The sequence below is a fragment of the Arvicanthis niloticus genome, chromosome 16, assembly GCF_011762505.2.
Source record: "Arvicanthis niloticus isolate mArvNil1 chromosome 16, mArvNil1.pat.X, whole genome shotgun sequence".
In the NCBI taxonomy this organism is placed as follows: domain Eukaryota; kingdom Metazoa; phylum Chordata; class Mammalia; order Rodentia; family Muridae; genus Arvicanthis; species Arvicanthis niloticus.
In genome coordinates, this window is record NC_047673.1 from 35,953,816 (window position 1) to 36,461,315 (window position 507,500).

At 40.9% G+C, this 507,500-nt stretch overlaps 10 protein-coding genes, 3 long non-coding RNA genes and 1 pseudogene across 64 annotated transcripts in view; 7 read left to right on the forward strand and 7 right to left on the reverse strand.

The window, feature by feature from the left end:
* The window catches only part of Sorbs2 (sorbin and SH3 domain containing 2), a 191,946-nt gene extending 91,219 nt beyond the window's left edge, over window positions 1-100,727 (forward strand). Inside the window, exons 3-29 of one of the 30 annotated variants that reach the window (XM_076914068.1) lie at window positions 10,882-10,931; window positions 16,315-16,407; window positions 20,270-20,296; window positions 20,569-20,693; window positions 21,422-22,051; window positions 32,416-32,554; window positions 36,215-36,387; window positions 42,301-42,367; window positions 43,064-43,108; window positions 45,031-45,205; window positions 48,529-48,643; window positions 55,674-55,832; window positions 56,423-56,506; window positions 58,163-58,219; window positions 62,822-62,871; window positions 65,318-65,505; window positions 72,465-72,553; window positions 73,657-73,703; window positions 76,375-76,489; window positions 76,576-76,704; window positions 78,620-78,820; window positions 82,426-83,202; window positions 84,647-84,841; window positions 87,678-87,776; window positions 92,788-92,837; window positions 96,597-96,703; window positions 98,560-100,727. In XM_076914068.1, the coding sequence (XP_076770183.1) occupies window positions 10,922-10,931; window positions 16,315-16,407; window positions 20,270-20,296; window positions 20,569-20,693; window positions 21,422-22,051; window positions 32,416-32,554; window positions 36,215-36,387; window positions 42,301-42,367; window positions 43,064-43,108; window positions 45,031-45,205; window positions 48,529-48,643; window positions 55,674-55,832; window positions 56,423-56,506; window positions 58,163-58,219; window positions 62,822-62,871; window positions 65,318-65,505; window positions 72,465-72,553; window positions 73,657-73,703; window positions 76,375-76,489; window positions 76,576-76,704; window positions 78,620-78,820; window positions 82,426-83,202; window positions 84,647-84,841; window positions 87,678-87,776; window positions 92,788-92,837; window positions 96,597-96,703; window positions 98,560-98,621 (4,008 nt within the window). In that variant the 5' untranslated portion in view covers window positions 10,882-10,921 and the 3' untranslated portion in view covers window positions 98,622-100,727. Of the gene's footprint in view, window positions 1-10,881; window positions 10,932-16,314; window positions 16,408-20,269; window positions 20,297-20,568; window positions 20,694-21,421; window positions 22,052-32,415; window positions 32,555-36,214; window positions 36,388-37,074; window positions 37,232-42,300; window positions 42,368-43,063; window positions 43,109-45,030; window positions 45,206-48,528; window positions 48,644-55,673; window positions 55,833-56,422; window positions 56,507-58,162; window positions 58,220-62,821; window positions 62,872-65,317; window positions 65,506-67,668; window positions 69,250-72,464; window positions 72,554-73,656; window positions 73,704-76,374; window positions 76,490-76,575; window positions 76,705-78,619; window positions 78,821-82,425; window positions 83,203-84,646; window positions 84,842-87,677; window positions 87,777-92,787; window positions 92,838-96,596; window positions 96,704-98,559 lie in introns of those variants that run through there. The other 29 variants (XM_076914069.1, XM_076914067.1, XM_076914070.1 and 26 more) reach the window with 29 other exon arrangements.
* A 37,272-nt stretch (window positions 100,728-137,999) lies between these two features.
* On the reverse strand, window positions 138,000-138,146 carry LOC117722097 (U6atac minor spliceosomal RNA; annotated as a pseudogene).
* A 20,070-nt stretch (window positions 138,147-158,216) lies between these two features.
* On the forward strand, window positions 158,217-190,065 carry Pdlim3 (PDZ and LIM domain 3). Of its 3 annotated transcripts, XM_034521002.2 has the most exons (8): window positions 158,217-158,494; window positions 169,581-169,732; window positions 170,889-170,973; window positions 179,343-179,410; window positions 184,011-184,274; window positions 185,616-185,746; window positions 188,075-188,186; window positions 189,381-190,065. In XM_034521002.2, exons 1-8 carry the CDS (start codon window positions 158,402-158,404, stop codon window positions 189,568-189,570), a joined length of 1,095 nt encoding a protein of 364 aa, XP_034376893.1. In that variant the 5' UTR covers window positions 158,217-158,401; the 3' UTR covers window positions 189,571-190,065. The 3 variants fall into 3 exon arrangements, with proteins under 3 accessions (XP_034376893.1, XP_034376895.1, XP_034376894.1); XM_034521004.2 differs by lacking the exon at window positions 184,011-184,274 and having other exon boundaries at window positions 158,224-158,494; XM_034521003.2 differs by lacking the exons at window positions 179,343-179,410; window positions 184,011-184,274 and adding an exon at window positions 178,790-178,977 and having other exon boundaries at window positions 158,228-158,494.
* Window positions 158,509-161,235, reverse strand: LOC143434688 (uncharacterized). Its single transcript, XR_013104390.1, has 2 exons — window positions 160,731-161,235; window positions 158,509-158,827 (listed from the first exon to the last, which is right to left on the reverse strand). It is a non-coding gene; the product is annotated as an uncharacterized LOC143434688 (long non-coding RNA).
* Window positions 190,066-198,170: 8,105 nt separating the features above from the next.
* On the forward strand, window positions 198,171-217,884 carry Ccdc110 (coiled-coil domain containing 110). Of its 4 annotated transcripts, none has more exons than XM_076914092.1 (7): window positions 198,171-198,266; window positions 198,616-198,720; window positions 208,765-208,820; window positions 209,201-209,266; window positions 210,163-210,273; window positions 211,121-213,239; window positions 213,756-217,884. In XM_076914092.1, the coding sequence occupies exons 1-7, from the start codon at window positions 198,257-198,259 to the stop codon at window positions 213,803-213,805; spliced, it is 2,517 nt and encodes an 838-aa protein (XP_076770207.1). In that variant the 5' UTR covers window positions 198,171-198,256; the 3' UTR covers window positions 213,806-217,884. The 4 variants fall into 4 exon arrangements, with proteins under 4 accessions (XP_076770207.1, XP_076770208.1, XP_076770206.1 ...); XM_076914091.1 differs by having other exon boundaries at window positions 198,174-198,266; window positions 198,569-198,720; XM_076914093.1 differs by lacking the exons at window positions 208,765-208,820; window positions 209,201-209,266 and having other exon boundaries at window positions 198,569-198,720.
* Window positions 217,885-217,895: 11 nt separating this feature from the next.
* On the reverse strand, window positions 217,896-238,791 carry Cfap96 (cilia and flagella associated protein 96). Of its 3 annotated transcripts, none has more exons than XM_034520593.2 (8): window positions 238,421-238,787; window positions 236,680-236,856; window positions 235,367-235,586; window positions 233,007-233,144; window positions 232,822-232,897; window positions 227,563-227,742; window positions 220,587-220,756; window positions 217,896-218,103 (listed from the first exon to the last, which is right to left on the reverse strand). In XM_034520593.2, the coding sequence occupies exons 2-8, from the start codon at window positions 236,777-236,779 to the stop codon at window positions 218,037-218,039; spliced, it is 951 nt and encodes a 316-aa protein (XP_034376484.1). In that variant the 5' UTR covers window positions 236,780-236,856; window positions 238,421-238,787; the 3' UTR covers window positions 217,896-218,036. The 3 variants fall into 3 exon arrangements, with proteins under 3 accessions (XP_034376484.1, XP_076770223.1, XP_076770224.1); XM_076914108.1 differs by having other exon boundaries at window positions 238,047-238,787; XM_076914109.1 differs by lacking the exon at window positions 220,587-220,756 and having other exon boundaries at window positions 238,421-238,791.
* On the forward strand, window positions 238,637-260,135 carry Ufsp2 (UFM1 specific peptidase 2). Of its 3 annotated transcripts, none has more exons than XM_034519990.2 (12): window positions 238,637-238,932; window positions 242,164-242,250; window positions 243,228-243,405; window positions 243,487-243,553; window positions 246,415-246,572; window positions 246,936-247,128; window positions 248,258-248,404; window positions 254,772-254,936; window positions 255,119-255,243; window positions 257,662-257,738; window positions 258,849-258,973; window positions 259,977-260,135. In XM_034519990.2, the coding sequence occupies exons 2-12, from the start codon at window positions 242,187-242,189 to the stop codon at window positions 260,061-260,063; spliced, it is 1,386 nt and encodes a 461-aa protein (XP_034375881.1). In that variant the 5' UTR covers window positions 238,637-238,932; window positions 242,164-242,186; the 3' UTR covers window positions 260,064-260,135. The 3 variants fall into 3 exon arrangements, with proteins under 3 accessions (XP_034375881.1, XP_076770213.1, XP_076770212.1); XM_076914098.1 differs by lacking the exon at window positions 259,977-260,135 and adding an exon at window positions 259,328-259,517 and having other exon boundaries at window positions 238,803-238,932; XM_076914097.1 differs by lacking the exon at window positions 238,637-238,932 and adding an exon at window positions 238,979-239,119.
* Window positions 243,586-246,247, forward strand: LOC143434689 (uncharacterized). The gene is made up of 2 exons (XR_013104392.1): window positions 243,586-243,835; window positions 244,465-246,247. It is a non-coding gene; the product is annotated as an uncharacterized LOC143434689 (long non-coding RNA).
* Window positions 259,138-263,009, reverse strand: Ankrd37 (ankyrin repeat domain 37). Of its 2 annotated transcripts, XM_034519997.2 has the most exons (5): window positions 262,871-263,009; window positions 262,517-262,669; window positions 261,648-261,739; window positions 260,878-261,084; window positions 259,138-260,406 (listed from the first exon to the last, which is right to left on the reverse strand). In XM_034519997.2, coding segments are annotated over exons 1-5 (480 nt in total). In that variant the 5' UTR covers window positions 262,898-263,009; the 3' UTR covers window positions 259,138-260,405. The 2 variants fall into 2 exon arrangements, with proteins under 2 accessions (XP_034375888.1, XP_076770225.1); XM_076914110.1 differs by lacking the exon at window positions 262,871-263,009 and having other exon boundaries at window positions 262,509-262,636.
* Window positions 262,819-290,652, forward strand: Lrp2bp (LRP2 binding protein). 9 transcript variants are annotated; one of them, XM_076914105.1, is made up of 11 exons: window positions 262,819-262,955; window positions 266,716-268,243; window positions 270,605-270,679; window positions 272,548-272,668; window positions 273,390-273,502; window positions 274,513-274,626; window positions 281,334-281,476; window positions 281,556-281,661; window positions 283,856-284,079; window positions 286,269-286,443; window positions 288,366-290,652. In XM_076914105.1, exons 3-11 carry the CDS (start codon window positions 270,650-270,652, stop codon window positions 288,429-288,431), a joined length of 1,092 nt encoding a protein of 363 aa, XP_076770220.1. In that variant the 5' UTR covers window positions 262,819-262,955; window positions 266,716-268,243; window positions 270,605-270,649; the 3' UTR covers window positions 288,432-290,652. The 9 variants fall into 9 exon arrangements, with proteins under 9 accessions (XP_076770220.1, XP_076770222.1, XP_076770221.1 ...); XM_076914107.1 differs by having other exon boundaries at window positions 266,716-266,830; XM_076914102.1 differs by lacking the exon at window positions 262,819-262,955 and adding an exon at window positions 263,722-263,862.
* LOC117721408 (uncharacterized) lies at window positions 263,694-272,887 on the reverse strand. 2 transcript variants are annotated; one of them, XR_013104391.1, is made up of 5 exons: window positions 272,788-272,887; window positions 272,382-272,503; window positions 269,904-270,006; window positions 264,508-264,617; window positions 263,694-263,803 (listed from the first exon to the last, which is right to left on the reverse strand). It is a non-coding gene; the product is annotated as an uncharacterized LOC117721408 (long non-coding RNA). The 2 variants fall into 2 exon arrangements; XR_004608439.2 differs by having other exon boundaries at window positions 269,904-270,030.
* A 2,396-nt stretch (window positions 290,653-293,048) lies between the features above and the next one.
* Window positions 293,049-397,172, reverse strand: Snx25 (sorting nexin 25). Its single transcript, XM_034520954.2, has 19 exons — window positions 396,495-397,172; window positions 373,148-373,232; window positions 366,454-366,670; window positions 355,597-355,769; window positions 354,018-354,204; window positions 333,254-333,324; window positions 321,866-322,047; window positions 317,956-318,087; window positions 315,311-315,589; window positions 313,742-313,903; window positions 309,284-309,415; window positions 307,338-307,478; window positions 305,161-305,274; window positions 303,901-304,065; window positions 301,209-301,326; window positions 298,351-298,417; window positions 295,141-295,322; window positions 294,175-294,275; window positions 293,049-293,622 (listed from the first exon to the last, which is right to left on the reverse strand). Exons 1-19 carry the CDS (start codon window positions 396,867-396,869, stop codon window positions 293,542-293,544), a joined length of 2,964 nt encoding a protein of 987 aa, XP_034376845.1. The 5' UTR covers window positions 396,870-397,172; the 3' UTR covers window positions 293,049-293,541.
* A 527-nt stretch (window positions 397,173-397,699) lies between these two features.
* Window positions 397,700-439,747, forward strand: Cfap97 (cilia and flagella associated protein 97). 4 transcript variants are annotated; one of them, XM_076914096.1, is made up of 6 exons: window positions 397,700-398,147; window positions 406,887-407,342; window positions 413,769-414,868; window positions 424,423-424,691; window positions 435,672-435,822; window positions 436,790-439,747. In XM_076914096.1, exons 1-6 carry the CDS (start codon window positions 398,077-398,079, stop codon window positions 436,915-436,917), a joined length of 2,175 nt encoding a protein of 724 aa, XP_076770211.1. In that variant the 5' UTR covers window positions 397,700-398,076; the 3' UTR covers window positions 436,918-439,747. The 4 variants fall into 4 exon arrangements, with proteins under 4 accessions (XP_076770211.1, XP_034376846.1, XP_034376847.1 ...); XM_034520955.2 differs by lacking the exon at window positions 397,700-398,147 and having other exon boundaries at window positions 404,044-407,342; XM_034520956.1 differs by lacking the exon at window positions 397,700-398,147 and having other exon boundaries at window positions 407,317-407,456.
* An 11,275-nt stretch (window positions 439,748-451,022) lies between these two features.
* Slc25a4 (solute carrier family 25 member 4) lies at window positions 451,023-454,921 on the reverse strand. Its single transcript, XM_034520750.2, has 4 exons — window positions 454,690-454,921; window positions 452,882-453,368; window positions 452,231-452,371; window positions 451,023-451,457 (listed from the first exon to the last, which is right to left on the reverse strand). The coding sequence occupies exons 1-4, from the start codon at window positions 454,798-454,800 to the stop codon at window positions 451,300-451,302; spliced, it is 897 nt and encodes a 298-aa protein (XP_034376641.1). The 5' UTR covers window positions 454,801-454,921; the 3' UTR covers window positions 451,023-451,299.
* Window positions 454,922-507,500: the final 52,579 nt, after the last annotated feature.

A 507,500-nucleotide genomic window follows, 5' to 3' on the forward strand; every position in this document is an offset into this window, starting at 1 on the left:
TAGAAACGCATACACCCTCCTACACAAGCTCTAGATTCTAGACCAAATAAACCGTGGGACTTGGGTAGAAAGATATGCTCTTTCCAGAGTAAAATATCTCTTATTTTACTTCTGAGGAAATATATAGCTGAGGGCTCATGTCATACCAAGGAGAAAACCCAAAGATTTAGTTCACACAGGGTCCAAGATGGGATGAGTACTTGCAATGTTTGACTAATAATTAAGTGAAGAATGAATAATACCATTCTCTGAGATAGAAGATGCATGAAAGGTGGATTTGTAGGATCTGTAAAGAAAGAATTTGAAGGCAAAAGAATATCTTAAACTCAGAGCAGCATGAGAAATGAATATGAATCCCACTTGAATTAGAGCTCAGACATAACATAGAAACTGAGCTGACCCAGTGAGAGCCAGGCATGGCTTTGCTTTGGTGGATACTGAAAATTAGGTTCTTTGGCAGAATGCTACTCTAAGTACTGAAATTACACATAGACCTTTAAAAAAACCATTTGCTGCATATAAACTGATATCTTATGTGCAGACTTCTGTAGTCCTTAAAATAAGACCCATGGGACCCATTTGAGCTTTAATCTTCTGGGCTTGGTGTTCATCAATATAAATAAACATTCCACAATTCATACTCCTCACATTCTCCCTAATCTGTCTCCTATCAGCATTTTCTTGATACGTGTGTCGTATGGTTGCATTAAAATATAGCCAAGCACACTAAGTCATAACTCGTGTTAAGGAACCAGTCTAATTCCAAACATTATAAAGAGGGGAACAGGCTGACATTTTTATGTCACAGATTTTGATTATTGTTTCCAAAACCTAGCACAGCAGTCACCCACACGAAAAATAGCTTCAAATGCCACCAGGCTCCCTGTGATGCTGTAATTTAGCAAGCGATGACATGGGTGACTCTGCCAGTTAGAAGATGTGATGAAAAGATTGGTCAGAAATACAATGTGCTCCGATGTTCTTGCCCTGTTTCCTCAAAATCGGTAGACTTTGCTCTTTAAATAGGAGCCATGCAAAGAATGTGGCATTTGGAGTAGTAAACTGTGGTTTGATTTATTAGTTTCAAAGGACTACTCTGCTGCCAATTGTAACAGAATACCAAGAAAATTAATAATTGCTGTCACTCCCAATATCCCTCCTGCTTTTACAAGGTAATGATAATTTATGGACTGAGGTTTGTTACTTTTTTAAGTGTGGATTTGTAAAAATGGATGCTATCTTAGATATAAATTCTCAAATTGAGAATCCCAGGGGAAGGACACTTGAGATAATATGAATGTGTTATATACAGAGGCGGCCAGTAGACCTGTTTTCTGGAGTTAATCTGGAGCTAAGAGGACAACCTAACTGTCATAGGCCGTTTACATTAATACATGTCCTGTCTTACCCCTGTCCTTTCCAAAATATGAATCCTCAATGATTTTTTTTCTTGTGAATTTTAATATGCAAATTAATTGTTAAGATTGGCTTCTAGTTAGCTTCTGTTTGGGACATGTAATCACAGTAATGAACATAGTGGTCCATATGGAAACTTTCCATCGATATTGGTCGACTATATAATTTCCTAGATTTACTATATCTCAGCTGATAGAAATCCTGTGGTTTTAGTTTTAAAACAAGTCTTCCGTTTTATACATTAAATTCATATTTACTTGAATTTCTAGGGTTTTTTTTTTTTTGTGAGTGTATGGGTGTGCCTAGGGAGGATGCAAGTAGGGAGGGGAGGAGGGATCAAAGTGGGGAATAAACAAACAAACAAACAAACAAACAAACCATAAGGGAAGCGTGTGTCATGAAGGCAGAATCAATGCTGTTGAAGGAAGGGAAGTGACCCAAAGCAGGGAGAGCAGAGAGTGACTAAGAACGAAAAGAATACAATGTATAAAAATGTTACAATGAAACTTAATTGTGTTGTAATCAAGCTGTTAAAGAGGCTAGTATGCGCAAGTGGTGGTTTGTTTTGTTTGTTTTGTTTGTTTTGTTTGGGCTCCCTCCCCGCCCCCCCAACCCCAACCACCAGCCCACATTAACTGGTCACCTGCCTTAATGGTAGAATAACAAAACATTTGGGTGGTGATGGCCCACCCCTTTAATCCCAGCACTCAAGGGAGAGCAGCAGATAGATCTCTCAGTTTTGAGGCCAGCCTGGTCTCCAGAGCAAGTTCCGGGGCAGCCAAGACTACACAGAGAAACTCTGTCAAAACAAAACAAAAAGTTATATTAAGAACATGTGCCTGAAAGCTCCCTAAAACTTGAGTTGTTGGACTCTGCCCAACTCTGATAATGTGTTTGTATACATGTATGTGTGCATGCATGTGTGTGGTAGCATTTGTGAAGTAGCTGGTTCTATAAGAGTTAACTTTTGAGTTGCCTGTATATTTTACTTCCTCCCCAATAAGTGGCATTACTGGCCTTCAGCCATCACCCAAGGAATACAGACAGCCATCACATTACTGATAATAGAACCAATTAGAAATCATCTAGGTACTTCTGAAAAGCAATCGCTCTCCTCAGACGTGCTGTGAGAATCAGTACACATGATCCCGGCATAGACTCTGGCTTTCTATTACTCCCTGTACAACACAATGAGGAAACACTTGCATTTTCATTAGAAAAAAAGATGAAATGATGATAACCTGGTGATTATCAGGCTATCTCAAGTTTCCCGACAGACACACCTCCACCTGTGAACTGGAATATGACAGTCTCTGCACGTTGTGGTAGAGTCCACGTACCTGACAATCCCAGGAGACATAAGGAATCTCAGGAGCCCATGCCTCAGTGGTCTACCCCATGAAGATGTAACCAGGCTGTTGCAGAGGGGAAGAGTTAATGGCCTCGTCCATTTAGGAGTCTAAAAAAATCAAGCTTTCTTGCCTTTCCAAGAGTCATAAACATGAAGGAATTTTTAAAAGTAGCTTAGTGTTTTTATAGATAGAGAGAGGACAGATGACTAGTAAAGATCAGACCAAGTAAGATTTAATTGTCTATATTAAAATATGCCAAAATCCTTAGTAGAACTTTCTGACCATTACTACTTAACTATCATGTCAGATCAGCATGAAGGTTTACGAATCTTCATTCCAGTGAGTTTCGCTGTTCTCCAGTGCACAATTTAAGGGAAAATTTGTATGTTGTTTTCCTTGCCTATTTTTGGTGGGCTGAGTGACAGGCAGCTTAGATTTAGCTTTAAATAGTGGTAAGGTATGAAGGACTATATTAGGTATAAACAAGGAAGCCATGCTGGGAACCCATGAGCTGCCTAAGGACTAGAAGTTGGGTTGCTTGGGTTGGCATTTTTCTGAACAAAAGAGCAAGAAACATAAAATCCCATTTTGTTTCAGTACACATAAATCTTAAAGCCCTTGGTTTTTTTAACATGGACCTATTTACATTCTTTCAAGTGAAGGTTGCTAACTCTACTTCTGAGAACCTAGCATTGAAGAAGAGTCACATTTGGATATTGTATTTCTTAAACTCGGGGTCGCCCTAACTAAAGGTCCACTGGCATGAATTCTCTAAAATTGAAAGGCAGTCTGAGTGCAGGCCATAGTATTTCCCATGACTACTGAAGCATGACTGACAGCTCACCATAGTGTCTCCACCACGTTGCCTGTGGCCTCACCAACTCCCTGCCAGTATTCACTAAACACCTTCAAAGCCTGCTTAGACTTGTTTTCCTACCAGGATGCCCTGTGCATAAACAAAGAAGATGCTTTTTAACATGATGTGAGCGAGCCCAACATGTCAGCACAGTGGGATCATGATCTTGATTTATTAAAAAACACAGTTGATTTATATATTGTTTTAATTGCATTTTAAAACAGTTGTGTTCCACTAAACATATAGTCTGTTAAATCTCCTGAACTTATTTCATGTCAGTTTTGACAGGCAGATTCATCACACAGTTAGAGAAAGGAACTTCTTAAAATGAGTGTTTCTTTGCCTATTATTTCTCCTGAACACAGGGCGCACAGGGACTTCCTTCAAGAATCTTGAAGGATTTCTTGCTAAGTTCTAGACAACCATCTTTGTACTCCAGAAGGACTGCATTCCTGATATTAGAGATTAATTACTCTGACAATGAAAATATGCCATCTGTGTTTATAGCACAAGTTCATAGAGCCAGTGGGGTGCTATGCTAAATTGTCTAACGAAATATTATAAATATATTTTAATAAATGTTATATTTCTTCATACAGCTTTTTCCCCTCTGCTTTTGACCCATTATTTCCTCCTTGGGTTGTCTACATTGAGCCAGTTTACCAACTATAAAATATATACAAAGGGACTGAATATAGTTTTATTCTGAATAAACTTAATAAGAAATACAATATTGAACCATGAAAACTAATCAGCTTGATTAATTTTGTCCTAATGGCTCATCAAAATTCAAATTCCAGGTAACAAGTGAGTTTTCAACACACATTTATTAAAAATACTAGAGCTGGACAATAAATCTTGTCATTGCAGAGTTGTGTAAATGTTTTCTCAGGTGTTCAGGAAGCAGGTGTATTAAATCAGAAGAAACACATGACTGTGTCTTTAACAGTCAGTTAGCAATACATGGGATTATTTTACAATCATAATTAGGTAACATAACTTTGCCACGGAGGTATTTTAGAAGAAACATACTTTTTAAATTTCTAGGGTTTTCATAGAAAAAGTATCAGTAGCCACGGGCCTGGACTTACAGAAACCAGAATAATGCTTTCCATATGGGTTTGCCCAGTAGCTGGATGAACGTGATGTCTCAGGCAGCAGTTACTCTCTCTTGGTCTCGGAAGAGTAAGGCTGCAGTTCTAGGTTAACAGTCTCCATCTTATTCATCAGCTGGTTTGGGTCTCCATCACAGGTTCCTCTCACACTGGGTTCTTTCTCTTATCCCCCATGATCCAGTATTTAATTCAGACTATACTGTGAGGCTTAGGAGGGCTTGGGTTTGGTTTCAGACATCAGTTCTAGGTGCCTTGGAGAACGACACATGTTTTATTTTTATTAAGACTGCAGAGAACTGAGCTGCCTCTCAAGTGTTGCTTTGTCATCTTAGAAATATCATTTTTTTTAAATCCTCATTGACCTGTCCTCCAAAGTGTTTTCTTACAGAAACTACAGGATTGGAATTTAGGAAAATATATATATTTATATACTTACTAAAACACTTAATGTTTATCTCAACTTATGCCCTAAAGTATGAAATCTGGGAAACTAAACCAACCAAATGGAATGTTTTTAATGTCAGAGTATTTGTGTTATCAATACACTAAAACCAGAAGGGAAGACATAAAGCTTCACAGAGGAGGGAAATTCTACAAAATACACAATTTTAAAAACTAGTTATTTTTAAATATCAAAGATGCTCCCCCTCAGGAAAGGAATACATGCTTCTCGCACAGTGACAGAAAGAGAAGCCAGTCTCACCAAGGATGCTAGAACTCTTCCATTCATCACACAACTCACCATGCTGTGTTTATAAACATCTTCTGCAGCCACCACGGAGGGTTCTAAGATCAAGTTGATCACTGTTACCTTTTCATGCCACTCTTTGGCTTTAGTCGTCTTGACTGTAGCTAGACTTCATGGGCTAAGTTGCTCCAAATGGTTCCTGAAGTTTGTCTTATCTTATTTATGGCAATGTTTTTTTAAAAAGAAAAATGTCCTAGCTAAATGGAAAAGGCTGCCCACCTAGACAGCCTATTTTCTTCTCCATTCCAGCAAGCTGCCAACATGAGGCGGGTTGATTGGGAGATTGGAGAATGCTTACAGAGCATCTGATAAACCATTTAGCTTGCCTTGATCTGAAGTTACACAATCATGCCCTGTACCCGTTCAGGAAATTCTAATTATTTTCTTATAACACAGCCAAAGGTGAGGGTCTGCTTCAACATATTTTATATGTTGGTGAATGGAATGTATGCTGTTCACCTGTCGGGAGGAGAAAGGGTAGATTTGATTCATGGGATCTGTTGAAGATGACAATTATAAATGGTATACATTGTATAGGTGCTTCAAAGTTGACCTGCTTTGAATCCAGCCCTCCTTGCCCTGCCTCCCCATGTCTACTCTGTATTAGAATGTTTTCTGCGAGTAACATTGCAGCATCACAGAATGGGAAATTTGTAAAGAGCAGTGCTTACTTTAACTTATGTTTCAGGTCTAAGGGAAACAGCTTAGATTAACATATGGCAAGAGACAAAGACTACATGAATTGTCTGTGACTCTTTGGATCTGCTTCCCTTAGCTTAGGAAGCCACCAGGTTTCAATTGTGTGAGCTACATTCTAATGACCTAATCACTTCACCCAAAGACTCCACCTCTAAGCACCATAGTGGAAGTTTCTACACTGTTGATAACCCACAGTGAATTTTAAATCCATACATGACGCTCTAGGAGGCACAAACTATATTCAGGCCACCACAGCACCATCTTTACAGTACTGTTCAGGTCGCAGTCACCCGAATAGTGGAACTTTTCTAATGCGCTGTATATAATATTTCTATACCTGACTCACCATCTCATCCTTGGGGAACTTTATTTTCATGAAGAGTCCATTTGACTTTTGATTTACATAACATAAGCCGGTGTAATTTTCCTAGAACTGTACTGTTAAATTGAACAAATGGTTGTCTTAGGGGAAAATGTGCAATTAAAGCATTTAGAGGTATCCTCTAATTACCTGAAAGGATTATAAAAGTAAATGTCACTGAGAAAGTAGGACGCTGAAGCAATATTTCATGGGACCAGGCAAAATAAAATCAATATTTATTTAGAGTATTTGGCTGACTTCGTGTGTGTGTGTGTGTGTGTGTGTGTGTGTGTGTAGGGTGTATCTACTTATATGTGATATAAGCATTTGTGTACATGTGTATACCAATTTATTATGCACATCTGTCTATGGAGGCCAGAGATTAACATTGGTATCCTCTTCAGTTATAGTCTACCTTTCTAAGGACAGGTTCTCACTGAATCTAGATTTCATCAGTGGGCAAGACCGGCTGGCCTGGGAGCCTCAACAATCTGCCGTGGTGTTATTGCACCTGGCAGTTTACCAAGTGAGCCATCTCCTCAGCCCCTGATGCTGACTCTGAAGCATTAGAAAAATACCAGCTAGTCTTACCTGTCTAATGTTAACTTCTTTCTCCAATTTGTCCTTGGGAATGTGTGTTTTGGAAAATTTGTGTTTTGAATAGCTCACGTGGTGACAACCCAAAAAGAATAATTACAGAATTCCTTCAACCCATGATTTTGTCAGGCACATTAATATGATTTAAAAGAATGATATATATGCTTATAAAAATCACTACTTTTATGGCTCTGTGTGACCTTTTGCTTCTTTAGTACTTGTAATTATTTCTTCTCCTTCCTAAAAATGATGTTGAATGTGTTGACCTCCACTGCAGTGTCTAATTTGCCTTATTAATACTGTGAGCCCATTGCCAAGGCCCATTAGCTCAGTAATAGTGGGAGGTAGCATTCTTAGACAGGGAACATCCTGCCCTTACTATCTACTGTGATGAGTTTTATACCCACCCACTTGGAGGCAGAGGAGCTGATGTCTCATATGTGGGAACAATTTTGAGGAAGTGTTCAGAAAGGCAGTTAAGGTGTGTTTCTTGCTTTTCAAAATGCAGGAAACATAAAGGACAAAAGGAACTGATTGGTATTTTCTTATAAATATCTCAAAGCAGCATGTTGACATATTCTCCCAAGTAAGTGATGCTAAATGTCAACCTGAATTAAGCCATTTGGCTGTAATTGGGAAGGAATTGAGAGGTGGACTAATTTAGCAGTTTTGAATACTTCTCATCATGCCTCAGTCAGAGAGAAAAGGGAAAGGGCATTGATCTCTTGGGGCCTTTTAGCCAGAAAGTGGGAACACAGAATGTGTTCATTTCACAGAACACATACATAGTGCAAGGTAGAATCTGCCATAGATCCTTAAGGTGCAGCATCTGCTCATCCTCATGTTCAAAATACATCTTTAAACACTCTAATGTCCCACAGTGTTTTCCCACAGTGTAGACTATCTGTGTTCTTGCATCTAACTAATACGTAAACTACCCGTATATTACTTCCTAATAGCTATATCAGCTTGGGTGATTAAAAGTCTTCTATAGGAAAACAAACAAACAGAACAAAAAACAAAGCCACTTTAAATTTCAGATCACTTTAAATTTCAGCTCAAGTGTAACTCTCTCACTTGATCTATGACCTTGATGGTTAAACTCAGTTCTATAAAAAATAACATAACTTACACAGAATTACTAGGTAAAACTGGAGGAAAGATGTTTTTGCTTTTCTTCAGAATGGATGGCTTATGATAACTAATCACAATAATAATAGTAATAACAAACTCAAGCATAATTATGTCTATTTCCACGGTTGTGCTGATATGCAGGTGTGGTCCAACCTCTCAGGACCCCAACTCAAAAGAAAAATTGCAGTCTTGTCTTCAATGCACCTTGAAAATAAAGGCAACTCTGTTCACCAAAGCAATAATGATAAGTGAAAGACAATTGAGTACAACTGTCTTTATTTTATTAGATTTTTCAATGAGACATCATGTCATTGCTGAAGTATTAATAAGCAGTCCATTGCCATACACACAACTGAAAACAAAAGTTTGTCCCACCTCTAAGTAAAACAAACTCTGCCATGCCTATCCTGAGTTGGTATAATGTTGCTTTGTTCTATCAGCTTTTTAGAGAACTGATTTAAATCCAGGGCCCACACAACCCATAAAAATTATTTTACATCAGGCTCTTGTTGTGTGGACTGCCTTCTTCGGGTAAATGATTTCCAATTCATAGTCCATTGTCATAATCTTGGCCCCAGTTCAACTCCAATTTAAGAAAATACTTGAAGTGCTGTCATCCTCTAGCTGCACACAAACACTCTAGGAATTTGATGCCTTCCAGAATAATCTGTGCCCGTTATGCAAGTACAATCAAAGACACTTTTTCAGAACAGAACAAAAGAGAGATTGGATTCTCTGTAGTTTAAATTGCTTAAATAGAGTTCTCAGTAGTGGAATTGTTAATGGCTTTTGTGCAAACAAGGGAGACAGAATCATGCATTTTTATTAGTCACCCAAGAAGCCTTTTGGTTTCAGGTTGTTCTTAGCATGCAAACACCAAGACTTGTCTTTAAGAACTTCCAAGTGTCTTGCCTGATTAGGAAGTTAGTCACTTAACATTTTGACAATTAAAACAATATAAAGTTAAAATAAAAACTAATAAATCACCCTCAGAGGTAACAGGATGCATCACTTTAAAAATGAACAGTGCAAGGATTTGTGGCGCCCTTCCTTCGTTCTACATAATCCTCCTTTGTTGTCTGAGCGTCCAGTGTTTTGCAAATACCTGCATTGAATTCTAGTGACACACTTGTTGGTATTAATTCTCTACTTGGTGTAGAGACATTGGTTTAGAAATTAGCAGCTTTGGTGTTCTGACAATCGCTCCTCTTTCCACAGTGGTCTCTGCATCAGCGAGTATTATTCTGCTGTGAACACTGCCTTCCTCATGTCCCACTCTAATGGGAACCAGTCGTCAGAGTAACATGTTGCCTTGTTCAGAAGGGATGGTGAGGTTGAGTTTGGGCATTGTCCTTACAGGGCTCCTGCTCTGGGGACTGTTTACCCCTTCTTGTTTTAGAAGTGGCCTCAGCCATGCTCTCAGACATCCCTCGAGGCAACTTTCCCATTTATTTTGTCCATTTAAGGGGAACATATTGAGAGCTTTGCTACTGAGAGATTAAAATAAATACATTGGGAGGAACTCTCAAAGCTCCTGCACAGACCACTGCCTTCTCCCTTGGGTCCGTTGGCATCCCTGCCATACAGGCAATAAGGCTGCACCGTCCAGTGCCTAGAAATATGCCACCGTCTAGAAAAAATGTTAAAACACCCAGAATAGTGTCTCTTTACTTGTGTACATTGAAAACAGAAAAGCAAAATGTATTATGATAAACTTCCCTTTGCGGACTCTTTGAAAGTACATTGACCTGTGAAAATTGATCTCCCTGTCTAAGGTAAGGATTTCAAGATAGCAGTGGTTGGTTTGTTTGTTTGTTTGTTTGTTTGTTTTTGTTTTGTTTTTTTAAAATTTTGGAAAAAATATTTAGCAATGAATTGCCCTTGTAGAACAGGATGGGTAATTGCAAACAAACAAACAAACAAACAAACAAACAAACCTCCTTTATATACAGAGTTGGAATCACAGGCCCTCATATATGTTGGACATAGAAATTAAATTTTTTTAAAATGGAAATTTAGGCTGTGTGTGTAATTCACCGGGAGAGCATATGCTTGATTTGAATGAGGCTATTTATAGTCTATAGCAAAGGAAGAAACAACTACAGAAAAAAAAAAAAAAAAAAAAAGGAAGGAAGGTAGGTCTCTGTTTTCAACCATTACTGATTACCATTAAATGAAAATAGAACTTTATTACCATAAGATGAGAATGATTGACCCCTAAGTTGAATGGAATTATAAATTCTTCCCTGCTTATTAAACTTTGGTTTAAATAAGATTAATGATAAAGTGGTGTTAATTTATAGGTTAGGTTATCAACCTGTGGGTCAGGACCCCTTTGGGGGTTAAATGACCCTTTCAAAGGAGTCACCTAAGACCACCAGAAAACACAGATATTTACATTACAATTTATAACAGCCATGAAGTAGCAACAAAAATCATTTGATGATTGGAGGTCACCCCAACGGGAGCTGTATTAATCAGTCCCAGCATTAAGAGGACAGAGAGGCATTGTTGTAGGTACACTGAAACCAAAAAATATGAATACAGCATTCTGTTCTATGTGCCAGTGAGCAGACTCTTATCCCTCTGTTTTTTCCTTGCAGGAAAACTGAAGACCTTAACAACAAACCCTTCAAGGTGAAAATGAATACAGGTACACCGTCTCTGATTTTTTTTTTTTAACTCTCTAGCTTGGTTCTTTAAGAGTCCCTTGGTCCTACACTAGCATAGTGCTGTGTTGATCATAAAAGTATTGCAGAGTTTCTGAGCATAGGGAGAGTTATGTTGCCTGATCATTGCATCCCAATGATACAGCCCGAAGTAGAATTTTTTGTTACCTGCTATTATTGATCTTTTGTTATATATTTTTTTCTCTATGTATATGTGTCTGATTTCATGTAGGGTACACATGTATATCAGTGGGTGTGTATGGAGAGACCAAAGGTTACATTTCAGTATCAATCCCTGTATTTCAAGCCACACGGAATTGTATTGTTTTTGAAGCAGGGCCTCTCATTTGACAGCCCCTGAGCTCCAGGTATCCCCCTGTCTCCACAACTCCTGTGCTGAAATTATAAGCACATTCCACAGTGCCCAGATTTTTAAATGTAGGTTCTGAGGGTTAAATGGGGGGTCTCCATGCTTATAGGAAAAGTTCTTTACCAACTAAGCCATGAACCCAGCCCTTTGTGGTTGTATTTTTTTTCAATTAATTCTTAAAGTTGCTTGAAATTATATTTATCCATCTGAAATCTCTTGCTTAAAATATGTTAGGCTCAAAAGCAAGTTGCTCTGGTGAACAATATTTAAACTTTTCCAACTTACAAAGTGTTTATATTGACAAAGTGAGAAGATAGGAATTCCAAAGCCTCACACAAAATGAGCTCAATTAAATCTTTATCATCACAACTTGCATAAAACCATAAGCATGTTATTTTTAGACTTGTATACATTATCCCTAAATATTTTAACACAAATGCCTCTGAATCCTGTTATATAGATTCTAATTCCAAAATAGTTTACAAATACCTGATAAATATGTATAAAACATCATTTTGTTTCCATAGTGGATGTATTTGACTTATAATTTCACCTTCATCCTCATTGCCTCAAAAAGTCTGATATGCTGCAATTAAAGAAAATAACTCTCTCATTGAAATCCTATGACTGTATTATGGCTGATGGCTAGAAAGTTGTTTCAGCCAGCCACCCCATAACAGAGCATAAAGGAAAGCCAGGACATTCTTTCTCAACCAGTTCCTTGTATCAGTGTCTAGAAGAAGGATTAACAACTAGCCAGTTAGAGCCAGTATTTAATCCCTAGATCAAGTGTGGAGACGTGTGCCCAGTTCACCTCCTTGTGGCATCTGCTTAGCTGTAACCTGCTCAAACTGGCCTCAGAGAACATTGTGCCAGCTGGCTCCCGAGGATGGAGGCCACGTGTAGATAGATGTTTGGAGCAATGGACAAGACAAGGGTGTTGAAGAAAGAATTGATGACCTTCACAGAGAACCAAGTAGAAGTACTTGGAGATGGTTTGCTTTCTTCTGTGTTCTCTGCCTAATGATGGTTCTTATCTCAGAGGCTTGTTGCATGAGTGTCACTCCTATAGACTGTCTACATGAAGAAGTGAGGTCTACTCACTGTTCATAGGGACCCTCTTTAAAGACTTAGGTTCCACACAGCTTCCCAAAATAGGATTTTCCAGTTTGTCATAACGTATTATGATAGATATGCATATATAATTATACGGAACATACCTTGCTTGTATACAGTATATTCAACAGTTGCTCTTCCTGCCCCTATAATCGCATCCTAACAATAGTCTTCCAACTTCTCTGCTCCAACTTTAACTCTCTGGTCTAGACCAAGGTGCTGCTGAAGAGCAGCAACAGAAACCATGACAACCACCTTCCATTTGTAAGGAGTGATCTTGACTCCAGATGGACACAAATGTGCATAAAATGGGGTTGCCTGTGTGGGTAAATGTATCTTCAGACGTGCAAATTTGGCGACAAGCTAAAACTCTTTGTTTAAAATTCCAAAGTAATGTTACAATGCAACTATAAAAACATGATACTTTAAAAAATACAAATGACAAGTATGTGCATGCTATTTAGGTAGACGATAGGTACCTATTGCTTTAGGCAACTGAAATTATTGTCACTGTATAACAAAATTAAGGAATAATTGACTCCCATGTAACTAATAAATAAAATTGGTTCACCTTATCTATCTATAATTAATGATATATAATATTTTTTAAGCATTCTAAGCCAGGGCAGGTACAGTAGCTCAGTTGAGTAAAGTGCTTGCTGCTCAGTCGTGAGCACCTGAGTTCAAACCCCAACTACCCAGGCAAAAAGCTGTGCATGGAAGCAAGCACCACCCACAGCGCCGTGTAGGAGGCAGAGAGAGGAGGCTCCTGGGGTTCCCTGGACAGGCTACCCAGTCCGGAGCTCCAAGCACAGTGAAAGACCCTGTCTTTAAAAAAATAAGATGGAAAGAGACATGGGGATACTCCTACCATTGACCTCTGGCCTCCAGAACCATAACCATACACATAATGGTGTGCACCCATACACACACACACACACACACACACACACACACACACACATATATAATCTCACATCACATGCAGGCAAAAAACCATATTTTCCAGTCACTAAGATCTAAATTTTTTTTTATATCTAATCTTTTCTCTTAATCAAATACACAACAAACTATCCAAGGAGAATGAGTTTAATTTTAGGATGTTTAAACTATGTCCTTTTTTTTTTTTTTTTTTTTTTTTTTTTTTTTTTTTTTTTTGGTTATTTCGAGACAGGGTTTCTCTGTGTAGCCCTGGCTATCCTGGAACTCACTCTGTAGACGAGGCTGGCCTCGAACTCAGAAATCCGCCTGCCTCTGCCTCCCAAGTGCTGGGATTAAAGGCGTGCGCCACCACTGCCCGCCTATGTCCTGTTTTCACTCAGCAATTGTGCCCCATTATTTTCTAATGTATGAGAATTCACAATCATCAGAATGGGGAAAGATAGTTAATCCAGTAATGCATAGACTAGATGCTAGTTTACCCATGTAAGTAAGTGTTTTCTAGCAGTGCAAATGGCCATCAGACATCTTAAAGCTCCGTGAAAGGATGCCCAACCAGTCAGTGGTTCGTGGATGACTGAAGGTAAGGCCAGCACCAGGCTGCTTCAGAGATGAACTAAATGTCAAAGATAGCATCCTCATCTTGAGTTCTTAAAAGTATATTCAAAGAATAACATAAAATATCAGAATATAAGTAAATAGTGCATATTAATTTCTAGTGGTTTGTCTCTTCTACCAATTTCAAGGAAACTCAGCTTTTGCAAATCAGCACTTTAATAAGTGTTAGCAGAAACTCTTCATTTACTTAGCCTGAAGATTCCCACAATTCTCTGTCTCACATTGACAATGTCTGAGTATTTTTTCCATGCTGCTTCTAAGCCATAAAGAAGCATCTAATAATTCTATTTATTAAGCAGTTTGGTGTAAACAATATAATAAGTATTTATGTCCTGATGATTTAAAAGTCATTTGACAAAATAATACATGTGAATTGAAAGAAAAATAGTAATTTACTTACAGTGGAACCGCAATTACTTAATAGTGGTATGTGTGAGCTTACCATGCCCAGGAAGATTTCTCAGACCATGAAATGAAATTGTACATAACTGCTCTTCTTCCCTGAAATGACTTTCAGAGGGCACTTGCTTCTTAACATTGCAACCACCCACCTAGCTCTTAGAGATACAGTGTGATCAAAATACATATAGACTGTAATATCATATCGAAACTCTAAGCTTTTGTTCCGTGTCCTGCTGTTTTCCCAAAGTTTTTCAGTATCCTCCAACAGCCTGTGGATTCATAGAGATGACGCAGGGCACCTCAGCACAGTTTAAACATGCTGAGTTTAATCCATGTTTCTGAGATGGACTGTTTTCATCTCTGACACTAAGAGTGGAAAGAACCAGAAAATAAAATTCTTCTAAAAGTGATGTCACTTTTCACTTTGACATCCTTAACTAACCAGCCCTTAGGCCAGTCAGAAGTAACTAGATCCTATGTTGTATCCAGTGGCAATATGTACATTTTTCTAGACACCTTGTCTCTCATAAGATTTCAGCAAATTTGAAAATAGCCACCGGTGTTCTGCTAAAGGTATTTTCAGTTTTAATTTTCTACTATCTGTGTCTTTCTCTTTGTGTTCCTAGCTATAGTATTTTTATTCATTTAGCTTATTTTCATTTTGTGTTTCAGTCAGGTTTCCTGTCTGATGATTTCTCCATTAAAAATTATAAGTTAGATTTTATTTTAGAAGAGTTACACTGATTTGTGTTCTATTAACCTCACACCTTATAACTTTACCAGTAATTAACTCACTCATAATTCCAACTATATTTACTAATCTGAATTCTCTCATGTTTAATTAATTGCATATTTTCCCTATGAAATAAATAATAAAAAATGCATGTGATAAGACACAATATAACTCCTAGTTATAGTTTTATATTGTTAGTTACACTATGCTTTTATGTATGTTCACTTCCAAAGAGAAAATTGAGGTTACTTTGATTTGAGGAGGAGGAGAAGGGCAGAAAACTAATGCACATGCTATATTACCAAGGAATGTGGGAGCAGAATCAGAGTCTATTCAGAAATAGAACACTAACCTTTCAGTCTTGGAGTCTTGTCTTCCAAATTTAGAAGTCTCAGCTTCTCACAGCATAGAAAATGGCCGATGCCATTGCACACATTTCACTTCACATTTTGATTTTCTTAGCATACATATATAGATCATGTCATAGCTACAATTCAAAACTGTAAGTGCAATGCCTTTGTTTTCAAAAATATGTTCATTTCAATACTTGTCTATCAGGGTTGCTCTTGCTGTCAATTAGAATAACTATTTCAGAACTGTAGGAAGACATGAAATTGCATAATGTTCTGCGTTTCTTTATGACCTGTACATATGAGTATAAAAATACTTCAGCTGAAAAATATTACTTCCAAAATTATTCAATCAAGATAACTCAGCCCTTACTTTATTTAGGAACCACCTGGATTATCCTTAGCAAACATAAGTAAAATAGAGTAAATTAAATTATTTATATGAATGCATATTACAACATGGCACTATAGGCCAAAATACAGATAATCCATAACTTCAAAAGCTAGCAGTGCTGTTTCTAGACTTAGTGTGCATTAAATACAAAGGCTGTAAACAAAACTGAGCTCTGTGTCTGGGATTTCATTAGATAACAAGCATTGAGCATTCAATAGAAAACCTTCCGTTGCATTTGAGAGCATTGCTGTCGCTCTCTGAGCAGACCCCTGGTTGGTCACCTTTGGGGATGGGAGTGAAGATCGCAGGTGTGTTCCATGATTACTAATGCTCACCTGTTCATCTTTCTCATGGATGACTGACACATCTCACGTAAAATGCATGACATCGCATGTGCTTTCTCTGTTTTGCCTTGGCCTCTGGCATATCATGTTTTTGCTTCCAGATAGCGGTGGGTGTGCTCGCAAACGTGCTGCCATGTCTGTTACGTTAACATCTGTGAAGAGGGTTCAAAGTTCTCCAAACCTATTGGCTGCAGGTATAACGTCACTAACTCACAATGTCACATTTGAATGGCTTCACCTCACCTCTCTTTCCAGAATCACCTTGTTGGAATGTAGACAGAGGCTTTAAATGCCTTTCAAGTCCCCCACTCAAGCTTATTTTTTCTAATCCCAAGAATAGCTTCTACCCTTTCTGGGTTTGTTCTAAAAATAAAAGGCCAAAGGAAACTGATACCTTCTTAAAAACAAACATTTAAAAATATAATTAAAAGCATCAGTCACTTGCCAAAAATATATTAACTGCAAGTGTTAACTATTTAAGTTTTTGTCATCTCATGAACTAAAGTAACATGATACTTTATTAAGATATCATCCCTTTCTTCAAGAATTAATTTGGTTCTTCCCCACAGATTGCAAACAGGAAACAGACCTTCTTACATCTATCTAATACATGCTTTAGAGCATTTCAGAATCGTGATTAATTTAGATAACCATGAGCCCACAGATAAAAATGTCCTTCAGAAAGCAATTGAGGATGTGATATTTCAGCATCTACTGAGGTAGCTTTTTTTTTTTCTCAATGTCTGTAATGTCTTCCCTCCATCTGAGACACAGGCTTTATCTGGAAAGTCTACATCTGTGGAAGATCAACTAGAGTCTAGCCTGTCCCTAGACCCTTAACAGGGTAGCTCATGCCTCTTGTAACTGGTTACTTAATTGGCTGACATTGTTGAAGTCTAAAATTAATTAGCTAAATAACAGAAGGTGGAAAGTGATGGGGTCCCCAAACAATTTCAATTGCCATTCCGTGTTCCAGTCTTCTACAAACACATGTTTGGTGGTCAGTTGGTACTGAGGATGTCCTACCCAGCCTTATTAAAGAAAACACAAACAAACAAACAAAGAGACAAACAAGAAACCTTTCAAAGGTGACTTCCATATTCTTCCCCAACTCAAATGTATTTCAAGGTCCAAGTTTAAATGTCAAGTCAGGAGCCTCATGTTGTCCTTCTTTACAAACCAAACAAACCCAAAACACTGTAATGCATGTAGTCTGATCTTACTTGGATTTAAAAACTACTCTGAGTATGTTTGTTCATGCATGGATGAATATGAGAAGGTGCTGTAGAAACATGGACTTAACTTCTCTGGCTGCATTAGATGGATGAGAGTGAGAAGTAAAAAGAAGGAAGGCCCATCACATAACAGGAATGCCTGAACTGTGAAGTTCCTTGACGTTTCAGCTAAGATCTCACTTGTGATTACTGATGCACGCACTAGAGAATGACTTACTGTACTTCTTAGTTAGGGTTTTATTGCTATGAAGAGACACCATGACCACAGTGGCTTTTATAAGGAAAAACATTTCATTGGAGCTGTTAAACCGTATCAGAGGTTTAGTCCATCATCATTATGACAGGAAACATGGTGGCAAGTAGGTAGAGATGACGCTGGAGGAGCAGCTAAGAGTTCTACATCTTGATCTGACGGCAGCAGGAGACTGTGTACCACACTAGGCATAGCTTGAACATCTGAGACCTCAAAGCCCGCCCCCACAGTGACACACTTCCTCCAACAAGACCAACACTTCCTAATAGTGCCGCTCCCTGTGGGCCAAGCATTTAAACACATGAGTCTGTGGAGGGATGTTCCTATTCAAACCACCCCACCACGTTAACAATTCCTGTTTATTATCATCTATAAAAATAACCTACAAACGAGAACATTGGGTTGAACTAGAGAATGCATTTGAGAGACTCAAACTGTTCTACAAGCAATTCCATACCATTCAAGTTGTTAGGAAAGACTAAATGTTTCACGGTCAGAATAGAAAAATAAGCTGAGTCAGTCCTGATGGCATGACCTATGACCCCAGCTACTTAGAGTTCAAGACTGCCCAGACAATTCAGCATGTTTGAGGCAAATCTAGCACACTGCCTCAAAATTTAAAATAATAAAATCAGAGTTAAGGATGGCATGTACTCAGTGGTGAAACACTCACATGTGTCAGACTTGTTGTTCAATTCCCTGTACCCAAAGGAAAGGGAAAGAGGAAGGAAAGTTAAATAAACTTCAACGATATGAGCAATTAGTATCTCTTACCTGTTTTACGTCACTAGAAATAAGATTTTTAGCAGTGCCTTAAATTTCTGATTTAACTTTAAAAGAGTATTTCTTTTGCATATATTGACACATAAAGCCTTTAAAGAAATTTTAATTACATTTTAAATAAAAGAATCAAGATCCTTTATACCCTGGATCATCATGTATCAGCTTTCACGAGAATTTATGAGGCAGGACTTGTATGTTTCAACATTGCTAGAGAATTAATCATTCACTGAAACATATGATCAAATCACCATACACTCAAGCTTTATTAAAGCACAGCCTCATCTTGATGTTCCATTTGTGGGCCTGCCTATAGTTTATGATTGTCAATATCCCATGGGTAAGTCTAGGTACAGTGTTCTCTGTTTCTATGACCCCATAGTGTGGTCCCTGTTGTGAGGAGACAGAGCTAGCCATCTAGAACTATCAGAGGATATGTATTCCAAGTGTTTATAATTTAACTCCATATAACCTTTCTCCCCTACCTCATCTACATCCCTGGCACCGCTACAAACACGGCTCCTAGTGCTTCACCCCAGCACATATTATCAAGCCAAGAGTAATATATAAACTTCCTACTCAAGCAAACAATTTCAATACTCATAATCATAATCGACACTGCTTCCTCATTCGTTGCCCTTCTCAAATCCTAGATTTATTCTTTATCCACAGAGTGTAACACCCTAGTGACCAGGTAATCTCTTTCCTTAAGTGCCCCCAAATCAGAATCCTAAAGGTGCATTACTACACTATATTAGCTTTCTCTCTAGAGGTGTCACTGTTTTTCAACTCAACAAGATGGTGAATTCCAGGCCCCCTTTAAACTCTAGGTATAGAACCCAGTTAAGATGTCACGAATCATTCTACAAAGTTATTTTTACTGGATTACTAGATCACCCTCATTTTTATTCCAATTTATGATAATATATAATGAATGAGAAACTGAAGGACTCCCATGATCCTTTCCAAGATCAAGGCTTTATGGGCCCAATAGACCAAACTGTGCAAACAGATCCCCTCAGACGGCCATATAAGAAGTTCTTGAATATATAGTTCTGAGACAATTGATGATTAGTATATGGTTAAACAAAGTGGTGTTGTACCAAAAGCAATTTATTTACTATAACTTAGTTTCCACAGCTTATGAGCTAAAAGATTAAAAAAAAAAAAATAGGTAGCTTTCCTGTTTGAATAAAGACTTTGAAAGGACAATTAGAAAAATTAAATTCTAGAGAACAATATGAAAATGTTATCTTATACAGTAGATAAATCTGCCTCTGTGAAAGTAAAACCCAAAAACAACAACAACAAAAAACAAGCTATTGAAACATTAGTCACTGTCTAATAGAGCAGTTAAAAATAGTCAGTTACAGATGAGCTCCAGTCAGCCACAGATCTGGTGGCTTACGTTAATGTTCTAAAACATTCTCATTGTTTGCAAACCAGATTCTTTGCAATCCTTTAATTCTGTGTTCGGGACTCCTATATCCATTTTGGGCCACAGTAAGCTTAAAATTACATGGTTGCAATATTATTATGGGTGAAAATTAGTGTTTGATGTATGTTCTAGTTGTAGAGTGATTCTCTCAGATGTAGATATGTAACAAATGGTCAGCCTATTGAAATTAAAATAGTGCTCAGACCTCTCATTACTACATTAAAGGTACCCCGTTTTAGGAGTGAGATAATGTCGACAAAAACCATGCATGTGGTTCTCTGCTGAGTATGTTTACAGGAGGTTTGGTTTGCTTCACACTCGAGTTAATTTCAACATTGTTTTTCTTTCAGGGCGTGAGTCTCAGTCTCCAGACTCAGGTACAGAGAAAAAAAAATATTGTGAACAGCTATTGTGCTTTGTTTCAAGGACATTTTTCTTTTTCCATATCCATAGCCACATCACTGAATTCATGTTAAATTTAAATTTCATATGCTGTTACGCATAACAAATTATAATTCAATAAAGATCGTCTTGGTTTTAGAAAAACAAATCCATTTTCTAACACACAAAAAAAAAAAAAAAAAAAAAAAAAACAAATTCAAGTGAACGTAGATATTTCTGTGTTCGATTTGTTTTCCCTTAATATAAGCTTGGAGATCTTACAATGATCGAAATCCAGAGACACTGAACGGAGATGCCACATATTCCTCTCTTGCAGCAAAAGGTTTTAGAAGCGTTCGACCAAACCTGCAAGACAAAAAATCACCAACCCAGGTAATATAGCTCAGTGCCTGCTGTGTGTCTAGTTCCCAGACCTCTGTTTTCTCATCCTCCTGGAAATCTCATTCCTAGTGTCCTAGCTAAAAAATGCTTCTGCCTTCTCTACTTGCTTTGCCTGTCGCAGTAGTGTGAACATGGGGCTTGAGTTTTAAGCTCAACACAGGTAGGTTTTTGTTGTTGTTGTTTTAGTCTTTATTCTCTGGTAAAGCTTATAAAAGTAGGCCAGCTTCTACTGTAATCTTTAAGATAAGGTCTAATTATTAAAGCTCTGGCTGCTGTTCATTTGGATTTCAGAGTTTGAGAGTCAGTGATTATGTGTTGAATGAACATGAGTCGGACAAACAATGAGCTTTTGAGATGTTAGTAAAAACCCTGCATACAAAATGCTAAAAACCATGTGTCTAAATGACCTCCAGGTCTAAAAACATGACAAGATAACATAGACTCATTTTCAGTGTAATTTCTAAAATTTTGGGTGGCAACAATGTCTTTGTAATGTATTCTAAACTAAAACATCTTTTCTAACCTGTGAGAAAATATTGACAATAAGATACAAAATATTCTTATAGGACAGACATTGACCACTCTGTGTAGCCTACTCAGGGCACAGTATGTATGGATTTCTTCAGGGCAGGTTTGACAATATGCCTCTCATAACTAACTTGGACTTTCTACCTTTCCTTCTATATCATCTCTCTTTCTGAACACTTTTCGCCATCTAGGCACCCCTTCCACAAGCCAGAAAGGAGAGCTTTGACAGTCAGTCCTTGATAACCAATCAATCAAAGGGTAACATTTTAGACTCATTAGTAGCTACCACACAAACTCCATCTTGTATAGAGGACTTTACTAACCTTAAACCTTTCCAAGGAACTGTGCATTCTAGTGAAGACTCTAACCAGACACTAGTGTATTCTGAGGAATCCAGCACAACTGTGTCATACACCCAGAAAATCACTAACCCACTGCCAGCAGCCTCCAGCTCCAGTCCTGCACACTTTGGAGACATCAACATCCCATTTCTACAAGAAGACTACACACAAGATTCTCAAACTCGAAGAATAGCTACCTTGAAACTAACCCCTAACCAGGACCTAGGAAGTAGTTTCCCCCTTAATACACCACAGTTTCCACAACCCACTGATGTTCCATCACTTCTGAAAAGGTCTTGCTCACCAACCCCTAATCCAGACACACACACAGCAGCTCTTTCCATTCAGATAGCTCCCCATTCAGGACATGATCTTGAAAGCCACAAACAGTTCCCTGAGCTTCCTCCAGAGACTGCAGAGATGCCTCTTCAGCAAGATAGACAAATGTCTTCAGATGCCACGACCTGTCAGTCCCCAGCGGTACATTACACTTGCCAATCTCTTTTTCCGTGTGTATTGCAGAGATGCTAACTCCTTGAGTTTGAGCTTTGTATTAAACCTAATGCTTTATTAGCTTCTAACCAGGAAGGGAAAGGAGAAAGAAACTGTTCCAAACCTTGCTGGCTGAACTCAGCAATTTCTTCGCATTTATTTATTTGCACAAAAATCTTTTCTTCAAAAATTATGATCTAAGAGTCTCTTCTTTCTAAGGATTTTTGTTTTTAATTATCGATAGATAAGTTGTTTCTTAAGACACTGTAAACCACATCCATCTGTAAATTATCTCCAGGTACCGGAGGCTTATTTTTCATGTTAGACCTTTGGGAGCCAGGTTAACCTTATTTAAATCTACAACATCTCCTAAGGAAAAAAAATCTTAATTATATTATGCTTTATCTTAACTTCAAACATTACTTATTCCTTTGTAAACTGACACTTAACCTCACTAAAATTTGATAGGTTGGTCAATTCAGAAAGCACACCAATCAGATGTTATTACCTAGACTTTTGGGAGGTCATTATTTTCTACATGTGTAAAATTCTATTATAGCACTTTGTCATTCCATTCACCATCTCTGTCAGATGGAAAGCCATCTTCTCCCAGCTTCTCCACAAGTGAAAAGACAGTGGCCATGAAGATGAGCTGTAGAGTTTTCTCCAGGCTTTGTTCTTTGTTGGCTACCTGATGTACCATCCATAGTAACCTCTCTGTGAGCTTGATGTAGAACTGACAATGGTAACTAGTCCTTCATTCATGGGATGTGGCAGGGGAAGAGACTTATGAGAGCAGGGGAAACACCAATAATTGGTAGCTGCTTCTAGAGAGGGATCCTGGCAGCAGCCATGACAGAACTAAAAGCAGTGCTTCCCTACGTGGGTTCTCGGTATCTGAATCATTGGAGATCACCCAAACTTCATTGGCGATGCACATTTTCAATCTATAGAAAACCTTTAACTGATAATATGGCTGACACCAAGTGCCAGCCATACCCACAGTGCAGATATCTTAAATGTGGATAGTTAAAAAGATAATAGAGAGTTTATAAATCTCTTACAATATTTCCGCCACGTTATTTCATATGAAGTTCATTCTGTAGCATAATAGTAAGTATCTTCTTTTCGATATATACCAGGCTGGCCTTGGACTCGCCATCCTCTTGTCTCTACTTTCTCAGTGCTGGGATTATAGGTATATGCCACCATGCTCAGCCTGAGAAACCAAATGAAATTTTTTTAAAAAAAAAATTGTGGCGATTACAATAATAGCAACTAACGAGTAGAAGATTTGACCAAATGCAGCCGTTATACTGACACATTTATGTTAACATGTTCACTGTCACAAGCAGTATTATTACTGCCTGCAGTTTACAGGTGAGGTATCTGAGGTACCAAAGTAAATTTTCTACAGCATCCAGCTGGTAGGAAGCAGGACTAGCTTGGGTACTCCCTGATGACTAGGAGTAAGTGAGACTGTGGTACACAGAAAAGGAAAGACATGTCTAGTTGGACCTTGGGAGCCCAGGAAGGTCTAAAGGAACAAAATCAATCAAATTCTCTATAGTAGGATTGTTGTAGTGCCAACAGTTGCCTTATCTGTGACCCATGGCATGTCACTCAAGGAAGCAGAAGAGAAGACACAGGAACATCCCCCAACTACTTGATTCGCCCAACCTAATTTGGTTCTTCAAAACGATTTTTCTAATGTTTCAAAACACAGCATCAATACTCCCCTTTTCAATGATTTTTGTCAGTATCCAGACTGGCCCAGAAACAGTGGGGGTTCATTAAAGAATCCCCCCAATATTAACCTGATTTCAAAGTTAGGGTTTACAACCTCATCGCTTTTATTCATTCATTAACTATTTCCTGATTTCTTGATATGTTAATGTTCTCAAAGCCCCAGCATCATCTTTTAATGCTTACTGTGTGCTATGTAATTTTTAAGTAATGAAACAAGCAAAATTTCATTTGTGAAAGACTAGAAATTATACCATGTTAAACAGTGGTGGGAAGATTGTATGCCATGTTAAATGGGACAGTCAAGTAGACCCCACCCAAAAGATAGACCAACTTAGAAGAGAGAAGGCAAAGCTCTGAGGTTGGAGACAGAGAGGAAAGGGGGACTTAAGTAGGGCATGGAGTTGCAGGAAGTAAATTCAGAGGTAACAAAAGCCAGAAGCCCTTGTAAAGGAAAGAATTTTTTACCTTAGGATTAATAAAAACAGGACTCCTTAGGAGATTTTGAGGCTACCATTAGAATGATTCGGCTAACATTTTAACCAAATCATTTCAGCATCTTGGTTAGGATAAAGCTGAAGGAGGAAGGCAGGCAAGCAAAATAGGAGGCTGCTGCAGTAACCCAGACCAGGAAAAGATGGTGGTTCAACATGGGATGGAGGCATTGGACAGGGGAGGTGAGAAATCTGATGGATGGGACTTTTATTTCGAAAGCACAACAGATATGAGAGAAAGACTCCAGCTGAGAAGGGCTTGTGCCATCAATTGAGACCAAGTATTAGCACCAAATCATTGATGTCAGTGAAGGCATGTCTCTAGACATCCATGAGTAGTGGTGGAGTATGGGATGAGAGGGTTTGGGGCTCAGGCGAAAGGTCTCAGTTGGAGATTAACAACAACAACAAAAAAGATTAGCTTACAGATGCCTTTTGTAGCCATTAGACAGTAATCAACATGGATGAAGAATGCAGGGAACCGGAGAATTGAGCTTATGCAAACCTTTATATTCAAAGGAAGAACCAGTCCAGCAGACTAGCACTGGTATCTCCAAAAGGAGAAGAAAATCCAGAGAAGCATGCCATACTAAAAGCCAAGGGAGGAAATTATGGGAGGAGAGAGAAAACAACTTCAAATATTGTTGGTAGGGAAGTAAGACAGAGGCAGAAAGCACACTGCACAGTAGCAGTGGGGGAGTGTTAGAGAGAGGGGGCTTAGAATAGACAAGGCGGAGACCAATCAGACCGCGGCTCTTTCAAGGTATTATTATATGCCTCACTGAACTGTAGTTTCTCCATCTCTAATGTGGGGTTAATAACAAGATTCATCTTAGAGAGTTTCTCGGCAGGTATGATAATATACACGGGGAGTTTGGCATACGACCTTCTACATAGTCATTCCCTGACGTGCAGAAGCTGTTAATTATTTCAAAATAATATTTCCCAAACCATGCAGCAGTTGGGGAAAGTACATTGAGATTATCAACAATATTTTTTTTTCACAGATGAATGAAAGTTCATTTCATCAGATTAATAGTGGGTTCTACTATTTTGCGCTGTCAATATTATTGTCAATAATATTGTCAAAAGGTGGCATAAATTCTTGCGGTTTTTATTTTGATTTTGCCAAGAATGTATGACATCTACCTTCTTTACCATATCTTTGCAATTCATGCATTTTGCAAGCTTGAATGTGTGTATGTGTGTTGGTATGTGTTGGGCGTCTTTCTGGGTTATTCTCCTCTTTGTTTATTGAGACACAGTTTCTTACTGAGCTGAGAGCTATACAACTGTGGTCAGTCTAGCTCCCAGCTTCCCACAGGGATGCCTATCTTTATCTCCTCAATGTTGGGCTTTTATGTGGGCTCAGAAAATCCCAGCTATGGTCTTTGTATTTGTACAGTGAGCACTTTATCGATTGCACAATCTCCCCCAGGCCTTTCTTCATAAATTTTAAGTTTTTCATATAGAACTATTAACTCTAGGCATAATGTCATGTAGAAAATTCCTAGAATCTGTTTGTCTTGCCTAAATGAAACTCTACACCCTGGATAGCAGCTCAGCCCCTTCTCGCCCAGCTCCCTATTGGCCAGCCCCCAGCCCTAACTCCTGTATGCTTCTGTTTCAACTATTTCAGATGCCTCCTGTAAGTGGAATCACAAAGTATTTGGTCTATGACAGGCTGATTTCACTTACATAATATCCTCTGGGTTATCCATTTCAAAATACATGGATATAAAGCTGGCTTCTTAAAAAAAAAAACAAAGACTAACAGAGAGTTCATTACGATATAAATCATATTTTCTTTATCTATTCCTCTGCTAATGGACATTTATTTTTATGTCTTCCCTAAGATCGTATACTTTATTTTTAAGTTTCATTTTCTGTTTAATGGTCTTGCACAATGGTTTTTACATTCGAAATTCTGCCAGGAAGACATAGGAAATGTCAAGGGCTGTAAGCTACACTTTATGAATTGTGTGTGTGTGTGTGTGTGTGTGTGTGTGTGTGCACACTCACATGCGTGCTAATTCAAGTGTATATTCAAATAATTGAACAGTGCAGCATGGTAGGAGAGAGCAGTATTAACTTAATAGTACCATAAGATCCTCTCTATTCCATCTTCTACCAGATGGGCAGTGAGGCCTTTCCCAAATATACATAATGGAGAGCTCCATTAGTTTATAAGGCAGCAATTTAGTGCTTGAAGAATTCTGAGATCTAATTACTAGAAGCACTTCCATAATCTGCCTTCTTTCAGTTCTACATGTTTATCCCAGGGGACAAAAGAGGTGACCTTTTCTTCTCCCTCTCTATGACAACTTTCACATAACCCATAACCGTTTCCTTCCCCTCCCCAGTCTTGGTTTTGTGCAAAGCTTTACTGAGCCTTCCGAACACTATCCTTTTCAAATCGTGATGCTTTTGAACAGCTGTGACTGCACACCAGATGCCCTGACCTATATTTCCTTCTTAATAGCTCACTCTTCCCAAACTGTGGAAAATGAGTCATGTTAATGCTTATAACTGACATATGGAGAAACTGAGGCCAAGGGAACTTAGCTTGCCCAAGTCACTGCAGAGCAACAGTTGGTAGGTTCTCCCACCTCTGCTTTCCTTTCAGGATCAATCTTACGCTCCATCTTTGTCGGTGTTCTTAGAATACAACAGCTTCTTAGATGGAAAATCACACCACAGTTCCTACTATTCAATATCCACAAGATTTGAACTTCCTGGATACCTTTCTGCTGTATCGCTGTTATTTACGGGCTTATCTCTAGTGTTCTGGATTGGATTCATTTGAACCAGGGGACTCAATTTTACTTTTGAATAACTTAAGGTATTAGATATGTCACAGTTTAAGAACCCCCTTCCTTAGTTAACAGCAGACAGCTGCAAGCTGGTGTCCCTAGTTCCTCCCTCCATAGGTAAGGAAGGTGAATGGCAACTTAGACTCATAAAATGTGAGTGACTATTGAGCAATATTTGAACTCATTCACTTTACATAGTCTGAAATCAAGGAAACACAAACCAATTTGACTGATCTTTCTGAAGTCATCTACCTGTTACTAACTATGGTGGGTGGTAAGAAAACCATTTTTGTTTGAAGCAAATTTCTCCTACTACAAGCTAATCCAGACAATATTTATGTCCATCTTTTACATGTTTTTGGTTCTCTCCTCCTGCTTTCTGCTGGGGATACCTGTAAGAGATGATATGATACAGCCATTTACTCCAAGATGAAAACCTTCTATCGTGGAGGGAAACCCCTCAAGGTGGAAGGGATGTAAAACAACTGGATATTTTAAGATAGTATTTACAGGCAAGTGAGACAATAGGGTGTCCCAAGGGGAGGTAAAACTTTTTATCCTGCAGGGCAAAGTCCTTAAGACAGGCCATAAAGCATTCAAGATAGCGTCATGATGTACCTAAAACTAACCTGTTTCACTAGACTCTCCCTGCTCTCAACCAAGCTTATAAGCAGTAAAGACTACAGAGTCACTCTTAAACAAGCCTAGAAGAGTCTCAGGCAAGCTAGGCCACCTGGAAGTTACAAAAGCTAACCAAGCTACCTAGAAGAGGCTCTGCTCAACTGACATTGACCAACCTGTTGTGAGCTGCCTGCAGGCCATGCAGTATGGAAAATGCTTCCACTTCACATGCCCACTCATTAAGTTAGATGTTCATCATCATTTCTGACATCAGAGGCGTAACAGATGCCAACAAAATGTTTTGACAGGCATCGTCTGTCTCCTTACTTGGTTGGTCCGTTCCTGGTGTTCAAACTCTTGGATTACCCACAGCTTTGGAGTTCTTAAACTCTTGGTTTCTCCTTCAGTTTCTTTCTCCTTTCTTAAGACTCGATGCCAACAGTAGCTTTAACTAACCGAGTCTAACCATGGTCACCAGGATTTTGGTTTCCATTTATTTATGCACATCAGTACTGTGGTTAACACTGCTAGCGTATTTAAAACTTCAATGGTTTTTGTACGTCATCGTAAAAGCAACGAACAGACTTGGTGAGTAGAAAGTGAACAGAAGTCTTTTTATCCACGTAATTGTTTATAGCTTGATCAATTTAAACAGTAAGTGGGGGGGGGGAAGGTTTATATTGGGGGACCATCTTGATAGTTGGGAAACAATAGGAAGAACTAGGCTCCATAAGTTTTTCTTGAGAGACAAACTAATTCTGCCCAAGCAACAGACAACTTGACATCATTGCGCTATCATTAGGACAAAACCTGAACACTTCTGAGGAGGACGTTTCTACTGCAATATTATTGGAGCAAGGGCCTTTGTTCAAAATTCACTGGACTCATGTTCTTCACGTTTTCATGCTTTTCCCACACAGTGTGTTTGGCACCTAATCCATTTGAATGTATTTCCTTAGAGGGTTTGCACATAAAGCCAGTGCTTCATCTTCTCTGCCATATCGTCAGACAGATATTTTCATATACTTGAATGATTTATCTCTCTTCTCATTATTCTCTTCCCTCAACCTCAACTTGAACACCAGCACTTACCTGCCAATATATTGGAGGTAAATGACACACACACACACACACAGGCAAGGCACAACCAATGTCTCTTCTTCATGCCTGTCTGTGAGTGCTTTTTGCCTGCCCACTTTTTTACTGGGCGGTGGCTCCTGCCCATCGCCACCACCTAATGATCTGGGGCCTTCCCGCCTGCCTTCCACCAAAGGCCTTTCAGCTTGTTTATACAAGCATCCTTTCCTAACTAGCTCCTAGCAGCCATGCCACAGACTCTCTCTGGTCAGACTCTTCTCTGAGCAAGCACTCCTCCCAATCTGAGAGTGAGTCCTCCACAACCATTCTGGTTAAACTACAATGAGGACACTCTGACATGACTGACTGCTCTGAGACACCCTCCCCCACCTGGGGTCAGAGATCTTCTGTGACAGATGGCATTACCTTAGCAACCCCCACTGCCACTCCTGTAATTTACTCTTCCTTCTCTTGCCTCCACTACGTTGTAAGGACTGCACTCCTTTGCTCTCTGGTTTTCGTAGCTTAAATAAATAAAAATTTATTTGCATAGGTGTTGATGAGCAAACCAACTGTATACCATCTGTTAGGGAAAGCTTCATCCTCATTAAACACACTCGATGCTAAGATTTTTTTACTGATAGCCCCTTCTTGCACTTAGGTGCTATTTATGGTAACTCTAGAAAGCTCGGCTTCTAACTTACTGTTTTTCTGTGGCTCGTATGCTATAAACTGGTTTATTTATAAGGCACTTTGTCAGGAATGTAAATAAGAAGACTACCATCATTTGCTATGCTTAAATTATAGAGAAAGTCCAAAATGTTTCAGATATTGCAGCTGACCATGAACACCTGGAACATGATGCTGTCCTGTAGGATTCACTTCACTGTGTCCTGGTTTAATACTTGATGTACTGTCTTTCTCCTATGAGTGATTCTGACTCCAGAGCACTGAGTGTTCTTACTGTTCTTTGGATGCCAGCCACCTGTGATGGACACTACTGTCATGTAGGAGTAAGCAACGTAAATAATCTAAGCCCGTCTTTCAGAAATGTAGCCTGTGGTTGTTTTGCAATATTTCTCCTGAGCCCTCCCAGTTTCAAAATTTATGAAAACATTTTTACGTCAACAATTTTCCTTTCATTTCTACAACATATGAATAGTTCTTGTAGGCATGATATCGTTGAAATGTGTCTGTAATTTCCCTCAGTGATCACTAATTAGTGGTTAATAAACAGCTAATATGCTGCCAATTTTTATCATGCAGATTCTCGGTCACTGCTAATAAAGAGATTGTGACTTTCACTGAAGGATGTACAGCTTTGAGCAAACAGAGATTTCCTCTGAAATTGTTACCATCCTGATAGGTTTTATCACAGGGAAAACATCTCTGCCACACGTTGCTGTATACAGTCAAGACATAAAACTTTAACTTGCGTGCACAGACACGTGCCACATGCCATATTTTTTTAACTTCTACAACTACAGAAAAGGAAAAAATATCATGTTGTTTCAGTGGTTTGGGGTGACTTAGTATTCATCAAGTGGCCGGATACTTTTTTTTCTGGAAATAACCAGACTAAACCAACCCCTAACCACAGATAAGCAGCCACTAGCCTCCGGTACTCAGTGAATATGGGTCCTTCCATGCCCTATCATATTAGAAAAAAAAAAAGTTGCATATTCCTAATGAAAATACCCAAATTCTAAACATTTGAGACACTTTAAGCTTTGACATGAATTTGTAAGTTTAAGATTCTACACCTGATTTCATGTGACAAATTGCAATAATGATAAAAAAAAAAATTCCAGGGCTGGAGAAATGGCTCAGGGGTTAAGAGCCCGGCTGCTCTTGCGGAGGACCTACATTCAGCTCCCAGCACCCACTTGGCAGTTCTACAATAGAATCTGATGCCTTCTTCTAGCATGCAGACACCCATGCTGACAAAGTACCCATGCACATAAAATACGTGGGTTAAACAAACAAACAAACAAAACAAAACAACAGCAACAAAACCTCAGGTGCCCTGAAACCATTTTTTTTTATAAAATAATATTTTAAAGTTTTATATAATTATCTTCAGATTATTCACATAAATTGTCTATAAGAATAAATTAATTTTATATTTAGATTTGGGGTCCATCCCCAAGATATGTAATATGTATTTATAAATATCCCACATCCAAATCCATATGGAATCCGAAATAATTCTACCCCTAAGCCTTTGGATAAGGGATACTCATCTGTACTAGAAAACTTAGTTTTTAATGGAAATCATTCTGTCTTTTGCATTCATTATTATAGCAAAACAAAGTTGGTTTAAACAAGGAGGCAAAAATATCTGTTGATTGTTCAGCAGAGTCACGAAAAGGCTCTGAAGTACTGTACACTATATTTGCTTAAATGTGCAGTTCAAAGGGTCCCTAACATATGGCTGGTTGTTAAAAAAAATAGAGCGAGAGAATTTTCTGATACCTTAAAGACATATTTTATGAGAAATCCTTATAATTGAATAATTATTAATTTTAGGACGCATGTGATATGACTTTTAAATAAATTAGCTTTCTTTTGGATCATTTGAAAGCATAATAATCTTAAAGTTAGATCAGATAAATATGCATTCATCTGCTGTAGTTCATACTTGTGTAACTGAAGTTTATTTTGCTATTTAAAAAAGTAGAAAAGTTTGTGAGTTGGGAGTCTCTCTGTCTGTGCAGATGTGTGTTTGTATGTCCATATCTGTAATGCTGTATTAACTAAATGTTCTTACTAATGTTTTATCTCAGTTGCATGTGTTATTCAGTTTGCATAATGCTCAGTGGTATGCTGTGCAAAGACAGTCCTGAGTTCAACTCCTATGAACTAAGCTGATTCAACTCAGTCACAACCTGTACCCTCTGATTGTCTACTAGGACATCAATACCAAGTTGCATGTTTTAACAACGAAGCACACGTATGCCTGTCTCAACAAGAAGCCTCGGATAGCAATAGAAATAGAAAATAGTCAGATGTACAAGTAGAAAGAAACCAGTGTTTTAACATCTTTACAATAGTTTACCAGGTCTGAGGCTGCCCGAGTAGGTCATTCCCTGACTCATTAAGCCAAACACTTGTCTTCTGTGTCAGTTACCTTGTTTTGGAAACATTGATTCATTGGCGCACTGAGTCTGCGAGCCAGACTCTCTCCTCCTGTCAGAGAACATCCATTTCAAATCCACAATGCAGAAGGATAAGAGAGATGAGACTACTTAAGACCAGGCTATGAGTCTTAATATGAGTCTTAATGACCATGGCACCTATCAGTGCCCTGCCCATTCATTTGCCAGTGACCCACGTAGGTGGCACTGTGGTGTGCCCACTAGGCTAGCTGCTCTCATTTCCCTAACCACTTCTTATGCCCTCTGATAATACAAAGGGTGAGAAATAAAGGAAAGAATGGAGAAAACTGGGTGGCAGAGGTCTTTGTTCCCTCTGACACCCATTTTCAAAATAAATAAAAGCCCCGTAGTTGATTGCCATCCTGTAGTTAGAAGCTCTTGTCGTCATATAGGATGTTCACAGGGAAGCATGTGCTAGAACAGGTCCTCTCTGCTTTTCTCAGAGCCAGATCACTATCAACGGCAACTCTGGAGGCGCCGTGAGTCCAGTGAGTTACTATCAGAGGCCATTCTCCCCTTCTGCATACTCCCTCCCAGCCTCCCTGAACTCCAGCGTGATCATGCAGCATGGCAGGTCACTTGGTAAGTACTGTGATCATGACTTCCATGACAGTTTTAATGTGGCAGCTGTATATCACAAGAGAAAAAAAATACAAGGTGACATAGTGACATGGGACTGACTGACAATCCTCTGGTGACCCTAACTTGGGGAGAATTAGAACAGATGAGTTTACACTGTAGAAAAGAGGGGCCACCCTTGCTATTTATAGGTTCCTTCCATAGCTGAGCCTGGAGAAGGCTAGTTGATATTTGAAAGATGGAGTAGGAAGAGTGTGAGGATACCTAGTGAACTAAGGGGAGCTCATGGAACCCAGAAAACATTGATGTAGCATTTTTCCATTGAGGTGACTTCTTCCTGTGTGGAAGAGCTTTCATTCTAGACTACTCTTTAGTTCTACCTATGGAAAAATTGTTTAGCGATTAAAATAGTGTGACAAGGGGACAAGGCTAGAGTAGTAACACAGTAAAATCCTAAAGCCCTAGATCACAGTCATAAACTATTCAAACTGATATTCAAAGGCCATCTGTCATCATGGGGTACTGGGAAGCAAATGAGGAGAACTTAAGTACTACCTTAAATAACAATTTCACAATTTATATAGGTTCTTAATCCTTAGAATATTAAAAAGTAGGCAAAGCCATAGCCCTTGATGCTGGGAAGATGGCTCAGTGGGTAAGATCACTGTTGCTCATCCAGAGACCCAGTCTCAACTCCCAACACCCAAATGATGGTCCACACCCATCTGTGAATTCAGTTCCAAGGGATCTGATGCCCTCTTCTGACCTATAAATGCACCCAGCATATGGTATATATACATACACACAAGCAAAGTACATAAATCTAATTTAAAATGTTTAAGTTATAGTCTTCCTCCAATAATAATTATTTCCTAAATAATCATTAAGTGTGACTCTTTAGGCCGTTGCCTGTCTTAGTGAACACAGTTCATCACATTCCACCAATTAAAAAAATATAAATTCTCAAGTATTAATAGCCCTCAACTTTAGGCCTAACCAGTAAGTAGATTTTGCACATCTTTTTAAGTTACATCAACAATGGAAATATGAAAATTTGTTCAAAACTTTAAGCATATGATACTGTCTATCTTGTGAACTCTTCAGAGCCTCCTGGGAAAGTCCTGTGCTTGATAAAGATAGAGAAACATGCTTATTTAGCCAAATATATTCACATAGCTTAAAGGTAATGTAACAACTGTTTGGTAGTTGCTAAAAAATTCAATGTAAAAATTCCAAAACGAACCATTACATGTTAGGTCGAAAAGGTTTCCATGATGTTGAGATCCCAGAGAGTTTTCAGGACCACAAAGCAGAGGATGCTAAGGAAAGCAGACGTACTTGAACCTCTCAAAAAGAGAGGCCCCATTTTATAGCCACTGCAGGTCAGCAACAGAGAGAAAAATCTAGAACACAGAGATGTACACCATTCTATAGTTGATAGCAGACCCCCTTCCCTCTTCCCACGCTGACTCTAACAGAGTGTGATACTACAAGTTTACTGAAGAATACTTCATGTCAATTTCAAGCCCACTCATGGTAGAACTCAGCTTCCATGGTCAACAAAACCTCTGTACAGTTTTAAACAGAGTCATGGGACTCATTAAAGAGGAGTCTAAATATACTCGTGCCTTTTCTAACGCTACTCGTGGGAGCCATTTGTGAAGCTTGTAATGATCTCCTTTTAGAGTGTAAGAAAGAAGAACTTGTTTGTGCCAGATTTCTCTCTTTGACAGCCAGTCCACAGTTCAGTTTTATAACACACTCCACTATTTCAACATTTTGTAATGGAATTGTGCGTTATTATACACGAAAATGAAACTTTCTAAGTTACTTCAGCCATAACATTTTCCTAAATAATCATTAAGTGGGAATCTTTATCCCAGTGCCTGTCTTAGTGAACGGTTTTCCCCAGGCTACCAAATAAAAAATATACTCAAGCATAGACAGCCCTTGACTTTAGACCTAACTAGCGAGTAGATTTTACACATAAACTGTTTAACATGGAAAGAAATTTCCTGTGTAAACATTGAATACGTTCCAATTGGCTAACGTAGTGATGGGAGGGGAGTGGAATTTACAAGTCTGTTCTGCCCTAGGTGAACTTTAAGACAAAAGATTGCAAATATAACCGTTTATAGGCCATATAAGAGAAATATAAAAAGAGCTAGCTTTCATTGAGAAAGCTGTGGGTTTGTACAGTCACATGAACTATACGTGAGGACAGACTTGATACTCTCTTTTATGCTAGGACTGTGGCCCATCCTACATGTTCAGAAAACACTGGTTGCTGACAAAAATCCTAGCACTGTGGCTATCCTGTCAAGGCCGGTAAAGAATAAGGTCAATCAGGACAAAATAACATACTATGACTTCATTCAGAGTGGCTGGCAAGATGGGATTTGTATAAGCAATGACACATTTAACAGTTCCGATCCTAGATTCATCCATTCCATTCAAAAATGCCTTAAGACACTTTTCTGTTGTTATCTAAATTGAAAGTGAACTTAATTACAGCCAATATAGTAATATACTGAATATTAGCCTCTCGAGAACTTAATGCTAAATACCCTTGTGAAAATGAGTCAAATTCTTAAATGCTTATTTATGTTGTTCTATACAACATCATCATAAAAATACATATATAATATAAAAGTTTATTGTACTATCTATACATGATATAACTATTAGTTGTAAATCACATATATGAAAATGAAACACATATATATGAATGTAATCATTAAATGCTATCTTGAAACATAAAAATTTTTTTCACCTTCCACAGAAAGGAACTGAGTAACAGACTTTGCTAAAACAGGTCGTACAGAGTCTTTAAAACAGCAGGAAGTCATATCACTATTGTTTGATAAGGCCTCATCAATAATGTTTCCAAAACAATTATTTTTTAACTCAGAATAAACAGAACAGGTAGTGTACACAAAAATTCTCTGTTACCTCTGAAAGTATTCCAAAGATTCATAACCTTAAAATAAAGATGGAAATTTGATAAGCCTTATGTAACTTTAATTCTCATGACAATTATCAGTCTTGAAGGATAAAAATCGTTTTACCATAAAACCAACAGTATCAAATAAAATTCAGTAAATCGTAATTACTAAAAAGCACATATTTACCTAGAAGCCTTCACTTTCTAGTGTGTGTCTAGTCCTAAACATAATTTTCAATTGACTTTTATTTTCATTTTATGTTTATGGAATTGTATCTTTGGATCAATAATCCAATGGCTTCTCTAAAAACACCTCTTACTACTTTCTCATGATGGCCGCCATCAGCCTCACAAGGATCCTTGAGTTGTGACCTGAGTAAGTTTTACCAGGCTTCTTTCAGCTTCTGCTGTCCCCCTCATCCTGTCCCTCCCAAGATTTCCAGAAGGAAGGTGAGGTGGAACATGCCCAGTGTTTCCTCAACGGTGGCCCCACATGTCATTCATCAAATAGTCTTCCTCTGGTCCTTCTTTATAAGACACCAAGGTCCTTGTCCTATACATATGTGTAACATTCGCTGCTGAATGAGACAGTAAATGTGGGGAAAGGCATGGTGGTAGCAAGAGAATTCTATGCTGGTTGTCAATCAATGGACAAGAGGCACCCTTAATTTACAGTCCGTGCATCCAATGTATTCCGTGTCGCTGTATTTTCCACTCAGATTCTGCGGAAACATATTCCCAGCATGCCCAGTCTCTGGATGGCACCATGGGAAGCTCCATCCCACTCTATAGATCTTCCGAGGAAGAGAAAAGAGTCACAGTCATCAAAGCCCCGCATTACCCAGGGATCGGCCCCGTGGATGAGTCTGGAATCCCCACAGCCATTAGAACGGTAAGCCAAGCATGCCAGCACATGTGTCTTTCTGGTTCTGTACATGGACTCCACAAAGGATGGATTGTGCATAGCTCTGTGCATTCCTAGGGTCTTATAGCATAAAGATTGTCCTCTGAGCCATCCGAGCTCCCATGAATACCGTGCTGTGTGGCAGAGGGAGAAAACTGGGCAGCGAAGATAACCTCACAGTCTGTTTTTTCCATTTGAATTTAAAACCATGAAAATGGTGGGGTTTGTTAAATAATAACACTTTGTTTTTAACTTTCTATCAAAGCAAGGTGAAGCCTAGAGAGAGAACGAAGGGGGTGGGGGGGAGTGAGTTACTCCTTTCACAGCACGCAATTCCCACATGCACTGTAAAAAGACAAGTGATTTGTTTCTTGAAATGGATGTGAGTTAACACCAGGGGATGGGCAACTGTGAATTGGGACTTGAGAGGCGAGATGATTGGAGTGAAGGGGGGTAATATCATGGGAAGGAAAAGCTGTAAAAAAAAAGAAAAAGAGAGAGAGAGAGAGAGAGAGAGAGAGAGAGAGAGAGAGAGAGAGAGAGAATATTTGTGCATCCCTCCCAGCTGAGCCTGCTGAGAGCTCTCTGTATGATAAGTGAAAGTAGAAAGTGTTGAGGGCATTTTTTTTTTAGTCTTCCAACTCTGCCAAAGCGTTACTCAGTGTGCTGCTGGGGCAGCCCTTTCTGGGGCAGCCCTTTCTGGCAAAGCTGCTCACAGCAGCAGAGGCTAGGCAGACAGCTGTGTGCTGACCAAGTCCACTGCAAGAGGAGGTCTGTGGTAGCAGAGAAGGAAGACCCGGAAGCCAGGATGAGAGCCACAGCGTCTTTGCAGGTGAAGGTGGGGGTGGCTATTGAGAGGAGGAAGCTCCTACTGCAAAGAGGTTGCCTCTGCACCCACATAAAGGGCTGAGGTGCTGCCAAGAGCTGGTTTCCCCTGAATGGAAATGCAGGAGACCAGAGACAGTGAGGAACTTAGAAAAAGAATGGGCAGGGTATCAGGCCAGAAGCAGTGGTAACACAGGAAACATTTTGAAAAAGTCGAAGAAGTATGAGAGTTTCTTTCTGTCTTTGAGTTTGCAGTGATCATGTTTTATATACAGACATGAGTTCAGAATTGATTATTCTTGGCATCAATATTGTAGTTGAAGCCAAAGAAAGTATATCCATATAGCATGAGCTTGGGATTTAGACTTCTCAGATTGTTAAGAATGTTGAATGTAACTAATTATAAAGCTCAAAAAATTTGTGTTGGAATCATGGTGGTCATATTTAAGTGACAGAAAAATCCCAGGGCTTGTGACTAATACACTCCGTTTTATGACAGTTGTATGTATCTAATGACAGTGTTTTGACATTTGTTTTCCCTTCAGAATTTCTAACTTGAAATGGCTAAATTTGAATTTCCCATGATAATGAAGGCATAGTGACTCAGACAGGAATAGTGTCATGGATTTTGCCTGCTAGCCCTTGAGACTCAGTAGATACGTTCGTAGCCTAAAAGATCATTGCTTTCTGTGCAGTTACAGTCTGAAACCTAAGAGTGAGTTTTTTTTTTTTAAGTTAGTAAAGGATATATAAAAAATAGGTACGTTAATGTGACCCATTCTTTCTAATGTAAGATTTTTAATCTCTAATGTTTTACTTGAAAATTGTTGCTTTGTTATGTTTTTAAAGGAAAAATCCAAGATGTTGGAGGTGATTGATAAAGTAATTAATAAAAGTAACATTGAATTTATATTATCTGCTTCCAAATGATAAGCAACCACACACATCCACTAAGGGTGTGATGATAATTTTCCTTATAGGAAACTGAAGGTGAATTATTAGCCACTGCAGAAGTTCCTTATAAGGAATCCTCTTTTTTTTTTTTCCTGTATAACTTGCTCGGGCCTTTAAAACTATACAGAGCCAGGAGGGATCCTGGGCATGTTTACTATTTTGTACACGTATGAATTCCACGTCCAAGGATAGATCTGTATTTATAAATGCCTGCCACCCCTGGGCCAAGAATGCCCAAGATTATTTTCTTCCCTCATTCGTGTAGAAAATAAGGATTCTCAGACTCAGGTTGCCCCCACTTCCTGCGCGGTGTATATGTTAAAAGCAGTGCTGTCTCACTGAGCCTTGTCAGGGAATCCTCTCAGATAACTAATGAATACCATGGTAACGGGATATTGTAAAGTGGTCCAGAGACTGCTGAAAACAAGCACCGAACACTCTCTACTTTTGAGTTCTTATGATGGAGGGAGAAAGCTTTTCAGGGTGTCCCTTCCCCTGTTACCTGGGATGTTGTCAGCCTTTTCCTGCCATATCCTTAAAACAGCAACAAAAGTTCTCTAGGGCTGAGAGCTCATGAGACTGTAAAAGAAGCCCTGCCAGCTAAGTGACGTGCAAGATTTCTTTCCTTCTGGTTCAAATATAACACTTGTTTGGCTTATTTTTAGAGCTAGCAGGGGAAAGTAGGATAGGATTCTTACTGTCGTATGTGAAGAAAACATATCTGGGTTTTTTTAAGTGTCTGCATGTTAAATAGGTGTAGCGTACCGATGTTTCATAACTGGAAGATGAAAGTTGGAGCCCCTTCCAATAGGGCCATGAATGACAGACAGCTGCATGGTAGAGTCCCAGAGGTTGAATTGTCCACGCAAAATGCTTTTGGAAGAAACATCTGAAAGTAAATTTCCCAAGTGGGGACTTCTGCATTCATCATCTCAATGTGAGATGATATATCATGCTCCAAAATGGCGTTGCCAAAAGGAACAAAGGTGTTCACAGAACTTCTAGAAAGAGACCCCGGGTCTGCACATCTCGGATTTACCAGCCTCAGAGTGTCTCTGCCAGCTGGCTGGCCACTTCCTGGCTTCTTTGTGCTCACCATATAAAGCTAGCAGGTGGCATAACTGTGAGATCCTGGCTGATATAGGCCCTCTGGCGAGTGTAGACAACAGTGCCGTCTGTCACAATGCATTGCCATACACGGCGATGTATTTCCTTATTCGGCGTTCTTGTCCCCATTGGCTGTGTCCAGGTACAGTGAGAAACTATTTTTGTATGCAGTTGTACGTTGCTTTGCTGTTGTTGCTCTCGTAACATAAGAGTATAAAAGAAGCAAAGCCCACTGAAAGAGAGACCTGCCTCTTAGAAAAACAAATGTCTCCTAAAGATATGTGTTCAAGTAGTGTGTGTGTGTGTGTGTGTGTGTGTGTGTGTGATTTGTGTGTGTGCATGTGTGTGAACACGTGCACATGTGTGGGTGGATGTGCATGGAGAGGTTGGAGGTTGAACATGGGCATCCTCCTCAGTTGCTGTCCGGGCTTTCTCACCAAACCCAGAGCTGCCTCTGCCTCCTCAGTCCTGGGATTGCAGGAACCCACTGCCATGCCTACTTTCTACACAGGTACTAGAAACAGGAATTTGGGTTCTCCTACTTAAATGGCAGGCACCTTACTGATGTAAGTCCTCTCACCAGCCCCTGCCATGCCCCAGTATTGTGCTTGAACTAGCGAACAGCAGATTCCTGCTTCTTTGATGGGTTGCCCTGCCTCCCCTCCCCCCCCACACACACCACTCTCCATAATTTGGCCGTTTATTTGATTACTGATGCTCTCAAGCTCCCACTGTAGAAAAAGCCTACAATGCATATGTGACTCTCCACAGAACTGACGGTCTCTGGTAACTGTCAGAATTGTCTACTTTCAGAAGTCCAAATAAATTTAAATACTGCCTACCAGTTTCTGGGAGGAAAAAAATGCAATGACCACACATACAAAAGAAAAATCAAAATATAAAATATCGAACAGTTTCTGCTCTTACAAGTCCTACGGCATTTCTAGTTGCCCGGACACAGACTAATTAACTTCTGGTTCAAGTAGCTCTGATATAATTGAGATGAGGACCTTGCCGAGGAAATTGCCACACTGCAGTTCTAAAAAGGAATGTATGTTTTCCAGACTATAACAGAGTCACTTCCAATAAGCTGGGTTCACTCAGTATTCCACTCCACAGATCTTGGAATTCCCTTGCTGGTTTTATATTTTGAGATTTGTTATACTGGAAGGACTATCCTAAGCCCCTTAACATACATTATAAGAGAATAAGGCAGAGAGTAAAAGAGGAGGCTATCGGGTATCTACCTCTGGCTCCTACGTGCTCATGTGGTGTGCACACCTGTATACATGAGCCTATGCCTCCACACGCACGCCCAAAAAAATAAAACAGATACACAACATTCTCAGATTCCTATTTCTGGGAAGAATTCAAAGGTAACTAAAGGCTCAAAGATCTGAACGTTGTTTAACGATTGGACATTCTTTTCCTATTTGTGCTATAACCTGCTGCTTCTGTCATACCTGAACCCTGTCATGTGTGAGGAATGGCTACTATCCGGGAATTTATAATTTAACAAGGCAAAAGCTGTATGCATTCCAGTGTCTTATTAAAGAAGTTCTGAAGGCCTAGATGCACTTTGATATTTTCTCTATGACTTCACATTGCCTGATGCAGTCAGTATTTTAGTCACTTAGACCAGTAAATGCTAACTTTGTCTTTATTGAAGCTGATCTGAATATCTATCCCTTGGGTCAAAAACATCCCCGAGTTCAATTTTTCAACATTTTCATAGAACTCTCAATATTTAAGAATAACGATAAGGCTAAGGAAGTGGACTGTTAGTTGCTTGCTGGGCAAACGTGATTGAGGACCTGAGTTCCATGCACAGCACTCTCAGAAAAAGCCAAGCATGGTGGCGCACACCTGTAAACCCAGAACTGGAGGCAGAACTGGAGGCAGAACTGGAGACAGAGGGATCCCTGGGGCTGCCTAGCCTCACTGATAAAGCCTGGGTCCCAGAGAGAGAGCCCATCAAAAACCAGGATCTCTTTAGAGGAACAATACCTGAGATCACCCTATGGTGCGCATGCATGCCCACACGCACACACACACACACACACACACACACACACACACACACACGCGCGCGCACTCACACATGCACACAAATAAGCTGAGCTATGTTGAGTCCCTGTAATTCCAGCACATGAGAGGCTAGGTGCATGGATCATGAGTTAAAGACTAGTTCAAAATACATGGCAAAGCCCTGCTTCAGACACATAGCCTTCATCATCATCACCATCATCATCGTAATAGAGGGAGCTAATTTTAATCAAATACTATCTAGTGCTAGGCACAGCTGATTTGAATAAAACCATAATACAAAATGTTTTAATTCAGTAAATATAGGATAGTCTATTCACAAACTGCACAAGTAACGTGGTAAATTGCTGAAATTGGCATCAAGTCATAGCAGGAAGGCAAACCTGATGATAGAAATATCCAATATTAGCAAAGAAGACTTTGTCCAGGAGTGCTCACTTAAGTTTTATTAGAAGAGTTATATCATCACACTTAGACATCAGCATAGCAGAGGTTATGAACACAGGTCAGACCCACAAGGTTAAAGCCTCTCATAAAGGTTTCACAGAGAAAAGGCCACCCCATGCCACCCAGCTGAGTGAGTACCCTATAGCACGGGCTGGCAGTCGGGTTGTCTCACATTACTCTATAGCTGGAGAAGTGGGAAAGATTCGAACCTTTGGTGATGCATGTCTGTCTTTTAGAATGTGCCACCTAAAGCCCCTGATTACTTAGAATGTTAGGTAAACTACTTTGGGGACACTGAGAATTATAGACTCACAGTCATAGTAAGATGTCTGCCATTTATTTTACAGCATCTGTGAAGGTGGTGGTGGGGAGAGAGAGAGAGAGAGAGAGAGAGAGAGAGAGAGAGAGAGAGAGAGAGAGAGAGAGAGAGAGAGAGACTGCAGCAAGTGAGCACAGCCAGAGTAGTCCTTTGCCTAAACCTAACAGAAAGAGTTTATAATTCTTGGATGCTCTCTTTAACAGACCGTCGACCGGCCAAAGGACTGGTACAAGACAATGTTTAAGCAAATCCACATGGTACACAAGCCGGGTATGTATGTTCTTCTGTTGTTTGTTTTTTATCAAGCCCTTACGGATTCAAGGATATATGTTTAATCTTTGTATAGATAGATCTTCTCCACACAAAACTTCAAGCCCCGGCACACTTGGTGGCCCATTCTCTTCAGCATCTCTCCTGTTCTTACTCTATCCCTCCTACGTTATAAATCTGTGCCTCCGCCTTAACCATGAGCTGTCAAGAAGCCTCCTAAGAGGTGACCTTGGAGCTTGCCAGGTGTCCTAGTGTTACCTCGCTCCTATACTCGAGTATTGTCCATTTCTGCAATCTGCAGCTGCTTCTCTCTGCCCCTGTCTGTTTCTTACCACAGGAGTGTACGTTAGGTGGATCAGGCTTCTCCTGATACCACTCAGTACAGTTGACAAGTTACCTTAAAAGCACTTAATTAAAAAATCACAGTGCAGAGGACACAAGAAGCTGCCTGGGGAAGTAAGGACAGGAGACCCGTTTTGCATGTGTGACCAGGGTAGCAAGGTCCATTACTTTATAGACAAGATCACTCTGCCCAGAGGACACAATATTTGGAACTACAAAGTGCTGTTATGTGCTAGAAAAAAATGCTTTTTTTCTTTTTTTGGCTAGTATGTTTCTGTCATTTCTCTGATCTTCTGCTGTCTTGGCAACAAGGCAGCAGCATCTGGATTACCATGTTTATGCTTCATTTTCTAGATGAGGACACAGACATGTATAATACTCCTTACACATACAACGCAGGTAGGACGGCTTTCCTCGCTTGCTTGTGATGACCAGTCACACTCCACTGTTGGGAAGAGCCTTGGTCCTTTGTCTTGCCAATCAGACCTCATGTTGTCCATTCCTGGGATGAGAGGCGAATTCCCTACTCCTTTCCTCAGAGCATGCCTAACAAAAGATTGATCTTTTCTCCTGGAATTGGGAACTAACACCGTTCTGTGTCATTCATTCCCCCTCTGTTGGTTTTTCTCAACTTCAGGAAGTTTAGACACAGTGTGAAGGGTCAGGGTGAGAGAACAGACTAGGACCTCCGTTACACTACAAAATAAAGATCTTTTTATCAGCAGAAAGAGTGACTGTGATTACATAAGGCCTCTCAGATATTATTCTTCCAAACAAGTAAATCCAAGTGTTTTACGACCATGTCCAGGATCTTGCTCCAAAAGGGAGCCATTCATTGAAAGATGTAAAAGCCTCCCTCTTGGCTGAGCCACTTCTCTGACTCAGAGTTGCCAGTGCTCACAAAGGAAGGACTTTGGCTCTGCCATTCCCATTTGGATTTGAATATGCTGGTTTCTTGTGGAGTGGTCTTCATGCTCGTGTGACATACCCCTAAAAAAATGCTCCTTCCCAATAGTTTTTCAAGAATATCACATCAGGCCATTCTGCCCAGCCTTAGCCTAGGCTCAGGGTTGTATCCCCATGTAGGGTCCTCTTTGCTACCCTAACAGAAATCTCCATGAGACTTCCCCTCTCTAAAACCCAATGACCAGCAACCAGCCCTTTAACTGGGTGATTTTGCTTCTCAACTCCAAAGATAAATGGGGAGGGGAAATAAATAAATAAACATCAAGCTCTTGACCTCTGAGTTAGACCCTATATCCCCATATCATTGCAGGAAGTCCATAAAGTAAATACTCCCTTCCTGGCCCTGGTCCTTTAAACTCACCTCATTGAGTTACCTCGAGAGATGAAGTCTGTGGAACTTAAGAAACACTTAAGAATAAACAGGTGCTGTCCGATGTCCCATCCCACGGAAACACACACACATAGAGAAGCAGTCACACACAGATAGACTTAGCTCAAGATTGAGATGATGAGAAGCTAAGAATTTTTATATACTTTCAAATATTGAAAGCAGTGTGTCTCCCTGGTAATCAATAAGCTGAAGTCCCGTTTTGATACCCTGTAAAGTCTGGGGAGTTTTATCCTTCAGTCCACCAGCAAAACACCTATAACCTCCCTCTCCTGTCTACTAACCCACGGCTTTGTGTCTTGCATAATCTCCCTGCTGTCCTCTTCTACCCATCAAAGCTAATCCTTCAGGTCTGTAATACATTGTCTGTCTCATCCATCATCTTTGAGCATCCTCTAATTCTTACGATGTCTTTCTCCCTTTGACTTTATTAACTGTCACCAACTCTTCCCAATCACCCACTTTTTTTGTAGCAGCTTTTTGAGGAGGGTTCACGCTCCCATGTCCCCTGCGGGAGCAGCACCTCATGTGTACACGCATGTTCAATAATTGTCGGGATGCGATTAACATATCAACTGCCATATGTCAGTATTATAAAATATTAGCTGACATTTTAATCTTCCTCTGTACGTTTACCTAAGGTGTTAGTTTCTGTAAGTGAGAGGAAACCCTGCTGAGTACCTGTAAGTCTATTTTGACTAAACAGCCTGAATTTTCATTGATTCTGCAATGACTGACGATTGACTATAATCAATACTTTTGTGCAAGACAAATTGATGCCTAATTAGTAAGTGATAATTCATAAATAATGTTGATGAATTAATAAACAATGCATTACTTAATGTGTATATTAAAATATGTTTATTGGTAATGTTTGCAACACCACTGAGGATTTTGCAGAGCCCAACCACTAAATGAACTTTTTAAGTTACTTGCCTGTTTTGCTGGTTTTTCTTTTTCATGGTAGGTCTATACAACTCATCCTACAGTGCTCAGTCACACCCTGCTGCGAAGACTCAGACCTACAGACCTCTTTCCAAAAGCCACTCAGACAACGGCACCGATGCTTTTAAGGAGGCACCCTCCCCAGTGCCTCCCCCACATGTTCCACCAAGACCAAGAGATCAGTCTTCGACACTAAAGTAAGGCTCCTTCTCCAAAAATGGCTTCTCTCAGGGTAAAAAGCAAATCACAATGGTACTCGGTGAGGCATCAGTCCATCATTGTGGAGTGAATTTATGCATTGACTTATCAGTCTGTATTAAGCATCGCTACAGAGATGATGGTGCTGAATATTTTCAGGGACGTCTGCGTCTCGCTAGCATAATGTTCTAAATTAAACTTGATGAATCAGGGACTGTGATGGTTTGTATATGCCTGACCCAGGGAGTGGCACTATTAGGAGGTGTGGGGTAGGTGTGTCACTGTTAGCCTGGGCTTTAAGATCCTCACCCTAGCTGCCTGGAAGTCAGTCTTCCACTAGCAGCCTTCAGATGAAGATGTAGAACTCTCAGCTCCTCCTGCATCATGCCTGCCTGGATACTGCCATGCTCCCACCTGGATGATAATGGACTGATTGAACCTCTGAACCTGTAAGCCAGCCCCAATTAAATGTTGTCCATTATGAGGCTTGCCTTGGTCATGGTGTCTCTTCACAGCAGTAAAACCCCTAACAAAGACAGGGACATAACCTTTATTTTTTGTTTAGTAAGCTCATATAAAAAATAAAGAGGCCACAGATGTAGTTCATAAGTAGAATGCTACAAATGACAACAAAATATGTACGCACATGCGCACCCACACACATAAGCATGCACATGCATGTCCACATGTACACAATACATCATATCCACAGGCCTTGGATATGAGGCTCAGTGGTAATGGCTTGCTCCACACACTTTAGACTTCGGGGCGGCAGGGGGGGGGGACAATTCCTGAGCTGAAGGGGGCTAGAGTAAGGCACATCACTGTGTAATCTCAGTCTTCATAAAGCTAGGGGAAGCTTGTTCCAAGCCACTGAGCTACATAGTAACTTCCAAGCCAGAACTGGCTACACAGTAACATTCTGTCTCAAACCAAATACATAGAAAGATAAAGTAATTGGAAACAATTGCACACATTCCCTCTGCTGCCCCACATTAGAAAGAGACTAAGCAGTTAATTTTTTTTTTTGTTTACACAGGTTTGAAAGTTCAGATCTTTTAAGATGCCTTTTAGAAACCAAAAGAAATTGTTCTTAAATTGTAAACAAGGCATTATTTAACAAGTGTCTGTGACTCATTTTCACCTGTTATTTTAGCTGATTCTCATTTTCATTTCTCCACTGAAATATTTTTAAGTACACTATTCACACTCTAGTAAAATTTTTATGACCACATTTCAATTGTGTTATTTTAGCAGGGCTGTGGCTAATATTTCTAGTTATTTGAAATCTTTACTAAAAGCTGATCATGATGCAAGCACGGGGATAAACACTTCCATTGTATTACATTGTTGTATTCTGCTAACAACCCAGTGGGACATGTTCTACATTACAGAAGAAGAAATGGGTTAGAAAATTACTATAAGTTGGTCTATTTGTATGGATACAGTGTCTAAGCCAGGATTCAATCTTGGTTTCTTCTAAGTTCAAAGCCTATGCTATCTTTACTGGTAATTAATAAATAGTAATGGAAAAGATGTTTATTAATGGCTTTAATATTACTGGTTTTTAAGTATATTCTATCATATATGGTCTTAGTTACTATTCTGTTGCCATGAAGAAATACCATAACCAAAGCAACTCTTAAAATGAAGCATTTAATTAGGGATCCATTACAGTTTTAGAGGCAAGCAGATAGGCAAGATCCTGGGGCAGTAGCCGAGAGTTTTTCATCCTGGTCTGAAGGCAGTAGGCAGAGAGACAGACATTGGGCTTGGCATGGAGTTTTCAAACCTCAAAGCAGTAACACACCTCCTCCAAAAAGGCCACACCTCATAATCCTTCCCAAATAGTTCCACTAACTGGGAACCCAGCATTCAAACATATTAGCCTGCAGGAGCCATGGTCACACAAACCAACAAACACACCTCATAAAAAGTATACACAACACCACTAAAATTGTATCATTAGGAATCATCATGTAATACATAACAAAAATAAATACCACGTGTCAAGGACTTTTCTTCTTAATTCCTCTTTCCTCATGACAAATTGTGGAGAAGTACAAATGTCTTTAAGCTGAGAAATAATCATCACTGCACACTTTTTATGAAGTGTCTCCATAATTCAGACAAGACACAGTTTCACACAGGTGAGAAAACTGAAGCAGGAAAGTGTAGAGGCTCTGCTGATGGAGCTTGCTGCTTCTCTACACACCTAGGGCTTGCTTCTCCTTTTCTCTTAGAGCATTTCTGTGCCTCACATTCCATAGAGAAAGAATATCATTCCTCTCCATGGAATCAGAATTTCCAAACTCAGAAGACAGAAGCTCCTTCCTCTCAAATATAAATAAAATAAATAAATACATACTGAATATAATTCTTCCACTTCTCCGAGTTTTCTGATTTGGTTCTGGCTGCCCAGAAGAGTTTGGTGTTCTGAGTCCTCCTGTGAAAATATACTTGCCAAGAGCCCTAGACGGACTCTCAATGGTATCAAGGCAGGGAAAAGGTCAGATTCCCACAGGAGAGTATTTCAAGGCTCACACCAAGAGATGTCCCCCTCCACTTTGCTTATCCCTATGAATGTTAGCCCAAGTGATGCAGTTGTAATCCTCACACATGTACTCCAATGCTGTTCACAAGAAATATGGCCAATCATGCTATGAGCGTTATTTCTTATGACTCTGGACCAAGGAAGTCAGATCACCCAGGTGGTTAAACTGACAAAGCTTCACAGAGCACACTGCCACTTTAAACTCAGACACACATGTCATTAGGGACCCAGGGGTCTAGCAATAAGTCACTATCCATGTGTCCCCAAACCTCGTTTGTGAGTTTTTTCCTGCCATAGTCAACCTTGCAAAAGTAGAGTAAGGTAAACTATAAGAGATAGTTTACTCTAAGTCATTTATATATAAAGTTAAGCATATATCATAATTTCATACATTTTTAGCCAGAGAGATGTTGTGTGAGGGTTTTGTTGTTGCTATTGTTGTTGGTTTGCTCTGTTTTAATCTCTCAGGGCTCAGCAAAAAAACAAAACAAAACAAAAAAACAAAACAAAAAAAAAACAAAAACAAAAACAAAACTGCTTGATTAAGCCTGAAGATCTGAGCTCGATCCCTAGAACCTCTGGTAGAAGGAAAGCATTGATTTCCAAAAGTTTTTCTTCTGCATGCACACATGCATATACACACACACACACACACACACACACACACACACACACACAACCATTAAATTTCTAGTAAAATTAACTTTGGGAACTTGACCATGGTGAGATCTCACAGGGTTTTCAATGTGGGTGGCTGTTCATTTACAGGCATGACTGGGACCCTCCAGACAGAAAGGTGGACACCAGGAAATTTCGATCGGAGCCAAGGAGTATTTTTGAATATGAGCCTGGGAAGTCATCCATTCTGCAGCACGAAAGACCGGTAAGCACTTGTCATTGATCCAAAAGCCAGCTTGCTAGGCCACAGGGGTCCCCAAGCAAACCTGAATCTCATCCCATTTTATTTATTTGACACTGTCGAGAAATTGTGTTTATTTTTAGTCATGATTTGTGTATCTTGTCTCTGAATTGAAAGAGGTACTTTAGTCGCATATATATATATATATATATATATATATATATATATATATATATATATATGCACAAATACAAGTCTCATTGGCTGGGCCTAATCACAGCACTCATACATGAAATGCTTAATTGTTATTCTATCTTGCCAGTGAAAAAATCATGAGTCTGAATCCCTGGAGTCCGTATCCCCAGTGTACAGGCCCAGGCAGATGAATCCCTTGACTTCTATGTTGCTTTCCTACTATTCAGCTCACTGAAGAAGCAATTTTCCCCAACACACTTCCCCTAACAAGTTGTTCAATTGGTTATTATTAAATCCCTCTCAGGTTACCAAGCCTCAAGCTTCCTGATTGATTACCACTTTAATGGATCAAGATTGTATTGTTCCTTATAGCCCTTTTTGCTTATCTTAGTGACTAACTAAACAGGATATGGACTTGGGAAAGGCCACTTGCCTTCGTTACGCTAACAGCAGCTTCTTCCTTGGCCCTTGTTCTTATTTTCCTCCCTTGTTTCTTTCTCAGAGATCAGTATCCTCAAGACCTCTTTGAAACTCTGCAGTTCCTCTGTACAGCCAAACTCAATTTCAGATAAAACCTGTTGGTGTTTTCTCTGTGAGCTCCTCCGGCTCACACACTAGTACAGAGCATCACACTAGTACAGAGACTGCAAGGTCCGCCCTAAGATTTAGTTGGATGTCCTTGACCATGATTTAAAGTTGGAAACCCTGTGTTTTGTGGCTGTGTTCTTGAGTATGTTCAAAGATCTTCCAATCACGTAGTTCAACTGCCTTTCTTCAAAGAATCCAAATTTCTTTGCATGGTAAGGTTGCAACAGAAGAGACTGAAAATGAGGGGAACACTGCTGATTCCAGGCTCTGGGTTCTAACCTATTTCCTAAATTGTCTGTTTGAATATCAAATAAGTGAGATCGAATAAGTGAGATTGCCAAACCAAAATTCAATGGAATACAGTATTACTCCTGGGGGGAGCGGGGGATGTGTTATATTAAATTATAATAGAAATTAATGATTTGTGAGTCTCTGGGGATTATGGTATGACTAAAAGATAAGAAGCCTCTTAATTGACCAAATAGAAGCACATCTAAAGAATTCTCCTTGTTAGAGATCACTTATGGAGTCCCCTCGTTGTGGTTGTGCAAGCTTTGGTGACTCTCTTTTTTAAACTACTCATAACAATAATAGTAATAACAGCAGATATATCTACTACATACTAGGCTCTATAACTAGTAATAATTTAAAGAAATTATGTACAATTATTAATAAATTATAATAAAGAAATTTATAATTTCTTTAAATTATAATAATTTAAATTTAATAATTTAAAGAAAAATAATTTAAAGAAATCTTATGGAGCCTTCCCAGTAAGCCTTTAAAGCAGATGCACAAACTTCCTACTTTACAGATCAAGAGACCGAAGCAGCATCCACCAAATGCCACATGGCCACGTTGCTAGCATCTGCTCCAACCAGCTGAGCCAAGGCAAATGTTTGCTTGCTGTACTTCACAGGAAGCCTTCAGCCACTAGTACTCACCATAATTTATTTAGTTGTTTTCACGTATAGTATAATTAGTGGCTAACCTATCATAAGTTCATGTTACTTTACCAAAAAGCTGGGTTCTGGGTAACTATAATGCAAGACGGGTGTTCTTGACTGGTCTCAGAGGATAGGGAGGTCAGAAGCCATGGGCGTGGGCAGAGATTCTGCTATGGATAAACCTCTTCAGCCACAGGAAAAGATGGATGGGAGGAACTGGTAACAGGAAGGAAATGAGAACACAAGGCGTACATTTTTATCTCTCCTAAGCCATTCTGTTGGGAGCCAGAGTTATGGCAAATGATATGAGAGAGTCAATGATATAATTTTGACCAAGCCTTGTTAAATCACTGTTATTTTAGGGTGAGACTCTTACCTTTTTAAAAATCAATCCTGAATTTATCCCACTCTGAATCGGGACAAAAAACACAAACAAACAAACCAAAGAGCTAGTTGGGCAAGGATATTTGAGGCCAGCTACATGTCTTAAAGGCTCAGACTATAAGAGAGAGGGTGGGTTTGCTAACTGAGAGGATATAGCAGCGCACGAATCTCAAGGCCCTACAACTGCATCTTCTGAGTTTTTACTCTGGTATTTTGAGAGCATCCCTTTGTTATCTTCGGTTCTAATTTTTGAAAATTGTAGACAATCCGTAGGCAGTCCTATACTGTTCTCCTCAATTTCCAGCAACCCTGTCAGCTTCACTATATTCTTGGATTCCCCTTACTCTCTCTGAGCTTAGCATTCCTACCACAAGGAGAAATGTCATGGCCCTTCCGGTCCACAATTGTCCATTGTCTGAGTTGACCTGGCCTGTACTCACTTCCCTGATTAGTGAATCCAGTCACCAGTTGTTTTAAAAGCCTGCCACTCCTACATTTTCTCCTGACTTTTTCTTGTCCCTGGAGCAGAAGCTAAATCCCTGGATATAATTTATAAAAACTAAAAAACAACAACAAATAAAACCTACCCAAATCCTGTGATTTCACCCTCCCCTGCCAGCTGCACAAAGGGCTTCAGACCTTCAGTCTTCTGAGGAAGCACTCCACAAGACCCCTCCTTCCACGTGGAAGGTTTCACCAGCCCCCTCCCAGTTTTATGATTAGCACACTTCACCTAGGGGCTTGCTCACCCTCAACAGTGGGTTTGTAGCTCTTCTTCTGGATACCTCCAGTTCCCACTTTGACACCTGGCCACCTGTCTGGGTTTCACACTACATCTTAGGCTCCCTGAAAACGGGCACCTTGACTGACAGAGAGTCCTCTGTCTTCCATACCAAGTCAATGCCTGGCATGTGGTACCTATGCAGTAAATAACTCCTGTGTGACTAAGTGAATGGAACTGATACCTTTGCAGTTGATGGATAAAAAAAGGCAAGAGAGTGAATCTATCTATGAGGCCCAGTGAGTCTCCATCAAGACGCACAGATGGAATTCACAAATAACTATAACTCAGTTTTTATGAGAAAGCAGTTCTACTTAAACAGAAATCCTCAAGTCCGGGAATGAAGAGATATTGTCTTCATCCTTAGTAATTGAAGCCACATCTATTTATAGTCTTTACCGGGGAGATAAAAATAAGTGCATCTCTTTGTAGCTCATAAATATTTATTTGATTATAAATTTCAGTGCTGAATAAATGGGCCTAATGTCTGATCCAGAAGAGGGCTTGAGATCACCAGAAATTTGTGTTTAATGACTTGATCCACAGATCAGACTACATTTCCAGCTTACAGACTCCATGTGACAATCGTACCAATTTTACTGGGATAATATTAATAAAAGCATAATATCATCTAAATTGGATACATTAGTAGATCAGCCATGTTAATTGTCTTTATGCTTAATAAAGTAAAAAAAAAAAAAATCCACAAAGGCATTGTTACCTTTGATACAATAGTGCTTATATCTAATAATAACCAAAAGGAACACACACTGGATGAGTAGAAAGGCAATTTAAACCATCAAAGAATATGGTTCATCAAACAGAAATTATTACTCAGAGTTAAAGCTATAAAAATTTGAGAAGTTATAGCTAAAAGTTTGACCCCTGAAGAATTATCACATTATGCAATAGTATTGTCTTTGAAAACAATCAGAAAACATAGCAACCCATGCCTTGAAGCTTAAAAGTCAATGAGAATTTACAAGAACAAACTCCTGGGTCCTCTGGTGTGTTAACACACAGAAAGTTCCCAGCAAGAAGACTGGAAAGCAGCAAAATGCTTTTACATTGGGAAAACTTTTAAAACCACACATTTTAGGGAGCTTTTAAGAGCAATCACATGTGAGCTCTGGTGTTAGTGTATCTTAAGCACTTCTCACACCAGAGATAGATGGTTTGTGTGAGCAAAAGGTTGCCAGGCTTGTGAACTGACAGAAATAAAACACAGTGAGAGAGACATAGTGAGAGAGACATCCATCCATCAGGGGCTGCTCTCCTGCCATTGCAGGGATGACACTGAGAGGTAGCTGTCCCATGGTGGATTCCTATAAAGAGGAGCTTCTCAGATGTGAGGGAACAGAGGAAGTGCTAACAGAGATCCTATGCCTATGCTTCCATTATCTGACAGTGGGCATATGCGTCGCTGTCTGTGGTAGTGTTTCTGAGTCCTTTAGGAGTAGTTATAGATTGCTAAAGAATGCTGATTCAATTAGTGTATAACTAAAATAATTGAACTAGACAGTTCTAGTTCTGGCATTCCTTTTATCTTGGGGGAGATCTTACCTTTTGGGAAGTATCTATTTGTTGAAGGCTATTTTGCTGATGTTGTTTGTTTTATGCTCTTTTGAGACCAGGTCTTTCTATGCAGCCCAGGCTGATTTCAAACTCAGCATCCTCTTCCCGCTAGCTCCTAAGTACCTACAATTCAAGTGTGCACAGCATACCCAGCCGATAAAGCAAAGGCTCTGCTTGGATGCTTACAACTCACAGGATTCCGGGATTGTCAGGATGGCTTGTCGCTATTTGGGGGACTATCTGTGCTACTATCTGCTTGCACAGATTTTAGCAAGTTGCTCACCGTGACTATAGACTTTAATAAATAGAACCCTCTCTGTTTATTGAAATCGCTATTTTCACACTTGGAACAGAATGAGATAGATTTCTACTCCTTCCCCCAGATTCTATTACAGAAATGTATCTCCACAAAGAAAAATGTCGACTGTCGATTTGTTACTGATTTTAAGTCAAGGTGATGCTATTAAAAAGTTTATTTGTTTAGTAAGTTTGCTGCCCTCTAGTGTTCATAGTGTTTTGAAACAACTTTTTTCCTTCTAAGACTGGTTCTCAACCATCCTAATGCTATAGCCCTTTAATACAGCTCCTCATGTTGTGGTGACCCCAACCATAAAATTATTTTCATTGCTACTACATAACTGTAACTCTGCTACTTTTATGAATTATAACGTAAGTATTGGTATTTTCCAATGGTCTCAGGAAACACAGGTTGAGAACCACTGCTCTGACAAGACCCTATCTTCTCTGAGCAAAATAAAACACTTTAATTGGGTATAGGTCATCCTGACAGTAGCTGAAAGCAAAACTTTTAAAAGTGAGAGTTCATAGACAATAAACATCCATCAGTAGAAACTATCAAGTTTGGGAGAATCCGAGGTTTCTCTTCTGTTAAGGAGATAGTATAGCCCTCTGAACCATACAAGAGTTACTGACCAACCCTCTCTAATGTTAACTGTTCAGAAGTAAAGGCTCCTATGAAGTAGTTATATGCTGCATCTGGCATCGTAGATGGAGCAAAATAACATTTCATCACTAACAAAAGTCTTAACAACTCCTATAACTAGTGGATCAAAATTTTAATTCAATGGAAAGCAGTTATAAATTCACATGTTTCTTCTAAGCCAGTGGGAATCAGTTACTAGGTGGGATGTGCTTTCTAACAGACTTCACTGTCAATTTCGAAGTAGAAACCAGAAGTAATGTTGACATAAATTAGGATAAATATCTCAGAGCTTCCGAAGCATGCTCACACTCTTATTGGGTAACCTCTTCAGTTGTTAGTGATGGCAAAAACAAGCCCATAACCAAAGGCAAAATACTAAAGGTGATATTAACTACTAAAAGGTCATTTTCAGTGCACGACCAACAGTGTCAGATTTTGCGTACACATGCATTCCTGTATGTGCCCATCCAGATACCCACTTCAGGATGCCAACAAGCACTGTAAAAGCCTACCACTATGAAGTGTTATTCACTCACCATTGGTCACAAGCAACTCCCAGGGTTATTCTGCAGTCTTTATAATCACCACCATAAATACATCTCAGAAGCCTGGTCTCTGCAGTGTTTTCTTAGGGGGGGGGGGCTCCAAATTTTCTATCATTGCAATGGCAATGAAACACTACAATAGTATGTAATGAGATGTTATAGTGTGTAATGATATGTAATAGTATGTAATAGATGTAATGACGATGAAACATTACAATGTTTCACTACTACTAAGCTCAAGACAAAATAGTGTCTTTTATTAGCGTGGTATATTCCAATGTCCCCAGCACTATGGGGTCATGGAGCTATTCAAAGGGAATCCTTGCACTCCTTAAGAATTCTAAGGGAAAAATATGGGATGAAAGTGGTGGGTGTTTGGCAGCTCTCCTGGATGGTATACTGCAGGCTTCACAGTTGTTCTCTTAGTTGGCGTGAATGACTTTTAGGGAAACAAGTAATTTTCCTTAGAATTTTTTTCTGACTTAATATATTATACAATGCAACTATACACGTTTCGTTAGGGACATGAGATATATTCAAAGAAGTAGCCATGGATACGTTCAGTACTTTGAGCATCATTTTATAGAAAAGCAACCGCCTTATCGCCAGTGATACCATCTAGCCTGGTATGTATTGTAAAAAACGTTAAAGGTTCATGTTAACTCAGTTAAGGAAAGGCTGTGTGTCTACGTTCTATTGCTAAAGTCATTGCGTTTGTTTTTTCTCAACTGTTTATGTTAACATCCAAGCATTTCCATCATAAACCACTTAAGATGCAAGTCAGTTATACCCCATACCATCCCTCCCCCACCCACTCTGCTAAGCCTAATTTTTCACTCGCCTTCCTTTAGCTCTAAGTCAACAGGGGGAGACTGACCACAAAATGGGATATTTCTTCACTTTTTGGAGAGACTTGTGACTTTCAGATCTTTGCTATGGTGGGCCATTCATAAGAAATCTGCTCTCCGCGGTCACCCAGGCCATATCCCTGTCCTGAAATGTTAGTCTCCGGGACTAACATCAGCTGGTCCCCTCCAGGTTCCATCAAGATCCCCTGTCTAACGATCCAGTGTTTCCTCACCCATCTCTCTTACAGCCCCCTCTCCCAACAACTCCGACATCTGTTCCCAAGGAACCCAGCCGGAAGCCTCTAGCAGTGTCACCCTCAACAGATGGCCTGCGTAGCCCTTCCCCTCCGCCCAGGAGCTGTGTCCCCGCACCCCGTCCGAGTGCCCCAGATCTCTCTCCCACCCGGGTGAGCGCCTTCCTTCTTCACCTTCTCTCATGCTGTGGGGAAGCTGAGCTCAGCCTTTGTTCTGAGGCTAAGGCAAGGTCAGATCCCTGTCCCTGCTGGGGTTCTTCCTCCTCCTAGACCCTACTTCTCTCCCCAGCACCCTCATCTCCACCATTCCATGCTCTAGCCTGCCCCATCTGCAATGTCTGCTCAATGCAGACCACTGCTGCCACTGTCAGTTGCCAGGGACTTCCGGGACAGCGGACTGAGCAGTCCAGGAGAATCCTATGGTGCCTTTATTGGACATACCAAGGACTTCACAAAATGGTGTGCCATCTTCCCCATTGTCACAGCCAGGATAGCATCCCTAAGTTCGTGCATCAGACTAAAGAACTAGCAATGGTGGCAATAGGGGCCTCAGTGACATCATGACCCTTATTTGCATACCCTTCCTATACTTCACTTCCTCCATTCTGTCCTGTCGAGGTTTGTTGGATGAGTCCGATGCATGTTTGCGTGTGGATGCGCGCGAGTTTTCATACCACACGGCATTATCCCTCACTTCGCTCAGTGTGCCTTTTCCTCCCCCTTTTCCTTCACATCTGCTCTAGACGGGTCGCATAAATCCAGCTGACATAGATTTAGAAAATGAGCCCTGGTATAAATTCTTTTCAGAACTGGAGTTTGGACGTCCGGTAAGTGAGGCTAGACAATTCCTATAAGACAAATAGGAGAATGTTGTTTGATTTTTAAAGCGTATTAATTGTCACAAGGGAGACGCTGTCGTGTTGAAAACAGAAGCTGGATGAGTTAAATACATGTGCTCCAGCTTTGTGTAAAGTTGCTTTGGTAACAAATGCCTAAATGTGTTCACTGGCTTCCCATATGGTTTTTTTTTTTTTTTCCAAATCATGCATTAGAATCACATCTAATTAATTACAAATCTAGCATGCTGGGGTAGTTTCTGGTGTGGAATATTTAGGTCATTAGCACACCTTTAGGGGAGAACTGTATTGTGTACAGCACATTTGGGGCTAGTTCAACAAGTACCTTGCTATCTACAAGAATGACAGTTACTATAGTTCTTGTTGCCTGAGAAATTATCATCCCCCTGCAGAGTGCTTGGACCCTAACTCAATGACTTGATCTTCCTGATGCAACTTCTCCCATGAGAAAATAGACAAAAAGGTCAAAGAATTTGCCCAAAATAGTCACTAATTAAATCTAAGCCTGTCACACAACAATGAAAATGTGTGAAATCTTTATAATGTATTACCAGACCATTCCCACAGTAAAACGATTCTTTGAATAGGAGAGATAACAGAAAGAGAGAGATGAGAAGCCCTGTGGATTCTCCTTAAGTAATTTCTTCCTCATGAGCAACCAGCAGGTCTCTGGTCCCTAGAGTCCCATGCTGAAAGCCCCTAGTTTGGACCTTGTGGGATCTGATTGATCTGTTTAGGACAGGGTCAACCCGGGTTTCAAATAACTTCCCTTAGTCCTTCAAGCTGTATCAGGGAACTGTCTGTGACATGCACTTTAGAACCCCTAAACTGTTAGATAGCATATCACTTACACTGACCAGCAATATGACTGGAACTCAGAGACTGTTCTTTCCTATACCATGTCATGTAAGGATTTATGAATACGCAGCTCACCTATTCCTTACTGGATGTCTGTGTGAGTCCCTTTTATACATTAGCATGCAGCCTTGGTTAGTGTCATTATATGTGTTATTGAACTGTATCAAATGTGACTGTACATGAATATTAAACAAAGTTCCCTGGCATTTTTAGCACCTAATAAAAGGATTATTTCCTCTTGTTTTTTTTTCTGACATGTCCTCCTATTGTTTTAAATGTATTTTACTTCCCTGGGGAAATGCTCTCCTAGTTTGCTTTATGTATTTGCTATTGCTGGGTAGTTTCTAGAGACTGTACCGATTTCTGTGTTGAGCCCAAATTACCAGCACTTTCCGAGATCCTTCTCAGCCACACTGGGTCGCTCACCAGCATGCTCTCCCTTACGCCTCCAGTGTTTCCTGAGTAGACCTTGCAATCTGCTGTGGCCAAAGACTCGGAGTGCGGATTTTGATTTGACAAACTGAGCTTACAAATCTACTAACTAAACACAGGCAGCTTTGTTCTGTGCTTGGGAACATTTGCCAGCCTTGCACTCCTGCTCCTTGGCTGCCATTTTGCTCCGTCCCTGTCACTCTTTATGTGTACCCGATGCTATCGTCACCCGGTTTCTAACTGTTGTCACCTTTTCCACATGTTCATTACTCGCTGCATTGACTCTCCTCCATCCCATCTCCTCCACTTCTGCTTCTGTGGTGCATCTACACCCAGCCTCCTAAAAAGGCTCTGGATTATGTTCAAGATCATTCTTCCGGTGTGTCCAATGAGGTAAAGACAAATTCTTCTCTCCTTCCAGGTTCCACCCTTGTTACTGTCAACCTGAATATCTGTGTTGTTACAGTTCACTGTGCCTTTCCAAGTGGTTTTGAAAACTCTCTTCATATCACTGTGTTGCGTTATCTAGACAGGGTAAAGGGATTGGCAGTTTCTGAATTGTAGGTGATGAATCGTCCAACTGTTAATTCTAGTTAAAATACTCAGCAGCATGAAAGTTAAAAAAAAAATGGCAATGTATTAACTACCTATTTTTTTAAACCAAGCAAAATACTACTATAGAGCTTCTAGAAGTCACTTTTTTTATTGTGCTTAGAAGTACAGACTCAAGAGATTAGATTCTTGGACCATGGAGATGGCTCCTTAGGTTAAAACCTTTGTTGTGAAAGCCCAATGGCCTGACTTTCATTTTTGGAACCCAGCCACTGTGGATGAAGAGCATCCCTCACGCTGTGGCAAGTGAGCTATGCAAAGTTTAGATTCTTTACATGATCAGATACGTAATGCTTTTATTTTTCTAAATGTTACTGTTGTTCCTTAGTTTTCCTAAATGCTCATAAGGTGTGGATTTGACCATCAGTCAAGACTAGAGATTATGAATACCCTACATGTGTTCCCAGTTCCACCCCTTGACAGGCATCACCAATCTTTCTTGGCAGTATAGTCCAGGTGGCCATTAGAGCAGATAGTCATCACTGCCTCATGGGATAAAACTTCGTTGAGATCTCAGCTGAAAAAATGCTTACGAATGGGACTGGAGAGATGACTCGGTTGTTAAGAACACTTGCTGTCCTTGCCTAAGACCTGCCTTTGTTTCCCAGCACCTACGTGCAGCTCACAACCATCCACTTCCAACACCCTCTTATGGCCTCCACCAGCATCAGGCACACACATGGTGCACTGACATGCATGCAGGCAAAACACTCATGAACTAGAAATAAGAATAATGCACATGACACCAGCCAACCAGCCAAGTGAAGAATTTATGCCAGGCCACATGAGTTTTCACCTGGCAGAGGAAAAGACAGTATGAAAAGGAACAGGAAGGGTTCTAAGCCAAACTTTACCCAAAGAAACCAGAAGATTATTTTTGAAAAGCACTTAGAAGACAGGAAGAAATGTCATTGGCCTGCTTGTTCTCTGGCCTGTAAAGGACTCCCATGGGTGCTCTCAGAAGCAGCCAAGGTAGAAGCGCATAGAATCAACTGATTTTGTCACAGTGGTTGCTGTGTGTGAATACTACACTTAATACCTTACTTCATTGCAAAGCCCCTATTTAAGCTATGTGTAAGAGAAAAGCCAAGAGTCCATGGTAAGGGTGGTTGTCCCAGCACAGAAGGGAGGACAGATTGCAGGCATGGAGTTGAAAGGAGAAACATTCAAATTTCCAAAAGTTCAAACTGCAATCAAAAGTATAGATCATGTAGTAAGCCTGATGGTGTGTGTCAAAACAGGGAAGTAGCTGGGGAAAAATTCAAATAAAAAGTAAACTCTGGTAACCAGGAACTTTTTGAGATATTGAGTTTGGTGATTTTCCAAGTCATTTTGTAGCAAGGACAACTCTCTAAAGAGAATTAAATAAAACAAGCAATTCTATTCTGTATGCTTTGTTATCATTTCAGTGTACAAACAACCTAAGAATTTATTTTGAAATTTAATTCTGTCAAAAAAATGTTTCTCATGTTTTCCACACCAAAACTAATTTACTGTGTTGAAGGACTTTCATTAAATTTATACTCCAGTTGGGTGAAGGGATATCTTTATTATACTGATTATATCTCTTTTTAAAGTTCAGTATGATGTATTTAAATAAATTAATCAGCATTTTATAAAAAAAAATAACAAATATGTATATTTTACCCTTGGGTATTTTTAGAAGGTATTCCTGGATTTTTTTTTTTCAAAGTAGTTGGTTCATTGAAAACTGAAACAGGATTTCAATATCATTTTCAATTCATTGGGTTTTTTTAGTTAAGAAAAGTGGAATGGAATAACTTTAAGGAATACACTTATCTCCTAGGAAGGAGAGAACAAATCACTAACTGCTCAGCCTTCATTTCAGAGCTATTTCCTTTAAACCACACTTTTTACCATCCCCAGTAGATGTATTTAAAGCTCAGCAATTCTAGAAACAATTTTATTTTAGTTACTGAGTTTGTATAAAATAGGTTCAGGAAATTAACACTGCACACTAATTACGGAGGGCGGAGACGGAGAAAACTTAGCAGCGCACTACTAATGTTAAGGTAGTGGCCAAAACACTACACTTAAAAATGCAGGGATAGAAGTTGAGCTGTGTGTTTGTATCTTTTGGGGACTGAGAGATAAGAGTGACTTCAATAGCCTATTAACCTGGGTAGCCTTCCAGAGTCTAAGAAGAAAGACTCCCACAAGATATTTAGATTCTGTATTTTAAAACATTTGTATGAGATTGCTAGCAAAACCTGTAAATTATTAGGTAATTCCTAAGCTATAATATATCAAGTACCTGGTTTTATCAAGTATATGCTATGAATGACATATTTACATTAAATCAAATGTAACTGAAACATTTGTTTGCAAATGTCAGAATGAAACCTATATGTTGCTAATTTGAAACACTTCTTAAAGAGTAGTTAAGAACCTGTTTGCAGAGTTTAATCAATAATTACTAGAAGAAATGATAATTTAATGTCTTCCAGTCCTTGAAATGCCCTTCTATCATGTTAAAACAGCCGTCCCGTGCAAATGAGGGATAGATGGTGTTGGGTGAAATGAGCTAATTCTTTTTCTGGGGACTCTTTTTTTTTTTTTCAGATGGAGTATCATAATTATCATACAATGTTTTGCCTTAATTATTAATCTAATTTTTATTATTGTTTTATAATTGACAACTGAACTTCCTCTCATGATATATAAAATCAAAGCCTGGTTTAATGGGCCAGCAAGATGGCTCAGCTATGATCTGAATTTGATCCCCAGAATCCAAATTAACCTGGCTGAAGTCTCAGAAAATTTAGGGTGATTTCAAATCAAATTCTGTGAGCTTTATATGACATATGCCTTAAAAAGGAAAGACTTACCAAGCTCGGCTTGTATGCTACCTGTCACTAACAATGAAACTATAAATTCAAAGAAGAAAATTGATTTCAAGTTGTCTTCTGACCTTCACACACAAAGCATGATATACATATATCATGGTGCATGTACACTCATGCGTATGCGCACACACACACAAACCCTGTGTTTTTAAAAGTCCTTTTAAACTGGTTTTAACTTGTTTGGAATATAAAAAAACGGAACAAGGAAGATTCATTACAGTTTGTCTTAACTCTAAAACACTATCAATTCTCATACAATGTTTTATTTTGTACTATAATAGTGTCTACATTTATCATCCTTGCAGGTTCATAATTCTGATCTTCTTAGGGATATTCTGACCCTTTTAATGGTCAATTGTGTGTCAGATTGTCCAATAAAAGCTATGACCTACAGATGCTGCTGCTCTGACGCTCCCTAAAACCACTTTTGCAAACATGCAGAATTGCTTCATATTATTTTATTTGTTATATTTCTTCCATATTATGCTTTCCTTACTTTCTAGTATCCAATTCAGACAAATTCAAATAATCATGTAAACTTATGAAGATAGCAGACCCTCTTTCTAGTCCTATATAGACTGAGAACATAGGAATCCTAGAATTTTCTAAGAGGTACAAAATATTAATTATTCTTATTCTGTCTAAAACAAAGAAGGACTATTTTCATGCCAATAGATATTTTTGTTTGATTGTGGGTAAGGTTCCATTCTCAATCAGTAATATATAATTAAAGTAAAATATTAGATTTAAGTTTTGTCAGAGTGATATACATAAGAATCATAGAGTTATAACCTAATGCTTTGATTGGGAAACTAATAGTATTTGTCAGTTAATGGAAAAGAATAGTAGAAATTACTTATAGTGAGGTCTTTATTTCATCTAAATAGGTTTTTAATATTCTGATAAAAGATTTCTATATATAGGAACTTAAGATAAATTCAAATTGCTCAATATTTATAAACCTGTAGCTGGCTGAAGTCTCAGAAAATTTAGGGTGATTTCAAATCAAATTCTGTGAGCTTTATGTGACATCTGCCCTTAAAAAAGAAAGACTTACCAAGCTCAGCTTGTATGCTACCTGTCACTAACAATGAAACTATAAAGCACTTTATGATTTATAAGGATTTAAATATGACTGCAAATATTTTCTAACATAAAATAAAAGCCAGTGCTTCATGTAGAAAGCTCCTACTTAGCAGTTGCTGAGAGCCTGAAGTTAAAGCTAAAGATATCTTTAGCCCTTCGTTCAGTCCAGTGTTCCTGATGATAATGTTACTGATTTTTCTTCTTCCTGATGAAATGGATGTCTTGGTTGTGTTACATCACAGAACGCAGTGTGGTCTATTAAAAGATAACTCAGACATGGTATCTCTTTGGAAAGACATTCTAGTAATCACAATAAATGATTCTTTATTTGCAGTATTTTTTAAGTATCTGTTTTAGAATGCATAACTCAATAATGACAAAACAGTGAAATTTGTATGGTAATTCTTTTCATACTGTTCTATGTCACTAGGTCTCCGTCTATCAGTCCTCCATAGACAGAAGCTTGGAAAGACCCAGCAGGTAAGGATCTGGTGACATTATATTAACCGAATATTCTATGCCAGCAATTGCTTTTTCAGTAGTCACCTTCCCTGCTGAAATACTCATTTTATTAAATAACAATTTAACTCTCATTCTTATTTTAAGTACCAGACCTCATGGTGTGTATTCAATCACTTGTGAATGCTTTTCTTAAATGATACCTTACTCAGAACTATGATCAAAAAAAAACCAAAAAACAAAAAACCCCTTTCTTTATAAACCATCAAGACCATTTTCTACAACTGTGTGAAAGGAATTTTTAACAGTTTACTTGCCGATTATGTTTTTTTTTAATCACTCATGATTTAAATAGACAACATGGGAATTCCAGCCTAAGGTTCTTCTGAACACATTAAGAAAGCAAAAGAGAATCCTGGAAGTAAAAGAGCCTCGTTTTGCTAGATGACTTCCTTCTATATGGTCCTTTCTTCTGTTTTGACACCTTCTTTCTAGATAGATTCATGTTGTCAGAACTATTTCTCACATATATAAAAAATATATGATTCAAATAGAAATCATAACACTGAATTCCCAAGGACAGTAAGTTCACTGCACAGAAATTTCAACTTTAAAGGGTGATTATAAACACACACAGAGTGAGAAAGACAGAGAGAGAGAGAGAGAGAGAGAGAGAGAGAGAGAGAGAGAGAGAGAGAGAGAGAGAAATACAACCTACATTTGTACATTTGCATCAGTTCTTTCAAAACTGCCAAGTTCTAGAATCCATGAAGATGTTACTAGATGTTATTTCTTAGGTAAGTGGGTGAGTAAAGAAACTATGGCACATCTATATAATAGAATATTGTTCATCAATTAAAAAGAAATAAGCTATCAAGAAACCAAAAGACATAGATAAAGCTGGAGACACAAACCACTTGGGAGAGTCGTTACCTTGCATGTATGAAACACTTGGTTCAATCCAAAAGGCCACAATAAAAACTACACATGGTGACACTGGGCTGTAATCTCACCACTCAGTAAGTAGAGGCAGGGCAGTCAGAAACTCAAGGTCATCCTTAGCCTCACATCCAGATAACATGAGATGCATTTACAAAGTAAAAAAGTTTAAAGATATTTGTTATATTTGATGTGTGTGTGCCTGAGTGCATGTGTGTGCATCAGTTGCATGCAAGTGTCTGAATGCAGGAAGAGGGCATTGGAGTTCAAAGAACTGGACTTACAGATAGTTGTGATAAAATATGTAAACACCTGCCAAGTGTGGGTGCTGGGACAGCCATCTCTTCAACCCCACAAAATTATTTTTTAATGAATGTGGATTTAAAAAAAAAATTACTACATGGAAGAAACCAATCTGAAATGATTGCATATTGTGGTTCCAACTGTGTAATGTTTAGAGAAGATGCTCTATGGAGACAAGAGCTATGATTTTTAGAAAACATAAAGACAAAGGGATGGGTTAGAAAATGGTACCCAAGGGATCCTTTGAGGGAGTAAAAGTCTGCTACAAGACACATTCATAATGGACAATATTTCATTACACATTTATAAACCTCTAAAGTATGTCACAGGTGACATGAACTCGATATGCAAAAGATAGACTTTGAGAGATGACATGTCCAGATAGGCCACTAGCTGTTACAAATGTCTATAGAAGATATGATGATAAAGATGTTTAAAAAGAAAGGGGTGGGCATAGAGGAGTTCTCTGCTCAATTGTCTTTTGATCTCTGCAGAGGATTGGTTCCTGGGACTTACCAAGAGTACTAAAATCTACTGACTCTGAAAGGCTTAGTACTTACAGATAACCTATTCATAGCCTCCAATATCCTCTGAAATATGTGTAATGCCTTGTGCAACACAGATGCTATTAAAAAGGGAAGCTGGGACTAGAGAGAGGCATTGATGGATAAGAGCACTGGCTGCTCTTGCAGAGGTTCCCAGTCCCCACATGACAGTTCACAACCATCTGTAACTCGTGTTCCATGGGATCCTATGCCTTCTTCTGACCTCCATGGGCACCCAGGCACTAAGTGTAGTACACAGAAATATATGCAAGCAAAACCCTCATAATACAGAAAATAAAGATGAGTAAATCTTAAACAAGTGGTTGTTTTAATAGATCACTTAGGGGAATAAGAATACAAGTTTGGACATGCTCAGTAACAATCCAGTCCTTAATATTCCCTGTGCTTAGTTGGCTTAACCCATGGATATAAGGAGTCTATACAGTCCAGTCAGATAGTCTGCACTTGAAACTTCCCTTTTAAGAATGAGATCTGTGCGTTTTTAAAAGGACACTCCTAATGAATGTATTTTTGAAAGGGGAGGAATAAGTTTCTCACTATGCAGCTTTGTGAGTGCCAGGTTAGGTGCCATGTCATTGTCTAATGCGATGAGCGTTGGTTTTCTTGTGCATATGTTAACCTCTTCCAAAACCAACCAAACTGATTCCATCCATTATCAGCTCTGCAAGCATGGCTGGTGACTTTAGAAAACGGAGGAAGAGCGAACCTGCAGTGGGCCCACCCAGAGGCTTGGGGGATCAGAGTTCGAGCAGGACCAGCCCCAGCCGGGCAGACCTCCCAGGATCGAGTTCCACCTTTTCGAAGTCTTTCATTAGCTCGTCTCCTTCCTCTCCCTCGAGAGCACAAGGTGAGCCATATAAATGAACACCACTTGCAAGTTCACAGTTTAGCCCAGAGTGTGGGGACAGGCCAATCCCATGACCATGGCCTGTGCTGTCCTTACTTGTAGTGTCCTGAAGCAAATACAATTTCCCAGGAAAGCATTGCTCCTACCCAGTCCAATTCAAACTGGTAAGCCACTTGAGTGTCTTAAAGAACTCAAACCAAGCCATGCAGTGGTGGCGAATGCTTTTAATTCTAGCACTGGGGAGACAGAGACAGGTAGATCTTGGTTAGTTCGAGACCAGCATGGTCTACAGCATGCGTTCCAGGACAGCCAAGGCTATTCAGAGAAATCCTGTCTGAGAAAAAAAAAAAAAAAAAAAAAAAAAAAAAAAAAAAAAAAAGAACTCAGACTAACATGTTACTATTTTCTCAGAAACAGAGTGAGTTTATTATTATTTTTCTTTAAAACTCCAAAGTATTAAATAATTTGTTGTCATATTTACAGAAATGGCAATTAATAGGCTTTTACATAGTCATATTTTCTAATGTTATTATAGATAGCTAATTACTTTGTAGAATAAGAATTAAAAGTAGCAACAGAAAAATATGGCCTAAAACATGCAATGGGGTGCTTTAAATTATAGACTAGAAAGTTATCTATTTAAGTCATGCCTTTGGTCAGTTACTCTATCTTGTTCAACCTTCATTTGTACGGTAAAGTATCACATTCTCCCATATAACACAGTTGTCCACAATGGTTTACCATAATAAGTACATACTGGCTTAAAGCCACAAATTCAAAACTTAGAATGAGGAGCCTTGCACAGTGAGATGGCTCAGTGGGTAAGGGCACTTGTTACCAAGTCTGACAACCTGAGTATGATTACAACTTGTACAATAAAAGAGAGAAAAGACCCCCCCCCACACACACACACACATTATCTTCTGGCCTCCACTTGAATGTAGCATACATAAGAGAGAAGAATAAAACAAGGGAAGGAGGGAGGGAGGGAGGGAAGAAAGGAAGGAAGGAAGGAAGGAAGGAAGGAAGGAAGGAAGGAAGGAAGGAAGGAAGGAGACTAGCCACTTTTTCAGATGGCCTGTCTCTGCTTTGAAAATACAGTAACCTATGCATTGAAGGGACACAGTGGCTCATTTGGGTATCTGGTAAATTACTTGGGTCCTTTTATTTTCTTTTGAACCATAATCTGTTGTCCCAGGAGCATGCCAAATTTGGAGTCCCACAATCTCTTCCAGTGTCTGGGAGTTGAAAATAGAAGAAAATGGGTTTTGAAAGCATGTAAAGAAAATGAGTTGTAACAGAAGTGTCTGTGAAGGTAGACAGAGTCAGGCACACAAGACAACTGTTGCAACTAAAACTGTTGCCATGCCCTGGTTAAAGGGAAACAGTAGCTGTGTGTATATAAAAGACACTGTTTACAGTGACTGGTCTCTGTGTGGGTGGGCAGCTGGCCCATCTAAAACCTAAATAACTTTCAGAAAGTATTTTCTTCATTAACTAACACACCTTCATTATATTCTACTCGTCCACACAAGCAAATATCCTAAGTAACAAGTCAGTCATGAAATGCCATGGATCCATCATTCTCAGATACAATCCAAAATGTAAAAGGATCCCGATTTTTCTTAAATCAACTTCCTTTTCCAAGCATTACGTAATAACTAAATAAATTGCCAATTTCTGGAAAATTTGGAGATCATAATTTATAAATTGTTAGAAGAGAGATATACACGCACAGAAAAAGAGAGAGAGAATGAGATTGAGAGAGAGAGAGAGAGAGAGAGAGAGAGAGAGAGAGAGAGAGAGAGAGAGAGAGAGAGAATACCATGCTGTTAGCTGTATAGTTAGAGTTGTGGTTTTGGGCATGCCTTCCTGGCTAAAAGACAATTGAATTATGCAATAGAAATGTGTTAGCTACACCAAGTGTATTTCATGTGTGATTGTGTTCACTGTAATGTCTACAAAGTTGCACTGAAAATTTTATCTTGCTTTAGCATCAAGCATCCCTCTGAAATTAAAGCTATGCGTGTTAAGGTAACCTATATTAAACCCACACTAACTGCCTTCTCTTTGCTTTGCTAATATTGACATGCTCTCCTTTCTCTGCGAACCTTTTAACTTCTCCAAATGTCTTTCTCCTGCCATGCTGCTCTGGACTGAAAGGTGGGGATGATAGCAAAATGTGCCCGCCCCTTTGCAGTTACTCGGGGCTCAATGGCGCCCCCTCTGGTGAGTTAGAGTGCTGCGGCGCTTACAGACAGCATTTGGATGTCCCAGGGGACTCGCAAAGGGCCATCACTTTCAAGAACGGCTGGCAAATGGCCCGGCAAAATGCAGAGATCTGGAGTAGCACTGAAGAGACCGTTTCCCCCAAAATCAAATCACGTAGCTGTGACGATCTCCTGAATGACGACTGTGACAGCTTCCCAGACCCTAAAATCAAGTCAGAAAGTATGGGTTCTCTGTTGTGTGAAGAAGACTCCAAAGAGAGCTGCGCCATGACGTGGACTTCCCCCTACATCCAGGAAGTATGCGGGAACAGCAGATCTAGGGTCAAACACAGGTCAGCCCATAATGCCCCAGGCTTCCTCAAAATGTACAAGAAAATGCATCGCATCAACCGCAAGGATTTGATGAACTCAGAGGTCATTTGCTCGGTGAAATCCAGGATCCTGCAGTATGAAAAGGAACAACAGCACAGGGGGCTGCTTCACGGATGGAGCCAGTCTTCCACCGAGGAGGTGCCCAGGGACGTGGTGCCCACTCGCATTTCAGAGTTTGAAAAGCTGATTCAGAAGTCAAAGTCTATGCCCAATCTAGGAGATGAAATGTTATCTCCCATAACCCTAGAGCCCCCACAAAATGGTTTGTGTCCCAAGAGGCGATTTTCTATTGAGTCTCTGCTGGAGGAAGAAACTCAGGTTCGACACCCTTCTCAGGGTCAGCGAAGCTGCAAATCTAATACCCTGGTGCCCATCCACATTGAGGTCACCAGCGATGAGCAACCTAGAACACATGTTGAGTTTTCTGACAGTGACCAAGATGGGGTTGTGTCTGACCACAGCGACTACGTTCATGTGGAAGGCTCATCCTTCTGTAGTGAAAGTGACTTCGACCACTTTTCGTTCACATCCTCCGAAAGCTTCTACGGATCCAGCCATCACCACCACCATCACCACCACCATCACCGACACCTCATCAGCTCCTGCAAAGGCCGATGCCCAGCTTCTTACACTCGATTTACCACAATGTTAAAACATGAAAGAGCTAAGCATGAAACTATTGACCGACCCAGAAGGCAAGAAATGGATCCTGGCCTATCTAAACTTGCATTTCTAGTCAGCCCCGTGCCTTTCCGAAGGAAAAAAATTTTGACTCCCAAAAAACAGACTGAACAAGCAAAATGCAAAGCCTCAGTAGTTGAGGCTCTGGACTCTGCCCTTAAAGACATTTGCGACCAAATAAAAGCTGAAAAGCGGAGAGGAAGCTTGCCAGACAACAGCATACTACACAGGCTTATCAGTGAACTGCTGCCACAGATTCCGGAAAGGAATTCATCTCTTAATGCTCTAAAAAGGAGCCCCATGCACCAGCCTTTCCAACCACTGCCTCAAGATGGTGCTATTCATTGTCCCCTGTACCAAAATGATTGTGGGAGAATGCCTCACAGTGCCTCTTTCCCAGACGTGGACACAACCAGCAACTACCACGCACAGGACTATGGTAGTGCACTGAGCCTCCAAGGTGGACAAACTTATCTTTCTTTTTCTCATGTGGCTCAGATCCCATCCTTTCACACATTTGTTTCTCCATCCTGCATCTCATCGCTGTTGAGCCGTGAGACCACATGACATCATTACGTGTTGCCAAGCAAAGAGCTGTGTTGTGCAGGCGTGTCTGCCTCAGTAGTTCTCATGTGCCTGTGTGATAGTTGACTTTCATGGGTTGGCTGAAAGTGATCATCAATTTCACAAACATTTACTTACTTAAATGAAAAAGAAAACTCAAATTTGTCATTTAATTTTAGGATTAGAACAAGTAGGACATTGAAAACAACAACAAAACCAACAACAACAAAACCAATGGAAGTCTGTATTTACTTACACTGATGCCTTGCAGCATGCTTCAAAACAGTAGATTCAAATGTTTTTGAAAGCAGGCTCTACAATTGGAAAGCTCCAAATTGAGACATTCCAGAATCCAATTTTTCTAGCAAAATAGCCATTTTCTTCAGTTATCTAATATCTTAACATAATCCCCTCTCAAATTCAAAAGAATGTATCAAGACAAAAACTATAATTCAATATACTATATCCCTAAGATCTATCTGGGCTCGTTAGGAATCAAAGCCTGTAGTTTCTCAGACCTTTCTTTGATTTCTATATTAGCCTTAGAACACTATACTTATTCACTCAAAGAAGCTGGTCCCCACAAGTTATTTAATAACTCCCTACATTTAAAGGACACAATTTGGATGGAATTTTGTGACTGTATCTTTAAGATATGGATATGATTTCTAGGAATTTCATTTTCTTCTTTCTATTACTCGATTCACTCACTTGCTATTTCTGTTAGGATAGTCTTATACGGACGTGTGAATTGGATTACGCTAGGCATGAGTCTTGAGGAAGTCCATTTTCGCCACTAACACAAATGTTAGAAGGCAAATGACAACCCTAATCAGAGGTATTTACTGAAGTTAACATAACCTTAAAACAGTGTGCTTTGATACTTTTACCTAACTCTCAAGTGAATCTGTGTAGGACACACATGTCATGAAGCTAGAGTAGATATCCCAGACTTGGGGGTGGGCTGTCAGCAGTGCAGCTCTACCCACTGACACTGCAGAGAGCTTTAGCTAGACGCGTTGTCCAGTTGAAACCAACATGAGTCAGTGCACTTGTATTATAGTAAGTGCTGTTTTACAGTTGAGAAATTGAAGGGCAAAGAGGCTAAAGTTTCTCAATATAACACAGATTGCAGTAACAGCAAGAGAATCCAAAGCCCTATTAACTAAAAATGTATGGCATAAAATATAATTCCTAATGGCAAAGAAAAACCCAAAATTGTTAATAACCACTGGGCAATCTTACTTACTGGTATTTATCTTCACTCTAATTTGTACTGTACGACATTCTGGAAAACAATAAATTAGAGCAAAGAGGGCTGAAGAGATGGCTCAGTAGTTAAGAGCCCTTGCTTATCTTCCAGAGGACTCGGGTTCAATTCCCAGTATGTACATGGCAACTCACAACTGGCTATAACTCCAAACCCAGGGAAAGACTACCATCTACACTGCACATACATGATGCATAGACATACATGCAGACAAAAACCCATATACAAAAATAATATAAAAGGATAAAATAATAGATAGAATAATGATTTAATAATATTAAGAGTGTACTATTTAATTTACTTGATAAATAAAATAATAAATTTCAAATTTATTAACTTAGAATTTATAATTACTTCTATTTAAACTCAAACAAGTTGTAACCCAATTTTTAACTACCTTCTTCAATTTTCTGGTACCCTGATATATAGTATTATCAAAACATGAGTTTGAAACATTGGAAAAATATGCTATATTCATAAATAAAAATTATCTTGATAGTTTGTAGTATCCAACATATTTGTTAAAGTGAGTAAATATTTAAACTTTGACCCAGTTACACAAGTAAAATTCTATGATGCTGCCAGATACTTTTACACCTTTATTTACTTCCCCCATGAAAATCACACGACTATGGTAGGTTTAAAAAACTGAGAGAGAGATGCGCAGTCATCACTTTTAAATGTAACTATTTATAATTTGCTTTAGTGAGGACCAGGCCTCACTATTTCATAAGCAATTTGGCAACTTCATATGAGGCTTTCTGGTTATCCTTTGTTTTCTAAAATAAATATTTTACTTTCTGATTAGTTGAACAATCTTGTACAAGGGAAAGTCATAAAAGGTATGGAATCTTAAGGCCCAATAAGTACTTACAAACAGTCATACACATACATTCATGAATGCACACATATGCATACACACATCTGCGCACACATACATGCATATATATACATATGCACATGCACACATGCATGCACACACATACACACACTCACACAGGCACACACACACATGCATATACACATACATGCACACACATACACATGCTTGCACACATATACATGCAAACACACATATTCACATGTACCCACACTCCACACACATATGCATACATTCATGCATACATTCATGCATTCGTATACATGCATATTCACATATACACACTCATGCATGCACACACACATACATGCATGCACACATATGCATACATGTACACACATGCATACATGCACAGGTGTGCACACACATGCATACATTCATGCATGCATACACATGCATACACACACATACATGCATGCATGCACAGGCACACACACTCACACACACACACACACACACACACTGGGGAGGTACGACTGTAGTCCTGTCATGTTCATACTTTATCTTTCTTCTCATCATCACTTCTGAGATTGTATTTCACAAACATTTGTTTCTAGAAGTGTGTTGTTTTTTAAATTTTCTATTCTTTCTGTATCTTATAATAATAATTATATATTGGAACCAAAAAGACTAGTAATATTAATCATGATAAATTTGGAGCATGAAAATCCCTATAACTGGGGATCATCTACATCAAGGATTGCAGTGTAATTAATTGGTAATAGAATATTTTATATATGATTAGAATACTTGTTATTTGTGTATTTCTTCATTTTTAATGTATGTGTATGTGTGTCTTATGTCATTACTTCACAGTTACTTATGAGTTTTACATCCGTGTTCTCATCAACGACATCTCTACAAATTTGGGGGTTAAATACTGGCCACCAGGGAAAGTGGCTAGCCTGTTTCCTTTCAATGAAGTGAAATCTCACTCTGGCTCCCTTATCCTTTCCAATAGATCATGAGTCCCCAAGAAGTTATTCATCTACTCTGACTGACTTGGGAAGAAGTGTATCACGGGAACGAAGAGGAACTCCAGAAAAAGAGGTAGTTAGTTGAACAGTATTGGACTGTTTTTAAAGGACCTTCTGAGAAAGCACTTACCAGTCAGATATGTACCTCAAACCAGTAAATAATTGAGACCGAAACCAGGCAGCCACAAGAGTCTAGAAGCAGTTCTGCTTAGAGCCTGAGTCTAGGACCCATACTCCACTCATTCCCTCTTTGGAATGCACTTGGGGCAGTAAGCCCATTCTGAGTCTTGGCCTAGTACACATGAACTAACAGAGTTCTAATCGGCCAGCTTTGTGTGTGTGACAGTAGTGGGAGGTGTGATCTGTACAAGTACTTTTGTTGGATAATACTTCTGAAAATAGGTACAGACTTTTATCAATCAAGTTCTTGTAGCATTGACATGTTCTTATACACCAGTGATTCCTGCTCCATCACCTTAAACCAGAGCTGGGACATCTATTCCTAATTGCCCTGGAAGCCACGAGGGCTTTGTCAGCTTCTGAGATAGCCTGTGGAATCTTTATGAAATCAGAACTTGTCCACATTTCTTGATGCTCACTAGAATCACAGGGGAAGAAAAATGGGGGTGAAGGAATTTCTAATCAGTGGGAGGAGCTGATATCACCAGTTACATGGTTCGTTGTGCCTCAGGTAGATTCATGGGCCCAAGAATTTGAGGGCAGGCATGGGTATTACCTCATAACTAAAAGATAAGCCAGAGGATTCCTCAACCCTTCATTCCTATATTTTTGGCTAGCTCTTGGTAACTGAGTTACTTCTTGGATAGTCAGTACTTAGTGAAGAATATAACTTCTTTTTATGTCTTTTCTTATGACTCAGGCAGACTAGTGTAAATCCATAGAAATTAGAGCAGCTAGCCCTTCACAAATGTCTGTTTGTAGTATTCAGAAATGGCACACATGGGACAGACTCCATCATGGGGATTTTATTGTATTATGTATTAATCTACTTTTGTTCCTAAATCAATGAAATCAGCTGTTTCTACCAGTCTGAGGGTAGTGCTAACCCATACATTTGTAACTTGAACGTATTACTTAAATTACATGTGTTTTATAGTCCTTATGTGAAATCTTAAAATCTTTTAAATTGGTGCAAAATGTTTACCTTCTTTTCAGAAACTGCCTGCAAAAGCTGTCTATGATTTCAAAGCTCAGACATCTAAGTAAGTGGAATAAAAATTCACTATGTGTTTGAATCTCATTTTTACTATCGTTGTGAGGTATGTATGTGTGTCTGTGAATGAGTGTGCTACAGATAAAACCCAACTCTCAATTCTATATCACTCTAATCAGCTAGCTCCTTTAGAATTACTCATGGACAGAATAATTCATTTTCAAGTTCATCTGTGAATCACCAACTTAAATCCCATCAGTTATGAATGTTGCACAATGAATCCAGAAAAGGTCCGGAGGGAAACAAGAAGAGTATTTGTTTCTAGAAATTTTTCTGTCAAGAATTAAGTTTTCTAAAAGTGAGAGGGAGTAATAATCCCTACCTAGTGAGGGGAACTTGAGAGCATTTATTTGCCCAGCTATATCAAGGGCAGTTAGTGGCATGGACAAGAACACCTGCACAGAGAGGACCCTGCAGAGAAAGCTTCGTCTCCCAGCACTCAAAGCTTAGAGATTCCTAGGAGAGCCCACTCCTGTCCCGTCTGTGGTGAGTGTCAATGTTTTCACAGTCCTGCGCTGCTTTCCTGTTTCTTTGGGGACTTCTTCATCCAAAAGACAAGGCATGAAAATGAGGGAGGTTAATGTGACACAGACAGTAGAGATCCGTATAGGAGAGGACTGTCTCCTTCAAAAGCATGTTACCCTCCCCCCATCACCAGAGATCCTCCCATGGAATCACCTCAAAATTTCTATCACAGCCATGCTTAGCTGGGGCCTTGGTGGAGCACCTGAGACACAAACTACACCGTAACAATCACTGTGTTTCATCTGTACCCTGAGCACAATATTGACACTTTGTAATGTGTTGTGAAAAAATTATATGAATTATATTTATTCTATTTGTTCTTTATGAAAAACCACCAAAAATTTTTCCTAAGTATGCATCATAGCAGAGTACATGACACGGGAAGGGTGTCTGACTTGGGCTCAAAAGGTGTTCCGGGTGTTCCGGGTGTTCTGGAAGGTGTACAGGAAGTTAAGAGGGAAAGTGGGGAGAGGGGCAAGATGAGAAAAGTTAAAATGGAAGGAGTGAGGGTTTATTTGATCAGAACACATTCTATACCTGTATAAAGTTCTCAAACAGTAACCTGAAAACTAAATCTAAGCGTGAAAAAGCCCACAAGACTCAGCCAGTGAGTGAGATGGCTCAGGGGGTAAAGTTTCTTGGCATCAAGCCTGACAACCTGATCGTTTCTTTCTATATAATGGAAAGAACCAACATCTATGAGTTGTCTTCTGATCTCCACACATGGTGGTGTGTGGGTGTCCACACACACATATGTGCACACATCACACACACACACACACACACACACACACACACACACACACACAAATAAATGTAAAATAAGTAATAAAATACAAACAAGCTTCAAAGAGAAGATGACACACGTCACAGAGAACAGGGCCAGGAATGACTGGACCACTGCACTTAAATCGCCCCACGTGCTCATCCTATTCATGGACCCCATCCTTCTCTGGTGGTCCCTGGTCGAGAGTCAGGGAATCTTGCTCTCCCATGTTGCTGTTACAGTAGGGGAAAGGTCATGGTACTACCTGCCTGTACCATCCCAACTTTCACAGAGAGCATGTGTGTATCTATCTAAACTAATACAATCTGTGTGAACTTTTCCCATCAAAGCCAAGAAGGAAGTGGGTCAGCTTATCCTATGAACAGGGCTGTCTTATTATAGCTTAATGATCCTCCTCTTGTTCTTTTCTCAGAAGACATAAAGGGAACATCTGCCACCCCCAATGTGGTTCTATATTTGACACAAAAATCAGAGTGATGGGCAACTTTCAAGGCTCATAAACCCAACCATCTTTGAAAACTGTAGAAGAAGCCAATTTTAGTCCTTTTAAATTAGGAGATGTGAATGCTTTTGTGTGTAATATGAATAACACACGTGTATACATACATGTAGATATGTTTTAAATAAGTATTCATTTAAAGCTATTTATTATTCAATAAGCTCAACTGTAATAATTATAAAAAACTACACCTAAGTAACTCACCCAAGAAAATGTCTCAGTTGTAGATAGGAGAAGGAATAAATGACTTCTCATTTCCCATAGGGTCCACAATAGCCAGCATTTTAAAATGCAATAAAAATACAGCAAATTATCAAAATAGGATTCTAGCTCTGACATGAAGGACAGAGTTTTGAAGACTGGAGGAAAAGATAATTTTCCCTTTACTGAATATATCCTGAACTTTCAATGAATATAGGATCTAACTATATTAAGTAGAAAGTATCTATATTCATATTAGAAAATAAAAATTGCTTGCCCATAATTCCCATGTATATTCTAAAATTTTAAGTTGGTGATGTTTAGAGATGCCACTGGTACAAGCCAAATTATTAGGTCATAAACATTACATATGACTATATACTAGCGAGGTAGCAATAATATAGCCCCTCTTTCATATCATTGCACTGCAGAATATGATTTATACAGGGTGTGATCTATGTACTTGCTCTTCAAAATCATTTCCGAGATTATATTAAGTGACTTCTCGAAATTCATAAGGAAAATCCTCATCTAACTAAACTTGGCAGATGTTTATATGTGGGGAGTGTATTTATCAGATAAAGAATGTGAATCATAATACTAATTGATACTCATTCAGAAAGAGTCCATTAACCATGTCTCCTCCAGGGAGCTGTCATTTAAGAAAGGAGACACTGTCTACATCCTCAGAAAAATTGACCAAAACTGGTATGAGGGGGAGCACCACGGAAGAGTGGGCATTTTCCCAATCTCATACGTGGAGGTACGTCCTTTCTCCTCACCTCCTGAAGGATGATGTCCCAAAGGTTGTCACAAGTATACGAAACCAACAGTTGTTCTCTTTTACAGAAACTAACGCCCCCAGAAAAAGCGCAGCCAGCGAGACCACCACCCCCAGTCCAGCCTGGAGAGATTGGAGAAGCCATAGCCAAATACAACTTCAATGCAGACACAAACGTGGAACTCTCCCTGAGAAAGGTAACCTGGATGTGCCCTTCGTTGGGGTGTTTTCAGTGACTGTGCAATTCTGAAGCCGAGATAGGTTACCTTCTTTTCTAGAACATTCCAGGTTTTCTTTAGCTTCTACAAAAGACTAGAGACTGTTCAGGCTCACTGTTACCTCTGGTCCCTGTGACCCTTTCCTGTGAAACACAGAGTTCTGAGAGTCTATCTGTGACTTAGCCTAAGAATCACGACCCTGAGTCTTCTCCAAGGGGTACCTCTACTGGACACTAAGAAGTGCATGTGTGGAACCCTAAAAGGAGAGTGCATTTTAATTACAAGATTTCAAAGTATCTTTGTACTGCCTCACTACTCAGCTATAAATAAGTATACCAATACTTACTTTTCTCTATCTTGGAATCAAGGAGTGGTCCTAATGTAATGAGACTATTGACCTCTCTAGAAGCCTTTTTGAAGAGCTATCTATGCAATCCTGATTCCTTGATCATTCTTCACTAAGCCCTATGATGGATCCAAATTTCTCCAGCAAGCTATTCAATACAAGTAATCTGTCTGGAAAAAAAATCAAAAGGAACTGTTTAATTTCCTTCCTAATACAGTTTGTGATAGTAAATGAAGCACTGCTATCGTTTATGACATGTCTGTATTTGAGGCGATCGTGTCTCCACACAGCACAGAAAATATGGTAGTGTCATTTGGGGTAATCTAGAATATGCAGTGCCTGTGGATAGTGGGTAAACTGAGGGCGGCTCAGGGCTGCAGCAGGCAGTCTAATTTTCTCCTTCCATCCCTAGCTCTGCATCACCAGAAATCCTCTCTTACACTCTTTGCACACTACTTAACCCAGAAAACCACACAGTGTACCAGCTTCTTTGCCATACTTTAAAGGTTGGTCATTGTGTGAGATACCCCAGAAAAGCCTATCAATTGCCTGTTTGGGGCACATGAGAAAATCAGTGCAATTTGGAGAGATTCCCTTTTCTTCAGTATGTTCTGCTCGGTGGTGATGAGTCACACTTAAGGAACCATCCAGCACTTTGAGTTGAAGAGCATTGAAGGGGGCTCCCTGCTGTGTGCCAAAGCTGATCAGTCAACATCACCACCATGACTATCAGATCCAGCTCCCCACAGTTCTGGCTGCACCTGCTGGGTTTGCCCTTCAACAACAGCTTGCTGATTTGATTCTGGCCCATGTATGGTTTTGAGTAAGGAGTTAGATAACATTATCTGACATTGGTCTGCTCATTGTGATCATAGAAATGTCTACTATGGCAAAAGCTGAAGAGTCTACTCCAACGCTTAGTGGGCAGAGTGGCATAGCCACTCAACTCTTAGAGGGGATGCTGGTGTTCAACTGTCCTGATCAGACCCGGGGGACATTGCCCAATTCACAGCTATGGATATTCTCGGGTGCCATCTCTGCCTCCTCCTTTTCAGTCACTCTGTCACCTCTCAGGACATGCAGATTAAAGAAGGAAAACAGCCTGCCATCCAACATTGTGCCTTCCAGAAGATGGCTTCTGTGACCCATTTTAGACACTGTTTCTTCCCCCTGCATGTCCTCGTGATGATCCTCGTGGAGATTAGATGAGGCTTCTGTCATTGATATGGAATCTTTCATACTGTTTGCCTTTTGAAATAACTTCCACAAGTCATTTTACTTTGAACCAGCATGAAGCATATATGAGCTCGTTCCCATGAACCTTAGTACTCTAACGTCATGAATGGACGGTTAGCTTACATCTATGATGACAATCTATGCTTTTCTAATAAACACTGGGACCTTGCTCACATTCTTCTGATCAAGCAAAAACCAGAGGTATAAAACTTTTCCAAATAGAAAACTACTGTTTTATCAGAAAACAATGAGTCATATTTTTTATATCCTTGTGTCTCTATGTATAACGCATTTTCCCAATGCTCATTCCAGGGCGACAGGATTATTCTTCTTAAAAGGGTTGATCAAAACTGGTACGAAGGTAAAATCCCAGGAACCAGCAGACAAGGCATCTTCCCTGTTTCCTACGTAGAAGTTGTCAAGAGGAACACAAAAGGTGCTGAGGACTACCCCGACCCTCCACTACCCCACAGCTACTCCAGTGATAGAATTTACAGTCTAAGCTCCAATAAGGTAAGAAGCCATTCCATCATGCTACCCCTGTACTTGGGATCTCAGAATGTCATAATCAGTAGGCGATTTGGGGGGATGTCAGACCATCATATCTGCTGAAAAGAAACAAATTCATATATTCATGTACATGAGTTGTAGGTTAGAAAATACAAGTTAATTTTCCTCAAGTAGGTGCTGGCGTGAAAACTTAATGTTCATTTTTGTTAATTCTATTTTCAAGTTAAAGTCTATAAAGAGAGAGACAATGTTTGGTATCATCAACCTTTCTTGACACATCTCAGTATTTCTGTGCATATAAATTACACACATACAGATATATACATATATATAGTATATCTAATCATTATGTTTACTGGGTATATAATATTCTTAGAAAGTCTTAAGGTATTTTCTTCATACACAGCCTAAGGCATTATATTTAATTTAAGGTCTATGATTCCATTATTAGTTTAAATATGATAATTAGAAATACTCAGTTTTTATTATTGGGGGGGGGCCACAAATTCCACTGTTTCACCTAAGCTGGCAGCTGAAGATGATTGATTCTTTTTCTTAATACAATCTAGAAAGGGCTTCCCCTCGTGAACTGGTCCATTAGATCAAGGCTGTCCTCCAACTTCGCCTATCTCCCAATTTTTCCCCCACTTTTCTGTTGAATTAGAAGATACCTTATGGATGTACATAGGGGTTTCTGTCTCCTTTACAATTATTTTTAAATATAAAAATGTAAAGCACCAGTGAAATTATTTCCAAAATATTGTCAAATACCTACTAACAATGAAAGTGATTATTCAGTTGTAGGTTATGTTAATTGTTGAGCTCAGGGCAAGGATGTGGGTTATAGACCATTAACACTGTGAAAATGTGAAGGCCAGGTTACTGTCAGACAGTGTCCCCAGGAGCCTAAACCACCCTACTTAAGTTAACAACCTATGAATCTATTTCAATTGAGATATTTTTTTTTAAAGTCAAGGTCCAGCATTTTACTAATTCTAATCCTCTTCAAAAACTCGGTTTTAGTTATGGGTAATTACTATACAACCTCTTCCACTGGGTAACTGAGCAGCTTGCACCAGTTTGATTCCAATGAAGTTTCCAGAATTTAACATTTAGAAGCCAATATCCTTCCTTCAGTAGTTTCTGTTGATAATGGAAAAAGAATCTTCACCCATCCACACTGTTTTACCTACCATCCATTGATCTTAAGAGAACTTTCAGATGACCCTCAAGTCACTGGACCTTTAAATAAACAGATGCAGGAGAGAAAAGCATGTATCTGTAAATGCTGACTTAGCACTAAAGAACTTCTCCCATATGGTCTAATTAACAATGGAAAGCTAATATTTTAAATCAGTATTTTTGTCTTTTTCCTGAATATGTTTTAAATGGCATTAATGGTTTGTGTTATAATACTGCATTTTACATAGAAGAATCTACAAATACCAAATTTTAATACAGGAATGTACAGGTTTCACTAGTAACCAATTGTCTTGTTCTTATTGCTGAAAAAAAAAAACAACCAACTTTATGTCGATAATTTGAAAGAAATTCTAGTTTCATTTCAGCTGGCTATGTATCCTATGATGCCACTGGCTTAATGAAGGAAATTCCTATAGTGTTGTACTGGTCAATTTCAGGGAAAAAATAATGTATTTTTAAATAGTGAAAGATACAAAAGCAGAAAAAGATAGACCTCCTATTTTCTAACTGGTATTTACAAATAGAGAAAGGAATGCATTGATAACTTTTGACTCATTCTTTGGCAAATTCAAATCACATAACTTGACGTATTTCTGAGAAAGGCTCAAATATAAGTTGGTATTATTTCCTATTTTGGTACAACAAAATCCAATTCTATTTTAATATGAAATAACTTCAACTTTGTACTAAAAGAATGTTTTGTGATATAGGTACTCCTTAATCAAAATTAACATTTAATTTTAGCATCATCAAGTCCGTTTTAAAGCTTTTGCTCTTGTGGCCCTTTAACAAGAACAGAGGTGACATGGGGGCAGTAACAGCGATGTCAGCAGTAGCAGATATCAGTAGATACTACAGTTGTGGTGCCGTGGTGAAATTTAGAGATTTCTCATACACATAACATTTCTGTCCGCATGAGAGTAAAACAAAAGTATTCATCTTGAGGTTACTGTCAAATTCACTCATTCCCAGAATCTAATCACAAAGATCAACCCTAACACTTCTATGTTTGTACCCAGAAGTGTGAAATAGGACGTTAGCCAGTAAGAGAACTAGTAGACTATCAGATGAGAATTCATCTGGGGCCAATGTGGCTTTCAATCCATCATAAAACATGTGTACAGTGTGACTTCATGTCAGTGGCTAAGCAGACTTATATCCCATATGAAGATGCTCACATGGTTGTGTTACACTTGGTGCTGTTCGCAACACCCCATGATGAGATTTCCTTTGGAATGTAAATAAGTTCCACTGGTGCCCCTTCCTACAAGAGGACACTTTAAGTCACTCATTCATTAGGAAATACTGTGCACTTGGACATAGTGAAGCGCAAGGCTTCCCTTGGCTGCATGTGTGAAGGGTTATCCTAAACAGTCAACCAGAATGTGTATCTCCAGCAACCTTTTCTGAGAGACTTTTCCTCACAAACCAAAGTCTAGTATCTAGAGAGCATTAACTTGAAGGTCATCTTGCTAGCTTTTCATGGCCCTTATATGTATAGCCTGTAACATTGATTTTCTTCTTACAGTGAGGGAAGAGCACTATATATCGCAAGTTACTAGGCAGGCTCTTTAAAAGTACTTCTGTTGAATTTGCACTTGTTGTTTTATTTAAAATATTCAAATTATATCAATAATATTAAAATATAAAGCATGATATTTTGACTTCCCAAGATCCAGTTTCATAAATTATATTCCTTGGGCTTACCTAAACTATCTCACTTAGCCGATGGCCCCGTGTGGCCATCTCCTGTCCACTATGGTGCGGACATTTACTTTGGAGATGTTTGAAACTTTGAAGCAGTGATTATGCAAGATTGGTTTCATTCGCATCGTTTCATTCGCATAGAGTCGTGGGACTCTATGATTAAGAAATGTATTTTAGCATTTATTCCCTTAGACGTATGTTCATTTATACTAAGTCTAAAATGCCTCATAAATGGGACAACTGGGAAAACCCAAGAGTGGGCGCCTCTGTGGGGAGGGGAAAAGGTCAATCAATTTGGAGATGAAAACAAAACTTAGTTATTAGATACCCCCAGATATACTTGAAATATAGACAAGAGTGCACATCGTCTCAGAGAAGTGGATTAATAGCAAGCCTTTTAGGATTTCATCGCCTGCCCTCATGATATCTATGAAGCTCTGTCTTCCCTTTTGATGCTGGTATCTTCCAGAACTGAGAGCATTTGTTTGCTCGCATAAGGTTTACAGTCAGCCTAAATGATTTTTATGGGTTTAAATTTTGAATAACTTCTCCCCATCTAGAAATTTTCCCAACTGTCTTCTATCTATGTCTGTGCTACAGCCTAAAATTATATTCATCATTGCACCTCTGCCATTGCATTTTCATGTGTTATTATTTTCTTTGTCTGTTTTACTTCATAACTCCTGATCATTTATAAGTTGGCTTCCAGTGAACACACCTGTCTTCCCATGTACAATGCTATGCCTGGCCCAGAGAAAAGAGCCATCCAGGGAACTTCCCAAGGGTGGCTAGCCCTGACAGACGGGTGTCCACCAGCAAACCCATTGGCTCCAACACCGTCATCTTTCCTCGACAACTTCTTGATTGAATTAGAGAAGTTTAACACTTTAGCCTTACCATCTGACCAGGCCAAACCGAACATCCTAAACCAGGTCATCCTTGAAATTAAGGAAGAGCCCTCTCCTCTCCCCCTCTCACTGCCTCCAGCCTCTGTAGCAGTCGAATCACCTCGCTGTCTATCGCCTTCTCCCCACTCAAGTACCACTTCAACGGAGGCCCAGCCTGCCAACACGGTGGCTCTTCAAGATCACACGAATACTCAAAGCAAATTTGTAGAGTTGAATAAAAAGAGAAGGGGTTTTTCAGACCCTACTAAGATCCTTGAAGCCCTAGGTGATAAATTTGTGGCCTCTGCATGCACCAACGTGGGTGCCTTGCCTGTGACTCTTCCTGTCATTGGAGAGGAAGATGAAGACAGCTATGAGGGGCTTGCATACCAAAGATGGCTGCCATGCTCTCAAGAACAAGATGTCATGTGGTATGACCCCAGCAGTACAGAGATGACACCACAACTGCACATCAAGGAGGAAGAAGAGGAGGATGAGAATCCAGACTGCTTAACATATTCACTAGGCATTCCCACATATCCTAGGAGCCCCAAGGAAGACATCAATGCAGCCAAAACCAGTAATGAGGTATCTAATTTTGCCTAGTTACTGGGGACTAATCAGTTATACAGAAGAGTTAATAATATTACTAAATACCTACATCTGACTGTCATAATAGGCTTCTTTATGAGGAGTATAAGTATTGAAAATTCCAGGGTGGAAGGATAGGCAAGCACAACATAGTTTATTAAAGTGAGGGGAATACCCCATCTCCCATTATCCCTTTGTCACTATAAATCCAACTTTTATATACTTAAGTTTATTGCCTTTCTGATATTTTAATGTTAATAATGATAGCTAACCATTAGCTCATAGTGTCAGACCCAGTTCTCAGAACACAACATCTTTAATTTTCAAAACCCAGAGAGCCAAAGAAACATGGTTAACCTTGATTTGTAGATGAAGAAATAGATAAACAGGCTTGTCTAATTCCAAGATAAACAAACAATCCCCCATGACGTGATGGCAGTCTGCAGAACAGAACAACGAAGTAAATCAAGTAAAATGTCAAAAATGAAATAGGTCTCCCATCCCTGTTTGACTCTTCTGGGAGAGTTGTTTCCTGAGGTTATAGCTGCTTGTAGTCCGGGTCCTGCATCTTTGTCCTACAAAGGACCTTAGCCAGCAGTTTCCATCAATATAGGAAGGGAGTGGCCTGAACCATAAGTTCAAGAACTTCTCTCTTTAAAACTAAACTAGTTGATCTCTCAAACACAAATTATCTAAATTCAAGAGCAAGTATGATTATCTATAAATTATAAAACTATTAAATCAAAAAATAAAAGTTTGTAGCATACTAAGTCGTGGCGATATTGCACATCATTTCCTTCCATGATTTCTCTATCTCTAAATAACTAGCCATGACTTTATAGAAAAGAAACCTGCAGCTTAGTGACAGAAAATTCACTGTAATAAGCTAAGCGTGCAGCTAAGTACCTTATTTAAACATCGGGTTTTCCCTTGAATATTACCATCTGGAAGGTGTGATTAGACATTAGAATAGGTTTTATTTACAGGATGTGCTATCTACTTGTTTCAGAAAGGATCTTAGGCATAGATAGCATCTATCCTTCTAAGGTTAGCAAGCATCTCTATGCTCCAATAAGTTCCAACTCCCCTGGCTATGTGACTATTTACCTTATGTTAGCCTACCTTACAAGCAAATTATGTGTTATTGCAGAGTTTTAGGTACTTTACTGCCTTCATGTTGAGGGCGGGTGGAATGCCCTCACAGACTAGTAGAACAAAGACATTAACAACCACCTACATTCCCCAAATCATTCCCATTGAGATTTTGAAATCAAAATTTAAAGGGCTAAGTCAGTGCTTTCAAATCCAAAGTACATAAATATCACTTTTCCCCCAATATTTTACAACTTCAAAGTTATTAGATGTAGAATGTACTCTTAAGACTATGTCCCTTCATTTGGACACGAGCATAATCACATCTTGTCTTTCCTCAACATTTAAGCCACCTTCATTTGCTTCGGGAGATCGAACTGCTACGCCTTTCCCCAGCTGTCTGTTCCCTTCCCCTCCTTTTCCTCCCCCTCTGGCCTCTGCCTCTGACCTGGCCTGTGAGCATTTACAGCCTACCCGGCCCTCCTCACCTCCTCTCCTCCCCAAATACCCTTATCAACAGGAGATACATTCACCAAAATCAAAGGTAATTGCATCTTGAGTGTGGTTCAACTTACTGCATGTCTCTCCATGATGTTCAGTAGGTGTATGCATCTGGATTCATGCCACCTTACAAGATCTAAAAAGTTATGTAAACTGTGACTGCTAACTTTTAACATCGTCAGCATGGCCTCCACCCCACAATTTAAGAGTCAAATCTGCATAGCAACCGTACCCATATTGAGAAGGGAAACAAATGAAAACTTGCCTCATAATCGGAGGTAACCATTAGATTATGTGTTAAGCTTTGAGTCAGCCTGGGAGCTATCACAGTCAAAGGCTAAGTTTAGTGCCTGCCAGCTTGAGTCATTCCTCAGTAGATATGATACCTTCCATCATTTCACCCATCAGCAGGTTCACAATGCCCAAGACCAAAGTGGTCCTTGAATTTACTTGTCTAGATCCCCACTCTTTCATAGGATACACCAAGGATGATCTTTGGTGTTGACTTCGGAGCATCTATCTATGATACCTGAAGCCCAGCAGCCCAGCTTTGATTCCTGAGTGAACAAGCGTGGTCTCCAAACCTTTTTCTTCAGACTTCAAATAAAAATTCATCCCCAATTTCCATCTTTTAAAAGTGAACCAAGAGCCTCTGTAGATCAGGAAGGAGTTAAAGCTCTAACAGAACCACGTTTCCATAGTGGTGAGCGCCCATCCACAAATCCCCATCACCATCAGACAACATAGCCTGTCTATAGGATGCTGCTGTACATATGAAAAGAGATCTCAGGAAGAAAGAATAACCTACTCTAAGGACCAATTTGTCTCCACTCTTTGACTCTTCATCTTAGCTAGCAAAAGATAATTTAGAACTTTTGAGAACTACAATGCTTAGATCATGTCTAACCAAATCTAAGAAGTACCTTTTAGCATGCCCTCTGTGGTTTGACTTCCAAAGCAAACATACTTATTCCTTGCCACCTGTAACATTCATCAGCTTGCATGCTTAATCGGTACATGAGGAAGAACCTCAACAGTTCTCAACCTTCCTAGTGCTATGACTCTTTAACACATGACTCTTCGTGCTGTGACGACCTCTAATCATAAAATTGTCTTCCTTGCTACTTCATAACTGTAATTTTGCTACTGTTATGAATTGTAATATAGATATCTTTTGGAGATAGGGGGTTACCAAGGATGTCGTGACCCACAGGTTGAGAAGTCTAGGTTCCCTAGACTCTTACTTCTCCAACTTAGATGTTGAATTCATCATTATAGTAATAAGGGAAAAGCTAAAATGTAAAATGTTTTACCTCTACCATAAGAGCCAAGAGCATTTCATGTAGTCTTTTGGGATCAATGTGTCAAAAAATAATAAGGGAGAGTGAAGTATTCACAATAATGATATTTGAAAAGGCTGTTTTAATAAGCATATGAAATTACTAACGTCAGGAAAACAAACTTTTGTCTCGTGTATTTCACCTCATGTTGGGAACAAATACTGAACATTAATTCCCCCATTGAGTTTTCTAAACCATGTAAAGTCCATTTTATACTCATGAGAAGAATAAGAAACCCATAAGAAAAAGGTGTCTGTGTTTGTAAAAATAAAAACAAAATGATTCAGTCCCAGAGCTCATATTCATTACAAGGAAAGAAAGCACTGACACGAGAGAAAAATAATGTTTTAATAGTCATAGAACAGTATACTTATGTATACTGTTCATTATAGTAACATTTGTATTAACCCATATCAACAATTCTTTAATTCACATGAATGAGGGAGAGGAAGAGTGAGGGAGGGAAGAAGAGAAAGAGAGAGAGACCATCCCATGCAAGCATGGTAGTTCCGCAGACATCAGTCCTGGACAATCTCAAAACTTGGTGTTTCCTCTTTCAGAAGATGTCATGTGAGCACACAGAGCTAAGAACAAGGAAGGTTAGGAACAGTGGTCTACCCTCAGTGACCCGGTGCTTTAGTGGAGACAAAACCAGGACTAGATAGTGGAGAGAATCCAATATCCTCTTCCATAAGCCTTAGACGTGCATGACACGTGTGTATCATCCCAAGAGACTAGAGATCATAACCTGTCATGATCATGAAATTTAACTCAAAAGTTAAATTTAGAGCTACAATCCTTAACGTAAAAGTTAGTCTTATTGATGTTCTCTTAATTCTAGTCAAATTCCAGGTCCTGCGTTGCTAGCTGGCTGCCACAGAAAGGAAAAATAAAGCAAACTCATGTCAAGATTTGCTTGCCCACTGCCATAGTGAAAACCTTTCTTGGAAAGAACGCCAAAAGAAGCTGTAGTCAGACAGTACTCGATATTTGATTATATTTTTCTATCTCTCACTCTATCTGGCCCCTACCAAAAAAAAAAAAAAAATCATTTTCTTCTTAGGAGCATTGTTAGAACATTTAGCTCTAAAAACACTAACACTCTTTATAAAGCTTGGTAAGCATTAAGCCAAATTTTCTCTCATCTCACCTTGTTTATTACTGCCTTCCATTGGACTAAACGCAGAGAAACCAGGCGGGTTAAAGAGTGCTTTGGATGCAGTTGTTAAGCCTTCTGGGAAGGAGGTAATACTCTTAGCCACACAAATTACATTCCAACACTTTCTCCTGCCAGCCTCGCTTCCCACACTTTTTCTTCACTGTGCATTCTCCTACCATAGGAGCATCTGATCACGGAAGGGTAAAAGCTGTACAGGGCAGACAGAGAAGCCGCTTGCTGACTGCTCACCCTCCCCGTTCAGCTAGTATTTAAGCATGGCATGCTGTGTGTGCTGTGTGGAAAACTGGAAATCAAGAAGGTTCCTCCGGAAGGCCACGGAATGAAGACGAGAACTAATGCACTTCTTATGGCTTTTCTAGGCTGACTTTAAAGGCAAGACATCTGTCCTGGGTAAGCCGCCTCGGAGCCCAGTGATGTCTAAGAGGTCCTGCGGCTCACCTGTCGGCAGTTCCCACAGGGTAGGGTCGGACATCCCCTACCTGCTTCAGTCATCCTGGCCTCCCTGGCTCTTCCTTAGGTGACTTTGCTGTGATCAGGCAGTAAAGTGGGGCTGAGGAGTCCCTTGAGATGAAATGACCGGTGGTTAAGGAGCTAGGAACTCAGATCTGAATGGGTAGCAAGTTGCCCTGTTGTATGTGTAAAGCTTCTCCAATCCAAAGGGCACCTCAAACACTTCATTACACAAATAAGAGCGCAGTGTGCATTGTTTTCTATGCCTGTCTTCCTACCATATTCAACTGCTGGTTCCCAGTCACTATTTTTAGGGCGGAGAACTAAACTGCGGCCAGTCATATATATCGAGCTCACCTGCTTCCGGTGATGTTAACTCTAGTGCCTTACGGTTTCTATGGAGTTATTTTAAACTGTGAGCCACTTCAAACTATTCCATTGCTAAGGGGATATATCCATGTCCTCTCCACGTTGCTCCCTGTGATGCTGCTCTCTGGGGGGCTGTGTGCACCCAATTCCCTCCCTTTGAGGTCAGTTGCTTCCCCTTTAACTATGCAGTTCTGCAACATCTGCGGAACTTGGACGGATTCTAAATGACACCTGAGTCCTGGGGACCACAGCCAAGGAATGTGGGAGTTTGCATCTATGCAGACCCCAGGGTTCCTTTCACCAATATCTAAGTGAATGGGCCCTGATTTAGCTTTGGCTGGCCTGCCACAGGGCTCTGCATTTCAAGGTCTTGGGGCTTAATTTTTAGTGTTCCCTTTCTATTTCATAAGTACAAGTAGTGTTTCATATGTAAGGCACTGGCGCCTTTTGATTTGCATAGTCAGACCTGCTTTTATTGCTGAAGCAGACTCATACTGCCATAGGGAAAGGGGGATGTCAGTTTGTAGAGATTAAGTCTCTACTGAACAGCCTTCCAGAGCTAACACAAATACTTGCAGGAGGGAAGAAGAGAGAGAACAGACAGAGAGACAGAGAGTATGTTAATTTTATAAAACTTAATGAAACTCATCCATAACTCCCCATGGGTTAGTAACATGGCATGCTGTGGGTCATCCTGAGGTTTTTTTTTTTCCCCTTGTCCATATTTCCATCTTATAAGTTTGATTATTACTTAAATGTTTGAGGACCAGAAGATTCTCATGTATTTTGATTTGTGTTTCACGTTCCTAACCTAAAAGGGAAAAGAGGCCAGCAAGTGGTATTGTTAGATCGCAGAGTCACAGCCGGCGGTTTCTGGCTGATAAGCACTACAGCCAACATTTGCTAAGAAAGAAGAACTTGGGAACCCAAGAGCTACTTGCAGTGCTTACAAAGACTTTTCCACAATGTTTTTTTAGTGTAACAGCACATACTTTTTAAAGAATCATCTAACCTGTAGCCGAGCCTCCTAGGATAGCTTGAGAGAAGTATAAATAAATTACTGGCTTTCAAACTTCTAGCTGCAATAGTGTGTGTTGTATACTGATCCCAGATTCTAGGATAAGCTTCAAGGAAGCTTCATAATTTTTTATAATTGATCCTTTAATCTTTATAATTGATCCTGGCCTTACACAATACTAAGTGCTTAAACCCTGCCTCTTTCTTACCCATTTCTGTATCATTTTTTTTAAAAAAAAAAAAAAAGGAAAAGTCAAAGGATATAATTTGTACTTATGAAAATCTCTTGATGAAACCATTGCTTTCATACAGTTAATCCCCATGGTGACACTAAGGAGAGAAGACAGAAGTTAAATATTTAGGGTACCATGACACTAGCATGGTGCATCACTGGGTTTTCAAATCTTTTTTGAACTCTAAAAACTCATCAAGAGGATATAACTATAGAACAATTCTTGCTCAAAACATCTCCCATGGTAATGGCAACGTGTTAACTTGAAAGCTGCCTTCTTAAGCTCACAGTTTGCATAGGCCTCTCCAAATGGTATAAGTGTATATTGTTCTATATTAACATCAGCACTGCTGAGACATTCTGCGTGCTAGAAACACCTGAGCAGTTAAAAGAGAAGTCAACACAGACCTTAAACAGTGCAGACTAACAAATCATTTCTTCTCGAGAATTGAGACTGCAGAAGAGGAGAGCATGGTCATGAAAACAGATCATTATCTACTTCAAGTGACCTTGTAGGCTTCAGAATATCCTTTCAAAATTAATCTAGGCTGAAAGAATTTAATCCCTGTTAACAAAAGGCAAAAGCAACTTTAACATGTTACTACCACTGTTCGCCACTAGGTGGCGATGGGGTGTACACAGTAGCAAAGATGGCATTTGGAAGCACTTTTCTTGAATAACCCACAGGAAACGCAAAACTTAGGTGCTGAGTTTAACCAAATCAGTCCATCTAGTCCGTCTTAATATGTCGTTCAATGAAGGGCCAATCAAAATTGTCCTCCCATCTCTTTTTGTCATTTAGTAAAGGATCCAATTTAGCAAATGATCCAATTTAGTAAATTTAGTAAATGATCCAATGTCTTTAGATTTAGGGGAAGGTTTAACTAACATGCACAGCGAGGTTGAACTATTACCTCTGCAGTTTTCACATGGCTAAGATACATAATAATTAGCTTATTTTCTGACTACACAGCTTGTAAGATTGAGGAGAGGAATCTGTACGTGGCAAAAGAGAACCATGAGGTGAATTATCTATTCCTTTATGGGCTCCATGAGAGGGCAAGATGCTTCTCTGTCTTGTCTCATTGTTTTTAGGATGAGGCATCTAAGCTGCATGCCCAAAGTCGATAGCAGACAGTGCCCCACACAGAAACAAATGGACATCCATAAGTGACTATCAACACTACAATCCCTCTCCTAGCCAAGCACCCATAAACTATATTAACTCTAATGCTGGGATTGCAGAACTTTCCTTAGAGACAGACCAGTAGTTATCAGTTCATCTGAGGAAGATTCCTATCAAAGAAGCACTTGAAATGTTACAAAAGTCACAATTGAATGAGATAACGCAAATCCTTCAGAATAAAAGGTAGTATCACTTTTTAGCCTGGGAATGTTAATTCCATGGGGAAGATTGATGATTTGGGAAGAAAGAGGAGGGGCTAGTTTTGGAGGATGTGAGGCAAGGGAAAAGACATATTTTGAAAGATGATTAAAAGACAGGAAATTGCTGGCTCACACACCCAGAAATTACGTGAGCCTCACACATAGAGCTATGGCCCAGCCTTGCTAGCTGTCAAAGAGACAATTTATTTAAATAATTTAGGAGGCTGGAGAATCAAATGTACGGAACAAGTAAGATTCTAATAATAATACTAAATAACGGACTATCACCTTCGAATGTGCATTACTTTACGCTCACCAACAGGTTGACTGAGTTGTTAACTTAAAAATGAATCTATGAAGACCTGGAAATGTAACACGCACATTATGGGTGTCTTACACTCGTTTCCTCATATATACACTAATTTATGATTTCTTGAATTAAAAGTCTCAAAAAGGTCTAGAGGATGTCTTGTTATAATTTTTTTAGACAGGCATTCCCTATGTAACCCTTATAGGCCAGCCTTGAACTCACTAAGATCTGCCTCCATCTCCCGAGTACTGAGATTAAGGAATGCACCACCATGCACAGCTTAGTGTTCGTTATCCTTAAAAATAATGTCATTTATGCTTTCAATATTTTATATTTAATAATATTTTATAAGTTTAAGTACTGTTTTATATGAGTAAAGCATCCATGGGGCTGGTAATTCCTATCCATTCTTCAGTTTTAAATTTATGTATTCCATGCATAGGTATTTAAAAAAATTACAGAAATACTGCTTTAAAATGCTCCCAATTAATAGACTTAAAGCAATGAGAATACTTCAATTGCACTAAGTAAACGATGTGGGTTGGGAAATGATGGTTGGATTTAGAAAGGGGTCTGTTCACAGTTTCACACTGACTGCAACCCCTGGGACCAGAGGTTTCTATGGACAGTCTCAGGGAAATTGGTCTAACTTATTATGATCAATAATAATGATGTGTATCCAAGCACTGATCCTGGTGTCTGAAGACATGGCCCTAATTACTAATTCCATTATTGTCAGATTCTAGGCTCTGCATTTTTTTTTAATCTCAGCATGTAGCTGTCATTTAGCAGAAAAATATATGAAATACAAATGGCTCGCATGTATCTCTTTTCCTAAAATGTAACATATCGATGACTGATGTAAGTTACACTGAGCTTCCATAGTCAACAAACATGTTAAATTTCATTCTCTGAAGTATTTGTGTGGCTATATAGGATGCTAAGGCTCGTCATTTCCAATATTATAAGTATCTATTACAGATACTGGTCTTGATGCTTAGTTTAAAAAGAAAGGAAACTCTTTTGAGAGTTCAGTGCACTGGGGATTCCTACCAATATTTCTCTTCTAAGGTAAAGCATTACATGTTACCTGGATCTTGTCCGTTTGCATTCTTCTTAAAGTTCTCTGTGTTCCCTTTGGAAAAAGTGCATGTGCTTCCCTGTCCCGGCCCTCACCCGGCTGAGAGCAGAGAATTTAAATTCGAATCCAGCATGGGATCTGTCTGGCTATTGACATTTTCATCTGTACTGTGCGTGGCAATGTCATCTGTGAGGGAAAGGCCCGGCGTGAATGTGGCTCTGGCTAGACGTGGCTTCCTTCTGCTTGTCTGAGAAAACGCTGGAGAATGAGGATGAATGGTGTCCAGCCTCCCCACCCTGTGGGTTTTGTTCTTGCTCGTGCCATATTCCTGACCTTGGAAAAATCAATGGGACTAAACGTCAGCTTTCCCCCAAAGCTTGAAGAGACCAGATTGTGTTCAAAAGTTTGAACCTTGGGGATTTTGATTTAAAGCACTCTTCAAAATACTTGAATTACTAAGCATACAGAAACCCTTTATTTGGTGGATTTTTTTTTTCTTCCTCTTGGTTTTTTACAACAGGAAATATTAAATGTCAAGAAAAAAAGTACCATGCTATTACCCAAATTACCTTTTTAATGATACCAGTTCAAATACTGATGACATTGAAAATCGTTTCGTTTCAGCCACAGAGACCTGTGTTCTCTCATGAAAACATTCAAGGTGGGGGAGAACCGTAAGTATTCTTCTTATCTTCTAAAGACTAGACTAACCTTGACCCACAAGTCATAGGCAATATATGTACCACATAGACACAGAGGACAGTAGGACTCTGTAAGTGAAGGGGATCAAATAGCAAACATGGGGTCTACAGAACAAGAGATCACATTGTTTTGTTTTATCAATGAAATCAGACACTAAAGGTTAAAGGAAAACAGAAGGGCTGGAGAGATGGCTCAGTGGTTAAGAGAACTAACTCCTCTTTCTGAGGACCTATGTTCAATTCCCAGCATCCACAACCATCTGTATCTCCAGTTCCAGATAATCCAACATCCTCTCCTAGCCTCCATGGGTACCAGGCACTCATGTGGTACAGATACAAACATGTAAGCAAAATATTTATACACATAAAATTAAAATATCAATAAATAACAGAAGAAAACAGAAAACAATTTATGCACGGAGAAAATCTTCCAATGTTTTACTGACTCCCCCTCTTCCTCTGCTGGCTGTATAACTGGTAACCACAGCTTTGTTTTTCTACTCCTTTGAATACTTCAAAAGTATATTTAAGGTATACTTTAGCAGTTTAATTTCAAAATGACAACATGTGCTTTAAAATGGCTTTTGAAAAATAGCAGTATTAAAGCACTCACTGAATGCATAATACAATTTCCACCACAGCAAGAATGGGCCTTTTCAAATGTTCCACCCAAATCTCCTCTCCTTTCTGACACATACATTAAATCAACCCGAAAGTATCACCCATTGTCTTTAAGAGTCTCGTTTGTCTTTCTATGGCCCGGCTCATGATAGCTACTCAGATAAATAGAGACAAGAGAGCTCTTTACTTCCTATTGACTCCTGCCTATGCTGAGTCAAAAAGAGACCTCCAGAAGCCACAGCCATAGTCCTTGCCTCATACACCTCAGGTTTCTGTCCAAGTTCTGCTCACATGGTAAAAGACACGCTGACCAAAGATGACTCTCTGTGGGCAGGCTCTGGTATGGAACTGGTGTTTTCTGCACCAAAAATCTTAGTTCTTCGTGGTTGAAAATGTGCCCTTTGGATTTCACCACTCACTTGCAGTCTCTCAAGCAGTCTAGCCAGGAAGGTGTTCTTCAAAAGTCCCTACCACAGACAGACGAGGTGAAAAGCAAGGGTCCCTGAAAAACTTCACTTAATTGGAAAAATTTAAGAACACTAGGCAATAATGTTTCCGTGGGTTTTATTTTTTTTAAGTGTGCCAACAATGAGAGTATTAGATCGCAAAACTACACCTAGCATGCTCTGTTTAACAGCTTTCCAGATGTGTGAAAAGGTGTATTCTGTTGAACTTTGTTATGTCATATGCAGCTTTGGCCATGTGGCTGTTCTAAAATCACGGAGCCCACGGGTGGAAGAAAATACACTTTAAAGTGTATTTCTGTTCCATTGCAGCCTTAATTAGAGAGATTATGAAATGTTAGCTAATTGCATATTTTTTAAAAATATATATTTTCTGAAGCAAAAGTAGAAACCTAAGCCATGTTGCTATGGTACAGTTTAGGGACAACAAAAGGTTCGGGTTATAGAAAAATTGACAAATTTATTTTTGAGGCAGTCTTGATCTGCCTTCCTCCCCCACCTCCATCTCATTCATCTCTTTCAAAGCAGCACTGTTGGTATTTTAATTGGGCTGCATTTCCTGTCCTGTAGCACTGATTTTGAAAACCAGTGGAGGTAGAAGAATTTCCAGGAAGGTTTGTTTATGTTTCCATAAAAACGTGTGTGTGTGTGTGTGTGTGTGTGTGTGTGTGTGTGTGTGTGTGTGTGATCTAATTAAATCACTATGGTAAATAAATTCTGACAAGCATTTTTGGCTTTCATTATACAAAATATGAGCTGTGAATTCATGCCAATGATGGTTTGTTCTCAAGCAGCTGCAGTTTGTAGCCTTAAATAGGCCTGTAAGTAGTTGGAAATCAGCCTCAGTAAGGCTAGAGAGTAAGAAACTGAAGGAGAGAAAAATCTGCTTTCCCAAAGTGACTACAGAATGCATCCATTAACATACCAGCCAGGACGACCGCATCTCAAGCTTGAGATTGGATATGGGGCCTTGCTGACAGCCCCTTTCCCTGTGACCATCCAAAATTACATCATTCTCTCACCTGACCAGCCTCAGATGAACACATGAACAACACAATGATTCTCCTCTTCTCAGGCCCCAGGCAGGCATCCTAGTGAGGTGGCCCCTCCCAGTCGTTCTTGCCACCTCTTCTAGGGCCTGTCTTTGTTTCTATCCTTGAAGCTGCTCCCAACAGAAGACCTCACAAGACTCTAAATGGCTCAAAGGATATAAATGGCTAAAATTGCCCACTAGAGAACATTATTAACGTGGGAAGAGATCTCTAATGTGGGAACTTCAGGGTTGGGTGCCAGGCTATGGAAGATGATGGTTTTTATGGAAAGACAGAGCTCTTCCCTAGACCTCCCTGGAGCCAACTTTATCAGCAGCCCATGATCAAGGCGCACTCAAGAGTAGGGTAAGGAGCCAGTGAGGCTGTTGCACACTTTATAGCACAGTGTTTGAATTCAAGTACTAGAACAGCTTTATTCTACAAAATATAATTTTCTTTCCAGCTCAATAAAGTAATTAGAAGTAAAGTGGTCGTATTACAAAAGAATTCGGTCTCGCCTACTTTTTAATGGTGGCCTAAAATAAATCCACAGTGCCCCTGGGTGTTATTATTTTCTTACATTAGCACAATGATGTGACAGTTATAAAAAGCAGTAGAAACAAATTTACCAGTCCTTTTAATTTTCCAATTATATCTGTGATAGATAAGTTACACCAGAAAAAACTCCCTCCAACTGCATATCAAATTCTTCCCGGCTCTCTTAGCCTACATAATATCAGGCTTTGCTTTCCAAGGTTCCAATCTAGCTAATAGTCACCAAGTTTAACAGTCCTAAACATGGATGCCAAAGAGATTCAGTGTCTCCATCTGTCTCTTAAAGAGTTCAGACAAGAAAAACAAAATGGCAGCACTCCCTCAGTAACTCTCTCTCACACATACAATTATTTCAAAGGAGACTTTTTAACTCAAGCACAGTTTTGTTTTTTGTTTTTTTCTATCTGGACACAGTTTGAAAAGTCTATAATCTACCAGCTGAGCTGGGTCGGGGATGACCATACATGAAGGGCCATCTATGACTCAAGGGCAACGGTGAACTGCATCAAGTCTTTGCAACTCAAATCCTGATTTAGATTATAACACTAGTCCTGCTTTAAAGGATTTCCTATGATAAACATAGTCTTCCTTTTCTAATAATTCTTACATTGTTATTTACAAAATGAGTGTTTGAAATAGTCTGTATGATTCAATTTAGAATCATTTGAGAATTCCATTTCTACACCTTCGTTGTTTGCTTATGTTTATAGCTAGATAAATCTGCAATCCCGCTTGTTGTTGCTATAGCTACACAATACATATACCATTAATTTTATATTATATATTCTATATTGTTAAGTAGCATCTGAATGATAGACCTTCTATGTCTAGACAATTTAAATGCAGGTCTAGCCTAAAAATAGCAAAATGCTTTTGCCTGATTCATGAATATTATAACTTTCCCCCAAATGTTTTTCATTGCAAGTTTTGAAAGTGGTATGATTCTCATGAGCATCTGAATGTCTTCATTGACTTTTCATGTTTAGCAAAGACTTAAACAATCTTCTCTGGTTTCGCCGAGATGTGAAGTAAATTAAGCACGCCCATTTGTCCTGTTTAAGGTTTCAGGCTCTGTATAACTATACTCCTAGGAATGCAGATGAGCTGGAACTCAGAGAAAGCGACGTCGTTGATGTCATGGAAAAGTGCGATGATGGATGGTTCGTGGGTACGTGCTGTGTTTATCCTAAGATACATTTATCTGTTTTCATCATCTATCTGAGTTTGCTCACATGCATGGTTCACTGTGACAATCAACCTCTCTTTGAATGTGTGCTGTGTTCTATACTCCCAAAGCCCTGCATTTTAATATAGTATAGCATTTTATTGCTTCCGTTTACATGTGATTTTCTGCTAGTCTTGATTCAACTAAAGAGAATTTCTTTAAATGGCATCAACAAGCAATGGCTGTGATGTCACAATAGCAATAACAAAAGCTCCAAATGTTCCCAGGTGAGAAACACCTTGCAATGTTCAACGGAAAATGTTAGTCAATAGGGGAGACACCGCCGGGGAGCAGGATGAAGGGAAACCTGACCCATTTGCTAGTTCTGATGTAGCAATCCCAAAAGTCTAGGGATCGTCTGTCCATCCCCACTTCCATTAGTAGAAGGAGCATTCCCTTCCTTGCCACTTTAAAGGCAAGCCCATAATAATTACCACCTTCAAGACTGAAAGCTCAGCCAAGAGAAAGCTTACCATTCCCCACTGTTCAACTGTTTGGTTCAGCACCAAGGAGTTGAGGGGGAGGAGGGAGAGCAAGGTAGACAATGAAGAGGTGACGTGAGGTCTTCTATGAAAATATTTGTAGACAAAAGTGTACACAAAGGAAAGAATCAAGGTGGGCTGGAGAGGCATTCAGCAGGATGGATGACCTGGGTTCTATTCTCAGCACCTATGCTGGCTATTAACTGTCTATAGCCCCAGTTCCAGGGGGACCTGATGCCTTTTCTGGCCTCCGTAAGCACTGTGGACTTGCAGTGCAGAGATGTGCATTCAGATACCCATATACATAAACATTTAAAAAAAAAAAAAAACTTAAAGCATAAGGAGGGAAGCTCTCTCTAGACTGGTCCAGCAGAGCTGAGACAATGCAAGAACAGAGGCCCCATGGGCAGACATGTGTGCTAGATTCTGCTGTTTGCATTAATCACCACCTCAAAGAAATGAGAAATGGTTTACATACAGGGTTTGTAGGAATAGGAATCAAACCAAATCAATAAATTATACAATGGTAACGGGAAATGGAATTTTAGAGGCCCTGCCCAATCTATTGTGCTAAAATGAAAAATAATTTATTGTACAGACTTAGCAGAAAGCATCCAAAGAACTGTATCATTTGAAACCAGAGGTGGCCATAAAGATACCCCATGTGTGCGCTTGGTTTTAACCGACCATGTTAGAAATCACTCTCAAATGGTTGAATTTCATTCCATGCGCCCAGACAAATAGCGGCCAGTCTTGTTCATTTTTAAATTGCTCAGAATTCTATATTTTATTAAGAAGTGCAACAGTTCATTTTTATTTAGCAAGTGAGGTAGGTAGTGCTGAGCATGAGGTTATAACACTTGTGATACTGGCAGCATCCAATGTAGTGGCTGGTGTGGTACTGCAGAGGCGGCCTCAGGCTCCAGAACTAACCACTGTGCTTTAAGGGTCATTGTGTCCCACTACAACCTCACAGTTATCTCTCACTCCTTGTTTCACATCATGATGACCCAAGTCCTACCACCCAGCTCTTCTGCATGATTGTTTTCTAGATTGAGAGGCAGGCTTGCCCATTTAGCTCACTGTGAGGGAAATCTATCCTTTATGCTCATGAAAAGATGACCACATCAGGCAAGACAATTAAATTGCCTGCTTTCTCTTTTTATTGTCTTAAAGTGAGTTTTCTTCATTCCTTCCCAAACTACTTAGAGCTTGCATTCTCAGCGAACCCTTGTAGACGAAAAGTCTTCAAGCTGACATAGGACATGACATTCCATTGCTGTTACATACCTTTTCGTTTATTGCTTCTGTTTTCAGGAACTTCAAGAAGAACCAAATTCTTTGGTACTTTTCCCGGAAACTATGTCAAAAGGCTGTGACTCACCTCACTCCTAATTTACGCCACATTTCAGCCACACATCTGCATTAACCCACCCGAAACATCCCAGCAGGCCTGTTGCTGCCATGCCTTATGGTTCCCAATCGGCCATTACCATCTCCACCTGCCGCTGCCACCAAACCACCAGCAGAGGGACTACCGCTGTGAGCCTTAGGGAGAACCGGGAGCTTTAGAGAAACATGGCAAACTTACACCCACATAAATATGCAGTTTCCTGCTTTCTGCCCTGAACTTTGAAATGCCTATGTATGGAATCAGAACAACGTGATCATACTTTTAAAAAGTGAAATAATTAAGGAAGAAAGAAAGAGAAAAAAAAAAAAAGACTCTTCAGGAGACTGGTCTCATGGCTGAAGCTCCACCTCTCTGGAAGGTACACTGTCCTCAGGAAGGGAAGCAAGAAGGTTGTTCTTTTTTTTTCTGAAATGCTATGGTTCTTGTTTTCGCTCTCAGCTTGGCAGTATATTATCATTTCACGAGTTTGCCTAGTGCTCTGGTTTACACTATATGACAACTATACTTTGCCTGTTGTTTGCCTGCATTATTCTGTGTTGTTTCATGCACAGTGGTTACAAAATCAGGAGCCCGTAGGAACGTTCCCTGGGATGAGTGTGGTTTTTGTGGACTGCATTATATTTTCACACGGGGGTCTTTTCCCTGCCCACTTTTTTTTGTGTGTGTGTGTGTGCTTATTAGAAGTGCAAACAGTGAGCACTTTGGTCACTCTTATGAGACTACGAAAGGCTTAGCCACACCACAGGACAAATCGTGTTGTGAATTCACAGTGCTGCTTTGTGTATTAAAATGTAATCATCAGCATCGTGAACAACAAACTCTTAGTGGTTTATTTACCTGTTAAAACTTAAAAGCAGTGTTAGTGAGTTAGGCAGAGAGATGAAAGTAATACCAGTAGGTAGGTTTCACTGCGTGCACACTTACACATTTGAGATTGTATGAGGATGTATAGCTTATATGCTATGTTGTACATTTTATGGAGATATAAAAGAATCCCACATTATTTTATAGAGTACTTCAGGAGCATCCTAAGTGTTAAGGCTGGCTTTAGCAAGGATTATGATCAATACAACTATTTTTACTACAATAATTATTTTTCTTCTATGAGACCCAGAATCCTGACTCCGTTTGCAGACAGGAATATATATGTTGAGCCTGATTTTTTTTCTGGTGTGTGTAAAATACTTCCTAGGAATACATTGGGTACTTTTGGAAATAATGGTTAAATCATTCAGGTTGTGTTTCCTGCCCCCAAAACAGATCTACAAAATGATACCAAACCTGAAAGATTTAATGGATTTACGGTGCCTGCATTCCACAAACCCTGAGACTTCGATTTGTATTTTGGATGAATTTGCATAAGACCTATTCATCCTTAGCACCTTATAGACAAAAATTTTTATGGCTTTCCTCCCGTGGGCAATGCTTGATCTTATACAACATATAAACTCTAGCATATTTTGTACATATGTTTGGGTTTTTTTTCTTTTCTGTTTTTTGTACAGACTATTTACTTGTTCAAAAAACAGCGAGATCTCCCAATTTGTTCTTTATCCTGCACTTAAAGGAGATTAAACTCTTTCAGCAGATCGCCTTTCATGGTGTCTTCACAGATCACAAGCTAATGTGACTCTGGAAGATAACATCTGCACAAAATTCTGTGAATCGGAAAGATCTTTGTAACTAATCTGAAATTCACATAAATGCCCATTACAGGGGAACGTTGTTGGGGGCAGGAGGTAAAGAAACATCTTAGAGAAATCCACACTATTATCCAGTTCACAACCAGCTTTATATTAGAAAAACTTGGGATTGGAAAATCAGTCAGCCAGTCAGCCATATGCAGCTTTGCTGATAAATGAATACTTTTTCACACCATTTACAAAAACAAATCTTCAACTCTGTTGCCTGTTATATTTAAGAAAAATTACTGTTTATACTCTCTGTATCTGATTTTAAAAGGAAAAGAATATTCATACCTGGCTTTCAGGTAATTGACTTTGAATTCTTATAAGCAAAGGTCGTTGTGTTTTTCTTGAGTAGATTACCTAATAAATTTTGCTTGAAAGTACCTCTGCTTTTCGTTAGCACTTATGTAGACTGTGTCTTATTCCACAGTATTAGTTAAAAATAATCTGAAGCATTTTTGTCTATGTTATCTTGACACATGGATGAAGAAATGAATGCTTGCATCCGCTCGGAATATTTTAAAGTCTATCACCACCAACACCCACTGGCTGCATACTCTTTACTTAAATATTACTCTTCAGACACAGGACCACATCTTGATATAGTGCTGCCTCAAAACTGGCTATTTTCCAAAAAAAAAAAAAAAAAAAAAAAAAAAAAAAAAAAAAAAAAAAAAAGATAGTTAGTTGCAAAACTTGTAAGTTATGAGCCTTGTAACTTTCAAATATTTATCTGAAAGAGCTTTACCATCATTAGTCTCTTGGTGAATATCAAAACACCTGCTGAGAAGGGATCCTCCTTTTCTGCCACACAAATAACCAAGAGCTATCACTTATACTTGGGTCCTTTCGAGTATCTCAGTCCATTCTCAATCCTTCTGTTTCAGCCCACATCCACACCTATCAAATACTCAGAACATGGTCCTGTCCTTGCCTGTCAGTTCATACACGCATCTCATTGCTTCAACAGCTGCTCAGGCCTCCAGGATTCTATCAGATACTCTCTACTGTCTCAAGCTCCACTCTGGGATGTAGTCCCTTATGGGAAGAATACACCTCACAGACCGTTTTTATGGTCCTGGTTTCACCTGAGCACTGGTCAGTCCCTTAATCTATAAACCTGAATCTGTCCACACAGGCTATTGGAAGGCTAACAGGAAAGAACTCTGATATTTACGTACCACGTGGTAAGTCCTGCTTTACCTCCACCATTACCCCACACAGACCCATGCTTTTCTTACTTGATCAAAAGCAGGGAGAATCTGTTTAAGTGGCTGTCTGCTTCATAACTATTTACTCTCTTTGTAGGTGGCCAGTTTGTGTGGCCAGATAGTTCCTTCCCACTCTTTTCCAGAGTTTTGGCCCCAGAGGAGGATATTATTTAAAGAATCATTTGGTTACAAATGAATATGTGTGCTGACAGCTTCTCACAGTCCATTTATTGAAAGAATTAATTAGCCTCCTCTCCAGATGGTAACTCTTTAAAAACTGTTTACATTTAAAAAAAAGAAGAAGAAGAAGAATTATCTAACGAGACATTCATTATCGTCACTAGCTCCACAGGTTCATGGAGAGTCTAAAACTATAATTTTGTGATGAAGCATTGAAGTTTTGTACAGATAAACCCAGTCAATATTTTATCTTCTGTCCTTGCACCTACAATAAATCACCAGTTTCCTTTTTAAAAAATCTTTTCCGTATCAATTATGTTTCAAATCATTTACTCCTCACTCACAAGAAGGGTCAGAGCACATGGAGAGATTGGCCTTAGAAATAAAATGTCCTGCTGTGGGGGTGTGGTTATGAAACAAATCCAGTCTGCTATTGGGTATATCCTACAAGTTAAGAATGGTTTATACAGAGAACAGCAGTTAATTTGATGACAGGAAGCCCTAACTCTGAACAATAAGTCAGTGAAATGTTAGTCCCTCAAAAATAATTCCTTTATTTCCATTTTATGGTATATTAGAAAGGATTATATTAGAAGAAATTTATGAAACATTTTAAGCTCCTATTCTTAACTTTGATCAATAAAAACTGGGAGAAATGTGTTTTCTCTTTGTAATATAATTGTGGATGTGGTTCCCTCATTTTTCTATCTTGTCCCACTAAACCTGAAGTGTTTACTCTGTCCCTTTATAGCAAATAGCTTGTGGATTTGTCATTGATGCTACCTGTCAGTCAGATCCGGGAGATGACCAGAGAGAGAGAAAAGTTCAGCAGCTGCTACACACCAGGCTGCTCTCCCCATGTTCCATGTCTTTATCCTCACAGTAAATCTAAGAGAAAGCCCATTTTTTAGATGAGGCAAATAGAGTTGTGAGAGGCTGTGTAGCTTCTTTGTGGTATGTGAAGTGTAGCATGTGGTAGAAGTTGGATTTAGGGTCCAATGTATTGTCCAAGCCTGGATGCTGTCTGCTGTATCACCACACTTGTGATGAGAAAGAGTATGTACCCAATATTGCACTAAATATCTCCCTGACTGATGAGAGCTCGCTCGGGTTTCTAGAAGTACACAGTAACTGTGTCCACGAGTTCTGGTCCACTGAGGCTCTGGAAGCCATGGCCAGCTGGTGAACCAGCTCATCAGCCAGTGAAGTTTCAGGGAAGTGTTTGCTATTCAAGCCACTTGGAGACAGGCAAGCCCAACATGCTTGTAGGAACACAGTGTACTCACTGGGAAGCCTTTAAGTATCCACAGTCCCAGGACACACTAGCCACTCTCACTGGGTGACTTGCTGTAAGGCTCAGAGCCTTAGCTCACTGCTAAATTCAGCCCCCTGGGAGCTCAGGAAAGTTCTGTCTGAGCTCACACACATACATTTATCTTGACCCATAAAACTTGGAGCACAAGACAGAACTCAGCCTCGCAAATCTTCACCTGTTCCTTTGGGGTTTCTTGTTTCATCCTTCTCCCTAAAATATGATGGGTGACTCAGGCATCCCTGTGTCTTCTAAAAATAAATGCCATTTCAATCAACTCTCATTACTATTAACACCCTTAGACAGGTGCCAAGTCTTGCATTCTATTGAAGAGAGCTCAAGAATAACTCCTTAAAGCATTTTTTTTATTTCTTAAATTTAACACTCATTGTGTATTTATCATACCAAAAATAGAAATGGTCAAAGAAAAATAGAAATGGTCAAAGAAAAATAGAAATGGTCAAATTCCATTTGAGCTTTATGCTTTGAAACATATCCCTCCAGAGTACTTGTGTGTGTGTGTGTGTGTGTGCACGCACACGCAGATAAGCTGGGGTAACATTGAACCTACTCTTATATTCTACAACTATCCTTGAGTGGGGCACTAGAGTCAAGTGATGAAATGAACTTGACATTAACCACACCTATAAAGAGAAGAAGGTCAAAGCAACTTTGACCCGGGATTCATAAAATTACAATCAACTCAAATCCATACCCAAGGTTAAGAAATGCTCCGTTATAACCAAAGGGAAAAACCCAGTATAATCTGAAGACTTGGTCAAGGAAGGGAAGGAAAGAAGAAGAGAGAGATGAAAATACTATTTACCATCCCCTTACATGCATTAGGTGTCTTTCCAACTGGATGCTGTTTAAAGGAAGTAGTACATTGAGAAGGGTGGAAACTATGGAGCATTGGGTGTAAGAGCCAAACAACCCTGGAAGGCAGCCAAAGGCACACATCCTGAATCGATCAATAGTACCATAGCAGATAACAACTTATTTTGAAAATAAGCATGTCATAGAAAAGTTAGAAATAAAACATTTTCCTATATCTATGCATTCCTATGGTTTGTCTCACCTGGAAGACTTTGATCACCACAAATGTCTCCCTACCTTGTCAAGTGTCCCAGTGGAGGGACAGAGATGAGGGTGTTCTTGCCATCTAATGTATGAAGAGACCGAAGATGCTGATAACTTCCCACAAGGCCAAGGATGCTTTTAATGTCCAACAATGCACAGAAAGGCATCTACAAGTAAGAATCATCTAGCTAACTCACTTTAATGTTGAGGGTCAGAAGTTCTGCCCTAGAGTAACTCAGATGTTTAAGGGAGATTGTATTATAAATCCTACTAGGCAAGGTTATTTTAACTCTGAATTAGGTGTAGCCATAATGGTTACTACCTTCTGCCCAATGACTGGCAGACCCAGATCCTCGGGCAGAAAGCAGCTATCTTCCTATATTCTGGAAGTGTGGCTGGGATATACTGAGGAGAGAGAAGGTGTGCAAGGAGGCATGACAAAATGGGAGCTAAATAATGCCTGAAGGCAAACATCCATCTCTGCAGAATGTCTTAGAGGAGGGACAAGTCCAAGCCAACAGATCTGACGTCTGGGTGGGCATCCTTTCTCGAGGATGGCCATCTCCTTCTCATGTCCTCTCTTGGAGGAACTTGGTTCTTCTTTTATAATGCACCAATCCCATTCCTAATACCTCTATTCCCATTACCCACTCAACTCCAAAAACTCCATTTCCAAATACCATCCTAGTGGGGCTTAACATGACACTGATAGAGTACATGGGCATCCATACAGCACCAAGCTTTACTTGACCAGTGCTTCTTCCTTGATGACAATGCCTTCAGTGAGAACCACAGCCTGTTCCCCTGAAACCAGACTATTTGATCTTCTTCGTTTCATCCTGTGTTCTGAATGACTTGCTTACAGAAACAATCTCAAATGAACATTCAGAGAGGCCTCAAGAGGGGAAGTATCAGCACTCTAAGTTCCCTTCTGCACGGGACAGAGGGTGGCACTGAAACACTGGATCATCTATGAATGAGCCCATTCATGAGTGCAACTTGGAGCATGAGTACTATGCATAGTACATATGAAGCATAAAATAAAGTGAGATAAAATAGCGCAAGTTATTACAAATATTATACACAAATATTACACCAGATAATCATAGAATATCTATCTTTTTTTTACCAATGTGAAAATGTAGACAAGGTCATAGATAGAGAGGTTAGTTAGCTATTTGCTCATCCAAGAAAAATTGCCTTAGAGAAAACAGCAAGAAATTTTATGGCTAGACTTTAATCATATCAGGGGAAATTGGTCCCTAGATTAGATGAACATACTTAGCGTTTGTTTGGAGGGCATCTAAGATACACCATCAACTGGAAACACTTGTTATTATCATCACCAAAGACATAACCCTAGATTTGAAATAACACCATTGCTTTTTTTTTAACAGATGAGCTTTTATTAAAAAACAAACAAACAAACAAACAAAACAGGTCACCCAAAACAAAATTTACCTGAAACTTGTCATTCGAGGCTCTCTGCCTTGACAATTCCTGGCTGAACACCACCTGCATCTCTGCTCGGACTCAGCAGTGTTGGCCCAGTCTGACATTACTATTTTTTCCCATAATTCCAAAGATAATGTTCACACAATGATAATGATAAATCAGCATTAATACATTGTATGAAATTCAAAGCAATAAAGTAGATGGAAAGAAGCAGAAACACCAGTCGATTCTGATCCTGCTGTGTCCTTATGGATCACACTGGGGACATGGACATTTCTTACTTTATTTTATTTTAACAAAAATCCTCACACTAACTGGTCCTATGCAAACTTCCCTGTTGTTAGAAACTTATCAGAGTTTCTGCTTAGCATAAGTTTCCCCTAGAATTATTGGCATTTTCCCCTAAGCACAAAAAGTCAGCTGCTGGCACAGAGAAAAGAGTGGGATTGGCAAGGTTATCTTTACCAAATTCTTAGGAACACACAAGCACTTTTGGGTCCCATTTATAATTAAGTCCCTAAATTATATTTTCCTCTTTCTACTCTCTTTGCTTTTTTCTGCTTACTAATGGATGATTCTCACAATGCTTATGAATTCTAGGCTCAGTGCTATCTAGAGTCCTGGCCACCCAATACACATACAATCTTACACACATATACACATGCACACACACTTAAGCCTTTGGTCAGCTGTCACATGATTTGACAGAAAGCTTAACGGACATCTGTTCATGAATTCATGGGTATGGTATTTCTTTCACTGTCAAAGATAAATTGCTAGACAGCTGTATTGACAACCACAGCATACTTCTCGGCCAAGATGATACACAGAGATGACCTATTTTCTAAATGTAATCATGAATAGTCTTCCTACTTCAAGACCCACAGTTTTTCCCTGTAAGACATGACTTAAAAACAACAACAAGGATCACCATATAAGCTTCAAATACAAAATGTCAAAGCTTCCTTTTTCATGGCAATGTGAATATTACTAATGACGTATAATTTGTGGATTGTTCTGAAATTCAGCATTCACAAAATTATATTTTAAGTTCAATTTTTTAAGCAGAAAATGTATGAATTTCTAATTTTATCAATACAACTTTTCAACTTGGGCTTTTCAAACTTGGGCTTGATTTCTTGTGAACTGGCTAGAACATCAGTTGGCTCATATAGCATATAGAATAAAGATATTATCATACAATGTTCATCTGAGATGTAAATGAGAGAAAATACACAAACAGCCAAACACATAGTTAGCACCAAAAGGCTAGACCCATATTCCTTCCTTTTGAAGTTCCCCTGTTGGCTGTTAGATCCACTTGGCTCACTGACCATCTTAATTAGCTGAAGCCAACAAGAGATTTTAACACACAATATTGTTGGTAAAGATTGCATTTTTTTAACAGTAAACCAATCAGTTCTTAAGAAAGAAAAAAACATTAAAACAGAATTCAGACATATAGAAGAAAAATTCAAGAGGCAGTTTGAATATTGTTCTATCAGCCAGTGTCCTATTTTGATGATTGCTCTACAGAGATCTGGTCCAGAAGAGACTGCAGGAGGCTGAGGGGTGATGGAGGCCAGTGATGAATCTTATGGAGCCTTTGATCCTGTCCTCATATGAGCTGTGGCATTGAGATAGTTGTTAGGATGCCACTGGCATCCTCAGGTTAAGTGAAGAAAATTGAATCAAGTTCTCTCTACTTATAAACTGTCTGTGAACTCTTTGTTAGGAAAAAAATGGGGAAAAAAATACCAGCAGACTAAAAGAAATGAATAACAACTGACTCTAAGGACAGAAACCCTGCATTAGAATTAGTGACCAGAAGGGGATACAGTGGCAGCACATCTACAGTACCAGCACTCAGGGAGTGCAGTCAGAAACTGGCAAGCTCAAAGCAAGCATGGCTATACTGTGAATACTTATTCTGGAACAAAAAGGGAAAGAAGAAAGGAAGAAAGAAAGAAAGAAAGAAAGAAAGAAAGAAAGAAAGAAAGAAAGAAAGAAAGAAAGAAAGAAAGAAAGAGAGAGAGGCAGGAGGGAGGGAAGGAGAACGGGAGGGAGGGAGGGAGGGAGGGAGGGAGGGAGGGAGGGAGGGAGGGAGGGAGGGAGGGAGAACCAGAGGCCAGACTGCAAGTAGACATATCTGTGTAGGCTGGACTGATCAAATACAAGCAACAAATGCATGAAGAAACATTTTTTTAAGATGAAGCCTAAAGAAGCTCAAAACTTCTAAGCATCTGAATAACAAAAAAATTAGTTTTTCACCTAGCAAATGTACAAGAATTGGTCTTTATACCATGTTTACAGAAATGGAAGTCAATAAAATACAGAAAACAAAAATGTTCCAATTAATAAAACAATTGTACAACATTATATATCTATTGGCCTATATATTTATGGAGAGGGAGTTATATCTTCACATTTCAAGTTTTTACAGTGCATACAATGTGCATATGTGCACAGAACATGAAGATGTGTGTGCTGTGTGTGTTGTGTGTGCACACATTTACCAAGACTATATTACCTATGAAACATCCAACTTCATAAGTCAAAAACAGTCAAATATCAGCAATTTCATAGGTTAGGTTACAACTGAACAAATGAATATACATATGCACACTGAAAAAGGCTAAAATTTCATAAAACAGTTTTTTGTAATACCACTATGGCTATATCTCCAGTAATTAAAGACACATTTGTTATTTTAAGCTTTTATAGTTAAGATGTAATTACTTTAATATCAAATAAAAAAAGCAAAGAAAAGTATTTGCTGCATAATATAGTTTCTTAATTATTGTGGCTTTCAAATTCATATTTAACAGAAGTTATATATGACAAACATGTATATATAATAATATATATATATATATATATATATATATATATATATATATATATAACAAACATGTATATATAATAGAAATATATATAAAATGAATATTTAAAAATATATAAAATGGCCGGGCAGTGGTGGTGCACGCCTTTAATCCCAGCACTTGGGAGGCAGAGGCAGGCGGATTTCTGAGTTCGAGGCCAGCCTGGTCTACAGAGTGAGTTCCAGGACAGCCAGGGCTACACAGAAAAAAACCCTGTCTCAAAAAACCATATATATATATATATATATATATATATATAAAATGAATACATAATAATAGTCAAAATTTTAGTGTAGTCTAAAGATTACAGTATTTGTTTTAAGAAATAATCACTCATCAAAATAAAAATGCCTAATATTCCATAGGAGGGACACTTCCCTCCTACACCTTTTCCCAAGATGACTCCAACAGAAGGTGGGAGGCAAGTAACAACCTCCAGAGAGAGTGGTGAGGAAAACCTGGGCTCTTGGTCCTGATGGCTCAACTTCTTGTCTCTCCAGGGCTTTATCCCTTATCTCCTGGGTGGCTTCTGGGCTTCAAAGCCTAACTGTGAGAGGAATGTAGCTGGTGGTTTGCTCTCCCTCTGTGAGAATTATCCCTCCTGCTGACTCTTCAGGCTAACCCCTACAGTCTCCAGAGACCAGGCTGTCTGCAGATCCTCCAGCCCTGACCTGGGACTATGTGGTGACCTCACCTTGCAGATGGCAACCTTGCACTTTCCAATTCTGCATCCTTAGCATGTAAGACCTGGGGCAGCATGGAATGTTAAATCCTTGGCCAGATGTGCTCAGCTCTCTTGATGTGTCAGAAGTCTCAATTGATACCTTAAGTACCTTGACCAAATGTCCAATCTCAATCTCTTCTGTCTGTCTCTGTCTCTCTGTCTATCTCTCTGTGTGTGCATGTGTGTATGGTGTGTGTGTGTCTGTTTCTGTCTGTCTCTCTCTGTCTCTCTATGTGTCTCCCTTTATGTATCTCCCTCTTTGTGTCTGTCTGTCTCTGTCCCTGTGTCTGTCAGTCTCTCTCTTTCTATCTGTGTCTCTCTCTCTCTCTCTCTCTCTCTCTCTCTCTCTCTCTCTCTCATTTCTCAGATAGCCAGTATGGGGGGAGGGGACCTCTTTGAAAAGTTCTCAACAATTAATTTGATAAAGATATAAAATCATTACTTAAAGTGATAACTTACATCATTCTTTCCTAAAATCGTCAAAATTGATTTTAAATATTTTTTATCTATTCTTGCCACTTCTTCTGTTCAAATTATGTTTAAGTGAATAATGGATGATGATAGAGAAAAACGAGTTTTTGACTCATTTAAAATAATTGGAACCTTGTATCCATTAGAAAGTTACTAAAAAAAAAAAAAAAAAAAAAAAGTCATCGGAAACATGTATCTAACTAAAACCAAAGAGAGCAGGAAAGAGAGAACCACTTTAAACTGAGAACTGAAAGATTCTGGAAAATCACAAAGTGGATTAAGAAAAACCAGGACAAAATAGAGAGAACTTAAGATACAAATGCAAGCATCTTGTGTGTTTTTACTTGTATGATATGTGTATCTGTGTACTCCAGTACTTCAGAAGCCACCCTGAACCACACAATCTCAGACATCAACACAAAATATCCAGGAGAAGAGCAAGATAAACATCAAAAACACCAGGGCCATGATTCACTTCTTCGCCAATTTGTTTGAGAAAGCATCACAGGCAGCCCAACAGGGTTCTGGTCAGTGATGGATCAAAAAGCTTAAAAGAAATAAGACAGGCTGGTGAGTACACCCCGGATACCACCAGACACATTCTGGGGGCTCCATAGAACCCATAGCCAGCACTAGCACTCCCCTTCCGCCACTCACCCCTCCTCCAGTCTGAGGCCTGGGCCAGACCTCTGCCCAGCCAGCTAGTGAGTGCACCCCGGATACCACCAGACACATTCTGGGGGATCCATAGAACCCATAGCCAGTGCTAGCACTCCCCTTCTGCTGCTTGCCCCTCTTCCAGTCTGAGGCCTGCTGGTGAGTGCACTCCGGTTACCGCCGCCAGACACATTCTGGGGGCTCCACAGATCCCACAACCAGCTTTAGGTAGGAAAACCCACATACTATCCTGAGCTCATAGCTGGGTGCCCTGAGTGCTCAGAATCCAGCAGATACCCCCCCCCCGCCCCTGCCGGCTAGCACCCCCCTTCTGCCCATCTCCCGGGTCTGAGGCCTGGACCAGACCTCTGCCAGGTCTGCAGTTGTGTGGACCCCGGATTCCTCCTGAGACATACTGGAAGGTCCACTCAACCCAGAGCCACAGAGGAACAACTGAAGTCAGAGTGTCAGACAACATATCCTGAGCTATCCAAGAGGAGACACTGCACCCAGAACAGCAGACAACTAGCTGGACTGCTACCTTGGAGGCACCATATCCTGAGGCATCCTAGAGATACCACCGTAATCAGTGCAGCTGGAAAAGATCACAGAGACATCTGGACCCCTAGAAGACCAAACACAAGCGAGACAACTGGAAAGGCAGGCTTCAATCAGAGACAGAAGTACAGGTAGCACTAGATTTAACCAGATGGCAAAAGGCAGGCACAAGAACGTAAGCAACAGAAACCAAAGTTACATGGCATCATCAGAACCCAGCTCCCCCATCAGAGCAAGCCCTGAACACCCCATCACACCAGAAAAGCAGGATTCAGAATTAAAATCACTTCTCATGATGATGATAGAGGGCTTTAAGAAAGACATAAATAACACTCTCAAAGAACTTAGAGCACTGGTAGACAGATAGAAACCCTTAAAGAGGAAACACAAAAATCCCTTAAGGAATTGCAAGAAAATGGAACCAAACGGGAGAAGGAATTAAACAAAACTATGCAGGATCTAAAAATGGAAGTAGAAACAATAAAGAAATCACAAAGGGACAATACCCTGGAGATAGAAAACCTAAAAAAAGATCAGGAGTCATAGACACAAGTATCACCAACAGAATACAAGAGATGGAAGAGAGAATCTTATGTGCAGAAGATACCATGGAAAACATTGACACAACTGTCAAAGAAAATGCAAAATACAAAAAGCTACTAACCCAAAATATACAAGAAATCCAAGACACAATGAGAAGGCCAAACCTAAGGATAATAGGAATAGATGAGGGGGAAGACTCCCAACTAAAAGGACCAGTAAATATCCTCAACAAAATTATAGAGGAAAACTTCCCTAACCTAAAGAAAGAGATGTCCATAAATATACAAGAAGCTTACAGAACTCCAAATAGTTTAGACCAGAAAAGAAATACTTCCCGCCATATAATAGTCAAAACATCAAATGTACAAAACAAAGAAAAAATACTAAAAGCAGTAAGGGAAAAAGGCAAAGTAACATATAAAGGCAGACCTATAAGAATTACACCAGACTTCTCACCAGAGACCATAAAAGCCAGAAGATCCTGGACCGATATCATACAGACCCTAAGAGAACACAAATGCCAGCCCAGACTACTATACCCAGCAAAACTGTCAATCATTATTGATGGAGAAACCAAAATATTCCGTGACAAATCCAAATTTACACAGTATCTCAACACAAATCCAGCACTTCAAAGAATAATTGGTGGAAAACTCCAACACAAGGAAGGAAACTACAACCTAGAAAAAGCAAGAAAGTAATCTTCCAAAAACCCCAAAAGAAGATAGTTACACAAACATATCTCCACGGATGTTAGCCCAAAAGCTTGGATTAGCGAAGACTCAACCCACAGACCACATGAAGCTCATGAAGAAGGACGACCAAGAGGGTATGCCTCAGTTCTACTTAGAACGAGAAATAAAAATGCTCAAGGGAGCAAATAGGGAAACAAAACATGGAACAGAAACTGAAGGAGGGGCCATCAGGAGACCTTTCCACCTGGGTATTCACCCCATGTACAGCCACCTAATCTAAACACTGTTGTGGATGGCTGGAAGTGCATAATGTGAGGAACATGATATAGCTGTCTCCTTAGAGGTCAGCCAAAGACTAAAACACTCAGAGGACAATGTTCACAATTAACCACTGATATGATCAGGGGTTTCCCAATGGAGAACTTAGTGAGAGGACTGAAGGAGCAGAAAGGGTTATTGGCCCCAGGTGGAAAGCAACACTACCAAACAACCAGAGCCCCCCCCCCCCCAGGGTCTAAACCACCAGCCTGGGAACACATAGGGAGGGACCCAAGACTCCAGAGGTATATGTAGGGGAGGATGGCCCCGTCGGACATAGGTGGGAGAGGAGTTTCTTGATCCCATAAAAAAAATGAATGAAAAATGAATGAATGAACACACAGTGGGGGGGGGGATGTGAGGGCGGGGAGGGGATAGTGAGGGGGGTAGGTGTGGTCACTGCCTCATAGAAGCATGAGGAGGGGGATGGGATAGGTTTCTGGGTGGTGGGAGGAAGTAGGCTAAGGGGATAAAATCTGAAATGTAAATACTACAACCAATTTTAAGAAGCGGGGAAAAAAAAGTCTTCAGAAACAACATCTTTAAAAAAAAATGTCAGGCCCCTGGGGGTGGGAAATTTTTTTTTTTCTTGATACTAAAACTTGTTCTGAGAATTGTATATTGCAGAATACACAGCCTTGGTGTATCTACTCATCAAGCATACTGAGCAGACCTGCCCAAACCTCTGATGTCCTGGAATTCCATCTGGATTCAGTGAAGACACAGTGTCAGAGGCTTATCAACTTACTCTCCCCCCCCCCACCCCTCTTCTAAAATCTCAACGCCCTTAATCAGCTTGAAGAAGTTAAAGAAGAGTCAGCGCCCCTATTCCCTGAGCTTGGGGACTAATGTGGTTAATAATGGTCTGTCTTTCTAGGGACAAGTAGTGGTTTTGTTGGAACAGGGGGGATTAGCTAGGACTTACTGCATAGCCATAACCTACTGGTAGAAATCTGTATAATTATTATCAAGATGAAGTTATAAATTCTTAAATGGTACAAAATTTACTTTGATCTCAAATTTAAGGTTTTCATTGGTACGAGCTCCTTATTAAAAGTGAGATGAATATTGATACACTCATGGGCATTGTGCCTGTATAACACCTTTAGGAATACAGGGCCTAGACCCAGCCCTTTTTTAACTTTTTTAACTTATTTGGGACGGTTAACCTATGAGTTAAGGGACTATAGCAAATTCATGGTTTTGAGTTTATTGTTAGGGTGCTTTCCATATTTTACTTAGAAATAGCTGAGAGGAGTTAACAGAAAACAGTCCAGGTTACCTTACATGGATAGTTGGTTTTCAAAACATCAGAAGTCCATAGAACTGATGCTACAAATATTTATATATTAATGTTCATATTGATTAGAGACCTGTCTGCTCCTGACAGCTTCCTGTCGTGGATTCTAAGAAGAAATTGAGCATCCTTGGAGTTACTCCAGTTGTGTGGTAACAGCCACTAGGCAAGAATTGCCTCTCTCCATCTACAGACAAATTACTGTCCAGAAAAGGACACACATGCAGAATAGTTGACTGATTATATCTGCCTAGACAGAGTAATCAGTCCTTAATAATCCTGCATCACCAAGGTCTGTCAGATGATTCTGGGCCAGAAGGCTGAAGATTTGATGCTCCAACGTTCGGTAGTATAGGGGCTTTTCAGGTGTTCAGAGGTCTCTATAAATTGGCTAAGTTTTAGAAGCTATGATTTGTGCTTCCCACAATTATAGTTAACTCAGTCACTCTGGATTTCTGACGGGGTTGAAAACTTATAGCTATTTACCGTAAGAGAAAAGATTTGAGTGGATGGTCGGCAGCTGACATTCATCCTAAAGCCAGGTTCAGAACTAAATGTTTTAGTTAGGATAGATGACAGAGGTGCTGGTTAGTCAACAAAATGATGGACTGGGTATTAAGACTATCTTGTACCTCACTGGTACAATTTGGCCTAATTATGCTCTAATTGTATTTTGAGAGAAAAGTCTTATTTTAACAGGAAGGGTGATGTGTAGGAGGAGCTAAGGTAGGAGGAGTACTGAGAGGAAGAAAAGGAGTAAGAAGAGGAGGAGAAGAAGGATAGGAGAAGCTAGGTGATGAAAGAGAGAAAGAGGGGGGAGACAGGGAGGCAGATATTCATGTATCTGCACCAGTCAAAGATAGTTGTTATATCTAGGTCGGTCAGTGGGTTACACCTCTGATTGAACAATTCCAAACTTATAACGCTTATGATTAACATTATTTTAAAAAAATGTATAAATGCAAAAAGGAAAAGGGGGCATGGGATAGGGGTTTTCTAAGGGGAGGGAATGGGGAAAGGGGATGGCATCTGAAGTGTAAATAAAATATCTAATAAAAAAAAAAAGAAAAAAAATGTATAAATGCAAAAAGGAAAAGGGGGCATGGGATAGGGGTTTCCTAAGGGGGGTGGGGAGGAATGGGAATAGGGGATGCCATCTGAAGTGTAAATAAAATATCTAATAAAAAAAGAAATAAGACAGCCTTTATGAAAGACATTTAATAACCATGAACTCTGGGCTTATAAAGATTGACTAGAGTTAAAGGGGAAAAGGTTGGAAATCATAGTTTTATCAGGTAAAAGAATCTTAGGTGCAGATAGAAGGGAGCCATGTTGAAACCAGAGTTCAAGAGGGTGAGTCAGGTGCTTTAATGGAGTGACTCTAGACCGTGGGAGGGGCCAGATGGCCAGCAAGGAGTGGACAGAAAGGTGCAGATGCAAAAGATGGTAAATATAAAGCACCACAGCAGTCTGGGACCCGTGTCCGGGCATCAGAGAGGTAAGCTGAGCAAGGGTTGGCCACTGGTCAGCTCTGGGGTTTGAAGAAAATGGTGACTTTGTGGCTAAATGCAGAAATGATGGGAAAGAAATGAACTCACCTCATCTTGCTTTTAATACAGAATGATAGCAATTCATTTCCACACACAAGTTTTCTCTTCTAAGGATGTAAAGACCTTGGACTGAAGAAATGGCTCAGGGGTTAAAGAGCACCAGCTGCTCTTCCAGAGGACCCAAGTTCAATTCCCAGCACCCACATTGGCAGCTCACAAGTATCTGTAACTCCAGTTCTAGGGGAATCCCACCTTAATTCTGGCTCCCAAGGGCACTGCATGCACCTGGCTCACAAACAAGCAGGGAAATCATTCATACACTTAAAATGAAAATAAATCCATAGTTTTTAAAAATCACAAAGACCGGCCAGCCGGTGTGGCGCACACTTTTAATCCCAGCACTTGGGAGGCAGAGGCAGGCAGATTTCTGAGTTCGAGGTCAGCCTGGTCTACAGAGTGAGTTTCAGGACAGCCAGGACTACACAGAGAAACCCTGTCTCGAAAAACAAAACAAAACAAAAAAAAAAAATCACAAAGACCTAATAAAACTTACTTCAAAAATTTGTAATGATTCAGTATATTCAATGATATTGAGAAGTGCAATGGCATGTTTTAAACAAGCATTATGATAGAATATAAGACTCATATCTATTTTATTTAAAGCAGAGAGGGGAGTCAACAGGTTTCTATACATGGTAGCTGCACTGAACTCCGATGCCAGCTTATTATTTGAGTAGGAATAATGTAACTGGACTTTTCATCTGACATGCTACAGCTTTCGGACAGCAGGAGGAAGCATGGCTTGATTTACAATCATCAGAGATAGCAGACTTTGTGTGTGTCACCATTCAGATACATAAAGCAAATCTTAGCTCCCCTGTTTTCTTTAACCAATTTAATTTTCCTGTTTCCATTGAGATACGAGCTGCAGACCAGATTGCTTTAAAGTATTCAGGCTTGACAATCCGGGCAATCATTGCCGTTCTCTAATTCCAGAACACTTTCATCACTTCCAAAGGAAACTTCCAGACCCATTAGCAGCTGCCCCCACTTCTGTTTTGAAGCCCCTGATAAACACTCATCTAACTTTCTGTCTCCATGAATTTCCTGCTTTAGAGACTTACACAAATGTAAACATAACTATGGAACCCACTGAATTCCCCCTCTGAACTCCCATTCATCATGGCAGCAGTAAAAGTTGAGCCATCAGTATTTGATTCAATTTGACTTAATTTGATTTGAGCAATCAAATTTAGCAGTCAGTGTTACCTCAGATTTTTGCAGTTTAGGATTGGAAGTTTCTGATAAACACTAAGCTTAAAGTACACTCACATGCGTGTTGTTTTTCTTCTTCCTTTTCAAGTTCAGCTACCCATAAGGGACACCTAAATGGTGATGTCATGATACCAGGGTTAGATGTCATCTCTTCTAGCCTCTGCAGGGAGGTGGGTTGACAACTCCAGTCTCAGGATCAGTGCCCCTCATGTACAACTGGTCCTGACTGGATTCTTGGCCAATGATGGTGTCTCATGTCAGAGCCCCACACTGCCTGCATCACCAAGATTGTGACTATCTGCTCTAGTCAAGTCCATCTCGTTTGTCAGCCCTGCCATGTAATGACATGCCATGCCTTCTCTGCATCTGTATCTACTCTGAAAGTGAGATGTGGGGCATGTCTTGGGGGTTGGTTGGCTGGTTGGTTGGTTGGGTTGGGTTGGTTTGGTTTTTACCACTGTATCTGTTTTGATGTCTGGCATTCAGAATGCATTCAACAATATCTTGAGAATGTGTAAATAAATCCTTCAAAATGCAACTCAAATAATACCTCCTCTACGAACTATGTCCATCCTGTTTTCTCACTGCTTGCTCGATGCTCCCATCAGAGGTTAACTTTGCTGCTCATTGGAGTTTTGCTGGTGTCTTAGTCATTGTTTTATTGCTGTGGACAATGCACCATGACCAAAAAAACAAGTTGGGGAAGAAAGGGTTTGTTTGGCTTATACTTCCAGTTCGTAGTCCATCCTTGGAGGAAGTCAGGACAGGAATTCAAGCAGGGATGGAACCTAAAGACAAGAGCTGATGCAGAGGCAATGGAGGGTGCTGTTCACTGGCTTGCTCCCCACGCCTCGTTCATTCTGCTTCCTTACAGAATCCATGGCCACCAGCCCAGGGATGGTACCACCCACAGTGGGGTGGGCCCTCGAGAGCTCACTATTTGATCACTAATGCCTTACAGCTGGATGTCTCAGTTGAGGCTCACTCCTCTCTGGTGACTTTAACTGGTGGCAAGTTGACACACAAAGCCAACCAGTACAGTTGGCTTGTGTTACCGTACTCTGTAAGTGTTCACATCCCATATGCTCTGAGTCCCACCTCTCTTTCAATGCCTAAGACCTTCCTCACATCCTTACCATACAATGATATGCTCAATAATGTCCTGGCAATCGAACTTGTGTCCCTATACTTACTTAAGAAGCACCTTACCAACTGAGCCATCTGTCCACCCTAACTTTTCAAATGTTTTATTTATTATTACTTTTGTGTGTATGGAGTACAGTCGCACACACACACTACAGCATGCGTGGATGTCAGAGGACAGTTGGCGGGAGTCTTTCTTTTTCACTTTTACATGAGTTTTAGGGACCAAACTCAGGTTGTAAGGCTTGCCTGAGAAGCACTTTACCCATTGAGCCATCTTGCTGGCCCTCTAAGTATTTTATGTCATTGAAAGTTTGCTATTTTAAAATAATGATATTCAAATTTTATTAAAAGTAATCATATGGCAAAAGTGTATAAAAATGAAAACTAAGTTCTGTCGTCAGCCCCAGTTTTAGTTTCCTGTGTGTAGATATTTACATTATTCCCAGAATTCTTCTCTCCTGGTTGCTTTATAAACAGTATGGGGGTGGGACAAGTTTAAAAAATGAATATATGGCAGGAGTTTTTAAGGGAAGAAAAACAAAGGAATTACAGAGAACCACATATGTGATGTCATGTGTCAGCAGATGAAAAGGCAAGTCAGGGCTGGTCACCATGAGTGTAGCCTTCACTTTGAAGGCAATGACAACTACCCTGCTTCTTCAACTTCTAGTGACATGAATGTGTCACATCTTTCTTGTAGGAGCTTATGCATGACAGATTGACTCTGATGGCCACCGCTTACTTATAGATAATTTTCAACATACTTCACACCCAGAATCAATAGCCAATCCATGGACTTCCAGCTTGCTCAGGGAAATTTGATGTGGCACAAAGAACCAAACTTGGAGGCTCGGATTTTATGTTGTAGGCTATGTTGAAAGGAATTATTGGGCTGACAAGACAGTTCAGCAGGTAAAAGTGCTTGCTACCCGAACTGATAATGTGAGTTTAGTCCCCAGACCCTGCATAGGAGGACAGAACCAACACCCAAACACTGTCGTCGTCGTCGTCGTCTTCTTCTTCTTCTTCTTCTTCTTCTTCTTCTTCTTCTTCTTCTTCTTCTTCTTCTTCTTCTTCTTCTTCTTCTTCTTCTTCTTCTTTTCTCTCTCTCTCTCTCTCTCTCTCTCTCTCTCTCTCTCTCTCAATTGTAATTAAAGGTTTTGTAATTACTAAAGTTTTTAGTGTTCTTTTCCGATCACAGTTCCATGTACCTCTGTCAAAGTTACTCAAGGATTCTTAATAAATAACACATTTATTAAGAAGGCTTGAAGGAAAAAAAGAGAGAGAGGAGAGGTGACTCAAAGCATTCTCCTCTACTAAGACCATGAAAACATCATTACAGGGCAGAAGTCTTTCAGGAGATGGAAGTCCTGTTGATAAAAAGTGAATAACAATGGACCAGGTGTTTTGCTGCATCTCTCTTTCCCCAGGACTCAGAAGGCAGAGGCATGGAAGGTAAAGACAGAATCCAGGAGCTCAGTGGCCAGCCTAATCTAGTGGCCAGCTTCCTGTTCAGTGAGAGAACTGCCCCAAGGCAAGGAGGAACACAGCAATAAAAAGACAAGACACCCTGCTCTGACCTCCACATTCACATGTGCATACACACACACACACACACACACACACACACACACACACACCAGACAGCAATAAAGAGACAAGACACCCTGCTCTGACTGCCACATTCATATGTGCATACACATACATAAACACACACACACACACACACACACACACCAGAGGCGAAGGGATCTTGACTTTGGGGCCATCCTGGACTACACAATAAGACCTTGCCCAACAAAAATGAACAAATCAACAGGGGAGAGAAAGTTCTGGGCCCTGGCTGCATATCCATCGGACCACCTGGGAGTGTGACTTGTGAACTATGGTTCTGAATCAAAGTGTCTGCACCTAGAACACTGTTTACTCTGCCTTCTTGTTTGTTGGAATTCAAGATATGATCAGTGCCCACATGCTAGGGCTTCATGAATATCGAATAGGTTGATTTTCATCTAAACAGAGTCTTGGCACCCAGTTGACAGCCCCTGTTTCTCAGCTCTTCAGCCAATCATCACCAGGTTATTCTAATTTTGCACCACTGTGCCTACTGAAGACTAGACACTCATCCCGTTCCCTCTGGATTTTAGTCTCAATAAGCATCATTCCAGCCTGTGAGTCTCCCCCAGGCAACCATTTATAACGTAATGAAATGACAACCCCAAATGCTCACTATCCCAGTCCATTTTGTGAAGCTATAGCAAGGTAAGAATGACTTACAAAGGACAGAGGTTTAGTTTCCATGGTTCTAGAGACTGGGAAGCCAAGATTCAAGACAATATCTGGTGAGGTTATTTCCTTTGTGTCATCCCTTGATAGAAGGTAAGAGAGAGGAAACAGAGGAAAGAGAAGAGAAGAGAGAAGAGGGTAGAGAGGAAGGACATGGGGTGTGAAGTTGTCCTTTTATCTGAAGCGTGTTTCTGGGGATAACTAATGCACTTCTATGGTGGTGACGCTGATCCTTACCAACAGCAAATCTCCCACCACAGGAAATTCACATCCCTTTCAGTAGGCTCTGAGTTCTAACGTGCACTCTGGGAAACATTCAGACCACACCATCCACTCATACACTGGGACTGAACAGAAAAGCAGCACCATCCTCTTCTCTTTTCAACACCTCCACTACCAACCTGTTCTACAGCAAACAACAAAATGGTAGCACCAGCCTTTAATCTCAGCACTTCAGAGGCAGAAGCAGACTGATCTTTACAGGTTCAAGGCCAGCCTGGCCTACGTAGTGGGTTCTAGGCCAGCTAAGCTTATATAAATGAGACATTGTCTCAACAATCAAAACATAGAATAGTCCTGAACAAAAAGATAAGAATGGCAAATGTGGCTATGCCTACCCTTGGGTTGCCTGCATCAAACTCTGACATCACAACCTCTGCCCCAAAGATCAGAGACCCTTGTCTTAAAACTGGATACAAATCAAGACTGAGTTTTGGCCCCTGTGCAGCCAAAGTTTCCTTAAGATGCAAAAAGTCGTCGGGGGATGGGGGGGGGGTCATCTCTGCTCCTTTATAATCCAGTCAAGTTATGCAAGCATGGCTGATTTGTAGAAATAAATTTGTCACTGAGGACATGAGGCAAGCACCTTTTTGAATTCTAGCAAGCGATCTGTGGACCCATGATGCCAGCCAACACACTCAAAGGCCTCATTGTGGGCCTTTGTGCTCCAGGCTGTTAATTGCTGGCCTTCTTCCACCCCCTTCCTGCAAGCACAGCACCATATTTGTCCTTCAGCTGCCAGGATTTGTTAGGAGCCTATAAACACAGAAGAGTCTTTCTTAGCAACCACTTTGAGAGAGTACAGCTCCGCTCCTCCCGCCGCCCCCCCACCACCACCACCAAGAGAAAAGCCTGAAATGGAGAGAGAAAGGGGGTGAGGTTGGGGGGACCTGAAGTCACTTGTGAAAGTCAAAGTGCCAATTCTATGGATAAACTTCTAACACTGTTGGCTGCCTTTGTCTTGAGGGGGGGGGGGAAACAAATACGACTCGCTCAGAATGTCTTCAGAAGCCATCTGCGGACAGATTAAGAGGAGACTAGAAATGACCTCACCACCATTTGCAGACATCTGGTCATGCGGATATCTGCAAGATAACCAAGAATAATCCAGTTATGTTATTCAACTTTATCTCCTTGGAGAACTCGCCAGGCTTCGAGTCTTGCTATTTTTAGTCTCGAGCATCAAACACCAGGGGGAAGCATCATCATCGTCAAGAGACTGTGAAGATTGTGTGCTTGCTATGATAGGTAAAGCTCTGAGGAGTGGAAATTACACTCACCCAAAGAGTAGCTAGAGCCCAGAGCAGGGGTGAGAAGAAGGGGGAGCCGGGAAGTTATGCCTGCCAGCAAGGTTTTGATGGATGCTACATTTCAGATGGAGAACTGCAGGAAGTTCATCACGTTTATAAAGAGTGCGTGGACCTGACCTTAGTGAAGAACTCTGCCCAGGATGTGTGGGAGTGCTCATGGCTGGTTAATCTTTTTGGAAGTTGAAATGTTTCTGCTCTTAGTCAGCTCCCTCTTGCCAGCCTGAGAACGGCTAGTTGAGAAAACAGGACTGGTAGGCATGGAAACCTCTGGGATCTTGGTAACAAAACTTACTACAGGGTTTGCCAGGGGTTGGGGGTAGGGGGATGTGAAGAATCTTCAAGAAGGAAGGCTCAGTTTGGAACTGATGGAAGCTGAACAGAAGAGGACTAAGCTTTCATGGTTGAGTGGAAATAATTAACCTTTTGTGAGCCATCATCTTTCTCCTTCCAGTTGCCTTACTGCAAGCACCGAGGCTGCCAAAGATCGGAAAAGTAGGGACATTGGAAACGTTTTTTTTCCATCCTGTTTCCCTGTTATGTCCTTGAAGGCATGACAAGGAATGTTCAGTTCTGGAAGTTACTGAATGTTTAAATATATAAAAGAATTGAGAACAGAAAGAATACCTATGTGAGGTCCCAGCTCACATCTCAATGAGCTCCTTGGTTGCCCTTTGGTAAGTGTATGTTACAGGCAAGGAAGTAACTAAGTCCCAGGGCAACTGAAGTCAGAAAAGAGCAGAGCCAGGCTTCTGCCCTCAGACTAACCTCCTCTTCCCCAGCCTCCATCCCACAGCTTTAGGTAAGAATGCTCAGAGGGAGCCAACACACCAGGCATCATGGGGTACTCCTATGGTGCCAGAAGTCACCTCCAAACTGCCACCGCAATGGCATGTAGAGGCTTTAGTTAGTCAACTGATAAAAAATAAAGGATTGCTTGGGTTTACGGTTTCATGTATTCCAACCCATAATAAATTGGTCCATTCTTTTAGACCCATGGCAGGAGGCACAACATAGTAAGTATGGGGCAAAACAAAAGCAATTATGACCAAGACAGGAAAGAATGAGGAAGAGATGGCCTCTAGCTCCCTAGGGAGGATACAATGATGGCCAGAATATTTTTTTCCCAGGCCTAACCTCTTTTTTAATATAACCTTATCCATTAATTTTGAGAATTTAATAGAACATATTTTGATTACACTCACCCCTTCATATCCTCCTCACCTCCCCACCAGCTCCCCAATGTCTAGTCCTTTAAACAACCCCTAGAGTCTGGTTTCTGCTGCCCATACAGTCCTGAGTGTGAAGACCATCCGCTGGAGCATGGTTCACCCAAGAGAGGCCCCACATTTAAAAGCAAACTGATTCTCTTCCAGAATCAGCAATTGTCTATGGATTCTCATTTGTGGAGATTTGTTAATATTGTTGCAATGAAACACTATGACCAAAAGCAAAGTGGGGAGTGTAGGGTTTATTTGCCTTAAATATCCTGAACCATAGTCCATTGAGGGAAGCAGTACAGGAACTCACACTGAGCAGGAACCTGGAGGCAGAAGCTGATGCAGACAATCTGGAGGAACGATGCTTACTGAAGTGCTCAACCTTGTTTTTTATAGAACTCAGGGCCACCAGCCCAGGGTGGTAGCACCCACAATGCACTGCACCCCCTTACATCAATCACTGATTAAGAAAATTCTTTATAGCAGTGATTTCCTACCTTCCTAATGCTGGTATCCTTTAATACATTTTCTCATGTTGTGGTGAACCTCAACCATAAAATTATTTTTTATTGCTACTTGAAAAGTGTAACTGAGCTACTGTTACGACTTGGAATATAAATGTCTGTGGTTTCTGGTAGTCCTAAGTGACCCCTGTGAAAGGATCATTTGAAGTGGAAGGGTTGTTCACATGAAAGGGTCATTCAATCCCAAAGGGGTCACGACCCACAGGTCTATGCTCGATCACAGCTGATCTTATGCAAGCATTTTCTCAATTGTGATTCCCTCAGATGACTACGATTTGTGTCAAATTAACATAAAACTAGTCAGCACAGTTGATCCCTTGTCAACCCGAAGTGCATACACATCAACTCTTAAGCCATAACCTTTCCTTTCTTGCTCATCACCAAGATCACATACTAATATCAAGATCACAATGTAGAACATTCCAACTTTTAAGTCTTTAAAAATTCAAATGCTTGAAAATCCAACGTTTCTTAACGATGGGCTCCTATAAAATCAAGATAATTGAAATACTTTCTTATTCCAAGAGAAAAGAACAAGGGCATAGTTACAATCAAATCAAAGTAAAACCTAATTCCAACAGTATAAATAACTCACTTACAGGGTATGGCTTCCAACTGCCTGGGTCACTTACACCCTCAGCAACACACACAGGTCGTCTCCTAGGTGCAGGCTAGCTCCAATCCACTGCAGCTGCAGTTCTTGCAGTCCTCCCAAATGGCATCTCCAAAATGTTGGGGTCTTCCTGTGATCCCATCATGCCTTCAAAACTAGTATCACCTGGTGACTTACACTACAAGTTCAGTTACCTGCACAAGGTTCAACTTTGGCCACTCCTGGACCACAGGCTCAGGGTGCTGACCTCAAGGAAACCCTTTCCAGAAGATTTCACCTCAGTGATGCTGGTCTCTCCTTAATTACCACCAATTTCTCGGCTCCCGATGACCAATATCAATTGTCCCAGTAAGTCAACAGTTTTACATCAGTGGTACTGGTCTCTTGTTAAGAGAGGCTGATTCTCCAGCCCCAGATAACCAGACCAGAGATTCTTAATTCAAAATATCAAAACTTTCTGATGAAATCTTTGCTTCCCTTTTGTTGGGAGCCGACTTTTAGCAGAAAGCAGCTCTCAACTTTGCAGCCATCTCGAGCCATATACCCTGATAGAGACTTGTTTTTCAGCAGCCTACAACAGCTGAAGCACACTCTGATAAACATCTTGTTTATCCCACATATCTTGTTTTGCTGTTTAGTGACCCCAGCTGCATGGTGCACGTGGTAAACTATCCTCAGCTGTGTTCTCCTGCTTGTGTTTATAAATACCCAGGATTTCCTTCCAATAGGAGGGGGCAAAAAGGAGACAATAAGAAGGAGTGAATGGGAGACAGTAAACGAGACTTAACTACACACTCTGTTTTGTCTCCATTCTTTGCATCTCTTCCCCTTCTTCCACCCTACTCTCGCTCTTGCTAGACCCTGACCTGAGGACCAGAGCAGTAGAGCAGTCCAGGACATTTTGGCCCCCAAGCATGGGGCAGCTCAGGCAGGACATTTTGGTGCCCAACGTGGGGCAACTCGGGCTGGGACACCCTTTGAAGTTTCACAAGCCAGGACAATCCACTAATCTTCCCACCTCTTATAACAGTTCACCAAGCTCGAAAAACTCAAAGGCTTCTCTAACCCAAAGATCCAAAGTCTTTTCATGTTCCTCCCCAAAACACATGGTCAGGTCTGTCATAGCAATAATCAATGATCTTGGTACCAATTTCTGTCTTAGGGTTCTTACTGCTGTGATGAAACACTATGACCAAAGCACCTTTGGGAGTATAGGATTAATTTGGCTTACATATCTTAAATCAATCCACGGAGTGAAGCCAGGGCAGAAACTCAAGCAGGGTAGGAACCTGGAAGCAGGAGCTAATACAGAAGCCAAGGAAGAGTGCTGCTTACTAGCTTGCTCACCAAGCCTTGCTCAGCCTAGTTTCTTACAGAACTCAGAACCACCAGCCCAGCATGGTACCACCCACAACAGGCTGGGCCCTCCAATAGCAATCCCCCCCCAAAAAATAAAAAATTAAAAAATGCCCTACAGGCTTGCCTACAGCTGGATCTTACTGAAGCCATGTTCTCAGTTGAGGTTCCCTTTTCTCAGATGGCTATAGCTTGTGTCAAGTTGACATAAAACAGCACGGGGTTTATGAACCTTCCCTATGTGCATGCTGGGGTGCTGATTGGCTTGATCTTATACAAGTCTTGTAGCGGCATCTCCAGATGTGAGTTCATGAGTACAGCAAGCAGTTCTATCCCAGTCAGAAGATATTGGACACTGTTACTCTCCACATGTTGACCATTTGTGAGTTTCTGTGTTAACCACAGTCCGCTGCACAAAGAATCTTCTCTGATGAGGTCTGGGAGCTGCACTAACTCTTGGGCAGAGAGGAATTTAGAGAGCAGTTTGATATGATGTTCATACAGCAGAATAACCATAGTAGGTTCACCCCAGGTGGCCCCACCTCTTAAAGAGTTCATTACTTTGCAAGGATATCAAGCAAGACTCAAGACTTTACCACATTCATGGGTCTTAGGGAACATTTATGATACAAATGATAATAGTTAATATGTCCTGTTTTTAACTTCAAAAATAAGAGATTATTTCAAAGGGAAAAAAATTCTTTATATTGTTATTACAGTTTTAGAAAGTGTTTTTCCTTGGTCTTAGTCTTAAATCAATCTCTCTCTCTCTCTCTCTCTCTCTCTCTCTCTCTCTCTCTCTCTCTCGCCCTCCTTGCTTGCATGTGCACCTTCCATTGTAGCCCACAGACTTTTCAACGCCCATCTACACTGAACTCAAGATTTTACCGAGCACTTGCTGTGGCCAGATGGAATCTGGGCATCCACTCCGCTTATGCCTTCCTTCTCCTCTGGTGTACTGGATTGTAATTGAATAATAGAGACAATAATGAGCAGCCACAGAGCCTAGGGGCAAAACAGAAAATTAATCACATCACTGGTACATGTCACAACTCTTAGCCTCCTATAAGACCTTTGTTAACATGGCCAGAGTGATGGAGGAGGTAAAAACCTGGAGTAAAATATCCTAGAGGTTAGCTTACAATTCACTCTGCATCCAGCCATGAAAATCTGGAGGTGCAGCTATGGTTTGAGTAATTGACACCATTGTGAGAATTCTCACATTGTAATCTAGTTCCCCTATCGCATACATAATTTTTAATATTTTTCCTGTTCATCCGTCCCTAGCTGTAACTCAAATATTATTTTCTGGTTTGAGTCCTAAAAATCATGTCACTGGTAATCACTATTAGCATGAGTTATAAGGTCCCCAGGGAACTTACAGAATATGGCTTCTCCTCCTAGTGTCTGATTTAATTTGGCATACAGGAGAAAGGGGAGATGACAGACTCAAAACCCACCAAAAACTAGTAATTATCCAGGATTATTTATAATATACATAGTCAATATACATATACAACAATCATTCTACATGAATTTACACCTTAAAAAGATGTATATTTACAATGCCCAATGTTATATAAGAAGATGTTGTAATGAAACCCACTATTTTGTCTGCTAAATTTAGATATTAGGAAGAAAAAGAAAGGTAAAGGATGGGAAATGTCAAACTCTGGTGGAGCCACGGAGCCACCAGAACTCAAACACTGCTGAATTTAAATGCTGAAACAACCTCAGAAAGCTATGTGGCAGTCGCCGTCCAAGAGAATGTGTGAGGTGTATGGAATCTTGTTAGTCCATTCCTAGATACTGACCTAAAGAAATGAAGATAAAAGTCCACCCAAAGTCATACACCAATGTTTACAGTCACATAATTTAAAATAAGTCTAAAAACAAACCAAATAATTGTCAACAGGCCTGGATACACAAGTATTGGCATGTCCGTATGACAGACAGCTACTTGGCAAACATGGAGAGAGGCCATGGAACAGCAGGGATGGTGGACAACTAATAGGTTCATCGCCCAGGTGAACAGTCAAATCATTGTATTTCTAAGGTATTTCATTGCTGTGACCAAGTACCTGACCAAAAAAGAAAAGGAAACATAAGAGAGAAAAGGCTTATATTGGCTCCTGATTTAGGAGATACACTGTCGTGTTAGAAAGGGTGGAGATGGCTCATTGCTTTGGCAAAAGAAAGGTATGGTAAGTAGCTAGGCTAGCTGCATCCTGCTGGCAGTAAGGAAGCAGAGAGAGATGAACACCAGAGTTCTTCGGGCCTTCTCTCTTCTCCCCTTTTATTCAGCCTGAGCCCCGTGACTCTGTGAGCCCATGGAATGCTGCTCCCCACATCCAGGGTAAGTCTTTTCAGTCACACTCCTCTGCAAACACTGTACAGATTCTCCTGCAGGTGTGTTTCCTAGGTGATTCCAAATCCAGTCACACTGGCAATGAAGACTAGCCATCAAGATCTTTATGCCATTCAGCAATGAGAGAAGCCAGACACAGAAATGTCCACACTGCAGGATTCTATCTAGTTAAAGTTCCAGAAAATGCAAATCGAGTCCATGGTGACAGAAAGCAGATCAACCATTGCCCCAAGGCTAGAGAGAGGAGGAGGGAACTTCAAAAGGACAGAAGGAAATGTTCTGGGACAATGAAAATGTTCTACATCTTAATCTGAGTAGTGACTTCATGGGCTCCTGTTAACGAGGAAGCACAGTTCATTGTGCCCTGTGGATAAATTGAACAGTACTCTTTAAATGGATGATTTTGACTGTATATAAACTTTACCTCAATAAAACTGAATGCAAAATATCTGTTCAGTTTTAAGTGAGTGTTTATATTTGGGCAACATTCTTTTCATTGTGAGAGGATTCATTCTCAGTAGAATCTCTTTACATCTCTGGAACATTTTAAATATGTTTATTTCCCTTCCATGAGTCAAACGGTCTTAGCAGTTCTTCACCATTACGGTTACTTGCAAATCACAGGGTCCCAATGATAGGCCTGTTTGACACAGCATTTGATATTACATTTCCATCATTAATATTCTTTCCTGGTACTCCCCATTGGCCAGCCTCTATTCCTGCTTCAAATCCTCTTCTTTAATCAGCTAATATAGTCCCCACTGAGAAGCTTTTGCTTTAGAAAGCTTATGTGTCCACTTTCAGAGGTGCAGATAGGACCACTATTTTATGTTTGCTGGAGGTTTTCCATCCAAGAGCCATTTGGCAACAGTCTGGTTCAACTCCTCTCTGGCCATGGAATTGTTTCCAGCATCTCCCCCTCAGTCCTGAGGAGCAGGCTCTGGCAAACACTCCCTGTTGATGCAGGGGAGAGGTGTGGTTAACTGGGAAGACTCGGGACCAAAATGGGTTCTGTCTCAGAAACAAAAGGCAGAAAGATAGAACACAGTATTCAGGGTTTAGGATCCACAGACTTGAATTGGATTCTCAGAGCAACATGTCCATGCCTAGGGAGACAATGACTAAAGGTTCCACAAATGAGTGATTCCACCCTGGAATCAGGAATGAGATAGAACTCAATCATCATTGGGGTGCTTAGGAGTGAAACTCCCTAGAATGACCTTAACAAGGTTTCATGGATGTGATGGAAGTGTTCAACCCAGAAAGAGAAGCAAATAGAATCCAATTAGAAGACTCAGAGTAGAAATAGTTGCCTATATGTAAATGGCGTTGTGTATGATATTCCATGCTTGGCATATGGAGCGAGCTCCAATCCATTATTCTCTCACTGGGATGTGGCAGGATTCTAAGTCTTGCATAGTATGGGGGAAAGACATAGACCTCACCCATCATCAACATATCAATGTGTATTTTACTGACTGGAACTTCTGATTTCTTCTACAAGAATGAACATACCAAGAAGCTGGTCTGTGATGACACTAGTGCCAAAGGTTTAGACTCGGGCCCTGTGTGAAAACAGCATTAAAAAGCTACAACTAGCTCTTTCCCATATCACCCAATTACAGAGGCCTGGAGATTTCTCCACCCTTTGCCTACAACAGAATGCTAATGTCATCAGGAAAGGAGGGCCAGTAAGGAGAACCTTGATCAGGACAGAGCAACATCTGTTTCTTTGCTTACCATCAATAGTAGCTTTTGTAAGTGAAATTTTAAATATAAAAGATCACTTTTCAACACAGTATCCTTGAAGTTTATGATTTTATTCTTGACTTATTCCCAAGTACAATCTGTGCTTAGTTGGTCAAGTTGAGGGAGATAGAGCAGGGGAATGCATGTCCTTTCCAGTTTGGGGGCAGGGAGAATGTCTGCTTTGTATGCATTCTTCTTCCTTATCATGTTTGTTCAATTGCGGGACTTTTGCTTGGGGACTGCAAGACAGGTTTGAATAAATCAAAAAGGAAATTGGATTTCATCTATCAGGGTGCTATAACACAGCCATATTTGGATGCCTTGGCGTTTCACAGCTTATTCACTTATAATTAACGTTGTTTATGATGCCTAGTTGAAACAGTATTTATTTAACTTTCCATTTCCTGCCAAGTAATTCATCATCCAGCTTCCAAACACATTGAAAAATTACATAGTCAGCCGAGAGAGAGAGAGAGAGAGAGAGAGAGAGAGAGAGAGAGAGAGAGAGAGGAAGGAGGAGGAGGAGGAAAAGGAGGAGGAGGAGAAGAAGAGTAAGGGAAGGAAGGAGGGAGGAAAGGAGAGAGAAAAGGAAGGAAAGAAGGAAGAAAGAAAGGAAAGAAGAAAAAGGAAGGAAGGGGAAGGAAGGAATTGAAAAGAAAGATTTTTATTTGCTTAATTTTTAAATACAATATATTATAGAAATAACACATTTCATCTAAATAAAAGATGATTTGATTTTGGCACTTCATCTTTTTTTTAAATGTCTTTCAAGTAACAGTAGTTTTTGACCATATCACTATTCTTTTGCTCAAAGCAAAATTCAATGCTGATATTTAAATCGGAAATAATTAAAAGGATATTGTCCTGGCATTCTTTGATAAAATGTGGTCCCCGAGGGCACGGTGCATACAGAAGAACACACTGCTCAGAAAGAGCTTGATAATGACTCTACACATCCTTCATGGGAGGTGACTGACACAGGTGACACAGACTTTGTGAGAACAGCCAAGAAGCAGGTACTTTGTAGAACTGTGTGTAGGGGTGGGGGAAGAGGTTATTTTGTTTTGCTTTGTTTTCTCGTCCCATTGTCCATGTTTCTCCAAGTCAAGGAGCCTAGCTGGCTCTCCAAACACATGCAAATTAGTCACCACTATGACTCCAGGTCTGTCCACTGCAGAATAGAGTTCATGCGAGACTTTGTATCTAAGAATTACCACATAGGAGCCCAGGAAACTGCAGTTAGTGGCAGTGGTGGGGGTCCATGAGTCAAAAGGGGCTATGGGTTCTATACTCCAAGTTTAACCATGAATAAACGTTGAATAGATGTCAGATAGATGCTACTCAGGCAATTCACACGTGCATTTGAATGAATGCTCACACTCCTAGAGAACAAGACAGAATTAGCTCTATTCTGCTATGGGAAATAAGTTTTCACAAGAATATATGAACAATACTGAAGGACAAGGAACAAGACAACCAACGTTTAGAATTCTCTGCGTGGACTGGATCAGCACTGGCAGGAAACTTCCAACAGGTCCCACGTCGTCTATAAACTATGCGGAATGAACATGCAGAATCTCGGTCGGGGCGAAAGCACAAAGTTCAAAGTTAACCACTAACGGGGTCCCCAGCATCATTTTTTGAGCTTTCTGAAGGAAGTACCTAACATTTTCTGGGGTAGTTTCCTCATACACAAAATGGAAATTTAAATACAACTCTCACAGAGGGTTAGGGAGAGCATTAAATGAGTCAGTGAGAATGGACAGAGCTTAGAAATGTAGCTGGAATGGCGTGAGCACTCAGTAAACACTGACATCTGAATTCCAACTCAAGTTTATTGACTTTCCAGTAGACACTAGGCCTTGCCCAGAGCACTACATATACAAAGAAAAAAAATCAAGAAAGAAAGAAAGAAAGAAAGAAAGAAAGAAAGAAAGAAAGAAAGAAAGAAAGAAGGAAAAATTAACATTTAAGTTTCTACGAACCCATGACTATGACCTATGCTTTTCGTACGTGATCTGAATTAGTTTCTAATCAGAAAGTTTATTGAGTATGTATGATCAGCTTTGATAAGTGAACTTTGGTGGGAGGGAGGGGCAAAGGAATGTCAGGTCTCTGAGACAGTAGAGACATAACAGATTCCAAGCTATGACTAATCTCATGCTCTGTACTTGCTGTCTATAAGAAAGCCTTGAGGAGGGGAGGCTCCAAGGCCTGACACTATTACTGATGCTATGGTGTGCTTACAGACAGGAGCCTAGCATGGCTGTCCTCTGAGAGGCCCAACAAGCAGCTGAAAGAGTCAGATGCAGCTATTACACCCAACCAATGGACAGAAGCTAGGGACCCTTGTGGCTGAGTCAGGGAAAAACTGGAAGAAGCTGAGGAGGAGGGTAACCCTGTAGGAGGACCAGCAATCCCATCTAACCTGGAGCCCCAGGGAGATAATGTCTGGACGGTCAAAAATAAATAGAAGGAGGAGGAGAAGGAGGGGGAGGAGGAGGAAGAAGAGGAAGACAAAAGGAGAAAGAAAGACTTGAGGAATCACCTAGGATAAAGAGTTATACATAGAGACTAAACATGTTAGGTGACATGGACCACAATCAACTAATTAGAAATATGTGCCTAGACAAGAGAGAAATTTCTTGTCACATTAGACAAATAACAACTGAAAAATGAAAATAGTTTTTCTTGACAGGTAGGTGCACTATTTGCCAATAATGGTGGAAAAAATAGTGAGATCCAGATTCTGTGGTATCAAAAATATCAGAGGTAACATTGTGACACTACATAGTCATCTGCAAGTGCATTGGACGGCATTCATAGCTCTCCTTGGATGCTGGAAGTGGAAGCTGGGGAACTCAGGTCGGACATGATAGCCTAGAGCAGTAGGTCCCAACCTTCCTAATGCTGTGACCTCTTAAAACAGTTCCTCCTTTGTGGTGGTCCCCAACCATAAATCTGTTTTCTTTGCTACTTCTAGTAATTTTTGCTAGTTATGAATCGTAATGTAAATATGCAGGATATCTGATATGGGACGCATACATCTGAAAGGGTCGTTCTTCTCCCAAAGAGGTCGATCGACTCACACCTGGCATAGAGACTCAACAAAAAATAACCAAGAAGGTAATTAACTTGGTTGAGACCGCCGGTCCTTTCCCACAAAATGTATGACCACTGGCAGCAATGCCAAGAACCCGTCTGTATTTACGACACCAGCCAAGTCTACTTTGTAAGCACCGGGTCCCTTCAGCACAGGCAATACCCACATCTACAGCATGTTTGAGCTTAGCCGTGTCTTCAAGGCCTCTCTCTGCTGCCCTCTTGCTCAGCTCTCATTGTGTGGGAATTAAAATGGGCTTTTTACAAGCCTGTTCATCATTTCCATCTGTTGAGGGACACTTATTTTCTTCAAGATGTTTTAGTCCGCCCTGCACTCCAGGCAAAATGAATCCTTCTGCTTAAATTAATCTTTGTTACTAGCCTGCTTTTATTAAATTGCAAAAAAGACTGTCTGCTCCCTCTCCCTCTCCCTCTCTCTCTCTCTCTCTCTCTCTCTCTCTCTCTCTCTCTCTCTCTGTGTGTGTGTGTGTGTGTCCCTCCGTCTGTATTTCTGTGTGTTTCTATCTCTATCTCCCTCTCTGTGTCTCTCTCCTCTGTCTCTGTCTCTCTCCCCTTTCTTCCCCCTCTCTCTGAAGATAAGCATTATTCTTGTTCGTTTCTAATCTCCAGTCCAAAGTCTAACACGTAACCATTTGACTCATAAATGAGAGGATACTGCAGAGACCCTTGCCACACGTTCAAGCTCCTCCAGCCCAGAGATCCACCCAACCTGTCCAACATTTTCTTCCGATGCTCCTAACAAGAAAACTTCACAATAGGCCCCTCAGTACTCTGTTCCCTCCTAGCGCTCAGCCCAACTTTAAGTTACCTCAGCCTCCTTCTTCCCCTTCAACCTACACAAGATGCTCTTACTGCTGCTATCACCAACAGACTTTGATATTCAAATCAACTCTTCCTCTCTACCAAGAGAATCCAACATTTTGTTTATGATATGAAAAGTATTCGAGGACTCCTCTCTGGACATTTACTTTGCTATTTTTCAGATTTGCTTTCGCTTCCAGAACCTCGGCTTGCCCTTGAATTACCCTCTGTTACTTTATTAAAGCATATCCCGGTTCTCAAAGGCAGGGAATAAATTTATTAGACAGTCAAATAAGATACTAATGGGTTCACTTCGACAAGTCAATGGCAGTCTGGGATGATATGATTCAGAATCTTTCTAGTAACAATATTATATCTTACTATCATCGGTATGCATAGCCATGTGAGGAACTGACCTGGATCTGACCTCTGCCTGGAAATGAGCTCCAGGGACAGGATGATGCCACATCTGACCCTCATGACTACCTGACTGCTGTGATTACAATATCTGAAATTAAATGTTTTTAAAATAGTATATTAGTTTTAATTTAACTTTATCTTTGTGTGCTTTGTCTGCATGTGTGCCTGTGCACCCTTTGTGTGCCTACTGACCCAGGACATCAGAAGAGGGTGTTGGAGCCCCTGAAATAGAGTTGAAGACAGTTATGTACTGCCATGTGGGTGCTAGGAATGGTACACAGGTACTCTGGAAGAAGAGCCAGTGTTCTTATCCACTGGACTGCAGAACTCTGTAACAGCTGTAATTTTCATCCTTTGAAATGTCTCATACATTTATAGAATGAACACTGGTCAAATCCATCCACCACTATGTCCCCCCAACTCACCCTGCTCCTTCTTGTTCCATCTTCCTCCCAACCTCAATGTCTTGTCTTTATTATCAGTAACTTCTGAGTCCAGTAAATGCAGACCACATGCACATGGCTGTGTGCCCATCCACAAGGGCATGAGCAATCTACCCTCAGCCATATCCCTGCAGGAGAGTGACTCTCCCTCACAGCCATCAACTGCCAAGATCTCCTCAGACAGAGGTGGATTCTCAGGGCCCCCTAGCCCTTCCTTGCTGGAATTTGTTGTTTTTGAAACAGCATCTCTCTATGTAACCAGCTGGTCTAGAACTCCCCATGTAGACCAGGCTAGCCTTGAACTCAGACATTCCCCAGCCTCTGCCTCCAGAGTGCTGGGACTAAAGGTGTGCACAACCAGTTCCTGCTTGAACTTTGGCTTGATCTTATAGCACAGAACTTCTTAAGTGTTTTCAACTCAAGAGCCCTGTTCACCTGATAACTTGTTATAAATCCTGGGTATCTAAACATTTTAAATAGGCATACAAATCAGTGACAGTAAGTCATGAACCCACTTATTTAAAATAATTACTTGGCATATGTATGCTTTTACTATTTTTTAAAGAATGAAGCAAATTTTCATACTAATTAGATGTGTGTGCTTAATTATTTTTACATAAAAATTTAAATGTTGGCTGGATATTTGATACTGCAGGACATAGAGTCTCTTCAACACTTCTAAGCATTGAATGTTATTTGGATTTTATAATAGTCATGCTGAGAAAATCGCTTCACGTAAATATGTAGTATGAAATAGTAAAAATATTTTAGTGGCCATTTCAGAAATGGATAGGAATTCTGTGCTGATCTCAAACAAAACTTCATGTAATGATTTAATGACCTTTTATGAAACTCAAATCAGCAACTCAAATGGCAGTTATTAAAATCAAGCATTCTGACACAATATGACCCAAGGATATACAGATGTAATACTTACATGCTGAGGAATGATGGTTTAAAAAAAATTAAAATTCTTTGTTTTCTATAATTAAACCATTATGTTCCTATAAAAGCTGGGAAACTTTGCATACACAGTAAAAGAAGTCAATTCATAGTCTGTGCTACACTCAGACCTGAGACTAGATGTTTCAGAGAACAGTTAGTTACTGCTGTAACATCGTGTATGATACACAGTGTGTGTGTTGTGTGTTCAGAACCAAGACTGCGGTGAGATCACATGGTGCAAAGACTGAACACTACCAGGCCTTGGATTTTGAACTTATTTGTGGCCACTGCAAGTGAAGAAGCTTTTACCATCACCATTGTGGCCATTGCAAATGAAGAAGATTTACCATCACCAAATATCTGCAACCCCCACATTCAGCCCTACCCGTCATGGTCCTGGTCCACAGATTGTAGTTTATCACCCAGCGTCCGGAGTCTATAGATTTCACTGTAGTCCCAGAGGGTATAACTCATAAGCCATGCGCTGCTAGCCTTTCTTCTGATCCCTGCCACTCTGGCAGACTTCCACACTGTTTCAATCCAAACCATCACTTCTGGAATGAGTAAAGTTTCATCTTTGCCAGAATAGGTCTTAGCCTTAAACCAAGCCGGGCAGCTGTTTGCCAAACTCAGCGGTGATGTTTGATGCTAATGATCAACACGGAGCTAAGGCCCTGGAAGCAAGTGATGGAATGGAACATGATGATGGTTGATTTTCCACCAGCAGTTATAACGTATTTATAACATAGCTGACATAACACAACGTGGGCTCTATCTCAATGGCTCTGGCCTGCGGGGCATCAATAAAACTTCCCTTCGTTTATTGTTCTTCTACATTGGTGGGAAGAATGTTAATGAAACATTTGCTTTGTAAAAGGCCCTTGGTATAAAACAAGCTGGGCATTTGAAGTTAAGAATAGCCAAAGCATTGTTAAGAGATTTAGGAGGGAGCCTGAAAGAAAATAAAAGGAATGCATCATATTTCTTTCTTTATTATTTTTCAGTTAAATAATAAAGAAACTGGCAGAGACGTGGTCTTACTGGGGAAACAAGGGTAGTCTCAAACAAGGCCTTCCTCCTCACAGATGCTGAAATTTCAGCCATGTGCCACCATCTTTCTTCTTTTCTAAAAAAAAATTGGTTATTTTATTTATTTACATCTCAAATGTTATCCCCTTTCTTGGTTTCCCCTCCACAAACCCCCATCCCATTCCACCTCCCCCTGCTTCTATGAGGGTGCTACCCTGGCGCATCAAGCCTCCACAGAACCAAGGGCCTCTTCTCTCATTGATGCCAGATAAGGCCATCCTCTGCTACATATGTGGCTGGAGCCATGAGTCCCTCATGTGTACTCTTTGGTTGGTAGTTTAGTCCCTGGGAGCTCAGGGGTGGGGGCATCTGGTTGGTTGATATTGTTGTTCTTGCCACCATCTTTCTTAGCCGTTCTTTCTAAGTGCCTTCAACCTCAAAACATTCAAATGTAAGCTGAATAGCACATCAACACTGGTCAAAAACCATTCTCAGGTTATTCTAACTTGAGATAAAAAAAAATGGGACTCATAATTAAAAGCAGAAAGCTACTATGGTTGTTTAGAGGAATCCCAACTCTCTTTGAATCCCTCCCTAATTTTTAATTTCCCACATGGGCATTTGCAAGCTTCATATCAACAATAACAACATATACTGGGTAATATCTAAGATTACATACTTTATCCATTAATATGTCTATGAATACACACGAATCTATCAATAAATGAACAAAGTTTATTATAAAATACTGGCTGGTATATTTGTGGAAGTGAAGAAGTTTCATGATTTTCATTCGCAAGCTTGAGACACAAGGAAGTCAATACCATAGCTCAACAGCTTGAGCACTGAAGAGCTCATGATGAGATTTCAGGCCAGATCTAAGGATCTGAGAGTAAGGAATTTGAGAGTAGAAGATAAATGCCCCACCTCTAGCAGTTGGACTACATCCAACCATCCTCCAACTTTTGGATTGACTGATGGTTACTCACAGTGGGAAAGTTATCTACTTTGCTGGACCCATCCATTCAAATACTAATTTCTCCCAGAAACACCTTCACAGACAAACCCCCAGAGATCAAGTTAATCTGGGAATCCAGTCAAGTGGGCACATACAATTAGTCACAAAGTCAAAACCACTGTCATAACTTTTATTAATATATACTAAAGCACTGATCCTAACTGTTGCTAGGCAACAAACAACAATGATGCCCACGATGTGTTCACCCACCCAGACACCACGCTGTCACTGTTAATGCCTAGCTACTAATGTTCTAAGGCTAAGAATGTCCAACAGTTGCCTATGCCATTTTTGAGGGCAATGTTGGTTAAGGAAGTTGTCCTTTGAAACCACCATGTTTTTTTACACTGTTTTAAGTGGCAGGATGTGTGGTTAGATTCCACAAACGTCTTCATGAAGTCACTTTCTCACAATTTCATTCTCATTTACTGCCTTACGACTCAGACATGCATTACCATCGTTACTCTGAAATGACACTCACCTGCTACAACCAATGGACTTGCTACAACTTTGAATATTACACCCAACTTCTTATTCTCTCTTCCTTTAAGACTAGTGCATCCAAACACCTTTTATTAAAATACCCATTGAGTATCTGGTGGACTCACAAATCCTCCATACATATCCAGAAAACCTTCTACTACAGGGCATTCATGTTGCAAATATCCATTTTTTTTTCCATTGAGAGAATTTACTTCAAAATAGAGATAATTTATAGAAGATATCAAGAAATGCTCTTGTCTTTATTCATGCTGACTGGTAGAGGCACTTAAGTATAAAACTTGAATTGTAAAAATCATTAATTATTCGTCTCTGTTTCAAACTTTATTGGTTTTTTTTTGTACTCCCCAAAATATCACCGTAAGTAAAAGGCAGTACCTTAATCATCAATTTATTGTAAGGCCCAAGAGCCTTTTCCATCCATGTCAAAGGAAATGCTAGGGAACAGTTGCCTTTTATATAACACATCAGGGCCTTCTTAAGCAAAATTATATAGCACACCATAGCCTCTTAAATTATACAACACGTCATGGCCTTCTTTAAATAAATTAAAGTATGTTCATTAACCCCAAAAGGAACCATCAAGATCTTAATGGAAGATAGAAAAATAACAATAAAAGAAATTCCAAGTTAGATTTCATAGCAGGGTTTAACAACATGGAAGTCTCGGGACTCTCTTAAACGACTTTTAGTCATGATATTGTTTCTAATTTGAGGGCCATGGGGGACAGGCAGCAAGAAGAAAACATTATATCAAGGATTCTGAATGCCCCAGTAGCCATTGCCCTGGCTTCCCATCACAGCTAGATGACAAGGCAATATTAATGCCCACGAGGAGGGTTATTCTGTGTCTTCTTTTTTGTTTGTTTTGTGTAGTGATGTTTGTGAATATAAGTATTTTTACTGATACATATTTATCGTTCATAGTACTGGGTTTCATAAGGGCCATGGCTTGTATTTTAAATTGCTTTATAAAATTAAGTTAGAAGTTGCTCCAGACATTGGAACGTCTATAAGCTTCCTACTAATCCCTCAAGTCAATCGCCATTTCTTCTACCTTCAAAAAGTAGTTAGTTTGAGGACCTCTCTATTCCTGTATTACTGTGCAGAGTAACTTTAAGTTAGAGGGTTAAATTAAGCCCAGGAGAGAAACAATACAACATTTTTTTTTCTAGATAAGGAAGCAAACTACCAAATGTGCTTCATGAATAGGAGGGCAGTCCTAAGGGCTGGCTTTCCCTGGCAGTCATGAATGTGAATCTCCTCTTAAGTTTAGCTCCATTCAAATTTCATGCTTTCTGGGAAGTTTACAATTCATCATTTATATTTCACTTGCAGACAAATATAACATTGACACTGTTTTTGCTTATTGTTTTAAGTAGTGAACTATTTTAAATACATAGTCGGTGATTGAATTTTTAAAAGAAGTCTAGAATATCTCAAAATAGCTTTGAAATCATTTTACAGTTTAGTTTTCAGGGGAATTGTAATCCTCAACAAGCCAGGTCCCTAATCAAAAAATATTAAAGAAACACACATCATGAGTTTTAAATACAGCATTAATAAGCTGACTGTAACCCATTTCAAAAACACTTAGATGGCAGCTATAAGCCCGGACAACTATGGAAGGCATGCAGTCCTTTAGATACAGAAAAACTAGATGAAAATGTATATGCAGACAGCAAAATTCAGTCAAGTCAAAACAAATGGCTGGTGATAGATTATCATTTTTGTACCTACAGGAATATATAACTCATATTGACATCCTCCTATTTTCAGAGAGTAGAAATAACTTTGGCACTATTTTTTATTATCTGAAGGATTGAAAACACATACAGATTAATCTATTATTGTCTTTCAGGTGGTAATCAATCCCAAGAAGTTGTTACTCCGTGGTTGTGGGAAGTCAGAAAATCTTCAAAGAAGCTTACAAACTTCAGTTGAACATCATAGTCATGGTTTTATAAATACCTTGAAAGAACATCAGTTACCTAGTTGGGCACTTTCTGTAAGTTGAACTTGGAGTTTGTAAGTTCAGTCACTGTCAAGATCCAACCTAGTATTTACAGGTGTCCTTATGGTCTCCATGTCTGCAGTGAAACATCATTTCCTGGTTATGACAGAACCATTTCACACATGAACTCCCAGCAACTGTAACTGTATGTGTAAAACCTGCATAAGAGCAAGCCAGTCAAAATCCCCGCAGAAGCTAGGGAGGTGCTCTTGAAGTCTCTCTCAGTCCGAGCTGAGAGACTACGATAATTTGATGAGTAGTAGGGAAAGACAAGTAGGTTTCCTTCAGGGATGCTGTGCCTGCTAGGCTGCTTATACATGCTCCAGAAGATGGTCCCACTCTTGTGTACACACTGGCAGCATAAAGAGGGCTCTATGGGTTTAAGACAAAGAATCTGAAATTGGGATGGCAGAGTGGTAGTGAGGATAAGAGGGAGATTGGAGGGGAGGGAAATTGATGAAATTACATTACACACTTTTCTGAGAGCATCAGTAGAGGAAGACAAAGATAACAGGTTTCATATGAGAAGTGTATGCTGAACGTTTACTGGACACTTGTCTGATAGAAATTACATGGAGTACGGGAAGCAGGAAGAGACTAATGTGTGCGATCTTATCTTTAAAGCATTTAGTGACAGCGGGGCATGGTGTGGTACATATCTGTAGTCCCAGCTCCCAAAAGCAGAAGCAGGAGAATCACTGAAAATTGAGGCATGCCTGTCTACACATAAGACTCTGTTTATAAAGAATAATTTAAAACCTTGATGCTTTTGGAAACTCTTTACTGCCAATACAAAATTTATTGTATGTGGCTTTATTTCTATGAAGAGAGCATTTAAGAAGTGTTTGCATTGGTGTTTAGTATTTAACAAGTGTGGGGGGTGTGCACAATCCGGTACACGAAAGACAAGTACATAGTCACACTAGAGTGTGGCAACGGTCAAAGAATGCTTCCCAGGAAAAAGTCAAACTTTAAACCATGATTAGAGGGTTCTGTGGAGGAAGTGAGGGATTTCAGGAAGATAGAAATCAAAACAGCACTCCCAGGATAAAGCTGATGGAAGAAACAGTTCATTGGTAGTCAACTGCTATTGTATCTGCCAAGTCTACCATAGACTGGGCACTGACAGCGCCCCCTGTGGGAAGTGTGGGTCTGCAGAATGCAGTTGATACTTCACTTGGCCTGAGAAGAGAGGGAAGGGAAGGCACAGAATTTCCAATCTTTACAGCATATTAATAGAACCCTCTACCCCTTTAAAGATGTGGTCTTGAAAGAGTTAAAATTTTTTAAACCTTCCACAGATGGAGTCAAGAGTGCAGATCAGCTTGTTCTGCACTCTGGATCCTAGGAAACTAGCTATCTACAAGACAAGATAGATTGAACAGGGTTTGAGCTGGGAGTTCAGGTCAGCGTGCCAGTGCACCCTGGATACCAGGAACAGAACTGACCACAAGACAAATTAGATAGGGTTTGATATTTCCCCATGACCGTTCCTTGAACCTGTCATGGAAGCTGAATACTGGACAGGTGCTTTCTATAGATACTTAATCATGATTTTCCCCCTTGTCTCCCTAGGTTTTGGTTTTTCCCTTTAAAAAGCTCTTCCTCTTCTCTAAGGGGGTTGTACTTCATTGCTTGCCTCTGCGTAGGACAGGCTTGAAGTGCGGCCTCAACACGTTGAAATCAAATATACCTCGTGTTAATTGCATCAAGTTTGGTGTCTTGCAGTTATTGGGGTGGCCTTGAATTCCCGTGGGCTGAGAGGGAGTTTCTCCCTTCCTGGTGGGCCTTACAGTCTGATGGGTTTATCCACAAACCAGGCACTAGGAAAACCAAGTGAGGGTTTGGTGAGAGACAAGCATTACCATGGGAGGCAAGCATCTCTAGAGGAAAAAAAAGGAGGGGAAAACCTGCGTAATGTACCTCTCAAGAACCACCTTGTTCAACCCTATCATCTCTCCCATTCCCTCACTAGTCTCTTAGCTAATCTTCATATTCTCACCATGATTATGTACCCCACAGTCACCCACCAATTCTTATCATTATTACTGTAAAATATAGATCATAATATTATGGATGGAATTGTTCCCTTCTAAAATGCGTATGTTGAAGGTTTGCCCCTCAGTGCGGCTGCATTTGGAATTGAAGTAAGAGATTAAGTTAGATCACAAATTTTGGACTCTGATTCAGTAGAATTAATTCACTTAAGAAGAAATGTGAAGGAACTTGGTTTTTTTTTTCTCCTCTCCCCCTCCCACCTCTGCCCTTCCCACCCCTTCCCTCCCCTATCATCCTCTCCTCTCCCCTTCCTTTTTCTTTTTCTCTCTTCCTTGCCTTGGTCTCCCTTCATCCCTCTCATCTGTTCCTATGTGCATGCAGGCACGCGCGCGCGCATACACACACACACTGAGAAAACATGGCATGAGCACACACCAAGAAGGCTGCCATGCACAACCAGGGAGACAGCGATCACCAGAAATCAACCCTGTCACACCTACTTTCGTGTTAGAATTCCTGGCCTCCAGACTTGGGAGAGGAAGATACGACCCTTCTGTTTAAGCCTCTTGCTTTGTTCTGAAGGTCTGATCTTATCAAAAACAAATATCATGACACTTACCACTAATTTCATTTTACAAAAGTGTTCAACTCCCCTCCATCACATTCATTCAGATTTTACCACCATCCACTTCCAGAACCTTTTTATCACCTGTCAAGAAAGACCCAACACTTATTGGGTAGTCCCTCTCCATTTCCTGTCCCCACCCAGTGCCCCTGGGAACTACTAATGGTTTCTATTTCTATGGCTTTGGCTCCTCTGGGTATTTATATAAAGTCTTTTCTGTCTTTTTGGCTTTGCTTGCCTGACTGCTGCTTTCTTTCTGCAAGAGGGATAGGCTAAGTCTACACACTGCTGGTAGATAGACCATTCTAGGACTCACAGCAGTACCCTTGGTTAGATAGTTTAATCCTAACCTTTAACTCACAACCACCTACACCAATGCCTTTAAGTGATGGGGTTACAGAGTGGGGTATGCCACCATGTCTGGCCTGTCTGTCTTCTTTCACAGAGCATTGTTTTCATATGCCAACTTTGTGGGGTGACTTTTATTCTGTGAGGAACTGCTCAACTGTTTTCCACAGCAGCTAAATCCTCCTCCCCACACCCCAGTCAATATTCTACTCTCAGTTTTTTCTCATCCTGATACTTGTTATTCTACAATAATCTTTTGAAACTACAAACCCAGTCAGACATTTCCCTCCCCTTTTAGATTAAAAAACTAAACCCTTCACCATGCCTACAAGGCCTAACATTCTTTGGTTGCCAACATATCTCTAGCCACTGGCATTCCCTCTCTCCCTTTCTCTAACAGTTCTTGTAAAATGTTAAGGGCATTCTGAATACACGGAATCTATGTACCTGCTGTTACCTTGGACCCCATGCTTGTCTTCTGACAGCAAAGATCTCTGTTAAAATGGACCTGCTTGGGAGAATCTTCCAGAAAATTCTGTAGACAGGAAGGGCCTGGAAGAGTGTGTGTGTGTGTGTGTGTGTGTAGCCAACAGAAGGCGGCTATCATCCTTGCAGCCATCTTGAGCCATATACCCTGACAAGAGATTTGATTACAATAGCCTACAACAGCTGAGCACACTCTGATAACATCTTGTTTTAGATACCCAGGATCTTCCCTTGGGTGTGTGAGACTTAAAGCTGTGATTTAGAGCCAAGACTTAAGGGCATGACTTAGAGATCAGATTTAGAGATAAGACCTAAGGGTGTGACTTAAGGGCGTGACTTAAGGGTGTGGCTTAGAAGTGAGACATATAAAAGGCAGAGAGGCAGACAGAAGAGTTGAGTACAACTTGGAGTAGGAATTAGACATTGAGGAAGAAGACACTTGGACTAGAGAACTCAGAAGAGATTATTATTAGGTATTAGGCACTTGGAAAGGAGCTTGGAACTTGGAGGCACTAGGGACTAGGAACTAGAGACTAGGAACTCAAGACTTGGAACTTGGAGAGAAGAAGAGAGACTGAAGAATAAACGGGATTGAATCACACTCTGTCTGGTCTCCATTCTTTGCTTCCATCCTCACTCTCTCTCTTGCTGAACCCCGACCCGTGGACTGGAGCAGCTTGGGGCAGTGCAGGCTCTAACAATTTAGCCTCCAAGGCTTTTGGCAGTGCGGGTTCCAACATTGACAGAACGATCCGAGACATTTTGGCCCCCAAACGTGGGGTAGTGCAGTTCTCGACATTTCTGTCTCCCAAGCGTGGGGCAGCTCGGGCTGCAACATGTGTGTGTGTGTGTAGGTATAGGTATATATAGTCACACCTTTAGTTTTTAATACCTGCAATCTCGTCACTCAAGGGCATTGACTTTGTAACCTGCAGATGTAAACTTCATTGTATACTCATGGACTGTCTTTGTCTACTGCAATGTGGGCTTTGTGAAAGCAGGACCTTCATCATGTTCATGTTCATGGCTATATCCCCCGCCATTAGAGAGTGTCTGAAGCAGAATAAACACTCCACAACATTCATCATCCGTTATCAATTACTCAATACGTGAATGAACAAATGGATTCCAGACCAAAGAAGACTGTGGCTCAAGAATGTAAATACTAAGTCCCATTAAGCACCAGATGTGTCTTGTTTTGAATAAGGGTCTCATTCAAGTACTTACATTAGAGCCCCTCTGACTTCAAACTCATAGTGATCCCCATGTTGTCCCCATGCTGAAATTATAAGCATGAAACACCAGATATGCTAAGCACAGGGCATTTTAGATGGCTGGAGTTTATTCAGGGAGTAGTGGGGTATAATACAGGTAACAACCTTGAGACGGAACTTGAAGTTCTTGTGGACTTAGCTAAGGGCTTTTCTGTTGGTCTTGAAAGCTAAAGCCTGTCACCAGTCCCTGAGGAGTTTTAAACAAGTGTGTATAAAATATTACAGTGACAGCTATGTTCAGACTAAAAGCCCAAATCAGGAAAAGAGATATGAAGGAACTGTGAATGCCTGACAAGAAAGAGAAAGGTTTGGACACAGAGCTGGTCATTTCTTTAGCAAAGTGACCCCTGGTGCTTGGTGACCCATCACCTGTTCAAGGTTTGCTTGGTACTTGTCACATGTTCAGTGTGTGCTTGGTGACCTATCACATGATTAAGGTGTGCTTGGTGACCTATCATATGTTCAAAGTGAGGGAGGTATGAAGTGCAAAACCACACTAAGGTCTGAGCCTCGTTAAATTATAGTAACGCTGTTCACCAGAACAGAAGAAAAGAAAAGGAAGGAATGAGAAGATCTGAATTCTAGAAAACTTTGTTTCAGTTTGAGTTTTTCTGATATTAAAAATCAAGTAGATACTTTAATATATGAACCTCAAGTCCAGCTAATAGGAAGAAAAATGAGGAACAAGGAAGGGAAAGGAAGGGAAGAGAGGAAAGAAGAGGGGGAGAAGAAAAGAAAAAAGAGACGATGGTATGGGAATGAAAAGAAAGAGAGGGAAAGAAGAAGAAAGGAGAGGGGAGGGGAAGAGGAAAGGGGCAGAAGAGGGGAGTGTAGGAGAGGAGAGAGAAGAAGGGAGAAGATGAGGGGAGGGGAGAGAAGGAAAGAGGGGAGGAGAGGAGAGAAGAGGAAGGAAGAGGGAAAGAGAGTGGGGAAGGAAGGGAAAGAGAGGAGAGGACATGACAGGACAGAACAACTTGATTGGAGAATCAAGCTTTGTTGTCAAGGGGGAAAGGCCATGGATTTTGAAGAAACTGCCAGTGAGAGGTAAAACCATGGTATTGGGAACAGATGACATTCAGGAGGCAAATGCACAAGTATCAAAGAAGCACCTGGAGATAAATGTCCGAGAAAGCAACCTAGAGGATCCAGGTATCCGGAGAGTCCAGAGATGCTTGTTTTACAGGAGACCTAAGCCCCAGAGCCTTCACTGACTTTGACTGTAGTTCATACCATGAATATCTAACCTGTGTCTAAAGCTTAGTAATGAGCACACAGAGAGAAGTTAGTCCCTCCAACTATGACCAGGACATAAACCTAAAATGTTCATTTCCTGCCCCATGCCACCAAAAAAGCTGGAGAAATCCTAGCAGAGGCTCCACCATCCTTCCTAATGCGCCTACATCTGATGAAAAGCATGGCATTTACTCTGGGATAAGAATGCAACATTTCCCATGGAATTTACATGTGTACTGTGTTAAGTAATCATGAGATATTATACCTATTTTTCATCTTCAGTTAAGGGACTTTTTCAAAAATAGAACCAGACACCACTCAATATGAAAGTAAGTTCTCTCTTGACTTAACTGACAGATCTAGTGCAGAACACACATGGTTGATTTGTTCAGAGGCTAATGTGGGTCTGGTGGTGACACAGGTGGAAATGCTCAGGGAGCAAGCAGGCCAAGGGCTGTGACAGACGAAATGCTAGCATGCGTGCTTCCCTTGGTGACTAACCAAGGCCAGGCATGCAGCCATCTGCAGCCAGAGGTCCCTGTAGAATTCCCCGGGTGTGCTGTCCACTCTGTTCTCATTTGAAATGTTTTTATAGTGATGATAAACGGACTCCAAATAGAAATGCTTCAGAACACATGGTCTCTGTTACTGAAGAGTGGATTCAGATGTGTTTCTGCTGTGAATATGCACCCTGGTTCTTCTGGTTACTCTCTGGGGTCATTAAAATCTCATGAAGGAACATGGCGAATGGAAGGCCAATTAACCCCAGCGAGTGAAGCACCGTTTAATAAAAGATTGGCGGGTTTTTTTTCCTATTTGTCTGAAATCCATTCCAGCAGGAATTTCTGGGCTCCTGCCCACAGAAAGCACAGGCTTCACTGAGGCTGATGACTCTACCTTCTTCCCTGGTATAGTGTCCCACCATAGACCCATGTGTTTGAATGCTTGGCTCATAGGGAGTGATACTATCAGAGGGGTATAGCCTCGATGGAGTAGATGTGGCCTTCTTAGAGGAAGTGTGTCACTGTGGGGGCGGGCTTTGAGGTCTCCTATGCTCAAGCTACATCCACTGTGGTATGAAGTCTCCTGCTGCCTGTGGATCAGGATGTACTACTCTTCTTCTTCAGCACCATGGCTGCCTGGATGTTGCCATGCTTTCTGCCATGATGATAATGAACAGTCCTCTGAACCTGGAAGCCAGCCTCAATTCAGTGTTGTCCTCTATAAGACTTGCCTTGGTCATGGTGTCTCTTCAGAGCAATAAAACCCTAACTAAGACACATGGGGAGAATAAAACTTCAATAGGATAACTCTGACGGCCTTTCACAAATTCAAACACTTGCACCAGCAGCTAGCGAAGGTTAGAGGAATCTGGGATCAATGATCCCTGGCATCTGTGCCCACTTAAGGCAAAGCATGAGGAAGTCTAAGAAAGTGGGTGTGGCAGGCAGCTGCAGAGCCATGCTGTGGACTTCAACTGGCCAGGATTCCCTGATCTTCCCATGGTCCCTGCACCCTAGGATTATAATACCAGCTTTGCAGAATTGTTTTAAGAATTAGAAACAATGGCCATGGCCACTGCGTAGCACTTGCCTAACATTCCTGGTAGCCCTCCTAATCTACTCTACCATAACAGAGCCAGAACAGATGCTCAACAATACAACCACAAATAATATGCGTTTTTCGAGCTGCCGACGGCAGAAACTGATGTATCTGAAACTGATGTATTAGGTGAAATCCAACCTAAGGATAATCCAGTAAAGACAAAAACAGAAATGCCCCTTAAGTGAGAAAAAAAAAAAGACTAAAATTAATTTCTATTTTTTTCTTCCTTTCTTTCCCTTCCTTGGTCTCTTTCTCTATTTCTGTTATATCTATATCTCTCTTTCCTTTCCTCCCTCCTCCTCTCTCCTCCCCTCCTCTCTCTCTCTCTCTCTGACTCTGTGTTTGTGTGTGTGTCTCACAGACAGACAGACAGATACACACACACACACACATCTCTTCTTTCTTCACAACTGTGTGTCACCAAGAGAGCTGGTGTTAACATGGCAGCCGTTTCAGCCACAGGAGGATCTGGTAGGCAGAACTGGCCCCTGCTCTCACCACAAAGCTCCAATTCATGTCTCCTAGCCTTCGAACGATTCCCTTGACTGTTACTAGTTAATTCAGAACAACCAGTGGAAATACTCAGAGCCATTTCAGAGCAGACTACCCAATGAACTTGAGCTGAACCATCATCCCCGCGCCTCAAGGAGCCAGAGGACGTGGGAATGGGGGAACAATAGAGGCTCCTGCCAGGACAGAGGGCAGACAAAGCACGGAATTCAGTGTGCCTAATTCCCCAGGAGAGATTTCACAAGGGCCCAAATCTTCCAAAGCATGAAAATCACATGGGCTTTTAACAAAGAGGAAGTCAGACACAATGCAGGGAAGGGCTTGGGAGCATTGGCTGGCTGCCCAGGGCCTTGAATATGTTGGTTTGTCCAGCCAGACCAGCAAGTCCATGCAAATGCAGCCACAGAGCCAAGAGGAGCTCAGGGAGGCGGAACCATCAACAACAGGCATAGGAAGGTATTCCTTAGGAGCAGCCTGTTGTTGAAGGAGGTGAAAGGAGCCATATTGGCTTCCCTGTACAACAGATCTCAGATCCAAAAGCTGCTTCCACTTAGTCACTGACAAGCAACCTAAGGCCCAGCCCTGGGATGTCGGCATGGTAAATTCTAAAGAACATAGCTCTTCCCTGAAATGCAGCCCAATGTCTGAGAGGGGATGTTTAAAAAGTCACCCTCAGGAAAAGGCAGCCTAGTATAAACATGTGCCTCTCAAACTTCAGATCCGTGTTTAGTTCATTGTTTAGTTCCCAGTGCCTACGGCCCATCGATAGGTGTTTAGCTAAATGGAAGGAAGGTTAAATTCAAACTAATGTTATGTTGAGTCCATATATAAGAGCTGAAGACTGGGTGTATAGATCATGGTACAATACCTCTCTGGCATGTGTGAAGACCTGGATTTGATTCCCTGCCATCACACAAGAAAAATAATAAAGATAGAAGCTAAACAAAAAGAAAGATTGATTTAGGAACAGATGGTCAATTGAGTTTTCCCAGAAAAAGTAAAAAAAAAAAAAAAAAACAAAAAACAGGATGTTATAGACAAAGAAAATATTCCAGAAAGAAGCAGCAGTATAAGACTGTGTGTGTGTGTGTGTGTGTGTGTGTGTGTGTGTGTGTGTGTGTGTAAGAAATTAGAATCCCATGTGTGGATTTGAGCTACTGATTCTTAATGTGTGGTCTACAGACCTCCCACAATGGATTTAGACTTTGAATGGAGAGCCTAGAAATTTACATTTCTAATAAGCATCTAAGCTGTTTTAATGCATACAAAAACTGAGCTGGCTGAGGGGAAAAGGCAAATCTAAACAAATGGATATTCTTCCCCTAACAACAGACCCAAAGAAAAGCAGGTAGGGGGAGAAGATGAAAACAAAGGGGAGAAGGGCATTGATCTAAGTCCTACATGGAGGACTGTAGGGACAGAGTCCGGTCCACTCCACTGCACGGCTGTGGAGTGACCGCTCTGCTGTGCTGAGACGTGTACGGCTGGTGTCAGACAATGAAAGTGCCTCTGAGCAATCATTTAGCAGTTTTTCTCTATCCTGGGGGCAGTGAAACACTAGTGAGGCTCCTCATCCAGATGGGCTATCTAAGCCTCTCAACCTCCCAAGTACTCAGTGAGGAGAAAGGGGGGGGGGGAGAGGGAGGGAAAGAGGGGGAGGGGGAGGGAAGAGGGAGGGAGGGAGGAAAAAAGAGAGAGGGAGAGGGAGGGAAGGAGAGAGAAGAGAGAGGGAGGGAGGGAAGGAGGGAGGGAAAGGGAGAGAGAGCTTTTTTCTTTTGAGCAGCATTCCCATCACTGCCTTCCCAGGGCTCCCCTCTCTTTTCTGTCATTAACAAGCCTAGAAAGGATGTCTTATAATCACCTCTCCTTCTACCAGCCTTCAAACCATGGCAGACCCCCTCCATCTTCCGTGTCCTGTGAGGATGGCTCTGAACTCTCCAGAAACTTCATAATTGCCAAGTCTGTCTGGCAATTGACTTGACTTCCCTCCCTGACCTTTCCCCCTTGCTCGCCCTCCTCCCTCCGTGTCAGTACTTTAAACCTGGTGTCAGGGGAACCCCACCATCCACGTTCTTCTTCTTTTCCTGTGCTTTAACTGCTTCTGTTTCTACTGTCTCTCATTTTTAAGTCAGTGAACATCTGTTCTTGCCTTACATGCCTAATTTCTGTGAGCATCCAGCATCTGCTACTGTTGTCTGGGTAAAATAATTACCCTAATATTTAGAAGCTTAAAAATGCCCATGTTGTTATATTCTCACACACTGCCGGCCAAGACCCTGGGAAGGGAACAGTGGGAATGAGTCCTCTTTACTCAAAACGTCTGAGCCTAAACTAAGAGAACTCAAGGCTGGGGTGACTTACAGGCTAGATGTGAGTGACCCGGACAAAATGTATGCAAACCCAGGTATTTGTGTCTAGAAACCCTAACCTCAGTGTAGCAGTACCAGGGATACTATGAAGTGGAACCTTTGAGGGGAAATTGAGTTTGGATGGGGTTTGCAGATGGGCGCATCACACTGAGATTAGTGTCCCGGGAAAAAGAGGAAGAGAAGGGAGCTCAAAGTACAAGGTACTGCAAAAGGAAGCCATCTGCCAGCCAGGGGGGTGTACCCCACCAGACATAAGATCTACCAGCACTGTGATCTTGGACTCTCGGGCTACAGGGGCATTGGTATTTTATTATGCTCTCTGCTAATTTCATTTTGGTCACAGCAGTCCAAATGGATTAAGACAGATTGGAGAGGGAAATATTTACTGGTGCACATTGCTAGTCTGGAGTGACCAGGACTTGGTTTAACACGTGACCTCTCCATGCTGCCTACGCTTTTCTGTAGCACACTAGCTTGGGACTTGAGGGTTTTATGACTAACAAGCAGCTGTGTGGTGTTTTCTGACCTGGCCTCAGAAGTCACACAGTATCATTTTCACCTGTGAGAGATGAGTCACACATCTATGTGAGTTCAAAGTGAGGGAACACACATGGCATCCCTTGGAATGAAGACAGTCAACTAATATGCAATGGCTTTGTAAAAGACATCTGACACCCATCGCCACAGATTATACATAGCTTCAAGATACTCAGCTCAAGCCTGGCTCTAGACTTACGCTTCCAACTGATTGTCATTATGACTATTTAAAAAAAAAAAAAAAAACAGGATATAACCATAAGCACTTGGTAGACTTGAGACACACTTCTAAGCAGCTGCTATGTACTAAGTCTTACAAACCCCACAATAACAGTAGGTCAAAACTATTAGTATTACTATGTGAAAATATTTTTAAATTATTTCAATTGGTATATAACAGTTGTATGCACTTACAGGAGACTATAATATATGCATGTGATTGACATATAATGGTCAAAAAGAAGTAACTACACACTGATCATCTCCATCCATCATTGTTTGTGTTGAAAGCACCAAACCCCTTTCATATAAGTAGTCACCCCACTGTATCACAGAATGCTAGCCCTTCTTTCCTTCTCTGTTTCTTTGCTCCTTTGTTTCTTTGTTTTGTTTTTGCTTTTGCTTTTTACCCAGTCACCAACTCAGTCCTCCATTCCTATCTTCTGGAAGCCACTGCTCTCTTCTCTACTTCCATGAGGTCAGCCTATATAGTTTCCACATCTGAGTGAGGACACATGGAGATTACCTTCCTATACGTATCATCAAGGTTTTAAAACTGATGTTAAACAATGCACACCGAAGTCAACCGGGAAACACACTGGAGCTCTTCTACGACCCAAGCGATCTGTTTCCAAATCTTAGCACTTTAACTGGGAAACTACCTGGCACAGATCTCCCGCAGGCATTTCAAAATCAGTACCATTGAAATAGAGTCTTAGTCTACCATTTCCCAGTTAAAGTAAAAGTATCTTACTGTATTTCTTACATATTCTTGCCTGTTGAAAAATTCTACCACTCACATAAAGTTCAAACAACAGGTTGAGAGCCAACCTCTCCAAATACCCGTGTGAAATCTGTCCCCAGTCTATGTCACTAGACTCTTAAGGACTCCCATACTCTCCCACTGTTTGCCATCCTGGAAACACCATGAACATCTTCCCCGGGCCGACTGTATTACATCTCATCTGGACTCCTGCTTCCTATTTCCTTCTATGATGATACAAGCATAAAAAACTGATCATTATGACCATTGGTTAAAACTCTTAAAACTTTGATGGAATAAACTTTAAAAAAATGTTAGTGTCCCATTCAAAATCCCCTCTGATATGGCCTCTGTGCTCTGCCCCTCTCATTTGTCAACTTCTAGTTATGACAAATTACTTGTGCCTTCCTAACTTACTTTTCTTGCCTTCCCATGAATACACTATGTCTTCCCTCCTAATCCTGTCTCAGTTCAGCCACCTGAGAAACCATTGCTTTTAAAAACAGACAGCTAGACAGATGTTGGCAGGAAGGAGAAGGCTGTCTCACCACTTTTGAGACTGAGTAGAATGTGACAGTATTAGGGCATCAGATGTCAGGTAACCGGGGAAATTATTCTATATCGTGGTATCTTTGCCTCTTGGTGGTTAAAATACTCCTCTGTAACTCCATACCAACAGTTAGATGCTTCCCACCATATCAGAAATTCAGATCCCAGGGCACTTTCAGCCCTATCCATCAAAGAACATCTTGATGAGCAGAGAAGGAAAAAAAATCACAGGGACATCTTGACCCCCAGAGCATATTATTTAGTGTGAGATGAATGTTTGTAGACAAAGGAACTTGCTTAATATGACATCAGAAGAAAGAAGGAACCATATAAAATGTCTTTAAAATCTATAATGCAGAACCCAATGGGCCAGTATCACCTCTCAAGTTAGCCCCACTCCTCTTTCTCTGGAATATTTGTTTTGCTTTTTGCTAAATAAACTTCTGCTTAAATTTCCCATGTCTCTTGACTAGATTGTTTCCTTGGGGAAAAAAATGACAGGAACTTAGGAGAATTCCCACATGAGGTACAGGTGGCAATGCTAGGAGTCAGGCAAAGAGTTGTGGTGAATTTGAGGCCAGGCTGGACTCTACAGTGAATGCTGGACGAGCCAGGTACGTGTTTCAAAAAACTAAACGACCCAAAAGAATAAGGCTTTGCCCCGTATCATTGCCACCTACATCCAACCTTACAAACCTTTCTTGATGTCTTTCCCAAGCAGTTGATGATGTCACTGTTATTCCACCACACAGGGGCAATAGTAGCACAAAAGATGTGGGAGAAACAAAAGATGTGCTCTCTGGTTGGATTTAAGGCTCACTCCAGCAAATGGAACTCATGCTTAACTACTTGGGTGGCTGAGAACCTGAGAGTAGACAGATCATGGATCTGGAGTAAATCCAATACCATTGCTCTGCTAAAGGAACAAAGCAATAGGATGACTCCTAACAACATTCTCCTATTCTCATAGGTCAGTGCCTTGTTTAACCATCACCAAAAGCCTCCTTGTGCAGTATATGGGAACAAATACAAAGACAGAACTAAACAATCTGCAGAGAGTAAGAGATCTTGGAGCACTCAGTCCCATGTAAGATGTCTTCATGAAATCCCTTCCCTCAGGGCTCATGAATCTATGCAAAAGAGGAAATATTGTTAAAGCCAGTGGAGATGGAACAAAGAAACTGAGTTCCAAATATACCAGGGCTGATGCACATATGAACTCACAGAGAATGTGGCAGGATGCACAAGTCTAAGTCAGATAGGGCCTGAGCACTGAGGGGGAAGTGGACACAAGCTTTCATCCCTTACGAGCTATCTCCTATTGACCACCACTGGCAAAGGAAAAAAATAGTTTCTCCAACAGAGTCTCACTGGGTGTACAAACTACACTTAAGGGCAGGCCACATGACCAGCAGTAGATGGCTAACACAAAACAAATTCAATGGTATTTTTAAGGGTTTATGTTTCATAATACTTTGGACATTTTTTTAAAAGTCCTTCTGCTTATATGTGATGTTAAATTTTGTTGTTCTGTGGGATGTGTGTGTGTGTGTGTGAGAGAGAGACAGACAGACAGACAGACAGACAGACAGACAGACAGAGAAAGTGTGTCTGCCTGTATGTTCTTGTGCTTTTTCTTTGGTTCTGTTTTTCATTTCCGTTTGTCCTATTCCAGTTGGTTGGTCTGTTTGTTTAGTTGTTTGTTTTTTAATGAAAGAACATAATGGTTTATATTTGGGTGGTAGGGAGTTGGGGAAGATCTGGGGGGAATTGGAAGAGAAGAAAACCGCTATCAGAATATATTGTATAAATAAAAAAATATTTTCAATAAAAAAATAAAATTATAAATAAAATATACGAATATGTTTTTCTGGGGTCTCCTTAACGAAAGAAGAAAACAGAAAATGAACATGTGAAAACGAGTAAGATGTGTCCAACTACTGTCCCTTTGACCTTGACAGTCATCTCTGAGTACCTGAGTGACACCAGATGAAGGGAAGCTGCTGGTTCACAGTTTTCTCTTTCCGTATTCTGAAAAACCTTAGGAACCCATTGGGTAGTATATGAATGTGTGTCAATGCTGCCTGTGTCGCCACAACTGCTTTTTAAAAATGTTTAATTTGTGAGTGTGAGTGTGAGTGTGTGTGTGTGTGTGTGTGTGTGTGTGTGTGTGTGTGTTTGTGTGTTTGCACATGCACACACAACTGGGTGTGTGCACACAGAGACTGGAAGATATTGTGTATCCTCCTCTGTCATTCTCTGTCTAGTTCAGTGAGACAGGGTCTCTCCCTAAACTTTGTGATGATGTCCACTGGGATAGGCTCACAGCCAATGAGCTCAAGCAATTGGTCCTCTGGTCCCTGCCTACCTTGGAGCTCTGGTTGGAGGCGTTTGCCCAATGCCCAGCTTGTTAAGTGGATGCTAGGATATGAACTTCATGTCTCATGGCTGCAAATGCTTCTAACTGCCCAGCTGTCTCTCACGTCAAATCACAACACATTAAATAAACTGTGTGTTGTAACCTCATATGGGTTTCATAAAATGAAAGGTGCAGATCACCAAAAAAGGCAAAACCAGAAGCCCCCAAATTAATTCAAAATCAAACAAGTAATGAATCCAAAGTGTCTCTGCAAGGGGCTGGCCCATGTTCCATCTCCTAGCTGTGTTCTAGTTTGGGGTCTGAACACACATGTGCACTTTCCACTGCATGTACCATCATGCCAGGCAACACTAGGAAAGCCTGTCTGGGTGCAGGCTTTTTTACTTTACACAGACCTCCTGCTTGGAGAGAAGCATAATGGTTTAACCCAGGAAACAAATGCTTGTCATGTTTTTCTATCATCATTCTTATTCTGTCTCTACAAACCAGGGCTCTGCTGGTCCCTTTACAAAAGAGAAAAAAAGGGAATAAAAATGAATGAGAGACCATGCAACTAGGTCTTGGGATATTGATTTGAAAACTGTAGTTTAAGTCACAGACTCAAATGATACAAAATTATTAAATGATTTTTTTTTTTTGGCTTGAAACTAGCACAGAATTTTCAAAACTTACTGACATGGCCCTAAACAGGTTTGCATCATTCGTATCCAGGGGAAGTGATCTAGTGATCTTCTAAGCATTTACAATTATAAAGATAAGATAGTGTTCAACTCTGAAAAACAGAAAGATAGTCTGTGTTCATCAGTACCAAATATTCAGGCAAAATTTAAATGTTTATGTAAAAATAAGCAAGCATGTCCATCTTATAAGTGTGTATACTTGTTTTGTTTGCTACAAGAATGTATGCTTACCGAGGAATTTTTGAAGTAGATTTCTTTATGATTTATTATTAATAATTTTGGGCTTATATACTTATTTTATATGTGTGTGTATATATGATGTGTGTATATATGTATACTGGTAATTATTAAATCTGTTCTACACTCCCACTGAGTATGCAAGCCTCCTCTACACACACCCAAATATTTTGGATTCATGACTGAAAAGACACACAAGCAACCTTTATATTTTAATATGCCTTAATAGCTCAGTGGCTCAGCCACTCCTGACCCTCCACGTGGCTAACACACTCCCCTCTGATATTCCTGAGTTAATACTTACTAAATCTATGTTTTATCTTTGCTGCCCTGGACTTTACTGGACTGCTCTCTCTACTTTCCCCTTTGCATGTACATTTTGGCTGTCTCACGCTCCTGCACCTTCCCAGCAGGGTCTGTCTCCTATGCCTTTCTCATGGCAGAATCCCTGCATTTCTTGCCTATGAAACCTAAAAGTCCTTCCTCTTGACTCCCTGCCCAGCCATTGGCTGCTGGCAACTTTATTTCCCTCTCAGAGCCAACTGGGGGCAGGGACCCATGTGATTTTGGGAGCCAAATTAACATGAATAGCATTAGAACCAATCTCCTATATGTATGTATGATATATGTGTGTGTATATATATGTATGTATGATATATGTATGTGTATATGTATGTGTGATATATGTATGTACGCATATATATGTATGATATATGCATGTGTATATATATGTATGTATGACATATGTATGTGTGTATATATGTATGTATGATATATGTATATATGTATGAGTATATATATATATATATGTATGTATGATATATGTATCTGTGTATATATGTGTCTGTGTGTGTATATATATATATATATATATATATATATATATGCATTTATATTCAGGTTCATATAAAATTTCCTGGATAAAAATGAGTCATTAATGGAAAAAAAGTTGAAGAAGCTCTGATCTAATGGCACCAAATATTTGGCACAATGTTAAAAAATACAGTGTAACCAACCTGCCCTATAAGCCAGCTCATGAGATAGGTTTAAGTAATTGGTGATGACAGTTACATAGCATTAAGTAACATCTCATTCTTTTTGTAACAGTTATGTGTGTGCATGAACATCTGTGTGTGTGAGTGTATCCAACAACCTAGCCAGTGACTGACAGAGGAAATGTGTTCTGCAATCATACACCCATCTGCAGTAGACAAAATCAGCACACTATGTTATGTTTATTTTACTGATAATCCAACATAGGTGGGACACTGGAAAATACCTGGAACTAGAAAATTTACCTATCCCCTGAGACCTGGACAGCCCAGCACAGTGGGTGGAGCAATGCCATTCCTGGCTCTGGGTGGGCTGATGCCATTCCTGCACTGCACTCTCCCAGACCGATTCATTCCATTTACAGATTCTTGGATCTCTTTCTTGAATTTCTCTCAGAATGCTCTATTGCACGTTCTCTGGTCTCCTGGGCCAGGATGGCCCTATGCTATTGAATGTAAAATCCAAGACTGTTCTCCTCGGGTTTTTGAGCATTTCATACTTCTCTTTCCACATCCTTGCCTTTCTTCTTAGGAATCAGACCATCCTGACCCACAGCACCAGGTACGATTGATTCTACACTACATCTAAACCAGGATGTTACCCAGATGCCTCTGACCTCTCCTCCTGTACCAAGCAGATGCTGGAGTTGAGCCAACCTGGATTGTCTATTTTACTTCTACCACTTGCTAGCTACGGGATCTTGTGTGACCTCTTCCAATTCAGAGAAGCTATTCCCTAGCCTGAGAAATAACACCAGCCATAGCAATTGGCTGGGCTGGTGCAAAAGCACAAAGCCACAGATAAAGTAATCGTTACCACACCTGGACCACAGAGGCCACCAACAAACAGTCATCTCCTTGGTGACCTACTGCCATTTCCATCAATCTGAGGGTCTTCTGGGTCCCTTTAATTCCCACTCCCACAGACTCCTTCATTTTTGGCTGCAGCACCCAGACAGAGAAGCTTCAACCCCCAGATCATCCTGACACTTGCCTCTGTGTATCAAACAGTCATGCCTAACATGCAGAGACTAAGCAGTATGCTGCCACCTGCGGCTGGGATAGCTATGAACGTAGCCCAAACTTAAAACGAAAACTTACTTAGCACATGGTAAGATACTGAGAGGTAAGCAGAGCAAGAGAGGGGTTGATCCCAAGCATAAACTTCACAGATAACAAAGTCAGACACACCTGATTGGGAACATATATTTTAATTGTAGAAATACTTGATTTTTTTTTTATGCTGTGCAGGGCGCTGCGCAGAGATATTTCATTTTATTGCCACCAAATCCTCCCAATACTTACTTCTCCTACAAGTGCACTAATTACTCCTGTTTTACAGCTGAAAGAAATGAAGATTGGCCAAAGCTAGATACTAAGAGAGCACATTCGCGCGCTCTACACTGCTAAATTCCTAAGTGCCTGGATGTGCTTGGGTTTTATTTTAATTGAAAGCATAGTCTGTGCTGTGATTGCTTTTAACTTCCCAGTAAAGTGCACTGCTGAGCAAGTAGAGGATAAACAGGAGGACAGGTGTTACTTAAGGGAATGATGGAAGCTGTAACCCGAAGCCTCCTTGGGCGGGGAGAGGTCTGGGCGACTGCACCCAGCTGGGAGCTCCTCTGGCCAGGCGCTGTCTCTCACTTCCAAAGTTGGAGCTCTCCTTGGTGGGAGGGGGCCGGGAGGAGGGGAGGCCAGTGACGTCACTCCGCAGCAGGGATAAAACTCCCGGACAGCATTCCCAGCTAGGTCGTTGTCCCAGGAGCTAAGTGGGTTGTCCGGTTCTGAGACTAGCGCTTTGCCGAGCCACCCGTCGCTGGAACCCACTCGCGGGAAGGCATCATGCCCCAGAACGTAGTTCTCCCGGGCCCTGCGCCCTGGGGCTTCAGGCTCTCTGGGGGAATAGACTTCAACCAGCCTTTGGTCATCACCAGGGTAGGTGTTTTCCATTTTGATTTTTTTTTTTTAATTTTTTTGCTGCAGGTCACCTGGCGTCCAGAGTGGACCTGAAATAACCAAGAAGCCCAGGGAGGGAGGCAGGATGGTACACTGGCAGGGGTCTGAGCTTCTGGCTCTCTGTTGGACTTCAGCAACGAGCTGGAAGGATGCCAAGCATTTTTGAGATTTAACCAAGGCAGCTCACAAACTCTGCATCCCTTTTCCTTGGTCCCGGCCACATTTCCCAGGGAGGTCAACTGGCGGTGCGGATTCCTGGGCTCAGAGGAGGGTTCCAGAGCTGAGAGGTGCTTTTGGCTTTCCCCATATCAGCTGTGGGGAGCAAGAAAGAGGTATCACTCTCACGGTTATTTGGTGGTGCTAAACTTACATCTGAGCAGTTTTCTTGCCCGGATGAGAGCTTCAGCAGGGTCCTGTTCTCAGGGAACAGCCAAGTTGGAAACTCTCATATCAGCCAGACAGGGAACCATTACTAATGTGTATTCCACCGTTTCCAGGCATTTTGGATAAATATTTTCCAAAGCTGGGAACTTGGCTGAGGAAGAATTACCTATTATTCAAACTACAAAGAAAACCTGGGCAATAGTTTACCTGATAGAGCATAACCACTCAGTCTAATAACTTTGAAAAGTAAGACTTTAGTAGCAAAAACCAAGTCGCCTTACTCCAGACCAAGCTGCCTTATTCCAGACTGTCTAAAGCAGAACCCAACAAGAAAGGAGGGTGTAAAACTGAAACCCAGGGTTCCTTTTCTGTCAACAAACTTCTAGAATAATTGTAAAGCATCTAGTTGATAATTTCCTCAACTTTCGAAAGCAATCTTTTCAGTTACTCATGCAAGCCATTCTAAACGTGAGGGCACAAACTTTTAAATATTATGATTTTATGTTCTAAATGCTATGCTTTTCTTACTGCTCATGCTATATTGTATGAATACATGCTTTATAGCCTGATCTTTCACAGATTTTGAATGGGGCAATGTACACACATTAATATTATTTGTGAGGCTCTGTGCTTTTAAAAAAAAGCATCCCAAAGCATGTGTCATAGGGACGCATATGACTGCTCATCTCAAGCTTTGTTTTACATTTTTCAAAAACATATAAACACATCTGACATGTGTTTTTATATGAGACATTAAAACATAGCCCCAGAAATGCTCTTGAGTAAATTAAGCAGAAAATGTTTCCACGAGGTAGGCATAGCAATTCCTTTTATAGATTTAGCAAAGAAAACAGTTTCCACTGTCTCTAAGAAATATGCATAGTTTATAAGGTTCCACTTGCTCACATTGAGTAACAGAAGCTCTTGAATCCTAACAAAGAATAAATCATATTTAAATTAAATCCGAAAGAATGAAGTATGCCATAAAGACCCTTGAAGAAATTTATAAAAGAATTATCTTACTACTACCCTGTAACATATCTGTCTAATGAATCATATGTTTGAAACTTGGGATTGTTGACACTAAATGCGAGATTTATCTTAATGCAATCTTGCATCTGCATTCTGGCTACAAAGACCATTGATAAATGTATTCCATGTCAGGACGTTTTTATTTAAAGAACTATTCTGTCTTGGATTTTTAACTCATAGCTAATGTGTGTCATAACTGTGGTCACTTAATTCAATAATATTATTTACTTAAAGTACACCTTTTTGATAGTTTTAACTTCTAACAGATAACACCAAATTTTTTGACCCCAAGTGTCCCCAAATCCATGCATATCAGGGATTCTTGTTAAATCAACACAAGCCCACTCACTTGGGCTTTTATGCCTTCATGAATTCTTATTAAGAATATGTCCAGAATAATTACAGAGACACAAGAAATTATTTGGATAAAAACCTCAGAGGTGTTAGTCAATAGTATCTGCTGCTGCTAGGTAGTCATTCCATTTTGTAATTTTAATATTATTCTATTCTATTTTTTGCTTGTCACACACATTCCTCTAGAACATTACATTTGTTAGCTCACTTAAAGCTCATAACATCCCTATAAAAGTAGAAGAAACTTTCACAGACTACAGAAATAAGGCTTAAGGGCAGTCTTTGGGCCACCAGTGATCACAGGTGCAGAACCAGGTCCACCCAGCTCTAGTGCCTGCACACTTAAGTCTACACATGAGAAAAACATCCCTCATCGTCCCCAATGACATCCAATTTGTCAGTGATGTGGTTCTTCATGCTGCTGTCTTTATTCAAGATAGCATACCTTCCTGCCCAGAAGCCAGCTTATGGTCTCCAAGTCAACCTGCACAGTCTTACAAGGGGGCTGTTCATTTTTCTCGTTAAACATCCTTCAGTGACGTCACTAGCTTCTAGAGAACAGAAGGCAGGTTCTTCTGCATGGCTTTTTACTCTCTGTTCTGACTTCTTTTTTTCCCTGCCTCTCCCGTTCCTCTTCTCGCTCCATACAAGGACAGTGATGCCACAGCTCCGGGATGTTTATGATCTCCCTGGCATGGCTGTGCTTCTGATACTCACCACTCTCTCCCAGAATTCTTTTCTCCAGCCCTACCCCATGGTCCTCTCTGCCTATGAAAACCTATTCAAACCTTCTCCCCAAGCCCTCCTTTAATCCTTGGATAATGTTCATTTCATCGCCCGCACAAGCGTGGCTTCCTGCCCATCCTCTCTTATTATCTTGTCTATACCCAAGATACTTAAACGACTCCATCCCACCACTTGCTCCTCGAGGGAAGGAATCTTTTACATCAGAAACTGTTCAATACATAGCAGCATCTGGTACATCACGTATGTTATAAAATAGATATAGCTATAATACAAATGACTACGTTTCTCACCTTTTACTTTGTTTCCATAAATAGGTGGATTATGCTCTCAAAATACTCACCCCACAATAAAGGCAACTGTTTGTCTGTTTGGTTAAGGACACAAAGAACTGAAATGCCATATTTTCTGTTATAAGAAGTTTTATCCATGAGAAGTGTTTTCTCAAGCCATTCACATTTGGTTTTTGTCCTACAAGCTAGATTGCATGTCTCCTTCCTGTCTGGTGCTATATAAATTCAGACTATGAAGTGTCCTCAGTTCATGGCACTGCCACTTTATAATGGTTTGAAAGTGACACCTTCAATTCAGGCCATGCTTAGAGTCTCGCCTCTGCCTGGGCTAGCAACTGACCGTGTGCTACTCTGTCTTGATCCTGGACAGTGGTCAAGAGCCACAGTTAGTGTCAACCACAGGATCAGCAACTGTGAGCCTCTACAGTGTATTGTACTGCTCTACAGTCGGATGTTCCACAGGTTTGGTATTTCCAATTTTGGTTGACTTAAGGTGTCTTTGGCTGCATAACGGAGTTGCAGTTGCTTGGGATATAACCTCATCCTGAGTCAAGGGGCTTAGCATAGGAAGTGCCTGCTCCTTAGGAGACAAGGAAGCTGCAGCCAGAGTTTGGGGGAAGGTTACTGGTCGGTAGGGTCTGAGCCAAGCTTTGGCCTTAAATCCAAGGAATTGAAAATAACAACTCACACAGACTTGCAAAAGTAGCAAGATAGCTTTATTCTGAGTACAGCTCAGAGAGTGAGACACTGTCAAAGCTGACAGGAAGTCTTATGAGTGAGACTACCGGAGGACCCTGATCATTGTTCTGGGCCTTTTTAAATGGGATTTAGAAGAGGGGCCGGGGGAGTTGGTTACGGAGGGTCATATAGTTTAGATCTCTGTTGATTGATAGATTAGGATATATACTTATTTTATGGCTGCACATGCCGTTCCCACAATGCGGCTGGTTTTAATTATATGCATAATCAATTACATATAGACATAAGATAGTAAATAGGAAATTCTCCTAAAGATTTGTGAGAAAATAGTTTTGTTACAGTTTTCTAGAGGATTTGAAGGTCGTTAAATACACTGTTAGGAGTGAGGTGTATGTGTATAGCCTATACAGACAACAGAACTAAGCTACCAAGTGCAGTGTCACTAGAGGAACATACATTTCCAAACTCAGGGTGCCAGGCTGCTGAACTGTCTCCTGTGTTCTCCTGCTTTAAGGATCATATGTTACCCACTCCATCTACTGAAAGTACAGTTCACAGAGACACCACAAAGAGTTTCTGTCCCATAATTGTTCACAAACCCACTAATCAGTGAAATAAAGTTTAGTATAATTTGAAGAAACACATGCACACACACATCAAAAGGAAGGAAAATAAACTGCCAGACCCAAGATTTTCTAGACAACCCTCACACTACATTCTGTGTAAGATAAAAATGTCGGTTTGGGACAGTTGGTTTAAGAGAGAGTGTTACGTTACAGTTCAAGTCTGAAGTATCTCCCACTGCACTGTGTGTCAAATGCTTAGTCTTTCGGAATGTTGAAGGCTGAGAAGCTTTTAGGAAGTGAGGCCTGGCTGACGGAGGTAGTCACTCACTGAGAGTTTGAGGGCTGAGGTTACACTGGTTCCAGCCTAGGTAGCCTCTATAGGTGTGTTAATTAGCCTGTCACATAGTGACACAAACGCATAGTGCATACTTCAAACACTGTATTTCATAGAATGGTGTTTGAAGTTCACATCTCTACGGAGCTTCTTTTGGAGTGTGCTGTTTGTTAGCTGGTCTTTTGTTTAGGGGGTGGTTTTGTGTTTTGCTTTGTTTTACTTTGTAAGAAGATCCTAAAGGCTCTTCTGAAAGTTGCTTGACCAACCAGGAAGTGGGTTTGCTCTCAGAGTAAAAAAGACACAAATAGTTGACATTTGTAAAATTCCAATATGGAATGCAGCACAAACTCAGGTGTTGAGTCTTTTATCCCTGGTTTCCTCCAACTCAGGGAACTTCAATGTCAGTGTGGCTGAGGACTGTGTCAGACCGCGGCAGCAGTGCGTTCTCAGTGCTTGCATGTCTCTCTCTGTCTCTCTTCCTCTCTCTTCCTCTCTCTCTCTCTCTCTCTCTCCCTCTCTCTCTCTCTCTCTCTCTTCCTCTCTCTCTCTCTCTCTCTTTCTCTGTCTCTCTTTGCTCTCTGTCTCTTTCTCATCTTTCATCTCTCTCATCTTTCTCTCTGTGTGTCTCTATCTCTGCCTCTCTCTCATCCCTGTGTGTCTCTCTGTGTTGTCTGTCTCTGTCTCTCTGTCTCTGTCTCTTTCTCTGTCTCTCTCTCTCTCTCTCTCACACACACACACACACACACACACACACACACACACAAATCTGTTACTTCAATCTAAACTTTATTTGAAATTTGGAAATTTAGAATAAGATGCTTAATAGTTGAACACAATCTTGTCCTAGGATAAAACGAGAGCAGAAAAAAAAAAAATGGATGTGAATAAAACCCTGTGTAATTTTGTGCTAGCAATGGCAGTGTCTACAGAGAAGCACTGGTTCATATGTTCACAATATTGATTGCAAAATATCCTGTTAAGTGAAAGGCACTGAGGGGCAACGATTACAAGTATAGATGGATCTATCCCCCCTGAGAAGAGGACATATCAGTGGAAGAGGGGACATGTATGTATATAAACTACCATGACAAAGTGGTCCAAAATTTCACAAGCAAAGTATAGCATGAGAGATAGCAGGAGGCACGGGAGTGGGGAGGTCAGCCACAGGGAGACTGCACAGAGCAATGGAAGAGCCTGTGAGACAGCAGCAATAAGATTTTCAGATTTTTCATGGAATAAATAACCCCATGTGAGTATCTTTCAATTTCTGAGCATTGATTTTCTCACATTAAAATAACAGTAGCTTTTTTCAAGATTGTCTTAAGTAAGATAAAAAATCCCCAATAATAATACTATCATGACAGTAAAATCATTGTTTTCAGCCCAGACTATGCATTAGAATCTTGTGGATCGCTCTGAAAACACCCATACTCAGGGTCATGAGCACATTTTGTGTAAATGATGTGAGAATGTCTCTCTAGAAACTTCCATGGTACCCAGTTCATGGAGAGACTTCTATGCTGGGCAAGGCTTTCGGAGTTCACTTGGTAGGGAACAAGGGACAACTGGATAGGTTAACATGAAGAGCCAAACTATCTAAGGTATCTGTAAATAACACAGTTCCTGGGTTCTTTCCCATTGACTCTGAGTCTTGATTCCAGACATCTGGTATAGGATGGAATCTTTATGACTAACAAGGACCCCTGGTGGTTCTTGTAACGGGAAAGTTTAAAATCACAATGCTGAGTTGATTGACCACAAGGCTATGGCTAGTTATCTCTCTGATACCTTTAATAGTTAAGACATTAATGACCTCAAATACTAAAGAATTCATTTTAAAACCCTATGCTTCATCTCACCTCTCTGTTTCTCAACTGGAGAAAGCATAGTAATAATAAAGCAGCGGGCACACTATAAAAATCCAAAGTAATAATATAATAGTAGAAATTAAAGTAAAGTAGCAGTATAAATTAGTCATGAATAGTGGATTTTTATACCTCAGTGAATGGTTTAACTTAAAAGAACAAAGTCCCATCAGCAGGCATTTTAGTCGTTAGTCATTCTAATCATCAGCCTTGCTGAACTAGAAAACCAGGAAGGACTAAAAGCATTGTTTGTCTCCTCTCTGTATATCCCTTTTGTACCTGATCCATCCATTTGTGGAGGATTAAAAGCAGTAAGGACCACGTTGAAAACAAAGTGAGAAGTGGGTTCTCGCCATCATTAGCAACACTCCCAAGTCGACTCTCATTCTGTTTTCCTTTCTGTTGCTGTGATAACAACACCCCCGACCAAAAGCAATGTAGAGAAAAGGGGCTTTGTTTCAGCTTACAATTCCGAGTCATACTTATCGGTGAAGGAAGAGAAAGGGCACCCAGGGTGGGTCTTTTCACAGCCAAGACATGCAGTAGGAACTACATCGGAAGCTGTTTGTCAGCTGGGAAACCACCTGCCTAGGGACACCACTGATACTGACTGGGCGACTGGGCCTTCCTACATCATTCAACAGTCAAGACAATCCCTTACAGACATGCCCACAGGTCCAGCCATCTAGGCAACCCCTCAGCTGAGGGTGTCCTTTTAGGTGACTACTCTGTGTGAAGATGAGAGTTAGACCTATCCAGACCAGCTTCTGAAATGCCTGGTGATGCCTGGAATTCCTCAGCAAGAAGCCCTGGGTTACTTAGATCTCTTTCTTGTAAAAACAGAAAAGCCCTTTCTGGTGAGCCTATCATAGAGCATCACTGAAAAACACTGAAAACAGTTTTTAAAATGTAGCATTCTATAGAAAGATAAGATGAAATCCTTAACTTTCAGATTTACTGTTACTAAAATGTAGTGCCTTCTAATATCTAAAATATTTGACTTTGCTATTTGAAGTCTGCGCAGTATATAAAGTCAATATTTATTACTTGTTCAACATTGAAGGTCTGATGTCTGCTTAAAATGTGTATAGGCACAGACACAAACACACACACACATATACACATATACACATATACACATATACACATATACACATATACACATAGCTCTATTTTCCATTCATCACAACCAAAGTTAAAGCAGAAAAAAAAAAAAAAAAAGCTAAACACTTCCAGATCACAACTGACTGTTCTACAACTCGAGTCCATTCAACTATATTATTAAACCTAAGAGGGGCTTTACAAACAGACACACTAAGCCTCATTTAATGTTTTAGCCCAAAGAAAGCATTCTGACCTTAGAGGCTGAAAAATAGAAAATGCTGACCTGGATATTCTATATTGAAAGAATAGTAAACAATTAGGATTCTTTTTATCCCTACCAAGGCCACTGGGAATGGAAACTTTGTTCTAACAGTCCTGAGACCAGGAGAACTTCTAAATAAAAGTAGCTAAGGAGTGGCTCCCAGAGGCTAAAATGTAATAAGCCCCATTGTCCTCACCAAGCTTCTGAAATCAACTGTTCCCAGTAGAAAATCTTCACGACACAGAAGCTAACCAAGTGCAATAAACAATCTAGCAATAGTTCTGGAGACAGCGGACACATGAGAACTTAACTGTTTTTAAAGATTTTATTTATCTAGATAAACTTGAATCTCTCTAGGGGCTCAGAATGGAACAAAATAAGCAAATTAAAAACAGCGAATTGACTCTTAATCCTGGAGTAGTATATTAGGAACACTAGAGCTTATTCCTGGAGCAATTTGAGGTTTAAAATAAGACTCATGAGTAATTCTGATTTACAGTTTCCAGTTTCCAAATATAAAAATGGTAAGTTCACAATAATAAACATAAACGGGGCTGGGGTAATGATTCAGTAGAAAGAGCCCTTCTGCACCAGCCTGGGGAATCTGAGTTCAGATCCTCAGCACCCAAGTAATAATGCTGGCATGGCTGGCCCAGTCACTGTGAAGTCGTGGAAACAAGGGGCTTCTTTTACTCAGCCAGCCTAGCAGGAAAATGGGGAGTTACAAGTTCAGTAAGAGATCCTGTCTCAAAGTAGATGTTTTAGTTAGGGTCTTACTGCTGTGAACAGACACCATGACCAAGGCAACCCCTATAAGGACAACATTTAATTGGGGTTGTCTTACAAGGTCAGAGGTTCAGTCCATTATCAGCAAGGCAGGAACATAGCAGCATCCAGACAGGCAGGTGCAGAAGGAGCTGAAAGTTCTATGTCTTCATCTGATTGGCTCCCAGGCAGCTAGGATGAGGGTCTTAAAGCCCACACCCACAGTGACGCACCTTCTTCAATAAGTCCACACCTATTCCAACAGGGCCACACCTTCTAATAGTGCCACTCCCTGGGCTGTATATATACAAACCATCACAGTAAATATGGAAGAAAATAACACAGGACACCTAATGTCCTCCTTTGTACTAAGAGCACACATGAAGATGTATGTGATTGTGCCTGTGAGCATGTGCAGGGGGGGGGAGTGAGAGAGAGAGAGAGAGAGAGAGAGAGAGAGAGAGATCATATAACACAATACACACATATATAATTTTTCAGTATCCACTTTTCCTTCATAAGTCCTAGCAAGCATGGTACACCCACAGAATATTGTCTACCCACCTAGCCTGAATTTCAGACTTCAGAATTCTCTCTCTCTCTCTCTCTCTCTCTCTCTCTCTCTCTCTGACTCTCTCTCTCTCTCTGTGTCTCTCTCTCTCTCTTCACTTGACCTGAGCTCAGCAGCTACCTCCAAAATCATTAGCAGGTGTCCAACTGCAAATCACTGGCTAAGCAAAAGACCAAATGAAACTACAATGTCCAAAGTATGGTTCACCCTGAACTTATACACCTTTTGAATGGCAGTAAAGCTGTTACTTGCCAGGCAAATCACCATGAGTCAGGGACCCTCCAGCACATAAGCTTGCGGTCTAGTTGAGAAGACAATAATACACAAGTAACTAAGCAAATACAAAATTAAAAGTAGTCTTCATGAAGGAAATAAACAAGACAAAGATAAATAACAAGGTTGAAGAACTAGAAAAAAGACACTTCAGAACTTTAGGGGAATTTCTAAAATGCATTATTTGCACCTAAACCTAAAGGACAAGAAAGAAGGAGCCACCAGGAGAAGAGTATTGCCTATAGAAACAGCTATGTGTGTAAAACCTTAAGGAGGTACAGGACTGTTCTGTTTGAGGAACTTAAAAGAAATCAGAATAGCCATTGTGTATTATATAAAGGAGCACAGGAATGGGGTCAAATGTTTGGACAGCTACCTAGGGTGATATCCATGTTGAGTACAGATAGAAAAATGAGAGAAAAATTTACCCAGATAAATAGCCTTCCATTTTAACTGGGTACTAATGTTCTACATTTTCTATTTCTAAGCATTAAAAATACAGTAACATATATTTTCCTATATCCTAAAGTATTATTTCTTTCATGTTCCACTTCTAAAAATTTCATACACATTTGATAGAAAAAAATTGAATCTCGTTTTTCCCCTATTTTGAAAAATCTCTGCTTTTTAAGTAACATGTTTAGACCATTTGTATTTAATGTAGTTACTTATCAGATTTCATTAAAACCTATGTTTTTTTATTTATTCCACCTGCTCTTCATTCATGGAGATATTACTGGATGCAAGCTTCCTTTGTGTCATTAGTTACCAGTGGTACTTTACGTTCATGCTAAGTTACACCAAGCCATTAGCAATCTATTGTTTTACCTGAGTTTTTCTGAACAGCTATTATGTTGGCCACTTCTTCCTCTCTGCTCTGTCACAGGGATGCCGTGCATAGGTATGGGTCCTTCCTTCCTTGGAGGTCTGTATCTTTCCTTGAACTTCTAGTTTTCTTCCCAGTGACTTCAGTTCTTTAGAATGTGGTAAATGTTTTTATTGTCAGGCTTTTTTTGGTCAGTTCAAGAGTGACCCTTTCCCCAGATTCCTAGACTTAGAGATGCACTTGTCCTAGTTTGGGCTGTTATGACTGGGTGGCTTTTCAACAACAAAAAATTATTTCTTACAGTTCTAAAAGCTAGAAATCTAGGTTAGGATACTAACATGGTCGGGTCCTTGCTAGGGCCCTCTTCCAGATTTAAGATGACCAACTTCTTGTGTCTCTACAGAGATGGCAGAAAAACATCAGAGCTATTTTGGAGGACCATTCATAAGGGTTCTAGTCTAAGTCATGACGGCTCTAGATTACTGACCTTCTCAAGGGCTTCTTCAAAAGTCATCATTTTGAAAAACGGTCAACATACAAACTTGAAGGAGTATAAGTATCTAACTCATGCTGGTCTCCTCATGATAATGTTAAAATGAAAACTTTTCAAGTTGCTTAAGTAGTTTCAATTCAAGTACCAAAGTTGCCAAAATGTATAAAAACTCTTATCTCAAAATAGAAATTTCTAGCTAACAAAAAAGCTTTAAAATTATTGTTTTCAACAGAGAAAATATTCTCAGATGTAGTTATATGAAATATATTAAAAATAACAGGACATAAAATGGTGCCTTAAAATATGGTTAGTATAAAAATTATTTAACATAAAATATCACTAATACAATCGGCAATTGAAAGCTCTTTTAAAGTTAGGTTTAAGATTTGGCAACAAGTGAAACACTCCAAAATTTGCCAGGATAACATACAACTACTAAGTATAAAACTCAAGAAACTGCTGAGATATTGGATTTTAAGTGGTGTCTTGGTTTCTTCCAGATCACTCCAGGAAGCAAGGCAGCAGCTGCCAACCTGTGTCCTGGAGATGTCATCCTGGCTATTGATGGCTTTGGTACGGAGTCCATGACTCATGCTGATGCACAGGACAGAATTAAAGCAGCATCTTACCAGTTGTGTCTCAAGATTGACAGGTGCGCCTCGGCTAACTGGGTCAAAACTTGATCTGTTTTTCTGAAGAACCTGAAACAGAGCTCCAATCAGTCTCATGTGCCTCATGAGAAAAGTCATAGGCCTAGAATTCTGATGGAGTTTCTTATGTATTTGCCACTTTATTCTTGTATTCACGGAAACTGGTCAATATAGCGTTTATGAATGAACCATTTTCAAAAAAATATTTGAAATGTCAAAATTAAAATGGTACAGAGGAATGGCTTCTTCATATAGCACAGGGACTTGACAGTGAAAATAATTATGGTCATGAAAACACAAGAATGAACAACTGATCATGTATCTATGATATGGAATAGGGCTGAGAAATGTTCCATAAAGATTTGACCTGATTTGCCCAAAGGTGACCATGATAAATTTGGTTGTTAATATCCTCTCAGCCATTTTGTACAGGTTTGAATCAAAAGATTATGACAAGGTGTGAAAAACACATGTGCATATGTTAGATATGCAGACATTTCTAAACCACCTCCTAAAGCAAGAATTTGAACCCAACTTGTTATGACAGCCTGGATATGAAGCTGAAAATAATGAAGTAGTAATTGGCTTAGCAGTCGTTTGCATGCGATTACCATGTTGCTTTTGCAACCACCTCCACTGGGCCAGAGGACCAAATCCATCAGACATCCATAAGCTTCATGAAGAAAACTAGATTCTTTTCTATCTGTGCCCATGCTTCTGAGCCACAGATACATGAGAAGAACAGGACAAACCACAACTCTGTGATGCCAGTCACCCAGCCATGTGGCCAGTCTCTCCCTGGCTCCTGGGGTGGCCTTGATAGGATAGGAGAGAAGAGAGACCCAGACAGCTTGTCTCCCCGTGTTTTCCGCATGTCTCTAAATCTCTCCCTTCTGTTGTTCTCACACACACTGGAGATGTACTTACTCCAGAAACCACACCATGCATTCCAGGTGGTCCTACTGTTCTGGGTTCCTCGAAAGGACACTGACAACATAAGACTAAATGAAGATCTACAAAATAAGTAAAAGATGAATTCTTTGGGCTTAAATTAGTGAAGGTTGCTGATATTTTTCACAAACATGATGGGAAATAATGTATATTTTTAAAAGAAGTGCCATTTGGATTTAGAGCTTGCAAACTTTGTTTCATTTGCAGGGCAGAAACTCGCCTATGGTCTCCACAAGTGTCTGAAGACGGAAAAGCACATCCCTTTAAAATCAACTTAGAAGCTGAACCGCAGGTATGAAGTTAAGATTCTTGGAAGTGATATCACATGACAGTTTCTGTTCAGGGTGGGGTAGCTTCCCCAGGGTGGGGGTGGGGAGGAAGTGTCAAGTCTAAAAATCAAAACAAGTCACCTGTGAAGCTGTGATTGGTCTCTACTCTGTGAGATTAACTTATATGATTCCTGTGTTCTTACATCCAGAGAGAAACAGAGAGTGTCCCTAGGCAAACATCTCTTTAAAGATCAAATATATTCTCTGCTGGACATGCCAGTGTATGTCTGTAGTCCCAGAACTTAGGAGATGGAGGCAGGATTGTTGAAACATTAATGCCAGTCCAGAATAGACAGAAAGTTCCAGGCCAGCCAGGGCTTCATATTGAGGCCTTACTATACAAAAACACCTGGGGAAAAATATACATTCTCATTAGGAACAATATAACTAATTTAGATGGAATCCACCATTATTATTTTTTTTTCTTGTGATAGACTTCAGCCAAACAAATGGCCATGATGTAATCTAAGAACCTTAAGTTGTTCAAATAAAGAAAAAAAAAAAAAACAAAACAAAACAAAAAAAAAAAAACAAAAAAAAAAAAACAAAACTCTGCCATTTGGAACAGGTGTCTCTAATCTAAAAATTACTGTGATCTTCAACCCTTAAGGTCTTTTGTACAGGTCTTATTTTGACATCTTTCTTCAGTTCTCAGCTCTGATATTCTATAATTCTATAATTCTATATTCTATAATTCAATTTACCTTACCCCAAAAGAATTGAATTTTTGTTATCACAGAGATATTCTGCTTACGAAGCTGACTTACAAAAGATAAAGGCCCTTTTTTCCTGAGGCATCCCGGTCTCTTGAGCCACGTGAATCTAATCATCTGATGCCTATCTGGCTATATCTATTTTCAGAAAAATCTGCCCCCCCCCCAAAAAAAAAAACTGAAATTGAATCAAACCTCAATTATAATATACTGGAAAATCTAATTAAGAACGGGGTTTTGGAACCTCTACGTAGAAGCTGCCAAGGCTTAGAGATACAAAGATGTGATTTAGTAGCATCTTTGCAACAAGCTTTCCTATTAAAACGCTCCATATGCCTAGCCTGCAGTTTTCCATCTACCTACTGAAGAGTGTCTGAGAGCACAGTTATAATTCACACTTAGTGCCCTTGTCCTTGTCAGGCTCCTTGGCTCCCGGTCTGTCCTAACGTCTTCTACTTGTCCCAGTAAAGGCCTTGTTTTCACATCATAAAATTGACAGCACAGCATAAGTACAAGTATCTCACAGGCTACTCAAAGATTTAAATACAGCAGTATAAGCAAAGGCCTGAAGCTAGTCAACTCAGTGAGCAGTCTTAAGCTTAGCGTCCTGTCCCCTTAACCCCGAAGCTGTGTCAGAAGCCTCCCTAATTTTCAACCATACACACCTTCTTACCTAAGGGCTTTCTGTCTTCACTGCCACTGTGACAATGAAGAGTCACGATTCACTCCTTCCTTGTGACAATTACAAAGGAGATTGGATTATATTCTAAATTGTGTTCCTTCAAAGCTTTGTTTCAGTTAAAATACAGTTCCTCCCCCAGCCCACACAGAAAAGGCAACATAACATGTAGTCTTTACCCAAAGGATTTATAAGATTCTTGCCCTAGCTTTTGACTAAAAGGGAAGGAAGAGCCTGTGCCTAAAAAATATGAGCAAAAAGAAGAGAAAACGGCCCTCAAGGAAAATAAACAGGATATAGAATATTCTAAAGACAGGAGCCATTGGTCTGTTTTCACTGAGATGCCCCAAGGCATAGCCCACAGAAAGCACCCAGTACATCACAAACTATATTGCAAAGTAGGTGAAATTAGCTGGCCAGAGGATGAACTGTGCATTTCCCAGCAGTGACTAGGACTGGTCCTGAGGAACAGTTCAGCTACCAACTGTTAAGTTGTGTGATCCTGGAAGGCGAGTGGCATATTTAGGTCAGATGAGACTTTCTTTCTTCAGAGGAAGTGTGTGAATGGTGAAAGAGGTCAGAGAACTGATATGGGTCTGCTTTCCTCTTTTACAAACACTTAGGACCAGAAACCTTAGGTTAATTTGAAACATTTGCATATACACAGTGAGAGACTTTATCGAAGAGACAACATAAAGTTTAATTTTGCCCTTTTTTACATCTTGACACAAAGGTTCAGGGTTATAAGCCCACTCATTTCTCTGGGACCCAGTGCATGAAGCCAAACATGGGAGCTTCTGTTTGTGACATTGTACCATTGCTCAGAACACTCCTCTTTTTGGGACAGTTTGGATTTCTGGATTTTGGATTAGAGATGTTCAACCTGTAAACATGTCAGAATGAGATCTGAAAGCCATTGGTGGCTCACCTCATATGCTAGGGTCCTGTACATTGACTAGTAGCACGTCTAATCAGCACCTAATTCGACACAAAGAAAGGTTAGATGAGACACAAACTTCACTGTCGTGTGTACACAGTGCTTTGCAGTAATACACATGCCTGTTTACCTCCCATCCACATCGGCTGGTTATTAAGAGGCAACGCACGTGAAAAGGAGGTCCCTGTGGCCCTTCTGCACACATCTGTTGACTGTCCAAATTTGGAGTCTCTAGAATGCAATGGCTACAATTCCCATTTCTTTGTCTGCACACAGCACACATGGAACACTGCATTACGAGCACCCTTTTGCCAATTACATTCCTTTCCCAAACATCTCCTTGGTTTTCAAACTCTAACTCACCAACCTGAGATGTAAGATCTGCCGTAACTAAACAGGTTCAATCGATGGCCCAAACCCCTTCATTAATCCCAGTTGTGCTCAGACCCTGTAAGGACTGGTTAAACCAAGGTGTACTTAAGCCACGACGGGAGTCTGTTTTGCTACCTTCTCTCCGGAATTTAATTGTCGATGACAATTCCTGAGTCAAAATGAGAAAAGAAAAGAGATCTCTCCTGCAAATCTGTTTGCATTCATTTATGATTATCACTCTTCTAAGAACTAGCTTTTAAGGCATAATTCTAATTTTAAATATTCTGACTGCTTCTTAACCATTTATTAACCCAGATATCCTGAACTTAAGGGTTAGAAACTACCAACTTTTACTTTTTTTTTTTTTTTAACGATTCTACAAATAAGGGAAAAGGAAATGAATTTCTTTAAAACAAAAAAAAAAAGAAGAAAGAAAAGAAATGAAATGAAAAAGGTGACGATCAGGTTAACAACTATAGCAGGCATTCAGATGGAGCCCTTTTAAAATTCCATTCATTTGAGTCATGCCCAGTCCTTACTGGCTCCTTCTCCAAGAAGCCAGCATCTGACTGGCTCAGAGATAAGAAGGACTTCAGCTCTCCTAATCAGCAAAAGGTTCCCCTCCTGCCTCTCTTCAGTGAGATTTCAACATGACTAACTCACACGGATCAGGCATTTGGTCCACCAAACAGCTGAATTTCAGTGTACCTCTGCCATCTGAGTGTCCTGGACACCACACAGAGAGATTTTCTTCTAGCAGGTTATACATTTGGGGGCCTTTGCATTTGGAGGGGAAAAAAAACAACTAACTTTTAAGTAATATCCAGCTTTATAAAAATATTTACTTTTGCCCTTTAATGGGAAGCATGTAAACAGGGTAACCTTCTGGAAAGCAGAGGCATGTCAGCTGGGGAAGTGAATGCCATCAGTGAGCATTTAACTGTTGTTATGGGTGATGGATAATGTACACAAACAGTAGAATATTTGAGTTCTTGTTTCTCAAATTGCTGGAGTAAATATTGAGACCTTTGGCAACTGGGTAAAATATCCTTTTTTTTTTTTTTTATTTTAAACACACTATCTACTCAGTGAAAGAGAAAAACTATGTCCCATTATCTAAGACAAAAACCAAGTAATATCTTGTCAATATATACAGATTAGATAATGACGTGTGTGTGTGTGTGTGTGTGTGTGTGTGTGTGTGTGTGTGTGTGGTTTTTCCCTGTGAGCAGACTCTGAGGAATTTTTCTTACATAATTACAATAATTGATATAAAATTGTAATGATTAGATTTTTTCATCTTTCCATACTATGATGAAATAGAGAAGTTTTGTGTTTATAGATTCAGATTTGAGTCTTAAGCTTCTAAAGGACCTGAAGAGGTGTTCAGATCAGTTTCCAATGACTAAACGAATCATTTGCCTTGAGCCGGGTGGTCTGTGAGCAGGCTTAGACACTCTGTAAACAAGGCATTACTCTAGACCGTGTGTGTCCTTCTCCAAAGCTTTGTTTCTCAAGCAAACTGTTACTTTCTTAATAGCAGCCACGTAATTCAAAGCTATGGTGCACCTCACTTAGCAAGAAAGATGCTCTGTAGAAAAAAATAAAAATGACTCTTTCTAAGCAGGAAGAACATTATGCCTGTCTTTGTAAAGGACTGTGTCTTCCTTTCACATGGGCATCCACAGTTTGTTTCCGTAATGTTAACGTCAATCTCCAATGTTTTGGTGATGAGAAGGTGCTATGAAAAGCAAGCTTTCTTTAACATTTCCCCAACGCTCCTCTAATGAGAAGTGGAAACACTTGGAGCCCAAAACAATGGCTTTAAGAATGGCTTTTTCAAAAAAAAAGAAAGAATAGAGAAAGAGGGAAAGGAAAGAAAGAACGACTTTCTCTCCACTTGAAGGGTGAGCATGAATGGATAGCTTCATAGTTTTCAAGCCTGATGCTACAGATTCATTGCCTCACCTGGACTCCATCAAATATTTGCTCACTTCCCTGTCCTTGGTTTCCCGCTTCCCTGCCATTTTCGAATGAAAGACTTAGAAAATGGCAGGTAAATAAGAGAAATGAAGTATATGAGTCAGGCAGATTCTGCAGATAAAGAAGGTGACAGCCTGGACACTTTGTCTGCAAGCGTCATAGACACCTAACAGCATCATCAGATTTTAAGGTGGACTGTCTCTGAGTGTTGGCATTTCCAGAACCGGGGAGGCCACTGTGCGGAGCTCCATTTTTCTGCTGTCAGTGCCCTTTCATCAAATCCGTAACTTGTGCCACGGCTGCTCTCCCATTTCACTCCTTCAAAATATTATTCCTGAATATAAGCCTCTAACGTTTAAAAGCCATATTTTAAAAATTGAGAATTAATCTGAGTGACTCCACCTTTTCAATCAGAATTCTTCAATGGCTTTCTCTAGGTAGAATAAACCAATGGCTGGACTACATAGAAACTGCTATATTAAAAATGTGTGTTGCACGTGCTTTTCCAAGAAAAGCAGAAAAAGAGGGAATTAAAGTGGACTAGCAGGCATCTAATTGGCTTTGTCTTTGGATGCCGTTTGGCCATCAACAATGATGTAAGACTTGGACAGAATGCTGCCTCTCTGTGCCATTGTTAAGTTTCTTGTTTAACTTTGGTGTATACACTTCATTGTGCTTTGGGGGATAACGATAAAGACCCATAAACTAACACTTTGCAAAGCCTAAACAAAAGAGTGTTTTAAGCCTATATTAGAAAGACTTCCTTTTATGGTGTGAGTAGAAAATAAAGTCATTTTTCTTTTAACCAATTCCATTTCTAATGACAGAGAGAGAGAGAGAGAGAGAGAGAGAGAGAGAGAGAGAGAGAACTCAAAACTGAAAATCACAGAGAAAAGGCTTGGAGCTAGTTAACTTATGCACTGCCATTTGGAAGTCCTACTGGGAATTGTGAATGCACAAATGCCTTCTGGGAATTGTGAATGCACAAATGCCTTCTGGGAATTGTGAATGCACAAATGCCTTCAGAGGAGCTGATCCCATTGCAGGAAACTCGCCATCCATGTTATCCATTATCTAAGAGCACATGAAACAAAAGCTAGTGGCAGATATTTTTTCCTAATCAAACCATCATAGTGTGTTAATTAATTATTGTAAATGTAACGATACTTACCAAGATTTTAAAGGCATTTCATACTTTGTTCTATAAAACCAACTAGGTTCCACAAAGCTGGAGTGTCTTGTCTTATCCTGACTGACTTGCTCTATAATTAGCATGGAAGATTTATAATCCATCAAAGCTGGATTGGGCAATTAGCCTACGTCTTCTTTCATATCAAAAGGCATCACGAAGGCTCAAACCACAAATGCCACCATTACTTAAAGTTATTTCCAGCACACACTTTTCAAGTCATGGTAATGGTTAGTCAAAACGGTAATCACAAAATACAGCCAATCCAAATTCGTTAAGAAGTCAGCTAACACCCCAGGCTGTATGACTCTGTAAATGTTTGCACATATATTTTTACTTTGTATGAGATCCAATGCTGGGTCATTTCTAAAACTATATTTGGTGGTTTCAATACTCTTGCTATCTAGTGTCAGCAAGAATAACGTCATCCAGCCAAGGCCTCAGCATCGATCCACTCTTATAGAAAAAAAAATTAGATGAGCAGGTATTAATTAGTCAGTCTAACAACACTAGACAGTCATGGGCAAAGTTGTATTCAACTAAAACCTTTTGAGAATCAGGGGACTGTTAACACATGTGTCCCACGTTGAGGGGACAAACCCTGTTCTTCATATCATGGTAGCTTCTCTGGTGGTATGTCATTGGGAGCAGATGGAGAAATGACTGGTTAACTAGCAGTTGAAGTTATGCTCCATTTGCACTATCGTAACTACTTTTAACAAGGTCAGTCAGCCCACATGGGGAAACATTTCAACCAATTATGCATTATTTCAAATCTGTGTGCAACATCGAGTGTACATTCACAAAAGAAATGAAGATTACAAAGATCGATGGAGCTAGTTCTGCCAAATAGAAACCTTTGTACACAGAACAGTCTCGTGTGTATTTTAACGTCCCTGATAGTTCCCCGTGGAGCTTCTATCACAAAAACTAACAGTTTTGAAACTGACCCATGTACTCAAAACTAGAAAACATAGCTCCTACACTTAGCCGAGTCATTCAGGCATGTTTCAAACTCAGGGCTTAGACTCTGCTTGAGGTCCTGTCCCTCAGGCAACAGAGTAAAAAAATCTGTTTTTAATTTTAACAGAGACACACACACATGCACACGCACATCTTTAGATTCATTTGTTTTCCAAGAAAGAGACAACCATAAAGAGTTCTTTAAATATATGTGCAATATTATCTCAATTTTTTTAAAAAAAGGAATTCAGTGTGTGGTGTTGCTGTTTTAAAAGCCTTTCTGTTCTCCTTACTTTTCAAAAGTATAGTCATACACAAATTAACAACTTGGGTTTTGTCATTTTAGGTACTTTTAAAAACAAAATAAATTTTTGCCTAGATCAGTTTAAATGATAGACTATGGTAATTCACAAATGCTCAGTCACCTACTGATTTTATCCCCTCACTTCTTAAAATGGAGGGAAATTCATTCAGATGTGCTGGCAGCAAGCTTGCCTGGAATGCGATGGACCCTGGGTTCATTTCATAAGTATCACAAAAGCAAAAAGGTATTTATAGAGAAGAAAGCACAAGTACCTGCAACTAGAGAGACCATTAAGTCAGATAATTTATTATAAACTTTAAAAAAAAAAATTCACTTCTAATACAGTTTTTGTAGTCTCACAATAGAAGCAGATGAAGCCAGAAAAGAAGGACAGACACTGAAATTTGAGGTATCAAATGAGGTGCAGTCTATGGCGTCTAACATTTGATAGACGAACGTAGCCCGTGCGAATTTCAGAGACATGATAGGCGGACCCTAATCCCTCCCCTTAACCTTTTTGCTAATCCTGTTTGCAGGTAACGATGCCTTACTTAACAACCGCGTTGCTGATAGTTTTGTTCATTAACATCTTTGTTGTGCGCTCTCTGTGGCTCTGTGTATTTTGTCTGCCATGTACAGGAATTCAAACCCATTGGTACCGCGCACAACAGAAGGGCCCAGCCTTTCGTAGCAGCAGCAAACATTGATGACAAAAGACAGGTAGTGAGTGCTTCCTATAACTCACCAATTGGGCTCTATTCAACTAGCAATATCCAAGATGCCCTACACGGACAGCTGCGGGGCCTCATCCCCAGCTCACCGCAAAAGTAAGTACTGACGTTCAGTGCTGACCGGCGTTCTTCATGGTGCGTTTTCTTTTCCAAGGTCCAGATCTTGCTGTCTTCTCCTTTGTTTTCTTGAAGGTACTATCAAACTTTCCTTTTTAAAGAGAAGTATCTTGAATTTGGCTCTAGTTGCTCCGAAGCCCTGAGCCAGTTCCCAAATATCTTTAGTGGCTGTGTGATTTTAAAAAAATAAAAGGGATCTCTGGTCTCACCATCCGTCCTCCTTTGTCGTGTCAATATTTGGTGGTAAATGATTCCTTCTGCACAGTTCTCACGCATTTACGTTTGACCCTCAGAAGACTGAGCCTCCACTGAGAGACTTTTTCTTTAACCCTTTGTTTTCACAGGATGTGAACTACTTTGAACACAAGCACAATATTCGGCCCAAACCTTTCATAATTCCAGGCCGAACCAGGTCATAAATTCTGAGATTGTGAAATTTGAAGTGCATGTTGCTTTAATGAGTTCTTACTAATCACCAGGCAAAGTAACTGCTAGGTGTCTGGAGTGACTTTTTATTGTGAAGCTTATTTCGAAAAGCAAAAAGAAACAACTCACTTAGCAGCAAACAGTAGCCAAATAGCATCCATTACTGAGGGGTAAATATTGACTAGATGACAGGGCTATGAAATTTTATGTGATCACCAAGAGTATTTATAACTAGTGCCCCAGAAGCCCTGGAGATCCCATCCAGAACATAGTGACCTTTGAGTCAGGCAGATGTACCCTGCCCCAGATCAGGAAAGCCCAGCCTGCACCAGCAAAAAGAAAGAAAGAAAGAAAGAAAGAAAGAAAGAAAGAAAGAAAGAAAGAAAGAAAGAAAGAAAGAAAGAAAGAAAGAAAGAAAGAAAACCAAACCAGCTCCATGTAGTTAGTTGCAAGGGGATACCAGGATTGCTTTTTGCGTTTGACAGACTCTGGCCATCCCCCTTAATGCCTGCTTCTCTTTGTACCTTCAAACTCACCAGCCCTTATATAAGAATAACTGTTCATAGGTCTGGACAAAGAAACAAAGACTCCTTGAGAAAGAGACTTTTCAGTCTGGTGAAGATCAAGATATCATGAGGGAGGGAGGGAGGTTATTGAGTACTGCTGACTGTCTTGGGATACATTGTATAAACCATAATAACAATAAGGAGCGGGATCTAAATTCTTACCTGTCAACCAGAGAAGCGATTGTGGCTACACAATCTTTCCTGGAATCTTGTCTAGAAATTGAACTTCAGTTGAAAGCAAATAGCAACTTCAGGAAATTTCATTCTGACCTTCAGTTATCCCAAGGAAGCTGTTTTTCAGACTAGGTTGATCCTGTCTAGTTAGTAATTTGGCATAATGGTTTGCATCATGTACCCCAAACTGGGAGCCCACAGGTGAGCTCATTTCCATAGGCATGATTGACTTAGCCCTCCCATTGCTTTATGGGGAGGGGGTAATTAAATGTTTTTACATGCCAGCTTATTGAAGTACTCATAACTGTTAAAGTGCATATTAACTGGTATATTTCACAGTTACGTGACTGAACCCATAGGTGCTTCACTCTTCCTGTGGCTAGTAAATTATTACTTAATATATGATTTTTTTAAAGTGGAGAGCCTGCAATAAGCTACATAAAGAGCCAGAAGATTGTCTCCAAACAAACCACACAATTTTCATGTCAGAGAAAGAAATATGAATGGAGGGCAGGGAGGTGGGGAGATGCAGTGATGCCAAAAGCAGGGTCTGTGTCTGTGCAGCCCTCTGTTGGATCCTTAATACCTAGAGATGAGCCTGGACCATTATAAATAAGCTCAAAACACACGGACAGGGTAGAGGAATAAAATCCCAAAAGTTCCCAGTAGTTCCTGGATGTGAGACAGAGGAATTAGAAGCTGTTCTCCCGCTGCACCCTGAGGCTCCACACCACCCTCTTCGATACCTTGTTTCCATTCCTTTTCTCCATGTTTTCCCCCAACACTACCCCCACACCACTCCGCCTGCAGTCACGAAACACACTGCAGTAAGAGTTCAAAATGCTAATCAAATAACAGGCAGCCAAACATAGTGAATAAATATAGACCCAGGGACACATTTGATTACACAAAAATTCAAAGGTCAGAGAGACTTTCGTCTGTGCTATCTTAACTTGAATGTGGAGATAAGGACAAAGGGTTCACACATGTGTCACTTGCACGGACCTCTTAACACAATGGAATAACAGGAATCTTCTAAAAATAAGGTAAATAAATAAATAACAGGTACCTGTGTACATAGCCTGAAGGCTAGTGGAAACTCCTCTCCCTTCTGCCTTTCTTCCTCTCTCCCCTCACTACTTGGTCTAGCCTCACAACATTGTGCTCTCTCCCAGGGATGTTTCATCGAAATAGAATTTTGAGGCTACTTACCTCGCTACTACTGTACTGTGAATGAACAGCTCGTTTCATCTGAAGTCAAACAGGTGTAGTGGGTATATGTGTCAATGCACCTGGTGTTTTAGTAATAGCTCTGGTTCCTTTGATTACTTCATCACAGCTGAAGGCACTGAAAGCACTAGCATTTTTATATGGAAATATGCAACAATTTAAACTCAGAGCAATAATTCAAAATATAGGTGAGAATATATATATATATATATATATATATATATATATATATAGAAAATGAAATGTTTCTGGATAGTTTTAAACAAGTTCCATCCAGAAATACACCCTCCTCACCAAAAGTCTGAAACACGGTCCCAGGGAAGTTCGTTGTCTGTGGAAGAACCCACCCGGTTCTGAAGTAACTGAAGTCACCTTCCCCTTTACAGGTGATCTTGCCACATGACCAAAACAGCCTCAGGAGATCGAATTAGCATCTGCATCCTGGGTCACTAAGAATAAGTTTCTGAACTCAGGACAATATTCTACTGGGTCTAGCATCCCTGAGAACCGTCTTATTTAAATCACTGACACAGGAGCTCTTTCAACATTGTCTTGAATGTTTATAAAAGGTCACTCTTGCTGCTGTTACATCATTTCCTCCACTTAGTAGACACAGGGCCCCTAATCCAAATGATAAAGGAAGGAGAAATAGAGACATAATCTTTGACAAATTAAAACCATATGCACATCCATGTCTATATCCAATCCCTAATAACAGACAAGGATTACTAATTACATATCAAAATAAAGCCTATCTCTGAATTCCCATTGATAATGGTTTATCCGGAATCTAGCATCCCACATGGGACACAGGAAACCAGAGACGTTCTAAATCTTTCCTGAATGGATCCATTATATTTGGCCCAAGTCCCTTAAGATTTAACCCACTGTCTCCAACCCTTAGTTTTCAAGTTCATGAACCTTACTACGCTCACGTCAAATCATCAAATCCTGACCAAACTGCTCTCCAAGAGGAAAGTTTTCTTCCTTTCTTTTAGCAGTTAAACTCAATTTTGGGAAATAGTGCCGAGCCTAAAAAAGGCCAGATGCTATTTTGGTACATGACCTAACTAACTAGTGTCCTGGTTGGGTTTTAAACAAGTTCTCAGCAGGCAGGAGTTAAAGGGATGGTGTAAAAAGTTGGACTGTGTAACACAAAACCCTAAAAATAAAGTTAACTAATTTATTGACAGTATTGTCTAAACTAACCAGCTGCCACATTGACTTTAAAAAACTCCCTGCTCAGCATCCTTTTGAGTTTTGGTGTCTATGTGGGGCTCTAGTTAAAAACAGTAGTCCTTTAAAGTAAATGCAGAGATGGGGACCCATATGCAGAGATGGGGTCACAGCTCAGATTGTTGACTTTAAGACAATCACATCACATATATGTATCTGTCTCAAGTTCACTGCAACATTAACAGGAAATCAATTATAACAGAGGTTTACATTAATATCAACACCTCTTTTTGCTTTCCTCTAAACGGCTGTGCATTTTCGAAGACTCTCTTAACACATTCCAGTTTCTCTCATGAAATGTATCTCTGTGTGGATTTACTATGCTCATAGAGAGCTAAGGATGTAGCTCGGTGATAGCCTGATTACTTAGCATGCATGAGGCCCTAGGTTCAATTCCCAGTGCCAAATTAATCAATTAATTAACAAAGTGCATGTCAGTGTGGCTGGTCTCCAATTCAGCTCCATAAAGAATACAAGATTTCCCTAGTTCTTGGCTAGGGTGACCAACCTCTGTAATATTACTGAAGTCCCTAAACCTTGCCCATAAAGGGAAATTTAAGAAAATTGCATGGAAATGTATGTGTGTGTCCAAAATCTTGCATGAGACACCTGTGTACAAGGAAACAAATGTTAGCCTTGAGTAGCATCCAAATGATGTGGGGTGAACTATTCGTTCTGTAATCATCAAGGGCAAGGTGATAATGCATTTATTGACTGTTTCTAGCTCCTGTATTAGGTTACAGTTTTTAAAGTATGTTCTTAACAAAATAAGTGAACAAAAAAAATAATATATTGAAATAGTAACAGTAAAATATTGATAAAATAGCTCTAAAATATAATCCTTATCTAGCCGTACCCATAGGTAATTACTATGGAGTCAGCGCTTGACTTTGTGACTGAAGCATGCTTATTTTGAAAATGTCTAATCTAAATCTTCACGATAATAGTGATACTATTGATTAAACAGCAGTTAGTAATACTTTATAAAATTCAGAGTCACAAAACGTTATCCAGGCTAATCTTCCTCTACCATTTACCTGTGATATCGTCAGAAACTAAATTATTTGGCCTACTTTTTAAAAATCCAGGACAGGCATTTGCTATCTTCCTGCTTTACGTACAACTCTTCTACGTGTTAACCCTCAACTTGACAGAATCAAGGCAACAAGTGTAGTATCACCTGCAACTTCTAGTTTTGTTCACGTCTTTTTGCATGTACATTTTACAACGTCCCTTTTAGAAAGCCCTTCTAGCTGGTGTTTTAGATTGATGTGATCACCTCTTCTGTCCCCACTTCCTTCCTTCTAACTTCTCTGTACCTGTTTTCTGTGTTCTTCCGGTTCCCTGCGTCACCTTTGCGTAACGTGGTCATTAACACAGTGGCTGCAGCACTCCTTCCGGTATTGATTGTGGCAGTGGACGTAGCACCCCTTCTTCCGTCAGTACCATTAGTACGATCTGCCCAGGTGACTTGAAAGTTGCTGCTAAGATGGCCCCTAACATTCCTTTGGAAATGGAACTTCCGGGCGTGAAGATCGTACATGCTCAGTTTAACACTCCTATGCAGTTGTACTCAGATGACAATATTATGGAGACACTTCAGGGTCAGGTTTCCACAGCTCTAGGAGAGACACCCCCCATGAGGTAATATGAGTCTTTTTGAACTGTGGCATATTGACTAAACACATGGCTGATGTCGACTTTGATGGTGGTGTCTTTTAACTTTGTCTTGGTGGAAAGAAGGCTATGCAAAAGCTTTAAGGAGGAAAAATGTTTTGCAAACATTTAAGCCTGGTGAAAAAACTTATCTTCATGGATGATAGGACAGACATAGAAATAAAAATAAGATCACGTAAAGACCAAATGGATGTCTTTTGAAAGCTGCGGTGTTCTTTATAAGTGACTGATTTAGTAGTCTCAGAAGTGGCTTAAGAGCCTACATCGTCTGTCTTTTGTAGATAAAGAAATGGGAGGGGACATGTCCAAACACTATTATGAGATGATTCTATTTTTCTAGTGGAAATGTGCGGAGGAGAATTGTTTTTGCTGTTTTAAATGTTTGCATTTCCTTAAGTTTTTATAAGCAAATGCTTCCAGTTGTTAGTGAAGATAGTCAAGTCCTGTTAGTCTTTATTTTGACTAGTTTCTTCTTCATTATTAATGAACGTCTGTTCCAAATACCTTTGCCACAGAGCTTCTCCAATTTAAAAGATTTATTATGAAATAAAATCCTATTGCTTCTTTTAATATTGCAAAATAACTTTTTATAAATTATTGTGATACTTAAGAATGTTATGTACAATATCTCAAAGTTGCCTCAGGGTTTTTACAGTGAGTTAATCCCAAAGCCATGTTGCAAAAAATAAATAAATAGACAGACACACACATTCGTACGTAATATAGTAAAATAACAAAGTATTCAGTGCCTGACAAGTAGAATTATATCTTTAACTGTTTATTATTAATATACTTATTAAAAACATAGTAGATAAAACTGCTTTCATTATTATCAATGTGACTCTTTCAAAAACTGCATAATTGGCTTAACAAACACATTGCTGAATTATTGCAGTACATGGTGGTTTGAAACACTGTCGGGTGAATTTTATCAACTTACCAACTTACAAGTTATGTAAAACTTGGTTCCATATCAAAAATAAGAATACTTAAATGTCTACGAGTAAGAATAATCAAAATGAGTCCCCACCTACACTACTGTGTCTGCTGTCTTTTTTTCTGGGAGAGAAAAAGGGGCAGTTTTGTTCATGTCTATAATTATACAGCCATCAGACATAAGTCTTGTCTTTGAAAATTACCATGTCCTGGCAGGAGTCACCTAGCTGAATTCAAATGGTAGTTCTTATCCAAGGGATTCACTTGAGAGTCAGCCCTGCTCAGCCCTTGCAGTAAACAGAGGTTGATATTTGTTGTCATTTGCCTTATGGGGCTCCCGATGATGCGTCACCAGCTATATTTGTGTTTCAGTGAACCTACAGCCTCAGTACCCCCTCAGTCGGATGTGTACCGCATGCTCCACGACAATCGTGATGAACCAACCGCTCCTCGCCAGTCAGGCTCCTTCAGGGTGCTGCAGGAGCTGGTGAATGACGGGCCTGGTGAGCACCATTAGTATCTACCACCATATCTGTAATAGCCATATCTACCACCATATCTGTAATGGCCATATTGGGTGGGTGGGGAGGGAGAACTGAGCAACGGGGAATGCATGTCTGAATACTGACTGGTTTTACTCAGTGATAAAGTGAGGCTGTTGCTCAGAAGGATTTAGGGAAAGAACTTTCTGCACATGTCTAAGTATTCATGAAATGAAGCCACTCATTTAAATAGAAGGCACCCAAACCAAGTTCTAGCCACAGTAGCCGAGGGCATCATGGTAGTTTATTAATCAAAGATTTAGTTTTCAATAGATACTATAAGATTTCTCAGCCTCTCCTGCCCCACCCCTTAGAGTCTTATCAACCTTGGGGCAAAACAAACAAACAAACAAACAGCATGAAATGAAATCTACTGTGCACTTCATTCTTTGCCAAAGTACCTTGCAGATAATTTTCCCAAATCCTCACAATAACTCAGAAAGATAGGAACTATTTGCCCTATTTGACGAATGAAAAACAAAGGCATAAAAAAGAGTGGACTTAGATGAGGTCACACAGGCAGTATAAAGGACAGCTGACCTCTCACCTAGTTCTGTTCTCCTCTGGCTCATACTTAAGCTCAGGCTTTTTGTCCCCCCAAAAGATACATACTGCCCTTTAAGAGTCATGCAAAAGGCAAATATGCCCCTTTAAGATGGCTTGGTGAGGTCCTAGAAATAATAGCAAACCGTGTGCATCACTGGTGTGGTTGTGAATGGTGCAACCCCTCTGGAAAGCAGAGCAGCTGCCTCTTACAAAGTTCATTAAGAAATGACCGAGCTGTTTGGGACCCACATGAAGGCCAAGCTGCATATCTGCTACAATGTATGAACAGGGAGGCCTAGGTCCAGCCTGTTTATGTTCTTTGGTTGGTGGTTCAGACTCTGAGAGCCCTCAAGGGTCCAGATTAGTTGACTCCATAAAGTTCTTATCCCTTTTGAGGCCTGCAATCCTTTCTCCTATTCTTCCATAAGAATCCCCAAGCTCCATCCACTGAAATGGGGGTTATCCTAAAAGCTGTTGCCTGTATGTGGAATACATTCTGGGCTGCCTGCCTGGTCTCAGTGGGAGAGGAAGAGCCTAGATTTGAAGTGCCAGGTGGGAGGGATATTCAGAGGGGCCCCCACCCACTCAGAAGAGAAGGGGAGAGTGGAAGGGGGAAGGATTGTGGGAGGGGTTGACCAGGACAGGGGCAGTGAGAGGGATGTAAAGTGGATAAGTAAAAAAATAAATAAAATAAAATAAAATAAAATAAAATAAATAATCAGTGTTCTCAGGTAAACAAGGAAGATGCATTTAGAGTCCATCATCTCTGATGGAGGTTTCTTTTAAAATAAAAGACAGGAATCTATGGGGGGGGAAGGGGGGAATAAAATGACCCAGCAAGTCTGTGCCTAGACAGACATCTCAGAGCAGAAAAGAAAACACACTTGTACAGTGCATTCCACTCTTAACAAGGACCAAATTGGTGGAAACACTCAAATACCCATTGAGGCACCCGTGGATAAACGAAGTCTTATACCTCAGAAAGAAGTTATTCCTCCTTTAAAAGGCATGAGACTCTGAGCGCTGCAATAGGGATGAACCTTGAGAGCTTTATGCTCCGTGACAGAAACAGGACATGAAAGCAAAGGTCAGGTTGGCTCAGTTTATATGAGATCTCTAAAACAGACACAATTGTACGCAAAAAGTGAAAAAGAGGTTTCCAGGGACTGAAAAGAAAGGAAAGCACACTTCCTGTTTGCTGGCTACACGGTCCCCGTTCCAGTCTGTGGATGGTAAGAGGTGGCAGACACACAATGATTCTGAATTTGCGGCAGGTGAGCTGCATTCTCAAGTCATTGGAATGGTAAGCAAAAGACATCAAATGAAACAGCCAGGTGTGATGGCGCACACCTTTAGTCAGAGGAACTCTGAGTTCGAGGCCAGCCTGATCTACAAAAGAGTTCCAGGATAGCCAGAGCTACACAGAGAAAAACTATCTCAGAAAAAAAAAAAAAAAAAGACATCCAATGAAAGATGCCCAATCCTTGTAGCATCTTTCTATGGTTCCCAATAGCGCATTTTGTACGTAGTTTATTTTAAAGGGGCCTACTTCAGAACCAAGCCTCTTTTACAGCAATGGGCCCAGCTTCCTTTGAAACCACAGCACAGATGCGGGCTGAAGAATTCCTTGGGCTAAAGTGAACACTTTAAAATAGAAGTTAAAGTGCTCACTTTAAAATAGACTCCAAGTACAAACTGGAGCCAGCTGTTCCCCGCCATAAATGGAAACACTTTGTTTTTCAGATGACCGTCCTGCTGGAACTCGGAGTGTGAGGGCTCCGGTTACTAAAGTCCACGGCGGGGCTGGCGGTGCCCAGAGGATGCCGCTCTGTGACAAGTGTGGGAGCGGTATTGTGTACGTCTCGCTTTTCCCTGACTCGGGAGTTCTCTCTGTGTCTTGTTGGCAGTTTTCCATCTCTCGTACTTTTAAGACTTTATATATATAAAAAAAGCGATTTTGGAAAAGTTAAATTTCTACTCATTAACTTAAAATAGAACATTTAATAACTCTTCAGCATATTCGGCCAGTGTGCCTTAGTCATAACCCCATATTGGCACAGAATGGAAGTCAGCAGTCTATATCTTCAGAAATACTTGTGTGAGGTAAAAACAAAAACAGAACAAACAAAACTGCCCAAACATAGATATGATAACAATTTTTAAGAGTCATGATTTCCGTTTTAAAAATTAATTTCACTAACATGCAAGCTTTGGATACTTACTTTTCTGTATGGAAGAGAAACAAACGCAGGGATCATTAGATTATGAATTAAAATGCATTTTCTGACCAGTAGTTTTAATTATACAAATATCAAGATAGAGACTTTTAAAATGTAGTCAGCCTCCGTTGTCAAGAAACTCTACATGTATGTAAACAGCCCCCTTCACTAACTCAGATTTTTCGAGGGAGTCCTATCATCCTTAAATGTGTCGCATGTGGACATTTCTCCCACACTTTCATCCCTTCTCCCACCACAAGAAGCGACAAAATTTGCCCTGTTACCTAATAGAACAGTGGGAGAAGAGGAATGTGCTTAGAACCAAGGGAACAGAAAGGGGACAGAAAGAAACAGGGGTGGCTTAACAGCACTTCTGAAAACGTACAGCTCACGGTGTCACCAAAAATAATTATTGTTCCTAAAAAACAATAAACTGTGTCCGTGGTTAAGGCGAGGCCACCCACTGGGTGTACCATCCCTACTGGGTAGAGCAAATGCTGGACCACAAGGATAGGAAGCCATCAGTGGAACTTCCGTCTCTGCAGCTCACAGCCTGGCTCAGTCACCACTACCCCCTTTATGGGGTCATGGCTCCCACTTTTAAAGAAGCTGGGATGGGGAGGCGGGCAGGGGACGGGGTTTCCTGTCTGAGGTTCTAAAGATTATTCACACCTCACAGAGAAAGGTGATGGTGTGGTCGAGCTGTCACATACAAATGCCCGATGTACGCTGTGTTTCCCTGACTGTGAAACAGGCCGGCTTACACCAGCATCCTCTCTCTTCTCTTCCTGTGTTTTCATCTGTCTCTACCCGTGTCTTCTCCCCCACAGAGGTGCTGTCGTCAAGGCCCGGGATAAGTACCGGCACCCCGAGTGCTTTGTGTGTGCTGACTGTAATCTCAACCTCAAGCAGAAAGGCTACTTCTTCGTGGAGGGAGAGCTGTATTGTGAGACGCACGCGAGAGCCCGCATGAGGCCCCCAGAAGGCTACGACACCGTCACTCTGTACCCCAAAGCTTAAATCCTTTGCAGACCAGACCACTCATGCACGCATGCGCATACACGCTAACACCGGCCGATGATGTGGAGGACTTCAAGCAGGAGTGCGAACAGTCACCTCCCAATCTAAAGCCAAGGCTTTTAGACATTTACTGTGTAGTGAGGGAAATACATGGAAAGGCAAAGTATATCTATGGACTGTAATTCTTTATCTTTGGGGACAACAGTGGCATTTAAAGCAATAACGTTTCAATACCATGTTCCATTTGTTAACAACCATCCGACGTGTAGACACCTGGATATTTGGGGGAGTCCACTTGTTTTTCCTTCCAAGTTGCTTTTGGTAATTGTAGTAAGTAATGCCAAATAACAGCCCTGTGCTCTAACAAAATCTGCAGGTGTCTGCGTCTGTTATTCCTAAAGTGTGTGTCAGGAAGACATTTCCAGGATTGCTCTGTTCTACATGCAAACAACTATACCACTGGATAATGCAAGCAAAATAAATACGCGGAGCATGTTTTTTTTTTTTTTTTTTTTTTAATTCATAGTGAAGTAGTGATCAACAGATTCAATAAGAGGAGTCACTCACTCATTTCTTAGTGTGTCAATTAACAAATATTTTTAAAAATCTGTGTACTCTTTAGTTTTCATAGCTCAGTCCTTTGTGTATACGGTAAGGGTTGGATGCGTGTGTGTGTGTGTGTGTGTGTGTGTGTGCACATGCGTTTGTGTGGGTGTGTGAGTGTGCCTGCGCGTGTGTGTGCATGTGCATGTGTGTATGTAAGAGGGCCTGAACAAGTGTGACCATGTTTGTGGAGGCCAGAAATCAACCTTCATGTCATTCTGCAAGAGCCATCAACATCGGGTTTTGAGACAAGACCTCTCCCTGGGACTCAGGGCTTGCTGTTTGGGCTGGAGAGTCAACAACCCCAGAGATCTATCCTTTTCTGCATCACTAGCTGTCGGTGCCTCCACCTTTTTACAGAAGTTCTGAGGATCAAACTCTGGTCCTCACACTTGGTGGGCAAGCGCTTTGTTGACTGAGGTACTTCCTCAGCTCCCTCAGTGTTTCTTATGACCCCTAAATCTCTGCTGATCCACGGGGTACTGAAATCTTCCAGTTTCAGGTAATTCAATACCTCTCCCATTATACATTTACTTTTTACTTCAGCTTGGGCTCTTTTTCTTCCCTAGGCTTATTTATTTTATCGCGTGTGGATGAGTATTTTGCCCACAGGGATGTCAGTGTACCACACGCATGCCTGGTGCCTGCAGAGGTCAGAGCAAAGTGATGGGTTCCCTGGAACTGGAGTTGTGGAAGGTTATGAGCTACTACATAGGTGCTAGGAACTAAACTCTGGTCCTCTGCAAGAACCGCAAGGGCTCTTAACTAATGAGCCATCTCTCCGACCCTCAGCATGGGCTTTTGATTGAAATGTCTTTTTCAATCAACATTGGGTGAAATTGAAAGGTCAAGGTCCATCAGGGTCACTCCTTCCATGGACTCTGCAGCATCCCATTCCCCATCCCAAGATGACCCCATCTATGGGGGGTGGGGGGCGTCTCCTGGAGAAGGCAGGCACTGCTGGTCTACTGGGGTTTGCTGGTGCCCACTGCTGATCTTCGCGCTTTTGCTGTGAACTTTGTCTTGGCACAGATCTGGTCAGGCCTTAACCTTGACTCCTCCGTAACCTCGGAAACTCTCTGCTCAATCTTCCAAGGAGTTCTGAATCTGGACATGAACTCTCTCTGGTCCCAGGCCTGGACAGTCTGCCACAGAATTCCTGCTAGGAATCCCCGTCCCTGTCACCTGAGCCCCACAGACTCCCCTTCCCTGTCACCTAAGCCCCACAGCAATGCCCTTGACTTGTATGTCTCTTCTGCTTGCTCACCATTGACATTGGGACATTCCTGAATCGGATCTTTTAAAATTCACACAGTGGGGAAGCAGTGAGCTGAGGTAATGTGGACAGCCTCAGATAGTGCAGACAGCCTCAGATAGTCCTCTAGCCATGTCTTCCTGCTGTTAGCTGCTACTTGATAAGGTAGAACAGGGGTCCTACTCCTACAGTGTCCAGGTTGAGACACTTAACTATCTCTGACCCTGATTTCTCCAGAGAATACTGCCTGGCTTCCATAGCCATTTGAGATGTTAACCTCTGCAATAAAACATGTTTGTTTCTACAGCTATTAAAAATAGTTAAGTTCTTATTGCTATCTAGGATGTGAATTATGTAAAACTTTTTTTTTCTCCAAGGTTATTTTTAAGAATTCGTTCTGGAAAACAAAGTTTTGGAAGCTGGAAAATAAATGAGAGGCGGTGGACTTAGAAAATCGGAGAAAATTAAAACCAAAAAATAGCGATTGAGAACACGCAGATGCAATTGGATTTATTCTCTAGATTCTTGAAAAGCCTGAGAATTGACAAGACCGGGCACTGCTGAGCCCGGGTTAGAGGTAGGGCCATGGAAGGAGAATACAAGGATGTATTTAAGAAGCACTTAGAGGTTACAGATGTGGCTCTGTCAGAGGAGTGCATGCCTCCTAGACACAAAGCCCCAGTCTAATCCTCCCTTGACATGAAATAACCCAAGTGTTGGAGCACACATCTGTAATTCTATACTAGGGAGTCAAACTCAGGAGGATCAGAAGTTCAAGGACATCCTTGGCTACATAAGACATTTAGTACCAGATATCCCAATTGTTTCAAACAACAACAAAGTACTCAATGCCTACACACTCTCCTTCTGACCCTATGCTGTTCACTCACACCCCTCCAGGGAGTTGGTGAGCCTTACAGAGAAGGGGGAACAGAGTACTGTTTGACCAGACAAGGAAGCACAAAGGATGATTGTATAGTTCACCGAAATTAGAATGAATTAAGACCAAAAGGCTCATGAAAAGACATTACTGTGCACTGTGTTTTGGACGTTAGACAGTATTTTCCAAGCTGGACATGAGGACATATGCCTGTAATTTCAGCATGTGAGTCTGAAACAGAAAGATGGGGCTAGCCTGGGCTACTCAATGAGCCTCATTTAATTAGTTGGTCAATAAGCAAACAAAGAAATGATGGTGGGTACCTTTAAATCATAGTTCACATATTTTAAATACATTAGAGTACATAGTGAGTTGCTCACACTCAAGCTTAATAAGAGACATTATTATAGTAAAATATAACAGTATCTGTAAAATCTGAAACTTCAGAGAGATATGGCTGTAATTAGATAATTAGCTTATATGGTTAAGGCTTGTGAGACATGCCCTAAAGCTGCACATTCATTATTTAAAATCAATACTATTCTTCAAATAATCCAAAGCTTTTCATATTTAAGAGAATCAACTAGAATTAAGAAAGAGAAGTGAATGTCATATGAAAATTATTTTTAAATGCGTAAGGTGAGACATAAAAATATTATATGATACAAATATGATACAAATGAAAGGAATTTTTCAAAGCATTTTCTTGAACACTTTATTAGTTTTATGTGTGTGGGTAATTTGCCTGCATGAATGTCTGTGTGCCATGAATATAAAGTAGTCATGGAGGCCAGAAAAGGGTTGGGTTTCCTGGAACTAGAGTTGCCGATGATGAATCACCGTGTGACTCCTGGGCATCAACCTGAGTCTTCTAGAAGAGCAGCCAAGACTCTTAAACACTACATCTCTCCAGCCCCAAAGAATTTGTTAAAGCAAACAAATGAGAAAGAAATATTCTCCTGACACAGTATTTTATCCTTTTGTACAAAATTCACACCAGAAATTCTATGTAGAAGAAACTCATGTCATGAACAAAAATAAACAAACAAAGAAGGACAATCGATTTTGACTTAGCTCCCTTGAGGGAAAAAAAGAAGGAAAGGCTTGGACATTGTTTAGATTTACAAGCTGTGGAAAGCCAAAATACTAAACCAAACTATCCGTGTTACCATAAACTTTTGTAGCTGTTAAGCAGAGGAACATAAAGCATATTAGTGTCTCCCATTAAAATCTTACTCATTACTATATAAGATAAAGTTTCTCAGTTGCCCAACATAAGATCACCCAAGGTAGGCAGGATGCAGCTTTGGGTCTGTTTATTAACACCTCTAGTTAACAAATGTTCACGTAGGGCTGGAGATGTGACAACATGGTTAGAACATGCATGGCTCTTACTTACAGAGGGCCCAAGTTCATTTCCCAGCGCCCACATCTGGCAGCTCACAATTGATTATAACTTCAGCTCCAGGGAAACCCTCTAACCACAGACACATGCATACATCATGCATGTATATTAAAAATCAAATACTTGGCAAGTTGCCCTTTAAGTGAATCTAATTTTATCCGTAAGAGAAACTGCTGCCTGTAACCATTACTCTATTATTATGTCATCACGGCCAAAGGTTCTTTTATTTATGCTGCACCTTAATAAGAAAAGAACATTGAGGAGAGACTAAGGGGGTGAAAAGAATTCAAGTAAACAAGTGTTACCTGTCACCTGCCCTACTGTCTCAGGCAGATCTCTGATGGCTTCATTTAGCTTTTTTATTGGCTTCTGTCACCTCAACCCTTATTCCTCCCAAATCCCTTCCAAGCCCCTAACTCTGGGTAGGAGAGAGAGAAAGTAAGAGTGGAAGGGGGCGTAGACCTCTTTAGGCCATGGTTCCTTGGGGCAAGTCCAATCTTCACCATCAGGACATCTTCAACTTCTCATCAACCACAATAGCATCAACCATGAGCAGCAGGATGAGCGGCAGCCTCCACAGGCCCTCTTGCCCGCCCCCTCCAGAGGCCCCAGAATTAAACTATCTGCAGCTGTCAAAAATCACACCCCTGCTAGTGCATGAGGCAAATCATAATCACCTGACATGAAGTTGCTTTACTGTTCTCATCTGCTCTCAGAGCTCTTCAAAGCTCATGAGAGTGCTTCCTATGACTGATCCGTAAAACCAAGCATCTCCAAAGTGGGCTACATTATTGTAATTATTTTTAGATTGGGGGATTATTATCAATCATTTTCATTTGATTGTTTGATGAACAACCAAACATAAAATCAGAGGCCACTGAGATGGCTCAGTGAAGTCAAGGTGCTTGATGCCAAACCCAATGGTCTGAGTTCAAATCCCTGAGCCCCACACAGAGGAAGAGAACTCCTGAAACTTGTCTTCTGACCTTCATGCTCTCAGTATGTCATGTGCATGCCCATGTATATAAGCATGGTATGTACATACCCATGTATACACACATACAATAAGTAAATATATGTTCAAATAAATAAATAAATCAGATATTTGCATTAACTTTTAAAACAACTTAGAATAATGGCTAAGAATGCAGAGGGTGTCTAAAAATATTTCCTTTTCTCTAAGAGTAAGGCATGGTAGGCATTTTAAGTTACAAAAAACACAAATCATGATTCCATACCCAACATTCAAAGTGTAATACCTTACCTAACCTTAGTTACTATCCCCATAAGAAATGTCTGGTATACAATCATCTTAAGATTGTATGAAATGTGTGCTGGGCATGGCAGTGCACACACCTTTGATCCCAGCACTTGGAGGCAGAGACAGGTGGATATCTGTGAGTTTCAGACCAGCCTGGTCTATATAAGTAATTCTAGGCCAGCCAGGACTACAGACTAAGATGCTGTTCCCCCTAAAATGGTTATGTGCAATCAAGATCAGCAGGATGGTTCAGTGGGTAAAAACTTTGCCATAGGAGCCTGGAGAGTTGAGGTCAATCCCCAGGGTCTGTGTAAAGGTAAGAACACTGAGTCTGTAAAGCGGCCTCTGACTTACACACACACACACACACACACACACACACACAAATATACTAATAATATATAAAATATAAATTATTTTAAAATAAAAATTACTCCATTCTTTTTTGGGTGTTTTGTTGTTTTGTTTTGTTTTGGTTTTTTGAAACAGGTTTCTCTTTTGTGTCCTTGGCTGTCCTAGAACTTGCTCTGTAGACCAGGGTGGCCTCAAACTCATAAAGATTTACCTGCCTCTGCCTCTGGAGTGCTGGAGTTAAAGGCGTGTGCCACCACTGTGCGGCCTCTTTATTTATTTATTTTTCCAGCTCTCAATAGACAGGATCAGGTTAAAATTAACTCTGCAGGTGACCTAATGGGGGACTCCCTGTAGAGATGTTTTCATTGGATCAAGCCTCAGCTGTAGAAGTTACTTCAGTAACCCACCAAAGACTTCCTAAGTCAATGTCATGAGATTCTCTTCTCCATCCAAACACAAGCCTTTGGAGTTTGGGGGTGAACCTGTCATAGTGGTATGTCCTCAGAGCAAGCTGGCAAGTATCACACTACTGTAGATTATATCCACGCTTAGTGATAGCCCTTTAAGCCCAGGATTAAAAAAAGATCTCATGAAGCTGAAAACACCCCAGACATCTTGTAGTCTGATAAGAAGTTGCTAAGAAAAGACCCGGTGAGCTTGTTTTGTGCGATGCTCTTGAGTTTGATCCAAATTCTGAACCTGCAGCTGTCAGTTAACAGGTAAACGTAGATTTTTCTAAAAGGAAAATTGGTTTTGAAGTAAAAAAAATTTTGAGGTGTTATGACTCCCGGCTTTAAAAGAAATAATAATGTAGATTTTAATTCTATCCCATAGGAAGGGACTTTACAATTTAAAAAGTCAGGCTTTTATAAAACAGTTGTGGGGATGATCAAAAATATTTGGCCGGAGAAGTCATATCCTGACAAAATATACTTTTCTGTCTATGTGATATGAGAATGAATTAGAAAAATTGTCACCGACCATATCAGGCGAATTTGAGCAACAGTACAAGTAATATTAGCAACAGAATAAAACCCATTATTAACTAGTAAATAACATAAGCAACAATGATCCATACAGATAATTATAGGTAAATTAGAAAACCAAAGGCGTATGAAGAATGGAATTACTGTATAAGTCAGAATATTTTATACAAACTATTTCTTAATCAAAAAAAGAACAAAGGTTAAGTATCTACGGTAGAAATCAGTAAGTCATCAAATGAACACCACACTGTTAGTGCAGACCACAGTGCTGTACCACCTGATAGACTACAGTGAGGACAAACGGCCTCTGACAAAGAGTGCATGGCCTGATCTACCCACTAAAAAAACATCCACAAAAGACACAAAAACAGTTTCCAGAATAACTGGTCTAGAATGTTCTAAAATGTTCAGGCCACGGGAGTTCAAGGTAAATCAAACTGATCAGACTAAAATACATTAAGTAAACAGATCATTGAAATTAGATGTAATCAGCCCTCAGTCTGGGACCTGTGGCTACCCAAGGCATTGCTGTAAGAACATCAATGCTGCCTGGAAGCTATAGTGTGACTGTGCATCCGTGCTAATCTTGAATATTAACAGCTGCATTGTGCTCAGTATCCTTATGAAATAGACACCGAACTGTTTAGGAGAGATGGGATGCAGTCAGCAATTTACTCTCAATAGTTCAAGAGAATAGGTAGGGGAAATAGCTCAGTTGGTGAATGGCTTGCCACACAAGCATGAGGACCTGAGTTTGACATGCAATGTGAAAAGCCAGGTGCAACAGCACATGCCTGTCACTCAAAACATCAAAGATTCCTTGGACTCATTGACCAGCCAGTATAGACGGTCTGTGAGCTCCAGGCTCAGCAAAAATGTTCTGCCTGAAAAACATTAGGTAGATATCAATAAATAAATATATACAACATAAGTCTCTGACTTCCATACTATATACACATATACCCACACACTCATACATACCTGCATGTGCACACAAACACATACACATACATACATGACACACACAAGACAAATAAATAAATCTTTAAAACTTAAACCTTCCCTGCTAAAGGTCATTTTTCTGAAAGATTAATTGATTGAGAAATTATCTTAAAATAAAAGTAGGTTTCTGTGGAGACTAGTGCATGTTGACATTGTAAAGCACCTATCATTTTTGTTTTACGTTCTATGCCACCCATTGGGACTTAGTCATCTCATGAAAATCTCCAGGTAATTTCTACATAATAGCCAATGCTCACTTACCATCGCCATGTACAAATTAGAGTTGTCACATAATAATTTATTGTTATATTAATATATAGCATTTAATGAGCTATATTATTTTCTTTAGAATGGCAGTTTAACAGACATATTAGACCGAAACTTTAAAATATTAAAGCTGTCCCAATGCCACAGAAAAAGACTGGCAAGTCTTGTAGAAACAACTGCTCTAGAAAATAATAAAGTATAGCTAATGAACATTAAACTATCATGCCTCCTCCCTGAAAGTAAGCCATGTGTAATTTATTAAGTAATAAGTTATTAAATCATTGTGACTGTCAATTCCTACTCACTGTGACTTAAAATCCAATTCTCAATGACTGTATATTCTATCTGAAATAACTGATTTGCAAAATAAGTCATATGTATTTATTGAAAACATTTACTTAAAGTTCGTGCTTTCTAGACAGTCAGATAAGCAAGCTCTGCTTCTCAGAGAAACATCTGCCTTTTACAAGCCTGTTACCAAGTGCACAGGAAAATCAGTGTACTTTGATAAATGGAGACCAAATCACCTCCCCTGCATCAGCTCCCGGAAAAGGGTGGGGGTTGGGCGAGGCTTCCTGACCTCCGTTACTAAGCAACGGGATGCTGCGGCTAGAAGCGGCAGAGCTGAATGCTTGGGGCAAGGCAGTTGATAGGGAGATCTTAAGCGACAGAAATGAGCCCCGGTAAGAACAATCCAGGAGGCTGTCCTCTAGGGGGGAGCTCTGGGAAATGGAGGATAGTGGAGGCACACCCTGGTCCCTTTATCCCAAAGCCTCCGGAGTTTTCCGGATGGGTCTGGTATGCGGATCTTCCTGACCTCAAATCCCCTGCTCTGTGCAAAAGCACTCGCCTGCCCCCTGGCGGGCTGCCACCTCCAGCCCTATTTGCAGAGTCGACATCTCTACCTGGCCCCAGCGCGCCCTCCGGTGGCCGCCGAGGGCGTGGGCGACCCGAATCTCCGTGCCTCGCTTCCTCACCTTCCCAGGCTACCTTCCAGCTCTTCGCCAAAAGCTGTGCTCCGGTCTGTTCCAGAAAATCATCTCACGGAAGAAGATGACGTTGACTCCATTCTCCTCTCAGCATCCAAGGTCCTGAATTCCTCTGAGGGGGTAAAGGAAAGCGGGGGCAGTGAACCAGGTAAAATGCTGGGTAAAAAAAAAAAAAAGAAAGAAAGAAAGTTGGGGGTTTGCTGTTTCGCTTTAGTTTGGTTTGGTTTGGTTCGGTTCGGTTCTGTTCGGTTCGGTTCGGTTCGGTTCGAATCAGATTAAATTTCAGTTTTGGACAGACATCTAAACAATGCACGAGTTTTCTAACAAAATCTATGTTTTTACAGTAAATATTTGTTGGTCATGAGCTATAGCATGGGGAGGATATTTGAAAGAATCCATACAGCCAGGAGTCCCAATAAACCAAGATTTAGATGTTTAGGGTAACTTGAGGACCACAGAACGCCGACATTGAGATCTCACTTTCTGGAGAAAAGCCCAAAGTGGTAGCACGCCTCCCTCTCACATGGGCGCACAGTGGGACATCAAGAGAAGGAGCCAGGACTCATAAGCAAAGGTGGCTTTTAGATTGATGGGTAGGACCCCCATTGTGGGTTCCCCAGGTGAGGCAGAGAGAAATGATGGAGCAGAAGCCTGAGCTTGGCACACCTTGGCCAATCCAAGACCACACCTCACCTGATAAAAAAAATCAACTTGATTCAAGATGGAGAACATCTTGGAGAAAGACTGGACCAGTGCTTTCTGCATTCCTCTGTCACCAGGCATGAAGACCTGTAGCCTTCCCTGAGCAGCCAGCAAAGTGGGGCAGGGTAATGACACTAAAGACCATCGTAGATGGGTGAAGACATTAAATTAGCCTGGTATTTGCCTCTGAGCTCAACAAAGGTCAGAAGAGATGGAGTCGCCTCCATATGGCAAGTGCACGTGTTTTGCACTTAGAGGCTGAGGAGACAGTTTCATGAGTGAAGCTTTTACTGGGCAAACATCAAATCCTCTGTAAAGGTCAGGCTCAGTAGAGACAGAGAATCTGGGAAGCCATGGGTCATTTAGCCTCATGAATGCAGCAGCAAATAAGAGAGCTTACCTCAAACACAGTGGATGATTGACACCCAGGATCCCATGGTACTCAGTAACATGACATGCTAATAAGAGCAGTTAGTTAACATAACTAACCTTAACTTGTCACAGTGAATATCTGAGGGGTGCTTTTGGACTTCAGCACGGATAATATGTTGGGTCTCTCTCCCCTGTTCTGCTTCTGAACCTCCATCCATTTGCTCAACTGCCAAGCATTTTGAAGGACCTGCTGTATCTGGCCCTGTTCTAGGTGTTGGACATCTGTGATTATCAAGGCCAGTTGTCAACTTGTCAGAATCTAGAATCCCCTCCATAATGAACCTCTGGGCCTACATGGCTTTCAGTGCTGAGGAAGAAAGAGCTGCCCACTGTGGGTGGCACCATTCCTTGGCTGTGTTCTAGACAGCTTAAATGGAGACAGGAAGCCGAGCACTGACATGAATTCATCCTTTGCTCTCTGTTCATTTACTGTGGATGCAACATTGTATCTGTCCCATTGTAACTCATCCTGAAATATTAGCCTGTGCCCTTGAGTTATAATGCTGAAATAAATCCTTTCTCTCTTAGGTTTCTTTTGTCAGAGTGTTCTATAGTAGAACAGAAAAGAAACTAAGACAGGATCTAAGACAATATATACAAGCTCTCGTTCAGCTTATCTGTCACTGGGAGAGCAGACATTGTTTCCGAGGTAGCAGTCATTTCCTATGGGGAAAGAGAAGGCTGAAGTATCTGGAGTGTGATAGGTAGGTGAGGAGTCTTCTGTTTTGAAGGGGGAAGGTGACAGGAGAGGGTTCCATTTAGCAGGTCCCATCCGAGCAAAGACCAGAGGAGGTAAAGAAGAAATGGCAAAAGGTTCTAGAAAGGAACACTTCAGGCATCAAGACCAGCAACAGTCCGGGATCTGAGGTGTGAGACGGCCTGGCTTGCTTGAGAAGTTAACTCCTATGGACGAGGCAGAATGAATGAAGGGCTGGGGGTAGCAGGAACAGTTGGAGTGGAACAGGAGAGAAACTTTATAACTCCAGGCAAGGATTTGGAGTTCTATTTGGAACCAAATGAGAAGCACTGGGAAGCTCTGAGCAGCCCCCTCTGGTTCAGACTAGAACCTGTATCATGAATGCATGCTCTTTGAGTATTTACTTCATGCTGTGTGCCTTGCTAAGGGTGACACATGCTTAGACTCACCTGTCACCATACGTTATAAATCCAGAAGTCTATGTCCAGGCAGCCTGATTCCATAGCTCATACCCTCGCTTCCCTGGCAGAGTGCACTCTAACCCCCAGGCCACCTACACTGCAGATGCCACTAGGCCTGTCAACAAAGTTAGTGTTTGCACTTGAGACCCAGTTTGACTATTCACTTTTTAAATCGCCGTGTTCCCCTTTAGCCTCAGTCACAGGCATACACTTAACACTTTCTGCATACATTGAATATGACATAATTTTCTGCAGGCTTGGAAATAAACTCTTTTTTTTTCTTTATGATAAAAAAGGTCAACCCACTGATAATTGACTCTTTTTTATTTCAGCACTTAAATATGAAATAGAAAACATAAGTGTTAGCATTCCTTCTAGGCTCCGCCCCACAGTTGCCTAGCAATACCCAGATAATGCCTGGCTTGCTACAAAAGTGGCTGCTTGGCTCCTCCTGGCTCCCATACTCTCTGCCCCTTGTCTCCCCATCCCCCTACCCTCTCTCCACAAGTTCTTTCTCTCTCTCTCTCTCTCTCTCTCTCTCTCTCTCTCTCTCTCTCTCTCACTGCTCTTCTCTGTCTCTACTCTCTCCTCAACTCCCCTTCTCATGCCCTAAATAAACTCTATACTATATCCATCATATGGCTGGTCCCTCATGGAGAAGGGATGCCTCTGCGGGCCCATGGTAGAGGCATCTCCTTCCACCTCACCATACCTGGCTCTACCAAACATATCCTGGCCTCTTTTCTCTTTTACAAAAACACAATAAGCTAGATATGAGTAATATTTCTTACATTCTCAACATATAATAAGCTTCTTTGGGGGTGGAGTCGTAGGGTGGGAGATGGCCCTGCCAATCTTCCACGCTGTCTCTGCAAGGCTGGGCATTGCCTAGACCATCCCGCCAACCATAGGGGCCCAGTAGAAAAATGAGACTCTGTCGGGCAGTGGTGGTGCACGCCTTTAATCCCAGCACTTGGGAGGCAGAGGCAGGTGGATTTCTGAGTTCAAGGCCAGCCTGGTCTACAGAGTGAGTTCCAGGATAGCCAGGACTACACAGAGAAACCCTGTCTCGAAAAAACAAAAACAAAAAAAGAAAGAAAAAAGAAAAATGAGACTCTGATGCTTAGATTATCCAAAGGCTTTATAAGTTTGATAATGCTCAATAACAAGATGCCCATATAATCAGAAGTGTAACCCAATACCCAACCTAGATATACCAACTACCTTTGACTGGCAGAGACAAGTGAACACCCGCCTCCATGTTCGCCTCTCTCTCTCCTCTCCTCCCTTAGCTCCTCCTCTTCCTTTTCCTCTTCCTCCCTTACTCCTCCCACCTTAGCTCCTCCTACAATGTGACTCTTTAAGAATTACCGAATTTTAAAAGTGCTTTTCCTTAGGAACCAGTGACACCTAAAGACTAATAGGAAAAATCAGAATTTCCTTTATTACCTTGAAAACTAGGTGAGCCCAGTTTCCTGCCTGCTCACTGCCTGTACTGAATCACCAGGGCTCCGCTGGAGAAAAACTATTCATTTCTGAATCACTCCATGAAGCTAAAAGGAGCAGCTCAATGCGATTTGGAGTGCTTGCCTTATTGCCAAAATAAATCTCTTTTCGAATGCTCCCTCTCCCAAATAACTGTGTCATTTCTCTCATAGCATGATCTCATGGAAACGGTGGAAACAGCCTGGCCAAAACTCCCCCATCCTTACATTTGCTAAGCTCCCTTCTCCCTGTTTCAATGGAAGAACTGCTCTATTCAGTCAATGCCCAACTGATGCAGACTTCCTTCTCATCCAGAATTCTTCTGCCATTGCATCCCTCATTCTGGAGACACCCCCCCACCCCCACCCCCTCTGCAATATGTTTTCAGCAGGCAAGCATGTTAGAATCTCCAATAGCTAAAATATTAAGTTAAAAATAAATCCTCTTAAGCTGCTGAGATGACCTGGCAGCTAAGGGGTTTGCTGCCCGACTTACTAACCTGAGTTTGATCCCTGAGTGGAAGGAGAGAACCAACTCCCATGATTTGTTCTCTGAACTCTCTCTCTCTCTCTCTCTCTCTCTCTCTGTGTGTGTGTGTGTGTGTGTGTGTGTGTGTGTGTGTGTCTGTCTGTCTGTCTGTCTGTCTGTCTGTCTCTCACAAGCACACACACTCTGTCTCTCTGTCTCTCTCACACACACACGGTAAGTAAATGTAATTTTAAAAGTTAAAAAGTTCTTCTTATCAAGTGTCTTCTAGCATGAACACTATTCTACTATTACGCCTCTTCCATTGCACAGTAAACATCGAGAAAAGTTGTGCATACCCGGGGGCTGCAAATTTCTATATCACATTCTCCCCGGAAGCCATTTTACCTGCGCTTCATCAGGCCCTCCCCAAAAAATGCCTTTATCTAAGCAGCAACACCCACGTTGTCCATCAGCCTTCATTGCCATCCCATAAATGACACATCCAATGAAGTACTTGACATTTCTGACAGACAACTTAAGCTTAAAATATCTAATAGTGTTCTTTTTCTCTTTCTCTTAAAATAGAAACAATATGGTCACCACCACCACCTCTCTCACAAAGGCTTTCAGCATAGTTTCAAAAGATTTTCCCACATGCATCAACTTCTACCCTAGTCATGAGTCTGTAAGTCAGAGGGAAGAGATCTCTGTGGTTCAAGAAAGGATATCATAAGAAATCATCTACAGGGGCAGGAGAGGCGCCTCAGCAGTTAAAAGCACTGGCCACTCTTCCAGAGGACCCATGGGTTCTAGTCCTAACACCCAAATGGTGGCTGGCAACCACCTGTAACTTGGGGAATCTAACCATTCTTCTTACCTGGAGTACCAACCTTCATGTGCTGCACAGACATCTATAACCTTAATTTTTTCACATCCTATTTTAATGATGGTTTGTAAATGCCTTAACCTCCCTTTTAGCCCACCACCCACCAGAGGAAGTGGGAAAGAAAAAACTTCGGGGAAGTGGACCTGTTTCGAAAGGTTCTTTGGAGCAACCCCCATCTGTGTTGTCTGGAAATCGGCAGTTCAGTTCACAGATTAGCAGGTAGTGGAAGCTCAATCCACTCACACTTCATGGATACACCACAGTCCAGTTCAGTTAAATCAGGTTAGCAACAGCGGTGACATGACCTAGCAGAGACAGCCAGGCTTCAGCCTCAGCTGTGCCTCTCTCAGGAAAGTGAAGATCAGTGAAGACTCGAGACCCACAAGCACTGCACAGCTAGCTGTACCAGCAAGCCAAGCTCTGTCTCTGTCACCCCCTGGAGTCCTTTCTATACTCACTCTAAACATCATGTGTCCTCCATGTCCTTACCTCAGCATGTGCATCCAATCAGCCCAAGTCTGCAAAGTCCTGACAAATGCAGTTCAACTATGCAATTTAACAATACATGCACACGCATGTTAGCAAGGAATCCTTCATCCCTTGTCCTTTCACATGTTTGCTTTACAGAACATCCTCTCTCCTATGTCTGCTTGAGTGAAACGTTCCTTCAGGAGTCTGCCTTAGTCTTTTACCTATATCCACTTCAGGAAAACACTTCATGTGTTTGCCCCAGGAAAACCCCTTCCAACACAACGGACTCTCCAAAGAACTCTTAAGTTTCCACTTCAGACATCTATGCAGGCAAGGCACCCATACACATTGAGAAGATTTTTTAAAATAAATCATCCATATTATGTCAAAGAAAATAGCAATTCTAAACAGAGTGGTCACATTTAAATAGATATTTGTGTGACAAGAAACTATGGAATTATGATCAAAGCTGAAGAGATGGGCAGGAAATATATGAAGCTGAATCCACTCACACTTCATGGATACACCACAGCCCAGTTCAGTCGAATCAAGTTATATACAATATATATATATATATATATATATATATATATATATATATTATATAACAATGATATATATACATATATCATTGTTCTTTTTCAAGAACCTATTGCTTACTATTCTAGTTTTGTATATGCTACTTACTATATACTATATATAACATAAACCTGACACTAGTGGGTTTAACACAGAGCTTTGTGGGAACTACGACGACAGAACAGAACGTGAGACTCATAGACTCCAGCATGGAAGTCATCTTAGTAGCAAATACAGACAGATGGCATGTGTGAAAGAGAATTTGCTTTCTCATCCTTTTTGGCGAGGAGTAAATCAACTCAGAATACAGTGAAATATAAGTTTTCAAGCTCTTAATCTCTTCCATGGTGATTTCTTAATACATTGTCATTTTGACTGACATATACTAATTATATGTCATTCATATATAAATACATGCATTCATATATACGTAATAGATATCACATACACATATATGTATAAAATGCATATACATTGAAATCTTTAAGGACATGTATATAAGGTAATGATTATGTCAAGATAATTGATTTGTCTAAACCATCAGCTGTTTCTCATTTCTTTTTGTCATGAACTTTCAAATTCTTCACCAGCTAGTTTGAACTTTTTGATATCCAATTCTTCACAAGATATTTTGATACAGTTGTTATCAATTATAACCACCCCCTACTAATCACCTATTAACCACCCTCTCTGACCCTCACACCCATTCCCAGAGTTGAGTAACCAACAATCTATTCTCTTCTTCAGTGAGATTCCCTTTTAGTTTGTACACACATGTGAGAACATGTGCACAGACGTGTGAAAACATGTGCACAGACATACATGCAGGCAAAACGCCCATGCACATAATTTTTAAAGGGTAAAATTAAATTTTCTCTCTTGGCTCCTCGTGCATGCACCTCACATTTTTTTCAGTTATCAGGTGATGGGCTAAGGTTGATTAGTCCTCCTGGCTGCTGTAAATGATGCCTCAATAAACCTGCAGGTGAGAATACCTCTTGAACATCCTGACTCCATTTCCCTTGGGTATATAGCTGCAGTGGGATTACTGGGTATTTGTGGTAGTTACTTTTAATGGATTAAATGTAATGATTTAACATACCCCATACTACTTATATGTTTTCAAGCTCTTAATCTCTTCCATGATATGTTTCTTAATACAGTGTCATTTTGACTGACAAATATTAATTAATATATATAATTTATAATATGTATAATATAATATTATTTATAGTAATAAATAATAATGTTTATAATATTTATAATATAATACTTATCATTTATAATATTTCTGTAACAGGCATGCTAATTTACATTTCCTCCAACATCATGTACGAGGTCCCCTCTCTTTATATCCTCCGGGTTTCAACACCATGCATGCTTTATGTATGTCTGTGTGGAAGAGGGGGGAGGGGGAGGAAAAGGGGGAGGAAGCGGGAGAGTGAATGAGAGAGAGCTAAAGTGTTATCTAAAATTAACAATTCTTCTTGGTAGGATTCTAGGTGACTTTTTTTTTTGCATGACCTGTATGAGTACATTATAATAGATTTGTTTAGAGTCTAAAAATTTTTGAACTCTCTCCTACCTTGGCCTCAGCTTCCCAATGAGAGTCAGAAAAAAAGCAATATCCAGGTAAGCTCTCTGTCTCTCGGTGCTCCAACTAGAGGTAGGATTCTGCAGCTGGCTACACATCTCGTTCTGAACTAATGTTGCTTCCTCGGAGATGAGGATCAAACTGGCAAAGGAGATGTCTGCACTTGACAAGCACCACCTGCACCACCGTCTGATGGGTCGCTAATGCAGGATAGAGGATCTGGAGACCTAGCTGAAGTCCAACTCTGAGGACAGATGTTGTCAGATGTTGTCAGCCTAAAAGAACATTCTACCATAATTCGTATTTCAACCGGAAAGCTAGGAAGTTTTTACTTCTTACTTTAAAAACTTTTTAAAGCAAGGAAGCTACCTACCATGTGGATAAACACTACACAATCTGTCCTCTGCTGCGAGTCTGTCAACAACCTCTGGGAAGGTGCCGAGCCTGTGATACCCACTGTCTCCCATCCTGAAGACCTGTGTTCACTATGTGTGGATTTTAGAGTAGCTGAGGAAATACAATAATCAATCACTGAGCAGGGGTAGAGGCTTTAGTAGCTACACGAACAAGATCAGCTACAGCCCAAGCTCTCAGCCCCCTCTGCCCTGGCAGCAGGTCTCTGTCCCCAACCAGTGTAGCTCAGTGGACTGCATGTGCTTCTTCTTGTGCTGGAGCAGCAAGACCCCATGCTCTGTCTTGAGGGACAGAGATGGGTATGAGTGTGTGAAGGCTGCTTAGGTGTCATAGGACATGCTCATTGAACAGCACAAAGGAACAAAAGACATTGACTCTTCAATGGGAAAGATCTCTCCACAAGAGGAGATAAGTTTAATGCAGGTGTCGAAGACTCTACCTTTGATAAGGAAATGTACCAGTTCAGCATCCTATTTTTACATAGCCAAGAAGAGCCAAAGGGCTGTGGGCACAGAATTTCCCCAAGAAAGCATGTGAATTGTTCTTTATAGGGCTTTGCTTGAGAGCACAACAGACAGATGTGATGCACTGTGAGTCAGGGAGAACATCTCATGCCAATCTCCCCCCAAACTAAGGCCTATATAGTCCATTAACCAAAAGCCTTTCATACTACAGGAATTATTGTGTTCTGTTTTATTTATTTATTTATTTTTTTACAAAAGAGTGAAGTCTATAACTCAGAAACAGAATGGTTCCTTACCAAAAAAAAGCATTGCTATAACCCCATGTAAATATTTTTTAATTTTGCAAAACATTAAACATACACACACATATACACATACATATATATTTACATACACATAGAAATATAATTACATAATACACACATATATAAACATATATACATATATATATCATATATATCATATGATATATGTGTGTGATATATATGATATATACACATATATAAACATATGTACATATATAATATATATGTATACTATATATATATATATATATATATATATATATATATATGACATACATATATATATCAAGGTGTGGTCACCCTTGCCTTTAATCCCAGCATAGAGAAGGCAGAAGTAGGTGGATCTCTGTGAGTTCAATACCAGCCTGGTCTTCATAGTGAATTCCAGGCCAGTCAAGGTTACAGAACTGGAGACCCTTTCTCAAAAATAAAATGATTTGGGGCTGCTGAGATGCTCAATGGGTACAGATGTTTGCTGCCAAGCATGACAAACTGTTTAATCCTCAGGACCCACATGGTAGAAAGTTCCTTCTCTCTCTCTCTCTCTCTCTCTCTCTCTCTCTCTCTCTCTCTCTCTCTCTCTCTCACACACACACACACACACACACACACACACAAAATGGTATATGTGCACCAATGCCCCCAAACACACACATTTAAATTTCTTTTACATAACACACTATTGAAAGCAGTGCACACTCGTGCCGTGGTGCACACTCGTGCCGTGGTGCACACTCGTGCCGTGGTGCACCTGTGAAAATCAGAGGTCAAATGGAGTCAGTTCTCTCCTTGCATCTTTACACAGATTCCAGGAATCAAACTCAGATTGTTGGGATCCCAGTAGCTAGCACTTTTACTGACTGGGTCATGCCCCCTGTCCCCACAGGTAGGTGCCTCTTAAAGTGAGAGCTGTCCTTAAATTTAATGTGTGACTAGGATAACATAACAGCCCTTCTCATTATCTCTCTGTCTCACTGTCTGGGTAAAGAGTGTGCTCTCTGTAGCAGCTTCTGCAAAATAAAACTGAGGAGTTATGCCAAGCAGTGGTGTCATACATCATTAATCCCAGAAGGAGACAGAGGCAGGGGGATCTCTGAGTTTGAGGTCAGCCTGGTCCACAGCATGAGTTTTATCCCAGGGCAGCCAGGAATGCACAGAGATCTCAGGAAGCAAAAATACAAACAAAGATAAATTTAGGAATTGAATGATGCATCTTCTTTATTTTGCTCCTTAGAATATGGCTGTGCATCAGAACCAGAAAATCAAATCCAACCACAATCAGCACTGAAAGTGAGTGTGTTTCATTTAATTATGTACAAAAACCCTTCCTGAATGAATACTGGGTCTTCTACACTACTCTCTCTCTCTCTCTCTCTCTCTCTCTCTCTCTCTCTCTCTCTCACACACACACACACACACACACAAATCATGGCATGTATAGAGATTCCACACAATCCTTGCCCCAAAAATGTCTATGAATGTACATAGAAAGTCAGCAGCACAGCTAAAGATGAGTTAGCTGGCTCATGTGATCCTTTTCGGAAACAAGTCACACTGGGGTTTGTTTGTTTGTTTGTGTGTGTGTGTGTTTGTTTTAACCCTAGCCTTTGAAGACTATCCCTGGCCACCTGAAAGTGCTCCATTTGATGCAGTGTTAAATCTCCTTATAGGTCCTACAGCATCAGCTGGAGTCGTTTCAGGCTCTGCGGATGCAGACTCTACAGAACGTCAGCATGGTATGATTGATGTAGTCCATACATAGGGAACCTTCTAGTTTCAAGTACCAACCCATCTTCTAAACCCATCAGCAGCCAGTTGTTAAGTGGATGCAAAGTTTAATACACCAGAGGAGACAATGTGTTTCGGGTTGAAATTTTATTGGGAGCAGACGACATTTTCGTATCCTTTTGGCTGTAAGGCCAAAAGAAAAGGCTCCCTGGGGCAGATGTGGCTCAGTGATTGAGCTTTTGCCTTGAACGTGCAGAGATTTGGGTTTGATCCTCACATTGCAAATAAGTAAATAGTCCTTCCTACATATAGTCTACAAAGAGAGACTCGCTCTGTAAGATTTAAACTATAACTCAAAAGTGGCCCTGGGGGAAGTGGGGGTGGGGGCTGGACTTTATCACCTTGAGTCACTGAAGTTTCTAGGAACAGCTAAAGACAGAACTGATATCATCATGCTATCATTATATCACCTGCATGCATAGCAGGTGTACCAAACACAGTCACTAACGGCCCGGCATCGACTTGACCCAGTGTCCTTGTATTGAACACAACTGTGGGGAAGTAGAAGATGAACTTTTCAGCAGAATGTGTTCTGTTTCAATGATGGATGTCAAAGATTTCTTACTTATTCCACAATGTAAAAACGTAAAACCTCTGAAATTACTAATGTAGTTCATACATTTTTACTATTTTACTAGAGGCTTCTGATTTTTTCACAAATGCATTCTTTTCCTCAGAGTCCTTTAATGACAGAGATTACAATGAATAAACAACCTAGTCTCTTAATGGCAAAACACTTCTTACATTCAGAAAATGTGAAGGTATCTTCCAACTATGTGCTTCTGCACATACACAAATTCCCAAATCCTAATTCAAATTCTAACATTCAATTTATCTTTTAAAGGTACAGTCAGAAATCAGTGAAATATTGAACAAAAGTATTGTTGAAGTTGAAAACCCACAATTTAACTCAGAAAAAAATCTAGTATTCAGCATGCATCCTGAAAAGGATTTGGTATGTTTTCAATAAATTATTCCCCTTTCTGGTATTTAAGAACTATCCCTACAACTGGTTCTCAAATCTATCTATCTATCTATCTATCTGTCTGTCTGTCTGTCTGTCTATCTATCTATCTATCTATCTATCTATCTATCTATCTACAAAGGAACATCAGAGACAAAAATAAGGAAATATCTGTCCTTAGAAACTTTAAAAAAGTATGTTTATCTCTGGACTGTAGAATTTGACTATCCCTTTAAGAGGGTGGGAGAGGCATTTCACTTCATCTAGATGCTAAAAATACCGAAGCAAATTCAAAGCAGTTTGGTTAGCCCACCTGTCCAGCGGGGATTGACAAACCAAAGATGAAGTCTATAGAAAAGCTCCAAACCAGAGTGGCCAATACTGTCCGTGCTAAGTAGGAAATTACATTTCCAGGACACTTGAGGTTCTAAAATCACCCCTTTGAATCCAGGAGTTTGAAAGCAAAGGCTGACAAGTAGCCCAGTAGCAGACACATTCGTTTTCCTTGAATTCCCATGTGGCCTGTCTACTTAGGAGACTCTCTTGGACCATAATACATTTACTACACTTCTGCCTCTGAAATTAAAAGGTTGGCCGGCATAGCTCACCCTCTAAGAAAGGAAGGCAATCCTAACGCACTCTGCTGTGGATCTCAAGACAGTCAGTATTCATTCGTTCGTGCCCAGAGACATAGATAGGGACACACACACAGGCTTCTCTGATTAGTAGAGAAAATACTCAATATGGTTGTACACATAAATCTTCCTCAAATTTTCTTAATCTCTTGGTCACGTGGGAAATGACAATATATTTATAGCATGCTTTCTATTGTCACCAGCCTAACGAGACACAAGAAGAAATACTTTCTATCAAGAAAAGTAATCATTTTGAGGACCCCAAGACTCTCCATTCGATGGAAGAGGCCTTCAGAAGTAATAGTGGCACTGGTCTCTCTCAAAGCATAAATAGTCCACCTCAGATACAGGTCGAGGACATGTTAGCTCTGGAGAGCCTGAGAACAACAGCAGATAACTCACCTCCCAGCAAAGCTATGACCACTTTGGAGCAGCCCAATGCCATAAAGAGTTTCAGTCTCTACCAGTTTCTACCTCCAGCTCCTCAAACTGTGCCACCTCAAGCTGTTCCCGAGGTTCTGGATAAATCCACCATCAGCATCCCGTTCCTGAAGCACGAGTTCTGTGAAAACTTAGACGACATTTGCCACTCTATTAAGCACATGAAAGAAGAGCTTCAGAAGTCGGACGACAAGGAGCTGGCGCTTACAAATGAACTTCACACTTTCCAGACGGATGCAAGTACTCACCGGCACCATAAACAGGAGCTGTTTCCCGTTTGTAGCTCAAAACTTAATTTTATTCGGCCAGAAAACATGGAAGGTAACGTAAGTGAAGACCTCAAATTGAAGAGAATTTCTGAATTAGAGGCATTAGTGAGCAAACTACTCCCACTCAGGGACACAGTGTCAAGACTGCACGTGAACTTTTGTAGGAAATGTAAAAAATTATCTAAAAGTGAAATATACCGAGGGAAAAAGAATGAGAAAAATAAAGACATCCCTATCACCAGCAAGAATATTATGGATTTAAAATTCCACTCCCGAGCTCCAAGGCACACTCTGTCGGTCCTGGACCCAGGGAAACACAAAATAAAAGACAAAGAAGGCCAAGCATTCATAGTCAGCCAGGGACCCATAACGTTTGAAAATGAGAAGGCACCCAACGGCAAGTGCATCCCTGAGCAGTGTGTCGCCAAAATTCATTACCTACAGAATTACTTAAAAGAATCCTTGCAGAATCAGAAAAAGATGACGGAACTGGAGAACAAAAACCTAGCCCTTAAGACCAAAATGAAGTCCCTCGTGTTCACTGCACAATCCCTGATCCAGAAGGTGGAAGCCCACGAAAAGCAACTAAAGTCTCTGGCTGAAGAAAAGAGCACTCTTCAGTCCAAGTTAACAGAAGCTGCAGAAGAGAACAAAGACTGCCTCAGAGAACTTAAGAAAATCGTCAGCACTTACAATGTCCTCCAGGGCCAACACAAAATGCTCGAGGAAAAAAACAATCAACTCTCTTTGGAAAAGCAACAGATGCTAGAGACAATAGACCACCTAAAGTACAAGGAGCAAAAGACCCAAAACGACATGGCCGTTCTCCAAAACGAAAACAATAGAATGAATATAGAAATAGAAACGATGAAAACAAGCATGCTGTTGATACGAGATGAAAGGGAAATGCTAGAGAAAGATATGTACCAACTCCTGAAGGACAAGGGCACGCTCGAGAGTGACCTGAAAGAGAGCAAACTGGAGATCCTACAGCTACAAGAGAAGGAGAGGCTAGCCAAAGCCGAGCAGGAGTCGCTTCTTCACATACTAGACGGAGCTAAAGCGGAGAAGCTGAGTCTGGAGGTAACATTGCAAGAGTCCGCTTCCGCCAGACAGATGTTGGAAAGAGAGCTCGTGGATATTCAAACCTACCAGTCTGCCGCGGAAGAGAAGTTCCTGAAAGACATCAAAAGCGCGAAGTCAGAGACAAGCATTTACAAAAACAACTTGACAGAAATCAGCAAGGAATGCGAGATGTTGTCCAAAATGGTCATGGAGATTAAGGCGGATAACCAGATTCTGAAAGAAGAGCTGAAAAAACACAGTCAGGAAAACACCAAGTTTGAAAATAGCATCAGTCGGCTCACCGAAGACAAGGTGCTTTTGGAAAACTACGTGAGAAGCATAGAAAATGAGAGGGATACCCTGGAATTTGAGATGCGGCATCTGCAGCGAAACTACGTGAATTTAAGTGATAAAGTCTCCTGTCAGAACAACAGTGCATCGAAATCGACTTACATTTCAAGAAGAGAAAAATTCTACTTTGACAACTACGATGCCTATGAAGATGCTTCCAGTCTTAGGAATAGGCCTGTGGCTTCTGACTTGAAAGGTGTGTACATTCTGATAGATAAGTAGAGGCATCTTTAAGACTCTAATTAGCTTATTAGCACTAACCAAAGTTTAGAAATAAGAAGAGGGGCCCAGAGAGGTGGTGGCTTAGTGGTTAGGAGTATGTACTGCTCTGGCAGAGGACCCACGTTTGGTTCCCAGCACCCATCCATTTGTAAGTGAGTCCAACACCCAGCTTCAATATCCAGCTTCAGGAGATCCAACACTGTCTTTCAGGGACACCTGAATCCACAGGTGTGCAAATCCACATGGAAACACACATATTTACACATAACAAAAAAAATAAGTCTTTCAAAGAAGAGAACATAAAGACGAATACAATTTAGTTTTGCAAGATGTATCTGATTTGTTATATAATAGAATCATTTAAGAACTTTTTTCTATAGATACACTGAGTGCGTACATAGCATCTTTGGGAGGGAGAAGTATTTTAAAATACTTATTAGAAATATATTCAGCACTCCCAGCTTTAAGACGTTTCCTCTTTCTTTTTCAGGAGCACCACATAAAATGTATCAACGGCTTCCATCCAAGATATGTAAATAAATTTCAAAAGAAATCAGTGTTTTTAAAAAAAAAAAAACACCTTTTCCAAGTAATTTTCCTGCATAAAAATAATATTGTAGTGACTTTTACCTCTGGTTCCAAAGGCCTCATACATGATTAAACTTGTTTTAAAATAGATGTTAGAATTACGTTAGAGAGTCAAGAACTGTAGAAAAGGTGGTAGCAAACTCTAAGCTCACACGTCGGTTTTCGTGGTTTCGTGAAAGCTAATGGGAGAAATGAAACTGTGGGTCAGAGAGTAAGGAGAGCTCGCTATTCAAAGCACGTCTGTATTTGTCCTTCACACATATTCCCCTACACAACACGGAGTTACATAGAAGGTTACATTGTAAGGAGAATCCTGTCCTGTCTCAAAAGAGCCAGTGTTTCACAATCAGGCTTACCCTTTGCTGTACAGGAACAAACTAATCTATTTTGGTTCTGTAATTCCTTGTTGAGTTTTGTCAGATGCTTTTCATCCATTACTTGATACAATATTTTTTTTCTCCTGAATACATTGTTATATCAGTTTTGATATACCTCCCATTCCTGGAATAAACCCTACCGGGCAGTGTTGTTATTCTTTTAATGTATATTCCTGGGCTTAACTTTACATCTGCCTTAGAATTTCTTCTACAAAAGGACACTGGTTTATAGATATTTCTGGCAATGACTGTCTGGTTTTAGTGTTAGGAACCCCTTGGCACAGGCCAAGATGTACCATGCCAGATGTACCCTTCCACATTTACTGCTATAGCTCAGTGCCAAAACTATGCTGGGAATGTGGGAGCCACTTGATGTTTGTAAGTAAATGGTGAGTGAATACACGGCCAGCCATCATACCAGAGTCTCATGCTGGACATTCACTTGGTAAGATAGAGATACAGAACGCTGAACACCAAAAGTTTAGACAATGTGGACTTGTGTGTCTCTCCTAACCAGGAAGGATGGCAAATTTCCTTTGAAGATTTTTTAACGAAATGATTATTGTTTTCTGCCTATCTCCTATAGATCTTTAATCAACATTCTTGATATCGTATGTCTCAGGGAAAACTGGAAGCAGGCTTTCTCAGTTTTTTTTTTTTTTCCTGTCAACTAGTTTGCATCTTATATTTGATTGTCTACAAGTAAATACATTATATTATCCTGATCACTGATTTTGACACAGGTTGTACAGGGGATACTGAAACTGGAAAACATTTAGTAATTCTCTTAACTGTTGAAAACTGAAGAATTTGCCTGGGAACACGATGTAATAACTTGCTAGCTCTAGGTAGCCAGAAGGCCTGTCTTCCCACCTCTGGCTGTATACCTTGAACTTGAGATTCAACCTTTCCCTGCCTCCGTCTCTTCATTGGTTACATGAACACCGAATGGGCAACAACCACAAACACATTTAAACAGAACGGTACATGGAATGGCTCCCAATGCAATAATAAGCATTAACTAATACTTCATTTTTATATATTTTAAACAAAATATGATAATTGAACATTTACTGATAAATAATACAAAGTTCGATTAATAAATTAACTTACAACAAATTATTTGGTGTATAATGATGAAACAGGCAGTTCAAGCATACATTACAGCTTAGGAAATGCTTTTAATTCAGTCTTTATGAGAATTCTTCCTGGTAAATAGTGCAGATAAGAAAAGTCTCAAAAATTTGTTCCAATATACATAGCTAGTGCAGGCCATTTATGTACATATATAGCTGGCATGAGCTGCAACACATATATAAAAGGATCAAGCAGTAGCTATAGAAATAGCGATCTTGGAACTATTTTCAAAAAACTATACTGTACTAGGGATGAACTTTCCAGCTGCTTTGAGAATGTCTTGCTCCTCGTGTGTCTCTTTTTAAAATTTCTTCTTTAAGAATTTCATGCAGCATATTTTTATCATATTTTTCCCACCCAGCCCCTAAGTCCTCCCAGACCCTACCCACTTAATTTTGTGTTCTCTCTCATAAGCAAACAAACAAAACGAACAAACACACAAAACCAAAAGGCCGATGAAAACATGGAGTCCAATTTGTGTGGGACAACTGCTCTTGAGCTTCTGGCCTACCCAGGAATGTGGGTGATGTGCCCAGCATCCTACCATTGAAGAAAACTGATGATCCTTACCCAGCAGCTGTCATTGGGGAATTGTTTTTGTGCCTTGAATTTGTGCGAGTCTTGCGAGTTCATGCGAGCACCTGCCCTGTCGTGCCTGGAAGACACTGTTCCCTTGGGATCATCCACCACCTCCAGACCTTACCATCTCTCTGCTTTCTCTTCACCTAGATCCCTGAATCCTTAGAGGAGGAGCATGATAGAGACACCCCAGTCAGGGCTGAGCACTCCGAAGGCTCTGCCTCTGCACACTGTCCGATTGTGTGTCTCTGTGTTAATATTCACAGAGGGCTTCTCTGATGAGGTGGGCTGAACCTCTGTCGGGTGTGTAATTAGTAAAGAGTTTTCCCCTCTCCTCTTCTTCCTGCCTTCCCATGGTACATTTTGTCTCAGAAACCTGAAATTTGCCCTGCTGAAGGCAAAGTGATGCCTGGACATGCTAAAAATGGGCATGCTCCCCCAAAATCCCAAGCTATAGTTACACCAGATGGTGGATTCCAGGATATGAGACTAATACAAAAGAAAATGAGCTAAGTGCTTCTTTTACTCCCCCAGCGTCCCTTCTGTGTGCCCCACGGAGGTCAATGCGATAGGGTAGATTAACTTAAGAACCATGCTGGCAAGTGATCGGTGCTTTATTCGTGCTTAGGCACAAAATATGGTGTGATTCAAGGTACGCCTTCCTTACAGGGTTGGGAAGTCGGTCTTTATACTGATGAGAATGGCCTATGTTGTGGGCAACCATTTGGTGTCTCAGTAACAGGGCATCAGTCCATTGTTCCCTAGTAATGTCTACTAAACCTGTTGAGGCCCACATTCTGCCTCAACACTTTTGCCTCAACGCTTTTGGGGCTAAGTGCTCTGGTCAAGAGAGAGAGAGGGGCTCTTGGGGCAAGAGACTCGAAGAATGGAGACAAGACAGGGTGTGATCAAGTCTCGTTTATTGAAGGGAAATCTGAGGTATTTATAGGCTTTTGCCACGTGCCTTGCAGGTGTTGATATGACGTAAGCCTTACAGGCGTCTATAGCGTGGACAGCACGTGCACCACAATGCCTTGCAGGCTTGGATAGCACGTGTGCCTTACAGGCATGTATGGCGTAGATAGCACGTGGACAGCACGTGGACAGCACGTGAACCGCATGCCTTGCAGGCGTGACCACCACATGCACCTTACAGCTGGGGCCAGTAAACAGCAACACAAAATATGTGGGATATCAGAGTGTGCTTCAGCTGTTGTAGGCTATTGAAAACCAAATCTTTCGTCAGGGTATATGGTTCCAGATGGCTGCAAAGTTGATCTAGCCGCTTTCTGCTAAAGTCGGCTCCCAACATAAACCCAACTGAGGGAAATAAGGGGTGTTTAGTCTTGTCCCATTTTGTGGGATGCCTCTCTGTTCAAATGATGCTGTTCTTTGCTGGATAGAAGTTTTTGTTTGGTAAGGTCCCATTTATGAATTGTTGGTCTTAAAACGTGTGCTTTCAGGGACCTGTTCAGGAAGTCCTTTCCTATGCAAATGAGTTCTGTCAAATTAGTTAATTCTTCCAAGGTCCAGTTCACACCTATAAACCTGGTTACAAGTATTGAGCAATGTTGTTAGATGCTTTCTAGCACAGATTAATAGCTGGTTAAAAAGTTTATCTCAGTCCTCACTCACTGATGGTGGGTAAGAAAACAACCCAAGTCATACGTACATCCTAATTGAATGGAATGTACTGTCTTAAGTTGTTCAGAGATAAGACATCAGTCAGCAATCCATTGCCTCTAACTCTGTCATGTTTGAGTGACGTGTATCCAAGAATGCATAATAAAGCTGTTTTGCAGGACACTACATAATGCTGTGTGTCTTCTTTCTTTAGAAAACTTTTATTCCTCATGGATTATGCTTCAAGATTTGACTTTTTTTTTTTTTTTGAAGATTACATTCTACCTAGAAATGTTGATCTAAAAAAATAAGTCAGCAACCCCAGATTAAGTCATTATAAATCATTAGCCAACATTATTTATTAAACAGCATTAAAATCAGGAAGGACATCAGAGTTGAGTCTCATGTTTAAATTTCCTTTAACTGCCATGGAGCCATTTGCTTCAGAACATTGTGTATTCTCTGCACTAGAAAACTAACTGCTTTCCCAGTGTGGCTGAGGAGGCATTCTTGTAGTTCTTCACGTTCAGTGCCCTAAAATCAGAAAATAAATGCTCATTTAATCTTACTAGTCTAGATACTATACCTTCACATTCTTTAAATATTCTAGTTAAAAAGCCAAACTAACATTTTTATGACATATAATCCTACAGCAGTTGTCTGTTGTGCCAGTAACCTTGGGACCTGACACACTCCAGATAAGTAATCTCTTACTGAGCTCTTTGGAAGCTCAGCCAACAAGCAAAACTGTCTCATTGACTTAAACAAACAAACAAAACCAAAACAAAAAATCTTTGAATTAAAACCAGATATACTTAGAAAACCTAAGAAGCAGAAAAAATTATGAAATACATTTCACTATTAGTATCCATGAGTTTATTAGCTTTCAAATTAGTATAGAAGGATTTGAAACTGGACTTAGAGTGATTATGATCAAGTAAAAGGAGACTTCAATAAGCTTAAAGCTACTAACATACAATAAACTTCTGGGTTTTCTGAAAAACAGTCAGTTGCTGCTTCTCTGCTCTAAACATATTCCGAGTGCACCAGAGAACTCTCTCAGCCTTGCTGTTGGATAGAAGAGAGCACAGAAAACTTAACAGCCCACAGAACATCCCATCTAATTGAAGGTAGGTGTGAGGGAGAAAATTCCAGTTTCATTGTCTGTTCTATTAGATGAATGTGCAGAGAAGTGGCAGGTGGCTTACCAGAGCATAAAGCTAACGGATACAGAATAAGGGTGCCATGCCTTTTATTTCCAGATCCAATGCTCTGCCAACTGGCCCACACAGGACATCGTTCCTAAACACGGTACCCTAAATAACAAATGTGCCCTAATATGCAGAGTAACTGAACTAACCTGCCTGTGGATGGAAAAGCTGCTTAGAGAAATTCATTTGTTCTTTCAGAATATTTTAACTTTGTTAATGAAAAATCTATTTCACTTTACAAGACTGTAAAGTACTTTGAAGAATAGACATTTTATATACATACATATATATGTGTGTGTATATATAAATATCATATGTTTATATATATGTATATATATCAGCTACATTGTCAGCATCATCAATTATCAACGAAGTACATCTCCAAACCCTGTTCATCTGAACTACATGGAGAGGCAATACACACTGCAGTCTTAGTATTGGCTCCATACTGCATCTAATGAAGACCTTTCATCGTGGCATTGCCTTGTAAGCCATAGACTTTGCCTGAACTGCACAGTTTCACTTCTATTTACCATCTGGTGATTTTATAGCTACTGAAATCAAGCATTTGTTAAAATGAGTACTTAAGATAAAATCTGCATGTATTACATTCTAGGTGATTGCAATGTTGTTACATTTTAAAAGATGAGTTCATGGAAAAAGACATTAATTACAATATTTCTAATGACATTTAAAATAAATGTACATGTAATAATCACAGGGTTAAAAGCAATAGGAAAACACGGCCTTCTGTAGTCAACATTATTGATGTTTACAATCAAGAAATAACTACGAGCTTAACATCTTACCTAACAATGTAAGAGTCATACAGCTACATGAACAAAAATACCTGCAATGAAAGGTCTAACATACAATAACAATCTGCAACAGACCAGCTATACAGAGCGCTTCAGTAGAAGCTTTGCCTGGGGAGATAAACCAAGGCTGTAGGAAAAGCCAGTAGAAAGCAGAAGGGAAGCAGATGAACCATCTTATTAGCAATGTAGCAGGCAGGCAAATAACAGTTGATATGAGTTTCATGTGACTGAAGCAAAGAATGCATTAAAATAAAGAAGAAGGAGCACAAGACAAGTTATGGCCACACAGGCTTCAGTTCTTCTTACCAAATACTGTAAACTAGGCAGCATTAGATAATATACATATATCTCTACTCAAAGCACATTTATATTTTTAATTGTCTAGAATATATCTTAATTTTACAGGTGTATATTTCAAAGTTTGGGACAGAACTCTCAAGGGTCATTAGGATTCCACATAATTGCTGAGTAATAGTTAACATTACTATGTACGTAATATCCAAGGAGCCTCAAGTAACTCACAATGAATGCCTTCCCTAATGGAGACAGCAATATGCAATATGCTGGCATTCCCTTGTTTTTACGGTTTTATTTTATGGGTGTGAGTGTTTTGCCTACGTGTTTGTCTATGAACCATGTGGTACCTGCAGAGGCCAGAAGAGGGCTTCAGATCTCCTGGATCTGGAGTTACAGATGGTTGTGAACCACCATGAGGGTTCTGGGAATCCAATCCAGGTTCTCTAGGAGCACAGCCAGTGCTTTTAAGCACTGAGCTGTCTCTCCAGCCCCTGTGCTCAGATCTTCCATTTTAAAACTATGTACAATGGGACTGGGGAAGACCAAAGCCTAAGAGAACTGGCTGGTTTTGCAAAGGACCCAGCAGAGCCCTCATACAGGCAGTTCACAACCACCCGAATTGGTTAGGGCATCAAAGGGGTAGAAATAATCAACTTTGTCCATTTATGGACTGAACATAAGCTAAGCCTACCTTTTGACATTCAGTGCCATTATACTTTCAATGGGTCTGCTTTTTGGTCCATTGGGTGGGTGGAAAATCCTTTCACCTTTCAAAGGAATCGCCTTTCCTACCTTAACCACATAAGGGTCAGCTGAGTGTGCTGGGTAAGGTTCAAATGTTCCTGCTTTCATTCCACCAGACTATAGGCAAAAACAAGAGAGTTCCATATCAGTTTGTAAAATCCCTCTATAAAATTACATTGTCAAGAAGTTCATACATACTTTTCTAGCCAATGGAGTTGGTTTTACGTTTAAAGAAAGTTATCCATTCTGTTCAAACCCCAGCAAAGGGTCTCTCTGCTGCCAATTATGTAGGATCCAAACATCTTAATTCTAGTAGTTTTCTATAAAAGTGACAAAAAATGTTTGTGGAAGATAATGTTCTATATGTTCTATGCTGTTACCACACATTGATGTTTTATTGCAATTTTAACCAAGCTATCAACTAGTGATTTAGTAAGCCTATTGATGAAGAAATGAGACAAACATAAGCTATGTTTCTCTATGGAAGAGGGTAGGGATCTTGGCATTAACAATCCCACACACCCAAAGGAATAGCGTGGCCATCAATGGTGTGAGGAAAATGTGGTCCCCTCTAGAATGTGCTTGGTGTCTAGTAAGAGAAGTTCATGCAAATATTTCCCTCCTATGAGATACAGACCTGAAATTACTTGGACATGTTAAACTGATATAATGTTTATATAAGATGTTTATGTTATATAGTCATTAAGATAATTTTCTGTGGTGACATATGGCTGTAATTTCAGCCGAGAGCCGAGGATTAAAGATCTTCCTTTCGAAGTCTGCCTGGGCTTCTATTAACTAGATCTTGTGTGTGTGGATGCATAGTAGTTAGGGGAGGAGGGAAAAGAAGATAGGATATAGCTCAATGGCAGAGCATTTGCCTATGGAGGGTGAAGCCCTGGGTTTGATCCATAGTAATGTAATGAAAAGAAGGAAAGAAGAAAGCAAGCTAACCAATTCATTCTGTGAGATTATAATCCATTTAATTAAGAATCCTTTTGCTTGCAATATCTAAAGCCAAATATATGTAGATTAAAACTAGACAGTAGTCATGTGCATATACTTTTTCTCAAAGTATTATATGTCTATTTTTAATTATCAGAATAGTTTTCTGTTTTCAAAGTCCTGTGAAATATAGTTATCACAGAATGTTCAAACACCCTTAGGAAGCATCCTATGAAAGAACTAATACTAGTGTGTACTATTAGCTGAAACACAAATATCCAAGAAATCTTGAATAGGTCATGATAAAATGCATTCTACTGTGCTGGCTAGCTTTTGTGTCAATTTGGCAAAAGGTAGAAGTAATCTTAATCAAGAAAATTGCCCGTAAGATTGGTCCATAGGGAAGCCTCTTGTACACTCTCTTGATCAATGACTGATACAGGAGGGCTCAGCCTTTTGTAAGAGGTACCATCCCTGGTGGTCTAAGTGTCTGTAAGAAAGTAGGCTGAGCAGAACAGTAAGCAACTCTCCTCCAAGACTTCTGATCCAGTTCCTGCCTCCAGGCCCTCTAGTCTCCTGGGCAGACTTCCCTCAGCAATGGATGTGTAAGCTGATATAAACCCTTTCCTTCCCAAGTTGCTTGGATCATGGTGTGTTATCATAGCAACAATAATCCTAAATAAGACAGAAATTGGCACCAGGATTGCAAGGTATCGCTATGACAGACCTGACCATGTTTGCGGGGGAAGAAATTTGGAACTTTGAGTTAGAAAGGCTATTGAGTGGTCCGAAATCAGTAGGCTATTTTATGGGAGCTTGGAAGATAAGAATTTTGAGAGCAATGCAAAGGATGGAGGCCTGGATTGTGAGATTCAAGAAGGATGCTGTTTGAGAATCTCTTATAGACTATGGCAGGGCCATTGGTCGTTTTGAACTAAGAACCACTAAAGTAATATGTGGGGTTGATCTTGTGCATTGTGTATTCAGGTGCTGAGTTCTGTGTCCCCAAATTAGGTTGTGGTTTGGACATGAGCATTGTATTAACCAATGTGATGCAAAGAGTGCCCCCCCCCCAAATAATCTCTGATTGAATAATAAAAGGCTAGAGCCTATGACTAGGCAGGAGAGAGAGGAAGAAGAGAGTTGAGATTAGCTAAGTAAAGCGGCCTCAGATAGTGACTATGAACAGGAGAGAGGAGAGGGGGAAGAAGAAAGTCAACCATGTGGCAGGATGGACCATGAGCATGTGACCAAGAGATGCTTGCCCTGAGGACACACATGGAATAAAGCAAACTCAAACAGTGAGTTACACGGGGCCTGTGTCTGGGATGTAGGGTTATGTAGTTCAGATCCTTCCCAGTCTAGGCCTACAGTTTGTTAATAAAATTACCAGGTTTCTGTGTCTTTTATTCTAGAGCTATATAGACTGGAGTTGGGCAGAACCCCCCCCTCCATAAAATTATTTCAACATATGGCACCTAATATAGGGCTCAAATCGACAACCTTGAGATTAAGAGTCTCATGCTCTACCGACTGAGGGTTAAAAATACAGATTTTTACTTATTGATGCTACCTTAGAGTGATGTCATACAATAGATTATGTGTTTTGTCTTATAGAGTTTGGAGAACTGAGATATGATCGCACCATGCTATTGATGGCACTTGCCTTAAATTCTAAAAAGGATGATTTTTAAGATTAAACATTTATTAGAGATGATGCTATCTTGAAAATGCCTTTGCAAATTAAAGCTGATGATGCTCAGGCATGTGTATCCATTAGAATACAATTTTTTGACATTATGGCATAAAACCTGATTATGAGACAGCTTCAAAGAAAGCTGGTAACCTTACTTGGTCCATCATCACAGACTCTTCCAGTCGGGACTTCAGTTAAGCCCTCAACGTTCTCAACATTCTCAACTAGACAACAAATGCTAGAGCTAATTTTCTTAAGACTGACTTGACTATTATCTCAATTTGGGGTAGGGGAACCAAAAGAAAAATGATACTCTAAATCAACAGGAAACAATTTTAAGAGAACTATGCCTCATTCTCAAAAGGTGGAGTAGATGTGTTATGGTTGTTCAATGGTTGATGAATGTTTATTGTTGTTTTAGGAGAGTTAGTTACATAGTGTTAATGGTCTTGGTCAGGGAGGAAACAGTAAGGGAGGTTAGATTCAGGGATTTCTTTTTCTCTCTTTTTCCCCCTCTATCCTCTTTTTTCTTTTATCTAATGTTAGGAAAAGAAAGGGAGAGAAGGAATGAAAAGAAGGGGTAATATAGGAATAATATAAGAATAATAGGAAAAAGGTAGATTATTGAATCTACTTTTAGACCAAAGAGTACTAACAAGCCAAAAATATTACATTGGCATAGATCCCAGTATCTTGATGCAAATTTGAGGTTACATTTTGCTACAACACAATATGTATATATATTTTCAACTCCTATTTGAAACATTGTACCTAAGTGATTCTTTAAAATGCAATATTAAGTTCCAATCCTTTTAAGGGCTGCTATTACAAACTGTTTAGCATAATTAAGAAATGCAAGTTAGCAGTTAAACAATCAAACTCATGATCATGTTAGATACTAGTCTAGTTAACAGAAATATGCTTCCTAGGTTGAATATATAATAAATAACTAGTAACAAGCAATATTTGCCAATGCAGATATACTAGATAGATGGTCTTCAAAAACCTCAGAGATCTACAGAATATGGCATTTTAAGATGTTTTATTATTTTATGTTTCTTTTAACTAGAGATATATCAGCTCCTGACAGCACCCCTTTCTGCTTCAAAGAAGATGATAAGCATCAAAGAATCTTTTTATGGGGTTTTCTTCAAACATGGCTAGTTGCCACTGGGCAGGAAACTGGGCTTGCTTCAACTGATGACAGTATGCTAACCAAACTGGACAAATATGGATGCAGGAAAGTCAACTGCCAAGCTTTGCAAGAATAAGATAGGCAAATCTTTCATAATTCCTGTTTCACAGAAAAGTCTACCAGATATACTGGAGCATAAGGTTGATGCTCCTATGACTCAGAGAAATTTTTGGGCTACTATCCAGACAGCCAACTTTCTCTGATATTTTTATAATTTTGGAAGTTGCTTGCCTGCATTTCGTACTTAGATAATATTTATTCCTTCTAAGGTCTCCGATGGGATTGAAGACCAGATACTTATAGTCTCACAATTAAGGCTTAAGTTGTTTAAGATTTAAATTGTTTCCTGTTGATTTAGAGTATCATTTTTCTTTTGGTTCCCCTACCCCAAATTGAGATAATAGTCAAGTCAGTCTTAAGGAAATTAGCTCTAGCATTTGTTGTCTAGTTGAGAATGTTGAGAACGTTGAGGGCTTAACTGAAGTCCCGACTGGAAGAGTCTGTGATGGTGGACTAAGTAAGGTTACCAGCTTTCTTTGAAGCTGTCTCAGAATCAGGTTTTATGCCATAATGTCAAAAAAAATGTATTCTAATGGATACACATACTTGAGCATCATCAGCTTTAATTTGCAAAGGCATTTCCAAGATAGCATCATCTCTAATAAATGTTTATCTCAAAATCATCCTTTTTGACACACTTGTGGAATAGTCAACTGATTATATCTGCCAAGACAGAGTAATCAGCCCTTAATAATTCTACATCACTAGGTCTGTCAGATGATCCTGGGCCAGAAGGCTGAAGATAGGATGCTCCAACGTTTTGTAGTATAGAGACTGTCCAGGTGTTCAGCGATCTCTATAAATTGGCTAAGTTTTAGAAGCTATGCTTTGTGCTTCCCATAATTTCAGTTAATTCAGTCATTCTGGATTTCTGACGGGGTTGAAGACTGATAGTCTCATAGCCAATCCCGGCTATTTACTTTGAGAGAAAAGATTTGAGAGGATGGTTTTCAGCTGACATTCATTCTAAAGCCAAGAAAAAAGCCAGGTTCAGAAATAAGTCTTTTAGTTAGGAGGGACAACAGAGGTACTGGTTAGTCAACAAAATGATGGACTGGGTATTAGGTCTATCTTGTACCTTACTGACACAAATTGGTATAGTTATGCTCTAATTGTATTTTAAGAGAAAAGTTTTATTTTAACAGGAAGGGTGATATATAGAAGGAGCTAAGGTGGGAGGAGTAAGGAGAGGAAAAGGAGGAGAAGGAGAAGAGGAGCTAGGAGATGGGGGCGGGGGACATGGAGGTGGATGTTTGTGTGTCTCCAACAGTCAAAGATAGTTGGTATATCTAGGTTGGGTATTGGGTTACACTTCTGATTGTATGAGCATTTTGTTATTGAGCATTACCAAACTTATAAAGCCTTTGATTAATATTTTAAAAATTGTATAAAAGCAAAAAAAGAGAAGGAGGATGGGATAGGGGTTTTCTAAGGAGGGGAAATGGGTAAAGGGGATGGCATCTGAAATGTAAATAAAATATCCAATAATTTTTTTTTAAAAGCATCCTTTTTAGAATTTAAGGCAAATGTCTGTTGAAATTCTGAGCATGCATCAATAGCATGGTGCAATCATATTTCAGTTCTCCAAACTCTATAAGACAAAACACATAATCTATGGTATAACATCACTCTAAGGTAGCATCAATAAGTAAATAACCCTCAGTAGGTAGAGCATGAGACTCTTAATCTCAAGGTTGTTGAGAAGCAAGAAAAGATTAGACTACCTAACATTAACTATAAAAGCAACTAAAATGATACAGAAAAAAACAAACAGATACACCAGTCAGCTAGAATTTAAATTAAGAAATATGTTCTCAAAAGTGGGAATTTGATTTTATAAAGATAACCCTTTGGGGCTAGAGAGATGACTCAGTGGTTAAGAACACTGGCTGCTTTCGAAGAGGACCTAGGTTCTGTTCCCAACACCTACACTGGGTGACTCACAACTTTCTGGAACTCTATTTTCAGGAATCCCATACCCTCTACTGCCCTCCACCTGAATGTACATGATACTCATGCATATACATAGATGCAACAGACTAGAGAAAGTATTTTAATACAAAGACAAAAATACATAATTTTTTAGCAAATAAAAACATCTTTCCAATGTAAACAGCATATGCACCCTAGTAGAGTCTATAGCAAGATGAGAAGGATCTGCCAGGAACAGAAAGGCCAAGGTTCAACTAATGTTCAAAAATAGTCAAAGCACTTTTGTTTTTATGCACACCACTTAGAAGCTTCTGAAAGAAAGCAGCAGGAGACAACTATTTTCATTGTTTACATGATGGCTTTCAAAACTTCATTGGAAATTCAAACATATCCAAAGCAAAAAGCAATTGTTCTGGTGTAACACCTTTCTTATTCCAGTCATGCTTTGTGGCTGTGGCTGTGTGTGTGTGTGTGTGTGTGTGTGTGTGTGTGTGTGTGTGTGTGTGTGTACGCAGGGTATGCATGCATGCATTCTGTGTACAGCTATGCTTGTCAGTGCATGGGCATGAGGAGGTCAGACGTTGATACTAGGTGCCTTCCTCTTCCAAGTGTCACCTTACTTTTTCAAGACAGGGCTCTCTAAATCTGGAGCTCATTCTTGGCTACACTGGCTGGCCAGCAAGCCCTCTCTGATTAGCCTGTCTCCTCCCTCTACCCTACACCTATTACCAAAGTTATATGAGCATGCTGCCAGGCTCAACTTTGCCTGGGTGCTGGGGATCTAACTTGAGGTCATCATAGCCATTTCCCCAGACTGCTTTGTGACTTTAGATCTTGTAAATCTTCATACAAAGAAAGGCTTACATGTGCACTTCAATGATTTGATAGCAAAACACAGGTTCTCCCAACCCCCAGAATCCTCTATTTCTCTCCCTCATTCCCTCTGGCCTTGCTACATGGCCTAGTCTAGACTTGAACCTAAAAATTCTCCTGCTTCAGCTACAGAAGGATAGGGATTACAGACATGCCCCCACCCTCTGCTTGAGATTGTATTTCTTTATGATGCTCACTTACTTCTCATTCCACAAGTTTTACCTTTTTACCAGGAGAGGAGGGCTTAAAGGGCTTTAAAGAAACCTCCTTCTTTTCTTCTCTCCTAATTGGAGGTAAAGGATGCTCTAAAAAATAAGGGTTAGTATCAAAATAGTCCTTCGGGTGAAGATGCAACTTGAAAGGTGAGCCTTTGATTAGTCGATGGTGGTCTTCACTTTCTTTCTGTAAATTAAAGAGTTTGAAAGTTAGACACAATTCAAGACCAAAATCACCTTTTAAATTAATTGTACATGTGTGGATTCTAAAACACATGCCACTGGGTGTGCTGTTGAAAACATTCCCTTATGTTCAACTTTTATGGTTAAAAAAAGGAGGAGGAGGATAAAGGAAGGAAGGAGGGAATGAGGGAGGTAGAGGAGGAGGGAATGAGGGAGGGGGGGAACAAGGGAGGGAGGGAGGAAGGAAGGAGACATGCCTGCTGATGAATAAGCACAATTCTCATTTTAGACAGAATTTACTTGAGATTTAACAATCTGTCACCCGAACAAGTCCTTACTACACTCCTGGATATCAGGAAGGAAAGGCTTGGTCTCTAAGTGAAATCCCAGCTGCTTCCTACTTTTTAGCATTTTTCAAGTATTAACAAAAGCTGATGACCTTTGGTGTCACATCTTTGAATGTAAATAATACTACTATTTCCCCTTAATGTTGTTAAAGATTAAATAAGATTATATAGAGAAAGCACTTGGCACATGGTTGGACCTTAGTAAATATCAGTTTTTAATTCTAAGCACAAAAAAATACTTAGTGCTTATGTTATAACATTTTCATATTATACTATTTCTAGCTACCTAATACTCAAGCAAAACAAAAGCAATTTTTTCAGTCTTATATTATAATCCTTTCTATGTGAAAGAACTAAGTTTAAAATTGCTAGCTCTTGATAAAATAGCAAAAATGTGAAATACAAATTTAGAAAGATAAAATATTGATTTTTTTTCATTTTTACACACATGAAATTTGATGTTTCATCATTTAACAAACTGAATGGGAACAATTTAAATGAGATTAAAGTGCTCAAGAGGAGACATTAGTAGGTTGTGTTGGCTAGATTTATCTCAACTTGACACAAGCTAGGATCATTTGGAAAGAGGTACTCTCAGTTGAGAAAACACCTCCATAATAATGTATAGTAGCATAACAACAGACACATCAATCAATGGAATCAAACTGAAGATCCAGATATAAGTTCATATACCTATAAACATTTGATTTTTGGCAAAGAAGCCAAAGTACACAATGAAGAAAAGACAGCTTCTTCAACAAGTGTTGGGTAAATGGGACGGCTGTATGCAGAGAATACAAACAGATCATATTATCACCCCGAACAAAACTCAACTCCAAGTGAATCAAAGACCTCAATATAAAACTAGACACATTGAAGCTGATAAAAGAGAAAGACAGGATAGACTTAAATTCCTTGGCACAGAAAAGGACATTCTGAACAGAACATTGACAGCACAGTTACCAAGAACAACAATTAATAAATAAGACCTCATGAGGCTGAATCTTTCTGTACAGCAATGAACATTGGGCAAAGCAGCAGTCTACAGAATAGGAAAAAAGTTTTGCCAATTATAAATCTATTAAAGAATTAGTATCTAAAAGATATATATCTTTGTGTGTGTGTATGTGTGTGTGTGTGTGTATAACTGAACATCAAGAAAACAAATAAGCAATTGGGAATAGAACTAAGCAGAGAGTTCTCAAAAGACAAACAGCTAGAGAAGTTAAATGTTTAACCAGGGAAACACAAATTAAAATTACTTGGAGATTTCATCTTACCAGTCAGAATGGCCAAGATCAACAAAACAAATGGCAGCTCATGCTGGTAAGGACATGGAATGAGAGCAGTACTCATCCATTATGAGAGGAGTGCAAGCTATGGGAATCAGTGTGGACATTCCCCAGGGACCTGGGACTCTATTTACCTCAAGACCCAGCTCTTGGACATGTACCCAAAGGATGCTTCATCCTACACCAAGGACACTTCTCCGCCATGTTCATGGCTGCTCTATTCATAATAGCCAGAAATTGGAAATACCCATGATGTCTAGCAACTAATGAATGAACAATGAGAATATGGTTCATTTATACAATGGAATATTATTCACCTGTTAAGCAATGTGAAGTTCTCAGGTAAATGGACAGAACCAGGAAAAAAAACAAATTGCCCCAAGGGACATAACCCAAACAGACAAATACATGTTTTTTCTTCTATGTGAATGATAGCTTTTAAGCCTTTTATACATATGCTACAATTTGAATAATCACAGAGGTTAAGTGCCTAATAAGGAATGAGCAGAAAGTAGAGGGGCTCTCAAGAAAGAGGAAAAAGAAAATATTATGGAAAAATGGGGGGGGGGGGAATTAGAATTTGAGGATTAAATAGGGGGGCATAGAAGTGAGGGGCAAAGGGTAAAAGGGTAAAGGGGAGAGACAGCTAACACCACAGGTCATTTGAAAAGCCTTATAGAAACCAACTACTATAGATGCTTCCTAAAATTTATACATATTTGAAAGGAATCGAAGTGGAGTCGATAAATAACAGGGGAGACCAAGTCCCAACTAGACAGCCTATGTTACTGAAATCTCCAGTACCAGAAATGAAGATCTTGTTGAGATGTTGGCCAAAGGAGTCCCATAAAAAAATCCCAAACAACATAGGCTACTGATAAAACTATATATGTTACTCTCCACAACATGATGGTGAGGCCCTATTGTTGAAAACAGTACTTACAGATGTCATCAAAAACTGAGAAGTCAAACTGGTGTCTAACTACAAGCTTTACCCTGCTAATGTCCACAGTACTGGAAGGTATTCTGCATGCCATTGGAGGAGGATCAATAACTCTTCATCCTTAAGTCTCCATCAGTGTCTCCCAACTACATGACCTACAACAGCAATCTGCCTCCAAAGTCTACAGATGTAATTGTGACACAAATGTTTTGGGAGGAATCAGCCACTTTCTGATTGGATTTAAAGAGCATTCAATGGGATGGAATCCATTCCTGACACAACCAGAATAACCAAGAATCTAGATAGGCCATTTGCCTAGAAGAAAACCCAATGGTATTAAGTCTGCCAAAAGAAAGAAAGGAAGAGAGAGAGAGAGAGAGAAAGAAAGAAAGAAAGAAAGAAAGAAAGAAAGAAAGAAAGAAAGAAAGAAAAAAAGCAAGCAATAAAATGACTCTTAATGACGTATTGCTTTACCCATAGATCAGTGCCTTGTTCAGCCCTCAGTAGAAAAGTTTCTTCTTGTAGTGTATAATTCAAACAGATATCCACAACTGGACAGTGTGCAAAGAATAAGACTTTGGAGCACTCAGTCCTAAATGGAATGTTTCACCAAAGCCCTCCTTCCTGTCAAGGCTCGGGGATCTATGCAGAAGAGGCGGAAGTCTGTCTGTAAGAGCCATAGGTGATGGATGGCTCCAAGCAAACAGTAGCTTCCAGACACACCAGGACTGATACACATAACAACTCAGATACTGTGATCGTATCCATAAGTCCTGCATAGGTTCAAGCCAGATGGGGTTCCAGCAGTGAGTTGGGGAGGTAGACATGTCCTCCCACCCGTAACCTAGAAGCTAACAACATTTGATGCCTGCTGGCAAAGATAAAGCCAGTATTCTCCAGTGGGGTCTCACTGGGTTTCTTAACCACACTCTAGGGCAGGCCCCATGCCTTGGAGTTGCCCACCAACAATAAACGCAATGGTATTTTTGTAGTCTTTTTGTCTCATTTTGCTTTGTTTAGGTACTTTTCATCTTCTTTGTCTTTTGCTTGTTTGATTTCCATTTTTGTCGGTTTGTGAGGTGTGTGTGTGTGTTTCTTGAATTTTTTGTGTTTTTTGTTTTATGTTTGTTTTAAAGCAGTGATTTCTCATCTTTTCTAGTGCTATGACCCTTTAATACAGTTCCTTATGTTGTGGTGACCCCCAACCATAAAATTATTTTGTTGCTACTTCATAACTGGGATTTTACTATGGTTATGAATTGTAAATATCTGACATGCAGGATACCAGTCATGTGACCATGAAGAGGTCTCAAATCACAAGTTGAGAACCACTGTTTTAAAGTAGGAGAACATAAAGTTGGGTGGGTAGGAAGGTAAATTTGATCATGGAGGAACTGCAGGAAAGGAAAACACAATCAAAATATCTTACATGGAATAAAAAGTTTTCTTCAGTTATGAACAAAAGGCTGCCAGTAGGCAAGTCTGTTGTACATTTCCTTAATTGGTGACTGACATGGGAGCGCACGAATGCTGACACCCCTGCTGCTCCTGGGTACTCTAAGAAAACAAGCTAAGCAAGCCAGTAAGCATCGTCCTGTTTTGCTTCAGTTCCCACCTCCAGGTTCTTGTCCCACTTGAATTCCTGCCCTGATGTCCCTTAGTGCTGGTGTGGGACCTAAGAGTTGTAAGTTTAACTAAGGCCTTTGCTCCCCAAGCTGCTATCAGCCTTTTATCACAGCAAGGGAAACCCCAACCACAGGCACATGCTGTAGCTCTTTGCGTTCTCACTCCCCTTGGAGTTTTTATATCCTTTGTATCCTGTTTCCCTGTGGAACTTTGTGAGTTCTTAGCCATATGCCTTTTTCTTCCCACACTGGAGCAGTGGCCTTTTAACTATTATGTATATCCTTTGAACATTGTTTCTTAAAAATTAATTTTCATGGGAATCAATTCAGGTTATAAGCTACCAAGATCTTCCCTCAAAGACTTCTGACTATATTGACCTGCTGCTGTGTGGCCTTTGCATCAGAAATGCTAACACTCATATGATTTTAAAACTTCCTATTAGAATGCAATTTAAAAACATATGCATGGGTGTTTTGCCTTACATGTATGTCTGTTAACCACCTGCATGCCTGATGCCAACAAAGGCCAGAAGAGGGCACTGGATCCTCTGGAATCAGAGTCACAGATGGTTGTGAACTACTATGTGGGAGCTGAGCCTCAAAGCTGGGTCTTCTGGAAGAGCAGCCAGTGCTCTTAACCATGGAGCCATCTCTCCAGCCACACATAAAAATATTTTAAGACTCCTGTGTTTACTAGACTGTGACCATCTTTTATCAGACACTATTGGTTTTACTAACTGTTGGCCTAGAATATAGCTAATCAAGACACAGATACCCCAACAAACAAAAGAGACAGAACAAAATAAAATTTTATTGTGAGTTAATTTTCAAAGTTGGACAAATAAAGGTTGAAACGTTCAAAACACATGATTTTACCTTATAATTCTGTTTTGCTGCATCGTATAAGTCAGAGGAATGTGAAAGCTGCCTGCCTATGGTAACATTGGCATAGCTAAAAAAAAAAAAAAAAAAAAAAAAAAGGAATAGGTGATGGTTAATGAGAGCTCAGGTGATTTTGTAAATTCAAAACAAATTATATAAAGGTACTAGGAATATCTTACCCATATCCAGTTCCCTTTTTTCCTGGGTTGGTATATAAATTCTTCCCTGGTGGCTGATACTTGTCCCTGGGTTTTATCTGAGCACTAAAGAATGGGACAGGACCACCGATTGTTCCATAATAGCTTCCCAATCCACTTCTTCAATGTCATTTGGAGTTTTTTAAAGGAAGATATGAAAATGTCAAATTCCATGTTACATATTTCACCACAAGTTTATTTTAAAGGATTGAAAAAAGCAGAAATCTTGGAAGATTTATTGTACCAAATATGTGTTTCCTCCTATGGTGTGAGAGGACCTTGAATCAACCAGAAATCAGTTGGTTTCCCCTATGAGTCATATATCTATATATCCTCTATGTAGGGTTACTACAACTAAACTCATATACATATGTGTATATATATATATATGAATATATATGTGTATATATTATATAACATTATATAATATATTATAGTATATAATTTATTGTATAATACATTATATTTTTTATATATAATATATGGAATATATATGATATATAATATTTCTCTAAGAAGCTATAGGTTGTCAAATAAAAAGCCTAATATCAGATATCGATACCTCCCCTCAATGTTTTAGTCAAACAATACAGGCTATTGGCATTACTCTTGGATATACACTAGAACTTGATAGTTTAGACCCTACTGGTGAATATATATGAATCACAGAAGATGGAGAAATTAACTTGCTACTGACCAGGAATCTTCCTTCCTGATGATTAGCTCTCATAGTACCAAAAGTGCTATGTAGCCTGCTGTGGTCAGAAGTCATCATCAGACTCATCCAGCTATGAACTGAAATAATGAGCAGTGTGGCAAACTATGCCCATAGGTACAATAGTGACGTGAACCCACAAGGGTAACCAACTGATTTCTAGTTGATTCAAGGCCCTCCCAGTGCACAGGAGGAAACATGTCTGATAGAATAAATCTACCCAAGAACCCATGATTGATAGGAATCTCACAGTTCCTGGAGGTGAACCTGCCACAAGTACTCTGCTAAATATATGTAGAATCAAACTGCTCTCTACATTTTTACCTCTATACCCATAGTTTAATGCAGCTCTTAGACATTAACAGGGACATTTCTTTCTGCCGAGGACAGTGGTTAACTCAGAAACTCACAACTGGTCAAAGTGCAGAAAATAAGTATCAGTGGAGTTGAGTGCTCACCCACATGTGGGACATCTGTAGCACCTCCTCACCACAGGGCTAAATGATTACTTCAGAATAGAGGATGAAAAGGCTGTGAGAGTCAGAGGCTGGGGACAACCAGAGCAAAAAGCATTTCTGGACATGACGGGACCACTGTACTTCTGAACTCAAAGCATTGTGGCTACCTGTACAAGACCTTCCCAAGATCAAGCCAATAACATGGTAACACAGAAGGGGATGGAGCAGATGAGCTCCCTTTAACTTAGAAGCTATGGGCAGGCAATGCCTTCCAGGAAAAGAAAGTTGGTTTTCTTTAAGGGTGTGGCCCCTAGTGGGTTCACCATGCTCCAGTGGATGACCCCCCACCCAGGAATATATAAACAGCCCAAATTGAACTCCTCAGGTGGGGTGAGGGGTAAAGAAATGGAAGAGGAGAGAGAGAAAAACAAATGTGATTAAAATATATTGTATGAAGTTCTCAAAGAATTAATGAAATGTTATATTTATGAAAGAGTACTTGTTAGATGGATGTCTGAACTATAGAAATAAAGTTTCACAAAATTCAAGAAAATAAGCAGAAAGTTAGACTTAGATCAGTCCTCACCTACCACAATTCTAAACTGAGAAAATCAAACTTATCAAGTGTGAACAAAAATTGTATTATAAGTCTTTGCTATATCAGAGACTAGAGTCTTGTGGCTTAATGAAAAAAAGAATTTTCACACTGACATCTGCCACAATCTAACTACTGGTAAATCCCATGATTGCTATCATCATAGTTTTCTAAAAATAATATAACACTGATAAATTATTTTCTCTGTCTAAAAAAGGTTTCTCTTCATTTCACATTCTTATTTACATTTTTATAAGCAGAAAAAAATATACAAAAGCATAAACATGGCGACCCTAGGAATTTTCCCCATTATTACTTTTGCAAATTTTTGAAAAAAAAAAAGTAACGTCATTATTTAGTTGGTTTTCATTATATAAAACAATAAAGATCAATGACCCAGATAGTAAAAAAAAAGATAAAAATCTATTTAAAATTATGTTAGTTTGCATCACCCAAAATAACTGCCTCCATCTAAGACAATCAGAGTTAACAAACTGAATCCTACAGGAAAACATCTACTTTGAGTTAGAGAAAGTCAAAGCAGACTGATAAGACATTACCCCAAAGTACTTACGGCTTTTTCTCTCCACTACTAGGGATGAAGGCTTTGCCTAGGTTCTTTTTGGATTCTGCCAGCATATATTGTCTCCTCACTTGATTCAAATTCACATAGCCTTCCCCCTCAAAAATCCTTGTAAACTGGGAATCAAAGTATCCTGCCTGGAGGTGGGACATTTCTTTGGTTCCCCCTGGTAGCATCTGTCTATTTTTGCTTGCAGCCTCATTAAAGGGTCCTTCAAAGATAAAGAGCATTATAATCTTGACTTCAATCCTAATTAAAGGCAATTAAAACAAAAATGATGAGCCAATTAAGAGTTTGCACTGGTGAAGCACTAAAAACTCTGCAGGACGGGCAACCGTGATATAAAATCTAAGGGGTTTTCCTGAAAATGTTTGAACATTTGGGCTGAAGAGGGTGTTTTGCCTGTTTTTGTTGTTGTTTTTAAACTTGGTTGTTTTGTTGTTGCTTTGTTTTTTGTTTTGGAGATGGCGTTTCTCTGTGTAGTCCCAGCACTCCTGGAACTCATGCTGTAGACCGGACTGTCCTTGAACTCAAGAGACCTGTCTGCCTCTGCTTTCTGCTAGGAAGAAACTAGGATTATAGGCGTGCACCATCATGCAGAGCTGGGGTGAAGTATTAAACACTTTGAACCTCAGAGCTGAAAGAGATCTTGAAAGATCATCTAGCTCAGTGGGCCCCCGTGGTCAGTAGGGGACGGCGCTTTTGTGTGATAAAGGGGGTTCCACATGCTCACACTGAAGCAATCCTCTCCTTTATGTACTGTGGCAAACACCTCTAATTCCAGCACTCAGAAGCTAGAGACATGGGGATCTCTGAGTTTGAGACCTTCTTGGTCAGCAGTGAGTTCCAGGACAGGCAGGGCTACACAGAGGAACCCCATCTCTGCTGAGGGGCCCATATTCACTAAGAACCTGTGTGTGTGGGCTTGAATATGGTTGGCCTAGGGAGTGGCACCATTAGGAGGTGTGGCCTTGTTGGAGGAAATGTGTCATCATGGGTGTGGGCTTTAAGACCCTCATCCTAGTTACCTAAGTCAGTCTTCTCCTGTTTCCCTTTGAAACAAGATGTAGAACTCTCAGCTCCTCCAGCCTCACATCTGCCTGGATGCTACCTTTATGATAATGGACTGAACCTCTGAACCTGTAAGCCAGCCCCAATTAAATGCTGCCCTTATAAGAGTTGCCTTGTTTATGGTGTCTGTTCACAGTAGTAAAACCCTAACTAAGACAATATGTATATAATTAAATTTTTTTATATTGGAAATACATACTATTCAAATATTTAAAAATACCAAAGATACTCACGATTAAACGGAGACACATATTTGTCGCCCACAGTGATGTATTCCATCTCACTGAAGAGGCCAACCCTCTCCATATCTGTTTTCCCGCCTTCTGTCGGCATGATTGCTTCTCGGGGTGGTAACTTCCCAAAGGTTCTTAGATCTTCTTTTGCAGCAAAATCCTACTTTACACTGAAAACTACAGGAAATTATTTTTTAATGAAAAGAATGATTATTAAATGTCAAACTATTTATTTGACATTATTTTAAGTCTCTGGATTGGTTGGTTGGTTGGTTCACTTCTTTTATATACCCCTCACAACCCCCCTCAGACCAGCTTGTGCATAGCCTTTGTGAGACCAAATTAGGAACAATATACTTTGCAGGTTAAAGTTTCTGTTTCCAGTTAAGACAGTTAGGAATAAGTTCCTATTTGTCCTGTGCAGTTTAAGGTTTCTATCTGTAGTTAAAGACTAAGTTCCTATTTGTCCTGTGCAGGTTAAGGTTTCTATCTGTAGTTAAAGACTAAGTTCTTGCTACCCAGTTCACATGATGTAACCTTGTTCCTTCCCTTTCATTGTTTTGTGTATGTGTGTATGTGTGTATGTGTGTGTGTGGGGGGGGGGTTTGTTTGTTTGTTTACAATGTGTAACATCCAACTCTCTCAGTCCTGTGAACATTTCATCTCTCCTATAAAAAAAACGACCTCAAGAGGCCTAGGGAGTGGCACTATTAGGAGATGTGGCCTTGTTGGAGTAGGTGTAGCCTTGTTGGAAGAAATGTGTCATCATGGGTGTGGGCCTTAAGACCCTCATCCTAGTTACCTAAAAGTCAGTCTTCTCCTGTTTGCCTTTGTAACAAGATGTAGAACTCTCAGCTCCCCCAGCCTCACATCTGCCTGGATGCTACCTTTATGATAATGGACTGAGCCTCTGAACCAGTAAGCCAGCTGCAATTAAACCCACCGGCAAGGGGTGCTCTTTGAATCCCGACTTAGAGATCCAGCAGGCTAGTCCTGGGCATACACCAAAATACTGCTTGCTTTAACTGGACAGTCATAGATTTGCTCTCTTCTCCTCGAGATTCTCAGGCTTAACACCTTCCTAAGCTTCATTAATGGTCATCTAACTTTCGTGGTGCAGGGACCCAATGAACTGTTGGCTCCACAGCTGGGAACCATAGTCTGAGTTTGAATCCTCCTCACCACGTTCTTGAGGCAAAGCTGCCCAGACCGGAATGGAACTCCTGGAATCAAGGGAACCTCTGGCCTAGCCTCCATACTGGCTAGAACGACAAAGCCCTTTTAGTTATTTAACAGTGTAGCCCCAGCGCTTGCACGACCAGTGCCTTCAACTTTGTCCCGACCTTAGACTCTTAAGTAAAACTTACAAAGCAATTCATTCACACATTTAAGAAATGTTTTGCAATCTTTTCCTTCTGGACAGGTAGAAGTAGAAAAACAGACTTTAAAAGGCGTAAATCTTGGTTTATAATCAAGTAGACACGAAAATCGTGGGATTCTACCCAAGTAGACTATGGCAAGTTCCCTTCAAAAAGTTTGGATAAGAAGGTTCTTCTGTTATAGCCCTGCCGACTGCACCCTTGCAATTTACTCGATAAATCCTTTTCTACGCTAAGGGGGAAAAAAATTGGCTAAAAGGGAGAAAGAGCTGCAGAAAATAAATGAACCGAAGTCTAAGTTATTCACTCAGGGAAAGGTGGCAGGTAGCTAAGCAAAACCCATGTCCGCGAGGCCAAGTCACCTCTCCAAAAGGCACCTAGTCCCACAACCAGGGTCAGATGGACTCTGCTCCAGTCATGGACCACTCCGCTGCAGAGCATGAAAAGCTCGGGGCCACGCGCCTGTGCCCGGGCTTCAGCCTGTGGCTCAGATGCAGAGGCGCGCGCCTTTCAGTTCCGCAAACTGCAGCTGGCGCTTGTTGGGCCGCGTTGCCGTGGGAACGGGAGAACCCATTCCCAACACGCTAGGAGGCCCACGGAACAGTCGAGTCATCACAGCACGTCTGCGAAGATGGAAGAAAGTCCATGGAATACAAAAGTCTCAGCCAATCAAAATCTCTCGAAACTAAGCCTTCTGTTTCCCCGCCATCTGAGAATAGTTTTCGTGTGGTACGCCCCGTGATGGTTGATGAGAGGCATTCTGGGAGTTGTAGTTTGTTTGCCGGAGCCCCACCTTCGGCTGGCGCTGACGTCACTTCCGGGACGACCCTAGCTAGCACGAAGTAGGTGTACTAGCCTTCGCCAGTGGTGCTTGGTAAGTGATTCTGATTGTCAGTGACCTTCCTGTATTTACCCCTAGGACTTCGGCCACCGTTAGGAGAATGGCTCCAGGCCCCTAAAAGGAGCTGTTCCTAAGGGTCCAAAGGTCGCGGTGCAAAATTGCCTCACTTGGATCTCTTGCGGCTCGCGCCTTCGCAGCACCCGGTCACGAGACGCTCTGGGTCAGTCAGTGAGTGCATCCTGACAATAAGGCACTATTTATCGTATTTGGAAGCTATGAAAAAGAACTTCTGATTTTGAAAAGATAGACCTAACTTCCTTAAAATAGTCTACTTCCTTCGCTTACGTGGCACAGCACTCTCCACTGTTCCCTCGTCCCCTAGCTCACCCAGGTCCTGCCATCTGTACCAGAGATGATTATCTTCGTCAGCTTTACATCCTGAGCTTTTTCTTTGAACCCAATTCGTAAATCTAGTTAACTGCTTGCACTTAAATAGATCATTCAAACTCAGCAGTTAAAGAGCTGGGTCATCATTTTCTGTTCTCCCGCACTCTTCCTTCAGCATACCCGGCTCTGCCGATAACCCAGCTCACCCCCAGCTCACTCCTTGTGCCCACCAAACCCTTGACAAATTTGCCTCGTGTCAAGAACATACAGTCAATAATCAAATCTGTTGGGTCCTACTTCTGAATGTCTGTATTATCACCCTCTGTACCGTCTTTGACCTTTGCCCTTGCTATCATCCGTGGGTCATTGTCTAAGTGGTCTTTTGCTTTGGTGTTAGGACAGAGACTCACAAAACCCAGGCTGTCCTTGAACTAGCGTATACAGTCAGGAATGGCATTGAAATCCAGACCTTCCTGCCTCCACCTCCCAAGTATGGGGATTACAGTCATATACCAACCACCACATCAGACTTCCTACATGTTTCAATTACGCAGGCCTTTGGCAATCTGTCACTGCTTAGAATGGACACGCACACATAAGAATACAGCTCTTTCTTTTGGAAATTTTAAGGCTTTTATGGGCTACTGGCCCTTCAGACTTCAGCTTAAATATTACATCTTCATAGAAGAGCTTGATTTAAACACCTGACGAGACCCTGGTTCTTTCACATATGATTGCCTAAGGAATTGCCATAATAATCCTGGGAAGTACTGTATGTTCTTTCCAAATTTACAGAAGAGAATAGACGTGAATGATTATGTTAAGCAAAAATCATACAATAAGCACCTGAGTTAAAACTTGTCTTTTCAATCTTCAGATTATGTAAGTATTTTTCTTACTAAAATAGTATTGTTCTAAATTTATCAAACTTCTTACTGGTAGTGCTCACAGTATTTTCCAGCTTTGAGGGGATTAGTTTTTTTTATGATAAACAACAATAGAATAAATGGATAGCATTATGTATTAAACTTTTTTATTGTTCGCTTAGAATGAATTTACTGGCGTGAAATTGGGACATGTGGTGTAATCTTTGAATAGGTGACAACGTAAAAAATAAATAAAAGCTGTCACTCCTGCAGAAATGTGACAAGAATTTGCAAAATGAAAAGCTACACCAGTACCTACTTCATAATGTTCTGACAATCAATGGTAATATATAACCAATGTTCAGTCATTTAGTGCAGTAGGTATCAGTACTAGCTCATTTGTTTCAGAATAGGGTTTGTCTTAGTGAAGGTTTCATTGCTGTGAACAGATACCATGACCAAGGCAGCTCTTATAAGGACATCATTTAATTGGGACTGACTTACAGGTTCAGAAGTTCAATCCATTATCATCAAGGCAGGAACATGGCAGCATCCTGGCTGGCATGGTGCAGGAGGAGCTGAGAGTTCTACATCTTCATCTGTAGGCTACTAAGAGAAGACTGGCTCCCAGGCAGCTAAGACAAGGGTCTTAAAGCCCACGCCCACAGTGACAAACCTACTCCAACAAGGCCACACCTCCTAATGGTGCCATGCCCTGGGCCAAGCATGTGCAAACTGTCACAGGGTTCTTCTGTGTTAGTGTCTTTTGGATTGCTATAATAAGACACCATGCACATGACCAAGAGTTTAGTTGGGCTTACGGTTCCAGAGATAGTGCCTATGTGGTGAAGCAGAGGCATGGCGTGGTAAAGCCTTGGAGCAGCAGATGAGAGCTCACATCTTGATCCACAAGCCGGAGGCAGAGAGCATCATGGGAATCGTGGGAGGCTTCTGAAGCCCCAAAGCCAGCCTCTATGACACACCTCTAAATCCTTCCCAAACAGTTCCACCAGCTCAGGACCAAGAATTTCAACATGAGCCTCTGGGTGCCATTGTCATTCAAAACACCACAGGTTCTTGTATAATGTAGTTCTTCAGTGTTCAAGACATATTTTAAGAACTTGAGAAAATCTTTGAAAACTTTCCTCCAGAAACCCCCTCACCACACACATACGCACACACAAAAAATTGCAACCATTGTCTAAACCAAGTGAATTCTGTCACCACACTCTCTCTAGCCCTGTGCTATTCTCATTGCTGCAGTTAGGTTCACATCCATGTATCTAATGGTGTATTTTCTACATTGATGAGTTCTTCCAGCTTGTCACCATCTGTAGTTCCTTTCCTCCCACTGGTTTAGCACAGTCTCTCTCCACATGCTAGGCTCAGTGTTCTTAACATGGTTTTTGTTGTTGTCGTTTTAAGAATTACTTATATCTTATGTATCTGAGTACACTGTAACTATCTTCAGACTCACCAGAAGAGGGCATCGGATCCCATTACAGATGGTTGTGAGCCACCATGTGGTTGCTGGGAATTGAACTCAGGACCTCTGGAAGAGCAGTCAGTGCCACCTCTCCATCTCCCTCTTGTTATGTTCTTAAACTAGTTTTTTACCACTGATGATTTCATGTCATTGCTAAATGCATCGAGATGCTAATGCTAAGTGTGGTAATTCTGACCCTCCTTTTCATCTTGTAATCACCGTGAAAGGAAGCAGGGAAGGCTTGTACATATTCTTGTGCCTGGGCGGCCTTATGCTGTTCCAGAATTCAGAGGCATTGACCTCCTAAGTGTCCCTAGATGATTTCAGTATGGGATTAAGGTTTGAAAACTTTTTTAAAAAGAATTTACAGGGGTTGTTGTGTATTTGTACATAAGGAAGTAACTCATGAAATAAGTAGAAAAATCTAGTTTAATTAACGCCATATCCTAACTGAAGTATATTCTAATTCATATGAAGATGAGTTTGTCTTGCATTTCAAGGGAATTATGGTTTCCTTTGGTCTAGGTGGTTTCCTAAAACTATGATCTATGGATATACTCTTCCGAATAAGAGGTGGCTTCGATCTGGCTTTTCAGCTAGCACCACCTAAAGGTATGTCTTCCAAAATGTCTTTTATCATAGAATCTATAATGATATATATTAAGAATCCCTCCATTTGCTAAGAAAAATGAGTTAGTGAGATAAGAAAAATAAATTCAAATTAAAATGGGATTCAATAGATTATATACTAACTCCCTCAGCAGCCCACAGGTCACTTCTGTATAAATTAGAAGATTTAACCTGCCTTTTGAACTTTTAGGGCCATCTTGAAGGAAATTGTCACACAATGTAAATACAGTTCTTGAAACTATATATTGTAGAGTTTTAATAATATGTTACCCATGTTATGGTACGAAACTCCTTTAAATACTATAGTTTATTGGAATGTTAGAAGGAATTCAGAGGAAAAGAAAAAAAAAATCAGCATGATTTGTATGAAGCAAATTCCAGGATGTCTTCTAGCTTGTGGCTGAGGCTGATGGTAAACCCTGAGATAAGGACTGTCCAGGGAGGAGTGTGGAAAGCCGGAGCTGACATATGGTACTCTTGAGATGCCACACTGCAACATCAGGTCCAGAGTTTCAACAAACACTTGGTTGACTCTGAAACTTTGGGCAGTCTAGTCAGAACGGGAACAGAGAACCCGAGGTCAGAGGGGCAGCAGCTAACTCCCTCCCTGAGGAGAATGCCATCTGTGATGTTAGAGCCACAGTTGCCGGGAGGTAAGGAGTGACAGGTGAAGGGGCAAGAAGACTGCAGAGAAGGGCAGGGTTTCTTTCTGAGGCAATGAAAGTTTTAGAATGACTATAAAAAAATTGTATTGATTTTAAATTTTTATAGAAATTTACTAAAAGCCATTGCATAGAACTTATGGTCTCAGAACCCAAAAGATAGAGAGGCTAAAATCCTGATAGTGGTTGAAAACTAGAGAGGGTGTTTGAGAGTCATGTCTTCTACTTTTGTCTCATGTATTAAAACTTTGGTGTTGAAAGTTTGCAATCTTTCTAACTTTCATACTGTCCACCTAGAAATGTTTATCAAGAACGCACTAAGACAGGTGCTGAGTGACCTGACTACCAAGCTCTCTTCAGATGCTCTTGTGTTCAGAATTTGCAACAGTTCTGTGTACCTGTGGCCGAACAGTGACGTAAACACAGGAGAGCTGACTGATGGCTCTGCTTGTAAGAACGCAGTGCACTTCATTCAGTGAGTGTTTAAAGAGTTTCTGGGAATATCTTCAAAGCATTGTATCATACTTGTAAATGTCTTTCTATATCAAAATTTTAGATTCGATCAAGAGGAGGATACCAAGCGAAGATTCATTAAAAAGAAGGACAAAAAGTTAACTGACATGGTAAGCAAATCTTGTTTTCACTACTGATAAAAAAAAAAAAAAAAAAAAAAAAAAAAGTTTGGAGCTAAGCAAGATGTGGCTGACACTAAGTCTGCCCACCTAGAATACTGAGGCCAGAAACGTTACATGATTGTTTTACATATCTAAACATTTTTTTCCTGTTGCAATGTCTAATTTTGACAGTTTTATTTTACTTTGCTCCTGCAAAAACAAAACTGAGTCTTGTTCTCACCACTGCAGTGTTTTTCTAGGCTGGACAGGATGCACTAACTAAACCAGTAGGTATGAATATGAAAGTGGTAAGACCCGACCATTATCTTGGCTTCTTTTCCCAGGGATACAATAAAATACTCTGACCAAACTAACTTAAGAGAGTTTATTTTAGCTCATGGGGGGTAAGTCAAGGCAGCAGGAATGTGCTGTAGCTGGTTAGAATGAGAGAGCAATAAATGCATGCCCCTGCTCAGTTTCCCTTATGGATATGGTGCTGGGCCCCAGTTGGGAATGGTGCTGTCTCATTAACCTCTCCAGACCTTCCCGACAAGCATCTTCCAGAGCGTCTCCCGGGTGATATTAGATTCTAAGTTGGCAGTCAGCACTACCATAGACACATTTAGGAAGCACAATGGAAGGTATTGGACTTAGGTGGATATGGCATATCTAGTTCCTTCCTTGAGTAGACATGAAAGGTGGGTGTTGCAGTTTGCTCTCTGTTTCTTTGATAAACCCCATGACCAAAAGCAAAAGCCCATAACCACTTGGGGTTGGAGGTTATTTGGTTTATAGGTCTCCATCACAGGCTTTCACTGAAGGAAGGCAGAGGCAGGAATGGAAGCAGGAAGTAGGGAAGACAGCTGCTTACTGGCTTGCTCTTCTGTCTCATGCTCAGCCATTTCTCTCATGTTACCCAGAACCACCTGCCCAGGGATGTGTTACCCTCAGTGGGCTGGGCCCTCCAACATCAGTTGGCAATGAAGAAAATACCCTCAAGCTAGTCTGATCGAGGCAATTCTCCAGTTGGGTTTCCTATTTCCAGATGTATCCAGTTGACAGCAAAGATTAGCCTACATGTTGAGGAAGTTGAGGTCAGTTTGGGCTACATTTAAGACACCACTGAGATAAACTGATAAGCTGGGGTTTGTATATGTGGAATGTACAAAATAAAGCATGGTTGAGAGATAATGATTTGAAAATTATTAAAAGGAGTTTACCCTTTGCAGAGTACATGGTAGTACATGCAGTAGTATGTTCTCCAATGTGGGTTCATTTTGTGCTTGCTTCTGATTATATCTGTATATCATTAACTGGCATATTATAGAAGTTATATTGTGTTCTAGCATGTCATATTAAACAAACAGGTGCTTTCAATGTGTTCTACATTGGTAGTGTTGAAATTTTTATTAGTTACTTATGGTATTTGCCAGTTTTATAAACTGTTAAAGAACTGTTTTCTGTTATATCTAATACCTCAGGGAAAGACCATGAGACTGTAGGTACACCTCATCATTTGTAACCTACCTTCTCCTAACCGTAACCTGCTGTTGTTAGAACCGAGTTCCAGGTGTTCTTCCTACAGCTCAAGGAAGCCACCAAACATGGGGACTAGTATCCCATTGATAACAATATTAATCTGATGATTGAGAAACAGAGAGTTGTCTAAGTCTGGCATGTCTGTGCACAAACAAGCTTTTGTCTTTTCTTTCTAGTGTCTCAGAAACTGGGGTATTGTATAACTGCTTCCTTCCTTAGGTAGAGGTGGAAGGTAGGGACTTATGGGGTGGATTTGAATCTGTTGCCATCATTAATTATTTTGGGTTTTTTTTTTTAAAGACTTTGTTTTAATTTTTTAAATTTTGTGTGTGTGTGTGTGTGTGTGTGTGTGTGTGTGAGTCCAGGTGCCTTTGGAGACATGAGGCATCTGATCCCTCTGGAGATTGAACTACAGGTGATAGTAAGCCATCCAAAGTTGGTTCTGGAGACTGAACTCCAGTCCTCTGCAACAGCAGTTGACCTTCACCTTAAGAGTACTGAGTGGTCTCTTTAGCCCCCAGTAGCTATTTTGACATCCATGTTTCCCTAGATTTGGTTAATACTAGCTTCTTCAAGATAACTCCGGTATGCTTTTGAAAATGTTCTTTTTGGTGCTCCCTACTTTCATCCATAAAATACCCCAGATGTGTCTTTCCCTGTTCCAGTTTGGTCAGCCATTCTCCTTGGAGAATATAAACATATGTTTATATATACATACAGGCACACATATATGCATATACATGTTTACCTGCATATATTGTATTCCTGTGTCCAGTTCCACTTCAGCTTTAAAAAGTTCATAACTAATCTGGGTGACAAGCCTGGCTTCTAGCATTCTTTATTCTGCTAATTGGTTCAATACACAGAACATAATTTCAAAATTTTTCTATACCAAAAGTGCATAGTATTTTGGTGTGGTGCTTTTTGCTTGATGGGTTTGTTGTTGTTTTGAGACAGGGACTCACCATGCAACTCTGGTTGGCTTGGAACTTGATAAGTTGACCAGGCTGGCCTCAAACTCAAAAACTTACCTGCTGAGCAATTTTATTTGTGTTTTGTTTGTTTGTTTGTTTTCTTTTGTTTTTCTTTAGGTTTGGGCAAAGATGGAAAGAGTAACATATTAACTCAGTGAGCTATACACACAGCTCCATACTAATAAACACGTGGAGAGTCTGAGTCCATCTTTACTTAACAATTACTCTAGATTCGTGCAGATTACTTTGAAACAAAGAGGTTTCCTACAGTTACTAGCTTTATATCCTTTAAAACTCCACCCTTTATATCCAGTGTTTACTATTCCACAAGCTGACTCTTACTGTCTGTCTGTGTAGCAACAAATAGTAAACATCGATCTCATGCTGGAAATATCCACCCCTCTGGGAGCCGTAACCCCCGTCATTGAAAGGGAAAATGAAGAACACCACTACATTAATATGAGCTTGCCCATTGATGCCGTTGTCTCTGTTGCTCCAGAAGAAACGTGGGGAAAGTAGGTATTTTTTATAGTATTACTGTCACATTTAAATGAGGACCTTTCTATAAAGTAATCAGAACTTAGATTCTAAAGAACATACAAGGTGATGGGCTGTTTTTTCTGTGATATACTTCTTGTTATCAACCTAAGAGCCATTGAGTAATTAAATATTTATTTAGAAGAAGTGGGATAGCATGCTGAAACTGAGAAGGCTTCCCTTACCTACCCAGAGCAAATATAGTTATTTTGACCTTGCATAATTTAGACTTTGCTTGACAAGCCTCACAGTAAGTGTTTTCTCCTCTCAGGGCGTGTCAGCTAAACATCGTGTTAGCCGCTGTACCTTCTGTTAATTCACTTAAATGTCTTCTCCTATAGAGTGCGCAAACTTCTAGTGGATGCAATTCTGAATCAACTAGTTGATGTGGAAAAATGCATCTTGAGATATATGAAAGGAACGTCTATTGTGGTCCCTGAGCCATTGCACTTTCTATTGCCAGGGAAAAAGAATCTTGTAACAGTTTTATATCCGTCAGGAATCCCAGATGATCAGCTCCAAGCCTATCGAAAGGTAAAAGCAAATTGTTGTTATTAGAAAAAAAAGAGCCTTTTATTCATTTTGTGCTTAATTATAATTTGCAATAATTGTAAATTATTTTGTGGTTTTAATTTAAAAGTACAGAAATGGGCTAATTTCTTTCATGAAATTTTTTTTGTAATGAAAACATGCTAGCTTAGTATAGCAGGTAACACCTTAATTTCAGATGCTCAGTGTGGCTCATATAAAATTATGAAACTTTATCATTTTTTGCAATGAAAAATAGAAATGAAAAGATGCTTACATGCTTAGAGTAGCCGATGGATGTTAAGAAATTCCTTTCCTTTTCCCTCTGCTCCTCCCAATTTGTGAGACTACAGTACAGCACAGGGGAAGGTAGAGTCCGTGCTAATTCTGATTATATATGGTAATGTCACAAGCACAAATAAGCTTATTTAAGTTTCAGTAGAGAAGCCTTAGAGAGACGAGCCCAGCATTTATCAACAGAAGGACTGGATTTTAGAATCTAACTTTTGGACCTGTGACCTTGCCTGGCACTCATTAAATTATGTTCTAAACTCTGCTCCTAAGAAGTAATAATACAAACCCTCTCTACTGTTCCAAAAGTTGGAGATAAATTGATTTTCAGATACTACACAAGCTAACCTGTTGAAACTACAAGAGTTTGTTGGAGATTGACCAGACATTATAGCATAAGGATTGTATGTTTTTATGCTGTTGAGAAAATAATACATTGTAAATATTGATCAGTGTTTCCATTCATGACATCTTGGATGTGTTTCAGTCACTGACTTCACTGTATTTAATAACTGCACTTAGATGCCTAAAGTTTCATAAACATGGTTTTCCAGAATACTTTGATATATCATTTTGAATTATAATTTCTGATTTACAAAACTCCCAATTCTAGCAAGTAATTTCACATTTCTATCTTCCCTTCTGGTTCTACTAGAGGATTGTAAATTCGTCTCAGTTTATTTATCCATTGACCTTAATGAATTAAGTCGTGTTTTTTGAAACTTATGCCCAATGTATTTTCCGTTTTATAATCCTTGAGTTTGACTGTATTAACTAAAAATCTAAAATTTTTTTTTTTTTTTTTTTTTTTTTTTTTTTGCCTATTGATTCTGATTTTATTTAGGAGTTACATGATCTCTTCAGTCTGCCTCATGACAGACCTTATTTCAAAAGGATCAATGCTTATCACTTTCCAGATGAACTATATAAAGATGGCTATATCAGAAACCCACATACTCATCTGAGTCCACCTAACATAGAGGGTAGTATGGTGAGTCTAGCTAGTTTTTATGACTTCATTGATCATTGTCATTCATTGTTTTGGATTGGTCCCCAAGAGACATTTTTAAGAATTGATTTATATTGTGTGTCATCTCCCTAAAAGTTAATTTATCACTTGTCTTTTCTAAGCCTCTGTTTAAGACCTCATTTAAGGAGCCAGGCATGGTGGTGCATACCTTTAAATCCAGCACTCAGGAGGCAGAGGCAGGTGGATTTCTGAGTTTGAGGTCAGCCTGGTCTACAGAGTGAGTTCCTGAAGAAGTTCTGTGAAAAACAAAGCAAAAAAGAAAGGAAAAAGACCTCGTTTAAGATAGCTGTAATTAGTGGGTGAGAGATGGCTTAGTGGTTAAAAGTGTTTGCTGCTCTTCCATAGGACATGAGTTCAGCTTGCAGCACCCCCATCCCCACATCAAATAACTGAGATGCCGCTGCTGCAGCTCTGGGAGATCTTAGGATACACACGCGCACACACATACCCACACATGCACATACACACAGAGTAACACACACATGCACACACACAGAGTAACACGCGCACATACATACTACATACACACAGAGTAACACACACATACACACAGAGTAACACACACACACATAAACACTCACGCAGAGTAACACACACTCACAGAGTAACACATGTACATACACATACATATACACGCAGAGTAACACACACGCACATACATACACAGAGAGTAACACACGCATACACACACAGAGTGATACACACAGAGTAACACACACACACAGAGTAACACACACAATGTAACACACACTGAGTAGCACGCACACACATACACACACAGAGTAACACACACACACAGAATAACACACACACAGAGTAAGTCTTCCTTTAAAAAGATTTTAAAAAGGTAATTAGTTGAGTGGTAGTGCACATAGCTTTAATCTTAGCAAGTTCCTCCTAGCCAGGGAGACCCTGCCTCAAAAAGATAGCAGTACTCAATGATATACAAGGTCTATGAATAGAGATTGCTTACCACACATCTCTTACTAACATAACATTCTCTGATTCCTCTAAAGGTTTGTTCCTTTCTTCTCATTCTGCAGCTGACAGATCATGTAATTAAGGTCTTCCCAAGCCATAGTATGGACAAGGCTAAGATGCCTTACCTCCTATACTATATAGCATGTATCTGGTTGCAAAGATAGACTCTATATAAGTAGCTTAGGTAACTGGATTGGCACAGAGTGAAGACAGGCATTAAATTAAGGATACATGAAGGTCACTAAAAAGAATCTCATTGTCATCCAAGAGAGGGATCACAGAAACAGCAAGGCCACATAGAAACAGACCAGTGCAGTGACTGGGGCTGGCCCAGGCTCTCCAAAGGCCTGGTAGGCTCCTTGCTGGCATGCTGTTGCTTTCTCTGTGTTGGCTTCTGGTTGCCCTTTCTCTCCTTGCCAGCTTCTGCCTTCTTTATCTACATTGTTTCAATTGTGTAGAACCTTTTTCTATTCATCTTTGAGCTGTTCTGCTTGCATTCTTAGCAACTTGATCCTCAGCTCTGACTGCTGAGTTTACTGTGCAGGTCTCAGTTTACATTCCAAAGAAATTGTGATTTCCATTCTTTCAGTACCTTCTGTGTGACTAAGAGCTTCTAGGAAATCTTAGGAATCAAAATGAATAAATCTATGGTAACTTCGAGAGAACTGAGGAGCCCAGTTTTGGTCTTAGCCATCAGTACACACATGTAGCAACTGTGTGTTGCTACATCTGCAAGGTCTGTGGACAGATCCCTGCCATTGGAAATAGCATTAGCTGGACGCCCGCCATTATGTGTGTATTCCTGAGCCAGCACTTAGAGGTGTTAAATGACTTCACTTACTTTGAGAAGACAGGGAGAAGTCCCAGGAAACTATTGTTAAAATCTTGCTCTGTCACAGTCATAGATTAGGAAATGGAGTTTAGAATGTCACAGCAAAACTCTTAGTGGCCCTCTACAAGTTCCTGACTTAAATATGTTTCTCTCGGACTAGTTTTAGAACTCCTCCAGGGTATGTATGACATTCTAATATTTATTTTAAATTCTTAATGATTCCTTTAAAAATGCCTGGAGATTGTAAAGTACTAAGTGCATGCTGATTGATTTTGACAATAAAAGACCCCTTATCCATGTTTCAAAATGCAAAAGACATCTCTTCATCTTAGTATTTATAATATTTGACCTGTATATATATTGCACACACATGTGTATACACACACTGATGGATAAACACAGAGTGTTTCATAGCATAGCAAATGGGTAACTAGGAGTTTCTGTTTAGTTAAGAAACAGAACATTACTGATCTCTATGCCCCTGTGTCTACTCACTGCTTCCTCAAGACAGTCCCAGGTAAATAACTCTTACACAGCCTCCATTTATGGTTGTTACACATCTGCACATTCAGCCAATCCTAGTTCAAAAATGTTTGCAGGAAAAAAAAGTCTGTACTGATATATTCATTCTTGCCTTGTCATAATATTTCTTAGAAAATATAGTGGTCATTTATGTGGTATTTTCATTGTTTTTACCTGTGATATCTGTGATAATCTAGAGATTGTTTAAAGTACAAGGCAGGATATGCATGGGTTATTAAAAAAAACACTCTGCCATCTTTCATAAAGAGCCTGAGTATCCACAGCTTTATCTCTACATTGAGTTCTGGGACAGATTTCTATGTCTACTAAAGGACCATCGCACAGAGACACATTCTTCCCACTTTTAAGAGCTTCATGTGTATGTGTCCATATTAGATACACATTACTTTAGCAATTTTTTTTCATTTCAAGTTTTATAAAACCAGCCATTGTATATGTAGCCTTCTACAACTTACTTTTTCATTCAACATTCTGTATCTAAAATTTATCTTATTCTGTCTCGCTCTAGTTGTAGAAGATCTAATCTATTCCTGGGTTCTGTTCCACCTTTGATCATTTAGTTCCTGGATAAAAGACACACAAGGCCTTTATATATTTATAATAAGCCTTTATTAGCACTAATGCTGGGCAGATATCTACCCTGTATGCTATTAAAATCTGTTTCCTATCGATAACCCCTAGTTACATACTATGTTGAATCTGGGCTGCTCTTAATTCCAGTCAGCCAGCCCTCATGGCCCTGCTTTCTTGACTCCTAACCCATGGCGTCTTTCTCCTCTCTCCACCTTCTCTCTCTCCCTCCCTACCTGCAACTCCCTCTCAAACCTCTAGTCCCACCTTTCCCCTCCACTGCCCGACCCCAGGCTCTAGCCTTTTATTGACCAGTTAAATTGGGGAGAGGTTCATACATGATGGTTTGCCACCTCTACAGAACCAGAATTAGCATTAGAATACAAGCAGCATCAAGTCAACCCACTACACACTCTGGTTTAGTTACCTTGATTCCTGTATAAGTTTTTCCAGTTTTTCTGTGATGTTAGGCAGTGTTTTATGAACATTCCCATTCATGTGTCGGGTGCATATGTATGTGAACAGAGAAAACTATAAACTTCATGTTATTTGCCCCTAAACACTTACTCTGATCTCCCGGTAACAATGGAGTTGCGTTCGTCATATAACCCCGTTTACCATGGTCATTGTCATGTCTCGTTCACTGCTGGATTCAGTTTGATAATATTTTGTGAAGACTTTTTCATCTCTATTTATAACTGATATTTCCTTATAATTTTCTCTTAATTAAAAAAATTTTTAAAAAATCCATCAATTATCTACAATCTATTAAATGAGTTAGGGAATGCTCCATCTTTTCAGTTTCTACAGTTTATATATGATTGGTTTGTTGTTTTCTTGATCATTTGAAAAACAACCTGGACTTAGCATTTTCTTTGTGAAATAATTCTTTAAGAGATTTTATTTTAAGTAAGTGTGTGTGTGTGTGTGTGTGTGTGTGTGTGTGTGCCTGTGCACGCACATGTGTGAAGGTGGTTGTGGAAGCCAGAGGTACTGAATCCCTCTGGAATTGTGGCAGTGAATGAGACATGACAATCAATGACCATGGTAAACAGAGTTATATAACGAATGCAACTCCATTGTTACCGGGAGATCAGAGTAAGTGTTTAGGTGCTAGGAACTGAGCTCAGGCCCCTGCAGGAGTGGAATGCACTCTTAACTGCTGGGAAAACTCCTAATAGCATTCAGCTCTGTGAGTGTTCATGAGATGTTTTCGCTTTTGTGAGTCATATTTACCTAGGTTTTGATTCCTCATAGAATTTTATTTTCTTAATTGTTCCTTATCACTTTATGAGTTTTCCCTTTCTTTAACAATTTGCCTTCATTGACCCTTCTTTATAACTTTGGGTTTCTGTCTCACTAATTTTAGAGTTTACTTTGTTTCTTTGATTTAATGTGTTTATTCTAACCCTTTAAATCAGAATTAGCCTGTTGTTAATCTTTCCTATTTTCTATTGTCGAGTTTTAAATTTTAGCTAAAACAGTATTTTTGTTATATTCTGTAACTTTAATTTGAAAGATTTTTGTTTTATTCACTTTTAAGTATTTAAGTATTTATAAATGATGATACTTCAATCTTTTAGAAAATTATTTAATGTATAACATTTATCTGATTTTTTCCTTTTCTTACTAGTTTATGACCATTGTTAGAATTTCTAAAGCAGAAGTTTTCTGAAGCATCTAAAAGATGTGTTTGTTATGAAAGCTGTGACAGACAGGTGATACACAGCGGGTAGCTGCAGACTGTCGGACTGTGTCTGTCACAGTTCTGGAAGTGGAAGTCCAAAACTAACAACACTTGACTGAACTAAAAGCATCCAGGGCCATCCTCCCTGCACAGGTTCCTGAGGGAGGAATCATGCCTCACTCCCTCAGCTTCAGGCAGTTGCTAGCATCTCGAGCTGTGCTCACACCACTTGGAGCTGGTTCCTCTCGTTCCTCTGTGATAAAAACGCACATGTTGGAGATTAGGATGGAGATCCTGTAGGGAGCAGCTAGTTTTCTTCCTAACAAAATGGTCCAATTATACATTTTTAGATTATCCTTTGTCAGCCTATTGCCTAATTGTCTTGTGAGTGTCCTTTCTTTCCGCACAACTCTGGCTTTTAAAAAGTAATACGCTGGGACATTTCCCAGCAAAGAAGTGTGGACAAAAGGGTATTCACTGTTACGTACTACAGCTTCCACAGGAGATCTTTTTTCCTTTGCAGGGGGGATCTTTATAAGGATGCAGGGCAGATACAAGTGGGATTGGGGTATATGATGTAAAATTCACAAAGAACCAATAAAACAATTTTAGACTATGTTTTGTCCATAGAAATGTTTATTTTTAGCATTATACTACAAGGAAGTCTCTATTTTAAGCATTACTAACATGCATTTTAGTGGCAGATTTATAAAACTGCAGAACTGTCATTCCTGTGTCCCACCATGCAGGACCTGCTCTTGTTTGCTTGTGTAGCCCTCTGTCTCTTCCTTCCCTCAGGCAGCACTCACTCAGCAGCCCTGTGTTTGTCAGCTGTGTGTCCTGCCTTTCATTCAAGCTAGGGCCTAGAGATATTTGAATAACATACTTATATTTGAATAACATAGGCTTACTAGCCCACATGGTGGTGTGGTGTCATTGAAAAATATAACTAGCTATATTTGAATAATTATAATGACTTTGAAATTTAAATATGTATATGCATACATACACAAAGGAAGGACTGAATTGGTAGCCATGACAAAGGGGAGGTGGTGAGAAATGAGCCTGCCATTTTTAAATAGACTGCCATGCAAGGCTTCTGGTGTTTGAAGAGAGATTGAAAAAGAAAACAGAGTTCATCCTATAAAATTAATTGGGAAAAGGATATTTCCAATCAAGAAAATTATAAGGCATCATGATTAGATAACTACTGGCATATTTGAAACTAAATTAAATTAGTAAAGGGGAAAGTGGGGGAGCTGCCATTGTTAATCCAGAACACAGATCGTCCTAGGTTGGTTTCTGTGTAGGTCCATGGGTAAGGACTCTGGACTTATAAGAAAAAGCCAAAAGAATATACTGCTAAGCCACTCTGCTGTGAAGGTATCTCTATAAGGGTCTAGAGCAGTGGCCCTCAACCTTCCTAATATTGTGACACTTCAGCATAGTCCTCATGCTGTGCTGACCCCTCCCCCAACCATGAAGTTATTTTTGTTGTTACTTCTTAACTGTGATTTTGCTACTGTTATGAATTGCAATGTAAATATTTGTGTTTTCCAATGGTCTCAGGCGACCCTTTAGGGGTAGCAACTTATAGGTTAAAAACCACTGACCAGTAACAAGTAAAAGTCCAGTTCTCAAAGCAGTAAACAGGTGTTTCTTTAGAGTGTGTACGTCTGTCTTTAATATTTTACTATATTTCTTCTCTTTTATAGGTTTGTGTGGTCCAGGGCACCTATGCTTACCATCACTATATGCAAGATCGGATAGATGACAATGGCTGGGGCTGTGCTTACAGGTCCCTCCAGACTATCTGCTCATGGTTCAGACATCAGGGTTACACGGAAAGGTCCATCCCAACACACAAGGAAATTCAGCAGGTACGGAACTTGCCGTTTTAAATTATAGCCAATTGTGTATTCCATTGGGTTTTAATATGTCATCAATATAGCATAGGTTTATTTTTATTTTGAAAAAAGTGTTATTTTACTGATCAAAATGCCCTAAACATAATTCTAGTAGCTGTCTTGTATAAGGATTCTTTTCTTCTTGGTACATAAAGGCTCTAGTAGATGCCGGCGACAAGCCAGCAGCATTTGTTGGATCTCGGCAGTGGATTGGGTCTATTGAAGTACAACTGGTACTAAACCAACTGATTGGCGTGACTTCAAAGATCCTGTTTGTCAGGTAAGGATGCTTTGGAAACCAGATACATCATTTACACATAACAGTTTATAATTTTTATCAAAATAATAGAAAAATGACATTTTCTCCTTATTTCCAGTCATTGCTTTTCTTCATTACTCCTCACTTTATAAATCTCATTGCTTTAAAACAAGCTGTGTTGCCGGGCGGTGGTGGCGCACGCCTTTAATCCCATCACTCGGGAGGCAGAGGCAGGTGGATTTCTGAGTTCGAGGCCAGCCTGGTCTACACAGTGAGTTCCAGGACAGCCAGGGCTACACAGAGAAACCCTGTCTCAAAAAAACAAAACAAAAAGAATAAAACAAAACAAAAACAAGCTGTGTTGTATAAATATATTCTCAAGAACTAATGTTAGTCTACATGTAGAAAGTTAGAAATATATTATCTTTAGGTAAAGTTTTAGATACAGAATGTAGTTTACTAATGTTTAAATCTTCTAAAAGTTTAATAAGGAGAAAACTAAATGTTGATCACTGACCATTAGGTGTTTCTTTTGTTCTTTTTTTTTTCCTTTTTTGCTAAGATGTGAATAAGCAACCAATGTAAAAATAATATATTCAACTTATATTTTCTACAATTCTAATAACAAGATAATAAAAAATATAAATAATCACATATCAATTTATGTGGCCATAACTTGCTTTTTATTAACCATTCAAGAAACTTTTGATTTCATCACCATAAACATTATACTGTTTTCTCATATATAGTATAAAATATTCAGTTTGCTAAATGAATCTGGAACATTATTGCAGTCAGCACCAAAATCCCTCAGGAGACAACCTCCTTGACTCAGGAAGCAGGTCCTCCTGAGTTTGAGTCCCCAAGCTGAGACTCCCCAAACTGTAACAGACACACCCTCAAGGCTGAGGCAGACAGAGGCCTGGGGAATCTCACTTGTGCTTTGGATCCTACAAAGAGAGATTTCGAGCCAGTAAGGATTGCTGCATGGGGAGGAGGAAGAAAAGGCAGTGTCCTCACGGGCCCAGTCCCATAGGGAGCAGTGGGGGACTGAGGGAGTCAAGGGAAAAACAATTTAGTATGCCATGGAGACCTGATGCCCCTCTACTTCCCTCAATGTCCAGCCTTGATTATGGGCATCGTGGTTGTTAATTAGGGTGAGTACACTTTAGAAAGTACCGGGCAAGGCAGTTTGGGGGGCCTAATCTATCACCCCAGAAGAGGATTCTGGCTACACCTAATGTAATAACCAATTACTCTGGGCAAACCAGTTCCTGGGGATCCCATCTTCTCCAACTCCTGAACACAACATAAAAAAACTGGGAATGAATTTTCTTCTATTTTGTTAAATAAATAAGTTAAATATTTAAAGACTGTTTCCATGGGCTTACTTTAAACTGCTTATTGTGACAAGACTTTAAACTGTCTTATATTAATAACTACAGTAGCAGTATCTATTGTCCAAGTATTTAAAATATGTTTGATCTCACAGTAGGAATTATGAGAATCTCAGTAAGAAATAATGGCAAATAAACTAGTAAAGAATTATTTTTAGAAATTTAAGTTTGAGGCAGATGAGGCAAAAGACTTTTTTACCAAGCCTGACTACCCAGGTCAATCCTGGGCCCTCCATATGTGTGCCATAGCACAAGTGTGCACATGCACACTCACAGGATACATACTTAAGAAGTTAAAGGATGGTTTGCTACATTAAAACATCTGTATGTTAGCTGCTCAACCAAGAGTTTACCAGGTTTAAAAGTACCTGGTACCTCCACAAAAGTAATAGTTAAACTGATAATTCAGCTTACAATTTTTTGTTTACTTTATAATGATATGAAATTACTTTTGATCTTTCAGATAGCAATCCAAGACTCAGATATGATGGCAGTAGCATCAAGTCTGAGCTCCCAGTTAACCTTTCATGGAGGGAGAAAGGTGGGGTGTGCTGCTTGCTCTACTGTTGTTAGAGATAGCGAATTCATTTCACTCCCAGTATGTTCATTTCAGAGGAATATATGTGCTTTTCCTTCTGCCTTTCTCTTCTCAAAAGTGAAAAGTACTTAGAACACCCAAATGCTCCATGAAATACGGTGCACTTGAAAACACTTTGAAGTTTTCACAGAAAAATATATTAATCCTAAAAGCTCCTATAGCCCACATATGGGACAGGTGTTATTGGTTCTAATTTAAAGATAGAAAAAACATAGACTTTAAAACATAGACCAGTTTCAAGCTCATGTTAAAAATCCAAATTTCCAGTTAGAAATCTTAACAATTTTAGAGTTTATGTTGCTTTAAGTTACAGTGAATCAAGTCTCTACCACTTGTTTTTCCAAGATCCACAAACAAAGAGTGAAAGTATTGATCCTATGCCCAAACTCATTACTTGACTAAGTGTTGAAAAGAGCTGATAGGAGATGATTTCTTTTTATTTAGCCAAGGATCAGAAATGGCTTCTCAAGGACGGGAACTAGCCAACCATTTCCAGAATGTGGGCACGCCAGTAATGATTGGTAAGGTGTTTTGGACATGTAGCATTTTTTGGCAGAGTGGAGAACAAGTAAAATGTATTTGTATGTTTTAATGTTACATAAAAACAAGTCATTTAAACATCTTAAAATTGGGTCTGGAGAGGTGACTCAATGGTTAAGAACACTGGTGGCTGTTCCAGAAGACCTGGGTTCAGCAGCACCTACATGGTGGCTCGCAATCCTCTGTAGTTTCAGTTACAGGGAATCCAGTGCCTCTTCTGGTCTCTACAGGAAGTGTATCACATGGTGCACAGACAAAGATGCAGGCAAATCACACACACACACACACACACACACACACATATATAAATATGTAAAGCTAAATATATATATATATATATGTATATGTAATAAAGTAAACTTATACACACTGTTCTTTGGACTTTAGTTTCCAAAGAATAGAGAAGATGCAAAAAAGAATTAGTAACCAAAAATAAATGCTAAAAAGAAAATAATAACTGTGTTTGAACAATTAAAGAGTCAGGAGTAGTATTTTTTTTTTTTTTTAAAGGTGATAGCCACTGACTAAGCATGGTAAATCACCACCCTGTACCGCTAACTTGCTTGGTTTTTATGACACAACAGACTACTTACATTTTGGGGGTTTTCTTTGTAAATAAAATGACTACCTAAGCTAAAGATATATGATTCTCTGAAAAATAGCGTAAGATCAACTACTCTGGTGTTTAAGAAGTGGAGGTAAGCAGATGTTAGCAGAGTCACAGAGATGCAGACTTGTTCAGCACAGGCAAGAGGACCTGCCGGAAGGAAGGGCACCACACTGAGCTCTACCGCACTGGGAGGAGGCTGGCCTCTTGCTGGGCCTCTCTCAGTTGATTTTAAGAAACATTATGGTTATAGCAACAGAATGTAAACTTTTTATGATTATATAGTCATAGCATTTTTTACATATTTCCATATGTAACGGTCATTAAATATGTAATCTTATCCTTTAAGTATGTTTGCTACCGTGGTCTTTTACACTATCTGACAGTCTGTTATAATGCCGTCAATTAATACGAAAACAATCTATTTAAGCTGAATAAGCAGCTGAAATTAATTTACACCCTATTGCATATTTCTTTTTTCTAGGGGGAGGAGTATTGGCTCATACAATACTAGGAGTCGCATGGAATGAAACTACAGGGCAGATCAAATTCCTGATTCTAGACCCACACTATACAGGTGCTGAAGACCTGCAAGTTATGTTGGAGAAGGTAACTGCCCCCGTCACATAAATGCAAGGCACAAGGCAAAGAGCAGAGACAGCTGTTAGCAAAGAAACCAGGCAAGGGCAGTGACCTGACGCAGTAAGAACAAGTCTGCTGAGTAATCGTGTTTCTCTGTGGGCAAGATAGGAATACAACAGACGCCACAAGACTAAATGTTTATAAAGGCTTTGCTATTTACTAAGCTTCATAACAGAACATGACACATTGCCTTTACAGAATTTATAGCACATGCAGTTGTTTTGTCTCATCAATGTCTTAAAACGAGAGCAGAATAACTTTCTTACTTTTAAAATTGGAACTGTGGACTGGGTGGCTAATAGCTCTTGCCTTTTTTTGCAGAGGAACAAAGTTCAGTTCCCAGTATACATTTCATGAGGCTCACAACCACCTGTAAATCCAGTTCCAGGATGGATCAGCATCTCATGTACAAATGCACATACACCCTTAATAGTTCTGGGATCAGTTCATCAATAAACACAACGCCAGTCATTATGAAGAAGTGCCTGCTTCCCACTCTCACACATGTAACATAAATCTAAAGACTGGAAGTTGAGGCAAGTGTGGAAGCATTTGTTGACATAGTATCAACTACATGGGGTATAAATATAAATTGGTTTATAGCCAGCTAATTCTCATATGACAGGCTGGTGAGATGGCTCAGCAGATAAAAACACTTTTCTGCCAAACCGGATGACCCAAGCTTGAGCCCTAGAGTCTACATGGTTGCAAGTTGTCCTTAGACCTCCACAATCACAAAAATAAATACATGTAATTTCTTTAGATAATAGCAACATTTTCCCATTCAGGAGCAACCTATTGATTGTCTAGCACAGGATAGAAAAGTTATTTTTCTTCGCTTAGAAAACCCTTGAATTAGATCACTATCTGAGTCTTATGCCAAGGTCCTGCTGACAGAGCTTGATGTTAGAGTTTCTATCGTGGAGTCTTAATGTTGTAAAAGGTTTGTTCTCCTTTCTCCCAAATCTAGGGCTGGTGTGGATGGAAGAGTCCAGACTTTTGGAACAAGGATGCATACTATAACTTATGTCTTCCTCAACGACCAAATACTCTTTAAATTATCTTGGAGTTAAGACTATGAGTATAGAAGAGCTATTCTAGTGTTAATAAAGCGTAATTTTAAATTAAATCTTAGCTGTGATTTAATTTAAAAAGTAGTCAAGAACATACAGAAATTTTAATTCCTTGAATATTCTCTTAATAAATTAAGTAATAAAACATGCACATCCAAAATATTGTAGTCATGTAAATACATGTATTCATGAATGTTCTCTTCACTTAGAAGAAAGTTTTCCTCCTCAGGAGTTTAGCCATGTGATAAGCCAAAGCAATGGCTTACAGATCTGTCTGAAGTGAGGCCCTTCTTCAAGCCTCTTCTTTCCTTTTGCCCAACAAGACATCTGTTTTGGGAGAAGGAAAAAAAAAAAAAAACATGTTTAGACTGAAAACATTTTTAAGGGGACCAGAGAAATGGCACAGTGATAGGGGTGCTTGCTGTACAACTGCAAGGACTGGAGCACGTATCCCAGCAACAAGCAAGACACACTACAAATGCCTGGCCTGCAGTCCCAGCTCCAAGGGGTCCCAGTCCCACGTCCTTTCCTGGCCTCTACCCACACAGGCGTATGAGTGTGTGCACACACAAGCACACAAACAACCTTAAAAAACTTTTTAAAATAGGTCTCTTCCCCAAATATCCACCATACAGGACAAATTTCTAGAAGCTGGTAAACAGTAACTATAACCAATGATAAAATTTTTAAAAACAAAAAATATACTGGACCTCAGATCAGAATGCCAGTATTAAATGTAACAATAAACTATGCCGGAAGAGATATCCTGGAAGCAGGCAGGAGTTGTGAGCCTCTTACCAGCACTTTCTCTTCAACACTCTGCTCTCCATAGTTCTGAAACTCCTCTTCTGTCTCAGCACAGGAGCATGGGGGTCACCCTCAGGCTGCTCACTTGATGATTTTGCTGTCTGCATACATTTAATCATTGTTAGGAACCTGGCACATTCTGGAAAGCCACATGACCAAGCAAGATCTTCAGGTGTTTGCCCATTCTTATTACATACGCTGAAATTAGACAAAAAACTAGTTAAGTGAAAACTACTGTTTATTGTTTTTCTAATAAAAGAAATTGGGATACATATCAACACTGGATAAAAGAACTCTCACACTTTCATGAACACACACACACCACACAGAGATGGGGCAAAGAAAGCTCAGGAAAATCAATTCTGTTCACTGCTGGATGCTCAGTGGCTAGCACATTGCATATCATGGACATCCTAGTGCTGTATTTTTATTCCATTATTGTATTTCACTATTGAAAGAATCTGAATGACTACAAGAGTATTTGGTGTTCAAATTCACTACATTTAACTATATAGTGAATAGACAGCCAATGAGAACTCTGTGGGAAGAATCTTCCTAAGCTAAAACTGTAGGAGAATCTGCCATGAATGCCGAGGATCCGTTTCCTCTTACTCTATTTGACAATACTCAGTTTCTGGAAGGATAACATATTACCAGTTGGGCAAGTATTATTTTTAAGATTGCGTGTAATTAGGCTTTAGGAGTATGGTTAGTTTAATCCAAGCAAACACAAAGCCTTCAGCCACTGATTTGATACTCACTCAATCTGGACATCACTGGCCACAAGGACACTAAGGCATTCCAGGCTTCCAACTTTTGCTGCCTTGTGAAGTGGAGTTTCTCCCAAAACATCCTGTAAGTCAAGACCACACATTAGTGTCCCCCTGACCCCAACGTCTGTAGAAGCCAGTGAGCAATGTAATACCAGCTATTTGAGGAAGCCAATGAAAACTATAACTGGATTATTCCATTTCATTGTATTTTTCATAAAGCTCTCTTTCTGTGCTAATACAAAGTTTCCATTAATAAAAACATGCAGCCAGCCACATTCCCATACATTAAAAATTAAGGGAATGCCAGCAAACTAGAGTTCTATAGAAGCCAAAGGTTCACAATTAAAAACTTCATCACACTCTAATGAAGATGAAGACTACTTGAAGAATCGATGCTGGGCATGTCTCCCACATATTGTTTCCTGGTTGACAGAGACTTGGACAAATATTTTTAAAAGTACTGTAGATGCATGCTATATAGTGATAGTAGCCACCTATTACAAGTATTTGAAGTGTGATCAGACATAATTGAGCTATGCCTTAAAAGTAAAATACACACTGAATTACGAACTATGTATGAAAGCAAAATAAAATAGCACATCAATCATTTCTGAATTAGTTACATACTGAAACAGTATTTGGGGTTAAATTATTAAAAGTAATCTCATGGCTTGTTTTTTGTTTTATTTACGTGGAGACTAAAAAAGTTCCAAGTTACCATCCTGCAGTATATATTTTTTTCCTGGAAATTCTTATATGCCTGTTTATACCAACTGAAACTGGCAACTAGGAAATGTCTGTGCAGACACTGGGTGGAGGAGAGAGTAGTACATAGCAACAATCGGTTACCTAGTTACCTGTTGGTTGAGGTCAGCACCTGTTTGCAGCTGCCAGAGAAGAAAGCAAGCAAGGCCGCCACCTGCAGCTAGGTGAACAGGCGACTGCTCCTGGGGATCCGGGGGTGCGTTGACTGATGCTCCTGTCTCCAGCAAATTCTTAAGACCATCCTCCTGCAGGAGAAGAACAGATTGCCACTGTCCTGTTCTGCTTGAGCCCTCTAAGCTGAAAATTCACCCCGCCACGGAAAAAGAAAACAAGATCTGACAAGGTTTGACCTGGTAACCCAGCGGTCTGTCATTGTCACGCTTGCTAGAGTTCCCAAGGCTCTGGGAGATCTAGCCTGCAGGACTTAAAAGGGGCGAGAGTCTCACCTCCAAGTTGCAACTCAGCAACAGCATCGCCCACCTAAAGCAGATGACAAGTGTCCCTGGGAGTTAAGAGAGGCGACACTGGCCGGTAAGAGTGCAAGGGACTGCCCCAGTTCAGGAGAATTTAAAGCTCTCGGGGACCTGCAGGGTGGTGGCTCCTCCCCGCCGCTCCCTAGCCTGGGATCGTCCCCAGCGCCCAGTTTTCCCTGCCCTGCGGCGGCCTCACGTACCCAAACACTGACACGTGCAGCCGGGAACCCCCGAGCAAAGGGGAGGGGGCGGAGCCTGCATCACGACCTGCTAAGTGATTGGCTACGCCGACTCCCTCTGGGTCCGCCCCGTTGGGAGCGAAGCCCAAGCGGCTGTAGCACGCGTGCGCAGTGGAGGCAGTGGGAGAGGAGGGTGGAAGTCCTGGCCCTTGCGCTAGGGCGGCGGCCATCATGCTAGCAGAATGAGGCACGTACCGCCGGGTGGAGTCAAGCCCTTTATCTCTCTGGAGAAGCGGAAGTCGCCTGTGCTGGGGTTTGTGTCTGAGAGCACGCACGTAGCCCGGAAAAGAGAGAAGCAGAAGTAGCCCACACCTACCCATCCACTCCGCAGGCCTGGGTCCTCTGCCTCCAGCTTGGCCCGAGGGAGTCACGTCCTTTTGCCTCACGTCCTCCACTGCAGCGCGCGCCTCAGGATGCTTTGGAACGGGATTCCGCGGGGGCGTTAGAGGTCGCGGCGAGAAGACTCTTTAGGAGATGCTCTCCCCAAACTAAGTGACTTACCAGCCAGTGCTGCCAGGTCCTTTGTGAGCAGGGTGGCAATTCCTGTGAAATAAGCCACCCATTGTCACACGTCCCCTGAGGGCCCGAAACCATCCTGGTTCCGGAAATAGCTAGTAATACAAGGAGTTTGCCAAGAGGATGGTCCTCACTCTGGTTATTAGGAATACTGAAAGGAGAACACAAAAGATTACAGTGAAGAAAGCAGCCAAATACTATTCATGCCAGGTGATTATTAACGTTAGTGATATGCTGGCAGCACGAACCCCTGAAACCCTGTGCTAGGACCTGAGAAGGGCTCCACCAAAACCCAGAACTCAAATTAGAGCATCAAATAAGCTGGATCAAAAGGAGTCTTCACAGGATACTTGGCCCATACTACTCAAAGCCTTCAAGGTCATGATAAATCCATAAAGTCTGAGAAACAGACCAGAGGAAACAACAATTTAGGGAGATATTTTAAAACAAACATGGCATTACTGGTAAAATTCATGACAATAACTACAAAGTTTGAATTCCCGGTAATGAACCCTGTTGACTTCTGGCTGTGGTAAAGGTAATGTTAAAAAGGGGAAAGAAACATAAAGGTAAGAAACTATTAACATCTGGTTATACTTCAAATAAAATGTATAATTTATTTGAAACAGAAGACTGTGTAGATTAAAATAGTCTATGTTTCTTCCTGTAAATCCTAGCCACTAAGGAAGTTTTATTTAAATATTTGGTTTCCCGTTTTAATAAGGATTCTTTTTCAATAGTTGTAACAGAAGATATTTGAACCGGTATGAAGCTGGTTTTAAAGAGCAGCAAGTTTATCATAGTCACAGTTCTCCCAACTAATCAGAAAATTCTCAACCATTTAGTTTCACTAACCAGTATATTCCCTCGTTAAGACACACTGCCCATTGTGGTGATCCAAAATCTTAGGCTGTTCCCTAGAACAGGGCTTCTTAAAACTTTTTTCACTCATGACTCCTTATTGCCTGAAAAAGAAAAATTGTATTTAACTCTAGTTGTGTAGGTGTATAAAACAGATATAAATAAAATCTAATAATCTAATTTTTATACATTTTTATATGTATATAATTTTATCATAAGATTATAATGTAATTTGCATACTAACCTGAGATCAGTCTCCAGCTCCCACATTAATAACAAAACAAACAAGGACAGCTACCTCCACCTATAATTACAAAGCTGTGTAGGGAGGGAACATAGGAGAATATCTCTCTGTCTCTGTCTCTGTCTCTGTCTCTCTCTCTCTCTCTCTCTCTCTCTCTCTCTCTCTCTCTCTCTCTCTCTCACACACACACACACACACAGAGCTATTTGAAAACCTAGCCATTTAGAAAAATAACAATGGCAAATTCTACCTTAGGGCCAGGATTACAGTACCAAATATAATATTCTATCCTGAGGAGCCAGCTTCAAATCCAGTCAGAAAACAGTTACAACATAACAGTTGTGCCACTGTTGCAATAATGGACACATGTTATATGCTTGGTCAGGTCGGTATTGTAGTGTGGAGTCCAGCACTAAGTAGAAGCACTCATGTCTTTTCTCACCCATCAGACTGCACTGCACCTTCAATGAAAGCTAGATAGCAGCAGGTAGTTTCTAGAAGCTTTGAGATAGTGCCTCTGCCCTGCAGCCATGGGGTATGGTGTCTTTTCCCATGTACTTTGGCAATGGCAATATTTACGTTGTTCTGGAGACTTCTGGGGTCTCCTAGAAGTACTCCATGCCTTTCATTGCAGTTTTCATGTAATAACCAAATCTTCTTGGAGTTTACTGAGTGCTCACCCATAAAAAAACTTCTTTTTAAATAAAATGTTCCTATAGTTGAAATATAATTTTTTTAACTTAACTTGAAATATCTTCTTATTAAAAACTCAAATACATTGAAATATTAGCATCCCATTCAAATTAACCTTTGTGTCTAAGGGGAGGAAAATAAATGTTGATCTTACTAGCCAAAGAATAGTTAAACCAAATGAAAAAACAGTGCAATGGGTAATATAAAGATAAGTCTGCTCAAAGTATATACTGAGTATATTTTCTTGGGAACTTTAAATAATATACAGTTTTTTAAACAGTTGAATTTTCAACCTTTAACATGACTTCCCAAATCATCTAATAAATCTGATTTTGAGTTTTTTGTTCTTGTTTTTGCTTTTCTGTGACAACTTCTCTATATTTAGATCCCTTGAGATCAACTGCCCTTGCTTTCTGAATGCTGGGATTAGAAACATGAGTCTATAGACCTAGCAATAAGCCATTTTCGTCATTAAATTATCATATGCAGGTATAATTGACAGTGTTCATCTCTGAGAAAATTAGACTTTTATAAAAAAAAAAAAATCATTGCCATTCTGCACAAAAATTTCCTACATCTAGCCATTTTTAGACCTTGCTGAAATTCTGCTTCTTACTCAAAGGAATTGGAAAGTAGAGTGTTCTTTGAAAAGAAAGTCACCCAAGTATTTAGAACTTTTAAAGTTATTTTTTATTATAGAAGTAATTACATCATAGTCATAGTATTACACACTGGCACTGGCAACTATCATTTGTTTAGAGGCACATAGATTCGAATCTTCACTCCATTACTGACAAACATTCCAATTTACTATACAAAATCCGGAGGATCAAATGATAGAGCTTTACAGGGAGAAGGCGGGAAACAAAGAATAGTTATTGTAATGGGGTGCATTATTTTTAATATCTGTGGGTTATTGTCTTTGATCAATCTTATGCATACATTTTTTTCATTTTCCTTGGGATGGGGGGGGAATATAAGATTCAAATGGTTACGGGAAAAGTAGGCTAGGTAGGAATGGGAGGGGGTGGAGGGAGGATGGCCAGCAATAAAATACACTTAAGATGAGATCCAAAGTGACATAGTGATTCCACCTTTGAAACTTTCTCAAACCTTCCACCAGCTGGTGAGTGTGACTCAGGAGAGGACATTTCAGATTGAAAGTGGGACAGTGAAAGCAGGAGCGTCCCCCACCCTAACCCCCAGTTTCAAACAGAAGACCACCTTTTCCTCCTAGAAAATATCTCCTCTCTGTCTTGATCTAGAATCGAAATCTGTGACTTCTCTAAGAAAGACACACCTTTCCCAGAAGACTAAAGACAACTGGAACTTCGTGTTACCTGTGAACGATCTGAGGACTGGGGCAGGACAAGCAAACTTGTGGGTCTCTCGGGGTTGTTTTCTAGATAGTTGAGTTTCCCTGCTTGATGTGTTCCTCATAGTCATAGGCCAGCAGATCAATTTAAGCTTTGCTGCTTCAGATTTTTGTTTTGTTTCTATGCTCAGCTGTTGCCATGCTGAGAGGATGAGGAATAATTTTCCAAATTAAAGAGCTTTATTCATGTACTTTTACTACCTGATCTCTAAAAGTAAATCATCTTTCTACGGTGCATGAGCTTTTCTGTGCAAACATTCCATATACTCTGTGTATAATCACCAAATTATATGCATTTCTACTTACCATTGGTTGTTAAATGAAATCCACCAAGAAAGGAGCTGATAAAAGCTCAGTGGTAGAGCACTTGCCTAATATGTTAGGCTCTGGGATTAATCCCTGATGTAAAAGGGCAAATTAAGGGGGCCAAAAATAGAAAGCTAAAACTTCCCAGTGGAGCAGACAGACTCAGACTGCTTGAAGCCTGACTCAGTGGTTTATGCTGTCTCATACGAACAATTAGAGCCCAACTGAAAATAGTCACTGGTGCCTTCCCTCACATGGCCAGTCTGGGAGGAACTGTAGTGTTATAAAGTGTACTACCTCCAAATAGTGAACTGTTCCCTTGAACTCTATTCAAATATGACCCTGGAGGCAAAACCAGGTAACCTCTTTATTGTCATAAAAAGACCCCTGAGGGACACAATGCTCTCTCTGAGAAATCACCTACTTCTTTCTATCTACAGTGCCTATCAAGTATCTGTTAATTTGGGTCTGGGAAATGCTGTGGCACACACACTTTGGGCTCACTGTGCCTGCTCCAACACCTAATACTGAACTCATAAAAGGACCTGGCAGCCATAACTGGCCAACACAGATTTCCAAACAGGAACTGCTTTGATGAAAGACAGGATGGATGAAGCATGCAAATCCTATTTTTTTTTTTTTGCAATTACCATTAAGATTTTGAATATATAATCTGTCTTCATCAGTTTCATTGTTTACAGAATACAAGGTAAATTGGAAAAAAAATTATAGGAAAACCATATTTGACTCTCAGTGAATGCTTACTGTAGCCTAGCGGGTTGTAATAGACATCTTTACTCCTACCTTTTCCTTCTTATTTCAGAGAATGATGATGCAAACTTGCCACACCCCAAAGGAAGAGCATGGGAGCAAGTACTCTAAACAAATGGGCTTTTCTAGAAAGGAAAGAAAATGATACTCACTGCCTGCTTCCATATTGTCTTGAGCTTCCAGTGAAAATGATTTTCTCTAACTTTCTCTCACTTGTAGATAGATTATATTTTCAATTGATACATGACTGTTACTGGCTTGTCTCACGGAGACTGCCAGAAGACCAGACTCCTGGGTCAGAGACAGATGATTTTATTGCTCACTGGAAACCACACACCCAGGTTGGTCAGCATGATGTTTGAGCCAGTTCCACAGCCCACCATGTTCCTCAGTTTTCACAGAGGTGACTCAAAAGGCCCCTAGGACAGTGATACATCCAGGAGACAGCATTCTGAGAGGCTTTCTAAGCTTGGGCAATTCAATGCCTGTTAGGGAAGCAAGCCTGCCCTCTGTCTATGTAGATACAAGACCTTATCCTTTAAGGTTACTAACTGAAAGCACATGCCTGAGAAAGGCTTAAGGAAGAATACAACAGAACCTTGCATTCTTCTTACATTCAGTCATAATGTGCAGGGATGTGCCCCACATGGATTGCCTCTTTAGTAGGACAATGATTTATGTGGTTTGTCGGCCAGACTCATGACATGCTAAGAATAAATCCATAGAAAGAGGTGGTGTGGTCTGTTGTCAGCATTCAGAGCAGCTGACTTCAGAGGCATAGGAAGGGATGTAGAAGACCTGAGAAGGAAATGTTGTGTGTGTTTCACCCACTCTTCCTCACAAAGCCACAGGTCCTGGCTATGGAGATGCTCAGGGGTAAGGGCGCTTAGTGCCAAGGCTTTAGCATCTGAGTGTGATCCCAGGACCAAACTCAGAAGCGGGGGACTGACCTCCTGCAGCTTGTTCTCTGACCTCTGCACTCATGCATGAACACACACACACACACACAGAGAGAGAGAGAGAGAGAGAGAGAGAGAGAGAGAGAGAGAGAGAGAGAGAGAGAGAGAGTAATAAATAAATAAATGTTATAAAAAATTCAAAATCATGGGTTTTTTTCTGATTATGTTATGAATGAATGCCCAGTTTCTATAACAGGATGTTCTAAGTTCACAATATAGTAGGCACACACCTGGTAAGCTTCCAGTGATTCTTTTTAAATCTGTATATGTAGTTTAATACTAGAAGGGAAGACAGGATAAACTTGTATGAAAATCAAATGACATTTAATGAAAAACTGAAAACAGATAGGAGGCATACACGATGTTTGGTTCATGCTACAGCGAGTGAGCTTTTCTGTTTTGTTCTCTAGTAATAAAACCCCACATGGGACTTTCTCTCCTTCCTGGTGTGAAGAAGCCAAAAAGAATGTATTATTGCCATCTCTGTTTTCATAGACTTCTGCCTTAGGTACAGATAAGGAAACTCTTGACAGTTTTTGTGTTTTGTTTTTGTTTTGTTTTGTTGCTTTTGTTGTTGTTGCCTGCCTTGAAGAATCTCATCTTTTCTTAACTAATTTTATGTCTCTGATATCTACTTTTCATTTTTGTAATTCTCAAATTATGATTCTGAAAAATATAATGTTCTTTATAATAGGTTGACTCCATTTTCTGAAATTGGCTATTTTAAAATAGGATTCCCATAGTTCTTCAAAAACAGAGGGTAAAGGGAGAAGAAAGATGACAGAACTGATTACAGAAGAGATACTCTATCTACATTCTTATTTCTTCATTGCACCCAAAGCCTAAACATATTTATGATTTATGAATGATACAACTCAGGTCAAATGACCTGAGCATTGACCACAAGGCTTCTGGTGATTTTTATGCTTATTGTCAAAATTTGGCAGACTAAATACATACACAAATATAAATAAATACATTAGACTTGAAATCTTTTCTTAGTTCTGTCTCCTCATCTTAAAAAGTACTGAATCTGACTTACCGTCTTCTAGCAGTCCCGCTTGCTAGAAATCAGAGCAGAAATGACCCCTCAGAAGTTAGCTTTGTTAGGCACAGCTTCGTGACTGTAGGGACCACAGTCAGGCCTTGGGGAAGGAGAACATTCATAGCTGTTATGAGACAATTCAGAGACATAGATTAAAGTAAAAAAAAAAAAAATAAGAAAGACAACAGCGATGAACATTATGGGGCAGGGGACCAAGATTTCAGAGAAAATCCCCAAACCATGCACCAGACTCACTTTCATAGTATCTTTGGGGAGCAAGGCTTGTGTTTCTCCTCTAAGAGGCATGTGTTCACAGCATGGGTTGTCAGACCTGTATCCAGGGTACAGGATGTAGCATGGATTTGTATAGACTGCAGAGTTAGTTTGTCAGAATGACCAACTTCTTAAAGTGGAAGTCACACATTTCTAACACATATTAAAAATTACATTTGCTTCACTTTTTTGTCTTAAGAGATGAAACAAAATAATACATGGGTGGGTAGGGCCTTGCTCACCAGCCCTTGAAGATGAGGTAAATCAGCTCCCTGCCCTGAGAGTTTCCTCATGGATTCAACAGTGCTCAAACTAATCTCTATTTCCTCAAATTTTACAGGAATCAGCACGTATAAAACGCCTAGAAAAAAACCAAACCTGACATTCAGTAGATGCTGAATGCAATCTTTTTTCTTCTTTTTCAGACCCTGTGAAATATTTCTTTTAAAGCCACTAAAACAGCAGAAACCATGTGCAGTATTGTAGCCAGAAAAAAAAATGTGAGTTTTAAATGAAGTTTCTGTTGTTTATGAGTTCAAATGCTATGTCTGCTTTGTTTTATATCCAATGCCCTTTCTTGAATTTTCAGATGTTTCTCTAATCCCGTGCACTGTGACCCCTTGGCGTTGTGTATCAGATATTTACATTACAATTCATAGCACTATCAAAACTACAGTTATGAAGTAGCAATAAAATAATGTCATGGTTGGTGGTCACCACGACATGAGGAACTGTATTAAAGGGTCACAGCATTAGGAAGGTTGAGAAACCACTGCTCTAAACTGCTTTAAATAGTAGCACACTGTATTAATGTCTTCAGGGAAATAAAATCTCTTCATCTAGTTGGTTGACAGTAGGCTGTCACAATTGGATTTGCTTTCTTCTGTATATCTTACACATGTGGCTTTGTTTATTGGGAATTTTATATTCTTTAGCAGAAACTTAGATTTTAAAATATACATAATCCAATTACTTTACTTTTCAAAGATTTGTTTTTATGAGTATGTGTATGTGTGTTTGCATGCAGAGTTGTCACTTGTGTGGGGTGCTAGCAGGGCCCAGAAGAGGGTGGCCACTCCCTACAGAGAGGCTTCTGGGAACAAAGTTCAGATCCTCTGGAAACACTTGGTTTTTGTTTGAATTTTTTTTTATTTATGTGTATGAGTATGTGTATGAGTGTTTGCCTGCATGTGTGTATGTACATGTGTCTAGTGCCTGAACAAGCCAGAAGAGGGCATCTAATCCCCTGGAACTACGTTAGGAACATTGGTGAGATACCATGTGGTTGGCTGGGAACTGAACCTTGGTCCTCTTAACTGCTGAACCATCTCTCCAGCCCAGTAACCCGTAACTTTGTTTGTTTTTTGTTTGGTGTGGACAGGGTCTCACTATGTCGACCAGGCTGGCCTTGTACTAACAGATATCTTGTTAACCTCAGCCTCCTGAGTGCTAGAATTAAAGATATTTTGCCCACATGTTGGGCCCATTAACTTTGTATATCAAGGAAAGGACACTTTAAGACCCTTTATTTCAAACTACAGATAAAAAATTAACTCTTAATTAACTCCTCCCACATACAAACATTTCAGTGTTTTTTTTTTCTAATTTAGTAAACCATTTCTCCTTTTTTTTGAGTCCCACTCTCATCCAATGAAGCAGCGTATTGCCTAAAATAGTATCCTGTAAGTATGTAAATACAGCTTTCCAATCACACAAAGCTTCTCTTAAGAGCTTCTGTAGACCACCAATCAGAGAGACCTTGCCTGGGAGCTGGCTCCTGATTGGTGGAAGTAAGTTGAAACAGTAGAATGTCAAAGACCAAAAAAGAAAGAAAAAAAAAAGCATAGCAACAACAGAGTTTGCTATCTTCACTACTCTCAGCTTAGGCCAACCTGGACTCCTTCAACCCAAATGAGGTGGCCCTGACTTTTTATATGAAGGCTCTGATTTACCATACAGCAGTGATCCATCTGGTAACATGCCAATCCAATACAGACTGGAAGAGAAAACTGAGCAACAGAGATAAAATACAGTGTACTCCCAGGTAAAACAGGCATGTGCTTTCATCTGAAATGGATTACTCTGGCCAGTTTTCAGCTAGAGTAACAGGAAAGTCCCTGATGACAGGAATGGCGACTGTGAGCAGTGTAGTCTGTTGCCACTGAGTGGCAGCAGTTAGGAGTGACAGGACAGCCAGCTTACCAAGTGTGAATCCATAGCCAGACAGGATTTGTTGCTAGCTCAGGGTCCCTTGGCCAGGCAATGTGGGGCAGATGCTTCTGTGATGAGTTCCAACTGGGAATGAAGTCTCCCTTTGTGATTTCCTGGAAGAAGAAATTGTAATCACCGTATGTGTTCTTATTTACAGGATCCACGTTGTAGAAACAGGATGAAACTGACCAGTGAGAAGTTGCCCAAAAACCCTTTCTCTCTATCTCAGTATGCTGCTAAACAACAAAAATTCTTCCAATGGAAGAAGGAAAAGCCTGGTATAAATCTGAATATTTAATTCTTGCTTGGAATATATTTTTACTGAAATTCCATGTATGCTAGGAATAAGCAAAACAAAAAAAAACAAAACACACAAACAACAAAAAAAAATGTATACCTGGTGTCCAGGAGGTGGTTAATGTTATAATCCTTTCTGGCTTTCCTGCAGATAAGTGACCTTACTCAGACAGCAAAATGACCCTGGAGGTGTCTCACAATTCAAACCTGATTATATTTTCACCCTCAGCACTTAAGGATTCATTCTAAAAAAGAGATGCCAGATGTTGCTTCCCTCAGAGAGTGCAACACTGTGCTTTACTTCAAATGGAGAGTTGAAGCTATTTTTATGTAAGCTTTAAAAACTGAACTGAGATGGCCAGCTAGCTCACTTGATTAGTAGTCCTAATACGGCTCAGGCTAAGAATTTAACTCACTCACAGACAGCTTTGCCCAGTGAATGCAGAGACTTCGTTGGAGTGCCTGTCTGGCAGTGAACCCTAGTCCCAAACGCAATAAGCATTTCTTGATTATGCCAGGTGTGTGTTGTACTGCGATCATGATTCTATTTAGGTTATATTCTTTCTCTGAGCTAAGCGTTAGGAACTAGAAGTTGGAAAGGAAATGAGATTGACAGTATCTAATGAAGTCTACATTACATGTGGCTTCAAGAGAGAACCTTCCCATCATACAGCTAACACAGTCTTTAACTTTCTGAATCAGATTATTACCGCCACGCTAATTTGGTGGACACAGCATTGCAGTTCCTGAAAGAAAGAATAAGAAGAGGGGATGCTATGGCATATTTTCTAAGAGGCCAACTCTATTTTGAAGAGGTACCAGTAGTTTTTTGGTCTTTTATCTTTTCTTTCTCCTCCCCCTCCTCCTTTTCCTCCTCCTCTTCTTCCTCCCCCTTCCCCTCCCTCTCCTCCTCCTTTTCCTCCTCCTCCTTCTTCTTTTGGTATAATTGTATTGTTAGGATTAATTGTTGGGGTTGTTAGCATAGTAGTGGAGCAGTTGGACAGGGTTGACAAGACCCTGGGTTCCACCCACACACACCTCTGCACACAAAGCAGAGGCAGAAGATGGTCCCCACAAAACTTTCAAGTCAGTCTCTTACACTGTTATGCCAGCAAAATCACATAGGCAGTGGTTGCGGCACTAAGTGTGGCACACAGATATAAGATTAAAGAGATACCTAAACCTTCTTCACAAAAGTTATTCTAAAGGCATCATTTTGGAAAATCCATCTCCACACTTTAAGTTGAAAATGTAAGTTTTATGGTTTTATTTATAATATGTAGTATCATTTATAAGCTATTTGCATATGAACACTAATTGAAGTCCCTGATTATTTGGTATGAAAAGTAGCTTTTCATATATCCTATACAGCAGGAGACCATTTCCTTGTTTATCCACATTATGCTGGGATAGCGCCATAGGTAGAGATAAAAAATAAAATAAAATAAACAAACCTTCTGTGTGCTATCATGTCAGCTCCAGTAATAGAGCTTCAGTTATTCACTGTATTCCGAAGGATAGCCCCCAACCCCTCATGATCCTTTGAGTACTCAGGAAATCGTTAGTCACCAATTCTGTTTTCTCTAACCTTTGATATTGGTACCTTCATTTACTCTATAAATATCTTCTGAAGGCTTGTTTACACAACCTCTCTGAGATGGCCTGATGGCCTAAGACACCATCTTCTCAGTTTGGGCCTTCAGTTCCAATATGGCTGAATCATTTGTTAACTGTATCCTTAGGCAGAAATGACCATTGTATGCTTCTGTTTGGGTTTACTGTAAACACATAATAAAATGAAATAAATACTCTCTGTGGCTTTCAGGGATGGTATGACGAAGCCTTAGCACAGTTTGAGGAAATCCAGGAGAAAGACCATCAAGCAATTTATCAGCTAGGAGTGATGTATTATGATGGGCTGGGGACCACCGCAAATGCTGTAAGTTATCGTTTTGTCCATGGTGTTTAATATCTCACTGCCAATGGGCTATTTGATGCAATCGAATTGTATTTTAAAAATCTCTATTTTAATGTGTTAATATTTCATTTTTAGTATTCTAATGGATACTGATATCACTGTACACATATATAAAAGACAAAGTTAATTTCTTTTTATCCCTTCCACTTTGTCCCCATTCAGCTCCAAACCTAAACTAGCAGCTTTTTGACATAACTAGATTCAGCTGTCAAACAATGAGCCTCTTTGTATTTGACCTGAATGGCCATCCCAACTACGACAGACACTCTCTTATCTTTGTGTTTGACCTGAATGGCTATCCCAACTACGACAGACATGCTCTATCTTTCCAATGATTTCTTCTTCCATATGAACAAGGCATTATCCTCAAGAAAGGCTTCCATGTTGACGGTGCCTCTATATTTTTGTTCACATGGTGAGCAGGTCTGGTGCAATAACATCCACTGCCACTCAGACCATTCCATCTCTCCCAAAGAACATAGTTTACCACTGAGTTCACTTTACTGTGGTCCAGGAAGAGCAGGTGCTCAGATCCTTTCTCTGAGCATGGTACTCACGGTTACCAACGTCCCTTTTTCTGTTTCCAGGAGAGATGATAGCTCTCCCATCAACTCCCACATTAGGAATTTTACATAAAACTTACATAAAAGAATTCTCATATACTGTACAAATAGTACAAATGTCTATAGTTTTAAATTTTGAGATGCCAAAGTTGAAAACAAGCATGGTGTGTGGGGAACGATTTTGATCATCTTGCCTGAAAAATTACATTGATTTTTGACATAATTTTCTTACTTGCATGTTGTGAGTTTTTGAGGGTCATTTATAAACTTCTGTAATTCACAACAAAAAGGTTCCTTCCTATTATTAGCTCTTAACATGCTGTTGAAATTATTTTCCCTTATCTTTTAAAAAAGGATTACAAAGCTATATGGATACAGGTAAGATTTAGAAACTAGGAATTGAATTCCTTGTGAATCAATTCACATCAAATGTGAACTTTCTGTTGTTACACAATTATGATACAAGCATTAATATGGTAACAGAGGTTATGGTTTTTGACAAAGGACTCCCAAAATTCTTAGGTTAGACAATAACATGGGTCAACAACATGGCAAAGAGGGTAAAGGTGCTTGCGGAGCACGCCAGCCAGCCTGGCCTCAAGCTCTGCAGCTCATAGTAAGAGAACTAAGTCACCAAACTTGGCCTCTGGCCTCTGCACATGCACCATGGTAGGTGTGTGCCTACACTAAAATTTTATTTTAAGGCGTAATAAAAATTAAAAACATGAAAATGTAATTAGAGTTTTCTGTGTGTATTTTTAAAAGCAATTTATAATAACAAAATATATAACAGGATGTATCTTGGTTATATACATTATGCCACTTTGTATAGGGACCTGAGCATCTATCCATGGCTTTTGTACCCATGATGGTCTTGGAACTAATCACCAAGGACAAAAGAAGAACACATGTGTGTACTGCGTGTGTATGTGTGTCTATGCACATACATATAACACACATATATACATATTTATTTATATACATAAACACTTTCAAAAAGATCATACAATATATACCAATTCCACACCCAAGTTATCTACAAATACACAAATTAGAAATCGGTATTCAAATTAATATTTGAAGCAGTAGAGTTTCTTTGTGCCTTAGTATCCTTTATAGGGTTTATAGTTATTTTTAACATTTCTCTTGAAGGAGGGCTGGAGTGATGGCTGAGTGATTATGACCATGTGCTGCTCTTTATAAAGGACCCAGTTTCTGTTACCAGCACCCAGGTTGGACAGCTCACAACTCCCTGTATCTCCAGCTCCAGGGAAACCAACATCCTCTTCTGAACTCCTTGGGCACCATATTCAAATGTGACCATATACCCCATAACACATGTACACATATTCATAGATATATGATATAAAATAATTTTAAAATGACAAACAAATTGAAGAGATTGCTCAGTGGCTAAGAGCACTGTTTGAACCCAGAGGCCCTGGGTTCAATTCCCAACATCCACATGGCAGCTCACAACCAACTGTGACTCCAGTTGCAGGGGATCTGATGCCCTCTTCTGCCCTTAAATAATGTAAACAAAAGCTCCCTCTCTACTTTCTATATTAGGAGGACTTATTACACAGTCAGTGAGTTATATGCTTATCATTGTGAACAGCACAGACTAATTTCATTGGCTTAATGTATTATTTGCTCAGTCTCTAATGCCTAAACATTATGGATGATGCCAAAACAGTCAGAGGAGCTGCATAATCAAAGCTGAGTAGGAAAGGGTTGGCAGTCTGAGGCAGTCCATTAGTAAAGCTAAGTGTTGTGGACTAAGGTAGACACATGTGCCAGATACAAAGGTGTGGTTAGGGAGGGAGGTTTTCATCAAACCGGCGACACAAACTGAACCATTCTGGTTATGCTTTTTAGCATAGTGGGAAAGAATGCTGTTTGGACAGAGGAAGCAACTTAATCAAAGTTAGGAGACATCTTTTAGTAGCTAAAATCCAGCTTCTCCAGGCAAGTCAGTGTATCAACTAAAATAATCAGAGAAAATATGGGTAGCCAACACTTGCCCATTAACAGTGCTAGAGATAAACAAGTCACTTAGCGGCTAGAAAATTATACATAGGAGACAGGACTCAAGTATGTCTCTCAGTCTCAACAGAACATCCTAACTATCTCTGAAGCAGTTCCCAGTTCAATCACCCATTAGAGGCATTAAGTTACTGAAGTCAGGGCTGGGAGCTCCCTCAGGGGAGGAGCTGCTGGCGCCCAGGTGATGTTCTAGTTCTGTCAGCTCTGTGAACTGAATAAAGTAAAATAATTAGGTCCAAAATGCAAATAGACATCCTCACTTCATCAATCTTTCATGTCCTCAAATAATAAATCAGCTTTTAGGGAACAGAATTAAAATCCACTCCAGAAAACACTTGAGCAAGATTAATCACCAGTAATCTGAGGAGATGACTGGAAAGCGTCACACCCATTGACTCTGTGATTGATTCAGACATTTTAACATGGAGCAAAACAAGGCTGTCACACACAATTTGTCCTCCCTTGACTTGTTGCATTTATTAAGTAGCATGGTACACAGCACAGGGAAGACTGGATGTGTTCTCCTTCATACAGCTGGTTTCCTTGACCCACTAGATTTTCAAGGATATTATTTTTATATCAACATTAAATTATTATAAAACCCAATGTGCTTTGAAAGAATGTTATCAGGATATCAGAATGCATCAATGTGAGATGGCTCAGTGGGTAACAGTGCATGCTGCCAAACCTCAGGGTTTGAATTCACTCCCTGGGACCTACATGGTAGAAGGAGAGAACTGACTCCCCCAAGTTGTCTTTTGACTTACACACACACACACACACACACACACATGATGACATGTGCTCACCCCTCACATACATCCATACATGCGTGCATGCATGCATGCATACATACATACATACATACACTAATGAAATATGAATATAAAATGTAAAACAAAGATCCAGTATAATGTTCACTCTCTGAACATTCTATGTGCTTCTTTTTGCTGTCATTGAAGGAACAAGGTGTCAGTCAGTTGACTAGCAAAATTAGTTCAGAATTGGAAGACCTAAGAGTAATTATGGGTGAGGAAGCAAGCTGATATAATAATATATTCATGACACATTAACTCTGCAACTTTCCGTGTCTTTCTCTAAAATGAAAGTGATTTCTAAGTTCTAGTTTTATTTTTATCTGTGCTTTCTAACTCAGTGCTACCCTGCTTACATTTAAATCATATCAAGGCTCAACCATTAAAATTGTTAAAGGGTCATTTAACATGGGATTTAGAAGGAAATTACAATCATGGTGGGTGCATCTTTCTAAAATCTTTAAGATATTCTTATCTAACCAGAAAGAATTTATCAAAAAAGGGACAGCTTAAACTCCCCAAAGAGATAATAAACCACCAACTCTAATCTGTGACTTGTTCATTTCTGTTATCATCTGTGAGGGACTGCTTCCTGGTTTAGCTATCTCATGATTCTGCAAAACCTTACCAACTCCTTTCTGACCTGTTCTTACCCCTTTCTGTGTGTTCTGTTTGCTTTGTCTTCTCTTGAAAGACAAGTGGGCTGGTCCCATCTTTCTCCTACGGAGAATCACCGTCTTTCTGCCTTTTGTTAATCCTGGTAATTATTAAGATTTTTTTTCTTAGAAGCTTGCTATGGTTGGACTGTAAAATATCACCCTTTATTTCTTCATAGCTGCAATGGCTACTTAATGATTTGTTTTCTCTTTAACTTCTTTATCACTGGGCAGTGGTGGGGCATGCCTTTAATCCCAGCTTGGAAGGCAGAGGCAGGAGGATTTCTGAGTTCAAGACCAGCTTGGTCTACAGAGTGAGTTCCAGGACAGCCAGGGCTATACAGAGAAACCCTGTCTCGAAAAACAAAAAAAAAAAACCAAAAAACAAAAAAAAAAAAACAAAAACAAAAAAAACAAAAAACAAAAAACAAAAAACAAAACCCACAAAAACAAAAAAAAAAACTTCTTTATCTCTCACTAGGACACAGCTTCACAAGGCAGGAGGTTTGTCTATTTTGTTCATTGCAATATGCCCAGGTATCAGATCGATATAGCAGACTGGGCAAATATCTGACCTTGTGGTCTCATGCTGACACTGTTATCAAGGTCTTAATTTCAGTGGGTTTTCAAGGAACTTTACTAAAGAAAGAATCTATCTTCTGAGACAAAACCTTCCTGCTCATGTTGGAGGATGACCTGTGACCAGGAAAATGACAGAACTAAAAAAGTTGTGGGTTCTCTTAACTATAAAGTAGTCACTTTATCTTATATGTAGGGTAGAAATAAGGAAGCTAAGAAAGTGAAAATAAAGCCAGCTCCATCTTTGAGCACTGTAATACACTTAATATTATAACATATTTAATATTAGAACATATTTAACACTATGCATGTTTAATATTATATTTAATATTAGAACATATTTAACATTATATGTTAATATTATAATGTATTTAATATTAAACGTATTTAACATACATAGTTATTATATTTAATATTATAAAATATTTAACATTAGAACATATTCAACATATGTATTTGATATAATATATTTAATATAACATATTTAGTGTTATTATATATTTAATATTATACATATTTAATGTTATAATATATTGGGAGATTCAATGTATTACCTTCACTAAAGAGGGTTTCATGGGACCACAAAGTTTAGTCAGGGAAAGCAAACAGAGTGAAGAAAAGACTGAGGATGTGTGGATTTTATTCATTCACCAACAGTTTCAGTGGGAGAGCAACAGAAGAAGAGGGGGAGACTGAAAGCAGCATTGTGGAATTCAGAATATGTAAGAATTTGGGTGCCTTGGCAATTTACCTTGTGTGCTCTCCAAAATGGTCCAGCTGTGACAGTTGAAGTTACCAACTAAACTCAAGGCTCCCAACAGACCTCTCTTAGGGGCCTTTGCCTCAGGCTGTCTGCTATGTCCTCCTCCCCTCAGCATTAGCAGCCAGGTCAGGAGAACAAACTTGGGGATATGGGGAGGGTTTGAAATGGTAGGTATTGGGTGAAAAACCAAAGGGCATTGCATTGAATACAGAACATCAGACAGAGGAGTCACATTCAAGCAGAAACGTAAATGATGACCAAGGATCAAAAGAAAGGAAATCAGACAAACATTTCTGCAGACCCAGAACTGACTGGACACTGGTGCATGGGTCAGGAAGGAACCTGTCCAAAGCCAGCAATTTAGCTGACTTGGTTTAGCTAACACAAGTCATTTCTGAAGAGTAATAACACCATGGAATAGACACAGTCTGGACTAGAAAAACTGAAGGGGCAGATTCTGAGAGAAGGGCAGTCAACTGAGGAACTGTCAACTTAGGTGACCTTTCGGTGGCCTAAGGGAATGTTTTAGTGATGTTCTTTTATTTTGACCTTTAAAACAAAAGATTTTATTTTTAATTACATATGTGTGTGTGTGAGCACACAGGCGCACATGCACAGCTGCCTGGGGAGATCAGATATCCTGGAGTTGGAGTTACAGGTGGATATGAGCCACCAAGTTGGGTGCTGGGAATCAAACTAGAATCAAACTAGAGTCCTCTGCAAAAGCAGCATGGTATACACACGCGCATACACGTGCACACGCACACGCACGCACACGCACGCACACATGCACACATGCACACAGATGTCAGAGTAGAACTCTTCTTCCACTATCAAACTCAAATTATTAAGTTTATTCACAAGTGCCTTTACCCAAAGGAGATGTTTTGTCACTTGTAATTAAAATGCCAGCTTGCAGCTATGCAGCTGTCATATAAAGACAGACATTTGGACATTTGTTACTAATGAGCACACTCAGCACAGGTCGGATTGAGACAAAGTATAAGATTATCTACCCCACAGCCCGCAGGAATGCCTGGCCAGCACATACTTTTACACAGCCTCTCCTTCCTTGTCTTTATTCCTGAACATCCAGAGCAGTTATACTCCTAAGCACTGATTTGTGATTTGCACACACCATATTAATACTTGAACGCTATATGTATGATACAGGAAGAAAGACATTCGGTTTGAGTAAAACTAATAACTAGTGTTTTTGTTTGTTTGTTCTTTTCCTTTGTGGAAGGAAAAAGGAGTGAACTATATGAAGAAAATCCTCGATTCTTCATGCCCCCAGACAATGCACTTGAAATTCGCGGCTGCTTACAACCTCGGAAGAGCTTATTTTGAAGGAAAAGGGGTGAAGCGATCAGACGAGGAAGCAGAGAGGTAATCTTCCCTCGAGTTAAAGCTTATGTGCTGCTAAAATGCTCAACCAAAGACTAACCTCCCTTGGTGTCTCTTTCAGACTGTGGCTGTTTGCTGCCGACAACGGAAACCCCAAAGCTAGTGTGAAGGCTCAAAGTATTCTAGGATTGTTTTATTCAATGAAGGAGCCCAAAGAGTTAGAAAAGGTAACTGCCCAGTCCCATTTAAGACTTGTGTTTATTTGGTATTGGCAGAATCCCCAGCCTCGCCTATGCTGAACCACACCTCAACCTTCTTTCTTTAAAGGGAGCAGTATATCCAGACTGATAATTGTTTATATCTAGGTTAATAACTGTCTCACCGGTTCTCTTCAGGGAAGACACTGTGGAATGAGTAGGCTTGGGTATGTATGTCTAACATCTCCTACACAAGGAGAAGGAAGCTCACACTCCAGGACCTTGTGTCAGACTTTTTTCTGTCATCCTGACCAATATCTGATGGAGCACCTTACTTACTGCTCACCTTACTGCAGCCCGAAGCAGAGACAGGGTGCTTCCTTCCGGAAGTGTTTCTCTATACCCAGACGTGTGCTGCACTGTCTCAGAATTTCTCAGCCCAATCAAATTTACAGTCAAGATTGAGCATCAAAAATCTCAAAGCTCAGCTCAAACCTTTCCCATCTGAACAGTCTCTGCCTTTCCTGCTTTACCAAAGGAGACTAGGCTATGAGAACCTGTTGTATGCTAGAAAGGTTACATAAACAAAGCACGACTCTGCAAACTAAAAAAAAAAAAAAAAAAAAAAAAAAGAGGTATTCCTGAAATAACGGCCAGACTCATTTGAGCACGAGTAAAGTAACGCTCCCTTTGATTTAAGGAAGTACTAAAGGTCGGGTGAGTAAAGCACACATGGATGTAAAAGCTAAAGCCACTGTATTTCTGACAAAATACACTCTCACAAAGATGACTGGGGAAAAAAAATCCTAGAAGGCTGAGTCCTACCGGTCAGTGAAGGATTAATGGCAAATTCCTAAAAGGCAGGTAACAGGCAGGAATGTTCCAACAACCACTTGGACCTACTTTCTCTAAATCAGATTCAGTGGTAGGCAAATGGTCACGTGATAATTAGTCAGGATATAGAATTACTAAGGATGGATGCACTTATGTGTGAGAGGTTATCTAGGTTAGGATGACATCAGAAGACCTTCTCTAAATGTGGGGGGTTCTGTTCCTTAGGCCTGCCGACCTGAGTTTGCTCCTCAGAACCCACAGGAGAAAGGAGAGAACCAACTCCCACACATCACATGCTTATGCATGTGTGTGCGCACATGCACGTATACACACACACACACACACACACACACATTCACATATAAATGTAAAAAGTAAATAAGAATTAGCACTCTAGTTGAGCAAGGACATTCATCTCTCTTTCTACTGGGGTTGCAGTGTGACTAGCCTTCTCAAGCTTCTGCCTCTGTGACTGTCCTTCGTGGCGGGCTGTACCCTTCTCAAACTGAGCCAGAATAAACCATTCTCTTACATGTCTGGTATTTGGCCTTTGAAATGAGAAAAGTAACAAATACAAATGATGCTCAGCCTAAGTTGTCTTTGATTTTGGCAGCCAGCACCTGCTGAGATCCAGCCAGAACTCTGCTGTGGTCCGAGTGTGAAATGACCCCATAGACTCCTATGTTTCAACATTATTTGGTCCACGCTGGTGGCGCTGTTTTGGAGAGTTGTGGAATCTTTAGGAACCTCACTGGAGGAAGTGGAAGGAGGCAGAGCTTGAGGTTTATAGCCTGGTTCCACTTCCTACCCACCGTCTGCTTCCTGAACGTGGGTGGAGGCAGTGTGAGCACCCAGCTACCTCATGCTCCTGGTGCCAGGCCTTCCCTGTCACTGAGGGAAGGAACCGTGAGCCAAAACAAGCCTTGTTTCCTGAAGCTGCTTCCTGTCAGGTGTTTGGTCATAGCAACAGGAGCACACACACACGCACACGCACACGCACACGCACACGCACACGCACACTCACACACACACTAGCTCTTCCTTTGTACCACTGGGGATTCTGTGAGTGCACCTCCTTGCAGGTGCAAACCTTCTGTCAGTTCCTAGGTTATACCTTCTCCACCTTTACTCTGTCAAACTTGCAAAGCTTGAAACCCAAGACAGGGGACCTTCCTCTGCCAGGAACAATGCTGACCTGTGAAACTCACCTTGGAACGATAAAGCACATGGCTTCCGTGCCCATACATATACATATAGTCCAGGACAACCGTGGACAACTAATTTCTGGAAATATGTCCAATAATTATACAATTATAATTAGAATTTTTTTCTTTCTAGAACTCTCCTAATTTCATCATGCTGATAATATAATGACATTGTGATTTCTCAGGCATTTTTCTGGCATTCGGAAGCTTGTGGCAATGGAAGTCTGGAGTCTCAGGGTGCACTTGGTCTCATGTACTTTTACGGGCAGGGAATCCGCCAAGACACTGACGCCGCCCTTCACTGCTTACGGGAGGCAGCCGAGCGAGGGAATGTCTATGCCCAGGGCACCCTTGTGGAGTACTACTACAAGATGAAGTTTTTCACCAAGTGTGTTTCATTTTCCAAAAGGTGAGTCTGAGTTCATTTTGTGTTGCTACCCCACCAACACAGATGGGTGGTTTATAATGGATAGAAATTCTCACATTTCTGAAGCTGAGAAGTCTGAAACCAGGGTACAGACAAGTTCTGCTGGCGGTGAAAACTGCCTTCTCCAGAGGGGGAGGAATTCTGAGTCCTCATATGCAGAATGTCAAAGGGCAAGTTCCCCAACTCCCCCCCCCCGCCCCCCTGCCTTGTGCCCCCAGGCTGTGTGCAGTGCAGGCTTCTATAGAAGGGTATTAATCCCCTGAATGAGGGAAACCCTCATTCATGAATGAGGAGACCTGAACACCCTTTAATCTTGACACTAGTCCCACCTGAATGTCGAAGGGGACATTTTTGAGCCACAGTAATGTTTGGATGACAAGCTAGAGGGACTTATGTTGGTGTCCCTGGTATTATCTTGGCATTAACTACTTGCCACAAAACTTCCTGCAGCATTTCGATGACAACTGCTCAATTACCTTAGATGCCAGTGAAAACTGAAAATTTAATCCAGTTACATTTTTAGTGACTAGCCAGTGTGTTTAGTTATGACCACATAGGAAAGTACAATTCTGTACCATTTACCTTCAAGATTTCATAGCTATTAGCTGAAGCGGGTTTCTCAGTGTAAACACAACTTTAGACCTGCTGACTAGGAAGTCTTGGTCTCTTTATAATTCCCCAGTCATGCAGTAAAGTCACTGTGTGGTTGGAAAATGCTTCCTGATTGTAAAGTGGCTCATAGATGGTATTGATCAAAGACCTAAACAAATGTTTTATGAATTCTTTGGAAACTCTGCTGAGTCCATAAAGCTGCACTCTGTCCTACATATATTTATCCATACTGTACAAAAACAGTAACAGACTAAGAAAACCAGTTCAGGGCAATCTAGAGCGGGCCACTAGACTATGGGTGTGCTGATCAGTGTCCCAGTCTTGATCCCACTAACCACAGAGAGTGACAGATTGAGAGAAGATGAAAGTAAGGAGCAGTTCTCCCCTTCTTCTGAACACTGGAGGACAGCAGGCCATGAAAGAGCCATTGCCGTACCCCTAGCAAGTGCTCCTCCTGGCTGAGATTCTGAACAGTTCTTACAATCGACTTACATCGACTTCTTTGGGGGGGGGGGGATGTCTGCCAGCTGCAGAAAGTTTCTGTGATTGTGTGATATTTGGAATTCTGGGTACTTTTCTGAGAATATATAAATGCTTGGGCCCAAGAGGTGATTTGTTGGTTGGTAGTGTGTTGGTTGGTTGTTGTTAGTCAAAGTTTGTTAAGTAGTTGTGCACAAAGAAGAAAAAGAATTAGACATCCTGATGGCAAAGATCAAACAAGCCCCAAGGAACTCAATGCCCCAGTCAGCAGGAAGTATTCTAATGATAATGTCACCTCCTTTCCAGCCCCTGCCTTTATTCAGGGATCTCTTTCCTTTCCTCTCTATCCTTTTTTTCTCTTATCAGTGTTAGGAGTTTGGAAGGGTAGGGAAAGGGTAAAGAAGGATGGAAGAAAGAACCCAAAAGTAGCAAAAGAACTACAAGCTTGGATCATGGGATCCTGGTGAGAGACATCAAGGAAATGAACAAGGACAGACCCACGTACAACAAAGCTGGGATCTGGTGGGGTTCTGCTAACACTTCTGGGTGTTGTTTGGATTGGAAGTATCTGTACAGAAAAGTCTCCAGCTGCAAAGATGTGAGAGGAGGAGGAAGCTGGAGTTGCTAGTCTTTGCACACACCAGTCAGTCATCCATAAACACTCATACTTGGACAGCTGAGGAAACCTTTGCCATGTCTTTTCAGCCTGGCCCAAATGTGTTACAGCTTTACCAATTGTCTCACGGGTCTGAGGCCTTGGGGTTCCAGACATGGCTGTGCCCATGTTAAAATACACATTCCCTAGGGAGTCCAGTCACTAAGGGACTGTGCCCCCTACACAGGGATTATAGAATCCTTTTTAACCCCTAGTCAATTTATCTACAAGATGATACTGATGCTTGTGAGCTAGTTTGTGCTTCCCTGCTATTAGCAGACTAGGTTACATAACCTCACCACACAGCAAACTTCTCAAAAGGGCAGGGACATCACTTTGAGCACAGAATTTCCATAGGTTGTTCTCTGCTAACAGAATCCATGTCTGATATGCTTTTAAACCTCACAATTTCACATCCCTTCAGGATAGCGGACTATGATGAGGTTCACGACATCCCCATGATAGCCCACGTCACGGACTGTCTCCCAGAGTTTATCAGCAAAGGCATGGCCATGGCATCTTTCTACTACGCGCGGTGTCTCCAGCTTGGCTTGGGCATTACGAAAGACGAAGCCTCTGCCAAGCACTATTATTCTAAAGTAAGTTTGGGGACAAACCAGAAATTTTCCTAATTAGAAACCACAGCCTTCTCCTTGAGAGTGGAATGGATCTCTGGGGTGGCTTTCTAATCACTGTGCAGATAGATAACCCATCCATCCGTGTTGGTGATTCTGTGTAGGTTCACACAGCTCTGGTAGATTTTTGTCAATGTAATTAAGCTCAGATGATAAAAGTTACAATTTGATGTAAATTATTCCCCTTAAATCTGCTGTTACCAGCAAGCAACTAAAAGCCTGTCATTGCCCCCGGGCTTAAATGTTTGTCTTCACAAAAAAAACCAAAACCCCCAACAACAACAAAAATTTTTTTAAGCCAACATCTTCACTCTCATATTGTCATTAAATGGAGGTTTTTAAAGTAATAATACCTCCAGGACAAAGTTTCATGAGTGTGAGGTAATCATTTACTTTCTCCCTTGTTAATCCAAGCGCTCACTTTCAGATGGAAGACTCTTGGGTGGGGCTGGCAGATACCTATTGCAATAGTAACTGCAGTGAATGTTTAAAACAGGAAGCTAGGCACGCCTGCCGTCAGTGATGTTCATGAGCACAGATCAGAATGGCATTACAATTACCTCTACATGTCGTTCTTTGTTGTGTAGCCCAGGCTGGCCTGGAGCTCATGGCAATTCTGCCACTGTGGCCTCTGAAGATTCTGGAATTAGAGGCTATGCCAGGCCTTATTTCAGAAGAATTAATTTATAGTCTCTGGGAATAGAATACCACCATATCTACCAAAGCTCTCTAGAGCATCCTAGTGTGCACACAGTTTAGAACTATTGTGCTTTAAACACATTTCCAAAGTAAGAAACAGAACTGATGTCTAGGGGTATTTCCCACCACACCATCGTGGCAAATAAGGAAAGTGAACAAAGTAACTTTTTAAAAAAAATCTAAATATTTTCTGCACCATAAATCTTCAAAACCAATACAGTTTCCTGTTCTAGATTACCCATAGTATGCCACTGTAGATAAAGTATGGGAGAACATCTAGTTTAGAATGACCTGATAGTTGGTATAAACAGCCTGGAAAATCTGTAAACCAACAGCAATATCCGAATTGTTTCCCACCTTTTGGGAGATAGTGGCCCCGTTTCTGTGTACCATCACGGCAGGTAGAACACAGTACCTGGTTAGGCCATCCTATACTACAGAGGATACTGATGAAGTGGAGATCATGAAGATGCAGCCAACTAGGGAAGTTGTATGAGGTGTGAGAAAACAAACAGTATACTTCAATTGAGAGCTAAACCTGAGGGGATCCTGACAGTGGTGGATTCTGAACTGGGGGTGTTGGCAGAGAGGAAGGGGAGTTGGGGCCACGCCATAGGTAGGGCAGTAAGATGGCAGAACCCCAGGCCAGGGCTTATGTCTGCTCTCCGCTCACTGTTAGGCTAGACTTGTCTTTTTAGGCTTCTCCAAGCATTGTGTATTCTCCTAGGACCTACAATGCTTATAAAGTATGTGCAGGAAAATGCCAGCCTAATGTAAAGAAGAACCTTTTGATTCCACTGTCTCAGAAACAAATATAAATGTTTTCTCTTAGAAGATAACAACTAAACAAATCCTGTAAGACCATTGTCCTGGGTACTGAAGAGACAATGTCTGCTCAAAATGGTGATTGTACTGGAGAACCTCTGATGTTTCTGTCAAACACTTGACATTTTAGAATCATTCACCTTATCACAACTTAGGCATAACAAAAGTTTATACTTTAAAATAAAATTATAGATTCAGCTGATTACATAATTGAGTCCAAATTGACATGTATTTCTTTTGTTTTAATAATTCTTGTTTTTAGTTTTAAGTCTAAAATTATTTATTTATGTTGTCTATTTTTAATGAAAGAAGAACCAAGCAATGAGAATTTATCAACTACTCAACTCTCTTCTCTCTTTAAGGCTTGCCGTCTGAACCCTACACTGGCAGATGAACTTCACTCCTTACTTATTCACCAGAGAATTTAGACCACAATGCATTCCGTCAAAGAATTTAGACCACAAAGCATTTCAACAAAGACCATCAATTCTAATTTGAAACAATGTGTGTTGAATGTTCACAGCAGCTACTGTCTGATCCCTGTTATATTAATAATCCGGGGTATTTTACAGAAATTTTAGTTTTGTTACTATATTTGTATTCTGCAATTTTTACAAACTAAAATTTAGACACCAAATTGCTGGGAAGAGTATTCAGAGACCAGTCTCTTAGCCTGTAGAGTGGCCTGGACTGTATGAGCTCGAAAGCATGCCAAGAGCAAATACCTCTTTGCCTTATTAAATGCAGTGTCTGTAACTACTTAGTACAGATTGAGTTTTGTGATTTCCAAAGTATATGTGCTGCCAATTTAAAAACATAATTTGAAGTTTAAGTCTTATGTTTTCTTTAGCATTTAATTTTATGAATTTTGCTAATTTAAAATATATTTAGTCATCTCAAATTTTTCAGAAAATTAAATGAAGGCCAAAGAAAATTTAAGGATTAGACTTTCAAATCCTTTTTGTACAAAGTGTATGGTGTTTCTATAACTTATTTAAAGATTCTTATAGATAATTAATTGGCTAACTTGTAAATTTTAAAGATTTAGTATCATGTCCCTCCAAATGTGCTCTCAAAGATCTTAATTTAATGAGCCATTAAGACCCATAGATGAAGAATTATAGCAATATGCTTTTGTTTGAATTCATTTTCTACAATTTTTTGTAAATCTTAGAAACATTTGTATACAAGATAAAATATGAGAAAATCTCATAAAAGTATTAACCTAAGAACTACATCTAAATATTGTTTTGTAATCTAGCCTAAGAAAGCTTACTTATAAAAGATTTTTTTAATAAGCAAATTTTTAGGTTAGCACACGAAGAAATGGATTTCATCAAGACATCCTCATATGTGTGATCTCACCTCCCTCACTGCCCTCCCTCCCTTGGGTCCCACCCCCACCAGTAGCCCCTCCCTCACTGCCTCCTTGAGCCCACACCACCTCAGACAGCCCTTCCCCTCCCTCAGTGCCCTCCCTCCTTGAGCCACACCCTCACAGACAGCCCTTCCCCTCCCTCAGTGCCCTCCCTCCTTGAGCCACACCCTCACAGACAGCCCCTCCCCTTCCTCAGAGCCCTCCCTCCTTGAGCCACACCCCCACAGACAGCCCCTTTCCTTTCCCCAGCTGATCTCCTCTTCTCCTATACTTAGTTCCCGCTTCCCTTGGGATCCCCTCCTCTCCTCTTATGATCCTCTATTCTCATGAGCTATAAATAACACATAGATAAATACAAACACTGCTCTATACATACACACATTTTCAAATCTTGGCTCCATGTCAGAGAAAACATGGGTTTGCCCTTCGGAGTCTTATTTAACATAATGGCTTCTAGTTCCATCCATTTTCCTGAAAGTATGTCGTTTTTCATTATGGATGCATCAGATTCCACTGCGCTGGTTTCACGTTTCCCTCCTCCACTCGTCTGTAAATGGACATGTTAGCTGGCTCATTTCCTAGCTACTGTGAATAGTGCAGAGGTAAATATGGACGTTTACCTCTGCAGCGTGTTGTCCGAATCCTTTAGGCACACACCCAGGATTGATATAGCTGGGCAACATGTAGTTAATTTTGCCCATCTACTTGGTTGGATAATTCTGGGTTTTACTGTTTAATTTTTGTAGTTCTTTGTATAGCATAGATATTAAAGTTATTATTAGTTGTAGAAGAATTTTTTCCTATTTTGTAGATTTTCTCTTCACTCTGTTACTCTCTCCTTCACTTTGAAGAAACTTCTAAATACTTATGAAATTAATTAGCAGACAGTTTCCCTTATGTTTGTGACATACATCTAAATATTGTATAAAAATTAAATTAGCAGGCTAGGTGGCAATTGGAAGGCAGAGGCAGGTGGGTATCTTTTGAGTTTGAGGTTAGCCAGGGGTATAATGAAACTGTCTCAGAAACAAAGAAAATGTAATAACAACAGTCTATCTTACTGTCAATGAAATCTACTAAAGAAAAAGGTGACAGTGAAAACAGTAAAAGTTATGTTTTAATTGTGTAGTGCTATGTTTGTGAAATGTATTCAAAACAATAGGTTTAAAGGTTATCTTAATTCCCCTTTTGTCAGCATATTAGCTGGTGTGACTTTATTTATAAATCAAATGCCATTTTCCTTTGAAAAATTAAATTTTATTTTATGTGTATGGGTGTTTTGCCTACATGTATATTTGTGCACCACACACACACACACGAGACTAGCCAGACGAGAGTGTTAGATTCCCCTGGAGTATGATTGTAAACTGCCATGTGAGTGCTGGGAATTGAACCTGGGTCCTCTGGAAGAACAGCCAGTGCTCTGAACCACTGAGCCAGATAATGCCATTTGCAATGTTGGATAAATAAAAACGAAGTCTCTGAATAGTGAGGAAAAAGGGATTTGAGTGTGGTAGCGTCTGCTAGAGCCTGGCCTTGGTTATGTCTGCACACTTATTGTACTTGAACTTTGTAGTTCTGCACCTCTGCATTCTCCCCATAACTTACAGTCTGAAACCACCCTGGAAACAAGGCCTTCCTCTGTAAGGGAGAAGGAGGGAAGGGGTAAAAGGAGGAAAAAAAGGGAAAGGAAACAAGGGAAAGGAAAAAAAGGAAAGGGGAGGGAAGGGGAAAGGGAAAAAAGATAAAAGAAGGGGGAAAAGGGAAGAAAGGGGGAGGGGAAAAAGAGGAAAAAGGGAGGGAAAAGAAAAAAAGAAAGGAAAGGGGAAAGGAAAGAAAAGAGAAAAGAAAGTGCAGGGCCGAGTGAGATGTGGGGATACCCAATCATAAGTGAAGCTGATGCAGGAGGATCATAAATTTGGAGCCAGTCTGGATAATCTGGCAAGACCCTAGTCTCAAAATAAAACCTTTAAAAAGCAACAGTCATGTTGTGCAGCCGTAAAGCACTTGACAAGACCCTGGATTTAATCCCTGGTATAAGAAAGATACCAGCAAACAAACAAACAAACAAACAAAAAAAGCAAGTCTCAGGGATGGAGGTGTAGGGATGGGTAAAAGCATCTGCCTGGCATCTTTGATTTCCTAACACTGAAAATAGTAAAATAAAAAGGAAACACGTTTCCAAAGCTGTTGAAAGTTTAACCAGTCGCATTCCTAACACTGAAAATAGTAAAATAAAAAGGAAACACGTTTCCAAAGCTGTTGGAAGTTTAACCAGTGGCATTCGCTACTTTTCTGTTGCTAGGATAAAACACCATGACCAAGGAAACTTATCAAAGAAATGGTGCTCTTTGGCTTAAGGTCCAGAGGTCAGAGTTCATGGTGGGGGTGGGGAAGCCATGGTGGTTGATCAGGAAGCTGAGAGCTCACTCTGAGAGGAGAGGAGGTGGGAAACATGGGGTCAGTGGGGTGAGACCTGTAACTCTCAAGGCCTACCTCAGTGACATACTACTCTAACAAGTCTATACTTTTAAAGCAGCACCACCAACTAGGGACCAACTGTTCAAATACACAGGGGACATTCTCATCCAAATCACAACAACAGGTGTTGTTTGGTACTAAGCCATGGGTGAATGGGAACCCAATGTGGAATGTTGAATTTCAGTGTACTTCTGTATTCACCCTGGAGCTGATGGCCTGGCACCGACAAGCTGTAACACACTCACTAGGGAGTATTATCTGGGAGCTAGTATTTATCTCAGGTGACTAAGAATTCCAACTTACTACTTTTTTTTTTAAAGCCCAAACTTCTGGGTTCATTACGTTTATCATCAGACCTTGTGATAAAGAGACAGAAGAGTTAAGGGCATCTTTTTCTTGTATGCAGTTTAAATTCAACACCTAGCGTTTAAAGGGTGGGTGGGAATTATGCAAATGATACATTGGCCACTTCACATTGTTTCTCTTCCCTGAATCTACTCTAAGTGGTCTTTTCAATACTTCAATGAAAGACAACTATTATGCATAAAATATGCAACCCCCGGTTGTATCTGAAGTCTTAAACACTGGTTTAGTTTGAAAAGAGACCAACAGCTCTGATTAGGCCCTTGATGACACCTACATGTGGTAATCCTAAATCTTTCAGAACCATGATCCATTAGGAACTTGTCAGTTGCCAGCTAGTAGTATAATAAGCCTATTTTTTCTTTTATTCAAATTGCAGTTTTGCCTTTTGCTTTTGGTATTTCTAGAAGCTAGAGAAAGGGTGGTGCATGGTTATTACTGTCTAACAGATGACAAAGCCCAAGAATATTGATTCAGTGACTCGTCCATGGTCCCACTATCACTGGCATAGTCCAGACCCTGGACCTCACCTAACACCCTCATAATGCAAAGACTTACGGATTTTCAGCTCCATGAAGCAACTTCCGTCTTCTGCTTCCCTGTCTTTGAGACTAATTCTCCCAAGCTGAGCTCACAGCCTATCTCCCCAGTACCTCACCAGTCTGGCCTTTATATGTACTAAAAATCAGGTAGCAACTGTTACCCTTCTTGCAGAAGTTCTCAGTAGACGACACTTTCTCTGAAAAGGTTCTCAGCAAACCTGAGTTGCACAGGGCCCAAGCTCCTTTGGTAACTCAAGCCATAATACCTTTGAGCACTGGGATTCATTTTTATATTTTATTGCTTCAAATGCTTCAAACTATGGGAAATCTTTGGTAAAAATAAAAACAATAAAATTTTCACAATAACTTTACACCAAGCATTGCACAACAGTGGTCTTCAATACATGTGAGACACAGGAATGTTCAGAATCCTCAGTGAGGAGATTAACTGTACAATATTCAGAGTTTGTCATTTAACAACAAAACTGTTTTCATAAATATTTAAAATATTTCCTATGTTCTTATCACATATTAACATTTGCATTTCAATCAGCATGTTGGGTTTAAAGGCTGTTTTCATTGCCTACCATGGCGTCAGTCTTCCTCCCCCTGACTCTGCTCACTTCGCATAAAACTAGAGGGAGGCACGAAAATAAAAATCAGTATGGTTCTTGTCAGGCCCTCTGTGCAAAAGAGGAAAATGTTTAATGTCTATTTTTACACAGACATTTCTCTGGCGGTGGCGGTGCGTTGTGTGCTGTTGTGTGCTCGCTCTCAGACGTGAGCAGCTCTGAGCTGGTCCAGGTGCGCCCTCAGCTCAGGACAGAGCTCGGTCAGCAGCAGCTCCATCAGCACCTGCCCAGAGAGGAAGGCAAAGAGCAGGCTGTGAGGCTGTGCTCAAAATGTCTGTCTGTCTGAGAGCTGCCCACTGAGAATTCTGAGGTCATCCTCAGTAGACAGGTGGCTCCCAAAAGATCAGACTACACAAACCCGATTTACCCCATGCACTATTAGACACGCCAACCATCTGTCACATTATAGATTGATACTTAGACAAGATGTAAGGTGGCCCACATGGGCCTCTGTCCTGAGAACATGGACTGTAGGCACCCCCACACCTAGCTGATGGTAATTCTAATCAGAAAAATGAACAAAAAACAGCTGCTTTTGCTGAAATAACAGAAAGCACAGTCATGCAGAGATGTTAACTCAGATGCCAACAGACAGCCGACTGTCTCCTTCACACTTCCAGTCAAATGAGGGGACAGACAAAACAATCCATAAAACACAGGCTCAGGGCTAAAAGTAATAAAAGTAGTCCAGAAAGCCAAGGACTAAGTTATCCTAATGTGCAAACAGAAATATACAATTCAATAAAGAGTCCTGGGGGGGGGGCTATTTACTCACATATAACAGGTGCTTGTTGGCCCTTGTTTCTTGCAGCGCCTTGAATATTTTTATTATACCATGGCGGGCATTTTGCTGTCCAACAAGGCTCTGAAGTGTGTCTGGGAAAAGAAACATGTCCTGTTGCACTGGGGAGGGCTGGACTCAGGGCTGGGCACATTACCTTCCATTGCCTGGGATCCAACACTCTGATGAAGCAGCGGAGGGAGAAAGGGTTTATTTTGGCTCACACAGCAGCCAGAGCCCAAGTAGGCTGATGAGGCTGATCCAGTCAGGAAGCTGAGGGCAGCAGACGCTGGGCTCAGCCCACTTCCCCTTCAGCAGAGGACCTCACCCTATGGACGTCTACTACTTACACTTAAGGTGGATCTCCCTACCTCAGTTAACCTAATCCAGAAATCCCAAAGGCATGGCCAGAGCCCAGAGGTTTGTCTCTTAGGATTCGAGCTCCTGCCAAGTGGACAATACTAGGCATCATGCTGGCTGTCAAGTGCTCTGTATCCTGAGACCTGAAAAAACTGTTTCCGTCCTCAAGTGACACTGTACAACACACGGAAAGTCAAGCAGGAAGCTCCGCCTGACTCACATAACTGGCTAGTCCTCTTGAATGTTTAAAACAAAAGTTTTAGAATTATTTTTACCAAAGAACATTTTTGAAGGCTACAATCTTAGCATTTGCTACTACTTGCTCTAGTAATTAAATATATGTGTGTTTTTAAGCACATTTGTAAAGTTTCATGGTAAACTTTAGTCTGATCTCTAAAGCATAAAGTATGATAATAACTCTAAACATTTCTGAAACGAAAGGTTTCTGTTAAGGTTTTCCGTATCTCTGAGCAGGTGATGAGAAGCAGTCTCCTGGAGGCGGGGTGCAGGGAAAGCCTCTCAATGATGACATTCTCAACCCCCCTTCCTCTCCCTCTCCCCCTCCCTTCCTCTCCCCCACATCCCTCTCTCTGGCCTCACCTGGAATGTTTTCAAGCAGCTTTTGCTGCGCCCTCTGTTTCGTTGCCTGACTTTGTGCTTCGCTTCTGATTCTTGTTGGAGGTGCCAGCTTCCCATTCGGCCAAAAAGCATCCCGGAAAGCACTAATGTAGTAAACTAGCATCTGCTCACTGAATATCCAGTTCACGGTGTCCCGGATTTGCCTTTGAAGAGATAAATATTGCTTGGATGAAGTTTTTAAAAACTGTGTACTGTGTTCTCAGAAGGCATTTGTCAATGGTGGGTTAAGATATAGCCTGAGCTAAGTGTTTGATGAATGAATAATCTACTTTAATACCCCGGCTGTGAAATTAGCGTTTGTCCCGGCAATATTGGATAGCCAACTCATTCCTGGGGCTGGGTCAACATTATTTTCTGTTTCTTTTTCTTTCTTCTTCTTTTTTTTAAATTTGAGACTTTCATACACATATAGAATATGGGATTCACATTTCCTATGGCACCCTCTTTTTACAAATGTTTGCCTTCCAATCAGTACAGACAAGAAGAGAAGACTGAGATTTGTCTGAGGGTTTAATTCCCACTGTACATGAATTATTTCTCCATGACCCTTATAAATTGGAAGTAAGAGCCCATTTCTGGAAACTGATAAAAGGAAACTCCCTTGGGCCCCTAAAGTTCTAAAGGAGAACCATGCTTTTTTTTTTTTTTCTGGCCCTCCTAGAATGACTACAGCAGACAGTCCTGGGGAAAAATATTCTGACCCAGAGAGAGCACCTTATTCTCACTGGCAAAGAGCAAACATGCCTTTCAAAGATCCAGCACTATCACGTCAACTCCAAAGGGTCACGTACATGAAACCTGGGTTGGGCATACTGGACCAGCACAGTTATGCAGAAATGGCTTTTACCTAGGTAAGACCTCTATACAGTCCTACATAGGTCAAACTTTAACCATTCCCCTAACAACAGACAAGTGAACACTGTTCACAGAGCCCAGAAGTAGCTGCCAGGCTGAAAAGGAGAGTGACTAGAAAGGAAATGGAGTGCCCTAGGTCACCAGGCCCAGACACCTGAAATCACAAATGTTAACTAAGTCCAACAGCAGCCAGATTTCTAAGAGGAAGCAAGGGTTTTGTGCCATCTCCCTCCAAATGGATGTCCCAGGCTCATCACTTCATACACAGTGATCAATTACTTTTGAAAAAGGATTAAATCTGAGTCAAACTGAGATGTTACCTGTTTCATAGTGAAAAACCAAACATGACCAAATATGGTACAATTCAAATCTAGACAAGGAAAATAATTTATCTCTTTAAAAGAACTTCTGTCTTAAAAAGTAATGGCCATCCTCCTGTCTGTCTTCCAGAGAAAACGAAAGTTCTGTATGCTGGTGACAACATACTTTAGTTTCTGTAGTTTTGTTCTGGGTTAACCACTTGCACTCCATGAAGAAGTTTCAATTTGTGACTGAACATCGGTAACTCTTAGGAAAGGTCAGTGCCTAAGTATTTTCTTTCCGTCAGCCAAAAGCTTTTGAAGCAAATCAAGGGTGTGAGACCATGGTGGCTTCAAGACAAGAGGCTGACAAACACTATGACTGAATTTTACCATGTGCAGGCCTTTGTGAAGGCAAACAGCATGTAGCAGAGGCCCCACAGTGCCTGCCATGCAGCCAGCCCACCAGCATGCCCAGCCTCAATGTGTCCTACACGAGGCCCCTCAGGCTCCGTGCAGTAACTCAGCACTCACACGCTCAGCTGTTCATTTTGTGAGCAGGAGCCAGTGTGAGTAGAGGAACATGGAAGAGCACATGACTTGTTGAATCTGACAAGGAAAATAGATTAGCAAGCTTAAGTATGAGGGGAAGGAAGGCGGCTAGGAATTTCTTTTTCTTTTTTTTTTTTTTTTTTTTTTTTTTTTTTTTTTTGGTTTTTCGAGACAAGGTTTCTCTGTGTAGCCCTGGCTGTCCTGGAACTCACTCTGTAGACCAGGCTGGCCTCGAACTCAGAAATCCGCCTGCCTCTGCCTCCCAAGTGCTGGAATTAAAGGCGTGCACCACCACCACCCATCGGGAATTTCTTATCTAAAGCCTGTCAGTACTAATGAAGCTTTCCCAAGATATAAAAATGCATTAAGTGTGCTCTTCCTCCAATCCGAGGACACTAAGTTAACTAAGCAAGCTGCTGACAGACAAATTGAACTTTTTTTTAAATTCTAGAGATAAAATAAGTAAATATTTGTTATGACCACCAGAAATATGTATAGATCAACAAAACACTAAGTTCTCATTGTAGTATTTCCTGACAGAACTGATAAGCTTATAGAACACAACTGTCATTTACGACTCACCAGTGCTCAACATCAGCATTCACTTGGAAAACCAATACTTTCACCTCAAAACTGACGTTACTATATACAAACTGGTTTACTTTTTAAATGTGTAGACACTCACTCACACTGCTATTCTGCAGAAAATCCTAACACTAATCTCTTGAAGTTATTTTATTTTGGACAGTAATTTTAAAGGACCTGACAATGGCAGCTGTAAATACCTGGCACAGAGATATCATGAACAGGACAAGGTCACTGGACAAGAAGCCGGGTTAGCTCTACAGAACAGCACTTGATGAGCTCAGGAAGTCATGCTGTCTCCTCCCCACTGAGACGGGAGCTGCAGTAGTCTCTGAAGCTGGCTTAGAACAGCAGCCCCCTTCCCCGTTTGCTCAGCCTGCTGTGGAGGGCATGCTCTCGAAGCTGTGAGCAATGCCAACAGTTTCTTAGCAAGTAGTGCAGGCTGACCATGAGTTCTCAGGAAGACCCAGGGTTTGGTGAAGGAATGCCAAATGTGGAACACTTTATGGACAACTCCAAATTGTCCTATAGGAGATTACTTATGCAGATGCTTTATATGAATGGATACTGCGATGCAGTTTAAATCTACTAAAGACTTACGGTAGACACAGCCCTCTACCATGGATGTCCACACATGAAGAAGTGACATCTTAATGCTACTTCAACTCTAAAAGTGAATGCTGGGACTAGCTCAAATGTTTGTCATCTGTTCACCATGCATGCCACAAGAGAAATTCAGAACTCTGCTTCCTCCCCAGCCTCAGCATTGTATCAGAATCGAAACACAGAGGAAGGACACTTCTCCTTAAACCCATTGGCTGCTGTACTGGAAGGCAATTCACTATCAGACAAAGGAGAATGGTAATTTTGAACAACTCACTTGTTGATGGTTCTTCCAAACGTAACCTGAACGAGAGCAATTAATGTTCTTCTCACCCATTTAAACACTAAAATATAAGCCAGAAGAGAACATTTATCACAGGCTATTATAAGCATCACAATTTCACAACTCAACAAGGCACACAATCTTGTCCTTTGATGCGGTCTGAATTGAAGCATCGATCACAGGATCTACTTTCTGGAGACTGGGTCTGAGTTAGCACACTCCTGCTCAGGAAACTCTGATCATTTTCAGTAGGCAAATGAAGAAGTAAAATTTAAGAGGATCTCAGGCCCTCTCTTTGCTTCTGCCTACAGAAGAACTGAGATACTACTTTACTTCCTATGCCCCGGGCTGCTGATAGCAAGCTTGGTCCCCACAGCAGACAGCGAAGTTCCTGATGGAGATTTCTGCTTCCAATTTTTTAACAAACAATTCTCAGTGAGCAATGCCTGTATTCAAATGTTGACAGACATTGTCTAATGTGAATGAAGTGACGCCCTGACTGCTCCCTTGGAGTGATCTAGGGAGCTTTTATATTATAAAGCTTTTATATTTCCTGTGTTTCAGTGGGGGCAAGAAACGAGGACCAGAGTCCTGAGTAATATGTGAATCGTTTTCGTGTTAACACCTTTCAGAGCAGCTGGGCATACAGAACTGTGCTGAACCTCAGGCCCCTCATCTGGAAGAGGATGAGATTAAAGTGGGCCTGTATTCCTCTGTCCCTGTGGTGTTTGATAGGTATGCCCCCCATAGACCCATGTGCTTGAATGCTTAGCCCATAGGAAATAGCACTTTTAGGAGGTGTGGCCTTGCTAGAGGAAGTATGTCACTGTGGAAGCAGGCTTGAGGTATCCTATGCTTAAACAGTGTGACATAGTCTCCTGCTGCCTGCAGATTAAGATCTAGAACTCTCAGCTCCTTCTCCAACACCATGCCTGCTTGTGTGCTGCCATGCTTCCCACCATGATGATAACAGACTAAGCCTCTGAACTGTAAGCCAGCCCCAATTAAATGTTTCCCTTTATAGGAGCTGCTTTGATCATGCTGTCTTTTCATAGCAATGCAACCCTAATTAAGATAGTCACTAAGGGCATTTTCTGTGCATGAGCGTTCTACCTATTATAACTTTTATTAACATAGAGACATTTTATAGGTGTAGAATAGTAATGTAAACCAAAAAAAGGAAAAAATGATATTTTTATGTTCATAAATTTTAATATAAACCAAGTTTTAAAATTCATATTTCTATCTCTAGCCCCTGAATGTTTGGCAACTAACACAGGAAGAAGTGAAAAACACAGATTTGGCAACAATGAAGCCAACAGTTCAGGCCTTCTGGATCTAGGGAAAATTAAAAGGAATAAATTCCCAAAGACCCTCTCCCAAGGGTGGTTACACAAGAGCAACACCTGGCATAGACCAGAGGATCTAGACCAAAGGTCTAAGGGCATTCCTAACTTCTGAATGAATCTCAATACCTAGTTAAAAAAACTAACCACCCCCAAATAAAAGTCAAGCCTTGGACTTAGAGCCATGCTTCAGAGACGCCTGGAACCTCTGTATGGAATTTTCTGGAATAGCACCAAGTATGTAGATGTGTTTATTTTAGGCTAGCCTTTAGGCCAGAATGAACATTTCTGTTCATGAGGATAGTTTTGTTTGGCCTTTCTAGGTCAGGAGAGAGAGTTCATAGCCAGCAGGTCTGATCATACATGCAACTGTAGAAGAATGCCTGACAGTTGAGGTGTTTAAAATAAAACTCTGCCTTACTAGGTCCTTCTGTATATCAAACACAAAGCAGAAGCAGACATTTGCTGAGTTCCTTCCCATCACTGGGTCTCCTCGATATAGTACTTGTCCTGTCCTTCCTCATTCCCAAGCCCCCACCTGCCCAAATGACCCCTTGACTCCTATTAAAGTCATGTTTGTTCAAAGCACAAGGCAGCTGCAGCTGCCTGAGGCATCTGCCGATGGCAAATGCATCCCGTCTCGTTATCAAGGCGTTCTATTTATTCCTCTCAGAAATGTCACTGACAAAACCAAACATGCTCTGATGAGACGTTCAGTAGAGGATGCACAGGCTAAAATGCCAGCATTTAGAGTCCTCCTAGGTCTGGGACTGGCTCTGACACAGTCGCGAAGTGTTTTCATCTCTTGGAGTTTATGGAAAGATGCTACCAGGTAGGATGCTGCACTCTTGTTGTTCACATCTCTGTGGGAAATGGAAGACCCACAGATCTGTGGCTAAGATTTCACTGAAGAAAGAAAAACTGAGTGTAATACTATTGTTTTCTGGATCAAGTTAAATATCAGCGACTATCTTAAAAGAATCTAAAGTACAACAGAGTTTAATATTTGAATGCTATTATATCATGGCTATTTCTTAAGCAATTTAACTAGCCTCCATTTCTAAAGTTTATTTTAGTTCTAACTTAGTTATTGAAATTATTCTACACACAACCTTCCTATATCATATACATTCATGATATGTGTGATATATATCCATAACACTACATAAGGCATCAAAACTGCACCTTTAATCACAGGCTACGCAAATCATTTTTTGAGTAAGTTCTGGTGATGAGACAATGAACTATACTGAGTCACGTGAAGAGTTCACAGCATTCTCTTTAATTCTGCTTTAATCCAGAGGAGCACATGCTGAGTGCACCAGGAACCCACGTTTCAGGAATGCCAGACACTCTATCTGTCCTAAGGCTGTACCTTCAGCACCAAGGACGAAGTATAACACCTGAAGTGTCTTGGATGAATGAACACACAGGTACAAATACATCAAATGCATGGCAGAAGCGGAGCAGTGGTAAATAAATCCCACTGCTCATCAAATGACTTACTTCCTCGAAGTTCAAAAATCTCCCCAATCAGCATGAAACACGGTTCAGCCAAGGCATCCTTCTTCCCGTCCACGTCATCCCCGTAATCAGACAGGTCGCTGTCTTCTTCTAGCTCCTCCTGGAGGACAGGCAGCATCGCAGGTGCAGGTCACATACCCAGGAAAATGTAGCTGAACTCAGGTACAGACTCCAAGCTGCCTACTTCATCCTACCCTTACTCTATCACTGCCCACCCTCAGGGGACAGCCTAACTCTACAGCCAGAATCAAAGCTTGACATTAGCTAACTGGGGCTGGGGGGCAGGGTATGTGTGTGTGTGTGTGTGTGTGTGTGTGTGTGTGTGTAAACACTATTCAAATAATCAGGGAATTGTAATACAGTTTCCCAAAGACGATGAGATATTTTTTGCATTTTGAAAGACTTTTAACCAAAATGGTTTTTAATTCACTGCTCTTAAAAATATGTGCATTTTAAAGTAATTGAGGTATTTTTAAAGTTCTGCTTCAAGTAACTACCATACACTTTAGCTAGTCTCGTTTCCTGATCTACGGTCAGCATATTTCAATTCAAACCTTATTATATGTCAGGCAGCAGGCTGGTGCATATGAGTGCAGTGAGGTGCAGACTCTCTGGCTGACAGTGGTCTGTGGAGACTGACACATACAGAATGGCAGTTTCACAAGGCAGGATGAAGTGCTACCCAAAGGCCAAGCAGGGAAAATGCAGCTGAAGACGGTTATTCTAGTGTCTTCAAAAAAAAAAAACCAATTCTGAAAGTAACAACTCCAGGAACAAAATGGGTTACATCTTGTTGGGTCACTGGCCAAAGAGGCCCTGTGGACACCCCTAAACATCACAGGCTACTTACTGCCAAGGCTGTTGGTTATTCTCCACAACTTGATGGTAAGGCCCTGTTGCTGGAGACCACACTCCTGTTCCTGAACACAGAGGAGTTGAGCTGGTCCCTAACCTGAAGCTTCAGCACTACTGACTAGAGTTTACTGTGTTGGGGATACTCTGCATGATACCAGACAGGAAAGGTAAGCATCAATATGACTCAGCTACAAACCCTAAGATCTACAACAGTAACCTGCCTGGAGGGCAGATTAGTGCAATAGTGGTACAACCCATTTTTTAAGTTGGATTTAAGGTCCACTCCAAGAGATGGAATTCATACCTGACACTGCTAAAGAAGCTAAAAATCTGAGAGTAGATAGATCACGGACCTATGAGAAACCTATTACTATTATTAACTAAAACAAAACAGCAAAACAACAACAACAAAAACCCATAGCAATAAAATGACTCCTAATGACAAATCTGTGCATTACTCCTCCCCAGCAGAGGAGTTTCTTGCAGTAAATGGCAGTTAACACAGAGACCCATGACCGGACAGTGTGCAGAGAATAAGAGTTTGGAGCACTCAGTCCTAAATGGGATGTCTTCATCCCTCTCAAGGCTCAGGGAACTGGGGGTTTGTTTGTTTGTTTGTTTGTTTGTTTGTCTGTGGTTTTGGAAAGGGTGACACTGGGTGGGTAAGGCAGAGGGGAGGATCTGGAAGGAGTTGGGGAGGGAGAAAATTATGATCAAAATATAGCATATGAAAATTCTTCAATAAAAATTTAAAAAGAAAGCTGAGGTTGAAAAACTAGGCAGGAGACTAATTATGGGATGTTGGGTGTTATCTGGTGAGCACTCCAAGAGAGTTTTTTGGAAGCACAAGGAGTCCTCTAAAACTTCTCAGCTTCTCAGTGGTGTAGGAACAGTAAATACTTCAAAGGGGTTGAGGAGGGTGAGCATTGAGAAGCAACTATAACAACTACTTTAGAGAACAGTGTCATAGTGACCAACTCACTTATATATCAGGAATTCATGCCTAAGACGGTATCAGAACAAAGCTAGCCAGGTCAAAGCAGATATGGAGGAAGGAGGTGTAAGAGGAGCCTCAGAGACAGGGGGTTCACACTGAGAACGAATAAAGATGTGGGCATTTCTCTTCCCAATTCAGAATGCAATTAAGTACCACACTCTTGTTCATGGTCACTCTCTCTGTGCAAACTTAACACACCAATCCTGATAAAGAAGCTGATTTTGGAGGCTAGTCTCGTCTAATTTGCTAGACAGCCAAATAAGGGGCTTTATGGTTTATATATAAAGCAAAGCCTGAGGTTCAGAATATGAGACTGAATATGTTTGCTGTCTCTCCAGTGACGGCTTTACCCACACATTGCTGTCAGATCCTTCCTGATGCTACACGCTCCTTGTCCAAGAATGAAGCTTCAGCCCCTACCCTGCCATAACCTTTGCCTTATCTTCCAGAAGCACATGACAGATGCCTGTCAGTATACTCCAGTGATCTGCCCACTATCCCACAGACACATCCTCTTCCCCGAGCCCTCAGTCCCAAATCCAAGGCCAACTTCTTCCCTGAGGTCCTTTACTCTGCTCCCCATCCCGAGGACACTGTGTGGCAGCACTTCCTGTTCACAGTCCACCTACTTACCTGTCATTTATCCTTTTATATCTGCATTGTAATTCTTTCAAGTAACTGACTCCACAATGTGAACGTGATCATTGGAAACAGATGCATTTGCCTTTCGGCAAGTATCTCTTCTTTCAAACAAGCTTCAGAAAGCTTGACTATACTAATGGGGGTTGCGGGGGGGGGGGGGGCTCCCTCTGGACCACTCACCTCCTGATGGGAGAAAAAGTCACGAGGAAGTTTTTCCAAAAATGAAGACAAGGAGAAGGAGGTTTTTTTCCCCTGTACATCAATGACCTTGAGGTAGTCAGGAGAAGGGCTCAAAAAGGTATAAAGTGCTTCACTCTGGAACAGTCTTTCATCGGAAAGCAGGTTCTGTGAGGAAGGAGGAGGATTGAGTACTCCTACCCAGAAGACTACCTGGGCTGTGAGAGCTAGAGGCAAACCAGACAGCACTGACTATGGCATGGACTTGCTTTAACCACAGTTCTAAACAAAACAAGCAAGCAAGCAAGCAAGCAAGCAAGCAAGCAAGCAAGCAAACAAGGGGCTGACTTTTCTAGGAAATAAACTACATTAGATCATTTGTCAGTGGTCTTCATTGCAAATAAATGATGGTGCACTAATAACTCAGCCTGTGGGAGGCAGTATACAGACAGTGCTTAGTGTTCTTTGAAGCCATGAAAACTTATTTTGCAAACAACTCAAAGATCTTGAGCTACTGATTTTGTAAGAAAACTACTCATCTGTAACTGACCAACTTAAAATCTGAATATTATACATAGATACCACAAAAGAACCTTTAATGACTATGTACAGTGGCTTTCCCGACTGGCAGCATCACCTCTGTCCAGAGAGCAACTGTTTATACAGCTATGTAACTGTTTACACTGGTCCTTAAGCTCTGAAGTCCTGGCATTCTGTACATACTTCTCTGCCTAGGAGGAAGAACAAGAACAAACCAGGGGCTCTGGTTTGTTTGTTTGTTTGTTTGTTTGTTTTTGTTTTGAGACAGGGTCTCTCTGTGTAGTGCTGGCTGCCTGGAACTCACTCTGTAGACCAGGCTGGACTTGAACTCACAGAAACCCAGCTGCCTCTGCCTCCCATGTGCTGGGATTGAATGTGTGCTCCAGCACATCCTGTCAGAAATCAAGCTTTTATGTGAGCTAATGCAGCTATAATATAGATTATCAATAGCTACATGTGTGTTTTTTTTTAATCTGGTGTCATAAGAAGAAGGGTTTGGAAGTAAAGAAACCAAAGGAAGTCATCAGCTGCTGATGACTATGATGACTGGGAGGGGCAGTCATCTTTAGGGCAGGTATGGTGAAGGGGAGCCGTGTGTGGGGTTGACAACATAAACTGGGAGTGCTGTGCAAAACACAGAGCAAACTAGCAAGCTCTTGGCATGGTGACAGTTTAACTCCAAAGACATCTCACCCTTACACGCAATACTTTCCATTTGCTTACCTGTAAAAACTTATTTAACTGATTTTTTGACTTTTCCAGGAACTTGTGATCTATAGATTTGAAAGGCAGCTTACTGAGAGAAGGCAACTGGACTTTTTTTAAAGAAGGGACACACTGTAGGGGGAAAGATTAAATGTTACTCTTTTGAAATTACATTTTAATCTTAAGAAAGTTTATAATCACAGAACAAATAGATCTATCCCTCTATGCCACCCCACCATGACCTTGAACTTGAGATATTCCTGTCTCAGTGTGTCTAAAGCTAGGATTACTGCCATGCACCACCACATCCAGCTAAAATGCACCCACTGTAATCAGGACCAAATAACCTGAAGGAACAGAATGGTACTGTGCATCGGAAGGACACATACACAGCACACAGCTCATTATTCAGGGCTAGAAGCCCAGAGCACAAGCTTTTCTACTCTAAAATGTGTTTCTAACTTCTTCGAGGAGAAAAAGAAGGAAGGAAGAGAAGAGAGGGAGGGAGGGAGAGAGGGAGGGAGGAAGGGAGGGAAGGAAGAAGGAAGGAAGGAAGGAAGGAAGGAAGGAAGGAAGGAAGGAAGGAAGGAAGGAAGGGAAAACATAGGTAGAAGCTCTAGTAACTGCTTTCCAGAGACAGACCATAGACTAAATACATTAATAGTAATAACATAGCACTGGGCTTCCTTTTGTGGTGGAGCCTACATCCTATCATAGCAGTGCTAGATGGACAGTGTGTGCTGGTTCACCCTTATTATGGCTCGCAGGTGTTTCAAAGGAGTGAAGAGGCAGGGAACTGGAAAGCTGCTGCCACTGCTTACAGAGTCACTGGAGAGGGACTTGCAGCAGGAACCTCACAGTAGCAAGTGGACATGGAAGACACATCCAGCCATCAGTCCAGATGGGGACAACAGTCTATGGCCACACATGGATTTTATATGGTTTCATTTGTACAGTGCTATGGTAGGATTACCTTTCTATGTTTCAAGAACATTTATTTTGTAAGTCCATTTGTAAGTTTTATGTCAAACTCCTTTTCCTCTTTTGTTTTTATTAGCAAGCTAATTCGATAGTTAGCTTTAGTCAGTCTTATCCTGAGATAAAGGTTTGTTTTCCATACTCATGCAGTGACCACAGTCAACCTGTGAGATATGGTAGCATGACACTCATGTTTTGGCCACCAGTCTTTTAAGACTACTTGAAAAGTTAGCATCTGGAAGTCCTTGCTTAAGCGTGTTAGAAATCACCCCCATACAAAGTTATGGAAGCAGACACCTTTCATTTGCAAGAGAGAAACATGGCTTCTCCAGTGTTAGTTTATTTTGAGAAAGAGAAGAGTGGCCTGAAAGTCAGGTTGAAATGACTACAGAGGTCTCACTGCTTCAGTAAGAGGGACTTGTCTTCTGTGGAAGGTGGAATTGCCCGAGGAAACGGGAAAGAATAAACTAGATTCTAATCCTGACTTGGTTACTATATACATACTCTGCAAGTCAATTAAACACTGGAATTAGTTTCTCTCAACTATCAAATACATAAACTGATCTAGATTGGTAGCCTCCAAAACTTTTTGACTAAAACACACAATAGAAAATATATGCTAGTTTATAAACCATGATGTACATTTATAATAGTTACATCTATATTATATATCATATATGTAAATAAAAGCAATACAAGTCTCATTATTACTAACTGCAACAGAATCACTGGTGTTTTCTGTGTACCACATAGTCTTCTACTTGCTGTGTAGCATTTATTCCCTTAGCCATCCTGAGCAGGAAATGGTACATCTAGGATCCTGGTTGAGCTCTCTGGCTGGGTATTTTCAGCCACTCCACTCTGCTGACTCCAAAGCCTATTCTCCTCTTACTGCTTTGACATACAGCCACCTTTAAAGGGCTACAGCAGGCAGCTTCAAATCTACTGGCCCTACATGACCCCTGGTCTCTTACATCTCTGGGGCTCTACAGCAATTTATTATAAAATCAGACAACCATCTGTCCTGAGTAGACTAGATTGCTTGATCTATGAGTCATTTCTAAATGCTGGGCTGAAAACGCTTTTGCATCAGCATCAGGAGCATGCAGAAAGAGCAATCCATTTTCATCTATGAATGGCATGTGCTCTTAAATCTCTTCACGCTCAGAAACTGTACAGCCCTGTGTTCACGAGCCTATGTTCACGAGTATTCATACCTCACTAAGTTTCCGATGTAAATTCTGAAACTCACTGAGCCTTCTTGGGACGGTCCAGTTCTTAGTTTCAACTCCTCCAACTTCTTGTAGATTTACCCTGACAAAGTAACAAGGCATTTGCTCTCCATTCTCTTCTGTGACCTGGAAAAAAAACAAAATAAAACAAAACAAAAGAACCCAGAAACTTAAGTAATGACAAGCAAATGTCTCATCGAATTTTTAGCAACCCTGTCAACACACACAGTTTTCTTCTCTGCTATGCCTTACATGGTGTGCTCAGTGAACCCTGGGATTCTAAGTATGATGGATCTTATTCTGGCAATTAGATCATGCTATCTGACACCACAGATCTTAAAGTAAGGGGGATTATCTGAGTAGGTCGAAATCAGAAGAGCCCATAAGAAGGAGGTTTTCTGTCACAAGACAGAAAATGAAGTCAGAAAGATTAGTAGTCCAAGAAGGAAACCAACCAGAGAAGAGATCTGGGGCCTGAGGCTTGCAACAAAGGACCCCTGAACCCTGTCAATAACCTGAATAAGCCTGGAAGTGAGTGAATGCTTGGATTTGTTTTCCCTTCAGAATGCAGACACCCTGGCCTGGTGACACAATAAGCAAAGAACAGTTACTGTGATGTAGGTTCTTTACTGACAACTTTACACAATTCACACAAACACACACACACACACACACACACACACACACACACACACGGGTGATTACACTAATTTAAGCCTGAATTAATATCATAAATTAGAGAAGACTCAAAAAGAAAAGCAAGGAGACACTAGGTTTCATGACAGTACACATACCTCATGAGACAGGATTACTATTCTACTATGTAGGTTGGAAGTGGAGGCCCAGTCAGAAAGCCAGCTTTCCACAATCTAGTAAGTGGGCCAGGCAGGATCATCTGGCATGATGCCAAGGCATGCATCTTACATAAAATTTCCTTGTAATCCCTAATCTTTACAGTGATCAAGGTATCACACTCACCTCCTGAAATAAGGACTGGTTACTAGAGCCAAGGCTTAGTGAGAAAAGCCCTTCCTGTGGGGGAGTTACCCTCCCTCTCTCCGTCTGCGTTCGGAAGATTTTAATAGCTGATGCTGCTGTAAGTACAACTGAAAAGGCCTCCTCCTACAGGCAATACCTTTTGAGTTGATCACCATGCACAATTATCAACTGTTACACTATTAAAATGGCATTCCAAGGTTAGCACACCTTCCTTAATCAACACTGCTCCACAGTCTGGGCTAACGGGAGTGCTCACAAATGCCCTCAGGCACCTGACGAGCCCACACACACTGCTCAAGCACAACCTTGCCACTTGTCTGATGTACGGTGGGCATGACTTGTTCCAGCTTTCCACCTGACTCAGGGGAGGAGGAAGGCTGTCAGCAGGAACCATGCAGTAAATGCTTATGTATTCTTTCCTCCTGAGAAAAGTTATTTGATAGTCAAATGAAAGGGGGTAGAACAGGGAAAAAGAAAGCTAGTTGAGGTGAAAAGCACATTATATATGTATATGAAAATACCAAAATGAGATCCATTGTGTTATACAGTTAACATGCACTGAGAAAACAAAGGGAAAAAACATATCCTTCAGACCTCTCAAAGAACCAAATAACAAAAGAAAAAAATATTTATTATTAAAGACCTTATAGCTGAGATCTATGTGAACAAAATGGAACAATAAAAGATGTTTACAGTCCTCATTTCTTATCATGTAAATATGTTCCATTTATGGAAATATGGAAATACTGATTGAGATCAGATCCACACCACGAAGACGGGCAATCCCCACTCACGCATGAGCAGACCAGAGTGCAAACAGAGGGATGAAAGGATTGGACAAGGGTGGCCAGAAGAACAAGTGCACTTTCTGATCTGCAGCCCTAATTCTCCAGGAAAATCTCCGGCTTAAAGAACATCAACAGCAGTGATACCTCTGCGCTGGTGACGGACGCTCTCCACAGGCCCAGGTTCTCACACCACCAATCCGTTCTTGCCATGTGCAGCTGCAGATCCGTGCATTCTTTCTCTATTAGAAGTATTTCATCCTTCAACTTGGACATAATCTACCATAGAAAAACAACCTGGGAGTTATGAGAACAGTTCAAAGATTATGCAAGTCAGCAGAGCAGCAGCATGCAAAAAATCAACACACAAAACAGCTGTGCTTCAGTGCGCTAATGAGGAATGAGCCAGAACAGGAAGAGTCTCACTTCAAATAGCACCTGAAAGAGGGAAGTTCTTGGGTGTTAGCCAAGGAAATGAAAGAGTTCTATAATGAAAACCATAAAACACCAATAAAAGAATGATTAAAAATGACAAATATTTGTAGAGAGATCCTAAGTTCATGACCTGGAAGACGTGATACTGTTGCAGTGACAGAAACATCACACAGTGCAGTCCATGCGTGTAATGCAACCACTATCATAATTTCAATGCAAAAACATCCATCCCTAAGTTCATATGGGATCTCAAGAAACCCCCAGGCCCAAAGAATTTTGAAAATAAGAACAAAGTTGGAGGACTCACACTTCCTGACTTCCAAACTTCCAAAAGTACAGTCCTTAAAGCCAGTGGTACTAGCACAAGGCTGGGCATAAAGGCCAGTCAGTGGAGTCGACAGCCCTGAATAAAAACTCAACCATGCGGTCTTGTGAAAGAACAAGAGCCTCCCAACAAATGACAACAGAAAACTGGATGCCCCATGCAAGAGAATGGTGGTGGATCCCAAGATTAACTAAGAATGGCCAAGAGACAAAAAGCACAAAATCTACAAAATAAAAGCAGAGAAGTTCTGGGAGGACTGGAGCACAATGCTAGACTAAGCTGCAATTTCTTGTGGACACCAAAGGCACAGGTAATAAAAAAAAACAGAAAAAAGTACTTTTTTAAATTTTATTTTTTTTAATCCTATCAAAAACAGTGAAGAGGCCAAGCATACAATAGGAAGGAATACTTACATATAACATACTTGATGTTACAGCATATGTTAGATGCTTGAATGGTTGGAACATAAAGAGAACTTTTGAAATTCAACACTAGACAACCTACTTTAAGAATGGGAAACAGACTTGCATACACATATTTTCAAACAGAATATATAAAAGGCAGTTACTAGGCACATAAAAACATGGCTGGTGGCACTAATGCATCAGGAAATGTAAGTCAAAACTACAAGGTCCCCTTCCTGGGATAAAGACTATCAAAAACCAGAAGAGGAGAGAGAGGAAAACTGAAGGGTAGAGGCAGGAACCCTTCTGAGCTGTAAAGTGGTATAAGCAAAGGAGACCAGTGTGGTTGCCACTCCAAAAGTGAGAGATCGTCAGCAGGGGCCCTGCAGTCGTACTGCTGGGTCTCAATCAGGACTGAGGCAGCATCTGTGCACACGGCATCTACAGCAGCCAAAAGGTGAAGGATGGACGGAGAAGCAGCACACAGAGCACATCTTAAAGGCTATGCTTCCGCTATCCTGATGTCATGACTCTTTCATAGGACATGCCACAGGCTTATGTAGGCTTGCAGTTTATAGACAGAAGCTTCCTTTCCTGCTGCAGAAGGCTATGGGGAGCACCATATCCAAGGGACAACAATGTTTGTGAGAGCACCGTCTCTTTGCCTCTGTCCTACATGTTGCCATCAATAGGCCATGGTTTTGGTTTTTTTTTTTTTTTTTTACATAGAGTATCATGCAGACTGGGGGCAGAGTGTTAAACTGACTTTGTATATACATGAAGGCCAGGAAGTTGATGTCAGGTGTCTTTTTTCAATTGTTTTTCAACAAAGGAAAGGGCTTTCACTGAACCTAGAGCTCATCGGTCCACTTTGGGTAGCCTGGCTGGCCCAAGAGCTCTGTGGATCCACCTGTCTGCAATCCCAGTCCTGGGGATTACAGACGTGCATCGTCATGCTTAGCTTTCTACATGGGGATTTGAACTTAGGTCTTCATGCTTGTGCAGCAAACACTTTACTGCCTGGGCCATCTGGCCAGCTCAACATTTTGCTGGCTTTTCACAGTGATCAGCAGAGCACCATGACTTTACTCTTATGGGTTAAGGATGTACTCCCAATAACAACCTACAGAGAAGTACAGTAAAACAAGGGCTAACTTTACATGCAACAGTTAATGGTGCTGTTGGTAAAGAGCATTAAGGGCATTAAGTCAAGCCCCAAGTGAGGAGAGGACTGTGGATACATGCACAGAAAAGGTTGATTCATGTTTACCTCAGAAAAACAAAACAAAACATCCTGGTAAGAGTTTTCTGGGTGTCTGTAAATTACTAGATTGCCAAAGTCTTTTCAACATCAATATAAATAAATAAATAATGCCCCGTGTTAAACATACTTTATATATTTTATGTTTTCAAATGTGAATGACTTAAGGCAAATGAGGCTCCTCATGGAGCCCCGATCCCTGAGCACAACTGTCAGGAGAAGAGGGCTCCCTGCACAGCCCAGGGATAATTGGATTAACAGGAAATGTGGACTTCCCTTCCTGGGATCAGAGATTGGTGATTCCGCCACCACATCACTGAAGCCTCCAATCACTTGAGAATCCCTTTACGTAATTACATCTCAGAATGGTTAGCCCACAGTTATTAGCAATTATCTCAAGAAAGGCTGAAGCATGTCTCTCAGCCACCTGATGACCCAAACAGTATAACTCACTGAACTCTCCCCAACTCATTGTTCATACAGCTTCTTGGAGACACATTTTAATTGAACATGAGGTAAATCTAGAATAGACACAACTGTTCTGGGGGAACATGGCACACTTCAACACAGACCACTGTGCCAGCCAATGCTATTTATCATGTCAACAATGTCAGGGAAGACTACAGGGCTCTCCATGCTCCTGACACACTAACTGGGGATGGCTCCATGTTGAGGAAAAAAAATCTATTTCCTATGATGACTCTGGAAACCTAGGATCTATTTCCTTTCTTTGGTGCCATCAAGGGCGATTAAAGCAATTTCCAAACTTCAGTTCCCTCTTACTTTATCTTGCTTGGTTTCTTTACAGTATTGTTTCAGAAATACTTTCCTACTACAAAATCATTGAATATTCATGAGAAAAGCATTTAAGTGCCACAAAAGAAGAAAACCCTACATGATGCATTCAAATTGTTTTACTCAGTTGCTTTCCTCACACATTGAGGAAAGAGGAGACCCGATAGAACAAGTCACACCTATACTCTCAAAACATTGTTGAACTCCATAAGAACAAGGCAAAAACAGTACCAATTTGTGAGCTGCTTTTTAAAGAGAAAAGTGTGTGTGTGCACAAGTGCATTCGTGTGCCTGTGCATACACATATATGTGGTGTGCAAATGTGTGCATTTGTACACACACACGGAGGTCACAGGTCAACATGAGGCATCTTCAGTCACTCTCCACCTTATTTTGGGAACAGGTCTCTCATAGAACCTGTAGTTCAACATTTTGGGCAGCCAGCCTGGCCAGCAGGATCTGCCTGACTGTCATATCAGACGGCTCTCGCCTCCTCCAGGCAGGTCACAGCTTGCCTGGCTTTACATGGGTGCTGGGACCTAAGCTCAGGCTCTCATACTTGTATAGCAAGTGCTTTCCCCACATGGCCTCTCCAGCCCCACTGTTTACATTTGTTAAACAGATATATTCATTTTGATGTATATGGGTGTTTGCCTGAACATATGTCTGTGCACCACATAGAGGCAGTGCTCCCAGGGGTCAGAGAGCATATCAAATCCTCTGTATGGGGTAATAGCTGCCATGAGGGTTCTGGGAACCACACCTGGATCCTCTGCAACAGCAACCCATGGAGTCATCTCATCAGTCCCTAATTTGTTTATATTATCTTTTTAAGTTAATTCTTTAAATACATATTTATTTTATATAATGTGTATGACTGCCTGCATGTGTATCTGTGCACTCTGTGTATGTCTGGTGCCTATAGAAAAAAGGACGAGGGTGTCACAATCCCTGGAACTAGAGTTGTAGATAGTTGTGAGCTGCCCCATGGGTCCTAGGAATCGAACCCAGATCTTCTGTAGCAGCAAATGCTATTCGCGGCCAAGCCATTTCTCCAGTCCCTAGGATACTTCAGGAAAACAGTATAGTGCCTTTTTCCTCCCCCAGCAAAGACAAGAATCAAATTATTTGGAACCAACATAACAGGTGTTCAGAATTGCAGTGAAAGGAAAATAGCTAATGATTTCAAATTGTCAATCCTGTTGGCTTTTAGCAAGACATTTGTATTTACTATTCTGTGATGTTCTCTAAGTTGTAGAAGCACAAACTAACAATGGAAGTTGCTCCTGCTTACACTGCTTAAGGAAGCTGACACTTCTCAGCACAAACTGAAAACTATTTATCAAAGACACTTTCAGAGACAACCTTGAAAGCAAGACAGTTACCTTCTTATCAGGTTTTGGTGCATTCTGAATAGAACTTAGAGCTTGCCTTTTATATTCAAGTTTCTCACTTAGCTCTCGGAGTTTGATTACAGCAAAGCTGGCTGGATCACTGACCCCACTGGTGCCTTCTACAGCTTCCTCACCAGCCTCACCTCCTGAACCCTGGAAGAGAAACAGGAAGCCAGCATATCTTACAAGGACAGAAACTTAATAGTCACCCATTGTATAACCTGGTCCCCAGATCACAGATTCCTGACAAGGAAAGGATACTGCAGAAGAACCTTTGGAAAGCTGTCATCCTTCCCCAGCAAAGAGAAGAATCAAATGATTTTGAACCAATGTAATAGGTGATGAGATGCATGAAAAGAAAAACATCTAACAGCCAAACAGGGGAGGGGCACCCTATGGATCAATTCCCAAATGTTATGAGCAAGGGAACTGTGGGCCAAGGGAAGCATCAAAAGTGTCACCCTTCCACTGGCACGTTCTCTCTCCCCATCTCCGAACAAAACAGAGACCTCCCCAGTCTTCCAACAGTACTATGAAGTACTTTAAAATAAATGTCTAAATTTAACTAACTCATGGTATTTTTGTGAACTTTTAATTTTGTTTTGCATTGTTTTGTGCATATATTTGTGTAATTGGTCTTTTGTCTGTTTGTTTAGATCTTTCTGTGTATGTGTGTGTGCTGCATGCATGCATGTGTGTTTCTCTTGCTTTCCTGTTGTGTTTTGTGGGTGTGGTGTAGAAAGACACTGAGACCATAAAATTAAACTTGTATGTGGAAAAGAGTTTGGGGATGGGGGGGGGAGGGAACATGATAAAGAATTAATTAGAAAATGCTCAAATCTGCACTACTAGAAGGATTTCAGTAGCACTTTGCTCAGTGCTGCTCCTGAAAACGCATTATGCCAGCCAGCAGATACTTTATAGATAACTAGCATTTGCAATGTAATTGGGGAAAGCCTGGGCTATCAGTCAACAGATTATTTAGTTTCCATGTATGAGTACAGGAGGGACCTGCAAAGTCCTCTTCTGGTCTTTTCTCCTTAACTTTCCTCCACATTGTCTTTTTACGATTTTTAATTAATTGCAGCAAACACTAAATTAAATTGTTTCAAGGAAAAAATGAAAGTATTGTTAACTCCAGAGAAACAAGCTGTTTTTCTTTCAGGATGTTCCTCTTATTAACTATATACACTATGACAAAATCTGATACCTTGTCCTTACTTATTACATGTAACTATATACACTATGACAAAATCTGACACCTTGTCCTTACTTTAGGGAGTCTATGGTCTTTCCTGAGAAGCAGTGCCATACAAGTGAGGATGCACTGTTAGTCACACTCTTCTAGGTACACTGTGTGCGGCAGGTGGGTAACTCACTGGGGTCTGCTGCTGTTGCTGCATGTGCTGGGGGTGGGGGCAACTCTCTCCCTCCGCTCATAGGAACTAAAACAAATTCTATCATGCAGTGACATTTTCCTACATTTCAACCATTTCAAACATTTCTTCCCTTACTTTTCTCTTGTCAGCTATTTGGACGTGGAAGGTGACTGTTACTCACCAGCTCGTCCTTCTCGGAGGCCAGCTGGGAGTCAGGCTTCTCCTCCTCCTCCTCCTCGTGCCGGAGCTTCTCATACAGGTCGCTGACAATGAAGGAGGGGTAATACCTATCCCTTAGCACCTCGTACACATCTGCTTGGATTTTGCTGAACACCTCGATACCTTTGTTCCCCACGAGACACTGCTGGATTTCTTTGTAAAGTGACTTTTCCACAGAAATTTCCTTGCTTTCCACAAAGAAATGCTGATACATTTCACTAACTAATTGTGGAATTTCATTCTGAAAAGATAGGAAAGTGACAGGAGAGGAAGGTAAGGAAATAGTCTGAGAGAAACGATTTCCCACTACATTCCCTGCACGTTAAAGCCAGCAGGACAGTGTCTAGATGTACCCTGGAACTGTAAACTTGGGTTCCATCTTCTATATTCACATTCAGGGTCCAAGAGAAATAGCAGACCTGGAAATAAAGCCGACACTCCTTTGAAATGGATACTTATATTGAACAGTCAACATTTGCAAAGTGTTACAGAATGAAGGTCCACAAACCTTGGAAATAAAAGTGTTCAATTCTCTGGGAAGCATACTGGGCTCCTCAGAGGGAGCTACTGACAATGGGCCTTTAGTCAGTGACGTCCCTGACTTAAGGAGGTTAAGTTTGGAGCTGAGTCAGCTCCTGGGGCACCTAGCTGGGGGAGATAACAAGGCCAGAACTGAGCTGGACTCCAGCTTTAAGTCTTTAAAGTTTCACCAATTATAATAGAACTAACTTAGCAACCAATCAAAACTGTACTACTGTCACTGCTTTGTCCCTACCAATTATATTAGAGGTTACCTAAGCCTTCTGGAAAATTCTCCTAGCCCTGCATAAAATGGGCCTACAAGCCCCTCTGGTTATTGCTTCTGCATGCTGGTAATTTCTTCAGAATAAATGTTCTTTACTTTTGCATACTATTTGAGTCCGGGGTCTTTCTCCAGCAGTACTTAGATCCTAACAAGGAAAGGAAGTTAAGAATAAGACTGGCTCTTCTTATGCAACCGATCCCTCAACTTCACAGAGACACAACTCATAAAGTCCTACTGACTTTTATCTGATGTAATAATGGGAAGTAGTCACCTTACTAACATGAAAAGAAACTCTCACCCTGGAAAGAAGCCAATAGAATAGTCATATATAAAAAACACAGCAAGTGGGTTGGAGAGATGGCTCAGCAGTTAAGAGAATTGGCTGCTCTTCCAGAGGACCAGGCTTCAATTCCCAGCACATACATGGTAGCTCATAGCTGTCTTGTAACTCCAAGACCTGACATCCTTACAAAGGCATACATGTAGGCAAAATGGCAATGCACATAAAATAAATAAATAAATAAATAAATAAATAAATAAATAAATAAAAACCACAGCAGGTATTCTTGGGGTTAATGCTTCAGAGTAACTCCACTGTCCCCATCCACTTGGGGCAGCCTAGTCCTGAGAGGTACACAGGGACAGGCCATTATGCTCTACTGTAGAAATACAATCCTCTCTTCCCATGCACGTGCTCCTCATGTGCTCCCAGGTGCTCCCTGAGCTCTAGGAACACTATACAAACCCCTGGTCAGCTGTAAAAAGAAAGATGTCAACTTAATGACCACAACTCCTTTATCTGACTGTCAGATCAAACTGGCTCCTAGTAGGAACCTATCATGCTCTTTTTTTTTCCCATTGCAAAGTTTGAAATTCAGAAGCTTGAAAAGATTCTTTAGATTACTCTTTACAATATTTTTTTGGTAGCAGCCAGAAGTTACCTGGAGTCAAGGCTAGTGGTTATGTTGAGTAACAAATGTTACCTTGTGCCTTGAAAATTAGAAATAAAAAGTATTACTGGGATCTTAAAATAACATACGACTGAATTTTGCTGCTTAGTACAGTGTGTGCTATATCAGGTACTTAATTTGGTTTTCTATTCTGGCAATATTTGTATGCAAATGAAATTAAGAGCTCTTTGCACTTATGTTAATGAATCACTCAAATGCTATATGTGAATATATATGTCATATATGTAAGTTAGACATGTTTACCTATACAAAGAATGTTCAGACATTCTTTAATTCTGAAGCATGTACTGAGAACTTAACGTGTAATGTATAATCTACTGGGTTCTTTGCTGTAAGAGGCATTGGAAGCCAAAAACGTTCACAGTCCTTTATTCAATCATATTTTATGTGAGAAAAACCAACAGTAAAAAGCGTACATCACAAATAGAAGGGATAAAAAGCATAAAGATTAAACATGGTAATGAAATACACAAGATGACAGAGCAGGTTGATGCAGCTGAGGCGACTGTGATAATAACATAGTCTTTTAAGAGCAACATGGATGAATACATATTTTTGTACTTCATTAAAACAATGAAATCCAGTCTTTTGGTATACTTGTAAATATTTCTCCTTGACTGTTCAGTCAAAAGCATCTTCTATAAAAATACAGTGCAATTTTATTTACCATAATGGCCTGAGATATGTTACAATATTATGATGTAAAATGCACCTTTAGTATATACTTATCCTAAAGCATCATGGAGGTGATATACTGTCTAACACACAAGCTTTCATATATTTCAATGTATTACTACTTCATTAACATTCCTTAAAGCTTAAGTACACTACCTTGTTAGCATTCTTCAGGTGTTCCACAGCCTCCCAAAAGCCAACCAGAGCCCGCCTGTCCATCCGTTCCATGTATGTTCCAAAGCGCTCTCGGTAGAAAGGATTGGTCATAATATCTTCAAACTGAAGAATCTATTAAAAGAATGTAAGAATGTGTGGTGGACTGGACAAAGATTTCTTTGTTTTCACGTGGCAATAAAAACTTTCAGTCCAGTGAGTTTCTATTCTATCACTAGGCTAGTTCCTTTAGATCTGCAGAATAAGGAGGCTGCCCCTTCTTCATGGAGATTCAAAAGAGCTGGCACAAATCACAGCAAGCAACAAAAACTGAGCAGGAAACTGAAACATGAGTTTTTGAGAAAACAGATATTGGTATATAAAAAAGATACTGGTGTGTTAAACTAAACTTCAGAGGTCGCTTTCTAGGTAAGAAAGTATGAACAAAAGCATTAACAGTGTTAGGAGTTCTGTTAGAACTGATATCAGATGGGGTAGGAACTGGTGCTCAATGGTAGAGTAAGTGCTTTGTGAAGTGCATTCACACACACACACACACACACACACACACACACACACACCTCTTTAAAGGTTTCATAGAATTCACCAGTGAAATGATCTAGGCCTAGAATTTTCTTTGGGAAAGGATTTTAAATTCTGAATTAATTTAACACATCTGAGGCTATTCAGATTTTTTTCTTCTTGCTCACTTTTAATAATTTGTGAATTTTAAAGATCTAATCTACTTCATTTAAAATGATATATACATTCACTTAAAACTATATTCAGGGGACTTTCCTTTGAGATGTTATCATCCACTCTTAGGTGTCTACTACTGTCCTTCCTCTGTGTGTGTGAACATGTGTGCACATGCCTGTGTACATGTGTGTACGTGTACATGTGTGTAGTTGCACATGCCTATGCAGACCAGAGATGGATGATGGTGTCTTCCTTGGTTACCTTCACATTTTTTTTTCAGATAGGATCTGTTTCTGAACCTGGCTGGAACTCAGCTACATGGCTAGACTAGCCAACCTGCAATCTGCAGTCTGTCTGGCCCCTTCCCCTAGTGCTATGATTACAGGAAGATGCTACTGTGCACCCAGCTTTTCATGTGTGTGGGTGTCAGGGATTCAAGCTTGGGTTCTCATGTATGTGTGTCAAGTATTTAACTGACTGGGCCATGTCCCCAGCTCCTACTGTCCTTTGCTTAGGATTTTCTCTCCCCTTTCCTTGTGCCCCATACTTTGTCTACATCAGTATTTTTCTGATTGCTTTCTTTCACATGCAGCATGTGAGGAATTCCATCTATCACTCTTACATAACTCCCATTGTCTCTCTTTCCTTCACTGCCGTTTTGTTAAGTCGTACCTGTTGAAGGGCTGGACCCTTACACCACTAACTTCTGACCTTTTGAATACAGACATTATGGTGTGCATTTGTCCTAAGTGTTGGCTTGGTAGTTCCACAGATACTAACACACTGTATTCTCAGTGCGCCGGACAGTTATTAATTTTCTTTATGATTTTTTTGACTGAAGCCTTAGATATGTTATTTCTATTTCCAAACATCTGGGAATTTTCTAGATCTTTTTCTATTATTCATTTCTAATTTTAATTCCAATGTGGTCAGATAATAATCTTTGTATTAATTCTTTTATAGTCAGGGAGAATAATTTTGTCCTTTATCAGTTATGATTCTTCTTAGTGGTTGCCTACTCTGCTGTTTTAGAGTGACTACCTTGGAAATGTCTATTAGTCCCAGTCAGCGTTGGTGATGCTCAGATCGTCTGTGGTCTTGCCCACGTTCTATGGACCTGCTATAACAGTTACTTAGGGCAGCAGATTAATACCCACAACATCAGCTCAACACTTTCCCACCTGCTGGTTAGTTTTGGCTTTATGTCGATATGTCAAAACTTCCTTATGTCAAGCAAGTTCTCTTATTGACTATATACATATTAGGATTTCATGTCTTCTCTGTGGCTTGATTCCTTTATCATAATATAATATTCTTCATCTATGGTTATATTCTTTGGTCTGAAATCTGTTTTGTCTGATACTTCTTTTCTTTAGTGTCCACAGGGCATGTCCTTTTCTCTCTTCATTTCAACTTAACTCTTCCTTTACAGTCCTTATCTTATAAACAACATAACATCCCTAGCCTTTTACACACTGCCAATCTGTTTTGAATTGGCTGGCTCATCTAATTTAGAAGTGAATATTTTGAAGTAAATTTTGTGGTAGTTCTTCTTGACCAGATTGGGATTATTAGGTTACAGAAAAGGGTTCTATCCATTGATGAAGATAAAAATCAAACCAAACCAATTGTAACTGCAGCAGGACCAACCACCATTGGGATTCTGTAGTATTATCTGAGTATCCCAGCCTTATGACTGGAGAAAATGCTTTGACAATAAGAATAAGCTCATATTATAGAATGTGTGCTTTCCCTTTCTCCATTCACTTAGAAAGAATGAATTTTAAAATTCCAAGCTTTGAACTGTCTTCCTGTAGTCACCATAAGGCAACCTGCACAGAAATCACATTCCCATGACTTGGCTGCACTATAACCTATGACACTAGAGAGCCCTCAGGTTCCTCTCTGAGGTACACATAAGTTGCTTACATTCTTATTTTATAGTAAAATGGGATTTTTTGCAAATAGGCATTTTATCCTATTCCTTATTCTAGTTCAATAACCAAAATATGGTGAGCCATCCATGAGTGCCTACTGAATGAATGAATTAATTAATTAATTAAAATAAGGAAAGCACACAGGATGAATTCCTTCTCTGTGATAAATGTTGCCAGACATTAAGAGGACAAAAACTGAGGGCAGAAGGCAAAATTCACCTGCCAAGTGTACCCTCTCCAACCCTCACCTAGAGCTTTCACTTTGCATGATAAAACATGCATGATAAAACAGAATGTCAGACAGAACACCTGCCAACAGTCAAACAGCCTCTAATGAGGGCATCCTACTATCAAACAGGGGCTCTTTGAGCTGCAGCAGTGCCACTTGTGTAAGATGCTCTGGCCTGATGTGATGCCAACCTCCCTACATCTGGAACAGAGAGAAAGGTTAAAGCTCATCCTAGAAGAGGGAGGCAGGGATGGACAGGTATGACCCTAACTAGACAGACATGCTCAGGGACTCTGAAGATCAGAGGAAGGAAGAGTTAGAGGCTGCTGCCAGGGTCTCTGTGGCCAGGAGCTGACATAAGGAGGAGTTGGCAATTACTGAGAAGCCCTGCACCTCAAGCTCCTGCAACAGTTTCCTCCATCCAGTCTTGTTCCAGGTCTTAGAAGACAAGCATGACCTTTGCACTTAGAATAGCTACGGGGCTAGGAAATATCCCTGTGCTCTGTAGGTTTTAATCACCAGCAGTAGACAGTCCAAGATGCTGTGGCGTAAGAGCTGACACTGTCATGTTATGTCAGAAAGCACTAAGGTTGCAAGTCAAGCACACCCGGGTCCTATCCACTAGTTCTGCCTCTGCCTATCTACGTGGCTTTGGGCAAGATACTAAATCTACTACTTCATTATTTAAAAGTTGAGAGAACCGCTCACAGCTAAGTGAAATGGTCTCTACTTCTGAGGAGGTACTTTTGACCTGGTTGATAATGGGTAACATTGATGGAGGCCCTATAAACAGAACGTTTCTGGGTGAGTGGAGAGAAGGGGTGGGAACAGGCATGTGCACACATACACACACACACCTGCCTATCATCGACTGTCATTTGCACAATTCAAGCACACCCAGTCACATGGCTTTTTACTTATGAAGCCAACAGCATGAGACTGTAGCAATGGCACGTGTCTCAAATGCTAGAGTGGTATAAGAACATGCATGTGCTCATACTGTGTTTATAATAACTGGGACGTCCAAACAAGAAGCTGCAGGGTCTACCTTTTGGCTCTGAGGACCTTCCCCTTCATCTGAGGCCCCATCTTCTTGCTGGTCATAGGCAGGACCTCCCAAGATTCGGATTCTCTTCTCACACTGTTTCTTTGCCACAGTCAGCTGGTTAATGTACCTTTTCATGTTCCTGGCTCTCAAGAGATCAGTTTTCATGGCAGCTGATTCCTTACCTTGAATAAGAGGAATAGGAAGAGAAAAGAGCTTAGGACCCTGCATCCACAGCAGATGCAAATGGAGCTCATATCCAAATCAATCTCAAGTAGGCAGGAGCCAAAAGACAATGGGAAAAAAAAATCTGTTCTTCAGTTCAAAAGCCGGACCAATACAGATGTGGATATACACAGCTAAACATTGGACTGATCACAAGGTCTACAATGGAGGAGTTAGGGAAAGGACTGGACGAGCTTAAGGGGTTTGCTACCTCATAGGAAGAACAATATCAGCCAAACAGACCCCCCAGAGCTCCAAGGGCCTAAACTACTAGCCAAAGAGTGTACAGGGGGTGCCCATGGCTCCAGCTGGATATGTAGCAGAGGATTGCCTTATCTGGCATCACTAGGAAGGGAGCCCCTTGGTCTTATGAAGGCTCGATGACCCAGAATAGGGAAACTCTAGGGCACTGAGGCAGGAGTGGGTGGGTGGATAGGGGAGTACACTCATAGAGACAGGAGGGAGGGAGGAGGGAATGGGGGCTTGTGGAGAGGAAACTGAGAAGGGGGATAACATTTGAAATGTAAATAGATAAAATGACCAATAAAGAAAAAAAAAAGAAGTTTGCTATCTTAGGGTTTCTTCTGCTGTGATTAAATACCTGAATAAAAAACAACTGGAGGAGGAAAGGGTTAATTCAACTTACACTTTCACATCATTGTTAAACCATAACCCTTCCTTTCTTGTTCATCCTCAAGATCATTACATGAATATTATTGTCACAATATAAAAAATACTAAAATCCTTAAAATTTCAGTCTTTATAAGTTGAAATATGTATAAAGCCCAGCATCTATTTAAAATATTCAAAATTATCTAAAAATCTAAAATCTCTCTAAAAATGTAGTGTTTCTCTAAAATATCCAGTCTCTTTAAAAAAGGATAAAAACTGTTTTAAAACACTTCAAAGTCTCTCAACTGTATCCTGTAAAATCAAAAATAAGTTAAATACTTTCTTACTCTAGGAGGAAAGAAATGAGGCACAGGATCACTGCATCAAAGCAAAAGCAAAATTCAACCATATAAAGCATTCAGTGCTTGCTGGGTGGTGGTGACACATTCCTTTAATCCTAGCACTCAAAAGCACAGGTAGGTCTCAAACAAAAACAACAGATTTTAAAAGAGAGAGAGAGAGAGAGAGAGAGAGAGAGAGAGAGAGAGAGAGAGAGAGAGAAACAGAGAGAGAGAGAAACAGAGAGAGAGAAACAGAGAGAGAGAGAGAAACAGAGAGAGAGTGAGAAAGAAAGAAAGAAGAAGAAGGAGGAGGAGGAAGAGGAGGAGGAGGGGGAGGAGGAGGAGGAAGAGGAGGAGGAGAAAGAGGAGGGGGAGGGGGAGGGAGAGGGAGGGAGGGAGGGAGGGAGGGAGGGAGGGAGGGAGGGAGGGAGGGAGGGAGGGAGGGAGGGACAGAGTTAGTTCAGTGACTGACCTACAATCCTCTCAGCTCCATGGGCTGGGCAGCTAGCTCCACCTCCCGGGTCTGCCATCCATACCACACACAGCTTGTCATCTAGGTGCAGGCCAGCCCCATTCTATGGCTGCTACTGTCTTGGTGGTCATCCCATGGACACTGGCAACTCCAAAAATGCTGGGGTCTCCTGATATATCTGGGCTGGATTTTTACTAGTAGCCTCTCCTAGAGTTCTCTTCAGGACTCTGACCCTGCCCACAGTGCTAAGCCTCAACTTTTCTTCATGACCCTTTCAGTTCTGGGCTTTCTATTGCAACTAAGACTGCACCTTCACCAATGATCTCTCCTGGCCTCTCTCTCTTCAGGGACTCCAGCCCTGCCACACAGTGCCAAGCCTCATCTGTTCCCTGTGACCCCTTTGTGCCTTCGGAACCAGTACTGCTTGGGAAACTTACACATTACCAAGTTTGACTGCTAGCAAGCAAAGAGGCAGCCTCCATGCCCTCTGGACTGGCCTCTTCCTAACACAGCTGACTCTTCAGCACCAGTTTCCTAGTATTAATTGTCTCAGAAAAGCAAAGGTTCTACTTTAGCAGTTCTTGATCCAGAATACCAGACAGCTCCAACAGTGTCCCTAAGGGACCCTCAAACTTCCCTGTGAGCCTTCCCCACCCAGGTCGCCATCACCACAGCCCTCAGTGTTGTCTTCTGAGTTCTCACAGCCTATCAAGCTCTGAGCATCTGGTTTTTCAAGCCTGAAGATGTACAAGTCCTTTCACAGTCCTCCAAAAAAACATGCATGGTCTGGTCTGTCATAGATTCCCCACAGCCTGTTCGCGATTAGGGTTCCCTACTGCTGTGGTAAAACACCACAAGCAGAGTGGGGCAGAAAGGGCTTATGGCACTTATAATTCTCAGGTCACAGTCAGTCCTCAAACGAAGTCAGGGCAGAAATCGAAGCTGAGGCCATGGAGGAGTGCTGCTTACTGGCTTAAACGGCCTGCTTTCTTGTAGTACTCGGGACCACCAGTGCTGGGGTGGCACCGCCTATAGTGACCTGGGCCCGCCCATATCATCGATCAGGAAAATGCACCACAGATTTGCCCACAGGCCAATCTGGTCGGGGTATTATATCAATTGACATCTCTTCCAAAATCACTCCACCTATGTCAGGCGGACATAAATCATCCAGAACCACATGCCATGAATGAGTTTAATTTTATCAGATTACACTGAAAGCACATTAAACAACAACAGAAAAGATTAAGCAGAAGAGAGAAATTCCTCCCAAAGCCTGCCCCAATACAGGCTCCCAAACAAGAGAAAGAGCCCTTACTTAGGACAACCAGGGATGTGTGTGTGTGTGTGTGTGTGTGTGTGTGTGTGTGTGTGTGTGAGATGGCCAGTTTTATGTCAACTTGACACAAATTAGAGTCATTTTGAAAGTGGAAACCTCAATTGAGAATGTGGTCTCCTTCGACTGCCCTGTGGACAAGTCTGCGATGCATTTTCTTGATTGATCTGGGAGGCCCCGCTCCCTGTGGGAAGTACCACCCCTGGGCTTGTGGTTCTGGTGCTATAAGGAAGTAGGCTGCGCAAGCCTTGAGGAGCAAGCCAGTAAGCAGCATTCCTCCATAGTTCCAGCTTCAGTTCCTGTCTCCTGGTTCCTACCCTGACTTCCCTTCATGCTGGACTACAAATGAAAGCTAAAATAAATCCTTTCTTCCCCAAGATATTTTGGTCTTGGTGTTTTATCACAGTGATAGAAACCTTAAGTTGGGGTAGAAAATCATGTAGCAAAAGACAACCAGGCAGAATGTGGCCAAGGGCTTGTTAATATGCTATTACTTTCTTCTTTCCAGTGCATGTGTGTATGCACACATTTGCACACACGTGTGTGTGGAGGCCCAACACTGATGTTAGGAATCTTCCAGGGTCACTCTTCTACCTTTCTCTTTGAGGCAGTGTTTCAAGAGCAAGCTTGCTCCAGGGACCCCCAGTTTTCAAATTCCAGGGATGGAATACAGTGGGCCAACGCACCAGCCTGGCACGTACATGGATTCTGAGGATCCAAATGCCAACCTTTGTTTGTGCAGCAAGCACTTTAACCACCGAGCCTTCTCCCCAGCCCTGTCCTCTGTCCATATCTGAATGTTGCCCATACATCTGTGTTAGGGATCTGCCGGTACTACTGTAAGTGCTGGAGACACACTGTCAGTACAGGCAGGGTACAGTCAGACAACAGGAGGGCGGCTCAGTGGTGAAAGCACTTGCTGTACAAACAGGAGGACAGTAGTGTAGATCCCCATTTCTCCAGAGCTGGAGTTCTAGAGAAAGCGCCAGTACTCATCAGAACGTCAGCCATACTGAAATTGGCCTTTCAACCACACTTGACACAGTTCACTCACCAATGCAAGAAGTACTTGAGGAGTCTAGGACAGAGGTGACCACTGAATTTAAAACACAAAAGTAACCCTGGGGTATGGCAACTATACTTTAGGAGTTAGAACACGCTCTGGAAATGAATAATAATGCATTTGGTTAGGGACTATATTTGATTTCTCTCAAAGTGTAGTCTAAGTAAGGTTTCTGTGCATCTTTCCTGGAGACCATCACCTCCCCAACATAATCACAACTTCCTTTGAGTCCCACTTAGTCACTACATGCAATGCACAAAATAGTACCAAGGTAGGCTGAACACATCAGTATTTAAAAGTCAGGCAGAGTATCATAAAACACACTCACTGTCAGCAGAGAAGCAGCTTCCTATCACCTACGGTCACAGACAGAGTACAGGTCTACAGGTGCCCATACAGGCCACAGATGTGCATGTTTGCCCAGATGTGAGCTGAGGAGCTAGTATCATCTGATTTCAGAAATGGTTTCCAAACTTGTCCTATGTTGGATAACAGCAGCACTAACCAGAGGACCAACTATCTCAGAAATCTTCAAAAAGAGGAAAAATATTTTGGAGTTCCCTCTTTATGAGAAGATAAAGCTAATGTAGCTCGCTTCAAGTGAGTCGAGTACATCCCAGATGCTTTGTGGATGTATCTAAATAAACATACACTTGTAAACGCTAACACTTCATAAAAATGTTCACTTCTAAATACACACACACACAGGGGGAGAGACAGACAGACAGAGAGAGAGAGAGAGAGAGAGAGGAGAGAGAGAGAGAGAGAAGAGAGAGAGAGAGAGAGAGAGAGAGAGAGAGAGAGAGAGAGAGAGAGAGAGAGGAGAGAGAGAGAAACCAGTCCACTAGCAAGTCCTCTTGTTGGAGGGTTTGAGACACATGAACATACTGACTTAGGAATTTAGCCTTAGGTTCAAGATGACTTCCTAGTATGAAGTTAGCAGTGTTTCCCAGCAGCTAATTGTCACAAACTCCAAAAATGAAAGCTGCCAAGAACTCAAAAATATTTGCCTTCCTCTTCAACTTGAAGTTGCTATGTTCTTTTTGAATAAAGAACAAACAGGGTTACCTTATTAAACCCACCACCTAAGATGTCAGAGTCTCAAGTGTCACTCCACTGTAGTGGAGATTATACCTGTGAAAGAAGCAGAACCAAGAGCAGGTCAACAGCAAAGCCACAGACTGCACAGTGGAGACAACGGAGCCCACGGACCTGGTGGAGCCTCACCCTTAGGTGCCTGAAGCTGCCATTTCCTCCCCTGAAAGCCCCATGTAGTGAAGCTGGGTGAGCTTCCTTCTGTTTAGTGTTCCAACATGCATGTGACTCATTACCAAAGTAATTATTAACATCTCAGTATTCAGAACAGCAGAAGGAAAATTACTAATAGCACCTGACAATACTGGGCATATTTGTCCAATCACAGGAAGATGTAGTATGTGTCCCATCTCTACTAGAACACTGACATTTGGGCCTCAGAGTCTAAAAATATTGTCAAGTACTTTGGCTGATATTGCTAAACATAAATAGAAAGCTAAGTGCTAGCTAGGCACTAAGCTGCAGACCCAAATGTGCAGATTCCTCTGTTCTCTCCACAGCGATGCATTGTGAGGTGTAGGTAGCAGCAGCAGCAGCAGCAACTGAGAGATGTAGGAGCATGCTGACTCCTGTGACTCAGACAGGTCTGCAGGGCCAGGAATTCTAGAGTAGGGTCAAGTCACCTGAGTATCACAAAGTCCTCCTGGTGAACGTGGGATATAAACTGTCATTTGAAACTATGGCTCTACAGGATGAAGCCCAAACTTACTAGGATGGTGTCAAGGCATTTGGGGTCCTGCTCTTGTCTACTTATCAAGCCTTGCCTCTCCATTGCACACCAAGCACCACATAGTGTTCACTTGACACAGACTAAACACCAAGGCTATTTCATTACTCCCTTTGACCATGTGCATGTGGAACCATCTATTATAATGACCCTATACGACCCAATGGGACTGACAGATGCTCAAACTTTATGACTCCACTCAGTATTAGTCTTTACGGACATTATTTTTTTAACCTCTGTTCCAGATTGAGCATTCTACACATCGGTGAATGTGTAAGTATTGCTGCATTTATTATTAGACTATGACCTCCTTTATTTCAGGGACAGTTTTATTCATTGCACTGCTGTTCCTAATACAAAATAGCACTCAAGAAATATTTTCTGAGTAAAGGAAGACTCATTTCTAGTGATCCCTGGGCATTCTCTGCTGATATCAAGCATCTTAGATCTCAAGGGCTCTCCTAACTACCCAGAATCATTTGACATTGCATGAAGCTCAGAGATTAGATATTAAGTATAACAGATACGATGACAGGGTGATGGAGTAAGACAGCAGCAGATGAGAAAGAAATGGTATAAATACTGCTTAGGTAGGACAAGGTGAGCTCAGGAGCAAGAACATCCATGTGGCTGGCATGTGGCGGTGGGTCAGAAGGCACATGGGACAGGATGCTTACATCAAGACAAGGAGAAGACAACAGAGCGTTTGATATAGTTTGAGTGACATCACAAGATTTGTACAGATTTTTACACCACCATGACTTCTGAAGAGAACTGCACAAGCAGTCAACAATGTCCAGCACTCCCCAACAGGCAAAGAATATGAATACTGGAGACAGTTCCTGGAAATTGGCCAGAGCTTGCCATCCTCCTCCAGTTCTAAGACCAACCGTTTAAGGTAAGCAATGGGGAAAATCCAAACAGTATATATGTATCCATTACTTGAGTGAATAAAGTCTGGGGGAAGAAAGTTTGCTAGTAAAATAAACCAGAAACAAACTGTTCACATTTATAAGTTTGCTGTAATGACATCTTTCTCATCACACACAATGTAATTTTCGTGCTTGTAAACCAAACATGAGTTCTATCACAGGCCTCTCCTCTAAGGCCTAGCTGATACATTCTTGTATCTAGGCACTCATCCCTACTGAAGGGCTAGAAGGGTCTCACTAGCCTGTAAGGCTCTAGGGCTCTGCCTGCCTTCAGGAGACTCCTTGCTCCAACTCCCACGTGAGCCACGAAGCTCCCCTGGCTTGGGAGATCAATTGCTGAACTCTCACCTCAATATAATCAAGCCAGTTCTGATTAAGTTGAAACACACAGCCCTCAAGTTCAAGAAGAACCTCTGCTTAAAAGCCCAGCTGGACAAAACAGGCCAATGAAGTCAGAACACAGACTAAAACTTGAAGGAGAAACTCTTGAACCAAGAGCTGTCATGAGACACGGCTCTGCTAGCCACTCCTACATACTTAGTGCTCAGTCGCTGAATAAGGACTGGGACTAGAAATTCCTACCTTCCCTTAGTGCCCTCTACAGAATAGGCCAGCCCTGTTGAAGACAGCTTCACTAGGAAGCTTCAGGCTACACTCACTCGATTTCTAATATAGCTTTATTGAATCATAATTCATACATGATTCATTTCCCCCATTTATTTTAATTATATGCAACTGAATGGTTATTTAAAATATAAATTCAGGTGCAACTGACATAACGTGGAATGTTTTCTATGCACCCCTCCAATTTCATGCATCTCAAGCCACTCCCTAGGAAACTATGATTCTACTGTTCAACCGTCCTCAGATTGGCTTGTTGTGCACATCCCAGGTAAACAGAATCATATAATGTGGGGCCTTTTACATTTGGCTTCTTTTACAATATACCTTCAAAGCTCATTACTATTCACTGCTGAATAATATTCACTTATATGAAATACTACACTTTATCTCCTGTTGCTGGCCACACAAGTTATTTCTGGTTTTTATGTGTTTAAAATAATGGTACTGTGGATATTAATATAGACATTTTTGTGAGGATATAAGCTCACTTTCCTCCAGTGTACATCTAGGAATGGAAAACCTAGGTCACAGGGTAATCCTATCATGAAATCTTCTAGAAACTGCCAACTGTCCTCACTTTCCATGTGCAGAGGGACTGCTTGAGGACCAGTCTGTACGACCTCACTAATGTGTCTGTGTCTCACTTTCCATGTGCAGAGGGACTGCTTGAGGACCAGTCTGTACAACCTCACCGATGTGTCTGTGTCTGTCTTGTGTCATTTTAGTCACTGCAGGAGGAATGCAGGGAATCTCATGCTAGCGTTGATCAGCATTTCCCTCCTGTATAATGATACTCCTTTCATAAGCCTCTTGGCCATTGGAATGTCTTTGTAGAAAAACTCACTAAAATACTGCGCATATTTTTCTGTTGGGTTATTTGTGTTTTGATGACTATTCTGTAAGAGGTTTGTGAATGCTGGGCATACAAGCTTCTTCTCAGACATAGAACCACTGAACCTTTGTCTTTTATTCTGAATTCTCTTTTCTTCTCCTTCTCTTTCTCCTCCTCTTCCTCTTCCTCCTTCTTCTCTTCTTCTTCCTTCTCCTCCTCCTTCTCCTCCCTTCCTCCTTCTCTTCCTCTTCCTCTTCTTCCTCCTCCTCCTTCTCATCCTCCTCCTCTTTTCTTCTTCTTTCTCCTTTTCTTCCTCCCCTCCCTTCACCCCCCTCCATCTCTTTGAGGCAGAGTCTTCCTATGTATCCCTGACTAGCTTAGAACTCTCAACATAGATCAGGTTGACCTCAAGCTCATGAAGATCCACCTACCTCTGCCTTCAGAGTCTGGGATTAAAAGTGTGCATGTCCATGGCTTGCTTCTTTTCATTTCTTTTTGCCACACTACGTTTTTAATTTTTGAAGGTAAATTTACAGTTTGTTGTTCCCTCTGAATTAAGGCACCACACAACATCAAGGTGGGCTCTAATCCACTATGATTGATTATAATAACAGGAGATTTAGACAAGAAAGGAAAACAAGAACTAAAGAAGGACGATGTAAAACATAGGGAGCAGTTGGCCACCTACAACAGCCTCTCTTTATCTGTGATGAGTATCTTCTAACACCCCAGTGGATTTCTGAAGACTCACACAGTACCAAAACATATATATTTCTTTTGTCTTTATATTCCAAACAATTATAGGACTTAATTTAAATGCTAGGCAAAGAAAGACATCAACTTCAATAGTGAACTAGATACATTAAAACAAAACATTGTAATAAAACTGCCATCATTGTTACTCTTGTGCCTGGGATCCATTTTTAAGTAAGAGTTGGGCTGCCTTGTATGGCCTCAATGGGAGAAGTAAAGTGAATAAGTATAATAATAAAATTAAAATTAAAAAAAAAAGCTCCAAGAAAGAATTCAAATTTCCCATATCTGAAGATTTATGTTTCACTGCACTGACTTTTGGTCTTCTGAGCTAAAAATAGATCATCTTTTCTTTAAAAAAACAGTTACATGAACAAGTGCATAGTCAATGTAAGTATTAAGTAGCTAAGGCAGCCACTAAGTAACTAGCAGGTAGTTAACATATAAAACATGGATACTGTGGACAAAAGCTTATTTCCAACTAGGATGGCATGGAGCAAATGGGGAGAGACTTCATCATGCTGCTGTCAACAGTATAACTTGGAAGTACAATAACCCAACGAGAGAATGTTTTCTCGACTCAACTTACAGCAACAGGAATTCACAGAAAAGATGAGTGTGATGAGAAAGACCACATCTATCACATTCTTTAAAATGTCTGTCAAGCTGTCTAGGAGTGAAGCACCCTCCCTGCAGGAACAATGACAATAGGGAACACAACCGATGTCCTTACAGGTTCCATTATCACAGGTTTCAAAGGCAAGGCTTCTTCCTCTTTCAGAGTAAAGGCCAAGTCTCTCCAGCACCAGCAAGGCCCTTCGTGATGGTGACTGAACCTTTGGAAGCTCATGCCTGGCTGTTTTCCTGCAGCCTGTCTCTTTTGATCTACAGCATCTTCCTCAAACAGACCTCCGAGCTTCAGCCTTAAGGGTTACTCTTGCCCTCTGTTCAGAGGGCACTCTCAAGTCCCTGGTCAATGCCCACAGTTCACCCTGAGGGCTTTTGTGCTACCGTTGAAGACTAAACCAGCTTCTGCTCTAGCTGCATCTCCTATCACCCAACTCATCCCCCACACAGACACACTGCTCTCCAAAGCACTCACCACTTCTTCAAATAATTGTGGCTTTTTAGTGTTTGACTTCCTCCTAGCTCTGTGAGAGGCTTGCTTCACTGCTGGACTGTTATCCCTGAGGGGTATTCGGCAAGACTTTCATGCTGTGTAGTGAGGTCTTCCTTAGGGGCCAAGGTCAAGAACCTGGGCACTTCCTCATCTACACTTCCTTGTATCCTTTGCACAGAGCTCCTACTTTCTGGAAGTGACTAGAGGGAGCTTTAAAGTCCTTGAGCCAAGATTCTTTTGACTTTTGCACTAACTGGAAACCTGGGACAACAGTATGACACTTATTTGTTCTTTTAGCACACTCCTACCTGGCAGGGATTTGAGCAGATCTGGGGATTTTTTTAGACGTTTATTCTTCCAGATGAAAATGAGGTTTTCCTGTGTATAGAAATTCTGTGCTGTAGATATTAACATGTCCTCCAACTTCACATACGTAAGGAGGAAGGGGGAAATGTGGAAGCAGCAGGCAAGCTATAAGGAGCTGAAAGCCATCCTCCTAACCCATCCCTCCCCAGGTTAAGCCCAGGAAGAACCTACTTCATATGAAGATAAACAAACAGGAAAAATGATGGAGCATACATATCTGCTCTTCAACAACCTAAAACACAGGTACAAGAAGAGAAAGAATCTTAACAATCCGAACACTTACCTGATGGACAAGACTACATGCACCAAGAAAACACTAACCTACTGAGATCACTGGACACACATCACGGCTGGTGGTGTGGGCTTATAATCCCATCACTATCAGAGCAAAGGCAGGTGGGTCCTGGGCCCATGCTGGCCCACCAGTTAGCATACTTGGTAAGTTCCAGGACAGGTAAAAGCCCTTTCTACCCTTACCCTGCCCCGAAAGGCAGAGAGTGCAGAATGATGCTCAAATCTGTCCTCTAGCCTCAGCATGTGTATGCACATATATGCACCTACACACATGCATACACACACACACATACACACAAACAAAGTACAGATATTTGTCACAATGAGATTAATTTTACTCTCTTTAATATTAGACCTATGAGTCTACATCTCTTTGAGGGTTAAACGACCCTTTCACAGGGGTTGCATATCAGATATCCTGCATATCAGATATTATATTCAGAGCAGTACCAAAATTACATATGGAGCACCACTGTATTAGACCATGATTTACATTTTAAAAATATGTCAGCACAATGTTCCATATTTGACAAAGAACTGACTCGAGCTGACTGAGGACTTTTCAAACACACACTGGGAGAAAACAAATTGCTTCTTACCCTTGTGCCTCTTCAGCTGGGGAAAGCTGCTAATTGTAGTTGCTTGGATTATTTCCACTACAATTTGATACCTGATTTTAAAAGAGAGAAAGAAAAGGTTCAATAGAAAGAAAATACTATTTTCAGAGATACCTTTAGACTCTGTTTATGCTAAACAAACAGCATAGAGGCTATGAGGCCCCAAGATTCACCAAAACAATCCTAACAGCCAGAGCACCTATAAAAGATCAGGTACTATAGCACATGTTAACCATTTCTGAGGCCCTAATGGAAGAGTCACTCTATTCTGACATAGAATGAGATTGTGTGTGTGTGTGTGTGTGTGTGTGTGTGTGTGTGTGTGTGTGTACCAGCCACAGTCGCAATGCTTGGCAGCCTCTGGATGCCCTGACCGAGCTGGAGTTTCCAAGAGGGAGAGGCTTCTCTAAGTGCAGACGGGCTCCTGATGCTCTAACCCTCCAGCCCTGCTGCCACTGTCTGGCTGTATCTCTTCATTACTTCTCAGAAGACTCCTCCAGACCTTTAATGGCAGGACATCTGCTGGGGAACTCTGGCATGGATATTTTCCTGAAGCTGCCTCAGTACATCTAACGGTGGGAGAGCCAAGAGCCATTAGCTTAGAACACAGGATACATGTGAGAGGACCTCACGTAGGGAAAATAAAAAAAATGTTTCCATGTTAGGTGACAGGCGCAAGCCTATGGTTGTGACTATTTTGAATATATTTAATTTGGTTTTAGAAATAAAGTCATTGTTTTTTATTGGCATTGTTGTTGTTTTAGAAATAAAGTCATTGTTATGGCTTTAATTTTTTTTGTTGTTGTTCTTCTACTACTACTTCTTCATCTTCATCTTTTTTCTTGTTTCTCCTTTCTTGTTTAACAAGGTCTCACTATGTAGTCCTGGCTATCCTGGAACTCATTATGTAGACCAGACCGGCCTTCAACTCATAGAGAGCCACTGTCCTCTACCTCCTGAGTAATAGGATTAAAAGTGTGAACCACCACATCTGGCTTAGAAATTAAGTTCTTGAGAACCACTCAGTGGTTACTAGGTACTTCCTTAACCAAACTGAACTGTCTTGAGCTTCATATCCTCTATTTACAATTTTGTTTGGAGATTTCCCACAATAATGCTATTTAGCTTAGTTCTTACTTTAAATACTAACTCTGCCCAAGCCTGGCAATGCAGTTACTAGCATCTGGGAGGATCACATGTTTGAGGCTAGCTTGGACTATAAGGTGAATAGTGGGCCAGCCTGGAAAATTTGGTGAGACCCTGCCTCAAAATGAAAACAGACAAGAGGACTGGTGACAATGCTCAGTGACAGAGCACATGCATGACACTCATAGGCCCATTTTACATCAAACAAACATCAAACCACTGGCTGGCTTTTAGAGTAAAAATCATATAATGTTCTTCAGCTTTTTGACCAAAATCAGAGGAACACACACATTCATCAAAATAAAGCTCTTTACAGATTCCTTACAAATTTGCACCTTTTTTATTTCTTTGGCTACACAATATAAATACTGATTGATGTCTGACGTTCACCATGGCAAAGGCAAGCTGTTATTAGCACTGACACACTGTCACCTCTAGACTGTGGCAGACACTGAAGCTACCACAGTTCTATCAGGGAAAGCAATATCCTTAGCCCAAAGTGCCCGAGCAGTTAGGGATGAGCACTGATGGCATTCAAATAGAGGAGACTAACAAAAATGTTGGAAAGGGAGGGAATTCCAGAAAAGCATTCTCAGTGGACAGATTCACAGAGCAGCCCCTGGTACATTTTATCTTTGTCTCTCTATTCAGTTCTGTGTGAAGCCAAGATGCAATTGGACATAGGGACACATGGCACCTCCATCCTTCAGGGACCAAAAAGCCACATGCAAAAGGAGAGATGTGGAGCTTAAGTCTCCAGTGACATCCTTAAGCCACCAAATCAGCCCCACACTAACTATCTCAGGGTGTTTCCTACATTGGTGTTGGGGGAGGCAGGCAAAAAACATAAAAAGCTAACTATAAATCACTGTGCATGAACCTGCCTCATGGCCAAATGTCATCTTAACTAGAAGACTCTTTGAGAACTCCATACACATAGAAAATATCTCTAGGCTGATTATATATTCAGGCTGTTTTCCAAGTTGAAGCCTTGCTAGGAACATTACAAATAATAGTTTTCTGGTGGAATTGCTGTCATTCCACCACATAACAGCAAAGCACAAATGGCTCCTTATGCAATTTGTTCTGCAAGTTGCTAAAAGGATGAGGAAATAGCTTAAGAAGCATCCACATTCCTGGAACGACTGAGTCTACCACTCCCTAAGCATGGTCTGTATTTAATCTGCATTTTAGGTTTACTGGAACATACAACTCCAGAGTGTGCCTACAAACACCTCCCCGAATGCTACAATCTGTATGTCTGAAGTAGCCTCAGTGCCCATCCACACAGCTTCTAATCTCAAGTGTAACTTAAGGAAACAATTTAATAGACTGGATCCCCCAAGCTGCTAAAAAAAAAAAAAAAAAAAAAAAAAAAAAAAAAAAACCCTAAACTATCATTTACAAGTTTATTGTAGAGAGTTCTATATAAAAAAGAAGAAATCATCAAAACTGCTTTCAACAAAATTTGTTTTTCCTATGCTTCAGACACACACAAATGAACACCAATATGGTTGGTCTCTGCTTCAAGACACTCTGGGGATATACCAGACTCAAGGAAAAGCATTCAACCAGTAGTATTTATAATTCAAAAATGCATGCAAATAAATGTTTATAAGACCTTAATTCTTAAAATGCAGATGATAGGTGCATTTATAACTGCAGCCATAACACTGTGTGAATGAATCTGATTGCTACAATGCAAACAGAATGACAGGAGGGCAGCTGTATTAAAATGGTATAACTGAGTCATTTGAAAACTTTTCTAAATGGTTCCTCTCTTCTGCTTCACCCTATTCCTGATATCCTAAGCTTTTGTCTGTTTCTGCACTAGTGTCACCCTGCCTGAGACCCCTGCTGTCTCTGAGAAACCAAGTCTGTCAGTAAGCATCCATCTCAAAGCCCTTCTGACTTGTCCTCTGTGCATCTTTAAATGAGCTCCTATTCTTCCTTCTGCTGGCTGTCACCCCATTTCCCCTCACCTCGGGTCACTCTGCACTGGCTCAACTGTCCACTCTTCCTCAACCCAAACCTACCTGGGCACCTCTGTGGAACCCTTCCCCTTTCACTTTCACCCTGCCCTTCCTCGTTCAGGATGTCCTCACAGGTAAGCCACACCACAGCTGCCGTTCCCTCTACCAGCAGACCAGGATCTGTTCTCCCACCAACCCAGCTGCTCTTTGCCCTCAATAAAAACACAGATCCCAGCCAGGTCAACTTTTGTGCTACTCTCCAACTAGTTTCTCCTGGCTCTTGCTCTGTGTCCTCCCAGAAGGCAATCTCCAGGAGGAAGATCTATTGAATTAGAGGTAATATACCTCTTGCCCTCCCTCATGTCTTACTTACCATGTAACATACAATGCACATTAAAGTCTGGCTTCTCCCAAATCCTAGCTCACTTCTGCCTGACAATAGGACCTGTTCATTTACTATTTTACACTGCTGGTTTAAAGACTCCACTTCCTCAGAGTGTTATGAACAAACAAATAAAAATGGCATCTAGTCATTGTGTGTCCGGTCATGGAAGTCTAAAAATGGGCTCATTTTTGAGCCCAATACAATATTGTGGCTCTGTCTATGAAAAGAGGATACATTTTTCTTTGTATGTAATTATAAGCCCGGGGCTTGTGCCTGTTCTCCTCTTGTACCTGGGTTGGTATTAAGCATACAGTAGGTATTCAATACATATTAATAGGCTAGACTAAGAATATATTTAATGTCTCTAACATTTAGTGGGTATACCTAATATTCTGAACAATTTGTTTTTTTGCTGTTCTTAGTGATTCATGCTTTGAAGGAAATGAGTCATGAATGGTGCTGCCATGCCAACAAGCCTGACAACCTAAGTTTGATCTCCAGGACCCACATGTGGAGGGAAAGAACTGACTCCCCTAAGTTGTCCACTGACCTCTACAGATGCCCTGGGACATGTGCGCATGCATGCACTGTTAGTATTCTGTCTAAACTCCACCTCCCCAGTTACCTGGCAACAGCCAGGTATGCTCCTCCCCACAATTACCTGGCAACCGCCAGGGAGGGATTCACTATAAAAGGGGCTGCTTGCCCCCTCCTCTCTCTCTTATTCTCTTACTCACTTACTCTCTCTCTTACCCTCCTGCCTCTCTGTCCCCTCCCCCACCTTCCTCTCTCTCCACGTGGTCATGGCCGGCCTCTACTTCTCTCTCTCTCTCTTATCTCTTCCACCTTCCTCTCCCCACCTTTGCCCTTTCCCCTGAATAAACCTCCTCTCCCTTGGAACCGCGTGGTCTGGAGTGGTCTATTCTGCACAGCGGTCGGATTTCTTACATCTTTCTTACATGCACATACAATAAATACACATAGTAAAAAATTTAAAACTTTAATTAAAGACAAGTACCATAACCTGAATTCAACGACTTCCCAGCTCCAGCCATTACCCTTCCTACAGTCTCTTCTGTCACACAGAGACACACCATTTGCTCTTCTGAGTAGCCACCTCCCCTCTCTTTCATTTTAAGCACTAAATCTGGCTACATAGACTTAGAGTAGGTTGGTATTTATGAACTCTTCCCCCTGAACTGAAACACTTAAAACACAGTGAGCTTCAAGCAACATAAAGATTATCACACTTCTACTAACTACTGCTCGCAGAAGGTCTGGAGACTTAGAAAGTTGACTTTAAAGTTGCCTACACATCAAATGAAATCTAATCAGACTGTCCCTCTCTGTTTCTGTTTCTCTCCCCACTCCCACTTCTCACCCCCTCTGTGAGTCTGTGAGTGTGTGAGTGTGTGTATGTATATGAGTGTGAGTGTGTGTATGTGAGTGCACATGTGTGTGTATGAGTGTGAATCTGTGAGTGTGTATGTATGTGAGTGTATGTGAGATTGTGTGTGTGTGTGTGTGTGTGTGTGTGTGTGTGTGTGTGTGTGTGTGCATACTTCATTTATTAAGCCCACTTTCCAAAGACTTTAAAGAATTATTAGTTTTGAGTTTTCTGGGCATACCCATGTGAAAAGTTTTGGGGCAATAGAAGATGGAACAAATCTTACCTTGGAATATATAGTTTGGTAAATAGTTTGAAATACTATTTTATATTAAAACTACCAAGGATATAGCCAGGTATGGTGGCACACACCTTTAATCCCAGCACTTGGGGGGCAGAGACAGGTGGATCTCTGTGAGTTTTAGGTCAGCCTCATCTACATAGTGTGTTCTAAGCCATTCAGTGAGAACCTATCTCAAAAACAAGTAAGTAAATATTTAAATAATAAATAAAATTAGCAAAGATGAATAGAATAACACAGACAAATATTTAAGAAAATCAAAACATTTTAAAAGAGATGTTTTCAGAATTGCCAAAAACTAGGAAAGCCATGCTTGAGGGATTCCAGTTAAAACATATGAGAAAAAACTCATGATGATTTCATTCAGGTAAACTGATGCTCTGAGTAAGAGCTATATAAGACCTTTAATGTACCCATACCTTTTCCTATTTAAAGGGGTACTTAGTTCTGATGCCTCAGACTCTCTAACCCCACGTTTAAGAGAATCAGGCTTAGACACTGGGGTCTCTAACCACACTAGGCTAGAGAAAGCATGCCCAAAGATCTGTGGAAGGCCTGGGAAAGAGCTCAGTCCTGTACAGTAAGGAAAGCTAGATACAGTCTGTTAGGTGCAGATACCCCTTAGCTGAAGCTCTGCATCTCAGTTATAAATTGAGGGTGCTTTTGTATACAAACCTGACCTGGACCCCAGTCAAAACCAGGGCATGCCTTCCTGCTGATACAATCCAATCACGTTTCTGATAGTCTGAACTTTAAAGAAAAAAATCCCAGTGATTAAGAAAACTCAAGAAGTGGGCATCATAATATTTATAGCTGCAGTGTGTGCAATTGAGAAATTCTGCTGTCACCTTGGTAGATGGCTCTAGCATCTGATAAATGGCTGGACAGGCTTCATTTTCTCAATGCGAGCCAATCCTTACTTTTTCTAGAAGGACGTATGTTCACTAAAGAAGATGAGGAATGCACAGCACACACTCTGTCACCCTCAGCTCACATCTTGCAAACCTTCTTCCTACTCAGTGCTTTCTTGGTTTTCTCAGGCTTTACAAGACATACTAAATCAGAGGTTCTTTTTAAAAAAAAAAAATTAAGGCTAATTTTAGGACTAGAGAGATGGCTCAGTGATTAACAGTGCTTACAGAAGAGCTGAGTTTGGTTCCCAGCATCCATGTCTGGCAGTTTACACCCCCCTGTAACTGCAGTTCCAACATTGTGTTCAGATCTGTGATCCATTCATATACACACATGCATACAGACATACACAAATACACATGAATAAAAGTTTATGTAAATGCCCCCTTCTCCCCTGTACACATATACATAATCTGGAAGTTAATATTCATGGAAGATGCCATATTTAAATATTCCAATTTTGTGTCATTAGTAATATACAATTAGATGTAGCAATTTTTTTAAAAAACTAAACCTTTTGTGTTAAGTGTTTCAGTTATTTCAAAATTTTCTCTATTTTAAATAAAACTGCAAGACAAGAATGAAACAAAACTCAACACTTTCAGAAAAAAAACTTTCCAAATTCATGATTTTCTTAGAATTATGCATAGTAATTAGATTTAAAAGAATGCATATTTTCACATTAATAAAATGACACTACAGAAAAATTTATACATTTGCCACGACATGGATTGCCTTATGACACCTTTGCCAACAGCAGATGCCATCAAATATTTAATATTCAACATTATTATAAGCAAAGAAATGCTGTACCCTTCCTTCCGTTGTCTCTGAGTACTGCTAAGAACAGCGGAGTCTGCAGCTCTCTGCACAAGGCAGTGTCAGTGGGACTGGTTACCATGTCTGGGGCACACACGCTAAAGAGATTTTAAGTTAGGATTTAGAAGGAAAAATGAGTTTTCTGCTAAAGGGGGTTTCAATCCTGTTTATCTTTCTAATTTGCAAAAGGTGACTCTACAAAAGATGAAACATGGTTACCCCTTCTTCATTTATGCGCACACAGAAAGTGACATTCTTCAGTTTCCCTCAAGGAAGCCAGACTGTTGTTCTCTAGGGGAGTTTCTCCTAGTGCTCCCTGTGTTTCTGAGCTTACTACTGTCACCATTGCTCATTTATGTAGTAAGCATACAGTACCACAGTCCTGAGGGTTTTTTCTTTTTAAAAATTTGGGTTTTTTTTTTTATTTATTTACATTTTAAATGTTATTCCTTTTCCCAGTTTCCCCTCCTCAAACCCCCATCCCATACCCCTCCCCCTGCTTCTATGAGGGTGCTCCACCTCCACCCACCCACTCCCGCCTCACCACCTTAGCATTCCCTTACACTGGGGCATCAAACCTTCACAGGACTAAGGGCCTCTCCTCCAACTGATGCTGAACAATGCCACCCTCTACTACATATGCATTTGGAGCCATGGGTCCCTCTGTGTGTGCTCTTTGGTTGGTGGTTTAGTCTCTGGGAACTCTGAAGGGTCTGGTTGGTTGATATTGTTGTTCTTCCTATTGGGTTGCAAACCCCTTCAGCTCCTTCAGTCCTTTCTCTAATTCCTCCATTGGGGTCCCTGTGCTCAGTCTGATGGTTGGCTGCGAGCATCCCCATCTGTATTGGTCAGGCTATGGTAGAGTCTCTCAGGAGACAGCTCTAACAGGCTCCTGTCAGCAAGCACTTTTGGCATGAGCAATAGTATCTGGGTTTGGTGTCTGCATATGGGATGGATCTCCAGGTGGGGCTGTCTCTGGATGGCCTTTCCTCCAGTCTCTGCTCCACTCTTTGTCCCTGTATTTCCTTTAGATGGGAGCAATTCTGGGTTAAAATTTTTGAGATAGGTGGATGGCCCCATCCCTCAACTGGGGTCAGTGCCTAACCTCTGGATATGGTCTCTAGAGGTTCCCTCTCCCCTTTGTTGGGTATGTCAGCTAATGTCATCCCCGTTGGGTCCTGGGAGCCTCTTGCTTTCCTGGCATCTGGGACTTTCTAGTGGCTACCCCCAGTTGCCTTCCCCCACTACTACAAACCTCCATTCAATTTCCCCAGTGAATGTATCTTCAGACATGCTCAGCTCCCATTGGTGTCCTCTACTGTTTAAGACACCAACAGAAGGAACTGTGTGTTCTGAAGACCATGTGTTTCTACTTTATAGAAAATGAAAAAAAAATTTCAAAGCATATTTTCCTAAGAAATCTTGTATCTTCCTGAGGTTTCTTAAGACTAAATTTATACTCATTTATTCTTTTCATAAAAATTGTTACAAATTCACCATTTTGATTTTTCATTTCCTCATCACCCACACCAGCCTTGTGCTTAGCATGCTATGCTTATTATTAATTTCTAACATGTTTTATTGGTCTGACTTGCACTATGAACAATCTCTTCTTACATGTGTCTTTACAAGGTAATTTTTTTTTTTTTTTTTTTTTTTTTTTTTTGGTTTTTCAAGACAGGGTTTCTCTGTAAAGCCCTGGCTGTCCTGGAACTCACTCTGTAGACCAGCCTGGCCTCGAACTCAGAAATCCGCCTGCCTCTGCCTCCCAAGTGCTGGGATTAAAGGTGTGCGCCACCACCGCCCAGCTAAGGTAATCTTATTTTATTATTCATAATTCACAACATGTTTTGAGATCATTGTTCAAAAACAGTATGTTCAAATATTTTAAGTTCTTCACAAAAGCATGCAGTTTAAATAATTTAATACATTATCTTCATATATGAATGCCAAGCTGTGGTTAAAAATCTGAAATAATCCCCAAAGACTCATATCTAGAGTCTTTTAGACACCAATTTGTGGCACTATTTTGAAGGTGTTGGAGGCTTAGAAGTGAGAACCTGGACTGCAGAATTAGGTCACTAGGAATGGGTTTCTGAACCTTAGCTCCAGTTCTGGAACCAGCTAGTACCCCCGCTCCCTAGTTCACCAAAATGTAAACAGCTCTGTCACAAGCTCTAGCCATCATAAATGGAGATACTTAGATGACGTCAGGAAATCCCTGAAACAACGAGCCAGAGTACATCTCTTCTCCCTCACATTGTTTCTCTCAAGTATTTTCTATCATAATGATTCTAAAGTACCTAATACAAGCACCAAAAACAACTTAGAGATTAAAAAAAAGAAGAAGAACATTCTCTGAGCATACAAAGAGAAAATGGGGTTCCATTCTATCATAAATTCTGACTTCAGAAGTCAACCATCATGTCCTAGCCATTAGTGAAGAAGAATACAACCTCAGTCTCAGTATGCAATAGATACATATTTTTTCTTCTCTAAGATAATTTTTCATCTCCATAAATTTAATCATTTCAGTCTAAAGTGTTCTCCATACAAACTGTTTCAATCTCCACTTGCTCTTTAAATAAGGGTCCAGAAATAAGTCTGGAACTGAAAACCAAAAGCTTCCTGACGACTGAGTCGGTAGTCAGTGATGACACGGCCACGGTGAGCTGCGTGAGCTGCGGACTCCACTGCCGAGGATGCTCTGGCATCTACTGCAAATGTCCAGTTCACAGAAGTGGTATTGTCCTAATGCTATCATGAAAAACAGCTATTCTGTCTCTCTGAATTATAAGTATACGATATGGTAGCACAAACAGCTAATTGCTTATACTATATCCGTTCTTTACTCCTTAGTAATAAAACCCCCCACTAAAAAATTTGGGTCTGTGGCTGTGCAACATAAGATATTTTAGCCAAATATAAATAATATACACAGAAATGTCATACAGTAGCTTCCAGAAGTTTCTTTAAGAAACACCCTAGGCAAACATGTTGCATCTTACATCCTTGCCTTTCAGCTGTCCCTGGTAGTGAACATGGTGGCTGTTACTCTGAACAAGGAAGAACCTCTGAGCTGCCCTGACTATAGGAAAGAACTGGCTTGGGACAAGGCTGAGAGCCATGGCAGGTGGATCTCTGTAGCAATCCCAAATGCCTCTTGTACAATTTAGCTTTTAAGAAGTAAATACTGCCCTTGGTGACAACAGATTAACTTGGAAGACACTGCTAAAATGAAACATGGCAAACACAGACAAGCACTTCATGAAGTGAAACAGTTAAGTCAAACTCAGGCTAGAAGATGGCTCTGTGGGTAAAATGTTTTACAACGTAAGGAGCTAATCTTGGATCTCCAGCACAAGCCGGATGGGGCAGTATGTACTTGTTACCACAAAGTTTGGAAGCTTAGGAGCAGGACATAGGAGGTTCCTGGGGGCTTGCTCACCAGCAAGTTCAGCCAACTGCTAAGCTTCAGGCTCAGTGAATGTGCTAGTTAGAATAGGTATGGCCCCCATGTGTGTCTGAATGCTTGGCTCACAAGGAGTGGCATTACTAGGAGGTGTAGCCTTGGTGGAGTAGGTTTGGTCTTGTTGGAGAAAATGTGTCATTTTGGGGGTTAGCTTTAACATCTCCAATGCTCAAGCTACATACAGATATAACCTCCTCCTTCTCCTGCCTTTGGATAAAAGTGTAGAACTCTCAGCTCCTTCTCCAGCACCATGCCTGCCTGTAAGCTCCCAAGCTTCCCACCTTGATGATAATGGACTGAACTTCTGAAAATGTAAGCCAGCCCCAATTAAATGTTTTCCTTTATAAGACTTGCCTTTGTCATGGTGTCTGTTCACAGCAGTAAAACCCTAATTAAGACAATGAGAGATCCTGTCTCGGGTAAGAAGAAGACACCCGAGTTAAGCTCTGGCCTTTATAACACATATGCATTTGTGTGTACATGTGCACACACACATCATACTCATAAAAGCAGAGGACAAAACAGTGGCTCTGAGGGATGAGGATGCAGGACAGCTGGATACAGTCAAATCATGCAAGAATCCAGTTATATTAGGTAAGCAAGTTGTGGAATGCTACAGTACAACATGTGATGATTGCAGTCATTAACGCTCTATTACAGACTCAACCTATGTTACGTTAGCAGACTTAACTCTGTGTGCTCCTACCACAAAAATACACTGTAACAATGTGAAGTACAGAGGTTAGTGACCTTGTGGTGACACTCACTTCATAACTTAGCATGCTAATTGTATACCTTTACATTCAGAAATGTCATTTGTCAAGTGTACCTTAAAGCTGGGTGGCAACACTAGACTTTGAAAGTCATCATCATTTGGTTGGGTCTCTTGGATTTTGAGTTGAATCTAATCCCATAGTAATACCTTATTCATGTTGTTAAACCAGTAACTCTCAGTCGTGGGCAACATTGTACACCCAGGGATCATTTGGCAATGTCCATAGACATTTTTTAGTTGTTACAGCTGCAGGGTACTCCTGGCATCCAGTGAGTATCAGTCAGGCATGCTGCTAAATACTTTACAACACACACAATCCCTTACTTTAACGTATGTTCTAGCCCCAAATAAAGAGTTTATTGGTAGAGAAGACTAAGGTTAAACAAATCTACCTGAAAGGTCAGTAATAAAGTTGCCTTTGTTCTATCACAGTAAATATGGCCAAAAGAAGACATGTCCAGATAATATTGTGCTGACTGGTTTTATGTCAACTTGACACAAGCCAGAGTCATCAGAGGGGTGGAAGCATCAATTGAGAAAATGCCTCCATTAAAATCAGGCTATAGGCAAGCCTGTAGGGGATTTTCTTAATTAATGATTGATGTGGGGCGGTCCCTGCTCATTGTGGGTGGTGCCATCCCTTGGAGTGGTCCTGGGTTCTATGAGTGGCAGGACCTCCAGGAAAGATAGGAACAGCAACCTACCCATAAAACATTCAACCCAGATTTTGTTCTTTCTAAAAGAAATGCAGGGACAAAGATGGAAAAGAGACCAAAGGAAGGACCAACCAATAACTGGCCCAACATGAAGCTCATCCCATGGACAAGCACAAATCCCTACCACTATTAATGATACTCTGGTATGCATGCAGACAGGAGCCTAGCATAACTGTCCTCTGAGTGGCTCTACCCAGCAGTGGACTGAAACAGATGCAGTTACCCACAGCCAAATACTAGACAGAGGTCAGGGACAGTTATGGAAGAGTTGGGGGAAGGATTGAAAGCAGAATGGGATGGGAACCCTACAGGAGACCAACACAGACAACAAATCTGGACTCTTGGGAGCTCTCAGAGTCTGAGGTACCAACCAAAGAATATACATGGGCTGGAACACAGCCCCGAGCACCCGTGTAACAGACAGGCAGCTCAGTCTTCATGGCTGCCTTGTCTGGCCTCAGTGGGAAAGAAGGTGCCTAATGTGGCAGGGATTTGCTATGTCAGGGTTGGGGAGTACCCAGAGGGCCCCACCCTCTCAGAGGAAAAGGGGAGAGGGAAGGGGAAGGGAACTCTGTGAGGGAGGGACCAGGAGGGGAGCAGTGTTTGGGATGTAAATTAACTAATTAATTAATTTAAAAAATAGACTGAGCAAGCCTCGCAGAGCAAGCCAGTACAGCACTCCTCCATGACCTCTGCATCAGCTCCTGCCTCCAGATTCCTGCCCTGCTTGAATTCCTGTCCTGACTTCCATTCATGACAAACTGTGATGTGGAAGTGTAAGCTGATCAAACCCTTCCCAAGTTGCTTTGGTCATGGTGTTTCATGACAGCAACAATGGCCCTAAGACAAACATGCACCTTGACAGAGCTGTCATAGACCCAAACTGTTTCCAAAAACTTGGAGCACACTGAGTCACACACTATGACGTCTAGCCAAAACTTCAGATTGGCAGCATATGGGAAAATATGCTATGTAAAAAGAGACTATCAATGAGTTGCAGTCACTGGGGAGCTTTCTAACATACTCCTGTCCCATTCCTCTCCACTGAGTTAAACAGAAAAGAGCTGAAAAGACTCATGTGGCTTGGTCTCCAGATGGTGCTGTGAGGCGGTAGCTGCATTCCTAGAAGTCCTAGAGCTTCTCCAATTGCTTAATGTAGTGGGGAGTCACTAGGATATGGGAACTGGTTGGAGAAGTAGGTCACCAGGGTCTTGCTGCTGAAGAACATATCTTGTCCCCGACCCTCCAGTCACTGTTTCCTGTCTGCCATGAGGTGAGCAGCTTGTGCTTTGTGCCCTAATGTTATGCTTCACCAGGCATTGCTGGGAGCAACAGAGCCAAAGGACCACTGACTAAAACTGAAGCAAAACGAATCTTTCCTCCTTAAATTGCTTATTTCAGGATTGTTCTGTCCCAGTGACAAAAGCCAAACCAACTGTATAAATCTTGGCATAAAACCTGGGTATCTACATTTTTCTGTTGAGGAACAAATATATTTCATTAGAGTGCATTCTACACACTCACTGGAGAATCACCAATACAGACAGCACTGGATGCTGTCCAGGGGCACAATCTGTCCTTTCCTTTGCTGAAGGTTCTTTTAGGGCAGAACCTCTCACTTCTCCCTTACTATGTACTTGGACTCCAGTTTATCTTCAAAATACAGGAATATTCAGTTGCTTCCTTAGTATGACCCTGGCTGTTGAGTTTTGCTAACGACTACATCTGCATTCTGAGCTCTGGTTTGGAGGCTGGACTGTGGCATCTCCCCTTGGACAGCAGTGGGAAAGCAAGGCATTTGTTTCCTAGTATCCTGTGGCTGAGATGCCATTCATACGATTGGTTCCTATAATTAGCACAACTGATCTTCTCTTCTAGAAAACTACAAAGAGTTCACAGTCCAACCCCAGTGTGACCACAGCATCAGCACTTCAGATTCCTGGATCCTAGATGACATGGAGAGGAAGCACCTCTAAAAACAGAGGGGTTTTAGTCAAGCTCAGACAGGTCTGGAATACAGCCAGTGTTAAAGGTTACCAGTTCAGAGCACTGGAAAGAAGTGTTTCTAGCTCTGAAGTTTCATGGGAATATCCTAACAACATCCTGAAAGCATCTTATACTGACACAGAAAATAACCAAATTATCCCCAAACTATAAAAACCATCCTCAAGGGGTTTACTCCATCTTTTAAATGCATTCACCCTAAAAGAATCAAATAACTTTATTTCCTTTAGAAAATATGCATCATCTCCCAAATATGTGATATATAAAACTAAATGATTTCATCAGCTGCTTAGCCTAAATAGAGCAGTGCACTCCCTGCCTGAGGCAGCGTTCTGTAGTCTGGATGAGAGTAGTTTTTATACAGTGTCCTAAACACTAATAAGGTCAGACAGCAGAGTGCTCTAATGTACCAGAAAGACAGCTGAAGAGTTCCAATTTTGATCAAAGAGAGCAGCTCCATTAGAGCTGGCTGGACAGTAAGTCTCAGCACTGTCAACTAGACAAGCATCTAATGGGCAGTGATTTGACAGTCAGTAACAGTGAGCAGACCTGCTCCTTAAGCAGAGAGAATTTTTATATCAAACAGTAATTAACCAAGTAGAAAAATTATGTATGTGTATGACATTATGCACATTTTGAAGTAAAGGGAGAGGTCACTGCCCTGACAGTCATGGGGGGGGTGGTCTTTGCAGATCAGCTGTACATGACGCAGAGAGCAGAGGTTAGTCACCGCTCTGTGCCTAAGATAAGCTTAATTCCTCACAGACAGAAGATACCCCGGCACATGTCAGACAGGACTGACTGCAGTCCTCTACAACAAGGCCCAGAGAGCTACGTCACAGTGCCAGGAGAAGGTGCCTTGGGATACTGGGTATTTTCACAGACATTCTAAAGGTAGCTCTTGATGCATACAACCATCATTAAGAAAAATGCCTGCAACAGTGTTTTCTCCCATCATTCTTTGCCAAGCTTGCTGAAGGGACTAGAAACTATTCTGGATGCCCATGTACCTACAGCAGATATGACAGTCTTCAATGAAAAAAAGTCAAACAAAACAAAATGATTTTTAATTTTTGATTATCATTCAAAATCATCTTCTCTGTGACATTTTTAGGCATATTTTTTATGTGTGTTAGGTATACATTTGTCTATATGTGTGTTCATGTGTGGGAGCATATATGAACATGTCTTCAAGTGGAAGCCCAAGGTTGACATCAGCTTTTTCTCAATTGCTCCCCAGTTATATATTGAGGTATAATCTCTCCCTAAGCCCAAGGCTCATCGTTGTGAAGAACCTGGCCATCCTGCTTGCTTAACAACTCCCAGTCTCTGCTCTCTGCATGCTGCTGCTGGAGACTTCAGTTCAGCTGTCATGGCCACCCAGAGTTTATATGGGTACTGGGAATCCAATCCCCAGTTCTCACATGTGTATACTAAGCACTTTACTCACTGAACCATTTCCTAGCCCCTTTGTGTAACACTATTATCTGCAGTAGACTTTTTGGGATCACTTATGTGTACTATCATATCATCTGTCAATAGCAAGAGTTTCACTTCTTCCTTTCCAATTTGTGTCCCCTTGATCACTTTAGTTGTCTTACTGTTCTAGCTAGGACTTTAAGTACTATACTGAATAAATATGGGAGAGTGGACAGCCTTCTCTTGTCCCCGATTATACTGAAATTGCTTCAAGTTTCTCTCCATTTAATTTGGTGTTGTCTAGTTGCTTGTTGCACATTGCCTTTATTGTGTTTAGGTATACCCTTTGTATCCCTGCTCTCTCCAAGACTTTTATCATGAAGGTCTGTTGGGTTTTATCAAACAATTTTTCAGCATCTAGTGAGATAATCATGTGGGGTTTTTTCCTCTCAGTTGTTTATATGGTGGATTAGGGTGATGGATTTTCGTATGCTGAACCACCCCTGCATCCCTGGGATGCAGTCTACTTTTCATGGTGAATGATGCCTTCTTGGATTTGGTTTGCAAGTATTTTATTGAGTATTTTTGCATCAATGTTCATAAGGGAAGTTGGTCTGAAATTCTTTTTCTTTTTTTTATAAAGATCTCCCTACCCCCCCCCAAGATATTTTTATTTATTAAGACAGTGCACTGTAGCTGTCTTCAGACACACCAGAAGAGTGCATCGGATCCCATTACAGATGGCTGTGAGCCACCATGTGGTTGCTGGGAATTGAACCTCTGGAAGAGCAGTCTCTCCAGTCCCCTGAAACTCTCTTTCTTTGATGAGTCTCTATGTAGTTTAGGTACCAGGATGACTGTGGTTTCACAGAATGGGTTTGGCAGTATTCCTCCTGTTTCTGTTTTGTGGAATAATTTGAGGAGTACTAACATTAGCTCTTCGAACGTCTGGTAGAATTCTCCACTAAAACAATCTGGCCCAGAGCTTTAGGGGTGGGGGCACTGTTGGGAGATTTTTAATGACTGCTTCTATTTCCTTAGGGGTTACACGACTATTCAGATAGTTTACCTAATTATGATTTACCTTTGGTAATTGGTATTTATCTAGTAAATTAGGTAATTGGTACCTATCATCCATTTCATTTAAATTTTCCAATTTTGTGGAATACAGGCTTTCGAAGTAAGACCTAATGATTCTCTGAATTTCCTCAGTGTCCATTATAATGTCTCCCCTTTCAATTTCTGATTCTGTTAATTTAGGTACTGTCTCTCTGCCTTTTAGTTAGTTTAGCTAACTAAACTCATCTATCTTGTTGCTTTTCTCAAAAAAAAAAAAAAAACCAGCTCTTGGTTTCATTGATTCTTTGTATTGTTCTCTTTGTTTCTAATTGAACAATTTCATCCCCCAGTTTCATTATTTCTTGTAGTCTCCTCCTCCTGTGATTGCTTTTTTTTTCTTCTTCTAGAGCCTTCAGATGTACTTTTAATTCATTAGTATGAGAACTCTCCAATTTCTTTATGACAGCACTTAATGCTATGGACTCTTAGCACTGCCTTCTTAGTGGCCTGTAAGTTTAGGTATGTTGTACCTTCGTTTTCATTGAGTTCTAGAATGTCTTTATTATTTTTTTTTTTATTTATTCCCTGAGCCAGTGATCATTGATTAGAGAGTGGTTCAGTTTCCATGAGTTTGCAGGCTTTCTGTTGTTTTTGTTGTTGAAGTCTAGCTTTAATCCATAGTGACCCAGTAAGATGCATGGGGTTATTTCAATCTTCTCATATCTGTTCAAGTTTGCTTCATGACCAATTATGTGGTCAATTTTGGAGAAAGTTCTGTGAGGTGCTGAGAAGAAGGTATATTCTTTTGTGTTTGGGTGAAACGTCTTTAGATATCTGTTCGGTCCATTTGAACCCGTCCATTGGTGAGAGTGGGGTGTTGAGGTCTCCTACTATTAGTGTGTGGGATTTGAGGTGTGATCAATCACAGCTTTAGTAATGTTTCTTTGACGAATGTGAGTGCCTCTGCATTTGGGGCACAGATGCTCAGAACTGAGATGTCCTCTTGGTGTATTTTTCCTTTAATGAGTATGAAGTGTCCTTCAATGTCTCTTTTAATTACTTTCTGATTGAAGATCTATTTTATTAGATATCAGAATGCCTGCTCCATCTTGTTTCTAGGTCCATTTCCTTGGAAAACCTTTTTCCAGCCCTTTATACTGAGATAATGACTATCTTTGTTGCTGAGATGTGTTTCTTATATACAGTAGAATGATGAATTCCATTTATGCATCCATTCTATTAGCCTGTGTCTTTTTACTGGGGAATTGAGTCCATTGATATTGAGAAATATTAATTACCAATGATTGTTACTTTTTTTATTTTGATGTTGGTGCTGGTTGTGTATATTTCTCTTCTGTTGATTTTAATGGTATTAAATTATTTATTTCTTGTTTCTTGGCCAGACAGTGGTGGCACACGCCTTTAATCCCAGCACTTGGGAGGCAGAGGCAGGCGGATTTCTGAGTTTGAGGCCAGCCTGGTCTACAGAGTGAGTTCCAGGACAACCAGGGCTTATACAGAGAAACCCTGTCTCAAAAAAAAAAAAAAAAAAAAAAAAAAACCCAAAAATTATTTCTTGTTTCTTGAGTATACTTAGCCTCACTGGGTTGGTGTTTTCCTTCTGGTATCCTCTGTAGGGCTGGGGTTAGTAGAAAGGTATTGTATGAATTTGATTTTTCATGGGCTATCTTGGTTTTTCCATTGATGGTGATTGAAAGCTTTGCTGATATAGTAGTCTGGGCTGGCATCTATGGTCTCTTAGGGTCTGCCCAGGCCCTTCTAGCTTTTAGAATCACAGATGAGAAACTGGGTATAAATCTGATAGATCTGCCTTTATATGTTACTTGGCATTTTTGCCTTGATGCTTTTTAAATTCTTTCTTTGTTCTGTATATTTACTGTTTTGATTATTATATAACAGAAAAAATTTCTTTTCTGGTCCAATCTGTTTGGTGTTCTGTAAGTTTCTTGTACCTTTATAGGCAACAAGGCTGCCCTTTCTCCCTATCTATTCAATACAGTACTCGAAGTTCTAGCCAGAGCAATAAGGCGACAAAGGAGATCAAGGGGATACAAGTTGGATAGGAAGAAGTCAAGACAATAGTATTCACAGATGATATGATAGCACGCATAAGTGACCCCGAAAGTTCTAACAGAGAACTCCTACAGCTAATAAACACTTTCAGCCAAGTGGCTGGATACAAAATTATCTCAAGTAAATCAGTAGCTCTTCTTTACGTGACAATAAATGGGCTGAGAAAGAAGTTAGGGAAACAGTACCCTTCAGAATAGCCACAAATAACATAAAATACCTTGATGTAACTTTAACCAAGCAAGTGAAAGAAATGTATGACTAGAACTCAAGTCCCTGAAGAAAGAAATCAAAGATCTCAAAAAAATGGAAAGATCTCCTATGCTCATGGAAAAGTAGAATTAATATAATGAAAATGTCCATCTTTTTTTCTATATTTTATTTAGAAATAGCTGAGAGGAGTTAACAGACAACAGTCCAGATTACCTTACATGGATAGTTGGTTTTCAAAACGTCAGAAGTCCACAGAATTGACGTTACCAAAAGCAATCTACAGACTCAATGAAATCTCCATCAAAATTCCAACACAACTCTTCATGGATCTTGAAAGAGCAATTCTTTGTTTTGTTTGGGGGTTTTTTTTGTTTTGTTTTTTTTTTTGGTTTTTTGAGACAGGGTTTTTCTGTAGCCCTGGCTATCCTGGAACTCACTCTGTAGACCAGGCTGGCCTCGAACTCAGAAATCCACCTGCCTCTGCCTCCCAAGTGCTGGGATTAAAGGCGTGCGCCACCACCGCCCGGCTCTGAAAGAGCAACTCTTAACTTCATATGGAAAAACAAACAAAACAAAACAAAACAAAAAACCCAGGACAGCCAAAACAATCCTGAACAGTAAAAGAACTTCTGGAGCTATCACCATTCATGACCTGACCTAGTAATAAAAACTGCATGGTATTGGTATAGGAACAGACAGGAGGATTAATGGAATTGAATCAAAGACCCAGAAATAAACCCACATACCTATGGACACTTGACTTTTGACAAAGAAGACAAAACCATGCAATGGAACAGGGAGTACATCTTCAATAAATGGAGCTGGTCTAACTGGATGTCTGTATGTAGAATAATGCAAATAGATCCATATTTATCACCTTGCACAAAACTCAAGTCCAAATGGATCAAAGACATCAATGTAAAAGCAGACACATTGAATCTAATAGAAGAGAAAGTGGGAGATAGTATTGAATGCACTGGGACAGGAGAAAATTTCCTGAACAGAACACCAACAGACATAAGGTCAAGAATTAATAAATGGGACCTCATGAATCTGAAAACCTTCTATAAGGTAAAGGACACGGTCAATAGGACAAATGGCAGCCAACAGACTGATAAAAGATCTTCACTAACTCTACATATGACAGATGCCTAATATCCAACATATATAAAGAACTCAACACGTTAGACTCCAAAAAAAAAAAAAATCAAAAAATTGTGTACAGAGTGAAACAGAGAATTCTCAACAGAAGAATCTCAAATTGCTGAGAAACACTTAAAAGAAATGTTCAACATCCTTAGTCCTTATATGCATATGCTTAGAGAACACCAATCAACATCAAATAATCACAGTATGCATGCATATACTGAGAGAACACCAATCAACACCCCCCAAACACCTCAAAGCTATCCTCAGAAGTGATGGTTCCAAATGTGGTTCCTCAAAATCACTAGTGAGAAAGTCTTTTCCCCACTCCAGTGTCTTCATTTTCTAACACAAATGAAAATCAACACAGTGGTCCATACAGCCATTTATAGGAAGGAAGGAAGGAAGGAAGGAAGGAAGGAAGGAAGGAAGGAAGGAAGGAAGGAAGGAAAAAGGAAGGAAAGAAGGAAAAAAGGAAGGAAGGAAGGAAAAAGAGAGAAAGAAAGAGGAAAACCACGCTCTCCTTCAAAAGCTTCCCTGTGGCAGGCATCTGAGCAGCTGTTAGAAGGCTAATAGCTGAAAAGCTTTCAAGCTATTATTATCTAGTTCTTAGGAAATCCTGATGCTTTTTTAAAAATTAATTCTAATTCCACTATTAAGAAGAAGCTGGATGAATGCAGTTGTCACTAAACGAGAACATTTTTGAACTGCCTTTTTTTTTTTTTTTTTTTTTTTTTTTTTTTTTTTTTTTTTTTTTTTTTTTTTTTTGGTTTTTCGAGACAGGGTTGCCTTTAATTTCTAATTCTCTGAAAAGAACAGTTTCGATAACTCCCAATCTCTCTCTCTCTCTCTCTCTCTCTCTCTCTGTGTGTGTGTGTGTGTGTTTGTGTGTCTCACACACAATCACACATACATCCCAGGTGACTACCTGAGCTGCTTCAGGAACTCCACATCAGAGTTGCTGTTGATAAGCTTGATGAACTCCTCGTAAGAAGGTGCGTACGTGTAGGCTCTCTTGTGATGTTCACTCATCTGCTCTCTGTACTCCAACTGCGTGAGGAGCATTTGGTTAATGTAGTCAGGGTTACTCAGCAATTCCACTACCGGCTTCAAGACTAGGGGAAAGAAAAGAGAGTGCCACTGAAAAATAAATTCCTCTTAAAAGAAATGGATTCCATTTCACATAAGTGAAAATGTATGTGGGAAACACTGTCCACAAGACAAATGGGGGAATTATCATCAGTGAGTATTTGCAGCATGTGTACACACACACACACACACACACACACACACACACACACACACACACAGAGCTGCTTCTCCCTCTGGGTAAGTCAGTGTAGGCACAATTTGTGCTCATTTGAACACGCAGGTAAAAAGGAAGGCAGCCTTCTGGAACTCATACTGCCAAGGGAACCCTCTGATTTTTCCTCAGTTTTTTGTAAAGTTCATTATGTTTTGACCAGTTTAGTCTATAAAAAGATGAATGTCAACGTTCTCCCAACTGTTCAAAGCAGATGTTGGGGAGGACGTCATTTAAGTCAGGAACACCATCACAAACCCACCCTCCTAAGTTTACAGTGCCCTCTTGTTAGTAAACCAGCTGATGAGCACAAATGAAGGAGGTATTTTATTATTATTATTATTATTATTATTATTGTTGTTGTTGTTGTTGTTGTTGTTGTATAAAGGAGGTGATTAACCACTATATTTCTCTTATTTAAGATTCTTAGATAGGGAATGTTTATCTTAAGTCATTCTTCTTCCACATGTGTGCATCCCACCCCCACTCCCCTAAGAGTGAATGTGGAGGCCAGAGGTCAACATCCTATCCCTCTTTGCCCAAATACTTTTTGGAGACAGGGTCTGTCCCTGAATGTGGTGCTCTATTTTGGCTAGCCTGGCTGGCCAGCAAGCCCCAGGCTAAGCAGATGGGTTAAATCAGTGTGCTAACACTCCTGGCTCTGACAACCCGACGTCCTCATTCTTGTTTAACAAGCGTTTTAACCACAGCCATCTCCCTGCTGCACTTCCAGTTTTTATTCTCATTAACTATTCAGCTGTACAAATAACTTTCAAATGTTTCTTACTATGCTATAGTATAGCATTTATTGTTTATTAAAAGTTCACAAAAGCAGCATTACCAATGAAACTTAAAGAAATAACTAAGCAAACACTGACAGTTTCTGTGCATATGTGTGGGTGCTCTTTCCTTGATATAGTTCTATTAGCCTAAATAACTCAGAACGACTCCAAATGAATGTCTCCATACACACATAAGAGTAGCTTTTTCCTATGCCAAAATTAATAGCAATAGCAATATAGATATGAATTTTGAAATACATATATAAACTTTCCAAATCATGTATGGCCAAAGCCTTTATGTGGTAATAAAATGGTCTGCAGTATGTAAGATCTGCACGAATGTTATATTAAATAAAATCACAGGATACAGCACATTTGTTTAAACACTCATCACATTAGTGGTATTAATTTTATAAGTCTACCTTTTGTTGTGAGAATTTCTGCGAGCATTATACGTAAGCTGAGAGACTGGATATCCTTTGAAGGGAGAAGGCAAAACACCAGAACCTGAGAACACGTTTGAAGGAATCTTACTTCATCATGTGAGTCCTTCAAGCATGCATGCAACACAAAAGGCCTTGGCTGTTCTTCATGTCTGAAAGAATAGAAAGACAGGACATCAAGTGAGGGAGGGGGTTGCCATCCCACAGTCAAAACTCTGACCCAGAATTGTTCCTGTCTGAAAGAACTGCAGGAACAAAAATGGAAAAGAGACTGAGGAAAAGGAGGTCCAGTGATCGGCCCAAATTGGGATCCAGCTCAGGAGGAGACCTGGGAACCTGACACGGTTACTGATGCTCTGGTGTGCTTACAAACAGGAGACTAGCATGACTGCCCTCTGAGAGGCCCAATAAACAGCTGAAAGAGTCAGATGCAGATATATACACCCAACCATTGGAATGAAGTCAGGGACCTCTCTCTGTGTTTGAATTAGGGGAAAGCTGGAAGAAGCTAAAGAGGAAGGCGACCCTGTAGGAGGACCAGCAGTCTCAACTAACCTGGACCCCTGAGATCTCTGACACTGAGCCATCAACCAGGCAGCATACACCAGCTGACATGCAGTACCCAACATGTATACAGCAGAGGACTGCCTAGTCTGGACTCAGTGAGAGAAGATGCACCTAACCCTCAAGAAACTGGAAGCCTCAGGGAGTTGGGAGGTTTGGTGGGGTAAGGGTGGGTGAGGACCTTCTCTTGGAGATGGGGTGTGGGGGGAGGTATGGGATGAGGAACAGTCAGAGGGTGGGCTGGGATAGAGATAAACACTGGAGTGTAAAAAAAGATTAAAGAATTTTTTAAAAAGGATAGGTAGGTAGGTAGGTAGGTAGGTAGGTAGGTAGGTAGGTAGGTAGATACATAGATAGACACATGGATGGATGAAAAGAAAAGTTCAGAAACAATTCAATTATATATCATTAGGTAAAAAATATTCTAAATGAGCAACACATTGATTTTAATAACTATGCCTCCTCAGAAGTTCCAATAATCAATGCTTTCTTTAAACATGGATTGATCTGGAGAGCCTGTGCTGGAGTGAAGGTGAATGTATGATGTTGTCATCAGTTTTTGTAAACATGGCACAATTAGAATCACCCAGGAAGAGGGTACCTGAGTTAGGGTTTGCCTCTCTATCAGACTGGCCTGTGGCCATAATTTTAGGAGCATTTATTTCCTTCCTTCCTTCCTTCCTTCCTTCCTTCCTTCCTTCCTTCCTTCCTTCCTTCCTTCCTTCCCTCCCTCCTTCCTTCCTTCCTTCCTTCCTTCCTTTTCTATTTTTAAAATTACCTTTTATTTTAGGTTTAGGAATATTTTGTTTGCATATATGTCTGTGCACCACATGCATGCCTGGTACTCTAGAAGGCAAGAAGAAAGTATGAGAGATCCTGGAACTGAAGTTGTAGATAGTTGTGAGTCTCCATGAGCTGGGAATCAAACCTGGGTCCTCTAGAAGAACAACAAAGGCTCTTAACTGCTAAGTCATATCTCCAGTCAATGAGAGCAATTCCTTAATTAGTAGTTGATGAGGGAAGGCCCAGCTCACTGTGTGCAGTGCCTCCCCGAAGCAGGTGGTCCTGGGGTGTATAAGACAGCAAGTTCAGCAAGCCTTGGAGAGCCAGCCAACTGAAACGTGTTCCTCCATGGTCTCTGCTTCAGTTCCTGCTTTGAGGTCTTTCTTGAGCTCTTGGCCTGACTTCTCTCAATAAAGAACTGTGTTCAGGAAGTGTAAACCAAATAAACCCACTCCTCCAAGTTGCTTTTGGTCAGTGTTTACCACAACAACAGAAAGCAAAGATGGGTATGTGGCCTCATTGTAGTTTCAAAGGCAACCCTGATAACTACCATAAGTAGTATCAAAGGTCATAAGAACTTCCAAATACTATTGACAATGCAAAATGGTGTAAGTATTTCTTTAACCGAACAACCTTCAGGTTTCCAAATGAATCTTATTGTTTGTTTGATTATGTTTGCTTATTTATTTGCCAGCCTGTAACTCATTATGTAGACCAGGTTGGCCTCAAACTCAGAGATCCATCTGTTTCTTCCTCCTGACTGCTGAGATTAAAGGTTGGCTGTGAGAGTAATCAGGCTTTGACATCTGTCACCCACTGCTCACTGGGACTAATTCAGCTGATGAGGCTGGTTGGGTAGGTGTTCCTTTCTCCCTTACCACTCCACTTACATCCTGCACGAAGCTGTGCACTTGACTGCAGAGAACGACCTTTCCCAAAGGGAGGAGAAACAGTCTGTCTTAAATGTGATTCATAGAGTCATTTTTTTAAAACTAAGAAAACATAAACCAGTATCATGAGCCACTTTTTTTTGATGAAGAAATTGTAAAATAGTAAGTCTGGATTATTTCTATAGAAAAAGGGTCTGTTGCTTAGTGCTCCCAAAGACGATGACAAATTGCATCTGTGAGGCTGCCAGGTTCTTTCCAGCCATGGCCACAGATCCCTGTCAACACTAAGCGCACCCCAGAACCACTGTTTTGGAAGATCTGACAGAAAGGTAGTAGAAAGATCAGTCTAAATTTTTGTATTTCGTAGCATCTTAGAATGGTAATTTTCTACTATCTACTATTGCAGGTAAGTGGCAAAGATTCCAGCGTAACAAGAGGCCAATACTGAGCAAACACTCTGAGTACAAAAAACACATTAAGGACTACACAGGAAATGAAACATGAAATACATATTGGTATCTTTATGATTAATGCCTCTCAAGAGTACACTGTGACTTCTTACACTCAAGACTGGACTAACTGGAATATATACACCAAAAAAAGAACAATTTCCTTCTTTGCCTGCTGTAATAACCTAGAAGAATTCTAATGTGCAAAGCCAATGACATGAAGACATTTTATGAGTAAGACATTTTATATATGCACACCTCTTGATCTTTATTTTTATTGATTTATTTTTGACAGGGTCTCGTGTAGCCCAGGCTAGCCTTGAATTTTTAATGCAGCATTAAGATAACACTCAAGCCCTGATCCTCCTGTCTTTGTCTCCCAGTTCTGGGATTACGGATATGTCCCAGTATGTCCCATTTATAGGCTGCTTTTGAATCAAATGCAGGCTTCATGCATCCTAGATAAACATTCAACATTCTGGTCTCCATGTTGACTTTTTAAAAGGTTCCTGAAAGAAAGCACGACGGTGTACTATACAAAACCAGTACTTAGAGGGAGAGGCAAAAGGATCAGCAGTTCTGATCCAGTTTAGGCTGTAAGATCCTGTCTTTAAAAACATAAAACCAGCCAACCAACAAAAGATGATGCCTGGCCTACAATCATGAGTTCAAGGCCCACAAAGGCCATAGAACGAACTCAGTATCAGCCTTCATAAGTTATTAAGATCCTCTTTCAAAAAAATTTTTTTAAGTAGGGAGTGGCCTGGGGCTGTAGCTCAACAGAAAAGCATTAACTCTGCTCAAGAGCCAGGGTGTGGTGTGACCCCGGGAGTCCCCCCTCCAGATATCTGCATTCATTTGAAACTATAGCCGGAGCTGCTACTTCCATACAGTAACCACTAAGACACTATTCCTTGGTCATCTCAAGCCCTGGTATAGGTAATTTAATACCTTAAAATACACATTTGGTTAGTACTTACTGGGGGAGGACAGCCAAAAGAAAATCCACTTTCACAAGAGAAGCTTCTTTAGATAATACTGAGCCTGTGCATCAGCTGGGACCTTCACAGTCATAAAAGTGTCACAGATTTCCCTCTTTTCTAACAGCTGAGTTAGGGGAAACTAAGAAAGCCAAACCCCAGAGAGGGCTGGCCCAATACACTCACTGTACAGGAATACCTCCCACCCGACTCCTGTAGACTCTCCTGCAAACTCTGAGCAGAACACTTCGGTGACACTTCACTGTGAGCAGAGAGGGCTCACAAAGCATGGGCAGTATGGGTGAGCAAGCATCCACCCAGCCCTGCCTCTGGTGGTGTTGATCAGCCACTGCAGTTCCTACTAGTCAACTCTAGTTCTCACTCCTGGAATAGGAGGAAGTCAGGAACTTTGATATGTTTCACAGGTACATCTCATCCGACCCTCCCACCTACACCAAGAGGTACATATCACCACTGCCATCGTACAGACGAGAAAATAAAGATGTGGATAAGTGCAGATGAACGAAGTCACGGAAGTGATAAATGAGGAAAACAGTTCTTGTTCCCCGTCTCCCTCTATGTCTATGCTATGCTACACTATAGTCAGAGGTTGAAAAAAAGGGAAAACATGTCAGAAGTAAAGAAAGAAAATATGTGAAGAAAGAGGTTTCCTCAAATAAGCAGCCTGCGCTCCACAGGCCCACAAAACACGGATTGCAAGGAGACTATAAAATTTTAAAAATGCTACTGAATTAAAAGTATAAAGGCAATCTTTTTAGACTTTCTGAACCACGCTGAGACAAGACAGATGGGAAAATGAAGAGGAAGCACAGCGGGCTTTGCATATATCTGGACTGGTTTACAGCAGCAGCAGACTGACAGGCTGGAAAGAAGCCCTGGCTCCAACAACCGCTTAGCAGTCAGGCAGAGGATGTGTTTCTCTTATTACTGCAATTCATTATTCTCCTGACAGTCACCAACTCAAGGGTGTGCTTCCCAGGCCACCCACACCATTTACAGCCCATAGAGATCTGACTACCAGCCAGAGTTACAGGACAAGAATGGTGTTACCCAGAGCTGCCCGACACACATGACACTACAGGGAGTGTCCAACCTACTCTCATTGTAGGCAGGCCGACTATGTGCTTCTTACAATGCTACATCGGTAACAATTGTTCTCCAGAACAAACCACCCAAATGAACAGTTCTAGTAAGTAACTGGCATTCTTTCAAGTGTCTGTAACTATAGAGAAAATGGATACAGATTTTTCTTCATTTTTTTCTCTACATTTTTATCATCAACTAAAGTAACAAGGAATCAAAACCCAGGGGCTGTGGCTCAGCTGGCTCAGTGGTTGCCAAGCCTGTATAAGGCCGTAGGGTCACGACCCAACACAATTAAACCAAAGTGTGAAGTGTGGCACACACCTGTAACTCAGGAGGTGGAGGCAAGAGATCAGAAGCTCTGCTACTCGGTGAATTAGAAGCCAGTCTCAGATACAGGAAAAGACAAACAATGAAACCAACTGAAAACCCTCCAAGCCTGCAGAGTCAGCGCTGCTAACGCGGACTCTGTCCTTGTTGTCATTCTCACGCTCTACTTACAACGATGCTGACACCATCTCCTAAAGCAGCTCTCAGAAAGCTGCTAAATGCCTTGGTAAAAAAACAGACTCTTGTATTGAAGTTAGATATTCATAAAAACACTAGATTTCTCTAACCATGTGTTCTTTTCTCCTAAATCTATTATTATTCTAACTGAAATAAACATTTTCAATCATGTCTTCCAATGAGTGTAACTTAAGCACTTGAAACAAGCCTCCATGAACGCACATGAGTCTTTGACGACTGTCAGCCAGGCAGGACCATGGACTACTTCTACTGCTGGGCACCACAGCAAACTACAGAATAACAAATGTTAGCGCCAAGGCCTAAAGGAGGGCGTAAGCTATCAAGACCTCAGGGAGGGACCCAAGGATCCTGTTTCACTTTCTAACCACACACACTGTCTGCCAGAAGGTAGTTTCACAACACACAGCAGGGTGCTGTGAGTGAGAGACTCCCACTTGTTCCAAACATCCTTTAGGGGATCTGTGAGGCCAATACCATATTCATTATTATTTTACTACCACAAAATGACAAAATGTCATTTTTCTCTTTCACTCACAAATGATTTTCCAAAATCACTAGCGGGATTTTCTAAAGAGTACACAATGTGAACTTGTACTGGAAAAGCTTCTTAGCTTAAATATCTGATGTTGTAAATATTGATGAATATAATGGATTCAATATGTGAGGCTGGCAAATATTTAACAATTAGCTCTCCACAGGACAAAATTCTAAGCTGAAGGATTTCCCCATTCCATAGTGTAAATGGTCAATTTCAAGGCAGCAATAGGATTTCACTGAGCTTAGTCAGAACTGTGAGGGGCTATACAACCAGCTGTCACCTGCCAGTGCAGGGTGGCTATGGCACATCACTAGATGTGAACCACATGAACAACAGCAGTTTGATAAGATTATAGGGCTACACTCAGATAAAGAATTCTGAGAATCACCATCCTATGGTAATGCTTTTCAGACAGGCTGTGCCTAAGTAATAAGATGATAAAATTGAGTTAGTCTCAAATGACATTTAAATAAAAGTATTATAGGAAAAACTCACCAGTTCTCACAGCTAATAAGAGTACCATTTTATGGTGGTGGCACACGCCTTTAATCCCAGCACTTGGGAGGCAGAGGCAGGTGGATTTCTGAGTTCGAGGCCAGCCTGGTCTACAGAGTGAGTGCCAGGACAGCCAGGACTACACAGAGAAACCGTGTCTCGAAGAAAAAAAAAAAAAAAAGAGTACCATTTTATGAAAGTGAGGCACATCAGAAATGGACTTCTCACTATGCGTCACAGTTGGACCAGCTTGCAAAACGCTGGAGCAGCCAGCGGGAACAGTGGGAAGGCAGTGGGAATGTAAGGGCTCTGGATTTTGGCCTCATCAGCCTCAGGCTGGCAGACCTGAGGAGAGAAGACAGCTCAGCAGGAGAATCCGTGTGAGGATGGATAGCTGCCACTCTTAGCAGCCAGCCCACTGCCATGGCAGCATTGCCAGCTAGAACAGGGCCATCATGTGATAAAGTCAGTGCAGAGTTTCTGAGAGGAGAACGTGAGCATAGGCAGTCTCAACGTGACATCTTCCCAGTGCCACTCCAAACAACTGCACGACCCAACAGGTAGCGCTACTCATTTCTTTAGGACCACACTCTCTGTGTAAGTCACATGGGCCATAATTCATCATCCTTGCACTCACTAGAGAGCATAGTACGAACTGAGGGTTCTACTAACAAGCCTAGGAAAGCGATTTGTTCTTAGCATAGAAACAGCCCTGCTGATGCCTTCCAAAGCCAGGTTAGCACCAAATAAGAACACACATACCTTTCTGGCACAATAACACAGGGGTTTAACAAACCTATGTATGAGGTATTTTCAAAATGAAACCAATTCTCTAACTAAGAGCCCACCAGTACTAACATTACATTCCTCTAACAGTTTTTGGAACATCCCTAGGTATCAAAGAGATACAAAGTAAAACTACATTGAGATTCCACCTAGACCTAGTCAGAATGGCAGTCACTAGATAAACAGGTAACAAGAAATGCAGCAGCAAGAGCAGACCCAAAAGGGAACACAGTGCTGGCAAGAATATAAACAAGTCCGTATGGGGGTTCCTCAGAAAACAAACATCAGAGCCCAGGACATGGCTCAGTAAGTAAAGGTGCTTGCCACACAAGCCTGAAGACCTAAGTGTGTGCACAGACACAGATACACACACACACACACACACATACATAGATAGACACACTCAGATACACATGCACACAAAATAAATAAATAAACAAACAAACAAATAAATAAAACCTTTAAAAACCAACATAAAATTAGGTCCACCATAGGACCCCGCTATATGCCACTCTTAGCTTTACCCAAATGACCACAAGCCAACATATAACACAAATACTTCCACACCACTGCTCTTCGCAGCACTCCTGAAAAGACCTAAGTTGTACTGCAGATAATTCACAATAGCTAAGAAACGGAGTCAACCATGTTATCCATCAGCTAATGAATGGATAAGAAAACTGTGGTACATAACACAACTGAACATTACTCAGCTGTAAAAATAAATGAAATCTGAAGGCAAATGGACCGGATTGGAAAGCATTATATTGAGTGGTTGCTGTGCCCCAGAAAGGCGATGTTCTATGTTCCCTGTCATATGTGGAGCATACTTTGAATCATTTGTTTTGTTATGTTTAATTTGGAGCACACATGGAAGCCAGGAAGACTAGGCAGGCCACTGAGAGTGGACATCTTAAGGGAAGGGGAAATGGTAAAATACAGGTAAAATGAGGATAGAGAAAGGGACACTGTGTGCAGAAGGGTTCAAACATGGCAGCAGATGGGAATGGGGAAATGAGGCACTAGCAGGTGGCTTTACAAACAGGAAAGGTCTGTAGAAAAGCTTCACAGAAACCTCTTGTGTTAACCTCTGGTTAATTTCTCCTTGTGTTTCTCCTCCAAACACAAGGAGAAATTAAGCAGAGGAGAGGCTAGACCACTGGCGATATGAAAAGTATGAAGGCTCTCCTCAGAGTCAGAGCTAGAAGACACAGGCAAACTGGGGAGAGAACAGGGCAGGGAGACTAGAATAAGGATACATGAAGAAGCCTTAGAGAAACCAACTAGTTTCTAAGTGTATTGAACATATTCTGTGTAAAGGGGAGTATGAATAGAAATACCCTGCACAAGTAGACAGTGCTGCTCCCAGAAGGTATAGTCATAAAATGAAGATCTCAATGCCAGGCTCAGGGAACCTCCCTCTGGGCTACTGCCAAGGGTGCAGAGGCACTCTGAACACGGTGGGCTACTGCCACTGCTTTTGTTGCCCAGTATATGCAGATGATAGGACACTGTCACTGAAGCCACCATTCACTCTGGAAGCAGGCCATGGAGAGATGAACCTCCACCTGACTAGAAACTCTCCCTGCTGACTAGCTTTCTGAGGGCTGGGAAGTGCTATGCAGGTTGCTGGGAGAGAAAGACATCAATGATTACATCTAGCTGTGGGCCCTGCATGCTACAATGCCTGGACCTTCCAGGCAAGATGTTCCCTGGTGTGATACTGACATGACAGTTATGGGCACATCAAATATGCTCAGACTGGCTACATAGTCTGCTCCATAGGAGGCTTTGTGCCTGGTGCTGTAACTTGGTCAGATGCCCAGGACAAGGTCTTGGCAGGAACCTACTGCTGTTTCACTAAATGGCCGTGCTGTTAAACCACTAAATATTTGTTTACACCCACAGATTTGTGTTGTTCTCAACTTTGGTCAGAGAATCTTCTCTTTGCAGTGACTGCTGATGCAGACTCATTTCTGGTCAAAGTGCTGTGTATAATGAAATGAGCGCTCAGCTCTGCCTGGGTCATCTGTATCCATCTCCCTCCATCCAAGGCTCAGGACATCTTATGGCAGAGGGCAAGGAAAGAGCCAGTGGATGTGAGGACAAGCTACAAAATGCTTCCAGACATGACAGAACCATGGCACTCACAACTCATGGTGGCCACGGTCACCTGCATAAGGGCAGGCCAGTGAAATCCAGCACTGAGTGGGTTTCAAGATAAGGCCCCACCTCTATTGGAGGAGCAGCAGCTAACAGTTGCCTAGGGATAGAGGAAAAGTCACTCTCCTTTGGGGACATGGCTGCTGGCAGGCTGCTTGAGCCCCAGTGGATGGCCACATACCCAAGGGCAGCACTAATGAGACTCAAAACAAAAAGGAGGACATGCAGTTGAAGGAATGGCTGGGGAACAGTGGGGAGCAGGCAGGAGGGCATGGGAGATAATATGATTAATACACATTTTATAAATGTATGGAAACTCTCAAAGAGGTGAGAATATTATTTTAAAAAGTTAAAACATCTATGCTGTAGAAGCAATCTAGAGGCTGAACAACAGGGCAATGGATAAAGAAAATGTGGTATATACAGACAATGCAAATCTCTGAAGTTCCTCCATGAAGAATGAAGTCATGTTGATTACAGGAAGGTAAGTGTGGCTGGAGAGAATCATACTACAGTGAATCAGGTCTCGGGAAGACAGAGAGCCCATCTCCCATCTGTGGTTTCTACATCTTCACATGAGCACATAAAATTATGTGTGACTACACAGCATGAAAAGATAACTGAAACTTTAGGGGAGCAAGGGGACTAACAAGTAGAGACGTGACAGAGCAAGGTAAGGAGGTATAGAGAAGGATGTTCAAAATGCAGTGCATTCTTATATGAAAAGGTTCTGTGTAAAGCAAATACACCCAAAGGGGAAACTTTAAAAACAACAATAACAACAAAATTTTCAGGCTATTGTGATTCAATTGAGCTCTTAACAGAAACCAAAAAGAAATATGAGCTATATTCTTTCTCAAATTTCTAAGCTCACTGATTCTATATCATACTATAAAATAATGTATTTATTTCATCTTTAGGTACCCATAATATTGTAAGTTCAGTATGGCACTTGCTAGCCCATCATCAGTATATTGCATAAATTACTCATAAAACCACAGAGATTTATAAGGCAATTTTCTATTACAAAGCAATTAAGAAATCTACCGAGTACATTGTGACTATTTCCCTTCAAAATGTGTACATTCCAAGTCAAGCAGGCAGACCATTCTAAAGTCTTACCTCATTTTATCTCCTCAACAGGAGGAATGTTTTAATGAGGAAGGGGAAAGGTTTGCTGATTATGGTGTGTGAATATGCTTGACCCATAGAAAGTAGTACTATTAAGAGACATAGCCTTATTGGAAGAGGTGTGGCCTTGTTAGAGGAAATATGTCACTGTGGAGGTAGGGCTTTAAGGTCACATCTGTATACTCAAGTTTGGCCAGTGTGACACTGTCTTCTCCTGGCTGTTTCTGATCAAGCTGTAGAACTCTCAGCTATAGCACCACATCTGCCTGCACAATGCCATGCTTCCCACCATGATGATAATGCACTGAACCTCTGAAACTGTAAGGCAGTCCCATGTAAATGTTTGCCTTTGTAAGAGTTGCCTTGGTCATGGTGTCTCTTCACAGCAATGAAACTCTAACTAAGACACCATGTTACACACTTACCTGGCAGTAGCAGCTTTCAGGTCACAGAAGTGAGTGAGCAAAGCCTTAACAATATCATTACAGACAACTTTAACCACATCCACGTGACTCAGCCTGTGGCGAATCTGCTTGACAATTTCCCAGAAGTCATCCAAGAGCAGATAGTAGAGCTGCCCGTCATCTCTGCTGAGGTTCCCATACCAGGAGAGAATATAGTCTCTGTAACTGTAGTCGAACACTATGAGGAATAAGCAAAGCTGGGTCAAAGTTGCAAACATCAAGGCAGTTCATTGTTTAAAATATAGTGAGGGTAGGACACAGAACAAGGGAAAGGAAAGCTTTTAAGTTAAAAGACCCTCATCTAGCTGGAATGCCTGAGGTCTTATTCTGTCTAATTTGAAATATTTGATCATGATGTCCATCTATTTAAATACATATAATATAGCCAATCTTCTCAATCTTCGATTTGGCCAAGGTCATGCTTCTCCAATAAGATACCAAAGCTCATATGAATAAAAAACTGACACTTCTGTCAAGTTTATTCCACCCTAAGGTTCTCTGCCCCCTACCTATAATCTTTATAGTTCTTTACTTCTTGGTACTTAAACCATGGTTCAGGACCATGATTCTCTACATTCAATTACATAACAGATTCAGTATTCTGTCTACTAATAAGACCCCAACAATACAGAACAACAATACAAGAATGGTCCCACAACCCAGCATCATACACAGTCAGCATGTGTAGCCAGCTACCTTCATTGGGCGATTTCAAGACTACCTCTAATTGTAGGGAAGACCCATCCAGTAGAAACAAGAAAATCGCCGGGCGGTTAATCCCAGCACTTGAAAGGCAGAGGCAGGCGGATTTCTGAGTTCGAGGCCAGCCTGGTCTACAGAGTGAGTTCCAGGACAGCCAAGGCTATACAGAGAAACCCTGTCTGCAAAAACAAAAACAAAAACAAAAAAAAAACAAAACAAAAAAAGAAACAAGAAAATCTGTATATGTGCTTTTATATTTTTTGCAGCACATATTAATAGAATAAAAACAGGTAAAATTGATAATATATTTCATTTCATATAATGTACTTTTATAATAAGTAGTCAGCATTTAAAATTAAATATTTTCATTACTTTTTCAAACCATGCTTTGAAATCTAGTACATATTTTATAATTGTAGCAATCACAAATGAACTATTCAAGTTTCAAGTTTTTGGTGCTCAAAAGTCCCATTATAGGTCTAGTTATTGTCCGTGATAGACATCACCACTCTACTTAATACAGAAAGTCTGTAAAGTTAATGTGCGTACTCAAGAAAGAACTTCTGAACAATAAACCTACATCTGGCATAGATGGTGTCACCTCTAAGTGCTGGGGGGGGGACGACATATTTAGCCACATAACATTGCTCAGCTCAAGAACACAAAACTCAGGTGGATTTCTGAGTTTGAGGCCAGCCTGGTCTACAGAGTGAGTTCCAGGACAGCCAGGACTACACAGAGAAACCCTGTCTCGAAAAACCAAACAACAACAACAACAACAACAAAAAAAAAGCCACAAAGCTTACTGATATTTTTAAAATCACTTATTTCTCAAAGGTTTTCTTATTCAAACACTTCTCTATGCCTGGTAGGGTAGTGCACGCCTTTAATCCTAACTGTTAGGACACACAGTAGGCTGATCTCTGAGAGTTGGAAGACAGCCTGATCTACATTGCAATTCCAGGCCAGTGAGGGCTATGTAACGAAACCCTCAGCCAGCCACACAGACAAACCAGAAACTATGTATAGAGCATCAAAAATGTTGTTGACATTTACATATGCCAAAGTTAAGTAAAATGTTAAGGTGATGGCAATGGTTTCAATTGTACCTTCTCACTGAGAACAATTACCTTCCAAAGAGAAGGAAAGGGGAAAACGCTACTGCCATCTTCAACTATTCATTAAACAATATCTCATAGCTCTGGTATGCAAGGTGGGACCGGCAGCCACATCAGTGACAGTCAAACATGGAAGAAAACAACAGATGGGCTCTTAGGATTCTCAGTCATTTTTATGTTAACATCCAGACATGTGATCAGATGGATCTTAAGTTGCCTAGCTTTTACAGAGCTGCTGTGCCTCATCTTGAACTGGGTGATTCCATTAAGAAGGCAGAGACATTTTCTGGTCCAGATGTAAGGCTTTAAGGTGAAAACTGGAACAAGACACTTCTATAATCTTATTCATTTGTGACAAACAAATAGAACATGGGTCTTACACAGCAAGTGAGCATGCCAGGAAACTGAGGTTAGAGGAGTAAATAACTTCAGGCAGCAAGGCCATCCCTCCTGTTCGACTCTGCACATCGTTGTCCCCCATATGCATATGCAGAAGAAGACAAGCAATAAGAGTAACAGACAGGAGAAACCAGAAACAGTGTCCTTGTCCACTGTTCACCTGACTTTAAATCACATTCATATGGAGAAATAAGCCACAGACAGCACTTTGTAAACTTGCTCTAGAAAGCACAACAGGAAGGCGGCATGAACAGACATCCTAGAGAACAGACAGAAACAGACAGAAAGAGGTTCTGCTCAAGTCAATGTAAAGAACTCGATAAAAGCAGCACAGCTGGCTAACAGGCAGTCATGCCAGATGGTACTCTTCCCATCAGCAACCGTTGAACAAGGGTGAAGAGCTAGTGGACAAGGATGACCAAACCTAGATGATCTCTAAAGAACCTGGTCTGCAAAGCCAAGTAATAGGAGCAGGAGAGTCCCTTGCTAAAAGCACTGCTTGGTTGGTCTCTTTCTCTTTTTATTAAACTAAGTTTTTATACCACAGAAATTTCAACTAAAAATTCTGAAGCCTAAGTATATGCAAAGTAGAAGCACTTTCCCTTTTTGGTAAAATTTAATTTCTGGGTCAAGAAGATGGCTCAGTGGCTATAAGTGATTGCCATGCAAGCCTGTCAGCCTGAGTTTGATCCCTGAGACCCAAGTAAACAGCCAAATGGTGTGACACACATCCGTGATTGCAACACTGTTGCACCAAGAGAGAAGGAGGACACAGAAAAATTGGTCAGAAGCTCACCAGGACAGCTAAGCTTGCAAACAAAGTAAGAAACAAGAAACTGCCTCAATAAAGTGAGAAGAGAGAAGAAACTTCCCAAAGTTGTCCTCTGGCCTCCATACCTGTATTATGATAGATGTCCCCCTATCATAAACACACAGATTTCAATTTATAGCAGAGTTAAGTGAAATTATTAAAGCTGTAGTAACTTTACAGTAAGATCTTCTCAGTGTGCTATCCTAGTGTCTGCTCTACTGCTATGAAAAGATACCATGACCAAGACAATCTTACAAGAAAATATTTAATTGGGGACTTGCTTTCAGTGTCAGAGGTTTAGCCCATTAACATCATGGTACACATGCCGTATGATTGGCTCTGGGACAGAAGCTAAAAGCTACATCCTGATTCACTGGCTGAGAGACAGCCTGGGCTTGGCATGGGCTTTTGAAACCTCAAAGTCCCACTCTCAATGACACACTTCCTCCATCAAGGTCACACCTAATTCTTCTAAATAGAGCTACTCCCTGGGGACTAAGCATTCAAATATATGAGTCTATGGAAGCCATTCTTACTTAAACCACTACATCTGCTAAAAGGTTTAATATGAAAGATGATGTATCATCTATGTAATATACTACTACATTTCTCAACTACATCGCATATGCTATTCAATACAACTCTGAAATATTATGGTAGTACAACTTGGTTATGAACTTATAAAATCAATATTGATAAAACTTTATATTCAGCCTTTTTTAAAATCATAAGATCTTGCAATATCCTTCCAATATATATGCCATGCTTCTAAATATTACATGCTTCTAAACATTACATAGCTATACAAACCCACACAAACACAAAAATGAAAAGTTGTATACATATGTTTGTGGGGTGTGTGTGTGTGTGTGTGTGTGTGTGTGTGTGTGTGTGTGTGTGTAGAGGACAGAAGCCAAGTGTCTTCCTTCTTTGTTCTCCACTTGGTTTTAAAGACAGGCAGGGTTCCTTACTGAACCTGGAGCTAACTGATTCAGCTAGGCTGACTGGCCAGGGAGCCACCTGTCTCTACTCCCTCAACACTGGAGTTGGAGATGTACGCCACTGAGTCTGGCTAGGTCCTTATGTCTGCATGGAAAGCATTTTACCAATTGCATGATCTCTCAGTCCACTTAACAAACTCTTTAAAGAGATCAATCAAAGGTGAATCAATTCCAGAACATAAATTCCCTCCTGTAAAGCAGACCTCAAACCCATTCAGAGAGCAGCAGTTGGTTGCCTCACTAGCAGTCATGCCTCTACTGCATCAGTGGTACATCTTGCCAGCAGGTGGTCAGCAGTTAACTTCTAGCATATGAAGTATATAGTTTTGTTGTTCCACTAACACCTACCTGTTTATTCTTATAATTCAGTATGTAAAGGCTTTAGGCAATTCCTCATTGGCACTGAGCTACAACACAAACAGTCCTTAGCAATGAACATGTTTATATTCATACGACACATATATTTGAACTCAATGAATTCTTTGATCACATTGTTTTAAATGATATATTCCAAAGGCAATAAAGTAAATTTATAAAGATAAAATGGTACAATATTTTCTAGTTATATCTAGTTAAAATTGGCTTCAGGAGATAATTCTTACACATTTTCTAAGTGGTCCTCATCAACTGCAGGTAAATAACTGCAGCCATGACAGACACATGGCCACTTCAGCTTTGCTGAACATAGACCACCACTTTATCAACACTAAGTCTGTTATCATTATCTGTGGTTTACTGAATGTACGGATGTTATGGGTTAGAAATATAAAGTATACTCCAAAGATACAAACTGCACTCACTATGGATGTTTGCAAATGCTGGTATAATCTCTTAGCTTTCTCAACACACCATTCTAGATTCACCATAAATTTACATGGCCACATATTTAGAATTCTAGTTTTAGCTTGTTTGTTACTGTTGTTATCAGCTGCTGCCAAATACGTAAACTGCACTCTAAAATCTATTGTTATAGCAGCCAACAGCTCTCATTTTGGTAGAGGATGTGAAGTTCAATTTCCCGAAAACCATCTTATGTAAAACAAAGGACTTTTGATTCTTAAGAAGCTGCTTAACAATGCTGTCTAACAGATAACAGAAGCTGAGCTACAAAAGAGAAAAATACAAAAAGTCAACTTCAGTATAGCACAGAGAATACTACCAGAAGGAAAAGGGCTGGATTTAGTACAATAAGATGAACTATCACATAGAATCTCCTTGATACATATAAGTGATACATTAGTAAAAACAACAAGTTTAAAATAGAAAGCAAGTCATCAAATGTACTTTAAGAATACCAAATAATAATTAAGCAAAGCTTCTACACAAAGGCTTTGTATGTCACTTTCCTTTCAAAAGAACTCACGGCTAAGGGCAATGTGTCACTTGTTTCTGTCAAGTAGGCCTCAGTTGTTTCTAAGCCCGCCCATACAAAGGCTGCTAAAACCAACTGGCCCATCCAAGAGAAAAAGGTCATGCTCAAAGAACTGCAAAGACATTTTTAGGTCTTCCAAAATTCAAAAGGCTCCATAGTTTTGGCATTTACAATGGCCCCGGGGTAGAAGCAATTTGAATGTCCACATAAGATGTGGCACATAAAACAGTGAAAGAGTGATCAGCTTTCAAACAGACAGTTAAAACACGGTCTGTAGAACTAAACTTTTTAACATTTTAAAGCTTTATTGTGTGTTTGTGTGTGTGTGTGTGTGTGTGTGTGTGTGTGTGTGACTGCATGTCTGTCTATGCACCATGTGCATGAGTGGTGCCCATGGAGGCCAGAAGAGAGTATAAGCCTCTGACACTAGTTACACAGATGGCTGTGAGCCACTCTGTTTGTGCTGGAAACCAAACCCAGGTCCTCTGCAAGAGCAGCAAGTGCTCTTAACCACTGAGCCACATCTCCAGCAGCAACAGGGATGATGAGTGTCTTTTATCAGGCTAATCTTCCTATATGAAATAACTATGAATTTTAGAGGGGGGGGGGGATCTTAAGGCCATGAAGTAAAATCAACAGTTGGAGCAGAAGCTAGAGAACTGGCTCAGTGTTTAACAGTAATGCTGCCTTTGCAAAGAGCCCAGGTTCAGCTCCCAGTACCCACATCAGGTGGCTCATAACAGTTGTAAATGCTGTCCCAGTAGTCCAAATATCTTCTTCTGCTCTCCATAGACACCAGACACACATGTGATACACATGCATACATGCAGGCCTTCATACACAAGCACATAAAATAAAAATAAATATTTTTTAATTGGCACGGGGCCACCATGATGAGTCAGTGATTAAAGGCATCTGCTGTGCAAGTCAGACAACCTGAACTAAAATTTTCAGGGGCCATGGTAGAAAATAATTAGGTCCCAAAGGTTATCCTTTGACCTCCACATGCATGGCATGGCATATGTACAGCTACACTTACACATAACACATGCACATAAATAAGTAGAAGTTCCTACTCTATAAACGTTTAAACCACTTCCAAAACACAGATGCATCCATCTTCAAACAGAAACTCATGAAAGAGTCCTCCTGCTGTAGGAAGGATAGATAAACTAATTAGGAAGACTACGAATTCCCTCTGAGAACAGAGACTGCTCTACACAGTAATTCCACAAGCCCAGTCCATCCTCACCGTCTTTCAGAGCACGGTCCATGTTGTGAGAAATGACCACTCTTCTGCCCTGAGCTGTCTCCTGTGGATTTCCATATACAGGGCTCTGAAACCAGAGGAAAGAGTAGAGATTACTGAATGAATCCGCTCCATATAAAGATAAAGTCAAGACAAAGATTAGGAGAGTGTAATCTTACTCTGGAAACTTAGACGAATGTTCAAGATTAATTAAGAAATTTTACAAAAAGAAGAATTAAATATTATAATATTGGGAATAGTGGGAAACTATAGAGTTAGATCATCTATTTATAAGAATTAAAAGCATAACAAAAAAATAAGTCAATGAGGGAAAGATAATACTATTTGTCTGTTAGGATTTCAATAAACACCATGGCCACAATCAGCTTGGGGAGGAAAGGGTTATTTCAGCTCAAAACTTCCATCACTGAGGAAGTCAGGGCAGGAGCTCAAGGCAGTAGCCTGGAGATTTAAAAAAAAAAAAAAAAAAGATGCAGAGGCCATAGAGGAAGATAAGTCACTGGCTTGCTCCTCACTCTGCTGTCTCACGTAACTCAGGACCACCTGTCCAGGGTGGCACCATCCTTCTCAATCACTTATCAAGAAAATGCTCTCTAGACTTGTCCAACAGCTGACGGAGGCATGTTCTAGATGGAGGAGGTTCCCTCTTCCCAGATGACCCTAGCCTGTATCAAGCTAACATAAAACCGAGCCAGCACACTACTCAACAAATAATAATGGGATAGTTTTGTATTCATACATGCGGACATGATAGTCATACTTTATTTATAACTTGAAACTGATTGGGAAGCTAAGCATTTCCTTAAACTAAATAATAATAATTAGAAAATTTGGGATCAGATGTTTATAATCATGAGACAAAGGCCTCTCTACAATAAGGAACAAAGTCTAAAAGTTATACAGGAAGACAAAAACAAAACAAAGCATGACTTTAAAATAGAAAACTACTGTTTGCCAAAAACAATATGAACAAAATATAAGTAATACTCTAAGAGAATATGTCAACACTTATGACAAAAGAGTATCTATTTATAGATGTATATTTATGTCCCTATCCACAAACCTCATCCTACACTGTCCTTGCATTAGGAAAATTTACATTAAGGCAATCCTGTAGCTCAGATGGCCTCCATATGGAATCTGATCAGTCCACTTTTGCTTTGGTATTTTAGTACATATATCACAATACTCATTCATAAAAGCTTTGGTAGGCCAGGCCACTATTATTTTTAAAATATATTTTGTATTTTTATTTTATTAAAATAAATGAAACCTATCTTCATGTTAAATTTTAAAACTACCTCAAACTAACCAAGGTCAGTTTTAATTACATACAGACTTCTATAGAGGAAAAAAATTAGAGATCTCAATATATAATTGCACATTTAAAAAATGTTTTCCAAAGTCAGGCCAAAACCTAAAAGCTTTTCTTTAGTACGTGTAAGCAGATCCTCGGAATCAAGAACAGACAGCCTAGCAATAAACACTTCCTTGAATACATAACGGCTTTTCAGTCCACAGCCACGATATACTCAAACTGTCTATGTGCCAAGCCAGAGATGCCCTTTGAAGAGAAAGCATCCAGAGAACATTGCAGAAAAACTTGGGCATGCCAACACACTAGTCACTAGACAACCAGGAGCTGTCTGAACCCTAGCCTACACAGATTGGGAAGAGGGCAGTGCTCTCTGGGTGGCTTTGAAGCCAATCCTGACATCATTCCTGTCATGCCCACCACCATCACTACTCCAGTAAACAAATGTCTCTCCTCTTTACTATGCACACAGATTTTCAAGTGTTTCCCGGTGTGCTCCAGTTTAGATTATGTTAAAAAGAAAGACAGGCATAGAGATACACGATATAATCCAGTACATGGACACAAAAGGATGGTTATTAGATGGCTATCCTTGGCTACGGTGCTAGTTTAAAGTTAGCCTGAGCTACTTAAGTCACAGACAAACCAAGCACAAACAAACAGACAACCAGAGGGTGAGGTAAAAGGAGGTGAGAAGGGGAAAGAAAGGAAGAAAAGGTTGCACAAAGTTCGGGGTCATGGGTACATTTCCTGTGGAGCTACTGTAATGGTAACCTATCTTACAAAAGCAAATGCCATCCTGCACTCCTCATTAGCCACACAAGTGTCACAGGGCTGTCTCCCCATGGATTCTGAGCACCTAACTGTCTTCTATAACCCCTTATTTTCTCACTTTCCTCAAAACCCTGCCTCCTTCAAAACAATCATATCTGCCTTGGCCTCAAAACTAATGTATCTAAACCCAAAGAAATGAAGAAGCCATGTATATCTTTCCAGGCAGGAAAGAGAAGACTAGGAAACGTGGAAGGCCATCTCATCAGATGAAGACTCACAAAGATGGGGAACATACACAAGCACACAGTTCCCACTGCACACACTGGGCACCATGTCAGAGCTGGTGCAGCAAAGCAGGACAGGGGAACATGGCTCCACAGCTGGACTGGTTTGGCTCTGCTGTCACTTTCTAATCACACACACACACACACACACACACACACACACACACACAACCCAGGCACTTTCTATTAGGCTCCTTTTAAGGGTCTTATTGTTCCTTAGTTTTAAATATAATTAGTATTGAGGTTCCAAAAACAGAAAAACACAGTATTGGCCGGGAAAGTAATAAATAGCGAAAGGGGTTGTGACTCATTGAGCTAGAGGTATTGATTTTTTTTTTGTCTCAACAATAAATGAAAATCAATAATTTTTAGGTATCTCCTCTAACTCAGTGTTACCCGAAACACTATTAGCTTACACTGCACCAAACTGTGAGACAGGTTCAAGCCTACATCATGTCCATAACTGTAAGCTCACACAAAGCTCTTGGCAGAATGTTCCACATGCAACAACACAGTCCAGCTATGACCAATAATACAACACAGAATGTCACCAATTTTCAAGAAAACTGGAGGCAGGCATGGTAGCACACACCTTTAATCCTAGACTTCTGGAGGCAGGGACAGATGAATCTCTGTGAGTTCAAGGCCAGCCTGGTCTTCATGGCAAATTCAGGCCAGAGAGGCCTGCCTCAAGAAAAGGGAGAGACAAGGATGAGGAAGAGGAGGAGGAAGAGGAAGAAGAAGAGGAGGGGTCGGAGAAGAAAGAAAGAAAGCTGGCTAGTTAGGATTTCTTGTTGAAATGGGAGCCACAGAAAAGTAGAAAGCTGGGCAAGCAGGGTGAGGCAACAGACACATCACTCCTAAGATATTTTTGCCTTTGTGGCTACACTTTACAGTTTACTTTATTTGTTTCCTGGAGCTGTACTACAGTTTCTGTTCCTGCTGCTGGAGCCTACAAGTCAAGTCTGCCTTGACAAAGGCCAGTTTAGCTAAAGCTGGACTCTGCCCTGTTATATGCTTCCTTGTGAGCTTGCTTTCCTTGACATAAAAGAAAACTGTCAAAACATAAGCTAAGTGATAATTTTTTTGTCTTGATAGGAAGTAATGGTATCTATAAAATCTCCTCCCCATTTTCTGGAGTCTTAAGATTTAGTGTTTGTTTGTTTTCTGAGACAGGACCTCACCATCTAGCACTATCTGGCCTTGAACTCACAGAGTTCTACCTGCCACTAAAATGTATTTTTGAACTGATAACATAAGAGCATGAACAAGTACATAGTGAGGTACTGTGTGATGTTTCCACATGTGCACATACACTGGATGAAGTCTAGATCAGGTCAGCTATCTCACTGGTCACTTACCACCTCACTGTGATAGAAACGTTTTTTAAAAAAAGACTTGGTATATAAACCAGATGGGCCTGAAACTCAAGATTGTCCTCCTTAGCCTCCAGATGCAGGGACTACAGATTTGTACCACTGGTCCCCCTGACAGAATCTTTCAAAGTCCCCCTTTGGGGGGGAGGGGCTAAGGAGCTGGCTCAGGGATGAAGAGGACCTGCAGCTTTTGCAGAGGACCACTGTTCAACACCCAGCACTCATGTCAAGAGACTTGAAGCGAATGGTAGCACTAGCCCTGGGGAGTCTGAAGCCTTCCCTGATAGCTACCCACACACACCCACTCACACACAACAGAAAAGAATAACTGATATGAAAACAATCCTTTTTATTTTTCTAAACTGAGTACAATGGCACAAGTTTACAGTCCTAGCTACTTGCTTATATAACACCAGAATGTGAGGTCAATCCATGCAACACAGACTGAAAGAAAAGAAAAGAAAAGAAGGAAAAAGAGAAGAAAAGAAACAAAAGGAAAACCCATTCTCCTAGCACACTGCTGTCACATGCACAGTCACTGTACTATGGTACAAACAATAGCATCACATATTCCTCCTCTTAAAGAAGACTAATTTCTATCTTAAGTATAAGGAAATTTATTTTTGAAATAAAACCTACAAGTCTCTTATACTGATACTTCTTTAGATTTCAAACAGGCTATAATTTTTCAAATATTATTTTCAGCTACATAAGTTCTAGGGACAGATCCGTCAGCATGTTATGAATATAAAGAATGAACTGAGCAATATCCCTATTCCAAAGGTGTTAGCATCTGTTTCCTTGGAGTCAGTGTGACCAACATTTTGTGACTATAACTATGAGCGAGTTACTTTTCTGTACCTCAGTTTCCTTATCTGTGAAGCAGATGACAATAGTACCTAAGTAATGACTAGGGTCAATACAAGCATTAACAGGAAGAATACACATGGACTACAGCAGCAGCTAGACGGCATATAAACCATCAGAAACCATCATGGCACTTTTTCTAGGTACGTATTTTGTGTGTGTTGTTTGTGTGTGCACTTGTGTACATGAAGGTCAGAGGTCAGCATGCAGAGTCTTCTCAATCGCTCCTATCTTACTTTTCAGTTAGGTCTCTGGCTGTACCTAGAGCTTGAATATTCAGGTAGACTAGCTGGCTAGCAGGCCTCAGAAATCCTCTCTGCCCTCCTCAGCACTGGGGTTCCAGGCATGCACCATCACCCCTGACATTTTACATGAGTTTTAGGGATCTGAACTCAGGGCCCTCAATGCTTGCATGTCATTGAACCATCCAACCACCCTCAGTTGCATACTTTTAAAAGAAATTACAATTCATATTCATATTTGGCTTTTAGACTCAATATTGAATTAAAAGCATTGCTTTCATATAAAAAACTTAGAATATAATATTTGCGTGACTTATACCATAATTTATTTGCTTACTCTACACTTAATTTGGTTCTACCATTTTTCCTATTTTAAATAAACAATATTTCCATTTTTGTACTGTTAAGTACAACCAGAAATGTTCTAAAAGACACTAAGTGTTTATGAGATATATAGTGGATTTGTATCCTAACTTTATTTAAAGGATTTAATGTCTAAAAGATTTTCCTATGGGCTGGAGAGATTGTTCAGTGGGAACAAGAATTTTCAACACAAATGTAGGGACCTGAGGTAAAATCTCTGAAATCCACATAAAAGCCAGATACACGGGATGAACATCTGTAACCCAGCACTCCTGAGGGAAGATGAGAGGACACCTGGATACGCCCCAGAGCTTGCAGACCAGCCAGCTTGCATACACAGTGGGAAACACAGACCTGGTCTAGAACAGGTGGGGGTGAGGACAGACACCAAGGTTGTTCCATGACCTCCACAAATGCACTGTGGCAGACATGAAGCCACACCCACATTCCCTCTCCCTCTCCCCTCTTTGGTATACATACACACACACACACACTAATAAAAATTAAAGAATTGCTTCAAGAAGTTTGCACCAGCTAGGAAGAAACAGAAGAGCAACCACGTGGAGCTTGGAGGAGGAGCACTGACGTTTTCCAGCTGAGCACAAACCGTGTGAGCAACTGGGGCTATCCTGTAAAGCACATCTACAACCTAGCGTGCACCCGCAAAGGAGAGGCACTCTTTGCGGTGCTTCCAGACTTAGACACCCCTTTCATAAGTTCTGATTTACCTGTCACAGCAGATGGCTCTAGAAATGTTTCTCAGTAACTAATCTAAGGAAAAAAGTATTATCAGAAAGGCAAACTCTCGTTAAGCTATTCAATATGGATAGATTTTTGAGATAAGCTGATAATATTTAGGAATGTTTGTCAGTGTATTTGAAAGAATCAGATTTACATGGGAGGAGCCTGTTTTATTTCTTACATACCAATCTGAAGGGCCTTAAAAAACACACTCTGCTTGATTAAGACAAATTAAGGTCCATTAACTATAACATGCAAATAGTAATATAAAAAAAATAGAAATTAAAAGGTATGGGCTGGATAATGGAGCTAGAGAACAAAGTCAAAAGCAAACTGACTGAGGAAAAGTAGCTAAGGTCTTTGGCACGAGCTTTCCGGATTCCTGAAACAGCTTGTGTGGTAGACATGCCCCCGATTTTGTTCCTTGCTTCTGTCATACAGAGTTTGTTTGGCCAACCTTAGGTTTCTGTGAAGTTAGTCACATTCCCATCCACCTGTTCAGTCTTCGGATAACCACTGCCAACTCACTCTGTCTGCCTGGCACTTAGCTGGACAGACAACAGCAAATAAACTGCATTTGCTGTGCTCATGGGATTTAATCTATACTTGGTAAACATTCATAATCTAGTGGCTAATAAGCCACCATATGTCAGGAGTGTGCCTAACGACTCCACTAGTCTTCATGTTCCGGAACCCTCTCCACTCTTCAGTCCCCCCTCTCTTTAGTTGTGGAAGGGAGTTACTCAAGCATCCACTGAAGCTCTAAGAGCATTTCATAAGAATTCTGAGATTCATACATATTGACATATATTACATAATCTCCTTTCATAAGAGACAACTCTGAACTTAAATGATAGCCAGCTTTGTCCCCTGCTCCAGAGCTTATGTAAGCCAGCAACTAGATGAGTCACACAGAACTGCTTTTTCCCAGCACGTTATATTCCATTTCTGATATAAAATACCACAACACCATTTTATTAATCGGTTGGCTGGTTTTTAAATAGAACCCTGTGATAAAAATCTTTGTGCCTAGTTAGAAAACTCCCATTGGTGATCTGATTCAAGGAAGCCTGTTTCTCAGCTGCCCTGAGGCAGCAAACTGGACTCTCCAGCCCTGACTATAGGCATGCAAAGAGACTCAGAAGAGTGCTATGCACAAACATCAAAGCACAATCCAACTACATGTACTCACAGAGGGTGCTAAGTCCTTTCTAACTGGTAACACTAGCCTAAAGCTAAATAGTACTAAATAGTAGCGACCGATTCTTCCCTTTCTATCAAAAATGAATGTGTTGAATTTCAGACTAAATCCTCCTCTTAGACAGGCCTTTCCACAGGAACAATTCTGCCTCTGACTAGACAAAAGGCTAAAAAACCTTCACTAGGCCAGGAGTGGTGTGTACCTTTAATCCCAACATTTAGGAGGCAGAGGCAGCCAGATCTCTTTGAGTTCAGGCCAGCCTAGTGAGTTCTTTTCTCCCTAATTCATTATGATATCAGGAAGCCTCTATCTACAACTTGAAAGCATTTAATTTTCTAGATATATCTGGGAAAAAATCTTTGGATATAGTTTTATAGACCCTTCTGTGTATTTTTGGCCTGGAACTTGCTATAGCTCAGTCTGGCCTCAAATTCAAACCAATCCCTCTGCCTCAGCCTCCCAAGCAATGGAATCACTGATGTGAACTAGCTCTTCTATGTTTCTTAATTCAAAGACATTTAGACTGTATCTTTGGAATAAGTATTTTTAAACAATGATTTCTAAATAATCTCTAAAATCCCTGAGCCCCACTTTGAGAAACACTCCTAAGTGGTCCAGATAAGAATCAGAGATTTATTTTAATATAAAACAATGATTCACATAAATTGAGAGATGAATCTCAAAAGATTCATCTATGGAACTGAGTTGTAGCTCAGTTGGTTCAATGTTTTACAACGTGAACCAAAACTCAAAAAAAAAAAAAAATGCATCTGGCTATAAACAAAAACCGAATCTGTCTTATTGGCAGAGGTTGACTGGTTGACTAGAATGTCTGTACTGTGGAGAGGTTGAAATGTTCAGGTCCAGAAGCTAAGAACACTTATCTTGGGCTAAGTTCTGGCCTCTGAAACAGCCATTCCTTGCCCACCTCTGTATTAGAATCAACATCTTGTGATAACTGATTTAAAAGCCCTTTTACAATTTACTGACTCAGGAGAATACTAGCTTACACCAATCCAAATGCTAACAATTCATCAGATGGCATCTTAGGCCTATAGAAAAGCTCCCCCCACCTCCTTGTTCCCACCTGTCTGACGTACCAACCAATACATTGGAACATAGATTTGGGGTAGCCTAAATCTATGTTCCCAGGCCATAGTCACGTAAATGGCTCCAGAATAAACTATTTCTTATTTCCTTTAAGATGAGAGCTGTGGTTTTGCATCTATGCTGAGTATGCAAAAAGTCCTAGGTTCCATCCCCAGCTGCACAGCCACCAGGTGCAGTGCCACAAGCCAGGAACTCAGGCATGGAAGGTGAAGTAGGAGGATTAGAAGTCAGATTATTCTAACTAAATAAAAATATAACCTGGACTGTATGAAACTCTGCCAAGAAAGAAAGAAAGAGAGAAAGAGAGAGAGAAAGAAAGAAAGGCAGACAGACAGACAGAAAGACAGACAGACTCATGCCCAGGTTCCTTTGGACACTGAAGTGATAACTATGCATATACTTCATTGTGCTCACAAAGGAGATGTCAGGAGCTCCTTTTTTTCTGCAGAATTCCCACTTAACAACACCAGTAACAAACCATTAATCACTTTAAAAGGCAAGGGACAACTAGGCAGTGGTGGCAGGCAAGGGACAACTAGGCAGTGGTGGCAGGCAAGGGACAACTAGGCAGTGGTGGCACAGACCTTTAATCCCACACTCGGGAGGCAGAGGCAGAGGCAGGCAGACCTCTGAGTTCAAGGCCAGAATTATCTACTGAGTGAGTTGTAGGACAACCAAGGCCATGCAGGGAAACAAACAAACAAATAAACACCAAAAAATATGCAAGGGCAATTAGCTTAGTTAATGGAGGTAGTTTTAAATAAATATAGTGTCTACATCAAAAACTGTTTTATACAATGTTAGAAACCGAAGCTGAATCAGTATTTTTGGAAGTTTTTTTTGTTTGTTTGTTTGTTTTGTTTTTTCGAGACAGGGTTTCTCTGTGTAGTCCTGGCTGTCCTGGAACTCACTCTGTAGACCAGGCTGGCCTTGAACTCAGAAATCTGCCTGCCTCTGCCTCCCAACCCAAGTGCTGGGATTAAAGGTATGCACCACCACTGCCCAGCATTTTTGGAAGTTTTAACAAGGCTAAAACACAAGCCACAAACTGAGAATCCCCATATGCTTAACCCAACCACTTCAGAAACCAGTATGGAAATTCCTTAAAATACTAAAAATAGACCTCTCACTATAGCACTCCTGGGTATCTATCCAAAAGCAATGAGGTCAGAATACAAATCAGAGATCTGCATACAGTGTTAACTGTAACACTATTCACTATACCCAGGTCACGGCACAACCTAGGTATCTATCAGCAGACTTGGATAATGAAAATGTGGTATATATACAACTGAATGAAATCATATCATTCTCAGGAAAACAGATGGATTATCATGTTAAATTATCCAGACACCAAAAGTATTGTATAATTTACCTCACATGTGAAAATCACAAAGATTTTTTTTTTAATGACCAGATAAGGGGCCAGAGGGGAAGAAGAAAGTGACAGATTAAAGTATTAAATTGGTACATAAAGAAAGTCAGTAAAGCCACCAATTTGTAGAATTCAAATGCTCTCATAATTATAAAATTATACAACTCTAAAGAACAAAAACGCCCCCACCCCAAACCTAAATTTGATTACACCTAACTAGTGACATCACTCCTGAGCACAAATGAATCTCCTAAATGACAATTATACAGCCAGGTATGGCTCAGGCAAAGTGGTCCAGAGGTAGCAACCTCCCCTCCCCCAGCCTCAGCCTCTTCATTCCCTCATCTCACAGCATGCAATGCAATCTTCCCTGATGACACGATATTTTTTCACATTCATTGTGAGTGTGGAGGTCAGAGGACAACATGCAGGAATTGGTTCTCTCTGTCTACTGAAGGTCCTTAGGATCAAACCCAGGGGCAATTACTTAATTACTAAGGTATCACCACAGCCACCTCTTCAAAGACAAGAGAAATAAGATGAACCATATGAACACTGGGCCAGATCACAGTCACACGGGGGCCTTGACCTTCTCTATTCCGTCATCCCTCATCTCAGCTGTCAGTCATCATCCCCGTAGGCACTCACAAGGCTCTACAACACGGGACAGCAGACAATCCCTTTGCTTCTTCCCTCGAAGCCCTCAGATCCTTCCTGGTCTTAGAGCCTCCCTTGGCTTAAGTGATATCTAAGTGACTATCAGAGACACTGAGCCACCTGCCATTCATCTCGCTCTGTCAGGTTTGGGATGTCATTAAACCATTTAAACCTGCGACCTGATTCATAAAATGGAATAATAGTAAATGCCTCGTGACTGAGAGAAGTGAGTGAGTATGATGCTTAGTAGACAGCAAGGGCTCAATAAAGGTTCTTGCTGCTATTTCATCCATTTGTTTCCAAATAGTTTACCACTGCCCTTTAAATAACCTTTTAAAAAAGGAAGTAACTTCTATAAAATGTCATCTTCTTCACCTTCAATAATTATTTTCACCTCCCACTTACCAAGATATTTGAGGCTTGAGATAGCGCTCCCACGTCACCCCTCCCCCCACCAGTCTCAAGCCTGATTCCATCCACACATGCTCTGACCTTGTCCCCCTGGCGCTGTTCTATCCGCCAGCCACTACCTCCGAGATCTCCAGCTCCTTCCTCTCAACTCTGAGGTCTTCAACACAGAAAAATGACAACAGCACCCACATGGCCATGCCAGCTCACCACCGTCTATAACTTCAGTTCCATGGGATCCGATACCCTCTTCTGACCTCTAAGAGTACCAGACACACACAGGTACATGAACACATGTACATAAGACACTCATACACATAAAGTAAATAAGACTAAAAAACATTTTAAAGGACTATATTCCGGGCCTCTTCCGTGTCCCCTTCGCCCTCGAAAGAGACACGTGAGGCAGTGTTCCGGTGGTTACTACAACGAGGCTTTATTCTTGTATCAGCAGAAGCAGAAAGACCCCAAGCCCGGGAAAGGCACTGCTATATGTACCCTAGAGTGGCGTGTTCACTTCTGATTGGCTGTTCACTCATCACCCCTTGTTACGCCTCAGGATTGGCAGTGGCTTGGCGCGCTTTCGCCTCTTGCACCTGGGCAGTTAGTTGTTTACTTGTGAGAGCACAGGATGCTATCACCACTAACCTAACGGCTCCCTACAGGACTATAAAATCCCGTACTGCCCGACCCCACTATCTTCCCTTGCTGCTTTTCTCCTTCCCTCCTCAGCCCACCTCTAGACTATGTGCTGCACAGGCCAGCCCTAGGCCTCCCACCCCACTCTTTAACCTGGATGCCATTTCTGCCTCCAAGGCTACCTTCACCTCTTTGCCTAAAGCCCTATAGTATCCTGGCATAGGCCTACAATATTCCCAAGTTGTGGAGTATGGAGGTCACCCCCTTTCTGGTTCTCCACACACCCCATGATGCTGTTGGCTATTCTCTTCTCTGAGATCATCTCCAGGTCTTCTTCTCCGGAGTCTCTGCCTCTCACCCCTCAGCAGGCTGTCCTTCCTTCCTTTGTCTGCCCACCTCCCTTCTATCCAACGACTACCAACTCACCAATTCCGTCTCTAAGAACTCTACTTGTTAGCTCTCATCTCTCCCCCATATTGCACATCTGCATACCTAATTACAAGTTGACCACATCCACTGGGATGTCAAAATATCTAGGACCAAAACTTTTACATTCTTACCTCTACCATGTCAAACCTACACAACTGGCATCTGTATCCATTCCAACACACAAGCTGAAACCTAGAATTAAGCTAGGATTGCCCTCTCTTGACCTTAGAAAATGCTTACTTGGCAGAAATGAAGAACACAGGACTGACTAGACAAGAAGAAATATCATCCTGAGTGAGGTAACCAATCACAAAAGAACACACATGGTATTCACTCACTGATAACTGGATATTAGCCCAGGAGTTTGAAATATCCAAGATTCAACTCACAGACCACATGAAGCTCATGAAGAAAGAAAACCAAATGTGGATGCCTCGGTCCTACTTAGAAGGAGTAACAAAATACTCAAGGGAGCAAATATGGAGACAAAGTGTGGGACAGAAACTGAAGGAGAGGCTGCCTGGAGACCATTCCACCTGGGTATCCATACCTTGTGCAGTCACCAAAGGTAGACGCTGATGTGATGTTAAGAAGTGCATGCTGACAGGAGCCTGATATAGCTGTCTCCTTAGAGGTCTGCCAGAGTCTGACATATTCAGAGGCAGACGCTCACAGCTAACCATTGAACTGATCAAGGGTTTCCCAATAGAGAAGTTAGAGAGAAGACTGAAGGAGCTGAAAGGGTTTGCGGCCCCATGAGGAGAGCAACAACACCAACCAACCAGAGCTCCCAGAGTCTAAACCACCAGTCTGGGAGCATTTAGGGAGCTCCATGGCTCTGGGAGCTGGAGCACCATGGCTCCAGCTGTATATGTAGGGGAGGATGGCCTTGTCGGGCATAGGTGGGAGAGGAGATCTTTGGTCCCATGAAGGCTAGACACCGAGTGTGGGGGAATTCAAGATGGGGAGGTGTGAGTCGAGGAGGTAGGTAGGGAAACATCCTCATAGAAGCAGGAGGAGGGGGGATGGGCTAGGGGGTTCCTGGGCGGGGGGGTGGGGTGAGGAATGGGGTAAGGAGATATCTGAAATATAAATAAAATAACCAATAAAAAAAATTTTAAAAAGAAGAGGAAAACAGAACCTGCACGTCCATCAAGTGGAACAAAATGCACTAAGAATGGGAGCAAAGGCCTTCTGTGAGCTTGAGGGCTACACATGTATGGCACACTAAGATAAAATCAGAACAGCTGAGATCTAAGTGAGTGTGCTCGAACAGAGGAATGATGGTTGTCATGAGAACCTCTCACATGAGGTGGAATGCCCATTGTTTTAATGCCTAGGTCTCCTGCCTCAGATTGTCCTAAGGCGGTAAGAAATCCTGGACGCCTTACCAGAAGTTTCTTGGGAATGGGAACTGGTCCAAACCTGACCAATAAGATGTGAGGGAAGCACTGCCAGGGGCATTTCTAGGAATTGTTTTGCTGTTTATTTAGTTATTTTATTTTCTGGTTCCAATCATTTTCCTGCTTCTCCCAATTCTCATCCTGTGAGACTGCTGTACCTAAAACCGATGCAGTCATTTGACCAACAGTCCAAAATGAACTGACTCATGAGAAGGGGGAACAGAGAGGTGTACAGAGAAATGGTGCCAGACCTTCCACTAAGCCCTGCCTTGATAATTTCTTACAATGAGAAATCACTTTAAGGTTTAAAAACAAGGAACCGGCTATAGGACTCAATCATGTGTACCACACATCATCAGGGTGTGATGGTCCATGCCTCTTGATCATCAGATGAGTGGTCAATCCGGCACTCTGCCAAGAGTACAAGGGGTAACAATAAAGGACATGGACTGCTCCCAGACAGTAGAAAATTAGAAGTGTGAGCTGGACAGTGGTGGCGAATGCCTTTAATCCCAGCACTAAGGAGCCAGAGTCAGGCAGACTTCTACCTTGGCAGAGGCTGGGGTAGTTTCTGCCTTAAGTTTGAGGACATCCTGGATAACCTGGGAATTCCAGGCTACTTAGACTACAGCATGAAATCCTGTTGTCACCAATCCCACCTCTTATCCTTCCTTGTTTGTTTTTGTGGTAAACCTGAAAGTGGCTGTCAGAATTAACCCTTAATGAATCATAGTGTGGGAAACCTGACTTTTACCAGAGAACTGTAAGAGTATATGGCTGTTATGGTTCTAAGTCGGAAAAATGCTGACTTCAAAACTGTTCTCTTAATGTCTGTGCTGTACCAATTCATTCTAGAAGCGTTTGTCTTTCGCCTATCAAGTCAGCTACTAAAATACTAAAGATAACAGGGGACTTTCTGCCTCGAGTACAAGGAGTAACAATAAAAGACAGGGAACTACTCCTAAATGGTATAATATTAAAACTGTGCATTGGGTGTGGTGGTGCACACCTTTGATCCCAGCACTCAGCAGGCAGAGGCAGCTGGATTTCTGAGTTCAACACAAGCCTGGTCTACAGAGTGAGTTACAGGACAGCCAGGGATATATAATGAGACCCTGTATGGAAAAAGAAAAATTGAAAACTGTGATAAGCACAAGAAGTATTTGGTGCTATTGGACATGTAAATTCAGAGGAAACATCTTTGCCCAGGTAGTGCTGAGGGCTGAAGGCAGAAGAGAGCAGGTAACAGGCAGACAGCAGGGCTGAAGGCAGAAGCCATCAAGCCTGCCAGGCACTGAGGTTAGGGCGCAGAGTGGAAGTAACTGCAACAGATCAGACTAGAGCTACAAATAACAGGAAGCCACTGACAGGCCTTAATTAGACGGGTTACTCAAGGGATCAGCACGGGCTTGTAGTTTTAAAGGGCAAATTAAAGAAGGAGACAACCCAGAGGCAGAGAGACCATCTAAGGCTGCTGTCATTGCTGTGGTGGGGTGAGAACTTGGAAGAACTGGGTCCCTGTGAGGTGGTGGATGGATGCAGGTGGGTCTGCCAAGATGTCGGGAGCTCAGGCAGTGGGATGTGACCCGTGGCAGTGCTGGTCACTGATAACAGAGGCAAGGGGCCTCACTCACCTACGCTGTCTTGGACTTCTTTCAGGAGCTACAGCTACAGCGACTACTGAAGGGAAATGTCCAAGGAAGCAGGTGAATAAGTGGCCCGAGGGAGTTTCCAATATGGAGCTGGTGAGTGCAAAGGGGCCCGTGGGACTGACAATTTCAGTGACAGCTCAAAACGGACTTAAAGCTGAAAGCCACATCAACTTTCTGAGTTATCAAAGATCTTGGAAAGAGAAAGGTTTAGTGAAACAAAAAAATCAAGAACAGAGATGAACTATCCTTTGGTGGGAAAATAAAAGAAGCACATGATAGTTTCTAGAATACTAAAAATGTTCATTTCCTGTGTAACATGCTGTTAAACTTTGACTAAAGCCCTAGGGTATGCATTTGTATGAGGACACTTTCTAGAAGATGGGGTTTTTTTTTGTTCGTTGTTTTGTTTTTTTTTTGGGGGGGGGGGGCAGGATTCAAGGCTGAAGACAAGGGAACATTCTAGCTTGATCCTGAAGCCTGGTTCAGACAAGATGGAGAAAAGACAAGAACAGAAAAGACGCTGTTGTCCCAAGAAGTACAAATTCCCCAACTTCCATACACCAAGTTAACTTTCTTTGTTTAAGAGTGCTGAGTGAAAGAAACAGCTTTGAATCTCCTATCAAACCTTAATGTAGCTTAGGAAAAGAAGAACCAAACAGGATCTGCAGCTCTAGAGAAGAAATGCCCTTCCCTCCAGGTTCTGAATCAAGCAAGAACTGAAGACACTAAATGTAACTCACAGAAATGTAGCTGGCCAGGGAGGAAGTAGTGATGAAGAGAAGGGGATGAGGGTCCAAGGGGAGGGGTAAATGTCCAGTCAGAAGATGAGCAGATACTCATGACTACTCCATACAGAGAACAGTGAGAACTACAGTTAACCTAGTTACATAAGAAATGAAAGTTGCAAATCAATTCTCCAAAAGGTGTATTAAACACTAAGATGGAAGACTTATTAAATCTAGCACAAACAAGTCACATCTTATTCTGACAATGTACAATTCAGTTTCCTACCTGTCCTCAGAGGCATTTCACTTTAAATTTACATGCATTTTGATTTATATCTAGCTTCCTGCTATTCAGGCATGGGGAATCCCCAGGCCAATAAGTGTAAAAGAACAGGCTACTACCTAAAGATGCTGGTAAGTGCAGGCTAGCCCTGGGGTAAGATACAGCACACCTCAAAAGCCTAGCTACCATCTCCAAAAGCAGCATGTGATCCCAGAAGGCTACCAAAATACACTCATATGCAGAAAGGTTTCTGGAAAGCTCTACCATGCTTGGATAAACTATAGGAATGCACCCACTGCTCAAGCAGGGTGTAACTCAGACACAGACCTGGTACTCAGGGTATACAGAAGGCCTCTAGGGAAGACTTACCCTTGCCCTCTGCATCTGACCAATCAACACTACTTTGCTAAGCTAGTTGAGCTTGCGATTTTTTTTTCTTTTAAAAGTCCAATTGCTGTTTAAAAACATCAGGTTTCTATGCAGTCATGTGAACACTAGCAGCCTTCAGCAGACACTATTCATTTTCTAAAGCCTGCACCCTCTACAGAAAACTTGCTGAGTCACCTTTTCAGTACAATTGAAAACATACGGTTTTTTAAAGAAAATCTAGGACACTGCCTACCCCAATGTGATATGGTTTAGAAATGAACCCTACAGCATTTTTAAGCTAACAACATCAATTACCAAGGTGACATCACTGTGTACTACTCAGACAAAAAGCTACTTAAAATTCTAGAGTTGGAAATAATCACAGGAATGACCAGAATTAAGAAGGTTCAGTGTAGGACATCTCAAGACTTCAACCTTCACACTAAAGTGTAAATGGCAGGTGTTCTAATTTGCCTTTCGTTTCTGTGATAAAACACTAACCAAAGCCAGCTTGGGGGAAGGAAAGGGCTTATTGGGTTTACAGGTTCTAGACTGTGGGGAAGCTGAGGCAGGACCTGAAGCAGAGACCATGAAAAGATGCTGTTTACTGGCTCTTTCTAGGCTCATAGTCAACTGCCTTCCTCATACAACCTGGCTCATCAGCCCAGGGAGGACACTGCCCACAGACTGGGCCCTCCTGTATCTGTTAGCCATCAAAAAAAAAAAAAAAAAAAAAAAAAAAATATGCCCCAGACATGCCCACAGGCCAGTCTGGCTAAGGCAAATCTTCAACTGAATTCCTTTTTTCCAGGTGTGACAGGGTGACAACAAAACTAACCAGGACAGAGAGATTTTGGGGGTTGTTAGAAACTGAGTATTGGCTAAAGGGAACAGCAGAACACTCGAAAATCTTCTCAAATCTGTCCACCAGGCAACTATTGATATTTAATAAAGCCAAGTAAAAACCTTGACTATTTTCTCTTTCCTGGGCAGAAATCATTCTATAGCTCAGGCTGGCCCAGCTAGAACTCACTGTGCAACCAAGATTTCCATCATCTGCTTAGGCCTCTGGAGTACTGGAACTTGAGGCCTGAGCCACTCTCTGGTGGCCAGCAGCTTCATTAACCTTCTTCTCAATGTTCTTACTCCAGCCACACAGTACTTCTAATCACATTCTATTTGGCATTTCTATAGCCTCCCTTTGATGTTATCACTCTTGTAACTCCGAAAATGTCAAAAGCTGCCAGGCTTACAGACCAAGCTTCAATTCTACTCTCACTTAAGGACTTTCACAAGCCCAAGATTATCTTTCCAATCTTGGCTCCTGTGACTCGTCTGATATATTCACCAACAACTCAGATCTCAAATGGTCCAATACTCTGTCTCTGAAGTGGTTTTCCAGATCCTTTAACAAGTGATGAAAATGTATATTGCTCCCTTTGGATAGCACTGCTGAATTCAAATACAGCTTCCTCATTTCCTAAGATACATTTGCTGGTTTTGATTGGCATTTCTTTTTATGTTCCTCGTATTACATCGCTCTACTTTGAAGTTATGGTTATCTCTATGTAACTTCATTTCACATTTCACAGCCTTAAAGAAGTCTTCCTTCTTAACAAGAGACCAGAGAAAATAATTTTTCTGCATGTGCAATCACTGTGCATAGACCATGAAATGTCAGGTACCAAGAGCTTCTTGAATATGTATTTTTATTAGACTATATGTTAAAATATATCTAGAAGAATGGATAGCAACTACACTGGTGCCTGCTTTTGTAAAAAAACAAAAAACAAAAAAACAAAAAAAAAAACCCTTCCCTACGCACACTGTTTATCCTTCCATTTGCTTTTATTAATCATGTGACTGTATGACCTATAAAAAAGTACACCTGCAGCAACCCTGATGCCTCAAACATTTAAGCAGGATTCTTATTTAAAAGTTTTTAATTGGTGTTCTGTAAACCAATTATCAATCCAATAATTTACTAAACATTTTTTAAAAGCCATTTTTTTCTTACTGGTCACCATGACTCCCTTAGTTGAAAAGTGAACAAATATTCTGAACAGGGAAGTTAAATATATTATGCCATTATTTGTTATCAAATTATTGAGGATTGTTTATCACATTAGAATAATGAAGGAAAGCCACAAAGAGGCTATGTATAGTCTCTCTAATTCCTGTTTCTTTCCTCTTCCTCCCAAGTAACTAAATTAAGTTTGTTTCACTCAAAGAACATTTGTATTAGTAAAAGAACCCATTTAGGAATTGTAGCCGTCTGACCCAAGCCAACTAGAGCAGAGGATGGCTGTGTGAATGTTCTCACTGTCTCTAAACATCTGCCTTTCTCTCCAGTCAATGCCACTTGGCCTGAGAGGGCTGGACAGGGGCTATTCTTGTTTATCTCTGGATCCTCCCCGATGTCACAGTGCCACCACTTATAGAGAGAGGAATTCAAGCTCTCAATGCTACTATTGCAAGGCTCCCAGTCCTTGCTAGGAAGCTGGTTGAACTTTCAGACCTAAAAATGTCATCGGTACTTATTGACCTTTGTTCTCATCAGAATCCATCTCCTGAGAGCGTACTACATGCTAGCATTCAGCATCTCAGCAGCAAAACAAAAACAAAATAAAAATTCCAAAAAAGAAAAAACAAACAAAAAAACTAACAAGATCAGAAATTAGAAATGCTTTTTGATTTGACAAACTTTCTAAACTTTTCTGTCTGATGAACTTTACAGTCTTCCACAAGTCCTTTCCTTAATCAGCCACAGTCTTCTGTTTCTACCAAAATGTCAGCTGAGTCCCTTTCTTCCACGAGAGGATAAAGTCTCAACTGCCTTGCAGCGATAAGCTTTTCAACACTGAATGACTCCATTCCCACCTCATTTCTCTTGCAATTGCCTGCCTTGGATCAAGTGCTAGAGTCCAGCACCTGTGGCTAGTGAATGCTCAACTGCAAACAGGCTAACCGGTCTAGCAGAATACCAACCTAACTTTAGACTAGGAACACTACACTAAGACAGCCCTCTTAGCAAAACTGGACTGAGAACTGTCCCTATAGGACCCAGACAACTATTCTCAAGACTTTGGGGTCAACCTTCTTAATCTGAAAGGCTTCTGTATTTCCTAAAAATACCAATGGACAGTTGAGACAGAATCCCTCTCTGGGATGAAAGCTATTTTTAATCAGTAGTTGTTCCTACTGATATAAAATTCAAAATCTGTACATATATAAGATGCCCACTAGGTATTAGATTAATTTTTAAGGAAAAGCACAAATTTAGTGACCATAAATAAACCTAATTTTCCTAATTACCATCAGCAAACACTTGAGCACCCTTCAACTCTTTTTTAGGTACGGGGATAATAACAAAAAGAATCAATTATGGATCCTAACTACATGGTGTTTACACCTGAGAACACTACAAAGCATCCAGAAGCATGACAAGCCTCCCAGGTGTGATAGTCCACACCCACAGTGCCAATACTCAGAAGCTGCAACAGGAAGAGGAAAAGGTCAAAGCCAAAGGCGCTCGGGGAAGGGGGTGCCTAGGCTGTGCGTGAGAACTCTGTCCAAGCTTGAGGGCCAGGGTTTAGATTCCCATCATCTTTGTTGAGTGCATACACTCTGTAAAAATGGAGCTTCAGAGGATAGAGACAGGCAGATCTCTAGGGCTCACTGGCCAGCCAGTTTAGCTCCAATGCGAAGCTCCAGCTTCAGTGAGATCCTGTCTCAATAATGATGACGATGACAAGGATGATGATGATGATGATAGTAATGTGGAGAAAGAGAAAGACACCACTATTGACCTCGGCCTCAACATGTGCTAGTGCACCCACACATACATGCACGTGCGCACACACACACACACACACACACGCATGCATGTAGCACATACATAAAATAAAAATTGTTTTTATTAAAAAATAGTTTTTTATACAATATATTTAAAAACTGATTTCAGTTTCCCTCCCCCAGCTTTTCCCAGTCCCCCTCCCAAACACTTCCTGACCCACTCAAATCCACACCTTTCTTTCTTTCATTCTCTCTCTCCTTAGAATACAAATGGGCATCTAAAATAATAATAAGATACGATGAAATCAAACAAACCAGAGTAACCAAACAGGAAAAAGAGTCAAAGAAAAAGCACAAGAAACTTTCACACAGAGAAAAAAAATCCATAAAAAAATCAAATCAGAAACCATAACATATAAACAAAAGGTCTATAAGGCTTTTAGTAAAAACAAAAACAAAAAACTCCAGACAAAGCATTGTATGACAAAACAAACAAAACAACAACAACAAAAAAGAGAATTCCAAACATGCCATTGAGTGCATTTTGTGTTGGCCACCTATGCTGGGCATAAGGCCTGCCCTTAAATGTGGTTTATATGCCCAGTGAGAAAACTAGTTGGAGAAAACTGATTTTCCTTTGTGAGTGGTGGTTCATGTCCATGTCCCCTCTTGGCACTGGGAGCCCATCCGGCTTACACCTGTGCAGGCCCTGTGTGTGCCTCCACAGTCTCTGCAAGTCCACAAGTGTATCAGTCCTCTTGTGTCTGGAAGGCCAAGTTTTGTTGGTGACCTCCATCCCCTCTGGCTCTCACAGTCTCTCCACATCTGCCTCTTGGCAGAGAAACAGTTTCATGAAGTTAAGCCACTCCTATTCTCCTGGCCCCAAAGGACTCCAGCAGTTTTCAGTTTTATGATAGTATCAATCAACTTGATGGAGATGTCGACTGCTGACCTTTGGCCTGGACTTAGGCAAGTGTACCCACACACACATGCAGATACCACATATACAATATTTTAAAGTTCAAGACTAGCCTGGGCTATATAGCAAGACTCTGACTCCAAAAAACAAAAACAAGTCTTTATCTACTGTTACCAATGTGTGTAGATTCCCCCCCCCACACACACACACAGAAGGAAACCAAAGAGGGAGAGAAGGTGGGAGGGATGGGATAGAAAAGGATTTTTATCCAGCCCATATGTAAAGCCTTCGAAGTGCAAACTTCTGAATCTGAATTTCTGTAGTATTCACTGTTAAGCTAGCTCCATTTGGTTGACTGCTATCCAGCCTCCCGCTCCACATATGGCAGATGACCTGTGTGGTCCAGCTTCTCATCTACTCCCACAGAACTTCCAGATATCTTACACTACACCACATGTCTCTGCTTCCCAGCCTTTCATTCATAAAGAGAACGTTTGTTTTGTTTTTTAAAAACAAAAACAAAAAACAAAAAACAAAAAAACCAAAACCAAACTCTAATTACTGCACATACAGCAAACAGTGGGGCTTGAGTAAACACCACCTGTAAGACAGCCTGAATATTCTGACAAACATGCTCTTCAATTTTAAATGACTTACAACCTAGAAAGTAACTTCCTGATGATTATAGGTAAAGCTGTCACAGGTATTCGAGTTGAAATAGGACAGCCAGTAATATCATTCCCCGGGGTTAAAATTCACCCCTTTTATAACCTGAAATCGGGGTTAGCTGTCTTACTGTCATGTTTCAAGTGCTGGGCTTTTTCCCTCTAATTCATCTGCAAAATCATTTTTCTAGATGATAACTTAAATTTTCCCCCTATGCAGAACAAATCCAGGAAGTCTGATGGTGTGTGCTCTGAAGGAAATGGAGTAGCAATCCCCATGGTGAGGAGGTTGGGGGCCCTGATAGGTGAATGATAATATCACAACTGTGAACCTGACCCCACCATTTGCACTTCTTTCCCTCACCTACATTCATATCCAACCACTCAGCTCTTGGTTTCTTTTTTGCTTTATAAACACCACCAAAAAGTATCTTATTTATTGTCTGGTTCCCCACGGGAATATAATCTGCAGTGAATAATACTTTTATGTGACTTGCTAATTCAACCCAAATTTCTAGAATATGTAAGATTTGGATTATAAATGATGCTCAATAAATATGTACTGAACTTAGTTTATGTTCTTATGTATAATATTTAAGAACCGTGGTGTGCCTTATAGGTTTAAAAACAAACTGGTAAATGTTTAGGATCCTTACTTATTAGACGTGGAAAAAGAAGGAAGAAGACATCTACTTACCAACTCTAAGTTACAAATGAAAACTGTACAGCCAAGTCAAAGTTTTTAAGTGGAGTAGACATTGCTAATCTTTTGAGACTGCCAATGTGTTTCCTGAGTCTAATGAGTGAGGATGCCATTCTGAAGTGACAGGCTCTGGAAAGTCATTTTGAAGAATAGAAAGCTCTTCCAGAAAGTAATAAACGGCTGATAAGCAAATAGAAACTCTGGGGACAGAAGTCACTCTAACAAACGTTTTATGAAGTTGAGCCACTGCCATTCCCCTGTCCCCCAAGATCTCGGGCAATTTCAGTTTTATGAAGATATCAATCAGCCAAGTTCCAATAAAATGAAGGTCCTTTTAAAGGGTTGGTAGAAACAGGCTGGAAGCAAAGTTTGACATAGGGCAAACAGAGGGTCAGTAGGAAGGAGGGCAAAGCACGTTGAAAATACAAGTCTTTCCTACATTCCACAACATAACCTACATATTCCTGCATAACCACAACTCTGATGCCCTACTCCTCCCTGAGGACAGCTTTTCCTCTTAGCAGAAGACAGTGGTTCCTGGTGAGCACTCCCCACCCCAACCCCGTCAAATCAGACATCCACCTGAGCTGCACTACAACTTAACCAACATGGTGGAAGACAAGACCTTACAGGTGTGAAGTGCACCGGCCCCATTGAGTGAGTTACCTCGAACTGGGTGACCTGAGTTTTCTCTCCTGGAAACCGTCATAAAGTTATCTCCCACCCACTACGGATCGAAGACCCAGACAGGATCACCAGTGCTGAATTCGAAGCCTGTCTCCTGTGGGTGCTGTGTGCAATTTTTCTCCAGCACTCACCAACTGCACTTCAACAGCGGAGACCTGCCTGGATCTCTCCGTGCAGAGGATGGTGGATGAGTAACTACAGTTGCCTAAAACCGCGCGCGTGGCCAAGACCGCGCCGCCCAATCTTCCGCGGGCTTCGGCTGCTGAAGAGCCACCCTGCGGGAGCCCCCCGGGGTCTGCGCGCGCACGAGGCCGCGGGCACGCGAGGCAGCCGAGACCGGTACTCACCCGCAGCGGACAGCGGACGGTCGCCGCCAGCCGGCTCCAGGAAGAGGCGAAGTCCGGCGGCTGGGCGCGCGGGCTCCAGCAGACGAGCGCGACCAGTGTCCCCAGCAGCAAAGCGGCCGCGGCGCAGCTCAGGTACAGGCTGAGGCGCAGCAGCACGGCGCCCGGCCCCGTGCCCGCCGCCGGTCCCCAGCCCGGGACCAGGCAGCACAGCGCCAGCACGGCCAGGGCGGCCACGGCCGCGGGGCCCCGCCAGCCCCAGCCCGGGCCGTCCGCCGACCGCGGCCGGTCCGCGGAGCCCCGGGCAGCGCGGCAGGCGTCTGCGACGGACGTGGGGCCGCGGCGGGCGCCGCTGCTGTCGGTGGCATCGCGGTGCATGCTGCTTCCTGGGCCGCTGGCGACAGGCTCATCTCCCGGCCCACTGCCCCCCGGCGCCGCCCCGGGCCGTGGCCTGTGCGCGGCGCCCCGCCGCCTCGCCGCTCCCGCCGCCGCTCGCGAGGCAAGGGCAGCCCGCGCTCATGCCCTCGCCGGCGGCCCTGCGCGGAAACCGCTCTAACAGACACTGCCGCGCCCCTCTCGGTGCCGCTGCCCCGCGCCGGGCCCGCAGCCGCCCGCCGACCGGGCGCGCCCAGGTAGCGGGACCGCGAGGGGACTGAAGCCCCACGGGCTTGAGACGCGCGGGGGCGGGGGCGGGACCTGCGGCTGAGTGACAGTGGGGCGGGGTCGCCCCGCCCACCCGGGGGCGGGGGCGGCCGGAAAGGGGCGCGACCAATCGCAGTGGACCTCGCTACTTCCCGAGCCCCACCCCCGCCCCCCGGGGACCGCGTCTGTTCGTGGAAAATTTTGCTGCAGGTGTCAGAAGCCTGAGTACAGCTCGACTCAGGTGCTCCCTTATTTCCCCCCCTTCCGCTTCTCCCCTTGGTTACAGCCCCGTACCAGACGCCGACCTTGTCCTCTAGTTCTCTGGTTAACCTAAAACCGTCCCTGATTCTCACTTTTACTACTTTCTTCCAACCGACTCCCACCGCCCAAGGGTAGCCTGTGGTTCTCACTTACTTATGGAAAGGCTCCCAGAGAGTCCCCACCCCACCCCACCCCACCCCCGGTGCCAGAGAGTGTACACAGCTGCCATAATCGATTTGGCTCCGATTTTGTGTTTTTGTTGCCAACAACTACTCGGTACAAAAGCTGTTACCCACGCAAAAGAAACTGGTTCAAATAATTTTGAGAGAACATATTTTCCTCTCCTATCTTGGTCACAGCCGGTAGTCTACAGACGATGTTTGCTGAGAAAAAAGATGTCCGAATGTTGCTCAATATTATAACAGAGCTGCCAAAGCCCATAAAGGATGTTGACTGTCTTGGAGGGATAACGGAAATGAAGGAGTTCTGAAGACACTGGGAGGGGAGACAGAATAGAGAAGGCAAAAACGAATGAAATAAGAAAATAAGGGAAGCTTGACAGATAAGGAGTTAGGACCTCTCCCCATGACACTGTAAAGAAGAATTCCAAATTCTTTAACTTGTACTATTTTGTTTTGTGACAGGGTCTCTCTGTGTAAACCTGGCTATCCTGAAACTCACTATGTGGACCAGGCTAGTCTGGACCCCCTCAGAGATCCGCTTGCCTCTGCTTTCAGAGTGCTGGAATCAAAGGTGTGCAGCCTAAGTTTGCGGTGTTCTCTAATATGTTGATTGATAGTGCCTTCCGAGTAACAGACAAGTAGAATAAGCATTACAATGCAGGGTTATATATTGTGGCTACACTGTTTTTTTGGTTTGGGTTTTGGTTTTTCTGTAAAGGGATTGTTCCATCCGTAATAAGTATTGTGTCATTTCATCAAAAAAAGAAAGAAAGAAAGAAAAAAGTCACAATAGTCGTGAAGTAGAGTACTTGCTTGCTTAAAATACAAATGACACAAAAAGCTATTATTCAAGAGGATGCACAGGTGTACATAAACAATCCACCCATGTATTCATTTCAAGTCTTCATAATAAATTTCCCCAATGGCATATGGATTTCAAGTGCGAGGTGAAGTCATGGATTTAAATATCATCCCTAATATTTAGTTCTAATAGAATATAGGATTTAAGTGAATTATTTTTATAACTGTTTTAAAACAAGTATGTTTCTCATGTTTCTAAAGTTTTTAAAAAAGATTTTTAAATTTTATTTTATGGGAGTCCTTCACTTGCATGTGTTTGTTTGTGTACCATGTGCATGAGGTGCTCACAGCAAGAAAAGAACTGGAGGTAGGGCAGCTGTGAGCAACCATGTGGATGCTGGGAACTGAACCTGACTCCCCTGTAAAATCACTAAGTGCTCTTAACCACCGAACTGTCTCTCCAGCCCTAAGCTCACTGCTTTTTAATACTAATTGGTATTCACAGAACATTTCGTTCTTTTATACGGGCTAAGAAAACAGAGGAAGATAATGAGTTTCTCATACCAAATGTAACTACAGAGAAAAGCTCTAGACATTTCATCTCCATCCAAACAGATACTGTCAAGCCTGATGACAAATGGGAAATAGAGGCACCAGAGGTGCTTGACTCACTCAAAAAGCTAGTAGACACTAGAACTAGGATTTGGCGTTTCTCCGCTTGAGACTCCCTTCATTTCTACACTTACCCTCTGTACCACAGCATTTCTGAAGAGCTCCATGATTTTAGCATCTCACGTTACAAAGGAGCAAAAGCAGGGTTTTATAAACCGGTGAGTCTAAGTCCGGTGTGCCATGTTATAGAATATCCAGCTGTGTTGCTCTGTGAGAACAGAAGCATGCTTGTTGCCCTGGCATGGACAGAGTGAGTATAATTAGTAAGGGGAAACTTGCCTAACATTTACTGCATGCCAACTCTGTAACTAAAGACCATGACCCTGCAGTAAGTCTGGTTCCCAAGAAGAATGCAGGGCTGGAGATGTGCAAACCCACTGTCTGAAAACTGCCTCAGAGCACACTCTCTTTTACTGCTAGGCCAGCTCCGATGCTTCTTATTTACTTCTTAAAGTAGAGTTAGGCCTCTACTGTGTACTGGAGGATCACTGATGTGAAGTAACACAAAGGGACAGACGGGAATAGCTGACCTCAGAAGGCATTGAAGAAAAGGAGGCACAGAATCAGTACCTCATCTTAATCTGAGTCACTTAAATCTGAGTCGAAATGTCCCTTCCAGTAGTTACTGTGAAGTCCTAATGGTTCCTTTGAAAAGCTTTATTATATATATTGTATTGTATTGTATTGTATTGTATTGTATTGTATTGTATTGTATTGTATTGTATTGTATGTGGATGGACCTGAGTGTAGGTGTGTGCACTGGGCATGTGTCCACGAGGCCAGAGTTCAGAAGAGTGCATCAAGTTTCTGGGAGCTTATGCCACCCAGTAGAGGTTCTGGGCACCAAACCTGGGACTTCTGGAAAAGCAACAAGTGGGCCACCTCTCTAACCTCATGTCCTATCAGTTTTAAGGACTGAAAGAGAAAATTTTAAAAAATAATGTCTTAGGTGCTGAAGAGATAGATGGCTCAGCAGTTAAAAGCACTGGCTGCTCTTCCAGATCTGCTCTTCCAGAGGTCCTGAGTTTAATTCTCAGCAACCACATAGTGGCTCACAGCCATCTGTAATAGGATCTGATGCCCTCTTCTGGTGTGTCTGAAGACAGCAACGATGTACTGTCTTAATAAATTTTTAAAAAATCTTTAAAAAAAAAAGTAATATCTTACCTATATATTTTTGTTACTGTACTCTGACAGGCTCTATTAGAGGCCATAAGGCAATCTTCACCATCTTGTAGAAATCTAAATGGGAATGGCTTCTGGCTGAACTTCCAATGAAAATAAGGAGGAAATGACTGTTTAAATGCTGGACAAAGCAGGTGGACAACACTGATCTTTGTCTAAGAATGTATTAGTAATGTTTACGGGGTGATGAGCCTCTAAATGCAATTTTAGAACATATGTAAATTTTATAGTCAATGGAGTTTTATATTTGTAAGTAAAAATATTCATATTGAAAACTTATGCAAAGTGAGAGAGTGAGATATTTTGGAACAGTCAAGCCTGATCGGAATGCCTCCATCAAATTCCTCCTCCAAGAACCCAGGGAACTCCCTCAGAAGAGGAGACAGAAAGAATTTAAGAGCAGACTGGATGGAGAACTCCAAGAAAGCAAGGCCCTCTGAATCAACATGAGCAAAGCTCATATGAACTCACAGAGACTGAGGTACCATGCACCCGGCCTGCATGAGTCTGCACCAGGTCCTCTGCACATATTATGGCTTCTAGTTTAGTGTTGTAGTTTAGGGATTCTTGAGGGGGTAAAAGAATTGGTCTTGGATTCTTGTGCTTTCTCTTGGGCTCATTTCTGCTGTTGGTTTGTCTTATCCAATTTTGACATGATAGGTTTTTATCTTATTATATTTGATTCTGTTGTATTTTATTATTGTCTCTTAGAAGTCTATTCTTCTCAAGTGGGAGACCAAAATGGAATGGACCCGGATGGGAGGGAAGGTGGGGAGGAACTGGGAGGAGTAGAGGGAAGGAAAACCATAATCAGGATATATTATGTGAGAAAGGAATCTATTTTAAATAAAAGGGAAAAAAAGAAAACTTATCCAAAGTCATTAATCTTTAAAAAGAAACAGATTTTTAAATTACTGAAAGCTAAATCAGCTTATACCAGGACAAATAATTATCAAAGATCTATCCTAAAACCGAAATCCAGAGAATATGATGTCAATCATCTTTGCATAATGAACTACCCCCACATAAGTCATCTATGAATGTGGGGGTACAAGTCTGACATGTGGGGTATAAGCTAGGCTCAACTGCAAGTCCTGCTCTTCCAGTCTGGGTCTCCAGTGGAGACGGAGCAAGCTAGCACCCAGCGTGTGAGTCACTGTCTTCCTACGTTCCAAGAGGTTTAAGTTACTTCACATGACAGTAATGGGGATGGAAATTTGCACTTTGTTTATAGCTTTTGCTGTTTTGTATTTTTCCCCTTTGATACCCTCAGGAGAAAACAAGGAGCAATGTACATGTGTGTGGGGAGTCTTTCATTTAATGTTTATGTTTTTGTATAAGTGTGTTGGGGTAGGGTGGGGTGAAGTGCCCTAAGTGGCTAAAAGAGACATTGAATACCATGGAGCTGGAGATAGAGGCATTGCAAATTACCAGATTATCACCACTCTGGGAATGGAACTCATGTCTTCTGGAAGAGTGGCCAATGCTCTTACCCCTGAGCCACTCTACCACCATCATCCTGCCCTCTACATGATGGGTATTTAATAATAAGTATAACTCATCTGTTTACTCTTTCAATGACCTACCACAATTTGGCTGAATAAATACACTAATCAATGTTTGGTGGATCATCAGATCACCCAGATCAGTAGAGTCTAGCAATTGGTTACTAAAAATACATTAGCCGGGCGATGGTGGCGCGCGACTTTAACCCCAGCACTTGGGAGGCAGAGGCAGGCAGATTTCTGAGTTGGAGGCCAACCTGGTCTACAGAGTGAGTTCCAGGACAGCCAAGGCTACACAGAGAAACCCTGTCTCGAAAAACCAAATAAATAAATAAATAAATAAATAAATAAATAAATAAATAAAATACATTAGTTCCCATTTCTGGTCCTTGGGGATCTATAATCTATAATCCTTATCATCTGTCTCCTCCTATTGAGGATGGCATCAGAGGACACAGACAAGTGATATTTATGTTTGCCAGTTGTGACATCTATCTTAGCCATATAATTTATTACTAATACACTAATATTTTCAAATTATAAAACCTAAAAATAATTGTAAACTCAACTGCCTTTTAATATCCAATATTAGTGATTGGCAAATTGTTAAGACTATTTGATATCACATGACCCCAAAATGCATACGGTTAAACTTTTGAATGTTCTACATGCTACTTCACTACTTTTTTTTTGAGGACAGAGAAAAATTGATCACCATGGTCTGAATGTTTTAAGTCTCCTTCCAAATACCTATGCTGAAGCCCAATTACTAATGATTGGCTATGGGAAGGTGTGACTACAGGAAGGACATTTGTACAGCCTGTATGGGTGATGTTAGAGCCTCTTAAAAGGGGCTGAAAGGCTATAGAGATGGCTCATCAGTTAAGAGTTCTGGCTGCTCTTCCAGAGGACCATGATGAGATTTCCTGTACCACTTGGCATCTGTAATTCAAGTTCCAGGGCATCCAACACATTCTTCTGGCTTTATTGGACACTATACCCAGTCAAAACATCCAGACACATAAAATAAAGGTTAAATTTTGTTAAGGGGCTATGAGTCAGGTGTGATGGGGCAAGCCTGAAATTCTAGAACTAGAAGAGGAAGATCAGGAGTTGAAGGCCATCCTCAGCTGTACAGTGAGTTTGAAGACAATCTGAGCTCCAGGAAACCCTCCCTCAAGAAAGGGGAGAAGACATGAAGTGAAAACTTAAGGGTTCTTTGGAGAAAATCAGTTGTGTTGGAAGGTGTTTTGCTGGGGCAAACACATGAAGAAATGTTTTCCTGAAGTGGACACAGGTGGAGAAGGAACGTTTTGCTGAAGCAGCACAGTAGAGAGGATGTTCTGCTAAAGAAAGCACATGAAAGGACACATATGTGATGAAGAGTTCTTTGCTAACAACATGCATGTATTGGTCTGCCTAACATTTTGTAGTTGAACTGCATTTGTCAGGACTCCATAGAGAGAAATGCACCAAAAAACTTCTGGTGGTGTGCTATAGTTTCTTGCCTTTTCCACAGACTCAGGCTGATTGGCAGAGTGATGTCAGATAAGACAGAGGAACATGCTGAGGCAAGACACATGGAGGACAGGTGATGTTTGGAGGGTATAAAGAGGACTCAACGGACAGTGACAGGCTGAGCTAGGCTTGCTTATAGAGTTAACTGGGCAATGCTTGTGGGTCTTAAGTCTTCGTTGATCTTCACTTCACTGCTGGGAGAGGCACCGCCTGTAACTTCTCCTGGCATTCCTGCTGGTCCCTCTCACTGACTCATACCAAGGCTGAGGCCTGGGTCTCTCTGCTAGGTAGTGCCACCGATGTTGCTGACCTGGTATTTCAGTGAAATGTTTGCAAGTAGATCAAGCTATTAACCTGTGATCTGAACTGCCGATTTCCAGACATCACAGATGGGATTTGCTCCAAAGAACCATTTCTAAACAGGTGCACTTCCCCCGTATACTTTCTTCTCCACTACCTCTGGTGGGTGGTAGGCTAAATTGAGGTTAAAGCATTTAAGAATCATCATTAAAAATAAGGTTTGAAACTAATTAAAGTTACAAAGATAAGACACCCGCCTTGACTCTTACACCAACTGAGGGGACACAGAGAAGAAGCCATCTCTGAACCAGCAATTAAGGTGCCTTATCTGCTGGGACCTTGAACTCTGACTTTCCTTTCTCCAGAACTATGAGAGAGAAAATACTCTATAGGATTTTTGTTAACAGCCTGATGGACAAATAATAATAAAGGACAAATAATAAGACTTAAAAAAAATCCAGTCTCCAAGAGAATCATTATTAAAAGTCAATTGCCTTTATTGTAAAATACACAAAACAGAAATTTTACCATAGTAACCATTTTCACAGTGTAGTAGTAATACATTCATATTGTGTAACTATCCATGTCTAAAACTTTCTCTTCCATAGAAACTCTGCCATCAAACTTGTCATCCCCTCCTCCCCAGAACCGCTTCACATTCACTCTGATTTGTATCCATGAATTACACTATCCTAAGCCTCTTAGAAATAGAGTCATGTATTTGTCTTTTCTGACAAGCTTTTTTTTTTTCATTTAGCATTGTTTCTTAAACTTTCATGTCATAGCATGTATTAGAATTTTGTTCCTTTTTGTGGATGGGTAAAATTCCACTGTGTGCAAGTACCTGTATTAACATTTTATGTTCATAGACTTTGGTTGTTTCTTTATTTTGAGTATTATAAATAATAGTGTTATGAATATGGGTGTACAAATATCCAAGATGCTGCTTTGAATTTTTTTTGGGCATATGTCCTGAAATGGGATTGCTAGCTTATATAATTCTATTTACTATTTTCAAGGAAATACCATAGAATTGCCTATCCTGCTGTTTTACATAACAACTATGCAAAAGGCTCCCAGTTTCTTTGAGTCTTGTCCGTCTTGTTGATCTTGTCTATTTTTAGTTTTTGCAAGGATTATTTCTAAAATAGTAACTCTCCTAGTGGGGCTAAAACGGACCTCATCGTTTGATTCTGTACGCTTGATGTGTGGGTACAGGTGTACTACAGTGCAGCTGTGGTTCTAGGGCAACTCTGTGAGCACAGGTATGTCATAGAAAAGTCGTGAGGGTCTAGGGCACCTTTAAGGAGCCAATTCTTTCCTTCCACTGTGGAATCTAAAAATCAAATTCAGGTTGTCAGGCTGGCTTTGCAAGTGCTTTTTACTAGCTGAGCTGTCTCCCTGGCCCTGAATGTTTTCTTGAGTTCTGAGATCTGATTCTAGTCATCTGGCAAGCACATTTACCTACCAGACATGACCATCTCACAGGCCTTCATTGATTTTGACATGCATTTCCTTAATGAGTGGTGTCTTAGTGACTTTTTTATTGCTGTGTCAAAGCACCACCACTAAGGCAACTTATAAAGCATTTAGTTGGGTTCCCAGTTTCAGAGGGTCAGAGTCCATGATTGCAGAGCAAAGGCATAGAACAGATGACAACTCCCTTCTTAATCCAAAAGCAGGAGGCAGAGAGGTAGAAGTCTGCTGAGACCTTTACCAGAGTTCACCCCTAGGGCCATACCTCCAACAAGGCCACACCTCCTAATCCTCCCCAAACAGTTCCACCAACTGGGGACTAAGTATTCAAATCCATGGACACATAGAGGCAATTTTCATTCAAACCATCATACTTAGTAAAGTACCTATGTTTTCTTGTGCTGTTGGTTATTTGTATCTTCTTTGGAGAAATGTCTACTCAAACACTTTATATCTACCCTGGAAATCAGTGACAAAATATTTTCATTAGTTAAAATTAAGTGAAATACTTTCTTTGACCCAACAAAATGAAACAAAAAAAGTTCCTCTTTGTTAGTAATCAGGACCCAAAAAATATAAAACATATTGTTCAAAATAAGAGTTCTTTCTTGAGTCTGATGGCTGCAGTTGTGATCATACACATACATTTGGTTAGAAACACCTAGATACCTAGTGAAGCTCACCTCTGGGAGTGTCTGGGAGGGCATTTCCAGAGACATCATATGGGCTCTGATCTCATCAATGGACTGATTCTTGATGGATTCATAATATGCTGGCATTATTAGCAGGTGGTAAAAGAGAGGAGGTGGGGCCTAGGAAGGTCACTAGAGGTATCTCTAGAGTTTTACCTTGCCCTGGCCTCTCCCTGTAGGCCAGATTCTCCAGCCTTACAATTACATGAACTGCTGCTCTATAGTGCCATGAAGGACTGAACCCTCTCAAAATGTGAGTCAAACACATCTTTCCTCATTGTGTTAGATATTCTGTCATGGCTCTGACAAAACAAGACAGTGGTAGTCCCTAGGATATAATGTTGTCTGTGCTTGCTTTCTTTGTATTTTCATATAAGTGCTGAGAACTAACTATGGCTGTTAACAAACTACTACAAAGTTATGTATAAACAACATCCCATTTAGTTGGATTAAGGAGTTGTGGAGGTCAGAAAGCTAAAATCAAAGCAGATTTGAGGTCTTTCGGGGTAGAGCCCATTCCTTCCCCTTTCAGCTTTCCAGAGCTGCCTGCATTCTTTGGCTGACTCTTCCACACATCGCTCAACTATTTTGTGTCACAGCTCCTTCAACTAACTGACTTGGAAGCTTTTGCCTCTCCCTTTTATAAGGGCCCTAGTGATTGATTACACAATGAGCTCCTGGATAATGGAAATCTAAGTTCCTGTGCCATATAAAGTAACATGTTTTCATACTTTGGCGATTAAAGGATAGAGACCAGGAGTGCAGTGCCATTCCTGACCCTATGATGGATCAAGAAGAAATTAAGGCACTCAACAGTCTGTACAGATCATTTTTAGATTGCTTAAAGTGGACCTCATAAGGGCCATCCTTCCTAGGTTACCTGCCCGTGGTGCACATTAACTATGCTTCAATTTGAAGGTTTTTTTGTTGTTTTTTTTAATTCCTTTGACACTGGGCTCACGATATAGCCCTGGCTGGCCTGGATGTCACTATGTTGACCAGGCTGACCTTGAACACAGAGATCCCTCTCCCTCTACTCCTAAATGCAGAGACTAAAGGCATTCTCCACCAGTACTGGTTTGTGTGAACAGAGCTTTGCTGAAATAAAATCGAGCAAACACACAGTCGCCCTCCATTTTTATTATTGTCGTCTTGTTACAGAATTACAAGATTTCAGCGTCTTTGTAGGAAACTATCCCAGATGTCTAGACCTACCGCAGCGTCGTGGGTATACGAGCAAGTGATGCCCTGGTCAGCAGGGAGGCCTTGGTGGTCTCCTTTCCACGAGCCTCCAAATCCTCGCGAGCCCCTGCGGAGAAGCTGTCGCCCCTACAGCACAGGCCTGATCACTGTGACGGGGTCTCCCGGAACTATGGACGACAGGAACGCCGGCCACACCATCTTCTGCAGAGACTCGGCTCCGCAGTCGCCCCGCCTTTCCCCTTCCGCTGACTCTATCCCCAGCAGCTTCCGCCCGCGCTCACGTGTGCGCGAGTCTCGGTTAGCTGCTTATGTGGGGGAGGGGGAAAGCTGGAGGTGTGACTGCGCGTGCGCAGAGCGAGCAAGAACCCGAACGCTCCGCGCGGCGCGAGAGTCGGTAGCGGCCACAGTTCCCAGGTGAGCGGCTCACGGGCTTCCGCATCCGGTCGGTCTTCCAGCGGGCGAGACACCCTCCCCTGCGTTCGGGGTCCGTTTCCCCGGTTCGGTGCCCGACGGAGGCGAGCACCCGGGGTGGGTACCACCGAACCTCCACGGGAGGACACAAGCTGTCCTCAGCCCTAGGCGCCGCCACCTCGGCCTCGCCAGCCCGCAGGGCGACTTGGTAACCGCTACTTTAAAAAAAAAAAAAAAAAAAAAACCGGTAGCCCGGCCGGCAGGACGCTAGAGGAGGCGTGGATTCGGGGTCCGAGCCCACTGCTGCCGCTCTCCGGGCACTTGAACCCAAACCCACAGGTCTGAGGAACTGTCTTTTGACTGCTATGTCCCAGAGTCTGAAGAGGGTACTGACTGGGGTCGTGGACGAAACCTCAGATCCCTAAAAAACAGATGTTCAGTTTGGGCCAAGATTTTTGCTTAATTTGGGGCCCTATTGTGTACATATCGACAGATAAGGACTATCTCAAATGTACAAAATGACGTTTTAATGGCAGGTTATTTGTGTATTATTTCTGGTGTATTGTGAAAGCACTGTTATTTCTACTGTTAGCTCTGCATGAGCTAAACATCACTATCCAAGCGACTTCCAGGTAGCTTTGACAGAAACCTGTCTGGTTCCACCAGAGGGTTGCTGTGGTCTCATAAACTGTCATTTGATTTTTATCATTTCCCGGTGTATTGTAAGATAATCTTAAGGATCCTATAAAACTACATTTTTTTTCTTGCCTATTCCCGAATGTAGTTGAATAGTAGCAACCTTGATGTAAATTTTAGCAAAAGAATTGTTAATGGGGGAGGTTGTCAGATACGTTTTCCTGGAAATTAAATTTATGTGCGTACAGCCACTCTTGCCCGGTAGAAATTCTGAATATAAACACCAGAAATTTGACATACCTTAGGCAGTGGGCCAACTCTCATGAGGAGAAAGGAAAGTTATCAAAACACGCTGGAAACATGGTGGTTTTATTCTTTTTACATAGAAAGCAAAGAGCAAGAACCTGGGCTGAGCCTTAAGTCTCCAGACCTGTTTGTGGGATAAACATTCTTTAAATGTTTACCTAATTGTTGTAGGTCTTTTTTTAGACTTTGTGGATATAAAGGTGAACGAGACGTCTGGAGTGCCCAGTCTGGTAAGAGTGGGTGGCTATACCACCTTCTCGCCCCATTCTTTCTTCTCCATTTTTCTCCAGAGCTCAGGTGATCCTCTTAATTCAGCTTCACCTGTAACTGGCTTATAAGCACTGGGCAATTCTAGCCAGCCTAGTGAGGAGGCTACTGTAGGCAAAGTTTTAGGCAAATTTATTCTCTTCGGGTTCTGCTGTTGGACCCTGAAAACTAATTAGACAAGACAGCACAGTGTAGAAGGCCACAGGAGGATTTCAGATGTCCTTCATCTGGTGCCATTCTCGGGCTCTTTTGAGAAATGGCCTTGTTTGGCCTGGAACTCACCAAGCAGACTGGCTGGCCAGCAAGTCCTTAAAGATCCACCGTCTCAGCACTAGGTTTAAAAACACACGCCTGCACCCTCCCCTCCCCCCAGGTGGAGCACTGAAGCTATTTAAGCTTTTCTATCTCAACGAACTACTTCTGAATAAAACTAAACATACACTTCAGTAAGAAGTCACATGGCTGTTTGTAAAAATGTACTGATTCTGAGCAAACCATTAATAAGAACTTCTGTTATGATAACTGCTTTTTAAAAATAAACTTATTGGGGGTACGTTCATTAGTATCTGTGGAGGTTGGGAAAACTTGGAGGAATTAGTTCTCCTTTTCATCCTGTAGGTCCCAGGAGTCAGACTCTGGCTGGCAGGCTTGGTGGCCAGCACCATTAATGACCCAATGATCTCAGTGGTCCTAAAATGACTGTTTACGGTTAAGATTCTGCAATCTATCTCATAATTTAGTGATTTTTGTCTAGTATGACATTCTTCAATTTCAAGAAAATTACTTTAGAGCTAGTACAATGTTTTCTTAGGTCTATTTACTGCCGGGTCTATCTATTTGGGAAGTAGTTTCCTAGATGAAGTAATATTGCCCTTAACACTTGAAACTCCAGTACCACTCAATGTAAATTTCCATCCAGCTGTCTTATACTACCAATTAGTAACAATTTCGAAATTCTGTAGATCAGTGACATTTCAAACTCGTGAATGAGACCCCCAGTAAGAAACAGGGCCCACCGTACAGAATATGTATAAGGATAGAAATAAATTTCATGAAGCATTACTTAAAATGTGTCACGCACTCTTCAATTTTTACACTACTGTGCTTTAATGATTAGCATGCCCTTACATTGGGTTTATGACATGTAGGTTTATTATAATACTTTAGGTTGTCTTTTAAAACTGTTCTTTTGAAATTTAAGGAAACATAAAAACCATTTTAATTGCAAAGTTATTAACCAAAAATGCTAGCGGAGGAAAACAGCCAACTCTGTTTTCTTTATCTGTTGTTTTCAAAAGTAAATTATCTTACAAAAAAACAATACAGAAAACCATTTAAGGAGGGGGAGCTACTAATTGGGTTATAAAGGTACCTGCCATTCAGTGAGTATTCTGACTTTTTTTTAGTGTGAGCGGCTAGAATGATATCAGTAATCTGCGGATCCTGCCCTGACTGGTGTTTCCTTGGTTTTATCCCCTCCTTTTCTTCATATATTTATACGCCTAGATTTTTAGTGTGTGCTCTTCCAGCCCATTGTCTGTGACTTCCTTTATCTGTGTGCCTACTGAAGACTATAGCTGCCTCTCATTTTATTGTTGCTCATTTAGTTTTTAATTCAACACTGTTTCTTTATAGATCTCGATGTATCCTTTTTATCTGATCTTAATGATATTTACTTATCCATTTCTTCTTGGACATTAGTAGAGGATGTTTGTAAGTCATTGCTGTTACAGGGCTTAATATGTGCATTCTGGTACATGTCCCTGGATCACACTACCAGAAAATATGAAACCAAGCACTATGCCTGGGTATGCCTGATTTAGTTTATCCTTTTTCATACACGAAACTATTTTCACTTATATTGTACATACACTAGTTGTCATAGCAATGGGAAATGTTAAAATGCAGTGGAATCCCTTCTAGCAAGTCAACTTTTGTCTCTCCTCAACTTAATTTAAATCTGTCAGTTATTCTTAATCCAGTACAGATAACTATAGATGTATCTTTTTCATCCATACATATTAACTATAGCAGGTCTACAAACTTCAAGTAAATTACATAATAAAGATTTTGATCTTTGGTTGAGTCTGTTGAGTCTCTTAGTTGTGATGTAAAAGCTGTCTGAGGTAATACCTAAACCCATGAAAGACTGTGTTCCAGTAAAACTTTATCTGCATAAATATAACAGGCCACATTTGTCCCTGAATAGTAGCTTGCTGGCCTGTGATCTAAATGTTTTAATGAAATAATAATTTTACTGTATGTAGTTTTTAAAAATTTATTACAAATAAATCTGTGATTTCTCCCACTTCTACCTTTTATGTTTTTATACTTATAAATGTCTACAAATGAAGTGATTCAAAGAGTTTATGGCTCTTTTATGTCACTAAAAACAAATTGCCAAATGTGTTTTTAAAAACCTTTCAGATGCTGGAGAGCATCTCCAGGTTAATATCCTGAACTGATCTTGTAGAAACCCTAAGTTGGGTTCCCAGCACCCACTGTGGTACATCTCACTGCAGCCTATAACTCCAGCTCCAGGGGACCTGATAGGTCCTGCTGCACTGCACAGAAAACTGCACTCAGACACAGACACACAGACATACACAATGCTTCTTCTGTTTGTCCGCTGATGCTAATATCCCTATGCCTTGTACAATGAGATTTTAGCAGACAGCTCTGTACCACAGGTCATAGACATCATATTTGTAGTAAAGAAGACATTAAATTTATAGTTTGAACTTAAATATCAAGTCATTGATTTATTTAAAATACTTGCTGGGACGTCACCGGTCTTCTAATGCAAGAACTGACTGTTCAGAAAGTTAGCTTTGAAGCAACAGTAGGAATTTCTGTACTGATAAGTTTAAGTGTGTTTGTGAATGGAAAAGTCTCTGTTCGATTCCATGCTTCCTTTGTGACAGTTTCCCTAGTCTGAATGAGAGTAATGTAAAAATGTACCCTTTCTGGGGGACAGTATGAGTGCTCCAGAGTCCCAATGAAAGATATGTACTTATGTAAACACAGTAAGCACAGTCTTGCCTTGTTGGCTGCGTATTAATTATACAAACATTTGTGTACCTGTTCTTCAACATAATGTATGTCCCCTTTGAATATTATTGTGGACTTAGGAGCTCTTGCAAAAACTTTCGTTTATATATGTATTTTGTTTTTTTTTTTTTATTTGTACAGTGTCAGGCCTTTTAAACTTTGAGATGCTTAACCTTGAGTGTCAGTCTGACCGGATATGTGAGTGTCTAGAGTAGAATTGGGAGGGCATTTCTAGGGATGACTAAAAGAGGGAGACTCCGCAGGGGGAAAGAGCCTGCCACTGCAGCCATTCTCTTTATTTGCTTTCTCCCCAGCATGAGATGGACAGCTCTGCTTCACACCCTTCACTTCTGTGATGGACTGTGAGCCAAAATAATTTTTCCATTAACTACACTTAATCTATCTTATGATAGGTATTTTTAGAAGGACAAACTGGCCTTATTACCATTACTACAGGCATATTTGATTACTATGCTTGTTGGGAAAAGTCTGAGGCTTCCATAAGATGCTTATTTCTCTTTGCTTCCAGCAATACACCAGCTGCCTCCAGGGACTTTTGTTTTGTTGTTCATTTTATTTGTTTGTTTGTTTTTGTGACTGGGTGTTTTGCTTGAATGCATGTATGTGTGCTTGTGGAAGCCAGAAGAGGATGTTGGATCTCCCTGGAACTAGAGTTACAAGGTGGTTGGGAAGCATCATGCAGGCATTAGGGAAAGACCCTGGCTCCTCTGAAAAAGCAACAAGCCCTACCCATTGAGCCATCTCTCCAGCTCCTTCCTTCTTGTTTCTTTGTATTTAATGGAGAAGGAGATTAGAAATGAAAGACTGAAATCAAGGTTCTCAGGAATAACGTGATACTGCTTTTAGGTATTACATTACCATGGTAATAGAAGTAAGGATATACTTTTAAAAGATATAACTATAGAAATGCTTTCATTATAGTTATAATCATGTGGGCTGGTAAGATATTTTACATGAACCTTTAAAATCATTGTAGATGTGCATAAACCTGTAGGTCAAGTAATTTAAGTGTCCTTACTCCATACTAGAAATAACTACTTAGAAGTTTAATTCATTTCTTCTAATACTTAATTTCATGTGTCTAAATGATGTGGTATTTATTTTAAACAGATTTCTGCCAACATTAAAATGTCTCATACCAGACACCCTCTAATGCATTGAAACATGTCTATTCCTCTGCAGTAATACTTCCTGACTTACAGCTTGTGATTAAACATTCAGAAATGTGTTGGGAAGCTAGTTGTATTACCTGTTATGTATCTTGGGGTTTCTGCTGCTCAGTGAGAAAGGATGGGGGAGATTGACTAGGAGTCACAGCTCTTTATGTGCTTCTTCCTCAATATGTTCAGTAAAAGAACAGAATAGGATGGTTAACAAGCAGTAAAGTGCCGAAGCTCACTGACCGATTCCATTATTTGTCCCAGAATAATTGGTGATTGAACTGGCTTACCTGATTCTGTGAAGTTTTAACATCAGCAGTGATTATTAATCTTGATTACTAGTTTGATATGGTTGAGAGATACCTTGGAGAGATTAACAAAGCATACATGAGTGTGTCTAAGGATATTTCAGGACAGTTAAATCAGGGCTTTAACCTAACGATAGAGTCATTGGGTTAGAGGGAAATTGGAGAATGAGGCTTGATGAGAAGTAGATGACTGGCTAGGAGTGTCCTTGAAGGCCTGTCTTTAACTTTGCTCTGCTTCTAGGCTGCCATGAGTTAAAACAGCTTTGCTCAACCACACCCTTCTAGCCATGGAGGATCGAATCATAAGCTAAAATAAATCTTTCCTTATTTTATTTTGGTATTTTATTATACTGACAATAAATGGCTTTTAGACATTTGTTTTTTCTTCTTTTAAACTCTAATTGTACTATACAGATGGGAGACTTTCCTTCAGGTTCAGATATTACTGTCTTCGATATGCCTGCCCTTGTGAATTGTGAACTCTGAGACTGTTGTATAACTTGATGCCCCTGGAACTCCATCATGACTTAACAAACTTGGTTTACTTTTTAATGGTTTTTGTTTTTTTGTTTGTTTGTTTGTTTGTTTTTTGTACTACAACATTTCCTATTTGGGGAAAATAAAAATGAAAAGTATTTAGAAATTATTCTGGTCTGATGGTTGTACTTTCCCCTTTTCAGATTTTCTTTTGGCATCATGGATCGGTTTGGAGATATCTCAGAAGGTGAAGTGGACCATTCTTTCTTTGACAGTGATTTTGAAGATACAAAGAAATGTGAAAGTAATTCCATTTTTGACAAGCAAAATGATGATGACATTAAGGAAGGAAAAAAAAAGGACACCAAAAATGTAAATTTGAAATTTGGAATACAAAATGATGACCTTAAAGAGAAAATAGGTAATGACACAGAAAATGTGAATTTGAAGCTTGGAATACAAACAAAAGAAAATTACCTTACTCAGAAAGGAAATGAAAGAAAAGCAAAATTTTCTTCAAAGGAACATGTAGAAAATGATCCTACACAAACAAGAAGTTCCTCATTGTTGACTTCTTCAAAATCAAAAAAATCGTGTGATGCCACAAAAGGACATAAGTTACACTTGCCTGTTCCAAATAGAATTCCAAAAATTGTGAAAGGTGAGGATGATTACTACACAGATGGAGAGGAAAGCAGTGACGATGGGAAGAAGTACGTGAGGTCTAAGTCAGCTAAGCCCTCTGGTAACTTAAAAAAAAACTCGAGTAAGAAGTATTCTAAAGTCAGTTCCTCCTCTTTGTCTTCCTCATCTTCAAGATCAAGCTCAGAATGCTCAGATATAGGATCTGACATGCAAAATAAATCTGACTCACACTCATCAGGGAAACATGTTTCTAGTGTAACCCCCTCATCACCAAAACAGAAGTGTAAGTCAGGAAGAAAATCAAGTGCACAGCCTTCCAGTACTAAACAAAAACCTGGTGACTATAATGAATCCGAAGACAATGTGACAGATGTAACTCCTTTGTCAACTCCAGATATTAGCCCTGCCCAGTCGTTTGAGTTGGGCCAATCACATGATCAAAAAGTAAAAGTTAAAAGACAGGAAAATGTGAGCCGGGATGTGTACGAAGATGTAGAGGCTTTAAAGAATGATTCAAGATGTCTGAAATCAGCCAAAAGGAAAGAAAAGCATGGGCAGAATCTTGCTTCCAAGTCATCCGTGTTAGATGCAAATCTAGATCGTAGATCCAAACAAAAAGTTCTGCATGACACAATGGACCTTAATCATCTCTTGAAAGGTAATTTTTGAACTTCTGAATATTAAATTTGCTTATTAATAACTAAACTCAAATATGTGCTATGCATACGCATGTTTTTTTCTGGTTACTGTCTTGAGATGATTGATATTTTAATAACTTTCCAGATATATTCTATTATGCCATAAAACGCTTGTACTATCATTTGAATTGTCAGATAATTAAATCAATTAGGACTAGAAATTTCAGATTGTTTTCTGTTCTTCTCAAATTCAAAGTGCCTTGTACTCTTTTGAGGCAATCCTATCTTCATTAATCAGCTACCAGTAAATAACTGCATTGTATTCCACTGTTCACCTTCAGACATACAGTGTCCAGAAAAATACTTCCTCTACCTCTTAAAGCACAAGAACCTTTGTGCAGAAGCATCTCCAGACAGCTTGCACTTAGTCGTATTTCCTCAAGTTGCTTTAGTTACACTCTTCATTCCTGAAGCAGTCATTAGCCATGGGGAGAGACATCCGAAGCCAATCAGACTCCTGCTGTTGTTAGTGGTGGGAGTTGCAAGGCCCAAGATCTACTATGGAGGGCTGTAGAAATAGGTACAGACTGAGCAATCCTGTTTGTTCAGTTCCTTTAACTATAGTGTGCATATAGAACATCCTGGAATCTCATTCAGACAACTATTCTGTTTTGGTAATTAGAACCCTAACAGCTAAACATTCACCCAGCCCAGTGCTGATGGCAATTTACTCACCAGAGGCTCATAATTCCAGATCAACATGCTGTTTTCTTCATGCACACTATCATGTATATGACAACACATACAGTAAGAAAACAGCATCCAGGGTTTGGAGAGATGGCTCAGTGATTAAGAGCACTCTCTACTCTTGCCAGAAGACCTGGGTTTAGTTTCTATCCACATCATAGCAGTTCATAGCCATCTGTAACTCCAGTTCCAGAAGATTCAACACCTTTTGGCCTTGCTAGTCACTGCCATGTACATACATTACATGGAAACACCTATACATATAAAAATATATAAGGCTTAAAACATAAAAGATAAATCCACTTAATATAGGAAATGTATAACATATTTAAAAACCTTCTAATAGAAAATGATCCTGTTAGCAAACATCTGAAGGAGTTCAGCACGTGTCATCTCCTAGCGTAAACATTTTCACTGGCTTAGGTATAGATGAAGAGAAAAACTTACCAATTCCTATAATGAGTTGTGAGTAAAAAAATTCATAAATTGTTACAAAAGGCAAATGTCCACATAGTAAGGAATGTGGCAAACAGTGTAAAATAGTGGTTTGAAATATTGTTGTTGTTAAATAAAAAGTTTAATAAAAAGATATACGCAAATATCCCAATAGTCAGTAGCATGGTGAAACAATATTGAATCCGGTATTTACTAAGTAAAGTAGATGTAATTCTGGGAATTAAAACACAAAGCTTTAGGCTTTTGGTGTTACTGACATGTCCATGAGCTAGATAGTGGCTATTTATAGGATGTGGTAGTTGATATAAATGGCTTGAGTCCAGTCTAGATTGAGAGTTCTGATGTTCACTCAAAATTAACAATGGAGCTGGGTATTAGAAATGTAATTTTAACAGAACTTGAAAAAGTAGTACAATTTCAGCCTCGTAACTCTACACGGATGTTAACTTGGGGAATTTCCACCCCTGAAATGTCCAAAGACTGTGACTGGAATCAGATATTTAACCTTGGGCTAGAAATCCTTGACTAGACATTGAGGGGCTTAAGAGGAGCAGTAAATACATTTTGATACTAGATTATATCAAGACTGATATATTTGGTAAGCATTTAAGGACTTGAACAGACTGGATTAAAGATACATTTCATACTTTGTCTATATAAAGTTGGGTCACTTTAGAAGGACTCTGAAAGGGCCAAGTAAAGATATTTTAGAAATATATAGCCTCAAATTTTATCTTTACTTTTGAGAAGAAAAGTAGAAGCAAAGTAAAATTAAGGAAGCATTAATAAATGAAGAAACTGGTTATAATTTTTTATAAAGGTACCTGTGTGGATAGTATGGAGGGATTACAGGAAATGCTTAACAGATCCTACTACTGTCCATGAGAAAGAGGTAGCCTGTGCTGAGACTTGGCTTCCAGCATGCCCTGCCTGGCACCACAGGTTAATCTCTTCTTTACTGGCAGGTTGACATTGTTAATCCCTCCAACACGTTACCAAGGGTTACCAAGCATCTGAAAAAAGATAAAGGCAACAGAGGGACCACATCCTTATGAAAAATGTAATATTGAGCATTGATTTTTCTTTAAAGCAAAACTAAATGATTGTAGAGAGACCTATGAAGACAAAGCTAGTGTAACTAAGAAAAGTAACTTGCGTTCTACATTGTCTGTGTGCTACATATAATCAGTGGAGTCTTCTAGGGCTCCACGACAATGACAGCACAGTGCAGAAGCAGCTATCTTCTGTTAAGTGAGGCATTTAAAAATGACAGAGCCGTTACACTCTTCCACACACATTTTTAATTTAAAAAATTAAATTCTGTTTATGTTTTATTGTGTGTATGTGTGTACACATGAGCGGTGAGCACAGATGTACTAGAGCATGTGTGTATAGGTCAGAGGAAGATTTGTGGCCATCCTTTCACTACATCTACCATGTAGGTCCTGTGAATTGAATACGGTTGTCTTACAGACTCTTACTTTTTTTTTATTTTATAGAAATGTTATGTTGGCATATAACTTGTTTATTGTTACTGACAGAAGGATGAGTAAATATCTTTATTTTAGGTTGTTGAGGTTTTTTTTGGTTTTTTTGTCTGTTTGTTTTGTTTTGTCTGATTTTGTCTGTTAGGTTTTTACATAATAAATACTGGTAGATATTAGGGTGTCTCAACCTTTAGGACTATAAGGATCCAAGACAAAAAGTTTAAGAACTTCAAGGAAAATGGAGCTATAATTTATTATTGTAGTAGTGATTGTATTCTGAAATTTGTAGAAATTTTTAGAAACAAAATTTTAGCTTCCTCTTTCAGGAAAGGAAGAAAAATAAGGGGCCACATCTTATAAAAAGCTGTAGAAAGAAAGACCAAACAATAAAGTAAATGATTTTAACTTAGAAGACATAAGTCATAAAAGGAGAAACACTAGAGGCTGAAGAGAAGGCAGACATGGTATACTAATTCCAGCCCTGGGAGAGACAAGAGGACCCCTGGGGCTCTGTGGCCAGCCAGCCTAGAGTAAATCAGAACTCCAGGTCTTAGTGAGAGACCCTGTCTCAAACAAGGAGTGTGGACAGCTCCTATTAAATGAGACTCCAGAGTGACCTTTAGTTTACACACACACACCCCTACATGTAGATGCATACCCACACAAAAACAACTACCATGTGATTCCATTTACATGTGGGTCTTAGTTAAAATCACAGAAACAGAATTTCGATTCCCATGGTCTAGTGAAAGGACAGCAATTTGCTGGGTGTTTTGTTTGTGTAGTTGACTTTTTTATGATCGAGTTTTAGTTTTCCAACATACAACATCATGGAGAATGACTTGTAATATCACTGAATTACATACCTAAAAATAGGATAGTAAATTTTGGATTTTGTCTATTTTGCTACAGTAAAAAAGGAAAACACTAGTTATTTTGATAGTTTCTATTCCACAAGTGCTGGGGTAATTTTTTCTGTAGCAATAGTTACTGCATATTCTATCCTTTAAAAACACAAACATACATTTTTAAAAAGGTATGTCTCCTTTAAAAGAGGAAATAGAAGTATCAACCCTACTAGTACAAAAACAGAATTCAAGTTGTGAAAAATACTAAAGGGAACAAAACAGGTGTTTTGTATTAACATATAAGCCAAATACACTAAAAATGTGTAATACTGACTACAGCATATAATAAAAGCAAAACAACTAGACAATAAATTGATGAAGATCAAGCTATTAAGGAGGATTAAAAATTACTGTCAGGTACCTGGACTTGTAACAAACAGGATTAAGACTCTGGTTAGGACTGCTAACCAGAGAGGCTTTTCATAATATGTCTTCTCTGACTTGTCTCCTCACATAGGTCTCAGGGAAATTAGACTTATTACATGTACTCAGGGCTCCAAGCATGGTGTTCCAGAAAATAATACAGAAACCTCAGAGCCATTTGTGACTTTGTTTCTAGAATCATATAGCATCCTTTTGTGCTTTTTTGGTTTCTGTCAGATGGGATCTTGCTGTGAGATTTAACTGACCTAAAACTTGCTATATTGATTCAGGCTAACTTTGAACTCATAGTAACCCTCTGGCTTCTGCTGTCTCGTTGCTCGATTGTATCCATGTACCACCGTGCTCCGTGTTGGTAGAAATGATTACAAACCTCCCAGATTTAAAGTAGGTCATAGTCCCTGCTTTTTTTTTTGTTTTTTTTAAGATAGGGTCTCATATAACCCAGGCTGTAGCTGAGGATGGCCTTGATTGTCTGGTCTTCTTGCCTTCATCTCCTGAGTGTTAGGATTATAAGCATACACTATCATGCAAAGTATTGACATGCTACCCATGAAACCCTAGGGTTTGAGGCATACTACACAAGTACCTTTTAATGGAATAAATGTCAAATAATTTGTAGAAATAGCTTTAAAAGTCTCTTCACTACTAGTTCTTTCTCCCATATACAAAATACATTCCCCCTTTTCAAAGATGGCCTCAACTTCAAGAGCCAGGGACCTAAATCAGGTTCAGGTTCAGCCAAGATCCTTCAGGTGTGGTTCAATGAGTAAGCTCCTGAATACTTAAACATCTTCTATTGGAGAGATAAGGGAGAAGTTTTACTCTGAACCCTATAAGTCCTCTCTCTTACATTTAATCTATATTTTACTAGAAAACTGATCACTTCCTAGTTTTAGATCATATTTCTCTCTCCAATTTTACTATGGGTAATGTAAGCCATTGTATTTTCAAAATCCTGCTTAAATATCTTTAGCATAAATTCACCAGTAGGAAGACTGCCATATTCCTTGTCACCGTAACAGTCCTGCTAAACAGCCTGCTAAACTGCTAGAGGGGGAATGTATTTTGTATATGGGAGAAAGAACTAGTAGTGAAGAGACTTTTAAAGCTATTTCTACATTCTCTCAGACTTCAACACCCTTTTATTCCCTTTTATGTATATGAGTGCTTTGCTTGCATATGTGTATATATGTGCAACACGTGTGTACAAATCTCAGAGGAAGCCAGAAGAGAATGTTGGATCACCTGGAACTAGCACTATAGATAGTTGTGAGCCTACATATGGGTGCTGGTAGCCAAACCCTAGTCTTCTAAAAAAGCAGTAGATACTCTGAACCAGAGTCACCTCTCCAGCCCCTAGTAACAGGTTTTTTTTGTTTTTTTTTGTTTTTTTGTTTTTTTCAGGATCTTCCAGCTCATGAGGTTTCAAACCTAGAGCCACTGACTTTAGGTTTATTACAGTAGCATTCCATTTCCTTGTATTAGATTTTGTAGTAGTTACTATTGCTCTGATAATAAATTATCATAAAATTCAAGTTGTATAAAGCAGCAACCTCAGATGACTTAGATGATAGGATCAAAGTTCCTGTATGTGGTTCCTATTAATGACTTGTGGTCTATCATATGGCAACCTCTAGTTACTATCGGGCATGGATAGCTCTGGGATCCAGGCACAAGGGTGTGTAGTTCATATTACACCATGAACCTCTAGATTGTGTTATTTGTTGGAAAACAAAAAGCTGTTTCTTGTTGTGTGGCTCAGCCTTTAGCACACGTTTAATCTCTCTGACTGGATACAGATATGTCCTTAGTACACACTTTTAATCCCAAAGAATGAAGGTAAAGTTAGTTTGTAGAAGGAAGCACCCATGTTTGAAAGTGATGTCTAACTGAATGGCAGACAAAGTGACAAATCAGAAAAATTTGACAGACTAGGTATGCCCAACTCTCTCTAGAAGAGAGAGGAAAGGGAAGCAGTGCAGAGAAGAGAAGGGAAGCAGTTTTACTGGGACAGTTATAGAGAGACAGGTTGAGGAGAGAGAACAAGTTAGACACAGGTGAAGACGGAACAAGCCTTCACAGAATAAGGAGCCAGAAGATTAGAACATATTTTCAGAGTCAGTATGAAGCCAAGCAGAGCATTTCACTCAGGAGAAGCCAGTTTGAATTTGTCAGCTTGGAGAGGAGTTTGAAAAGCCAGAACAGCTGAATTGACCAACCAGTCAGCTCAGAAAGAACTAGGAAGGGGTGAACTTATTCAGCAGCAAGTCTCAGAGGCTGAAAACTTCTAGGCCTAGATAAGATTGTGTGGAGGCTAGAAGCTTCCAGGACTGAGCCTAGATTACCAGGTGGAAGAAGTAAGCTTCAGAGACAACAGTTACACCAGAGAGAATAAAAGATAGTTTTATAGGTGTGTGCGCTCGTGTTTACAGAGCCTCTAGCCTTGAACTCACATACTGGACCTAGACTTCTCATATCAGGGAGCTCACTCCCTCCTGTAACTCCACCTCCAGGGCTGTTCTACCTCAACTGGACTTTATGGGCACCTGCATGCATGCAGCAAACACAGAGACATACACGTAAATAAGAATAAAATGAGTCTTGGGGGCTGGAGAGATGACTCAACAGCTAAGAGCACTGGCGGTTCTTTTTAGGGCTCCTGCCTTTGATTCCTAGCACCTGTATAGCAGCTCACAGCCATCTTTAACTCCAGTTCCAGGGAACCTGACACCCTCTTCCAGCCTCCCAGGGTACCAGGCAAGAATGTAGTACACAGGCATACATGCAGCCATAATGCCCACACATAAAAATAAAATTTTAAAGATAAAATGAATCTTTTTTTAAAAATCTATATCTAAAATAAATTAAAACTTAAGTTGCATACCATTTTGACTGTAGTTTGTTGGTCACAGCTGTAAGAAGCCCACAGAAATTCAAAGAAAGGAAACACAAAAGGTTGTTATAAAATTTCTCATCTAACAAGTTGTTAATTAAGAAGGCAAATAATAAATCTTGTAAATTAAGATCTTGTAACTTGTTTATAATGTTGGCTTTTTAAAAGAAATTTTTAAAAATCAGCTTTAAAAGTAACTGTAGCTGGTTTTTCTATAGAGATCGTGACTATATAGGACAATTTTTTATTTGTTTTGAGACCAGTTCATGTCTTCCAGACTAGTCTGGAACTCACTATGTGGCAGAGAATGGTTTTGAACTTCAGATTCTTCTGCCTCTACCTCCCAGTGCTAGAATTAGATTACCATGCACACATGCACCGCCATTTCTATCAGCTGTGAGATGCTAGGAAGCAAAGCAGAGCTGTGCTGGTAGTCACTCACCCCACCCCACTGCAAGAGTTGCTAAAAAGGACTAACACTGTAGGAGTGCGGGCAACATTCAGAACATTTCCATTGGTAGCTTCACATCCAAGTCTTAAACCGTCGTCTCTATTCAGTGGCAGTGAAAGTAAAGCTGGTACTCCATGAAGTGCATTAAATGGTGCCAGAGTGGCACTCTGTGGTCATAGGTTGAAATAGATTGAAGAGTTTGTGTGGCATTGCGTCACAAAGGGAAATTCAGGAGAAAACAGCACTTGTAAATATGTAAGTTTAGATAGATCTAAATATAAGGTTTGTTAACTCATTTTTAGATTTTTATGTGAAAGAATTTGAGTATATATTTGATGCCAATTAGCATACAGTCACTTTAAGTATCAATAATGCCTGCTATCAAGAAATAATGAGCACTCTATCTCCTTCATTTTGTTGTTTTCAATGAAGGAAAACTTAAAGCTGCTTTTGGCAGCTGTTTGATTGTTTAATGAGTTAAATATTTGTTTTTTTACTGTTGCCTATTTTACTTTTTAAAAAAGTGCCATTAGGAACTATAGCTTAAGCCGGGCAGTGGTGGCGCACACCTTTAATTCCAGCTCTTGGGAGGCAGAGGCAGAGGCAGGCGGATTTCTGAGTTCGAGGCCAGCCTGGTCTACAGAGTGAGTTCCAGGACAGCCAGGGCTACACAGAGAAACCCTGTCTCAAAAAAACCAAAAAAAAAAAAAAAAAAAGGAACTATAGCTTAATCTCATTTAGAATGAGATTCTAAAGAAGTTCATACACAGCTAAACTAGCCTAGAAAGCTTTTTAAATTGTAAAGTAAGTGTTGATTAGAAGGGAGGTAATTTAATATACGTAGTGTATGTATAGTCCAAGTTTTGTTATTTACTTGGTGTTTTTTCAACTACCATTAATTATCAAACATTTAACTTCATAATTTCTCTTAAGAGGAAGCTACTATCTATCTATCTTGTTTGTTCCTGTAATTTTCAGTAGTTTTTGTGGTCTTTGGTATAAACATGAAACATAAGTAAAATTACTGCTTTTCTTAATTTGTCCAAGTGATTGGATTAACCTCATTGTGAAATAGAGGTTAAAAATACCACTTCCTTTACAACACTGTGTGGACAGAACAGGATGCTAAACTAGACATCTGAAAAGGAATAGCTTGTGGTCGAGTACTTTTAAAAAGATACTGTTGTAAGGGCTGTGGGGATGACAGTAGGCATTGCTGGGCAGTGTGCAAGCGCTTGCTGCACAAGGCTGACAACTGGAGGTTAGCCCCTGCAATCTGAAGATGGAAGGAGAAAGCCAACTCCACAGAGTTGTCTCTGTTCTCCAAATGCACACAGGGATGCACTTTGACAAATACGGATCATGTACACACAAAAAAGTAAGGGTTTTTTATCTTAGAAAATATTATAATACCAAAACAAAACTACACTTGGTAACCTGATAAATATATTCCTACTTTAATATATACTGAAGTAGAAATATTCATCAAGTTCGGTGGTTTTCAAAGCTTTTCACAAGTATAATAGTGAAATAGGGGTAATAGTCATGCTTAGTGAACATTTTTCTAACAGTTTTTAAGCATGATGCTGAAATTCTTCTCAGGCAGAGGACATAGCTTAGTAGTACTGTGCTTGCCTAGAATGGACAAGACCCTGGGTTCAATTCCCATCACTGCCCCAACAAAAATCACGTGGTGATCATAGTGTGCAAATTATATAGTGTGTTTATTTGGGCTTATGCTTAATGCAAAATAGAATGTTTGGCATTCACAGAAGTACTTTATAACAATATTAAAACCCCTGGTTTTCATAGTACATAATACATTCAGATTAAGTTATTCTAGACTGGACTGAATCTAGTTTTGCCATTTCTCCCATCAATCATTGCCAAGGACATGTGTTGTTTTTGTATTGTATCAGTGCACTCAAACCCAGAGGTTCCTCAAGTCCCTCACTATTAAAACTGCTGTAGAAAACAAAGCAGACATGGCAGGAGTGGTTTTATTGTAAATTACCTGCCTGAGATCTGGTGTCACACACTTGATTATTCTGCTGTGAATACTCACTTGCATAGCTTTTGCTCAAAGGACCCAGCGAACATAAAACTGACCTGCATCCAAGCTTTTCCTACACAAGTAGTCATTAGCTCATTCCCTGCGTTCTGTGAACTTAGTTTCTTAAAGATGAAAGCATGGACCATCATAGCTGCTTTGTTTATTTACTACTGTCGCTTTTGGTCCCTTCTGCAGCTTTCCTGCAATTAGATAAAAAGGGACCACAGAAACATCACTTTGAGCAGCCTTCAATAATACCTAGGAAAAACTACTCTTTCACAAGAGAAGAGGTGAGACAGATTGATCGGGAAAACCAGAGGCTTTTGAAAGAACTGTCAAGACAGGCTGAAAAACCAGGAAGCAAAAGTACAATTCCTGGAAGATCCATCGGCCATCCCCCAAAGTTGTATCATAGTGCTCTCAACAGACAGAGGGAACAGCAAAGAATCGAAAGAGAAAATATGGTAAGTAACACATCCTTTAGTCATCAAAGCAAGTGCTTTTGTACTGATTTGTAAGTACAACTTACAGAAAATCCTAGTAGGACCAACTTTTCAATACAGATACATAATGCAGGTGCACATATATGTGGCATAAACTGTCTAGACGATAACCGTGTGTGTTTCTTAGCTGGTAGAATATATATTAAGATGTCATTAAAAGAACACACTGGAAGCTTCACTGTTCTCTGATTAGATCAGTTAAATCACTGTACACTTATAGGAAATGGTACCCAGGAAGCAGATGTCTGTATCCTCTGTGTTTAGTCACTGGCTATCTCTGCTTCATCCCACTATACTGGAAAGTCTATATGATTTTAAAAGATAATCTAAAATAGGTCAAATTTGGCACTCAGCTTGAAATGAGTACAGCATCATAGTTGTGAATTAAATAGTTACTTTGATATTTTAAAGACTTGAGAATAACAAGACTTGAGAATCTTCACATTTAAACTATTATAGTCTATCTTTTTCTTTTCAGTAAAATTCAGCTTATAGTAATTGTTGTATATTGAGCTCTTAATACTAGGTCTTGTTCTTCCTCCACATATTAGCTTACTGAATCATGATAAATCTTTAAGATAGGCATTTTTAAGATGTATCATAGACATGAAGAAACTAAAACCTAACAGGGTTAAATAATTACCCAAAGTAAGTAACTGAACCAATCCTAGCCAGACCTAGGTAGTCTCTTACTTAAACAAATAGAAATCATAAACTAAAATTAGACTTTTGTACATTTATAAGTCCAAACTAAAATGAATGTTAAAGCTGTTGAAACTAAGGCAGTTCCAGAATGGAGCCTCATGCGTCATCACCATGCGGGTCTGTATAAAGCGGCCTGGTGACAGATTTCAAGTTTATTACCATTGCTGTCCTCAAGATAGTCCCACAGACAGCCAAGAGTAGATACCAATAAAATAACTGGAGTGAGTTGTGTGTGTGACGAACCAGCTGCACAGTAGCCTTCTGTGTATCACGTCAGTCAGATTTGACTCATATTGTAAAAATGTGGAATTACTAATGGCACAAACATTAGTTTATTTTCTGTTTTCATCTGTCCATTTAGATATGAAGCCTCTTTTAATTGGTAATTATACTCCTCCTCTGCAAATGTTAGGTCATTTAATCCTCAGGTGGTATGGCATACTGTGTGTGGCATGAGAGGAAGTGAGATACTGAGTAGGACACAGTATGGCTCGAGGTCAGACAGCAGGTAGCAGAGCACAGATTCAGGGTTTTAGGTTATCCAGTTTGTACTTTAAGTATAATTTGCATGCCATACCTACTTCAAGATTACAGTTCAGTGAGTTTTACTTTTTTTTTTTTTTTTTACTATAACATTTCTCCATCCCTATTTCCTATGGTCCTTTCTTTATGAATTTGTTGATTTTAGTTATTTTATGTGAGTGGATGCTTGCAATATTGTAGCTAGCTTATTTCACTTAATGTGTTTTCAAAATTTATCCATATGGTAGCATGTATCAAAACTTAAAAAAAACTTACAATGTACTTATTCTATATGCTTATGGGTGTTTTGCATGTATGTATGTATGTATGTACATATATATGTATTTATGTGCTCCACATGCATGCCTGGTTCATGGAAATCAGAAGAGGGCATTTGGATCCCTGGAACTAGAGTTACAGATGATTGTTGGCCAGCATTAGGGCACTGCGGAATCAAACCCAGGTCCTCTGCAAGAGCAGCAAGTGCTCTTCATTAGTAAATGGTCTCTCCAGCTTTTCTATCAAAACTTTTAAAGCTGAATAACATTCCATTTAAGTGTGTAACATTTTGATTACTCCACTTGCTGATGAACACTCTAGGCAGTTTCTGTCTTGGTTGTTATGGAGGAACACTGACCTGACATGAAACTATCTTTTCATGTCTCTGCCTCATTTCCTTTAAGTGTTTAAAACTGGAATTGCTGGGTCATAAGCTAGTAATTTTGTGTTTCATTTTTTGTTGTTTTGTTTTGATTTTGAGATATGGTCTCACTGTATAACCCAAGCTGCCCTTAAATTTCTAAGCCTCTTGCTCCTCCTTCCCAGTGCAGGTGTCACAGGTGTGTCCTTAGCTTTTTAAAGATCCTGGACTTAACAGGTGGAAAATCTCAGTCCATTAGTGTCTGAATATGCATTATAATCATATGAATATTCATAGATTAAAAACTGTCAGCTGCTTCGACTTACAGCTTTCATTATTCCTCCGGGAATGATTTTTTTTGTTTGTTTGTTTTGTTTATTGAGATAAGGTTTCTCTGTGCCCTGGTTGTCCTGGAACTCATGCTGTAGAACAGGCTGGCTTTGAACTCACGGAGATCCACCTGCCTCTGTAGAATCAAAAGTGTGCACCACTATACACAGCTTCAGAAATGAAATTTTAATAATTTCATTATTAATGAAACTGCCAATATTTTATTCTTTTTGCTTCATATATATTATAATTTACATATGTAAACAAGTATTTTCTCCAGTGTAACTTGTTACACATCAGAACATGGTTTTATTCAACTGACTGTATATGATGTTGCTATATTTAATTTTGTTAACCCTGATTATTCATTGGTGTTAGAGGTCAAATCCAGGTCTTGTATATGCTGTCACTGAACTATCAGAGCCACAGCCCTGGCCCACAAAATTCTGGCATGTCAGCATGTAATCAGCACTAGTGATAAGATAGTTTGACTTTTCTTTTTGATGAGCTTAAAATGTGTGTATTGTTTTGCTATTATATATAGTTTTCATGTTTTCTACTGGTTATTTCTGTTATTTGGTTTTATATGTTTATTTTATATTTATACCCTTATTTATTTTTTATTTATTTAAACATTCTCTCTCTCTCTCTCTCTCTCTCTCTCTCTCTCTCTCTCTCTCTCTCTCTCTCTCTCTCTCACACACACACACACACACACACACCATGAATGCAAAGACAGAGGATAACTTTCAGAGTCAGTTCTTTGCTTCTACCATGTAGGTTCCAGGATGAAGCTCAGGTCATCAAGCTTTTTGCAAGTACTATCTCACTTGTCTTAGTCATAGAGCCATATTGGCTTTAAGTTTTTTTCAGTGTGAGCTAATACACATTTTAAACTGTTTTCTAGTTGATTGTAATGTAAGCACATGTATGCTCGTGCACAGACACACATACACACAAACACACAGTGCATGTAGTTATTTCTGTGACTGGTATATAAACAAACAAGGTTCATTGTTTGGCATGATTATTAAAACGTATTTATATATGTTTGAATACATATATATATTAGCGTACTGGATTTCAGGAGCTGCATGAATAAACTCAAGACAGAAAAGTACTATACAGAGGCGTAGACTATAAAATAGAGTCCTAGAATTCAAAGCAAATTGTTACTATGTCCTAACAAATTTCAAGATCTATCATCTGTTTCAGTGGACAGATATTAGCATTCTTCTCTTCAGATACTATATACAAATAAGTCAAAGGTGTATAGAATAGATACGAAAGTGTTGCTTGTTCATTCTCCAGCAACAGTAAGACAAGGACAGATAGAGAGAAATACAGTTTTGTCCAGCAGAGGGTGTGCTTGCCTCATATTGCCTCAAGACTTGTTTCCAAAATAATGGCCAAGGTTTTAAGTCCTGAAGCTTGAAATCTCCTTGTTGAAGGATGGATGGGTGGGTGGGTGGATTTCTTTGTTACCATTTGAACATGATATGTATCCTTTTTTTCCTCAGAGAGACAAAAATAGATTTAGCAAGAGAGTATTCCTTAAGAATACTGGTGTGTTGTTTAGTTTTAGCATCTAGTGAGATTATTTCGCTTTTTTAATTGTATGTCAGGTTTTTCCCCCTCGGATAAAAAGGGCAGGGGCATGTGTCAGGATGAAATAAGGTTCTCCCAAGTGGTCATGACAGAGTCTACAACTTAAGTGAAATTTTATTTTGCTTTTTAAGGTCTGTCTGTCTCTCTCTCTCTCTCTCTCTCTCGCTCTCTCTCTCTCTCTCTCTCTGTGTGTGTGTGTAAGAGTTTTAAATCTGGAGAAGTAGATAATTTTTTTGCTTGTGAATTTCCTATTAATATTATTTAACTACAGTGTTTCAAAAATTTTAAAGTTTCAGATCTTGAGAACATCCAGTGAAAACTCTGAATTTGCTGGATGACCAGAACCTTACACTAAGATCTTGAAATAACTTATAGTTCACTTCATGTTATTTTCCTCTTTCTGAGGTTATCCTTCCATGTCAGACAGAGCTGGCTATAACTCAGTATAACTCCAGCTGGAGAAAATGTGAGAGGCCCTTGTCTCTAGTTTCTGGACTTTTAGATACTTGTTACTTTTTAATGACCTTTGACCTGTAGTCATTGCTGTCCATTAGGTCTCTAGAACTTTCTTAGCTTGCATACCTGAAACCTGGTAGACAGTGGAGTGGACTACAATTTTCATATATAACACAGATACATACACAAATACACAAATGGTAACTGTTAGATATGTTGAATAGAACAATTATGTTCATTTTATAATATATATGTATAACAAAAGAATATTCTTTGCCTTAGATATAATTAAAAAGTACAACTCTTCCCCCAAAATTTTGGATAAATTATTTTAAAATTCATTTTTGGAATCTGATTTAAATGGAAATTCTATGGTTTTATTAATCATAATTTGAAATTTAAAGAACCATGCTATCATTTTGATCTATTAAACAATGTCTTTTTTTTTTTTTTTTTTTTTTTTGGGCAGGATTTTAGACTTTATTGAAATATGCATTGAATCCAGCTATTGAAACAACTTGATTAACCATAAAAGAACATTTCCTCTCCTGTGCCTTTATTTCATAAAGCCTTTCTCAGAAGACTAATTTCACATCACTCTGTAATGTGCAAACAATGTCTTTCATTTTTTATAAAACAGTAGAAAAATCTAAAAAACTGCTAGTTGTTGTATAATTTATAACCTAATCTGAAGATGATATACTGTTTATGTCAAACAATTAGAAAATTATACAAAGCAATGTTATTGCAAAATCCTTACTTCATTAGATTTTAAGCAATGTTATGGGTACTATATTTTATCTCACTTTTATTCTGGCCCTAACATGTCTACCAAATAATTGACTAAGGAACAGTGCCTATACTATAATATAAACCTAGTCTATGTAATTGTTAGCATGTATTCATATATTCAGTATGTAATGATTAAATGAGCATACGCAGTACTTCCATCCCTTAAAGACATTTCTTTGTACTCTAGACTTTCAAACTTTTCTAGTTCTTTAAAAAATACTCGATAAATTTTTTTTTAATATTTTTAGTTGGGAGCCTAACCGTTACCCACTGAGCCAGATCTCTAGTAGTCCATACTCAGTAATTTTTATAAATGATAGTCTTTCTACTATGATACAGAACACTAAAGCATATCCCTGCTACCTAAATTAATTTTACTCCCTAGTGACTGTCTCCCACTGCTGCCCACTCCAGTACCCTTCCAAGTTTTTGCATGCTTACATCTTTTGTCACTCTGTTACACTTGTTCTGTAATGTGTTACAAGCTAGCATTCTAAAGTTCCAAGTAGTTGGACAGTTGCATTGAATCCTTTATCTCTCTTTCCCTAAGTTTCTGTATACTTGGCATACCCATCAGGGTACAGATTGAGTTGTGATTTTATGGGGTTTTCCTTATTAGAAAATCATTTTAAATTTTAATATTCATCATGTTATTTTAGTGTTTTACCTCTGACAAATAAGCACTACAGTTTTCTTAAAATTTAAAGAGGAAAGTTATGTACCCAACTAGATGAATTCATAAAATCAGGAATTTTATTATTCCATTCGTTATTACCAGTCGTTGGGGTACATGAATTCCCCAGCTGTCTTGGCTTTAGGTTCTTTGTGCTTGCCAAACTTAGGGGTTAACAACACTTGCCACTGCCTTAGGGCCCAGACTGAGCTCTCTCTGTGTGTGTGTGTGTGTGTGTGTGTGTGTGTGTGTGTGTGTGTGTGTGTGTATGACCAATATTGTCCCCCTACCAGGAAAAAAATGCACATACATATATAATTTTATCAGATTAATTGAAAATGTCAAGGTTTCTATTGCATATAGTTTAGTAAGTACTTGTTCAGATAATCAGAGAAATCAACAAATAATATCTTTGCCCAGTAAAATGTATTGAAAATATGATACCTAGGATTTTTGTGCAATTACAGGTAGGGGAGACCATCATTTTAGAAAAATTTGGCACCTACATTATGCAGCTCCTCTGTCTACAAAGAAAGATAGTATGTTTCTTTAGAAAAAGTACAGATAGACACTACAGTCAGGTAGAACTCTGAGCTCAACAAGGACTCTTTGTAGCTGTTAAGACTTCACTCAGCAGTGGCTGCTATTCCAACTTTTAAAAGGAAAGCAGAGGACCTGTGTGTCTCCCTGGCTGGCAGCTACTGAACTCTCCTAGGTCTGGATATTTCATGTGTTTTGCACCTTGTTTGTCTCCAAGCTTGAGTTTCTACGATAAAGAAAATTTGTCTTTTGAACTCTTGGGGCTAGTTTTTTAAATGTGAATTTTACTGCGTATCGTTATATAAAAATAAGTTTGCACCAGAAAAAAATATATCTTTTAAGATAATAATCAGACAGATGTGTGAATCAATCCCATGAAGTATTTGGATGTCCTCAGGGCTCCTTTCTCAAAGATCTCTGAAAATCACAAGTTTTTGAACTTTGAGTTAAGAAAGAATGAATGGAGCTGAAAGTCTGGTTTGCTAGAGCATGTCAGTTGATCTTATACCATCTTCTGGCCACGTTGGACACTATTCAATACATGGCATATGTGTATGCTCCAGGCATGCACATATACATATATTATAAATCTTTTAAAAATCAAATTAGGCCAGGCAGTGGTGGCGCACGTCTTTAATTCCAGCTCTTGGGAGGCAGAAGCAGGTGGATTTCTGAGTTTGAGGCCAGCCTGGTCTACAGAGTGAGTTCTAGGACAGCCAGGGCTACACAGAGAAACCCTGTCTTGAAAAAACAAAACAAAACAAAAAATTGGAATTAGGAGTATTTATACTTAGACTTAATCGTATTAGAGAAAATGCTTTCTTGGTGATTGTGCTGCTTTGCTCTGTTGATTCCTATATCCTCAAAAAAGCTTTGTATTCCCTAGTAACTGGTTTTCTAGCTTTTTAGCAGCTGAAACAATTGTTTTCTGTAGAAAATTTTACCTGGAATCATAAGCATGTAAAACACTGGGCAGTAGAATTGAGAGTGGGGCTTGAGACCACCTGTCCTCTGTGGTCTGTGTGAGGTGTGACTGCAGCTAGCTACTGCTCTCTAGAGCATGTAGGGGGAATTTGTCCTAACTTTAAGTTGGTGATGGTTCCACTGGTTTAACATTGGATTGTTAGCATTATATACCTCCTCTGTACATCATGTATATGAGGAAACAGAATTTATTATATTTCAACGTACAGTCCTTTTCAAAGACTAACCTGTCACATCTGTTGGGAGCTGCATGCAAGTTACCTTTTGGCTGCTGTGTCAATGTCTGAGATAACAATTTAGGAGTAGAAAGGTTTGTTTTGGCTCCAAGATTCAGTTCATGACTAGATCCATTGCTTTTGGACCTATGGCAAGGCAGAAACCTATTGGTAGAAGGGCACTGTAGAGGGAAATTGCTTATCTCATGACAGTCAGGAGGCAGAGCGAGACAGAAGAGGCTAGGGACAAGACAGATCCTTTTAAGGCATGGTACTAGCAAGCTGTTTATTCATAAAGAGCCAGTCTCCATTGCTTTCTAGTAGTCCTCTCAGTTGTAATCCGTCAGTGGGTTAGTCCCCTGGGAGATCACAACCCAGCTACTTTTCAAGAGTGCCACATTTTTTGTATCCATTCCTCTGTTGAGGGACATCTGAGTTCTTTCGGCTTCTGGCTATTATAAATACGGCTGCTATGAACATAGTAGAGCATATGTCCTTATTATATGTTGGAGCATCTTCTGGGTATATGCCCAGGAATGGTATAGATGGGTCCTCAGGTAATGCTATGTCCAATTTTCTGAGGAACCACCAGACTGATTTCCAGAGTGGCTGTACCTGCTTGCAATCCCACCAACAATGGAGGAGTGTTCCTCTTTCTCCGTATCCTCGCCAGCATCTACTATTACCTGAGTTTTTGATCTTAGCCATTCTGATTGGTGTGAGGTGGAATCTCAGGGTTGTTTTGATTTGCATTTCTCTGATGACTAAGGATGCTGAACATTTCTCTAGGTGCCTCTCAGCCATATGAGTTTCCTTAGTTGAGAATTCTTTGTTTAGCTCTGTACCCCATTTAATAGGGTTATTTGGTTGTCTAGAGTAATTTTTTGAGTTCTTTGTATATATTGGGTATTAGCCCTCTATTGGATTTGTATTGGTAATGATCTTTTCCCAATCTATTGGTTGCTGTTTTGTCCTATTGACAGTGTCCTTTGCCTTACAGAAGCTTTGCAATTTTATGAGGTCCCATTTGTCAATTCTTGATCTTAGAGCATAAGCCTTTGGTGTTCTGTTTAGGAACTTTCCCCCTGTGCCTAGGTATTCAAGTGTCTTGCCCACCTTCTCTTCTATTAGTTTCAGTGTATCTGGTTTTATGTGAAGGTCCTTTATCCACTTGGACTTGAGCTTTGTACAAAGAGATAAGAATGGATCGATTTGCATTCTTCTACATGTTGTCCTCCAGTTGAACCAGCACCATTTTTTGAAAATGCTGTCCTAGCCGGGCGGTGGTGGCTCATACCTTTAATCCCAGCACTTGGGAGGCAGAGGCAGGCGGATTTCTGAGTTCGAGGCCAGCCTGGTCTACAGAGTGAGTTCCAGGACAGCCAGGACTACACAGAGAAACCCTGTCTTGAAAAAAACAAAGAAAGAAAGAAAGAAAGAAAGACAGACAGAGAGAGAGAGAGAGAGAGAGAGAGAGAGAGAGAGAGAGAGAGAGAGAGAGAGAAAGAAAGAAAGAAAGAGAGAGAAAAAGACAATGCTGTCCTTTTTCCCACTGGACAGTTTTAGCTCCTTTGTCAAATGTCAAGTGACCATAGGTGTGTGAGTTCATTTCTATTTACACATTGGAATATTACTCAACTATTAAAAACAGTGAATTTGAGAAATTCTTAGGCAAATAGATGGAACTAGAAAATATCATCCTGAGTGAGGTAACCCAATCACAAAAGAACACACATTGTATGCACTCACTGATAATTGGATATTAGCCCAAAAGCTTGCAATATCCAAGATACAACTCACAGACCACAATGAAACTCATGAAGAAGAAAGACCAAAGTATGGGTGCTTTCGTCCTTCTTAGAAGGAATAACAAAATACTCATGGGAGTAAATATGGAGACAAAGTGTGGGACAGAAACTGAAGGAGAGGTTGTCTGGAAACTGTCCCACCTGGGTATCCATCCCATGTGCAGTCACCAAAGATAGACGCTAATGTGAATGTCAGGAAGGACATGCTGACAGGAGCCTGATATAGCTGTCTCCTTAGAGGTTTGCCAGAGCCTGACATACAGAGGCGGATGCTCACAGCTAACTACTGATCTATCTGATCAAGGGGTTCCCAATGGAGAAGTTAGAGAGAAGACTGAAGGAGCTGAAAGGGTTGTGGCCCCATGAGGAGAGCAACAATACCAACCAACCAGAGCTCCCAGGGTCTAAACCACCAGCCTGGGAGCACATAGGGAGGAACCCATGGCTCCAGCTGTATATGTAGGGGAGGATGGCCTTGCCGGGCATAGGTGGGAGAGGAAGTCCTTAGTCTAGTGAAGGCTGGATGCCCCAATGTGGGGGAATTCATGGGTGGGGAGGTGGGAGCGGGTGGGGGCACATCCTCATAGAAATAGGAGGAGGGGGGATGGGATGGGGGTTCCTGGGTTGGGGGGGGAATGGGGAAAGGGAGTCAATCTGAAATGTAAATAAAATAACCAATAAAAAAAAACCAAAATAAATAAATAAATAAATGGGAACCAGGCAGCATGAGGTTGGATCTCATGAGCTCCTTGCTATTAAAAAAAATAATAATAATAATAAGAGTGCCACAGAGGGTTGGGACCAACCAAGCCTCTAAGGGAAACACTTACATCCAAACTGTAGAAGTCATTTAATCATAGCGGTGTGATTAACGTATGTGTTAGGGAAAACCATTTGAGTTTTTCTGAAAATGTATTATTGAGTTTTAATTATCTTTTAAGAGTATAATATAATCACATCATTTTTCCTTATCATTTCACCCTTTAAACCCATTCATAAAACCTTCCTCTTTCAAATTAATGGCCTCTTATTTTGTTATTGTTACATTTATGTGTAATACATACATATTCCTAAATATAACCTGCTCAGCCTGTAAAATGTTATGTGTATGTGTGTTTTCAGGGCTGACCATTTGTATTGGATAACTGATTGTGCTCTTCCCAGGAAAAGACTGCTTTGCCCATGCTCAGCTGCCCTTAGTTGCCTGCACTTTCGTGTAGGGTCAGGCCTCAAGGGCGTTTGTTTCCCTGTCCACATGGGTATGTTTATTGTTGTTGCATGTGCATAGCTCTGACACTGATAGAAGACGGAATCTCACAGCAGAGCCTCTGCTCTTTTGGCTTTAGTCTTTCCAACCCGTCTTCATCAGTGCTCCCTGAGCCTTGAGTCATTGTGTTAGGACTGGACTTCACAGCGCTGCTTCTGAATGCTTATGGTTTTATATAATGGTCTCCTCTGCTGCAAAGTGAAGTTTCCTTGTTAGGAGAGAAAATTACACTTATCTGTGGATATATGGGAAAATATTTAGAATATAGTCAGAGTGGGTGTAGGTTCTTCTTCAACCAAGGTAAGAAAAAATTCTTACACTGTTTTCAGGTTGTAGAATCTTTTGAGTTTTTAGAAATCATTGGTATTTATCTAGTATTAACTTTGATATTTTGTATGAAGGCTTTATTGAAACGGCTTGAAGCTGTGAAGCCAACAGTTGGCATGAAACGCTCTGAACAGCTGATGGACTACCATCGGAATATGAGTTACCTCAATCCTTCACCGTCCATTCGACGAGTGAGATCTACGCTTGGCCATTATAGCCCACTGAGTAAGAATATCAAAAGCTATTTTTTACTTGCTTGTCTCCTTTATCTTTTCTAAAAATAAAAAGTGTAATATATGTTCATATGGTAGAGATTTAAAATGCTAACATTTAGAATGCATTTCATTTCTCACTGGCACATTTTTGCATTTCACTCAATTTTGTACTTCATGTACATGTATATATATGTATGTAATGGTAGCATAGAGAAAAAAACCAAAGGATAAAATGAGGGAAAATAACAGTATTTCCTCAGATACTGCAGGAGTGTTTAGTTTTCAGTATGTGTGTTTAAGGAATACATTGCTAGGCTACTTGAATGTGGCTGAAACATTCTCTTTAGGCCATTGTAAACATTTGCTAATACCTTGTAACCCTTACAAAATTAACAAACTAAAGATGTAATTCTTTTTAACGCGTAATATGTAATCAGTTAAAGACTTAGCCACTTCTCTACCCTAGAGATGTAGGAATTTGATGCCAGGGTATACAACATACAGAAAGTCAGACACAGAAGCTGATGGATTCTAAACTATATTTTTCTCTTAAAACTGTAAGCCATTACTAAAGAAAATCGGAAGCTCTAGTAGGGCTGTAATTTGCTCATGTGCCTTAGTTATTGACTGGTCATCTCACTCATTTTAAAACATGGTATTTAGAGTGACTTAAGATACAGTCTTGTCCTGGTAACTGATATTTAGTACCATGTCTTGAACATAGCCAAATATTTGTCAAGTAAACATAAATAGTTATGCCAAGTGTTTCACTCGACCCATGTGAGTAGCCGTAAGATCCACAGGGAATTCTAAAGCACAGGTCTATGGAGAATCATTGCATTAGAGTATTAAACCATCTGGGAAGAGGAAGGAAAACCAGTCTGGACTTAAAATTAGGAAATGAACTTTATCAGATGAAGGCTTGTGTACTTGATTCAAATATTTGACCACTTTTTATCTTTGTGTATTATGTTCAGGAGGAGCTTCCAGGACATCCAGTGCAACCAGTGGTCTCAGTTGTAAGACTGATCGATCAGTGTTGGACACATCCAGTGGCTTTTTGCTAAGACCGAAACCCCCGAATGTTCGTACTGCTTGGTTGTAAAACCTTTTTTTATGATATACATTGTTCATCTGTTTGTCCTATTTTAACAATGTATTTTTCTGTACTACTATAACTATTTGCAAACATCTATAATACTTTTTTTCAACAATTTATACAACAATGAATATAATTTATTGTTATTCAGTGCAAATTGTTATCAAAAGACACTTTGATGTAAAATCAGTGTTTCATGTGGGGCATATTTATAGGAGCTCTGTGTCTGTTTAATAGAGGAAGGTGTTACACATGAATGTTTCTTCAATATTGAAATTCAGTTGTTGTGCTGACAAAGCAGCAGTGATGACAAGCCATGTTGAAACCAAGATGCTCACTCTATAGTTCCTAATCTATATGATTTTCAGTTATTGCCAGCATTAAACAAGGAGCTTACCTGGTAACGTAAGCAGCTCGGGCTGCTGTCTGCTTTACAGTGTCTGTAACTCAAGTCATCACTTGCTTATGTGAGTGTTACACTCCTTTTTGAAGAAAACCTTGAAATTTGTTTTCATGGAGAAACTGAAGTAGATTTCATGAGGAGGGTGAGCAGCTTGTACTGGTGCAATTCTTGATTCACCAAAGATGCTTCTCCTTAAGAGTCCCAGTATCCATTCCAAACTGGTTCACGCTGACAGGGCTTCATTTTAGAAGCTTCTGTTTAGATTTTTTTTTATGCCATCTGGTAAAATACTCTTAAGGATTCTGAGGCAAGAGGTAGGCTTTAACAGCCTCGTGCCTTATAACCTGTGACTGGTTTGTATCCAGATCATTTGCATCATAAACAAAAGCAAGTGTTTGTTCGGATCAGTGAGCCACACTCCCAGCTTAAAGAACCAGAAGCAGACCTATTGTATGTTAGAGCAGTGTTTGAAATGATACTGTTAGTGTATGTGCTCTCATTGGGTACCTATTGTATTAATAGAAGTCTTAGAGAAAGGAAGAAATGCTTTAGAGAAACCAAATATAAACAGGAAAGAAACTAATCACACATTAGTTAAAGCTACTGTCTTAATGTTAGTGAATTTCCTTGGTTTGGTTTGGCTGAATCCTAGACACACCGTTCAGTCTTACATTTGAAGGTCTGTTAATCCTCATGGAATTGCTAGTGACACATAGGTGTGAAATCGTTGACTATGAAAACTAGAATATTTTCCTGTCAACCTAGAGGCTGTTATTTTATAGAACAAAGTGTATGCTATTTCATAGTCATAAACTTTTCACTGCTGATCTTGCCTTTAGTAGATATACATACATTTCATATTCAATGACACATTTTTCTTAAAATATGAATTCTCCCTACCACAGTGTCAGTGCTCCAGCAGTGTAGGGTGTGCCACACCTGCTTCACCCTCATTAGCAGGAGGCCGACTACACTTAGCAAACAAACACCAGGGCATGCATTGTTGATCTTACTCTAATAGATCGTGTCTCAGATAGAGCAGTGAAGGTAGGGAATGGTGAGGCCAAAACAATGCTAGCACATGCAGCACACACTCAGACCATACACACACACACACACACACACACAATGGATCGGAATACAACATGACTGAGAGTTTTTCTGCTGCTTTTGGAGGGCTGTAACATTCTTTAGCAATTTGTTTCTTTGTCTAGTGAACAAGATTTTATATCTGCTTTATATACCCCTTAGCTGTACAAAGGATTTATTTTGTCTTAGTTTTTAACACTGCACTTTTATGTTTTCGCAACAACTTAAATTTAAAATGCAGCATTTTGGCATTTGTCCAATAGTGAATTAATCAGTTTAAAGCAGATCTTTGTGGAGCAAGAAATGTGTATATGTAAAACCTTTTATGTTCACAGTGGCATTAGCCTATGAGTATATTTTATTTGGTCTCCACGTTTCATAGCTAAAGCTAGACTTTGATTTTAAATGCTGATTTATGCTTTAGTTTTTATTATTTGAAAGAAGTTTATCTAAGTATTACTGATAACAAAGAATCAACTTCAAGTAAAAGGCACCATCTTTTAAAAACCATTTAGCATGTTTTAACATAGGTGCATATATATGATGACTGTGTAGAGATGGGTAGGAATTTCAAACAGAACAGATGTAAGTCAAGGTACTGTAAGGAAGGATCTAGGAGGCATTTGCAGTGGAGCAGTCGTGAGTACATCAGTCTCTTCAGCCTCACCAACACGAATCTGTAGGGTTAGCACTGTTGCGTGGTTGGCTGGCTGGTCTTTACCACACATACTTGGAAGATCCACATCTGTAGCTAGTGTGCTGCTCTGCTGGCTTGTAGACAGATCTGAGGACTGTTTTCATCTCTGTCAAACGTTATCTCCTTTTCTAGTAAGTTTTTGTGAAAGATTTCAAACTATTAAAACTGTTAAGGAGTAGTACCTCCTGCTCCCCTCCTCCTTCAGTCTCCACCCAACCGCTCTCACAGCTATTCCAGTCAACTCTGTGGTTCACCTGTAACCACATGCAGTTGTGCTCAGCCCAAGTATCAGAAACGGGATGTACAGCTTTGAAAGGTGATTGTAATAGGTCTGCTTCTCATCTGCAGATACAATGCAGCAACTCCAAAGTATTAAGATTACAGTAAAGCTGAAGATGCAACTTTGCCCTGGTTAGCAACGCAAAACCTGTATCGTCATTAATGCCAAAGTCTTAGTGTGTAAATGTCTGTACACCATCACAGCGAATGAGCTCTCTGATAACTGCTGAGTTGCTTATTTTCATGAATAAAGATTAGCAAGAAACTTTTAAACCATCTATTTAAAAAATGTTCTAGTTTGTCGTATTTTAGGCATGAAGAACTAGCTTGGCCTACTGAAGAAATAAAAGATTTAAAGAGAACCAAAAGTTGATTCTGTTTTATTCATAGTTTTAGAAGTAGAATAAAAATTTTTATGTACTCTACAAAACTGTTAGAATGAAATTAGCAGTTAGTTGTATTTTTGAAAATGTGATATTTCTTTGGGAAAAATTTATTTAAAATGACACTCCTGGTCAGCTTTCTTTGAACCACATGCTTTGATTCATCTTGTAAGAGTGTTATGGTACTGCAGCACAATGGACATTGCTTTAGAGCTTGAACCAGTGTGGTTAATGCTGGGTTGTTCTATCTTTTAGAGAGGGTTTGATGGTGCCGTTGGCTGAAGGTAGCAGTTGACCTTCCCAGCCCATCAGCCCAGTAGGCAGGAAGGTCAAGAAGTTGAAAGTCATCCTCAACTATACCATGAGTCCCAGGCTAGCCCATGCTGTATGATGATGAGTCATATCTCAAACACACAATCTGAAGCCACTTGAAGAACCTGTGGCTCTCACAGGTGTATAAACAATTCCTCTGCACACATGAAGGATGCATAGCACAAATGGGTTTGTATTATGTCAGGTAATTTTGATTTTCAAATCCAGAGATGGTTTTCAAGTTGTCCCCTAGAGGTGAAAGGTAAGTGCCTATTGCTGAAACCACAATGCACTTCAGACCAGTTGTTGAACATGATCAACCATTGATTAAACACCAGGCCCAGAAGCTCCTGAGCTGGAGCTAACCTGGATGCCTGCTCCCTGAGGACTGGCTTTCATGGTACCAGAAGGTATCATTCAAGCTTCCAAAGAAAGTGCCCAACCAACAGTCTTACCCAACTATGAAGCCTAGGAGCCACAACAATGATCAGCATGACATAAGGGTGCAGTAGTGGCATGTCTGCTTTAGCAGTAACCACCAACTCTCTAACTGGACCACTTAACAAGCGGGAAACAATGCCTCGTACTGGAAACCTAGCTAACTACTCAGTGCTAGTGAAGTCAAGACTGTTGGAGGAGAACCTACAAATTGCCACCTTATTAAACCAACACAACTCCTAATTACTACTTAAACATTTGTCCAGAAAAAAGAGAGAAAATTTGATATTATTGTATGAAATAGAAATTGTTCAGAAAGCACAGTGATTCACATGTCTTTTTTTTTTTTTAAACTATTTCTTTTGCTTGCTCTTGTGCCCTGTGGCATATGTATAGTAGTTAGAGGATAATTTGTGGAGTCAGAGTCAGTTCTCTCCTCTACCTTGATGTGGGTTCTGGGGACAAAACTCAGGGTTGTCCCACATGCATGGCATTGCTTCTTACCATCAAGCCATCTTGCTGGCTCCGGCAACTGTCTTGCATAACTACTTCTAGACACACAGAACCTCATGGCCCCTAGCCTTATGTCAAGCTGAGTCATTTATGCCTCCAGCCTTTGCCATTACTTGCTAACAAAGGCCTGCGCATTATGAGAGCCCCAGAAGCACCTCCCAAAAAGTAATGTGATGGGCCAGACTTCGTACTTGATTGTATTCAGGGCTGAGCCACAGTATCAGTAATCAAATAAAATCAGAATAACAGTGGCTACAGTTTAGTAGCCCTGTCCACACTTGTGCCCCTCTCTGCTTTTACCAGTCTGTCTTTGAATATAAGCTAGCTTTTTCTCACTTGAGATGGGGAATGTTGCCTGAACCCAGGGTTCCACATGTTCTGCTTGTTCTTGGGGTGTTCAAGTGCCACTACACACCTGGATGGAAAAGGATGAAGGAGCCCAGAATGGGTTGGTCAGCAGGACCTATGCTAGCAGGGAGGAAGCCTTCTCCAAGGATTTCAGTGGTACAGCTCTGTTAGAAGGTACTCCGGAAAAAAAAAAAAAAAAAAAAAAAAAAAAAAAAAAAAAAAACCCTCTTGAATGATATTCGGTGAGACAGCTTGTGCATGCACATTTTATTCAGGGGTGGGGAGAGCAGGTAACAAGGTCTATATATCTATAAATCTTGGAGGGTGGCAAGGGTTGGTTTTTTTTTTTTTTTTTTTTTTTCAGGTGAACATACATTGGCTGGGGCTTAAGGTACTGGGAATGCCTCATTTGCATGGAGAGGCATTCCAGGTGCTTGCTTTTGCAGGTTTTTATCAGGAGAAAGGAAGTTGAACCTGTGATTTCTCCTAGGACTAGGTGACATTCCTCTACCTGAGGAATGTCACCTGAGGCTCCCCAGCCTCATCTTGGGCTCCCCAGATAAGGTCAGAGAAGAGGAAAGCATACTGAAGAAGGGGGTCCATTTTGTGCCAGCTGTCCAGCCATGATAGACAATAGCAGGGTTCCCAACATGTATCGGATGTGCTAGCTGCCCTCTTGTGTTTTCTTAGTCTGCTGAGGCTGGTTTGATCTCTACACACTGTTCCTTCTGTCTGATGCTCTTCCAGTTGTCTTGCCTGGTGCATTGCCTTTCCTGAAGCCCCAAAGTGAGTAAGCACCCCTGGGTTGTCTATCTGTACTGCCTGACATGTATCCTCAGCTGTAAGTCACTTGGTTTTTGTTCTCACTAACCCCCTACTTGGGGACTTACTGTATTCTGTAAGTTGTCACACCAGATCTCGATTGTCTTCTCTTGGAATAACCTTAAAACTTGGTTGGCTTGAGAAACATCCTGATTAGAAAAGTGCACATTTTTCTATCTATGCTGGTGTTTCTGGAGACAGATCGTAAGGGCTCTGAATGGATATCAGTTTCTTGATAGAGTCTTAAGATGGCAGCATTGGGAGCTGGTGAAAGGTAGCAGTTGGGCCTGGTGTGGTATCCCCGAGACATGGCCTAGCAGCCTTGTCTTTCCCAGCCCCTTCCAATACTCTTTCCTGCTTCCAATTATTTGGCTTCACCATATCATCTCCACCCTGGGGGACTGATACCTAGGAAAGCCCAAGTCAACTCTTTCCAACTTGTTTATGTCAGGCACCGCCTCTGTGATGGGAAACCAATGTCCTCCACCGTCTTCTGCAGGAGCTAGGTGTGGTTTGTCTTTGTGCCACGTGTCCACGTACTGCTTTGTCCAGTAACGGTGCTAGGCAAGGGTGTGGGGTAAAGTATCCCCTACCCCCTTTCTTCCCATGGCTTTCCTAAGATTTGTATTGTTCTGGACAGACTTTTAACTGTCAAGTTGACACAGCCAAAAGCCATCAGAGAAAAGGATCCAAAGGGAGGAATTGTTTAGACCACACTAGCCTGCAGGCATGGCTGTGGAAGATTATTGTGTCAGTTGATGTAGGAGGATTCAGCCTACTGTGGGTGGGATCTTTCCCAGGGCAGGTGGTACCTGGGCTATGTAAGAAAGCCAAGCATGGGCCAGCCACAGCCGTGAGTTCCCTAGACGGAGGTAATGGTGTGTGTGGCAGCAAACAAGGCTGCGTTCAATTTCTTGCCTCGTGTTCCTACCTCAACTTTCCTCAGTGTTAAGGCTTATAAACCCTTTCTGCCCATAGCCGCTTTGGTTTGAAGTGTCCTATCAGTGAGAGAAAGGAAACTAGAATACCTGGTGTCCTAGTCACTGTTTGAGTCATTGCTATGAGGAGACACCATGACCAAGGCAAATTATAAAAGCAATTTAATTTGGTGTTTCCTTAAAGTTTCAGAGAGTTGATCCGTGATGATCATGACAGGAAGCATGGCGGCAGGCAGGCATGGCACTGGAGTGCTAAGAGCTTACGTCTTATCCACAAGTTTGAGGCAGAGAGAGTGGTACTGGGCCTGGCATTGGCTTTTGAAACCTCCAAAACCAAGCTGAGTGACATACCTCCTCCAACAAGGCCACTTCTCCTTTTCCTTTCCAAAACAGTTTCACCAACTATAAGGGTCCAAAAAAATCGATGAAAGAAGAACCCAGACTCAGATAGTGAGATGGTTTTTATATGCTTGCCCTAGGGAGTGGCACTATTAGGTGTGGCCTTGTTGGAGTAGGTGTGTCACTGTGGGCGTAGGCTTTAAAACCCTCATCCTAGCTGCCTGGAAGCCAGTATTCTGCAAGCATCCTTCAGATGAAGATGTAGAACTCTCAGCTCCTCCTCCTGCACCGATGCTGCCATGTTCCCACCTTGATAATGGACTGGAACTTCTGAACCTGTAAGCCAGCCCCAATTAAATGTCCTTATAAGAGTTGCCTTGGTCATGATGTCTGTTCACAGCAATAAAACGCTAAAACAGATAGTATGTAAAAACAAAGAGCATTTATTCTGTAGAAACAACCAGTATATGGGGGTCAACCATTCTCTAAAGTGGCAACCCCAGACAAAGGCACACAGGCCTTTTTATAGGGAATCATAGGAACTCTCTAGAAGGATTAGGTAACCTAAATTTTTACTGGTAGGTGTTAGGGACTCACAGATGGTCAGTGGTCTACATTCTTATGGCATGAATGTTTAACCATATGATGAAATTGGTCTGTCCAGTGTAGATGGCTCATTTTGAGATATTTCTCCATTTTTGTGGTTATCCCCAGGCTGTTCTTTGGGAGGGGGTTTTATGATCTTGTTCTGGATTTTATGGTCTCTTCTCACAGCTGGTGTTTATGACTTAGTTTCTGGGACTTATGGTCTATTTCTGAAGCTGGTGTCTTATGGCCTTTTTTGAAATCAGGCCTGGTCCTTAAAACAGAGACAAATGGGGTCCTTAAATGGAGATAGGGTTTATATTGTCCTTTCATTCCCTCCTTGAGAAAGGCCCATCTCAAATCCTTGAGATGTCTCTATGGTCTGATATTGTTTAAGAATCATCAACTGGACCATAGAGATTGTTTTTGTGTGAGTTTAACTTGAGCATTTATTGTTGGGCAGTAGACTATGACTACTTTGAAGGGTAGCCATAGCGTCTCTAATAGGCCCAAAAATCTGTCTTTATTTTTGATAATCTTTTTCTGTCACAAGCAGTCCCCTTTCTGTATGTACAGGCATATTGGCGCAATTTTGTCCTTTGTCAGTTTTAGGGCCTAAGGCAAAGCAAATTAGCTTTTTGAACAGAAGTCCCAGGAGGTAGGGCTGAGGCCCATACTAGAGTCAGGAGCTGTCACCGGGTCACCCTTATTCCTGGTTTTGCCTTCAGTGACACCGTTCTCATCCGTGAAGTAGATAGATCATTTCCGCATCTAGCCAGGGGATGTCTGTCAGGTCTGGCTTCAGGCTCTGGACGTGACTCAGCACCACCGAGGAGTTAGTCATAATGTCCAGGTTCAGGTTGGGAGCAGAGTGGTCAAGTTTAAGGCAGAGGAGGGGGTGGTATTTAATGTGGGGTGGGTTTAGGAGCAGGGATTTATAGTGTACCAACTGTGCATGAGATATCCAGTGGACTGGGGGGTTTTGGGAACTCCCTCGATGGCATGAGGGGTGGTTATAATGGGTTCTTGTCCCATGGTGATTGTATCTGTGTCCTTGACCAGGAAAGCATCGGCTGCCACATACTCAGGCAAGCTGGCCATTCTTGTGACAAGGTCTAATTGTTTAGGTAGGCTACAGGTCTTCAGTGCTGCTAGTAATAGCTTGGGGAGTCCCCGAGTCTATCTATCCTCTGGAGTCTCCCTGTTGTTAAACAGGCTCTAGTCAGGAGCTTGGCATGTGTTTTATCTTTAAATCTTTTTAGCCTTCAGAGTTTTCATCGAACGTCAAGGTCTCTAGGTCTAAGGTATATAAGTAGGGCAGGCTTCTAGTAACCTCTCAAGAAATGTCCTTAGACTCTCCTCCTTACCTTTGTATAACTTGTCTTATTTTAGACAAATTTGTGCCTCCTCCCCCAGCAGCCTTTCAGAGACCTCTCATAAGAATCTGGTGACAGACTTTTAGCTTCTCTTCATCCATCGATTATAGAGATCTCAGTCAGGACTGACCAAGGAGAAAGCCGTGTCAATGTTGGCTTGTACAGTGGTAGGCTGGCCATTTGCACCCAGAACCACCCAGAACCAGTTTCCAGGCTGCCACCTGTAAGAGCTGTTGTCAATCATCTCAAGTGGTCTAATGAATAGCCATTATGAAGTCTAATTATGTGTATGAGGGCAGAGGGTTTCTCGAAACACTTGGGATTTTGCATCTTCTAGTTGTATAGATCATTAGTGGAAAGGGGGATGTGTGGGGAACCAGTCGCCTGCAAGGGCAGTGTAATTGTGGTGGAATCTGTCTGCCCTGTTGTGTGGTCTCCTGTGGAGGGAGGGCTAGCTATGTTCCCTCTCACTTCCCCAGGTCCTGGATCAGCATCTGTCATCTTCAAGGGATAGCCATGCATCAGGATAGGGTGAGGACTACTGGCTTACAATTTTTTGGTGGCTCCATCTCCTTGACCTGTAAGATCAATGGGGTGGGTGGTAGGAAAGGCCTTGGGAGAGGGGGGCTCTCCATCAGATGTTGTCAGACAGTGATATATGGAACCTGGTCAGGGAGCCCAGGATTTCCATACATGATACTGTTAACCAAGTAGATAGTATGAAGGTGGAAAGTGTTATTCCTGTGTTAAAAAAAAAAAAAAAAAAGTCTCCTGACCATACAGTTAAGCCCAAATTCCCCACCAGGCCTTTAAGTCCTTGAAGTGTAGTGCAACTGGACAAGGTCCAGTGGGGTGGGGCTCATGGTCTGCCCCATGGTAGTTCTCAAGAAAATAAAAAAGAGCAAATAAAACACAAAGACAGAAACAAGAAAACAAGCCTACAGGGGTCCAGGAAAGAAATCAAAAGGAAGCCGATGGTGGCCTATTCCCAAAACTGGGCTCTGCCAATCAGGAGCACCCTGCCAGTCTCTAACAAAGCCTTGTTGGACTGGTGTTCTCTGACTCCAACTGAAAGGAGTCCAGAGATGATGGCCTAAGGACCTGTTAGCTTCCACAAGACCTGGGTCGGGATGGAGTTCTCTGTCAACTAGGGGGCTGGGGAGCGTCCTCCAACCCTCCCCAATCTCCGCCCCCCCCTCCCATCCCCCAGCCAGGAGGGACCTGCATCCTCCTGCACTACCTCCATTTGGCCTCTAGGTTGTGCAGACAGAAGAAATCACCCCACACTGAATAAGACAGAAGACTACTTGGAACAAGACAAAGACACAACACAGAGGTGTGCCCCCAACTCACTGATCGGCAGATAGTCAACTGTCCTCCAAAAAACCCTCTACTATTACTGAGTCAAGGGGACCCCAGCATTTCCAGGCCCATGCACCAAATGTAAGGGTCTGAAATTGCTAAAGGAAGACCCCAGACTCAGTATGTAAAACCAAAGAGCATTTATTCTGCAGAAACAACCAGCATATGGGAGTCAACCATTCTCTAAAATGGTGACCCCAGACAAACGCACACAGGCCTTTTTATAGAGAACTGAGAGAAAACCCTAGAAGGATTAGGTAATCTAAAAGTTTTCTGGTGGGTGTTAGGGAGTCACAGGTGGTCAGTAGTCTACATTCTTATGTGCATCAGTTCTGCGGATACTCAGTCTCAGGTTCACTGCTATGATAAAATAGGTTTGTCCAAGTGTAAATGGCCCATTTTGAGATATAATTTTTTTCTCCATTTTTGCGGTTATCTCTAGGCTGTTCTTTGGGAGGGGGTTTTATGATCTTGTTCTAGGTGTTAGGGTCTGTTCTCACAGCTGGTGTCTTATGATTTAGTTTCTGAGACTATGGTCTATTCCTAACTCTGGTGTCTTATGGCCTTTTTGAAATCAGGCCTGACCCTTAAAATAGTGACAAATGGGTTCCTTAAGATGGAGACAAATGGGGTTTATGTTGCCCTTCCACAACTAGGGACCAACCATCCGAATACATGTGTCTATGGAGGCCATTTTCATTCAAACTACCACACCTTGCTTACCTCCTTATGCCAGACTGAATACAGTTCATTAATAAGTTCATATCAAATGCCTTCTTAGTCAAGGTTATTATTACTGTGAGGAAAACACCATGACCAAAGCAACTTGGGGAGGGAAGGGTTTATTCAGCTTACGCTTCCACATCACAGTTCATCATGAATGGAAATCGGGACAGGAACTACAGCAGGGCAGGAACCTAGAGGCAGGAGCTGATGCAGAGAATTAGCACTGCATACTCAATTGCTCCGTGTGGCTTGTTTAGCCTGGTTTCTTTTAGAACCCAGGACCACCAGCTCAGGGATGGCCCCACCCATAATGGACTAGGCCCTCCCCCCACCTATCACTAAGAAAAACAAAACAAAAAAGCCCACAGCAGTGGTTCTCAACATGTGGGTCATGCCCCCACCAGGATTACGTATCAGATATTTACAATTTATAACAGTAGCAAAATTAGTTATAAAGTAGTGATAAAATTTTATGGTTAGAGGTCACCACAGCATGAACTGCGTTGAAAGGCTTGCAGAATTAGGCAGGTTGAGAACCACTGACCTACAAGATATTGTCTACAGCAGGATCTTAAGGTGGCATTTTCTTGAGGCTTCCTCCTTTCTGATGACTTTAGCTTAGGTCAAGTTGACAAAAACCATCAAGTCCAGATGTCAAAGCCTTTGCCTTATTTTTGACCTGCTGCATTTGGTGTCAGTTTTTTAAATAACGTCTCTTTGATGACACATTATTTCAGTTTTGCTTCTGATTGATGGTAGCATGTCTTTTGTTTCTACTTATGTATGCTTGAGTGTAGGTGAGTATATGCACTACATGCATGCAAGGGGACCGGGGCGGGGGGAGGTCTAGTGTTGGGTCCCCTATAGCTGGAATTACAGGCAGTTGTAAATTGCTTCAAACTTGAGTAGGGTAGGGTGCGCAGGCTGTACTCTTAACCACTGAGCCATCTTTTCTGCGCCAGGTTGTTTTGAATCCATAATGAAAACTCTTGATGTTGTAGATGGCATCTCTCAGACTTAATTTTTTTTTTTCAATTAATGTACTATGGGGGTGGGGTGGGGGGAAGGGATGACCTGCATGTGACACAGTGCACATATATTGAAATCCAAGGACAACTCGGAAGAGTCAATGTTTTACTGCCTTGTGAGTCCCAGGGGGTTAAACTCTGGTCTTTAGGTATGGCAGCAAGCACCTCCCTCTAGAATTACAATTCCATAATTTTCCTCATACACTGAAAATCAAAGGTGGATAAAAAGATAATGTCTATAGTTATGGCTTGGGGGAAAGACTCCCAGAGATGGGGTCTTAGTCTGGCAGGGAATTCTAGGTTTTCACCTTAATGTGACCTCCTTCCCCAGACTTTGAGGTTTGAGAGTTTTGTACCTTGATGGTACAGTACTAGGACCAAAGGGAATTTCTTCCTGTCCACCTTCCCCTTCCTGTCTGGTCCCAACATTCCAGTCACTGGCCTCATTCTAGGAATTCCTGTTGAGTGAAATCGCTATAGAAGCAGCAGCTCAGCAGGACTCTTGAAGCAAAGGGCACTGGGTTTAACTACAGCAGGCAGGAGAATGCCTGTAACTGGGTCATGTGCAGTCTGTGTGTGTGTGTGTGTGTGTGTGTGTGTGTGTGTGTTTGTGTGTGTGTCTCGCGCCTGGCCAGCTCCTCACTCAACTCCCCACTGAATGCCAGGGAGGGCAGGCTACAAAACAATTTGGCTCTCGGTTGGCCTCTAATGACCTCCCCTTAGTTCACTGCAGTCAGCTCCCAACTACATTTCATGGCCTGTGGGACTAATGCCTTAGGTTTGGAAATACTGTCTTAGGTATCCAATACAAAAGTATTTTTCCTATTAGTCTGTGTATGCATCATTTAATATGCTAGACTGGAAAGAATGCATCTGGAAGGGCTGGCTCTGTCAGCATTATTTGCTCCTTGTCCCTGGGAGACTGGATTGACAGATCTTCCAATCTTTTCCATCAATTTAGAGGCCTAGCCTGAGATTAGATGTAACTCTGGAAATGGAAAACACACGCGCACACACATCCCTTGGTTGCTCTGGCAAAAACAAGGCAGCCAGTGTTTTACCCACAGGAAGGAGTTAATTGGAAAGGTCTGGTTATCACAACCCCAAGCTCTCCTCTATCAGGAAATACAGAAAGCCGACTATTGCCTCCTTTCCAAATTTTGCCCAGTATCTGCTCTTTTCCCTGTCCAGAAGCTCTTGTTTTCCACTTGAAATAATAAAACACTATATTTTATTTGAGTGTTTTGCCTGCAAGCGTGTTTGTGCACCATTGTGTGCCTAGGGCCAAAGGAGATCAGAAGAGCATCTGAGATCCGTGGAACTGGGGTTACAGACAGCTTCCATGTGGGTGCTGGCAACTAAACCTGCACCCCCAGCAAAAGCAGTAAGAGCTTTTAGCCCTCAGCCATTTCCCTATCTGTCCCACCCTTGAAATTCCTCTTTCTCTTGCTCACAAATCTTAGAGTCAAGTCCAAATAGGCTTTTCTCCTAGTTCTTAAGCTGACATGGAAAGGAAGTACAAGTAGCTACTTTGTATACCTAGATAGTTACTTTCTTTCAAGGTCCTCCGAACATTCCCCTCCCCAGCCCTCCCCCCCACAACTACTTTTGTTTATTCCAAGTCTAGATTTACTGTATCAAACTAAGTAACAATACTATTTCAACTTCTCCCCCACTTAAGTAGGGCAGGGTCACTTTCAGTGCCTCCTAGGCACTAAATACTAACCAGCTTGATAACTGACATGGTAAACTCAATGTTGGATGTGAATCTCCCTCCACCTCCCCGCCACTCCCCCCACACACACCAATCCCTGGAAAACCACCCCTAACCCTCAAGATGGTAGTATTAGGAGACAGGTCCTTCGGGAAGAAATTAGATCTGAGCATGAAGCCTGTCATGGTGATTAATATCCTTCTAGAGGGACTCCAGGGAGCTCTCCTCTCTTCCCACCCATTTGGAAGTCAGATGGCTCTCACCGGAACTGATCTTCATAGATGCTGAGGTTTTAGAACAATGAGGAATGCATTTGTTGGCTTATGAACGAGCTAGTGTTTGGCACACTTTGTTTCCAGCCCAAACTGAGACAAGTGTTCTTCAGTGAACACTGTCCACTTGAAAATTTCTAGGAATCAGAATTCTGTGCAGGAACAAAAACAAACAAACAAACAAACAAACAACCCAGAGGACTTTCTAAGCATGCAACATTTTTACCCCTGTGAATGAAAGCTCAGCAAAGTTCATCATCCCAAAAGACTGTATGGAAGTCCGTCAGGGGACTGTGGGAGCTCTGTTCGTGTTACCACACCTGAGCATTCAGCACGTGTGGTCAGACAGTATGTGACCTGCTTATATTTGAAAAACGGGTTCAGTATAGGGCATGCACACTGGAGTCGCTGACAAATGTGTCCTGCTTAAAAACATGCACTGATGCTTTTCACTGTTAGTAGTTAATAAGTTCAGAGAGATAAAGTGTATTGAGTAATCTTTATTAATGAGTCACATTGAGTTCCTTTTTCAGCATCATTTCAGTTAATTAATTAACAAGTATGATACGCTATCTTCTGTTTTCTGTGGGAATCTAAATGTAAAATAAATACAAAATACTTCTGTGGTTTAATGAATACTCAATGAAGCATTTTTCTGAGGTATTCCTTATGGTCTGGTTTTATCCAAGATCTGTCTTTTTTTATTTCCTTAAGAATAGTCTGTTAAACCACACAATGGATCTGTGAACTTGTGAACTTGAGGATTACACATATTTTTTGATCTCATCATACAATACCAATACAAAAGCACCACCCATGCCTCTCAATACATTGGACCAAGCACCTTTGAAGAAAGCCTTGGCTCCTTCATCTTTTGCGATCTTCCTCCAGCAGTCAAGCGTCCCCGTGTACATAATATCAGCTGTGGAGACAGATGTGGGTAAGGGTTCCTTTCCTCCTGAGCAACTGTTAAAGCTGTCTTCTAGCACCCTTAATTCGCAAACTCAAGACCAGTTATGTACAAACTGGAGCAATCAACCAGTTTACAGACTGTCAAGCTAAAGCTGGAAGGCAGGGTAAGGAGTGTCTGTCACACTCTCTGGATAACTTTCTCTGGATGAGCAGACGAGCCCTGGGCTCAGGTTGCACTGCCCAAGATTAAGAAGGAAACAATAAACGGTATGACTGTTGGGTTGTACAAAATCCCCTCACATTTGGTGTGTGTGGTTTTTTTAAACATTAAGAATGGCAGTTTCATGCTTTTACCTACGAAGCTACAACTACCAAAGCAGGATGGGTCAGGCAGTTTCCCATTTAGCTAAAACACCTTGTCTCATTTACACTTCCAATAACTCTAAAAGGAAGCAGGGGTTTTAAGTGTACAGCTAATTACCTCTTTGCCCTTGCTTACGCACCCAGGCTGTCAATGCCTAGGGCCAACTCTAAAAACTTCCATTTGTTACATTCTTACAATTTCTTTAATAAAAAGGAAAAAAATTCTCTTGAGGAAAAGCTAAAGGAGAAATTATAATCTCAGTTTCTGAAGTTCTTACAGAGAAATTTTGCCTTTCAACTTAGAAAAAAAACAAAACAACAACAACAACAACAACAAAAAAACAAGGTCTCTTAGCACTTCTGAGTGTTTGTTCTCTAGGAGTAAAACCTCTGATTCCCACTAGGGGAGTTCATGCTTACCCCCTTTTCTGCCAGACTGCATCATCATCCTACGACGAACAGTGTCAAATGGGTAGGACACCAGCCCCGCCACCGCTGTCACACTCTGGGCAATCATCCAGCTCACAATAATATGCACATTCTTGGGGTCTGGCAGCATCCCTGTGAGCAGAGCCAAGAAGCAAATGGCTGTCAGGTGCTTCTCTCAGCAGCATGGTAAAAAGCAGGTGGCGGGAAGACAAGCAAGGCTACTGTCCCAACTCCATATCCTACCCTTCCGTAAGAACTAGCTCCTCCCAAAGATCCCTTACATGCAACCAGGCAACCAACCAAAGCTGGCTGCTGCCTTCCCTTAATCCAAGGAAGCTACAGCTCTATTGAGCTCGCTTTGAGTTCAACTGAGTTACTAACAACTGTGTTGGGTTAGAGGGAGGCTTTGCATCCTCTGAGTAGCTCAAAGCCATAGTATTTACCAGTATGGGACACAGAGGCTCCTTTGCTTACTGATTTGTACAAACCACATCACATCGCCTCCTCAGAACTCAGGTTAGCTCAAAGGTAGGAAAGGCAACTAACAGATACAAAGGTCATTGTGGAACCATAGATCACACAGAATCCTCTCTCCATGCCCCCTCCCTCCCCCCACCTTCCATCCCAAAGCCCGTCTCTCACCCTTGGCAGTGTCATAGACTCCGAAGTAGGCAGCTCTGTAGATGATGATGCCCTGGACAGAAACACTGAAACCCTGGTAGAGACCCTTCAGGCCATCAGACTTGAAGATCTTGGTGAGACAGTCGCCCAGCCCACTGAACTCACGCTGGGAAGATCCCTTGCCCACGTCGGCAGCCAGCCTGGTCCTAGCAAAGTCCAGCGGGTAGACGAAGCAGAGGGAGGTGGCCCCAGCTGCCCCGCCGGAGGCCAGGTTACCAGCGAAGTAGCGCCAGAACTGCTTATGACGATCCACACCTCCCAGGAAGATCTGCTTGTACTTGTCCTTGAAGGCGAAGTTCAGAGCTTGGGTGGGGAAGTACCGGATCACATTGGCCAGGTTACCCCTCCAGAAGGAGAGAAAGCCCTGCTCCTTGGGGATTCTCACGACACAATCAATGATGCCTTTGTATTGTTTCTCTGCACTGATCTGTTTGCTGGCATGCTGGACCTAGTTTGGGGGGGGGGGGGGGTGACAGAGGACAGGCAGGGAGAAGGGAAAACAGGGGGAAAAAGGGTTTGTATTTCCTCAAGTTTCATTTTCTTGTCTTTATTTTGATATGGTCATCCTATATAGCCCAGGCTAGCCTAGAACTCAAAAATCCTCCTGTGTTAGCCTCCCAAATGCTGGGGTCACAAATATGCACTACATGCCCAGGAATCTCCCCCATCTTTCCCTTTCAAGAGACAAAAGAGAATTCCAATGGTTTTTTTTTTTTTTTTTTTTTTAATGTATTAGGAAATCAGTTATCAAGAAAATACCAATAAATGTTAGTTACTTGGCTAAGCTAAAAAGCAATCCAATTTTCAGTCATTATAAGGGAATTTGAGGGAAATTCCCTGCAGGCTTATGGGAAATGCAAATAAAGATCCCTCCCTCAAGGGCTCTTAACATGGAGAGCAGATGACAATCCCCGGGCTTTACTCTAATGTCCCTTGAGACAAGGTGGTCTTAACCTTAGGTGTCTGAAAATTTTCAAGCAGGTAATTCAGATAATTGATTGAGTTACTACTGCTGTGGCCAAACTGCTGGAGCATTTTTGTGTTGATGTTTAAATGCCCAAAAGGCTCTTCCCCATTGAATAGCGTTTGCTTTTGGGATGGATCAGATGATGATGATGACAGGCCCTTCAATGACCGTGAAGAAAATTATATGGGGACAAGATGGCTAAGGCGGCCTGAATTTATCCTGAATATTACTTCTGAATTTCTGCCTCAGTGTCTCCATGCGTGAATACGGGCCAAGGATGATTCGGATCTTGCAGAGGTTATAGAAAGATGAATGAAATCAATGTCAAGTTATCGCGCAGTGCAGCGACACGGAGCGATCCCCCCCCCCCCCCCGTCAATGATTAATCTGATGCTTCTATTGTAAACCATGGATGCAGATAAGGTGCAAAGGATGTGACCAAAGGGTGAGGCCCGCCTAAGAGGCCTTGGATGGAATGTCGCTTGCTGTACCAGGCAAAGGATCTGGCTCGAGGTAGAGCAGCTTCGGGGTGGGTTTCCATATATAGACACCCCAACGCGGGCGCCACCCGACACCAGGAATCTGCCACTGACGCTGGACCTGTATCTGCGTAGAGGGCACCTTCTCCTTCGCGTAGGCCCCGGGCTTGAGGCCTAGCACAGATTTTCCGCAGCGCCGCGCGCGCGCGCGCCGCAGCATCCCCGCGCCCCGCCCGCATCCCTGCGCCCTGCCGCGCGCGCCTTGCCCGCATCCCCGCGCCCTGCCGCGCCCCACTCGACACCCCCACCCCAGCCGTCCTTACCTGCAGCAGCAGTTTGACCCTCTCGATCGGGGCGACCGCGGTCTTGGAGACAGCGGCGGCGATGCCACCTGCCAGGAAGTCCTTAACGAAGCTCAAAGCCTGATCCCCCATGCTGAAAGCCGGGCGCGCACAGCCTGCAAGGAGCCGCTCTTTTGCTCTTGCCTACGCCCGGCCAGGCACCGCCACCCTGTCTCCGTCCCTGCACGACGCGAAGGGACCGCCCGCCTGACCGCAGCCCTCCTTATATCCCCGGCTCCGCGTCTCGCGAGAGAAGGAGGGACCCCGGCGAGCGCGCGGCGCGCATTGGCTGGGCTGGTCCGCGGACAGCCCCTCTCCATCCCCCTCCTTTGCAGAGGGCATTGGGGGCGAAGACGCTTCCGGGAGCTAGGGGTGGGTTGGGGGCTGTGCCTGCAGCTTGGGACGTTTAAAGGGCAAATTCATGTTATCTGTCCCAGCGAGCCGAGGGAACACCGTGTCTCTGCTGCCTGTGGGCCGTTGTATTTATAGCTCGCGAGGATTTAGCCTGGGGACGACCTGGGGACAGAGAAGGGGCCCCGATGCTTCAAGGGAAGCTCTCTTTGACCTCGATCCTGCACCACTGTGCTTTTGGCCAAGAAGGTTTTAGGCTTCCACCCCTTCCCGTTGTCAGGGCGTTTCCAACTAGAGCTCACTGCCTGGATTCGGGCCTCTGCAGAGCTCTGCGTTTCTGCAAAGAAACCATACTCCTCCCAAATACACACTAACATCTTTTTTTTTATGCCACTATTGCCTCATAGTAGCGGGCAAGCTCCTGTCTCTGACTTCTCTCCATTCAATCCTTGAACCATTCAATCTGTTAGGAAATATGTAAGCATCCGGCACTCTGCGCCATCAGGGAGGGCGGAAAAAAAAGCAGAATGCAGGGACGCTAGGTGGATTCTCGTTTTGGCAGTGAATATGGATGAGTGGCTTTTCTGTTAACTCAGCCTGTCACACCGACACCCAGCCTGGAGGACTCCTAAGGAAAAGACTCTCCTTTATTAGCCCCTCATCTGTCTCTCAGCTCCTGGGATTCTCTTGTAGACAGACCTCTAAAGGGCTTGAATGAACGTCCTGCTCTTAATGAAATCTCAGCCACATTCTGTGCAGGATGGTTCCAGTTGGCTGGCGGCTTCTTAAGGATCAGAGTCCTCAGTCTTTCGGGAAGGTCAAATTCTTGGCTGTGTCTGCCTCTATAGTAGGCAGCTTGAGGTGGTGGAGCCTAGGCGCTATCTAATCCTGGAAAAGTGATTGAAACTAATTTTTTAAATATATAGATGTGAGATTTAGTTTCCCTTACCTCTTTTAAGCCAGTTCTAATAGAACTGCATATTTTCCATACTGCTGCCCTTTCCACAAGAATGGGTGCTATTAGTTTTTTGTTTTGTTTTGTTTTGTTTTGTTTTTTAACTTCAAGCTCCTTATTCTGTTCTTTCCCCACATTTACCAACCTTCGTTTGGTTATCTGACAAGGCAGTTCATCTTTTTAAATGTTTGCTGATCCATGCACACTTCGTGTTAGGTGTTGACTGAGCTGCAGCCATGTGTCTCTCGGAGCCTAAAGACTTAGTAGAGCAGAGGTCACTGGCTGGCTGCCAGGAGCGCATAGGTAATGCATTTATTTGCAGTTGGGCAGGTTAGAGTTAGGGAAAAACAAGGCCAGGACTTGTTACAATGTTGCTAGAGGTCAAAGAAGACAGAAGCACAGACAAACACAAAAGACATCTCTGTGCTCCTTCAACAGACACTAGCTGGGCAATCACTGTGTACCAGGAATAGTGGCCTCTAAAGGAAACACAAGTAGCACCTTGAGCCACCTCCAAGGACCTTGAAGTTCAGTGTGTCTGTCACAGTTTCACACACCATATTGCATAGACAATATAATCCATATATTAGTCATAATTATAATTATGTATCTACTCCATTTGGCTCTATTAATATTGAAATGAAGCCATTTCCTTTCACTTCTATGTTAGAGGTTGCCTACTTACCTTTTTGTTTTTGATATGCATATGATGTTTCCATTTATTAAGGGTAAAAGCAAATTTGCAACTTTTTTCTTTTATTGAAAATATGGGTTTTTTCCCATACAGTATATTCTGATTATGGTTTTCCTCTCCTTGGTTTTCCCAGTTTCTCTCCCACTCCAATCCAGATCCACACCCTTCCTGACTCTCATTAGAAAACAGCCATGTAAGGAATAATGTAAGATACCATAATAAGGAAACAAAAACAAACAAACAGGAATAAGGCAGAACAAACAGGAAAAAAAAGGAGACAAAGAAAAAAACACAAGAAACACACATGTCTGCATGCACAAGAATCCCATTAAAAACACCAAACCAGAAGCCATAATATAACTGAGTGAAAAGAAATAAAAAAAGGAAGACGTGACTGCTCCTGGATATGGTGAAGGAGGTTTATTGTAGGTAAAAGGGAAAGCATAGCCAGAAGCAGGATGAATAAGACCCTGAGTTAGCCACGTGAGAAAAGTGGGGAGGGGAAAGAGGAGAGCCAGACAAGAGGCTAGGAGGGTAGAAGGAAGAGGGACCGGGTAACCCAAATGGCTGGATTATATAGGGAGGGCAGCTGGAGAAAGGGTACCCCAACCCCTGGGCTTGAGAAGTTTATGATAGGGGTCAGGGTATACCAATCAGAAAGAACCTGGAACAAATTGTGTTACAGGACTGTGTGTAAGGACTGAAGGATCCTGGGAGAACCTGGCAGCCAGGTCAGCATTAATATGTTAAATAGGCACCTCAGAAAGCCATTTGCCCTGGGGTTGAGCCCAAACAGTTATAGGCACAAAGGACCTTAAGGTTTAAAACAAACAAACAAGAAACAAAACAAAAACCCAGACTCAGCATTAACATTGACTTTCAAGAAACCATTGAGTTTCAGTTCTGTTGGCCATCTCTTGCTGAGCCTACTCTTCAGGATGGTTTGCGCCCTGGTGAGACTCCCTGAGAGAAAACTAACAGTGACTTCCAAAGACGGGCCTTGTGTTTCTAGTGTAACTTCCAAGATACCATTGAGTTTCTGTTCTGTTAGCTGTCTCCTGCTGAGCCTACTCTTTAGAGTGATTTGCTCCCAGGAGAGACTCCCTTAGAGAACACTAAATTTTCATTTGCAAATGGTTACAGCTTCCGGATTAGGGATGGTAGTGTGTGCTAACATCTCCTTTCAGCTTTTGGGCCCCAGCCAGTGCAGACCCATGTAGGCCCTGTGTTTGTTCCCATTCCCAGTGAGTTCATATGTGCACTAGCCATGTTGATTTAGAGAAACCTTGATTCTTAGTGCCCTCCATCCCATCTGGCTCTGTCTTTTTCCTCTGCTTTCAAAGAATTCCCAGGGCCCTGAGGGGAGGAATTAGATGGAGACATTCCACTTAGGGCTGAGTGTTCCAAGGTTGCTTGCTGTACATATTTTCTGGCTTGGGTCTCTACCTTAGGAGGAAGCTTCTCTGATGATGGATGACTAAGCAAGGCACGGGTCTATGATTACAGCAGAATGTCATTAGGAGTCATTTTCTGGCTATGTTCAGTTTTCTCGTAGGCTCTTGGCCCATTAAGTCTCAAGTTCTTGGTCACCCTAGTAGCATTGGGTATGAGTCCCATCTCATGGAGTGGGCCTTAAATCAAATATTGGCTAATGACTCCTGCAAGTTTGATGCCAGTAGCACTAGCGTATCTTGCAGGGAGGTCACCATTGTAGATCAAAGGTTTTGTAGCAGGGTTGGTGCTTACCTTTCTCCTTTGGTAATGTGCAGAGTACTTTCTAGTAGCATGAACAATAGTCTGCAAGGATGAAATCTCTAGGTAGGCACCAGCTAGACTTCTCCATGTTCAATAGAGATGGTGCTTATTTGTATCAATGAAAAACAATGTTGCTGCTTAAACACTCTTGCGAAACCTTCCTTTACTTTGTTTCCTTCTAATATGATCCCACAATAGAATGGCTACATGGAGCATTTTAAAGGTTTTGTAGCTCTTGAAATAATTCAACAAGTATTCTTGGGCCACTTAGATGGATCAGCAGATAAAGGTGCTTGCTGCTAAACCTGATGATCTGAGTTCGATCCCCAGGCCCAACATGGTAGAAGGAGAGAACTGATTCCTAAAAGTTGTTCTCTGATCCCCCCCCCCCCCACCACCACCACCACCATTACCGCCACCTTTCACACATACCTCTAACTTAATACAATAAATTATTCTTGGGAAATCAGACCTCCAGTAATATAATGTGGTCTTGTTTATCATAGATCCTACTCCAACACTGCCTTAAAAAGAACATCTTTTAGTTGTTTGTGGCATTTCATGTTTGTGATGAAGCATGCTATATGATGCATTTTAACTTGGAAGAATTTCTTTTCTTTCTTTTATGTATTTATATACATGTGTGCGTGCACGCGCAAACTTTTAGTCTTCTTTGCACACTGACACAAAAGCAGAGTATTTATATTAACAATTATGCACTTGAGACAATAAATACATTGAGTAATTTTTTATTTCATTTGTTATTTGATTTTTTTGTTCTATCATATTGTTCTATTAGTGCTATTTTATTGAGCTGTAAAGTAAATTTATACTATACATATTAGTATAAAATAATTTTTCTATAGACATTATTATTGGCTCCTCATATGTATACTAGTCTATTTTCTTCTATCCTGGAAAAAACATTTTCAGTTATTTTTAATGTATCTAACACAATGTTTGTGCCTGCTGGTACATACCCTTAATGTCAGCATTTGGAAGGCAAAGGCAGGTGTGTCTCTGTAAGTTCAAAAGGCCAGCCTGGTCTACATAGCAAATTCCAAGCCAGTCAGAGCTGCATAGTAAGTTTTAAAACAAACCAATGAAAAACGTCATGATAAGGATATATGGATCCAATTTTACTTTTCTCTATACCATTTGTGGATATCCCAACATAATTTTTTTCCAAGATTTATTGATTTTTACATATATCGGTGGATCTCTGTGCACCACATGCACGGAGTTCCCAAAGAAGCCAGAAAAGGGTGTCAGAGCTCCCTGGAACTGGAGTTGTATTTGGTTGTGAGATGCCACACGGGTGTTAGGAACAGAACATGAGTCCTCTGGAAGAGCAGCCAGGCTCCTAACTGCTGAGCCATCTCTGCCGCGTCCAACATTAATTATTAAATAGGTATCTCTTTCCCCTGTTATTTGTCATTAGAGACTAATTCTAGTTTACCATATATAAGTTATACAATGGCTTAAAATTAATGAAATCTCCATATTCTGGTTTATTTTTTCATTGTTGTTCTTTGTGGGGGAAATACAAACCAAAGATTAAAAAAGCTGATATGTCTGGACTTTTTACTATTATGCTGTTCTAATACTAAAACAGTACTAGAAAAAATTTAACAGACATTTAAACTGAATATAAATAAACCCCATTAATTAATTAATTGTTAATTCAGGGAGCATATCATCTTGGTTGCATTCACCAGAATTTTTGCTATTTTCTGAGTAGGAGATAGCACGTTTCTCCTCCCTCCACCACCCCTAGTGGTAGTAGGAGGAGCATAGCTGGAATCAAGAGGCTTTCCACGGAAGCCCAGCCGTGTCAACCCTGCCCGTGTAGATTTTCTCAGGAAAGAGAGGCCTCAGATGCCCTCAGGAGCATGGGCAGCCTGGGATCACAAGACTCAGGTATCAATTACACAGAGCAGGGAGAGAATGGAGCAAGGCAGAACATGTGTCTCCCTCCCAGCCTGCCCCAGTACTCCGTGGCCTTCTGCCAGCCAAAAGAACGGACAAAGCATCCAGATAAGATGGGGCGGTGCTCTCCAATGCTCACGATATCCTGGAGGTCGGGCAGCGAACTCTGTAGAAAAGACACTGAAGAACTGAGCTGTCCTTTGGGATTTTTAGTCAACAACTGTTCAGAATTAAATCTCTTTTACCAAACTGGAGACTGAGAACAGAAAAAGTCCGCCAAATAAAAATAAAAAAAAAAATTAAAAAAAAAAAAAAAGCAAAGAAAGTGATGCTAACACAATGCCTGTGAGCCGCTGTGCCTCTCCAACTGTCCAGAACGCTCTACGTGGTCAATTTGGCATAAAGCAGATTAAAATATTGAATTATTTATTTATTTATGCATTCGTGCATGCGCACAGAGGACAACTTTGGTGACGTTCGTTCCTCAGGTGCACCCTACCTTTTGTTTTTCGTTTGTAACAGGGTCTCTCAGTGTCCAGGATGCTAAGCTGGCCTGCTATAGAGCCCAAGGGATCCGCATGTGCCTGATACCCCTGCACTATGATTAAAAGTGATCACCGAGCCTACCTGCCAAAAAAAAAAAAAAAAAAAAAAAAAAAAAAAAAAAAAAACCACGTCTGGGAGTCAAACTCGGCCACGATTGCAGGGCAAGCACTTTTACTGACTAAGCTATTTCTGCAATACCCAAAATATGTTTTGACTGTATAGGACCATGCGTGAGTTGCTGAGCGCAGACCAATGGTAATAGATTCAGTCACATTCAGTCACATATCACTCTGCTCTAGACACAACAAGCAAATGAACACCTTCCCATGATTCTTCCTGAGAACAGCGTCATGACTTTGAGCTGCACCTCAATATTATATAGCATCATATAACATAATGCAAGTTTTCTATAATTGTCTATAGGTAAAGTCCCTATGAGAAGAACCCCCCCACACACACACACACAAGTACAAGACTTAAGAATTATGAGTATCAACCAGAATGCTTCCGTTGTAACTACAATAAGCATCTTTTTATGTTTATTTTTATTTTTTGTATATGTGTGTTTGGCAGCAGGAGGTGATGGGTACCAGGTATGTGCCGAACTAGAGCTACTAGAGCTGCCTGATGTGGGTACTGGGAGTTGAACTCAGGTCCTCCGGAAGATCAGTAACTAATTTTAACAGCTGAGCCATCTCACCACCCCCTGTCTTTCCCCCACTAATAACTAGAAAATGTTCACTCTATACCTCCTCCCTATGTAGTCATTTAAAATGTCACAAATCAGTTCCCCTTTTACCTTCCTACCAGCATTATTGACTGTTGCTCCCAGTCCCCAAACCCTCTGCAGGGCACTGGTGATCCAGAACTCAGAAGGTTGTCACTGCCTAGGAAGGAGCCCATAGCAGGGATGCACAGACCATGCTGCATGCAAGGCTGAGCCAGGGAGTGGGACATGAATTCAAATAGAAGCTGTGGTTGTGCTTTAAGATGAGTGGTCTTTACTGTGATACAGAGACAACTTGTATTTTTTATTTATTTTAATCTATGCGTCTCTGTGTGTATATAGTGTGTGTGTGTGTGTGTGTGTGTGTGTGTGTGTGTGTGTGTGTGTGTTAGGGTTTTACTGTGGTGAGCTGACACCATGACCAAGACAACTCTTATAAGGACATTTCATTGGGGCTGGCTTACACATTCAGAGGTTCAGTTCATTATCATCAAGGCAGGTGGGAATACGGCAGTATCCAGGCAGGAATGGTGCAGGAGGAGCTGAGAGTTCTACTTCATCTGGAGGCCGCTAGCAGAATACTGAGTTCCAGGCAGCTAGGATGAAGGTCTTAAGCCCACACCCACAGTGACACACCTACTCCAACAAGGCTACACTTCCTAATAGTGTCACTCTCTGGGCCAAACATATACAAACTCTCTCTCTCTCTCTCTCTCTCTCTCTCTCTCTCTCTCTCTCTCTCTTCCTCCCTCTCTCCCTCCCTCTCTCTCTCTCTCCCTCTCTCTCCTGTCTCTCTCTCCCTCTCTCTCTCTCTCTCTCTCTCTCTCTCTCTCTCTCTCTCTGTGTGTGTGTGTGTGTGTGTGTGTGTGTGTGTGTGCATGTGCGCGCATGTGTGTTTTAAGATCAGAACAGGGTATCAAATCCCCTGGAGCTGGAATTAGAGGAGGTTGCGAACCACTCACTGTGGATGCTGGGAACAAAATTCAGGTTCTCTGAAAAAGCAGTAAGCTCCCCTAACCACTAAGCCATCTCTGTGCTCCCCTAAATATTTATGTTTTTAGCTTTACATTGTGTGTATGTGTGTGTGGGTGGGGGGTGTTCAGCATGTGCAAATCTGAAAGCACATGCCCTTGGAAGCCAGAAGAAGGTGTCAGATCTCCTGGAGCTGTAGTTATAAGTGGTTGTGAGCTCCGTGACATTGGTGCTGAGAAACAAACTTGGATCCTCTTGGAAGAGCAGTACACGTTCTTTTCTTCCTTTCTTTCTTTCTTTCTTTCTTTCTTTCTTTCTTTCTTTCTTTCGTTTGTTTGTTTTTTTGAGACAGAGTTTTCTGTGTAGCCCTGGATGTCCTAGAACTCACTTTCTAGATGAGGCTGGCCTTAGATGAAGAGAGCCATCTGCCTCTTGAAGACTGGAATTAAAAGGGTGTACCACCACTGCCTGGCTACGTGCTCTTAAATGCTAAACCATCTCTCCAGCTTCCAAAACTTCTATTTTTGATGTCTTGTAAAATGTTTATGAAAAAAAGAAGGAAAGAAAGAAACAAAGAAAGAAAGAAAGAAAGAAAGAAAGAAAGAAAGAAAGAAAGAAAGATTCTGTTAAAAGAATTTGGAGTGTAATTATTAGCTGGGGCAAGGGAGAGGCAGGGAAGACCCTGAGTCCTAAGAAAGGGCAAGAAAGAAACTGCTCTCAGGCCTTTGGTGGAAACTGAGTCAGGCTGCTGTGGGTTGCTTGAGACAAGGCAGCACGGATGCCATCCAGCTCTAGATGCCAACCCACCCTAATACTGGTAGAGCTTGCACTTCCTCAAGATGGGCATACAGCTTCCCTTTTCTCAGGATCTTCATGTGGATCTCAGGACTCTTCCTTGCTTTATCCAAGACAAGTATATTTAGAATTTATGCATGATTGATCTTACAATAGCACCTTGTAACAGCTAACAGCTCCTGGCTTTGTTGATACACAGCCCTGTGAGAAAAGCCACCTAGATCTGACTTGACTGATTTCCCAAGTACATTTTTAACTGGTTCTTCCACTGTTTAGTGTTTCATGCAAAACATTCTACTCCTGTTATTATAAACAAATGTTTAGCACACGATATCAGGGTTTAAAAAAAAACAAAGAACAACAACTTGATCTTGTGAAGGTTATTACTACCTTCATATGGTCTCTTTGCTCTGGGAGACTTTGTTCATACACTCAAGACATACTGTATCAATGAAGCAGGAAAAAAAACACCCAGAAATCAAACAATATACTCTAATATTAGCATGATAATTTTTTAATTGAGAAAGAAATCATATATAGACAATAGATATGCCATAGGCTATCAAAGGGAAAACAAAACTTCCTGCCCACCTGTCCATCCAAAGATTACATAAAGATTTCCAGACCTGGATAGAAGGAGGTGGGGGGTGTGATGGTGTGATGGGTTCACTGGGGGAAAAAAGCTCTGTGGTCTGCTCCAGGCAAAGGAGGCAGCAAGACACCGGGGAGAATCCTTGGTTTGGTTGCAGCTCATGGAGAACATCCAGGAACAGGAGGAGCTCAGAGGAGCAAATTTTGGGCACCTGCCATGCAGTCTGCTGGTTTACTGGGCCCTGGGTGACCCCATTAAGTTTCACCTGCCCCAGTGTATTTGCAGAAGCAACAGAGTAACACTTGGTATCCAAGGACACCAGTTACCCAGAAGTGAGCAAGTGACCTTGATGGAGTGACTGAAGGCAAGAGGGCCTGCCAGCCTGGACAGCTAGAGTTCTAGTGTGGCTGGCTCTCTCTCAGCTAGCGCTCTCTCTCTCTCTCTCTCTCTCTCTCTCTCTCTCTCTCTCTCTCTCTCTCACTCTCACTCTCTCACTCTCTCCCTCTCTCCCTCTCTCCCTCTCTCCCTCTCTCCCTCTCTCCCTCTCTCCCCCTGTCAGTCTCAGCACTATAGAGATCCCTGGGATGTTGAGAAAAGGCAAGGTGGATACTTGGCAGAATGAGATCTCTAATTGAAATTAAGTTGCCCTTCACAGAATATTCTTTCCTGTTAATAGCATTTTTCTTGTTTATAAAAGGAAATAAGGAAATATACTGAAGACAGGGCAGACTTTTATACTGTTCCTCATTCCATCCATCACATTTATTTAAGAAAATAATAAGTAAGAGAGAGAGAGAGAAAGAGAGACAAACAGACAGAAACAGACAGAGAGACAGAGAATATTATGAGAGGAGGGGTACTTCCAGGCTTCTTTCTCTATGAGTCTCCAGCCTATACATTTCTATTAAATAGTACATTGTAACAACAACATGGTACCTTGAACCTAACAGGTGTTTAGCCTATTTGCTGAATAAATACATAGGAAAATACATTATGTCTTCTTCTAACCTAGTGGTTCTCAAGTTTACCTACTTGAAATGGCCGTGGCCAAGCACTTCCGTAATCTCAGCACTCCAGAGATAAAGGTAAGAGGATCAGGATTTCAGGGTCATCCTCAGCTACAGAGTGAGCTCCAGGCCAGCCTGGGGTACATGAGACCCTGACTTAATGAACAAGCAAACACAATTTTAGTAACAATGGAGCAACTGGAGCCCACTATAATTTTGGTACAGTGCTATGAAGCAGCCGTGTAACATTTCATTACAAGGAGCAGGAGTAATCGAATTAGCAGAAATACCCTTTTCTATAGCCCGTGTCCACCTTGGAGCATCATAGATACTTAACTTAGTTTCTCTCTGGAGTTCTGTCAAATGTTCCTTACTTTTAAAAAGATGTACTTATTTTTATTTTTTGTGCCTATGTGTACATATTTTTTGTACCTCGTGTATCTGGTGCCCATGGAAGTCAGCAGAGGGCATCAAATCCCTGGAACTGGAGTTATATATGACCGTGAGCCACCATGTGGGTGCCAGGGACCAAACCCAGGTCCTGTGCACCAACTACTCTTAACTCTTGAGCCATCTGTCCAGCCCAGTCCTTACACATTCTGAGGCTTTGTGTAGACTTGAAGTCACGTGAGCTTCGATATGAGCTGTTATATCTTTTGGGTGGACTTGACGTTTTGTCATTAAACTATGTTCCTCACTGTTTATTGCCAACAGTGAGTGTCTTACAGGCTGTTCCCATTGAACTGGGAGACCAGACCCAGCTTTTCTTTGGCTTGGTTGATCTTTTGCCTCTCTTGCCTCAGCCATCCTGTTTTTCAGGTAAGTTCTCTGCAAACCACCACATTCTCTATGAAGAACATCTAAGTTGATACTTCTTCTAAATAATGAGATTGAAAGCATTTCCACTTTTCAGGACCACTGAGATTTTTTTTTTTTTTGTCTTTATTTTGAAACACTTCAAAGAATGTTATGGAGGATATATTGTTACATGTTTTCTGTCTCCATTTCTTCTGTCATGTTTTCTTTTGTTGTTATTGTTGTCATTTTGAGACAAAGTCTTACTTTGTAGCTCTGGTTATCCTGGAGTTCACTGTGTAGACCAGGCTGGCCTTGAACTCACAGAGATCTGCCTACCTCTGCCTCCCAACTGCTAGGATTATAGGCATGAGCCATCACACCTGAACCCATCTCATGCTTTCTATGTGTTCTGGAAGGGATGTCCTTGAAGCTATTACTTACCATGGCTAACTTTTAAACCACCGTCTCTGATATCAAATATAATAACTGTAATATTATTAATTACTTTAGATGCATTCTGCTTTGCTGGGTGTCTAGGGTACCTCAGGACCATAATGTCATTTTGTACTTTGCAGCATCGTATTATACATCAAATATTAAGAAATTGACACATATGGTTGTGTAGCTTGGTGATCTTGTGAGACTCCTAACAGAGGGAGGGGAGGTTGTCTCTGACTCTTCTGTCTGCTTTGGGGACCCTTTTATTCCTACTGAATTGCCTCATGCAGCCTTAATATGGGGGGAGGTGCCCAGTCTTGTTGTAACTTGATATGCCATGCTTGGTTGATATGCCTGGGAGGCCTGCACATCTGCCTTCTGAAGGGAAATGGAGGAGACCTGGGGATCTATGGGAGATGGGAGGTATTTGGGAGAGACTGGGAGGAGAGGGGGAGGGGAAACATCAGTCGGAATATACTATATGAGAGAAAAAATAAAAGGAAGGGAGGAAGGAAGGAAGGAAGGAAGGAAGGAAGGAAGGAAGGAAGGAACTGTCAAACAATTATTTATTGTGGCCACTAGAGGGCCACAAAAGATGCAATAGAGATGCAACTGTTCGCAAAATAGTTTTTTTAGGTTTTCGATTTTAACTAAAATCTAAAAATATCACACAAATATTAAACATACATTAGGACATACAAGTACAACCTCCAAAGAATGAATGAAAGAGTTGAGTCACAATACAAATTGGGGCTGAGGTACAGCTCAGCAGGTAAAGCCGTTTGCCTTGTACAACCCACCACGAAGTTGTCTTCTGACTTCTACGTGTATGCCGTGTTCCCCAGCACACACACACACGTACACACACGCACATACACACAATGTCATCATCATCCTTTTAAAAATAAAAGTCTCAAGTATATGCACCATAAGCAATGCACTTCAAATGCAAAGGTATAAATAGGTTAAAAGTGAAAAAATAAACAAAGATGTAACAGAAATTTTAAAAATAGTATCAGGCATAAAAAAAGGTAATTTCCTAAAGGAGAAGCTGACTCAAGAGAATATAAGAATCACACACATTACGCATCTAAATACAGACCCTCAAGGTGTGTGAAGACGAGGCTGGGGCTTTGTGATAGCTCGGTTAGTAGAGTGTCTACCATGTATGAGCACTGGGTTCCATCTACAGCACTGATTGGGAGCAGAAGTTTGTAACCCAGCATTCAGGATGTAGAGCCAGGAGCATCAGAAGTTCAAGATTATCCTTGTGTACATAATTATATACTGAGTTTGCTGCCATCCCATTACATGAGACCCCATCCTATCTCTCTTTATATAGAGAGAAATGGAATGTGTGTGTATGTGTGTGTGTGTATGAGAGAGAGAGAGAGAGAGAGAGAGAGAATTAAAAACTAGTATATTTCTAAAAATAAATAAACAAATCCATCACTAGAGATTTAAAAACCTCTGCCCTGGTTTCTACTGTCTTAGTACTTTTCTATTGCTGTGATGAGATACCATAACCAAGGCAACTTGTAGAAGAAACAAGTTTGTTGGGGAGTTTCAGAGAGTGAGTCCACTACCATCATGATGGGAAGCATGGCAGCAGGCAGGCATGACTCTGGAGCAGTAGCTGAGAGCCTGTGTCCTTGCCTGCAGATAGGAAGCAGAGAGAGAGCTAACTAGGAATGGTGTAGGCTTTTGAAACTTCAAAGTCTATCCTCAGTGACACACCTCCTCCCACAATTCCACAACTCCTCATCCTTCCTAAACAGTTCCACGTGGGTCCCTGTTACAGAGGGTGTTCCACAACGATCTCCGGCCCAGCTGAGGACAGGGTGCGAGCGGGGAGAGTCTGCTGCTGCCTCTGCCTGTGTCTCAGCTGTCGCTGCCCGGTTGCTCCCAGGTGCTGCACTCTCCCCATAAGCAGGTCCGGGGAGGTGCCAGTTAGCTAGTGGGGAATGGGGCAGGGGGAATCCCAAAGGCGTTTGGGAGAGCAGACCTCTTCCCAAGTGTTACAGGGGGAATCCCAAAGGCGTTTGGGGGAGCAGACCTCTTCCCAAGTGTTACAGCTCTTACAGCAGAAACTCTCAGACAGCGGGATGATTCTCGCACTTTTAACTTCTCCTGAATAGAGCCCTTATATACAGTTTCAGGGTGAGTTAGGGTCTGGCAGCTGATAATGCCTATTGGCTTGGTCTGAGAGCTTGGAGATACTTCATCTATATGTGGGAGAGCCTGAGGCACTGTTCCTCATGATTGATGGCCATAAACCTCTCTGTGGGAGGGGTTGTGAAGGGCTGAAGCTAAATGAAAAGAACCAGGGCCTGGGAGCAGAGCCGAATACCTGCTGTCCGATAGGAGGCCTATGCTCCGATCAGGCACCCAGCTGCTTCTCACAGCCCACCAATTCACACCACCAACTAGGCATCCATCATTCAAATATATAAGTCTATGGGGGGCCGTTCTCAATCAAACTACCACATCCCACTCCCAGGTCCTCGTAGGCTTTGGGCCATATAGTAATGCAAAATGCATTTAGCCCTATTTCAAAAGTTCTCATCGTCTTTTCCAGTTTCAACATAGTTTTAAAGATCAAAATTCAAAGTCTTTTCTGAGACTTAAGGCAATTTCTTAATTGTAACCCCCTGGAATATCATAAAGCAAATTACATACTTCCAAGATACAATGACACAGAATATACATTACAGTTCCAAAAGGGTGGAATAGGGGCAGAGTGAGCAAATACTGGATCAAAGCAAGATGGAAACCCAGCAAGGCAAACTCCAAATCCGGTAGTTTTATTTCTGATGTTGAAGGGCTTAAATGGCTGCACCTTTCCAGTTGTGCTGATTGCAACATATTTCTCTCTTTTGGGCTGGTTCTACTTTCTATCTGTAGCTCTCCTTAGAAGATATCCATAGTGTTGATACTTCTAATAACTTGGGGTCTCAAACACAATGCAGGCTTCATTTTCACAGAGTTCAAGACCAGCCTGAGCTCAGCAGTGCTTGTGGCAGTGTGGCCATGTGGCCATGTGGCAGTGTGGCCCTGTAGCCCTATGGCAGTGTGGCCACGTGGCAGTATGGCCATGTGGGAGTGTGGCCATGTAACAGTGTGACCACTTGGCCATGTGGCTGTATGGTAATGTGGCAGTGTGACCCTCTTGCCCTGTGGTCATGTGGCCATGTGGCAATGTGGCCATGTAACAGTGTGACCACATGGCCATGTGGCTGTATGGCAGTGTGGCCCTGTGGTCATGTGTCAGTGTGCCCCTGTGGCCATGTGTCAGTGTGGCCCTGTGGCAATGTGGCCATGTGGCAATGTGTCAGTGTGGCCATGTGAAAATGTGGCCCTGTGGCAGTATAGTCATGTGGCAGTATAGCCCTGTGGCCCTGTGGCCATGTGGCCATGTGGCAGTGTGGCAATGTGTAATAAACTGAACTTGGGGCTCAAGGCATTTCCATAAAAAAAAAAAAAAAAAAAACCCAGGCTTATATGTGTCCCTCAGGAATTCTACCACACATTTTTATGAGTTAGTAATCATAAATTCTATAAAGTCTTTCTCTAAATGCCCAAAGAGGGTATGACCATGTAAAATACTGTGCTCTGTGTAGCCCTGGCTGTCCTGGAACTCACTCTGTAGACCAGGCTGGCCTCGAACTCAGAAATCTGCCTGCCTCTGCCTCCTAAGTGCTGGGATTAAAGGCATGTGCCACCACCCAATACTGTGCTCTGAAATAAGAAAATGGTTGGTTTTGAATCCAGTATGAGTAACCATGGCCCAAGAGCACAGGTCACTCACCCCATGACTCATTTCACCTCAAAGGGGGTGCAGAAAGGTTTTTGTAATATCTGACTTTGTTTTTCTTTCCTGACAACTGTGTGTGTGTGTGTGTGTGTGTGTGTACACATGAAGTGCATTTTGAGGTCACAGATTGATATAAGGTATCTTCTTCAATTGTTCACTACCTTATAATTTGAGGGGTTGTCAGTGAATCTGGAGCTCACCAATAGGCTCGACTGGCTAGCCAGCAAGCCCTAGAGATCCTTTTGTCCCTACTTCCTAGCACTGGGATTTTTTTTTAAGCACACCTGGCTCTTGATGCTGGAGATCTGAACTCAAGTCATTATGCTTGTTTTTGAGCAAGCACTGACCTATCCTATCCCCGCAGGCCTCCTAAATGAATTTTTATCCTCACAATAAAGAAAGTCATGAATACATATGTTTATAAAAAATGTGTAGGGAGCTGGTTAGTAGTGGCTTACACCTTTAATCCCAGCACTCTGGAGGCAGAGGTAGGCAGATCTCTGAGTCTGAGGCCAGCCTGGTCCACAGAGTGAGTTCTAAGATACCCAGGGCTACATTGAGAAACCCCGTCTCAAAACGAACAAACAAAAAGCAAACGTGCATAAGAAGAGTCACCAGGTAAGCAAACGCAGCAGACAGGGACGTCTACAGAATTTCAGAGTTGTCTTCAGCAACTGTTTAGCTTTAAAATTGGTGTCAGTTAGAGGTGTGTCAAATTTAAGGACACATTCTCAGAATTTTATCTAGGAGTCTTTGGAATGTGAGGTGAGATACAAAGGCTGATGGCAAATGGCTATTAAGTGGCACTAAAGATAGCTTGAGACAGTTCTGGCTCTTGACCCACACCATTCATCTTGCCACGGCCACGCCTTACATAGCTCATGTGAAGTGAACACTGGACCACAGTTTCTTCAAGAGAGTGTCATCCAGCTTAGTCTCTGAAGCCAGCCTCACACCTGATTTCAGAAACCAGACATAGATACTTAGAGAGAGGAATACCATATAGGTGCAAGAATTATTCACAGCACACTGAGTAAAAAGTACATTAATGTTACACTTCATGGTCATTTGGGGCTTACTGCCAGAATTCAAGTGTTATTTTAACATTAGAAAATTAACCAGTTATCTAATCATAATAACAAACTGAAAAAAAAGATTACAAAAGTCATGGGAAAAGCCCTTGGCAAGTCCAGTATTTATTTCTGTTACAAACTTTTTATTAAATTTATTTTTGTGTATGTGTGTCTGTATGTGTGTATATGTGTGTGTGTGTATATGTGTATGTGTATATATATGTGTGTGTATGTATGTGTATGTATGTGTATACGTATATGTGTGTATGTGTATATATGTATGTGTATGCATTTGTGTATATATGTATGTGTGTGTATGTGTGTGTGCATGTGTGTGTGCACGTGCGCTCACACTCACCTGCTTGTGTTATATCACAAGTGTGGTGGTCAAAGGAGGACAACTTTCAGGAGTTGGTTGATTCTCTCCTGTCACCAAGTGAGGTCCATAGATTGAACTCAGGTTGTCAAGCTTGCAGCAAGTACCTTTACTTGTTGAGCCATCTTTCCAGCTCCCAGTATCTTTTATAATGCAAATATAAATCATTCTTATCAAACTAGAAATAAAATGGCTAGATTAAGGGTATTTGTGAAAACTGATAGCTAACATTTTGATTATTGGAAAACTCAATGACTTAATCTAAGATGTGGAACAAATGCCCTTCTTTCTTTCTTTCTTTCTTTCTTTCTTTTAAGATTAACAAGTTTATTTTATGTATATGAATACACTGTTGCTGTCTTTAGACAGACCAGAAGAGGACATTGGATCCCATTACAGATGGTTGTGAGCCACCATGTAGTAGCTGGGAATTGAACTCAGGTCCTTTAGAAGAGCAGTCAGTGCTCCTTAACCGATGAGCCATGGTATCTTTCATGCTTCTAGCCAAAGCAATGGGGTAAAACAAAGAAAAGACACCTAAATTAGAAGGGTAAAAATTATTGGATAAATAAAAACAAAGACCCTCTTTATGCTGTGTGTTTTTGTTTGTTTTCTTTTGTTAGAAATTGACAGGCTGATCTTACAATCACATAGAAAGAAGAAGGACAGAACATCTTTGAAAAAGCAGATTAAGTCAGAGAACTAACAAACACATCCTGCTTGCAAATCATTCTAAAGCTACAGTACTCAACACAGCATGGCATCAAAAATGGAGCCACGGGACCTTTGAATAGAGTAAGATTATCAGCAGACCTGCACAGGTACACACAACGGATTTGACTGAGGGTCAAACTGATTCACTGAACCGGAGATGAAACCTTCCAGAGACCAGGAAGCTCTGGCTACCTACATCTAAGCAAACGACTTTTTTCTGTATTTTAAACCATATAAAACTTAACTTATAATGAAATACAAATATAAAACCCAAAATATAAAGCTTTTGGAAGGAAACAAGGAGGGCTTTCATGATCTTGGATTAGCGAGGGTACAAGGTGCACATCCTGAAGACCAACACCGAAGGACAGTCGCCGTGTGCTGGCAAGACCGCCGCAGCTGAACCTTCACACAATGATCCTGGAAACGTAACTTGGAACGGGCACGTTGGAAAGCTATTTGATAGTCACTGCTGAAGCTGAGGCTTGTGGACGCCACAGAATACACTCAGATTAAAAAACGATGTGTTTATGTCGAGCTGCATGCAGAAATCATCAGAGGATAAAGCCAGCTGGATCAGGACAAGCTGATCCAGTAAGTCCACAGGATTTATTCTGAGGGGATGGAGACAGCGAGGGTGTGATGGACAGAGTTCAGAATCCGCAGCTGCTGGGTCCCTCGCCAAGCCCAGCCATTCCTTTGATTTAGCGAGAGAGGAACCATTTGATTGCTTAATCTAGCATTGGGATACTTTAAGTTAGTGGTTCTCAACCTTCCTAGTGCTGCGACCCTTTAATACAGTTTCTCGTGTTGTGGTGACCCCTCCAACCACAAAACTATTTTTACGGCTACTTCATAATTGTAGTTTTGCTTACTGTTATGAATCATAATGGAAATATTTTTGGAGATAGAGGTTTGCCAAATGGGTCATGGACCACAGGTTGAGAACCACTGCTTTAAGTCTCCTAACCCCGCCCCACCCTGCACTGCCCCGCCCTGCCCTTAACAGTTTTCTTTCCTTCCTAATGTCATTTCTGTGGTTCAGGGACTCCTGACAGTTCCACATTGGGAGGTACACAGGCCATAAATGCCACTGAGCAGGGGTGTGAGGTCTCAGTGCTGCGAAGGCCAAGCTAGCCCCTGCAGTCCCTGCTCTCTTCGAGCTTTCTTGGGAAGGTCAGGCCCTGGCAGGTGCCCAGGGTGCTGGTTGTGGCAGAGTGCAGCAGGAATCCAAAGCAGACGTCACCATTCTGCCCTCCTCCTAGAGCTTCAGGGGCTGCCAGGAGGGATGCTGGGCATTTTCCCATTGCTAGTGGCAACGTCCATGTCCCAGTGCTCAGAAACTCCAGTAGCTGAGGAGCCCCAAAGGATACTTGAAGGGTCAGCAGTGGAGATTTTATCGAATAGGTGGCCTGTCTCATGGGAGCCCAGGGGAGTCTGGGAAACGGATTGTGTGGGGAGCCGACAGCCTTGCAGCCATCTTGAGCCATATACCCTGATAAGAGACTTGATTACAATAGCCTACAACAACTGAGCACACTCTGATAACATCCTTTTTTAGATACCCAGGATTTTCCCTTGGGTGTGTGAGACTTAAAGGTGTGATTTAGAGTGGAGACTTAAGGGAGTGACTTAAGGTGTGATTTAGAGATAAGACCTAAGGGCGTGACTTAAGGGTGTGACTTAGAGGTGTGGCTTAGAAGTGAGACATATAAAAGGTGAGAGGCACACAAAAGAAATGAGTAGGAATTAGGCATTGAGGAAGAAGACACTTGGACTAGAGAACTCGGAAGAAGAATTATTAGTTATTAGGAACTTGGCACTTGGAGGAAGAACAGAGAATTAGGTATTAGGTATTAGGCACTTAGCACTTGGAGAAAGAACTTGGAACTTGGAGGCACTAGGGACTAGGAACTAGGAACTAGGGACTAGGAACTCAAGACTTGGGACTTGGACTAGGAAGAGAGACTGAAGAATAAACGGGATTGAATCACACTCTGTCTGGTCTCCATTTTTTGCGTCCGTCCTCACTGTCTCTCTTGCTGAACCCTGACCTGCGGACTGGAGCAGCTTGGAGCAGTGCAGGCTCCAACAAGCCAAGGCTTTGGCAGTACGGGTTTCAACATCGATAGAGCGGTCCGTGACATTTTGGCCACCAAACGTGGGGCAGCTCAGGGCAGCTCAGGCCGCAACATTTTTGGCCCCTAACGTGGGGCAGCTCGGGCCGCAACAGGATTATGACTAGAACTGTGTAGCTTTGCGTTTTAAATCTCATTGACCCCTTTTAAACCTGTAACCCCAGCAGGGCTCCCCTCAGCCTCTGGAAGGTTAAGACCTGATGAAGCAGGAAAGGAGCAATTTTGGGTGTGCACACCCTGTCATGGCTTCGGGTTGCACCGAGCTTATTCCGAAACACCCTTATCCTCTTGTACCCACTAACGCTGGGCACAGCTATTGCCCTCCAGGAGAGGTGCTGTGTAGAGAGACCAAGATCAGACTTGAGGGAGGGGAGGAGAGGAGTGAGAGGGGAAGGGAGAAGAGAGAGAGACCAAATAGTTTCCACAAAACCAAAACCACCTTCAACTTTCTCCACATTCTAGTGAACATTTTATAGGCACACTCAGAGCTTTGAAAGTGGTGGTATCGGAATGACTTTGGCCAACAAAAGTCTGTGTTTGTGAAAGGAGCAAGCCTTTGAAGACTCTGGGTGATGTAAGAGGCCTTTGCCTTCCCAGACCTCTCCTTTCCAAGTCCTGCATGTGACAGCCATCTTAGAAGGAGGCTCATGGTAGTCACCCTTGCTTGTGGCTCAGGCTGCCTACCACTGCACTGACACGCAGACCTACCGTATTGGTGGAATTAGCTTCCGGGTGGAGTTGGCTTATGTATTTTGTAACCTTGAGGCAGTGTCCCCCACTCCGTGCCAACACATACCCCACATACTCAAACATCTCACCTGTCCTTCTTAGATGCTAAAGATATATGGTGGTTATCAATGCAAGTTCATTTCAAGTAATCCATTGAGCGGAACTATTATATTTCTAAGATAACTTTGCCTTGATTCAGAGGAAAGTTAATCAAACTGTGTAATTGTGCAGCCCTACAATGGTGCTACTGATATTGATGTCAATATAGTGTAGCAGTTCTTCTGTTTCTTAGGATACAGTACAGTATTTGAACTGGGCCTCTACATGGTATTTAAGACACTGCAGAAAACACCTAATTTTCCTGAAATTACCCAACTGGCATCCTTCATTTTTTATCGCTAAGAAAGAGACTGTATAAGGGGAAAGAGCTCCAGCCATGAGTCCCCGGCTCCCTGCTTCTCATAGAACCTTCTTCCTGGATTCCCACCACAACTCAGGCTAGCATTCTGGGCCCAGGGAGGTCTAAAGTCATTTCCTTCATTCCTGTTTCACTGCTGAAAGATGGCTAGAAATTTCCACACACTTTATGAAAATAGTAAAGAGTAGGGAGGACATAGAATGAGTACAGGAAGTCAAAACCCTGTTTCTTGAACTCCATCTGTGGCCGCCGCATCTCATGGTCAGGAGCATCAGACATCCTTCCAGTCTCTACTTCCTGACGTGGAACACACTTCCTTAAACACACTTCACTGAGGCTTGCTTCTCTCCCTTGGAGGCTTCCGGGCTTTGGTCCATTCCTCATGACCAATCACCAGCCAGCACAAAGAGATTCTCTTTTGCTCACATTTGACAAACATAAAATTAGAACCAATTGAACTGCAGTTAACGAAGCCTAATCTATGTCAAAGTGTCTGTAAAGCTGATTGATTAGAACTTAGTGATTGTGGAGAGTTAGAATGTTGCAGATCCAGAGTCAAATTATGTAGGTCTTTAGTTCCTAGGATAATTAATCTTAGTTGTCAGTTTGATTGGGTCTGGAGTTGACTCTGAGGGCGTTTCCGGGATCAGCCCAGAGACCTGAGGAGAAACAATGTTGCTTCTGCCCTCTGCCTTTGTTCCTTTAGGTTGAATTTGTGTACTCTGTTTTTTCCCAGCTCCGATTCTCCTTTGTTGACATGAGAACCTAGATTCTCCAGCCTCCGATATAAACTGAAGATCAGCGGCTTTCCAGAGATCTCCTGAGCTTTTAATATTAGGTGGAGACTGCAGAGACATCATGCTGGTGGGCTGAGCAGGCACTACTGGGTTCTTTAGCATGCAGACAGCCACTGTTGAATTACCCAGCCTATACCGTGAACCCATCTAGAGACTCCTCTTTGTAACATACGGGTTCTGTTCCTCTGAGAGCAGTGGCTCTCAACCTTTCTACTGCTGTGACACTTTAATACAGCTACTCATGTGGTGACCCCTAATCATAAGATTATTTTCATCGCTACTTTGTAACTGTAATTTTCGCTACTATTATGAATCATAATGTAAATATTTTTGGAGATAGAAGTTTGCCACAGGTTGAGAACCACTGCTCTGGGAGACCCCTGACCAATTGTCTTAATGGGCATTCATTGCCCACCTCCGTGTCAGCACTAACATCTTTATGACTATCGTGTGAAACCCTTGAATGTATTGACAGACCATCACTTCCACCAACCCTACCAATGTCAGCAGACAGCAGCTGAAACCCAAGCAAAGATCGCCCTACTTTCCTGTAAGCCGGTGTGTTTGACACGTGCCTTGACATATGAATTTGTTTTGTAACACTAAAACCCCATGAAACCATTTCTACATTGGAACAAGGTACTTGCAGATCCTTGAGCGGTGTTGGTATTCCTGAGCAGGAGAAATGAGATTCAGTCTCATGTAGCCCAGGCTGGCCCCAGTCTCACTATGTAGCCAAAGATGAACTTGAACCTCTGTTCTTCCTCTCTCTGCTTTGGAGTGCCTAGATTAGAAGGCATGTACAACCACCACCATTTCTAGTTTATATAGTGCTAAGAGTCCAACCTAGGGCGCTGTGCATGCTGGGTAAGCCCTCTACCAACGGAGCTACATCCCAGCCCACAGGAGTCTTAAGAAGAAGTAGTGTAAAGACCCAAATGGGATTTATGTGGGAAACTGGGACAGTAACACTCCAGCTCACCCTCTCTCAGGCTGAAGAGTAATGTTTCATTTTGGTCTCGAAAGAGTCATGCCTTCTATATGAAAAAGGAGTGTTTTATTGTTTACTGTGTGTTTGTTTGTTTTCTGGACACCTGCAAGCTTATAAACAGTTCAACTGGCATTAGCTACTTGGATTTCCTGAGAAACTTCTGGAAAGGCAACGATGAAAGGATCAGGAACAAATCCTTCCCACACCAGGCCCTGTCCCACTGGGTTGGCCAGTGCCATTCTTATAGATTCCAGAGTCCTACCAATACTCCCTGGCAGGCTTTCAGACAGGCTGGACTCTTAAAATGCCTCATTTCTGGGCTGCTCTCCCTGCACAGCAGGCAGCCTCGCATCAGATGTCCAGGAGAAGCTGGCCTTTAGGACAGAAGGTGGCATAGGAATAGGAACTGCCCCACGTTGTTAATGAAATTAGTCTTACAATTAAAACTGTTTTTTGCAAGAACCAACCTGCTTTCCCCAGTGAAGGAGGTTAACCCAGTGCATGCAGGGTACAGGGCACTGACTTATGTGACTCACCTCCCCCTGAATAACTTCTGCAGCTCCTGAAGAGCCATGCTTTATTTTTAGCTTCAGCCTTCTGGAGCATTTGACCTTTTGCCTAGATAGGAGACCTTACAGTGGGGAGTAAGATCTAGCCTGCTGTACCCATGCTACACAGGGGTGTATATTAAAGTTGAATTGCGCTCTCTTTAGGACACTTGAAGTACAGAGGGGCTACTTAGAACAAAGTAAAATTGCTCATAGACAGATACATGCATATGTGCATGGTACACACACACACGTTGGTAACATCACCTTCCATGTCTGAGTTATGATTTTTTTTCTTTTGTATCTCCTCTGCCATCTACTGTATGAAGTTGGTATAAACAACATTTATGAAAATATTTTAAACTCTGGGCAAGCATCATCTTACTGAAATATTAACCCCACTCATTTTAGAATAACAAAAATCCTTACATATAATGTTCAGAAACAAAACTTAAATTATAAAAAGAAATGCCATACAGTCATTAAAAATTATTACCAAAACAAAACCCCCCAAAACCACCAAAAAAACCCAAAAAACAAAACAAAAAACAAAAAGACAAAAAAAAAGAAAAAAAATTATTACCAAGAAGTTTTTCTTTTTTAAAATGAAATTGTGCTTTACTGTGTTTACTGTTGTTATAACTGAGTAGTTGAGACTAGGTGATTTATGGCAAAGAATTTATTTCTTGCAGTTCTAGAAGCTAGATACCGGTCCAAGCCGGTATCTGGTTCCAGCACAGAACATCCCATGGTGAGGGACCGTGAGAGCGGGTTTAGCCTTCATGACTCACAGGCACCACTGTCTTGTCATAATGTATCATCCCTTTAGTCCTCACTCTTCAGTCAGCTGCTCTAAGAGAAGTTGGGTTTCCCATAACAGTGCTCTGGAAATCAAACTCTGTTACTGTTTGCTGTTATAGAGTTACTTTTGTATAGAGGGAGCCTGCCTTTCCCAGATGCACAGGATATAGAAGGGCTACATTCTAGTGACTCCCTTCCTTCCTTCTGACTAACTTTTGCCTTCCCTCAGTGTCAGTAATGAGATTAATCCACTCATGAAAGCAGAGCCCTATGGCCCAGTCATCTTCCAAAGATTCCACCTCAACCACTATTAGCACTTAGTGAAAAGACATGAGTCTAAAGCGATAAACCAGCACACCTTGTGTCTTGCTCTTGCTCTTGCTTCAACAGCTGTGTGCATGTGTTCCTTCAGCAAGAATGCCCCCTTGAGTCAAATCTTTATACTGAAGCTGGGGGGGGGGGGTGTCTTCCTACTTTTGAATATGTATGTTTAAAGATTTATTTATTATTTCATGTGTATGTGCATATGCCTGAGTGTGTGTCTGTGTGCCACATGTGTACAGGTGCACAGAAGAGGGCATTGAATCCCCTGGACTGAAGTTACTGGCTGTGTTAACTACCCTATGTGGGTGCTGGGAACCTAACCTTGGTCCGCTGTGAGAGCAGCAAGTACTCTTAACCACTGAGCCATCTCTCCGGCCCTTTGATGGGATCTGGTTCATTCTGTCTTTATCATGATCGGGGACTGCCTTTTGCCTTCTGGAAATGGTCAGGGCAGTGACAAAGATGCCAGAGCCCTTGTAGTCCCCATCTGTGGCCCTCATCAGCACTTCGACTCTGCTATTCTCTTCTTCCACCTTAAGGGTGCACTTTCTACTGTCTGGAGTTTTGCATGTGGCAGACTGCTGCATTCCTTTGTGCATCCCTTATTATTCATCAGATCTCAGAGCAGCCACCATATCCTCAGGGAAATTTTCCCTCATCCATACTGTGCTTTGGTTTCTCCTCATCTATACGTCTATCCCTCTCGGTCCATTCTCTTGTCATGGACTTCCTGTCTACTTAGTGTAATGTAATTGCTGACTTTTCTACCCATGATAGCTAGGTCTCTGTCTGTACTACTCATTATTCTGCTCTAAGCAAACAGCACCACAGGGAAGGCACTTGTTGCTTGCACAGAATACTCACTGTACTGACACCATTCCCTGGGCCAGAATCCTGCCTTTTCTTCTTATAAATGAAGAAAATGAGTTGGACACCAGGATTCATCTCTCCTGACTGTGGACACAGTGTTACCAGCTGCCTCAGGCTCATGTCACCCTGATTTCTCATAATAGACTGTACCCTGGAATTGTGAGCCAAACAATTAAAAGAATGATTTTAATTGGGATTACTGTTTCAGAGGTTTTGAGTCCATGATGGAAGAGCAAAGGCATGACAGCAGGAACAGCAGCAGAGAGCTCACATCTCAAACTATAAACAGGAGTCAGACAGCACACTGGGAATGGCTGAGTCTATTGAAACCTCAAAGCCTACCCCTCCCCTCCCCCCCCCCCCCCCCCGTGACACACCTCTTCCAACAAAACCACACCTCCTCATCCTTGCCAGACAGTTCTACCAACTGGGACCAAGTACTCTCAAATATATGAGCCAACACTGCTCTCTCTCTCTCTCTCTCTCTCTCTCTCTCTCTCTGTCTCTCTCTCTCTCTCTCTCTCTCTCTCTCTCTCTCTCTCTCTCTCTCTCTCTCTCTCTCTCTGGTTTTTCGAGACAGGGTTTCTCTGTGTAGCCCTGGCTGTCCTGGCACTCACTCTGTAGACCAGGCTGGCCTCAAACTCAGAAATCCGCCTGCCTCTGCCTCCCAAGTGCTGGGATTAAAGGCGTGCGCCACCACCGCCCGGCAACACTGGCCCTTCTCATTCAAGCCATTATAGACCTTCATTCTGTAGGTTGTCAGAGTGATGGAATGTAATTCAGGTGTTAGTTCTTGTTTTATTTGTTTTTCTGTTTGTTTATTTTGTTTTGTTTTTTTCTACCTTTGAAGTCCTATCTACGTATCCTGTACCAATATCCAGGTAATTGTCTTATGTCTTATTTTGACTCCAATATAGCTTTGCTATGGTTTCCTTGGCAACTTGAAGTATTTTGTGCTCTCCTATGAAATTTGGGATGTTTTCTAAGATATATTCAAAGTTATTCTTGGTATTAAAATCATCACTTTTACATTGGGGCCTAAACCTCCTTTTTTAGGGCTAGTAGTGTCTTGTTTTTATAAAAGTAGGTGCTATTCTAACACTTGATGTATAAATTTACAACGCCTCCAGATATTTTATTCAAGTCGCCCTGAATATAGTTTGTTTATTCTTTCTGTTTTGTAAATTTGATGGTTTAACATATTAGCAATATTTCTTTCTGAATTCTCATTGGCATATCTCTTTTTTTCTAGAAGGTATATTCACTTTGTTAATGATGGTATTTACTAGTCTCATTATCTTCTGGGTATAGGGTTCTCTTTTGTGATCCTGATCATGAATTCTTGACTTGTTCTTGTCATAGAAGACATTCACTTCTTCTTCCATTATGAGACACAACTTTGCTGGGCACAATAATCTTGATTGATCATGATTGATCATCATTTTCTTTCAGGACCTGAAATACATCATCCCATGTCCTCCTGGCATTTAGAGTTCCTTCTGAGAAACCTGCTGTTGGTCTGATGCATTTCCTTTAAATGTGACTTGATATTTCTCCCTTGGTGACGATGTACTTCTGTGGCCATGTCTGTTTGAGGTTCTAATTGCTTCTTGTATGTGAATGTACATGTCTTTCCCAAGATTTGGGACGCTTTTCTGCAGCTATTTTACCAAAGAGGTTTTCTATGTCTCTTTCCGAGACAGGGTTTCTGGCTGTCCTGGAACTCACTCTATAGACTAGGCTGGCCTTGAACTCAGAAATCCACCTGCCTTTGTCTCCAGAGTGCTGGGATTAAAAGTGTGCACCACCACCGCCCGGCAGCTCTTGCATTTTCTTTTTATGATTTCTTACTTCTCTTTTGTTCTTTCTGACACTAACAATTCAAAATATGTTTTCAAGCTTTGTTATCTTTCTTCTGCTTGATCTAACTTGTTACTAAAGCTGTCAGCTAGTTTTCTATTTCACCCTTAGAGCTTCTTGCATCCTTGGCAATATCTGTCTGGTTTTCTTTCAAATGCTGTGTTGCCCAACTGTGTGTGCATAGTGTGTGTATGTGTTTTCATTTTCTTATATTTCTATGGTGAAGATTGTTCCTTTGTCACCACCATCATGATGGCCTCCTTAGTATCCTCTTGATAATGTGTCTTGGGAAGTATCAGTCCACGATTCAACCTCACAGCACTGAGTCTCTCCTTCTTATCTCAATCTCTAAGGCTAATCTTCTACTAAATTCCATACCTCACATAGACAGACAGACAGACAGACAGACAGACAGACACACACACACACACACACACACACACACACACACAGACCCCACTACCCCCATCCCCACCCCACCCCTGACTCAGCAGAGCTAAAATTAGAAATCGACAAGCTACCTGCTCACCTGCACCCAGCTGAACCTCTGTTTCCTAAGCTGCTTTTGCCAGGGTGAAGCTGCCTGCGGCCTTGGATATCTGGGTTCACCTGAAAGGGAGGCTGGGAATGGAAGAAGGGACGGAAGGGCGGGAAGAGATGAAGCCAAGACAAAGTTCTCTGATCAAGGCTCGAAGTTTAATGTACCACTTTCAAATAAAAAGGGGGCGCCCCACCCCCACCACCAGAACTCCTTCTTGCTTCAGCCAGCATGGGTGAGGGGAACCCATCCTTAATTGTAGCTGGAAGCCTCTCAAGGCAAACTCAGCAGGCAGTCTACTCTTCTGAGCTACTGTAGCAGACTGTAGGCCAAGGTGGATAATGCCTCCTGGGTCCTATTGTTTGGTCTACCTGGTAAACAACTCCTTCAGGCCTGTTCCAGGGTGGGGGAAGGGCACACCAGGGCATTTTATCACTGCAACTGCAAAGTAACAAAGACAGAGAGGAGGTTCTATTTTTTTTTTTTTTTTTTTTTATTTAAATGGCTTGTCTTCTTTCTGTGTTTTAGAAACATCCTCAAGCATGCCGGCAGCCTTGGCACCACAACTCTGCCAAGGACACTCCTTTGTGTGCGTCTGGCTAAGACTGCTTTTCTTTTAGCTCCACATCCATGTACTCTTTTTTTTTTTTAAATGCTGGAGGGCGTGGATGTAGTTCCCTTGGTAGAGTGCTTGGTCCCAGGCTATCTTCTTGCATTTCTTCTCCACATAACCATGGGCATTTTTCTTTCTTTTGATGATAATCTTTGCCTGATGAGGGAGAGCATAGTTTTGCCTTTCCCTGGTAGCTAATTACACTGAGTGCTTTTTATAAATTTTGCCATTTATTTTTATTTGTTTGTGTTTGGGGGGTTAAGTTTTTTCTTTTTCTTTTTTTTTAAGATTTATTTATTTATTTTTATGTATGTGAGTACACTGTGGCTGTCTTCAGACACACTAGATGAGGGCATCGGATCCCATTACAGATGGTTGTGAGCCACCATGTGGTTGCTGGGAATTGAACTCAGGACCTCTGGAAGAGCAGTCAGTGCTCTTAACCACTGAGCCATCTCTCCAGCCCCATCCATGTACTCTTAAGCTTCATATCAGTTACTTGGTTTGAAACTTTCTCTACCTCCTGCATCTTGGTTTGGGTCCAAAGCAGCAAGCTAAGAGTCCTCTCTGTTCTCTACACACTCTCCCCAGACCACTCAATAAGCCACCGGAGTAGTATAAAAATGATTTCTATCTTCTCTTTCTTTTCCCTTTGATTCCATACTACTTTGTCTTGCCTGGATGGGAAAAAGAAAATACCTCTTAGTTGACCTCTGAGTCTGCCGTCTTCCATCATGGACAGTGCTTGTTGCTAGAGGTATGATCCTTCTAAGCTGCAAGTGTGACTGCTGTCGGTTTTCTGTTTAAAAGCTGTCATACTCCATTGATTTAAGGATAACTTTCCAAAGACTTATTTGTATGTGTGTTTTGCCTCCATGTGAATCCCATGTGTGTCTGTTGTCTTGGGAGGTCAGAAGAAAGTCTCAGAGCTCCTGGAACTAAGAGCCATGGATGATTGTGGACTACATGTGAGTATTGGCAACCAAACCTGGGTTCTCTTCAGAAGCACAAGTGTTCCTAACTGCTGAGCCATATCTCCAGCCCCAATTTAATCATAAATTCAATAGCTCATGGCTTATTATACCCAGTCTACCCCATCTCTCCCGCCTCCCTTCCCTTTTCCTTCTCTCTCTTTTCTCCTTTTCTTTCCTATGTGAGGGAATCAAAGAATTATGAGACTCAGTTTCATCTTTCAAACATGTGGGTTCTAAGAACTGAGTTCAGGTTCTTAGACTTGATAGGAACAATCTTGCTGAGCCACAATATTTGTATTTGAAGCTGAACTATACCCTAAAAATTTGATTGTAGATTATATTCTTATGAATAGACTATTGTATTTTATTTAAATAAATCAGTTTTTAAAGCATCACTTACAATAATAAAAGTGAAAAAATACCACTCAAAGTCTGTAAGAGTCGTCACTAAATTCAAACTACTGCTTTTACCTTTTTAAAGTGAGGTTTCAAAGTGTCAGAAAAAAGAATAAAAGCCAAGGTGGATTCCTGACCCTATATGTAATTTCTATTCCGAGACATGAAATTATATATTTCATGTTGCTCCTATAGGTTTTGTAACAAGAGAAGAATTAGCCCTGCCTCCATGGTAACTAGAGTTGGAGTCAAATCCACAAATGTATTTTAATCTAGTCTCCTCTCGCTTATCCATTCTAAAGTAAGCATTCTATCAAGGCAAATATTTCAGTTGCTCCTGGTTTTGTTGTGTGTGTGTGTGTGTGTGTGTGTGTGTGTGTTTTAGATTTATTTGCTTTTATCTTATGGGTGTGTGTGCTTCTTGGCATGTGTGCATAGTGCCTGAGGAAGCCAAAAGAGTGTTGGATGCCCTGGAGTTGGAGTTGTAGGCAGTTGTGAGCTCCCTGGTGTGGGTGCTGGGAACTGAGCCCAGGTCCTCTGGAAGAGCAGCAATATATATATTATATATATAATATATTATTTTATATAATATATATCATTATAATATATTATATATATATTATTGGATATTTTCTTTATTTGCATTTCAAATGTTATCCCCTTTCCTGGTTCCCCACCCCTTTCTACCCAGATACTCCCATTCCATCCCTCCTCCCCCTGCTTCTATGCGGGTGTTCCCCCACCCACCCACTCCTGCCTCCCCTCCCTGGCATTCCCCAGCACTGGGGCATGGAGCCTTCATAGGACCAAGTGCCTCTCTTCCCGTTGATGCCCAACAAGGCCATCCTCTGCTACATATGCAGCTGGAGCCATGGGTCCCTCTATGTGTGCTCTCTTGGGGGGTCTTTTGGTTGATATTGTTCTTCCTATGGGGTTGCAAATCCCTTCAGCTCCTTCAGTCCTTTCTCTAACTCCTCCATTGGGGACCCCATGATCAGTCCAATGGCTGGCTTCCAGCACCTACAGCAAGTGTTCTTAAGTGCTGAGCCATTTCTCCAGCCCCCTCCAGTTTCATTTTATGTTTTGTTTCTACATTGATTACTCTCTCTTCTTTGGGAAATTAAAAAGCCAGTCATTCTTTACAGTTCCAGATACACTGGAAATATTCTTGTACAGAGGCATAATTCCAATGAGTTCAAGGGTGTTCTCCACTTTCTGTTCCATTAGATTTAGTGTGTGTGGGTTTATGTGGAGCTCTTTGATCCGCCTGGACTTGAGTTTTGTGCAGGGTGATAGATATGGATCTATTTGCATTCAGTCCATGGAGACATCCTGTTGGACCAGCACCGTTTGGTAAAGATGCTCTGCCTTTCCCGTTGTATGGTTCTGGCTTCTTTCAGACAAATAGGCTTTAATTTGCACTTCCAGTAAAGTGATGGGAAGTTCAGGGACCAATCACAGTTTGGCGTATATGCCATCAATAACCCTGAAGGGTTTCAGTCCTGAGAGCTTGTCAGGTGTCTGTCACGACTTTGTAGAAGGGATGGGGCCTGTCTCACACTTGGCTGAAAGAACCCTGACCAGGGTAGACCTTGGGCCCTTGGGGTTTGTCTCTAGCACCATAAAGCCACAGCTACCTTGGTTCTGAGCACAGGTTGAAAATTCCCAGTCCTAGTGGTTGAAGCTGGGTGCACTGATCCTCGCGGTATTTCAGCTTACAGGAACCAATCACTAACCTAGAGTTCCAAGTGGAGTGCTTCCGGTGGGAAGTAGTCTATATATAGTAACACGTGTCCCTGTACTTCCATAGTGGTTAGAGCAAGATGGCAGGCATACAGTGGGGAGAGGGAGACATGACTTCTGAAACTCCCTTCCTTAATTCCCTCAGCTCTGAGGTAAGTGCCCACTCCCATCTTGTAGATGAAATCAGTAAGGTGGGAACTCGAACTCCACGTGAGGGACTGTGAATGAAGAACTCCTCTGGGATCATCGTTGTGGCTGTGTGAATGGGGCCCCCACCTTGCTGTCTGGTATAAAGGAGCTACACTTTAAGATAAGGACAAAGCACAGCAGAGCCTCCTGTGGTCTTTAGTGGTACTGCGGTTCACTCCTGCAGTTAGTGCCTCTAGAGAGCATGTTAGAGTTGTTTTGTCTTACTTTAAAGGGTACAGTGAGGGACTTGGAGGACGCAGTGGTGCTAGCACATTAGACTATATGGATATTGGAGGAGATGGTGAAACTTTTCATGTGCGAAAAAAATATGTCAGCCTGGCAAGATACATGAGGCTCACCGTGTGCTAGGTTAGGGTTACTCCGAGAACCCCATCTCTCCAGCAACAGAGGTTTTTTATCAGTCTGTATGCCAGTTATGAGTAACTTATTTCCAGAACTTTTTTTTTTTTTTTTTTTTTTTAAGATTTATCTACTTATTTTATGTATGTGAGTACAGAGTTGCTTTCTTCAGACACACCAGAAGAGGGCATCAGATCCCATTACAGGTGGTTGTGAGCCACTATGTGGTTGCTGGGAATTGAACTTAGGACCTCTGGAAGAGCAGTCAGTGCTCTTAACCTCTGAGCCATCATCTCTCCAGCCCCTCCAGAACTTTTAATAAAGATATTTAATGTTTAAAATGTAAATGAAGGTTGGAAGTATCAATTTTGGAAACATACTTTCCTCTGCCTACTCAAGTTGTCAAAAACACAGCAGTAGAGTGCACGGGAGTTGAGATCATTCACCCTCAGAATGGAAACGTCCAAAGGTTTTATATCTTGCAACTTGAAGTGTTGAACGATTTGGGGGAAGTCAGAAGTACAGCTAGGCCTCTCTCCCTCCCTTCCTCCCTCCGTCCCTTACTTCTCATTTGATTGGAAATATTTGTCAAAAGAAAACTTCCCCAGTCAACAGAAATTGTGAACAGCCATTGAAGGCAGGTAATAAGAACTTGAATATATGATTTTTTTTTCAGTTGAGTACAATGAAGATGAATCTTTGATGATGTCACATTTCTGAGGTTCACATACATAAAACAAAATTTCTCCCTCCCCACAGTAAAATGACACAAAGTGGTTGTTTTAAATGTGTGCTTGCTAAACAGTCATCTTAAGACTAAAATTAGCACCAGGCATGCGCAGGTTACACGTACACACACGCAGACAAAACACTCATACACAAATAATAATGAAATAAAATCTAAGAATTAATTAATTTCTAACATTAGTGAATAGGAGAGGAGAGATTTTAACTATTATCTCATTCTGTTTAAAAACAAAGAAACCTGCCACGGACCATGCCAGTCAGGAGTGGGATGAGGGGCCTCGAAGACTAGGTGGGTAAGGATTCGGTGGTGACAAACAGAAACAAACACAGAGGCAGTTTGTATCTAAGTGTATTTTGCAGCTCTCAAGCAAGGGTTCTTATACATAGAAAAAACAAATATTACAGTTCCTAGGAGATGTATTCAGGAAAGCAATCATCATTATCATTTGGCACAGTAAAGCACAAGAATCATCCAAGCATATCAATTCTGAAAAGATTTATTCAATAAATCACAAATAGAGCAGGTGGCATCATTATTATTATTTGACACAATAAAAATCATCCAAGTGTGACAACTCTGAAAGGATGTGTCCTGTGGGGCCGTCATCCAGGGCTAGTGACAGATCTCCAAGAGCAGGTTAATCAATCTTTATAATCAACTATTATTTAACATCTAATACCTGATTTTTTATAAATCTTCAATGCACACATTTAAACTATTTTAATTTTTTTATTTAAGACTTTCTTTACCATATGCCAAGGCTCACCTCTGATGACACACATGTAGCCATATGAAAGTTTATTGTTGGGGGAAGTTTTTATTTATCATAATACTATTATGTAACTTTGTAAGTGATTACAAAGTAAAGCATCGGTTTCCCTGGAGGCGAGGTCATGTTAGTGGCCCCATCTCAAGGGATGGTTTCTTACCCATGTTCTTTGCTTAAGATCTTGGCCTAGGCTATCAGGAACATGTGGTAAATAAGAAAAGGAAGAAGAGAAACTAAAACAGGTAAGTTACTATGAGAACTACGGCTCAATGTTTTATCCCAAGCACGAGTTCCACAACCAGTTCCAGGAGGCCTCCTTCTTTTGAAGTTTTCGACTCAGTCTGTGGAACTTGTCAAGCAGATTCTACTAGGGTTGGTGTGGCAGAAACCATCAATATGGATTTCCAGAATTTGCAATGCTATTCATAATACTACGAGGCAAACGTTCGTTTTACCTTCATCCATGTTGATATCCATGTTTATTCATGTTGATTCTGTGTACTCGGCTGGCCATCATGGTGGCTGCAGATCGCGCTAATCCTCTCTAGTGAGCACGAAAATGTCGGAGCCACTAGGTGGCAGTGTGTACTTAGTTCAGATTGAGCCTTGCGGTCAGCGCTCCCACCCCCACCTCACGTGATGGCCAAGCACGATTTAAAACTTTACTCGTGCATTCTAAAATTATCTTGAACTCTGCGCAATGCCCACAAACCTTAAATTTTATTTGTGAAATTATTTAGTAAGCTAAGTGAAGAGATACGGTAACTGTTGGCACGTTGAAAACACCGAAATACTCTTAAAGTTATAACACTTAAAAAAAAAAATAAGTCTAATTGAATGTGAAATAGCTACAGGCCTCTGATAACCACTATTATCTTTCTCTTCCTTCCTCCCTTCCCCTCCCCTCTCTCTTTTTCTCTTCCTCCTTCTATCTCTCTCTAAATAATTTTGAAAATCAATTAAAATTATTTAATCTTTTCTTGTTGAATATTCTTTTTTCTCTTTAAAAATTTCCATTCTATTCCTTCCACAAAATCATATACCAAAATAAGACATTTTGTGTTTAAAAGGCCAGGCTTTCTGTACTGTACTTCTACGAAGCAACGGACACATGGGCTTGAATGTTTTATATTTCTTGTGACCTTAAGATGCTGTCTCTGTTTTGCCCCTCTGAGAGACTCGCTGACATCCTGAACTCATTGTGCCGTTCAAAAATGGTCATAGAAAAAAATCACGATTAATTGGAAATGCATCATAGGATACATTAGGGAGTTTTCCCTTTTGGCGACCTCTGGTCCTTTCCTCTTCCAGACCCTGTCCACAGTGAGATTCTGAACGAGGAAAAAAAAAAAATCTGCTTTCTTTTTTTTTTTTTTTGAATAGCAGAAGCACAGTAGTGAAAATGCAAAGAGAATCCAGTATAAGGAATGCTTGTTGATTTTAACATGACACGGGTAGAATGATTTTAGAAAAAATTATGTCTTTAAACTCAATATTTAGACATCGATGTCCTTAGACGGGGGTGGGGTGGCTTTGGCAATGCCCGAAGACTGCTTAGGTCCTGACAGCTGGGGGCCGGGAGCTGGCATCTGGTAGGCAGGGGACAGGGATCTGCTAGACTGCTCTGTTCCTAAACCAACACAGCTGAGCTGCAGGAGCCTGCAGAGTGTGAGCCTCCACAAATGTTTGTGGCAAGAAAAGAAAATGAAAGGCAGGAAAGAAGTCGCACTGCTGCTGGAGAGACGGGAAGAGTCAAGACTCCTGAGAGCATATTCGCCCAAGGCTAAAAATAACAGTTCCCCTGTAGATCCTGGGTTCAATCCCCAGCTCACCTCCAGACATACAGACAGACAGACAGACAGACAGGCAGACACAAAGAAAAGCCCTGGAAATCATCAGAGTTAATTTCATTTTCTCAAAGAAAGAGAAGGGGGGGTGGGGGGGAGAAAGAGAGAAAGAGAGAAAGGAAGAAAGGATGAAAGAAACCCTAGGACTAAAGCTAAAAAATTGATAAATTTTTGTAATATACTCATTTTTTATTAGTTTAAAAAATAAAGAAAAAATGTCTTACCACTTAAATGACATACATAGAGAATAATAAACAGAACTTGTTTTATAATAGCCCCTCTTTGCTTAGATGCTGTTAGCTAAATAGCATTATTTTATCTTTTCAAATATTGTATGATGGCCTCATTAATTTAATTTATATAATATTAAAAATGGAAACATAAAACACTAATACAGACTCAAAAATTGCCTACTCAGGAGTTGTAGGGGTGTTGTTTTGTTTGTGTGTTATGAGGTCAGGCATTACTGTGCAGCCCTAGGTGGCCTGGAACTCACCATGTGGCTCTGGCTGGACTCAAACTTGTGCATTCCTGGGATTAAGTCATGAACCACCATACTCAGCTGACAGAATCTTTCCTAGTATTGAAAACTGATAAACCTAGTCTAGCATTCTGGAGGCTGAGGCAGAAGGATTGCAAGTCTGAGACTAATCTGGGCTACATAGAATCTTATGTATAAAATTATGTCCTGGACATGTAGCTTAGTGGTACAGCACTTGCCAAACACACATAACTACTTTGGGGTTCAACCTCCAGCACTGAAGAAGAGATAGTGGGGGGAGAGGGAGAGAGGGAAAAGGAAGAGAGAGAAAATAAAATAAAGCATATAACCCACCCTCAAAAAACTAGTTTTCTAGTACGTGTACATAGACACATTACATATACATTCTCAGTCATATAAGATCTTCATTGTGCTACATAATGTTCTAGACTTTCTAGTTTTCTAGAACTAACTTTTAGAGAGTTTTGACAACAGCCAAGTTAAAGAGAACCCAGGCATGTACAAGACCAATTGCAAGCGCTGACGCTCCCGTTGGCTTGTAGTCAGTTCTCTCCTGCCTACTGTTTTCCCTCTTTCAGAACTGAGATCCTATGAGGAGCCACACAACTTGTGTTATGTGGTGTCATCTTTCACTCAGTGTGGTCCTAAAGTCTTGTCGCAGTGTCTGCAGTCAGTGTCCTGCAGTATTTGACTGTACCACAACTGGTTTGTCCAAACTGTTAGACACTGAGACAGTTTCTAGCACTGGAGTAGTTTGGGCAAAACTTTGATACACATTCATGCAGAGGTCTTTGTAGAGACGTATGTTTTCCTTTATTTTGGATAAATATATAGAAGTGGGATTGTGGGTTGGGGGGTAAGCATATACTGCCAGTCTAGATTCTGCTTTAGTAATAGACCCCATCTCAAGGGAACAATACCCACATTCATACATATTATACCCCCAAATAAAGAAACAAAAGTTCCTTTTAAAGTGACAACCATTTTTTCCTTTTCCTAACACTCTCTCTCTCTCTTTCCAAGTAACTCTGCTAAAAGAAGTTTTAAAATATTCAAATTTATTATTGTGTGTGTGGACGTACAAGCTACATGTGTGGAGCTGAGGGAACAACTTTGTGGAGTTCATTCTGTCTGTTTACCTTTTATGGGTTTTGAAGGCTGAACTGGGGCTTCCTTCCCAGTTGTGCAGCAGTCACCCACCAAGCTCTTTCACTGGTCCCAAAAGAAAGTCTTTTTAAAAACAAAAGACACGGGGTTTCTCTGTGTAGCCCTGGTTGTCCTGGAATTCATTCTTTAGACCAGGCTGGCCTGGAACTCAGAGATCTACCTGCCTCTGCCTCCTGAGTACTGGGACTAAAGGCGTGTGCCACAACTACATGGCCTGGCCCCAAAGAAATTCTTATTAAGGATAAGTAAGAGTATATTGTCTGCCTCTGATGGCCAACAACAAATTTATGGGGAAGAATATGTGGGTTTGGCAGGAAAATGAGTTGTGTTGTGGATATAAAGAAATGTCATTTAAAGTGTATATTCCAAAAGTGGAGAATAATTTATTCTGTTTTCTTGAAATCTTACTTTCAAAGTGTATGTCACATATTTCCATTCTAACAGGATTTCGTGTGTTAAGTGGAAAGGCAATAGTCTTAGCACTTGACATCCTAGACGTAAGTTTTATTTTCTCCACGTCCTGTGAGCCTATCACTGAAGCAGTTGGAATCGCGTCACATGTCTCAGCCTTGTACTTGTCCACACTCTGCTCCTCTGCCCTGGGAGCTTGGCCCAGAGGCTGGAGATAGCCATCCCACCCTAGAGAGGTTACCAGGGCCAAGTGAGGAGAGGTCATGGCAAAGAATAGCCCAGGCATCACTCACGTCAGCCATAGAAAGAGAACAACTCACGGGTAAGAAGAGTCAAGTGATATTGATCCGTGGCTCCCCAGGGTTGAATTCAGAACATGTTCTGCTGTCTCCTGGGTGCCAAGATTTGACAGAAAGGGCAAAGGACAACTGGAACAATGTGGGGTGGGCGGGTGAAATCGCCATTCATCGTTTATGTGGGAATGGAGTACTCAGGCTGAGGAGACCTTGACAAGGCTCCCTGCCAGCAGCCGACTTGTTTCTTATCGGAAACCTAATGCTGGCTACTGTTGCTATCTTCAGCCTTGGGACTGGACCAGCGAGAAGGCTACTTTGTTATCAATGTGTGGAGAACACTTTTGTCTGTAATGAGAAAGAGAAATGAAAGAGTGAAAAGAGAAGGCTCAAAAGGTAAGCACAAAATCAAAAGGCAGGAAGAAAAAAACACTTCAGAAAATATACCACAAACAAAAGAAATAGGAGAGAAAGTAGCCTTTGGGTCAGTAGAAAACTCAGTTAATTTTGATCAAGGCAACGTGAAGGTTAATGGAAAAACAAAAGGACACACTTTGAGAAGCTAAGTTATAATGAGAAATTGGATGCAACCCAGATATAGATTAATCATTAGGAGGTTAGTCACACAGATTATGGCATATTCACACAATAGAATATCATTAAAGGAATGAATCATGCAAATACTGACATGCATATCTATGATTCACTCAGAGCCAAATAAATTGATGGGCCATTTTAAGACTATAATTTTAGTTTTTAAATTATATTTTAGTAAGTATATGGAAAAATATCTAGAAAATGAAGCTCTAAGTATCCTGGGGGCAAGAGAGAAAAAAAGAAGATTACAGTACAGAGAGTATAAAGGGGTTGCATCTGCACTGCAGAATTTTGTGTTACTCAAAACATCTACAAGATGCATACGGTTTCTGTTACACATTAGGCAAAACCAAGTGGTGCCGACACACTAGTCAACACCAAGTTTGGAAATAAGTTACATTGCAAAGAAGAAACATCATAAACAATAAAACAAACAAACCATAACTGGCAGTAAAACTTGAGAGTAAAGTAATTTGTGCACAGGTGTGTCATAGCCTGGTCCTCCGAGCTGATGATCCCATAGTAAACATTTCAATCATTTAAAGAATGTTAGCAGCTGGGGATATAACTCAGGTGGTAGGGTGCATGCTTAGCGTGCAGGAAGGCCTGGGTTTGAACCTGGGCATAATATAAAGTAGGGTGCTAGTGCACACTTATTATACTAGGTGACAGGTAGAGGCAGGAGGATCAGAAGTGTAAGGTCCGCCTTGGCTACATATAGAATTCAAGGCTAGTATGGGATTCATAAAACCATGTCTCAAAACAAAACATGTTCATGGTACTAAAATAACATAAGCAATAAATTCTTTAAAGGAGGTAATTGTGGTTATAAATGTGTGGTTATACATATATTTTTATTAGGTGTAAAACAGATTACATAATAACATAATTTGCCAGTTGATGTAGTTAGTTCTTTCAGATGGTGATTTTCTTATGAATAATTTGAATTATTCACCTCTTTGTTATATATTGTAAACCACACAAACCAATTCTAATTGCTTTTAATTTGAAGACAGTCATTTCTATAAGAAAAGTTCAAAACATTAAGAGGCAAGGAAGTTGGGGCTAGAGAGCAGGCCAAGCAGTTAAGAGCACTGGCTTCTCTTCCAGAGAACCAGAGTTTGAATCCCAGCACCCACTAGTTACTGTAACTCCAGTCCCAGGGTTCCTGACATCTTCTGGCTTCAGAGGGCAACAAGCACACACAGATACATGCAAACATAACACTCATACATGGGAAATAAACATTTTTAAAAGAGGAAGGAGAACAGGAAATTTGTAAATATACAGAAAAACATTAACAGAATAATTTAAAATCGTATCTTTAGAAAATAATGGGCCGGGGAAGCTGCGGTAACCACATAGGTGGTCCTTCTAGGTGCAGTAATTTGTTGTAGCTTAAAAGAAGAAAAACCAAATAAATCTAGCATATCTAGTCTAACTTGAAGTTTACTTTGTGAAAAACAGAATAATAATTTTCTGTAGGAGTCTAGGCATTTTTCCACATATGAGTGAGGAGCTCATTCCATGCAAAATCAGACCAAGGATCTGATTACAGCCATACACAAAAGAAGTGTAGTAGCCTGTTGTGTTCAAAATGTCCCTGAAACTGTATTCCAATGAATGCACTTGTTGCCCTCCGGTTGGGTAGGGTTCTGTTTAATAGGATTTCATCAACAATCTACTCGCACAGAGCCAGGACTTTGCCCTAAATTAACACAAGCATAAAATGAATGGCCTAAGATGGAAAAATGTACACCGGGTTTAAAATATATCCATGGAAACATCTGAAGGTCCATATTATCTATTTCAGGTTGAAGAAAAGTGAAACTTCTGAGACATTTCTCCCCATAGGGATATATATAAAAAAATTAGAGGACAGGCAGAGAGCTAAAACATCTGGGAGTGGAAGTCAGTACTTGAGGCAGCGTGACGAAGAAACCGGAAATAGTCCCCTTTGGGCCATCTGAGGTATCAGAAAAACTCAGCTATGGAAATACTTCTGACAGAGAAGAGATACTGTCTAGAAAGAATGCAAGCTACAAGACAGATGCCACGGGGAAATTTTACTTTCAAGGCATCAGAGCATATCTCACACAGATATGCCCAGAGATCGGATGCCCAGAGCCGATCTCACACAGCTTACCATTCACAGAAGCCTGTGAGCCTCTCTGTCTATGAGCAATAGAGCCCAAACTACTCACATGCACACTTGGGAGATGCAGGCCTCTGGGTCAGAAAAGGGCCTTGCTCTGCAGTAACAGAACTTACTTAAGGTTGGATTTCCACCAGGTCCCTTGATGTTTGGAGAAAAATACCATCCCAAGTGAATTCATCATCCCGAAAAACCAGTGGCCTCAAAGACAAGTCTCCTGGGAAGTCAGCTAGCTGGGGTTAGGGGAAACACCTGCTCAGGGTCAAGGCATCCCCTCTTCAATCCCTGGCATGAGCCTCCAGCTATTATTCATAGCTAAATATTTAGTTTCCCCATAACTCAGCTAGGAGGGAAGTCTGTGGGATAATATAAGTGCAGTAGAGACAAGTCAGCCACACACTTTTGTCCTGACAATTTCAATTAGACAAAGATTTTTTACCCAACTTTATTGTTAATATACATGTGACACAAAGAATTTGAGTTATAAAGTAGCTCTCTTTATAAAATAGTTCTACATACATGTTCACGGTATGTGTATTAACCAACTTGACCCTGGCCTCACTCCTATTGGTGGGTAGGTTGCGACTGACTATCGTATCCATTTTATAAAGGACAAACCAGCTTGTGTGAGAGACTTGATAGAGCATCACATCCAGGAGGTAGAAGCCCTGAGGACTCAAACCCAGGAGTTCTGGACTTATAACACATGCTTGGAATTCTCTTCTAAAAAGTCATAGCCTATAGTCTATATTCTGCTAAAAATAACGCGCACATGCACACAAACACACACGTGCATACACAGATGCATGCACGCATGGATACATGCACACATGCTTACATGTACACAGTTGATGCAGCCAAAAAGAGTTTTCCTAGTTGGAGGCTGTCTGGGAGTTTAGAATGATTGAGGGTCCTGTGACCATTCGTCTAATCGCACCAGTACCTGTCACATCTCCTGCTCAGCCTCACTGGCCACTTTGTAGACTGTCACACTCACAGATCTGCTAGAGTAATCTTGGCCTGACTACAGGCCAGGATAAGAAAGAACAAGTGATATAACTGTTCTGACCTATTACTCAGGACCGCTTGATGGTGTAGGTGTAAAACACACTAAGAGGTCTGGTGTCTCCATCGAGGTCAGTGGGCTTCCATCAGCAGGAATCCAGCCAGAGTTCTTTGTTGTTGAGCATTTGTGCTCACACCTAATGATGTTACAAGGCATCTTCCAGAGATGGTGACATAATGGTGGGACCATTCTGTGTTGGGAGCCGACTTTTAGCAGAAAGCGGCCATCAGCTTTGCAGCCATCTCAAGCCATATACCTTGACGTGAGACTTGTTTTTCAACAGCCTACAACAGCTGAAGCACACTCTGATATCCCACATATTTTGTTTTGCTGTTTACTGCCCCCAGCTGCAAGGCACACATGGTATCCACGCCTGCAAGGCATGCAGTTCACGTGCTATCCACGCCATACATGCCTGTAAGGTGCATGTGGTATCCACGCCTGCAAGGCGCATGGTGCACGTGCTATCCACACTATACATGCCTGTAAGGCTTACATCATATCCACACCTGTAAGGCACGTGGTATCCACATGCCTACAAGGCACGTGGCAAAAGCCTATAAATACCCCAGATTTCCCTTCAATAGGAGAGGAGAGAGAGAGACTCAATAAACGAGACTTGAGACTTGATCAGACCCTCTGTCTTGTCTCCATTCTTCGAGTCTCTTGCCCCACACTCTCTCTCGCTAGACCCGGACCTTTGGAACAGAGCGGGCCGTTACAATTCTGAAATGTAGTCTGAAGATACTTTCTTCCAGAGCCTGAGAATATATATTATTGTGCCTAGATGTTCCCTGCCAGATGGGTTTTAAAGACATTGACAGTAATGAAGGAGGAAGTGAAGCACCCAGTTTCCCCTGACTCTTCGTCTTGCCCACATTTCATAGATTAAGAGGGCTAGCTGGGAAAGAGTTTGACAAGAGATTAACGTCTTCAAAGCAAACTTGAAAATTCTTCCTGAAGGAAGAAGACAGTAGACACCCCAAAATACTTATTGAATGCCAACTATAACTTAATCATACATTAAAAATTTAAGGGTCCAAATTGAATATGGTTTTTTTTTTTTTTCAGGCAAATATGTGGTCTAGTCTAGCAATTTAGTAAAAAATAAACTTAGGCTTTATGTATAAAAAAGTAACTCAACGTTATAGTATTATCTCTAGTCCAGAGCCTAATTTCTCTTTGATAAATGTGGCTAGTATGAGTAGTTTTATTTTTTTAAGGGTCATTTAGTGAAAACATCACATGGTCCTTAATGAAGAACTCAGAAGGGGTGAGTAAGCACATAAACATAAGACCACCAACAGCTCTCATGTGACAGCATTTTAGGCTCTGTGGAAATGCCACACATGCTAGACAAAGTGGGTTTTGAGTGGATGTTGGACTGTTTTGATTTTGTCTTTTACATTAGATTTTTTAGTCTATACTTGCTTGGTTTTTTTAAGTTTTATTTTATTACTTTAAATTATGTATATGTGTCTGCAGACTAGAGGCTTCAGATCCCTTGCAGGTAGAGTTACCATTGGTTGGGAGCCGCCTGATGTGGGTGCTTAGAACTGAACTCTGGCCCTCTGGAAGAGCAGCAACTGCCATTAACTGCTGCTGAGCCATCTCTCCAGCCCCTGAGAGAATTTTTTAAACCCCAAACATGTGTGTTATAAATTTACAATAAGCTTGAGAGTAACACTTTATCGTCCTTAGGACAATATCAGAAAAGTCTTTTATCCTTGTGGGCAGATTGAATTTATTGTGTGGCAAACAAGTTACTTGTTTTTTGAGACAGTGTAGTCTAGGCTGCCCTCAAACTTGTGAAGCCAAGGATGTCATTGAAATCTTGCTCCTCCTGCCTCTGCCTCCCATGTGATGGGATTATAGGCATGTGCCATGAAACTTGGCACAAATTATTATTTTTCTCTGATATGTTTTCTATTATTTTAAATTGTATGTGTGTGTATGTGTGTGTGTGTGCCTAGGTGTAGGTGTGTGTACATGAGTGTAGTTGTCCTAGGAAGCCAGAAGAAGGGAATCTGATCCCCTGGAGCTGCTGTTGTGAGCTGCTCAATGTGGGTGCCGCGAACTGAACTCAGGTTCTCTAAATGATCAATGTGTAGTTAATGATTAAATCAATCATTTAACCAGCAAGACATCGCTCCAGCCCCACAAATTCCCTGGTTCATCTCACAGGACTGTCGTAGGGCTATGTGGCCTGTGTGCAGAAGGCCTCTGCGCTACTGAAGAGTGTAAGCTCTCCTGGATAAAGACTGAGGTAAACTTCCCCAAATCCGCGTGTAGAGTATGAGTATTAAATGTTCACTTTGGTTGTATCAAGGCTGTCATGACTTTATCAAATATAGGCATTTAAATTTCTCTGGAAGGATTACAGAGAGTCTTTTGGTGCTAGAGAGCGTGCTGCATAGGAGAGAGAGTTGAAGGGAAAGAACAAGCAGCAAGGACAGTGACAAGGGTCAATGGGCAGGGTTCAAAGTCAACCTCTTCCAAATGCTATGAAGGTTTCATGGCACCGCCTTGTAAGGATGAAATGAATCATCCATAAAATGGGTCTGAGGTGTGGTAAACAATCCCTAACTATTGGCTGTTCTTATAGCTGAGCCCTTTAGCTACTTGCTTTGACCTACGGAGTGAGCAAATAATAAACCCTAAACCCAAATGAGCTAGTTATGCTTGAAGTTCCTTTTAGATCCTAAATCCATCTGGCCTCACACACGCACACACATTTATTTTGACTTTTCCTGTGTTATAAGCCGCCCAAAAGTATAGCATGAATATCTGTGGTCCGAGACTCCTCTGCCTTAATGTTCATCTGGATTTCTTATTCTATCTTCTAATCCTTATACTTTCCCTTCCAAAACCTCATTGTGTCCTCTCAGAATCCCGACTGAGAAGAGCAAACATGGCTGTGCTGGCTGGACTTTTGTCAACTTGACCCAAGCCATTCCAGTCTTTTGGGAAGAGGGACTCTTAGATGAGAGAGATTGCCTGTAGGCCTGTAGGCAACTCTGTAGAGCATTTTCTTGCTTAATGATTGGCGTAAGAAGGCCCAGCCCACTGTGGGCGGTGCCATCTCTGGACAGGTGGTCCAGGGTTGCACAAGAAAGCAAGCTGAGCAAGCCATGAGAAGCAGGCCAGTAAGCAGTGCTCCGCCATGGCGTCTCTATCAGATCCCTACTTTGGATTCCGGCCTTGGGTTCCTGTCCTGGCTTTCTTGGATGCTGGGCTACAAGCTGTAAGATCAAATAAACCTTTTCCTCCCCAAGTCACTTTTAAAATCACAACAATAGAAACTCTTACTAAGACTCTTGCTCGGGTCACAACCTCTTCCACATTACTGTCTAGTTTAGTGAGATGGTGGCTCTTTGCTGATGACCTCTTGGAAGTGGCCATCTCCTCACTCTTTGTTCCAGACTCCTTTTCTGAAATCTTCTTCAGTCCTCTCAATGACCACACGGACACTGTAAGGAGAGGATTAGAGGCTATATTTGATGTATGACTAATGCCTAGAAAATGTTCACACTGTGCTAAGAACATAGTAAACTCCCATGAGTAAACTCATACAAACTCCCAGTAATATAGTTGTTCTCTCCCTTCCAGGTAAAGGGACGTAGGAGGTACTTATGAAAATAGTCCTCTTTGATGGAGCCTGAGACCAACTGTGATACCACCCAAATCCCTACAGTTGGGAATCAGACATCTCATTTTGTACTGGCTGGTTTTGTGTTTCAATTTGACACAAGCTGGAGTTATCACAGAGAAAGGAGCCTCCCTTGAGGAAATGCCTCCATGAGATCCAGCTGTAAGGCATTTTCTCAATTAGTGATCAAGGGGGGAGGGCCCAGACCACTGTGGGTGGTGCCATCCCTGGGCTGGTAGTCCTGGGCTCTATTAAGAAAGCAAGCTGAGCAAGCCAGGGGAAGCAAGCCAGTAAGCAGCACCCCTTCATGGCCTCTGTGTCAGCTCCTGTCTCCAAGTTCCTGCCCTGTGTGAGTTCCTGTCCTGACTTCCTTTGGTGATGAACAGCAAAGTGGAAGTGTAAGCTGAATAAACCCTTTCCTCCCCAACTTGCTTCTTGATCATGATGTTTGTGCAGGAATAGAAACCCTAAGACACATTTCTTTCTCACTGAAGTCTCCTACTGTTTTATGTAGTCCACGGACCTCTCTGTTTTTATCTCTGGTCTATCCTTAAACCTCCCCTCCCTCACCTCTGTTTCCCAACATGAAATTATTGCCAATATCTGCCTGGCAAATTCCCAAAATTAGATGAGCCTTCATCCTGGCTCTTTAGATCTGTCACAGACAGAGACTCAGCTCAGCAGAGTTACTTAGCTATTAAGATGATGTTTTAATTAACAACAAAATGTATACAAATGCTTTTCTATTTGATTCACTCCCTGCTTTTCATGCTGACTCCTCCCAAATGCACCCCAGCTCTCACTCCACCCAACTTCATGTCCTCATTAGCTTTTTTAGCAATCCACTGAGTCCGGTTTCTGCTGCCCATACACTCCTTGGCTTGGTGCCATCCACTGGAGCATGGTCAGCCTCCCAAGGGCTACACCCTTAAAGAAAACTGACCCTCTACCTTCCAGAAGTCATCAACTTATTCATAGCTCCCCAGTTAGAGGTGGAGGCTGGTGAGCCACTCCTCACCCCCATGCCCTTCCCCCACCTCCCATGCTGAAATGTTAACTGGTTTGAACTTGAGCAGGTAACAGAGCCTGCAGTGAATTTAGGCGTGCAGTGTCCTAACTGACCTCTGGCTCCTAAGTCTTCCTTCTTCCTGCTCTGTGATGGGCCCATGCCTTGTGGGGCCAGTGATAGAGATGTCCCACTTGTGGGATTTATTCTCTGCACTTTGGCCAGTTGTCAACCACCATTCCTAAAAGATCAGAGGCTCCCCAGAGACACTGCGCTGATGAGGCCTGAAAGCCGTTGGGATCCATGAGTCCAGAGAGAGGGATTTAGGGGGCAGTTTGACACTGTGTCTGTTTTCTACTCAGTAACTTTGTATCACCATGATTTTAATGCCGCCTACCACCCGCCTCCCGGGGGTCTCAACAGATCCTCTCAATTTCTGCTCTGCTCTCTTTGGCAACTCTGTAGTCCATCCTGTACTTGTGCCCTTCCATTTCTTCAACACCCAAGGGTGTATCCTACTTCATGGTAAAATTAGACAAAGAAAACCTCCTGATACTTAAAACACTTGTAAGTCTCACGATTCCCTCATCTCCCTGGTTCAGAGGGAAATGTGTTCCTTCTCTGTCCCGTTTCTGTTCTCAGACTCTTCTTTCCAAGGTCCACAGACAACTCCTGTCTTATAACCCTCGCTACTGCCCGTGATGGTTAATCTTGTCCACTTGATAGGATCTAGAATCAGCACAGAGACTGGCCTCTGGGAAGGCATATCTTGGGGGCAGGGGGTGTTGGCTGAGAGAGAAGACCTTCCCACAAGGTGGAGGCAGTTTCCTGTGGTGGCTATAAAAAGGTCTTAGAGAAAGCAGTCTTGACGCTCTGCAGTCTCTCCTGTGCATCCTGCTGATGGATGTCTCTACACTGTTTTCACTGTTATTGCTGTCATGCCCTGTCCACTTGGAAACGCTATGAAGATGGGCTTCGCAGGGTTTCCAACATGGGCAAAGATCAGCTCTCTAGGAACCTTCCAGGCCTCTGGTGACAGACTGTGGTCTCAGAGGCACCACACTTCTGAACGAAACAGCTTTCAGGGTCTCAGCTTCTCTAGCATGCACACAGTCATTGTTGGACTACTGTGTAAGCCAATTAATAAATCTCCTTTGTGATATCTAACTATTCTGTCGGTTCTGTTCTTCTGGGAAACCCTGATGCACTGCTCTTGTTAGAGATGAGCAATAGTCACTTTCCACATCTTTTGAAAATATACAACCTCAGCTCTGCATCTCCCTCCTGGTTTGTCTCCTGTTTTATCTTTCCTACATTTCTTCAAGGGATGCATGTCACATTTCTGTCTCTTGCTATTTCAGCTTCTGCTCCTCGGCCTGCTGCAGTGTGGACTTTGCCACTTCGTTCTACTATGGTTGTCCTTCTTGCCGGAACCGGCATAGGTGTCTAAATGTGGGAAAAATTCCCAACAGTGAAAGCTTCCATCCATTATAAGATCTCTTCATGGAAGCCTTGTCTCTGTTTTAAAGCCATTCAATGCCTCAGGTCAGCCATTTCCTCAGAGTCAAGTGATTATGAAGTTTTAATCACTTGTACAGAATCACGCCAAAGCAATACTAGATTAGGATTGGATTGACAGATGGAATTGTCAAACTGGGGATTGTCAGCTAAACCAAGCAGATGTGTAAGGAAAAAAAATCACATAGTTTCTTTCAAGTAAAATCCATATTAAAAATTAGCTAGCTGCAGGTCAAGCCTTTGTGGGCTAGATCCTGTGTGTTTGCTCACTCTGCTTTCCATATGAACTGTAGGTCTGGGTGAGACAGGGCTCTGGACTAGGCCACTTCTAGGTCTTCCTGGCTCTGCCTCTCGAGTGGCAGGATTAAAGGCATGTACCACCATGTCTGGCGAATGTTTATTTTTGTTATCCCACTATCTACTGGCTATCTAGTAAAATAGAGAGGCTCTATTTTACTATCCAGCCCGTTTGAGAGTCCAGACAACGGAAATACTAAAATCTAAGCAGGTGCAAACACTGGGATCTCTTGACATTTAAGACATTATTTTTTGCTAATATCCAATTTTTTTTTAAAAAAAATCTGTTTCTTATTAAATATTGTGATATTTAAAACCAAATAAAACCTAAGAACTGATCTTCCTTCCTCAGGAAAAATGACAAACAAATTAGTACCGGTAACCTCACTGTTAAGAAACAAGTATGAAGGGGAATATGATAAAACAGTTTTAAGTGTGACACTGAATAACTGTTCTTATTATTTTTACCTAAGTTCATACAAGTGCAAAAAATAGCACCCAACTGCAGACTCCCCAGGATGCTCTTCAGGTACTGCTCAGATACAAATATGTGATCATTTAATTCTTCACACACCACAGAGAAAAGCCATGTTTATGTCTTACCTTGTTGATGATGGTGTATATATAATTTGCCTTAAAACCCTCAACGAAATGACTCCGAAGATGAAAAGGCTTCGTTTTTGTTTTTCATTGCATTGCCAAGGAAAACACGTTCTCTTTCTCCAAAGTCAGCTAGGTTTCTCCAGTCCTGCTGGGCTGTGAATGAACGCCTTGTTCGTCATTATTGCTGGCCACTCTTACTCACGCCTGTGAGTCAAGGATTATGTTTTGATTGTTCTTGAGAGATGAAAACACTTTCTTGCTGATGAATAAACACTGCCACGTTTTAAAATATTTGTATGCGGAATGCCCTTAAAGCCATTTGAGATGTCAGAGCCTTAGGAAGCTGGTTTTCAAAAAAAAAAAAAAAAAACAAAAAAAAAAAACGGTGCCTTCCCCCACCTCTGCTTTTCTTCCCTGCTAAGCAGTCCCATTGAAAGGCTTTTCAGATTGAACTTGTTTAAGCAATACCAGTGTTTTAGTGTAATGAATAACTTTTTAGAAAGCACAATCACACACAATTCAACATGCTGGTATTTCTATTTCTGTGCTCCACCAAAGCAGGGATTCTGTGGTAGGATCTCTTTCTCTGAGAAAGCTGGGACGATCAAAACCCCGATTAACCTCTGATATTCACGTGGGGGCTCTTGATCGTGAGGGCCTGCAGCAGTAACAAAGCGTTCATGGCAACCATATGCTTAGGGCATTGTGGGTAAGGCTGACCCAGATGTGAACTTGGGTGGGGGGCGGTGACTAACTGCTATTTGTTTCAGGTTTGGTGCGGAGATTACTGATGAAGAGTTTCAGTTGCCACTTGACAGATCCCCCTTGATGAAGATGGAAATGTCAGAGACACCCAGCTCATGCCCACGTTCGACCTCGAATTTTCTCCTTCCTTTGTAAATTTATGTTCTTGCTTTTGATACAGAGAATGTGTCCTCCCTGGAAGCCATTTGCAATTTTCCTTCCTTGCTCTGCATCTCAGGTTTTAATGTTTGATGTGACAAAAGATTTTCAGAATAGCACAATTATTATATTTATTTATTTATTTATTTATTTGTTTATTTATTTTTAAGTAGAGACTTTTCAGGTTGAGCCAGAGAAGAGCATTTTAGGATATTCCATGCCTCAACTGCTAACATCGAGACTTGGAAGAGATTGGTGGATACACAGGAAAGCATAACGTATCTGCCACGTTGGGAGGAAAACCACTGAGAGTGTAGGTGAGTTCTCCCCAAATGTACTAAGTCTACAGCCTGTTATTTCCTGTCTTGTATCATGAATAACAAGGCAGGCGTACCTGACTTGAAAGCTTCCAGGCTTTGCGTTTTGATCCACATCACACCTCTGAATTCAACAGCAGCAGCACAAGAGATGCCCTTCATTTACTGGGTGCTTACTGTGAACCCCACATCATGCTAAAAGCTGTGTGTACATTGTGCAACCCAGCAATCGAGCAATCCCTAGGCTCTGTTCTCTGACACTACTAACTGTCCCCTTCCTCTGCTGTACTGAAAGATTCTCTTGCCAGGTGATGTGGCAAAGGCTCCTTCCTGAGCTGTGTCAGGTGGTCTGGATGATAAGAGTTACAACCCAGACCTTCACTTACTAATTGTGGGTCCTTGATCCCTTCTCTAACAGGTCCTTGCTTGCGCTTTCTCCTCCACAAAATGAAAGTGTATGTCAGAAGGTCTCCATGGTCCTTTCTAAATCTAGCATTCTCCTGGAAGCCCTTCAGATTCTTAGAGTACGGGAAATTTAAAGAGGTCAATTATATACCTATATAATGTTCTCATAGAAGCAAATCTTTTCTTGGTAAATCAAAAGTCACCATCCCATAAAATGAAATAATAAATACATTTTAGAATCATCAGACTGAAATTAATATTTTAACCGAGCATTTTCTGTGCTCTAAAAACACATGGTAGGGCCAGAAAGGTGGCTCAGAGAGTAAAGTGACTGCCCTGTAAGCCTTAACAATGTGAGTTCAATCCCCGGAACCCATGTAAAAGGAGGAGGGAACTGACGCCATGGAGTTCTCTTCTAAACTCCACACATGCACTGATGAACAATGTACATACCTGCCTCAAAAGTAATCATCATCATCATCATCATCATCATCATCATCATCATCATCATCACAATTTAAAAAATGTAAAAGTTCATGGTATGGTTTGTGACATGCTCACAATAGTAAAACCTCCGAGGAAGCAATATGAACAATTTCTCAGATTTCATGACTTGCCCCACAAGAGTGTCCCAGCAAGGTAGCTTTTCCTCCCGACATCTGTGTGAGGAGTTGAGGAGTTGAGGAGCAGCCAAGAGACTCTCTGAAAGATGGAGCTGCCCAGCCTTTGCCAGAAAGGCCGCAGAGTCTGTGAGAGGAAATTGGCAGCTTGCCAGGCATCTAGAGGCTTGGCTTCTTTTTAAAATAACATGTTGCCTTTTGTGTGAAGAAGTTGCATTTGTCTTCTGGTGATGCTACAATGACAAAGATTCAGCATCCCCCAGGCCGTTAGGGAAACACAAATTAAAACTAGGTTGAGGCTCCAACTCCCCCCAGTCAGAATGGTGATATAATCAAGAGAACACACGATTACAAATACCGGTGAGTGTGGGGGAAGAGAAAACCTTACCTGCTACTGGTGGGAATCAGCAGTCAGTATAAACAGGTCTCTCAAAAACAAACAAACAAATAAACAAATAAAAATAAAAATTACCAAATGAACCAGCTGTATCACTTCTGGGCATATTTTCCAAGGCTTTTAAATCGATATACTACAGAAACCATTGCACATATAGAGTTGTTGCACAATTCATAATAGCTAAGAAACTGAACCAGCCTATATGGAGAGCGAAGGTGAGGTATGTGTGTGTGTGTCTCAATGCTGTTTCATCCAGCTATGAAGAAATAAGACAGACAAATCTTTTCTCTCATATGCAAAATCTAGACTCACGTCAAGAGAGGGAAGAGTAGTTTAGAGACCGTGAGGCTAGAAAGGGAAGGATCTGAAGCGAAGACAGTGTGGGAATTCTCCTATCACATATGGAATCTGTATACACACGAATACACATATGCATGACATGAAAACATACACAAGACTATGGGGAGTTGGAAAGGTGAGTCAGGTAAGGGTATCATAAAAACACAACAAGATACATACATGAAATCTATTCCCTCATGGCTCTGGAACACAGAAGTGTGAAATCAAGGATTAGTCAGGGCGGTGCTCCCTCTGAGACTATGGGTAGACACTCTCCTTGCACTCTCGGAGAATTATGGAGACAGATAAGCCTTGGTGGTCTTTGCTTGGCAGAGCTGGCAGCTGTACTGCTCCAGTCTCTACCTCTACTGGTCAAAAGTGGTTTGCCCTGTTATGCCCCCGATTTAATTTGAGTAACAAACTGTGTAAAAATAGTTCTAAACCACTTTAACCCAGTGTTTTCTGAATGGTGGGAGCACAGTTATCCACCAAAGCAGAAACCCCCATTATAGGGACCAGCTGATCCAGATTACACAGGAATTCAAAGTTACTCTCTTTTATCAAATAGTTGTGTATCTTTAAGCTCCAACCACTGAACCCAGAACAGAACGTGTGTGTGGTGAAAAGTCACTTTTGCATTACCCATTATGAATATCTCATAGGAATGACATATGAGAGAAAAGTTATTTTGGCTCAAGAGTTCTGAAGATCTCAGTCCAACATGGTAGAGAAGGCACAGCTGAATCCATGGCTGGGGGAGAAGCTTATGATGGAGCCTCCTCACAGAGACCAGCGAGCACAGAGCTCTGACACATGATGGCCTGACGGTAACCTTCTAGTGCTTTCTAGTGACCCATTTCCACAGCAAGGCCCCGCCTCCTGAAGGCTCCATCCTATCCCATCCATAAAGCTATCAGCTGAGAACAAGCACTCAAGGTGGTGGGGTGGGCGATGGGGACACTTCAAATTCAAGCCATAAGAAGAGTTCGTTGTTGTGGTGGTGACTCCAAACCATAAAACTATATCCTCCATTGCTACTTCATAACTGTAATTTTGCTACTCATTAATACCTGTGTTTTCTGATGGTCTCAGGTGACCCCTGTGAACATGTCATTCGACCCCTAAAGTAGTCACCACCCACAGGTGCTTTACACTTTTATTTTAACAATGGCAGTCTAATACTGATCTCTGAGGTGGCAGGGGCAGGCATTGTTATCTACACTCTGCAGATTTAGAAACATGTACAGAGCAATTCCTAATGCCTGGCTAGATAGAAAACACGGTGGGAACTTGGCTGTAAAGCTATTATTTTATAATACATTGTATTTTTAAGGGTAATAAAAATTACGATTAATAGCG

Bases quoted from the DNA above. Each gene is read 5' to 3' on its own strand.
- Pdlim3 (XM_034521002.2), top strand. From the start codon at position 158,402: ATGCCCCAGAACGTAGTTCTCCCGGGCCCTGCGCCCTGGGGCTTCAGG. The intron at 179,411-184,010 runs GTCATAAATTCT...TCATTAACACAG, and splicing joins ATAATTCCAGGCCGAACCAG to TGGCTGCAGCACTCCTTCCG. The intron at 184,275-185,615 runs GTAATATGAGTC...TTTGTGTTTCAG, and splicing joins GGAGAGACACCCCCCATGAG to TGAACCTACAGCCTCAGTAC.
- Ccdc110 (XM_076914091.1), top strand. From the start codon at position 198,184: ATGCTGCGGCTAGAAGCGGCAGAGCTGAATGCTTGGGGCAAGGCAGTT. The intron at 209,267-210,162 runs GTATGATTGATG...TATCTTTTAAAG, and splicing joins CTCTACAGAACGTCAGCATG to GTACAGTCAGAAATCAGTGA. The intron at 213,240-213,755 runs GTGTGTACATTC...TTTCTTTTTCAG, and splicing joins TGTGGCTTCTGACTTGAAAG to GAGCACCACATAAAATGTAT.
- Cfap96 (XM_034520593.2), bottom strand. From the start codon at position 236,779: ATGCCGACAGAAGGCGGGAAAACAGATATGGAGAGGGTTGGCCTCTTC. The intron at 232,898-233,006 runs GTAAGATATTCC...TTTTTTTTTTAG, and splicing joins AAAAAGGGAACTGGATATGG to CTATGCCAATGTTACCATAG. The intron at 227,743-232,821 runs GTAAAATCATGT...TTTAATTTACAG, and splicing joins CAGCAAAACAGAATTATAAG to AAAGAAAGTGAAGACCACCA.
- Ufsp2 (XM_034519990.2), top strand. From the start codon at position 242,187: ATGGATATACTCTTCCGAATAAGAGGTGGCTTCGATCTGGCTTTTCAG. The intron at 242,251-243,227 runs GTATGTCTTCCA...CTGTCCACCTAG, and splicing joins TCAGCTAGCACCACCTAAAG to AAATGTTTATCAAGAACGCA. The intron at 257,739-258,848 runs GTAAGGTGTTTT...TCTTTTTTCTAG, and splicing joins GGGCACGCCAGTAATGATTG to GGGGAGGAGTATTGGCTCAT.
- Ankrd37 (XM_034519997.2), bottom strand. From the start codon at position 262,897: ATGCTGTTGCTGAGTTGCAACTTGGAG. The intron at 262,670-262,870 runs GTGAGACTCTCG...CTTCTCCTGCAG, and splicing joins TGCTGAGTTGCAACTTGGAG to GAGGATGGTCTTAAGAATTT. The intron at 261,085-261,647 runs GTGAGTATCAAA...GTCTAATTTCAG, and splicing joins GCCAGTGATGTCCAGATTGA to CGTATGTAATAAGAATGGGC.
- Lrp2bp (XM_076914105.1), top strand. From the start codon at position 270,650: ATGTGCAGTATTGTAGCCAGAAAAAAAAAT. The intron at 274,627-281,333 runs GTAAGTTATCGT...CCTTTGTGGAAG, and splicing joins TGGGGACCACCGCAAATGCT to GAAAAAGGAGTGAACTATAT. The intron at 281,662-283,855 runs GTAACTGCCCAG...GTGATTTCTCAG, and splicing joins AGCCCAAAGAGTTAGAAAAG to GCATTTTTCTGGCATTCGGA.
- Snx25 (XM_034520954.2), bottom strand. From the start codon at position 396,869: ATGCACCGCGATGCCACCGACAGCAGCGGCGCCCGCCGCGGCCCCACG. The intron at 298,418-301,208 runs GTAAGTCATTTG...CTTATATTTTAG, and splicing joins GATTTTTGAACTTCGAGGAA to TGTTTAAATGGGTGAGAAGA. The intron at 294,276-295,140 runs GTGAGGCCAGAG...TTCTTTTCCCAG, and splicing joins GCTGCTTGAAAACATTCCAG to ACACACTTCAGAGCCTTGTT.
- Cfap97 (XM_076914096.1), top strand. From the start codon at position 398,077: ATGTGGACCAGGCTAGTCTGGACCCCCTCAGAGATCCGCTTGCCTCTG. The intron at 414,869-424,422 runs GTAATTTTTGAA...TCCCTTCTGCAG, and splicing joins CCTTAATCATCTCTTGAAAG to CTTTCCTGCAATTAGATAAA. The intron at 424,692-435,671 runs GTAAGTAACACA...TTTTGTATGAAG, and splicing joins GAATCGAAAGAGAAAATATG to GCTTTATTGAAACGGCTTGA.
- Slc25a4 (XM_034520750.2), bottom strand. From the start codon at position 454,800: ATGGGGGATCAGGCTTTGAGCTTCGTTAAGGACTTCCTGGCAGGTGGC. The intron at 452,372-452,881 runs GTGAGAGACGGG...CTCTGCTCACAG, and splicing joins AGTCTATGACACTGCCAAGG to GGATGCTGCCAGACCCCAAG. The intron at 451,458-452,230 runs GTAAGCATGAAC...CTGTCTCCACAG, and splicing joins GCAGTCTGGCAGAAAAGGGG to CTGATATTATGTACACGGGG.